Below are 576,716 nucleotides of genomic sequence, written 5' to 3'. Positions count from 1 at the left end.
GTCTAATTTCTTTTGTTATCTTATATATGTGTGTGTATATATATATACATATATATATATATATATATATATATATATTAAAAAATAAATTCTATTTCTATATATATATATATATTTATGAGAAGAATATTTTACATGAAGTAGTTCAGAATGTCTGTCCGTCTCTCCTCAAAGAAAGTTTCAAACAAAATGTTATCCACATCGATTCAACATTTTGTTTAGATAGCCATGTATCTTTTAAACTGTCAAAAGATATCAATCTTATAATTATTTTTGATGGCACATGCAGAAACTCTGAGTGACATGTATTTGCATTTCAGGTAGTGACAGATTCTACCTAAATATTGAGGACATGATTGGCTACAAGCCTGTCTTCTTCATCAAATGGTGCTGGATGATCCTGACCCCGGGCATCTGTGCTGTGAGTCTGATTGCAGACACAAAGTCGAGCATCAGCATCGACAACATATCATGTAGATGAGCTCAATAGTGATGATGGACAGACATATTCAGAGGACGCTTTTTGTTATCTATCAGATGGAGTCTGGGTTTCAAATTAATAGCACTATTTATTTATGATCTTGAATTAGAATTTGTTATTGGTTCAGTTTGCAAGATACTTTCTCACTATGGGTCAACAAGTACATTGTATCCTCTAGCTGTTTCTATTGCCAGCTACACAAACCCATAATGTTTTGAGATGTAAAAGATTAGATTTAAATATTTCTTGATAGAAGCAAAACATTGTAAAAAACTGTGTGTCGCATATACAGCTTTTGATTTATATCTGGGTTTAGGGGAAGGTATTAACATTTGGGTTGTTTTCACATGACTTATACTGTACATGAAGGCTCTATATGTACATTTATAACAGTATTTGCTACAGAACCATACCGACTCTGAATTCAAAGTATACAAATGTTAGTCATTAATAAATGTATTTGTTTCTTACAATGCAAAAAAATATAGTATTATAATTTCTACTTCTGCAGGCAATTTTCCTGTTCTTCCTGATTAAATACAAGCCGCTGAAGTACAACAACGTGTACACCTACCCTGACTGGGGCTACGGTATCGGCTGGTTCATGGCCATGTCCTCGATGGTCTGCATCCCACTGGGTATGGTCTGGAAGATCTGGACGACTCCTGGCACCTTCTCTGAGGTACAAATACACATATGGACCAATCTTACAATGTTTTCTTTCATTAAAGAAACACAGTAATACTTGTGTCTTATTGCATGTAGCTTTAATTTTAATGTCATTGTCAAATTAACTCTAATACCTTAACATGCCTGTAATTACTTTAAAATGAATGAGGTAATGCTCTTGATGATAAGTAGCATCCAACTAACCCTGCAACTTTTAATCTTGAGAACAAATATATTTTTTTCCACATAACAACCAGACTGTTTTCTTCTTGAAAAGGCCAGAAATGTGATGTAGTGTTTACTTGGTTTGCACAGACCGTAGACAGATAGATTATATTGCCCAGTAGTCATGTTTGCGCAGGATGAGCTGCAACTGTAAGAGTTTGATGACACAGATAACCTTCCTTTGTGTTTTCAACTAATCTAGTAGGTGATTTCCCCAAATCTAATCCTGTGGCAAACATTGTCAAAATGCAGTGTGGATTACAAGGTTGTCATCATGATTTAAGAGGTGTACCTCCCAAGCAAAATATTTGGAAGATAATGCAAATCCAATATCTGTTAGCAGATAATTCCTTGCTCAAAACAGGAATGGACATTGTGTCCACATGTTCTGATATAATTCATGAAGTGTATGTAGATAATACTTTAATTTACAGTCATAAAGGCAGAACAGCATTAGTGACGGTTATTCCATGGATGCAACCCGTATCACCTTGTAATGAAGGAAATCCAGCTCTTGTATCTATTTGAATTTCTCAGAGGGATGTTGACACAGCTGATCTCCCATCGCTGGTCGAGGGAGGATGAAATAAATAAATTGCAGGTTTCTGACGTGAGATGATCAGTAATAGCTTCTGGCTTTCAGAAGACATCATGAAAAGTAGAGGAATGATACCAGTGATGTGTTGGTTGTAGGTCTTCAATAAAATACACATGGCTTTTTGTAGTGTAGAAATTAAAAGAAAATGAAATGGATAACTGTACTTTAGTTATATGTGATTATGTATATGATTTTAATGCCAACATTTTGTGACAGCTTTATATATTTTCATATGCAGTCCTGTATATGCACAGTGACTATTCATAGTTAGTAAGTTAACTGGCTAGTTAGTATGCCATTGTCAAATGAGGGGAAGTTATACTTTGTCATTTGATATGTAATATACAGTATGTTATTAAACACATGTGAGTGTCTTAAAACTATTCTATTCACTTGAATAACAAACTGTAACTGAATAACAAAGAAAATGTGTCTATTCAAATCAGGCAATGGTTAGTTGATATGCTCATAAAAAGCAGATTCACTGTATTTGTCAACAAATGAATCACTGGCACAGACATTTTATATTTGGATACATTTTTTTTTGTTGATTTTTAGTTCCTTCCAAGAGTATGACTGAACTGGATTTGCTTAACGCTGTTATCCAAAATATCAATGTGGTGGAGATAGAAAGATAACCTTGTTTCTCTCTCTCAATGCTCTGCAGAGAATAAAGAAGTTGACGACTCCGAGCCCGGACCTGAAAATGAGAGGGAAGCTCGCCGCCCTGAGTCCTTATGCTGCCAACGATGCAAAACCCAAGGTTGATGGGAAGATATCCACCATCTCAGAGAAGGAGACACATTTCTAACCAACTGCCTGACTGACCGACCAAGCTGCCCACCCTCTTCACAATAAGTCCAACAAATGAATACAGCAAACAACAACAACAACATTATCCACTGTTACACAAAACAGGAAATGAAACAAATGACTCAAAGTGTTATTTTTGTTTTGTAAAAAAAAAAAAGGGAAAAAAAGCAAAAGCTATCACATTATTTGTAGTCTGCTTCTGTTTTGCACACACTTTCATAACACATTTGTTGTTGTTTTTTTCAGTTAACATTGTGAGTAAAGCAGCTGTTTCCTTCTTTTCTAACCATTAATATTTTAAAATCTGTTTGATGACATACAATTTATGGTTAAAACTTGTCTTGGTACTTTGTCAGTACTGGTCACAGTAGTGTCCGGGCCTGTAGAACGATGCCAATGTGATGTGTTGCAAAAGACTTACGCTGTACACTTATTGGCAAAGTGCTGTGCCTCTCCATTAGGTACTAGGTACCCAAATGGGACTATCTAAGATATACACACATCTAGTTGTGTGTGTTAAGAGAATACTGCAGTATGTGTAGTACTGAGGCGATACCAGAGTACTGAGGGCATACTCTGAATAATAAGTTAAACTTTGGATGTATAAAAAGAGTTTTGCCATCAAAATGTCTGACGTTAGCTGAACCAGCTGTGACAGTGAGGGTCCTTCAGCGATTCTTATTTACTTGAATTCAACATTGTTTCAAAGCAACAACAGCAAATGCTCTGTCCTGCTTCCTGCTGTAATTGAATATTATTATGCTATTCATCATCAAGTTAGGATTTCTGAGGTTCTTGAGGGCTTTGCTGATTTCCAACACTGCTCTTTCTAAATAGGCATCTCTTCTCGGGAGGTTCAGAGTAACGTTGAAGGAAAATAAATAGTAAAAGCTGTGAAAGCCTTCCTCTTTTGGAAATCTTAAATCTATTGTTTTGAGTTACAAAGCTTCACATGGCCACAAACGGTGATGCACTCGCAGGCTGAGTCTAAAAGCACACCTCTGTCTCTCCTCTAGCTGCCCTCCTAGAGGTTGTGGGTATCTGTCATTTCACAGCAATTATGCTGAGCCTGAACACAGAGTGACGGACAGACAGGCTTCCACCCCTGCATTTTTATTTCCTGTTTCTGCCTGTAAAAGAAAAGATGCACGCCCATCGGAATGAGCATTTCAAAACCCATCTGTCCTTTTATACCCCCTCTTTTTATGTTGTACCCTTCTCTCCTCTGTTTTTTCCCCTTGTCCTTCCTTCTCATCCTCAACCTCTGCTTGTCCTCGTCTTCCAATGCGTTTCCACTTCTCTTAATCACTGCTTGAGCAATGGCACTCGCCTTGTCTGAAACTGTGATGCTGCGGAAGGCTTTGTGTTTCTTCGTAGACTTATGCATCAGCGATAGTCTTGCTATTGATTAGCGTTTCTTGAACCACACTGAAAAGAATACATCATTTAATTTTGCTGTCTGAGGCAATGCAGGAGTGAAAGCACAGTCTGTTCCTGTCATCCATTTAATTGTGGTAAGAATCAATGAGCTGGTCTCATTGTTCAGATCGATCTCAGTTCATTACAGCCTCCGTCCAATCAGCACTCGAATAACGTTGACATTAGGAGTTGTCCTCCTACCTCCCTTCCTTGCTTTAGCTGGCTTTCTCACCTCCCGTCTTTTCTTCCCACTGTTCTTTGTTTCCTGATGAAAGTTCAATCAGAGGAGAGCATCTGAGCGGATGGAACTAAAATGTCTCTCTTTACAGTTTTTCAGGAGGAGGCAAAGAAAGCAGGGGAAGAAATAAGGAATTGATGAGCTGAGGAAGTGCGTGATTGAGTAAGTAATGAGGGAAAGTGAGGAAGTGTTTAGTGAATGAAGCCCCTCCTGTCTAAGCTGCGACATCCTCTTAAACATGTGAATTGGTCCCGCTGGCGTGCTTGCGTTACGACGTTATCACCTCCTCACTGATGTTTGTGCAAGTTAATAGCTGTATGCATTGGCAATTATAGCCTGCTGTTTAACACTGATCTTGTTGATGTATATTTTTACATCTCCTTCTAGAAATCTGTGGTCTATTTCTTGACATGAAAGAATTGCTGTATTAAAAAGAATACAACCTTTGATTTGACTTTTGATATGTTGCTCAAAAGATCTTGTTATAGAAATATAATGAAAGGTGTTTTACTGTTCTGTACTGTCCGATACACATTTTGGTATTCACAGGACACATGAACTGTCTGCTTACTCATTTTTAAGAATAAATATTATAAAGGAAAACAGAGTGTTGGCTCTGGTCTTTTTATTTAAGGTCAGCGTCACAGTTATACTAAAGAGGAAAAAAATACTCTCAGATAATGACATTTCCTTCTTAAAGTAGTTTGAAAGGATTTAAATGCCTCTACCGTGTCTATGATGAGACTTTATGGACAAAATGATGGGATCAAATAAGATGGAATTTGAAAGACGGATGAGACTGAATGAAATATTTGAAAATTGCTTATTTTGAAGCTGCAATTAATGAGAATAAGAAAAGCTCTAGACAGCTGTAGATGAGCACTGCAAAGGAAAACAACATCAAAACCTCTGCATGCCCATTATCCATATGGAGGTCTTCCTCACCCTCATGTTGTCTTTGATGCACCTGTCAGGGCAGAACCATTTTCCTTGTCATAATTACATACTTTACTTGTTGTGACATTACAGAATTTCCAGGACAACTCCACCCTATATCCACCTCACTAAAGGTCTTAGCAATGCTGCTACCTCAAATAATGAATGTGTATTTGCAGCACTATGTATGTGCTAACCAAATTATGATATGTTTGTGTCTTGGTCCGATGCAGTATAGGACCCTTTATGCATTCGTTCTTTATTTCCCCTGTATCACTTATCAATTACTGTATCTCCATTACCACTATAGTTGTTGTTCTCTATCTTATAAGTCACACAGAGGCCTGTGCAATCCTGATTACAGTCAGGAGTGTAGGGCCAGCAGCCATCATTCTTTCTATGATCTTATTAGATGATTTTGTTCTGGGACCTCTACATGACTAGTCCAGATTTGATGAAAGCCCTCCCCATTGTGTTCGTAGGCCTGTGGGTGTGTTTCAGTGTGTATCTGTGCTGTGCATGCTTCATGTTTATGTGTGAGTGTGTGTGTGTGTGTGTGTGCAGTCAAGCACATATATCCAACTGTCACACTTCAGAAATCAGCTTACTTTCTTTGACTTGGAGGTGACATCTTGACTTGATCGGTTGATGATGTGAAGTAATCTTCTTTGTTTTGTGTCACGTTGCAACTGCATGAAAAGTGTTGAGAAACACTTTATGAGCTGAAAAGGTTTCTGGACATTTTAGCCAAGCAAAACTTTTTCAGAGAGTAATGTGAAGGTTACAAAAAGCGAGGGAAATCTGTTGCTTTCAAATGCTTTAAATGTCTTTGAGGATAGAAGCTTTTATCTAAAACCCTGATCTACAACAGTTATATTGACTGACATGCACATACTATATTACTAATACAGTTTAGTAACAGAACCCCTTAAACATGAGAAGTCCTTCTAATAAATACTTAATGTATACGTTATGAACTAGGGTTAACGCCTCATGGTTGGATGCATCTGCCAATCACAAAAGTTGCAATTTATATCCATGTCTGTCCAAAATGTGATCACTTCATAATTTTATCCAATGAGACATTCATGTGAAATTGTCATATTTAGCATATTCATTATTGAGTAATGGCCAAAAACTAATCAGAACATACTAACTAGTGGATGTTTGTGCCACATTTAAATGCATTTTCTTGAGTTCTTGAGATATCGTGTTCCAGAGAATAGACCAGATATATATAGGTAGTGTACGGACGGACAAAAGGACAACCAGAAAACATTATGCCCCTGGACAAAGGGTTGTATTATTTTACTCTTCCAATGATTGTTAGGAATAAAGACAGCTGGCAGTCAACATTAAATAGTTTTCCTGTAAGCTACAGATCGACCACTGCAACAGTAGAGTAGACCAGGCAGAGAGATAGCAGATTATGGAAACATCTAACCGTTTATCTTTAAAACAACATTGATACATTTCTGGTTAGGGCGCAAAAATCCCATAAAAACTAGCTTGCAGTTCCACTGACACCACATACATTTTGTTCATTTTAAGTATTTTTGACTATATGTTTTATGCATTATATAATATGTTATGCATCTTATGCTCAAATCAATGGCTAACAAAGTGTTTGCTAATGTGATAGCAGTAGGCTTCATACACGTGAATTAGCAGACATAGAGCAACATTAGCATTAATCTGGAGTCTTGATTATGGCTATTTGACAGTAAGTCTTGAAGTTGGCTCTTACACTTACTAGTTCATGTGATGCTAGTTTGGGGTTATGGTATAATTCAGGTTCGGTATAATTGACCAGACAGGGTTGATGAGAGTGGAAACAACCATGCAAGTCAAAGCAGATGTACAGGATAACACTAAAATAATTAGCTAAAATAGGCTAATCAAAATGATAATTGTCAATTATTTGTTTTAAAGTTAAGTTAAAATAAATATTGATTAATAAAGGTGAACATGGCGATCCTGTACAAAGAGACAACCAGAGGGAGATAGATTTAACAGACCACAGCAGTTGAATCAGTGATAATAGCATGAAGAGAAACAATCAGGTGGGGTAAGAGCGAGATAGGGAAGCCATCAGGATGAAAGACAAGCAAACAAACAGTATGCTATTGGGTCGATACAGCGACAATCATACAGTACATACAGCCCAAAGTGATGGAGAGACGGATGCCATAACACAGATGAAGAAATAAGAGACAGCAAATAGAGCAGCAACCAGTAAGAGAGAAAAGAGGGAAGCAGCCTCCTTCCCTGTGATTATGGAGAAGGCATGACAGATTAGTTGACTCACGCACATGTGTTCTGGGGCGGCGCTTCAGGACAGAGCCAAGATAGAAACACAACGCACCAAAAGTCAGCCTTGCCTAAAGATTAAAGCAACCTAGATTTTTCTCCTGATCTTTTGATAGTGAGCGATACAAATAAAATAAAAATATTCAACCAAACCCTGTTCCTCTTGATTTCATTACTGTAATAGATGTCTAACTGCTACAACTTTTTGTATTTTTATTTGATGCTCTTTTTTTTTTTGAGGGGTGGGGGGTATCAATCAATCAATCAATCAATCACTCACTCACTCTAGTGTTCTTGGTAAATAGACCTTAATGCATTATTACATGACATTTGTGCCAAGACCAAAAAAAAGAAATGCAGTTTCTAATTTGATTCAGCTATCACAACTCTCTCTGCTGGCACTAAGGCTTTGTGAGTGTTGCTTTTGGCAAACAATGTATTGTACTGTTGATGAACACCAAGAGGCAGGACATCGGGTCAAGCAAATCCTTATAGAAGGATCGTCATCAATATGACTCTTCTGCTCTGGATTTCCCAATCCAAAAGGAAGTGATTGAAAAAATATTTAGAGACTTGCTCTGCAAATTACAAGAGGAGGAAAATGAATGAGTGAGACCACTATAAGATTATTGCGAAACAAATTTCTGTAAAAGCTGAATAAAAAAAAGTGTTATTAAGAAAAGCCCAAAATATGCAATATAAAAGCAGTAGTTCATACAGCATCTGTGATACTGCATACAGCTTCTATTAAACTATGGTTCTGTGCCTGAAATCAGCCAGGTTGCGTTATTGGTTATGTGCTAAAAATCAAATAAATATCAATCAGTTTTTGTTCACTTATGAGCCCCTGTTGGTGATATGAGCTAAAGTTATTCTTTTCATTGCAGCAGGGGGCAGCAAATTCCAAACTACCATGACTGAACATGCTTCAGCACCAGGTGAAAATACCACAGTTCATTTGCATATTTCTGTTGTTGGTGCAATCCTTTTTCTGCTCATGACAATATATTTGTGTGTTCAAGCATCATGTGAGCATCTCTGCCTTCAGTATCGCTAAATGAAAGTTTGCATGCTCACAGTGCCTGAAAAGGCCATCATGTAATTTCAGGTAAATTTCACCCTTGTACGCTTGATGCTGACAGCCAAAGAAAATGAAATACATAGACCTCGGTGTCATTGTGAGCATGTCTTTGTAGATGTGTGTCTTGTAATGTGTGTATGCACATAAGGCATTACCTGCATGTATCTCCTTCTTCATTGGGAGCTGTAATCATGCTTATCATAATATTCCAGAGGTTTTGCAGGCACACAACTGTGTAAAAAAAAAAGGGAGAGAGCTAGAGTGAAGATAGAAAGCAGATGACCAATAGTGGGAAATACGGTTCAACTGAAATGTGAAGAAAGAGAATGATGGGAAAAGGAAATGAAGAGGGGAGGGGCATGAGTGAGAGTAATCTGCTGTGTAATGAAAGGAGGCAACACAGAGAAAATGGTTTCAGTACTTGGTGCGAGAAAGAGAGAGCAGAGGATGGACAGAAAAGTCGCATGTCAAAAAGGGTAACACTGTTCATTGTCCTCTGTATGAAATCGTCAGATACAGCTAAATAAAACAGCTGATCAGAATACCTCATTTCCATCGTTGTTGTTTTCAGACAAAGAATATCAAATTCATATATATATATATATGTTATCCATTTGGGCGGGAAACTAAATAATTATTCAATGAATGACAATTGATTCAGTCTGTAAATATTGTATCATTTGTTATCTGTAAGCCTTTAAAACAAACTATCAATTCTTTAATGTCTCTGTCTTTTGTTTAGTGTTATGTATTTGCTAGTTTTGAAAACAGAAAATCATCAGAAAATCCATACACAGTGACACATAGCAGTTGATCTTTATACTCACACACAAACATGAAAGTGGGCTATTAAAATCAAATAAGTAAAAGAGCAATTATATTACAGTATGTTACCAGAGCATTTATGTATGTCTGCAGAAAAAAACAGTCTGACTATAATTAATGAATACCAACAGATAAAACAATTTGGTGAACATAAAATACAAGAAAGTGGTCCAAAACCAACACATTACAGGAAATGCAGTAGATAGCACAATACAAAGATGTTATCATCAAACATTTCTTATGTTGGTAAAATTATTTGGTGCTAAGAATTAAAGGTAACTTTTATCATTTGTTGTAGTTTTTCTTCTTTCAGCGATTCAATTCAAAGATGTCCTTGTGACTGTAAAGAGAAAGTCATATATAACGCTCTGGGAAGAAATAATATGTCCATTGCTGCTCATGTCGAGCATAATGTGTGTCTGTTTCAACCAGTCAATCAATCTACATTCAAATCGATTTAGTTGTATTGTAATGCGGTCTCTGAACACTGAGAGACGTCAAACTGAACTGTGGAGCCATTTAAAATTCTCTCACATAACGTACTGGATTAATTTTAATAATAACATGTTTCTATCCTCTATTTACTTATTCTCTGCTGCCTATATTTGTTCTCTCAATGACACATTCATTTCCACTGACATTATGAACAGCCAATGAAAAGCTATTACACTGCATGGTAAACCCTGCCCCACACGTCTACATCTTCATTGTATAATAAAGTGCAGCACACATTATAATTGTGTGTGGGGGAGAGAGGGTGAAATATATATATATATATATATATATATATATATATATTATATATAGAGAGACTATGTCACAGGGGTAAGGATGTCAAATGGGACCCGATTCGACACCTTCTCTGAGTTCTCAGTTCATGGGTCAAAGGAGAAGAAGCCCGAGGACACTCCAGGCATCTTTCCTTCTCTCCATCACCCTCCCTGTCCTCTACAGTAGGCAGCAAATGAAGTGTAGCCTGAAAAAAAACTCCATTACCACGATCTATCATCATCATTACCAGCATCTTTAATGCAATCAAGGAGTGAGTATTAACTAACCAAATGAACGATCCAGTGACTCGTTTTGGTAGTACCTCAATTTGTGATTTAATAATAAATAAGAATTTGAGTATTGGTACCACTTAACACTTTGGATTACTTAATAGTAATAATAATAATAATGCATTATTTTTTGTATAACACTTTAAAAGGTACTCAAAGGCACTTTATATGGTAAAAACAGAAAGAATAAAAGCAATAACAATATTGTGATTACATAACAGTAAGAAACAAAATAAAGTTATACATAACTAACATCACAGGTTAAAAGCAGAATTAAATAAATGAGTTTTAAGTGCAGTGTCGAAAAGTGGCGAGTGATGGAGAACGTCTGAGGTGATGTGGCAGAGAGTTCCAGAGGGAGGGGGCAGCCATGGAGAAGGCCCTGTCCCTTCAGGTCCAATGCTTGGCCAGAGTAGGGGGGTTAAGGAGGTTGGCGTCTGCAGATCTGAGGTTGGGAACGGGAGGTCAGAAAGGTATGAAGGGGCGAGCTTGTGAAGGGCTTTGTATGTGATGAGGAGAATCTTGAACTGGATTCTTTGCTGTATGGGGAGCCAGTGGAGCTCTTGAAGGACTGGGGAGTGAACGAGCAGACGGGCAGCTGAGTTCTAGATGTATTGTAGTTTGATTTTGGTGGATGTGCCGTACAATACAGACCACCTTTTCTGCAAGCCTGGAGTACCAACATAATGGGGTGAATACCTTTTTCTTCAAGTGTAAGCTGCTTTGTCATCATCCTCACAATTGAATTACTAAAACTGCAAGCTGGGTTTGGATGTACTACCTGTGTGCAGCTAGCATGCTGTGAACGGTCAAACTCATCTCTGTGTGAATGTGGGGGGGAGAGAATTGAGGTGGTCAGGGGAAACGTGACTGGAGGGGAAAACATATCTTTTTTTCATGCCAGGTTTAAATCTACTTGCAGTCAAATAAATATTATTTGCTACTTATAAGTTCTCATACTCACCATGTCTTGGTTGGTTCTTTGTGTAAAAATGAGGAAAATGTCTTTTCTATTTCATGTTTTTAGTTTGAATCATGCCAGTGGCGTGAGCACTGCAAGAATTTGATTTACACAATAAATACTGTGTGGCATAAGGATAATATATTAGAAATGTTGAGCACAGGCATGGAATGTGTTAGCATGGCTATGCCTGTGTGTTGTATGAATTTGTTTGTGTGTTACAAAGTGTACACACACACACACACACACACACACGCACACACACACACACACACACGTGGATGTGCCCAGAATTGTGTGTGTTTGTTTAGCACACTCAATGTGTGGTCTATGCCCATTGGGTAGGCCACGGTTCTGCAGTAATAGGTTTTGGCAGCTGTGTAATTTCTGTTGATTTACCCCTGACCTTGGAAAACTCTTCTTCTGCAGTGTAGGTGTCATTTGTAAGGCGCGCGCACACACACACACACACACACACACACACACACACACACACACACACACACACACAAACACACAAACGCACACACACACACACACACTGTATATGTATATACACACAGAAGAGTCAAACAAGCAAACAATTTATCCAAACACCACACATATTTATACTTACACTCACCAATCTGCAAATGTACACCCTCACACACTCTCCATCTACACAAATTCACACATACATGCACACACTTTGTGTTAATAGGTCACCAGACAATGACAACGTTTCCAATTTCACTGTCAAGTAATGTTGACTGGTTGAATGGGTCACTGGTTAGGTGGGGCGCCAGCTCTGTGGGGCTCGGGAGGACACTGTTTATCACTCTGGGCCTGGTTTCTTAAAGTCAAGGAGCCGACATGGGACTTATTGTGATAGAAAAGGAAAACAGTAATACGGCAGTATCGCAATGTCTCTTGATTACTGTACTTAATTTACAGTTTATAGACCTTGAATAGTTATGTTTAAGCTATCAGATTCAATGTCATACTCCAAAATGAATGTATAACTTCATTTGATCATTATAGTATATGTGAAAGGTATGTGTTCCCAATGTACGTTTTATTTTTACTACAAGCCCTTAATAATGAAAAGTACATTGCATATCAGATGTCTATGACTGTATAGCTTTGAGTTTAGTTTTGCTGAGACATTTTACCATCATAAAAAACAATGTCACAAATATTGGCCAATTGCTATGATAGCATAATAATTGAATGGAATGAGATGTTGATCAGATCTGATTGGTCAGCTCCCCTGGCTTTTCTCTCACTCTCTTGAATCTTACAATCCTGCTTTCCACTCATCACACTTTTCTCTCATTGATCACTAAAACAGTCAATACCTTCTTACTTGTGGTAGCATCATTATCACACCTCTCACTGCTCAAACGATGTGTGTGTGTGTGTGTGTGTGTGTGTGTGTGTGTGTGTGTGTGTGTGTGTGTGTGTGTGTGTGTGTGTCAGGAGACCTGATGAATGGCAACAGTTGAAGGCAGGAGAGAAGTAAACACATCTTCATACACATGCCCGTTATTGTGGGCAGGGACAGAAAGTGTGATGCCTTACAAAATGTTAATCGAGCATATTTAGATATCACAATATATATAATGTAGTTTGACTCACGTTGTTTCCTATTTTCAAAATAAGACGCACAATTAACATAAACTTACTTTTGACAATACTACGCTGTTAATTGTATTTAATTATACGCAACATTTTGATTCAAAGGTGTAATTTAAAGTTTTAGTTTTTTCTTTAAATTGGTTGTTGACACCAAAGCCTGTCTCATTAAGAGTTATCAACAAAACATTTAGAGCATTACTATAGCAGCAAACAACTATTTGCAATAGATAGATAGCAAAGATAGAGTGGAGTAATCTCTACCTGAGCAGTGAATGAAGTTGCCCTCGCTCTGTGTGTGGTTATCTGAGCTTCTCTGGCATTTGTGCGTGCATGATTATATATGTTTTTACAACCCATTTACAACATTTATCAATAATGTCTTAAATGTGGAAAATTCCCCTTTACTGCTCTAATGTTCTTTTTATGTTGCTGCTCATGTTCCAATATCCAACCCCCATAGGAGCATTAAGGAGCTGTAACCATCTACTGAGTCTTTAGCTCCAAGAGTTAATGATGCTCTCCAGCAACATTAAACATCTTCGTGCAGTTGTTTAACTCTGATTTAAATTCAATTGTTATTATGTTGTCACACCAGCATGTTCTCAACAAACCATAGCACTTATTCAGTTTTTATAGAGTATCCATTATGTTTCAAATTAAGAAATCATTCTTAGATCAATCTGGAGGTCACCCAATCAATCTGGTGGGGCCTTGTAAATTATATAAACTGGGACATGTATCCTCAGTTGTGTACATTATGACTACCAAGTTTTCTGATATTGTCAAAAATAATTCTTATTTGTCTGCATTTAACTGCTTAAACATGTGTGACATCAAGTGTTGAGTACCTTGGAGAGCTACAGAGCATATCAGCAGTAGCAAGGGTAACATAAATAGAAACATAACCTGGTTGAATACATTGGCAACCTCCATACATTGTCAAATCTGCCTATTTTGGTATGACTGGCAACACAAGACACATCGAAATATGTTGGGGTTTCTTCATTTGTTGTTTCTTTGTAAACACAACACACATACCAGCTGAAGGATTGATTGATGTGGTGGTGATGGGATAATGATACAAGATAGAGTAGAATTAGAGAGAGAGAGAGAGATATGATGCCATCCGTCCAAAAACACCCCTGGCTATTCTAAAATGAATCTCCTCATCATGGCTGTGACCTCTAGCCTCAATTGTAAAGCAAGGGGTAATTGAGGTCAACAGTATAATTTCTTCTTCTGTGTTGCTTCTGTTGGAATGTTTCCTGCTAAACTCGATACAAAACAGTCCCTTTGAATATTCTTATCCACAACTCCAGAAGGATTGTAATGTGAAGTGGCATATTAAATCCACGCCACTGAGAGCGAACATCCCGTGGAGGGTACAGATAAAATGTTTTCGAAAAATAAAATGGAATCTCAGCAGAGTGCCATGATTATGCCCTTTCTCTCTCACCCTCATATAAAAAGATAGCCAAGATGAGTTTCTCGTTGTAAATATCCATATCATCCAATGGGTTACATGTTTTGGGCTTACCCCATGCACATTTGCCTCTTTCTTTCTCTCTCCCAAAAGGACATAATAAACTACTCCTTTCAGATTCTCTGAAGAGCCTGAAGCGCTACAAATCTAACAGCGTCACAACTGGCGTAACACTTCACAGATACAGCAGTACACTCACATAGACTGTTGACACCCAAATTATAAAAGAAAACCACAGAAACACCCGGCCATGAACTAGTACAAATATCCATACTGACACAAACACACACACACACACAGGAACACAAACACACGCGCAGCCACCTCTTGGAGTCCAGGGACATGAAAACATGCATGTTGATGAGTTTGGCTGCAGGCAGAGACACCTCCCAGTGAGTCACTGCTCCAGCCACTCGTTCCCACCGCACCACACCTACCACTCAGAAAGGTCACCATGTAAAGCCAGTGGCGAAAAAATAAATGAAGATGTTTCTTGGGGTGACATTTGTCTTGAGGTGTGGTACTGTTTGGGTAGAGAGTGTGTGTGTGTGTTGTGTGTGTGTATGTGTGTGTGTGTGTGTGTATGTACGTAGCTGTTTCTGGTACCGAAAAGATAACTAATTATGGACCAGATTTCCATTGCAATCAATGTAGTGCAACATTATTGTGTGTTCCTATCCGCTACAGTTATGTGAATATTAGGAGTTGGTTCATCTCGATAAAAAGGAGGTGACGCTAATCCTCCAGTCAAACAATGTATTAAATGCTCATAACATGCTCATAAAACAGGTGGATAGAAACACCTTATCTACACAGGCATTAAAGCCTGTCAGCCAAGGTTACAGGATTACTTGATTGGTGGTATCAACATTTTAGAAGCATAATTATATAACATGCCAGTGTGAAGGTGAACTCCAGTGTGTGAAGGTGATCTATGATTACTTTTTTACTGAATGTTATATTAATTTCCAGCATAGCGACCTCCTTATTAATCTTACATCAAGTATTTGTCTTTTAAAACACTTTGTAGTTGTGTGGATGTAGCTAAGGCAATGACTGTTAGCAATTCGGTTGGGTGAAGGCACCAACAAATATCTATGCAAATATTTTATGGATAGCCCTGACATTTTATAGAGATATTCATGATTGGCAGTGGACGTATCTCACTGACTTTGGGGATCCTCTAACCTTTCATCTTGGATGGATGGAGAAAAGATTTGGGACATACATACTAAGTCCCTTAGCTTAGAGGATAAATGTTAATAACTTGGTGATTTCCTGACTTTACAATTAGCATCCACAGCAGGACAACATTTTCACTGATCCAGTAAAATATCTCAACATATACTAGACAGATTGGCAGAAAACGTTGTATATACAATCTTGGTCACTTTGTTGATCCCCTACCTTTTTATCCAGTGATCATAGAGTTTCTAGATCTTTATACTTGAAAAAGTCCACACCGGCCTACTTATTTTCATGCTAATTAACAATTTATTATAAACATCTCCTGCTAAACACCAGAGACTGTTTTACTATAAACAAAGAGAAATATATGTATTTTTTTCTTGCTTTGTTTGATATTTAAAAAATGTCACAATCATTTTTAATTAAACATATGAGTGTGAGATGCTGCTTTAGTTTAATGACTCAGTTCTATTTCATTCTTACTGACTGCCAGAGGCAGAGCTTGTCGCTGTAGCCTTGTGACCACTGGTCGGAGTTGCGGGTCTCTCGCCCTCCAAGGTTGTGACAAGCTGTCCCTCATAGGAGGGAAATGGTGTGTTTCGCCGTTCAGAAATACCGTTCCTCCCATATTTGGTCATCACCAGTGTGATATGGATCATCCTCATTGGTGAACATCAATCGATGAGATCGATTAAGATTGTTTCTATAACATTAGAGTTACTGTTTGTTTGTTTCCCACGGTTGGCAGAGCTTCTCACAAGCTAATTGAGTAGCGTGCTAACGAGGAGCGTGTCCACTGTTGGCTAGATTGTGTCCCGCGGTTGCAGAGCTTTCTGAAGGCTTCTATATGGACCTACCCCTGGTACTGGACACCCTATGCTTGCCTCCCTTTGAACCCTTGGCACAGGCAGAGCTGAAGTGGCTGTCGCCCAAAACGTCTTTTTTCCTTGCCATCACTTGCAAAGCGTGAGTGAATCATGTCTGAGGTGTGACTCGGTGGTTCACTCATATCTCAACCAGCCTATCCAGCTTGCACAGTTTGACCCCCCATTAGGAGAGGGGAGGTCAAAGCTGCTGTGCTCTGTGTGGGCCCTCAGAGCTTACGTGGAAGCCACTGCGTACATACGGCGGTCAGAGCACCTCTTAGTCGTTCATGGTGACTCTAAGTGCTGTGCTCTTTCGAAGCATGGCCTGTCCTACTAGACAGTGGAGGCCATTATGTATACAGGATGAACAGCCGTGCTCTGGCATCCGGAGTGAAGTGTAATGGGCGACCCTGAGAGGTGTATTTGTGGTGGATATATGTGCTGCGGCCTCATGGGCCTCAAGGAGCACATTCACCAGATTCTACAGAGTAAACGTTGCCAACCCATCGTCTGGGTGTTGTTCTCCAGCCAGGTTCCTCTGCTTCAGCTGTAGGAGGTATGCACTTAGGAATCCTTGCAACTCTGTTTAAATATAAGCCATCCAGTGTTTAACACGTCCAGGATTCATTCTTGACTGCCAGAGTTCTTTGTCACTCAGAATGTCGTGAACATGCAAGAAGATTCCGTCGACTGATCTCAGGGAGGGCATTGGAAATGATACCCGGCTGGGGTCATCCAAGGTCACGCGTGACTTTGTTGATATAAACACTCGACCTAAACAATTTAAAGATATCTAGTGTTAAGCACTTCCTTTGGCAGTCGTCCAGGATTCATAGAACCGTAGTTACATCCGTAACTTTTGATTCACAAAGTCATTCTCAGTATGCGGGAAGCCGTTCATAGTCAACTGCACTTCCACCTTTTAAACCCAGAGGTCCTCTTCTACTGTCATTCTCTCCCATTTTTCCTATCACATCTCTTCCCCTCTATTTACCTTCCTGTCCCTCTCTCTTGCACTTTGCCATCCAATTTTCATCTATTTTCTTCCTCTCTGTTTCCCTCTATTTATATCTTACTGTCCTTCTCTCTGAATGAAGTGTGAAATCAAATTAATATCAAGGAGAATAGGTCCCTTAAGCATTTGGCAATCTGATAAGAAACTGTTCTAATTTTAGAAAAAGTATTCCTGTCTGATATAGTGTACATAATCTGTTGAGAAGTGATCTCCTAGAGACCTAACAGAGAGAAACAAAGCAGATATTTGCTAAATATTTCTTACATGTGATCAAAATACTTTGAGCACTTCAATGACTTTTTGGGGATTTGAATGCCAACACTTACATGCTAATTATGTGAAACAAATTAGAAACTTCTACTTCTATGTGATACTTCAGAGGATACTTTGAAGGGGCATTAATCTTGCCTTTTGAGGGATGAAACACAAAAAGGATTCCAGCTAGTTTGAGTTTTCTGTCCACCCACAGAGTCTGTGCATAATCCAACTATTATCTGACCAAAAAAAAGGCAAGATAGTGTTTGCATGACAGTAAGAGAGAGAATTGATAGCCTGAAGATAGAGTGCCTCCCACAGTTGTGCTCAGCAGCCGTACAAACATTACGCATACAGTAAAACTACAGTAGTGCGTCAGCATCATTGTATTTTTTTGTAAAACACTCTGAGGATCACTCACAGTTGTAGACTGGTGAGAGCTGAGCTTTTCAGGGACAAATCTGTGAAACATTCCTGATATTATAACTCACCAGCAACAGAGATTGCAGAACAAGGGGAGATTACTAATTCCACATTAGAAGAGAAAAGCTGATTTTGGCGACGGACTGCTTCAAAATGATTGTGTCAAAAGAAAGTCATGCCAAAGTGAACTATCATGCCAAACCACCTTGCTCTCCTCATCAAAGGGACACAACTTTTTCACTGGATTCAAATTTTGATACAGAATTTTCCACCAACCTGAAAATCAGTTTAACTTTAGGTTAAGCAATTCGAAAAAAAAGAGTGGGCCAAAGGTGCCTCCGGTCTCCGTGCAGTGAACTGGAGTGTGTGGAAAGGTCTGTCTGCCAGGTCAGAGGAAGCAGACCTGAATGGCAGCATCAAAGCTAGAGGAACATCTCCTCCTCTATAAGTTCATTTTACACTTAATCCATTTCTCTTTCTTGCTCTGCCTCTCCCCCACTTGGGTCTCTTTATTTCCTCTCATTTTCTCCAATGCCTACTTCCCCTTTATGCTTAGTATTGGTCCTTCTTTCGCTCTTTCTTACTCCAACTCTTTCCCCACCTCCTTGTTTTGCACTCATTCCGTTTCTCCCGCTTTTCCTCTCATCAGATGGTGACTCACGTGGTGCAATTTTGCCCCATTAGTTGAGTCCTGTCATATCACAACTCACCTATCATTATTAAATCAGAATAATGACGGCTATAAGTCATTTTAAAATTGCTTTAACAACATGCTTCCATTTAAAAAATCTATAATGTTTAGTTCACTTCTTTGTTTTCTCACTGGTTATTGCATACGTCGCCTGAGATGAAGAGGAATCTACAAATGGTGGTATAGCACATTACCCAAATTCCCTATGCCTAATGGTGTGTCAACATGGAAAGGCTATTACCGTATAATGATGTGCTTTGTGATAACGAGTGGATTATTTGGTTTACTATGCTATGAGCAGCTACACGGAAATAACACAGGGGAGAAGAGAGGAGGCTAATTCGGTCCTAATTCCATGCCCGAGGCGATCTTATCTGTTTTGTTCTTGTATGTATGAAGGGCCTCTCCTCTCCTATGAGTGCAATATGGTGAAAAGCTATTTAGATCCCGTGGTTGCAGTGCAAGCATCACATCCTTTCGAATTTCCTCAGCACACATCAGATAGAGGACAGGATTCTGCTTAATTGTGCTCCATATTATCAGCAAGTCACTTTTTCTATTCTTTTGTGACACTATGGGATGTTTTTTATGGCCGGTTCATAAATGTGTATCCCACGAGATCGAAATAAAAAAAACTGCGGTTTAGTGAAATTTCACTTTGTTAGATCTCTTTTTCAGTGCACTAATATGAGCACTTAAATAAAAAAAAGTATTTGGTTCTTCGATTCAAAGTCAAGCAATGATGAAAAACAAAAATAAGAATATTTTGCTGAAAGTAATGGTGTGTGGCATTTAGTATGCATCACCATGTCGGTCTGACATCCGTCTATTGCTCCATGTAAATGTTTCTGACTCGGATGAGTTTAGGAGGTGTTAGTTAAATCTTTGTTTATTTGTTGGCACTAGCTTAGAAACATCTCACTTCTTGTTATCTATAATGTAACTTCCACTGAGCCTGCCAGGCATGCAGGCTTCACTAAGGGTGGCAATCTTTGGGAAGCTTATGATTCAATTTGATCTTGAAACTTTATGTCATCATTTCATTCAGTAGCGATTATTGCAAAAACATTTTTTTTAAAGGGGCCCTTCTTATTCTAGTACATGCCACGGTATGCCAAATCACAAATTATTGGTTTTAGTGCACCACATTTTACACTAAAACATAACCGACATGTAGGTCAAATAGCCTTGATGAAAGTATTCATCTGACTTAACTGAAAATAAATGTACAAAATAATTCACAGTTGCCACAATGACTTTACACCGCATCACAGTTAGAGACAGCTATTATAGTAATCACTCTCCTTGAGGCTATTCCATATTTGTTGCATCTGCAGAGAAGCAATGGTGCACAAGAATAAAAAGGTGCAAATGCTGCCGAGCACATCCCGATGCTACTCTCTGTCCAGGCGTATCAGTATGTCCTCTCTGCGTGGACACACGGTTACTCGACTCTCATGGCTGCCTTGTTAACAAATTAAGGTGAGATTGTGTAAAAAGGGCTGGCTTTATCAAGGTATTGTTTCATATCACTAGTTCATCACTTTGGTCTAGACTATGGATGATATTATATCATATTAGTTTGTTAATGGTGCAATATCAGAGATTAGGAGCATTTAAATGGCCAACGTCTCTTAATATCTTGACAGCGGGCTTCGAAAATTGGATATCAATCTACAACTGGCCATTTTGTAGATATTCAAAATGTTCTCACACTGCCAATTTAAGATGCTTTTTTGGTGGATATAAGGCTGGAATGTCAGTAATTTCTACAAATTGTAAAGCTCTTCTCCTGAATGCTTCAGGTGAATGGCACAACTCACACACAAAACAAACTAGCGCACATCCACATGTTTACATGACTTGTATGTGAGAAGATTTCAATGGGCACACACATACAACGGGACTCCCAAGATTTGTATTCACAGGGTAACAATGCAGGACTCATGACACCATAGATATCGTATCTTCTACAATTCTCATGGTTATGGAACCATGACATTAAAGTATTGTGGTTATGGCAACATCGGTTAATCCCATCATCCCTTGTCCAGACAGGAATCTCTCTATTTGATGGATTGCCATGAAATGTAATTTGATAGGTTGCCATGAACCATTCATTGTTCCTAGGGGATGAAGCCAGACTTTGTTGGTCTGTCTTTTGCTCGAATGCCACAAGGTTGACATTTGGGGATTTGAGTGAAAATGTAAGTACAACGACTAGAGGGATTGTCAATGAATTTGGTACAGATATTCACGTCCTCTTCAGATTGAAGTTTAATTAACTCATTCCATCACCAGGTCAGAACTATGATTTCTGCTTTGGTTTATAACTAAGCACCTGCAATGTTAGCATTGTAACTGTAGCCTCTTAGTCTTAGCACAGTTGCTTCTCTGTTAAATATCTACATTCAACTATTCCAAATGTATCTTTGTCATCTGTTGTTTCATTCTAGACAGAATCCCCACAGGGAACTGAATTTCAACTCCAAGACATGTGTGTTACGTCTCCAGCCGGGTATAGAAAATGTATTCATGTTTTTGCTCTGTTTTTACCTGCCATATCAATAACTCGCATGTCATTTTAGATCAGGCAACTCCCACCTGCCCTGTCATAACCTCATTCCCAGCGATTCCCGGCCAATCTCCCCAACTGCACCCTATTCAGCCACTATTCTGCCTGCCTGCCTGCCTGGGACATGACCTTTGCCTGTTTTTGGAACTGCTCAACAAATGTAAGACTTTTATCTCGATCTGTCTATCTGCCTCTATCTATCTGCCTTTGTGTTGTACATTTAGGTTCAAGCCTGTCTGTGTTTTATAAGTTCTAACTATGTGACTTGATAAAACCACATTTGCTAAGTGATTAAATCATCTTCAAGCTTCTTAACACTTAGAAAATCAAACCCAACAAAAGTAATAAGTTATCTTCATCTACAGTTTTTATCAAATTCCGATTAGAGAGGTGGCTGCATTAGAACGTTGTTCGTCGAGCAGTCATGCAGTAAGGTAACCTTTGTTTCTGTGTATGAATCTATCTGAGAATGCACACGCAAATCCTTCAATATTTCCTTTCAGTCACAGCATACATCACATGACAAACTGATGCATGGAAATAGATTTTTGATCATTCTATAATAATTTAAAAATGTACTCAGGGTGAAAGAGAGAAGAAGCGATTAACAATCATAAGTTCCAGCAGCAGCAATTCACTGTCAATTACTTAGTAGAAATTAGCATTGAGAATTGATTATCTGACAAACTGGGGAACATATCAATTGATCATGGCCTTGCATCATTGATGCTCCACTGCAGGCTGTAGGCCAACAATCAAGAAGAAATTGCATTACACTGTAGCTCTAAGCAAAATATGGGGAACAGACTTCAGTTAAGTTTTCAACAATTAAATGAAAAATGTTTTTTTTGCCTATGGATTGCATTCACAAAAAGAAAATGTAAAAATTGATTAACATTATGCATCTGATGAATTTAAATAAAGAAAATAAAAAATCGTGCCTCTGTCGATTGGAATTATTTAAAAACAGCTTTTGCTTATGTGGGCCAACATTTTGTTTTTCTTTTAAATGTTTCTTAAAGATGTTTTGTTGTTTTCTATCATTTAAGCTAGAAGATGGCTGCTTGTTGAATCGAATTTGAGATCTAAGAATTGAGCCTTGGGGAACTCCATGTCATTTTTGTATGCTTAAGGTTAAGATGGGATCAAATCGTGTCATGCTAACTTGAATTGTTTTTTAATTTCTGCAAGGACAATACAGACCCCAAACCTAATACGGTGGCACAGTTTAACATTCTAATTTTCTGAATTTTGATGGAAGCGAATGATGTAGATTCACTTAGTGCAAAAAGATTCAGGGGCTAAAGGCACAGGATGGTTTGTCTGGCTGTCAACAGCAGCAAATATGGTGCATGTATTATTATTGTTTTTAGCATGATGTATTTAGCCTTGTTTTTCTCTATATATCTCATAATAAACCTGAAGATTAGTTTTTTTTCCCCATCTATGTTCAACCACGAAGGATTTCAGGGATAGTGAATACTGCTTATGAAAGTATCTCCCTGTAATAATAATTAATGCCAAGTGGCCAAGTTGATTAGGTAATCCTAATAGTTTGTGCATATTCGGTTATCAACCATGAACGGTATTAAACACTTTTTTATGTAAAATTCCATGAAAACAAAACTTTTTTGTCTGTGCCAGTGTAAAGTATTAGTGCAGTTATCAGCTGGGCCAAATGTCCTCTTCTTACCCTTTCTAAATGACACTGTGACGAGAGCTCCAGGACTAATGACTCAGAAACGCACAATCATCTGTGTTCATTTAAGGTTTACATGTTACCCTCCCCTTACTCCCTTTGACTCACTCCCTCTCTCTTCTTTGTTATTCCTCCAGATTTCCTTATCCCCTTCACTCTTATCTTTCCACCACCTTAAATATGCTTATTTCTCTTTTCTGACCTCTTCTGTTTGTTTCCCTTCTTTGACTTGCTCATTATTTCCTCTCCATCTCTCCTCCTCCTTTTGCTACGACGAAAAAAACGCCAGTCAGAGCCTAGTAGGCAGAACTGTCAGTACTGTTCATGGTAACCTTTCAGTGATGAAGACATGCAATAGTTAAGCCAGCAGCAGCGCCTGGCTGTTATTAATTCTCAACTGGCAGATCCCCCTCCAACCCTTCCTCCTATTCTTTGTTTCCCTCTGTTTAGCGTTGTGCTTGTATCTCTTCATGAGCCATCTTTGTTTTAAATTGTCTTTCACGTTCCATGCTCAAATATATTTTGCAATCTTCTTTTCACTCCATATTATCCTGCTTTTCTCTCTCTCCTTCAGCATTTTTTGCATCTCCCTACTGAGGACAACACATGTAAAATGGGCGTAGATATCATCAGCAAAGGAGAGACTTCTTTTTTCAGTATCTATAGTGATCCACCAAAATAAAGATTCATGCTTCCATAAATACAGTAGATTAAATGGAATTAACGGGATCTTTTTTGAAAATGTGCTGCTTTGCATTAAAGTCATTAAATCCCTTTTACTGTAAAGGGCCAGAGTAAAAACCGGGTATTACATTACATTTAATTTAGCTGACGCTTTTATCCCAAGTGTCATGTACAGTATGTTAAACTGTACATGACACTAAACAGGAGCTGTGATAATTGTTCTCCTCAATCACCCCGACCTCTTACAGTTGGACCAGAAGAAGACGTGTCTTGGAGCTGTGCTCAAACAAGAAATGTGTAACACATACTCATTTTCAATGAGCCTAAGAAAAAGACACTTGATTATTAAGTTCAGTAGTGTGGAAACTCCAATCGTACAGTGTACAGCTAATCTGCAGTTCAAAAACAGAACTAATAAAGTGTATTGGACAATTTGAGAAAAAAGATTATTAACTAGCACGCAAAAAGGAGAACTACTATTGCTACCAATAGCAATAATATAATAAGAGTGCAGGTTTGTACTACACAACCTAAATAGGTTCAGCGTCAAAAGCACCAGCCAGCAAGGGCCTTTATGAATGTTAGTGAATTGTTGTCTTGACGTGTGTAAGCCCTGTGATAGACTGGCAACATGTTCAGGGTAAACATGCCCAATGTCAGCTGGAAAAAGCCCTAGCGGATATATAGATAATGGACACAATATATTGTACTTAATCTGGCCGTGCCTATTCACAAGCTTGTTGGTTAGGTTCTTCAGGCAAGGTTAGGTCCTCATGTGTGCTCTGCTTCAGCAGGTGGTTCAGCCACAAAACGCCCGCTGGAACCGTGTTCCCTTGTCATTGTCAGTCTACATCACAAGTTAGCCAAACAGACAGCCATCCAGAGTGCCGTGTCACAACACATCTGCTCCTCATACTAAATGTCTGTTTAGAAACACGATACGCAGAAATGCCTGTCTTTTCATCAAGACAGCCAAAAGATACAGCAGTAGAAGGGAATGGATTTCACCGGTGATGACACAGATATTTGTCTTTTTAAACTGATGTTAAGAAAGGGGCACAATGCAACATCTGTTTGCCACATGGCTAGAATGAGCTTTAATGCACCCTTTCATCATTCAGAGAAGATCATTGCTCCTTCGTGGGGTTTTAAGACGTTGTCACTGGTAGTTGTTAGCATTGACGTTTGTTAAAGATTAAGGATGCCAGATGGGTGCTCCTAAATATTTGTGCGGGACGAACTCGAACTCAAAAAGTGACCAATTTATTATTAACTATATAAAACTTGTCCCGTGATAAACTGGCGATTTCCCGGGTGAACCCTGCCTTCACCCAGTTCTTTTTCATCATTCAATTTGCTCTATAAAATTAATAAATTCAAGAATACGTTCTGTAAGAATATGTCTTGTGGCCGGCATGGGCTCTGAAAGTATAAATACATTGTAATATATCCATATTGTAAAAACTAGGGCACAAAGACACTGTTTGAAGAAAAAAGTTTCACGCCAATTATATTTTATCTGTGTGTCATCTCTTTTTGCTATCAGGCTATTATAACTGATCTTTGATCACAGACTCACGGTTATTAAATCCCTGATAAAAATAAAAACCTACCGAAAATCCAAGCGCTAGCTTTTTGACTATTCTCTCTTCTCCCTGTATCTTCATATGGACATGACACGATTGAGTTAATTTACAATTTTACTCACAAATAACAAATGTAAAAAGAAAATTACAAAACAATGCAGTGCACTGCATATGCTGTTTTTTAAAAAGCTAAATAAATGGCACAACTTGGGGCAAGTCCAACGCTACTGCCGCAAAACTTGTTTAACTAACATCTAATAAAAGAACCAAATAAAGCACACTGAAAGGGAACATTTTTGCATTTAGGCAAGCTGCAGTAGCTGGTATTTTGAGGTTAAGGAAGGGTTTTGGACTGAAGAGCACTGACTGCCACAGCATACCAAAAGGCTGAGGCTCTCTGAGGTGAAGCATCAATATACTTCAGTCAGGGAAATGGAGACTGAGTGAAACACTTGACATCAGAATTAAAGATAGGCTACTAGAATGAAGGAGACAGTTAAAGCCAATGTTTGAATGAAAGGGCAAGAGCTGGGGCAACGTCTGAGTTTGGGCAGAAGAGTAAAGCAGAAAGGCAGAGAGACAGTGCACCAAGGCTGTGTCTGATATGAAGAAGGAGGCTGAAACAGAGCTGCTGTGCTCCTCCAGCTCCTCCTGGGCTGCTGCTGCTATTACAGCCGAGGCTGAAACAGGCCTAGATTATGTTTTATAGGAACGTTCTTATGGTAATAAGCCTATTATTGTTACTCGGATGAGGTTTTGGGGGTTTATTTTCTAATTTGGTTTGCTCCATCAAATGCTCTATGTTGTTTGGCAGATTAAAGTCTGTCGGCTTTCATGGTCTCATGGTTGCTAAAACCTGAAGGGCTTTGAAGCTAATTATACTTGAATGCTAATTAGTACAGCAGAATATTTTTCTTTTCAACTGGATTTTATTTTAAAACAATGTTATTTAGATAATTAATGTCCATACAATAGATGTTCAAAAAAGAAAATTACATACAATAACTATCATGTATTGTGTCCAATCACATATATTTAGTTGCCCCTAAAGGTCAATACCTTTAGGGGCAACTAAAGTGATTGATTGAAATTAGTAGAAAGTGAATTTAACAAATACACTATGAAATGTGATTAATATAATTAACGACATTCAACTGGTAGTATCATGAGTGATAGCGTTGCCACAACTGCCACTGCCTGTATTAATATTTATTTAGTTTGGTTCAGTTACATTTTGTGTTATCAGAAGTTGTACATTAACGGTTAACATCTTGCATTACTGCGGCAGTAAATTGAATATGTGTTGTATTTTTTAACCATTTCTTCATCCAAGTCTTTCCCTGCCATGTATATTTTATTTTAAAATGATTCTAGGAGGAGGGAAGGGCACCACTTAAAAGAGATACTAAAATGTCTTCTTCATGCAGAGTTGGAACATGTGCTGTATCTGACACCTCTTCTAATCTAATCCTGTAGCTCAGATCTTTTACTATACTGGGTCTGTATACCGTCCAAAGTAACACATGGTGGCAGCCCACGCTGGTTTCAATGTTTCTGGGGTTTGCCGTATAACTCCCATTGTTGCCAGCTAAAAATGCACATACACATGGTGCAAATAAATCATCCGCCCAATTACATCTCGACCTTTTCAGAATTTAGACACAACAAATTCTGATGTGATACAATAAAGTAACTTTTGTGGGTAAGTAGGTATGTCCAAATGAATGAATGTTTCCTAAAGATAGCCTGCATGCATTATTATGCATTACAAAGCAGGCTCTCTCTCCATACCCTGTGCTGGAAGGGACATTTTCTCTCTTGGGATATTGAATATTTTGTACCAATCACTTTTGCTCTTTTCAAAATGGCATATACAAAAATGTGAATGCAAAAAGTAGCTTTTAAGGCCTTTTTTTTCTTGTGCAGTACTCTGTTGGCTTGTAAGCCTAGCTGGACATGGAGTAGTTCAGTAGGATGTAGGTTAGTTCAGCATAATTGGCCATGTAATGATGCAATCACACACCTCCTACACTCCACTAACTCCTCCAGGGAGGACTCAGAGCTTCCTTTCCTGCAGGATTGTTTTATTAGACAATTTAAAAAGAGACGAGTATGCTAAGGTCACATTGAGTTTCAACCTTTGACTCTGATATGTTATTATGCAAATGCAGCTGCTTGCTGAATGCAATCAGGGATATACAGTTCCTGTCTCCCCTTGAGGATCACATCACAAACTGATCCACCTGGTGTTGAAGTGTGTGTTTGCGTGTGCTTCCACATTTCACTATGCTACACCTGCTTAAGAATAAGATGAGATCCATGGAGGATATGACTTACCGCAGTGTTTGAATTATGCATTATTTAACATTCTGGCAACAGTGTATCCACCAACTGAGCGGTGTGTCGGACATGCGTCTGAAGAGTATGACGGTGTCCCCAGGGAGCAGCATTCCTGGGCATCCTCCCCTGCACTATACCTTTTAAAAAAAAAAAAAGGCTAAATGTGTTGTTTGTACGCCATGACAGAGCAGGGAATCACTGTCAGATAGCCAAAGTGAAACCATAACTCCAGGGTCCTGTTACGGAGAGAAGAAAACCCTTGCTGATATTTGTAATAACACAAACAAAAAAATGCAATGTTGGAACAGAGCCATACTCAACATTATGTTTTGTGGTTTACTCTCCATGCTGCCAGTGTGATACACTTTCATGGAAGCTGTATGTTTTTTTAATGTTCATAAAGTAGTAGTGGATGCCAATTGGACATATAATATGAAAAGTAAACCCCCCAAAACATGCTTATTTTTTTAAAAGATATCAATGAAAGGAATCTTGAATGAGAGAGTGTTGAGATACTTAACAAGAGGTTAGCCCAGAAGTGACTTGAGTTTTCCGTATCAGCTCAGTTTCGTTTGGAAGTGTATCCATATTGGCTCTGCAGACAATGCAGACAATGCGTGCCATTTATGAAAGACAGCAAAAGGGAACGCTATATGTGTGCGGCATATTGTTTTTCTTTTTGTTTTGACTCCTTTTACTTGTGCTCCAATAGTGTGTGCTGCTGTTTTGACAAAATGTTAATTGTAGCTCATAATACACTAGAGAAACCATTTTTTTATTTTTTGTCTCATAACAAAACTTAACAGACACATTTCCTGTGAATTTGTAACCCTACCTATATTTTTTAAATCATCTTGTTTGAAAGGATGAATATAAAACCAAATAACTGCTTTGCTCTGAGAATAGGGAAGCATGTTCACAGTTTGGGGTTTATGAAGTGCAAAGAATAACAAAGTCCTTAATGAATGAATCAGATCAAATCTGCTGATGTTTCACTTTGAGTACAGTCTTACTGACAAGGCCTTAAATATACTTACTGATTGTGTGCATGTGTGCACAGTTACATCATGTTTATATGTTTGTGAGTAATTTTACAGTATGTGTGTGTATGGGAATAGGAAATGGAGGAGAGCAGGTGTCAGCAATCTCTCCATGCGCCCCTACTTATCCCCTATTCACCCGGGCCGTTTCTATGGTAACGAATGAATGGATTGCCACATGGATGATTGGTGCCAATCCACCACTCATTGGCCTCATAATGGACACCCACTCAGGGAAATAATAGTAAATTAAGACTGAGCAAAGTCCTGTATATGTGAAATACATCACTGAGGGATTTGAAACTTATTTGTCTCCAGTTTTAACCACTTTTTAAACTTCATTTTTGAACATTATTAGACACAAATGTTCACTGATCAGAAGTGACAGTGGTTACCTAGAGTCATTAGGGGAATTAAAAATGCACCTGTTTCCACAGGATATCTATCCTTTCAAGAACCTTATTACAATTCCTAAATAAACACATGAATATGTTTGATGATCTTCTATAATCTTCCTTTCAACTGGTAACATATTGACAGACATGATTCATTTCTACACAGCATAGATATAATAAGGCATTTTCAAAAATCTGAGTAAACAATCGCTACTTATTACACAAAAATTCAAGCTTCTGCTTGTGAATGGCTTTCAGCACCATAGTGGAGTGGACAGCTCTACCTCAAGATAACCACAGTTTACTATTACTCCAGGATAACAATAATAATAATAATAATAATAATAATAATAATAACTTAATTAGCCATGGCCACTTACCAATTGCATTCTATGCATTTTGGATTTAGGAAACAGGTGTTGTTTTCCTTGATTTTAAAAAGGCATTTGATTGATCAGTCACAATGTTCTTTTAGCAAAAGTCAAGGTTACATTTTTTCCACTAATGCATAAACGGTGATGGAGTCATACCTAAACTAAAGACAACAGTACAGAACAAATGACACATGATCATCTTCTCTGCTGTACAATAGGAATTCCACAGAAATCAATCCTTTGGCCAATTCTGTCTGGCTTACTGTATACATTAATTATCTGCCCTTGATTTACCCATATCTACACATACAGATGTATGCAGATGATACAGTTATCTACACCCATGTTAAAGCAAGAGAACAAACTGTTTCAAAACTCACTACAGTATTGTCAGTCAGACTGGTTAACTCACTTCTTCACTTGGTCAACTTGGTCCCCTGGCTGCTTATTTAAAACCTGTTGGGTGTAATGTTTGACTCTCAATTAAATTTTGAATCACAGATCAAAAAAATTGTCCAGTCCTGCTTCTTTCAATTAAGAATAATCTCAAAAATCAAATTATATTGTCACGCTCAGATCTGGAAAAAGTCATTCATGCACGCATTTTCTCTCAACTCGACTACTGCAACTCCCTCTTTTCCGGCATAAATCAAAAATCCATCTCCCGCCTCCAACTAGTCCAGAGTGCAGCAGCTCGGCTTCTGACTGGTTCTAACAGACGGCATCACATGACTCCAGTCCTGGCCTCTCTCCACTGGCTCCCTGTTAGTTTTAGAATTGATTTTAAGATTTTGCTGCTCACTTTTAAAGCACGCCTGGGTCTGGCCCCAAGCTACATCATTGAAATGTTAGCTCCATATGAGCCAGCTCGCAGCCTTAGATCCTCCGGTGGGGCCCTGAACCTTCAAGACCCTTCAAGGTCCTTCTGGCCGTTCCAGAGTCAAGGCTTGAATCAAAGGGTGACCGTGCTTTTGCCATCAGAGCCCTCGACTTTGGAACGACCTACCTGAGGGGATAAGACTAGCAGAATCATTAGCTTCTTTTAAATCACTTCTTAAAACCCATTTTTATAGAACTGCTTTTAAGTGATGTCGTCCTTTTATGCAGTTTCCCCTTGTTTCCCCTATTTTAGTTTGTCTGTTCTGCTTTATTTTGTATTTGTAATTTTATATTCCTCTATTGTGTTCATTGCCTCATGTATTTTCTGAAATGTTTACTTGTATTGATGTTATGTTTTTACCTTGCTTATATGTAGAGCACTTTGTAAACTCTGTTTTTAAAGGTGCTATATAAATGAATGTATTATTATTATTATTACTTGTTGTCTTACTCTTAAAAACTGTGTACATGTATGTTCTCTCTTGGAAAATAAATGGCATACATCACCTTGACAACAAGGTCAAAGGAGAAACAATATACATATTTTTGAAAACTTTAAGTGTCTGGGTATAATCATTGATTCTAACGTAGACATGGAACAAAGTAGCTGCCACCATTGTACCATCATTCAAGCGTATAACTTGTTGGCCTTTGACGGTTTTCTTTGTTTAGCTGATATGTGCCCAATGTATACCACCACCTGAACAATGTGCAATGTGTGTCATTCTGCAAGGACAATGTTAGCGACACCAGGGCATCAGCCGGAGGCGACTGCTCGGCTAAGTGCAGGAAAACTGCTTTCACACAATCACTATTTTCAGCAGATAGATCAGACTATGCACACTTTAGTATTTTTAAAAACAACACTTAAACACTTAAAACATAAATGTCTCAAGAGACCACAAACCAATGTGATTAGTGATCTAAACCATGTATGGAACTGTTTCCAGCATCAAGACTACATTATCTATTTTTGTGTGACATTATTTTAAATGTGAGTAACGGTTTCTAAACAGCTTTGGTCTTAATTGTTCGCGTCATATTATTTGTATTGTACTTTGTTTGCTTTTACATATGTTCCTGCCCAGGGCCCACAGATGCAAATTAGCCATATGGCTAAATCTGGCTCAAAGGTTGGATTGTGCGTGGCCCGTGTTAAATAAGCTATTAAACTACATGCTGGAGAAGAGAGAAGTCTTTGACAGAAATCATACAATATTAAATGGTATGGGTCATCAGCAGAAAGGCGGTACGGTCCCTTCTGTTCAGGCCAAACCAGCTTCTTCCTCTCGTGGCTCTGTCACTGGGAAGACTCATCAGAAGACTAATCGCTCCGGCAGTGGTCAGATGCCCGGGATTCTGACAGCCCTTTGCTCTGATGTCACACACTGGTCCACAGGTTCAGGAATCACTGGATCAAAGATGTTCTCCAAACACAAATCTGTAATAAGTCTCAGACTGAGAACTCATTAACAGAAAAGTATACTGTAAAAACAGACATTTTAAAGAATGCATGTCTGGATAGTTTAGGTTGAACACTACTCAAACCTGTAGAAACAGGAGAATTAATCTATTTAGTGCAATTTCACTCAACAGAAAAGGAAACAAGTCCGCTCACAAAGAGAGTCCATGGGAGAAGTAAAGCAATATACTGCATCCTACTGTGCATCAAAGTGCATCAAAAAAGAAGCGTTGGAATAATTGACTAGTATATGGCTAATATTTAATTTTATAAACAGAATGAAAATGTGTCCCTAGACTGAGCACACCCACTTGTTTTCTCTGCAAGATTCTTGTTCGGTGCACTGATGCAGTGTCCTTCAGGGCTAGATGTTCGTCTGCGCCGATAAACAAGTTATTGAGCGACACTCTGTGATGAGTGCTTTGTTGATCAATAAAAGTGTTTGTCCAGTGTCAGAGTACGACTTGCTGACAGGTACCAGTTAGCTGTAATTTAGGTCTGGTTGCATGCTTTATATGGAAGTAAAGACAAAATACCACCAATGGTTGAAATTCAGGTTTGCATGGTATCTTTTCTTTCTCTCTCTGCTACTTTCACTTTAATTTGAACTGACACGGTTAAGTGTATTAAGATGAGTGAACAAATGCTTTGATACTATAAATTGCCATTTACCTATATAAACTGGAGGGAAGGACTTAACAATGATTCAATTTATGTTTTTCAATCTGTGCTGTTCATTCCTCGTGTGATAAGGATCTGGCCATTTTCGACTGCCTGTGAAATATATTTTACTGATGAAGCCTTGGATAGCAGGTACTTTCTTTTCTCATTGGGATTCGATGTTTCATGTGACCAGCTTTGCGTGCGGCTATAATCTCATTGTACTAATAGGTTTTTATCCCGCGGGTTTGTACATCCTTAACTGTTTGTGAACTTTTATCACTAAGCAATGCTGTTTTAAAGGATTTAAAATATATATATTCAGTCCCATTTGGCTTTTTCAGGGACTCTGCATGTTCATTTTGACTCTGTAATGTCATATGGATACTTCATAATTTAATTAATTTCATGTAACTTTTACCATATAAAACCTTGGAACAGTAACTTTCTTCTAATTCTGCTCTTTTGAATTAGTAAATAACACTTAAGAATGTTTTGCATGCACAAACCTTCATTTAGACTCTTTGTCGCTGGACTGTTCAGGGAGCACAAAGGAACTGCCTTTGAACCAAACGCCTTAGAAGGACGTTTAAACAACGGTCATTCAATGGTGGAGCGATTGCTGGAGTGACTGATTTTGGATTCTTTTTTAATTTATTTTATTTTAAGTGGTGGTTGGGTCTAAAGCAGCTCTTCACAGAAATATTCCTTTGCCTTGGTAGGGATCTTTGCATGTAAGGACACAAACTGCCACATTTGTATTTAGGATAGAGGATTGTAGTGGTTTATAGCTTTGCAGGAGAAAATCACTGTCCTTAGTGTAACAGCGTGTCTCTGTCCGCCTATGTGACAATTAGAGTGTGGAGACTCTAGACAGATGCATGACTGATGACCATGTGAGGATGTCTATTAAGGCAGAGACATACAATCTCCACCATCGATCATCAGTGAAAAACACTGACTGAAGCCACGTTACTCTGACTTAAATATTTGCTATACATCAACAGTATCGTCAGAATCAGAATGTGAATCATTTATTGGCCAAGTGTGTTGCAGATACAAGGAATGTTACCAGCCTTTTCTCTATTCCTATAAACACGAGTAGACAAAAGGAAACAAATGGATCACAGGTCCAAAACACCTTTCTGTTTTCCTATAAGGAGGAACAAAAACAATAAATATGAAATATTAGTTTTGAATTGAGAATTAAATTATGAGGAAGACCCTATTGCTCACAACAATGTTGTTATGAAAGAGAGGAGTAATTATTTAAAGAATGATTAAGGGGACAGTCATTTGATCCCAGCTCCACAGTCTAATGCCCACCTTGCCTCTTGGGTGACCCAATTGTCTTCAAAGCGGGCCAGCCAGATGTGGTCAAAAGGCAAAGACCAACCAACCAAACAGCCCACAACTCTGTTGCCTAGCAACACATGAGTGAATATTTAATTTATCACAGCAGGGATTTGCATTAAAACTGTCATGTGGATTGAACTGATCTATTTTGCTTTTCAAAATGTTATTGATTCTTATGTTTTGCCCAAAACACCTTTGAACTAAATTCAATGGTGGAATAATACAGTGAACATCGTCAGCGACTATCTCACATTCAAGTTACTGTTATCTGCCCAGGAGCAAAAACAAAATCCTTGGTAAAAAAGATAAGAGCAATCACAACTTCCTGTCTTTCCTCCATCCTCTGTGGCGGGCAACATCAGTCAGCCATGAGTTTGAGGGTGCAGGTGGCGGCGGATGCAGATTCTCTGAAAGCCATTAAGACTAAATATCAGCCCTGACTCATGGATCGCATTCTGTATGCCTCAATTACCGTGACTAGGGTTAACAACCCATAAAAATGGTTTTGGGAACAGAGTTGAAACCCATAGAAAGGATACATCTTCCAATTCCATTCATTTCTCCTGCCGAGCCTTTGTTGCAAACACATGACATTCAACTGAAACCCGTTTGAGAGGAAAATCCCAGTTATGGGTCCAACCACTGAGTCCTTTCTGAGTCCAGCAAGCTTGTCCATCCTATGATTCATATTTCTGTAGCTTCGGAAGCTACAACCCAATCAAACTCAGTCATCCAGCATCTAAAGCCCCCACACTCTGCTCTGTTGTATAAAACAGCAGAATGATGTGGAACATCAATACAGGTGCATAGGCAATAAATGATAGTATAACCAGGGGCCAAAGTGTATTGATATTCCCATAACACAACCCACTGGCCCTCTCGATAAAAAGAAAAGCATTTTGTTTTGATCAATTATAACTTAATTTTCAGCCATAATTAACACAGATCAATATTTTTACATTGAACTGTACCCTTTTTCATGTATTAATTTATTTTAATTTCTAGTGAGCAGATGACCAGCAAGAGAATGGGTGCTTCTTGTATTATTTTCATTATGATGTATTTTTGTTTTCAATTTGCTACTTTGATTTTTTTTCCACTTTCATTTACTTATAATTTCTTTTGTTTGTTCTTCTTCAATTACCAATATGATCATGTGAAAAAGTTGAATGGTACCATAATTGTGTTCATGTTTTTGTTAGGGTGATGGATGCAGATGTAAATCTATATTTAATTGAGATTAATACAACATATTTTCACCACCACAGCAGCAAACCAAATAGACACATTAGAGTTACTTTAATGACATCAAGATTGTTATACAGTAGAAGTAAGATCATGATGTGGGGCAAAGGGCACAACTGCATGGTGATGTAATAGGTGCGTTGTGTACTGTGATGGTGTGTCTGTGTCAAAAGATGTACTTGTTAGCAGATCATAAACAATGCGCAGTACAGTCCTCTGAACTCATAGGTAAAACACAGCAGGAAAAAGCAGTTTCCGGAAAAAAATAACTTTTGTAGTTGTACAAGTTACCAAATGTCACAGACTAAATTTAGAAAAATTCAGCTTGGGGGGACTTTTTTTGGTTTCCAGGCGGTTGTTGGACCTCATGCATCTATCTCTATTTCACACCAAACCACTTGGCAGAAGAGGATTACAATTAAACAGATTTTGTTTAATGACAAATATTGTTTGTGCTTTATAGTGCACACAATAAAGAGCAATGCATAATCATACAAAGCAGCGGACTAATGCTAGGGACCTTGCAGGTTTGAATATTTATCTTAAACTAACTTTCCCATCATGCTTGTCAACAGTAAAATTGTCCTTCCACCTCCTGTCAAGGCAATAGTCCCGCTGGACGCAGGACTGCTGGATGTAAACACATTTAGGGTCAAAGTTCAAATTAGTCGGACTTTGGTTACATAACCTGGTGGAAAATCAGCATACACTAAGTACAACACCCTTTCTATTGGAAATATGCAGTAGGTCTCGCTCTGGGAAATACTGACCGTGCTAGTTGTTATGTATGGCTATGTGTTAGCACAACACTGACGAGACTAGAGCCTGCACCTATTGCATATGTGAGAATACTTAAGTAGTTGTTGTATACAAATGTGTCTATTGTCCAAAAATGGTGGTTCTCTTTACTGCAACCCTCAGAGCCATGCAGTTTTTAAAAAAGAGATTGGGACTGAAACAAAGTCATTAGTTATTGCCTTAATACACACCAATAACACCTGAACCTGTTTTCTATTATGAATTTCTCATTTATTATTGAAAGCAGTCAAGTCATATTATTTCAATGTTAAGAGGAACCTTAAGGATGTTGACTCAAGCTGGAAACAATGTAATTTAATGTACTTCATGTTCCACATCCGTCCTGAAGTTGGGATGACTTCCTGTTCCGATTATGATATCTAACGTGTTATTTCTCGGAATAATGGTATTTATTTCATCTGTGGCAAAAACAATGGGAGCCTACAAATAATAGGGGGTTTCAAAAGGCATACAGACAATAGTAAATGTCACTGACTACCACCTACTCAGACTGGCTCTTATTGTACGGTAACCCACACAATGTCGGGGCTAAACAGTTTTATGTTGAATTAATTAGAACATCCAAGATTGATGCTTTGTCTCAGCGTCTCCAAGCAACAGTAAAGTGAGAGGTTGTAATGAGTAAACGAATATGTAAATCGTATTTAATTACCATTTTAATGACTTATTTATTAATTCAAAAGCGCTTTCACTTGTGCATGAATACAAGCACATTAGTGACACAGACGTGGTCACATACTGAGCCTGTTTAAATAGAAAAAAACGTTCATGGTCCCCAGAGGATGAAGCCTTCTAATTTTAGTGATTCCTGACTTTCACTAATATGCATTAGGTTAACATTTTTTATTTTTTAGATTTAACGCATGGATTGCTGCGAGTATTGTGTCAGTACAGTATTTTAATAATACTAGAGGGTGACTCTTGGTGTGGTAATGATGGTCGGCCCACCACAATGTTCATATTTAAATACCTCCACAATTGTGAGGTGGAAAGGTTAATTAATATGAAATAAGCCAGCTCTGTAATCAGTCATTGAAAACAAGCACTTCTTTCTTAATTTATCTTTATCTTTTATCACTTAAAATGCCATGTTGCATATGCATCCGCTGCACCTTGGTAACCGTTTGCAACCTGTGTTGCTGATATTATAATACATCATGACAGGGGTCAAAACAATGTCACAGTGCTTTCACAGACACAACATCACTCCTCAAGTGTATGAACATATCTCTACTGGCTTGACACTTCACTGATACGGGGACCGTGACAGTTGATTCATTTAGGGAAAGACTTTGAATGAATTTGCAGCTATTAAAAGGAAAGAGATGCATTAACTGTCAACTGATTTTAAATTTTGAGTTAATTCTAGCATTTCTCTAAACATGTTCTCAGAATAACATTTCACATTGAGTGAGTATTTGAACCTTCACGTTTATGTTACGATGCAGTTCTTAAAGCTACATTTAAGTCTGGCTTTGCGGGCACATTTTGGCCTCACTTTCCCTCCGTACTCTCCCTCGAGGACTTCTACATTCCTGCTTGGCTGTGAGAAGAGTGAGTGAGTGAGTGAGTGAGGGAGGGAGGGAGGGAGGCCAGTATTTGTTTTACTTTGCCGCTGTTTTTCCATCCTCTCTTTTTTTAGAAATGCACCCTGGGTTCTTTTTGTGAATCACCCGGCAACAGACACATCACTTTGTCTCCATCTTTTCACTGTGAGCGGAAACGTTGCACCGAGGCTCTTCTGGAGAGGCCTAGCAGCGTCCTACCTGACTGACTTACCAATGAAGAGCCAGACACATTCTATGGGCCTGCGGTGTTCCACATAACTGGTCCTGACAACAGTCCCTCCCTCTCCCCATCACCCGAAAAGAACAGAGGCTTTTAGGATTAAGAGACATGGAAAAGCTACAGTACAGGGCTCCGTCTGTCTGTTTGTTTGTTTGCTTGTGTGTTGTTCCGTTTACCTCTCACTCTTTATCTCTCTTTCATATGCACAAACATGCTCAATGATTTCTATAACCGCAAGAGTGCTAAGCCAACATACAATGTAAAAAAAAAAAAGAGAAGGTTTGTTCAAACTAGCTATTTGAGATGCTAAAACACACTTTAATTGGCAAACACTGAAACTGACTTGGAAAGTCACGGCAGACGATTCATGCAGTCAATGTGAAAAGGTCAACGTGCTGCCAAGTAGCAAACATTTTAAAACCGCTGTCCCATGAAAAGTATGGATTCATATTTCAATCATATGCTTTTATTTGCTGTTCTTGAATGTCACCTTTTCAAGCACATTTTATTGGGTCTCTCTGTGTGTTTGTACAACACTGTAGGTCTTTTTTTTAGATGTTCCTTTTTGGCTAAGGGCCCAGCAATGTTGCTCAGTCAGGTACCCGCATCCATGGTCCCCAGAGGATGAATCTTTATGACTTTGGTGATCCCCTGATTCTTCCTCTAGCGCTGCCATGAGGTTGACAATCATGGTTTTGAGTGAAATGTCTCAACAACTATTACATGGATTACCATGACATTTGGTACATATTTTAATGCCCATCTCAGGATTAAATGTAAATGCTTTGGTGATCCCTTAATACTTTGGTTAATGACCAAAAACAAAAAAATGAATGACATTCTGTACTTTGTGTTTATTGCAATTAGCAAATTATAGCATGCTTGCATGGTAAACAAAGATGGTGAATATAGTAAAAATGTTATCTATATCTATTATATATATGTTATCATATTCATTGTGAGCAGGTTGCCTGCTGATTCAGCATTAGACTCTCCTCATCGCTATATACGTTAATCCAGTAGAAGTCATTCCAGTTTATCGACATACTTTGCTCGTTGCCGTTTTCTAAGAGGTAAACTTGGGATAGTGTTATTCATCGTCATATTAATTATGTTGCACATAAAGAGCCTCAGCATGTATGTAAAGCCTCATAGCAATACTGAAAGTGAGAGGCAACATAAGGCTCTGTAAATATGCCTGCATTATAGAATGGATCTGTCATCATTATCACTGTCATCATCATCTGCATCGCCATTTTGTCTTTCTCACATACGCAATAATCTGCTCTACGGTTTCACAACATCACTTTTGTCCCCTATGTCTGTACGGTGAAACTGACAGGGGGCCAGCTGTCTGCCTGTGTGTTTGCCTGTACTCTACTCTCTATTACTACCACCTCCTTCTGTAATTACAAGCTCCACTGCACACAGTCTCACCATCAGGTGGGGCCAGGGCCACAAGCGCAGCTCCACCAGCTCTCATCACTGGCATTTTGAAATCCCCTCGTGTGAGAACTGCAGGCTAACAGGAGGCGTTTCACACATCTGAGGTGCTACAGCCTGCAGGCCAATCAGCCAGTTGGGATTAAAAATGTTACATTTTGTTTCATATCATCAGAAAGTTAGCTCACCCCCTCATTGGTTCACCATCTGGGCATTTTTTCTTTCCTTCTCAGTGGTGTGGCTTTTCTGTTGCACTGTATCAGCACCACATAGCCTCCAGCATGACGAACGGAGACAAAAAGAACAAAAGATGGAAGGGAAAGATTTGGGCAGATGAGCACAGTGGGGTTGCAAAGGAAGTGAGAAGTGAGAGAAATCTGGATTGTGTGGGACAATGACAATATATGAACATAATCAAACGAATGGGAGAATATAAAAACGTCTTCAACGTTTTTGATACAGTCCAGAAAGCAATGACATATGGCATATGATTCCGCTTGACATTAAAATGAAGCTGCAAGATATCACGACACGGTGTTTGTTACCTGACAGCTTTACAACCAACTTGAAATACGGGAGAAATGAATCACTGTCCCAGTTTTAAGTCAGACCTTTCTCATTCCCAAAGGCAGTTGTAGATTTTCTTTTAATATTAACACTGGTTTAATCCTTACTCATTTTCCCAACTCCAACTTTAACTGTTAAACCCTGTGAGGGTCTAATCTCCCAGTGAGACCCTAATAATGTATCTCAACGTGGGAGTTAAAGTCTGCATTAAGACGGCTCATTTGGGATGTTGCACAAGGGTATTTCCTTTTGGAAGACAGCTGGCTAAGAAGATTAGAAGCAGAGTTTTCAATTTATCTCACACACCCTGACTCCCTTTATTGGCTGGGACCCTCTTATCATGTTTTGGCAGGAGCTAAAGCAGCCATTGGCATCTTTATCTATATCTGCTACTTTGGAATGACTGCTTCCACCATTACACTTCTTATTTTAAACCGTATAGCCTGGCCTTTCTGCACAAACTGTGTCATGGTCACCACCCAAAAGTTAGTTGGTTTAGAAAATAAAAACTGAATATGTGTCACTTAAGTGTGCCTAATGGCAACTTGATGGAATATATGTATTACGTTTTTTAGTTAGCATCAACTGGCCCCTGAGAGAGCCAGATAGGATGAATAAGGGAGAGGGAGAGAGGGAGCGAGAGAGAGAGAGAGAGAGAGAGAGAGAGAGAGAGAGAGAGAGAGAGAGAGAGAGAGAGAGAGAGAGAGAGAGAGAGAGAGAGAGCTTGCAGAAAAAAAGCTGCAGGAGTAAGGATATAAAACCTTGAGACAAGAGGATGCTCCTTTCTCAAACCGGCTGCCATTTCAGTGGTGGACATGTTGGAGTTGGGGAGGGTCGACTTTGAGGTGTCATTGACGCTATGTAGATGAGAGTGAGGATCCTGCGCTCCATGTTACGTCCCTGCTCGCTTCAACTCAGACGGCGGCAGCTCCTTTCCCCGTCTTCTCTTCCTTCCTCTCTTTCAGCACCACTCCTTCCAGGACAGCACCTCGCTCCAAAAGACGCGTTTGTTCGCCATCCTCCCGTCTCAGGATCATATATTTGCCCACTGTCGTCGGATGCAAAGTTTTCGCCTTGGTTTTATTCTGTAAAAGTACAAGGAAGTAACTTTTTAAAATTCGGATTTCCCCATCTCGGAAACAATCTGGACAATCGAAGGAATTCATTGTAAGTATTCTGTTTCACAGTCTGCATGCATTTATATAAATCAGGAATATATATGTGACTATACAAGCGAGGAACATTGAGGAATTTGGAATATGCAGATGCGCGGAATGTGCAATGTGCACGGATGTGCGACTGCACGTATTGGCGACGCAAGAGATTCATTAGCGATTTTTTTTTTTAAATGTGTCGAATGTAAATGTGCGATATGTGTGGGGGAAAAAAACTGCACACAATTCTTACTTCACTTAATTTAAATTTGTCTTGAGGGTGTGCGTCTCTTTGAAGTCAAACGTTACATGAATCTGGAATATTATTAACAGATTGGATGTAAAATGCTTACTGTTTAAAACATCAACATGTAACACATCAGATTTTAAACCGTGTTGCCTCATAGCCGAATGCCTTTCACCATTACGCACGCGAGTTGATGGAACAGAGAGCGCGCGCGGTTTCATTCTTCAATTCACGAGCAGATGTTTATTTTACATTTTAAAAGTAAAAATAAATAGAAATGAATAACGTATAAGCAGAACCTTGCTAAAATCATGTGCCTAAACGGCGAAGCATATTATTTGCATTACTGCACAGTAACAAGTAAGTAAAATATCTTCTTTTTTTAAACTCTGTCCCGCAGATACTTGATGAAAATGTCTATTCAAAAACTGCAGATATTTATGAGCCTCTCCAGTTTATTCATTAGACAGTATCGTCGCGCCGGACTCCTAAACGTGTTTAATTGCTCTTCTTTTGTACGGGAGCACTAGGAAGTGGGCCATTGAATTTAGAGCATAATGACTCAAGGACAAGAGCGGGCTCTAAATTTCTGCTTACATGCATTCACTCCAGGCAATTAAAAGTGATTTTTATTGCATGAGAAGTCTTTATTTGATCCCGTGGGGTTCACGGATCGTGGGTCACATTTTTTTATATCCACCCCTGAAGAAATGTCATGGAATTAGAATGGATGCACGCACAGCTATCGTGGAAAAAATATATTTAACCAGTAACATACAACATTTTAAGCATGGCCACCGTGATACGCATTTTGGTCTCGCCTTTATTATTTTTACAAATAAAAATAAAAACTTCCCAATTATTCCGTTAATTGGGATTATGATTCAAGTTCCAATGAAATGAAAATTAGAATCACAGGTTTTAATTATGTAAAACAATTAAGGCAAAATCACGCCTATTATCCCTTATTATTAGAACCTGGCATTCTACTTCATACGATATTTCAAACAAGTAGATGTGCCTTTTTTTTCCAGTGAATTTATATATTTAATGTAACCATAATTATGTTTTCAGGGTTGCTGGAACGCTGCTGAGCTGCTCCTGATCCCTCTCATTACCCCGATCGTTCGTCTGTGCTCGGCAGTTATCTGGGAGCTGGGGTGTACAGGACGGAGAAGCTGCTGTTTGTCTGGACCGGTGCTGAAACCCCCTCCTCTTCACCTGTCAGGACTATCCGACACTCACAGTGACCATGGCCACCAACGGGACCAAAGCATCGGACGGACACGTCTTAACGGAGACGGTGAATGACGCGCCCAGCACGCCAAACGACAAACCCAAAACCTTGGTGGTGAAAGTGCAGAAGACGAAAAAGGAGCTCCCCGAGAGAGAAATGTGGGGCGGGAGATTTGACTTTCTTCTCTCTTGTGTCGGGTACGCAATCGGACTCGGAAATGTCTGGAGATTTCCTTATTTATGTGGAAAAAACGGAGGAGGTAATGAGGACTTTCTTGGCAACTTTCCATTCATCCACACATACACAAAAAAGGGAATGCAAAGATCTCGACCTCAAAACCTGCCAGTTTGCTTCCGGAGGTTTTTTTAATAAAATAAAGCTAACGTGTATTTCCCTCCAATGTAAGCCGTGCGTAATTCAGGGGGCGCATGAAATACTCCTTTTTACCAAATATTGTATCTGGATTATGATGAGTGTTACTCGTTTATGATTCACGTTCAATTACACCCTTTATCTCTTACTTCTCATTCAGGGGCCTTCTTGATTCCATACTTTTTGACCCTCATATTTGCTGGCATGCCTCTGTTCTTTTTGGAGACGGCTCTTGGTCAGTACACTTCTATTGGAGGACTTGGAGTGTGGAAGCTAGCCCCCATTTTCAAAGGTAAAAGACACTTTTAAATTATGCTTAAGGCCTTAAACTATACGTTAACTAGCTGCCAGGTGGATTAACGAAGTCCGTCATTATTTCGTTGTAATCATGAAACAGAGGGCCAAAGTTTATGCCTAGTAATAGACCAATACTTTCAAAAAATCAATTTTTATTATGTCTGTATTCTCCCGTTGTTTCAGGTGTGGGTATGGCTGCTGCTGTTCTGTCCTTCTGGTTAAATATATATTACATTGTAATCATTTCCTGGGCTCTTTACTATCTGTACAACTCCTTCACTACTGTGAGTATTTGATTTTTATATTCATGTGGTTTTCTAATAAAACAATATAATAATAGGACTTGAATACCGTGAACTTGTAATAGTCTAGTTTCCCTGATTCCTTCTGAAAAACATTTCATAAAACAAGTGCCCCTTTAAATCTTTTCTCGTCCAGGTTGTATTATATTTTATGTACATAGTAACCCATGAAGTTATGTGGAAGGCTATTTTTTGCCAGGAGCTCTTATATAGGGGTGAACAGCTCTTGACATAGTATGACATTTATTACTTCCTTTCCCACATAATTAGCGCCTTACACAAGGTATTGATAAATGCATTTGGCGATGAGGCATTTACTCCTCCAAGAAAAGCATGAAATCTCAATGAGTATCATGGTCTTGGCTGCTTGACAGCCACAGAGAATGGGACCCGGCGGTGGGAGAGGGGTTCAAGTAAAAAGAGCTGTCTGTGTGATTTTCCTCTCTCTTTTTTTCTTCCTTAATTTTCAGGAGCTGCCATGGCGGACTTGTGGCAATTCCTGGAACACAGACCGCTGTTACACCAACTACAGCCTCCCAGACACCAAAAACCTCACCAGCGCTGTGGTGGAGTTCTGGGAGTAAGCTGGAAATAAGAGTCCGTTTATATCACAAGGATACTGCTCTGTTATGAACAGATTTAAGCTAAGGTCATGGTCCCGCCTGTGCACAATCAAGATCAGGGTTTGAGTTTTATATGAGCAAATCCCTCAATATATATATATATATATATATATATATATATATATATATATATATATATATATATATATATCACTTCAGAGAAATTGTACAATAAAAGGGCCTGAGACAAACCTACGATTTTTTATGTGAGCAAAAAAAAAGCTGGTATATGTAAGCATGACTCCATTTGACTGTTAAGCCTTAAAAAAGCTTCAGGGGTGAGAAAGGAAAGCCAGTGAGAGGGCTTTCTGTGAGTATCTAGACATGTGCGTGCATATTTGTGTGTGCACCCATGCATGCTGCATGTATGACATCAAGGATGTATTTGTGCGTTGTAGTAAGCCCACTTTACTTCCCTGCAGACGTAACATGCACCAGATGACCGATGGTCTGGAGAAGCCTGGGGAGCTCAGGATCCCACTGGCTATCACACTGGCCATTGCATGGGTGCTGGTTTATTTCTGCATCTGGAAGGGGGTCAGCTGGACTGGCAAAGTAAGTAGAGGACAAACATGGAAACTAAAAATGGAAGAATGAAATCCATTGTGAATTGAAGGGAATAGTGAGTGTAGTAAATTGACACAATGACATGTAGGATTATTGGTTGAAAGCAGGGATCACATAACTTCTTCATACTATTTCAAAAGTGTAGGCTGAGCAAAAATGTAAATTCAAGTGACCATGTTTTCATAAGGTTAACTGTCTTGAAATATTTGAAAATGATATAAAACAACATGTCATCTGTTCTCAAGTGAGACAATACAGTGACATGCAATACTGCCAACCGCCCTCTGTCTGTGTCTCTTTAAAAGGCTATACAACATTCAACACATCCAATATCCCTTTAATCCAAAGCACCCATAAGTATGAAAAGCACCAACATGTTCCACAAAGGGACACAAAGGCCTACATTTGACTTCTGTGAAGCCATGCTCTGCCCACTGAGCTACACAATTACAAAACCACAACATGTGTGATTAGCCTTTTGCACTTTTAAGTATAATGGTTGTTTATGGCAGATTCATCATTGTTTTTTATAAAAGGAGTGTCAATGACAGTATTTCTGTTAGTTCATTTCTTCTTCACTTTATTTTCTCATGAATGATCTGAACTGCGTTGACTTTGAAAACACAAATTAGTTCACATAAGGAGTGAAATAGTGCACTGAGAGTGTGCTGAACCCAACCGTTCTGGGGTCATCTCGCCTCCAGGGAAAGGCAGACTAGGTCACTGTGCTGCTCTGTGCTGTAGGGATGGTACCACACAGTACTGTAACATTGTTCATGAGGAGTTGAACAACTTGGCAGTTTTCACTTCTTCTCCAGCTCCATTGCCTTCCAGGACAAATATTCAAAGTTACATTATGCTCACTAGCTCTGTGATTTAACAAGTTCAAGTTTAGAAAGACAATATAATTTTTTTTTAACAATAACTTTGTGTCCCACAGGTGGTCTACTTTTCAGCCACATACCCTTACTTTATGCTGTTCATCCTGTTTTGCCGTGGCATCACTCTACCCGGTGCAATTGATGGAATTCTCTTCTATATCACACCAGACTTTGAAAAACTGAAGGAGTCTGAGGTATGCTCTCTGTTTCTGGCCTAAATGTATACAACATATTTCTGTTCAGGGATACATTTATATATTTGTTAAGGTGGCTGATGATAGTTATATCAATGACGATTAATGACCAGGGGCAGCAAAATAGTAGAAAGGATGTCTATTAGCACACAGCTATACAAAATATAACTGTGTATATTTCAACTATTTCCCCTTGAGCAGCAAAGCAATAAGCCTATACCTATATATATATATATATATATATATATATATATATATATATATATATATATAGCTTATTTCTATTAATTTTGCTGATGCAGAATCTTTAATAAAGTACACAGTAGGTCTCACATAGCTGAAAGCTGGGTTAATGAAAATATGATAGTATTGTTTTTTTTATTTTTATGATGATGTTATCTTTTTTTTCGTAATGATTGTGACTAAATTACTTAGCCACATCATTAAAGCTCATGAAGAATATGTGCTGAAGCCAGATGAGGTGTGGAGAGACATACATCATTAGACATGGTACGGTCTTGCCGAGTGAGGTCAAGATGGGATGTAATGGGATCAGAATGGGTCAGATAGAACCAAGTATAACAAGACAGCATAGCTCTTACACAAGTATTATTCCCAGTTCCTGCCATTGACATCAAAGGTTTATAAGAGGCAAGATGCCTTTGTGTATGATCAGCCCAGTCAGTTAAATTAGCAGATAATGACAAACAAGGCTAATTCAGCAGTAAAATTAAATGAAATCTGGTCAGATTTGAGGGAAATATCTCTATTTAGCATCAACTTTGTGTTTATTTAACCTCTTTTTTTTTAATCTCCGTGAAAGGTATGGCTGGATGCTGCCACTCAGATATTCTTTTCCTATGGGCTGGGATTAGGCTCTCTGATTGCTCTTGGCAGCTACAATCGCTTCAATAACAACGTATACAGGTAGGGCATTATAATATGTTGCATTTTCAATACCTGTTCATAGTGTCTAGCACCAGTCACTCACACATCACTGGGCGACTGTGGCTCAGTGGTAGAGCAGGGTGGTCCTTCAATCTGAGGATTGGCGATTCCACAGAAAGACCCTTAACCCCAAATTGCTCCTGCATGCTGTGCTTGTGGTGTATGAATGGGTGTGAATGTTTAGTCAGAGTCCTGATGGGCAGGTGGCACCTTGCATGGTTGCCATCAGTGTATGAATGTGTGTGAATGGGTGAATGACATGTAGTGTTAAAGCCCTTTGAGTGGTCGGAAGACTAGAAGAGCGCAAAGTCCATTTCCATCTTTCTTTATTTTGAAGGAGACCGCGTCGATGTCTCTTCCTGTGATTATTTTTGGTTTCCTGGCAACAAAGTGTCCGCTTTACCTTCTATTTTGGGACTATTTTAGCTTGCAGCTGTATCAGTCTTATCATTATTTTGGCACTACCCTCAGTTTTACACTCATAGGCACAGACGTCAGGTTTGCCGTAGCCTCTGTCATATTCTCTGATAAACACTGGTCTGCTATGGTTCCAGACATTTTAAAAGAGCAGCTCAATATAAATCTACCCAGCTGCTGTGCTATTGCGGGATGCAAAATCCCTCCCCCCCCCTCCCGGTACATCTTGACAATGTGTGACGGGTTGATAAGGCATTGATATAGGCGTGACAATGGCTGCCTTGTGCTTTGTCTCTCCCCTACAGAGATTCCGTCATTGTCTGCTGCATCAACTCCTTCACCAGCATGTTTGCTGGCTTAGTCATCTTCTCCATCGTGGGATTCATGTCCAATGTAACAAAGAGACCTATCGCTGATGTGGCAGCCTCAGGTAATTGCAATCAATGTTGAAAGTCGATAGTAACAATCGACACAGACAAGAGATATTTGTGATATTGCGAGATGTTATTATTTCTGTCAAAAAGAGAGGGTTTTAGTTTGCCACTATGTGTCAGTTCTGATTTCTGGGTTTATTAGACAGCAAAATTGCCCAGTGATTTTGAAAAAACTTGCTGTCCTTTATAAGAACTAACGTTTAACATTTACCAATCCCACTTTGTTCTTTACAGGACACTTTGGAAATATCAAGTAGTACAGTTACTTTTACGCCTTTTAAAAGGCAGATGCGTTTTTAAATTGACTAAACATTAATTTTGTATAACTTATTGTTCAATTGTCCAATATTTTAGTATCTATTTTGCCATTGTAAGCACACAATGTCACAATTTATATGAAATGTGTCTTATTTTGAAGGACCTGGCCTGGCATTCCTGGCTTATCCTGAGGCTGTGACCCAGCTGCCCATCTCTCCTCTCTGGGCCATACTCTTTTTCTCTATGCTGCTGATGCTGGGAATTGACAGCCAGGTAAAGATAACCCAACAACAATGGTCTAAGTTGTGGCCCATTAGCCATATTGATACAGCAAAGTGCTAATGTTTCAGCTTCTTCCAAGCAAGGCTTAGACAACTTAAAGTCAAAATGAAATACATTACCACAACTGTTCATGTTTAAGGCTCATATTCAATTGAGTCTGGAAACATTCATAATGTGGCATTGCAATAAAAGCAGTACTAAAACGTAATGTAATATAGATTACATAGCTCTAAACCTCAGAAATTGACTGAATGTATTATTTTGACGACAGTGTTTTACGTAACACAGTTTTGACGTGACTCTGCCATCTATCCAGTTCTGCACAGTGGAAGGCTTCATAACTGCACTGGTTGATGAATTCCCTCACGTTCTCCGAAAACGCAGAGAGATCTTCATCGCGATCGTCTGCCTTATTTCTTACATCATTGGACTGTCCAACATCACACAGGTAAATTATTATTTCTTATTGGATAAGCCTCCCACTCATTGACAAGGTTGATATCTGTTGCCATATTCGGTTCATATTAAGTCTGTATGTCTACAGTTTATCAAGTAATCACACTGTGGGGACTAGCCCTTCTTTCATAATATTTGCAGAATCCACTAGAAACGATGCACAATTTCAGAATGTTCATCTTCAATCAACTGAGTAAACACTTGAAATTTGCAAACATCAAAAAGCCTTAATTCATTCATATTTTACATTTCTGACTTTGGCACTGTCATAGGATAATAAAACATTTTACACAGACTCTCTAAGCATCCTACAGGACACCATTGCTGTGACCCTAGCAGCTGACCCAGTAACCTGCAAGTCAGCTCTCGAAGTGGCCATCATAATAAATCCAATGAGCATCTAAGTAAAAAGGTCAAAGGGTAATGTGCCCTCTGAGACTGTAGCTCCTGGCCAAAGTGGTTTATGTCATCTTGCATCATGCTTCAGTTTGTAAACATGAAACAGAGGAAGATCTCACACCTTGAGGCCAGATTATTAAAGGTTTCATAAATCATATACTATGGGGCAGATTTCTATGAAATATTGAACACTTATACTGAACACATTCATGCTCCTCAGACAAGAAATCATGTTGTGCACGTTATGACCCTAGCCTGGCTCCTACGAACGTTCCCATGCTGCACTCACTTACATCCCGGATTACGGTCACGGTGATTGACAGTGGTTAGATTTAGGCAGCAAAAACACTTCTTGGTTATGTTTAGGAAAAACAACCACTACTTGGTTATGTTTAGGAAACACAAGTACTTCAGGTTGAAAGCCCTGTGTCATTTGACCTCATCGCTACTTCCGCAATCTCATTTGTGTTACTTGAAAAGCCAACATTATACAGGACAAAACACATAAAATGTAAAACGTGATTCACAATGCAGTTTGTCATTTTTAGGAGACGGGGGGGGGGGGGGGGGGGGGGGCTGCATGACCTCTAGCAGCCACCTAAGGTTTAAAAATTCCACTCTTATCTTATAATTCAACTGTCAGGATGCCAACAAATTTGCCAAGATACTTCAATCTACTTCGTCAATCTTTTAACTAATTATGATTCCGATGAAATATTAGAATCTGTGAAAAAACACTGGTCACTGCTGTCTAACTACCAAATTGTATTTAGTATACAAATATAATTTAAGAATAATAAAAAAAGCGATGCTTTAAGCATTTTCCCTATCGTGCATTTTAAAACACTCACACACTATACTATATAAGACACAGTATTTTTGTCCCAATTTAAATCCAAACAAGTAAAGGAGCCAACAGTCAGCAAGAAGTTGTCAAAGAGGCTTCAGCTTCTGTCTGCTTGTTCCTCGATTCCACTTGACTGATTCAGTTCGGTCCTGCACATTCAATACTATAATTGCTTCTTCAAGATTTTCCCCTTCATGTGTCTTATCTTCTTGTCTCTTGTTTGCTGCTTCTCTCCTTTTACAGGGTGGACTCTATGTGTTCAAGCTGTTTGACTACTACTCAGCTAGTGGAATGTGCCTGCTGTTCCTGGTCTTCTTTGAATGCATCTCAATTTCATGGTTTTATGGTGAGCCACACATATGTCTCTGTAATCTCCTCCAGGATGTTGTTTCCAGCCACAGTATTTCTCTTTCACTGCTGACTTATTGGGAGCTAAAATCTATCTATCTATCTATCTATCTATCTATCTATCTATCTATCTATCTATCTATCTATCTATCTATCTATACACATCTGAGATGATAAATTATAACTTAAACTGTATTCATGACGTTTCATCTTTGGTTCCAGGTGTGGACAAATTCTATGACAACATTGAGGAAATGGTTGGCTACAGGCCCTGTCTGTGGTGGAAGGCCTGCTGGGTTGTTTTCACTCCGCTCATTGTGGCTGTAAGTGTTATCTGTGGTTAACATGCATGTGTCCAGACAGCAACAGGGGGGGACACCCTATCAAGGACAATGGTTAGGCTAATCCAACACGTTTTCGTTCAAGGACCTTTGGCGTCACTTTCTAATGCACTGGGTCGCCCAGCGCCAAACTAGGACGCTCCACTACGGTTGCTGTAATCACATTTTATTGTGAATTCAAACAAAAAACCTTCTTTAGGATTAGGAATAAAACCACTTAGTTAGGTTTGGGGAAAAACATAATGGTTGGGATTAAAATAACTATGTTTACTAAGTAAAACTTAAACAATGTAACATAAGTACTGAAAACGCATAACCTCAAAATAACTCAACAACACCTTGGGATGAGATCACTCTCTTGGTTGAATATCCTGTGTTTGTTCTTGTGTTTGTTCTTTCATGTGAAGTTACATATTGAGAATGATTGCATAATCTTTATGTGCAAAATGTAGCTTTGTCACTTGATGATTGTGTGCACAAAACCAAAAGCACTTTAATTACTTTTACTTAATAGCTTTTACTTGATGTGATGCTTAACATGCATTACTATCTCACCACACCATCATATTACATCACAAAGTGTGTCTGTTCTGTCCAAAGAGCATTCAAGACCAAAAGCTTGTTCTGCAGTTTTGCTAAAATGTGCATGGCCTAGAATCTACACTGTGTGTCAAAACATGATAATGAAGATACATACATTTCCTTGTCCCTCTTGTCCAGGGGGTCTTCTTGTTCAGTGCAGTGCAGATGGTTCCCCTCACCTTGGGTGACTACGTGTTCCCGGCCTGGGGCCAAGGCGTTGGGTGGTGCATGGCCCTCTCCTCAATGACTCTCATCCCAGGCTACATGGGCTACATGTTCCTCACACTCAAAGGCACATACAAAGAGGTAAGATCAATGCAAATTCAGTGAAATAGTTGATGCATTTTACTTAAATAATATAATTTGACCTGCTTTTTTTGCTCCAAAGCAATGAATAATTGTGCTACAAAGCAAATAGAGTTACCGGAAGCTTATAGCAAATAGTACTAATATCTGCATATGCAAATTCAATCATAAATACATACACTTACAAGAAGGGTTATTATATGTACAAATATGTAGAATGATGTATAAATACGGAAAGTTTTACTTAGTGTAATGCAATTATGATAGCCGCAGATTTCCCAGAGTACATCACTACACCCACGTCTGAGCATTTCACACATCTACTGTATTAGCTGGTTTGAATTTTAATCTGCGGGCGGCAGCGTGGCAGGCTCTGTGTTAAGAGTTTCAAGTGGATTACTTTTTGGCTCAAATATATTATTCCATATGGCCAATCCAACACAGAGGGGACTGATGTGTAGTGAGGATAATTTAATGTCAAATAAGCCCTGCAGATTTTGTTCAGTTTTAACCATGATGGGAAGTATACATTCAAGGTCACCCTGTAGAATTTTTTTCCTGACTGGTTCAAACACGTTTACCAGAATATACTGATCCGTATATCATACTCACTTACATTAACAATATTTACATAATGGCTAGCTGCGAAAGAAGTACCAGATATGTAATTTGGCAGCATTATACTGGATGTTAAAATACTCAGCTTGGCCCAATGTGATTGTGATCTATGCATCATGTATATCTATGCAAATGCACTGTGATTCAATGTTTTTGTAATTAGCAAAAACATAGGCATGCTCGGTAAAGATGAGATAAATCATTGTGAGGAGTATAGAACAGTGATGAAAGGATTAGTAAAATAGAGTTTCTAATTAGTTCTGTTAAACAATTTTAGATGCGTTTTTGCTTTACCAGTTCTAAATAAATTACATTCATTTCAATGCAGCAGAATGGTATTCTGCTTTTTTTATTGCTCTGATGATCCCAATCAGTTGCATGCCATTTACATTCAGAGCATTTTGATTTGCAGTCATCCATAATGGGCTGAACAATAACCTTACATCTATATGGTCCCCAGTGAGCGATATAGCTTTATAGCCATCGCTGACGGAATAAATGGGCCATAAATGCATGCAGTGCAACAGAGGCTGTCAGATGCGATGTGCAGGTGTCAGATCCTGCAGAACCAGCTGATGGTTGATTGTCTAATTGTAGCAATCAGCCAGCCCTGCTCACAGGCGGAAGCTTAGCTTCACAAGCACTCCACATAAATGCTGCAGCATCACAGGTCCAACACTGCACCCAGAGTTCAGTTCATTTGAAAGGTTCAGGATGGTGTGATTAAGTTCCGTGGGATCAGAAGTTTGTGATGTCATGAACATTAGCTTTTAATTCCCTTTGTCGGCCATATGTCAGGCTGTGTTTATTCATACAACAATATATCACATTGGGGAAACTTTTCGGAGATCGTCTTGATGTGTTTAGACCCATCCATCAAGCTCACAGCTGTGTTGCTGGTGTGTTTTGTTATAGATTATTGGTTCACACACTTTGCAGTTGTTTGGTCCCTGCTAATGCTGTGTGACAGTGTCTCGTTGTAATTTCAACACCATCAGCAGTTTCTTCAGCTGTGTAATATCCGTTGCTTCTCTGTTTCAGCGTCTGCGGATAATGTTCAAGCCTGTGACACTGGCGAAGGCTCAGGAAAACGGCCCAGACCAGCAGACAGAAAACCAGAATCAGGACCCTGCCAACGAGGAAGCCTACATCTAGAAACTTCTTCCTGTCTCTCTGTCTCGACGGGCAGACTGGCGATCTACACAGAAAAAAAAAACATAATCAAGGTTGGGAACGACCACCAGACTTCCACGTCTGCTTTTATTCACCTACCTCCTGGGGACACGTGAGACCAACCTGATTACAGTTATTTTTAGAGTTTTTTCTGTTTGTTTATTTGTATAATACAGAGTTATAAAACTTATGAGGAAAAAAACAAATTACCCAGCAAAAGTGTTGTGATATTTTGAATTTCATTATGCAAAAAAGTTAGACTTTTTAGAAAAGGAAATGTGACTTATAAAATTACTGTATATTGAATATATAATTTAAATTTGGAGGCCTGCGTTGATTCAATAGTATTGTGCTACTTTGAAGATATTAATTAATCTACTAAACTACAATTACTGTACAAAGAAAAATATTGGTTTAATGCATTTTTGCTTGTTTATGAAATACATACATTTAAATGAATGCAGTGTAGTAGGTGAAAAAAAATGCAATTTGAAAGTTTGTGAAGTGAAAATTGAATACAGATGGCAAAGACAATATGGGAATGTGCAACAGGTTAGGCCAAATCTGCTTGTATGTGTAAAATATAATTTAGCCAGACTATCACTCCCTTGCAGGATCCTGCAGTTAACCTGAAATGTTTACCGCCCATGTCTGGGGCTACCTTTGAAAAGCACAAGTACAGTATGGGATTTTGAAGCGTCCAGTTTTTATTTTGGCTCCATTTAAACTTGTGACAGCAAAAATAACTTACATAGGATACATAGCAAGAGACTGTTATAATTGTTTCTTTGTTTTCTAAAGAACAATAACTTTGTATGTTGTCTGAATCTTTTTTGTAGAATAATTGTTAGGTCATTTTCTATATGTGAGAGTGAGAAGGACCAAAATCATACTCACGTTAGAAGGATTGGTGCAGACATTTGGACACGCTGAATATATAAATGGATTAAATCAAGCAACTCCCTTTGTCTCTCTGAAGAGCAACGGAGTACAGTAGCAAATACAGCATCCATTACATTACAAGCACAATTTTTGGATCTTTAAACTACCACTTCTAACGGGTAGCCAATACATAAATCCCACATTTGCATTGTGCGTACAATATTTATGCTAGAGATTATTTAGAAAAAGTAGAATTCCCTTCTCCTGACAACCAGTAAAGTTTATAGACAGTTATGTTGCAATAAGTCAATCCTATTTCAGATCTATATTTCAAACTGTGAGGTTGAATAAGCTGCAGTGGCTGCTGCATTGGAGACTGCATGATGGATTTCTACGATAGCTCCACTTTTCCGACTGGAACCGTTTACTTGTATAACTATTTAGTAACCCACTCCTCAGGAACAGGTGGAAGTGACCAAATTAGTACTATAATATAATATAATAATAGATACTACCATTATACACTGAAACAATTAATGCTACATATAAAATAAAATAAACTGTCAGCAAATATTTTCCATTTTCTCCCATTATTCCAACATGTACCTTAAGCGGCAACAAAACATCAACACACAATCCATAGACATATACACATATGTATGTATTTGTGCGTGTGTAGATGGGAACACTCGAAAGCTGATCCAAATTGTTTTCTCTTTTCTGTGTGCTGTTCAGCGAGCATCATTTCTTTCAATGTAAATTAATTCATCATTTTAGTAGAAGCCAAACAGAGTTTCTACGCTGTGGCTAGTGCGGATTTCCAATATCAGATAAGGAGAGAGAAGCTTTGGCTCAGTCAGCGGACAAATCACTGTTAACACAACATGACACAGCCAGATGCTATATACTGTAGGCCAACACCACTGAAACTACACCTTTTCATAGGGTAAAGAAAAACCTATTGTTACATATCAAGTTTGTTCGGCAATATAAAAACATTGTATGTAAAAGCTGACTTTGCGACAGACCACAGATATCACTGTATTACTATGAAGAAGGATCAAGAAAATGTGCTTCTGTGGCAGCTACATGCGACAGGAATCAGGTTGAACCAGTCCCGTTTATTTTCTTTTATCTATGTTCTTTTTTTTCAAAGATATGTGAATTAAAATGTGCAATGACAAAGGGTTCCGTGAATTTTGTATAAAGTTACCATACTGCAGTTTTATCTCTTGAATGATGTTGTAAACTGGACTGTGTAATACATGTATCTGTGAATGTCGGTACAACCTGAGTTTTTCTTTTCTTTTGTCTAAATGTTGAACGTGTTGAATGTGATATTATTTGCTTTTTTCTGCAATAATATTATTATCTCAGAAACTAAAGCACATATCTCTCTCAACTGTAAAAATTATAATTACAATAACAGAGTAGAGTAATAATTAAGATGATAATATTAATAACGATAACAATAATGTAATAGAAATGTCTAGTCAGAGAATATTGTTTTGTATATTTCTAGCTGTTTCATGGGCCTAATGTAAAATATTCTATGTAAAAAACATATAATAAATGTCTTTAGATGGTGTTATATGAAAAAGCATGATTGCAATATATGTTCTCTGCAAAAATAAATAAAGACCTATAGATTATAAGATCTGTTTCATTCATTTTTAAATGCATACAACAAATATGTATGTTGCAAATACACAAAAGGTTAATTGTGGAAAGCACCATATCTAGAATGGGTGTAACTCTTCAAATGACTACAAACACTGATTTAAAAGGTATAGAAATGCTCTTCCAACCTGCGTTCTGCATTGTTGAGTGAGATGGTTTTGCATGACAATGACCTGCTCAGTGTTATGCTAATGCTACATTTATTACATACTGTAATTGGAAATGAATACGCAATCAATTCCATCACCGCAAGAGATGTTCTCTTTAAACTTTGCTTACAGTTTCTGACAACACATTTTTGCCACAGTGATATCTTATATCCTTGTGACACCTGCACTGAGAGCTGTGCCAGCTCAGACACTATAGCTGTCTTGGATAACAGCCAATCCCTCCCGGTCACAATGCAGCATCTATCTCACTGCTGTTATGTGGTTAGCCTCCATTTGTTATGGTTGAAATGGACAGTAGAAAGAAAATACAGAATGTGTAGGGTATTTTTACTAGAGAAGAGTTTATGGAATACGTTGCACATACGATTGGGAAAAGCATTAATTAAGTAACACGTCTTGAATTTACGTGTCTGGATTACATGCTTGTTCAGTTTTTAGAGGGTAGTTCGGTAATCTCAAAATATGATGACCTTTGTTTTTCGAGCATGAATCTTTTCTCGCTCTTTTTTTATTTAACTTTTGTTGACACTTATTATTATTATTGTTTTTGTCCTATTGAAACACACCCAGGTCATACCTCCTCCAGCAATCTTAGAACCTAGAATATCTAATTGTTTGTTTCTGGCACATTTTAATCAATATTGCTAACTATTTACAAATTTACTTTGTGGTTTGCGTCACGTTATTTCTTCGGCTCTATATCTGTTTCCCATTGAGGCATGCCTATCAAAAATGGTATACAACTTTGGATGATATAATTGATTGATTTGATTTGGTCTTACTATTAACAATTATTAATCATGAGTTACTCGTTGTCATGCAACCCAGACCGTAATAATAAAACATGTCTTTTTCTTTTTCAGCTTTTGAGTTTTCAGGTGAGCAGTGCAGCCGCAGGCTTTGAAAATCAAAAGACTGTGCAGAGCGATGACAGTTTGAATACATGCTTACTGGATATAAAATGCAGTACTGTGTGTCATGTGAGGGTATAGTAGCAGACTCCAGTTGTCTTCCTGCACTATAACTCACAGGCTTGACAATATTTCAGTGAGCCCAATCACGTGGAACAGATTATGTGAATGCAATTTATAATTGGCATCTTGGCAGTGACATCATCTTTCCTTGCAACCATATACAAGCTCAGCACAGCAGAGATTGTGGAGGGTTGATAATAACTTCCATCCAAAAAACCGCATTAGACAGACACCATTATGTGGAATCTTCTACATCGTGTGTGTGCAGCTGTTGTAGCTATTTCCCTGAACAACACCTCACTCCACGTTGGTAGTTCAGTTAAACACATCGACTCAGTAACGCCTCAGAAAATGAGGGGCCAATACATCCGTTTGGATGAAACAATGTAGACCTACCTATCAAGTACAAGGGATAAGGTTTAGTTGGAATACAGTAGACATAAAACATTCTATGGAGAATTTTAACCATGTGAAATACTACGATGTTCAGCAAATAAAATGAATACAAATAGTTTATTGCCATGTTCGGGTGTCCTCCTTAAACCAGTAATAGCATGCCTGTTTGTTGCCTCAAAATACAGTAGTGTGTTTGCTCACATCCATGCCTCTAGTGTGTCTCAAGTGTTTGTATCCAAGCATCTCTTAGTTTTGAGAGTTAGTTATTTATAAGCAATGAAAATCACTGGTGCATGATATTGAATGGTATGTCTGTACGTTTGTGCGTAGAAAAAGAGAGAAGGTGATTTTATACCTGGTCAGACACATCTTCAGTCGTACATTAGTGGTGATGACAGTGTGTTTTTGAGCATGTGTGACTCTGTGTGCATGCATGCATGTGATTCAACATGCCCGTGTAAGTATGCATATATATATAATTCTCTGTCCGCTCATCTGAGCATGCGCCGGCACTAGAAGTGTCAGTTGTGGTGATGACACAGACATGAGCGGAGCAGCTCTGACAGCTCCAGTCTAGCAGAGGTAGTAGCAGCTCAGAAGTTAGCTCGAGGGCCCCAACAACACACACACTGTGGAAATGGTAATCCGGTTTCCCTCCCCGCCGGCTTAGCCAAGGCTCCCAGTTGCATGCACACTCTCCAACCGAATCACAATCAGTGGGCATGAAAAGGAGAGAAAAAAAATTGTCTGTTTGCTCGTCTTATGGCTGCAAGGCTGTAGTTTTCCACAGTTGTTTCATGTGATGATGCAGTGAGGTTATGCAATGGACGTTGCAATAGGAGACAGCATATGCTATTTGATGGCTATATTATTGGGAGTTTTGTTGGAAAAACAGCAACAAATCCATTCCTTATAAAGAAACCCCATACAAAATAAAATAATAAGAATAACTAAAATAATATGTCAGACAGTATATATAGTTAATTTCTATTTATGACTGACAAAGCACTTCATGGGTCAGATTTCAACATTACCTTGATGAAAATAGTTACAACAAAATAGTTACAATAACACACAATCTTTCCCTTAACCTAGTCAAATCGGTTGTATGCCCAAACCTAACAGTCATGTCATAAAATGATTTGTTATTCAAAAGGTTTTTGTCTTGGTTTTGGAAGGGACAGACGCATGATGTTTACCTGCTGATGAGGGCGTCAGATCAGAACAAAACTTTCCTGTGTCATTCAAGAGGGCATGGACAAACAATGCAACGTATTTTGCGTTTCCTTTTTTCTGATTTTTCAAATGTCTGCAGCTTTTTCACAGAACCTACACTTTCACAGGCTACCTAGTGTACACTGCCATGCATTTCCTTCTACTAGGATCTCTTTTTCTCCAGCTGACCAAAACTGAATCAGAATATTGGTGAGCCTTCATGCTTTCCCTCTGTTCACCTTTACAACAGGCTACTGATAGCATATCTGCTCCCAGCAGAATGACAGGCACTGAGAAAAGAAAATGCCCTTATCACTGCCTGCCATATGATGGGATTAGCTTGAGTGTTTTCAAACAAAGTATTAATGAGAAGTTTGAATTGCCTGGACCGCATATCCTGCCGAGCCCTGCCTGAACCGCGCTCATACATCATACACACACACACTCATACGCGTGCGCGCAACACAGCATTGTGACACATATTTGTCCCATCTGAAATGGCTTCCAATTGATACATAATTTGTATTCATCACTGGTGAACAAACCATTATTGCTGTCATTCCAATACATTGGTGTACAATGTGACAGAGAATATCACTTTAAAGACGTTCATTTCAACCGTGTTCACTCCCTCACACAATACAGACTTAATTAAAATCAATAGATGTAGTGCATCCTCACGGTGGTCAAAGGACCTCAGCACTGCCTAAACATCCCTCTGATTACAGCAGGGCAGATGGCAAAGTAATTTGATTTAATTCCAATTCTACAAAAATACTAGAAATACTATTCTATAAAAATACCAATCCTGTCTGATGGCATCTTAATTAGTTTGTGCCGTCTATACATTTTACATTTAAAATAAGTATGATTATATATTTATATACTTTTGCATAAATTAAAAAATGACAACAGTTATTGGACATAAGACTCAGGAATACATTTGTTTAGTAACATGACAGAGCATTGCACGCTGAATGCTTAAGTCTGCATGCTGACATGCTGATGTTTAGTATGTATAGTATTTATACCGAGTCCACCATCTTAGTTTAGCATGCAAGCATGCTATCAAGTTAGCTAATTAGCCATAAACACAAAGTACAAATCCTGATGGAAATGTCATTAGTTTTGCAGGTATTTCAACCTAATGATAATGTTGGAGGAAAAGCCAGTGGATCATCAAGTTATTACAATGCAATGTCAAGTCATGTAATAGTTGTTGAGATATTTCACTGTGTTGGAACAACTGACAGGTCAACAGACATTGCTATTCTTAGAGCCATGCAGTGAAATGAGGAATAAAAGGTTATGCATTTCCCTATGCATCTCCTTCCAACTAGATTTGAGGGTCTTTTTTATGGGCCTGCATCTCTGCAAACTTTGAGCTTAACTAATCTACAACACACAGATTTAGCCGTAATCATACAAGAGACAGTGTGTAGGAAACTTTCGTAAAAGCCACCATTGCACTGTATACATGTCTAAAGAATGCTCCGAAAACCCAAATATTATAGGCATATCCCACATGAATAAGCTGTTTATATGACCCATATGAAATTCCGAAAACGTGTCATATTTTCTGAATAATAATGTAATATTAGTGTCGATGGCGTTATATCCCCTGTACCGCCTCTTGTTCCTCTAACCCTGGGGGGAAACATAGCAAACACAAGAGATTGAGGAAGGAAGTTGGTGAGCCACTCTATGGTTTACTACGCTTTGCTTTGCTCGAATTTAACTGAATTTGCCACATGACTACAGTAGCTGTATGAGTAGATGACTCATCTAATGGTAAGTTAGCAAGTTTATGTTAGTAAATGTTACAAAACTTAAATTTATTTAAACTTTAATACATTATTCATGAATGTGATTTTTCCGTGACTCGTGTCACACAAATTTTCATCTGCAATGGCGGTTGTTTAACAATGAAAACAACAACTCCCATCATCCCAGACTACTTCACATCATCATCAATGGTCCTTCTTTTGTTATTGGTTTGATTGAGAGATCCCTAACTGCAGAAATTACACACTCTTCATTTAATCAGGACCAACCTACTCATTCCCTACAGTAGCCTACCTTTTATGTAACACCAGTTGTACTTGTCAAACACTTCAGGAGGCTCAGTCCTAGGATGTGGAACCGGTCACCATTCTACAAACATCCCAGAATGGTCAGCAGCCGTTGCACACCACCACTCAGGTTAATAATTAACAGATGGTGGCATTATATGCTGCTGGTCTTACTGCACAGCACAGGAACAACACACTGAACCAGAAAAAGGCCCAAAGTATCCCACACTGCTCAATCAACACAAGGCTTTGATCCTACTATGTCTTTTGTGCACTTTACCCCTTTGCTGCTGTAATCCTGTAAATGTCCACACTGCGGGACTAATAAATGATTATCTTATCTTATCTTATCTTATCTTGTTAAAGGTGAAGAAAAAGAATTGAGGCAGTCCTTTTGACCACCGAAATTGTGGAAAGATTATTGTGACGCAAACATGAAGTAAAAATTGGGATCAAGAAAAGCAATAGGATGACAGTTACATGTATTAGTGTAAACTGCAGCAACTATAATCATTTTGTATCATGTGCAGGTTTGCAGCAGTTTGGGGCTTGAACCAACTGTGTTCCTCAGACCCTCTCTGTGTTTTAGTGATGAATGGAGACAGAAGAGGCTTGTGTGACAGAACAGGGAGCGTGACTTCCAGCTGGAAACAGCTCCTTTCTCCTGGCACAAAAGAGTAAAGAGCCCCAAACAGAGCTCAACGCTGATTGTCTTTGCTCTCTTTGCCTCCTTACTTAGTCCCTGCCTCTTCCCCACATATTTGTCTCCCTTCTCTTCTCTTCTCTCTCTTCTCTTCTCTTAGGTAGTGAGTGATTGCCATACCAGAGCCTCAACCAATGAACCCATCATGCCACATCGTGCCACATTTATCACCAAATGTAGGAGGAGTGCTGGCTTTGCATCTCAAAGCTTGGAAGAAGTCCCCTTACGTGAGGCATCCTCTTCTACATTTAAGCAGAGAAAACTAAATCACAACGTCGAGGAAACACCTATTGCATCTGTGACGGAGATAAGGTAGAACACGTTGGGAAAGCAATTAATATATGTTTGTTCTTCTTATATAGCATATTATATTTTGTACGTGTTTTTATTCATGTTTTCTTGACAGTGCTCTAGAAAAAACATGTTTTTGAGATAATGTGGCCTGTGCTAAAACCATATGATGAACCTGAAAACCTTATTGTACTATTGAAGAAGGTTTAATTATAGTGTTCCTTTTGTCAAGAGCCATCAATCACCTCATCAGCCCAGTGCTCTTTAACTTAGCCCAGTTATTAATGGGGTTGTGTCTCTCAAGAAACATCATGTACTTGACACCGTTTTCTGAAGAGTACTATCCACACAACCGACAAAGAAGCTACAATTGCATCAAAAGTATGTCTGTTCATGGTCAAAGGGGAAAGCAAAAAGAGAGAAATTAGATCCGTACCATGAACAGTGGTAACACGGTCTTCCATCACAAGGGATTCTGTCACAACCGTCACTAGACGGTAGTGCTTTTATTTTTGTTGTCTTGTCACTTCCTGTTTTACTTTGAAATCATCCTCCTGTGTCATGTCTGCTGTCTTTACTTCCTCATATGTGATTACCTCTCCCTGCCCTGATGTGTTTCACCTGTGTCTCGTTAACTCCCCTCCCAGTGTGTATATATACTCTGTGCTTCACTTGTCTCGTTGCCAGTTCGTTTTTCTTCACCTGTGAGTCAACTTACCAGCGGTTTTCCTGCCTGATATCCTGTTCTGATTCCGACGTCCCTTCGTTTCCGAGTAAGCCCGATCCCTGCCTGTACCTCTGCCGAGTTTGACTGCCTTCCTGTGAATGACCCTGGACTGTTTACGTTGACGATTCTACTCTCCCCTGAGTGAGACAGCTGCTCTCACCACAGCGGGTCAGAGCCTTGCCGACCGGTCTCAGTCCCTCCCCAGTTACACCGGGAGAACCTTCGGCGGTCCTTCTCCAGAGACTCTATCCTGTTGCAATATTACCTTTATCAATAAAGGAATCCTTGTGAACTTTCCTCTCTGCCTCGGGTCGTGCATTTGGGTTCTCTCATTAGTGCCCCGGCGTGACAGGACGAACTGGCCAAGTCATGAACCCAGCCGACCTCGACCGCATGAAGGAGGAGATCTCCGGCCAGGCTCAGCGTTTGGGCAGCCACGAACACATGTTGAAATCTATCGTCGACAGCGTGGCCCAGATTTCGACACAGCTCGCTGAGCTAAGTCGCGGCGCTTCTCCGCCAGCTTCCCCGCCTGTTGCTGCTTCCCCTGCGCTGCCGGGTGGATCCACCTCCGAGCCTCACATCCCCTCACCCACCAAGTACAGCGGTAACCCAGACACTTGCCGAAATTTCATTACCCAGGTACGTCTGGTGTTTCTGGCCCAGCCTTCCCGGTTGTGATGAGTCAGCCAAGATAGCTTACATAGCTAACCTGTTGGATGGTCCTCCTTTAAGTTACTTCAATGCCTTATATGAGCAGCAAGCTCCGCCGGTCCTCTCTTTTGAACTGTTTGCCACAGAACTAAGGAGGATTTATGACCATCCCGTCCGGGGACAACAGGCGGGTCAACGATTGCTTAAGCTCCGGCAGGGGAAGAAGTCAGTAAGGGAATTTGCCAGCGAGTTCCGCTCCCTAGCTGTGGACTCCGGCTGGAATGACCTGGCTCTACTTACCGCCTTCCAGAGCGGACTCAATCGGTCCATCGGCAGGGAGATCGCCCTACGGGAGGAGCAGCAGTCGCTGGATGGAGCCATTGCCTCTGCCATCAGGATCTCCGACCAGATGGCGCAGTGGAATCCTGAAGACTCAGCTGTTCGCTTTTCTGCACCACCTGTAGAGTTCCCCAGAGCTGTTACTCACCATGTCGATGCCCGAGCCGCGGAGGGAGAGGAACCCATGCTGATTGGTCGCACCAAACTCACCCCGGAAGAACGCCGGCGGCGCATGACGGAGGGTCTCTGCCTCTACTGTGGTCAGCAGGGACATATCATCTCCTCCTGCCCAGTAAAAGCCAGGGTGGCACCCATTTCGGCTCCAGGACCTCCTGATCTCTGCCTAGCTCCGGTCTGCACCTCCCAGCTATCCGGCTCTCTGGACACCTTCCCCGCACTGGACAAGGTACCTCTTTGTTATCACGACCTAAAGCAAGTTTTTAACAAAGCCCGTGCCTCTGCACTTCCTCCTCATAGACAATATGACTGTGCGATTGAGCTCCGTCCCGGCACCCATCCTCCCCGGGGGAGACTATTTTCACTGTCGGTTCCAGAAACTGCTGCCATGAGGAGCTATGTGGAGGAATCCCTGGCGGCCGGTCTCATCCGCCCGTCCTCCTCTCCTGCTGGCGCTGGATTTTTCTTTGTTGAAAAGAAAGATAAATCCCTCCGCCCTTGCATCGACTACAGGGGTCTCAACGACATCACGGTCCGCAATAGGTACCCTCTTCCTCTCATGTCCTCTGCCTTCGAGCTGATTCATGGTGCCAAGGTTTTCTCCAAGCTGGATCTCCGCAACGCATATCATCTCGTGAGGATCAGGGAGGGAGATGAGTGGAAGACTGCCTTCAACACCCCCAGTGGACATTACGAGTACTTGGTAATGCCGTTTGGATTAACCAATGCCCCTGCTGTGTTTCAGGCTCTCGTCAACGATGTGTTACGTGACATGCTGAACAGTTTTGTTTTTGTGTATCTGGACGATATCCTCATCTTTTCTCCTGATGAGTCCTCCCACATTCAGCATGTCCGTCAGGTACTTCAGCGCCTCCTGGAGAATCAGCTGTTTGTCAAAGCAGAGAAATGCGAGTTTCACCAGCCTTCGGTTTCCTTCCTGGGCTTCATCATTTCGGAGGACAGCATTCAGATGGACCCCGACAAGGTCAAGGCCGTCAGAAGTTGGCCTACCCCTAACTCCCGCAAGGAGGTGCAACGGTTTTTAGGGTTCGCCAATTTCTACCGCAAGTTCATCCATAACTTCAGTGCTGTCTCTTCACCCCTGCATAACCTCACCTCTCCTAAGTTCCCCTTCAGGTGGTGTGATAAGGCTGAAGGGGCCTTCCAACGCCTTAAAGTGTCCTTCACCACCGCTCCCATTCTCTCTGTTCCTGATCCTACGCTCCAGTTCATAGTTGAGGTGGACGCCTCGGATGTCGGTGTTGGGGCCGTTCTGTCCCAACGGTCCTCTACCGACGATAAGCTGCACCCCTGCGCTTTCCTATCGAGGAAACTTTCTGCGGCGGAACAAAATTACGACATCGGGAACCGGGAGTTGTTGGCCATCAAGGTGGCTCTGGAGGAATGGCGTCACTGGCTGGAGGGGGCGGAGCTACCTTTTCTAGTCTGGACCGACCACAAGAATCTGGAGTATCTTCGGACCGCAAAGAGGCTGAATTCCCGGCAGGCAAGGTGGGCCCTGTTCTTTACCCGTTTTGACTTTGCTCTCTCCTATAGACCAGGGTCGAAGAATGGCAAGCCTGATGCTCTGTCCCGAGTTCCGTCCTCAGAGGGTCCTGTTGCCATGCCTGAACCTATCCTGCCTGCAGCCTGTGTGGTTGGGGCTTTCAAGTGGAGGGTGGAGGAACAGGTCATCCAGGCTCTTCAGACCTGTCAACCGCCGGACGGCGTCCCTCCCAATCGGTTGTTTGTTCCACCTCACCTCCGCTCCCAAGTCATCCAGTGGGCCCACGCTTCACGATTGGCATGTCACCCCGGGGTCCGACGGACCTTATTTATGTCCCGACAGCATTTCTGGTGGCCCGCCATGGAGAAGGACATCACCGAGTTCATTGCGGCCTGTCCAGTTTGTGCCTCCTGCAAAGTGTCCCACAAGCCTCCTGTGGGTCAGCTTCACCCTCTGCCTGTCCCCCTGAGACCCTGGTCACACATCTCCCTGGACTTCGTCACTGGACTGCCTCCCTCTGCAGGTAACACCACCGTCTTAACGGTGGTAGACAGGTTCTCCAAGATGGTTCACTTCATTGCTTTGCCTAAGCTTCCGTCTGCTAAGGAGACTGCTGAGGCACTCCTGTCTAATGTTTTCCGCATTCATGGTTTCCCTGTTGATGTGGTTTCTGATCGAGGTCCCCAGTTCACTGCTCTATTCTGGAAGCCTTCTGCTCCCTCATCGGTGCCTCCGTCTCCCTGTCCTCCGGCTTCCATCCGCAGTCCAATGGACAGACTGAACGCCTCAACCAGGAGATGGAGACCACACTACGCTGTCTGGTCACCCAGAACCCCGCCGCCTGGAGTCAGCAGCTAGTGTGGGTGGAGTATGCACACAATTCTTTACCCTGCTCATCTTCTGGTTTATCCCCGTTTCATGTGGTGTTCGGGTACCAGCCCCCCGTCTTCCCGTCCTTGGAAAAGGAGGTTGCTGTCCCCTCTGCTCTAGCCCTTATTCAGCGGTGCAAACGCACCTGGAGCCGGGCCAGGCGCTCCCTTCTTATCAGTTCGGAGCGTTACAAGAAGGCCGCTGATCGCCGCCGCACTCCTGCTCCAGAGTACCAGAACGGCCAACGTGTCTGGCTGTCCACCCGCAACCTTTCCCTACATATGGAGAGCAGAAAACTGGCACCCAGGTTCGTGGGTCCTTTTCCCATCACTAAAATCATTAATCCTGTCACTGTGCGTCTGAAACTCCCCAGGAGCATGAGAGTGCACCCAGCTTTCCACGTCAGCCAGATCAAACCCGCTAAGGAGAGCTCGTTGGTGCCCACTGCCCAGCCCCCGCCTCCCCCCCGACTTGTGGATGGGGGTCCTGTTTATACCGTCCGCAAGCTCCTGTCCTCTCGCCGACGTGGCCGCGGGTTTCAATACCTGGTGGACTGGGAAGGTTATGGACCTGAGGAACGTTCCTGGGTGCCCGCCTCGCACATCGTTGACCCTTCCCTCATCCACGATTTCAACCAGTCCCATCCTGGGCCGTCAGGTGCCGGCCGTAAGGGGAGGGGTACTGTCACAACCGTCACTAGACGGTAGTGCTTTTATTTTTGTTGTCTTGTCACTTCCTGTTTTACTTTGAAATCATCCTCCTGTGTCATGTCTGCTGTCTTTACTTCCTCATATGTGATTACCTCTCCCTGCCCTGATGTGTTTCACCTGTGTCTCGTTAACTCCCCTCCCAGTGTGTGTATGTATATGTGTGTATATATATATATATATATATATATATATATATATATATATATATATATATACATACATACTCTGTGCTTCACTTGTCTCGTTGCCAGTTCGTTTTTCTTCACCTGTGAGTCAACTTACCAGCGTTTTTCCTGCCTGATATCCTGTTCTGATTCCGACGTCCCTTCGTTTCCGAGTAAGCCCGATCCCTGCCTGTACCTCTGCCGAGTTTGACTGCCTTCCTGTGAATGACCCTGGACTGTTTACGTTGACGATTCTACTCTCCCCTGAGTGAGACAGCTGCTCTCACCACAGCGGGTCAGAGCCTTGCCGACCGGTCTCAGTCCCTCCCCAGTTACATCGGGAGAACCTTCGGCGGTCCTTCTCCAGAGACTCTATCCTGTTGCAATATTACCTTTATCAATAAAGGAATCCTTGTGAACTTTCCTCTCTGCCTCGGGTCGTGCATTTGGGTTCTCTCATTAGTGCCCCGGCGTGACAGATTCACATGTGTTTGATTTCGGGAAAGGTTACAGGGCCTCACATCAAGTTACAAGGGGTGGAAGGTACTCTAATATTTACATGATATTTATTACATTGTATTTTTGAAGATTCACAGAGCCTCTTTGGCACAGCGTTGCTTTTGAGATAAATGCTAACATCAGCATGCTAACAAGCTCAGTTTAGTATGTTGATTCTTCACCATGTTCAGCATTTAGTGTGCTGCATACTGATATTTGCTAATCAAGCATTGAACACAAAGGACACCTGTAGATGATAGGAATGCCATTATTTTTACAGGTATTTGGTCATACACAGTTGTACAAATTTGGATTTTGCCATGAGGATGGAGATGAGAAGTTAAGAGTTATTACGATTCATTAATTGGGAACAATAAGTGTCCATTCAAAATGTGCCAATTTATTAAATTGAAATATTTCACTTGGAAAGTGGTTGACCTGCTGGTGGTTCTAGATTAAAAAAACAAGGGGAGGGCCAAAGTCAGTAGGATTCATCCTCTGACCATGATGAGGGACTGACACATTTCAGGACAATCCATCATATTCATCCATTCAGTCTGGACAAAAGAACAACCGACTGATATTTTCATCCCGAGTCACAATGCCAGCTAAACTCTATATATACAGTCAATGTATCTCATTTTGTGTGTTTTCCCACGAAAGCCAGCAACATTTGGGCGGCAAGTCCCATGACTACAATACTTGAGCCAATCCCCAAATGAATATATTCTACTGAAATTAAGACTTTAGGGACCCCACACGTGTGTCCTTGTATGCAAAACCCAGATAAATGTCCTCTACGGTGCAACGATTCATTGCTCAACCGAACAACATCCAACTAAGGATGCATCATATGTCAGCACCCCACAATCTCTCTCTCTCTCTCTCTCTCTCTTCCTAATGCTTCTTATGCAGAGAGGAAGAAATCTGATGACATGCCTGCCTGCCCTCGGCTGTCAAGCCCTCTGACACACACATACATACACAGACAAACGTTATTTACAGTATAATTACTTCCATGACAGTTCAGATGCAAGCCCATCACTCAGTATTATCAAACTCTTGGTGCGTGTAACAGTCTATATATAATACAGAGAGGGGAAAAAAAGAGATATATCACAAATCCAATCACATGACCAACTACACACCCACTGTAATTGAGCAGATCTCTACTCACAAATTGATTGCTATGGTGATCACAGTAAAATAAAAGTTTTTCTCAGAAATGAACCTTTACCGAGATTCCAAAAGTCATGAATTCATAAAGAGATTTTCAATAACATAAATCCATGGGAGCCAGAATAACCCAACTCGATACTTTTTCCTCATCATGCCCTTTATAATTCAAATGCAGGCTAGTGTGCAGAATTTGGCAGGAAGTGGCAGGCAAGGGATATTTATATGGGTTTCTAAAGGCTACAGTTACTATGCAAATCTAGTGCAGATGACTGAGTGATTGCACGAAGACTCTCCCATCCTGCCGCTCCCTCTCTCTCTTTCCCATTTCACATAACCTGAGCCACCAGAGCAGAACATGCACTTGTCTTTGCTGTATGCTTCAATTCTAACATTGCCGAGGGGCGTGCTGAGAGAAATCAGATGTAATTAGGTGGCTGGCTGTTCGAGAGGCAGTTGGATATTAACATGGGTTTCACCACTCAACATGGTGTTGAATGCCAGACGCCCATCTCCTGCAGTCCCTTTATGTTTGTAGACAGATGTTCTTTAAGTCCCCCAACCCTTCATGAAATTGTGGAACATACTTTAGCACTTATTGTAGTTCTTGTACACATTTATAGTTAAGATAATGTGTTTTTTGTCATGTTGTTTCTTGTTTCGAGAGAAGCTTGATCATAGAGGACAGATGGCGTTCCTGTCTCCTATACATAATGTTATGTATTATTTTTTCCAAATATGTTTTGAAAGAAACATTATTGCTGCCTCAATTTTGTTCACTGGCAACGGTTTTTCACTCAATGAAGTGCTAACTTATTTTACCAAACAAAAAGTAATGCGGGCAGCATTATGTTTCTCTTCAAATGTGTTTGCTTTTGCAAAATGTCTTCTATGTGAATCTCATACTGGCATGCCAAAATACTTGTTTTTGGGAAAGCATATACAGAGTATGGCCATGCCCACATGTAATAAACCAAAGCAAATGATATACATAAGGGCCAGATTTGAAGTGGAATATATAATGGTTTGTATTGAATATAAGATTCAGTGGAATCGAATGTAATCTTTAATGTATGTGACTTCTTTTGTGTTATAACTTTGTGTTATATCTTTGCAAACATGGTTGAAGACAACAATAATGTGTACCAAATATTGTGATCGAGGGAAAAATAGATTCAAAGGGAGTTTTCTTTTTCATTTATGTCAGGCCAACAATGACATTTAGTATATATATTTTTTATTATATAAAATGTCCTACTTTCTTACTTGTGCTACTTTTGAGCTGAGTACTGTGGTTACTGGTGGGAGTGCAACTGAGATGAACACAAGATGGACACAACAACAACAAAAACTGAATAGGACATGCTTCGAAGAAAAATGGCAGAGACAGATTACAGATTAAGCGTGCCACATCCAGCTCTCTAACTGTCCTCCCTGTCTCTTTTCTCATGGTAAATGCTTTCCTTTTCTCTGTTTGGAGAAAGTAGTGGGAAACAGTGAGTCAGGCTGGAGTGCTGAGACCTGGACTGGACTGTTAATGCTGCCCAATGAATTAAGAGTTGGTTCTGCTAGTTTACCATTTGAATGACTGGGAGGCTTGGGAAGGTAGCGAGCTCTGAACACAAAGAGATGCTTCACAGCCCGAATGCACTTTGGTTCACATCTACATGTCTAAATATTTGCTTCCAGGGTCAAAGCATGTTGTGCATAAGTGTAAAGACATTATACTGTATAACAACACTCAAAAGAAAAGCTATTTTAATTTGTTGTCCAATTTGTATTTGCAAATTTGACTAAATCATTTACACATAAAATAATCTAATTCAGAAACACAGTTTTGGGTCCAGGTGGAACTAGGCAACATTTAACAAATCCACGTTAATATAAATGCATTAATGTCTGGGAGACCTTTTCTCCCTGAAGTTTTTTTTCACAGACAACACTTACTTCCAAGCTGTGTATCGCCTAATTATGCCCCCATCCACCCCGAACCCTGAAAGTCCACCTAGTTCAAGAGGTGGAGCTGTCCATCATGGTTCGGGTGTTAGCTGCTCACAGAGAGTTTCTGCCATTACTCCTTCACATGAGACGATTGTGGTGGCGGTTCACATAGCTTGACTGGGTTGTATATAACGCAACAAGGATAAGTCCCCCAGTGACCAGCCTACAACTGGTAGTGAGCTTTGGTGAAGTGTTAATGGTTGTTTTTTTGTAAACTATCAGGTCAATCGGGGCATAGGTCAGGCTTGTATATTACAAGTTATCCTTTCTAATCTAAGTTGTATGTGCAGATAAATGTTTTGGTCTGGCACTCCAGACTTTACACCAGATCTGGGTGCGATGGCCATTTATATATCTGAATATAGTTTAGGCTGGATTATGGAGCTCACTGAAGTCTGTGCTCACAGAGGGGATACAATGTTTGCTTGTTCTTCTTTACAGAGACTTGTTTTTTACAAGGTCAGACTGATTGTGGGTTGTAGGGAGTAGGATGGTCGCGTGGCAACGGTGTAAACAACTCAAAGCAGGTGAGCACTTTATTCCCTACTAGGCGCGTTCACAAGCCTCGTCATCAGTGAGGCGAACCTATCAACCGAGTCCTGATTACAAAGAGAGCACTTTACTGCAGCCTTACAAGAAACCCATTGAGGGTGCTATTTATAGAATCCAGATGTCAAAATCATATTTAAAGAGTAACTTTTCAAAGTTTATAGTGGGAATCTACCAGACAGTTTGTGATGGTATCTCCATGAAGTCTAATGACTTTCAAGATCTTTAACAACAATTGCAATACTGTCTGTGTGGCAAAAGACGACAGTATACGGATCATTTCACATTTTCAGAATATTTTGGAAAACAAAACTGCACTTGACGGGCATACTACTTATTTTATTTGAGTATCAATAGATTTGCAGACTGTTGTCTGTTTTGAGATGCATTCTTCAGCTAATGGGATTGTGTTTACTAAGTAAAAGGAGAAGGAAACACATCCTTCTTGGCTAAAATATAGATCATGGCAACACAAATATTGTTACTTAATTATCAGCCCGAAGGTTATTTAACATTTGGACTATATATCACTTTGGACTGCACTGAGCGAGAACTTGTTATGTACAATGAAAGAACCCACAGATGTAATGATCTCTACCTGTAGTTTACGCCATTTGAAGATTGTTGGAAACATTTTCACATATTTCATAATGACCTTATGGCATGTAATATATCCTTGTTAATGTATTATGATTATTGTTACAAAGTATAATGAACATTTATTCATGCTTATATCTATAATTATACTGTGTTATAAAGAGATTATAACACATTGTAAGTATCTTTATAATGTCTTTTGGACATTGCCGTCATTGAAAGTGTTATCGAATTGTTGAACCCACAAATCACAAAAACTAAAATGGAGACGTTACGGATCAACATGATCCAAATAGCATGGAACTGGTTGCATCTGCTAATAGCACAATTAATCATACAGGCCACCACATTTGACACATACTAGAACAACACATTCTTTTCATTTCCACATGGCACAAAATTCCCCTCTCCCATCGACCTCGCTTCCCTGTCTGCCGCAAGGAATATCTCCCGGCAAGACAATGGCGCACAATTACCCGGAGCAGAAAGCACAGTGGCACTGACAAATGTAGTTTTTACTGAGCAGGAGACATTATGTTCTCACATCAGAGTTAAATACCTACTATTTATCTCAGACAAGGCGAGGGAGAGAAAAGAGCGAGGGAAAAGGAAGGCAGCGAGAGAGAAAGTCAGAGTGATCAAGACAGACAGAAAGAGGGGGACGTAAGCCGTGGGCTGTGTAGACATTGCGAGACGTTCCATGATAACCAGGCAGGAGGATTCTGAACCATTTCGTCCTATGTTCCTATGATGAAAAGCACAGTGAGAAGGTGCAGCAGCGTAATGACCTATAGCTTATTTCTCACGCGGAGATAAATGGTGCAGGCTATTTTGTGCAGCTTAACTCATGAATTAAAACTGATGTAATTCAGACACATTGAACGACATTTTCGTTGTACATGTGTCCCAAGCACGGAAAAGACTAACTATAGCAACATGTTTTATCCCTTGCTTTTTAGGATAAATTACATGGTTTCATCTACATTGTTTGTAAATTTGTAGAGATCTGGAACATTTAGCTTATAATGCTTTTTAAGCTATAAAGAAGTTAAGTAATGTATAAGATTGCATTTTCAGACCAACAAGCTTGTGAACTAATTGTGCCATTGGCCATGGTCAAATGCACTAAATTAATAATATTTTTATATGAAAAATACTCTTTTTATTTCCAATAAAGGAATTCACAAACAGGTACAAACACAAATAAATATACAAATAAGGTGCACAATCTGTGTGCATACCCACACTGCTGTCTCATGATCTATAACCCTCCCCCCTTCTGCCGCACATATATTCATACACACAAAAAGTAATTTGTGCTCATGCAAGCCCTCTTACATTTACACAAAAGACAAGATGAAGGAATCAAAAATCTTTGTGTTTGCATCATATGTATTTGCATTTTGTTCATATGATTTGCCAAATATTAATAACGCAATAATCATAATCTGTTGCTTTTGTGTCTGCAGATGCAGTGCAGGTATAATGTAGCAACATGATGTTAAAATATGAAAAGGTAAATATTCAGGGAGAGTTTTGTGTCTAAGGAAAACAGCTTTCCTTTAAATTCATATATTCATATGCTAAACTATATATTTTTTTGTTATTATTATATGTTATTATTTTTACGCACAGAATTCAAACACATAAGGATTGAAAAGTGATGTGTACTCTGTAAATGTTGCTCACCATGAAGCGGATCTGTTGGGTGGAGCTACTTCTTCCTCCTACTACCGACTCGTGAATCAAGGTGTTTGTGTCGACTGTGACCATTCATTTGGAAAGGGGTCATTTTGGGGGTCTGGGTTATTATTGTTCTCAAATAGCTTCCTTGCCTTGCTCGCTGGGTGAATTATAGCTTGCTAGGGTCAAATTTGGACGGCTGCCCATATTCTGAAGTAATTTATAGTGAGGAGATGTTACATAAATCATTAAGCACATGAAGCAATGAAAGAAAATGTGCGTACACATATTTAGGGGGGAAAAACAAATCTATATATATAAATTACTTTTCATTATTATTATTATTGTTGTTGTTGTTGTTGTTAAACCAAAACACTATCCTGAAATATTATCGCTACATGTTGCCCCGGCTCACAAGCCTGCCACATTATGATATTCATAATGACATTATAATCCAAGAAAACTAAATGCATGTCCAAACAGGTGACATCAACATTACTGTGCACACTGTAAGGCATGACTTGATTTTCTGGCGCAACCAATTTCACAGTGTACCATGGACTGTATGTGTCTGTGGTCTTTCATTTGTGAAGGTTATCCAAACAAGACTGAAACGCTTCCCATGGTATGTCTTCTGTGTGTGTGTTTGGTGGCTCTCCAGCAATCAGAGGTCCTCGTTCTCTTTTCTTCCTTTCATTTCCAGAAGCCCAGCAGTTATTGTGCAAGTCTGGCCCCAGTAAATTACCAAGGAGCACAACAGGTTCAAGGTCAGTCACAGCTCTGAATGAGGTCGAATGGAGGAGGTTCAGCCCCATCTCCAGTTTACCCACCTCCACTGCAGTAGCAACCACTGTGATTGCAGATAATTACCTCTGAAAGGTGTGATGTTTTTGGGGGTTCTACACTGTGTGTTTTTATCCCTTGGCTTCTTTCTTTCTAATATTTCCAGTACTGCATAATGTATATGCCCTGTTCTCAGTATCTCTATTTTATCATCAAAGTATTTGTTATAAAGTCATGCATCATAAGATAAACACCCGCCATGTTTTGACATTTGGCTGCAATCATTGTCAATACCAGGATCAAACACACTTTCCGCCTTTAGCCTCAATTTTAAATTTACGTCTCAGTTCACGTGAGTTTCTGATGCTACAAAATAGACTATTCATTCGTGAACTCATGAAGTCCTTGATGGAAGTGGTGTGTATCTCCAGCCCAGCCGGCAGCAATAGATGTTGTCATTGTACATTTCTGTAAACCACGGATATTGTAAATTTGAATTTAAATATATATATATATATATATATATATATATATATATATATATATATTATTTGTTATGTGGACATTTGTGCAGGGCAGTGACATCTCTGTGCTTTGTTGACATTGCTGGGCATTCCGTCTATGTTCGTGCATGTGAGCTTGTGCTCAGTGACAACTGAAGACGCTGAGACAGACAGCGTTGGGGCGGAAGAGTAGCACCCACCCTCTGGTTCCCCTTGAGGTAAACACTGTTCTCCCTCTCAGCACTGTTAGCGTTGTTCGCACCGCTAGTGGCGAGCTGCCGGCCCAGCCGTCCCCATGTTAAGAGTTGGTGATATAGAAATGCTCTTGAGAAATACTGCCGAAACCTAACTAGTCTTTTCTTAACAGTAACCACTTGGCATTTAGAGTTTCTGCAAGGATGATACAAGGCTGCAGTAAAACGTATTTATGAAACTTATTTTGGGGTCAAAAACATCAATATTCAATGCATCCTGTGGTTTGCAGAAACGTACAATGACAGTATTTTTTCTGGCAACTAAGTCGGTTTCTCCCTGTTGCCGCAGGTTTTTTAAATTTATTTGCCATGCATCGACATATTTGTTTTTAATTTAGCTACTATTATTGCAAATGCGGTTATATTTTCAATTGTTCTGTTGGGGATATTGTCTAAAAAGCCCACAGTTATATACCAAACAAAGAGTGGCCACTCCCAGAAAAACTGACATTTGGACAATGTCAAATCTTCCAAACAATGTTGATCTTTAGTACAGAAACTCATCTTTTACAATCTCTGTGTCACTGTGTCACAGTTTGTGAGGCTCTCAGGGCTCTCGGTGAATTGAGGCATAATGCAAGAGAAGCTGAGGGCGATGGATATTTGAAAAGAAAGCTCTCATAGCATTCAGTCTTCAGCATTTATTGCATTTCATAGTGCAGTGGGCACCAGGGGGCTGTAATCCATGGTCCTTTTCATAAAGTTAGTGAATGCCCTGAGTGGCGCTAGGAGAAAAGCACAAGGCCCAGCAGCGTTGGGAACTGATGATCCATGATGCCTTTATACTATGCTGGTCTGCATCACTGTGCCTTCTTCTCCAACCCCTTCATCTGCTCTAGCTATACATGCTGAGGGAGAAAACTAGACTGCGCTCCATGAATACAGAGAAGCTGTCCAGAAAGCATCTGCTCAAAGACCCTCAAACCTCAACCTTCTTTGTCTTTCTTTTTGTCTGGTGTTTACAGCTCACTAATGCATGGTGGCGTTAAATGTGATAAGGTGCATTACCCTCAGTTTAAATACTGTACAGTACTTGAGCAGTGCCAATATTTGATATGCTATGAGTAAGTAAAAGTAATAAAGAATCATCTATTCACTATTGTGTATTGTAAAAAATTAATTAGTACGCTAACAAGGCAACAGGATTCACAGAAGTACAGACTAGCTGTCGCAATAACCATGGCAGGAGTACAACCTAGAATTTCAACATGTTGTACAGACTGGGTCCAAAATCACCCCCCTATTTGTTAATTCAATACTAGACACTAAATCGTTTACTCAGAGTGGTGAGCAGTAAATTGAGATTTCTGACATTTGACTAATCATTTAGCATCATCACTCACAACTCTGGAGACGCACAACAATAATTTGTGCATCTATACATTGTGAAGCACTGCATTGTGGGAATGTCACCAGAAACTAGTGTCCATACCGCTCTAGTTTTGTTATGTAATTGTTTTGAGGACACTAAATAATGGGTACATTTCCACACCCGAAATCTGGGTGCAAATAAAATGCCGGACAGTAAATACAGCACATCATACATAGAGGGATTTCTGATACAGCCAAAGAGCACAAGTAAAAAGAGTGAAATGCATAACAAGCCAGCCGTACATTAACAGTCCCGTAGACTGCTGTATAAGTAACACGCCAGCTTGTATGGCTAGCAAATCACAAATCATCAATCACAAAACACTCACAGATTCACTGAGGTTGCCTCCAAGCACACATCTTTGATTTTCTAGTGTATGGCATTTTCAATGAGCAGAGTCTTTATTCCTGCTGTTTCTTTCCACTTTTACATGTATACAATACCATATAGAGAAATTAACTAAGAATATACTGGTAGTATATTAAGCTGGCCCTCTCTTCACCCGTTGTATTTCCTTTAGGCTTGCTATGTTGAGTTGCCTGAGCCATCTTTTTCTATGTCTCTTTTTTTCTTTCTCTCTCTTGTTCTCTTGAGCACTCGTGAACCCTGCTGAAACCTATTTTTATTTCAAAAACACAGCTGAGAGGATAACGATGGCTTCATTGCAAATGTGCATTTGGTAGCTCAGTGCGTCGTCCTAAATAGACACACTACAAATTTCACAATTTTCAGATCCGTTGACCCAATGTTGCAGGATTCAGAAAATACACCAAAGCCAGCAACCTTTTCCAAGCTGAAAGGCTTACAGATACAGGAAGACAAAGAGTCTCTCAAAACAGTACACTTGCAGTTACAGCCTCCATCACAAAATACACAAAAACTAAATTCTTCTTCTCACGGTTCCTGCCCATGTGTAGAATTAAGATTATGTTTGATAGGAGTTCTTTGTGGTGTATTCGGCTCAATGTAACTAAAGTTTATACCAGGCAAGAATTTACTTATTTTCTAATCCACAGAACACGATTTGAGTTTGGTTGAATTGTTAGTGGACATAAGCCATTTCCTTCATTTTCAAAGGGTTTCTAAAGGCTGCAAAGCCCCAAGATCCTCAAATGACCTAAATGTGGAGAAATGTCAAAGCAGTTGTTCAAGTAATGGTCATGACTTGGATGGAAGTGTTTTGTCATCATGTCTGTTACACCGCCTGACTTAACTCCACCCTCTTCCCAGAAGAGTGCTGTCTGTCTGTTTCAGGTCTGGCACGTCTGGAGCACCGCCACCTGAAGACATCACTCAATCAGTGGGCTGGATATACAGTATATACTCCCAGATCCAGTGCTTCTCTCTCTCTCTTTTCTCCTCCGAGCTGCGAACAGTCGGACATGGTGTGGTATGGTGCCTGAGTGCAGGCTTCCATTTTCATCATTTTGGGGGAAGCTGTGTAGGGGTTCTCTGCCATTTTCGTTGTGTCTGTTTTCTCCTGTTTTGTGGCTAGACGGGGAGCTCAGTATTGTTTTTCTTTGTGCTACTGTAGGTCAGTTTGACCTTATGTTCTAGTTAGTGTAGGGGTTTTGGTGTATTGTGTTGGCCTTAGAGACCCTGGCGCCTTTTTGCTTCCGTTGTAGTTTTACCTTTTGTTAATCCATAAACTCTCAATAAATCTTCCTTAGTTGCCATAAGCTTGATGCCGACACAGCTATAAAAATCCGCCAGCTTGAGTTATAGTCTCAAACGGATGCTATGGAACATCCTATTTCTCCCCAGCCTGTCTCAACTCCTTTGGCATTCGATGTTAGAAAAAATATCGCTCTGGTCCCTCCCTTCCGGGAAATTGAAGTAGAAGCTAGATGGTGCCTAGTCAGCAACGCCACTGACTTCAGCTCATGCCAGGAACTGATGTTGCTGGAAGAATTTAGGGACTGTGTTCAAGAGTGGACCATGGTGTACCTGAATGATCACAAAGCCACACCTTTGCAGGAAGCTGCTGTCCTGGCAGAGGAGTTTGCGTTGACACTTTTTGGGGAAGCGGGAGATGGCTACTCATGACAATACTCTAAGAAATGCTGACTCACCTTTCCAGCGTTCAAAAGGGTCCCTTGCAAGCCCAAAGTCAGACAAGCAGTGTTTCTATTGCCACAACACTGGTCATGTCATTGCTGAGTGTCTGACTCTCAAGCATAAACAGCTGCCTCGACCAGTAATGCAAGCCAAGGGTATTGGTTTAATCAAAACGGTTACTCTTTCTGACTAACCGGTAACACTTTGTATGCCTGAAGAACCGGATAAAAGCAATTTATCTTCATGGATTTGTGTCATTGATAGGAAATGTTGAAGACCGACGGCCGGTGAGGATACTGAGAGACACTGGTCGCTCGCAGTCTTTTATTCTCGCTGACCTCCTGTGAAGCTAGCGCACTAGGACGGGGCATTGAGATGGGTTACGTACCTGCCCCTCTACATCGTGTGCATGTCAGGTCGAAGTTAATTTCTGGGTTCTTTGATGTTGCTGTGAGCTTACTCATTCCCTATACCAGGGGTTGTGTTCATTATGGGGAATGATATAGCAGGGGTAAAGGTACTGCCTAGTGGTGAGGTGGTGAATATCCCTGTTACTAATCCAGAGAAGGATGAAGTGTTGAAAAGTCATCCTGTTGTTTGCGCCCTGTTTACCCTAGGCACCCTAGAGAGGCCGTAACAATGTCCAACATCCTTAAATACATTGGATAAAAATATATTCTGGATGTTGATACTGATAACGGTCACAGCAAGGATGATAATGTGATGCAAAAGCGACAGCAAACAGCAGTTTTCTTCAAAAATAATTTGATCTTGCTGGAGGAAAAATCAATTAAAAGCCTGTTTTATTCAAACAACACACATCAGTGAACCCCAGTCGGTTTGACTCAATAGTTGTGGCCCCATGGGGTGAAAAGCATTGTATAATTGTAACATTTTTCCATTATCATTAAGTTGTATCATAATTGACAATTAAATTATCTAATATACAATGCACAGATATAATCATGAAATCGGTAAACATGGTGCCTGAGGCACATTGAGATAGCAGCACTGTTCATTTTAACGATCTCATGCTGCAGTTTTCTCATTACACTTATTTTTTTGCAGGCTGCCAAGTTTTCAGGCACACGGGACGTTTGGTTTAGGTCAGTGTGCAGAAACTACTATTGTTGTTAGCTAATATACACAAAGACATGGAATCGGTTTGTCACATATTGTAGTGTACATGTTTCCAGTTGGAAACTTGACCTTTTCCGGTTAGGGTAGATATTATCTCAGACTATATGATGTTGTGAGTCACCAAAGAGTCCCATTGGTCTCTGAGCACACAATTTCCTTCAATCAGTGAGGCCTGAATCTAAATTAAAAGTTTCTTATGCAGAGACATACAGGTCAGACGTGCAGTCGGGACACAAGTGGCTAATCAGTTCTGACTCAACAGCAGACCATGCTCTTTTCACTAGTAATTATGGGATGAAAGGTGCTGGTGAGGCACCAAAATATGAGGCATGTCTGACAAATTTTGCAATGACATTTAAAACAAGTCATGTCTTGGCCAGTTCATCCTCAGATGTCTATTTTTAGTCCACTTCATTAGCGGTGTGCCTACCATACACTTACTTACTGTACACCACAACCAATATGCGTATATAATAAGTTATATATATATATATATACTGTATATATATATATCACTTATATTGACAAGACATGTAAAAACATCTACAGAAGACGAACTGATAAGTGGAAAATTAAAGGAAAAAACTCAAATAAATTAGAAATGGAGAAACATTCATACCAGATTTTGACCCAAATTAATTTTTTCCAGTGTTTTTAGTTTGCAGTTCGCACCTAACTGGTACACGATGGCCGCCAGTTTCATGGCCATATATGAGCTGGCAGAAAGACATTAGTATTTGCAAAGCCAGCAGTAAGATAGAAAAGATGGGAGTAATGCAATATGATGAGCTATGTTATTGTCCCTCTACCAGCCATCTCAGCTACTGATATCTTATTACAATGTTAAATACCATTCTACCTCTCTGCAGCTGGATTCATTATGTTACTCTGTTACTAACTCATGTCATTCTAGATCCAATACCACCCCCTTCACCTTGAGCTCCCCACCCACTCACCTGCTGCCCATCTCCAATAAACAATCCAGTAGTATTTATACATGTTCAGTTCTTATAATTCGAATAAATCCTACAATACTTTCCCTACATTGACTGTCTCTCTGCCATGCATCACCCCCCTACATGTAATGTGATGCCACCAGCGTTGCATCACGTTACATCAGCAATACATCTGGAACAATAATGCACTCAGTAGGAGCTTTTTACTGCGCTAATTGATTGTTAGAAACATATATATATATATATATATCCATACATATGGATATATATGTATTTATAAGTGTATATCGATAGATATATATGTATGTGTATATATATATACACTGAAAAAAGTTAAACAACTGTGTCATTCATGTAAAGTGCATTTATTAATTTGGTCTAATCAAAAATCATGGTTTCCGGTTTAAACATGTTTGTTTTTTTGCCTAAAAGCAAAAAACACTCCAATATATTTTGCACGTTTTCGATAACGTTAGCTAATGTAACGTGCGCTAACTTACATATTCTACGAGTGAAGAAAAGCGAACGACAGCTAGGTTAAATAACATTTGCAAGAATGTTAACTTTTAAGGAGGATGAAACAAACGTAGCTTTAGCTAATGTAATGTTAGCGCCAGCTAGCTAATGCGACGTTAGCGTTAGCTAATGCCTGTTAACACATTTACGCCTGTTAACGTAATGCCTGCTGCTTGGCATCCACATCCCACATGGTTACAGAGCCACAGCAATCACTATGTTCTTCTGTCATGTAAGCAACTTCATTCTGCATAATAATTAGCCATGTGCTTTTCTGTTCAGGCAACTATAGCCTACTTTCGCAGTGTGGGGACAACTTAATTTCTTTCAAATACCACAAAATGAAGCTTGGAGACTGTGGTTTTTAGTTGATAAATAAAATAACGATGTTTTACATTGTATTTAAACCAGTAACCCTATCTTTATCCACTGGGGTGGGGTGATTTTGTTTGATTGAACAGATGCAGATAAGTGTCTCAGTACACCTCTATTAGTACTAGATAATATATATATATATATATATATATATATATATATATATATATATATATATATATATATATATATATATATATATAGTAGTGTCACGGGCTGTCGCTAGGACAGGCTAGCCTGGGGCGGTGCAAAAAGAGAGCTGGACACAGGCACGTCCGAGGGTATTCAACAAAAAGTAAAGGTTTATTTCCCATCCCACCAGTAAGGTAACGTCCAAAAACAAAGTATCAAAAAAGGGTCCAGTTAGAAAACATAAAACATCCCGGAGGAGAAAGTGGTTAATTAACCAAACAAAACTCAACACTGGTGAATCCAAGCTACGAGGTCCTCTTCTTTGTCGTCCTCTTCCAGGTGCTTGTGGGTTCACCTTCCGCTTGTGTTTCCTCTCCTTCCCAGGTGCTCTCTCTTAAGTCTTCCAGCCCTGCCTCAATCAGGTGCCTTAAGCAGCTGCAGCTGTGTGAGCGGTGAGGCAGGCTGGGAGATGTAGTTCTTGCACGCGGCCATTTTGTAGCGCCCCTCCACTTCCTGTCCCCTTGTGATGCCACATATCCCTCTCCCCGGGCCTGACGTCCTCGGCAGGGTGAATGAGCACCAGAAGGCATCACGGCGGGACAGGGCATCTGCGTTGCCATGGCGTCGCCCTGGCCTGTGAATGACAGAGAAGTTAAACGGCTGGAGGCTTAAAAACCACCTAGTTACCCTGCTGTTTGTTTCCTTATTTTTTGCCATCCATTGCAAAGGTGAATGATCTGTCACCAGAGTGAACCTCCTTCCAAGCAGGTAATATTTGAGGGTTTCCAGGGCCCATTTCAACGCTAGGCACTCTTTCTCCACTGTGGCATAGTTCTTCTCCCTTGGCAGCAACTTCCGGCTCAAATACAGAACGGGGTGTTCCTCACCTTCCTTTATCTTGGCTAAGACAGCACCCAGGCCGACCTCAGAAGCATCTGCCTGGACCACGAACTCCTTGCTGAAGTCGGGGGCCATCAGGACTGGTTTCGAACACAAGGCCCTCTTCAGGTCGGTAAAGGCCTCTTCTGCCGCCGGGCACCATGTCACCATACGGGAATGTTTCTTGGTCGTCAGTTCGGTGAGAGGGGCCGCTATCACAGAGAAATCAGGGATAAAACGTCTGTAATAATTGGCCAGGCCCAAGGAGGATCTCACCTGTTTTTTGGTCAACGGTTTTGGCCAGTCTTGGATGGCAGCGAGTTTCACCTCCTGGGGTTTCACAAGGCCCCGCCCGATGGTGTACCCCAAGTAATTGGTCTCCCCAAACGCCAGCTTTGCGGTCAAGCCTGCCTGTCGGAGGGAGTCGAGGACCTTCTGAACCCGTGGTAGGTGGCTCTCCCAGTCTGGGCTCTGAATTACCACATCATCCAGACAGGCCGCTGCATATTCTCGATGGAGTTTCAGTACTTGGTCCATCAGTCGCTGGAAGGCGGCGGGGGCTCCAAACAGGCCAAAAGGCATCATCCGGTACTGCCAGAGGCCTCCCGGGGTGGCAAAGGCTGTCTTCTCCTTCGACCCTGGAGACAATGGAACCTGCCAATAACCTTTGGTGAGATCCAGGATGGTTAGGAAACGTGCCTGGCCCAGGCTTTCAATTAGCTCATCGACACGAGGCATGGGATATGCATCAAATTCAGAAATGTCATTTACTTTTCTGAAATCATTACAGAACTGTGCTGTTCCATCAGGTTTGTCAGCCAGGACGATGGGGCTTGACCAGGCACTCTTGGATTCCTCAATCACGTTCAACGCCAGCATCTTCCTTACCTCCTCGTTAATTAGCTTCTTGCGGGCCTCCGGCACCCGATATGGCTTTTGGTTCACCGTTTTTCCCGGCTGGGTGCGTACTTCATGTTCCACCAGGTGGGTGCAGCCTGGGAGGGATGAAAATACCTCCTGATTTCCTTCTACAAGCTCCTTTGCCTGCTGCCGCTGGTGAGGAGAGAGGTCCGGGCCCAACTGCACCTCGTCTCGGGCGGGTTCTTTCGACTCTCTGGGGGGAAGGCAATTGAACAACACCTCTCGATCATGCCATTTCTTTAGGAGGTTAATATGGTAGATTTGCTCACCTTTCCTCTTCCCTGGTTGTCGTACTTTGTAATTGACTTCCCCAACCTTTTCAATTACTTCAAAGGGCCCCTGCCAAGTAGCCAATAACTTACATTCCACAGTGGGGACAAGAACTAGGACTCTGTCTCCTGGGTTGAATTCCCTGGGTTGTGCTGCTCGGTTATAGGCTGCCCTTTGATCCCTCTGAGCCTTCTCCATGTGTTCCTTCACGATGGGGAACACAGCTGCCATCCGGTCCCGCATCGCCCCCACGTGTTCAATCATGGTACGATGGGGACAGGGTTGCTCCTCCCACATCTCCTTGGCGATGTCCAGAAGGCCCCTGGGTTTGTGAGAATACAACAGGTCAAAGGGTGAGAAGCCAGTGGAAGCCTGAGGCACCTCTCTTACCGCAAACAGAAGGTAGGGTAACAGCTGGTCCCAGTTTCTTCCGTCTTTGTCGATGGCCTTCCTCAGCATGGCTTTCAGGGTCTTGTTGAACCTCTCCACTAGCCCATCTGTCTGGGGGTGGTAGACCAAGGTTCTCACCTGTTTCACGTGTAACAGCGCACACAACTCCTTGGTGACCCTCGACATAAAGGGGGTCCCCTGGTCGGTAAGAATCTCCTTTGGAATCCCCACGCGGCTGCTGAAAAGGAACAGTTATTTTGCTATTTGTTTAGCATTGGCCTTTCTTAAAGGGACGGCTTCCGGATAACGGGTGGCGTAGTCCACTATGACCAAGAATTGTCCAACGGATCCAGAAGCGAGTCTTCCTTTGCTGGAGTCGGGAGGGCAACTCGACCGAACTCTAGTCCTTGGTACGAACGGGAACGGTAGAAACCTGGTAATCCCAACACACGGTAAGGAACCAGACTGGTGACCGGAATGATCTGACAACCCGCCAGAGAATGCCATGGTCCTTAAAACAGCTGGTAGCACTTAGGGCAACGAGCCCCAGCTGAGCCAAAGGAGAGGGGCGTGGTAGTGGGCGGAAACCGGAGGTGGAGACTGTAGAATCAGACAGGGATCCTAACAGTACCCCCCCCCCCCCTCAACGGGAGCCTCTTGGCGAACCACCGGGTCTGATGGGATTCCGCCGGTTGAAATCTGTGATGAGCGACGGATCACAGATCCGGTAACGGGGCACCCAAACTCCTGCTTACTCTACCTCCTCGTTAGTTTCATGCTCCTATTGCTCCTATTCCTCGACCTAAAAGAAAAGAAAGTGGAAAAAAATTGGCTTGGTAGGGAGAAGGTTGCCAGCTAGCCATGACCGACTGTCACCGGGATGATCCGTCCCGCGCTGGGAGTCTCTCGTCTTTGTCCTCCACCTCGTCCTCTGCTAGTCCACGAACGGATCCGGGTGCTGAACCTGATGGTTTGGGTTCTATTCATAAACTCTTAGATTGAGAAGTGTGATGTCACTAAAGTCATCAGGAGTGTAATCATATATATGTGTGTGTATATATATATATATATATATATATATATATATATATATATATATATATATATACACACACACACACACACACACACACGTGTATACACTGAAAAAAGTGAAACAACTGTGTCATTCATGTAAAGTGCATTTATTAATTTGGTCTAATCAAAAATCATGGTTTCCGGTTTAAACATGTTTTTTTTTTTTTGCCTAAAAGCAAAAAGCACTCCTATATATTTCGCACGTTTTCTATAACGTTAGCTAACGCAACGTGCGCTAACTTACATATTCTACGACTGAAGAAAAGCGAACGATAGCTAGGTTAAATAACATTTGCAAGAATATTAACTTTTAAGGAGGATGAAACAAACGTTAGCTAATGTAATGTTAGCGCCAGCTAGCTAACGCGACGTTAGCGTCAGCTAGCTAATGCGACGTTAGCGCCAGCTAGCTTTCAAATACCACAAATTATACAACAAAATGAAGCTTGGAGACTGTGGTTTTTAGTTGATAATTAAAATAACAATGTTTTACATTGTATTCAAGCCAGTAACCCTATCTTTATCCACTGGGGTGGGGGGATTTTGTTTGATTGAACAGATGCAGATAAGTGTCTCAGTACACCTCTATTAGTACTAGATAATGAGGAACAACATTATATTTCATTCTTTCAGCTGTCAGTATTTTGCAGCATAGTAAAATACCTCCAGTATGTCTAAAGCCTAATTAATAAATGTTTAGTGACAATTATCGATAGTGCTCTCACAAAAAACAGTTCTCTCTTTTTCCTTTGTTTACAGGTTTGCTGCTGTTTCCTGTAGTGGTCTGACTTTGTAACCATATTGCTGAATTTGGTAAGTCACAATATGACAACTGTCAACATGTTCATGTATTTTTAAATGTGAATGACAAACCCAAAATATAATTGCAGCACTTCAGAGAATACCTTAAATTTACCACAAATGTATACTTACGAATGTATTCTGTAATTTCAATTTCAATTGTAATGTAGTGGACATTACATGACATTTAAATGGCAGGTTCATTTTACATTTCTATTTTTGCAATATTTATTTATTATATTTGTAGAATTTTAAACACCAATAACTTGCACGGTGTACCGATACTAAAAAGGTACCACGGTACCAGTACGTCTGCATAACATTGCAGACAGTGTTTCAAAGCCTCTCAGACCAGGGAGGCAACACGAAAGCAACTTTCAGACAGACACGCCGAACTTTTCAAAGAGTTCAAATAACTACAGGTAATCAAATGTGATTATAAACATGGTGCACACATTAAGCTCACCCACATAGCCTAACATGAGTAGCCTTAACCTAGTTTAATGACAAGCCTATGTGATCATGAGGTCACAATGCACACGCGTGTACTAAATGAAACACAATTGATGCAAAATGGCTACATGCTGCTGGAGCCGGAGGGTGGATCTCTCTTTTATTTCTTTTTTTGTGAAGGAAAAAATATTTATTCCATGAATTAAGATTAAAATATGAACGTTACAATTGTTCATACTTATGAAAGGAACTATGTAGTCATCTGGTCATATGCAGACAAAAGGCCTACATAGCCGTGTATAATCAATGCTATGATGGCACCATGTAGTTTTCATTAATATCTCGGCTAATACAAATATTAATGCCATTTGTTATGTGTTCAAAAAGCTGGGCAGGAACAAGCTGGTAAAAAGGGAACCATACAGATGTTTTATATATTACTATTATAGATAAATATACCAGTATCGTATTTCTGGTATCGTATTTGTGGTATCGGGATATTTATGGCAGATAGTTATAGAAGTTATAATTTTGGTGTCTTGACAACCCTAGTCAAAACTAATCAAGAAGTTACCCACCCAATGTAATGTGAATAGATTTCACCAAACAACAAATGCATACATTCAATGTTAAGTAATTTACTATAGTTTTATATATAATCATTGCATTGTAGATAATCATGCCATACATAAAACCACTTTCTTTGTGTTTCAAACTGTATAAACCTATTTGCCTATTCCAACTTTTTAATTATTGAAGAGTATGTGAAGATGTTCAGGATGGTGTGATCAGACTAATAACAATAACTCTAGTCAAATTTAATGAATAAAAAATGAAAGAAAAATGTTCCGAAGTAACTGAAAACAAACATAAGGTGCAAATGTACCATGCTGCATTTTTAAAAAATGTTATTACAAGGCAATTGTGTAAACGGGTCCTTTTTTCTTCTTTCCTAGTCTTCCGATGAATGTGGAAATGTAAAGACTGTGGTACTTCTGTTTCACAAAGATCAGAGCTTCTTAAACATTATAAGCTAGAACACAGACATTACGGCCGCCACCATTCCTATCCGTGCATCCATTTGCACTGTCCATGTACCTGCAAGACCTGGAATGCACTTTTGAGCCACTTGTCAAGATGTCATCAGCGATCCTCACAAACTGAACCACATTTAAATGTCTGTTGTGCAATTTAATTTTTGTTTCTCAGGGGGTGTTCATACGAAACAAATATTTATGGTTCATTTCGAACTCACAGAAGCAGAAATCATAAGGGTAGTTCCTTGGCTGCGAGCCATACTCGCTGGCCGGGCTGATATACCGGTGCCGGTCTCCTCTTGCGGTCTGCTGCTCTCTTTACCCTGTCCCCCTGTCGGATTAGGGTCTGGCGTGCTGCTGACCAGATGCGGCGGCAGCGACGGACTAAGGCATGGGCAGAGGGCACAGACACCTCTGGTTCGGACTCGGAAAAACAGGGGGTTGGTAACCAAACACACAATGGAAGGGAGACATACCAGTGGCGGAGGTGGGAAGGGAGTTATGGGCGTACTCGACCCATGTCAGGTGTTGGCTCCATGACGCAGGATTTTGTGCCACCAGGCATCGGAGGCCGGTTTCCAGCTGTTGATTGAGGCGCTTTGCCTGGCCGTTAGCCTCAGGATGGTACCCAGATGTGAGGCTAACGGTGGCTCCGATGAGCTTACAGAACTCCTTCCAGAACCGTGAGACAAATTGGGGCCCCCGATCCGACACAATGTCTTGGGGGAATCCGTGGATCCTAAACACATTGTTCATCATAATATCTGCCATATCTTTAGCTGACGGTAACTTGGGTAAGGCTAAAAAATGAGCCATCTTAGAGAATCTGTCCACCACGGTCAAAACCGTGGTGTTACCCTTGGAGATCGGGAGCCCCGTGACAAAGGCCATAGAGATTTGTGCCCACGGCCGGGATGGAATGGGCAGCGGCTGCAGCAAGCCTGCACGGGTTCTGGAGGAGTTCTTGTTCCTGGCGCAGACAGAACAGGCCTCAACGTACTCCCGGACCTCCGGCTCCATGGACGGCCACCAGAACCTCTGCGTGATGACGAACATGGTCCGACGTACGCCCGGATGGCAGGTGAGCAAAGACGAGTGAGCCCAGGATCACCTGTGGGCGCAGATTAACGGGGACAAACAGACGATTATCTGGGCACCCACGAGGTGGAGGGGTCTCACCGTTGGCCTGCTTCACCTCGGTTTCTATAGGCCAGGTAACCGCTCCAACCACACAGTTAAGTGGAAGAAGGGCTCAGGTTCCATGGCCACGGGCTCAGGGCTGAAAAGACGGGACAGGGCATCAGGCTTGGTATTCCTTGACCCCGGTCTGTAGGATAGGGAAAAATCAAAACTGTTAAAAAACAATGACCAGCAGGCTTGGTGGGACTTTAAACGTTTGGCTTTCTTGATATACTGCAAGTTCTTGTGGTCTGTCCAAACCAGAAATGGGTGCTGTGCCCTCTCCAGCCAGTGCCGCCACTCCTCCAGCGCCACCTTCACTGCCAGCAGCTCACGATCTCCCACGCCGTAGTTCTGTTCCGCCGTCGTGATAAGAAAGCACAGGGGTGAAGCTTGTTGTCCAACTCTGCTCGCTGGGAGAGAATGGCCCCGATCCCGTTATTAGAGGCGTCCACCTCTACCACAAACTGGCGAGCGGGATCGGGGAGCGTGAGGATGGGTGCAGTGGTGAACCGCCGCTTAAGCTCTCGGAAGGCTGCGTCCGCATCCGTGGACCAGTGAAACGATACCTGCGGAGAAGTGAGAGCATGGAGCGGAGCTGCTGTCGCGCTGAAACCTCCGATAAACCGCCTGTAAAAGTTGGCAAAACCGAGGAACTGCTGCACCCTCTTGCGGCTATCAGGTGTTGGCCATTCGGCTACAGCGCTTACTTTAGCCGGGTCCATCTGAACCCTTCCAGGGTCTACGATAAAGCCTAGGAAGGAGACAGTATTGGCATGAAATTCACTCTTTTCTGCTTTAACGTACAACCCGTTGTCTAGGAGACGTTGCAGGACAAGTTCAACATGATTCCTATGAGTGTCTAGGTCGGGGGAATGAATCAGAATGTCATCAATATAAACATACACAAAATAGTTCTCAACACGTCGTTTATCATTGACTGAAAAACTGCTGGGGCGTTGGTGAGACCAAAAGGCATGACCAGATATTCATAATGTCCGGTTGGCGTGTTGAATCCTGTTTTTCACTCATCCCCCTCCCTAATGCAGACCAGATGATAAGCGTTGCGTAAGTACATTTTGGTGAAAATCTGTGCCTGTTGAAGCTGGTCGAATACTGTAGTCATGAGGGGAAGGGGATATCTGTTCTTAACTGTGATCTCGTTAAGCGGGCTATAGTCAATGCAGGGGCGAAGAGTTCCATCCTTTTTCCCCACAAAGAAGAAACCAGCCCCTGCTGGGGATGAGGAAGGTCGGATCAACCCTGTTCTCAGAGAAGACTCAATATAGTCCTTCATGGCCTGCCTCTCCGGCCCAGAAACCGAATAAAGACGGCCCTTTGGGATGGTGGAGCCGGGCAGGAGATCAATGGGGCAGTCATATGCGCGATGAGGAGGTAGGGCTGTGGCCTTGCGTATACTAAAAACCTCCGCGAGATGATGGTAGCAACTTGGCACCGCTTTCAGATCGGAGATCTCCGAGTCTGGAACAGAGTGAGTAAAAGCACTGCTTAGAATAGGGTTCCTATCTTGGAGCTGTGTTTCCCGACATCGGTTACTACGCCAACTCCCCCCACGCCAAAATGTCCCCGGTGCACCAATCTACGTGTGGGTTGTGGCAAACTAGCCACGGATACCCGAGGATGAGATGGTGCAGGGGTGAGTGGATAAGGTACAGCCCTATGTGCTCCCTATGATCGGCGATGCGAAGATCTACTGGTTCAGTAACATGCGTTATAGTGAACAATGCGCTCCCGTTGAGCGCGCTCGCCTTAACAGGCTTACTCAGTGGGTTAACCTGAAGCCCCAGTCTCTGCGCTAAACCCCAGTCAATCAGGCTCTCATCTGCCCCCGAGTCAATCAGCACTCCCAACTCAAGGTCTTTATTGTGGTGTTTAATCCTCACTGCGGTTAATCGTCGTGGGGTGAGAGTAACTGCTGTGACATGACTCACCGACAGGTTGGCCTTCATAGGACAGGCGGCAATGAGGTGGCCATGCTCACCACAGTAAAAGCACCTGCCCTCCTGATAGCGCCGCTGCCGCTCCACCTGGGAGAGCCGGGTCCTTCCCATCTGCATGGGCTCCTCCTCTCCTCCGGTGGGAGGTCGTGAAAGTTGCTCAGGCGAGATCCAACGTGGTCTGGCTTGACAAAAGAGCCGCTGAGGAACCTGGACCCGCGCTGCTGCTTTCGTTCCCGCAGCCGGTTGTCTGTGCGGATAGCGAGGGCGATGAGAGAATCGTGTTCCGGAGGGAGGTCCACTGGGACCAAGAGATCCTGGATCGGATCTGAAAGTCAGAAAAAACATTGTATAGGGCTGTGTTGTTCCACCCGCTCTCTGTCGCCAGGGTGCGAAAACGAATGGCGTAATCACAGACAGGCTCTCCTCCCTGCTTCAACTGACTGAGCTCCCTAGCCCCTTCTCAGTCTGTCGCTACAGGATCAAAGACGAGTCTGAGAGCGTCGACAAACCTCTGAAGCGAAGCACAAACTGCCAAATTCCTGGCCCACTCAGCGGTGGCCCACCCCGTGAGATGAGACATCATGAAGGCGACCTTGGATCTCTCTGTGCGAAAGTAAAGAGGAGAGTGCTCAAAGTGCATTTCGCATTCAACAATGAATGACCTACTTTGTCCGATGGTCCCAGAGTATCGTTCCGGGGGTGCCAGCCGGGTGCATGCGTCAGCATGTATGGCTACGGGAGAGGGCTCAGAAGGCGTGGAAGGTTGCTCGAGAGCAGCGGCTGAGTTCGTGGAGAGGAGAGTGAAGATCTGTTCCACCTGGGTGCTGAGAAGTCCCACCTGCGTGGTCATGGTGGCTTTAAATCCCTCCTGGCTTTGAGCTAGTCCCCTGACTCCTCGATCGAGGCTAGCCACCCGATCCTCATGCTGCGCCAGCCTTGAGGTTTGAGCGCACAGCGCCGCAGTTAGCTGGTCCTTCTCTGTCGAGTCCATTCTGGCCAGTGTGTACTGTCACGCGGCGGGAACTGTGGAGGAGGACTCGGACACAGAGTGGAGGTTTAACTAACCGTATATTTATTCCTTAACAAAAAATCACAGGGAAAAAACCTGGAAATGACTAACAAAAAATCACAGGGAAAAAAAAACTTGAAATGACTAACACTAGGTTCCTGGACATGACTATGACAAGGCGTGTGTGCAGGACGAAGGATCAGACACACTGGCACAGGACAAGGGGAGACACAGACTATTAGTACACATGAGGGAAGTGGGGAAACAGGTGGACACAATCAGGAATCGGGGAAGACAATCAGACTGGTGACACAAGAGGAAGGGCACGGAACTTGAAACGAAAGGAGAGTTAATTTCCAAAATAAAACAGGAAGTCACAAAACAAACATGGAGACAGGACAAAAACCCAACTTGACATACAGGTGTGACAGATGATTTTGAAATCTGTAATCCACTGGGGACATCCAGAAAAAAACATAAAATATTTGGAGTGTATTGGGTATTGGGGAACTTACCTAGTAGTTTTAACTCATCGCTGTCTAATATATATTTAGCTGCACTTATGCGTAGTGAGAATGTTAAGTTATATGGTTATGACAGTGTATTAAAGCCCTTGGTAGATGATCTTACTATATTAGAACAACAAGGACTATTTATTGCCAAGTTGGGGAAAACTTTGAAAGGCTTTGTTCATTGTGTCGTAGCAGACAATCTTGGGGCCCACAGTATTGCAGGTTTCTTGGAAAACTTTTCCGGTAAATATGTTTGCAGATTTTGTACAGCAGAAAATGTAGACAAAGAAGTCAATTCAGGAGCATTTTGTGTGAGAACTGAGCACATTCATGTTTCTCATCTGAAAGCTATTGAAGAAAAATCCTTGGTTAATCATTTCGGTGTAAAAAGGAAGTGTGTGCTGTCAGAACATTTGTCATATTTTAATGTGACACAGAGTTTTCCCCCAGATATAGCTCATGATCTCTTTGAAGGCATTATCTCTGTTGAGCTTGCTCTTTGTCTTACTGTGTTAATCTCCAACAAATATTTTACATTGGGTGATTTAAATGAAGCCATAACAACATTTCCATTTAAGTGGACTGATAAGACAAATCGTCCTCATCGTGTGCCGATCACCTATGCCACAAAAAGAACAATTGGAGGAAATGCACACGAGAATTGGAGCCTACTGAGATTTCTTCCCCTCTTAGTCGGACCCAGAGTTCCTTCAAACGAACCAGCGTGGCATGTTCTTTGTGAATTGAAGGACATTGTAGAACTTATGGTTGCACCTTTTCACACTGAGGACTCTATTTCATATCTTGACTTCAAGATATCTGAACACAGGACAGTATTCAAAGAAGTTTTCCCCCATGAAAAAATTCGTCCCAAACATCATTACTTGGAGCATTATCCACAGTTGATACGCCAGTTTGGCCCCCTTGTTGCTCTATGGACTTTGAGATTTGAATCAAAACATAGCTTCTTCAAAAGAGTAATCCGTCATACAAACTGTTACAAAAATGTACTGTACTCATTAGCGCAAAGGCACCAATTTCAGACTGCATATAATCTGTACATGTGCAGATTTTCTAAGCCATCTTTGGAGGTTACTGATGTGTCAACACTTCCCCTTGATGTTATTAATGAAGATATTGCACTTGCAGTGAAACGGAAACACCCACATATGCACAATGTGAACCTGGCAAAAAATGTATCCTACAGCGGCTTCAACTATAGGATTGGAATGGTGGTAGCCCATGGGTCGCTGGCTGGACTTCCAGAGTTTTGGGAAATTGTTCAAATGATTGTTCTACAAGAGGAACTCATTTTCATTCTCAAAAAAGTGGATGCCTGGTACCTGGAACATTATCGAGCTTATGGCTTGGTCATATCTAGTCCTAAAGAACTATGGCTTGTTGGTGTGGATGAACTGACAGATCCCTATCCTTTGGCTCACTACATAGTTGGTGGACAGCGCATCATCTCTCTGAAGAGATACATTCATGCATAAGGTTGTATATTAATGAATTTGTGAATATGAATTTGATGTTATGGCCAATGTTATGACACTAATATTACTGTTTTCATTCATGTTTTTAACAGATCCTTTTGGATGGGCTGACATGGCAGGGAAAAGACCAGCCAAGTTGCGAGTAAGTCTGAATTCTGATGACACCAGGAAGCTAATTCTGCCTGATGGAATTCCAGAGACAATAGAGCAGCTGTTGAATTAAGTCAGAAAAGTATGTGAGTTGAATGGGAATTTTAGACTGCAGTACCAAGACAGAGACTTTGGAGATGCCCTTGTAAACTTAACATATACTGCAGAACTTGAGGATTTGACAACTGTCAAGGTCATCCCAATAACTGATGATTGCAGGGAAGGATTTAATATCACTGCCTCTAATGAGTCAATGTCTACACAATCAGATGAGACGGAGCTCCTGTCCTCATCCTCCAGCACTGTCTCTACACAAACTCAGTTGTGGCCAAGAGTGTTTCAGATACCAACGTTCTCTTACGAAACTGAACTGCAGTTAGAAACAGGAAATGCAGTGCATCGGTCAAACATGACAAGATTGTCAATGAGTTTTAAATTAAAGTCAGATATCCTGGAAAAGGTAGCTGAAGAGATGTTTAAGTACAAAGCCTACCCAACAGATGCTGACTTCAGTGACGTGGCTGAAGCATTAATCAAGAAGCACCCATGCCTCTCTGAGACTGGTTCATACAACGGTTGCTATGGGTGGAAGCAACGCCTAAAAACTAAAATGGGCAACTACCGTACTCAGCTGAAGGGCATCGGGTGTTCTGAACTGCTTGTAAATTCATTCAAGTCCAAAGCTCCAGCAGATGCAATGCCAGCTAAAAATGTAAAGAAACCGAAGAGAGGAGAAGCCAACCACATTCCTGACATTCCTACTGGAGAGACCTCTGACAAATTGGAAATTGAGAGACTGTCACTTTTAAGTGAGGTGAAGAAGAGAAACAATTGTACAAAAATATAATTTGAGAAAAACTAATAAATCTAGATGTAACAAAATTAGAGTGTTTTAATTACTTTAGTGTAAAGTAAAATCTTTGCTTTCATGTAATACAAAATATAAATATAATATAAATAATAATTTTACTTTGTATGAATGTCATTTATTTACTTTATATTTAATCAAAATTTTAGGTTTCAACCAAATCAAAAATATAATTTGAGAAAAACTAATAAATTTACTTGTAACAAATTAGAGTGATTTTTTTAGGTTAGTCCAAAGTATCATTTTTTTCAGTGTATGTGTATATATATGTGTATATACATGTGTATATATATATGTGTATATATGTATATATATATATATATATATGTGTGTATATATATATATGTTTGTATATATATGTGTATGTATATACATAAACAAACAAAAAGAAGAAGAGCAAAAGAGAGAATAAGTGAAGTTAGTTTATGAGGTAAAAGTATAGATACATTCATATAAGTTACAAATATTTGTTGTGCCTGTACAAGTAGGTTTTGCTTGAATGTCAGGTTATTTGGGTTGTTGAGTGACTCATTCCAAAGTACTCATTAAACTAGGTCCATTACACCTCCAGAAAGGTCAACACTCCAATCCCCCCACCAGCTCATGGCTCACTCATCCATACTCATCCAGACCCTAAGACATAGCAATATAGGTCATTTATTGCATGCATGTATTCAGATTAATATTTAACATTATGTTAGCATTAGAACACTCGCGTAATTGATTCTGCTGCCCTCAAACAATACAGCATCTAATATTTGTAAATCTACTTCGTGCCAGGCTGTGAACTGTACCACTACATGGAATCTGCTGGAACTGATTCAGTCTCCAGTGGACCAGAGGATCCAGACTAGCCTGACTGCCTCTGACTCATGGAGAGAGAGAGAGGCTGGAGAATATGACCCTGAGTCTCCCCTCCATCCATCCCTCACTATTCATCCATCCACTCTTAATGGGATACTCTAACCTGGCTGTTTAACACACATTAACATCAGAGCTCCCCTCAACTGGAAGTCTGGCTTTGGAAGCTTTTGGCTATAGTGGCTTGGTTGGAGGGAAATATCATGTATATGTGGAACACTATTTTTGTTGATTTAAAACAGATGTAAAATGTCGAGATGTGATATGAAATATTTGTAGAAATGCATATTGTATGTATCTATACATTCTGGGATCTTACTGGATCGTATATTCACGTCCAATACACCTTTCTCATAAGAGGACATTGAAACTTGCAATACAGGTGTAACTCAGTTCTCCAAAAGGTTGACAGTAACACACTTTGTAAAGTGAACACATGTCTTGGAAGTTTATATTCAAGCACATAGTGGATAAAGGAAAAGTGGAAAACTGAGAATAGAAGAGAGTATGAAATGAGGGGGAGATAAATTGGTGTTACTAGCTCTTTACAGTGATACTGGCCAGCCTACATCTTCTCATAACATATAGCTTTTATTATAAAATATAAAGTACATACACTTAAATGCAAAAAGTCTAGAGCTATAAACTAAATAATATGTTCTTATAAAACACAAGATCCCTGTTTGTTTCTCTATCGATGATGAATATACATTTACGGAGGGCAAAATTAAATGAAGTGCTGCTTGACACAGAGTTTATAATCTGTAACGAGAAACAGTGGGAGAGTAGTTATTGAGAACACGTCTCCCTGCTGTTAGGCGGTTCTGCTTGCCGGGCGTAATGATGTTAGTTTTACATTAACTTGATAATATTCTCTCCCAGAGGCATGACCAAATAGGCTTTCATCAGGGAAGATTGTGATGAAACTAATTCGTACTGATGTAGACAGTAGATTTTTACTATAAACATTTGTTTCTTCTATTTTTTTTGATTTTGTCTCATTTCATGCTTTTGGCTGCTCAGATGAACTATGCGTGCATGCATGCAAAAAAGAAATAGAGTAAAAACAGCTGGTCTGAGGCATTAGCTTTGAAAGTGTTGAGTGACCTGATGAAGGTGCTCCAATTGGGATGTGATTTGTTTGTTTTCATACCCATCAGTCCACACACATACACATACACATACAAATCCATGTTGCCCTCAGTGAGGTTACCTTCCACAAGCCCAGCATTTAGTGTGTTATTGTTCCAGAGAGAGACGGGGCCTCGCCTGGTACCCCGGCTGAATGGCCTCCTTATGTTTGTAGCAGGTTGCTGCTCTCCTCTCATGCTATATGATTAATGGTTTACCCCCACAAATGTAGGGCACCAATGACAGCATTATTGTTATATTATCTGAATAGATTGCCATTATTTATTTCAGGAAAATTAGTTGTCTGTGTGGGAATACTGAGCATGTGTGTAGCGGACCGATCATGCAATTGTCAGGTTGTCACAATGTCTCTATAGGCAGTACTAAATAATGCCATATTTTATGATGAGACGAAAAAACTAAAGGTGGTAGTCTTTTTATCTGTGAGGTAAGGTAATGCACTTACATATTAGTCATCAAAGAAATGTATTTTTAATGTCTCTAAATGGCATTCAAGCTCCTCAGTGAAAGTTATTTATGAGTGGGGACATGGACTTCAGTCATTTTAAAGTACATCTTCATTACCAAGAGAGAATTGTATATCCATTCATAACTTTAAATGTGTTGTATCAGTGATCTATTTGACCTTGAATTTTAAAAGTGTGAATATTTTAAGATGTTGTGATGGCTCGGTTTACATGATAATATAAATAAATAAATATTTTAAGTGAAGTGAGCCTCATTGCCTAGGTTAAACTCTAGCAATGAAAAGATATTCATGTATGTTGTTTAGTTATTTACTTTACTTTACTTATTTCTTGTGTGTTAAAAATAAATTATATTAAAGGTCAGCCCAAAAAAACAGTGAGTTGCTCATTTTGGAAAGTCTTAGGATGGACTCAATAAGAAAAAGACACACATATAGAAGCTGCTCACCAGACTTACACTGATGAGTTTGGTGCCATGTCTGTGTCTTGTGTCATACTGTACATTGCATTGGCTAAGCAATGTGCAGCGCCACTTTCCAGAAATGTCAGACTGGTTATTAAAGGTTAAAAAAAAAGCAGGCAAACACTCCTGAACAGAATATCAAAGGTTTCCAATCATGTGCCATTGAGGCTCAAGAGTCTGCTGGTTTCCGTTCCAGACAACACCAGCTGATTTTCACTGATTACAGTTTCAAACAGAGGCACAGAGAACGTGGCATGTCAGCATGTGCATTTTGTAGCATTGTTAATTGTATTTCTTATGTAGATACTTTATTTATTAATTCCCATTAAAAAAACTAAATAGAAAAGAAAAAAATGTAATAACGTCTTCTATGTGAAATAAAGAAAACATTCTATTTCGTATGTTCAATGTCATTTGTCCCAATACAGGCTTATAAGACCGAACAGAGGTTTTAAGTAACAAGTGATTGAGTGATTGAACATTTCCCACTTTCATATCAGAAGGATAGAAAGCTTGAGCATTAAACACGCCCTCGAGTGTGTCCTAAAATGTTTCAGACGCTTTATTCAACCATCCATTCACCCTGCTGTCCACACCCTCACGTTTCATTGTGCTCTAAAAGTCATAAAGTCATAAACCATGCCATGCTTTGAACTTTAACTGAGGTCAACCTATATTTGATACTTTCACTTCTCCTGCCTTCCTTCAATGGTCGCTATTGTGAAAGTATAAGGTCAGGACATTTTAAACCCCTCTGCTCTCGGACTTGTTAGACAGCTGTCACTTCTGGTTTTGTTTCATTTAAATAAGTATGCCTGCAGAAAGCATATCTCATTGTCCTTTCCTTAAAAATAACAACATATCCAACTAATGTGTTGTGCATGTCAGGCACTGACTCATCACCTGGACATCCAGGGAGAAAGCCAGCTTGCAGCAAACTTTAAAAAATGTCAATATGTATGTCAATCTATAGCTGGAACACAGGTTTTGAATGGGACACTGACTGAGGAGGGGGGGGGGGGGGGGGGGGCTTTTATGGGCATGTTGTATTGCAGGTATCACTGGGGAAGAGGAGTATTTAGATGCTTTACGAAAGTAGAAATGTACACACTGTAAGAATAATCCATCACAAGTAAAAGTCCTGCATTCAAAATCATTCTTAAGTGTTCTGATTTAAATGTATCTTCGAGGGCACATTATGCAGCAGACTGGCCCTTGTAATAGTTAATCTAATGTTCAACAACACATAAATCTATATCTTGCACTTTAATGTTGTAGCTCGTCAAGGTGGAGCTAATTTAAACTCTTCATACGACTCTTAATTGTTCCCATGTATTACACTTTGTTGTCCTCGTTCACATGGTGTGGTTTTGTTTCTTAGCATTAGTGATTAGTGGGTCTTTGTTCCCACTAATTTATCATATTGAACACGTGCAGTTCTAAATTATTAACTACCGTGCACACATTTTACCCAACATTTTACAAACATGTCGCAGTCCAGCTGAGTTTTAGATTCCCACCACTGCTTTGCGAACCATCTTGATATTTTGTTTACCTTGTTAACACAAGGGCATAATCACATTTAAATTATCTCAAATCCGTCACCCTCTTCATTGTTATGATAAACAGTCAATTAAAGTATGCTGAGTGCTGGGCTGAATAGCACACGGATGCTGTTGTTGATGTGAAATAAAGCCATAAAAGGCAATAATTGAGTGTTTCTTTCTTTTTTTCTCAGCCAAGATCTGGGCTCGAACTGACGCACAACAAAACACTATAAATCAAACTGTCACTCTGTATAACAAAGATGAATTTGATTGCACAGTAAGGATCACTGACTCTGAGAGTGTGACAGGAAGAGAGAGTGTGTTTGTGTGGGAAAGATGGATATGTGTGTGTTTGCCAAAATATGAGTGGTGGTCGTGTGATGAGGTTTTGGGCTACAAATATATATATACAGTATATATATATGTGTATGTTTGTAGGTTTCTTTTTGTGTTTAAAAGCCAGGGGGGTTGAAATTGTCTTAACATTCTGACAGATATCAATAAATCAAATGACAAAAAAAAGAAAAAGATCTGGTATGAAATGTACTGATTGGACGGGCACTACCTGCTGCAGAGATGTGCAGCCACAGGAGCATTAGAGAGGACAGACACTGATGCTGGGTGATAAGAGCTGGTTCCCAGTCAGTTAAAGAGTGTTGGATGGGGATACGGTCGGGCTCTGTGCAGACCAGTCAAGTTTGTACAGACAAAATGTTAAGAACCCATTCTTTATGGACCTCGCTTTGTTCACAGTAAACAGCAAAGCACCTTCCCCAAACTCTTGGCACAAAGTTAGCAAGCTATTATCTCAAATATCATCGCATGTTGTCACATTAGATATCTCAACATTGGAATTAAAGGCCTAAAAGCTTCCCAAGAGCAACCAAATGGACCTTGTGCTGAGACCGTTTACTCAACTGCTGAAACCAAGGCCAAGAATGGACTTAAGCTCAGTGAAATCTGTAAATACTAGAACAACACATTTTTACTAATAAAATTGTATTTTTTGTCAGAGGTACCCAACATTAAGAGACAGTACCACTTGAAGGAGGGTTGTTGTATCCTAATGAATATATAAGAAAATAAAAATAGGAGGGAGAAAGAGAGTGAGAGCATGAGAGACCGTCTTTCTCAATAAATTCACCAAAATTAAATCACCAAACAACAATACAATTTGTTACGATCATCTGTCAATGTACAACATTTGTCACAGTGCTCCAAAACAGTAAAAAAAAATAGCAAATCATTTAGTTTATTTCCTTCCTTTCCACCCCTCTTTTTAAAAACATTACTATAATGAATTGGCTTGAATGATGAGAAGGAAGTGTAGTGAGAAGCCTTTCCCTTGTCTCCATTAGCAGGTCCTGTGTTTCCAGAGAGGCATCAAAGAGAGAGGAGCAGGAGAACGCAGGGGGGGAGGCACGCTGTAAGCTTCAAGCTGCACACAGAGATAAAGACCAGACGTGTGTGTGTGTGTGTGTGTGTGTGTGTGTGTATGTGTGTGTGTGTGTGTGTGCGTGCGTGTGTGTGTGTGTGTGTGAGAGTGTGTGTGTGTGTGTGGGATTAGGTTGACTTTGACTGGCTCTGTTCCATTGTGACAACAGCTCCTAAGAAGCTGCACACTGCCACATGACGGACAGGGCTTGAAATTGCACAGATAACGTCTGCCTCTCTCCCTCTGTAGTGCTTGCGTCTCGTAGCCCCGGGACGCTTGAGCTTTACAAAATTGTGCGACTGAAAAAACATGCAGTATGGACACTGAAGGTTATTGGACCTTAAAACTGTGCTATTATATACATTTGATTCTGAAAGAAAGTGTGAAAGTGTAAGACAGAGAGCATGCATGGCATAAGAAAAAATTGTCTTGGAATATTGTTGTGTTGTGTTTTTTAAAAGATAGCGTCGATCTTAAAAAAGCGAAGTCTGATAAATTGCCTTGATTGACGTTACTTGAGGCAGCGTCGGTTGGGTCTTATGACTACACGTTTGGAAATGAAAAAACACAACATCTGGGGGTGTGGCGTTAGGAAGAAGGGAGGTTACCAGACCTACAGCTCTTCGTCTCTGACTGAGGGGCCAGAGGCTTATGGCTGCATTAGCAACTACGAGCATAACACACCTGTCGACAGCCACAATGCATTGTAGGTAATGTAGATGCCTGTGGTTTTGACCAGGAAGAAGTACAATAGAACCCTGCTAAATCAGTAGAATCCTCTTAATCTGTATTTGAAAGAAGAAAAGAAAGAAGTAGACTAAGATTCAGGACTGGGAGGGACAAATAAAATAAAAAGAGGGAAGGGAGAAGAGAATACAATGTATGAAAAATAGACCAAGTAGAAGCTGAAATGGTGATGCTAAACAGAAAAACCAGCCCAAATAAAGCCTCTTCTCTCCATGTGCTCTTTGCACAAGTGCATTACACTTTACTTTAAGAGTGCTGTGCTTTAGTTGGAATGACATAAGCTTGTTTCCCCGGTCAGAGTTTTTAATGTTTGACTATAAACCCTCTGCTAAGTCCTGCCACGCCTGACCCCCCTCATTACCTTCATCACTAAATTAAATCAGCAGTAGCACACACTGTAATCATTTTGCAGTGTAACAACAGCACTGGCAGAGGAAACTGATGCTTCTTTGCCATTATTCCACTCACAAATTCTCCCATGATTTAAAGAAACCACTCCTTAAATGTCTCAGTCCTCAACCTGAAACCTTATCTGGGAAAATCCAAAATTATCCTTTCTGTTCATGGCAAACCTCCCTACATGCCTCATTTGTAATGTATTATTCACCCACTGTCATTTGATCTAAATCAAAAGAGACAAAACATGCTTGAAAGATACAAAATGAGTCTTCCAAAATCTCTGTTGCTGGATCTGCTCACTTTAACTTGAGCTTTTTCTGTTTGATGTTAAGGTCACATGGTTATGTATTTGTTGAGAAAACGATCCCACATCTTACTAAATTTACATATAAATGCATGTTGTTATTACATATGCTTATGTTTGAAAAAAAGACCATTAGGGGTTTTGATGCCAGTCGCACTGTGCTTTCTCCGAGTGTCGTTTCCACTGTATCTCAGTGTCATCATGCCTGCCCTCCAGAGGCTCCTCATATGTGGCTTTATCAGTGGTGTTTGACATGCAGCGTACTACTGAGCTCAGAACTGCAGACCCTTTGCTTGAAAACACACTTCAGCCTTCCAGCGCTAGCGTGACTTAAAAGTCGGCGGCAGGCGAATGCCATCAGCACCACCGAATGAAAAAGTTTCTCTGCTTTGAGACATGCACAAGAGTGAACATCGACAACAACAAAATAATTAAACAAAAGAGTTACTAGAACGTTGTTTTGTTTTTTTTCTAATTATTTTAACATGTGTATGTGTATGTATCAAAACTTGTACATATGCTTTGTTTTTAATCTTTGTATGTGTGTGGCTGTGGAAAGCTGTGAGAGAGCTATGAAAGCTTAGAAAATGAGCATGTGATATAGGTAATTGTGTGTCTGCGTACCATGCATGAATGCGATGAATCAGTATGTACGTATGTTTGTGTGTGCGTGTGTGTTTGTGTGTGAGGGTTTTTGTTTGTGCCCAGTGCATTGCATTATTCTTCATTAGAAACAGATGAGTGACTATGTCTATTCCAGGACTGCCCCTGGGTTCAAGTCAATCCACCAACCAACCCCCCCCCCCCCCCCCCCCCACACACACACACACACACACACACACACACACACACACACTCACTCACTCACTCACTCACTCATTATGCACTGAGTCTGTATTGGACAAGGAGAACTGAGTCAGATGCTCAGTAGATATTTGCATGTTGGAGTTGTAACTCTGCCAGCATGGCAGAATATTCATCTCTGCATACAGAAAGAACATTGTATGGCACATCTGCGTTTCAGTGAACACTTTTTATTATAGAACTTTGATTAATAACAGAAGGAACTGACACTTTGCTTAGTCCTGCTCCTTGAACGCGGACTGGCCAATCAATGGGCCAGGGTCTTCGGTCCGACAACTGTACCACTGGCTCTCATAGACTCATAGACTCTCATGCAATCATTTCAGATTTTCTTTATTTTGTTTTTTTGTGGATTTCAAACTAGTCATGGTTAGATGTTGTGCCTGGGGCACATGTAATAGTGAAACTTGGTATCCAGAGGTTGGAGGAACGAATACATTGCTAAAATTGTAAATTTCTACATACGTTTCTGCTGCGGAATGAGATCCTGGATATATCCTTTAAATGCATATTATAGACCTTTCTGTCTTCTTCCCCCTGAAGTCGCTTTTTCCAAAAATGTTATAATATTTCCTCATGGAGGGCAGTTAGTGACACTGTGGGCTCTGTGGTAGCAGGTAGCATCGACAGTTTGAAGTAGCAGTGGGAGGCGGGGCTTAGCGAATGGAAACATCTTATGATAAAAATGGTGAAATATAAAGTGCTTATTTGGTGTGTTTGTTAATATGAAGATATTTGCGTTAAGAAGTCCTACTGTAGGCAATTTAATTGATGATGAATGATTATTCAGGTTTTTGATCATATAGTGTAACTTTAACATTCTCACCACATTTGGTCTTTAATGAGTTTTGATGGCGAATCATCTCAAACAAAAAAGTGCTTCTGGCAAAACAAAAATATGAACGGCAAATGCAGTCTGTACATTTTTGCATAATAATTTGCAATTATTTATGTACTCACAATTCAGAATATCACATCCACACTATCTAAAATATAGAAATTATTATTTATTTGGGAGCTCATGTGCTGAAATACCTTAAGTCCCCAGCCAGTTGTCATTTAGACCAAGTTTTTTTGTGGTATTACTGGAGGAATATAAATTGAATTTCAATATGGATAGACTTGCATGATGAACCTCTCTGCTATCAGGAGGCTTTGACTGAATATTGCCTACCTCCACATTGCTGGCTACTCGGTGGGATGGAATTATCCAGTATGCTAACGCCTCACTATTCCTGCTTACTCAGAATGGATAATGCTTTTGCATTTGTTGGTTTTTTTTCACAATATTTAGACATTTTTCAACTGTAAAAATTTATTTTAGCATACTTTCTTATACAATGATAAGAGGAAATGAGACTGAATGAGTGTTGAATTCATCTTAATGTCCTAAAATCTAGTTTGTCATTTGAATAATAATATGCACTTGATGACTTTGACAAACAGCAATACAGCACAATCAGGATTCTTCTACATAATGACAAACGGGGAATTTGACTTCTGTGGCCTCCACTTCATTATCAAATTAGCACCACTTTAAAAACAAAGACAGACATGGAGAGCAAGACAGACAGAAAGAAAAAAGAGACGAGAGACTGTGTGAGGAGAGCAGATTACATAAGTCCTTCACCTCACATGCCTGACTATGTGACTGCAAAATGCCCAAGAGACTGAAGAGTTGAGGAAGGCAGCGAGAGGAGAGGAGGAGGGGGAAGCGGAGTAAATTGAAGAAAATTAAGTGGAAGAGGGGAGAGAAGAGGGATTTTAGGGAGAGATGGGGTGAGCGAGAGGAAGAACGAGCGAGAGAAAGAGAGAGGGGGAGGCTGATGAGAGGTTTATAAAAAGGAAAGTGAAGATGATGTAGAGGGCGTATGAATTGGGTCTCTCAACAACGGCAAAAAGACTGCAGCTGAAGAGGGCTCCGATATGCAGCCTGTCAAAAGCACTTATCAGATCCAGCACGGCTTGAAAAATGCTGACATGCAGACAAATTGTTGAAATCAAGTCAACTGGATAGCGGATTGGTGACTCTATTCAAATTGTCTGGCTGACACAACGCGTCAGTGAATATGTTCTGTTAGCATTTTTTTTACTCATTTCAAAATTGGTTCATTCATCCTGCACATTTTAATTAAGAAAATATTATAATGATGTGATGAAATATAGTTTTCTGCTTTAAAATACTCACATTTATTTTTATGTTCTGAAGTGGGTTTTTATGGTGAAGATAAATGTGTCATCAAAATAACATGACTAAGTCCGGAAATTATATGTTAATGCATTTCTCTTTTTGAAGAGATTTGGTTCATGCTGCACAGCTACACAGCCGTAAATCCAAATCACTGGCGCTGCTGGGGATTAAGTGTGTTGCTCAAGGACAATTCAGAAGGACAGATGATTTTTTTTGCAATTCCTCTGGTTGAAAAGCAAGCTCCCCCACCAAGTATATACTTTAAATACTGTATAATATTTGAATAAAGTGGATATATTCAAAATATATATATCACCCATCCCTAATTCACACAAATACTCCTAAACACAGTTCACACATATTTATTATTTATATCAAGTGTTTTAAGTCAAAAACACTTGATATGTCAAGCACATCATTTCCATTTCATACCACTATATACTTGTACAGTAAAAGTCAGAGGGAAATATTCTACTTTTTACTCCACTACAGCTAGAATGACTTTTTCCCCACACATCTCATAAAACATAATGCCTAGATAGAACTACCCCAAAGTATTATAAAACAAAATCCAAATCTTATTTTACAGTAAACAGAACTATTTGTAAAATTGGAGAATTAGATGAAGACAAGAAATGTGAAGATGTCACATTGGGCTCTGGGTAACAATTTCTGGTAGTTTTACAAACCAAACAAGTAATGGACAAAACAATCTGCAGTTTAAACCGTAATGAAAATATTCGTAATTTGAAGCCTATATGTAAAAAAGAAAAGAAAAGAAAATGCAAAGTAGTATGTTTCACAGTGTGGTGTCAGAACTGAAGTAAATGAGCTGAATACTTCCTCTATCACTGCCTCAGTCTGCTATGTCAACGTTATTAGGTTTGGTTGCACACAGGCTAAAACAACATGACGCTGTCATTTTAATGAATCTAGAGACCATCTTGGGATCAGATCAGCCTTGACAGTATCCGACCAGGGGCGTGAATTGAGAGAGCCAGTGGCCCCTTCCCTACTTCTACACCCTCTCCTTCCGGCGCCCTTGCTCGGGACCGAACCCATGTTCAAATCAGCTTTTGTTTTAATCTCAAAGACACACCTGTAAAGTTTTTTAAAAACATTCACAGTTGTGACGCTATTGAGGTCACAACATTTGTCCACAGACACCTGGCCAAGTACTCAGACCCGCCTCTGTGGTCGTTCCCACTCCAGTAGGTGTCTCCAGGACCACTCTTTACCAAGATGACACAAATATAGACTCACAAGATGAAAATAATACCAGCAGCGTCGCTGTTGCAGCTTGTCATTGAGTACGTAAGGAGGTGTTGAAATTGGCAAGAGGAGAAGAAGAGAGGGCTGGAGGGAAGAACAAAGGAGGAGGAGTAACGGATGGGAACAGGAGGATGGAAGAAATGAAGGTCAACTCCACCTTCTGCTGTACATATTCTTAAATGAAGTGAAGGAGTCTACTTAACTACTGTTATTGAGGTTCACCTTTCTCCTCCCCTTTAAGAGTCAACATGTGATGGGTTTGTTTACAGAGGCTGAACAAAGGGTGACAAAGTCAACAGAGTCAACACACGTGATGGGAGATTAGCCAGAGATTTTCTCCTCTTATCATTTATCACTGATCTACTGGCGAGTGCGATGAATAATAGTGGAGATTATATGACTGGTATTGAGTGTACAAAGGCTTTACTGAAGGTTATGCTAATTATAGGAACAAAAAGGGAGCCTTGGTTTGTTTTGTGAGCTTGTGAATTCCCCACATATTGCCACACACAAGATGATTTCTACATGGCCTCTTTTATGGAATACTTCAGCTGGCAGCAGGTACAGACCTGGCCAGCAGATGTCCCTGTTGGCTTACAAGAAGGCCGAACATGTTTGCTTTTGTAAGCGTTGCTATGGAAAGGAGTTTGCTTTTGCTTTTTCTCTGATAGAAGTTTAAAGCATGTTGATGCTCACAATACATTTTGATGGTCAAATCCTATAACTGTGGCCTAAGACGGACAGAGATATTCAGTTTAGGCAAGTCATTTATGGAAATCAGGAGCATTAATGATAAAAGTGATTGACTTCCATTAGAAGCTTCTGGCTTAATTTGAAAGATAAAATGACCCCACCAAAAAATGCTCTGTAATTGGTCTGTTTCTTTCCTTACAATCTGTAATTATGGGCTATTATGGGCTCCCATACAGATTGACCTAATGACATTAGGAAGACCTCTGACGCACTCATTCACACACACATTCTCACATTCATGTGCACTGTGCATGCACGACTACTACATACACGTGTGCGCACACACAATAAAGAAATCAGATTACTACTTCTGCACATTCATATATCACAGTCTGCCTGTTTAAATGTCTGTTTGGATCTATTTGACTATATTTTACACAGAATTTGTATGAATTATAGAATATAAATATTGATCAAACCGTATAAAAATCCCTGGCGCCTCAATTGTCCCTGAGCTACACTGCTTGTCCTTCTCCTTATAGGAACTAACTCTCACACACACACACACACACACACACACACACACACACACACACACACACACACGTTACAACTCTCGTGCTTGAACAGGAGCAAGTGTGAAAAAATATACGTCCTATTTTCTGTTGCACCCTGTCTTCAGCAGACATCTGTAAACTGTGATTTTCCGTCATTCAAGGGTTTTCATTAATGCATCCACCACATCTCACACTTCCTTTTTTGTGCACGTAACAGTGACCCAGAGCCTCTACTGTAGGTCAGGTCTGTGGCTGTCTGACGGCAGACTCAGCAGCTGCTAATGTGCTGGTGATATGATGCCTTCACAGCACCGCTTGAATGTAGAAAGGCTGATATTCTGAATACTTTGGCCTCTTCTCAGGCTGAAGGCATGAGTGACTTTTGGGGTTAGCTATGGTCACAAAATGTTAAACTCCTGAAGCGGTATTTTGTTTTACCCTAACAGGAGCAACAAGGAATAATAATCTATTGATATAAAATATAGCAATTTTTCTTAAATCTTACTCAAGTAACAATTTCTAAGCAGGACGAATAATTAAGTATTTTTCAGTGGAGTATTGTTACTTTTACTTCAGTAAAGTATGTGAAAACTTCCCTCTGCTGTCAATGTTATTAGGTTTGTTTGCTCACTGGCTGAAACTACAATTGTGACCAGCCTGCGACGCTGAATCTGACCGGGGGCGTGAAGTGGGAGGGTCAATGTTCACTTACTCATTTTGGTGCTTTCGACTTTATCTCATAGTCTTCTTCAGCCAATATAACAGGATCAGGTGTCGTCACATAACCTATGAGTGATTAAACAAAACAAATATCAAGTTCATTTAGTGAGTGTTCATTTGAAAGCTATACCTGTTGCTTCATGTTCAACTCAATTAACAATAACAGATGGCACAATTTAATTAAAGTTGATGGGAACTCTTTTTTTTAATTGGGAGGCATAAAGAAACATAATTAAACAAAATAATATCAAATGACAATACTGAGTAAGTTAGTGAGAGTGAATTCTCACTTTACTTACAGAAACATAACCAAATGTTAATATCATTAAACCTAAGTTTTGTTGTCACTAGGATATTAGGATTCTGCCAGATTTTACTTGGACCAATCATGTGAATATTTTGATTATCATTGATTATGTATACTCTTTTTTTAAATTAATTTATCTTCATATATGATGCTCAGTGTGTTCAAATATTCTCCTTTTGTATGATGTTTAAAATAATGAGTAACACAATATCACACAATATTTGCATACCTTGTTTAAAAAGGTGGTTTTCGAGTTTTTACACATTTGGCCCTATCAGGCAAAGCTTAGCAAAACCAGTCATTTGCAATCTCAAGATATTGAAAAAATGAGGTCTGATTTCAAGCTAATAGAATTATAATTATGAAAAACCAAAGTTCACCTAAGTTTCCTGCTCTGCATTATTTGGTTTCATGGTTTGTATTGGTCAGATATTTAACATATCTCTAAATTGCAGTGCAATGCTTGATCCCCTCCTGTATTTTAAATATACATATAATATATTTAGTTTACACCAATATATAAAAACAGAGAAAATACAGTACATACAACAAAGATAATATGGTATCTCTAAAAAGAGATGAAGAAAATACTGACGGTTATTCAAATACTGCTATTGGCAATGCAATAGATACATACTTTAAGTTCATCTTTACAAAGATGATGAACAATTACTGACACACATGTGAGGTTGATTTAATGTTGAGAACTATTAGGAATATGAACCTCATGCTCTGCAAAGGAGTGGAGCTTTGTCTAGATATTAATAAATATTAACTTTAGCCAGCGTGGCAATCCTGAAGAGACTCCCTCAGGTTTCTCTGTTGTCGTTCTTGTCACACCAACTCTGTAACTCTTCGTAACACTATCAGGCCCACCTTTTAGAAACCTGTAAATGTGTATCTCTTGGCACCTTATCTAAAATATGTACTTGCAATAAAAAGGAACTACTGGAGCTGACCTCATGAACTTTACCCCACAGTTGCATGCTTTTATCAGGCCGTACTCATCAGCTTCCCGTTTCCCAATGGATCAAAACCCAGAGGAGACACAGATAAATCCCAGACTAATTCTCAGAATCATGCCATTAGCAGCGTCATTAGGAGCAGCGTCATTAAGAGCAGTGTCATTAGGAGCCTCGTCACCCCAACGTTGGATCACATTCACAACCCTTCCTCTATCCAAATGTTAAACACAGATACTTGGACACATTAAATGTGCATTTTAATTTAGTTGTAGACTACTTCCTCTGATCCTTTAGCAAGGAAAGCAATCAAATTCAAACCTCAGAAAAAACATTTTCTTTTTCAAAGCTGAGCTATGACTGAAGTGATGGAATACACCCAAGATAAGCCAGTCATCCTTATGTACGTAAATCCACATTCTGGAGATGGTGAGACACTCTTGGCGTGGGTGGACATGCTGCCCTAATGATAGCTGGTGAGCCATATGGCTGGAGAGGTTGGCTCTTTAGGTACCACGTGGAATAATATGCAAAAGAAAACGTGTCAGCAAATGGACTTTATGTTTTAATATCAGGCTTGCTGAGTGACCTTGATGACACTAAGTGTGCCATCAAGGTATCACAAAAACAACAGCTAACTTGATTGGCACAATGTGTGCTGGTTTCATCCTTCTAGCTTGAGTGTTGTGGTTGGAGGAATTCATGATGTTGCCATGGTCCCTTGCTACTGATGTCCTTAGTCACCCTGATACAGCTCCCCTCAACTCTCTCTGCCGTGGACTTTCCGTGGCATGGCTCAGCTGTAAATAAAAGTGACAGCATTGAATGAAGGTGTTTTTAACCACCCTGTTTCAAAGACTTTTACTGTAATGCTAGATAACGCTGCGTCCATGACATGGACGAAGTTACACGCCTCTGCTCACGGACGGTCTGCGTGCAACAGCATGGTGAATCACACACCAATCACAATGCGCAACTCCATCAGTTTACGGCTGCAATTGTTCAGCGGGGTGTAACGCAAACTCCAAAGTCTATCTGTCCGGAGAGAGGGAGAGAGAGAGGGGGGGTGGGAGAGAGAGAGAGAGAGAGAGGGAGAGAGAGGGGGGGGGGAGAGAGAGAGAGAGGGAGAGAGAGAGGGAGAGAGGGAGGGAGAGAGAGGGAGAGAGAGGGAGAGAGATGCAGACGTTATCTGTTCAGGTCCTTCACTCGTTTTCTGATTATCAGCCGGAATACAAGCTGGAATTAAACGGACGTCATCGGTAAGTCAAGAAACTTCTGACACCATTGCATTAATTTGACCTGATGAACCCAATGCAACCGACAATGGCAATGCCATCATCCGACTTTTGCAACAACAAAAAAACAATAAGCATGTGTTTGTCGGTTGCGCTGAGATCCTAAAAGTTTGCGTGCAGCGCTTCAACAGGTGTCCTCTGCGCAACGACTGGTGGTATTTAACACGACAGCCATTATTCATTGCGACGAATAGGCTCCATCAGGTCTCACCAGGTCAAAAGATGAGTGTGTTCCCCCTCTTTTGTAATGAAATCAGACAAGCAGTGGTCATTACAGATAATCTTATTGAACAATTAGCGTTGGGCAAATGTCCTGTTCTTCTCTGCTGCCCAAATGCAGGAAACACACAACGGCTCCCTGGGTGTTTTTATTTTCGCCCTCACATTCGTGCCTTTGGGTCTTGTTATTCTTTCAGAATTCGGTGAGTAACTTGCGGTTCCTAAATATTTGTGATACAGTGGCAGTTATTGTATCAACACAGAGGATATATGAACACAGCGAGAGAGACAACGTTTAGTCACACATTCCAGCTCAGCTTCAGAACCTAAAGAGATGTATGGACAGCCTTTCGATTAGGGGCTTCAATTAAAGTTTGTTATTCGAGGCTCGAAATATTAAGCATCGATTCACAATGTTATGTGTTCAGGTGTGACATACAAACGACTTTATCACCCATTTGAAGCTCTGACTGTTGGACTATGCTCATGTCAGTGTTTACACCTGATTCATTTACACCTGGCAGGTAATGGATACATTACCATCCACCATACATTATCCACAGGATAGTGCCATATAGTTTATTAACTGCTTCCAATGCCTTCAGTCATTCTGCCTTATTTATTGCATGGGTGGAGGCAACATCATTTAAACACAGGGGCTGATGAGAGCAGGGTATCTTTATTTTTCCAATGTTGCCCCATTTAATAAATAATATTCACGTATGTATAAATATATCCAAACCTAGCATGAGTCATTTTCTGCGGATGCAGTGTTTTTTCCCCCCACGGAGCAATAAACACTTGTGCGCGTGGTGTTCTTCTTCCTCCTCCTGAGTGTCATCTGTGAGTAAGCAGGCATCGAAATACAGATACAGACAAAAACGATAGTCACATCCGCCTGATAACTAGGGAGGAAATAGATTGATGCTGATGCTTCTCCAGGATTTCTACATAATCAATAAGCTACATGTTTCCTTCCTCCCTCTCATTTTTTCTTGTTGACGACAAGATAAACCTCACAACCACATTCTTAAAGTTATTCATTCATTTTATTCATAGTAGGGTGGCTTTTACTGCATACCTAGACATGAGTTGTTTTAAACTTGTGAGTCAATACAAATGTTATGGTCTTATTAGCAAAATAACACACAGTAATTATCTTATCTCGGATGATGAAAAAATGTCTGAATGCATATTTCAATTCATAGATTCCTCACATGTAGAGAAATGGCAACCTGCCTCCATGGCAACAGGCACTTATATCAGTCTTCTCTTTAAAGAATCAATACTCCAAACAGCCAAGATAATATTTCCCAGCAGCATATGGATATATTTTCTTAGGAGACGTCTAGCTGTGCTTTGCACATTCAAACATGACAAGACAAAGATTCTATAATAACACCAGCAGCATTTTATTGCCTCCTTTCCTCCAATCACTTTGTCTACTGCTGTGTCATTGATGGGAATCGTCACTCTCCGCTTTGTGTGCGTGTTAAAGAAAGCCAGCTGGACGGCTCACTGGCTTCCATCACTAGAGTTACATATTTCTTCCTCATTGAAATATCCATAATCTATGTATACACAAATAGTTTTCATGTCAAAACTTTAACCGCTGGACACAAGATGTCTCCTCTCTTCACTGTAGAGTCCATTATCAGCGTGTGTGTGTGTGTGTGTGTGTGTGTGTGTGTGTGTGTGTGTGTGTGTGTGTGTGTGTGTGTGTGTGTGTATGTGTGCGTGCATTGAAGGCCTCCAGTTTCCATATCACATGTGTGTGAGTTGCATATTGGACCATGATTGGCCTCCAAATAAATATGTCACAAAATTGTCAAGTGCATTTTTTATACTCAGATTTAAGGTGAGAACAGAAAATGTTTGTCCTTCTGCAGATGAATCGGAAAAATGTCAAACTGCACTTAAATCATTCTGCATTTAGGGAGTAAAAACTATGTAACAAATGTATGTTTTTTTCTTTTGTCTTCCAGGTGTTAACAGTTTGGATTTACATAACATATGGACTGCCGATCAAGACCACATGGATTAAAACCTTTTCCAAGATTCAAAGGATTACTTTCGTAATATAAAGGTGCGCTGGTTGTTATGGCATACAAACTGTGTAAATACACCTCCCTTCACCGGCCGATAGTTGAAGATACACTGTCCATGATGTGACTGGCTCTAGAGGTGACCATCGCATCTTCCATGATGGAATCTGGTCCGTCACCTTTCTCAGACCCTCTAAACCTCAACGCCAACAACTTTATCAATGACAGCAACAACAGCTGGAGTGGCCTCCTCAATGCTGAGAAGCTGAGGAGCAATCACACGCTGACCCTCCATGACACTTTCCACAACGCCCTGCTGGGAGTCTGTCTGGGACTCATTTCTCTCCTCACGATCATGATGAACCTACTCGTCCTCTACGCCGTGAAGCGAGAGAAGAGCCTCCACACCGTCGGGAACCTCTACATCGTCAGCCTGTCTGTGGCCGATCTGATCGTGGGGACCACAGTTATGCCTCTGAACCTAGTGTATTTGTTGGAGGACGAATGGAAGCTGGGACGGGCTGTCTGCCAATTTTGGCTTATCATGGACTACGTGGCGAGCACAGCCTCGATTTTCAGCTTGTTTATCCTGTGTTTGGATCGTTACCGCTCTGTGAGACAGCCGCTCAAGTACCTAAAGTATCGAACGCGGGGAAAGGCCAGTGTGATGATTTCTGGAGCCTGGCTGCTGTCAATGATGTGGATTATTCCAATTTTAGGGTGGAGGTCTTTCACTCATGTAGACCTTAAACCTGAGGAGGAAAACAAGTGTGACACCGATTTCCGCTTTGTCACGTGGTTTAAGGTTATTACTGCGGTCTTTAACTTCTATGTACCCTCAATTTTGATGGTGTGGTTTTACACGCACATCTACTTGGCAGTAAGGCAACATCTCAGGGACAGAGAGAGAATCATTCATCCCACCGACTCATTTGGGGAAAATGAGATTGGACAAAATGCCCAAACGCCAGAGAAAAATGATTCCAAATCACCCAAGAGGGATTTGAAAGTTCCAATGAAACTGTCTAAAAAACAACGCTTGTTGGACCAGAACACTTTAGATCAGCCATATTCTCTCGAGGATCCCGATAAATCTAAAACTGCTTCATCCAGATCGCACCGGAAAATTGGTGTCAAGTGCCAAGAGACGTCATTGCTTGCCATGACAACAAAGCGAATCAGATTGACAAAAAAGGTCAAAAGGTGCTCCTTGTCTCCTGAGGAGAAGCAGACGAACATTGAGTTTCCCCTGAGCCCCTCTTCAGTGCAACAGGATGTCATTTGCTTAGAGGGGAATAATGAGAACAAACTTCAAGCGTCTTTAAATGAATGTCACGTCACGGTGCCAAAGTCAGTGAGTGGTGTTTGTGACATCAGTCAGGTTACAGACGTGCAGAGATACACTTCTGTTCTCTACAACAACTACGACCCCAGTCAGGCTCCGCCCTGGACTGAGGAAGGGGTCGAAGACGAAACATTTAACCCATCTAATGCAGCTACTTTGAGACAGACGTGGCAAAGATTTATTGACCAATCACGTCAACGGATCCAAAGCCTGAGGATCCATAAAGAGCACAAAGCAGCCAAGCAGCTGGGCTTCATAATCGCTGCTTTCTTGTTGTGTTGGATACCATACTTCATAACTTTCATGGTCATGGCGTTCTGCAGAGAGTGTGTGCACCATGACCTTCACATGTTCACCATATGGTTAGGTTACATCAACTCCACTCTCAACCCTTTTATTTACCCGCTCTGCAACGGTAACTTCAAACGAGTCTTCAAAAATATACTTAACATGCATTTGTGACAGGCAGAGCAAAGAAATCAGAACACAATCATCAGTGTCTAAATGCTGCTGATATTCACAGATAAGAAGGGAACATCTGTTGCATTAATAAAATGTCTTAAACACCCTCGCATTGGTGAATGATTTTAAGTAAAACTGTAAATGTATTTTGAACGTCAATTACTTCAGTTTGTTCTAAATATTATTTTTGTATCTTACTGCCCTCCAATCAGACTCATGGCTCACTCACTCAACAGTTGACGAAAAGGTCTGACTTTAATGTTATTTATTTTGTCTATGTTGAGTCTCAGACCAGAGACCTTTAAACTCAAAAGAATGTAATCTCTTACCCTCGTAAAGAGGAACATGCAAATATTGGATCTGATCCACAGCGGAGGAAAACTATGTCCAAAATGTGTTTTTAAAGAAAATCATATTTATTTGTATTTATTTTTTCTATCAATGTACAGAACCAGCGATGTAACATGATACAATAAATCTAACATTATACAAACCTGCATTTGTCACGTTGCTTTTCCTCATCATTAGACCAGGATATGGAACATTAGTTGTCTTTTAAGTTCAGTCCGGGAAAAACCCAAATCAAAGTATCGGCCGAGCTGTTACCCAAGGGGGATCCGTTTGTTTGGTTGGTACTTTATTTCACCCTACTTTTGAGAGTTTTTAAACATGCAAGGTTTCCCAAAAACTTTTTTGTAACACATTAGGATCACCATTTTAATAATAATCTGTAGAAATCTTCTGGTCTTTTTTGTTTGTTTGTGCTTTGTCAATTATTTAATATCATCAAATAGAATAGGTGAATGTATTTATTAGCAAATACTATATAAATATTTATATATATAAATGTGTATGTGTGTGAATCATTTTCAACAAAAAACGTGTCTGCACGGCAACCACTTGCACTTTATTACACTCATCTATTTTATGAGGAGATGTAGCTCCTGCCTCATAAAATCCCATTGTGTCTTTCAACAAACAACACCAAATGCTATTTCACAATGCAGTGAAAAAGCAACCGTTAATTTGAAGCTCATAAGTGCATTTGTATTGAATAAATATTTGTAAAAAACACAAAGTGCATCCATCAGGCCCTAGAGACTAAGCATCACAGTCCAACTATGCCTTCAATCGTGTTAAAAACATAAAGTTAAGTGATTCTACAATTAACATGTAACCTTTGTCAAATCAGTGCTCAGATTTCTCACATCAGGGGTCCATTACTGTATTTCACTGAATAATGCCGTGACTGCATCAACAATCTGGAGACCCATGTTTCCTGTGTCCAGTGAACACAGACAGGTTCTGAGTCACTGCTTAGCCAAATCAAACAAATCAGAAGGGGGTGGAACGGAGCTGGAAGAAGTGTGATTGCACTACAGTTCACCTTAGTCAAAAAGATCCAAGAGCCAATGTCAGTCTGGTATTCAGGAAAAACTATGATTGAGGTGAAAAAGGTGACAACGATGAAAAGACGCAATCCTCCTGCCCAGCACTGGAGGAGCATTTTGTGTTTCAACTTGAAAAAACTATTTTTTGGGCAATTAGCATTTCTAACACTTGTGTATTGCACTGTACAAACACTTTCCCAAAAGGCTACAGGTCACGATAGATTGCAAAACTGAAAAATAGGACGTGTGCCCTAGGAGGAGTTTCATTTAAGTTACTGTTGCATAAGTTAACCTACGTATGTAAGTCAGATAAGTGAACATTGACTTTTGCCTTAACAGGAACAGTACAGGAACAGTGTTTGTTTGACCCATCCGCTCACCCCAGCCTCCTGGGTGCTTTTTATACTACATCATCTGACATCCGTCTGCCATAATTGTTATGACCACTACAAGTGGCTACCTAACAATAAACCTATATATGGGTCGTAACATGCGGCTTGCACAGACTCCCAGACGCTTTTGAGGTATCTTAATATTCTGTCCCACAGTGCTCTCATCATGTGGCCACTGACTAATTTGATATTCATGATATGGACATTTCTGTCAGGATAAATTCTAATTGCCCATTTTATTCACTTCAAGTTTTATTCCAGGCAACCGAGAGTACAGCTCTTGGTCTAACACTCTGTCATGATCACTTTCGTTTTTAATTATGCTGCTGGTTATGACTACCAGAGCATATCTCTCATTTGAGGGATAGTAGTCGTCTACCCCACCAATCTAAATGTGGCAATACTAAATGTGCATATACTTTGTGTTTGAATATACTCCATTATTTACACAAACTATGCAACATGCATGGCTGGATAAACCTTTCTGGGGAACGATGTGATGTTGAGCCTCTGTCTAGCTTGCGAGTTCTCATCTATTTCACACGACAGATGGTAGCTTCATTGTTTGTTTTCATTTGCTCAGGCACAGATATCTAACTACCTAGCCTTAGTTTTTCTTCATGTCAATTAGTTTGTGTTTAACACACTTTACTCAGAAATATGAACCACGTAGGTCTTAATATTAACTGCAAATAGATTTGTACATCTTCCAAAGACGACAATATGATGATGGACCTTTATATTCCTTAATTTACATTGCTGGGTTCCAGAAATACATTGCAGTTAATTGTATTCATAAAGCCCCAAATCACAAATCACATTTGTTTTTTCTCTAATAGATTTACAACAACATTCATCTTCATTCTTGAGATACATTTGAGTGTTGGCTCTCCCCACAAACCATAAGATCATTTCAACTATGGAAAAGTGGCACAATTATAGAAATATAATGAGTAGAACAGACATTCCTATTAAAATCAATGTAACAGGATAGTAACCAGGTGGCCATTTTTATGTGTACTTATGCCATTGCAACCGTTGTAGCATGCTAACTTCTGTATTAACGATAAGTTAAGCCTGCGTCTTTTTTTAAACAGTGTCAACATCAATCTTCTGTTAAGAACACCAGAACAAGCAGTTTCCATATGCCTACACAAGGCTCATTTTAAGTGGTTAATCTATTTCTTTTTTTGTGATATTAGTGGTTACATTAGGATAGTATTCAACATTTTCATTTTGAGACTTGAAAAGCTGTTTTCAATTACCAATGGTAATTTGAGGTTTCTCTCAACATGGGTCAATTCCTGTATTTTTAGACACAATTTTTCTATACTTTATTTGTATTTAGTATTTTATTCTAGTATAAAGTTGGCTTTGAAACAGCATTCGAGACCTTTATTTAAGGAACAAACTGAACATTTATATTTTAACATAATAAAAAAGAGATGATTTGTTAGAGATCTCATGACCTCCATATTAATCTTTGCTTTAGCCATGGTTTATGGGCCCTACGGTGTTGGGTCCCTTATTCCTATGGTTAAATAAAAGCAGTTATCTTGGTCCTGAATGGTTAATAAATGTAATTTGCATTCATAGAAGTCTGATGCTGAGTTTTCACGTGACATGGGACTGAAAGAGACATGTGGGCGAGTTCCACCATTTGAAGAAGCTTACATTCAAGATTGCAAAACGATAAGATAAGCCTTTATTGTAGAACATTTTTAAAGTTCAGTTAAAAATAAGAACAAATAAATAATGTGGTAAATACAAATAGTATACAAGTATAAATTATGCAACAACTCCATAAGAATGAACTATACAAGAGTGTACTACACAAGAGCAATTAAACACAAAGTTAAAAGGTAAGTGAAAAGTTACGAAGTGACATGGTATGCATAAGTTGTGAGTCTAGTTCAAACAGTGTACACCATAATAATATATACTGTGATTAGGTAATAATACTTAAAAATAGAATACAGTATATGACGTAAGAGAGTATCTGTATAACATCTTAACATAGTATAGTATGATATAGTACATTATAGAATAGAAGAGTACGAGGTACGATATATAGCTATACGGTGCAATGTAGGCTATTAGTAATAATAATATACTATAACATAATACAACATAATTCATCAGCATAACAGAGTATACATGCAACATAGTATAGAATGGTACTGCAGCATGCGGGAAATGCTTGATACATGTAAGGCGTCTGAGGGAGGATGACGGTGTGTGATGAAGAATAAACAATGTAATGCTGTAGAATGTATGCTTTGCACATTTTTCTTTTATCAGTCTGTCTCTCTTTGTATCTAACTTGCCCATTGTTTGTTCTTTTATGCCTGTCATGTTGTTATTGGTAGTGTGGAAAAACAAGATCTGTTTTATGCACCAATGCATCCAACAATAATGTGCAATACAAATATTCTTAAACTTGAATAACATATAGCCTAGATGAGAAAATAGTAATGCTGATGTGTTCATCAATCTAATTTATGAACTTCAATCATAGACTCTATATAAGACTTCAATCTGTTCCCTTTGTTCCAGCAGTGGGGCAGTTTATGGACGGCCCCTAACTAATTCCGGTGTCCAGGGGAAGCACATTTGTTATTTTCCGGTAACCATTCGGATGACTGAATTCGTAGCTCTTTTGCCTTTCCGACAATGTAGACTTCCTCCTGCTTCGTTTGTCACGTAACCTGCTTAACTCAATAAACCGGTTCTATGGATGTAACTAGCTAGCGCTAACTAACACACACAGGCATACGAACTTCTCGCTCCCTCGCGCCCCTCTACAAATCTGTTCGTTCCGACATGAAAAAAAACGGCGCTTATAAATTTTTGTCCGTTTTTTCGTGCTTCGTCATTTGCTTGTTTTTGTTTTTGTTTTGGTTCTTTCTATTTTACTCAATGGCACGTGTACCATAAGACATTCGTGTCTTTAGCTGCTAAGCTAAACTGCCTGGCTACTTAGTTACCCACACTGCATTGCTTTGTTGACAAGTCTCGCGATCACATGATCCACTTGACAGGAAGTAAAGATTTCTGGTGAGTCCACACACCCTTACATATCCATGCACTAACCTCAGCTTGTTACAGTTTAACCGACTAACGTGTGTTTAACGCTGACTTGTATTTAATCTGGTTTGAAATACAACTATTTTGTAATAGTGTGAATGATTTCGTCGGAGATGCTCGTCGTGTTTTAACTGTGAAAGCTTCTGCTTCCACTTAGTGGTCTGCGTTAACAGTGTAAAAGTCCTGATCAAGTGAATATGGATTGTGAACATACGTTAATTTACAGATGAACCTCAAAAGTTCTAAAGGAGACCCTTACAGTGTTTAAGGGTCAGGGGTCTTGGTACTACATGTTCGCCAATAAGACATTTTTCAAATGACAAAAGACTAGCACAGTGTAATTAGCCAACATGGTATCAACATGTAGCTATACCAATTGGATGTGCTCATATATTCCGATTATATAAATTATAGGATTCATCTATTCGTAATTTATTCTGGAAAACGTAATAAATGCCCATCCCGAGTTACCACAGAGCCTAAAGAAATGTACCAGCATAATTACAGTATGCAAATAGCCATGTTTAGGCTTGATTTCTGTTATACAGTTTGTCAAATCAAGTCAGTTTTATTTTCATAGCCCTAAATCACAACTTTTCAATTTGTCCAACCCATGTCCTAATCTTTTTGAGATGCATGCTAACCTCACTTTCCCATAACCGTTGCACAAGTAGATACAACTTATTTGTTTCGTGCTGTACTAATGGACTGACTCCCTATTTTCTCTCAATAAGTCAGTAACTTTACTGTTTACTTACAACTAGGTTGTGCATTCAATGGCACCATCAGATTTATCAAGCTCAGCAGCTAATAACTTGTATTGTATTCTTAACCGTTTGTATGTGATAAGCCTGTTGGTTACAGCATCCGTGGAAATGTGACCATCATTCAAAAAATTTATTGAAGTTATGACTTCTAATTTCCCATTTTCCAGTTCTTATTAGCGCATCCTGTTAGTGAAGTTGTGATGGCATCTGACACCAGTGAAGCAGCGTCCTCTACTCCAGACCTCAAGCTGCAGTTTGCTCCCTTCAGCAGTGCTCTGGAGGCCGGCTTCTGGCATCAGCTCACTCAGAAGAAACTCAATGACTACAGATTGGACGAAAGCCCCAAATCTATTAAAGGCTATTACTACAATGGTGAGTGTTGAGATCAGATGGTGTCACTATAACGATGACTATTCATATTATGTTTTTTTTCTTTTTTGACAATTCTAGACATTATATAATACACTTGTTAATTATGCAGTGTCACATATATGAAAACAGTGAAGGCCTTTTAAAAAAAACTATTTTATCCTTCATTCCTGTCTTATAGGTGACCCACTTGGTTTGCCCACTCGCCTAACGTTGGAGTTCAGTGCATTTGAAGTGTAAGTTTGATGCAGTATGTTGCCTTTATTAACCATATATTAACCATACGTTTTCCTCATGTTATTTAAACTTCAAAAAAGCAATGAAGAATACTAATGTAGATGAAAGGGATCAACCATCAACAGACAAATAATATGGGACCTGACACTTCTCTTAAATTGATTGAGAAGTCTTTTAGTACAGTAGACACTACACAAGTAATGAACTTTTTTTCATGTTGTCAAAAAGTGTTTATAAAAGTTTAGTGAAGTTTTCATTGCTATGGACAAATTAAAGGATTAGCTTTCTTTTAGGTTTATCAGCGAGGGCACTTTAGCTAAACAGAGCTACATTTGGAAACCTTAAAAAAAGAAAATTGTTGCACAATGAAAAGAAACGAGTACAGTTAGTAAGTGCATTTTTTTACAAATGTATGATGTGTTTTGCTGTCAGCGATGGACCGACACCAGCCCGTTGCTGTCTAGCTACTGGAACGCTGTATAACACCAACACACTTGATGCCTTTAAGACCACCGATAAGAAGGCTCTGCTGGAGAAAGAGGCCAAGGAGGTAAAAGACATACAATAGGAATCTTCTCGGGCACACACATAAGACATATGGTCGGGAGTTTCTTTTAAAATAGACCAAAAGTTACTAAATTGTGCAGCTGAGGATTAAATGATCTAATGAATGATTTTCTTTTTTCCCCTCCTGTTGTTTTGTAGATATGGGATGCTATACAGTCTGGGGCTGCATTGAAGGACCCATCCATCCTCTGCAAATTCATTCTGCTGACTTTTGCAGTGCGTATAAACAGAATCTTGTAAATGTGTTGGTTTTGTATATTAATGATGTTGTGTGTGACTGTCTTTCTATTTCTGTTTGTGCCATTTTTCAAATGACTTTTTCAGGATTTGAAGAAATACCATTTCTACTACTGGTTCTGCTTCCCTGCACTCTGTTTCCCAGAGGGAATCAAGATCATCCAACAGCCATCTTCCCTAGAGCAAGTTTTCTCTGCAAAACAGGTTGGCTTTTATTTATTTTATTTATTCATTTATTTTGCAGGGACAATGCACACCAATCAACAGTTGGACTGTAAGTGAGCCAGAGTTAGCCAGAGAGGCTAATTTCCATCTGCTGTCCCTGGCCAGATGTTTTTAAGGCAGCCTAAAATAACAAAATCTCAAAATAAAAATGGAAATAAAATTCATAGACAAACTGACAACAACATATAAACAAAACCAATACACAGCAAAAAGAAAGGGTACAGCAATAGACCAGAGACATAACGGGCTGCAGCATGAATCAGGCAGAACAAACCCAGCTACAATACAACATACACATAAAAAACAAATGCACATATAGCCGAAACAAGCATCAGGACAGACAGCACATCAATGACTGCACACCTGATTGGCAACAAGCCATTCCTTCAGGTTATGCTTGAACGTGTTGTACGTGTTGTGTGCACGTATGTGTGGTGGCAGAGCATTCCACGAGTGACCTGCCTTCACTGAGAATGTAGACTTGCTAAACGAGCTTGACCTATATGAAATGACACAATCACCTCTTGTAGCAGATCTAGTGAGTCTGCTTTTAAAGATCATTATAGATAAATACAAATATTTTCTAGTATTACCTTATTTCTTCCTCTTTTCTACATTTTTTTCGAAGTCTTCAGGTGTAGTTCACTTGGATTTCCCAAATGTTGATACTCATTACCAATTCTAGACATACAATTTACGGTTTAACTACTGATTACTGTTAGCTTCTTCCCGAAGATTTTCTATGACTTATGTTGACCAAAATACTTTCATATTATTTCTATTTTTGCAATTGAAGTTTTCTCTTTCCTAAGAGCGTTGTAACATTCGTAACCTCTTTGATAATGAGATGGCTGCAGCTCCCAACAGAAATATTTGAATCTGTCCGTTCTCTCATACTCTCTAGGTTATAGAATAGTATAATGAAGTGAGGTGAATTCTTATTTCTCAGGTCAGTGGATCCAAGGAGCAAAAAGGCCTCATTAAAAGAGTCAGGATGACTCAAGAACAGCGTGACGCCAACTGCAAGAATCTGACAAGCGTATAAATGAGTAGACAGACTAAACATTTACAGTGTATATGTGTATAATCACTAAAATAGTTCGTACAGCAAGAGTTATCCTTGCAATGAGCCATAATATCCTTTCGTCCATGCTTATATTTACAGTAAAGATTTCAGCAATTGCAGATATTATGCTTCAGATAACCTCTTGTGTTCCCATGCAATTATACATTATAAGTTATTGTAATGTATGATATATGTCACCTTCCTTTTTCCATGATGGATACATGGGTGGATATATATTATTTATGATTACCCTTTAAAAACTCTCTCTCTTTATACCATATATATATATATATATATATATATATATATATATATATAAAATACGGTGGGTAGTCTAATGTATTATTTCTGTCTCAGATCACAGCCTTGCAGGAGGCCTATGCCGTCCTGTGTGTCAAAAGAGGGACCACTGCTGAGCCTTACTTCCTAATGAAGTACACAGCTGACACTGTTCACATGGCTTCGCTCGAGGACTGGGACACGTTCATTACTGATACAAAGACGGTACTAGTTCATTTTGTTTTCTATTTTTAACGAAATCATCTTTTACAGCAACAGATGAGAGTAGTTTGATCGAGTCCAATAAAATTCGTGAAGATTTTTTTTCCCATCTTTTCAAAGATTCAAGTACTGTACAGTACTCATCTCTATCAGATTATATCTATTATTATTAGAATTTTTACACTCTCTCTCTCTCACACACACACGCGCACACACACTCACACACTCACACACTCACACACTCTTTGGGAATGTAAACACACCTTGTTTGGCTTTTCTAGGTTACTGTGGGCGTTTATGATCCGTGTACTCTGTCTCAACATCCGGGCTGGCCTCTTAGAAATCTACTGGTTCTCTTAGCAAGCCGATGGTAAGCCTTACTTATGTGTGTCTGTGCGTGTGCATGTGTGTCTGTGTGTGCGTCTGTGGTCTGTGTGTGAGGGAGAAAGTGTTTGAGAGTGAGAATGTGCTGTTAAAAGATAAGGAAGTTCTCTCGAGACTCATTGTGGGTCCTTAATAAAACACATGCTGTCTTTGTGAATTTCTTTGAATGTTTTTCAGCTTACACTGACTACTTCCTTTTGGCACCAAGCCAAGGAGTGAAAGACAGGAAATCTCTGCTTAACTAATTTCCTCACTCTGAAGTGTAGGGAGCAGGTCATATAAGCATCGGTGCCAGTAATGATGCAGATCCAAATTTTATGGCGTAGTTAAAATCAAAGCTTTTCTGTCACACTCGGAGTGAAAAACAACTGTTTGGCTGTTGCTTAGTCACAGTGTTGTTGTTAGAGTTTAGTCGAGATTCATCCACGGTAGCACTGGCTTGCAGAACATGACTGCTGCAGTTAAAATTGCAATATTTGTCTCCAAAGCTGTAAATGTTCACGATAAACTAGGTCCCTTTTTCTCATTATCTTACATGTTGGTCATGTCATGGGTGTTAAAACAAAAGTCAGAATTTCCACTCAAATTTATTTTGTGATCTAGTCATCCCTGTATGCAGACATTTCAGTGTGACAACTTCATTGCTCGCTGAGTACATGCGTGAGTTATCAGGCACCGAATGGATACATCATCTTTTGTGAATTGGATCATGCAGTTGCTAAATTCAAATGAAGACAAATGGCTGGTTAGTTAACCCATGCCAGGCCCATCTATGCTACATACAGCACCTGTAGACGCCATTGGCTATCCTGTGAATGCTCTACTTCTCACTTACTGGATATTATCAATGCCGGTTCTTGATGGTATACATGTAAAGGTTTCTGCCTGCGTGTAATTGATATTTGGAACAGCAGGAGAATGACTCCATTCTGCCGTTCAAAAGTTGAAGGAGGGGTCTGGTAGCGGGTAAATGGGAAGTAAGAAAGTGAAATTCTGTAATACATGTCAGCAAGTGAAGAACGCATGTGAGACTTCTTGTTTTGTAATTAAAAATAACTTATGCTTATACTCTTCTACTATACATTTCTATGTAAGAGCTCATAAATTGCTACAAGTTGTTGCAGAAATGAGGGTGATATGCGGAAATGTATGCGTGCTTTGCAGAGGGATATATTTCATAGAAATATTTACAGAGGAAATATTTCAGTGGGGAATCGGTGCAATTCGTTGGATTAAATGTTTAGTAATACATCTAAGATTCACGGTCTGAGAGTAATATTTACACAAAGATTAAAAACAAGTGACTTTCATCGCAGGTGTCTTTCAGAAATGTTAACCCCACATTGACTACAATTTAGCAATCAAGAGTTTATCTTGTTATTGCAGCTATAAGCAACCGATTTGAAAAGACTGATGCAATATTAGGAAAGTAGAAATGAAACCTTTAGCCAATGATGGAAGAACTTACAGTATCTATCTAAAGTACCTACAATAGTTTTCTGTTTGTAACAAATTGAGTCCCTTACTTTACAGTTGATATGTATTCTTGATTTCAAACCATGCTGCACTGAGAGAGTTTCCCATGTTCCCACTGTAGCCAGTTCCTGATCTTGTTGCAAACTAGTTTAGGGAATGTCTCCCTGGAATATTTAACCCAAAAGTCTTTATTTCAGCTATTGTGTGCAGTTTTACCATACCTGAGCTTGCATGCATTGCCCGTTTATGACAAGTCACCAATCTTAACTAATATGATTAACTATTAGTGCACACCATTTCAATTGTTGTTGTGTTTTCCTACAAACCAGAAAGACATTGTTCATTTTAATCAGGTTTATTAGTAGAAAACAATCTCCCAAAGAAGTGCTTTTATTGTCTTGGCAAAGGGAATGCTAAGATTTAGAGTAATTGTTATTGCTGCAAAATCAAAGTCGAAGATGTCTGATAATAAAGCTGGAAATGCAGAATAATTTACAACAGAACAGTAACATGATTTTGACAAAAACAACACTAGACATGATGATAACTGATAGATTACTGATGTAAACAAAAACAATAATAATTCATGAAAAATGAATAAAAACATTGTCACATCGTATTGCAACAATCGTCCGAGAATGTCAGTTAAATATCGCTGCACGTTTCACCGCTGCATTGCAGCTCCACAATCGGTCATTTCTGTCCCACCTTTCCCCCACAGAGCATAGTTTTTCCTGGCACTTGTCTTGCTATTTCAGAAGGATTTTTATTGCATAATAGTTTTTTTTATTTAAACAAGGAAATCCCATGTGGGCCAGTTTAGCAATAGTATCCTGTGATACTAGTGGCTTATCAGCAGCAAATGCCATACGAATTTTTCACCCCCAGCTCTGTAGTCAGAGGCAGTTATTATCCAACAAAAACCTCATCAATCTTGTGGTTGATAATTCTTTCAGGGTGAAACATAAACTGTTGATACTGGCTGAGATTGGTGAAGATAGAATTACAATGTAGCCGCAATGTTGTCGCTTATTCAGTTGTATGGAGTTTGATTGTGTAATGCGACTGTGGTCATTTAGTACCATATTAGGGAAATGTGTTGAGCATATTCCATGTAAAATTGTATTTGTGTTATTTTCATAGTTATTATTATTTTTATTTATTTTTTCAAGCTTACACGGTGTGTGTGTGTGTGTGTGTGTGTGTGTGTGTGTTAATTTGCATTGTCTCTCCCTGCGTTGTGTGTGTGTGCCAGGGGCTCTACGCTGGACACAGTGGAGGTGCTGTGTTTCAGGGACCAAACTCTGCAAGGAAGCCGCTCCATACAGCACAGTGTCATCTTCCAGATAAAGCTACCTGTGATTCCCCTCAACTCAGGTCATTTCCTTTCCTTGATGTGTGCTTTTAATTGTATCTGTCCACATAACGGTGTGTGGCATGTTCGTGTGTGTGTGTGTGTGTGTGTGATTTGAATGATTGTGTGTATTGTTACAGTGCTTGCCTACTTTCCACTGATACTGCTTTTCTTTTCAAGCCACACCAATCTCACATGGCTCCATTATTCTTTGTATCTGTTGAATAAGGGATGAAAGTCATTTAAATGGTAATAGCAGGATGGGAAAGGGGGTGATGGTTTTTGTTGACTTCAGACAGAGTGTCTGTTTACTCAGTCTACCTCTTCAGCACATTGTGGCTTTTAATTAACTCACATAATATGTATTTATGCAATATAAATAGATGCAGCTATTCTGCTTGATTTTGCATGGACAAATTTGGTATTGTTTTGAAAACGGATTAATCAATTTAGCTTAGCCCAATTTTTCAGATGCACCCAGCTCAGTTCTTGCCACGACCAAAAAGAGTTTTACTTTTGCAGAATGGTGAAATACACTTCATGATAATTTAAGATTCACATATTTCAGTCCAGATCCTAAAATTAAACTGTTAAACCACAGTCTATTTTAATGGCCCACGTCCAGGAAACTTTCACTATTTTTTTGCACTTCATTACTGACATTTGTGCATCTAGCAGCTAAAGCTGAACAGTGAGGAATAAACGGTGTGGCGCATTGTCCAAGCATCAAAACTAAACTGAGTGGACAAAGAAAGAAAGTGAGCACTTAATGGTGTTCATTTGAGGACATAATTTTTAATACTTTAACACTAAAATACAGTTTTCATTTACTTTCACTTATTGACACTCTATTCCTTCCTGACTCACTGGTGTTGGCCACAACAATTTGCCTCTATTGTGTTGGGATGGAGGCAGAAATGTCAAAATCACATATTTCTGCATTGCCAGTCTTTTTGTCATTTGTGAGAACACTTTCAAAGTTTTGATGCTTCATAGTTTCTTTGAAAACCGTTTCCACATTTCTCACTATTGTAGTCGGGGCATTTCATGCTTATTTTATACTGTTGATGTGTTTTTTTTTTCACAGCATGTCCTAAGAGTGTAGGTTGGGAGAAGAACCCTAAAGGGGCCATGGGACCCAGGATGGTCAACCTCAGTGAATGCATGGACCCTAAAAGGTAAGAAACACAGTCCAGTTTAGGTGCAAGGGTATTGGGTTAACTGGACTGTGTTAACCTACAGACCAAAACACATTTCAACAATCAATATAAAAAAGGAAATGATTAAACTGCATTGGGCAAGGTAGATAATCTACATCAAAGTAAATGTAATGCATGCTTTGCCATCTGTTGCTTCAAAACAACCACGTCACCCTTAGTTTGCACTCTGCTGTCTCCATTGATTGTCTGCAGACTTGCAGAGTCATCAGTGGACCTGAATCTGAAGCTGATGAGATGGAGGCTGGTTCCTTCCCTGGACCTGGACAAGGTGGTCTCCACTAAGTGTCTTCTACTGGGAGCTGGGACTCTGGGCTGCAATGTAGCCAGGACTCTCATGGTAAGGATGGAAGGACCTGGACAATAAGACAGAGGGATACATTTAGGAATAACATATACAGGAATTAGACACTGTTTATAAGACTTCGACAATTATGTTACATTGTACATTACATGACCAAAAAGGGTTTAGGAGTGTAGTGTGATCTTTGCTGTTGATCTTTGTTTAATTAGCATGTTCCTGTCATGTATCTGCTGTACTAGTACCAGCCTTTTGACAGCAATGTGAATCTTTGAAGTGTTACAAATGAAGCATCATGAATTGTTACAGAAAACTAATGTTTAAAAAAAAAGAAGAAGAGATAATAACATAATAGTCTATTCTCCAGAAAACCCATCCAGGATCTCCTATCAGTGAGCTAGTTTAACACAACACAACTTGACAGGATTTAAATGTATAGCTTTCTAATCTAATCCTCTGAATGACATTTTAATTTACTTCAAATTCTGTAAATCTGCATGCCACGTGTCTTGATTTAAATTGGAACTTTACATGCTGGAATTATCTTGGTGCAGAAACCTTAAGATAAGATCAAAACTGTACTTCCTAAAGAGACACGCTCTACAGATGTAGTTCAATCAGCTTTTGATGGACATTTTAGGAAACAGTCCAACCTGTCACTTTAATTGATTCAACTATCAAGAAATATAACTGGTAAGGCAATTAAAACATGTTGCTTCCGAAGTGCTGCAGTCTGTGAAGTCTTTTTTTGTTCTGGTTAAATTGTCATATTGTTGTACATATGGTTACCATTGACATTCACAGAGAGCAATCAGTGACCACGTAGTCAGGATTTTGATTAGCACTTTAATGTCTTGGCAAATATTAGCTCAGTTGATTATCAGTAACGCGCTACTAACTGTTGACCGGCTAGTGACATCTATATAGCATGGCCCTGCACAACTTCTGTTCCTTTCCAGGACAGATGGGACAGAAAGATATCAACCAAATTATTCTGCAGTCATCCAATCATTTTTTAATATATTTTTTTTAAATCTTGTCCTCGGGAACAAAACGCATGCCATGAAATTCGCCTCATATTCTCAAAGACGTTATGTGCTTTTCATCTACAGAGCAAAAATGCATAAATGTGTCCCCTCTAATGTTTGTTATGGTGTAATGCATTCCAGTGACCTTAAATTATCAACTTGTCAAAAAAACCTTTTCATGGCAAGAATATTTGTTTAGCTTCATAACAGTATAATTCAGGAGCCCATGATTTGATCCACAAATTTCCCATGAAGTTTATCCAATAACACAATACAGATTTACATAAGAACCTACTGCCATTCTGTGTGTTTACTGTAAGTCTGTTGCCCCAGCATCAAATGAATGTGCTTATCAGTGACCAGATCCAAAAGGCTGGTTCTCTGAAGGGTTTTAAGATATTTTTCATACACCACCACAGTAAATTGAACTCAAACTCACTGACTACATTATAGTGCTGTCATAGCATTGTTACACTGTTCATTATGAATGCACGTCCATTATTTCTAAAAAGTGGAATTGCCAGTATTAATTTATAAACGCACACTGGTTACACAAGCTCCCACTCATTGTCACTGAAGCTGCTTAAGACAACGTTCATGTAAAAATAATAGAGTTTAAGTATTTCTAAATAATGTGATTTTAAAATGATTTAAATCCATGTCTCTTTTGCTCTCCAGGGATGGGGAGTGAGACGCATCACATTTGTAGACAATGCGAAGATCTCATACTCCAATCCAGTTCGGCAGCCGCTCTATGAGTTTGAAGACTGTCTCGGAGGAGGGAAGGCCAAAGCCACGGCAGCTGTTGATCGACTCACCAAAATCTTTCCTGGTGTGGTGAGTGCTTAAAATCAAAAGATGATGTTCCTGATGCCGAATTTGATCTCTCTTTGTATGTGAGGTCATCCATCATTAGCTCTCTGGACATCTGATACATTTTCTCTTTTGTATTTGTTTGTGAATGCTCTACTTAGTTTGTATTCCTAAAGTTGATAAGTATTGTGGTTCTGTTGATTTTTCACATTTACGCAGCAGGTTTTTATTGCTGTGCAACAGCATTGTCGTTAAAATCTGAATTTTATTAATGCTCATATATCTGCATAATCTTTATCCTATTTGATTGGTCTTGTCTGAGATGTGACGGCCAAACCATGCAGAAAATGAAGAGTCGTGTTTGCATATTAATGCAGGCAGTTTCATTACGTTGTTAATTAATGAGTGGGTGCTCCGGGGAAGATATTTCGTTGAATAACTAAATTAAAAAGCAGCCCCACACCACAGCACGGCTCTGTTTTGGTGCAAAAGCAACCATCTCTTATTAGGCTACTTGGAAAAACATGATTCACAACATAAATATGCATTCAGTCTATGTGTGCTGATGTTTAGTGATGCAAGAAGATGTAGGCAGTTCATTTTTATTTTGCCTGCCCTCAGATGGCATGTACTGCTGGGATTCAGGAGGTCTCGGAAGTTCAAATTCAACAATCCATTTATTAAATTGTTTCCATTAAGTGTAAAGTTACAGCCCTTTGTATCTGGTAAGCAGTTATTAGGGCTTCTAGCTCAGTGGTTCTGAGCCTTAAAGGGAGCAGGTCAACCAAAAGGGATGTTCTCTCTCAAATAGTTTATTTTGAAGGATTTATTTGGGGCCTGAAAATGTGAGAGAATCCAGTTTATCATGCGGGGAAAAAAAGAAACCCACATTAAAAAAAAATATATATATATATATCAACTTAATTTTGTGTAACCACTCCAATCTCAGGTTATGGGTCTGTTGTTAATTAATAAAAACAAAAAAAAGAAGTATATTAAATCTTAATCTTAGGTATAAATCTATTCTACTACATTTTAATATTGTCTTACGCCATTATATTAATTCGACAGCTGTAAAAAATTACAATTTGACATGCAACACACATAATCATTTCTAGAATAGTATTGGTATCGAGTATTGGTGTCGAGAACACTACCCAAATAAAGCTCAACCTTTCGTTAATACAACATTAAAGAATTGCTTTGTGAAACACAACAAACTCATTGAGCAGCTGTTATAACAAACACGGCAGTGCTTGTAGCCCTGCTTATGGTGTAGTTCTGTGGATTTCGGTTAGTTGGTCCACCCATCCGTGTTTCCATCTGTTGGTCCCAGATAAAAAGACACACACACACAAATGATTGACATGTCATCAACTTTCTATCCCGGTCTCTCTATCGGACCCTGTCATTTTCATATTCCCTCTTATTGTTGTGGGAATAAAAAAAGAAAGTAAAGAGCAAAGGCTTGACTATTGATGGATGGCCCATGTGTTTCCTTGACATCTGGTGTCTGTCTGGACGTCTGGTTTGTCGACCCCCAGCTGCATCCATAGCAGACTTCCAATAATGTGGGTGTGTGTGCTTTTTTTTCCTCTCTCTTCCTGGCTTGTTTTCCTCCAAACACAGAGGCACCAGGTGCCAGTGTGAAAGATAGAAATAAATACAAACACAGAAATGCATCAATTGAACCGAGAGGAGTGGCACAAGGTCACAATGTTGAAAAGGTCGTAAGACGATTTCATATTTTGTCTGTGGACAAATACTGTCCCTTGACATTTACAGGATAGCTTGTGGTGTTGTCTCTTTTTTTCTCTTTAAATTTTGTCAACAGCGAGCTGGTTGAAAATATCAAGTGGCATTGTTGGATTACCATGAAATGCTGTTTATCCATTCAAGAAAGGATTTTTCCACAGTTGGAATGATTTGTCTTTGTTGGAGGCCAATTAGAATAGTACTCTCATCTCTGCAGCCTGAAATAACCTCCTTAATACTTAGCAACAAAGTGAAATGTAAATTCAAGACTTGGTTAACGGCTCCCACTCTCGACACATGGAGAGCGAAGGCAGTCGATCCACTGATTTGGCAAAAGTGGCATTTCTTCTTGTTAAGATCTCGCACCTCGTCTTTGCCCTCTTCTGTCCTTCTCTTGATTATGAAATGACTCTTGACATTTCCATTTGCCTCGCTGTCAAGCTTGCATTCCCTGGAGAAAGTCTTAATAATAAGTTTGGCAATGGATAATATCAGTCATTGAAGATTTTTTTTTATGGAATTGGAAATTGCAATTCAGGGTTTCTTTTTCATACTTGCATACCATCGGCGTATACAGGAGAGTCAAATACACGCTGACCTCAGGTCAACTGTGGCGATTAATGTGATGAGGCACAATCCACAGTTTGGTGACTACCTCTGCTTCACCTTCACTCATCTGTCTACATATCAGACCAATGTGTCACTCACCAGAAAACACAAAAAGACTGTTTTGGTTTAGTTAAGATTTGAGCGTCTGGCTTCTCATACAGCAACTGATAATTTATTGAAAATATGTTTTATATTTTCAATATTTTTCTGTATTGTCAAGTATGTTAAGACAGCACTGAAACGCAAGTCATTGCATTGTATACACTTTTGGAAATAGTTTACATAAGGGCTTGTTTTAGACGGTGTTGAATTAAGTGTTTCTTGCATATATCCATGTATATATGTGTGTGTGTGTATGTATGTATATATATATATACATATTGAATAAATCCATGTTGCAGCAGCTGATTTGCACCATCTAGAGGCAAGGAAAATTAAAGATGTTTGACACTTTTGACGTTCTAATATACCCAAACTTTAAAATTGTCCAGAAACAATGTTTATTTGAAATGTTTTAGTCAAGTATGAATCCGTTATCACATTTCCCTGTTTGCAGATGCACAGATATTGCAAAATTAAAACCCAAAAGGTTTCTATCATTGTCCAAGAAAATCAGATACAAAAAATACTTTTCATTTGCAAATGTGTATTTAGTATTCAGTCTCAAAGGGTTTTCTCTGCCTCTCTCTTTGTCTTCCTGCAGATTGCAGAGGGTTACAACATGAGCATCCCCATGCCTGGTCATCCGGTGGATTTCTCTGAGGCCACTCTTTCCCAGGCCCAGAAGGATGTCGAGCTGCTGGAGAAGCTCATTTCAGAACATGACGTGATCTTCTTACTAATGGATACGAGGGAGAGCCGCTGGTTGCCTACGGTGATAGCTGCCAGCAAGAGGAAGGTAGGAAGAACCGAACAGCCACACTGTCACTGACCAGCGGGGTCACTAACGCTGCACTTATCACATCTTCTATGCACGATGAATCAAATGACAGTGTTGTCTCGTGTTTACTGGATGTTTAAATGGGTAATGGTTTTATAATGTACTAGCCAAAACCGCTGAGGCTGTTCTTCTGAAGTATTAAAGAATACATTTATTGATGCAACACACTAGACATTTGTCTGCAATGTACATTTACTTCAATGGTAGTACTGAGGCTTATTAAAGGAATCAAGACTGAGGCTTTCCACAGATCTGTTTGCTTAAAGGATCCAATGGACCTCGTAGACAAAATGCAGCACTGTGGCCGCAGACGTTTGTGACTTGTTTTCGTTTTGCTTTAAGCTGAAACTTTTAGATTTGGAAATCGTTTCACTTATCTTGCAGGAAATTGAATTGAATGTTCTGTTTACTAGCTGGAATTCTATTAGTTGCCAGGCAATGTTCGATTATTGAACGTTGTGTCATTACCTTTTAATGCCTCCAGGGGTCTCGATGATGCAGCTTCGATATTGCTATATGCAGTTGGATGTTTTTTGGACTGCTAATTGGGTCTTCTTGATTGCCTGCTCAGCTGAGAGGTTATTTGGCCATTTGTTTTATTTCCAATTTTTATTTCCCTTGCTTCTTTGAGTGTCTAGAAGCTTTACACATTGTAAAGAGCCTATTCCTGTTTTATGTCATTACTTTTTGATTCAACCCATTACAACCTTGTTGTTTGTGTAAAATGAGCCATTTTGTTCATTTGATTTTGTTGAAATGTGCTGCGTGGGTTTGTGATTGTGGCTTTGGATTGAGTTAAAGCCATTTAAGATCGGTCTTTGCCAATGCTTTAAATAAAAATCTTTTGTTTTCATGATTTACCATAATTGTTGTCTTTCACTCTCCAGCTGGTGGTTAATTCCGCTTTAGGCTTTGACACATTTGTCGTGATGCGCCACGGCCTTAAGAAGCCCCCCGTCAGTCAGAGTGTTTCTGCAGGAGCAGACTCCTCCACTTCCTGTTCTTCTGCTTCCTCTTCGTCCACCACACCGGCCGGCTCTGCGCCCTCTGTCCCAGCATCCTCTCTGTTCTCCAACATCCCAGGGCACAAGCTGGGCTGCTATTTCTGCAATGATGTTGTGGCACCTGGAGATGTGAGGAAAAACCAACAGATTACGAGCATGCACTCATCTCATTAGCTCACGTTATGCACTTAGAACAAACACACTGCCAAAAAGGCCAAACATTTCAGAATAAACAAAGCATTTAGGTTTCTTAGATATGTTTTCTTCGACCAAGCTTGTTGTAATATTCAGAATGGGTGAAATCGGTGAAAGGCCTGAATGCTACCTCACCAGCACCAGTTGGTGGAGACCAAAACAAAGCTCAAAAGACAGTGAATGTTGTATTTTTATTTTTCAGTTGCCCAGAAACTAAAAAAAAAATAATGCTAATGTTGTCCTGTTCTAACACTTTCCCTATAAACTTTAGAAGTTGATAATATGTGAAATTAAAATTATCAACATAATGATGCAGGTTTAAATTGCATGGTTTATGTGATTATTTTTGGGAGGATTTTATGATCAATATCATAAGCTGAAATAATTTTGAAATGTTATGTTTAATCATGTTGTCAAAAAGAAGGGGGAAGATGTTTGACAGCCTTTATTTCCTCTCGCCAATCACATTTTGTGTCCTGTGTCCATTTTTTGTACCCTTTGTGACACACTTTGTTTCTCTCTTGTTTTTTCCTTTATGGCCTTTTGGTATGAAAGCAATCCATTTATGAAAGCAATCCATCAGCTAAGGCCAGACTCTATTGTTGGAAACTGTACTATTCAGCTCTGACGTCTATTAAAAATGCCATATGGCTCCATTCTGCTGTCACAGGTGTTAGTCATGCTAACACCTGAATTAAAGGCACAGCTTCCTTTCACAAAAGTTGAGTTTGCTGAATGAATGACTAGAAAGTTGTCGATAATATAGTGCGTATACAAGTTGTTTTGGATTGAAGCAAAATGGTACATTTTGTGAAACACATCAAACTCATTGAGCAGCTGTTATAACAAACATGGCAGTGCTTGTAGCCCTGCTCATGGTGTAGTTCTGTGGATTTCGGTTAGTTGGTCCACACATCCGTGTTTCCATCTGTTGGTTTGTTAATCCAGCCAATATCCAGACAACCATTAGATGAAGGGGCATGGAATTTAGTACAGACATGAATGGGCCCAATTATGAAAATAGTCTGGCATCATTAAATGCCCCTTAACTAAAAGGACTCCCATAACAGTCATTGTGTGGAAAATAGACTGCAATCAAGTAATTTAGTCATTAACTGCTCACTCAACCGACGTCCTTCTAGATAACAGCATCATCTTAAATCCGTTGGGAGCAAAATGGAACAATTTTATACCTTCCAATTTGATTAGTGTTGACCTATAATGCCCAAACCTATCATCTTCTCTTCCTTCCTTATTTTAGAGGTAACGCTATGATTTCTTTTCTTTTTGTTGTAAACAGTCAACCAGGGATCGGACTCTGGATCAGCAGTGCACCGTGAGCAGACCAGGCCTGGCTATGATTGCTGGAGCCCTGGCTGTGGAGTTGATGGTGTCCATTCTGCAGCACAGTGAAGGGTAAGCACAGCAGACTTACAAAAGTGATGTAGGCCAATTATAAGAAGTAGTACGAACTAATTACATTTATTGAACAAAGAAAAATGTTGTACTTGGTTTTAAGGTTTTCCTTTTTGATATCTCTGATGGCAGCTCTATTGCAAAATGTATGTTATGCACAAAAATAATGTTTCATATCATCAAGAAAACACAAAAACATCTCTGATCCTTGATGGTGGATTTACCACTCAGCATGGTTCCAAAGGGTTCCATGTCATTCCTTCTTCATCTTGTTTTACCAACTAAAACACACACAAATCTGAATCTAATAATAAGATCCTTGCAAAAACCTTCAGAGGTCTGCCAGGTCAGACACTCCCCTCCCTCAGTGAGCCCCAGTGTGTTGGGTTGCTCACTCCAGGGTTAAAACTAAAGGAGATTGTGCCTTTTGATGTTGTGGCTACTCAACTGCCAGTAAACTTGACTTGCTTACTTTTGCTTTTTGATGGAGTCGCCTTGAAGCTGAGGTCTCACTGCACTGCAGATAGTGTCTTTTAATTGGGTTGTAAGACAGCACCCCAAATGAACTGTACTTCAGCCCAGGAACCTGTGTTCGCTGCAGAAGCTTTGTTGCCATTTATATAGATACGGTCCAGATAGTACACAACATTAAATAAAGAATAAAATAATAATAAAATCACAAGTAAAATACATAGACCTACAAATGCCTTAGACAGCTGTACCAGTGCCTCCACAGCTGAGACGGGTAGCGCGTAGAACTAAACTTTATGTTTGATAAAACCAGGATTATTTCATTTTCGGAGTCATTAACCCGGCAGATAAATTTAAACATCTTGGAAACTCCTGCAGCCACAAACATGTCACTGGCACTACTCCATCTCGGTCTCTTCAGTAATATTCTCATGGCATCATTATAAGCTACTTGAAGTCTCTGTAAGCTTGTAATTGGACCACAAATGTGCAGTGCAGAGAGGTGTGCAATAGATGCATAGATGGATAGATGGATAGATAGATAGATAGATACTGTATTCATCCCCAGGGGGAAATTGTTTGTAGCAGCAGCAAACAAGGTTACAATATATACAATACAATAAAATAGCATTTATAATCCATCTCTCTCTTTTATTCCTCAAAAGCTTGGTTGCTGTGATTCAGTCAGCTCTCAAGTTCACTTGGCAATCTGTACTTGCTCGATATTTGGGATTCTTAAAAGTGTGTATGTGTGTGTGTATATATATCTGTTCAAACATTGATGAGGATGTTTTCAGGCTTATTAAGTGTGCACAGAGGTGTTTTTGTGGAAATGTAATCATGTGTGCCAGTTTCGTTGAAAGTCATACTAAAGTGGCTGCTTGCTGGGCCTGATAAGACAGACGTTATAAGCCGTTGCAGAGCTGCTCTGCCACTCCTGGATAAAGAGCTTAGAAAGCAAAGAAGAGGAGAGTCTTCATGTACACTCTGTATCGCTGAAGTTGTGTAACTTCTTCCTTTACAACAAGATCTCCCTCTCTTGCATCTGCCCTCTCTGTGTCCTTGTTTTTTTTCTTCATAGCTGTTTGTTTATTTCTTTTGAACCCACTTTCCTCCATCTCTTCATCCCTTTCGAGGCCCTTATGCTGGTGTTCATATAAACGACCATGGACTTGTCACATAAGGATTCATGTTGCAGCAGTTTGACAGACATTTCAAATGTGCAGAACTAAACTGAGCTCAGTGTGAGAGTTGATACATTTTCGTCATTGTTATCCACGGAGAGTCAAATCTTTTAAACCTGGATAGATTTACTGGCAAGCAGCAGCAGCAGCTCATGGAAAATGTAAAACTTGTTAAATGTTCAAGCAAATGGGATAACGTAGTTCTCAATATAGGCTATCAAACTCACAGTCTTGTGACATTACATTTTCTGTGTAGATTTGCTACAACCCTGTATAATAAAATAATTGGCATCTCCCATTATGGTATTGTGTTGTTCTGTTAGGCTTGTACCTGACATGTGTCATATTATGGCATGTTCAGGGAGATGTAACACATTTTTCTCTTTCAGTCAACATTTCTTTCTCTCTCTCTCTCCCCCCCACCCCACCCCCAGAGGCTACGCAGTGGCGAGCAGCAGCGACGACAGAATGAATGAACCGCCCACCTCTCTGGGTCTTGTGCCACATCAGGTCAGACACTCAAACTCACTCACATCCATCAACTTGTTTTATAGTGAGGACACTCTATGCTGTTTGTCCGTTTACCTCCATCAGCCATCTATGTTTGAATTCTAAGCCTCACATTCCTAAATGGCATATTTCTTTCTGTTATTGTGTACTGATTAGGTTCAATCCAATCTGAATATTATTAAATACATGTAATGCTTTACTTTTAGAAAATTGTTAATTTTGCAAAGTAGTCTTCAAAGTCCTTAACAAACACAAATATAAAAGCAGTGGCCATACAGACCTGTAACTGCAATAAAATGCATGATTTAACCAATAGTAATACAATTAAGTCACTTTAAACAATAGCGTACATATTTATAAATGACGACATTAAGCAGTTGCTGCACTTTATGGCATGCAAGATTGCAGATTATTTTAGTTAGCCACAATACTAGCATCTCAGATGGATACTAAACGTGTTCCTGTAGAAAGCTGGATGAAGCACTGCTGCTTGTTCCTTTTTAAAAAAAGAAAAAGAAAATTGAAACAGATGAGAGTGTATAAAAACCATTGAGGGCAAATATAGGGTATCAGGTGGTTAAAAGTGACATGTTACAAGCACATGAGGTACTCAACCAGATCTTGAAGCAGGATGGCCTTGGTTTTATGTCTAGCTTCAGCATTATGAGCCAGCTGCATCCCACCAAGACGTGTATGTATTAAGCTTTAGTTACGCTCTGTAAGAATATATTGTTTTTTACTACTCAGTTGTTCTGTACACTGGATAAACAGAGTGTAACATTGCGCAACATGACAGCCCTGCAAGAGAAGCTAACTTACTAAAACAGCTTGAGGCTTCTGCTTCAGTTGTTTGTGTTGCAACTCCTTTCTGTTTATTTGGACTTCGTGGTATTGAAGCTCCTTTATAATGCTTTGTCTACCTCATTTGAACATGAGAAAAATATAACCTCAGTACCATACCACGCGTACGCACAGCACCACGCAATATGTAACTACTAGTTGTGTACACTCAACTATGGGATTTGTACAAGTACGATAGTGAGTGAAGTATTTGTCTTTTGTATTTGTACTCCACTACATTGTTTCTACTTGTGATTCTACAGGGTGGTATTGCTACGCTGATTCACAATCCTCAGCTTTCACACAAACATCAATGTGATATTTTCTCTGAGAAAGATCTCTAAATGCTTCCAAAGAAGGCTTACAATAGTAATAGTTAAGGGTAGGCAGCCTCTTATTAACACTCTCCATCTTCCACAGGCACACCCCCGCTGTTTTCTCCACTGCTTTGGTCCATTTACCATTTACCATTTACCGCATACTGTGCAAAATATCACAAATGGGCTTTGGCTGTGTTTTTACTGCAATTTAAGCTTTAAAAATGTTGTGCGAAATCCATTCAATCCCAAAAAACATCTCTCTGCTATACTTTTTTTATATAAACACCTCTCTGACCTTTCAGAATGCTTAAAAAGAGTCACCACGGTTGTTCTGTTTTACTGTACATGGGATGTTATCTTCATGTAATTTTAAGGGTCATGTGAAATATTCAACATTAGCACGAGACAAGATTCTTAATGAAGAGACTCCACGTCCCCTAAGATATAGCTCTGTGGCTCACCATAACAGATCATAACTGTATTTAAAGTGCTGCTGTTGTGGAGAACAACATGACTTCCGTTCATAGGTCAAGGAGCAGATGAGTTGAGTCAATCAGTGAGTTGGCTAGCTCATACTTCCTGAAGACTATGGAGAAGAACGTGTGCCCTCGTGTAGCCATATTTCTATGATCTTGCCATCATTTTTGTGTTCAACTCTTATGTATGTTTTATTTTTTTGAGGGATAGTGCTGTGGAGTGACTACTGTGTTCTCTTTCCAAGCTGTGCCCTTTTGCTTACTGCCTATTGTCACATACTCAAGTATCTCACCCCCTCCATTGGCATCATCATCAGTATTCATCACCCTGAGAATCTGAATTTCTGCCATTTGCTTGACACCTCCGCCACTTGTGGTATTTCAACCACATAATTAAGAGAAAAGTAGAACGCAAATGGAGAGCGAGAGAGAGAGAAGGAGAGGGGATGGTTGTGTATATTATATACAGTTTAGTATATATTATGCCTGGAATGCATGTCCCTCCAGCTATCTCCTGCTAATACAGGGTGCAGATGTAGTTCGAAGCTGCAATCTTTTCCGTGGTGCCACAGTGACAGCTTATGGTGCTTTACAGAAACTACATAATGTTGTATTTATTTACAAATGCAACAAAGTGCATTTGTAAATAAGGGCACTTTATATAATATGCCCTGTATATAATATTTGTATATACAGGGCACTATATTTTTGAGTGCTGTGTTACAAACACCCTCTATCTTTAGACCCTTAATCTGGAAATCTGTGCCACCAGTTGTCTTGTAATATGTATACAGCCTGTTACTACGGAAAGATATAAAAGACATGACGTGATTCAGAAAAAAATAGCAAAAGCTGTTTGACTAAATTGAAACGTCTTGCAAGACAAAGTAAGATAAAGCAAGAACTTCTTTTAAACTTGATTTACATCTTAACCCGATAGCCTGCCTTGTCTAATGCATATTTGACCCCGAAAGGGGCAACTGAAATGGGGGTGCATGAAGATGTTCAAGAACCAAAAGCTTTTAATTTTCAGCCCTGTACATTTTCACCTGGTGTAATTTGATATGTTTTAGGAAATATTTGTCAGTAAAAATGATATTCAGGAAGATACTTCATGCTGTGTTGTACATGCGTCAATAAAAAACATGAGTGAAGCTTTTATTAGGAAAACAGGAGAATGTGGGTATAAGAGAGGAGGACGTATAAGTGGTGCTTTCAACGTGTGTGTGTGTGTGTGTGTGTGTCACAGGTTCTTTAGACAGTAATATAGGTAATTAGCCAACATTACAGCAGCCATAAATAGGAGTGAAAGCTTTCAGCCATCAAAGATGTGATGAAAAGGTGTTTTTAATATGGTAGCTTGTGCTTCCTTGTGTCCTCTGTCCTCACGCCATCATGGAGGATCCTATCCCCTTAAGTATACCTCCTATAGGAGACATTCAGCGAGGAGAGAGGAAACTCTAGAGTATCCTTTGCTGAAAGAAGTCTTTTCGACACCTGTTACATGAAAGAGGCGTGGCACACAGCTGGAATAATCCCAAACCATGGCAGGACTCTACAGATGCAACTGTTCCTTTTTGATATTCATAATTTATAGTTATTTAAGGTGGTCAAGCTATCTGCCCTTCACCGATTGTGTAGCGCCCTCGTAAGGCATTGTTCTAACCGCATTCCTCATTTCACCTTGATACTACTTTTTGTATTGATTTTAGGCTACATCCAATTAAACTGCTATAATCATGAAACAATGCTTACAAAAGCAAACGGCTGCTTTCGTCAAATTATTAAATCAATAACAACATAGAATAACACATTATGCAACATTGTGAGTGTGATTAATAGTAAATTATTACAGTTCTGCTCATCTGACAGATCATAAAATACAGTACTTCAACAAAACAATGGACACATGATGCAGCTGTGTCACACATCATATTTAATTGACGTCTCTTTTAAGTGACAGATTCCTCTTTTCTCGTGTCTCTTACTCGCCTCCTCCGCTTATATGTCTCAGGGGTGGGATTAAGAAGTGAGGAGAAAAGGTGAGGAAAGGAATCAAGGAAATATGTAGTATATTGAAAGGCACTCAGTGTTTCACTGAAAAAAGGCTGTCGTCTCTATGGCACCAGAGGGCGCTCTTGGCATGATTTTAAAATCTAGAAAGCACAAGAAGTCAAACTTCCTCCAAAATCGTCAAGCCCCCTGTTTAATGTTTTACTACTCTACTACTGTTACATTCACTTCACTTGCAAAGAATATTGGCATCATAGGTTCTTTATTCTCGCAAACTGAATACTTTCTGTCCGTAAACTTATGTACTGCTCTATTTTCTATTGAGTTATCTTGTGTTTTCAGCTCTTGATGATGTGCTCATAATTTAAGTTGTCATTGTTTATGAATTGTATGAATGTACTTTTAAAGGAGTGTGCCTCTTTGGGATCATGCTGTCACGTCATGTCAGTTTTTGACACGTTGATTTCTCATTCACAGATCCGAGGCTTTCTTTCGAGGTTCGACAATGTTCTGCCCGCAAGCATGGCCTTCGACAAATGTACTGCCTGCTCCCCCATTGTAAGTAGCAACCATCGTTACTGACTAGTTCAAATGATGTGTCTTCAAATCCAGTTTACTAACAAGACGGTGTTTAGAGAGTATAAGAAAGATTGATGCGTAGTTGCAGATAAGTAGGTTCTGATTGTCTTATCAGATACGATTCTATTATCTAATATGTCACAACATTGTTTTGAAGCACACATCGCAGCCTTAGCAGAGATGAGGGATTCCCAATCCTCTCTGTTCTACATTGTTCAGTCAGTGGAGCTGTGTTGAAATGTTGCCCCTGGAGGAATACTGAACGCACACACACACGCACGCACACACACACACACACACACACACAGAGGGAAACGTTGGTAAAACCATATGGTAACAATCAGGCAGCAGTTGCACATTGTCGTATGAGAGGAATTAGCTCCCACCGGGAGTGTGTGTGTGTGCGTGTGTGTGCAGATGGGATGTTGAAGGGTCCACACATCCCCAAGTCAGCCAAGCAGGGTAGGAGAGTTTGCCTTTGTGTCTTTTTACCACATTGTCATTGGTTCACAGTCAACTGGCCAAGTCTTGTCCCAGGTGGCCCTGTGGTCACTGTGTCCAGTAATGTGATTGGTTGGTGTACATTAGTGTCAGACCAAGTGAGGGATACAAGTTAGAGGAGAACATTTAAAAAAAATTAAATTAAAAAAATTTAGAGCAAGATGATGCGGGGGGGGGGGGGGGGGGGGGGGTAAAGAGAGGAAGTGTAGTGCTGTAGAAAGAGTGTTGTGATGAGTGGAGGACTGGTTTTCTCTCTCTCTTTCTCCCCTGATCTCAATGCAGTCTTTGTGTCTATAAAGAGGTCATAAAGCCCCATATCTATCACTTTAATGTGAAGACAGACTGAGAGAGAAGCTGGGAGAGGGGGGGGGGGCTTTTTTAGCTTTGCTTAAGTTTTGCTCCACCTACGCTGCTTCTGAGAAAAAAAAGTGTTCCACTCGATCTTAAGGTTTCATGTTTCTGCCAGTGTGACTGATGAGATTATTTGGACTGTTTGGAGGGTTCATAGGGTTTGATAGGGATTGGGGTAAAGCCTGTGTAGTCAGGAACAATGAACAACATGAGTTAGGAAAGACGATCCTCTGCTGAGGCAGGGATAAAGGTTATGTAGTGAAATTGGTGAATATGTTTTGATTCCATTAATCCCACCCACACACACACACACACACACACACACCTTTTTCCCTTTTATTTATTTTTTTATTTGCTTATCTGCCTTTCTTTTTTTTTCTACCAGCCTACGTCAGTTTTCCTCTCCTCTGTATGTGTGTATATATATATATATATATATATATATATGTGAGTCTGTGAGAGAGAGAGAGAGAGAGCATGTCTGTCTGTGTGTATTCCTGCCGCTGTCAGCTGTGTGCTGCCAGGTCACTATGGAAACAAAACAATTCAGCCCCTGTCTGGGCTGGAGCAGTTCCTGTAGAGTTGGGGCTTTTTTTGTGTGTGTGTGTTTCCTGTGTGTGTGTGTGTGTGTGTGTGTGTGTGCATGTGTATGTGTGTTTCCTAACTCTTTCTGGGGCTGCAAGCCAATAAAACTACACACCATAGAGTAAATCTCAGCTGACGTGGTCTTAGACCATGCCAGACATCTCTTACTACAACGACTTGTACTAACACTACCAGATATGCCATATGCTACCAATAATAATGGCAAAATAAGTTTTTTTAAATTTATAATTGTTTTACAGACGTAGTGCAAAAAAAAAAGACAACATAGCTAATGCATTTCTTCCTTCTGAATAACTAAACTGTTGGAACTGTTTTGTACGTATACTTTAAATAAATCGTCCTCATGTTACAGATTATAAAGATAAAAACTGTCATTTTATTAAATTCATGGATGCTCTAATTTTGCTCCTTTTCACAAAGTTAGATCATTGTACATTAAATGTCTTTGGCTTTGAGACAGTTAGTCAAACAAAACCAGCAATTAAAAAAGCTAATCTTGGGCTGTGCGGAATATTTTATTCGTATATACATTCTTACTAGCAATTACTTCCACGCTAGGTGCAATTATAACTCTTTTTAGAATATCACTCAGTGCTGTTTTTACGTATATTACGTCGACACGCATGCATTGTACCGCAATCACAGATTGCCAACTACACACACTTTATTGGATGTTCTTCCTGTAAAGTGTGCTGAATCTATGAAATGCTATGAGGCCCGAGTGGTTACTCAATGAGTCAGTATGGAGTTTGTGCGTTTCCAAGTGTCTAACCTGGCGTATTGATTCAAGTCAAACCCGTTGAATCACCAGGAACTGTTTACTCATCGTTCAGTAAGGGTCACATCATGGCAAAACCACAAATCAAGAACCTCTCAGCATGTTATTGATTGTTATGAATCAGCCATTGATTTGAACTGACTTTAACTTTAAAAAACAACAGTCAACTTTGTTCTTCATGTTAACAACATTAGTTCGAGCCCCTCTGAGCCATCCGGACCACCCAGTGTATGTTTGATATGTTTAAGGATGTGCCACACACACATACACATGCAAGCACACACATCCTCAGCCTATAATGTCTGATACTTTCAGTTAGTATCCACACAGTATGGATCCACTAACAACTTCAAAAATAAATCATCATCACTGTAAAATAAAGCCAGAGGCTAGAGATTTATGTGGCTCCATAAGGAAGGAAGCTTTAGGACAAGTGCACATGTACACGTGTGAATCCATGTAGCACACAGATGTTGATGATTCCATGGTGCTGTGCGTCAACAGCACACAGTCACTACTGAAAACCATCAGTGCCTCATTAACAATGACGGAATCGAGTAAACTTTTCATGTCTCTTCCGTTCTCTGTGTAAACTTACATTATGTTCATGTTTTCATTGCATTTCCTCCACACTGGTCTTGGCACAGCGCAGTTTGAATTGGTCAGATATTAGATGCTTCACATACATAAAGCATTTGATGTAGGTACAAATTACATGTTCAAAAATGCACAGCCCCCATCTCATTTGAGTTGGCTGAATTTTTCTTCATAAGCTTATTTTTTATTTAGCTTTATAATTGGCAGAGAGATTGCCCTGGAACTCACTCACCACGTACACAATGCACAACACTTTTCCACGTGACTGGATTCTGTAGAGGTCTTGCGCTTGTCTACTGATATGGACATGAGTGAAGGGTTTTCGTGTGTGTGTAACTGTGTATCTGTGTGCATTACATGGAGTGATGCACTCCAGCGATAAACTCTATCTCAAGATCATCACAGTTGCTCTCTGTGTCATGAGCATCTGTATTTCAACAAAGTGTGTTTTGGGCCGCTGGCGTCTCATGTAACGGATCCCGTGGCTGGAAGTGGAGAATCAAAGAAATAAAAGAGGGAAGGAAAGAAAAGAGAGGTTGAAAAGATGAACGAGGGACACGTCAGTGTGCATTGTGTGTAGTGTGTCTGGCTCCACGACTAGACGCCAGGTCAGTCTGCGAACACACACACACACACATACACACACGCACGCACGAACGAACGCACACACACACACGTACGCGCAAGCACAGACGTTGATGCGCCCAGTGTGTTGATGTCTGAGGCGGAGGTAACCCTACACCTGCAGAGGAGGATCTGTGGGCGGTCCATGAAAGGAAGGTAGTCGAGAGGGCAGAGTGTGGTGTGTGTGTGTGTGTGTGTGTGTGTGTGTGTGTGTGTGTTTTGGAAAGAAGGTGTGGGTATTTGAAGTCAGTGCTGGTAGGAGATCAAGGTAAACGCTGATCTGTTTCACAGGTTGTGCCTATGCACCAGGGCAATTAAGAGTGCATTTTTAATTTCATACCATTTTAAAAGATTATTTTTATCTGCTTTTTGAGGGAAGATTTCTCTTTGCCACCTCATAATGTTTTTGATTTAGGTGAACAAGTGCTGACACATTAGCATGGCTCGGTGTACACAACTTTGAGAAGTGTCTTGGACATTACACAATGTTTTACTTGAAAACGGCAGTTAAAGCTGAAGACATTAATTAATTCTCTACCCTTGAGACTTAAATCAGACCTTTCAGGGACATTACTTCCACATCGTTCAACCCGTCTTCCATTATAGTCTACAACTTGCTGTGTATAGTATAATGAATAGTGCTTATACAGTATAGTGCCTCAGTAACTACAAAATGTATATTTACGCTGGTCCATGTTGTCTACACATTCATTTAAATAGAAATTAGCATTGTAAAACATAGCAGCCAAAATATAATACTCAATATGCACATGGACCAATACAGTGATATAATGTTTCAGTCAGAAGGGATTTACTATTAACCTATGAATAGTCATTACATTTCCTGTTCAATTACTGACATTTTTCTTTTTTTTATGTTGTTTTTCGTCCAGGTCCTGGAACAGTATGAGAGGGAAGGTTTCAACTTTCTGTCCAATGTTTTTAATTCTACCCACTCATTCCTGGAGGACCTGACAGGGCTGACACTGTTGCACCAGGAGACACAGGCCGCAGAGGTAAATCACACTCTTATACATCACAAACGGGTTCAGATAAAAGCACAAAGTCAAACTTTGATGCATGCACTTAGTTAGTGTTTAGTTAAGCCTTGGAGTTGTTGTTGATTTTTCTCTCAACCCAGTTTTCAAGAGATGGTCAGTTGAGGTCAGAAGCTGCTGACCTTGAGTCGGGATACTGTTTGGTGGTGGAAGAAACGCTGTGAGCAACTTCTGAACATGACCGATTGTGCACTTTGTAAAGGAGGCAGAGGACTAGGGGGAATCCTTTCCTGCAAAGGTTGCTAATAAATAATAAAAAGTACTGCAGAGGCAAAGCGCCAGGAAAGGATGAAATTGGCATCTGAGATGCTGAAGAGGCTATGCTGTGCCTTCTTGGGAAATATTTATCTAGGAAATCTGGTTGCAGCTGCAAGCATACTGAATTGTTCCTCGGAGTTTGCCCATCCCTGTATTGTGTTGTGGAAGGCTTATGATGGAGTTCTATTCTAGGGTGTCTTCTCGGGTGTACTGTGATAATATGGGATCATAGCTAAACAACATTTGGTATTTGTGTAATTAAAGTGAGTCAAGTCCGTCCTCAGTGGGCATTGTACTTCCCCAATGTGGTGCCTTGTCACCAATTCTGTTGTCTTTTGGCAAAGCTGAAGAATAGAGAGTTTCCACTTTGGTCATCTCAGGATTGCATCTCTGCTTTTTGCAGATGATGTCAGGATGGCGTGAAACCAAGAGTTCGCCTCCAAGTCTCAGACAGTCGTGTTCAGAAAAGTGGTGGAGATTATGGTGGAAATCCTTTACTTGGGGTAGCAACTTGCTCACAGCCCATCAAGCTCTTTTACATTACATTACATTACATGTCATTTAGCTGACACTTTTATCCAAAGCGACTTACAATAAGTGCATTCAACCATGAGTACAAACTCAGAACAACAAGAATCGAGAAAGTACAATTCCACCTCATTCCACCATTGAGGAGCCAGCACAGCAAACAGTCGTGACTTTGAGTGTTTAGCTCGCAGTGACGGAACTACGAGCCGATTGGCAGAAGCCGAGCGAAGTGAACGAGCTGGGGTGTACGGTTTGCCATGTCCTGGATGTAGAAGGGACCCGATCTGTTCGCAGCACGGTACGCAAGTACCAATGTTTTGAAGCGGATGCGGGCGGCCACCGGTAACCAGTGAAGGTCGCGGAGGAGCGGAGTAGTGTGGGTACATTTCGGGAGGTTGAAGACCAGTCGAGCAGCTGCATTCTGGATGAGCTGTAGAGGTCGAATGGCCTTAGCAGGTAGCAGCTCTTGAATTCCTTCTCAAGTGAGGGTAAGACAAAGAATGACAGGTGAATTGGTGCAGCATCTGCAATGTACGTTAAAGGGGTTCAATATCCCGCCTGGCCTGGGAATGCCTCAGGAGAAGTCAGACGTCATGGCTGGGGAGAGGGACTTCTGGGTGTTCTCGCTTTGCCTGCATGAGCCGTGACCTGGGCCCAAATACGGGACAGAAAACGGATGGCTGGATGGAGCTGAGTTTTACCAGCTCCTCCTGTGGAAACTGAAGTCTTAAGAAGAATTTAATGTCTTAAATTAAATGTTTTAATAGGAGCTCCACTGTTTTAATTCAAAAGCACAGATATATTTGTCTCGTAATCTTGTTCTAATTATTCTGTTGTAGCAGCACACAGTTGATGTCCACGGGGCAACGAGGGGAAAAAACGTTCCAACAAACATGCAGAAAACTTGGTGGTGGAATATGGGTGGTTTTCCTCAAGACTCCCCTCTGACATGAGACAGAAGGGGGGGGTTCTGACATGCCGAGCTCTGGGAAAATCCCACGTACTTTCTCCACAACTCCTACGCATAACACACAGATGGAGGAGGGTAGAAGAGAAAAGCAAGGACACACGACGGAAAGGAGGGAAAAGAGGAGTGTAGATAAGAGAAACAGTGGAGGGAGAAAAGACGGGGAGAAAAACAAAAAGAAAACTAAATAGGACAGAAGGTTAAAGAGAAAGAAAGTAGGAGCTAGCAAATAATAATAAAAAAAAATATATATATATATATATATCTCCTTTTTGCTATCTCCCTCATTCCCTCTATCAATCTGTACCTCATCCCCTATCATTCTCTCTATCTCTTTGGATGGTTCCTTCCTTCTTTATTCAACCCACCCTCTCTACCTTGATGAAGTGTGTTGAAGTGTCTGGCTCAGGTCCCTTTCTCCTCAATCATGAGATAGAGGGATTGTTTTGATTGCTCAGCCCACTAGCGCCATAAGTCTTAGCGACTGTTTCCTGTACACAGATTAGCTATTCCAAAAACTACTGCACTTGGAGGACGTCCCTTCAAGTTATTTTTTTCCTATTCTAGGAAAGCACAGAGGTTCTTCTCCCACTTCTGAAAGCATATTATTACTTATTTCATGCGTGAACCCACTAGAAACAGGCCTGTGGCTCATTTCGGATCGTGTCCCACATTTTAAGAAGTACCGGCCCCATATTAATGATAATTCCCAATGTAAAAATTAGGGGTGTAAAGTGTCCTTGGAATTGTATACAGCTATGAGTCATCATTGGATGATTATCATCGCTTCCAGTTGTTTATTTACTGACTTGTTGCTTTAAGAAGGTTTTCCATGTATCCTTAAACATGGCTTTAGTGTCTCTGTCCACCTAATGGTAGGGACTCAAAAGAAGTCTATATATTTTGCAAAATGTTTGTGCATGGATTTGAGTGGATTTAAATGACTTTATTTGCAAGTTGTTGTTTTTACAATGCTCACTTCGCTCCCTAAAGCGTGTGTGTGTGTGTGTGTGTGTGTGTGTGTGTGTGTGTGTGTGTGTGTGTGTGTGTGTGTGTGTGTGTGTGTGTGTGTGTGTGTGTGTGTGTGTGTGTGTGTGTGTGTGTGTGTGTGTGTGTGTGTGTGTGTGTGTGTGTGTGTGTGTGTGTGTGTAAACTATAATCTACGTCACCAATTAGCAGTACTATGTACTTATGGCCTATTTTGGGCTAGTTTGTAACCTGAGAACCACTTATTATTCAGTCACCACATGGTTTTGGGGGAGTTCTAATTCGGTAAAAGTTTAGACTGACTAAAAGCGTGCGTGCGAGCGTACGTACAAGCGTGCAGGCGTGTAAGCGTGCGTGCGAGCAAGCGTGCGTGCGTGCGAGCGAGTGAGTGAGCGTGTACATATCAGTGTGAATGGCTTCTTTGTGAGATCAGTCCAAATGGGATTTTGAACCCTGGCAGAGTGGAAAATGTACTATGAATCTGGCAAATTAGTTACATGCTTTTTAAAGTTAAGTATGCAACATGTATTTTAAATGAGTGGTATGAGTGGTAAGGAAAGACAAATATGACGAACCATTTTTATATATTCATGGCATGAGCTGTATTTGTACTGTATTTTCCCCCACTTTTACTCTCCAATTTGGTATGGCCGGTTTCCCGACTGCAGTCCTTGCAACTGTTCCTTCCAATGTCACTGCCCTCAGTTTCAGTAAACTTCAAACAAAGGGCTTGGCACCAAATCTGTTGCTGTATGTGAGGGCGACGGATCCTATTCGTCTTCTATGGGGATCCAGCCGCGTGTTACGTGATGATGCGGCTCGACGAAGTTGCCTCATCACTTGCTGCCTCTGAATTTGCCGATCAAATTCAATGGAAATTACGCTAGGCAGCGCTGGTGTAATATGAATTAAGATTCTGTTGCTGCATTGCTTATCTCTGGCCTCAAATGTTTTCAGAAACGTATCTTACAACATATTTTATTGAGGCCTTTGGCGTGCCACATGTCTTGGCTGATACGCGGTTTCTCCAATCACGTCTTTACTTTACTTTCGACCAGTCATGGGGTCGGTTAAATGTAGTTAAGCATAAATAACGTTTCACAAAATGACCATTTATAATAGAAAAGCCTGTTCAGTTCAACCAGGTTAGATGGCCCACATTGGCCCTTCCAGATCAATCCCTATTGCGTATTAACCAGCGTATTCAAGTGTTTATCCGAACTGCACTCAGCCCATTTTTGCTGAGCATTTAAACAAATGTTGAGCCAGTGTAGAGTCGTGTGAGCATGTCAGAACAGAGTGTTGTGTTGGCTGATTAGCCTTCCTGAGGGTCGGACAAATCAACACACACAAAACACTCAGAGCCTGAAAGGAAATGAGAGCCTGGACTGGATGTTGGTCCTCTCCTCTGACGCATCCATCCTTTTTTTGGCTTGGCAGATGACATTATATAAAATACTGTATATATTCATCCAAACAGGCACATAAAGAGGTCAGGCTGATCCTAAGAGGATAGAAGACAAAGGAGCTGTATTTTCTCCCGACAAAATCTCAATATTATTATAGCCCTTTTATTTTATTAGCACAATATAAAAGGGCTACAACCTACACATAATAATGATTCGGTGCCTTTGCTTCAGTCTATGAAACATACAGAATTGTAGTAAGGGAAATTATAAATTAGAATCTTTTTTTTGGTATTTTTTTTGCTCTACAGTTCAATCCATTAAATGATAAACAAAGTCAGAGCTCAAGTTTTGTGTTTGTTGTTCCCAGTTCTTTTTGGGAGAAACTAAATCCAATTGATACATTTCAGCCTTCCACTAAAAGTTAGTTTTTAATAATATAACAATGATAATATTAATTTAATTTACATAGCACAATTTAAAATGCAAGCGAAATCTCAAGGTGTTTTACATACAGTGAAAACAATTAATAGTACAATGTCAAAACTGAGCTATATCCATCCATCCCATCCATCCATCCATTATCACCCGCTTATCCGGGGTCGGGTCGTGGTGGCAGCAGGTTCAGCAGGCCGACCCAGGCTTCCCTCTCACCCGCAACACTTTCCAGCTTATTCTGGGGGATCCCGAGGCGTTCCAAGGCCAGCCGGGAGATATAATCCCTCCAGCGTGTCCTCGGTCTTCCCCGGGGCCTCCTACCAGTTGGACGTGCCCGGAAAACCTCTAATGGGAGGCGTCCAGGAGGCATCCTGACTAGATGCCCGAACCACCTCAGCTGACTCCTTTCGACACGAAGGAGCAGCGACTCGACTCCAAGCTCCCCCCTGATGTCCGAGCTCCTTACCCTATCTCTAAGGCTGAGCCCGGCCACCCTACGGAGGAAGCTCATTTCGGCCGCTTGTATCCGAGATCTCGTTCTTTCGGTCACGACCCAGAGTTCGTGACCATAGGTGAGGGTTGGAACGTAGACCGACCAGTAAATTGAGAGCTTTGCCTTCCGGCTCAGCTCCCTCTTCACCAAGACGGACCGGTACAGCGCCTGTTTTACTGCTGCAGCTGCACCGATCCGCCTGTCGATCTCCTGCTCCACCTTACCCTCACTCGTGAACAAGACCCCAAGATACTTGAACTCCTTCGCTTGGGGTAGGCAGTTTGCCCCCACCTGGAGGGAGCAATCCGCCGGTTTCCGGCAGAGCACCATGGCCTCAGATTTGGAGGTCCTAACTCTCATCCCTGCCGCTTCGCACTCTGCTGCAAAACGCCCCAGTGAATGCTGGAGGTCACGGTTCGAGGAGGCGCCTTGCCAGTTTTTTGACTACCTTAGCGACCTCTGCCAGGGATATGGGTGAAACCACCCCAAAGTCTTCCGGCGCTGCCCCCTCTCCGGGGGACATGTTGGCCGGGTTTAGGAGTTCCTCAAAGTGCTCTTTCCACTGCCCGACGATGTCCCCAGTCCGGGTCAGCAGTTCCCCCCACCTGCTGAGAACAGCCTGGGGTAGACCCTGCTTTCCCTTCCTGAGCCGTCGGATGGTTTGCCAGAACTTCCTTGAGGCCAACCGAAAGTCCTTTTCCATGGCCTCCCCGAACTCCTCCCATGCCCGAGTTTTAGTCTCCGCGACCATCGCAGCTGCAGCCCTTCTGGCCCGCCGGTACCCGTCAGCTGCTTCAGGAGACCCCTGGGCCAGCCAGGCCCGAAAGGCCTCCTTCTTCAGTTTGACGGCTTCCCTCACCCCCGGTGTCCACCACCGGGTTCTTGGGTTGCCACCACGACAGGCACCGATGACCTTCCGGCTACAGCCCCGAGCAGCCGCGTCCACAATAGAGGCTTTGAACAAGGTCCACTCGGATTCCATGTCCCCAGCCTCCCTCGGGATTTGTGAGAAGTTCTTCCGGAGGTGGGAGTTGAAGACCTCCCGGACAGGATCCTCTGCCAGACGTTCCCAGTTCACCCTCACTACACGTTTGGGCTTGCCAGGTCTCTCTAGCCGAGTCCCCCGCCATCTGATCCAACTCACCACCAGGTGGTGATCAGTTGACAGCTCTGCTCCTCTCTTCACCCGAGTGTCCAAGACATACGGCCGCAGATCAGATGATACGATTACAAAGTCGATCATTGATCTCCGGCCTAAGGTGTTCTGGTACCAGGTACACTTATGAGCCACCTTATCTTCGAACATGGTGTTCGTTATGGACAAACTGTGGCTAGCACAGAAGTCCAACAACAAAACACTATTTGGGTTCAGATCGGGCAAGCCGTTCCTCCCAATCACGCCCCGCCAGGTTTCTCTGTCATTGCCCATGTGAGCGTTGAAGTCTCCCAGGAGAACTATGGAGTCGGCAGGCGGCGCCCTTTCCAGGACCCCTCCCACCGACTCCAAGATGGCCGGATACTCCGAAATGCTGTTCGGTGCATAAGCACAAACAACAGTCAGAGCCTTACTCCCCGCAACCCGTAGGCGCAGGGAGGCGACCCTCTTGTTCCCCGGGGAAAACTCCAACACAGCGGCGCTCAGCCGGGGGCTCGTGAGTATCCCCACTCCCGCCCGGCGCCTCTCACCCTGGGCAACTCCAGAAAAGGACAAAGTCCAACCCTTCTCCAGGAGCTTGGTTCCAGAGCCCATGCTGTGTGTGGAGGTGAGCCCAACTATATCTAGCTGGTACCGCTCCACCTTCTGCACCAGCTCCGGCTCTTTCCCCGCTAGTGAGGTGACGTTCCACGTCCCTAGAGCTAGTCTATGCCGCCAGCGATCGGCCCGCCCAGGTCTCCCGCCTGGCCCGCCGCCCGGTCTACATAGCACCCGACCCCGATAATTCTCCCTGCGGGTGGTGGGTCCACAGGGTGACTGCTGCTCCATGGTGTTTTTTCGCTATATATCTATAGCTCAGGGCTATAATCTGCCCTGAGCTATATATATATATATATGTATATGTATATGTATATATATATATATATATATATATATATATATATATATATATATATATATATATATATATATATATATATATATATATATAAAAGAGAATAAATGCAATTATAGACAATTTAAATACAATCTTTATATGACAAATTCTCATGTACGGGGAATTCACATTTAGGCAGACAAGCACAATGGTCGCTTCCTGAAAATGATGATGAGAATGTGTCGTATAAAGAATGACCATTGATCGAGGGTCATTCTTTATATGACAAATTCTCATCATCATTTTTAGTAAGCGGCTCGTGTGCATGCGTGTGCCTCAATGTGAATTCCCCATACAGAGAACGTGTGACCCTCTCGGCACAAAGGGCCTTTCTGCAGAGTTCTTGTTCCACTCCCTTCCACCTACTCCAAACTGAGCACTGCCAGTAAGTCACAAGATAAAGACGTTTGCGTTGAACTTCGAGAAGAATGTGTCACTTGTCAAACTTCTTTCCTTCTTTGGTTTGATCCTGTCACACGAGTAATTCTCATTTAAATGAAAGGAAAAGCTACTCCTGCAAAATGATTCACATTAAATTGTTATTGTAAAAATTGTGCAATCGGTATCAAATTCAGCATTATATTATTTAATATAATGACCAGAATTGTACCACAGTTTTATGACCAGAACCCCTGATGTAATTTACACATGTTGTTGTCCCTCTGGATTCCGTGCAGAACTGTTGGGGCACAGGGTGTCTATTGGGGATTTTAGTGGTTGAGGGTGTAACCTGTCTTTGTTCAACATCATCTCAATGTTGCATTTTGAAATGAAATCATTGTAAAATTACCTCAATCCCTACATAATAACAGAAGATCCTCCTGGGCGTTTCCAGGACTCCTTGGGGTCTGGGCCCCCCAATTTGTTTTGTAGATGATATTCCAGATATCCAGGGCAATTTTCATGAGATCAGTGTCTTGCTCATGAACTTTTCAATATGTGACAGCTACAGTTGGGAGTATTGTGTACATGGGGAGTTAGTTCCAGGGCAATCTCTCTGCCAATTATACGCTCAATAATTTAGTTTTATAAGACTTTGCCCTGAGTTCAACAAAACTCCACTTCCAAGCAACATTTCTAAAATAATATGTCTTGATAAAAATCCTGGGTCGCTCCGTTTTTGTTTTTTTTCCTGATTCCAGTACACAGCGTACGGTACATTATAGACACCTTTGTTACTCTGGATCTGTGTGTTTGGCTGTTAGATGGCAATCTGTGCGCCATCAGATGCCACTAATCATCACCTTGAGTCATGCTAATGGGCCAAAGGAGCAGAGGTTACGCAACCACCCACGCTCTGGTCTACGTAAAACAGTGTGCTGATGATAAAGTTGATGTAGTTATGTTGGCTCATCACCAAGAGAATGTGGAAAACACACACACACACACACACACACACACACACACACACACACACACACACACACACACACAAACACACAGAGTAACCCAGACTCTCACCAGTCCTTCCCTCCTTTCTCCTTCTCTCTCTCTTTCTCACCCCCACATAAACACACACTTGAACGTCAGAGGGCCCCATGGTTGTCAGAGCTTTATCCAAACACGGCTACGGTTGCTACATGCTGCAATTATTACCAGATGGACTCTGGGAAACATATTAAGTCTGCTTTTTCATTAGCACATTGCGCACCCTCCTTTTGAGGGAGAGTGAGAGACCTTTTAAAATGCTCCATTCGATACAAATTTCAATTTCATGCACAATTTACCCACTACATTATCCCTGATTGGTTGTATATTTCAATTTCCATTTTCTTCCATGTATATCAAGTTTTTAATTGTTGCTATGTTTTCAAAACATCCCGTTTTAATGTCCATTTATATCAAAGTCACACCTTTTTCTTTTTTGCAGTATTTCTTAAACTCAAGAGTGTTCAACAGTTATATTCAATTAAATGTGATGACAGAATGGGGTCCATCCCTCCCACGATGTCATAACTGCAACTTTACCTTCGTCACTAAAACTAGCAGCAAATGCATGTATTAGAGATTAGAGTTAATCAGTTGTGGATATTTCATTTATTGATTAGGCTATTTTCTTCAAAATGCCTAAAGTTCACTAGCTCCAGTTTAATTGAATTTCATGCTTTTCTCTGTTACACCAATTCAATGAATTGCATTCAGTTACGTTATGATGTGTTCAAGCTCCATTCAGTAAAAATTAATACTGGGCGAAGGTACGTTGTAACATTATAATGATGTATTCAAATGTAATCTTGTGTTTAGTTGAGGAAAATGAAGCTGACCATTACGAATTAATGATAAATTACCATAAAAACAGTATGCAAATGATCAAAAGGGGTGTATGTTTAAGTACATGGGATTTTTTCTTTAGTTTAGTTTTTTTACCTTTTGTATCTAATGGGTATGGAGAATCATCCAATTTTACAACATTTCTGGTATCGTGAATCCCTATTACTGACACACACACACACACACACACACACACACACACACACACACTTATGCCAGTGTCATCATGTATCACCGGTACTAAGCACGCATGTATTTATGTCCCATGTATGCCAGCTATGCCTGCTTGACATCGACTGCGCTGCTAATTATAAATATATGCTCTACTTTTAGGGATGTATGTTCACTATGTAAAGACGCATCACACCTCCTCTGCTTCCTCTCTGTACATAGTTTCTCTCTGGATTGCTATCTCTCTCACACATGCACACACATGTTCAGTACTAAACATAGTTGGTCTAAATCTCCCCAGTTCTTCTGCTAAATTCAGAAGCTTCATGTCATTCTGTGGCTTGACCTTTAACCTTGCTTGCTAACCTCTCCTGAGTGTTTAAAGAGTTTTCTCCCTCATGGATGTGAGTATGTTTGGTAGTGACGATTCCTGGGTAGTTACTGTATATGATATGAGTAATTATGTACCTGTTAACTGTACCTGTGTTCAACTAACCTCTCATGGTGTCCTCCCAGGTTACAAATGAGTCTACATTTTGTGTGAAATATGTGGGACTTCCTAGGTTGGCATGTATCGGATTCTGTATTTATTGCGGAGTGCATATTGATAGTCATGGTATATAATGTCATTTTTCATGAACAGTAACTTTCTAGAGCACATTTCTTCTGTGCAGTCCAGTGTCCACCCAACCTACATGTACACACACTGCCTGACCTGGTGGACTGATAGCAGAATTAGACAAACAAATACAAGCAGAATGCTGAAAAGTGTTCCATTCCTAGTATTACTTACTTGCATATGTTATTTTTGGTGAAATCAGATCTTGGAATCACAGTACAGGGATATTTTATTTCTAGCTGTCTTTCAATTAAGATTGAGAAAATGCCTATTTTATTACATTTGTTCACCATCTTCAAGGAATCCTATGAAGTCTATATTGCTTCTGGATATTGGTGGGGAATAACAGTCTGTTAAATAACAGACATTCTGTGTCAGGGCACATATGCATTCAGGACTTTGGTCAGGTGGGTCAGCTACGTCATCATTCCTTTAATGCCCATCGCCTTCTTTCTGTTTCCATAGCTGAAGTAATATGAGTGTAGCATAGCTGCTCAGTGTTCCCCTTATTAGAGGGTGCTATCTCAAGCAAAATACCAGTCAAATATAAATACCCAGGATACATGGGGACCATATTAAAAGATAACTAATAGTAAATATACAGTGAATGTTCTTTGTAATTGTGTCACTTTAAGAAGCCCTAAACTATATACTGTTATATTTAACATCTTTCCCTATTGTATGGAATGTAGATTATATCGAGGGTGGTGTGAAATATAGCAGGTGATAAGATCTGAACCTTGTTGGTCCGCACATTACGCCACTACAGAGGGATCCTACTCTGGTGGGCTAAATATTAATAATACACTTGTGCACAGGGCTGGGGCCGGTGAGGAGGTGGGCTGTAGGTGGGGGGGCGAAGGGGACTCATGGCACCCAGAACAGCTGTCTCATTTCTTGAACCCAAAGGGGCCCATTCAGAATTACCAATCATTAGTCTTAGGAGAGTTATTTTCACAAGTCATAAATAGGACCCATGAAGCCAACTTTTCCTTCACTATGTGGGAAAACTTACAGCGGCCCTGCTCCTATACAGGGTCGCTCCTCCCCGGCGCCAGTCAGTCCAGAGTGATGCCTTCTTCTGGCCTGGCAGCTGGCTGTGTGCATGGACGGACAGGCAGACAGACAGACAGACAGACAAGTCTAGTCGTCCCTGTTTAGCTTCTACTCTTCCTCTTCGATAGCTTGTAACTACTATTTCTGTATCGGCCTTGCACGTTTAGAGTGGACGTTCTCTCACTCACTCGCTCACTCGCCCACTCATTCACTCACACATCAAAAGACATGTTTTTCTACTGTTCTTTCAAAAGAGCACATTTTTTATTATCCACATTTTACCGTATGTCTCTCTAACACTATTAAATAATAATATATTTTAATAAATACAGTTTTTGACCCGTTTTTAGTTCAGTCATGTTTACCTTGATAAAATAAAAACAATAACAAAATAACTCCTTTGAAAGACTCACTAATATTCCAGACTTTCTAAATAAATAAAATAAAATAAACGTATCTGTTAGCGAGAAAAGTGTTTTTTATTTTATCTTTATTTTTTTTCAAAGTATATTTGTTGTCACCATTTCTTGTTCCTAGCTTGGCATTGCAACACAGGAAACGACACAATAATTCACACTTTTTGAAAAGGGAAGAATAAGACTTTCTGGGTGTTCAGCCAAAACAAAAATGCTTGTTGTTGAGGGAATGGTGTTTACAGGAATGAAATGTGATCCAATCTGATATTCTTTTTGTTTTAAGGCTAATCAGATTCCAAAACACCAGACAACAGTTGTACAACTATTGTAAAGCTGACAATCATTTTATTCTCTATCTCAACAATCTCCAGGTAATTGGTCGAAATGCAGTGTTCATGTTTCAAAGTAGTTCTTATATGTGCAAGTGCACTTGCACATATAAGAAAAATGTCCATTTCCCATAGGATGGAATGTAATCCTGTAGGATATAATTTAATTTGATCTTAAACTAATTGAAAAGTATATTTTATGAATAGTTAGAAAATCAGTTTTCCAGAAGAAAAAAAAGATATTAAGACAGTTTAAAGAGACCAATGCGGAATTTGAAGGACGTTTACCTGCCGGACTTTATTGTGGAGCTCAAATGTGGCACCTGCATCCAGCACATGCAGTAAGTGATGGCTGAGGACCCCACTCAGCAGCCTAAATATGAAGCCTGAATAAAAAGTAATGGTACCTCACTCTTAACTCGTTGTGACTCTCTAAGACAATCTATCACAGCTATTGCCTCTTAAAATCCTGTTGCTTTTAATAATGAATAAATAAGCAAGCGTGTAAACATGCAAACTTAAACTTAGTATTTACATGATTCCTGTCTTGAGTGCGGGGCTGTTTATTCCTCTGATCCCGGTTCTTTGATACAGAAACATTCTCTAGCTGCATCAAAGACTTTTTTGTGTGTGTGTCTGTGTGTGTGTCTGCCTGCACGTGTTTCTCTGCACGTGCTGGTCTGAATCTTGTAGAGTCTGATTCTGGCCTTCCTGGCTGGTCGCAGGTAATCTGCCCTGGAGCTCTGGCCTGAAAAAGACACACACACACACATTTATGTACATCTGGCCACAATGCCAGTTCTTATCTTTTCCCCCTGATGCTGTTCTGTCCAGCACATGGAAGAAGGTGATAGCATCAAGCCTCTGGTTCAGATAATTACTCACACAGACCCACAAACAGAAATAATATGTGTGTGTGTCTCTGCACCCCCATTTTTCTGACTAACTACAATCTTGTTAATGAAAAACATTTGTGACTGGCATCATTTCTTCTGGCCTAATTAGTATTTGTAATGTCTCATTTAAATCAAGCTAAAAATAAAAACGCACACTATTATTATTGACTATTCCCGAAGATCTGTATGTAGCTACTTGAACTTTATGGCTCCCAGTGATTGAAGTCCAAAAGCTGACGACTGTATGATATTATCAATCACCTGTCGAACAAAGGATTCCATTGTCAAATATGATCTGTCACAGTTTTAACATACAAGTGTGTTTTGTTTTGTAAAGAAATAAGTTGTTGTCAGTGATTGGTTCACAGAGTGAAGAAGTCTTTTTTTTAATGAAAGACTGATTGTGTGTGTGTGTGTGTGTGTGTGTGTGTGTGTGTGTGTGTGTGTGTGTGTGTGTGTGTGTGTCTTCATGATGATTGTTAGTTAACTTGAATTAGATTTCTAAGTTGTCCTGTTTAGAACAGAGGTCTTCTAAGACAACATAAAAAACAGCAGGCATTTTTTTTAAATGTCATAATGTTTATTCCCTTGAAGATTGTTTGTTGCGTGTGTGTTTTGCATCTGCCCATGGGGCCCTACTGGTGTTTGACTGCTCCTCTGACCACACATGAGTTGACTCACAGTTAATTAAACCTAGGGCAGGTCTGAACTGGCAACACGCACGCACACACACACACACACACACACACACACACACACACACGCACAGCCTCTGAAGTTGATCTGTTATTGCCATTTGGTTAGTTGCACGCTCAAAACAGTTCATTAAGTAGAGTTTATACTGGGTAATGCCTCTCCAGAGGGAACTGAACTAAATTAAAGCTTCAAGCTGTTAAGAATTAATACAGCAAGTATGATACAAATTATCATCATAAACAAGAAAAGATGATTAAAAAAAACCTGTTATACCGTCCTCCGTGTTATTACGCATTTTGTTAAGTGTGACAAACTTTATTTTGTTTTACGAAACACTTTTATGACTCGTATGACGTTGAGTGACTGAAAATGTGTTGATGACCTTCTCTAGTTTACAGGAAATGTGTCAGAGGGGAAATGGGGGCGGGGCTGAGATACAGTGGGAGAGAGGAAGAGGGGAAGGGAAGAGGGAGGCAGGGCACTGACAGATTAAGTGAGAGAATAAACAGAAAAGCAGAACAAGAGAGAATCCAAACTTTTAAGACAGAAAAGGAGTCAGGGGATTTACAAGTTGTTTAACAAAGACAGTTTAAGAGCGATACCTGAAATATTTCTCATGAAAAACGGAAAATAAGAGAACCTAGCTAGAAGGGACAGCAATCCTGAGTGAGCAAAGAAAAGTCTTAACATTTAAGAACAAGGTAAGGAAACTGAGGGAGAGCTGTCCTGAAAAAGAGGGCGAGCAGTCAGTCCGGGTCTCAGGAGAAACAACAGGACCCAGCTGTTGCTCTGCAGGCCACCACACCCAGCCGAGAGAGACTCCATTTGTTGTTGTAGCTGGCCTTTATGACTCTGGGAGAAAAAGAGGGAGAAAGGGGAGTTAATGGTGGTGGTAGCAGAGTCTTAGAATAAAGTTCCTTAAAAGTATAGGACGAGCGTCCTTTATTAGGAAATGGGAAGAACGGTTGCATCACAGCATCACTTCCTGGTTTGGTGTGTCTCTGTTATGAGGTTTGGTTCCAAGGTTTGCTATCTGGGTCGAGTGCCGGTGCTTTGTTTGATTACTCCAAGACTCTGGAGTTTATGGATACGCAGCCAGGGGACGTGACCTCAGCTGGGACCTACAAACTAACTCTGTTCCCACCAGTGCTCCTCTAAACCGTCTCTTTCCTATTTCGTCAAACACCCATGTTATCCTTCACTTTCCCGGTGATGCTTCTTCTCTACGCATATGTTCAACGTTCTGCCCCTCTCAGGCTTCATTCTCTGATGAGTCACATTTGATGCATTTGTGGTCTCACTTTATTTGACAACACACAATAAACACCTAGTGAAAGGTAATTAGTTTACACAATTAAAAGCCATATGTTTGTAGCATGTTCTTAAAGATTCAATGGACTTGAGGCTGGGAGCCAGAGACATTGTAAGGAAGTCAAAAAGTGTTGAAGGACTGATAAGGTATTGTTGTTAACAAAAAAAGAAGTATAATAACTAATGACAGCCTTATCCTGTCAAGTTTGAATGACATTTTAGGTATAGTGTGTAGCATTTAGGGGGAGACCAACAGCAATGTAATATAATAATATAATAGCATTAAGTATGCTTTCTTTTGTGTATAATAACCTAAAAATAACAATTGTTGTATTTTGTTACCTCAGAATGAGCCGTTTATATCTACATATAGAGTCCTCTTCACGCCATGTTTCTACAGTAGCCCAGAATGGACAAACCCAAACACTGGTTTAAGATGGTTTGCATTTTTTGCTTGTTTCAGTTGATTGCAATCTACAACTCTAGATGCTGCCAGATCCTACACACTCAACCTTTAACTTAGTACTATATCTTCTGTTGGTTTAACCCGCCTTAAGGGGATTTGGAAACTTCCCCTGACTCCTTCGCCACATCAGATTAGAGGAGATGAGTTGGTAATTTTCAAAAAACTGATCATTTATTTTTCATCTTCTTGGGTGTAGGTCTAGTGTATTGGTCAGTTTTGTATCAAACCCAGAGGACAGGACATGTGCTGCTGAGACCGCAAGTTAGTTAGTTGGTGACCCTCCTCTTCCTGTTTCCACCCATCTCCTCTTCCTTTTCCTGTCTCCAGTCTCAATGAATACAATGTGTACACACACACACACACATATATAATATAATATAATATATATATATATATATATATATATATTCACATCCGCACAAACACATGGCCATATCCAACCTGGGGCCTGTTCACTGTGTTCCCCCCTGAGAGCCTGAGGCCTGGAACAAAGAGGACACAAGAGAGAACGCAGAGGATCGCTCCAGGAAATGGAGAAGAAAATAAAAAAAACAACCTTAATCTGTGTGATCTCAGTCCATATACAGTATACTGTAGTACTAGGACCTTTTAGCTTCGAACATATAGCTAGTGTGATGTGACAGGCGGCTGTGTTACGCACTGATTTGAGTTATTCGGCCCTTGAGTTGTCCAACTCGGATTACAATTTTTTTTGGCAGGAATTGGAACATAAAGAGCAATTTTAGGCTCAGCCTCACTTGTATAGTAGTTTGACTGCAGAGAAAAGGCCACACATTACAATTGTTGAACCAATCATGTAGTGGTTATGTTTTGGGCCATATGACTGATTGGACCAAGAAGGAAAAGAGTATTTCCCTAAATTTCCATTTGCTGCTTGACAATATAGGCGCCTCCAGATTGACCGTCAAGAATTTAAAATCTGTGCAATCTCTGTTGGTGGAAATAGTTTTCATTTGTGGGATGTTTAGGTTTAAACAATCTGACGTGCTATAATCCTGTTTAGGTGACAACCTTAAAGTACAGCTTGGAATATGAATCACACAGTCCCAACAGCTTGTATCCACTGAGGCATCTGGAACTACTTTATCAAATGAGTGTTTTTACTGCCAAGTAATATTAGCCTAAGCTCTGCTTATTGTGTGGAATTGTATACCTGGCCTGGAGACACAACTTTATTAAACAGGGCATTAGAAGCTTTAGAGTCCTTTAGTAGTATGTGTTTACTGTTGGATGACTGTGGATAGCCTAAAGTGGTAATGACTAGAAAATAAAGCCCTGAACAAGCAACACACAGAGAACATGACGTCATGGCCCTTCTCCCGATGGGAATATTTGACAGATTAGTCATATTATGGATGAGAAAGTTTGATGAAATAAACCAAAAGTTGCGCTAGCCATTAAAAACACTAAGGAGTACAAGTGATGTCTTTAGTGGGATTTCCACAAAGGAAAAAAGTGCTTTTCTGTTGTGAAAGCCCATCACGCCTGGGCGTCCATCTGCTTCTGGAAAGAATTGCATTAAATCAAATGAAGTTACATCAGTTTGGTCCACTTCTCTAATGAATAGTTTTTATGTTAGGACTACATAACATGACATAAAACATCATAAGCAACACTTCTTCTTATTTTTGATTTGATCCTATTTTTATTTTACTTTACCCTTTTACCCTTTTACTTTACTGCAGTAAACTATACATGTCTCACATACGATGAGCATCTGCTATTTTAATCTGCCTATTCTACCGCATGATTTATTTGGGATTAAAGGCATGTGTTCATTGTTATGAGTTATGAGCAAGACACATTTACAACTTCATTTTCAAAAAGTTCAATTTACATCAACCCCGCCCAACCTCAGGCAGACTGGATGTGGCTAAGTGTGCCACCCACAAACTCAAGAGCCTTCCCAGTACAAGACTGAATATGGCAAGCGGTCCCCATTGTACTTATGCAGCTCAAATATGACCCGGAGTATCCTGCTGTCACAGTGCAGAGGTAATAATAATAATAATAATGATCCATTTAATTTATATAGTGCTTTTCAAGATACTCAAAGACACTTTACATTATACACCGTAGACACAGCTACGGGGAGCAATGCAGGAGCAATGCAGGGTTAAGTGTCTTGCTCAAGGACACATCGACTAGGGCGGGGATTGAACTGCCAACCTCTTGATTGAAAGACGGGCATGCTAACCACTGACCCATAGTCGCCCCACATGACATGCTTTTATAGGTGGTTTTAAAACTCTAAATATATGAACGCTCTGTGCTTATTGTTGCAAGACAAAGACAGACGAGTGACAAATGAAAGGGAGAGAGCGGAGATGCTTTAGTCTGCTATCCTCTCACCGGCTCTCCTGCTGTGTGCCAGACGGTTTTATCTCTCACCTCCACGATGAGGCACTCGGAAGTCTGAGACACAGAGACTCTGGCCTCTGTTATTTTTCCTGACTTTGTAAGCGATTTGACCTTTTACCTCTTCACTCTGCCTGAAACCGCCACGCTGCACATTCCCGCCACACTGTGCAGGAATGACTGAGGGGAATTCAGGAATGTAGTTGGGAATGCAGCGTGCTACAGCAGCAGTTGGAGTTACGTTGGGCCGCATGAGGTCATCTTCTCCGCTCGGAGTGGGTGTGCATGTGCGCGTGCACTCACCAGCATCTGTCTACATTTGCGCGTGTGTGTCTGTGTTATCATACAAGTGTGTTACTGGAAGACATAATAGGGTTTAACACTCTTAATCCCACTTGATCTTTTTACGGGAACATGACACACTGTCTTGCCAGACCAAGATGAAGTTGGATATTTATTTAACCAATTACATTTCTTGCAATGTTTTCCTATAATTTGTGCAAGAACCATAATAGATGAGCAATGAAAGGCTACTGAATAATTACGGGCTATAAATTATACTTGTATTTAAAACCCACAAAAACAAAATGACTGGTCTGTCATGACCGAGCACGTTATTCTCTATTTTCTTAAGATGGCTAAATGTCTTACCATGTAAAACATATTGTACCGGCCTGAGATAAGTGTCAGTTTTAATGTATGAATGGCAGCATTAAAGCCTTCACACACATGGGTGCCTATCGGATACAAATTCACAGTATATCCTCTTCTTTAGTTCCTAGTATGCACTTCAGATGATGACTAGAAGAATCAACATACTAATAATATCCAGAGGTCCATCTCACACACGGGCACATGGAGGATGCTAAGACATCATATAACTGAGTAAACCTGCTGGGCCTGGAGGCCCGACACCAGCTAATGTTTGCACACTTGCTGAGATAGAAATGGGCCGTGAGCGCTACTGTTTTGTAACGCCACGTACAAGAAACTCTTTGACGAGCCTCATGTGTTACGACAGAGAACATGCAGTACTTCAATCCCGGTGACAGGCGCTGCTCCAGCTGCACAGGCTGTTGTGGGATGGGTTGTATCTCCGGCAGCTGCCTTTTTAATAACCTGACAGTTATTCTTGGTAATAAGCAGAACACCGTGCATGCGTCAAACCAGATTGACAGACTTCAGCCACGCTTGCAGGCTGTACTTCAGCTCAGCTCTGCTTTGAGCTCTCTTTCTTCTCTTTTCCTGATAAAGGCTGAGGTGCCAGCTAAACCAGATAAAGGTCGTTCCCTCAGTCGTCACTCAGGTGATTGCAGAACTCATCACGTCGTCTGTACGTCAAAGTGAAACAGCAGGTTTCACAGCTGAATACGGATCCATACCGCAAAGTGAATCCTCAGAGGGGCGACACCCAAACTACATCATTTATTTACGTCAACCGTGTGTGTGTGTGTGTGTGTGTGTGTGTGTGTGTGTGTGTGTGTGTGTGTGTGTGTTATTGCATTATTTGGTCATTTTGGTAATTTCCAGTTCAGTGTGTTTCCTCTGTAGTGTGAGTCTCCATGATTAGAGGATCGTGGTTAGGCAGGGGAAAAGAACGAGGAAAAACAAAAGAGGAGGCGTGAGAAGGAAATGATAGATGTAGAAAGAAACCAACTGTTTTATCTTGACTTGTATGGCCGGAGATGAGATCTGAAGTGCAAAAGCATTTTGCAACCACCAAACTGCAGAAACCATTTCTAAACTAGTGTCTCCATCTCAGCTATTGACTTCAGAGCAAGTTCATCTCTCTTTGATTGGAGCTGTGTTGTAGCTCCCGCCCCCTTCTGGGTGTGAAACCTGGGGGGCTTTATGAGTGGGTGGGGGGATGAAAGGGGAAGTACCCCCCCTCATTAACATGAATCATCAAATGCTTCCGCCTGGCTAACAGACGTAAGATCATTTGTTAGAGGAAACAGCTGACACACCGCGCTGGTGTTCAGACATGCTGATAGGTTCATCAGGCAACCACCGTAGATTAGAAAGAACAAGTTCAAACACTGTCGGCTTCTTTGAAGATGAAAAAGCTGTGTGTAACACCACAATGGTGGGTTTTTTAAGATCCTTCGTTTTTTTTTTTTTTTTTCAATTATGATTTGCATGCATGATTCTTTGAGTATTGAACACATTTATTAATTGTGAATATGAACAACTATCTGACAAAACTTAAATGTGTGATATTAAGAATGAATAGTTTCTGGACTCAAACACAGTGACATGGTCAGACATGCAGCTCATAATGTACCGCTTTGTGACGCACCATTTTTATGTAGAAGTAATGTGGCTCAATACACAGCAGGAGAGATTGTTTTCTTTATTTAATCATTTATTATTTTATTATTAGTTGATGTAAGCGGTTTGTTACAGTTCTGTTTTACCTTTTGCAGTGCTGGTCAAAAGACAATGTGCAACCTGCATAGAGACCAACGCTACCTCCCTACAGCAGATTCTCTATTTTCATTTATGCCAACTGAATGGATAAATGAACTGTCCAGCAACAGACTTTACATACAGCATAAAACAAATGTGAATTTAACGTCTTGTCAACTAAAAAGCTGGTCATTCTGTGCTTGTCACTGTCTGACTTTAAAAAAAGGCGATGTTGACGAGAAAATGTATCGGGACATTCACTGTAAAAAGAGATGCCACATCTCTCCAGTGAGCAGTGTGGTGACAGATCCTGGTCACAGACCATATGGTCTCGTAAGCCTTGTAAAAACTCTCATTAACTAAAAATCACAAGAAAAAAAAAAAGATAGTTTGACTGGATTTCTCCCTTTTTTTTCTTCCTCAACCAGCAGCACACACCACCACTGTTGCATCCAGCCGCCATGAGCTGCGTCCCTCTGTGTGGTCCACTAATTGCACATCAGATGGAGCCAGTCTCCGTGATGAAAGCTTGACTTTGCGCTTTGTGCTTTGGTGTCCGATGTAATATGTAAAGCAGATGTGTGTTTTAATATCAAAGCCCATCCGTGGTCGTGTAGCGCTGCCTCGTTGAATGGCTTTAGAGGCTGGATTCCCGCTGGGGCCACCCGCACTTAGGAAGTATTCCTGTAAGTAGCTCAACAGCCCCGAGCCATCTGCCTGAAAAAAGGTATTGTCCTTGAAACCACCTGAAAAGTTGCTTCTCGGTAAACTGTGATGCCAGAGTGCAAACATGGTGTAGTTCTTGCGCTACTTTTGGAGAAGCTTTGACCCAGTCCTGCAGAATGATGAATACTGCTGAAGACACTCGTGTTGTATTTGTAATCGGCGACAGCAGAGAGTTGGCTCACTTCACGGCCTTCAGCTTCCAGCTCAAACCTCCTCTATCTGATCAGATCCCAGCCTTGTTTTAACAACTGGCCTGGATTATAGTTGTCATATCAGCCGGAGCCCAACTGATTACAAACACATTCACACAATGATTACATGCAGCTTACTGTAGGACTTTAATGAGACATCCAGCAATCCTCTTTTTAACCTGCAGTGGCTCAAGGTCCTGGAGCGATACGGCTGCTTCAAAGTTAAAGATGTTTGTTGTTGATTGTGTGGCTGCCAATCCCTTTGAGGTGTGTGTGTGTGTGTGTGTGTGTGTGTGTTTGTGTGTGTGTGTGTGTGTGTGTGTGTGTGTGTCAGCCAGTTATATCACTCAAATTGCAATTGCTAATTTCTTTCATTGTTTCTGAATTTCTCCATTATTGTTTAGTTATTGCAGTATTGGAAAAAACACAAATCTTCAAGATGACAGTCCTCTATACTGGTATGACATAAAAAACAATGCTGTGTAAAGAAATCATAGTTTAGTAGTAGGTTGATATAAATGTCATGTAACATTTCATTGTTATGTCACCAAAACATCATAAAAAGTAATTGCATACAATGTCATAAAAGGAAACCTATGTAATCAGTCATAGTATAGTATGCCATAACAAATTGTCACGCAAAAAGTCATAGTATAGAGTGAATAGAATACAAAAATGTTGTATAAAAAGTGTATCATCTCGCCTTACCAGAATTGCAAAAAGAAATCCCAAGTACTCAGCCGTGCTTGAAAGAGTGTAGTAAAGTAATTGGCTTCAGTTTGCTATTCACGTTACATAAGGTCCCCCCCCTCCCCCCACTCTCTTTCATTGTGCACAAAAGACTCCTCCAAACACACACAGACACAGACACACACGGCATCAGTGCGGTGTGGCAGCCGTCCAGAGGAGCTCCAGTGTCGCTCGGTTTCAAAGAGCTCTTTTGATGCTCGCTCCGCAGCAGCAGTGGAGCAGAAATGCCGAAACGTCCAGCTTTGATATGAATTTGTCCCTCATTCTCCACACTGCGCTCAACTCTGCATCCGCACTCTGGGAAAAGGCCTGCTGAAGTTCCAATGGCACGACGATGGCGCTGCGTTTTTAGCCTCGCACACACGGGAGGTCGTTCAGGTCGCCGCGCTGCAGAACCGGTTGGGCAACTTTCTGAGTTGAGAGTTGCCTCGCAGGGGGAAAGTACCGGCACAATGACCGTCGGTACCGTGACTTGTGTTTTGCGTGCCCGTTAACTCCTTGAAGAACCCAGATGGACATGCATGTCAGCTTCTGGCTACGACCCACAGTGAAGCCAAAATAAAAACAATTCCAAATAACAAAAGGAAGGATGGGATGTTGACAGCAACGTAGCTCTTAAACCACACGCCATCTTTTAGATCTTATTTTAAAAACACGTAATACAGCTTTTAGAAGGTGTATTTTCTACCTTTTGGAGAGCACCACGCTCGGTGTTTCACCTGCTTCAGTCGTCATGGGCTAATCCTGGCTCTCCCTCCTGGAGTGAAGGTATAAACCAGTGGGGCTGACCTGCTCATTCCGCTTTGGGAATGAAGGTACATCAGCGTATTACCCCAAACTATTCCAGTGACCACACGTTGAACATGATAGTGTCAGCTTTAAAGGAAATTGACTGCATTTAACTATTTCAAAAACCTCCATTTGCAGCTTTCTTGTGCATATTTTCACACAGAAAGATTTCACATGGGATGTACTGTAGTAAGATAACCGATTTTTAGCAGTGCAGCTGCTGGTTCAGAGGACTGGCACCTCTTTTTACTCCAATTCAAGGCCTGGGTTCAGCCCTGACACGTCAGCGATGAGTCGTCGTTGCAGCGTTCTCTGTGAAAGATGCGTTGCCTTTAATGCGTCATCCCAGAGCACGTTCTCTTTTCACAGCGTATAATAGGTCCATCTCTGCTGTTGTGTGGCTGGCATTCAGTGAGGTTTTGGACTGTTTATATTGAATTGACGTGTCAGGCTGATTGTTTCACATGAACATGCCAAATCTGGATCCGCAGTGTAAATAACTGAGAGCTCTTGATGTGTGTTGTTGATGATGTATTTCATTTTAATGTGCCGTGGGGCCTCTGCACACAGCATGCACTGTGACGGTCGGTGTGTGTCGGCCCCCCTTCCCGGTTCTCTCGCCTCTCTTCACAAACGGGGTTCGCAAAGTCAGCCTGAAAACGGTCTCCAGGAACAAAAAGTCATTCGGTACTAATTATGAGAATTATGAGAATGGAAACCTGTGTAAATATATGTGTGAGGTCATTACTTTGGTTTCGAGCTGAAACAGACAGTTTTGCGGACCTGACCAACTTACTCACTGAATCAATAAGCAGAGTATCTGAAATGAATCAGAGACTAATTTTCTAATTGTTTCTGTCAATTTTTCAGCAATAATACCAACTAGGTTCCCGATTATGACAGTTTGCCTGTTGGCTATTTGAATAACTCTTGGTTCTGGACTGTTGACATTAATCACTTTGTGCTCTGGAAAATTGGGATGAGCATTTTTTTCTTTTACTACTTCCCAACATTTTACTGACCAAACAATCGCTCAATTAATCGAGCAAATAATCAGCATAATAATTGATGATGAAAATAATCGTCTGTAGCAGTTACTTTGGTGGTTTGCTTAGATGTTTTTGTAATGATTTTAGATTAGAAATTAACCCCTTTTTTCAAGGTTTCTTTAAGATATGGGATCTCTTAAAGCTCGGCTCTGTATCTGTGGACACAGTATTCCTGCTGCTAAAGAAAGCGAAGGGGCAGCACATTCAGCATGCATGTGTCAAACTGTGTGTGTGTGTGTGTGTGTGTGTGTGTGTGTCTGTGTGTGTGTGTGTCTGTGTGGCTCTGTGGCTGTGTTAGAGGTATGTGAATTACGTCTCACAGTGAGAGAATGTGAGGAATCTGCAGCCATGAGAAGGCCGCTGTTGTTTACTGACACAGTGGTGAAAAGGAGGTTCTTGTGTGTCTGTGTGTGTGTGTGCGTCACACATTCTGCTGTCACTTCCTAGTAAGCAACTTCTTAGCAGTGATTGTGAGTAATTATTGTCAAAGCTGTTATACAATTGGATGAACACATTCATCATGCCTCTTAGGTGTGTATCAAATGAGTGCAGTTACACTGAGGTTCACACACTTTAACCTAAAGTGTGCATCAGATTGGAGTACAGTACAGTGGACCGGGGGTTTTACTTTAGTTCTGGTTACTCACTGTATTTGTACACGCATCAGTCCAGGATAATGGTCAATGACTTTGTGTCCTGTACATACTCCACACAGACATGAGGACACTGCATGTATCAGACCTGGACACATTAAGCATGACTTGAAGTTCATTCTTGACCTTACACGGGACATAACGCAATTCTAATTTCTGCCGCCAGTTTTAAGCTATTCCTCTGATGGACAATCAACTAACAGATCTGCTGCAATGAAAGGCAGTGAAGAAGAGTGCATGCTGGAAAACCATTTTTTGTTTTAAAATATTTAAGAAATTGGCTTAGCAGATATTTTATGGAGGAAGGAAATACTCTCAAGGACACATTCACTTTTGTTTGTTTACATTCACACAGGGCACTTTTAAGGTCCACCTGCTAACATCAACAACAGCAACTCACTGAGAAAGCTGTAAGCCCCAGAAACCAAATAGTAACAGGACCTTGAGTTGAGACTATTTAGTCTTTGTCTGGTAGACAAAATAATGACCTCTGTGTTTACTGTTTCTTTCTCTGTTGTGTCTTTTTCTCATTAGATTTGGGATATGAGCGATGACGAGAGCATCTGAAGGACTGGAGGAACGAACCTGCAGCCTCTGAAGGACTGGAGGAACGAACCTGCAGCCTCCGAAGGACGGAACTCTCCAATAATCCTTCAGTTTCTGCACATTTGTATCAGATGAGTGCAGGCCTTCGACAGTAGACGCACACAGGCAACTCAAGTAATCAAAACCAACCACATCACAAACACATCTTCGGAATAGAGCAGTGATAAGGTCAAATAACATCTGATTTATTTTGCTGCTAAACAATTCAATTTCAGTGAAAATGCAGTTTTTCAAAGTTACATTAGACACGAGATCAGAGATTGAACAAAGTTAATTTTCCACATTGTGCGTCTGAAACCGTTGTATCTAATGGATAATGTACCTGTTCCCATTACCTCGTGTGTGTGTGTAATCGGTCACATTCACTCATTGTTCGTTCGCAGTCAGTTCAATTCCATAAGGCAAAACATAACATAACACTGACTTTTTGTCTGGAAAGGCCTCACTGAATGTTCACAGGTTCCATCCCTCCCACAGTCCCTCCATCAACACATGTAATGGGTTTGCTTGAGTCCTTTGGCACGACATTGACGAACTACATCTGCTCGCTCATTCAGCTTACTGCAGATGAATTATGAAATTCACAAACACGGTCGACAACTCGACAAATCCATCCATCTATCTCCCTTTCTGTTTAAGGTGATGCATTCAGCCCTGTTAATACTAAAACCATCTTTGTTGATGTGAAAGTATGAAAGCTGCACACAGACGTTACTGTGCAAGTGTGGCTTCTGATATGGAAAATGATTTAGTGTTGCTGTAACCGACAGCTGCACGCTTTCATCTAAAAGAGCCTGTGGACAAAGTGGCGGTCTGTACAGGTTGTTGTGTTGAAGCATGCACTTGTTTCTCATGTTGCTGTTCTTACTCTGTGCTTTTCGTCTCGACTGCTAACATGTACAACATTTTACGTGTGATGAAATGTATATTTCAACAGCTGCTTGGATGTTTATGGAAGACTAAAAGAAAGAAAAAAAAGCCATCTAAGATTAATTAAAGGATTTGAGATTGAAATTAAAAGATAGAATTTAGGGAGAAATATATCCTTTCAAAAATAAACCCCTGAATCCAGACTTTAACTCCAGAGTTTAATTAGAGTATCAGCTGTTTTGGTCACACTTTTGCTCTTCTGTAAGTATTTAACCAAAGAATGGAATAAAATGATGCTTTATTAATTCTGTTTACATCCGTGATCTTTATATTGCTGTTAATTTAGTGGTTCATGTGGAATTCAGAATCCAGCCCATCCTTTCATACACTCGATGTCGTCTCCCCCCCCCCAAATCAGTCTTCACCGTTACACACCACACAGTGAGAGGCCCACACAGTCAGACAGTGGTTTAAAAGCACTTTATTGTTCATCAAGGCTACTTTACGTACAAAAAAGGTGGCCTGCCAAAACCTTTTTATTAGGAGGAGACACAGAGCCACAAATTGACTGTTTTGATACAACTTTTTTTTAACAGTTCAGAGTATTACTACCACTAAGTACATGCTACTTCCACTTCAAAAAGGACCTGGAAAATGAGACAGAGTAAAGACCAACTCCTCTTTGATTTATCTGCGCAAGTTTTATGTTATTAACTTGATTACAGATAGGAAAATCTACATCAGATACAGGGGTGAAGACACGAAGCTCATTTACTGCTGAAATCTCAGCCTCACTGACTGATAACGGAGATGAAGCAGATAAACTTCGGCACAAACATTTTTACAAAAAAAAATGCTGCCAGGTTTTTACCCGTTCAGCTGTTTGAGTGCTGTTTTCAAATGATGGTTTTACTAATAATTCAGTTCCCACCTAGAGACCAAGAACAGTCATCAAAAGACCTTCAAAACCAAGAATTCCGATACAAGCTGTGGTGGAAAGTTGACCTGCCTGCTAGCCCATGACTAATGTTGATTGTTATTCTATTTTTAATAGTTAAATGTAAATGACTGGCAGGACTCACTGGGCAAGTGGCACAATGATTCTGTTCCAGTAATGCAAAACGTGCTACTTGCTCAAGAGGTCTCTGAAAGGACAACCTCAGAGATCGAAGACGAGTTACATGATTGCAGAACACTGGGGACCAATGGAAGTAGCGATTGTCACCAACACACCAGTGGCTTATTGTGGTTTCATACGTGTACTGTGTTCCTGCACTTGAACCTTTACTCTGACAAAGACAAACTCTAAAAACAAAAAAGATCAACTTTTTTCACCAAAAAAAAAGAAAAGAAAATGCAATGATTACAATATAAGGACAGGGGAAAACAACAATTAAATAGCTACATATCATTAACAAATTAATTGTTCCTCAAAAAATACCTACGATTTTTTTCTCTGTACATTCGTTACGCACAGCGTAATGATGGTCTTATAGTTACTTATTATAAAAAATTTTTTAAGTGATTTCCCTACAGGGTGTAGGGAGTGTTTGCCGAAGCAGAAAGAGAGCCGCCTACCTACAGGGTGGTAGTGAAATGATAATGAGAAAGAATACTAATAGAATAACAAAATCCTCTGGACACTGAGCCCTTTTCCCTCGTGTTTTCTAGCATGTTGCTTATTACATCACACTTAATCAACTCAACTGAATCTGAGAGGGTGGGGGCACTGCCAATAGTCTCCCAACTTAGGTCGAGCTTCCAGAAGCTCAGCTCCTGAAGCTCAGCTCCCCCCTCACCTGCCAGCCGAAAGTCACTATTCAAACCACTCTGAACCTTTTTACGGGAACGCATTTAAACCGAGAGTACTTATTCGTCCTGTGAATTAATTCACTGGCAGTTGATTGAAAACATTTGTGTATCGGAAAAGTCTAGAACTTTCACAGTCAGTTCTGGTTCTGTCACATCTGTTCAGTTGAGGATGGAATGTGTGGGACATTCTAGAACATTGACACTGCATTCCATTTAAAGAACTCCGGTTTAGGTCATTTTCATCAGGTATGATGAGTACATCCATCACAAACAAAATATGAACCTTTACACCATTCAAACTCACCTCAGACATTAAATGATTTTGTACTTTTGATACAGAATGACACAGCCCCAGTTCTCTGAATGCTATGATCCCAATGTCCTCAAAAATGTAAAGTATGTATAGCATAGAAGTTTTTTTTCCTTAATCATATGGTATGAATGTATGGCCAATTTGCTTGAAGCAAAGAAAAGCAAAAGAACTATGGAGATACTGAGCGTGTGTGAGGCCTGTACAAAGTTCCCTAGAGGAGGAATGTATGCCACCAGTAAGATCAATTGTCTCAGACTGTAGCAGTCAAGCTTAACTGCAGCAACAATACAATGTTGTTCAGAAAAGAAAATATGTGGACAGAAAGTCAGGACACAACAAGTCGACTGATGAAGGTTGAGAGAGCTGTGACATCACACCATAAATTCAGATGACCCTTAATTATCAGCACGTGTTTTGTTCGCCATCATCTCTGAAACATCAACAAGTACGAGCGAGAGCCGCCATGTTTCTCAAAAGCATCATGGCATACGTCTTGGACTGCAGCAAGCATGGAGGTCACAGCTGGTACCAACATGGTTATTTTAGCTTAGACTCATAAGAACAAAGACCACTTGGGATGCTTTTAAGGAGAACAAGGGCCTGTCGAATAATATTTGCCAGGTTGACGTCTCAGCTCGGTCATGCTGAAGGTCGTAGCATCCTGTACCACCGATGGATCAACATCTTAAGAAAACCTTTATGGGCTGCGTGTCCCGGAGCCGACGGGATGCTCAAGCTGCGGGAGCGAGCTCATCGGTTCCGTCACAAACGCAGCTCTCATTGTTTTAAACAGAGCCTGTCCGGAGGCTGTCCCACTATAGATGTTTGTTACCATACTGATATTAATGGAAAACAAAAATACAAAGTTGTAATAATAACAATAATAATAATATGGAGTACAACTGACCCAGCAGTGAGTGTATAGTGTCTATGTCTGTTACTGACAACGAAAAAAGTAACAACTAACGTCCAAATGGAAAAGGCTTATAGTAGTTAAGATTGAAATGCTGCTTAAAAAGCATTAATAGATACCAGCTATTAAAAAGGAAAAAGAAGAAAAAAAACACACACAAAAAAACATGCATCTGTAAAAGCATTAGTTTACCTTCCACCTTTTAGAAATCTACTAAACCACAGTGTGTAGGAGAGGGAGGGGTAGCAGGGTGTAAGCCAAATATAATTACAACACCCGTGTTCAAAGAGACATAAGAAGTCTTTCCCCCCCCCCAACCCCAAAGTGACATGCAGCATCATCTCTCTTCTCATCACTGTTAGCAGTTAATCCTGTGAAAGACATCAAAGCGCATTGTTCAGCAACACACTGCAGGTCGTGCAGCTGCGTTTTCATCGGATCTCTTCTCATAATGGCTCTGATGTCTATTGACGCCACAGTTGGCTGATTTGATCACCTGACTGTGCTCGTCAAATTAAATGCAACATTTTGGCACTATTTAAGTAGTTTAGACCCAACAGTGTGCAGGCCAATGGTGGCAGAGCACACAGACGATTTTCGCCAACTCTGTTTGTGGTTCACAGCTGCACAACATGCAGTGATGTGATCAAATCCACTGTGTACTGGAATAAATGGCATCCAAATCAGGATGTTCTATGTTTCCAAAATGCCTGGTAATGTGGCTTGTACTTTTCTGACAGGGCCAGTGTGGAATTTACAGAGCAGTTAATGGGATCAATTAGAAGTTCCAACACAAGCTGGATTATACCAGACTGTGTTAAAATCAGCTGTATCAACTCCAGTGTGTGCAGTGCCAGATTACAATATTGACATGCCACCTTTTAACCTCTACGACAGCAGTGCAAATCACACCACGCCGATCACCTAGGTATACACATACAGTAACACAACCACCAGAACATATACATGAGAGAGAAGGAAGGAAGGTGAGAGAATGAAAGGAGATGAAAAATTGCAAGATGTTATTTTTCGTTGTTTTTGTTTTCCAGGTGGCCGTTGATAAACATCTGTGTCTGAGGTTTCTTTGGTGGCACAGTCAGGTGGTTTGTGATTATAAGTGTTATCTTTTCTTTCAAATATTGGGCATCTCATAACGCAAAAGCAGTACACAAAACTACCGTTAAAGAAACAAACAAAAAAGAAAAATAATAATTAAAATAGCACCTTTCCCCTCTCTCTTTATGTACACATAACTATAGACACGTTGCTCAGCTCCAAGCTTTGCATGCAGGGGTGATGAATTATTGGAAGGAGCAGCTTGATGCTCCAGTCGTGTCTCAAAAGTCGAACCCTCATCGCTCATGACTGATTATTGTCTGCCATTACCATACCAGAGGACAGACGGGGGGAAACGACCATGTTGTTCATTGATCCTCAATGAGTGCAGGGAGAGAGAGAGAGAGAGAGAGAGAACAGGCTTGAGGGTTTTACATGTTTTTAGCAGACCAGCATGCAGGCATTCCCTCTGGGATGCTGGTGATAGACCAAAGTGACAAGGGCGTGGGTGTGAGAGCCGGGATGATTGGGAGGGCTATGGAAAGAGGGGCAATTCCCCCTTCAACCCTTCTTCCTTCAGGAGACCACAGAAGGGGAGTGGTTGTGATTGACCATGTGACTGTTAGGGGAGGAGTTTGGGCTGCTGCCCGACGACGAGGGACTCCCCTTGTTTTTAATCTGCAGCCAGGTCTCGCCCAGGGCCTTGGCGAAGTGGTCGTCCACCGAGCCAGTGATGGACACGGAGTTGGTCGCGGTGGGCTCGGGCTCCTTGTAGTTCTTCCCAAGACTGCGGCGGAAATGCTCCTCAATCACTGGGTCACAGGCCGTGTTGGCTAGAACAGGGAGGATAGGAGAAGGCAACAGAGAGAGTTTTTATGTGCCATAATAAAAAACTGATACATCTCTAAAACACACTTATATAAAGTTCAGCGGGAAGGTTATTGCCTAGCATCAGTTCAAACATTGGTAATGTGCATTTTTAGGTCAATGGAAAAATACTAACTCTGACATCTACTTCACTTTCTTGTTGCAGTTTTTGAATATTAAATCACCGTTTTAAATTTCACTGTTAACCTCAATGAGATCATAAGGACTTCACTGGGATCATAAAAAATGGCCACAGTTAACTTATCAACCCACAGAAAACATGACCGAATAAAACCAACATGTGTTTGGCTGGAGCCTCGAGGGACTTTTACAGAACAGAGATAACAGACAAGGTAGTAAAGAAAGCACATTGAGGCTTCTGATACTCACTGACAGAAAACTTGGATGATTTGTTTTAGCAACACCAGTTATATAAGTCAGTCTCAATGTGGAGAGCACGAGCGGTTGTGTTTTCTCTGGAGGGTGATTTGCACTCAAAGAGGTTTCCCACAAACTGCACTGTATGGGAAACTCATTTTTCCAAAATGATATTCACTTTTAGAGGTTGTGCCCAGTGAAGGTTATTTGGTATCAATTAATTAAGAGATATGTATATCCATCACTGCTCCTGCTACCATAACCATAAGAAGTGAAAAAAGCAAATATACTATAATATAAAAACTACGACGGCATGCGTCTGTCTGTGTGTATATATGCGTTTTTCAGATGCACTTGCAGGTGTGCACTCACTGTTGATTCTCCTGTAGTTGTTAGCGAGGCTTGCACAGCCATTGTGGGAGACTGGACAGTGAGACAGGTTGCAGTTGCGGTTGTTGGCCGGGGCGCAAGTGATCACTGAAGGACGATTCTGAAACACAAATTCAGTATTTAGGAATCACCAAAACAACATAAACAATTGTGTCAAGTGGGTGTAAGAAGAATGACTAAAAAAGAGCATATCACTTAAAAAAGTGGGAGATATTTATGTATATAAAGAAAGAATAAAGGGGGGTTTGAAGCTTTAGGGAGAGAGAGAGTAATTTATTGACCACCAGGGTTTAAGAACAGTTTTGATTGGCTAATGAAAAGCACATTGGTAACATCATGAGGGGACCAAACAAGGTGGGGCTTTACCCAACAAGTTGAAAAAGATGTATTCGGTGCTAGAACCAAATGATACAGGAAGTGCAGGTTACCTGCTGGCGTTCCACGGCGCTGACTGTATGTGGCACTGTGGCCATAGCTGCCGTGCTGCTGCGTGCAGATTCCACCATGCTGTTTTTGGTGAGCGCCAGTGGCTGGTCCATGCCAGCTAAGCTGGCAAGGTGGAGATGGTGGTGGTGGTGGGCGTGGCTGTACAGGTGGTTGCTATGGACTCCCAGACTGCTCGGCACCACCACACGCTCGATTGGACTCCGGCTCCGGTCCTTAGAGATGGGAGAGCCACGGTAGTCTCCATTAGGCTTCCTGGGGAACAGAGGGAAGAAAGGTAAAGACAGGGAGAGGCACAACCTGCACAGTGGGTTGTGTTTGTATTTGTTCTCATTGTCTATCATATATCATTGAGCGATAAACCTTCACTGAATTCAGTAACACAACATATTTGAACCAAATAGAGAACATATTTGCTGTTTAGCTATATTAATATCCCAATGTTTTCGCACATTGATCTTTACTACATGGATTACAAGGCACCTGATCCAAAGTTATCGAAAACCCAAGCCTTGGTGTGAGGGATGAGCTGATGAGAAAGATGAGGAAAGACTGGTGGCAGCTGGGGTGTTGTGATAGAAAATGGAACGACGATTTCAGACAGAGAGAGACGATGGAGAAAAGAGGGAAGATAAACAAAAGAGCAATTGTAAATGGAACTCTGTGTCAAACACTGCAGGTCCAGCAGAAGCTATTAATACTAACCTCACACATGATAAGTCACACACATACAAACACTCCCTTTAAGCCGAGGAAGGAACACTTTCCTAACTTTATCCAACATGGATGGACCCCGCTGCACAGAGGGGCAAACAGGCACAAAGCTCTGAAAGTGGTTTCCTCAGTGCAGCAAATCATCGTTATCTCTGTAGTGAGCATGAAGCCTGCTGCACTCAATGCCGTCTGATGAAAACATGGAAAATCATTTAGGGCTAATGCAGCATAGTTATCTCTAACTGTATCTCAACACTTGAATTAATCTGCTAAAAGTAAACATCCATCTTTGTAGGCGTTTTTACTCTTCTGTTCCACAACACACTGTCCATACTCACAACCATGGACTGAATACTAAAAGGTAGGATCATGGCCACACACGTTCCATATGAAAGAGAATTAGTTCTCACCACAACAAAATCCCTCTGTTCTCTACGAACTGTGAGCTCATATTTTAATCATTGAAAAAACAGTGATAAGGATAAGAGAATTAAGTAACGACAGTTTGACACAACACAGATGTTGGCCTCTTTTTGATTTTTTCAGCTTCCAGCTCTGATGATAATGACTTGAAATATTTGATCTAGTATGTAGTGAAGTAGCAGTGCTTGATACTGAGCACACTTGCAGTTTAACAGGTAGCAATTATTTTTGCACAGTGCGTCAAGTGTGTGCATGTGTGTGTGTGTGTGTGTTCAACTGTATAGTACAGCCTTAGTGCAGCTCCAGTCTCTTCCTACAATTTGAGGCCCACTTACAGGGAGCAAGATTTACTGTACTCTCCTCTTGCTATCTCTTCTTTTGTCTCCAACTTCATAGCCACATGCATAGACACATCACAAATGAATACATACTCCCTGAATTCCCCCCTCCTACACTGAAAAACACATTATTAGAGACAGCAGCCTCAATTGGTAAAAAATTATGAAATGTACTATAGATAAGCTGCACTGAAACTTGAAATATTTTCTTTATTCTTCACTGGACACAGGGAGGCATTACTCCAGAAAAAGGTCTGAATGAGAATACAAAACAGATCCTAGAGGGAAAAAGTCAAAGCGGGCCTTGAAAGTTTTGTTTGGATGCAAAACAACAAGTTCAGGCAAACAGTTGTAAATCCATGTGACCAGGCAACCTGACTGCTGGGTCAAGCATCTGGAGCCCAGAGCAGCGTCCTCCACAAATAAATAGTCTCCACAGAATACAGAGCGGGAGAGAGGAAGAGCTGAGGAGAGGTGGGGAAGGGGGAGCTGCATGCGAATGGTCCGGACCTCTACTATAAGAAAGAGTGAGGTCAGTAGTTTCCTTCGTTTGTGCCGAGAGCTTACATGAGCAGAACCCCCCCCCCCTTTCTTTTTTCTTTCTTTCTCTCTCTCTTTTTTTCTCTCACAATCGGCAGCAAACTTCCTGAGGGTTAAAGAGGGAGTGACTTGGCCCTGTTTTTATAAACCCTGGACGACAGCTCACCATCAAGCTTTTGTATTTTCCCATATTGGCATCAGTTTTCTGTTTCATTATTCATCAAATAGTCAAAAGGTAACTCCATCGTGGAATTAATCACATAAAATCAGGTCATAATAATGAATATATTGAATGAAATTCTCCAAACCAAAGTCCTACTGTATAACTTGGTTGTATTAAGATATAAACAATCAGCAGCAGATTAGCTGAGAGGCAAACAGATACCCTCCCAGCAGCTGGGTCTTGAGTCTTGAGGTTATGGAAGTTGTTCCAAACTTTAATCATTGCCAAAGAGCAGGCATGCCCACATCCTCACACAAGAGGGGCCTTTGCAGGAGCCAGTGAACGGGATCAACAAATCCGACCAATGAATGGCGTAGCTGTCGAATGCACTGCCACCCCCGCCTTCCCTTCGCCTGATTGCCCACCAAACCCGGGACCACATTTCATGCCAGGGATCATGCATTCAAAACATACCCTGTGTCTTTGTCTCTCTTACTCACCTCTCAATTATCGTTAGGGTCGCAGCTGGGGAGACGGGGAGAGGATGCAAAAGGCTACACACAAGACACGGCTATGGGGGCGGTAACAAGGGCTAGAGGAGAGGATGAGATGGTGGCCAGGTCTCGGGCTAGAGGACAGGATGAGAGCGAAAGGGGGGAAAAGATGGAGAGAGAGAGAGAGACTTTAAAAAGTAGAGGAACTTCCTACCTAGAAGAGTTATGGGGGGTATAAAGTGAATTAACCCAAGGGTAAGAGGGGACACAGCTTATCCTAATTTAATAATAAAGGTTCACTCGTCATTATTACCACCAGCTTGGAGTTAACACATAGCAGTGCAAAGGCTTAAACAGAGGTGGGGCAGACAGAAAGAAGCTCAGATATAATAGTGTATCTATAAATGTAAGAACAATCCCTCAATTCTAACAAAAAACAAGTGAGCTCATTTATGTTGGTTTGTTTTTGAGAACGAGAACCTTATGACTGACATCACAATGGACATCGTCACGCAGTAGATATCTATGTGATTTTATTTGACTAAAGCCTGTGTTACGTGTAGCCTGGGATTAGTTGTAGTCAGTCACTGTGGTGGACATAGACTAGAAGATCCCTTCATGTCCAGACCTTGGTTTAGTAGTCCAGGTTTAGCTGTATAGTACACTGCCAATTTATTGAGTTGGCTATGTTCTGTTTGAGGCTAATATACATCATAAAAGTGCTATGCCTTTTCTCACAATTGTGTTCTAAAGTCTTGAGACGAAACCGAACAATAAATCTTTGGTTGGGCAGAGGTTCATATCCTACTCCTTCAAGAAATAAATAAAGAGCGAGAACTGAGAGAGACAGAGAGAGAGATACACACACAGGAAACATCTGGGAAGAATCAGAGCGTAGAGAGGAGACGACGACCAAAAAGAAAAAAAACTAGAGGAGGATGAAGGCTCAACCACAGGTTACAACCAGGTCCAAGCTCTGCGAGGTCTGTACAAACCCACAAAATTGACACACACACACACACACACGCTAACTCAAAAAGTGAGCCACAGGGCGTACCCAGGCTATGTATATAAAGTATACAAACATCTCGACACATTTTACTCTGCTCGGTCCACGTTTTAGTAGCAGGACTATCCATAAGTCAGCAATGATATTTGTATCCTTTAAAATAGAAGCCAAAACCTAAAGGAAATACACCTTAGCAGATGTAATTTAGACACCATTAATTATCCTCCACATACAATATAAAACACGTAATACCGAAAGAAAGTAAGATAAACTGTGCATCATTTCCAAACGTCTCTTTCCACTTACGCATAAATACTGATAGAAATCAAGCACATATTTGACAGTTAACTGACTACTGAGAAAGAAAACTGAAGACAATCTTGTGCTATCAAAGCTGGGATAGATCGGATATGGGAGCAACCATAACAAGGTGGCAAAGGAAACAACATGAGAACACACACGCACATGAGCACAAAATACTCATGCTGTCCCTCCTTTTCTCTAATGCTTACACATAACACAAATAGTTCAGTCCCATGTAGAATAAGGTGGTAACATTGACTTCACCTGGCTTGGTCTCACTCACTCACTCACTCACACTCAACCTCTCTGATATTTTCCCATTTTGTCTATGGGAAAACTTTCATGATGAAGTTACTGTGTGCTACAGCCCATACTGCAGCAAACTGACTATAGCAAACTGACTATATTGAATTGAGCTTTTATCATTATTCACTATTAAAAATCAAAAGCAGCATGTATATACATTCAGTATAGCTTGAGTCGCTAGCATTGAAGTGCTAATGCAAGTTAATACTGTGCTGCCATACCCTGCTAATGTTAGCTCCACAGGTATTTATGTAGAAACGTAACATTTCAGGAACGTATATCTTCTTCCAACATCTGTGTAAGTATCACTACTACACATGCCCAAGGCACCATGTTTAACCATTCCCAACACAAAGCAGACAATTAAGAAATATGAAGCGATTGCATGAGTCTATGGAGCACAGCTGTATAGTTGTTGGATCCTGGTCAGAGGCAGCTGATGCTACACTATAATTGGCCAGTCAACATTCAAGGGGCGGGACTTAGTTAACGGTCCTTTAGTATGTGTTACTAGTCATTTAAACAAAAACAATTCACAGTACTGAAAAAAACCACTGCTCAATGTGGTAACGATGAAAGACAAATTCTTAATTTTGATATACTTCCCTGAGGAAATCAACAAACCCAGTACCCACTGAGTCACATGTAACCAGGCGGCTGCAAATACACTTCCCTGCAGTTATATTCCCTAATTAATGTCCTAAACCTTGTTCTGTGACTGGCTCTTAAGGAGGATTGAAACAGCTGAGCAGGAGGACGTTTATACTGGCGGGTCTACAACTGCAGAGTGGCGGGTAGTCGAGCAGGCAGCAGCAAGATTCCAGCCCGCAGGCTCCAGTGGACAGGATAAGGCTTCTTTGTTCGAGACTCCTCCTACTCCTCAGAGAAAATGAGAACGCAGCCCCTGCTGCCTGACAAGGAGCTCTCTCACCACACACACACACACACGATCATAGACGGGCGAGCACACATGCATGTATGGACAGTTCACAGGACGACACATGTGCATACCTGCACAAACACATGCAGAGTCACTACAAACAGAGAGATCATGGCCACATATAAGCCTGCCAGAAGGAATGCCAGGGACTTTTATATGCAGAAATTACCAAGCAATAAAGTTTTCTGTAATGCAATCGTGACTTTTCTATTAAAACACGAAGACGGCTGAGAAAATACACTCACAACCACATTGTTAAATACACAGGCTGTTGACAAAAGCAAAAATCCGCTCATGTATCATGCCTGTTAATATTGCCCCACATGAAAAATAAAGATTGAGTTGGTTCAGAAAGTTATTTCCTCTCACTCCAGCCTGCGCCTCCCCCTGACTTCATCTTGTTGTGATTGGACAACAAAAGAAACCAGAGCTTCTTCCTGCATGGCCCCACCTCAAGTCTAAGGTGTCAGGTGTCTTACTGTGTGTTTACTCACTCAAAGTATGAACTTACACACACAGAAAAAGCCAACTACAAGCAGCTCGACAACAAAACAAACATTTAATAGCAACTGATGGAGTCAGCACACAGGAAAACTGCCATTAAAGCATAACAGAGAAAAAGTTTGTTGTTTTGCTTAAGAGGAGGAATGAACACAAAATGTGGAGAAATAGGCAACAATGAGAAGAGCAATCAGTGCAGACAAAAACAAGCTACACAAATAGAAGCAGCCAGCAAACTCCAACAGCTAGAATGGTGTCAGATAACCATCTCTGGACATTTTGATGTGCTCATTTTGTGGTCCTCATTTTCTTGTTTTTCTGTCTCGCTTCTTTCAAGTCCATCATTTTCCAATGTACAATGTTTTTAATGTAGATGCTTTTTTTCATTCTATTTCAAGCTTGACTTTTTTTGTAACACCAATTCTCCACTTTCCTGTAATCTCTAGCACAATATTGCAAACAAGGAAGAACACTTTTCACAACCTGACTTGCTGCAGATTTCAATAGGTCACTTAGCTGTTACCTTAACTAGGGAAAGAATGCCCTCAGAGAAACCTCAAATGAAAAGACTAAAAATAAAGATACCTCTAGCATGGCCCAAAGGGAAATGGGTTTAAAAAGAGTATATATTGATGAAGGCACTGGATTTAACTCAAAGTCAACTAGCAATTGACTTTTCTTGGGTAGAAATTAACCTACAGGCCCTAGAGTCAAATCCCTCCAAGGTCATAATTAAGGTGAAGATTAAATAAAGGGATTTGGGTTTATTATGTGTTACTTCTAGGAAAGTATCATGGTACAATAACCAGTTTGACTTTCGAGATCAATTTACTTTCACAGAACCTAAGTTTAACTCCACAAAATGGTTGCATTTAGAAGCTGTGGCGAGGAGTTCCGACACCAACCGAAAGCTGATATGACAATAAGTCCCATTGTACTTTGGCAGACCAACTTACAAAATAAAATCCAACTCGTGACACACGAGTAGGAGCTTTTGCTTATCAATGTAAGCAGAAGTTAACCGCATTGTGCATACAAAATCTCTCGCAGTGAGTGAAAAACAACTGAGACAACAGAATAAAACACCAAGTGATCAGATCGATTTACTGCCTGGTTCAGGATAATAATGTAAATTCTCCCACCACTGACACATCCATAACAGAAAACAAGATGAATCTGCACAAATATCAAGACACACAAGCTAATCCTTTGTTATGTGAGATCAGCAGGTCACATGATGAATGAACTAAGACCCTTCCCCCTGTGCCACAAGAAGACCTGATTCAAAAGACCTAGATTTCCTATCTGTAAAACAAGCTGTGCCAGAGAACAACACAGCAAGTGAGCATATAAAACGCTCGCAATAACTTCACCAGGTAACGGCGTGTTTTTAGCTGCGTTGGGAAGTGTTTGGAACATGCTGAACTGAATACAATCGGACTACAGCTGCAAACTTGTTCTTTAAAAGTTACCATCAAAATCTAAATGTGGTGTTTGTTCCTTAGATGAATTTAGTTTTCAACAGTGATTTCAATTAAACTATTTGCATAATGTGCAACGGGAGTTTGTGCAAGCGCAAACCACTGCCAGTATGCACTGTGCACTGTGTGTTTGCACATGCTTAACCACATAATACAGTGCCAGTAACTGTGCTCTACTCTTAATCCAGGGCTTCAATTATATCCAGCATATCATCTACTGTGTTCCATTGTGTCATTTCACAGCCAAGTCACGAAACAATTAAATTAAATTAAATTTTATTTGTAGAAGCCTATTATCACAAATCACAAATTAGTCTCAGAGAGCTCTAATCTGTAAAACATACAACATCAGCTGTCTTTGGACCCTCAAATCGGATAAGGAAAAAATACGAACAGGGGAAATAAAGAGGAATAAACCTCAGGGAGAGCAACAGAGGAGGGATTCCTCCCACGTGCTACACAGGATAGCAAAACCTGTTGTGTACAAAGTAAACAACATAATCAAATTACAACTTCATATCACAAATCCATATGACGGAAATGATACATGTACATAGAAGATGATTACTCCCAACGATAACAGCAACATGTAAGAATGCTAATGATAGGAAAAGCAGTAAAACACCGCTCCACCTCACATCTACTTGCCTGCCTCCACAATAAATAGCAACGGCTGGAGTCCCATGATTGTGTGTGTGTGTGTATGTGTGTGTGTGTATGGGGGGGTGGGGGTCCTTCACAGCCAATAAGTGCTCCAGAATCTGTGGAAGTGGGAATGTGGGAACATTATAGATGTGAGTAATCATTCTGTTGTGCAGTCCCTGTTTCCAAGCTTCCAGAGATCTGCGGCTATAAGAAGAACACTGTGGAGCAAGCTAAACCTGGCATAGCACCCTGGAGTCCAAACTGGGACTTCTGAGAAAGCCTGCCTGTCTGTGCCCAGCTTCAACAAGCAAGGAGCCCGCAAAACACATGGCCAAGAGAAACCCTGGCATACACGACGGTGGGAGTGTATATGTAGCTTCTAGGCAGCAAGGGGGCCTGCGTGTATGCGCTGTTGTGCTACTCACCTGAGACCAAAAGAAGAAGAGCTGTATGAATGTAATGGGAGCATTTTGGATGGAGACAATGACCAGGGAGTCATGTGAGCCATGGATTATTTACAGTTTAACCATCGTCGTGTGAAAAAATAGTTTTGCTGCCAATTGTTATCAGTCTATATCAAGTAAAAATATGTGATCAGCAATAATGGTGGTGTGGATCCCTTATAATGCTTCAAGGTGAACAACAAATCTGTGTTGAAACACGCTAGTTATAGCTGTTGTTGTAACATACTGAGGTTCCATTTAGTTCCATTATGGTGTGTTCATTCATAACTTTGTCATAATAAGTACTCATGTAATCTTGTAAAATGTAGTTTTGGTGAGTAACCTTCATAATTACAGTTGTTTGAAGGAGATCAATAAGCAGGTAGTGACTCTCGTACAGTCTTGCCACCGTTGACGGTAACATATATATTTAGTTGCCTGTGTAAAATCCCCAATGATTGAGGGATGATTGCTCATTGTAATAGGGGTTTTGGTCCGGCTGCTCTTTGTGGACGGAGTCAGTGGAAGATTTGAGTTTTTAGTTGGATGGTGAGTTTTAAAATGGGAGTGGAGATTATCTTTCCTGGTGGAATTAGGTTGAAATGGGTCATTATTAGGGCCGTACCTAAACAAAAATGGAAGCTTCCTCCCTCACATTAACATTTGAATAATTATTATTATTAATAGGTTACAGAAACATAACAGTCTACTGGCTTCCAGTTTCTCATCTCCCATTTTTTTTTTACTTAACAAAATATTCTGCTTCAATCCATATTTATTGGTATTTAGCCTTTCAAAAAGGACATTTTCACTGTGGTCATTAACTATTTACTATACCTGTATTAACAGGGCGGCCTAGCAGCAATCTAACGGCACCATGAATTCCATTTATATAACCACAATTAATCAAAATCAGAGGTATGCTAGCTGTTGTTACTGTTGTACAAAATTGTTTCACTAAATGAACTACAGGCATTGTATAATGGCTTAAATTCGGTTATCGTGGACACGTGAGAATCTCGTCATATCGCTCAAGCCTATAATGGATACTATTAGAAAGTGTCAAAGTGCCTTTTTACTTGTGTTTCTCAGTATTTGTACTCACAGCTGTGTGGCAAACAGTCGGCTCATCTTTGCCACATGCTCGTTGTCATCCATGTCGCTGTCCCCCTGGTCCCCACTGAGCTTCCTCTTGGTGGGGCTGATGGGAGGAGGACCTGTCCTATGGTTGGAGATGGAAGAGGAGGATGAGGAGGATGAGGACGAAGAGGAGGAGGATGAGGAAGAAGAGGACAGAGACAGGGACTGGAGTCTGGGGTCCCCCCTCAATGCTGCTTCACCTGAGAAGAGGAGACAAGAAAAGATAAAAGACAGGGAGAGAGTTATTAGTGATGTTGAACCTCGATTCAAAAGTTCAAAGAGTAGAGGACACAAAGTGTTGCACAAGCACAATAAAAAAAACTGTTAAACAGTACAATTAAGTTGAATTAAGTTAGAAAGACTGTTGGTCATTTCAAACATGACTGAGTATGAACTGACCCTGGTTCCTGTCAACTGACATGCTTTCTTCCAAAAGGGTGCTTAGCCATGGGTTTAAAGTATGGTAATTAGTCAAAATGATAGTCTTTTCAAGTAGAAGGCAACTGCTTTATTACCACTTTAAACAAGCTGACCACAAAAACTACTTCATGACAGTGTTACTATACACGCTGCGTTCCAGCTCAAACGTTGAATTTTGTTGACGTATACAGTTTGCTGAGTGAGGCACAAACCTCTGGCATGAGCAGAGACGTATTTGGTTCGTAATGTTTTGGAAGAAATAGTTGTGGATGGGTTCTGCATAAGTTTGAATGTGGTGTGTGAATTCTGTCTCTCTGCTAACCTGCAGTTGTGTCCTCGTACAGGAGGCCTACAGAGCTGTCAGTGAGTGGGAGTAAGAGCAAAAGAGAATCAAGAAAACTACCACTGGCTGTGTCTCAGCTCAGGGACTTTCCACTGCTTCAACCTCATGTATCTATCTGACTTTTCCCAAACAAAACATAAAGCCAAGTGTAAAACTTCCATTCCTACGTGCAGTTTTCTCTATAACTACTCTCATACGCTTGTGTTTTACCAACACCAAGTGTTCCCCTTCCAATGCAACACCAAGTGGTTTTTCCTGTTTTATTTTTAAAATAATGTAATATTAGTCTTGGTTATGGTTTGGAGATTTATTTTCAGGCATTAGCTTTGCAGAATAAAAAAAAAAGAAGATCTCACATCAATTTTAAATGTTTGTGCTTATTCTAGAAATTACTCGACTTACAAGTTGGACAGGCATTCATGAATAAACCAAAGGCACAAAAGTACTAATAAATCTCCTGACCATTGCTCTCTCTCTCTCAAATGATTACTGTTTCTGAGGATCTAAATAAATTGTGTTTATTTCACAATGTAACAAAGGTGATACGATTTTACGAATTAAAATAAATGTGATAATATGGATGAAAATGACTTTACTTTAAATACTGCTAGCAGCATAATACTGCACTGTTTGTTCACTGCTATCTTAATCCCTAGAGAAAGTTTCCTGTAAACCACAGGACAGGGATCTTTTGGAGGACTTTTAGATGCACGCGGTCGTAAAGTCTGGGTGAAAACCAGTTTAAACCGAAAACAACTATATCATTAAGTCACACACAATGAAAAGGCTTTGTACTGGTGTGCTCTATTCCTCCACTGTTCCTCTATGTATGTTTAGTTTTAGCAAGGCCTCCCAAACACAGCAGCAGCTCCTCCCCTTCTCTTTCTCTCCCTCTCTCTCTAGCATGTTCCTGCTTGCCCTTCTGTGTACCATGGCAACAAGGGTGACATCATTGCTTCTGGCAGGACAGAGGGCTGGCAATAAAAGAAGGGAGACTGTGACACCACATCTAAAACAATTGCAGCCCTGCAATTAATTCTACATTCATAGATTCACCTTAAGTTCGTCTGTGATGCATTTTTATCAAAGACTGAACACAGAGTGACACTGCATTAGTTCTAGCTAGGGGATACCTAATAAACTGGACACTGATTGTATGGACTTACTTTAAAAACAAATCTCTGTGAGGCATGCCTCTTTCACCAATACAGATATTTAATAGTAAAATGTTAATATTGGTGTGTACTGTAACTGTAGGAATAGGCAGAAGCACACAATTTCAATACAACAAAGGAAACTATTTGTTCTACTAATTTGTTTGTTAGATAAAAGGGCACTGCAATATTTCGAGAAAATGCCATTTGTTTTGTTCAACCAGCAGACAATCATTGGAAGTAGGGCTGCAGCACAGAAGTAAAACTCCACTCTATCCTTTTTACCCTCTCAGTTCATTAGGTCCACGTGATCAAAGCCTGTTTCTCTTGTCAGAACTTCAAACAGCTTGGAATCACGATGAGATTGGATTACAAACAGAGGTCAACCCCTCTATCTCTTAATTTCCCTCTCATTTTCTCCCTCTCTTCGTTTCCCCTCAAGGTATTTTAAAAAGGATGAGTCCAAGCATGCCCTCGTCTCTCTCTGCAAAGCAGCAGCGTGATTATTTTTGGCAGAGTTTCTTTGTAACCTGAACTTGGCCCTCTGGGTTGCCTTTATTTTCTAAATGCATAGGTTTTAGGCTTTAAATGCTTAAAAGGACATTCAAAATAAGCTCTTCCACAGAAGTTCTCGTCTGTGTGAGGTGAACTTTTAAACCGGATGTCAGATTGGTTTGATCTCTGACAGACAGAGAAAGGAAGAGCAAGACAGACGGACAAAGAGGAAGAGAGGTTACAAAAGTAGATGGCTTTAAGGAGGTTTTCAACCTTGTTTATTTCACACTGCTCAGCAGCAAAAAGTGACAGTCAGCATTCCCCTGCACCCCTCCCTCCCTGCCAGGCCAACAACTGATAGCAGCTTTACAGAAAGAGAAAGGGGGAGCTGGAGAGAGAGACATGAACAGACGGTCTAACAGAGAAAGAGAGGGAGAGACATAAAACATTTTGTATGATACATATCCTCCAGCAGAGTCTGAGAGCAGATAAATCACACAGCTGTCTAAAAAAATGTTTAATGTGTGCGCAGTGTAATGTGGTTGGGAAATTAAATAGTTTGAAATTAAATGAGAGCAATCAGCTGTTGTGATATAGCAGGAGATTGGAGCAATTGTTTTGAATGGGGTACATGTAGGCAACTAGTATGACCTTTGTCAGTTACTGTAACAACAATGTGATAATGTGTATGGTATACTGGCGCTAAAGGGCACACAGGATAAGGTTGAGATTCACAGTTTTGTTAATAAACTAAACTTTGCCAGTCAAACGAATGGGTGTGACCATAACAAAATGAACACACCTCTAATTACTACCAACCTGTCTTTCAACTATCGCCTGTACACACCCAAGTCCGATTCTTAATGTTGTTTAATTTTACATTCATGCACAAAAAGAAGTCACAGAGGAAACTGGATGAAGATTAATGTCTATATAATAACTGACATTGACTGTCTATGCATCAGACATCAATGAAACTGTTCCATTTATTTAGTTTCTTGCTTGAAGGTGGCATTGACAAGATGCTTCCATTTCACATAATTCCAGGAATTCACCTGATCCTCAAACTAATTATAATTTTGTTGTCACATAATGTATTAACACAGAGAACACTTGTCTTGATCAGAGGACAGGTACACACACGTGTGAGATCATTGGTTTAGTGTCATATCTGCCAACAGTATTGGGATTGGGTCTAATACTGTGCTCATGTCCTGGTACTCCTTAAACTACTTCAATACAACCGCACCTGATGCCACTTACGGCAACGTGACTCCATCATTCGTCACTGCGGCCGTTTAAAATAGGCAGTGGCCAGTAAATCTCCACTGCATCAGTTAGTTTAGCTGGCAGGTTGTGAGCTTTGTGTCTGCCCGGCTTTATCTGTCAGGGTTTCCTCCAGTGTATTGCAAGCCTGACATAACGTTAGCGAGGGTCCGATCGAGAGAGAGAGCGTTTGTGACGATGCGTATGAAGTCAGCAGTAACGTTACAGCTGTAAATGTAGCTGTCGATTTGTGTTCAAGTGTAATAAGCAATAGGTGGTGGTTTGGCCAGCTAGCTTCAGTCAATTTAAAGTTCATGCCAGTAATTGCAGGTGTCACCGATTGGGGGGAAAAAGCAACCTGTTTTTGACTGTTTGATTAACATGATGTGGCATTTTGTTTTGACTTTGTGTTTAAACTTATTGGAAGTGATGGATACTCAAAATGGACCCTATATGGAAAAGAGAATGTATTGGTAATGTTGTGTATGTTTTTTCTGAATCCATGTCTTGACATCGCAGATAAATTAGCTAAGTATAGGACTACGGTAGCAGTGCCGTATGTGCACAGTTTGGTTGTCGGTGAAAAAAAAAGGCAACAACTCTTGAGGGCCCGTGAGGAGACCCAAGTCAAGTTCCCGTGTCTTGCATGTCAGCCAGCTGATGATTAAAGGGATGGGCTGATCCGGCTTAGGCGCACTTAAGGTGGGCTGACCTTTAATGTGAACCAGGTCTAGTCTCCTTTAAGTGACAAGCAGCTCCCCTGAATTTTGCTCAACCTTTTATTTTTAATATTTCATTGAACTGTTAAACTAATTGCAGGGTTAAACAGTTAAATATGAACTGCTAACTCTGCTCTGTTTGTATCGTGAAAGCACAATGTTGAATGTTAAAATGTCAGCAGCAGCATCAGGTTGTATATTTAATTTGTTAAAGTCAGAAAGTAAAGAACATCTAATGAAACTAAAAAGTTATTTTTAAGTACTGTAATGGTACTGTGCTCATATTGGTACTCGGTCTCGACAAGTACTCAAAAGTAAGTACTTGACAAGAGCATGAAAGTTACAGAAAACAAATGAAGCTCGAGGGACAGATTACCAGTATATGTGAGCATTTTTTTCAGGCAATGGATTTTAAGTATGTGTGCTCATGCATACAATAACAAGTCAGCGCACCCACAATATCACAAAACTCCTCCAACCCCCTTCTTGGCTTGACATGTTTGAACATGAGGTGGCTTTTCTTTCAGGTTGGCTCTTTACCCTCTTCTTTTATCTTTGTTTTCTTATCATGAGGCACATGATGGGAGTCCGTTTTTTAGCTCAGTCAGCTAAAAACAACACTCACACACACAAAAAACAAACAGGAAAACCAATAGACAGGCTGCTCATGTATAGAAACACCACTAAAAAAAGTAGTCCCCTCCCCTCTTCACTTCTGTAATTATCTTCACTGAGAAAGGCAGGATTAAACTTGAGAAAGATTAAGTTTTGCAGTGACACAGAAAACCCTTCCGAATGACTTCAATCCCAAGCCATGGGCAGTCTGATCTGCTAATCCATCACTGCACTGAAGATTGATCTTTACGGTCACTGAAATTTCAACAACAAAAAAAGAGCATGTGTGCCCAAACTCTGGAGCAAAACTTGAAAAGTCACATGCCTAAGAGCAATCCCTTCGAGTCAAACAGGAATTGCAACACAACACTTTTCCCCCCACAGAGCACTGAAACAGACAAAAGCACAACTCTGTTGACAGAGAGCAAAATCACATGCTCAACCACTTAAAAAAACATGTGTCTTCTACTTGCTCCTATAAAATGGCACTTGGCCACCTGCCAAACTGCCTCTGACCCTCCCTCGAATCTGCTAAATGTTTTTCAGTGGCACAGTCCTAATAGGAGGGCTATTAAAAGTTCATAACATGTTACATGTAGAGAAGAGCTGCTAGCTGTGGCACAGCAGCAGTATGGGAAAAGCAGGGTTATACACAACGGAGAGGGATAGATGAGATGAAAAGAAAGCCTGCTGATCACTTTGTAATGAGAGTGTTTTTTTCCGTTGTGATGCCAATGCTTAGTCACCACCTTAAATAACAATCCGAAAGTTGTAGGTCCTGTGTAGTAATTCCCAACCTTAAAATGTGTAGGTATAATGTGTTGCAGTTCATGACAAAAACTGACTTGAGTGGACTATTTTCTCTTCAGTGCTGCTGTCGATTCTGCATGTTGCAACAGAAATCAGGGACATGATGTGTTAATCCACCCAGAAAGATATTATACACATACACATGGGAGCCCTGGCTGCAGAGCACAGGACAGGAGTTACATACACGACTCCACAGGCAGTCACTTCCATAATAAGCTTGTGCTCTGTGTGTTCATCGACATAACAAGGAATTGTGCATATATATATGTGTGTATGTGTGTGTGTGTGTGTGTGTGTGTGTGTGTGTGTGTGTGTGTGTGTGTGTGTGTGTGTGTGTGTGTGTGTGCGCGTGTATATACACATATTGTAGTCCATACTGAAAAACAAGAGCAAAGAAGAGAAAGACAAATACTAGCCCTCTGAAAAATATCCCGGGTCAATACGTGAGACGTTGTCACATCCTGATACAGGTAAAGCCAGACATGTACCCACATAGATGATCATCACAACGTGAGGAAGGCAAAAGGACAGACAGCCACCAGTCAGAATAACGTGTGAATCAGCCATAGGAGAGCCATGACACTCGGCCCGTGATCTCAATCAGTAGCCAGGTCTAACTTTCAATGCAATATGCAGTCGACAGCTTTGACAACGATAACACGGGCTGATAGACCTCCCGCTTCTCCGATAACGAGCCAATAACGTCACTCGATAGTGGAACGTAAAACCTACGTTAATTACGTCGCAGACGGTTAACAACTACCGTAAGCCCGTTCCCCGTGTCCGCATCAAGTTCAAACGGGTTTCAACCCGTTTAACGCGATATTAAGAAGAACAACTCAATGTATCATCGTGTGTCCAAAGCGACAACTTGTGAAAAGTAACGGCTCGAGTTGTTAAAATTCGGCTCAACCGCGTCGCTGACGTTCAACTCGCGGCGTTGACGGCCACTTCGAGTTAAAAAATATATATTATACACAAAAAAAAAAAAAGCCCGCCCCAAACCATTCGCTTTACCTTCGTAGCAGAGAATGCCAATGTTGTTGTTCATCTTGTCCAGGTACTGGTAGTTCAACAGGTCCATTTTCGTGAGAAGCATTTATCGAGTTTTTACCCCCCAAAAAAAGACCAGCTTTTGTTTCTTCTTCTTCTCAAGCTAAAAAAAAAAAAAAAAAGGCCCAGCCTCCAACTTTTGTATCCTAAAAAAAGAAGAAGCTTTTAATAAAAATGAAAACCCGAAAGTGGATTGACACCGAGTTCAGGATACTTAAACAATAACAACAAGATATGGCTAAATGTATCGCGGTGGTAAAGAGCAAAAGAAGAGTAGCGTCAGTTGTCCTCACAGCCAGCTGTAAGTCGACTGCACTGACACGCAGGCTATGCTCGGTATGACTCCTATGCTGCGCAGCGCCGCTCTGGAGTTGAGCGAGAGGGGCGCACTGGGCATGCTCTCTAAATCCCTGGAGCGCCTCAAATATCAGGGATGTTTTACGTGCAAGATCAGCCTCTCCAAACACCCAAAGCGCTGCAGCCGTCCTATATTAACTTTGCAGGGAGGTATACCGTCTATATAAAAAAAGAAAGAAAAAAGGGTGTCCCATAATAAGTGCCAATGCTGTAGTTTGGACACAGAATATCAAACGTTCCGGCGATCATTGAGGTGCTGCATGAAGTCCCTCTAGGAATATAGACGTGATAACCGAGGAGATTAGTGTAACTTTATCATCGTGTGTGAGTCGCTGCAGGACTAGTACAGTGATGCACAGAAGTATAAAAAGATAGATAAGTCAGTGTAAACTTGTCTGGGAATAATTCTGCGAATGTTTAAAAAAATAAATAATAAAAAATAGACATCACAGCTTGGAGTTGAGAAAAATAAAAAGAATTAGGTAAAAAGAGAGGGAAGGAAAAAACGTAGACGGTGCTCCTCTTTATGGGGGTTTGCTTGTGATATTATTTTCTTTTTTTGACAAAGATGGTGGTTTCCCCCTATCTACATTGTTGTTGTTGTTGTTGTTGTCAGGCTTCTTTCAATAGTATAGAATATTAGATTACGGTTGGATTTTTATTCACGCCAAGATGACCCCTCTGGCAGGGTATAGGGACATTAAGTTAAATATATAAAAAGGAAAGGCAATGTAGATTTATATATTCCATGATCAAAATGACATCAAATATGTTTAAATTGCCTATAGATGCCTTATAAGTGGAGTGTAAACTTCCATGTAGATGTTATTGGTTATGAAAAGTTACCCAGGCCCACTAAGGTAGCCTCACTCTCAGCGTGGTTCTCTCCTGCCCTCTGGTGCTTAAGATAAGCTACACCCAGGTTCTGTCTTCAATAAAGGGGGCTGATGTGGATAAAGCTGGAGGCAAATGGGATGAAAAGAGGAAATTGGTGCCGCCACCATAGATACATTGAATATTACATGGTTTGTGTGGACAGTTTCCTTTGGGTGAGAGCATAATGAGCAGGGTGTGGCTGAGCTTTAGAGCATGAGTGTATACACAAACATGCATTTGCCATATGTGTGCTTTTGTGACAGATAACCACAAAACACACAGACCTGGGAAATGAGAGACGTTAGAAAAGCTCAGACAACATAAAGAATACTTACAAAGTACTGCAAACACAATAGGTAAGACCCAGCTTTGAAGTAAAAAAAAAATATTTTTTCAAAGGAATAGAAATGACTCAGAAAGAAAGAAAGACATTCTATATTGCCTTGCTTTTATTCAGTCTTGCGCCTAAAGCTCTTTAATACTTACAGGAGGAGAAAAGGGTTTCAGGCAGTTGGATGTACTTTTATATCATGGGCTCCATACAGGCCCAAAGCTCTGGAGACTACATTTAAGGGGACAAAGTAAGAGAGAAAGTTATGGCTCCTTCACTGACCTCGGTCTCACTAAAACATGCATCTCCTAACTTCTAACACGGCTCAAAAGTAGACTAACATACTAATTATACAGAGAGGTTTACCAGCCCGGTCTCTCGTCGACACACAGGCCACAACAACAAAACAAACACAAAGACAGAATGTGTGCCCAAACACATTCATACATCTAACCTACCGTACATACCTCCAACGCCTCCCCCTTCCTTTCTCATACACTCACAAGCACATAAACAAAAGGCCTCTCCCCTCCCGTCCTCCCCCCTGCTCTCGGCCTCCCCCTCTAACGGCGGCTCAGAACTAAGGGACATGGCTCCTGTCTCATTGGATACCCATTGTTTCCAGTTTCACACACACAACAAGGCTCAGTGCAGACAGAGAGGCCATTCAGTGGGACTGCTACTACAGCTGGTGCTGCAGATTACAACTAACTCAGAGGGGCTGAACTCAAAGCAGTGCATCTAAAAAGTAAGAGGCTGAAGCTGAACGTTGTTGCTCAATTCATATTTTACTGTGTGAGAGCATACTACAAAAGCTGTTCGAGGAAGTCAATATCAAATTGGCGAGGGCTTTGTGAAGTTCCTGATTGGTCGATGTCCCAACTTTTCAGGAAGTGTAAACCACAAATCTGTGACAGGACAGCTCAACTGGTTCAGGTGGCAAGCATAGTGCATGCATCATGCACTCAAAATCATAAGTCACACAACATCTTCACACATTTTCAAAATGTTGAAAACAAGAAGTCATTCTCTTCACTGGAGAGGAGGACAAAAGACAGTCGGTAACAGACTAGTGCCCCCATATGTCCGCCAGTACCTCTGTAAATCAAATTAGTCATTTATCTTGCAATGATCACAAACACTTCATTTGAAATTCCACTTAAAAAGGAAAACCGTTTTGAACACAGTGTCTTTGTTCTGGCTTGCATGCTGTAAGATTGAATAAGTATACTAAGGAGATTAATGGTTACACAACAAGTTGGTAAATGTCCACCTTTCTTGCAGAGGGACACGTTGGTACAAATAGCATGGCCTGCTGTGGTAATAACCTTTCCTCAATCACTGTTTCCATCTCGCCTTCTTCAGCATGACTCAAAAGTAAAGAGCTCATAGTAATGTCGAACTATAGTCGTAATGTAATGCAAACTTCGGTGGAAAAGCATCACTGGCTCACTAACTATCATTTTACCAATGAATAATTCAACTGACATTGCATTTTTGACGGAATTTCGATTAATTAAGCAAGGACAGATAATATTCTAAACCAGCTTGTGGTCACATCATACTCATTTTAAAGACCTTTAAATGAAAATCAGTATTGTGATGTATAATGTAAAAATGATCATTCCCTCTAATATCGTGAATAACATTGCAATATCAGTCAAAATGATAATCTTAATTAGATATGTTTTCAAAATAATTGAGCCCTAGTTCTTACTAAACAAACAGTTGGACCTTCCTTATCTGGTTTGATTTCTACTCTGGAGCACTTAATTAGGACCGTTTTATTTAGTTTAAAAATTAAATGGATATCGACTCCATTAATGCGCTCACCCATTCACCCATGTTTCATTTAGTGGTGTGGGTATACAGCTGCCCTTCGTATCCAGCAGAGAATTCCTTCCTTCCTGTCATTATCCTCCTTACTTCCTGCATGTCTATTTATTTATCTAATCTATCATGCCAAAGCGCTACCACACCTCCTTAAACCCCTGCGGTGTTGTGTGTCTCTCTGAACAGGTCTGGGCTTCTCCGGGGAGCGGGTGTGTCTGGATAACAACACCGCACAGGCCAGGTGGTGATTCATCCTAATGCTTCATTTACACGCTCCGCTGTTGTGACACAAACACTGACAAAATAAAGGACCTTAGGTTGATGGTAGAGTGTAAAAAAACCTCTAACTTGCTTGTGTGCTCCTCACCTTTTCCTGCTTCCTTCCTAGAAGTCAGTCTTTCCATTTGTTTAAAATAACTAAACTATCTTTATGGCTTGTTAAAAATGAATAAAAAGGGAAAAGCTTTCTTGTAGATTCCTCAAGTTGGCCTTAAACTTTGTTATAAACACGATCCTAAATAAGCCAGAGTGGAAAAACAACTTTTACACTAGCAGAGATCAAAGGTCAAATCCTTGATTCCTTCTGTTGAAATACCACCACACCATTACAGGCTTTGTTGACATGGTGAAGACGTTTATCCCCTCTGACATTTCTTGTCTGAGCACATGGTATCAGGGCACTTAAATAACTGTGACTTTTACACATTTAAATACCCCCACTTGTCCAAAGCCATCAGGCGAAGAACCAAAAGTTCATCTTTCTGCGAAGACATGTACATTATCTTCACCGTATTCAGAGGCAAAATTATACAGCAGCACAGAGACGCCGTTGCACAACGTTCCTGGGAGTGTTTGAATAAAAAACACACTCTCAGAGGAGGAAATATCAGGTTACTACACCGAAACAATGATAACGACAGGTGATTGTGTGGAGGTGAAGCTGTTTGTCATTTCCCACCTTTGTGTGGGGAAATGTGGAAACCCTGCCAGACACCAACAAATCTAAGGCTTTGTATAATATTAACCGTTATGTCATCAGATTTCGTTTATTGTAAACTAGGTGCAGACTACTAGATGCCTAATGAGATACAAGAGTGGTTAATATGTTTGAACCCTGGAACCTGAAATATAAGAATATGCAGTAGGTAGTTGTTGTGTGATAAATAACGATCTACTAATAGCAGCACAAGATACTGCAGGGCTTACGATCTTGTGTCTTCATGTTAAATCCAATCAGACATAATACTGTTGTTTTTAGACTGAACTAATATTTTATTTTTATAATACTTTTCTGTTGAAAAAAGGGGCTAATGAGAATCTAGCCTTTGATATGAACTATTGTTTTAAAGGTTATTCATGGTAAGTTTGCAGGTCATTGCACAGTGTACATATTTAGACAGAAAATATAGGGGGGCTGTTACAAAGACCCATGGTCGGAATCGGACATTGCGGTTATTTGTAGTCCATCCATCCATCCATCCATTTTCAATACCGCTTAATCCTCATTAGGGTCGCGGGGGCGCTGGAGCCTATCCCAGCTGACATAGGGCGAAGGCAGGGGACATTCATAAAATAGAATTTTGAAAATGATGTTATCCAACTTGGACATAGTCAGTCTGGTCAATGTTAATAATGAAATGAAGCTCAAGCATTTGAAATACATCCATGCTTTTATCGGCCAATGGGACTATGTGATACCATTCTTGTCATGCTAACAATTAGCTGCAACAATCGGACCCCGGGGGCTTATTGGTTAAGACAGATCCTACATGAGACAGCAGGCTCTGTGCCATTAACATTATTTGTAGTCTTAACCACCAGGCCACGAGACACCCCCCGATTTAAAGTATTTATCAGTTAGTGGTCTGTATTAATGACCCCCCTTTTCATTGTCAGCAGAGCAGCTCAATGCTGTAAGTTGGTGTAGCATCACAGTTCATATAAATATTGACATCACAATATTATTCTTTTAATACTAATTAAAAGCTTTGAGCCATCCGAGTTCACATATTGTATCGAGCTGAAATGTGGACTACATGGACACATGGCAAAGTGTTCTCTCATAACCAAGACAGCCGTGTCCCACGCTCCCTTAGCCCATCCAAATGTTCTCCCTCTTCTCTCAAACTGACCTGCTATCTATCTGCTCTTTGTTTTTCTCTTATGCTGTCTGCACTCCTTGCTCCGTCGATTTAACAAATCTCTTCACTCACAATGCAATATCCAAACATCCATTCTGAACCTCTTCTTTCCTCCAACTCTTTCCACAAACCCCTCCCTCCTATAGTTTGCCTGACAAACTTTGTTGTCAACAGAAACAAAACAAACACGAGGCAGACAGTGACAGCGCTCTCACACTCGGGCGTCGTGACGTTAGACATCTTCTGTTACAAGTATGCAACTGCCTGGAACACAACTCGGATCTGATTGTGATATGCACATTTTTTCAGAGCAGCGCAGACTCAGAAAAGGTGTAATGTAGTTAATGTACACAGCAGTGGGAGAGGGATCCTCCTCTGTTGCTCTCCTGATGGTTTCTTCCCTTTTTTCCCCTGTCAAAGGTTATTTTTGGGGAGTTTTTCCTGATCCGATTTGATGTCCTGGGACAGGGATGTCGTATGTGTACAGATTGTAAAGCCCTCTGAGGCAAATTTGTAATTTGTGATATTGGGCTATACAAAATAAACTGAATTGAATTGAATTGAGCAGTGAGTCCTGATTGAATGGAACATTCATAAAATAGAATTTTGAAAATGATGTTATCCAACTTGGACATAGTCAGTCTGGTCAATGTTAATAATGAAATGAAGCTCAAGCATTTGAAATACATCCATGCTTTTATCGGCCAATGGGACTATGTGATATCATTCTTGTCATGCTAAAAATGATCTACTAACAATTAGCTGGTAACAATTGGACCCCGGGGGCTTATTGGGTAAGACAGATCCTACGTGGGACAGCAGGCTCTGTGCCATTACCACACTCATTTTCTGCATCTGCGCCTGGATTACAGCCTCGGCAGGCTGAGATGTCGTCAACACACTTTTCACTGGATGCCAAGACTACAAATACAGACATCTTCTCCAATGGAATTTGGGACAAAACATTACCTTGAAAAGTAATACTCTAAATCTCTTTTTATGTTGCGGGCTAACCTAACCTTCTGAAGACCTGCACATGCATATGGGATAAATACAACGCTCATTAATCAAATCAACTGATTCAACTAATCACAAATCAAGCTCAGTATATCTCAACAGGAGCACTTCTTCAGCACTATAAAAGCTTAACTCTGTGAAAGGCTTTACAATCCTGTTTCATTTCATTCTCAGTAACTATGGGGAATTCAATCAAAAAGAGAGGCATGTAAAGTATGTGTGGTCAGCTCTGAGAAAAAGTTCCCTCGCTAAGACAGCAGAGCTGGTGTGGGACCAGCAAGCATGGCATTTACTGAGAGCAAATGGGTTATTTAACATTTCAGCCAATATTAAGTAAAGTAGTCATCGCTCTTGTCAGGTGAGGACCTTGAACACATGACTATTCTATTCATGTGTTTTGATGTACCGGTGGGAGTGAGAAGGTAGTGGTTAGAAATGTATGTACAATTTTACCAGTACAGTGTGGTGGATGACTCTTCAAACAACCTTAATCTAGGCATAAAATACACCAGAGAAGACATTTGTATTTCTACGCCCGCCAAAGGCCAATAAAGCAGTTCACAGTGACTGGGAAGGCATTTGAAGGGAATTCAACAAATCAAATCTTGGTCAACTGTTTATATCCAACATGTCTAAGAATCTGTAGATGAAACAACAAACAGACGGTGAAAGTAAATTACATTAAGTGCAAAAACTAGTTGGCTTGTTTCGAAAAAATAAAAATACAAAAATAACTGCTATATAAATGTCCATGTGGAAGAAAACAACAACAGTCAAAGTGGAAAACAGAAATGCTTGAAAAACAAGGTTCGATTGTATTTAACCTTGTGACTTGCAACTGTGACCCTTTGACACTTGACCTTTGATCCTGTGACCATGGTGGCCCCTTGCCCCTTCATTCTCTTAATGGTCGCCCACTGAACCATGACGATAGCAAACAGGGACAATGACGTAAGTGTGTGTGCGTGTGCATGTGCGCGTGCACAAGTTAAACTGCAGAGGGAAGTCTATCTAGAGGCACAGAGGGATGAATGTGGGAGGAGGGTAAGACAACAAGAGATAGACTGATGGGAAGGAGGAGTGACTGGGAAGCCGGCACTTCCCACAACCAGCTTTTCATTCATCTTGAATGAGAAGCAATTAACAGATTTATTTATACACAATTTACATTCAAAGCAAGCAATACAAAAAAACAATAATTTGACTTTTTGAGAGCTGCATTTCTTCACTTTCTTGCCAAAAGTAGAAGGAGAAGATCGATACCACACTCATGTCTGTCCACTCTATGAAGCTCTCTATCAGCCAGTTAGCTTCGCTTAGCATACAAATTGAAAGCCGAGGGAAACAGCTAGCAAGGCAACAAAATCCGCCTTCTAGCATATCTTAAACTAACTCATTAATAATTAAATTGATTCCTTCTTGGGCTACCGCAGTGAACTCTTGGTGACTTGTCTTCAGTAAGAGGTTGCCACACAACCAGCAGAGACTCCCGGACGGAGCCAGGCTAGCTGTTTAGCCCCCCTTTCCAGTCTTTATGCTAAGCTAAGTTAACTTGGCTCTGGCTACAGCTTCATATTGAACAGAGATATGAAAGTGGGATCACTCTTTCATTTAACTCCCTGCAAGAAAATTAGTAAATACATTTACCAAAAATGTCAAACCCTTGCTCTAATTAATGTACGTAGGCTATAGTTTCACTATATTAACACCAGCACACAGTTGGTGTGAATATAGTGAAACTTTAGCCTATGCAAGAGCAAACATGTTCTGTCAGTTGCCAAATTGTGTTATTTCATTGTGTAACAACAGCATGACAGTCCACAAATATAAGCAGTATAACCAATGACTAAGTGCTCAAGTTTGGGAAAAGCTGCTGCTAAATTGAATATATGCTTACAAACATTGATTGGAACTGAGCAACACGTTGTTGTCATAAAAACAAACTACTAATTAAGGTGCAACATGTCATGCAGCCATGGTTACGAAAATATTTTTCACATTAACTGTCCTGCCGTATACCTGCACACCTGCCATCAATCAGCTCATCGCCTCTCCGAGCTCCCTGCTCTACACACACCTGTCAGCAATCTACTCATCAACTTTACAGTATATCAACTGTGGCTTTTACTGTGGTAGTTCATGCTTCAGTAGTTTCCATGTTTTCTGTAAATACCTTTGCCTGCCTGCAGACACCGCTGAATCGTCTGTCTTCCACCATCACTTTCCCTTCACTGTGGTCTCACAATAAATCCTCTACAACTTCACCTACCTCTTGTCGGTGTCTTGCATTCGGGTCCACCATACTATCGGATCATTGCATAATTAAGTATTCTGCCTGTCAATGCATCAGGAGCGCCTGCTTTATTGCCGTCAGATAAAATGAGTTCTTCTTCCCTCATTTTGTATTACACTATGGCAGATTTCTGTCAACTCTGTCCATCACAGTGCTAGCGTATGATTAATTACAGTGTAGCCACAGTGCATCGACTCCTGTTTTGAGGCCAGTGCCTGCAGGCAATGGCAGTAACACCTCACATAGTGTAAAAGTCTTCTGTGGTGGCACAAAAGAAATAGAGATTGGATGCCTATGAGAGAAAAAGAGCAGGAATATAACAATTAAGTTTAACGACTGTTACCCTGCACATTGTCTGCACATTACTTTGATCCAGTCATCGTGACATTGTTATCTCCACTCATAAAATATTTGCTGATAACCAAGATTCATCTACTGCAGACTCCTTGACCCCCCCCCCCCCCCCCCCCCCCCACCCCCGACCCCCCCTCTCCCCTCCCCAACCTACTGATAGCAGGCAATAGCTCAAACACTGTTATCAATTAATGACATGATAGTACCCCATTTATCAATACAACAGCAACGGGCACTGACAGGGAAATAGGCAGTAAAACATCGGTGGTGTTCAAGACAATAGAGCAGTCTTTAAAGCATACACCTCTGCTTTAAACATTTAAGGCATGCTCACACACATCTACACAAAATCATGCATACTACACAATGACACTAAATGACAGTGTGCTCCACATTGTCCTCAACTATTTTGTTTATATTATCTATGCTACATTTGCTGCAGGCTTCTACCATAAACCTTTAGTCAGATATAAGCCAATACATAGATTATTAACATCATGGAAGTGGCTCTGAGCATCTAATATTTCCGCGGCTGGGTTTTCATTGGAGTTAGTTCATACAGACGCTAAAGGCTTAGTTATCAGACGCCGAGGGGCATGACAAAGCTTTGGTATTTGATGAACTAGGAATGAGACCAGGCCGTTTGTTTAGTGGTGGCAGCAGAACCTTGTCTAATGATGCGTTTCAAATGTATCAGTGATGCTCCAGTAAAACACCACCAAGATTCTGAGAACAGAATAAAAACACTGGACTGCAGTACAGCTGTACCACAGGATTACCATTGCAGGTGAGGAGAGACCTGCCGCCGACAGATCCACCTAGTACCTTTTATTATTTATTCATCAATCAACTGTCTGGTGCAAAAGCATTTTTACATTGATTAAGAGACAAATGGAGCTGAAGACATCAGTGACATTGGTGCCGTATAGTGTGAAGAGTCACATCTCAAACTCCCGACCTAGACATGTGAAATTTTTTCGGAATTGGTCACTTGGCTTTAATTATTCGTTTAAATATTTACAGTTTTTACATTTAATGTATTGAAGTAGTACAAATACCACTCTGGCTGCTTAGTTGCTGAGATTTATACCACTTTTATATCTTTGAAAATATACATGAAGCAACAGCCACAGGGCAGTTAGCTTGATTTAGCTTAGCATTCAGACTGGATACAGCTAGCCTACCTCCGTCCAAAGGTTAAAGAGTACGCCCTAACAGCACTTCTAAAGATCACAAACAAATTGTTTATGTTATACCAAAAGCCTCCCTAAAATGACAAGACGTAGTTTTACACAAGATGAAGTGCCCGGCTTGCAGCAGTGTCCTCGAGGAGATTTGCCAAACAACCAGCAGGTACCCCAGGAACTATCAAACAAATCCTTTAACATTGTTTATTTAGTTGAACCCACTGACACTGCATGTACTCGTTTTATTTCTTTTGTTTCGATGATCCACCTCTTTGTCTATTTTTTTAATTGACTGGGAATTGGGCTGCTGTCACTTCCAAGATGGCGACGGCTAGAGACGCTGACTTTTAACTTCACAACGGCTCTTCAGGAACCTTAGGGGGATGTCACGTTGACTACGCCCATATTGTATACAGCCTATGGTTTTAACAACATTTTATTGTGACTGACTGGGTTACTAAAACATCCAAAGCTCACATAATGTGTTTAAATTGAAGCTCTCTGCAGGGAAGATGTGTGACCAAAATAGAAGTATGTTGTATCTGCAAGCTTACACATGTATGTGTTGCTTAACACCCGTGTCATATGGAAGCACAGAGAAATATCTGTCAAATACGTGGACAGGCTGGAGGGCAAAACCACTCCTTGATGGAAAAGCTCCACACACATCCAAAAACCCAACCCATGCCACTTACAAGCATGAGTCCTCCTCGGTCAAATTACCTCCCACTGAGAATACTGTTTGCCTCGAGCAAGGTTTAGACAAGTGCCATGATGCAAGCTCTCCGATTTCACTTTCAGTGTTGATGTGTCTATCCACCACGGAGCATCAACAAGCTCTGACTAGTTTCAACTGCTCACTTACTGAGCAGACTACCACGACACCCTTTAAAAAAGTGTTAAATGTCTGATTAACCAAGTTTTAGTTCATTTAAATGCAACTGAAGACACTCTCAGATTAGGATGCCATGATCGAATTGACCAGATTGAATTACAGCTTGCCTGCCTGCCCCATTTCAAACTCAGATTTCATATAATCTATTCAATTAACATAAAAGCGATCAACACAGACACTACAACGCTGTCCATATTTTGCGCTCAGTAGGCCATCCAACAACACAAAAGGTCAAAGTGATGGTCACAGTTCAAGCTAAACTGCTCAATCATAATCAAGCTCTGTGAACCCGCTCACGGCCGGTTGCACGTGTGAATTTATGTTTCGATAAAAATAACGGCTCTGCAAGGCTGCACTTACAATCACGCAAACACGCTGATAATTAGCAGGCATAATGTTAACCAAACATCACTATCGCAGTTTGGCTTGTTAGAATGCTGACATTTTCCAATTTCCACTAGATAATGGCACTATATTAAAATATCAGGTGATTGCCTAATTCAATAGGATTGATCCACGTCACTAGCATGGCTAAAACAATAATATAATACGGTTCTGTAGGCCATGGCTGTGGTACCACCTCTGCATCATTTTGATCAATACCACATTAGCAAGAAAATCAATTGTAAATCACATTACCCAGCTGTCTATTCCTAAAGGAAGATACCATAGGTCAATTTCAACACGGCGTTCAGCAGATTTAGACGGTGTGGGATCAAGTATTTATAAGCAATGGCCAGTTACTCACACCTGACCAAGACCTGATATTCATACTGGAAATTGACAAAATAACTGGAACAAATGGATAAAATACAATACAGCCAAAGTTGATTTTCACTGCTGAAGTTTGTGGTGTCGTTATAGTAGATATATGATACTGTAAGGTTATTATTTATTTTGAATGATTTTGTCCACAAGCTACAGAATATTAAGCACAAGAATTAGAGAGAACATAATAGAAGGGTCGGTTTTAATGGACTGCTCCCCTTCACCAAAAGCTTGGTGAAGGGGAGCAGTCCATTAAAACCGACTGGGGTGTTTGAACAAAAAATAGAAACTATAACAAACGGGATATTCTGTCAAAGTGTGTTTGGGTTTTCTCGAAACAAACAAGCAGTATTTCAGAAGTAAAGCAGAGGACACTGTACAGATCTCAGCCAACCACCGACTCTTGGCACCTGTTCTTCTTTTGTTGTGGTTCCTGTCAGAAACTAAATATCCATATTCCAACTCTTCACCAGTGGTCCTCTTTGGATAGACGGGCTTTGATCTATCATCCAAGACCCAATAAGCATTGACAGAGCCTGCTGACTGGCAATGTCACGGAAGTCAAACTAAAACCAGAGAAATTGCACAAATAAATGCTAGAATCTAGAAAAAGAACTGAGCTACAAACAAACTAAATATGTCAATCTGTCCTTGGAGCTGGGCCTGTAGTGCAATCCAGACTGTTTGAGGTTGATCTCACATACAGGTTTGCTTCCAGGAAGGGTGGAGCGCAACATCACCACCAAAATTGCTATGGACGGGTGACAGCAAGTAGCATTCCCCCTACATTCACCATTAAATATAAGGCACAGATTACTTCACTGCTTTTTTAGTGCATGAGTAATTACCGTATATTCAAGGTCAGGACTATTTGGCTTAAGACCTGTGATTAGTGTTGTTCACAGGAAGCTTGTTTCAACCTCACTGACAGCAAGGATCAGCCCCACTGAAGTGTGTACATGTGTGTGTAAGTAACAAGCAGAGAAAAAAATTAAATTAAAGTTTTACAAAGTCTAAATTCTACATAGACAGTTTTTTTTTTAGATTAGCACTCGTATTCAAGTAGCCTTAATTAATCTGGGCCATAGCCAACAATTCTATTTTGGGATATTACCATAATATAGTGTCCACTTTGGGCCAAGCAGAGCAACCTCGAACCAATATGGTATGTAATTCCATTTCCATCAAGACAACATTTTCTAAGAAATTAATTTCCAACAGAGATGGGTTATCTGCAGGAGTGTGGTTTGAATTAATTGAACCGCGCTTTTCGTTTTAAACTGTGGAGGTTGTGGCCCTGACAAGTCCCACCTGGTCCTTCTGAGTTGGAACGGCTGTTGAGAAGGCCGGCCGAGCCTCTCCCTGTTCTGTGCTCTGGTATCGAGCGCTGCACACAGCCAGTGCAAAGGCTTGTCATACATGCAAATAAGTAGGCAGAGGTTAATGACTCAGCTGCCTGTTGGCCTGGTTGGCTGACTAGCGTAGTGGGTTGGCCGGCTCACCCATTTCTCCTGCACCTTTGTGGAAGCAGGTCGAGTGCATTGTCTTTGGACAAAGAGGCTATGCACAACCCACAACAAAAACTGACATCAGCGCATAGGAAAAAACAAAAACACTGCAGGGGAGCGAGGGAGGAGGGGAGGAAGACTCCCATGCCATTTCACTCAGGAGTGCAAGGAAGCTGATATTCAGCTTGGTTAAGCCGAAGCATTGTAGGAACAAACCAAGTGACATGGGAGACGTTACAGCTGAAGTTCTTACTAAATATTCCTGTTCTCTCAGTACACCAGTGAACACAAGTAAGTATCTAAAATGGTCCATACTGAATATTCTAAGTTGATCAATGTAAAAACTTCAAATAAGGAGATTAGAAAACTGACTCCAACTGAAATGAATGTAGTTTGCACTTCTACCAAATTATAACATTTCTCTTAATGGAGTCCACACATTATTTAATAAAAGCTCAAATTATGCTCCCCGATGATTGAGGCGCTTCAAATTCCCATGCTTGTTTTTCCTCTAAAAGAAACAAATTAGGTTTGAGTGCTGCACAGCCAGAGAGCAATTATTAAATACATGACACACAATCTGCTAAACTGCAGAAGAGAAGACTATGAAACAACAAACTAAACTTCCAGCTCAATTATCAGTGGTAGCCACTGAATGTCAATTGTCCTTGTGGGGTTCAATCCTCTGGCTGTGGAGAGGCCTGTGGAATATGTTTTTATATGGGGAATAGTTTTTGAGCAACGCTACAAGTCCTCAGATATGATTAGAGGAGGAGAAAGGAAAAGGCAGAAGGAGAAGGCGGAGAGACCAAGAAGAGAACCAGAGAGAAGATGGAGAGGTGACAGCAACACAGACCCAAAGTTAGAGACAGACAGTCCTATAAACTGAGACAGAAAGACACGGAAATGGAGGTAGTGGAGGTCACGGATAATGGTTCCAGGGAAAGCAGATTAACACAAGCAAGCAGCCAAGGTAAAAAAAAGCAGCGCTGATGGCAGTTGAGTGCGGTTGGTCTTATTTGCCTGTGTATCTGCTGCTGCAAGCTCGCGCGGCACAATTGTCTCACGGGCAGAAAACAGGACCGAGGCTTATGGCTCAACATAAATGTTGCACTTCATAGATGTTTTAATGCGACTCTAATCGAACAAATCATTTGTCCACAGGGCACCTTTTACCATCAGGACAGAAAGAGGCTGAGGCACAAACACAAGAGGAGCTGGTAGTCTGAAGGAACTTACTCTCTTCTTCATTGGCATGGACAAACGACGCGGCTCTGGACAGAACATCCAGGGGTGTCTCCATGCTTGGATGCCTGTGGGACAGAGGGGAGGGCACTGTGCTGAGCATGAGCATGAGAGCAGCTTTTAATACAACACCCAAGTTAATATTTGATAGATGCCAAGACATTCAGAGCTCCACAGCTCGGTCGCCAAAATCAGAGAGGAAATCACTATTATTCCTGTAAAGCGGTAACATTTGAAATCTGCCCACACCAGAGCTCGAGTTTTGGTTCGGACACCAAAATTAGACTTTTATCAATAGTTATATCGTAGTAGTTTTGTTACGAAACCATCTGAACTAGATTATGCCAAACTTCTTTCGGCAGCGTTTTATGTTGTCTTCTTAAAAATTAACTTTGTGTCGGCAGAATACAGTCTTCTTTGATTTAGATTTTCAAATATCAGACATAACATTAGGGCCAGAAGTAACAATGATGTATTACTTTGCTTTATAAAATCTCAGAAAACAGTGAAAACCCATCATTATTTCCCATATTCCAAGGTGACAAGAGACTACAAAGCAGCACATACTGTTGATTGACTAATGGATGAATTGATCAATCATCGCAGTTGAACTTTAGATAATATAATAAGAGTTTAGTATGGTACCTATTTGATACCTATTGCACTTTGCCAATAATACTTCTGTACTTTTAGTTAAGTTTGAATGCAGGACTTTTATTGTAGTATTTCTAATTGTTCTTTTAAAATGGTATGAATACCTCTTCACTGTTACTGTCCTCTAGTTTTCTGTATTACTTATGACCTTCCTGTGATATTTTGACTACAAAGCACTTTGGGGGGGATTTGTGTCCTCCAATATTGAGCCTTCAGTGTGGCTTTGCTATGAGAGGTATTTGTGGAGGAAAAAAAGGGGAAAAAACCCTCTCCAGCGCGCTTCTCTTCCCACTTTCTACATTCCTGAGATGCCGTCCCCTCGTTTCTCCTCATTTCTCGAGTTAAACAGAGCTTTGTGGACGATTATCATTAAATGAAATTTTAAAAAAAACACTTCCTGCATCTTCAGGCCAAAACCAGCAAACCAGTTGAGGTTTGTTGTTCCTGTCGCTCGTCACAACACAACGTGGTGCGCGTGAAGAACAGCCACACGCTTACGATCAACTCGGGCAAAAATGAAACCGAGGATTATTATTATTAGTAGCAGGAGTAGTAGTAGCAATGGTAGTAGTTATGGCAAGTGCGTCCACTTGTATTCTCACCAGTGGTGTATTTATATCAGCGTGACTCAGTGCTTCCTCGTTTGCCCTTTAAAAGATACCCAGGCAAAATACGAAAGAAATGCATTGCTACTTGATGAAGGGATCCCGTTTCACTTCTTCCCAACAAGCTCACAGCACAACAGACACACAACAGACACACAACAAACACACAACAGACACACAACTAAATGTCCCCCAGCGTGCGGCTCCGGGGAGTTTGTGAGGTGAGAAAGTTTGGGGAAGTGCCGCTTTCACGTCGCGAATGAAATTTCAGCCTTCATATAAACGAAGCGTATCTTTATCCCAGTGCTGCTGTGCGTGTACGTGTGTGCACGTGTGCCTGTGCGTGTGTGCGTGTGTGCGTGTGTGCGTGTGTGTGTGCGTGTGTGTGTATGTGTGTTTACATCGCTGCATTCGTTTACATGCGGAATCATTTCGCAACAACTGACTCAGAAGAAGAAGAAAAAAAGGAAAGAAAAAAAAGAGCGCACTCTCATCCAACAAAACGCGAAACAATGTCAGTCAGCCACAACTTCGTGGCCAGCAGCACATACCTCCTTCAAAGCGCCACCTCGGTGTCCTCCAGTAGGATTAATATCCACACGGAAAAACATAAACACAAACAAGATGTAGGCTGTATCCCACAGAGACTCCGCACAGAAGCCGCGGTTATACGAGGGAAGACAATAGTAGCAGAGCTGTCGGGACAAACTTGGTTGTAGGCAAAAAGAGGAGGAGGAGGAGGAGGAGGAGGAGGAGGAGGAGGGAGGAGGGAGGAGGGGGGTAGGGAGGCAGGGAGGAGGCAGGGAGGAGGGAGGGAGGAGGGCAGGAATGCCTGGAATGATGGAATTCAGTTCCTAGCAGGTGGTGAAAGTGAAACGCGCTGATTGGTGGAGCACTGAAGCGATGATATCAGCATATATTATGATAATGACGCCATTGCATCACGTCCTCTGAAATTGATGCTGCTGTCACTGGGTTTACTCCTCTGAGCTGGTGACACATTTAGTAGGTGATTAGGGAGAGCGCCAGCCCTCAACTGCTACTTTATAAAGGGCCTTAGTGCCAGGGAGTTAACCCTCAACTTAATGTGCAATGTTTATTTGTAACCCCATGAGTTGTTACACCTATTAAAAGTCCATATTAAATATAAAGGTTGAGATTACGCCTGTCCCCTACTTAGCATTCATAAGCAGCATATTAAAGTAATAAAATACACACGGCTAAACATTAATTTCTAAGTGCCCTATGTGTATTATACATTACATTGTAGTGTGATATATATGTACTTCTTTCTCCACTGAGGAAAGTACTTTTAATGCCGGCAGATTGACTGGATTTGTTAAGGATGCATCAGTGAATGCAGCGTTTCAGTGAAGCTCCTTTTTTTACTTTATATACTGTCGGGTTGTGTAATCTGCAAAATGATCATTTGTATTGTATATAAAATCTTAATTTGCAATGGTACCAATATCTATAGCTGTCAGACGAATGGAGCGGAGGAAAAATAGAAGATTTCCCTCTGATGTGTAGAACCGTAAATATACTTTGTGGTTGGGTTATGTTTGGATTGCACAAATGTTGAAACCTGAATCGTGCCAATGAAAGGCACGTGTGGTCAGCAAACTGTACTGAAGTACATAGATATTGTACGAAAATAAATAAGAATGCAATAGATTACAAGTGAAAAAGAAGAGTACTGAACAAACCATAAGAGGTATTGTGAGTCTCCCTTCAAATTATTCACAAGTGAAATGAAATCATTGTCAAGTGTGACTCATGAATTATACGAACAAAAACAAGTGACGGTACAAGGAAGTAACTGGAAATTTCACTACGGACTGCATTGTGATAGACCAGCGAAGAACCAGTATATCTTTGTGACAGCACTGACTAAATTCAAATGTATATTTTTTTATTAAAAACATTTTGATAAGCGGGAACATTTAAGTGATGTGATAAACCTGATTTTTTTACAGCCAAAATCTACATATATTTAGACAACTCATGTACCCAGCCAATCACACAGTACCAGGACAAGTGACACTAAATGTTATGACATGTGCTTTCCCTGCTATAACATCAAACATATGAACATCCCAATTGACCCTTTATATAAAGTAATACAAACATAAGAATAACTTAATAGTCAAGTTTGCATATTAATCCTCCTGGAAGTATAAATGAGAAAAAAAATCTAATAGTGATTGTGTAATAATAACCCATTTTGTGACATTATTTTGTAAAAAAAACTGAGGTGTTATAATTTATTAATTCAGCAGGTTAAATTAGTAAAACCAGGCAATCCTAATTCAATGGCCTAATAGTGAAAACATAAAAAACGTTGGTTCTCACAATCAGCAAAGAAAATATTTGAGTAATGTAAAAAAAGTATTATGCAACTGAAAACAAAGTAATCATGGATACTGTTGTATTCAATTGTTTATCAATCATCAATCTTGTAACTACATAAAATGACAGCAAGTATCAAAGACCTCCAGTTGTCATTAAGACCTGCTTACAGCAATTAAGTGGCAGACAGGTAAACTGTTCACAATTAGCAACATTTCTATCATAAATTAAATGTGATCCTATCTTTTATTTCATGAACATTGTATTATTACAAACATCCAAACTGCTGGTAAAATGTGATGAGAAGAAAGATTGGAGATCTTTGGAAAGTCGATTGGGGGATAAGAAGTTCAATAAAGACAAAAATAATCGCCAGTTTCTCATCTGCTCGTCATTTGACCGTTGCACACTCGCTGTCAAAAGATGACCGAAGACACCAAAGTCTATTCTTAATATTAGTGCGATACTTGCTGCATGCTGTGCTCACACTGAGTCAGTGCTGTGGCTCTAGAGATCGCCAGTTCCCCAGCCAGTCACTGTAGTCATTATGCAGAAAGGTTCCAATCTGTAGTACCATTAAATGTCAGCCATAATTCAATCTGGCTGGTGAAATGTCACCCCCTTTTTCGACAACTTTTATGAATTGCATGATAAAGGGCAGTTGTACAGACGGTTCTACACTATTCAAACACAGAATTTCGCCTGCTCAGTGATCTCCTTCCTTAAAGGCGATGCGGTGATATAACCAGGAGGGGAGTGTGCAATTCTTCCAGCCACAGTCTGTCGGGGGGGGGGGAAAAATGTAAAGGATGAATGTCGGCTGACAGTTTATAGAGAAAGACAGATTCCTGGTCAACAGACAGGATCAGGACATCTGTGAGACAGACGGCTTCCTCCTCCAACCCTTCCACATCTTCATCAGTTTCTTGGAGCTGTATGAGACTGTCTTCCACATGCCTGGGGAGGACAAACAGTCAACTGAATATGAACCACAGTAGAAGAACATTATGTCTACACTCAAACAGTTGTTAATACACAGTGGAAGGTTTAAGAACACACTTGATGTCTTTAAAAAGGCCATGAAATAATTTGATTGACCGTTTATTTGAGTCAGATGAGAAGAATGCTACCACTCTCATATCCGCACAGTAGATGTGACGGTACATCTATTATTATTATTATTATTATTATTAATATAATATATAATAATAATAATATATAATAATAATATTAGTAGTATTTTCCCCAAAATATAATGAAGAAACAAAGAGTGCTTACCAGCTGTAGCAATGCCTTTGATACTCTGTGTTATACTAGAGGATTTCACAATAGATGAAATACCTGAAGAGGAACAAAAACAGGCGCAAACATACAATGTTACAACAGCTAATATCTCATCACTCCGAAATATGATTTTAATGATATGCTACTTGTGGATAGAGGCCAAACAATCACACAAAAATAAAAATAAAGATTAATTGATAGCCATTTACTAGCTGTGCTACATCAGATTTGACAATAAATATTAGCTTTGTTAATAGGTTGGTATAATGTATTACTAACATTATTCATTTGTTACATAATTCAACTATAATGATTATTCACCGGACACAATATCAGCCTTGATCTGTAAAACCCAGGCGCACTTGATTTCAGATCACAGAAACCTCTGAGAGGGATGACTTCTGCTGTCCTTCTATTGCACATCCCTGAACCTTCAGTCCGAACCTTGTTGAACGACAGCGCCGCAGTCCGGGTCCTGAGCAACCTGCAGCAGAATCTCCTCCACGTCTCGGTTCTTCCCCGGAGGATCGACCAGCTTTGTGATCCTCTGCTGGAGGGTTCGAGGCAATGCCATCAGCTGGATGAACTGGCCCTCTGGGCTTTTGTCAGCCTGCAGGCACACAAACAAGAATTCATGCACAGAGATGCATTCAGCAGGCTGAGTACCGGCAGCAGCACCAACGGGTGTCACGTGAGTGGCCGGACAATAAACAAAGTGCATTGTTGTTAGGAGCCTGTATAAATCTATCTCAAGATAATACAACTATAATGTTGAGAAGAAATGATTGGAGTGGGTGAAACTATATTGGCTTTAAAAACAAAAATTACAGCCTTGCAACGACTAAGTTGGAAACTTCTTGTCGCTGCACAAAGGAGCTGGTTCGTACACGTGGGACTTCAACCGCACTGTCTAATGACGTACAAGGGCACAAGTGTATTTCCCTTATGCATGGCTCACAGCGCACAATTCCCCAAAGCACTGTTCACTGCAAAGTGTGTTACTCACCAACATAACAACACTCCTAAAACCACTTATTCCTGTTATTCCAGGATGGCGTGATTAGTATTTCCTTTGTATAACAGGGAGTGGTGGTGACATTTAATAATAGTAATACAAATTTAAAAAAGAAGATGAAACGTTACATAAAGAAACACAACAGATGATTATGTTTTCAGACCATTAAATGTGCAAACAAAGACACATGTTGCACTCGTTGATAATGTTATAGTAAAGCAGGTAACAGGGCAGAGTGCCAAGTCAGTCACGCCCCATTTAATGTTTACTACCAAGGCTCTGAGCACACTCTACTAATCAGGTCAAAGCTGTTTTAGTTTCAATCAAAAGGCATGACACATGGACATTTTTTTTGTTTTAAAAAGGAGTTCAGACAAGCATTTTAAGGCAGTTAAAAAAATCTGTATGTTTTTTTAAATATTTCTGTCACAGTGTTCACGTAAGAGTTTCAAGGTATTACATTTCTAATTACAGATGTATTTGGTCAAGTGTCAAGTAGAGTGCAACATTATACAGCAGACGCCACAAACTTTGCTTAGAGGAATGAAACTAAAGAGCGACTTCTCACATTGATGCCCATGTTTTTTTTGACACACATATACACAGGTAATGAAACATGATTGACAAGAAACAACTGTATATACAGCACAGTGTGCTCTATACGAGTGGCTCACAGGTCGAGTGACGTTAAATAAAGTGTGTTGCGCTTGGAGCATCTAGGTGTGTTGTGTTTTACCTCTAGTTTCCCTTGTTGAGGTTTGTAGACCACCTGAGGGCAGTCACGCAAGATGTTGCTGTACAGAATCCGGAAGTGCTGAATGTTGTCCTTGACGATATTGGCCACCTTAGATTTATCTTCACCGAACACCATTCTAAAATCCCCTGAAGAGGCACAGACAAAATGTTTTCCCTAAAGCGTATTATATTTCAGTTTTTCATCTTTGCTGTAGTAAGATGAGAAAATATTTTTATTGATCCCAAGAGAGGAAATCCAGTTGTTGCAGTAGCACAAGGATATAAATAGGACCATAATAGTATTACACACTGAGATATTAAACTCCTTCTGGTGTTCAGTTTTCCAGTGCATGTGATACAACACTCATTAGCACATTATTCACGACTCATGACCTTCTGCAGGGAACCTACATGGTAACACTCCCCTTGTACAGTAGCACATCCTTCGCATGAAAACATTTGTTGGGTTCAACATCATTTTATCGGCTTCAATTTCACATCCTTATAACTGGACAAATCAAGCAGGTTAACCGTGAACTGACCGTCTAATTACTTTCATTCACAATCCAGACAATTTACTCAGAACCCTGCTGCTGTACTTGCATTAATAAGCAACGTTTTTTCGCACCACATCGGCCAGACTGTATGTGTGAACGTGTGCGCCCAAGCATGCGTGCAGCTTATATATGTGTACGTGTTTAATCTACATCTGGATTTTAGAGTTGTGTGGGTTAGTTACCGGCGTAAGAAAGACCAGCAATCTGCAGGAAGAGGTCTTCCTCAGTGAAGCTCTCCGGCAGCATGAGGAAGGAGGCTGTCACAGCACTCTTCAAGTTGGCCACCAAAGCAGCACGGAGCTTTCCATTCTCATTCTGCACCAGCATTCTTACCTGCGTGGAGACACGCATGAACACACACAAACATGAACACACACACACATTTGTGCTCATACAGTTTTCGCAAAAAAGTACAAGCTGAATAGGTAGTCCTTTTGAAGAGTCAATTATGCAACACGACTGTTCTGTATCGTTTAATAATGCAATAATGCATGCCACTTTTACACCATATATTAAACAGAAACATTTGACCGGATTTACAAAGAAAAGTGTGTCCAATAAATGATTGCACAATAAAATAATCAGCTCAGTTTTTCTGATCGATCCAAAACAGTTATTCTTGCTACTAACTGGTTTGTGAAGTCGTCCAGCCACGTACATCGTCTTCCAGTGCATCAGGTCATCTATGAGAGACTCTGTACTAATCACACCATATTTGATTATCTGAGAAGAATAGGAGAAGGTCATTAAGGTATGCAGTTAATAAAGTGTAGCCAGACAAAAACAATAACATAATATTAGCCAGAGATTAAGTGAATTACTGTTACCCGCTTTATGTATTATAATGTAAAGACAATGTATGTCCAGCCTCAAACTCAGCAGCTATTACATACATTATGTCTGCTCATAATATATATATATATATATATATATATATATATATATATATAGGAGTATTGGTTGAAGCAAAGACTTGTGAGAAACTATGACTGCCTAAGAAAAACCTGAGGAGATTTCAGTGTAAAGCGAGAACTGGCCAGCATTATCGCAAAAATAAAAATATATACCGGTATATAAAAAGAGTAAAAAAAGTAATTTACCCTTCCATCCACAGGCACCAGTGTGTTGTAGTATACAGAAGCCCCGTGTTCATTTTGTACGGAGCTGATCATCGTGGGCCCCAGCAGCTTGAGGATGGAGTAGTGTTTGCGATTCTGCAGCAGATTCATGGTGTGCCACGTCACTGGGTCGTCCACCGCAAACACAAAGTCCAGCATGTTCTTCTGTATATGTAAAAAAGTAAACAAAACACAATAACATCACATTACATTACATTTTCACATCCAATGAAATAGGATACAGCTTCAAATTCTAACATTCAATTATGTTGTTGATCAACTTTCATTAGATATATATTGTGATAATGTGATCACGTCTTGTTTAAGTTGTGTTGTCCAAATTAATGAAACATTATTGAATGTGTTATAGTTACACTCATGTGGGAGAGTTTTGTCTGACGTCATGCATAACAGTGGAGCACAGTTTATGGCACTGAACACAAATTGCGTTCAAATTTTGTGACAGATACTTGGGCTCGTTAGTCTGATTTCATTTAGTCTAAAGATACTTGACAACAATGGCAATGTGCCGATGTTGCTAGAGTCAATTTGAAAGTATGTCACGAGCAGAGTTTGTAAACTGGCACGCTCACTTACCTCCATTTGACCTTGGTTGGTCCCGTGTTGTTTAAAAACGCCAGATCCATAGGCAAAAGCTAAACTGATGTCCTGAGGAAATTGTGATAAAATCCGTCTGTAGATCACGCCGGTGTTGTGCAAAGTTGGAAGAGTCATTTTGAAATAAGTTAGCTAGGATAGCTTTCCAGCAACAACACCAGCTGGTTTATGAGTAAATTATTCTAATAAACAATGTGTTAAGCGACGTTTCTGCCGCATTAATTAAAAGATACATTTCCGTTTGTGAGGCTCTGGTCCACAAAAAAAGGAAACGCCACTGAAAAACACTCAAATTGAGAGTTGTTTCGTTTAAATGCCTCCACTAGGTCAGTTTGGGTCGCTGTGCACTTGACAGTCGACTGAAATGTGCGTCACGGAGTGCGCTGCGCCCGGAGGCTCATGGGAAATGGAGTCAGGAATGGAAGGTAAGAATACTGAGCCCTTAAACAAACATAAATAATGATTGTTGTACGAGTTATTTTGTACTTAGCTTCGTCTATGATTGTATACAATCTTGCAATGTAAATTCGGCAACATATGGCAGTATTTTTGTTATTGTTATTTGTCCATTTTAGCAGCTCTAAATTTAACCAGCAGAGGGTGGTTTTCGACCATGTTTAACTAAGCCGTCAATACGCTCAAGATGATTTGTATGTATAGTTGTGGACAGTGAAAAGAGAAATTATATATTTAAAAGAAATTAATTTAAAGCCCTGTAAGTTTTCTTTCTGAAGTTAGTTATAATGTTGAGAAAGTGATATATTTAGCCTACATTTAAATAACAGCTCATGTCTGAATTATGTGTTTTGTATTTGAGAAAGAATAGAATAGACTTAATAAAAAACAGGAACGGATATTCAATTAAATTAGTTTTCTCTTTTCTCAAGTTTCATTTTCTGCGGCGTTTACATTTTGTATTGAATTACTCATGTAAAAAAGATCTATGATAAGTTGACGACATGTTAATAGTGATTGCTCCTGACATGATCCACTTGTGTATATTTGGCAGTGGAGTTTGGGGTTTGAACTCTTGGAGATAATAAATAAAAACGGAGAAAACAAATGACAGCAAATACTGCATTTAAACCCCCTTGAAAATAAAAGACACCAAGCACATCTGTTGAACGTAGAATTAATCTTGACTGTGATATTCATGTAAAAATACCCCAGCAGTCAAGTCCATAAAGTATCTGAGCCCATCATCATTCTTCTCCCCTGCTTCTGTCGCTAGTTTTATGGGCCCAAAGCTCACATCTATTGGAATGAATTAATATTTAATTTCGAGTCATGACGATCAGCAATATGTCTGGAGCTCATTATAGGTTGTCAAGAGTTGGACAAATATTATCTTCTTAGTAATTTATGTAAACCATCTTTGCAGCCAAATGAATATTGATATGATTTCTGAATCCTGACTCCATGAAACCGTATTAGTGTGCATGTAGTCTCACAAGCTCACCCACTCTGTGAAAGTGCCTTAATTCAGGGAAGTGATGCACCATTAGCAATAAAACAAAATTAATGATATACTACATCAAGTTCCTGTGAATTAATTCTTGACCTTTGAGAAGTACTTTAGTGTTTAGTCCAGGTTTTCTTACTACTAGCCTCCAGCTATTTCTTCCTGTCTTTTATAACCAGTGTGGCTTCATTACCCTCTCCTCATAGTAATAATAATAATAATAATAATAATAATAATAATAATAATATACATTTTATTTATAAAGCGCTATTCAAAATACTCAAAGACACTTTAAAAACATTAAAATCATCATAGAAGAGCTATACAATAAAAACATAGAACACACAATCACACATTAAAAGCAATTCTGAAAAGGTGGGTTTTGATTTGAGATTTGAATAAAGAAACGTCAGTGCAGTCTCGGATGAGTTTGAGGAGAGCGTTCCAGAGGAAGGGCGGGCAGCTATGGAGAAGTTAAAGTTTAAGAGCGTATTCATGTTTACGGTAACCTGAAATGTCTGATTATGGCTGCATTAACTTATTCATTATTCAACACTTAGAGGCAGCATAATGAATGCTAAACACAACGCGAACATAACGTTATTAAGTTGGTATGGGGAATGTGTCAGCAAACAGTTAGCACTTATTTGGAGATGTGTTTCTAGCCACTCTATAAATGCCCTGTAAGTCCAATATTCACGATCAGCATTCATTTTGGGTCGCGGTGAATACACACTCTGCTTTTTAGCTCTGTTTTCACTCTTTACATACTAAGTGCTGAGAAAAATATCTGGCCCTTTAGCTACTAAATGCACCACTTTGTTCACCAGCTAGTCGCTGTGAGTCTGGCTGTTTTCTTCTGAGCAGGTGGTGTTCAGGGTTGTTTAAGGACGTTTTCACTGAAAGTTTTTTGACTGATTTGGCCAAAACAGCGCTATGAGGGTGGTAAGTGTGAACCAAAATAGTTGTTGTAACCAAAGAGCTAAAAGTTGCTATAAAGACAAGGGAAGCTGCAGATTTGTGTGATAATTGGCTGTATGTTCATCCAATACGAGCAATCCCTTTCACATTGTTTTCACATTGTGGAAAACCACACGACATAGTCAACAGTATTTGAGAAAATAGAACTAGAATCTCTTCGAATTTTAGGCAGGACATGAGGCAGTCAAATAATAATAATAATCATTCTTTTCACTGATTGCTGAGCTTTTTTAGTCTTTAAAGCAAAATCCACTCATCTACTTTTATAAAAAATAAGCAACAGCAAACTGGTTGCAAGCAAGTAGACCAGAACAAAGACTTGTAAATCCCATCACACCTCAATCTTTTCCCACAGAGTTTGTGTGGGCCAGTGTGAAAATGAAAGAGAAGGTTGTCTTTGGAACTTTTGGTTTTGGAACCAAAACCATTAAGTAAACTGAATTAATATGTGTTGTGATTGCACATTGATTTTCTAATTTGAAATGATTTGGCCAATGTTTGTCTATACCGAGGATTAGGCTGGAAATGGAACATGATTTACAGCTCCTATACCTCTCCTTGAGTTTGAGTGGCCGCATCATGAACAGTTCATTTCAATGTTGGCAGCTTTAATGGCTTGGCAAGACTCAGACTGCAGTTTAATGCAGCTGGTAATGCATAAACATCAGTCAGTCACTTAGTTCACTGGCATTTCAGCAGGAATATTTTAATAAAACAAGAAGAATACAGATTATAGTGCAAATGCTGGGAGGCAATTTAGAGCTCACCTGATAGTTATACCCCAGCTTCCATATATATTCATGTACACAGATACAAATGTGCACAACCACATGCACTAAATAGGGGAATCTTTTCAGCTTTTGCAAGCCTGTTGCCATGGAGATTACCATTGCTGTCCATGCCGAGTGATGGAACATCAAAAGAAAATGCACCATTAAACACACACACACACACACACACACACACACACACACACACACACACACACACTTCTGTAGATGCACAGCTGCTCAAAACCCCCACAAGAAGAGACAAACAGAAGCAGCCGCTTTAATCTTACTCCACTGTAGGGTTACGGTGTCACCGAGCAGGAAGTTAGCCAGTAATATTCATAATATGGGAGTCAGAAGAAGAGCTAAAGTGCACATTTGAGGTAAGATGAGACACTGGTTAGTACCTTGAGTAAACGTTTTAATATTAATAGTAAACTACGATATCTTCAACTCACCACTTAGAACGGAAGGGCTTATTTGTAAATGTTTATATATTTTCTTTTGCGGGTCCCAGTCGCACGATTGGTGCATATTAACACATTTGCTTTACAAAATGTTCAAAATCAACCTGGCTCCTGTTGATTATTAATGAATGAACTTTGAGGCGGATAAAAGCCGTCTTCTTGTCTTTTATTCTTGTATTCTGTTATGTTAAATGTACGGACCACTGCGGTGTCACATGTAAAAATTGTGGCCACATATGTTTGGTGATGTTGTCGATCCCACAAACCCATTGCAATATGCTGTGTTTTTAAGCTCTGCTTCAACTGTTGCTGCACCACTAACCTGAAGGCTCTGCTGTAACTGCTGCCATTACTGCTGTTCATGAGCCCCACCTCCACCCCAGCATCCACCCGCATCTCTGCTCTCCTGGTGGGGAGCTATCGCCACTCCCAAATCCCTGCTGTGCTGAGCTTGATTTATTATTGTGGTGATCGACGAGGAATGATCCTAAACACAAAATATCAGCTGCAGGTATTCTGCAATCATACAGTATTTCACTGCAAGTCAGTTAGGTGACTGTAAGGTTTATAATGCATGGAGATATTACTAAATCGTTACTTCTACCGCTCCATTCTTGTGCTATGCTGGTTTTTCATTCTTGTAGTACTTTTATTGTTTTACTGTTGTGCATTCCAAGCCAACTTTTGTTCTACTTGTTGCCATGGCAGTTTTGAATCTAGAATTATTTGTTGTGCCTAAAAATGTACTGTACAGCTCGGCCTGTCGCAAAAAAGATCTGCATCAGTCTCTTCAGCGCTGCAAGACACTCTGCAGAGTGAATTTTGCTGTGTGTTTGCGTGTGTGTGTGTGCGAGTGTGTGTGTGTGTGATGTGTGTGTGTGTGTGTGTATGTGCGTGTGTGTAGTGTGTGTGTGTGTGCATGCGTTCATGTGTGCGTGCGTGTACATAGGCATGTATGTCTAGTGCACACGCGCCTGGCCAAATAGTGTTTTAGAGGATATGCTGGAAATATAGTAGTGTGTGGGTGTTTTAATTTTGAAACTCAATCCATCCAATTACCCACACATTTATAGTGCACTGTTTAAGTTCATTCAGAGATCTATCTTTTAAAATATGCTTCGGCTGAATGGACATTATTCCCTAAAGTAGCTTCTTTTTTAGCGTAGAGAGTCATAGCATCAAGACTCAATTCTAATGCAAGATGCAGCATGGGGTGACCTCTATGAGGGTTTAGGACTGCAGACCTTGTGTTAAGCCTGGACTAGACTGTAATTTGATATCATTATATAACCCTGTTGTTTCCTGGGTTGAGCCCCCTGTGTTTTCAACTAACCTGCAGGTGCATCTGAGATTACTCCCTGCAAAGAAAACTTCCATTTATTCACATGCTTCAGTAGTAGCTGCCCAATTACATCTAATCATTAATCAGTTATTTATCAATTCACTCAAATTTGGATTGAGTTGAAATTGAATTGAATAATTCATCAAAATAGTCGAATTTGCAATCATGTGCATGTCCTGCTGAGGTTGTATGACACAATGTCAGGAGCACCTACCATCAATGCCAGATGTGCGCAGAGCTGTTCAGAATTTTCATGGATTATATAAATTGAGCCAGTGAAGCCACAGGAGGTTTGACCCTGGCATACTTACCCACACACACTCGAATATCTGCAGTTAATCCTCCCAAAGCAGCATTTAATCAGGCCCGTACTCAGGCACAGACACAAACACAAACACACACCAACAGTAAAAGTCATGAAACATGTAAATATCCTACTCAATACAGAGTTTTATGTTCTAAAATTCTCTGCCTATCTGCTGATGAAGAAGGTTCACATTTATATTTGTATTCCTGAATGAATACTCTAATGATATATTTCATTCATTTGTTCAAAATAATGAATTTATTCACCCCCACTTTCACTCAGTTGCAAAATGTGGACTTCCTGTGTATGTGTTTGTGTGTGTGTGCATGCTACCCTTAAAGATGACGACACTTAAAACAGAGAGAAGCTGAATGTGTGTTTGTATGTCAGCATCTGACATCTAGTAGTATGTGTGAGCATGTGTGTTGACACATGAGTGATGCTCCTGGCATTGTGGATCTGCTGTTTGTATCTTATTGTGTTTCCTCCAATGCAGCAGCATGAGGCAGATCATATTTTACTCTACAGTATAGGGACGCTATACGCTATCAATCGTGGTCTGTTGGGAGCTCACGTTCTCTGGTTGCAAAAAAACAAGATGGCGATAGACGGTTGTTATGGAACGTACTCTAGCACATGGTTCTCTAGCACATGGTTCTCTAATACATGGTTCTCAAGCACATGGTTGCACCGATTTCAACCAAAAATATCATGACATCTATCGATCAGTCAGTCTACTACTTTTTGCAAAAAGGGAGGTGTGTGTAGAGCCACAGATGCCTGATTGGAGCTACTAGTTTTTAAAATTTAACAACACGCTGAAGTCAAAAGAGGTGAGGAAATATGAGGATGGTTGGGAAGCAATAATATTCGCCAAATGAGGTAATGGATTAATCATTTATTCTATAAATGTGTCTTTGTCACTGGTTGTAACAAAGAGAATAAAATGAAGCACACATTTCCAAAGTTAAATCTTTGACTCCGTCGCCTGGATCATTTCATGCACACGCGTATTATATAATTGCTGTTTGGAAATGTGTTGTGTATGTGTGTCATGAAACATGTAGGCCACGATGAGCTTAGGACGTCGCTACATTTTATTACACTGCAGCCCTGTGACTCACTCGGCTCTCTTCTGGTTGATTTAACACAGCTCCCCCCACCCCCCCCCCCCCCCCACACACACACACACACTCCCCTCAATGGACTCATCGTGACCACAAATGTACATGACATGTTTCTTTGAACGTGTCTATTTTATTATGACAAGTGAAGTGGGTTCACTTTTGTTCCGTCATCAGCACATTTATTGTCCCGTCATGTGAATTTGGACGGAACCCTAGAGGCATTTAAAAGCACAGTCCACATTTCTGTGGCAGTTTGATGTTCAGCTGTTAAACCCTAAACCCGAGGGGCAAAGTGAGTGCCGGTGGCTGATGGAGTCCGGTGCAATATTGTGCAGTAATCTACACACACATCACTCCTTGCCTGTGTAAAATACCCCAAATTATGAGTCACTCAAAACCAGCCGAGGTTCAAAAGAGATACGGCCATATGAGTGGTATAGAGTGCAGCGGAAAAACAGCCCTTCAATGTCGGAAAGGTCAAGGAATATATTTCCATCAATTGAGATCAGTGCTAGTAAGCTGTTCGCTTTTACAAATCTCAATGCTTGATGCGGAATGAGTCGTTGACTCTGATAAATGGGTTGGAGAATATTTCTACATTAGTGAACACTTTACATCCATCAAGGAATAATTACCCATTCAAGACAAGATGGAGGAACTGTGGTCTATATTTTCTACTATACTGCAGTCTCTCTGTTCTTCTTTGTGTGGTTCAGACGTGTGTGGGATTTTCTTCCCGCTTGAAAAATCTCAATTTTTTTTCTCTCTTTTGTCCTGTCATCTTCTTAATGTTTCTTTTTCTTATTTTTTATTTGAATCAAAGCTTGGGGCAGCAAACGGTGCAGACGCAGCCTGCTGTATCTGCTGCTGCTGCTGGCATTTAGGAGAAGTGCTCTTCTGATGCCCTTAAATAGTGACTGCATAATGAAGCCAGGCCCAGCAAGGAGATGTTTGTTTCGGACTAAGAAGCGAAAGAGACACGGAAATAAATAGTGTGAAAGCGGTGTGGAAAAGAAAATGTATCTACTCTCAAACTGAAAGGAGTGTATGTATGTCATCCGTGTTTTTTAATGTTCTGCAAGGAAGTTCAGTTTTTCCAAAACTGTGATTCGCTCACAGATGTATTTATAATAAAAACCTACCATTTTGGTATCCTTTGATTGTTGCTGCTTCACATTCAGATGCTAAAGTGCCCTGAAGGGAAATCTTACTGCAACAGGGTCTCCTCAAGCTTGGCTACCCTTGGTCAGCATCACCTTTACCTCCATGTGTCGCTTTCTTCGGCTGCACATTATTGAGGAGCAACACGTTCCACTGGAGGGATTAAATCAGTCGATAGAAACCATTGCAGTGGAATGGACCTCGGTCCTTGTCATCTCCTTTCTCTGTTTTCCTGCTGTCCTCTACCCAGGCTTCTTCACTTTAGTGGTTTGAATTACAAATCAACCCTGCCCTATATTTTACCAAATGCTTTTAATGGCAAAATATGGACATAAGCACATTCTCAGAGTTCTTTTGTCATATCTATGAGCCCACAATGGCATGAAAAGGGATGAAGGGAAAACAGGTTGAGAAGGAGGGTAGAAAGACGGATGGAAGGATGGCGGGAGAAGGAGGTGGGGCTTGCAGAGCCGGGTGTTTGGTGTTTCCATCTCTTAACCCCACCTTATGGGCGCTCGCAGGAAACCCCTTTCAGTGGCTGCACACGGCACGCAGCGCTACTAGGCTGCAGCAGCACGACACGCACACGTAGCCTATGATGTAGGAGGATGATGGCAGGAGAGAGGAGGAGGCAAGGGGGGAGGGGGAGACAGCCAGTGAGCGTGCTGAGTGAGAGAGTGAGCGAGCGAGAGGAAAAGGGCATAGTGAAAGAGTGAGATAAGCAGAGAGAGCAGCATCCCTTGAGCACATTCAGCTCACAGCAGCTCAGGAGGCAGGACGACAGAGCAGAGGGGGGAGAGCACCTGCACCTCACCGAAGGGGGCGACACCACACCTCTCTCTCTCTCTCTCTCTCTCTTGGACACACACTATCGCACGTCACACACGTTTGTGAGGAGGCGTGAGGCTCAGGGGGAGGAACACCACATACACGCACGCTGTTTTGCTGGCTTAGCTGTGCTTTGGAGAGCTGTCTCTTGAAGACTGGACCAGAGCTGTTTCCATCGCTTCATCCATCCTTTCCTTCCTTCCTGCTTTCCATTCCTACAACTCAGAAGCAGCTCTCCGTCAGCCACCCCTCGATCATTTGGACTGGTCTTGCTCTCTGTCATTCATCTAACCTCTGATCAGTGTGTCTTTCTCTGTAACCACCTCTGCCTGTTTGTGCTTTCACTCCATTCAGCCAAGAGATCAAGAGACACATTTAGAGAGCAACTATCCGACCGACTGAGAGACCGACCGTTCGACCGCAATCATGAACTTCCTCCGGCGCCGTCTCTCTGACAGCAGCTTCATGTCCAACCTGCCCAACGGCTACATGACAGACCTCCAGAGGTCGGACCCACCTGCTCCTCCTCCCCCCACTGCCACCTCCCCTTCCCAGCCAGATGCACCCTTAGCCGTGGCGCCGGACCCTGCCCTGTCCCCGACCAAAGCTCCATCCCCGTCCCAGGCTCCAGCCAGCTCCCCCGCAACTCTGGAGCGGCGTGCGAACCAGCCGCCTCAGCAGCCTCAACAGGCCCAGTCCTCCTCCTCTGGTGGTTCCTCTGGCTTCTTCAGCTCCTTCAGCTCCATCAGCTCCATCAGCTCCATCAGCTCCATCACCAATGCGGTCAAACAGACAGCCGCGTCAGCCGCCGGGTTTGTGGAGCAGTCGGCCCCCTCTCCCTCGCTCTCCAAGAAGTTCAAGATCCTGTTGGTCATTGATGAGCCCCAGCACGAGTGGTAAGTGTTGAGATGCAAGTGACTTCAATGCTGGGTTGAGTGGTGGCCAATTGACTGATGGGAAGTTGGGTGGTTGTGTTAGCTGGCACGGTGATTCAGATTTTCTGGGACACTCTTCATATTTGTTGTAAGACATCTTTGTTTTAGTCAGCCAGAAGGAATTTGATTTACTGTCAATTAGAAAAAGCTAACTTACATGTGGGTGCGTTGGCCCAACGCTGACTGACACAAGTAATTGTGATTGATTTGAATCTGACATGAATCCTAAATGAATTCTTACATCCCTTTTTTGTTTGTGTTCAAATGTTTTCTCTCCTCACTAAAGCTGCTCCCAAAATAGAAACAGCTCTATTAATCTCAGGCAGAGCTTTTCTCAGGGGTTTGGATTCACAGATCACACCAGCTAGCTGCCTCTGTGTTTGTGTGTTTATGTGAACCTTTATGACACCATGTGCATAATCTAAGGTCTGTGAGTGAGTGTTAGAGAGCTATGAACAAGTGTGTTTTCATCCCTTGACAGCATAAATTGCCTCACAATATATAATATCCTCATGCTATTATCCCATATATCATGAACTGGCATATAAAAGCATGTAGCTCTGAATAAAACATTATGAACACATGTGAAATTTAAGCCCTTGGCTGTGTAATACAGCTGCGATCCTACTCGCTGTTCTGTTTCTGCAAATCATATTTTCATACTATAATGGTTTTCTGTGTGGATGTTGATGATGGATTTCTCCAGCTGCTTATTGCTGTCATTATCTCGGTGTAATCTGATCTTCTCAGCTCTGTATTGGATGGCGATGAGATGAAGTAGCAACACTTTTTACCTTTTGAAATTTAATGGACGTTCTGCAATGTTGTCATTACTGTGGCTCACCAAACCCATGTAATATGGTCAAACGCATATAAAAAAAAAATTGCTATGCGATGATGATGAAGACTGCGTGATATGATCAAAACCTCCAGAACAAGCAAAAAGAAGGCCTTGAGTTGAGATTAGTTTAACTTTGCATGGGTTTGGGGATACCTGTATATTGGCTATATAAAGATGTTGGAAGCTGACTCAATTCTGTTTTGACAGACTTGAAAGTTCCAGTAAATCTTTGACATATAAATACATTTTATGTTTTAGTTCCCAGAAAACCACCATCTTTGGGATTGTGCCATTGTAGATGACTGATACTGAGATTTTAAATAGTATTGGAATGCTACTTGTTATCTATAGTCCTGTCTGAATTACTGGCTTATGCTAAGAAAATAAAAATATGGTGCTATTTAGTAAGTAAGTAATGTCTGAGTTACACTGACTAAATGGTGTTCACTGTTTAGTTCAGTGGATATTACTTCCAACACAATCAGAACAGGATTATCTCTATAACGGTGCATTATGCATGTGTGTGGAGAGATGCATGAGTACTAAGGTTTCACCACAATGAACTTTCTGACTGTGACTGGCAGCTCTGCTTTATGGTAATCCTGTGTCTCTTGCTGTGAATATTTTGGTGATTTACGATTGGATGGCTGCAACTATCGTGATGCCTGAACGTGAGACACTACAGCTCACATTCAGGAACAAAGCGCTTTACTCAATGAACATGTAACCACCGCACATCAGAATTATTTATCTGGATATATTAATGCGTTTTCAGACTCCGGTCAGTTGAATTGGAAAATATCAAATCTGAGTGGAAACAGATTAAGAGAGGTTTGTGTTTACTACCTGTGAGGGGAAGTTCCACCTACTGACATAGCTAGACGAAACATTTGAGTTTATTGCTCTATAGTTAGCTCCCAAATAGTTGTCCCTTTAAAATCAATGTAGCCTGACATTGCTGAACCCCTTAAGGCCTGCAACAGTCATTTTAAGTGACTTGTAACCACCATTAACATTGTTAACTTCCATGAAGAACTGTGGTTTGCCAAAGGGGAGAATCTAATTACTCCACATGTGTGAGGTGTGTACACATTGAATGTTACAATACAAATGTGTGCCAACTGAACATATTGTGTAGATAGCTGATATAAAAATAAATGTTTAGGTTCTTGAAAAATGTCTGCCACGTCTCTGTCCTGGGCATCTGGGTCAGAAAGGTATTCTGCTAAATGTTTTAGATTTTACACTCCGTAAAGAGCGAAGTCTGTGACTCTTAGGGATATAACATTTTAAGGATTCCGTATGTGGTTCTCATCAAGGCTATTGTCTGATCAATCACAAATGAGTAAACTTGTCTGTTTGACATTGCTGGTGTCTCACACATTTTTGTTAGCTAGCGTCAGCCTGAAGCCAGACTTTAACTTGATGAACCTCATCATTGTGAAACTTCTATCATTCATGTAATTTTGAATGAAATCATAAAGCTCAAATGAGGAACACGTTTGATTTCTGATATTTAAGATGCCATCAGTTGGATGGAACAACTATAATTACTTCTTAACGTTACATTAATTAAACACTACTATAAGTTTCTTGCATGATGTAGAAACTTTACCAGCTCTTCGAGAAACGTATTTGTGATTGGTTTACATACCAAACTTAAATACACCTTTCATTGTGAGAAACATATTTGATGTATACAAAGTTCTTATGAAGCAATCACAATTTACAATCATATCATTGAGTACCAGACTAAATGTCATCTACGAATCCAATCCAATCAGGGCCATTTTACACCCACACATAGGGGTGAAATCGAGAACCGGTTCCAAATCGTCTGATCCATCTGAATTGTATGTCTGCACTGCTGGAAACTGCTTGCAAACTTGTAACAAGAAGGAGCAATGTTTACCATTAATTACCAAGACGAAGCTCCGCCACAGTTTCATAATGAACCAAAATAATTTTCCTCTCAAAAAACAACTGGGCTGCTATGATGTCATACTCTGACTGTGCCACAAAAAAGAAGTAAGTGCAGCAAAAAAAGCCCCGTGATGAAAGAGTATTTTGCATGCAATTCAGAATGGGAGTGTGTGTGTGTGTGTTTGAGTAGCCTCATGCAGACCTTATGTAACAGAGTAAAGAGACAGTGTCCTCCAGGGCCTTTCAAGGTGATATCAGCACAGAGGAAAGGAAGATGGAGGGAGAAAATCTGGGAATCTCCCTTTATGGGATGTTTATGTGACCCTCCTTCCTGTTTGTTGAGCCCTCTGTCTCTTTCTGGGTTTTTCTCCGCCTCTTTTCTTCTTTGCTTTCCTTCTCTCTGCCTTTTATCATGACAGTCTCTCTGTATGTGGCTCCAGAGAAAGTGCTCCAGGTTCCTGATGTGATGAAGTAATGAGAAGTGACGTGGTGATTCAGCAGTTTCTGCCCAAAGGCCACATCTGCTCTCTTTCCTTTGCTCTCTATATCCATCTGCATCTCTTTCGTTGCCTCTTTTTGCTCTCCCTTGGTCTATCTCTCTCAGTTTATCTATTGAGTATGCACTCTGCAGTTTGTGCCAGAGTACCAGTGAGCAAATTTGCTACCTAAATTGTATAAGTACTCATCAGAGGAGATTATTTTGGGCCGTTGACTTTAATATGACTCATAGCGGAGGGTTTTCTTGGTTTGACTACACGTTGATGCACAGACAAGCAGGCATTGATGGTGAATGTCACCCAATAACCCTGCAGTCAAAGATCAAGCTTTAACGGGTTGGTATTTGAGAGCATGCCGATTAGCCAACAAGTAAAAGCATTTACAACTGCTTCACAGTGACTGTGGGAGTATAAAAGTAAGCATTAGCATCCCTTATTCTTACTAAGTTGTTGTCAGTCCTACAAACTGACAAGTAAGCATAACAACTACAAAATAAGATGATTTTTTTCTAAAAAAGGGTTGGGATTATTTTGTTTCCTGTAGTTGCAGAAAAACAGAATTTTTTGTATAATGGCAACAACATGCTTTAGGTTTGTGCATGTCTGTGTGCTTGTATTCGTGCATAGGCATAATTAAAATTTTCCCCATCAGCGACAGAGACAGGAGTACACAGTGAGAGCAGGTGGGGAGGTGGAGCCGTGTATATCTCCATCAACATCCCTCACACACCCATACACACACACACACACACACACGCACACACACAAATTACAAGTACCTGCATGCCATGTTTCTGTTTTCAGTCATTTAATTATACACAATAGGAAAACTAAATTTCACACAGAATTAAGCATTTGCTGTTCCTCGGTTCTGCTTACCGAGTTTACTATAGAACTGTAGTTTTCATGGCAGTTATTAGGAATCATCTGTGGCATCATGGTTCTCAGCGGCAGGTCCACATACACAAAGAGAACTGACCTTATTATAGCCGGTGGCAATGTCATGTTGACTTTATGGGGTCTTCTTAGATTCGACCTCTGATGTCTTGTACCTCTCAGCTGTTTATTAGCCAAAAATGTTTAACCCTTGTAATTTTCAAAATAAAAAGTAATGGTTTTAAAAGTTCAAAACTTGTGTTGGGTAAAGTGACTGTGACTGACAAGAAAAAACATTGCATTTTTTCAAATGTTTACCTTTTTTTAAGCCTCCACTGGAATAGACATTTGTCACAGTTTGCGTGTGTTTGGGTTCATAGCATCATGTGCACATTGTACAAAGAGACCTTTTCAATTATCTTCTCTTCAAAATAGCCTCTTCAGTAGGATGGTGACCTGCGAGGGCAGCTCTGTGGATGGATCAATGTGAGATACAACACAACAATTTTTTTACTCCATCATAATACAAGATATATATGTAATCTATATTTAAATTTTAGGAGACCCAATAAAAGAGTTTGGGCGAACTCATGACTTAACAACTTTATATCTGTTGTTTGCAACTAAAAACACAATAGGTCAAGTGCGAAAAATTATTCGTACAATGATAAAAAAGAAAGGAAAATGCATCGTATTGATTGTGTCAGTAGTATTGCTGATTGTTTTTTGCCAGAGTGCTACTCTGAGGTAGCAATAAACCTGTTACTATGCATGAGGCACACAGATACCTAAGAGGGCCAAACGAGACCAATCAGCATCACAACCTCTGGTGAAATAGTCCGCTGTTGCTATGGCAACAGGTAATCCTCTTTGATAATTGTGAAATGGTTGAAAAGAGGCATTGATGTGATTTATTTATTTTTACCACAAAGAGCTGTTTGCAGTTTACTTTTACTTTCTCTGCAGGAGTTATGCTAATACATGTAACAATTAAGACATCAAAGTTGTACATTCACACTGGAGTTTAAATTTCCTAATCTCACATCGTGGCAATCTTGGAAAGCTGTAAACCGATCAAAGACAAATTAGTCTAAATCATAAATTAACAATCAAAAACCAGCAGTGATAAAAAGAGTGCAGAGAGAAGAGCATTTGGTAAAGTAGAAAAAAAAAGCCTGTCCATTTTATTTTGGGACAAAGACCTTACAAAACGGTGTTGGCTAAACTGCTGTCGGACTGTGACAGTAGGGGTTGCTCGTTGCTACTGACAACTGAACACCAAACTGAAACCATTGCTAGTGCAGAACATGTTCATCTCCATGGCAACTAAGTAACCCTCATCTGCTCATGATGACCGGTTGAAAGACCACAGAAAAAGCTAGCAAGTCCTTGATCATGAGTTGAGATGGTTTTTCTAAACTCTTTGTATTATTTGCAACAAAGTAGGCAGAATAGCGTCAAATTGTATTGTTATGAATATCCACCTGCAGGTTTTTCTTTGTTACATACAGTAAGGTTGAACAACTAATGGAACTTGTTCACAAACTCATAAATTCACAATTAAACATTTGATGGGCTGTCGCTTCTCCAAAAGGTTGAGTTGTTAGCTCGGCAGGAAATTTTCTTTGTATTCATCACTACTAAAGACATTGATATGAATCACCAGCTAATAGTCTATTAAAAAAAGGGCAACCTTGTATGTGCACCTGCTGAAAATGAAATATTCTTTGAACAAGAGGAAAATGGTTGCTCAATCCCTCAGTACAAAAACTGACTGGCTAACTATTATGCTCAACATTATGTAGCATTAAAGCCAATAGGAAATGGAACTGTTAGCAACATTGCTAACTTGTGGTTTAAATCTCGACTAAAGGTACAATGTGCAGAAATAGGGGTCATCTTGCGGTTAGGTCACAGATTGCAACCAACTGAAACTTGAATTACCCTAAAGCCAGTGTTTGGTTTGTCCTTTCTAGGCTACTGAAGAAACATGGCGGCTGGCTCCGTGAGTTTACACTAGTGTGGACTTTGTTGTCTCATAATGATAATCCTTTAATTTGAGACTGGTATGACGGACTCCGGCATGCATTTTTGTCACTTTCATTTTACTTGTGAATGAGGAAAAGGAGCCTTTGTGAGAAAGACAGCGTTGGTACTTGCTGTGATATCACCAGCAGAGAAAAAGACATTATGCAAACCAAAATATTTACACATTTCTGGACTCTAATTACGGCAGAGCAAAGTGGCCGGTAATTACATCCAGTACAGTACAGGGGACCACATAAATACTTTAGATGTTCTGTGTTAAAGTACATTCTTGTTCAAGGTTAAGCCATTGAACGCAGGGTGAGAAGTACTAGACTGTAGGTAATAGATTACTAGAAAAATAAACTTTGTATTTGTAAAGAGCTCTTCTCGTCACAACACTCTGCCATTTTAATATTGACATGCGTGAATAATTTATTTCTACCTAATGGGATTTATAAGAGGGATGACTTGCTGTAAAGCTTATAGGCATTTCTAACAAATTTCCTGCATTGACGACATGATGCTATTATTTTCCAAAGTCCTCAGTATCTGGTTAGTTGTGGTCCAAGTGAAGAGAAACACTATTTGGCCTGTTAATCTGACCAAATTGAGCACAGGTCATGAGAAAAAAAATGAAGACAACTTACTTATTCTTAAAATTATTTAGTTCACATCAAATAGCCAGTTCTAGGAGCTCGGCTGGGAGCTTTATGAAGATAACTGGCTAACTTTAGCCCTCCAGCTTCTTAAAAGTCATGACAGTAACAGTTTGCTTAGTTTAGGAAGTAACCAACAAAGAAATTATCCAGAGACATTGGAGAAGCCATTAGCAGCACTGATATGCCATCGAACACAGAACAGGTATAGATGTAATTTATGGTTATAGTGAGTTTAGGTCATAGACCCTCTTGAAATCTGTATTTTGCTGTGTGCATATTTAGTTGCTTAGTGTTGGTATTTTGTTTTGTTTCGGTAAAAATGGTTATCATTTTTAGCTGGTTAACAGTGACAGAAATGTTCACTATCTTGTGTTTGTAATATGTTAGCAAGCACAGATATTCACCAGGTATTATTGTGTTGAACAAAAGGTGCCCTCAAATGTATTTCACAAATTCAATTACAATACGTAAAAATGGTTAACATGAGTTCAGTTAGCATCTTTAGCCGGCTAACACTTAACTAACGTTAGCTCACTACATTAACTTTACATTATAGTCTGCTGGGACCTGAGACTAAATATGCACTGCACAGACAACTGCTTTCAGTCACTATCCATTCTGCCCTCTTAGTTTTCCTGTAAAATTCACAAAAAACGCCTATCCAGACGTACCCAAAGTAAATTGAAAGCTGTAGTAGAACCATTTGGAGTAAATGCATGGTTTTGGTCTCTTTTGAAAGGTAACACTCTGAAGTGTTTTCCCCCCAACAGTCAGGATCACTTTAAGTGCTGCTGATATTGAGTAATATAAGTTGGAAAACACATAAGTAGAAGTTGTTCTATTTCCGCCTGAATATTGTTGTGAAATATGCCTGCAGATGATTATAGCTGGGACTTATGGGCTGGAAAACTCAATGGGAGCATAGCCTTACCTAGTCCAAGTAAAAAGTAGATTATAATTTCACAAAAAAGGAAGATTTTACACATGTTTTACTAAGGGTATGTCTAGGCGTTTTCCAATAAAGGCCATTTGGAGACTCCATTTTAGGCCTTAATGAAAGGTGACACAAAGGTATCATATACAGATTCACTATTGCACTATTGCTGACACAAAGTAACTGTAGCATAAACACATTATAGTATTTGTTCCCCTAATTAAAACCAAATTGTGTGCACAATGAACCAACATCCACAGGTTATCACTACGCAGTGAAATTACGTTTTTTTTGCCCAGATCTGGCAACCCAACATGGCACATCTTTGTTTTCGTCTTTTCATTGGCTATTCAAATCCAGGGTCATTTGACAAATCGGGCTCAGTGGGCGCGCACAATATACGAAAGAAGAGGGTCTACGCTGACTCTGATTGGCTAATGTGGGCTGTGAAGAGGACATGTTTCTCCTATTGGCTCAAGTTTGGTGTCATTCGAAAGGTTAGAGTTCAACGGACAGTCTGATATCCTCCTTTTGTTTTTTCAAATTACACGCACAAAGAATGCATGTTCAAGTTTGGGAGTGAGCTTGAACCTAGAGCCCAATATGCCAGCGGCCATCAGTAACCTTCCTCATTTCTTTAAATCTTTAGAGAAATATGATGTTTCTAATTAGTTGTTGGCCATTAGATACATTTTGTGAATTCAACACAATACAATACATTGTTCAAATTCCTCCAGCTCACTGCCGCTGCTGTGTTGATTGCTAAGTGACAGAAATGTTCAATCCCTTGTGGTTCTAATATTGTAGCGAGCATAGATATTCACCCGATAGTATTGTGTTGAACAAAAGGTGCCCTCAAATGTATTTCACAAATGTAATTACAATTCGTACAGAGAGAGAGAGACAACCTAATAGTCTTAAAATGTGAATTGTAATTATTTTAGGACACACCATGGTCTATCTCTTCAGCCCTAGTTGCCATGGAAACATTCGAACATTGACTTTGAATGGGCCAACACACATATGTGCTGTATTGTTGTTGTCATTTGTGTGCAGTTGCAGCTTATTAAAATTGCTCATAGTGCAACACACTTTCCCTGAGCCTCCTCTCAGAGGATTAATAGTGAAATGTATTCAATGACGTGAAATTTCCCCTATAATACCTGAATATTTGCTAAACTGTAGCTAGCATTCAACATTGTGTGTATGTACTGAGACACAAAGGGTATCATGCAAAAACATTTTCAGATTCTTATCCTCAAACTTCTCTTACTGTTTTCTGTGAGGTTTGCTCTTACGAGTGAAGTTGGATTCAACAAACTCTATTAGTCAGGCTTGTGTGAGCCTGACTAATACCACCTGTTCATTAAAATGTTTATTATTAGCCTCATTAACGCCCCTAATATTAGTCATACAAAGGTTCTGTGTGTTCACAAAAATGTCACCGGAAATTAAAACAAAGAAATTAAAGGTAGAGTTTTAGGTCTTGCTGTTGAAAACGACCGGATAAAAAGATAACAAGTTTAGAAGAGTCACTGGTGGTATTGGAAAATATTAATAGTACACTTGTCAAAGATGTGTCATTAGAGCAGCGCTGTGCTGTGTTAGAAATAAAGAGTGAGAGAAGGGAGATATAACAAGAGAGAATGTTCCAGCTTACAATAGGTGATGTTGCTGGAGGAGATGATGACATTGGATATTGTTGGATTGAGAGAATTTTCTTTTGTGCAAAATTGCTGTATCAAAAATACACTATTACATTTTTTCTTTTATTGAAAACAAAAACTCGACAATCATGATCTTTCATTAAGTGTATTTTATTTTTTAATTTCTGTATCATATCATAAATGTGACTGTGCGGCAGGTCTGGACCATTGATTTACTTTCGTACTTCAAGTACTGTACATTCGTGAACAAGTACAAGAAAATTGGTGAATGCTACAAATTCTCAGAAATCACTCATATGTTCCACACATCTGCTCGTACTGGTAGTTCTTACATGAGGCCCAGTGTTCCCTGTGTCTTGTCGCTTATGCCATTAGGTTGCACTCTAATTGCACTGAAAGTACACATAATTTGATCAGCTCAGAAGTAGTGCAAAGCAGTACGCTGACTGAGCAAGGGTTTTTCCCCTTGAGCCAACCCTGTTTGTACCCAGAGCATTGTACTGCAAGAAGCACCCATCTAATGGCATTTACGTCTGCTGTGTGATTAAATACAGGGCTACGGGCTCCCCAAATGAATACTGAGGCTCTGTGGATTCCCTTAACAGAATTTAAATAAAGAGCAATGTCTACTCGTGTATTCCTTTTGTCTGTGAGCTGAGAGAAGAGTCAGCCTTTGTTTGTCTTCCATTAGGCGAGGGTCGATGTGAAGCACTGTTAGTTTTGGAAGTCAGCAGGGAATCAGGAGTATCTGACAGATGGAGGAAGTAGGGAATAATGGGGGGAAAAGAGAGAGAGATCACACAGGAGAACAGAGGTGGTGAAGGAGGAAGCTGGTTAGAAAGGGAGAGACAGACATAAAAGAGAGAAAATGGAGGGAAAATGAGTTCAGCTGAAGGATATAATCTATTTTTCCATCCATAACCATTAGCTACCTATTGTGAAGGCTATCACAATAAGCTGCATCTAATAGGGCTCCAGGCTTCTTCTCCCCTGGTAACTAACTATCTAGTGTCTGCTGCTCTCTCCCCTTCCTGCTTTTTCCTGCTTTGTCAGTCCATAAAACAAGAGGCTCTATCCATCAAAGGATCGGATAGGCTTAAACCCAGTCTGAGGCCCGGCTCAGTACTGGTGGTGTTGCCCACACAACATCTGATGTCAAGCAGAACCTTGTTTTACAACAAAAAGTGGGATACAGTACAATACATGTTCTACGCCTATTGCCTAATTATTTATTCATGTATATTACCAAGGACTGTCTCAAAACACATGGTTCCACAATGGCAGCATAAACTAGTCAACACATAAGCGCACATAATTAATTCACAATAAAGTCCTGAGGGGCAAAAGATAATATAATTGTTCAAACCATTTACAGTCCTCTGGAAACATGTGTTGAATATATTTGAATGTCTGATATGAAGGCAGTGTTTTCATATGAAGTTTATCTTTTACAGATATGTGTAAAAAAATGCAGTTTTACAGAGTTCAGAACAATGGCGATTATTCATCTCATTATTACAACATCAGTTAGACACATGGAAAAGCATGTTTTATCTCTTTTGCCACAGTTTATTTCATTTTAGATTTTTAGAAGATATATATGTAAATATGGCAATTTTCTACAGGACTGGGTTATTGTAAAACAATATGGGAATGTCTGCTTTCAGCTGCTCAAGTAAAGTAAATAAAAATTCATGTTGTCGATGCAAAATCAACATCAATATCTCCAATATTGTCATTAAATCTCGGCCGGTTGACCCAAAGTATACCTTCACACCATCCAAACCTCACTGACATCCGTGGCATGAAATGAAAAGCTTTGACAGTGTTTGAGGGGTGAGGTTCCGAAAGGGTTACACGAATACTGTAATATTAATCAGATAAAGTGTTTTGTGAAAGATGAAGTGGTTTGGATAATGAGACTGCTCTGACCTTGGTTCTACAGTGTTTTGTCATCATTTTCTGCAGCAGGGTATCACACAGTAACAGGGGAACTGCAGACCCTACACATTTCCTGGTATTTCCATTCGTTCTGCAGCGTTGGCCGAATTTCGTGTATGTCGAAAAGCCGTCAAAACTGAAATGCCACATTGTGAAGAAGCTGTTTGTTACAAAATATTATAAAGACAGCAAGTCGGAAGTGGAACTAGCTGTGACTTTAAATTCAGCGTGGCCGTTTTTGGCAAGTCAGGCTTTTAGGTGGTTTTAGCCAGCTGCAGCAAAGCTTCAATTAGTAATTCTTTGAGGTCTGAAATTACTCACTTGATCATATGGTGTAAGGTGCAGTGGTGCATTTTGGCAGGAAATACAGCCCAGTTAACACAAACACACACTCACACATATTTGCGCTACGACACTTGCAAGGTTTCTTTGACATAACACATGCCCTATACCTATAGCATAACATCCCAATCATAACCACTGCATGCCTTGTGGCACGAAAGCACCACGCACTTTATTTAACCTCCACATGCGAATCCACTGATTGCTGCAATTCCATTAAAATTAATTGATTAAATCCCAAGTGACCCTTTAAAGAAGCAAATTGACTAAAAGGCCCTCACTTTCCCAAATTGTCATAGTTCTGCAAATTGTGCCTCAACAGCGCACAAACACATGTAATAACCATCTTTTATTCACTGTTTGTTTCTCTCTCCCTCACATACACACACACACACACCACACATGGTGCATAGCTTGCCCATGACGTGCAGCCCTGACGTAGGTGTAAGTGTCACACTGTCAATATGGAGACACAACAAACTGCAAAGGCCAGGCGGGAGATCGCTTCCTCTCGACTCGCCGTACAACCAAACAGGACTCACACACACATGCACACACTTTCATGCCTATACTCACGAGGATAAATACTCACACATGCTAAGAAGCCCTGTAGTGCAATGGCAGCCATGGTGTGTGAACTATATGTAGTATAGTATATTAAGAATAATATATATATATATATATATATATATATATATATATATATATATATATATATATATATAGTTTAATAAATTATATAATGTTGTATAAAGGTATTTCTTATTATTTCACAACTCAATCCATTTTGTCCTCATTGATAGTCATTGTCTCGGCTATTCATCCTCTCTGCAAACAGTGGCCTTTCAAATCAACGGTTAAGTGATTGAACTGCATGTGATGCTGGGAGCGGACGTCACTACACCTAAACTACTCTCAAGAAATAATTACAGCTTGTCTGAACAGATTAGGAGAAAACAAGGGACGTGTCAAATATTCTTTTTTTCTTTTTTTAAACCTGAAAATTAATTGTGCGAGCTGGTTTCTGTAGATACGAATGTGTATGTGTGTGTGTTTCCATATGTGCACGCACTGTAGGCGTTGTATTGTGTGGGTGTGTGTGCAGCAACTGACTGTGCTAAAGGCTGCCGTCTGCATACACTGTACTGTATGTCAACCCTTCACTGGCTTGCATTTCATACAACCTCAGGGGCAGTCACATGACATGTCACAGCAAGCCCTTCTCTAAAATGGCTTAAAGACTTATGGCAGCAACACATCAACATTTAGCGAAACACGTGTGTTTGTGTGTATGTGTGCATGTGCAAAGTGCTCTGGTGAGTCGTGACTAGAAAATATCCTCCTTCCTGAGCTCGTCTCAAACACCCACATTGAGGTTTTGCTGCCAACAGGGAGCTGCGGTTTATAGACTGTTTCCTGACTTTTCAGGAGTAAATAGCAGTGAAGAAGCTGTTGTGAAAAAGTAGCTAGCTTTCTCCAACACCGCGGGAATCCTCAAATCCTCAAACTTTAAATTAGGACTCTTAAAGCAGTGGTGAAGAGGCAGGATTAGGTCGTCATCTGCTTCCAGCTTCTTGCTCACAGGTGTTGCAGCTGCTGTGCAGCTGCGGTTGGGTTTTCTGGAGTGGTGCTGCTGTCTTTAACAAAACCTTCTGCATTTCCCTTCATTGACCTTTGACCACGATACAATGCCTAAATCCTGTCCCTTATAGATCATCTCTCTTATCGGCCTGTTTGTCCTTTTCTCATCATCATACTCATCCTTCTTAGCCCATATTTAGAATCAATGTCTCGGGGCCAATAAGTATGCCAGGAGAATAATTACATTTCAGCCTTTAGTGGGGAGAGGAGAGGAGACTGAGGAGAGTACAGGCAGAGGGGATGATAATCTCTGTGCAGAGGCCAGGATGTGCGAGACAAAGATATAAAAGTGAATAAAGGAGGGTGCGAAGAGGCTCACTTCTTGTCTGTGATGTCACTCGTCGTTAGTAAAGTGGGAGTGGAGAATAATCAAAAGTGAATTGAGGAGTTTGGATAAAAAATGTTTTAGGTTGGAAACCCGAAATTGAAATAAATGAAGGGAGACGGTCCTGAGAAAGCAACAAAGACCATAAAAAAGGCTCAGAGGGACATAAGGAACGAACAAATGGAGAGGACTTGTGTGCGTCTGTTTGTGTGAATGTGTGTATACGAGACAGAGGTTTGAAGAGACAGAGAGAAAGACAGGTTAGGACGGAATGGTAACTGAAAAGAAGTGTGACACGTGTCTCCATTGTCCAACTGTGTACAGCGGCACATGACTGCCCCAAGGCCGCTGCACTCAGCCATGCAATGGCTCAACAATCTCACAAATAAACTGCACGCACACACGCGTTAACACAGTCGGCCCTGAGAGACTGACATGAGGATGAGAGAGTGGACAGAGGGAACGGACATTGAGGTGTGGAGAAATGTCAAGTGAGGGATGAAGCTATGGCGGGGGAGGAGGAGGGGCAGCGAGTGAAAGTACAAATGTTGCGGCAGCGAGGCGGAGGCTGCTTCAGATACAGACGAGCAGGAAAGTCAGAGAGGAAAAATACTTCCACTGTATGTGTGCACCAAATGCTGCTGCTGTGTTCAGCTATTCCCTTGACTCGTTTTGAGCCTTAAAGGTCTTATCTATCAAAGTTTTATGAAGACAAATCCTTGTGGTGTTTATATTATATGTAAACAAAACCAACAACTACCAGCAGCCATAGGCCTTACGACCTTAACTAAGGTGCCGACACGGGTCAGATCGTCGGAATAAGAAAGCTTAAATCACTGAGGAGCTATGTTAATTTGGATTTAGTGGGTAACATAATACACAATAACGACTGCAAAATAAGTAGGTATATGTTTTATACCTGCGTACACCCTGCACAATAGCGCTGCTTAGATGACAAGCTAAACGTTACCTTTAACTAGCTCACCAGATCCTAAGATTAGTATAGATTCTGAACATTAATCTGAAAAACACCACAGCATAAAATAGCCTAGATCTATCGCTAATGTAAAGCTTCAAAATGACTTCATTACTACATTACAGCAAAAGATTCACCACTTGTCTTGACATTGTCTACACAACCATGAAATGTGCCGGTTGCGCAACAAACTGTCAACTACTTGGAAGAGGAAAGGAGCATTGCAACGTTTGATTGTTGAATATCATCCTTTAATAACCTGAATTCAAATACAAAAAGTTGTTGTTTGTTCTCATACAAAAATAAAATTTAAAAGAACATAGAAAGAAAAGTTGTGTATTTTCTTTTCTTTAGGGGCTAAAGTTCTTTCTTTAGGATGTTTTGTGTTTCCACAGAGATTTAGAGAAGGACACAGTTTCATTTCTATTTAGTGTTGTTATGATATTAGATCAGATCCCAGTTCCATTATCACAAGGAACGAGGGCAATGTTCACCACCTCGGTGACAGCTGGACTAGATATGAGTCGTGACGAGTAATTTTTTTTCCACATCATCCGAATCTTTATAGAATTAATTTCAACACACTGTTAATCACATTCAATTAAGGCCTTGCGTGATCTTGCACGGTGCCGGAGTGTATAACTGATCCTCTGACTCCTTATTGTCCTACGAAGCCCCACAGATCCATCTTGTCAGACAAATAACATTTTAACTGTTCCCAAGTCCAGGTTAAAAGAAACTATGGATAATCAAGCTTCTGCTTTAGTGGTTCATGGGCTCTGAAACAGATTTCCCTGCAGCAGCAGGTCAGCTGACTCAGCTTTTATGTTTCATCCTAAAGGTGCCCTGGGGAGCTTTCTTGAAACAAAAGTTATGATTACATTCAGTGTTCGCCAAAATGCATCCAATGCCTATGTGTCCTGGAGCTCAAACAAATGTGTGGAATGCATTTCCTTCCTCGTAAAAAGTCTGTTTTTAAAGTAGTTTGAATCCATCATTGTTTACATCCATGTTTACCAGCTTGCAGCCTCATAGTCTGACCTAATGATTATATGTAAAACATAGTTTTTTTTTCATTAAAATGTACATTAAAGATTAATTTAGGAAGATAATATATCAATGAATGAGTTTTTATTGCAGCCAATAAAAACATTTCTCCTGAGGTTTTGACAAATCATACTGGAGCTTTATTGTTTTTTATGGATGCAGTTTGGAAATGTGGGGCTCTTGTGGCTACTCGAGGACCTCTGCTGTCATCGCCTCTCTAGTCTACCTCATGTTATACTTCTTATCTAACTTAACGTTAAGTATCATGTATGTGCACTCTGGGATCCAATGTGCCCATCCTAAAGGCCCCAAACTCTCTTGAATCTTACACTATAAGCCCAGAACTGATTTTGGGGCTCTCTTTATCCATCCATCCATCCATTCATCCATTTTCAATACCGCTTATCCTCATTAGGGTCGCGGGGGCGCTGGAGCCTATCCCAGCTGACATAGGGCGAAGGCAGGGGACACCCTCAACAGGCCGCCAGTCCATCAAGGGCACATGTAGGGACATACAACCATTCACTCTCACATTCACACCTATGGGCAATTTAGAGATCAATTAACCTGCAGCATGTCTTTGGACTGTGGGAGGAAGCCGGAGAGCCCGGAGAGAACCCACGCTGCCACGGGGAGAACATGCAAACTCCACACAGAAGGACCGCTCCGACTGGGAATTGAACCCGCGGCCCTCTTGCTGTGAGGCGACAGTGCTAGCCACTACACCACCGTGCAGCCTCTTTATAAGAATTCAATTTAAACACATTTCTTTCGAGGAAGGGACACAAACAACATCTCATTGACATTCTGTTCAGTCAGTGGGAAACTCCTTTTGAACTCTTTCTGAACACACACACACATTCACACCCTCAAAACAGCAATGCCGGGTGATTCACAAGATGCAATTAATAAGTTGCAGTGAACCATAAGGAAGCAGAGGTCTTTGCTATAGCCCTGATGTGACAAACCATTATGCAGAAGAATGAAAGAAGGAAACCACATTAAGGGACTATGTGTGTTTGGTCATGCACTGTGTGTGCGCTCGTGCAGAGCTGAACAACCCCAGTGTGTCTTTTGCTTTGGATCTTTGCTTAAATGTTGATGAAGAGCAGACCGTGTGTTTCACTGTTATTTAGCCGAGTGATCCCGCGGTGCCCTTGCACAAAGGATCAGGAGGATTTTTGATTATTTTTTATGTTTCCATACGGCAAGAGTTCCGGCATGATGTGACTCCAAGACGCGTCAAGACTGAACTTATTTAGTTTTTGTGTCGGCATGAAATTTTTTTTATTTTTCTTAAAGTGAAATTGACACATTTTAAAGTTCGTAGTATTTCCCCTCTGAGATATTCTCTGTTATTAGTGTGAACTAACAAGCCTTTTAAGCATGCCTCAAAGCAATATTTGACATGTTAGCTTTCTTGCATAGAGTTTGTTGACTTTCTGCTCCAATATACTTCTTTTCACCTGTTGTTTTTTCAGCTCAGAAATGAAGATTAACGCTATACCCTCAGTCCACTCTGCACAGGCTCTTGATAAAGTGTCAAGAGTCACTACAGCGACAAGTCTTCCCGCCCACAAACACTGCTAGTTGCTTTCAATGGCCCCGGATGAGTCCGCCTTATATTATATTGTATATATAGTATTGTACGCACACAAACCGGCACATGTATCAAAGCTGTCTCTTCTCTGCCGCTGTGTGAAGGGCTGCAGGTTAGCTTGTTGAATCTGAGTATAAGCCTCCTTATAATGTCTAATGCATGTGCCTATATAATGGTTTGAATGTGTGTGCTTATGTGTGTGTGCGGGTGTAATAGTTTTAATTATCTTGCGGTAATTAACGGTAACTTGCAGTTCAGGTTTAATCTCTCTTAACCCCGACACAAGCTACTTCCACCTCTCACTGGTTCAACAGACTGAACCGATAAATCCATTAGTATATAGAGAGCTCTTCCAAGCTTTCTTCTTCATATCTCTCTCTCTTCCTCTCACTGTTAACACCTTCTCTTGTCATCTTTGTCCTCCACCCTCTCTCCCCCCCCCCCCCCTCTCTCTCTCTCTCTCTCTCTGATATAGAGAGTTTGAAACTCAAAGTGAACCAGTGAAGGGAAACAGAATAATCTTTTCAGCTACTTCATCAACAACTTGGAGGCTATAAGCAATAAAGCTTGGATAGATATGGATCCAATGCTACACTGGATTTATACTGTAAGAATAGCTGTGGATGCCCTGGATCGCTGTTTTAAAAATGTTATTTCTAGCAGCTGTTACACGCAGATGACCTGCAAATGCATTCATCTTCACAGACACTACGACTTATCTTACCTAGGTAGGATGTATTGCAAAATTCATATTAGACTGTTGTGGTGTTAGCTAAGTGTACAAAAATAAACTGGCAACTGAATGTAAATGGGGCCAATTTTTTGAGATCTCAAAGCGAATTAAGAAAAAATCATAATATCCCAGAGGTCTGTACTTTTTTGCGGGGTGGGGAGAGGGGATTTAGATATGGATTAGTGACCTTCAATAATAATAACGGATTCAGATGAAAGAGCACTGCTCCACTTCCCTTCGTGTGCATTATAAAATGCATTACATGTCTGTACTGGATCAGGAGGCGTTCTCTGCAGAAGGGAGGCACATTAGCACATGGATTACAGAATCTTTAAAAAATATTTTTTGCTAGACAGGATTATCGTGCCATCATGAAATGGATGAGGTGTCTGTAGCCTCAAAGAATAATCCATCAGTACATTTTATCCTGGCACATACAGGACAGACTGCTTAGCCATGCAAATTGCATTTGGGAGACTGTTGCCACATTAAATAAGCACAGACAGAACCTGAGCTCCATCCAGCAGATTTATATTGTCGACAAAACAGTGCAACAGTAACAGTAATCAAGGGTGTATTTCGTTTTGGGTCGTATGCACGGTACTAAAGTCACAGCTCTGATGATAATAGGGTTCATTTAAATAGCAGGGCTCTTAGATTATTTTTATGAGCCAAACATTGCAAATGTAAACCTCTATGAAGCTAAGTGGCAATCCCAATCCCATCAGCACTGCAGCTATATTCCCTAGTGTTATACATATCAATGTGTCAGTGTTTAATTTAATGATTATCGTAACCGACATATAATATAATCCTTTTAAGGGGTTTATTGCTATAAATGAGCCATATTTAACATGTATTAGCAGTAAACAACAGTTTGCTGTAAAGATATAGTAGAGGGATGTTTACCTGAGAAGAGAATGAAGTCACTCTCCCTCCGAGCTTCTCCTTGCTTTGATGACGTAGCTGGCTAGCCTGCTTTTAGCGCATGTTAGTGCACGTGAGCGTGCCCCACTGGTTAGCTCACAGCCACTGGTCAGCACTGCTCTCATACAGCTGACAACTCCGTTCCAACCAACTTCACCTTGTTGAGAGGCAAGCGAAAAGCTCCCAATCTCGCTTCTTGCAGCTTTAAGATACAAATACGAAATGTTTTGTTCAAACTAGTGTGCCGCTCCTTAGAGAAGTGTTTCCCAACCTGAAGATCGGGACCCCACAGGTGTCACAAAAACAGTGTAACAGGAGGAACGGAGAAAAAACATATTTCTGCAACACAAAGTTGTGCTTAATTTATCTTGTAAATAACCGGTTTATATCACTACTTTTAAAATGATCAATCCTTGGTTGAACTCGTCTCAACTGGTAAGACATATGTCATACTTACTGTTTCTCTGGTCAAGAATATAATCAAATGGATTTCAAGTCAAACATTAGGTATGATGACTGTTAGCAGGATGTGGACAGATTCACGAACAAAAAATGTTTAAGAAATAGTTTATTTATTCATTTTGCCTCCAGCAGATTCAGGTCAAAGGCTTTCTTGCTTTGTCAATACTCTATGCTTATCGACACTTTTTTAATTAAACTTCACAATTCATTTTTGCATACATTTTCATGCTAATGTATGCCTACTTTGAAAGCTTGTTTCCAACACAACATCCATATTTAAACCCCGTCCCTCTTCGGTGTCTGAATAAAAGGTTATTGGTGAGACCCCTCTTGGTCTGCTGAGGTGGAGGACAGTTTCAAACCGCCATTGAGGAATCAAGTGTAAAATGAACAGGTTAGTTTATGGCCTGGCTTACAGACAATAGGAACGACATTGGATTGATAGGTTGTGTGCAACGAAGAAGGAAATTGCCAAAGCTTTCATCACAATCGATATATTTTACTTTGCAGTATGATTTTAGACTCAGCAGCAAATTATGCTTGAGAGTTTTGGTTTTGCTTGTTGTGGGAGTGAAAACAAGTGAAAACAGGGAGATAACACGGGTAATAACTTCAAATTGCAACATCAGAGACACAGTGGGAACCATTTTTGTGCAGGTTAAAAGCCGGTGATTCAAATGAATGAACAATAACTTCTCATTTTGGCAATTTTGTTTTGTTCAGTGATTTTACTCTGAAGCTGCAAACAAACTCACTTATGCCAAGTTAAGTGTCGTGATTCTGTTGGATATGTGTTTATGTATACTCACCTGATGCAGTAGCATTTTGGTGCCCATTTTAATATGAAATGGTGCTTTCCACTGCATCAATTAAGCAATTTACATAGATTGGTTGGTGGAAAAATCTGATAAATCCATTTCATCTAGGATAGATAGATAGATAGATAGATAGATAGATAGATAGATAGATAGATAGATAGATAGATAGATAGATAGATAGATAGATAGATAGATAGATAGATACTTTACTTCATGTTTACTGTGATTGGGGAGTGTATTGATTCAGTTTACACACATCTAATTTATAAAAGCGACATCATCGTCCTTGGAGGCATGTTTGGAGTGCTGTACATTTGTGCTTTGGGGTTTTCTTTATGTCAAAGCCAACTGGACTCCCGCCTCGGCTCATTAGGAAAATGTCTGCTGCTTCTAATCATCTGACATTGTTGGTGCCTGTCTCAGCTGATAATCTATTCCTCCTACGAACAATGTGAAGTATTCTTGCTCCAGCCACATCTTCAGATTGCACCAAACTGTGCCAACAATACTCTTGTGTCCATGATCAGCAACACTTAAATTAAATATAATGTATTCCCATTTCTACAAAAATAGAGCTCAATGTGTTCCTTAGTCTGCTGATCCGCTGGCCACTCTCATCCATGAGATTAAGGTTTGTTGTTGCGATTGGGATCTGAACATCACTCACACGTTTGACATATTTTGGCCTTAGAAAAGTTGATATGGATGGCGTATCAAGCAGATAAAACAGAAACACTATCATTCATTTGGATGTGTGTCTCTGGCATTTTTGGTGGGAAAAATGTGTCTCCTTAACTTAGAATAAAACTCTGACAAATTATAGTAAAACAATAAAGTCACACAACAAAATCTCTTTGACACACATTATTGATATTTCAAATGCCTCTTAGTGTCTTTTATACTTGTCAGATCGCTGCAAAAAGCACTTTCTGTAATGCTTTGAATGGAGTAATGGCTACCTCTGTAAATGCATAATTTACTATTTGTCTCTTCCATGTTTGCCATTTTATCCAGCTGGATGTTGTAACTTGAAACTTTGTGTTGGTGAATTTTCCTCTTAGGCAAAGTGCCAATTGGTGGATTAGCAGTTCCTGTTTCCTCTCTCTCTGTCCCTCTAAAATTAAAGACCATGCTGCAAGCGTTGTCACGACAAATAGACGGTGTGGTCACTACACACAGCGGTGCATCGCACACACATGAAGCTACACACAGCAGTGCATCGCACACACATGAAACTACATACAGCGGTGCATCGCACACACATGAAACTACATACAGTGGTGCATCGCACACACTTGAAACTACATACAGCGGTGCATCGCACACACCTGAAATTACACACAGTGGTGCATCGCACACACATGAAACTACATACAGCGGTGCATCGCACACACTTGAAACTACATACAGTGGTGCATCGCACACACTTGAAACTACATACAGCGGTGCATCGCACACACTTGAAACTACATACAGTGGTGCATCGCACACACCTGAAACTACATACAGCGGTGCATCGCACACACTTGAAACTACACACAGCGGTGCATCGCACACACCTGAAATTACACACAGTGGTGCATCGCACACACATGAAACTACAGACAGCGGTGCATCGCACACACCTGAAATTACACACAGTGGTGCATCGCACACACATGAAACTACACACAGCGGTGCATCGCACACACATGAAACTACACACAGCGGTGCATCGCACACACATGAAGCTACACACAGCAGTGCATCGCACACACATGAAACTACACACAGCAGTGCATCGCACACACATGAAACTACACACAGCAGTGCATCGCACACACATGAAACTACACACAGCAGTGCATCGCACACACATGAAACTACACACAGCAGTGCATCGCACACACATGAAACTACACGCAGCAGTGCATCGCACACACATGAAACTACACACAGCAGTGCATCGCACACACATGAAACTACACACAGCAGTGCATCGCACACACATGAAACTACACACAGCAGTGCATCGCACACACATGAAACTACACGCAGCAGTGCATTGCACACGCTCGCTACAAAAGCAGAACAATAAGTGATGTGATGATGACTTTTCAAACAGTTCGATTGTGTCAATTATAATTTGTGATGAGTGTGCGTGAAGTTGTTTGTCGGTGTATAATGTTTTCATTTGTACGTGTTAATATGTATGTGACATAAATTAGGGGAGGAAGCGTCATCTCACAAGGCAGTTGTTTGTAATCTGTCATGACAGCTTTTCATGAGGCTGAAATTAGATGGTAAATGGACCTGTACTTGTATAGTGCTTTTCTAATCTTCCGACCACTCAAAGCGCTTTAACACTACATGACATCATTCACCCATTCATACACTGATGGGAGGAGCTAAGGTTCCACCTGCACATCAGCAATAACTAACATTCACACACATTCACACACCACAGCTACGATAGCAATTTTGGGGTTAAGTGTCTTGCCCATGAAGGACACATTGACATGGGCTAGCGGAACCGGGGATCAAACCGCCGATCTTCTGATTGAATGGATGACCCTGCTCACCAATGAGCACAGTCGTCCTGCTGCTGTGGATGCAGCTCAGAACATGGTGAAGTCTTTTGGACTTCTTTTAGGTAAATGTTAATGGTGGTGGGTGCTTGTTGCCGGTGTCTTTGTTCACATCAAGCCCTTAGAATTATAATTCTTAAAATGGTGGATTTGACGACATCTGTAGTTACCGTGGTAACAGCAAGCACAGTGTCGACTACAGGTCGCAGAAACAACAAAGATAGACTACTTTTGTCAGAAATACAACAGAGGAGCAACAGGTGCAACTCTTATGCAGCAATTCAAAATCTCCCATTTCTGCTGTGCCATGAGCACCCAAAGTCTGACTCCAGGTCGCACACGGCTTGGATTGGCTGTGACTGCCTCGCGGTTTGTACAGCTGTGATACAGCTCTAATACAGCTGTGATACAGCTGTGATTCAGCTCAGATACAGCTCTAATACAGCTGTGATACAGCTGTGATACAGCCCAGAAACAGCTCTAATACAGCTGTGATACAGCTCAGATACAGCTGTAATACAGCAGTAATACAGCTCAGATACAGCTGTGATTCTGGGGTTTGATTAAATATAAATAAGGATGAGGGATTATAACTTACATTTTTCAGCTAACCCAATTTTCTAATTTACGCCTATTGTGTTATCCTGCTGTGCAGATAATTAATTTAGATTTTGCGAGATTTAGACTCCTTTGCCATAAAAGCTGAAGCCGCCCTTCCCTTATATGAAACAGAATGACATCTAGTGTGTGGTGCTCAAAGCGTACATCAATTAAAAAAACTCCACAGCAACATTTCTGGCCTGAAAGAATGACCTGATTAATCTGGAATCAAGAACCCCTTTTTTAAAGAATCCTTTTCTCCTGAAATATGGCGGCCAACTGTCTGTCTTTCTGTGCAGTAAGACCCGCCTCAGTGCTCCTGCTTCACTGAGCGCGCCTGTTTAACGTTATCACCAAACTGAGAAACGACATGGAGCCTGAACAGAGACATTAAACCAGAACTCGTTGCCAAGTGACGAACTCGAGTGTTGCTTCACTGGCACCATTTTGCATCTTATTTCTTCTAAACCCCACTCAACCTTGAACTCGTCCTTTTGACTGTATTTGTGTGCAGATTTTAAATAGTTTATGTTTGCTCTCCAGACAGACACAAGTCGGTTAAAAAGAAAAGAAGCAATATAGCTAGATGGTCTCATTTGTGCCAGGCCCGGACAAGGTTGTCTGCAATAATGAATCTTCTTTCCATCTTGCCACAGACAGACAATCTGTCTTTAACCACCATCAAACCAGGAAGATCCTTCATCTCAGTTTCATTTCACTGAAAGATTAATCAGACTTTCAAGACTGGTCATCTGATCACAGATAACGTCAGGCAGTCAACATCAGGCAGTCAACAATTTTCTCCTGCCCCCTAGAGGGGAGTGACCTCGTCTCTTCAGATCTGGGTCCATCGCAGCCTTTAGGTCGATGAATAAAACATTGAGTGGAATATGGGGTCAGATCAGTCTCAATAATTGCAAATGCACACAGACATATTTACAAATGCGCACAGAACAATTTACAAATATGTTTGATTTACAAATGCACACAGAGAGATTTACAAATGCAAACACAAAGATTTACAAATGCGCACAGAACAATTTACAAATATTTTTGATTTACAAATGCACACAGAAGGATTTACAAATAAATTAGACTCACAAATGCACGCAGAACGACGTGTGTGTGTTTATTTATTTGTCAATCGCACTGCATTTGTTTGTGGATTCTTCACATGTGTGTACGGATTTCTGAGATAGCCCTGCCGTGGCTAGATCCGCAAATGCGTTTTTTCAACATAGACCTAGCTGTATCACATGAGCGCATCTCCCCCTCCCCTCCCCACGGGGCTGTTAGCGTTACAGTTGCACAATTTGCAGAGGGATACACAATTAATGTACCCCCCCATTGTTGTAAATCATTGAAAGTTCGGTATAATCTTGTAGAAAATCTTGGCGCGGCACGAATGACGCGAATAGAGCAAAGCGAAAAGTTCGCCCGCTGTCATTCAGACGTTGTCGGTGAAAGTCACCGAGCTGTGATGTTATGTATAAATATATACATATTATATTAATGTTATGAACCGAAACACGAGGGCGTTAGATGTTCCGACGTTTATGGGATGTCCACAACAAGTATAAAGCAGAAATAGTGGATGATGGAAGTTATAACTGTTTCCACGGAGTAAAGCCACGTTGATAAGCCACGCCCCCTCTAAGGCGCAAATAAAGCGAATGACGCTCATGTGATTGGTTGAAAATGAGGACGACATCTGATTCGCTACAGCTAGGTCTATGTTGAAGCGGATCTAGCCACGGCAGGGGAGTCTCATAAATCCACACACACATGTGAAGAATCCACAAACAAATGCAGTGCGATTGACAAATAAATAAACACACACACGTCGTTCTGCGTGCATTTGTGAGTCTAATTTATTTGTAAATCCTTCTGTGTGCATTTGTAAATCGAACATATTTTTAAATTGTTCTGTGCGCATTTGTAAATCTTGTGTTTGCATTTGTAAGTCTGTCTGTGTGCATTTGCAATTATTGAGAGTGATCTGACCCCATAGTGGAAAGCCCAATCTTTCATGCTGAGAACACTCCTAATCTTAAAACCCCCAGTGACTGCAGGGCGTGTATCCTGGCAGTGTGTCTTACTTTTGGAAAGTAACAGATAAAATACAGACTGAATTTGAGTGTCGACTGTGACACGTTAAATGAATTTCAGCAAACGGTGCATGAACATTTCTGTCAAATCCTTTGTGTTATTGTCTCTCTGATGTTCAAAACAAACATCACCAGAGCCTCTGGCCTAACTTATAGTCACTTTGGAATTAACACAAATAAAAATCACGTTTTCTTCCAAGAGAGACATATGATAACAGATATCTGATTACAGCAGCAATTTAACAGAAATGTCAAACTACAGTGTAAACTACTGTCAGACCAAACATGTGCTTTGAAAGGCAGAGATGTCAACTCCTGTCACACACAACTTCTTTCTCACAGATCTTGGCCTCCACAGAAATGCAACAGGCATAATCAGACTGCTTTACTACAGTCGCAGAGTCTCTTCTGACACAGCCAACAATTTGCAGTAATAAGGATGTTGTTTTTCTTCTGCCTGTTGAACCTTATTATGAAGCAATCATGCTCAATATTTGCCTTGTTTGGCGAGTAATTAGTGAACTGAAAACCAAATACCATTGCATTCAGTTTGATGAAAACAAGAGTGGCTAATTGGCCGTACTGGTCACGCGCTGTTGGGAGTGAAGATGACAGAATATTGACATCAGGCACCAAAGCAGATAAAAACGTGCATAGATAAGTCATCTGAAATCTATTTACAAAAGATGTGCAGTCTAATAAGTGTACATTTGTGCTTCTTATAAACACATCAATTCATAATTCATAATTACCATCCCTACTCTCAGTTGAGAGTGTTCAGTTTGTCGCTTCCGGTACTCTCATGTTCATTTGCATATTGGTATTAATATTAATGACTGAAAGCCACAATGCGCTGGCACTGCTGATCAATTTCTCAATCCCTCCTCAGCTCGCCTTGCAAATGATGAGAACAAAATACAAATTGATCTGTTTTTTGAGCCTGAAATAAATGTCTTTGGCGGAAGCAAAATTTGAGATTGTTTCTGTGAAAGCTGACTAGTTTTGCGAGTTTGAAATTCAGCTTTAGCTCAATCTGAGTGTGCAGCATTTTCCTATACCAGTGGTACAACCTGTAACGATGCATCATAGCTAATAAACGGATATATTCAATATGTGCAGGCTTAATCTGAAAAGAAACTAGAAAACACAGCTGTAAAATAAATTCAGGTAAAAAGTACAGTATAATGGAAAGGTACTTAATTGCTTTGTTTTACTTTTACTCTGAAGGCACTCATTTTGCTCGTTATTGTAAATGCAGTTGTTGCAGAATTATAAGATTTAGCAATAATAATAAAAATTTGACCTGCAGATTGAACTCGTAAGACTACCGGTAATTATATTCTCACCTCAAATGGGTGTGTCACAGAATGCAGAAGGTGACTACAGGTGAAGACACTACAGGAGACCCTGACTGAGAAACTGGGAGGTTGGGAGGGTGGGCGAGAAACGAGAGGTGGTGAAGAGAGAGGAAGAGAAAGCTGCGGCATGAAGAGAAAACAAAGATCTCAAATTACACGGACAAGATCAAATAGACTCTTGCCTGCTTTCCAAGGACAAGAAGCACAATAACAACGCCGTTCTAATCACCCATACAGACAACACCGACCCACTCGTAGCGTGTGTGCACACACTCACAGTTCAGTAACACATTTCTGTGTATCTGCAGGCCAGATTCAGGGCAACTTAGAGAAAACAATCGGCTCTGCAGTTGGTTTCAAGATGTTCCCCCAGTCAAGCCTTTTTCAGTGAGGCAGATGTGCTGTCAGAGGGCGCTCCTAAAACCCACACAAACCCACGCACACGCACACACACACGCACACACTTCTAAGCGCGTGTGTGTCTACATCAGAGCACATCCTGCCCTGGAGGTCATCATTTATCACAGTGATGTAATAACCTCACACAAACAAACCCCAGACACACACAAACACTTGCATTGCAAAGACTAATTTATTAAAGGATGCAGGGAAACTGGGGAGAATCGGACAACCAGGAAATTAATGTCTCATATATTAAGTGTAAAAGCAAGATATTTCTGTTGTTAATCTTCTGGTGTTCTATGCTTTATGCAGAATGCCTCCTTTCTAATTCTAATGTTTTTAACGTATACATATAAGAGCATTTTAATGTTATAATGTAAAGACAATATTACTCGCTTTGTAAACTCCTGGGTAGATTAGTAGTTTCGTACTATATAGGCAACCCAAAACTTGTTTTTATTGATCTATAATGGAAAGTAAAGCCAGTCGTGGCTAACTCATAGTGGTTTGTTAAAATATTTCTAAAATGTGCTCGGTTAGATTTTTGATTGTGTAGAAGAACTTGTGACCCCTTTTCACCATGACTTATATACATCCAAATACATTGATGTGACACTCACACACACACACACACACACACACACACACACACACACACACACACACACGCACACACACACACACACACACAGTCTATACCTTTGCAGGGCTATGGAGGAGGGAGGAGGATCATCCTGTGCGGCAGCTGAATAATTCAAGCGATTCACCTCAGTGTGGAATACGTGAACAAATACCACTGATTTAAAGCTTTGTATGCTGCACGAGTTCGGTCGACGCAGTGAATCAGATTCTTTTTTCTTCCCACGTCATGTGCACGGAGGCACAATCAAACACTCACATACACTGAAAGACAAACGTCTGACGCCGATTCTCTACTCGGAGGGAATAAATGGAGTATTAAAAATGTGTGGCTCGTGTTTTCCTTTGATTGAGCACGTTTGCACGGCCGAGCGATTCACTGCGGTTCTCTTAACTACTGCTGTGTCATCGGGTAGCTGGCTTGTCTCGACACACTGTCAGGATAATGTTGGTCAACGTGCATTATGCAACAGTTGAGTGATATGTAAATAAGCCTGATATGTAAATAAGCCTGACGTGTACTGACGAAAACTACTTTTGATTGAATTCTATCTGTCTAGTTTTGTTCCTGTTACCTGTTACTTACAACCTTAACAGTTAATCAGTTGATCAATAACATGTACAATATTAGTTTACTGGGTTAACTCCAGCCAGCCCTCTTGAGTATGCAGCAGGCTGTTTTCTTACTCTCAGCTTTCCTCCCTTTCTGTCATCAGTCTTTTTTGTAGTCATTTCTTACTAAATTACTGATTTTCTTTTACTGATTATTAAAAGTTTGTTGTACTTCTAGCCATAACTCAGTAATTTCAGAGCAGGTGTTTTCCACCTAAAACACCTCCAGGTACTTAATACATTGAGCTCTACTTTTCAGAGATAAATTGATTTACTACATTTATTTGGGAAATTGTTTTGCTAGTTACTCCACAGGTTCAGATTATTAATGCAAAATATGATCAACAAATATAATATGAGATATTAGATTATGCTACACAGCAGTGTATATATATATTTAACAAAATGTCCCCCATCTTTTCTAGCTGCACATTAGTGATACTTACATTAATTAATCAATGATTATAATCCAATAAGAGTATCCTGAAATGGAACACTTTGCATAATGAGTTATTTTACTTTTGGTGCTTTAAGTTCTCGTTGATGAATATACGTTTGTACTTTTACTTAAGCAAATGTGAAACGTTAAAAGTACTTCTAAACTGCAGTACCGCTATACTTCTTCCACCACCGTCTATGGCATTAAAAAACGTGGATGCCTTGAAGAACGTACAATGCCAGTAGCATGCAGCCAGGAAGTGTCCACAGAGAGTGAGCTGTTGGTCCACAGCCAGCGCTGTCCTCTGCCCCTGTGTTATTCCTCCCACTGTATTCTCATTTACACTATTGGCCCACAATGTATTCCCTACATTGCGGGCCAGCCAAATACTTACACTCCTGTTGTCTCCCACCACACTGGTGCTGAACGGACTGCTCCAATTCTTTTTGTGCCCTTTCACCCCGATAGTCTCACCCCTAGAGTATTGTTTCACCCGATGTGCACGATTCTGATCAAGTGGTGAGAAGGCCTGGAAGTGTATAGTCTTGCCTTGACAGAGCCATGTGTCAGAAAAGGAGGAAGGCCATTGTTATTCCTCCGACCGTCCGTCAGTACCTCCGGTCCATTCTCATGATCGCAATATCTCAGGAACAATTGGAGGGACTTTCTACCTGGCCTCAAGGATGAACTAGAATTTGGTGGTCAAAGGTCACTGTGACCTCACAAAACACATGTTTGGCCATATCTCAAGAATTCAGATGCTAATCATCAATATCACACAAATATCCAATAAGATAAGATTATGAAATTACATTTTATACAGCTATGGATGTAAACTGCAACGTAGGCGGATGGATACAACCGAGAGAAAAAATAAGAACAATTGCAAAGAAGTGTGAGGGAGAGTGACCGGGAACGTCAACTGTCCTAATGTGATATGTATCAATGTGATATGTATCAATGTGATATGTATCATCAGCAGCAGACTCACTCATTATGCCCTGATTACAGTGGCTATTCTTAGTAACTGTGACTCACTACGTTACACAGGTTTTCGTTCATGTAAAACATAGCTTTGGGACCATTTGATGAAACCTTTGGGAACAAACTTAACAAAAAGTAAATCTTTGTATTTAAAATCAAGAATGTGATATCTTCATATTGATGCAGAAATGGTTATAGGCAGTGAATGGCAGTACCACACACAAACAAAGTCCACACTCTAGCTATTGTACATTATCTGTATTAAGTTTACTTATTGTATTGTATTCTAGCTCCATAATTGTCTCAGACTATTGGACTCCACAGATCAATAATAAAAATAGGATCAAAGCAAATTACCCTGAGTGAGTCAACAGAGGTCAGCTGTTGATGTCAGCTCAGCACGCAGCCATTGATCCTGTTGTTTGCAGTGGCAGCTTTGTTAATAACTCCTAAAACCTGCATTACAGCTTTTACTAAGTGACCTGTCCATCTAATTTGACCCTAACATCCATGATGTAATGTCACGATGCAGCTTTTACAGGCAAAACATAGAGGTTTACAGAATATATTCCTAGATAACAATATGCACCTGAAACCATCTCCATTCCTTTGATGTGTCTCATGAATTAAAGATATTTAAGTTTGTCTTTAGAATTGTCTCTCAGGCAAGTTGCACTCTGTTACAGTCCTTGGAGTGATAGAGAGATCAAAATCCAAATATTACAAACACAATGCCCGAGTAGCAGTTTCTATATAAACTTTAAAGATGTCCTCTTTGTGTCAAGATGTAATGGCAATTTGGTCTAAAATTATTATTTACTTCAACCTCTTTTTTTTAATGTAATATGGCATGATTTAGGGGCAACTTAATTTGCTCCATCTTATAATTGATTTGAACCACAATTGAATTCTACAGTATATGTGATCATTTGTATAAGTAAGACCAGGCATTTAATTTAGAGGCAATTACACATTGTTTAGATTGTTACACATCTGTTTCTTTACATAACATACTTTAATTGTTGTACTACATGTAAAACAGTTATACTTTACCAAAACACGTGAGTCGTTCTCTGAGGATGTATTACGGTAATATTAAAATAATGTTTTTTGCTTAATTTTCTTTTTTTTGCCAGAATGAAAGTACAAAAATATAATTAGTCAAGTGTTCACGATATGGTCTCGCTTCCTTATCAGATCATCCTTAATGAAGGAAACATTGCTGACTTGCATTCCTTGAAGTTCTCAAGTCTTATTATAAAACGCTAGTGGGTGCTAGACATTAAATGCAGGGAAGATATGATGTATTGCTTATAATGTCATAAAGTGAGGCATTGTTTTGCCAAGCAGGCTGAACTAAGATCTATAATGTTAAACATTTCTCTGATACAGTCTGAAATGGATCCTATACTGATCAAACAAGAGTGTTTTGTCTTCAATTAGTTTGAACACTGAGCAGGATGCAGATTAGATGTAACGGACTGTTGAATTTCCTGTTTCAGATTATGTGAAGCACTGTGCTCTGAAGGTCAATGCAATATCCCTGAAATGTGTGGTAAAGCTGCAATAATCAGTATTTTTACATTAAGAATGGTGTTCATCAGGTAATTACACTTTTTTATGACAACAATAAAATGTGTTTACATGTGTTTACAGCTTGTTCTGCTCCCCCCAAGTGGCCAAATAAATGAGTAATGACGCATAAATGCAATCGGGAGATGTGTGTTTTGCCACCCCACAAAATTCAATTTAAAGGCTGTCTTTAATGTTTTTTGTTACTGACAAGCATATGCGTCCCATAAAAGACGTCTCTCAGGCATTCACTTGAAGTCATGTTTGCACATGGTGTGTGTTGCTATGCGGCAGCTACATGCTGCTTAATGGAATGTAATAAGGGAGGCTACATCAGCAGCCTCATGATAATTGTCCATTACTGCACTCGCCTGACATCCATAACTTTGTGTACTATTTTGCATTGTGCATTTGCAGATATTGAACATATGCTGAGCCTATTTTGACCCATTCAGTGGCAATGTGAGATTAAAGACTTTAAAATATATTCCTCTGAAAAAACTGCAATGTAGCTTTTCAATTAAAGCCGCAGAGAATAATGGCGATGGTGTGTTTTAGCGGGGGCTGTTTGTTTTTCTGGGGCTGCACGGTGGTGTAGTGGCTAGCACTGTCGCCTCACAGCAAGAGGGCCGCGGGTTCAATTCCCAGTCGGAGCGGTCCTTCTGTGTGGAGTTTGCATGTTCTCCCCGTGGCAGCGTGGGTTCTCTCCGGGCTCTCCGGCTTCCTCCCACAGTCCAAAGACATGCTGCAGGTTAATTGATCTCTAAATTGCCCATAGGTGTGAATGTGAGAGTGAATGGTTGTATGTCCCTACATGTGCCCTCGATGGACTGGCGGCCTGTCCAGGGTGTCCCCTGCCTTCGCCCTATGTCAGCTGGGATAGGCTCCAGCGCCCCCGCGACCCTAATGAGGATAAGCGGTATTGAAAATGGATGGATGGATGTTTGTTTTTCATAATAATGTTTGGGCTTCATCATGGCAACATTGCAGTGTGTTCCAGCAGATGCCCATTCTGAGAAAAAAAACACACGCAGACATTAATAGAATTGCACCTTCCAGCAAGACAGAAGAAATAAATATATCTGTTATTTTATGTTCACAAATGTTGCTGGTGTGGCTATTGATGGTGGAAGTCACAGCATCAAACCCTCACTGTGTTTCTCTCACAGATGGTCTGGTCCTAATGAACCAGACACGAGCCAGATGCCTCTGTGCTGCTCCACACAAGATCCTGTGTGGTGCTATGGAAGGAATCGTGCATGTATGTTTAATTGATGACAGAGATCATGAGGGCGCACGGAACTTGATTTAATGTTGTATTATGGTACATAAACTGGTGCATAAACTGGCATACCATTTCAAAGGGAAACAGGATTTGAATGGAGGATTCATGGAGGGTTCGGGGACCTGTTGAAGAAGACATTACATCTCACAAACTATTCTACAATGTAGCCGGAACATGAAAAAAAAACGTAAAGACAAGTAAAGGGAAAAACAGAATCTGTAAGGTCAGACGCTGTAAAGTTATCTCTGTTTTTATTATCAGCCAGGACTTCAAAAACATATAACCTCGGCTCATGGTTATTGCTTTATTTAGCTTCAGTGTATGGGATGGTGATGGATGCACTACAAACCATCTGCGATCCACTTTCAGTATTGTGTAAAATGAGGCGTCCTGAGCGTTTTGTGTGTTGGCTGGCAGCCTGTGCCTCTCTGCTTGACTCATTCTCCCTGTCGGTCTGTCTTTGTCTGTCTGCTCTCCATCTGCCAGCTCTGTGTGTGCGTGTGTGTGTGTGTGCGTGTGTTTGTGTGTGTGTGTGTGTGTGTGTGTGTGTGCTTGTAATCCATTTCTACATCACTCTTGAGCAAGTGGCAACCAAGATACTAATCAACATCAGACAACGCTGGTATTAGAAACATTCACCATTCAAATGTCAAGACGACATTTAATATTGCAGCGGAATTCTAATCTGTATTTGATGTTCGCAGCCCATTGAGATGACATTACCTGCAGTTTTGGTATGTCCACGCTGATCAGCAGCAGTTCAAAAAGCTCATTAAAGTAAACATTGTTCTATAGCTGAGAAAGTTTGGTCATTAAAAAGAGCAAAACGAGGCGTCCATTTTCTCCCTCTCATTTGTTCCACAGGGTGCGTTATGTCCAGTAGAGGGCAGCATCGAGTGTACAACGGCAAACTCAATGTTCTTCTCTTCTCTTCCAGGGCCAAAGTGTTTCGGGGAAAGAAGGTCTTTGGAGACTTTGACATCAAAGTGGAGCAGGTATCGTATTGACTTTGTAGACCTATGATGCTGCAGAATCATTTATTTAAGGTTGTTTTTATTTAAGGGGGAGCTGAAAGATGAAAGTGAATTGACACCACGTTCACATTTGATATGGAAATGTGTTTCAAATAAAAAGTTGAGACATTGGTGCACAAATACATCTTCAATGTCAGCCTAGAAGAGTGAATAGCGTGCGTCCTTGCTCTATGATCTAGTACTAGGAGGTCACAGGTTTAGCAAAGTGTCTCTGCCTGTGTTGGTCGGGTCAGTGGTTCGACCACTTTTGTCTCAACTAAAACATACAAATATTGTATGGATTTCCATTAGAGGACGAATCCTGCGGACTCCCTTTTATCTTTAAGTTATTCATTTAAATATATCACGTACTGTAGTGGACTATAAAAATCAATCTTTCTATCTGTTTAATCTGAATTATTGACTCAGGTATACTTTGTTTAGGACTAACCTGGTAATATTACCATCTGAATATCCACATGCTAGCATTGTCAATGTGAACATATTAGCATGCTGATACTAGCATTTAGCTCACCATGGCTGTCGACTCTTACTGTATTCTCGTAATCAACACACATATTTGCAAACTATATATAAAATAGCGTCCATAAAGCTGTGGTATGGTGGTTTGCAACCCTGTCTGCGCCATAGAAACTGATGACTGTCACTTCCAAACATTTTGCACTTGTCATCCACAGCTAAAAATATGTCTGTGTTTATCTGTTTAAAAAGGATAACCACACTTTTAAAACCAACAGTACTCATGGACCGGTATGGTAACTGGACCTGTAGAACGCAAAGAATCACTCAAAGCGCTTTAACACTACTTGTCATCATTCACACGCATTGCAGTGGCTAAGGTGCCAGTAACTAACATTCATTCATACACCTGTGTCTACGGGAGCAATTTGGGGCTAAGGGCACATCGACATGAGCTAGCGAAGGATCGAACCACCGATCCTCTGATTGAAGGACAACCCTGCTCAACACTGAACCACAGTCACCTATGTGACATTATGCCATTATGCCAGTTCCTGAAGTTAATGTACTTGCACAGTTATTTGTATTCTATTGTGTATATATATTTTATTGCACAGTTATTTGTTATTACTCGGATACAAGCGGCCGAAATGAGCTTCCTCCGTAGGGTGGCCGGGCTCAGCCTTAGAGATAGGGTAAGGAGCTCGGACATCAGGGGGGAGCTTGGAGTCGAGTCGCTGCTCCTTCGTGTCGAAAGGAGTCAGCTGAGGTGGTTCGGGCATCTAGTCAGGATGCCTCCTGGACGCCTCCCATTAGAGGTTTTCCGGGCACGTCCAACTGGTAGGAGGCCCCGGGGAAGACCGAGGACACGCTGGAGGGATTATATCTCCCGGCTGGCCTTGGAACGCCTCGGGATCCCCCAGAATGAGCTGGAAAGTGTTGCGGGTGAGAGGGAAGCCTGGGTCGGCCTGCTGAACCTGCTGCCACCGCGACCCGACCCCGGATAAGCGGCTGATAATGGATGGATGGATGGAGTTATTTGTATTCTATTGTGTATATATATTTTATATATATATTTATATATATATATATATATATATATATATATATATATATATATTTTTTTTTTTTTTGGTATATATCTGTCATCCCTGTTTTATTTTGTGTGTTTAGTTTATTTAGTCTATTCCATTTGGTGTCTGTAAAGTGTTGGGCGCTACTATGACAACAAATTTCCCCTTGGGGATTAATAAAGTATATATATATATATATATATATATATATATATATATATATATATATATATATATAATACATATCATATATGTAACAGGATGTGACATTTTGGTTTCATATTGGTTAAACCACCTTTTACAGCAAACCATTTTAATTTAGAAATATTTGGTTACTGCATCTGGAATGAATACTCTGGGGTTGCACAACATACAGTGTCATACGTAATAGATGTTGACAGTGAAGTTACAACCCCAAGCCTGACCACAGAAACTAAAATACGCACAAGAGGAGACAGGAGTCGACAGCTATGAGTAACAGAGAAATCCTTCCTATGTTTGCAACCACACCAAAAACAAGCACACATAACTATATGATTGACGCATACAATATAGATGTGTTTATATCCCAATAGGTATGAAAATAACTGTAATTATGGATTAGAGTTAAAATACCAAATCTTTTCTTGCACGATGACCTTCACTTTCAGAATGTAATTATCTAATATTCTTCTTCCTGGAGATTCTACAGCTATTAATTTAAAGCACTGGGAAACATTTGCAGAATTGTTGCATGTGATTATGCAATATTTACCATTCATGTGTATTTCATCACTTCTATATCAACACTTAATATGTACAGATAATGAAACTCTTGTGTCCTCTTTCCGTCCTCGTAGGCTGAGTTCTCGGAGGTCAACCTCATCTCACATTCAAATGGAACCTGTAACGTGGACATGCAGGTCATCAGGAGCGGGATCAAAGTGGTCAGGTCAGCACCACAGACAGATACACGCTCACTCATCGCTTCCTCTGTGGTTCTGAGAAAAAACATGTTGTCAAGTTTAGTCAAATCCTTCTTCTCACATACCTAATTCCAAACCTAAATTGAACTCTAACGATTATCCTGACTTTGACAATAAGATTAATCCCAAAATATGACAAAAAAACACGAAATTGTTCTACTCTTAAGAGCTCAATTTAAAAAGACCTACAATCATGAACCAAGAAATTACCTAAATCCAGAAGCTATTAAAGCAGCCATATATGACATCCATTTGATCGAGAAGAGGTTGTATGAGGTACTTATTCATAGTCAGTGCATTATTATCTATAGATGACGGTCAGCTCGCCTCTGGCTTGGAGGAGCAGACAACAGTAAAAGCAAAGCAATGTACTGCTGTGGACAGGGACGTCGGCAAAACCTTTTTTATCCACCTAAGACGCCTCACCAAAGGATACCAGTATGTATATTAAGAATATTCCCACGGGTTTACTTTGCCATGAGACAGACGATTCCGACGGGGAACTGAAGCTGTATCTATCTGTGCTCTCGCCGAAGCCAACAGACTCCCATTGAAGAAAACAGTCACTTTACCTCATAGAACACGGGGGTTGCCAGGTCGACTGCTGCCGAGATCGGTTTGTTTGTTTGTGTTATTGAGTGTGGAGTCTGGTAGCTTTGGCGAGAGCAGAAACATATACTGGTATAGCTGTCTCATGGCAAGGTTAACCGGACAAAATATTCAAAATATTCAAAATATTAAGCACTGGTATTGATTTTTTTACGTCGTTTTTTGTTTTAGGTGGCTAAAATACCTTATGCTGACCCACCTTACGGTTCCTCCTCTGGTAAACACTGTTAGCTCTGTCATCATAATTTGCCATTATTTGTACTGTTAGCTATAAGCCGCCGGCTCACCGTGTCAGGAGGCAATCCAATAGTTCCCAATCTGTTATCTCGTACCCTAAAAGATTATCCAAATACTTTATTTTTGCAAGATGAGACAGAAGATCCTTGTTTACAGCAAGCTCTGGTCAGTTGAGAAAGCGCATGACCGCAGTCTTTACCCACAGACCGGCGCAGTACTTACATGTGAACGTACCGTAAGCCAGACAATCACACAGACCCACTCACACACCACAAACCACACTGGCACAGACACCAGTGTTCCTGCTGAAGACTGCCAGTGATTATGCAAGACTAACTTCCTTTGCTCATCAACAAACAAAACCAACAGGAAATGAAGACAGCCACCTCAGTCTGACTGTCAGCCTCGCCGCCCTGTATTTCTGCCTTATGAGGGCTTGGTTTGCACATGCTCACACACAAAGAGTGACCATTGCCTGAGATGTTGTGGATTCAGGGAGACTATGATTCATAGTGGTAGACTTGTCCTGACCATGTCCATTGTTCTTTTACAACATCTGAGCTCCTTGTAGACTTCCACAGTTTTATCATGACATCAGTCTCGCCCCAAACATGGACCGGCTGTGGAGAAAATGTATGTGTTTACAACATAATTGTCCATCTGTTTTGTTGTCTGCCTGTCTGAGTTCATTGCCATTTCAAGTCAAAGCAGTGATTTTGCTAACTGCTCTGTCTGTGTGTTGCTAAGTAACCCTCAACTCAAAGAAGATGTAATGTCTTCCAGATTTTGAAAATATCTCTATGTGATCTTCAGCTTTTTTTTTTATTGAGTGCAATTGAAATTTTGAATATTGAGTAGAACCATGTTAAAACAATCTATGACCCTACGAATTATGAGAAATATTGACAGTGTCAAATCTAAAAAGTTATTGTAAAAGTTGCAGTTGGAGCCTGAACAGTCAGCAGTTTTGTTGTAAAGAAGAAGAAGATGTTGTGAATCTTCACAATAAGTAAACTGTTTATTATACTTCAGAAACAAACAATGCCAAATTAATAAAAATATATAAGTCTGTTATTCTATTCTATTTTTCCTCAAATCAAAACCAAATGAGATCCAAAACCAAATCCAAAGGTTTTAGGCTCTCTCTCAACACCCTTTCCTGTCTGTAGCTCTCAGCTCATTTGTTCTCACAGAAAAACTAAATGGTTTGTAAATGTAACAAATACATAGCATAGTGTCATTTCTTTGAAGGATTAATTATATCTTAAAACAGCTGAGCGCTGTAGTTTTTTGCTAAATTTAGGCAACAGGACAGTGTGTGTGGCATTACACAGAGGAGTTTGTGTTCGCTTTGAGAATGCATCATCATCATCATCATCATCATCATCATCATCATTACATTACATTACATGTCATTTAGCTGACGCTTTTATCCAAAGCGACTTACAATAAGTGCATTAAACCGTGAGTCCAAACTCAGAACAACAAGAATCAAGCAAGTACAATTTCTTCAATAAAGTCAAACTACAAAGTACTATCCGTAAGTGCCATTTAAGTGCTACTGAAGTGCTATCGGTAAGGGACATTTAAGTGCTACTACGGCATTTAAATGCTACCTATTCAAGGTATAGTCGAAAGAGATGTGTTTTTAGTTTGCGCCGGAAGATGTAGAGACTTTCTGCTGTCCTGATGTCAATGGGGAGCTTGTTCCACCAATGAGGAGCCAGCACAGGTACTGCAATACTTTAATTTATGTCCAAATACCTGCAAAACTGACGTCAGCCTTAGTTGTACTTTCTTTTTAGTGCTAATTAGCGCTAATGTTTGCATTTAGGTAAATGTACTTGTGTGTTTAAGTAAAGCCGTACAAAGCTACTAGCATGGCTGCAAACTCTTAGTCTTGTTTCACATTTCGTTGCATCAAAAATGCAATATGCATATTTAATAATCCAAGGTGAAAGCGTATTCGGATGATTGTTGCTCTGCTGGTACCACCAATTCAAGGTATTAAATTGAGAGACGTGATCATGTTGATCTTTACAGCCTACTGTCAGCAATGAAGCGATTACAGTCAATTGCTGTGTCTCTTTTCTAGTTTTTGGGGTCTGATTAGTATTCTCGGTGCAGGAAGAGCTGGTGGTGGTCGCACTGTGCCAGAGTTTTCTCTCTCTGTCTCTTTTCTCTCACACCTCCCCCCACCCTTCACATTCCCTCTCTCTCACACACACACATTCAGAGACAAAAGGAAAACTAACAGGAGTCATGTACTATCATCATCAACCTTCCACTGAGCTGCACTGATTATTGTTTTTGCCCTTAATCTGTTGGACACCGATTGCTTCTGTGAGCTCTAGAGCTGTTGGTTTTAGTGTTTTGCTGTGGAGACCAATACAGTTTAAAACATTTTTAAAAATTAAAAAATCATAACAATCCTACACAACGGTATTAAATCATAAAAACTTGAAAACTTGAAAACAAATTAGTGTATGCCATTTAGCATTTGTTTTCTTTTCACTTGTGTGGATTCATCCTCCAGGTTTTGACTACCAGATTCCCTCTGCACCACTCAACACTCTTAACTCGACCTTTGGGCTGCAGACACACACCTCTATGACACACACGCCCTCAGCAGCTTCCTTTCACCAGGAGGACAACATGTGTGGGAGGTTCACACAACTTCCTCCACAGCCAGTCCCAACTCCAGCTACGGATGGGCAATACCACAACATGTCCAGAATCATCTTAAATTTAAGATTATTATTATAATTGCCGGGCTACACGGTGGTGTAGTGGCTAGCACTGTCGCCTCACAGCAAGAGGGCCGCGGGTTCAATTCCCGGTCGGAGCGGTCCTTCTGTGTGGAGTTTGCATGTTCTCCCCGTGGCAGCGTGGGTTCTCTCCGGGCTCTCCGGCTTCCTCCCACAGTCCAAAGACATGCTGCAGGTTAATTGATCTCTAAATGTCCCATAGGTGTGAATGTGAGAGTGAATGGTTGTATGTCCCTACATGTGCCCTCGATGGACTGGCGGCCTGTCCAGGGTGTCCCCTGCCTTCGCCCTATGTCAGCTGGGATAGGCTCCAGCGCCCCCGCGACCCTAATGAGGATAAGCGGTATTGAAAATGGATGGATGGATTATAATTGCCAAATAAAATATTTGTTTTGTCTGTGTTCTCTACAACAACACATTGAAGCGACCAGTTGTCTCCAAATCCGATATAAATCACTCAAACAAATATTTCATGATGTTATGGTTAAGATTTGGTTAGGTTAAGGCGCAAAAACGACTTGATTAAGAATTAAGATGATGTCTTTTTAGAGCATATGCATTTTAGACCACATGCTCTGTCATATTATGCACCTGTTCAACAATATATACAAGAATATATGCAATTTCTTATTTATTTCCAACTGCAACTTTTACTTTTATATCAAAATCCAATCATATTTCCTACCTGTAAAACAACACACAGGCCACCATCCCCAGTAGCTCCCTATCTTAAGCCGCTAATTTTTAAGCAGCCCAATCAAATGTTTAGGATTTGATTTAAATCCCTAGTGTAACTGGACACCACTCAAATATTCTGTTTAACGTCAAAGTACAGAAGCTAAAGATGCTCTAACTTCGATTTCGCTGGGACTTTAAGATTAGGGGAGCTTTGTTATCATGGTCGCAGTTAAGATTATGGACCAATAGTGGTCCATCTTAAAAAAACAACATTGATTGTCAGTGGATAACAAGAAATTAACAACTGTCTTGTTGACTCGTCCATTACGACTTCCTCCCTATGCAGACGTTGTCGCTCTATATCGACGTCACCTCACTTCTATAATCACTGGGGCTGCTGGAGGGCTTTTGTCACTTAAATCTAAACATGTGGTTTTGGGATACATGCTGAAACGACTGATGCTCTCCTTCTTCTTGGGACGACAGTCTCCTAATGTACTATCGTGGAGAGGAGAAGTGTGACTGCCTCATTAACAGACTACTTCTGAATACATTCTCATGACCACCAACATCTGTTCTTTGTAAGCAGCACGCACAGCAGCAGAAGAGCAAAAGCAGGAAAGCAAAACCTGATTTGAGACTGGTAAAAGATTTAGTATCAGTCCTATTGATGCTCGTATCCATACTCAAAACAAGACTTCGTATTGATATTTTAGGTATTGATCCCCTTACATCCTCACAGTGCAGGTACCAATGGTGATGTGGCCAATTGTGTTTGTTAGAGTGAAGTAGCGCAACTCTATGTGATTGTCAAGGACAACTGGAAAGCAGTTGAGGAAATTTAATTTTGATGCCTATGTGTAATCTACTCTGGTAAACGAGACGATCACTGAGAAGATTAGCTTTTTTTGTATAGTTATTCCTTATTCTTGTCATCGGTACACCCTTTCTGAAAAAACACTTTAATATATCACAACAGTGTCTCTTTACCAGAGATCTGCATACTGTACTAAGTAAATTAATTAAGACAAGAAATGTCGTCAATGATTTTGCTCAAGATTCACTGCTTGATGTTGTTAGGGTGCCTCTGTTCTCTCTAACTATATGCAATTCAAAGGTACATTCATTTTAGAAATATCTGACATCTTCCTGAAGCAAAACCTTCTTTAACAAAACATGCAGGTTACTCTTCTTATTTACATTTATTTTATCAGTGACACTATTCGTGTCATAGATTAAAAAAGAAAGATTCCACTGATAGTGAAGTGATACTTGTTAAATTGTATATTCGATAAAGCCCTGTGATATAAATAGTTGTGTCATTTTTAAATGAATGTAACATCAATCACCCACTTCAGGCTTCATTTACCATCAAACTGCTTCCTGTGTTGAGTGTGTCGGGGAAAAAATCCTCTTCAGTTGTATTTAGCAATGCTCTTTATTTAATGCTATCCCTTCTCTTTCTTTAATGCAAAAATGCAGGTCAGTGGTATCTGCATCCAAAAATGGATTTGGTTTTGGATTATTATTCTATTAACACGGGCTATGTGTGGAAATACTCATAGTGATATAGTGATATAAAGTAGAAATGTATTTCAACCTTTTTATTTCTTCTTGATTCCCTCTGCTGCTCTCACACCAGGTCTTTCAGGCCTGACTTTGTCTTGGTGCGCCAGCACGCCTTCAGCATGGCCCAGAACGAGGATTTTAGGAACTTGATCATCGGCCTGCAGTATGCGGGCGTCCCCTCAGTCAACTCTCTGGACTCCATCTACAACCTCTGCGACAAACCTTGGGCTGTGAGCAATTTCAGCAAAACTAATTTACACCAACAACAACAAGTATTTTATTAACTATAGTGTTCATGAGGATACATTTGAATGGAGCTGGCAGCTGTACATTCTTATTAAGATCAGTTTGAGGATTTATTTGTGCTGCCAAGCTCAGTTTAAAAAACACTACATTGATTATTGCTATACAAATATTGTCACTGTACTGTATTACTGTTGTAATACATGCCACTTAATCAACAACCTGTGTTAACGTTGCAGTTAACTTTCTCTTGCTGTTCTTCTCTTTCTCCATTGTCATCCTGTCCTCCAGTTCTCCCAGCTGATCAGTAATCAGAAGAAGTTAGGTTCCGATAAGATCCCTCTCATTGATCAGACGTTCTACCCCAACTACAGAGACATGGTAAGATTTACACTTTGTATTTTGTCAGTAACCCAAGAGTAAACTCATAGTTCCGAAACCTCAGCAATAAATGACACAATGTCTCCATTAATTATCTTGAGATTTAGATTTTTACAGTATATTTGGTGTTTTGAGTAGTTTAACTATTTGTCTCAGGACAGGGTGACGTTTTCTAACATCAAAAACTGAGCTTATGCATTAAAGAGTAAAAGCACAAGTCGTGATACCTTTCTGAGAATTCTTTACATTGCGATGTAACGACTGCTGAAGCAATTCCCTAAATTCAAATTCAAGTCATACCATTATTTTTTACACAAACGTGTGTTGGGGTCACAGAAATATTAAAAAATAAAACACATAGAAAATATAGTATGTATATTATACAAGTGAGAAAGGTGATCTTGCCTATTTTGTGAATACCTTTTATTTACTATATTAAGAAGAGTGTTTATGAGGCAAATTATAGAGGTAAAGTAGGTTATACTTTGTGTTTTTTTCATTATTGAATAGTTGGATATATTCTGCAACAGCAGTGACCCTTTGAAAAGCTTTAACATATCACCTCTAGCTTTAATTGTGCTGTAAAAAGTGTTTTTTTCTCACATTTTGTTTACTGAAGAGAAGAAAAAGAGTCGGTGCCACACTATTGCATTGAGACATTTTATATACAATGTTTTTTGGTACATGGAAATAGAAAATTCTATATAGACAGAAACAGAAACATAAATACAAACAATTCTTTCAGTATAAAACAAACATGAAATTGTTTGATAACGCTTCACTAAAGCCATACAGTTATTATGCATAGTTATCTATCATATCATGGAAGTCTAAATTTGATTAACATATTTGTATATAGTATATTTCAATTCAATTATTTATCAGTTTTTTATTGAATATTTTATTGTTGAATGTGACCCTAATATAATCTTTGAATAGTGACTTGGGCGATAATGCATTTGAATCTGTATGACCTCAGTGAAGTAATCCAGTAACAAGACAGGGGTCAATTCATATGTGGGTCTTTTAATAAATGTTGAGTCATTATATTAAATAATGCCTATAAAACTATAATGAAATCACTAATTATAGCTCATTCCTGAATATCTGTTATTTCTCATTTTGTTGGTTAACGTCTTGTGCCAAAGCCTTTACTATCTTTTCTTGAACTTGAAAATTGAGGAGAAGCCATTTCCTGTTTTTAAAGTGTTAAAAGCAGTGAATTGAACCTTGTCCTGTTACATCATTTCCTCAAAGAAGAGGGGGCTTGGCTTCTACAGGTGGCAGTGCTGTTGTTAAAGCGCTGGATTAGATTTTTGGCACAGGAAATATAGTTCAACCAAACTAAACACATAAAAAGATAACAACTTCTATGCTATAAAACATAATCCGGTTAGCCTTTAAAATGTTAATTCTCACTCAAGTACAATATTTACATTCTGAGCAATTTGAGAGTATAAACTGTGATGATTTAGATGTACAATAATTATGGTCATATATAATGCATGTGTCAGATTTTGTCAAAAATATAATTAATTGGGGAAGGCCTGGTGTTACTTTGCTCTAGATACTGTATATATATATATATACAGTATTATCCAGAGCAAAGAGCAAATAATATATAACGGTATAAATTCAACACCAGAAAGTGTAGGGAAAGGTGGCAGCGCTGCAGTCTGCCTGCAAAGATGTTGTAGCACAGATGTGTTTACAGTGTGTAAAGTAGACTTTGCAACGCAGCATTGTGGCAGAAGTTGGCAGCTCTTTTTTTTTATTTTCTTCATATTGTTTTACAGTAAATGTCCAACTTCCTTATAATTTCAGTAAATGCATAACCCAAATGGTTACATAACCTTTTGTGAATAATGCATGAACATATATGAGGTCTTCAGTATTTGTCAAGGTTATGCATTTACCATCCGGTCATCAGAAATGAAGGAAAGAATTCACCCTGGGGTGAATAATTTACATTGGATGGTCTGCTGCTTTGCTTATTCTGGGGAAAACAGCAAGTGAAGTGGAATGTGTGTGAGAGTGAGAAAATGAGGCAGAGGAATGTTGAAAGCCCCTGCAGTTTAAAAACATTTAGCATTGCTGTAGCAACCAAGTGAACTCTGCTAACAGAAGCTCCGCGTTGGGTTAAACTTCCTCAACTGTCAAATTCAGCCAATCTTTCAATGAAATCAGTTGCTACTCTGCGCGTCATAATGAGCGCACCATTTGAGCTACATAAGCCAAAGCAGGAAATGTTCCTCAGGATTTTGGAGGAGTGAAATGGAGTAAAATTAGTTACAAGTCAAGGGTCAGCCATGTCCAGGAAGTCTTTCTCAGGTGGCGGCCCCCCCCGGTACCAGCTACAGGTTGTGTCAGAACGGCGGATACAGGCGTACTGCCGAGCCTGCTCCCCATTTAGGCTGTTATCCAGCAACCAGTCGGTCCACAAGCACTCGTTTTCTCCTGTAGACGCACATGGGACTGTGTAGCAGGTGTTGATCTGTGGGTACAAGAGTTTTTGAGTCATCCGTTCACTCGCTCACAATTTGTTCTTGACGTTGGCCTTCTCTGTGAGTTGTGTTTTGGTGAAATTTGTAGGGAAACTGGAGCGTCTCTGTAGACACGTGGTGCTATGAACAACTGTGTATTGGAAAAAAGGATCACAACACACTTGAGAGTGTTTGTACTGAAATGGAAAGAAAGTTTGAGCCGGAGTGAGAGGTGAGAGAAAAATGCTATTTTTGCTCTCGGTTGCTTTTGTTTCTTGAGAAATCTCTTAGACAGATAGATGAGTGGGACAAGGAATACATATGTATGAATAGAGAACAAACCGTCCTTACTCACTCTGCATTCACAGCCCATCTGGTATCTGTAGTTGAGATTCTTCTTCTGTGACAGTGATAAGTTGTCCCAGGACTCCACTAGGTCGCACTGGCCAATAGAAATTCTCCCATCACTCCACATACTTCCTGTTTAGTGACATCACAACACTGCCATTGAAAATGTCATTGAGCACACAGCAAATTAATTCATGTTGCTGTATTAAAAAGCCTGCATTACTTATAACGTTAACTGCCATAAATATGGCAATCTTTACAATGTTTACAACAGCTGCTTTTTAAAAGAAATGTTCAGAAATACACATGCAGTTGCTTTCTTGACAAGAGTTACATGAGAAGATGTAAGCAAAACTCTTGACAAAGGGGGGAAAAGCTAGCCTTCTTCTTGGTTTTTGTATGGATTAAACCAATTATATATAGAATACGGTGTTAGCTTTGAAGATGCTGGCTTGTGGATTGTGTAACCTTAGCATAGCTATTTCCCCCTGTGTGCAGTCTTTATGCTAAGCATACAGACATTACAATCATATCAATCGCATCCAACTCTTGGCAGAAAAGCAAGTGAATAGACATATTTCCCAAAATGTTCAACTTTCTGTTTCCTACTATAAGTGCAATATAAAACCGTTACTGTACCTGAGAGCAAATACCCTGCTTTATTGTTGGAGTCCAGTTTGACTCCACACAGTGAGGAGAAGACTGGAGTGTACACATACTGGATGTCCTTGGCCTTGTCAAAACCTTTGAACATCTGTACTCAGAGCAAAAGGGGAAGGTATAAACTATATACATGGCAGAAATGTGATCAGGAATAATATTAAAAGGACTTGAACAACTTCCACATGTCTATACAATATAGTATACTGGTTCTGAACTCCTCGGTCTTCAAACAGATGTTAATTCACCTCCACAATGTAGAAATGACACTGGCTGTAATTAAAGAATGAATAAATGTTGGATATTTAGCAGTCACTACTGCTCAGTATTCATTAGTAACACCATCAAGTGGAGATTGAGATTGAACTAGACTGTTTCTGTGTGTTTGAATGTAGCCAACCAATCAGAATATTAGACAGCCAGTACCCACATACATTATACAGCTACTCACAGCAGACAAAAAAAACATAGTTTATGTCTGCACCAACAGCAGCTGTTACTGCTGTTCAGAGCTCTCACCTTGATCATTTTGATTTCGTATTGGATCATCTTCATGTAAGGTGAGGAGCTGTTGCTAGGCGACACAATCTTCTCTCCGGAGATCTTTGCCCTTATCACTGTCGGGAAACGGAATTAACAGAAATATAGGAGGATTTAAATCAATTGAAATGCCAAATAAATGCAGGAGGGAAGATAATAATGTGATTTACATGCCAGAGACAATGGAAAATGTCCTTAATTCTGCATATTTATGATCAATATGTGTTTCCTTTACTCTCGTTATCAGATAGACAAATAGCCTAGATTTCTTTCTTTCGAACCCCCTCCTCCCTCCTTTTCTGTCATTTTGCTTGTCACTCGTCTTTCTCTCCACACAGACAGTGGAGCAGTCCCTCTCAGTAGTGATACAGGATGTGCCCCTGCTCTCCTCTGGGAGGGAAATCAAAACCCTCATGGAATATCAAGTAGCTCTCTGCTAGCACATTCCCATTAACCGACTCCACACACACAAACACACATTTATGGATACAGTATTTACCACACACACTTTTACTCAGACCAAACTATGTCTGGCACAGAGGTGACTTAATCCCATACTGTAAATCAAGTACAAGGATAATTGGTCTGTGGTTCTCAACAGGAAGTTACAGTGAAGACGTGTAATTTTAAAACCTCTTTATAGAGACAAAACACTCATTACACTTTAAATGGTATTAAGTTTGCACGTTTTACTCACAAAGATCGCAACATGCAGTTCAAACTATGCCAAATCAAACAGACTTCATTGCTGCAGAACATACTTTTTTTTATCCATCAAACCCATAAGATCTGCATTTTTAGAAATGTCCATTACTCATTATGTTAACTGCCAAATTAATTTCACTGTCAAACATTTCCTTTAAACTAATAACACTGCTGTAGCTCCATCAATCAATTAAATTGACTATTATAGCCTTCTCCAAGGTCATCAAAAAGTCCCACAAAGTTTGAACATGGCAGACAGCTGCAGTAACTATTAACTGACATCATAAAAAGAACAGTGGCATTGCAGTACAACAATGCATCGTAGTAGTCGTCAAGGTCAAATACTTGTAACTGAGGTAGAGGTTATCTCCACGACGTATGTACTTATGTTCAGCTCCCTTCACGACTAGCGCGTCCACAATGAGAGCAGCACCTGGAAGCTACTGGTAGGATAACATTAACCAGCTCTGTTATGCTTACAGGTAACACTCCAACAGCTGCAGGCTAACTCGTGTTAGCCAAAACACAGTTTAGTCCTCAAGCTAAACACCTTTTCTCCTATAACTTAAGAATTGAAACCCACTGTTTGTAAATATGAACATTAAAGAATAATTCGCTGAGCAGCTAAACATTATAGCCCTACACTGAACTATTAGAAGATCACAATGTCATGTCTTTGGTCTTCAATTTAATGTTCTCATTTTAGGGAGTTTAGAAAACATTAGAAACATTAAAAAGACATTTGACTAGAAATGGTAAGCCTACTTTTGTCTTGTATCTATAAACACATTCTGCAACGGGACAAGATTTTGGCATCTGAAGTATTTTGTTTTGCATTTGTAGTCCATCTAGTATTAACCGATCACATGCAGGTTTTGGTTGAACACAGGCAAACAGTCTGTGTTGCGAGCAAAAGAGGCAGAACGCATCGGACAAAAAGTAATCTCGCAACCCAGCGTCTGACAATAGTTTAGCTTTTTAATTGTTTATAATTTGCTTGTACTGGTGACTTGTTAAAACAATCCAGTCGTACACGTTATCTGTCGACTCCAACTCCAGTCTGGCATCTCAAGTTGCTAATCGGATTGTAGACAATAAGCAGTCCACGAAAAAGGAAGTCTTGGCTCTGATATCCGCTCACTACATCAGAACCTCCGAAACACAGCCCTTCGTCTCAGAGCCTTATCCATCGCCAGACCGAGAGCTGATTTGTGTACCACTGTATGAAAACATAAAGTCATTGTTTCAGAAATCATTACAAATTTTGACAAACAGTAACTTAGGCTTAGCAATGACTGTTGATTACACTGTTGATTATGTGTATAATCAACTACCTATATATGTTAATGTACTTAACCCGGCGACAAATGCAAATCATGCAATAAATTGCCTATAATAACCATTACCTATATAACTATACAGCTTTGTAATTGCTATTCCACATTTTTTCTCACTAAAAGAGAGAAAACGGTTCCCTGCAGATGAACCAGAATGAGACGGAAAAAGAGAAGGGAAGAAACAGATAAGGGAAGCTAGTGACCTTTATATAATTATGAAAGAAAGAGCAAAGCTACAGTATAAGAGAGGGAGACAGAGTGTGACCCAGCACCCCTCTTTAGCATCACCCTCTCACAAAGCTACGCAAACCGTCCCCTTGTTTGTGCTTTCCGCCTCATCACGTAACAACACCACGGAGCTCAGTGTGTTCTGTGAAGTTGGTTCAGGGGGAAAATAAACTGTTTTCTTAGTTCTTAGTTGAACATGCGAGAAGATAGAAAGGTAGGCAGACAAACAAATGTACAGACAGAAAGTTAATGGGAACTTGTGTGAGCTGTTGTAGTTTAGTCAGAGTGCACTGCATCACCCACAGTGAGCAGCTGGTCCAAGGTTGGTACTTTATAGGAAATGTGAGAGAGCACAGAATGCTAGCTCATATAACTTTGTTGTACTTTAATTGTATAGTGCAAAACTGATTTAGAAGGGACACATTTCTCCTGACCTATTGCATCTAGTAAGTGCATAAATGCTCTATAATACCTAACAATACACTTAACAATGTCTGACCTCATAAGGACACACCTGCCTTGACCTAAAAACTGCATGCAAAGAATTAGAGCTCAGTTTGAAGAATGGGTAAAACATGTTCATTCATCTTCATCAATTTCAGTTGATATTCATCAAATATTGGTATAGTTGGAGCCATAAAGTATTGTGCATAAGTAGAATCTAAAGGTGCTTGTATAAACGTTGTCTCTGGTGGACAAACTCTGTAATGGATTCATTGTTTCTACCTCAAATACATCTTAAGCATGTTTACTTCCCTTCCCTGTTACTTCCCTAATACGATCTATAATCGGCCAAAGCTGCCAGTATACTCTCTAAGAACTGTTGGAATGGTCACATATTTTTGGATACCCCTCCCCCTGCATCTTTTCGACAACGGATTAGTGGGGGCTGTGTCCGACCTTTCTGTAACTTTCCGAATCTATTCACTCCCACTTCACATTGTGATTGGCCTGTGTGAAAGTAAGCAGGGCCTGAACATCACAAGAACTCGTTCTGTACGAACATAACATAGAAGTATTTTTACTTTCAGTTTAAGTTGACCTCATAAAGGGTATCTGAATAATTCCACTATTGATTAATTTGATTTGAATGTGTTGTTTTTACAGGCCAATGTCACATATTCTACACATCAGCATAACCCCCTCCTCAACTACAATTACACAACTGAATAAGGCTGCCATGCTAACTACACATAAATATTCTGTACCAATGATGACTATATATATGACATTTTATTGCCCTCTTTGTTCAGCTCTTTGATATGTACTTCCTTTGGCAAGAAGAAACATATCCGAAAGTAAATGGAGTGCTTTAGCAAATTAGCGGCCCCATTAAAATCTTTAGTGCAAAATAATGGGTCTATATTGTCTATTAATGGTAAGTAATACATCAGGGCATAACCGTGCCTAAGGATCAAATAATTGGCAGTCTGAGCATTGGCTGTGCATCAGTGCAACATGGAAGAGGACAGAAGTTGCTATTTCCAATTAACCAAGAATAGTACAGTCATTTTTCCATTACAGCAGTGGTTTTAGTTGGATCACCTTCCGGACATATTTGTTTTTGGGCAGTGATACATTGAAATTACATTTATTGTGGAAATTAAATGTAATAACTGAACAACAAAACTCATTTTATTCCAAGTTTGTTGTCTCTTCCTGAAATGATTCTCTTGGCCCAGATTCTCTGAAATGTTTACCCCCCACCTAGACAGCTTTGAACTGTGCAGGCTAAGTGACCCACTCAATTCAGCTGCTGCAGCTGTGTTATGAACAGGAATACGGACTCCTGCAGAGTGAAATTGGCTGTGCATCTGCCTCACAGCTACATAACCAAAGAGAAATATTGCAAACTTGTACCATGAGAACTGATGTAGTAAGTAACTTCACCCCCTCCCTGATGAATCGGAACCCTTGTCATGCTCACAAAGCTGGACTGTCAGTGGGCTTTCACACTGATATTGTTAGTATTCAGACCATTAGACCGAGCCTATAGACATGGAAATGAAGTGGGGAGAGAGAGGGAAAGAAAGAGAGAGAGATGGAGTAGGCTGTGTTGGCATGGCTTGGCCTCCGTCCAACTAACACACACACACACACACACACACACACACACACTCATGCACACAATCTCAAATACACAAACAGGGCCAGGAAATTGTCCAAAGTTTGTCCAGATGGGATATTACTCAGATGTACAGCTTTATTCAAAGGTCTCATCTGCTCTGACAGCACTGTCAGGTCAACTAAAGGCCACCACCAGCCTATGCTTAGAACACAACCAAGTCAGAGTAACAACAGATTACGCCAAATGAAAAGTTTTCTTCGACACGCTTAGTGTGAGTGAGGGATTTTCTTTATTTGGTATTCATGGCTCCAAAAAGTTGCATCCTACCTGAAAGAGACCAATGACTCTTGTATCCATTCAGAGGTGGACTCATGCATTCAAAACTAAACACAGACCCAAGCGTACCCCGAGGAAATGGGATCCGATTACAAAAGAACCTGTGGTTAATTGAACATTTGTGAAGTCCCGCCTCTTATAGTTACTGCTGCTATGCCTGTCAAGCTTTCCGCTCCTGCAGTTTACAATGATAATGGTGGGAGACTTAACTCTAGTAATGGTTCATGATATGCTGCTCGGCTTTTGAAGTAATGCTGGTAAGTTAGTTAGCCAAACATGATAATGTTGGCAGCTTACTTTAGAAGAGAAATGCAGTTTGATCCACTATTTGCACTTGTTCGCTCTTGTATCTTTGGTTTTGAAAGGATACAATACATAGTAACAACCTTCCAAACTCACAGGATACTTAGTATTACTACATCTCATTTCACACCGCTGTAACTTGTGTAGAAATCCAAAGCTCGAAGAGACCTACTGTAACTAGGTACAGTTGCTAAGCTCTAATTGGACAATTGGGGGAGGGGATTAGCTAATGTTCTGTTGGAATCCATTTTGTTTGAGTCCAGTGGTGCACATGGAAGAAGTTTGCCTCGAGGGCTTTCGACCACAAAGCGTTATTCTTGACCCAAACCATGAGCTTTTCCTAAATCCAACCAAGTCGGTTTGTTGCCTAAACAGAAATCCCTGAAGGCAAACATCTCCCATGTGGTTCAAAAGCCCAAAAGTTTATAAAAATGGACCCAGTGCTATACCAGCATAGACTGTGTAAATATCAGGCCTGTATGAAAACCTCAAATTGTTCAGTTGGAGAAAACTGAATCCTCTGTCTCACTCTTTGATGACACACTTCAGATATCAAACTCTGTCCTAAAAGCACTGCCCCAAATACCCTCAATGTGGTCCCATAACCCAGATCTAATTTGTCGTTATGGTGGTTTTGAAACAGGTCTCAGCTCCATTTCAGACTGAATATCATTTTGAGACACATTTTACTTTTAGAGAGCTGACCCTATCGAAACCTAAAGGGAGAAACAGACCAATTAGAAAAACAACACTAAAATACCGACAATTTCTTTGTCTACTTTCTCTTTCTCTCTGTGTCTCTCCTCTGCTGGAGTGTAACCTTTGACAGAACCACATACTCCAGCTTTCCACAGTCTCGAGCCAAGTACTCAAAGTCAGATCAGAGTGTTGGTTTTGGCCTGTGCTTAGACAAGAAGGATGATGGGGGGCGTCAGACAGAGAGACAGGCAGACAACCCAACAGACAGACAGACAGATAGAAAGTAGGCCGGGGGCCACTTTTTTCTAGGGTTTGTTTTTATGCAATAGCAAGAAAGAAAACTCAATTATTTAACAACAAAAACACAGGATGCCCTGTTGTCAAATAACAACAGGGCTGAAAGTGCATTCATCTTGATATGAAACAAAAAGAAAAGATAGCCATTCTATATAGTGCTTTAATAACTTCGATTGTCAATATGTTCTGCATAAAGCTAATCATTCACATGAATATCATTGAATGATAAATCAACGTTTCTTTTAATTAAATACCATAAAAAAAGCTCAGGCCTAAATCTCTATTGATTAGTTCTTGTCACATTCTATTTTTACTGTGAATTTGAATTTTTGTGGAAATCCAATCCAAAGTTGATCAATAAGTCAGTCAGTTATGAAGAAGGGTCCGTTAACATCCTGCACTCACTTTTGAGTTATCCCACCACCATTAAACGCAGGAGCTTTTATATTCTGAACTCTTATCTGAGTGAACAGATGCTAAACAAGTCTGCAGTTATTAACTCACCGATCTCAGCGCTGCAGAATAGATGCTGTGGGTGTGCTGGGTGGCAGCTACATCCCTCCACAACCTCCTCCATGCCTGCACCAAGCAAAAGGAGCACCCAGAGCCCCAGACACGCACTCCGCTCCACGCATGATGACTCTGGCTGAGCCCGAGCCAGAGCCCCAGACACGCACTCCGCTCCTGGGACTTGGTCATGATGACTCTGGCTGCCTGTGACCGCTCCACCACTCGACGAACGCTCGGCAAACCTCTTCTGATCCTCTTAAGTTCCACGGGAAAAGTAAATCAGGGCCGCAACGGGGGAAGGATACGACAGTAGAGTCGAAGTAGTGAGGCGAGCTGAAAGGCAGCTGTGGATAAAAATGTTTAAAGTTTAAAGTACACCTCTGAATTTAAGATGGAGCAAATAACTTGGATTGAAGGCTGCCACGGCTCTCTCTCTGTCTCTGTCTCTCCCTCTCTGTAGACAACACACAGAGAAACTTACAATAGTTGGATCCCCTCACACTCTGGTCGTGAATGCTGAGAGGGTCGCACACAGGGAGCCTCTTATGTACTCAACAATTTAGGGACAGCCTCCTCAAACGCAGGAGAGAAAAAAAGCTACCATCCTTTGCCTCTTGTACCCTCTTTTGATGTCCTCCCTCTTTTCCCATTGGCTGCCGTGTGTTAGTCATGAAAATGAAAATGATGGCCGATTAATGAGGTATTGTTGAAAAGGTTTGCAAAGCATTTTTTAAATTAGATTAGTGTTCTTCTTTTGCGATGCAGCTCGCGCGACCATCAGTGCAGCATCTGGTCCATGAAAGCAAACGATAATCATAACAATTACTTCTGGCTATTGTTCATGTGTATAGTACAAGTATTGCTGTACAGTTTAATGTCAACATCATTTTCTTTTTTTTATGTAATGCGCATGTCAGCATCTGCAGAAATGCATTTTAATGAAAAAATGCAGCTCTAACATTGTGAATGCTTGTTAATTTATGAATCTGTACCAAACATAGCAGAGGCATAGTATCAACGTTTAGAATGTTAATGTTCAGCAATGCAGAGATCTTTTATTTGCATCCGTTTCCTTGCTGGAACTTCTTATTTGTTCTACTGTGTTAATATGTGCACTTCAGGCAACATCCGTCTAGGTCATTTTGTGTCACTTTCTTTAAAGCTGCACAAACCAATATTTTTATATACACAATTGATCACTCGACAACTTGTAAAATGAAAGGTGTTACTCGTTGAGACAAACTCACAATTATCACCCGTAAACTATAAACATAAAGCAGAGCAAAGAGAAAAAAGAAAAGGTAGCAACATAGTGGAGCATTTAGTAATTAAAGGGACAGCGATTTCCCTCAGGACTATTTACAGTGTCCATAACCAGAAGTCCACATACATGCTAATTCTTCTCTGTCTGCTGGTTGTAGAAACTGTTGGCTAAACCGTTTTGTCATATGGTGATAATGATAATATTATATGATAATATGAGATCAATGTATGCTGTATAAACAGCTTGCTGTGTTGTCCCCAAGTGGTCAGTGCTAGACCATTTAAAGCCAACTTTCCTGCATAGATCTGGAAAAGGTGATAGGTGTTCTTAACAGCCACTTTTTTTTCACCACAGGGACTTCTCAGTGTGTTGACATGTTGATAGTCATTTTGTATTGTTCTGTATTATTCATCTTTTGATTATTCTATTGCTTTTCAGATTACGTCACCGAGTTTCCCAGTGGTGGTGAAGATCGGACACGCCCACTCTGGAATGGGAAAGGTAATGTTGAGTCATTTTAAATGCTATGCACATGAAAGATTTGAGTTACAAACTGAGTGTTTGTGATCAAATGATGATACAGGCATCCAGTGGTCTTGTCTTTGAAAGGAAGACACATTCACGTGGTAGTAAAGTGGAGAAAATGGCGGGATGTTGCACTAAAGCCCACCGTTTGCACTGTTGCATAATGTGAAAAATTGCCATCAAGGAGTGCTTTAAAATCCCTATATATATTATATATAGTTGAATGGTTTACACTAAGCACCATCACGTCTGGAACCACGTTGTTTCTACTGTGTAATGTGTTTGCTGACTTGCACTACCAGCTAAAGGACCAGTGTGTAAGATCTATCTCATACTGACGTTGCAGATTGCAACCATGACTGCAGCACATCCTTTTCTCTTCATTCTCCCTCAGTCCTTTTTCTCTCCTTCAATTGTGCTGATATTGATTGACAACTGTGTTAATATATTCTGGGTGAAATTCGAGTGAAGTGTGAAGCCTCTCTCCTTCCCTCCTCATCGATCCCCACACATCATTCCCCCTGGGCTGATCAATCTGATATGTGATTCCCCTCTGGCTCCGTCTAAGCGGGCCTCTCTTCCGTCTGTCCCTTTCTGCCCTCCTTTATCTTAACATCTCATCTTCTACACGCCTATATTGTGCTACAGATGTCGCTTTTATCTGTCCCGCTGATCTATTTTAAGAAAGACACATTTCTATAGGATACATACTGTACACAATAATTTCCACTTTGCTTTGAAAGTCGCGTCTCGCTTCTGTCCCAGTTATGGTGCAACAATACAATACTGTTGATGAGCTTATTACATCTAACATGTACATAGAAATGATCTCTGTACTAAAAAATAAGACATAAAGCCTAACCTACATTAAATATATGTGTTTCTTATGTGCTGTGTCTGTAGGTCAAAGTGGACAATGTGAGTGACTTCCAGGACATTGCGAGTGTGGTGGCCATCACTCAGACCTACTGCACCACAGAGCCATTCATAGACGCCAAGTACGACATCAGGGTCCAGAAAATTGGAGCTGACTACAAAGCATACATGTAAGTGTTGTTCTTATTTATTCCTTGGGTTCAAGAAAGTGTATTATTTGTTTCCATGTATGTACTGTACAATATGCACATTTTGAGTTTGTAATAGTGTTTTCTAGGTAGAACAAGGAAAGAGTGACATACGCTACATAAAATAGAGCGTAAACCTAGCAAAGTGAAATGTAAAGTCCTCATTTAACCCTTTAATGCATGAATGTGTCCCTATACACCATAAGGCTACTGAAAGATCTCATAAACTGGCACCTACCAAACTCTAATTGGTCATGACTTCTACTTCTAATTGCATGTTTAAAGCAGTATGGTCGAGGCAGTTGAGGTGACTATGTAAGGCTCCTTCATCAGTCCTCAATTCTCTGGCGACCTCTATTCATGAATTTATTTAATTATCTGACCCTTGTGCCATTCAGAGCTCATGTCGTCTGAGCCAGCTTTGTGTTTTCTAATGCTCCAAGTGTACTTAAACATTTTCTGATTATTAAATCACACAAAAGCTGATTCCACATCATCAGTACGCCTCTTCATTTCCAGTCACCAAAATAAAAAGAAATGCTGCCCAGCACTATACATGACCTCCGGGTGGTGTGCCATTACAATTTCTGAAAGTGAAGGTTAGTGCCTGTCATGATTCAACGCCCAATTTCCTCGTGTTTTCCAGGCGAACATCCATCTCCGGTAATTGGAAGAGCAACACCGGATCAGCCATGTTGGAACAAGTAGCCATGACTGACAAGTGAGCTCCGCATCAACATTAGTGACGCTCAGGCTGTCCTTGTGTCGCACATGTCACAGTTATTCACAATGTGCTCTGACAGCAGATTCATTGAGCTGAAACCACATCGGTAAACACACTGATGTTTGAAAATAGCAAAGAATGGATATATAAATACCAACCTGAACTATATAAAACAGTGACATTATTTTACTTTTGCATACTGTAATTTTGAGTTCAATTTGCTCATATTTGAACTCTCCAAACCTTACACTGCTACTAACACAAGCCCCAACAGAAATACAGAACAGACACTTTTGAATTATTTGGTGTATGAATACTGATGTGTCTGTACGTGCCGTGGTTGGAATGGGTTCAGTGTTCCATACAGCAGGTCCATGGAGCCCTTTACTCCCAATCCAGCAACACCTTTATGGCTTCATTCGGCCAGCCTCGAGCTAGAGAGCTTCTGTAACAGGTTTACTGTCGGGATTGGTGCCCTGAATAGCAACATTTGCTCTGACTTACAGTGTCAAATCAATCACGTCAATATGATTGAAAAAGTAGTGTGCTGTGTGCAAGAACAACAACATTTTTTTTTACTATGCAAGATGGTATAAAGCAGACAAACACCTGCAGCTGTTCTTATCCTCTAATAGCAACAGTTACTGTACATATATTAGTGGTACTCTATAGGTGTTTCTTTTTGTTGTTGTGCTGTAAACAGATTATGTTTGTCAACCTAATCAAACTTCTCTATGTGACAGATATAAGCAGTGGGTTGATATCTGCTCAGAAATCTTTGGAGGACTGGATATCTGTGCTGTCAAAGCCATCTGTGGCAAGGATGGTAATGACTACATAATTGAGGTGAGAAAAACACATAAAGAAGGGAGAGATGGATGGAAACAAAAAATAAATCATAAATAAATCAAACAGTTGACAAGGCTGTAAATAAAATAAATCTCATAATCAAATCTTATTTTGCAGCTGCCATGTTACCACTTTATGTATCGACTCCTGCCTTTAATTGAAAACATCCACCATGTTCAGCCTGAGCGAGTTTTATTAGAATACTAATAAGGTCTTTGAGTCTTAAATTTAGCACATCTGGCCTCATTTCCACTGCTAGGGCCTGAGATTATCTGGCTGGGAATAATATGATTGAATCTAATATGAATACGCAGTGAGTTTGATAACCAACATCTGGTGATATTTCCAGGGTAAGTATGGTTATCATCTATGGTCCACCTATCTCAGTATTTATTCTATTCAGCAACAATCTCCCCACTTGTCTTTCACTTTCCAGTAAATGTTCAGCATCTTGGTGTTTTGTAGTGTTTAGTCTTAAAGTCATGACCACAAAGGTTGTGAACTCATTATTGTTGGAGTGTGCTTTGCTGTAATGATACCTTTCCTAAAAGTCAAGTGGTTAAGTCACAGGTATGGAAAATTGCTACATACTCTGTGGAAGTTTACAGAAAATCTATGGTGTTATTAAGATTGGAGATATGTTACTGTACAGCGGGGAAAGCATTGACCCGCCGATTACAGGCAACAAAAAGCAAGACCCAAACGCACTGTGACACAGCCGGTCATGGGGGGGACAACCAGTGTAATGCCCAAAGTTGTAGCATGGAGCTGGTTTGCTGTGATTTTGACATGTTTAGGGGTCACATACACAGACTATTCAGTCTCAGGATCAGACCGAGATTCATGTTCGAGTTCAGGATCAGACAGAGGGGGTGGCTCTGGAAGTAAGAGCAGGTACTAATTTGGCCGCAGGATTGAGCTGTTGAAAGACCAATGTTTCTGCCAGCTCGGGGAGCAACTTGACAAGCCAGGGTTTGTAGGACACAAGATGGAGTGCTATAGAGAGAGCTGCTTCTTTGTGGTTGGCAGTAAGTACAGAGCCATTGAGTGGTGTGGCTCAACTCAGCCCCCGCATCCATGGAAAAAGCTGGGTCACTGCACATATGGATAAAGACAGTCAATAAACTCGCTCGCAGTTGGTCATGGGCTGGCAGTCAACACTTTGAAGTAGGCTGACTGATTGAAATATTCAGTAGTTTGGTTGCAAGTCGATTAGATAGATTAGATAGAAGTGGGAAAGATGTGAAAATTTCTGATGTCTGTGCCCTCTTTCTCCAGGTTGTGGGTTCATCTATGCAGCTGATTGGTGATCACCAGGCAGAGGACCGCCAGCTCATCTCAGAGGTGGTGCTGGCTAAGATGAGCCACGCTATGTCTACCAGGTCATCTAGTGCTTCCCGCTCACCCGCCCGCTCCCCTCAAGGCCAGAAGCCAACAACTGTGCAGCCCCAACAGGTAGGGAATGATGACTAAAACCCGTGTATTTATACAAATGAATATCTACAATGGCTCATGCTCATACATCATTTGCTTCAATTCTCCTTGGGAATATAAAGAGAGGCACGTTTAGAAACATAAGGGGTTCATATTTGCAGGAAAATCACTTTTAAGTTTACTGCTGATTCTTTAACAGAACCCACTTAACCATGTTGGCCTTTTCTCCCTCTCTCTCTTTGTTTTACATTCTTTCTGTCATTCTCCTGCCCAATCCCTTTCCTTCAGGGTGCTGCCCTGAAGGAAGGACAGTCAGATCCAAACAGGACCTCCGTCCAGCGCCCTCAACCTCAAGGTTGTCTGAACACTGTTCTCCATTGTAATACAAGTGCTGCCAGTGTAGGCCCAAAGCAAGTCTAGGAAACAGTCTCTGAATCAGTCATGGTACAGTTCACTCTCTTAAGAGGGCTTCAGAGATTTTTCTAAAATTAAGTATGCAGTATTTGAACAATTTCTCTGTCTAAATATGCACTGCCATGTGAAAAAAACTTAACGGGAAAAGTCTTCTTAACTACATAGAATTAGTTTTGCATGGAAATGGAAATGAGACTAAGATTTTGTATTAGTTTATCAGAGATGCTGGTAGGTGGATTTGGTTGCCTTTGACAGAGCCAGGCTAGCTGTTTCCACCTGTTCCCAGTCTTTGTGCTAAGCTAACTAGATCATGTGCTGTAGTTTCATATCTACTATACAGACATGAGAATGGTATCAATCGTTTCCTTTAATTCTTGGCAAGAAAAAGAACGTGTACCGAAAATGTTAAACTAACACATTTAGAGTAAGAGCAGTTAGCATTTGATCTGAAGGTAACATTGTCTAAGAAAAGAGAACGACCTCTGCTGTCTGTTTAAGTTAGGACTTGAAGTAACAGGCAAATGTATAGTGCAGTGCATTTAGCCAACCTGTTGACTTTAATTGCAGCCATAGCGTCTGTGTTAGTGTGGTGATGTGAGCTCAGGGAAGATGTGTTGAGACTAACTGTGGCAACTAAAAGCTGTGTTAACACGGTAAAACGGTAGATTAACAAAGCCATTATTACGATACTGTCAATGTGTGAATGTTTGCATGTTTGTTCATTATCTTGAATTCCTTTTGTTCTCATTTTGCATGAATGTGGATAAAGTTGGTGTTTCTATATGTGTGTGCTGGTTGTTTTAGGATAGCCAGTTTTTAAAAATATTTTACAGGAATTGTTAGTCAAGTGCAGTGGCCATTTAAAACATGCCTGTTCAGAACGGGCCGCATTCTTGGCCTGTGGTGTTGCTTCTTCCACCTTTCTCGAGATCCAGTCATGTGAAGTAACTTCACTCTCGACAGTACGGTTCCTTGGGACTTCGGCAATACAACACAGAGTCACACACTCAAGTTGCAGCTACTAACGGTCAGAAACACCTGTGAAATGCACTCTAGTTGATGGGAAAAACACCAGGGGCACTTTACCCAACTAAAAGGGCCCCTAACAGCTACACATTCATTAATTATGTTTACATATGAGAAATATTGAATTATGTCACTATTCTAACTCATTGTATATGTACCCTTACATACTTAGCATACATACACTTAGCAAGGTCATTTATAAATAGGCGTATCGGTTGCTTGCTTTGACATTACCACTGCAGGTATAAAGTAGAGCATGGAATTACTTAGTGAAGATTGTTTTGCTGGAGGTAATGTTAGTGTTTTAAGTTAGTATCATGGTTTACACCGGGGAAATACTGTCTTACTTACGGGGGGCGGAAACACAGCCAGATAGCAGCTTACTCACAGTCCCACCGGTGAAAATGCTGCGGTTCAATTCTGCTTCCAGTTGTCTGTCCGCTCGTTTCCTGCGGTTAATGATGACATGCTGAACTCAGTCTCCAGAGCCCTGAAGCCCCACCGCCGCTGCTGAACGCAGAGCTTTTCACTTGTTTATTACAAGTCTTGAAGTGTGAAGTAGATCAGCTGAGTGGTTCTCGACAGACAGACAGACAAAGATGTTTCTACATTTCAGCTGCGTTTCTGTCTCAGTGATTAATGTTTACCTTTTTGAATCCTTTTTTTATCTTTAAATTTAGTACATTGTTCTGGTGTGTACCATTTAAAGGTACAAACAAAGATCTTTCCTTCTGTCAAGCTACAAAGCCCTCTTACCAGGATCTGAACATTTTGTGAATAACTGCCGGGTGTTGTCTTTTGTTATAAATTAACTTTCATAACATTTTGTTCTAAGTGGCTTTATACTCTATACACAATGCATATTTTTCTTAAACCTTCTGACATGATTAATGAAGAGTTTCAAAGAAAATAAGCATCTTTTCATTCTTTGCATGTTCATTTTCTAATTTGTTTGGATCCAATTAACTGAATTACTGATATTTGATCTTCATACATGTGACTACCAATATTAGTCTGTTCTCCTCTGTCTCAATCTGATAAACGAACAGACACGCGCTAAAGGAGTTTGTTGACTAGTATAATGTGTCAACAAACTGTGTGTGTGATTTAGTAATTTAAGGTTTGTATCCAAGCAAATTGTTATTGTGTTGTTCTTTACAAATGAAATATGTTTGTACAAATGGAATTTTCTTTGGTTTTTATGTGTCGTGAGTCCCAAGCAACTATTGGGATGCTTTATGACAAACACTTAAAACGTAAGACTTGTAGCCATTTACTGGAGTGGCCTGACAGTAAAGACTCTCTGACAATGTCTGGGATGAATTTTCATAACGGTTTTGTAGTGATCATATCATTTATATAATGTAATACATGTCAAAATCTAAATATATGTAATAATAATTAACAACTCATAACACTAATTAATATACATTTTCCAAACTGTCTTAAAATAACCCTTTTATATTACATAGGTTTTAGCATATACTTTACACACCAAGCTATAACCCTGCTGCATATTTAAAATGAATTATCAGCCATTGGAAACTCATCCCTGCCCCGTCACGTCCTACTCAGCATGTGTAATCAATTGTTTCTTTTCTGCTGCATGATAGGTCGCTTTGCTGCATGTGTTTGAGTCACTGAGTTGTTTGATGCGAGTATGATTTTGTGGTTGTGTCATATCTCCTTTTGTTGTTTCCTTCATTCTCGTGTTTTCCTCTGAGGTTTTATAATTATTTTTTAAACCATACTCCCACCTAATGGTCGCATGAATTATTGTGCGGAAATGCACAAAAACACTTGGCACGATAGGCTCGTCACCACACCTTATCTTAACCGTGGATCTGCCGCCCCCTGCTGGTCATTGCAGTCCAAATATTCAGAGCCTGCTTTGCCCCAGTCTGCTCTTGACAGATGAGTTGGTCTGGGATTCTATGAATGCGAGAGGTTGTTATGTGAATGGGCATGTCTAGAACTCATTATCGGGATCATGTTCTGCTTTGGTCTGAAGTGAGTGTTGCAGGGCCTGGTTTCCTAACTGCTGCACTAAAACAACAGGTGCTCTAAAAAATAATGTTGCTCATTTGTTTATTTCCTTTACTTCTCCTTTTGCTTTTTTGCTTATTTGCTTGTCTTGCCATGTGTTATAAAGCCATTGAATCATAATCTAATGTAATTATATTTGAATATCTTAGGTGCACCAGGGAAATCACAAAGTGTGGAGTCATCATCAGAGTCAGCTAAGAGAGCTTCTGAACCGGTGCTAAAGCCCAGCCAGGTCCAAAAACCTGGTCCAGGTCCAGCTCAGACCTCTGAAGGGCCCCGTCCAGAGGGCCGCCTCAGTCACAAAGCCTCCAGTGCCGAGGCCTCCCCCCCCAATGATGAGAGCCCCATCCGTCGCAAAGTCTGGCCCCAGATTCCTGCTGCCACCCCAGCCAAAGCTCCACCATCATCCCCAGCAAAAGCAGCAGCAGCAGCTACCGCTCCAGGCTCTCCCCCAACCAAAGCAGCAGCAGCCGCAGCTCCAGTCTCAGCTACTCCCTCAGCCTCAGCTCCTACCACAGAGCAGCCCAAGCCCCAGCCTCAGGGCTCCCCAACCCCATCTCCTGGCAAACCAAAAGAGCTGCCCCCCAAACCCACACCACCTGCAAAGCCCATCCCTCCGCTACGCAGGAATTCAAAGCCGCAGCTCCAGCCAAAGCCGCAAACCCCTCCTCCTCTCAAAGCTTCACCTAAACCCCAGCCCGTGGCCCCTGCCCCAGCACCCACTCAGGCCTCAGATACCGCCTCCGCCCCAGCCCAGGTTCAGTCCCCAGCCAAAGCCAGCCAGTCCCCCCCTAATGTCCAGTCTCCAGCTAAGGCTCAGCCACAGGCCTCTCCTTCCCAAAGCCCTGAGCCTTTACCAGCTGAAGCTGCTGAGGCAGAGGCCCCTGAGGAAGAACAGCCAGGATCCCAGCAAAAGGCCCATCCTCTGCTGAAGTAAGAGCTGCACTATCGACACACTGTTCAGAATGCAAAGACGTGCATTTCAATGGGCCGTTCTTTGTGTTTAGGATACAGGAGTAAATGTCTGAATTCATTCTTCTTTAGAAAAATCGTCTGCAACATTAATTATCAATATCATTCTTGTTTTAATGGTGTATTTTAGTGTGTTGGTCAAAGTGGTAGTTGCTGAAATTATTAAATTAACACTTTATTTTAATCCTCCATATTTAGCATTTATAAGCAGTATATACATAATTAAAAATATAGTTATAAGGATATGTAGGGTCTTTGTTGTGTTTATTGATGTATTTGTCAGACCTTTAACTATTGCATGTTCATATACTGCATATGTTTGACACACAGGAGGGTTAAAGTACAATGTTAACATTGTGGAATGTTTTCAAAGATCATTGTACAAAATATTGTGTTTGTGACTTTTTGGCCCTCATATTTCCCTGTTTGTCTTCATCCTTACTCTTCCCTCCAACTCTGTCTCCCTATCCTTCCTTGCCTCCCTACTCGCCCACTTGCTCTCCCCTCTTTCTTTTTCCTTCCCCCTCCCCTCCCAGTAAGTCCCAGTCCCTGACCAATGCCTTCAACGCCTTCAGCGACTCCTCTTTCTTCCGCGGGGGCTCAAGCACCGGAGGTGACGGCCAAGACGAGGCGAAGGCCGAGACCATTCGCAACCTCCGAAAGTCCTTCGCCAGCATTTTCTCTGACTAGACTCAGCCCAACCGTAGTCAGCCCCTTATTGATACTGGACCCCCCCATCCCCCCCCCCTCCCGTCCCCCCCTCCATTTTACCATTGGCCAGTGATGACTTGATTGACATTACATGTGAACCAGTCTGAGATTAAACTTTGTGTGTTAACTGTACTGTATTCCCTCCGTCCCCGTCCTTCCTCTCCTCCCCCTGAGTCACAGTGAGGCCTCCTGGGTAGGATGTTCAGGGAATGAAGCTGTGCCAGACTAATTGAAGTGAAGGAGTTACGTCATTGATATAGACTAGAGTAGTTCAGAGTAGAATACAATACAATAGAATAGAATATCAAGATATTTATTTTTCCCAGAGCACACTTGAAGGAACTCTTTCTGGAGTATATAAAAGTAGAACATTCAAGACTTTAGATGGAATGTACATACAGTATATATATTTATATATATATATATATACAGTATATGAATACAGACATATATAAATATAAAGGGAGATAATCCAATGATAAAACAAAGTCCAGTAGCACTTTTCAATCCATCATTGTCAGTGACATAACTCTTTCATTCAGTGACTGGATTTATACATATTTTAAAAGGTTATTGGCTATTTGACATTCGATGGTTTCCCCCCATAGTAAATACATTTTTGGTCAGTAAGTGAAACTATGTGAGTGAAGAAAATGACTCCTGTAAATCCAGCTGTTGTGTCTCTGGTCCTTGGCTACGGACCACTGGGCTCATCATCGCTGCCCCTTTTTTGTCTACAAGCCTTGACGTTCATTGTCGTGGGAGGGAGTCGGACGTCTGTGTATGTTCATATGTGTTCAATTGTTATGCATGGCTCCTCCAAGTGATTTGTGTGACTTTTGGAGAAGAAGGGAGCTCTATCAGTGTTGAGTTTTGTACTCCGTTGCCTCTCTCTCTCTCTCTAGATGTTGTAGCCTTATTGTGAACATGTTTTCAATTCAGCTATGTGTTAGCTGTGCAGACCCGGGTCGATTACGTCTGGAAATTAATTTGTTTACATTGAGTGTTTGATTAAGTCGGGCAAGGATTGCAACAGTTGTAGTTTTAAGAGCATCGGGATCAGGCCAATTGTGCCCCGCACTGAATAAATCAATCCTAAATAGTAACTGAATGCATTTCAAAGAGTAAAAAGATTCATGTCTGTAGCTGTGACTGGTGATTTCTTGTTTCACCTCTGTGTAGATCTATCAACAGTATTGTAATTGGTTGATTATTCTCATGAAAAGACATTGAGACAGTAGTGCAATAACACCTCAACGTGACTGTTGAGCGCTGTCACCCTATTATAGATTATAGATATGAGCATACATACAGGACCTGTGTATCTGTTAAATACCTAACTCTTACATTCCCTTTAAGATTTCTTTCAGTCGCAACTGTCCAGGTTGCTTTAGCTGGGCTCCAGATTAATATGCCATATTAAACTGTTGGTTTCTGTGATTGATCCTGTTTGTGTTGTGAGACTGAACCTAAGGCAACCTGGAATGAACCCAACTGGCCATTTTCAGTTGAGCTGCTGTATTTTAGGTTCATATGTGTATGAAAAATAAATAGAAAATCTCCACACCACATCAACCTGTCTGCTTATACATTTCCAGTACTATGTTGCAAGTAAACTATAACATATTGTATTGTGTATGTACGTAAGTGTCATCTCAGGAGTTTATTTTTTGTAATATATTGATTGATTGATTTATTTTCTTGATGCTCCATATTTATGGTACAGTACGTATTGTTTGTTTTGCATTATGTTTTTATTTGTGGTGCAATACTGCTTTGCATGATCTGGTGACTGATTATGTTTTTTTCTGTACAGATAAAAGTTAATAAAGATGTGGGTCCATCATTCCACTTATTCACAAAGTAAAATGAATGCTGATGTCTGCACCTTTTGTTTGAGGCACAAAGTATTTTTCAAAGAGTCACATAGATTTCACACATTGAGATCAGTGTTACAAACTGGGGGCATGGAAAGATATGAGTACTTACCAACCAAGGAGGTTATAAGGAAAATATATTGTTCAGTTGCATCATGGGAAATGTAGGATTCACTGTTTTTGGAGCTTGACCCATTCTAGAAACAAAAAGTCAGGCTATGTCGGACTCTACTGCTTCAGTTTTGATGATTTCTTTCTGAATCTTTCTTTCACAAGTCCCCCAACTTAATGGACTAAATCACTTGAGTACCCAATTAATTTATGTAGCAAATACATGTAGCTGCTACTGATGCTAAAAACTATGTGTTGAGACTTATATCAAAGGTTTTGATATAAGTCTCAGACATTCTGTTATGCATAGCAGTGTGTCAACAGGATCAAAATAAATGTGGCATTATTGACCCAAATGCAGGATGGCTTTTAAAGTACATAGACATACAGTATATCCAAGGTCCCTGATTTACTTCAGTTTACTGACACCAGGTAAGTCTACAGCCTTGTAATGTCTGTGGAAACGTGTGAATCTGGTTGCTTGTGTGAGGCTATTTCCGCTTGTTGTTGCTGCTTGTAAAGCTCTCCGAGACAAACATATGGATTTACTCCCAATGAAGTCAGCAGATCTTTTATTTGACAACAACACTGGAAGATTTTAATTATTTATTGAGCAACATAGGGAGTTTACAGTGTGGGGTTATTGACAGCTCTGTGTTCTTGCTCAAGGACACATCAGCAGGGCAGATGGATGATGCCTTCAACCGGTTTCCTCCCACTTAAAAATGTTGCGTCATTTAGCAGCAATGTCACTGTCACAGTTTTGACTTACTCACCAGGTACCAACCCTTATATTTCATTGATATTACATAGGGGAAAAGGAGAGATCATACTTTCAGTTGAACACAACCATAAAATCATGCAATAATAACCTTTTATTGCAGATATTGTTTGACTGATCTATTTCTATTGTGATGATTCACCTCGGAGCTGACTTATATATATATATTTTAATGTTTGGATATTGGAGCATCATATGTAGTCTCAGTAGTGTCATGCTCTTTAATGGAGCGATAGGTTGAACTACCTGTGCTTAGCCAGCAGATGGCGCTATATACATGTGTAAATGTGCCATACGAGTTGCTTCAGCCAGGCCGTGTTTGCTCTCCCGCAGTCGTGTAATTGGGGCCCTCTGCTTTGACTGGGAGCACTGGGCCTAGGTGCTCCCAGTCACTGTAAAAGCTGCCATCTTACAACTCTCACAACTAATTAACTAATTAATTAATGATGATTGCTGTTGTTACTTTTGTTTTTTCTTTATTCACATCAAACTGTGCACACATGTCCATTGCCATACAGGCCTCTACTCAAAACTTCACACACATCAATGCACTTAGCATAGCACTTAAGTTTACATTCATGAGCAAGACAAATACAAGTATATGATATTCAATCAATAACACCCAGTTGTTCACCCAGCAGTTTACTATGCACATTAAATTAGTTTTCTCCGGACGGCATTGTGTTTTTTCTTTCTTACCTTTTTTCTCAAGTTTTTCTTTTGAAATTATTTCATGCCCAACCTTTTGATGTCACACTTTTGTCAGTCAAATGCTAAAGGAACGGGGTGTTTTCACCATGAGAAACATATTCACTGATCCTCTCACACAAATTCTTTATACGAAACAATGTTCAACAAAGACAGAGGAAACACGCTCTGCTCTCAGTTCTTGGTCCACGGGATGACCACGCAGATCTGTGGGAACATCTCCATCGCACTACTCATCGGGACGTGGACGTGGGCGGCCAACACACCAAAGCAAGCCTATACAAGCCACACCATGTTTGTCTCGGTCGTCATCCCAACCAACTGGGGCCACTGAGAGCAAGAGAGTATGAATGTTGGGAGGAAAGCCCAGTGCACTCAATTTAACATTATGTCATCCAGATTCAGTTCTTATATTAGCCAATAAATATGAGGAAGGGACGGAAATTTGCCATTTTCCTGGTGGTATGCACTATTGATGATTTTAAGTGGTTCATTTTTCCTGGCACAGCTTGCTCCCCTCCTCGGGCTTAAAAACATTTCGGTTCCACTTTTCCGTGTCATGACGGTTGTAGGAGAGTCTTGTAAAGATACACAAGCATGATGAACATGTTCAGATACCAGAGCTCCAGGCCCCTGGGACCCAACAGTATAAACAAACAGAAGTTATTGCTTGTTATTGTTTGCTGAGTTTTTTTTGTGGCATGAAAAATCTCAGGGGTGTAATTTAATTTTTTTTTTCTGCACAAATAAATTTTGCATGGGGGAGGACTGTTGTACATGTGAGAAAGAGCAAGAGCATGTGTGTGTGTGTGTGTGTGTGTGTGTGTGTGCGTGTGCGTGTGTGTGTGTGTCTGTGTGTGTGTGTGAATAAGCAAAGTGTTCCAGCTGTCTTAGTTCACAGTACAGAGTTATGATAGATCAAAGGCAGATGAAGTGAAGCTTAAGCAATATGAAAGTAGCATAATTATGTATGGTGTTGCTGCTTTGAAAACATAGTGATCACACAAAAACAAGGATTTGTTTTGTCTTTTGTGTTTTAATGCTTTAGGTTGAAAAGACACAGGAGTTAAACTTCACCCAAGCATCACTGACATATATATATGTTCACACACTTTATTTTATTAACGTTTTACACTGAATTATGCAACACAATCAGTCATTTGTTTTCAATTGTGGATAGATTGTCTGGGCTGAAAAGCAAATTCTGACGGATTAACATTCTAATCACAGGAGCAGACAAAAGGTCAGAGGCTGGTCAAGTGACACTGGCTAAAACAGGAACATTGATTTCTTCATTGGCTGAACTTTTTGGTTGCGGATATTATTCACCACGCTCCTCATGCTGCCTGTTGCAAGTCTGTGCATTCTACCGGAAGTTTAAAACCAAATCTAACCAGAATCTGTCAACCTATCAGCCAGCAGGGATCGCGTGACGCCACATCCTCATGTTGCAAGTTGAAATGAACCTCAAGTGACACTAGTGGGTTTAATGCTACACATTTCAATGTGTGATCTCACCTCATGTGAATGATAGTGTTACATTAAAACATCCAATACCCTTAGATAACTATATGTTACTTCAAGATAAGTGGGTTTAAAAAACTATGCAAACAACTATATGCAGCGTTTGTCCAATCGTCTCTTCACTATTACTGTTTTTCAGCAGGTGAATTCACTCATGCCAAATTAGTCCATATGTAAGCATGACTGTGATATCAAGATGCAAACATTAGTCCACTAATTTATTAAGGAGGGGGGGGGGGGCAATCTGATTCATACACAGGTAATGACGTTCTGTAATTTAATGAGTGAGTTGAGTTGCTTTCTAGCCGAGAATTAGCCAGGTTAGAGATGGTTGCATGTAAATATGAAGTTAGCTTCGCACAAAGCCTGAAAACTGTATATACAAAAAGAACTAGCGAGCCAAACTTGCACAACTTTAAGTTTATGTTGCTCCTGGCAAAGTTAATGCCATGGCTCAGACCTTTTAAACCTCTACTGACGTGTTTCTATTATTGTAGATTTGATTCTGGTTCAAACAAACAAGATACAACGCGTCAATTTGTCCGCTTTTGTTGGTGGATTCGCCCTCTTTGTGCACAGTGAAGTTAACCGGCTGCCGATTCCTTTGATGTTTTATTTCACCGTCAGAAAAGAGTTCAACAGCGGCATAAACCGTAGTCACAGCTGAACGGTAACTTGATGCCTCTGCGTGTGTCCTCAGGATACCGGGAGAGTCGCGTAGAGAGAGAGAGAGGGGTGAGAGAGAGAGAGAGAGAGAGACAGAGACACCGACAAGCAACAGCAGCATGACCAGTAGAGAGAGAGAGAGAGAGAGAGAGAGAGAGAGAGAGAGAGACACCGACCAGCAAGAGCAGCTTGACCCGAAACCTCCACAGCGAACACAGCTCACCACTCTGACACCGACGATGCGAAGCCACGGTTCCCGAGGCTGACGCGCGACCGAAGAAAAGACCCGGTCCAACCTCGACGAGGAGGTGCAGGCTCCGTCCGCCCCGCGCTTCCCTTGCACTGATCTCGGGTCAGTCACCTTCCGCTCGGCTCCCAGTCTGCTGCGCTGCGTGAGTGATTCGGCTGCTGGTTTGGATGTTAAACACGCTGCAAAGCACAGGTTTAAGAGGTCATTTAACCCGTCACCATTGAGTCTGTTTCAGAAGAATGCAGAGTTACACACTCTGCCATATCATATTCAATAATCCAGCTTGTTTTTCTGAACATAATAATTTGAGCTAAAAGATGCTGAAACATTCAAACGGGAAAACTCTTCTATCCATCCTATTTAAATGGTTTATCTCAATATGGTGGACTTTGTATTGCATTGGCATACAGATGGGTGGTGGTGTGTGTGTGTGTGTGGTGTGTGTGTGTGTGTGGGGGGGGGGGGGGGGCGGCAGGGTGGTGGGGGGTGCGGCATGGTGGGGGGGGGGGGGGGGCGGTCACAGGACTGACAACTGGCACCCAGTCAGGTGTTCGCCACAGTGTGTCAGTGTGAATGTGAGTTTGACATGCAAACACCAGGCACAGAGTTTAACCATCAAATTGGTCACAACTACTCAGGTGAGTCTGTGTCTCACTCCCTCCTCGGTAGTTCATCAGGGTTTATAACGTTTATGGTTTATGTTCTTCTCTTGTGTCTTTATTCTCGGTGTCATGTGAGGGATTTGTAGATATTGCACAACATTGCCTGGGCAATTCTGTGTTTTGGAACTGACTATAAAGTCTTGGTCGTGACTCAGCAGTAATGTGGACACAAGCTCAGGGGCCAACACTGATTTCTCTCTGAGGTTTGCTGCGTGGCTCCGTCGCAGCTAATGTGAACTGGCCTCGAGTTGTTTTATTATGATATGATAATGGAACTCGGAAAGAGAGATTATCAGTTTGTTGTACGTGACTCAGACTGTTAGTGCCAACAGTGAGTCCAGTTGTTCACCGCTGAGGAAGCTTTCCCTTCATCACTTTGTATGATCTTTATGTCAATAATCTGACAACACGGTGAACAATCAGGGAACGTGTGCAGATAATTAAGTTTGCTGTTCAAAACTAAATGTTTGTACATAATGAAATACATTTTGGCATGATTTTTTCTCTTGGTGTGCACAGGCCTAATGGGACAATTAAAACGAGTGTAATCATGCAGTCTTTTGCCTGAGTTTGTTCCACTCACTTAACATTATTGCAAGCTATTGCCGACATTCAAGGCATCCATTAGTTTTCAGTAGTTTTATTACAGTATTCAAAATGTATTTTGCAAAGATGATACATTTGCTTGAGATATTTATCCCTCACCATTACATCTACTTTTATTTTAGTCCGACTTTATGTTATTTTGGGCATGCAGATGAATGTGCAGACAATATCACACTAATAAATCCATGTGCAAAGTTCACTGCGGTCTGTAAAGTCTCTGCAAGTAAGATGCTCTCTTGCTTAAAAGCCAACCAGACTGCTCCAAATAAATCAGAAAAAGAGAGAAAGTCATACTTCCTGAAAGAAAAGTCACAGGGTTTTACAGATAGTGCCATAATGATTAAGTAATAAGGACATTAACCATCAAACTGATGCTATAAACTCTTCTATGTGTATCGGAATGATGAAAATGGTTTATTAAAGGTTAGAATGTCACCACTGATGTAACTTGACTATTTTAAAGTCGAGGAACAGATGATAAATCTGTGATTGAGAAACAACCTCTATTTTGGAGAAGTTATAAAAGGTCATTTCTCTGATTAACAACGCTTATCCAGATTAGTGTCATAATATACCTTTATGATTTTAACACAATCGTTTGCTTAACTTTCATGTTAATAAGGTAATTATGTGGCATTGGGCATACTTGTTAGCTCTGTGTTGAATCCCTTGTAGACAGACTGACTGGAGAGCGTTTTGTCGAACCTGTGCGTGCGTCGCTTTGAGTCGGACTACCTGACTGAGTGTGTTGATAGAGCGTGAGCCAGCCAGTCAAAGTATTGCTTATCGAATTATATAATTCCTAAAGAGAGGTGTGTGTGTAACATGTGAATGACTGAGCAGAAATGGACTTTGCTCTGTAAATAAAAGGAGTGTCTCGAGATACCATGCTATGTTTATATTACACACATCGGCAACATACTTCCACTAAAAACCTTGTTTCAATTTGTCTAAAGACCAAAGTCAAGATTTTAAAGACGCCTACAATCGCAGCTTTGTCTTAGTTTTTTTATTTTATTATTTATCTGTGTTAATTTAAAATACCATATGCAACAGTTGTCACTTTTCTAAGCAGTTGTCTTGAAAAGTGATATGTCAAACCTCTGTGAGAGCTAAACATAATCACGGCATGAAAGGAAAGAAGATGTTCTGCTGCACGTGTGTGTCCGTATAAATAACCGCTTTTGGCTATAATTCAGCTTTTCTTATTGTTTTTGTGAACATTTTCAAAAAGCTCACCTTTGATTACATTTTATCAAATTACGCTGAGAACTTAAGTTCATCAGTTAGTTTTTCTTTTAATTAGTTACGATTATAAACTTTAAGTCCAATTATATCACTATTTACTGTCTACTAAGCATCATGTTTTTGCTGCTGAATTGGATTTTCTTTTGACATCAACATAGTTTGCTAATGAAAAATATCAGCTCTATCGTATTCTGGCAAACCACAATGTCCTCTCTTCTTCATTGTGCAATCTCTGTCTTTCTATATCTATCTGATTCTATTGTCATTATTTAGGATCAGGATGTATCTTAACAGCAGGATCGTTTACATGCAAGTATATGTACAAGTATCTGTTGCAGTATTGTAGTAAGATCTAAAGAGTTGAACAAAGTGACAGAATTCTATCTTAACCATTTAGCTCAACTTTTCTGGGAAAATATGTTTAAATTAGTTTGAGTCAAAAGTTGAGTGTGTTGCATGAGTTTAGAGTTGTTTTCCCCTATTTATGTTAATGTACTGCTAATAGAGTCTAGATAACATTTAAAAAAATAAATCAGTTGTAACTGTTACACCTGTTGACGTCTTCTCTCTCTCTCTCTCTCTCAACGACTGAAAAGTCAAAGCAAGTTTTCAGTTTCAGAGACAAGAATGCATTTTCATAAGAGGTGGCTATTGGGCCAAATCAACAAGTTATCAAATTAAAAGCATATATTTCTCTAACATTGTCTCCCATTCACACTTAAAGTTGGTGTTCAGTTTCCGTCTTAATTAGTAAAAAAAGTCACAGCATCAAATGTAAGATTCGTTTCTGTTCTGTTGGCTCATTCTTCAGCAAATAAAACATACAGTATGTACAACGTGTTTAGTAACACCCAAACTCCCTAAATACTCTTTAAGTAGTTGCATGCTTTGGATTGTGGACTTTAGAAATGTTGTGGGATCTCAGTCGATTCGGACTGCAACAAGCAGGTAGTTTAATTGTAGACTCAGAGATCAATCGTAGGGTTTCTGCAACTGCATCATAGATAAGGATACAGAATGCAAGTCTGAGTGAAAAAGAGTGAACAAAAAGAAGGACAAATGAGGTGAGGACCTAATCAGACAAGACATTCTAAGTATATTGGAGGTAAAAAAGCAGAAGAATGGTTGTGGTTTATTACATCTGAGATATTATAATGGGTTTGGATATAATATTATAATATTTTTCTCACCAAGATCAAGCCTGTAATCTGTAAATATCACTAAAAATGTCATCCTGTGAGATAAGAAACGCTAGTAATCCGACAATTATCTGGTAATGAGGTTATGCAGTAATTGTCATATTGTGAAAATAATAATTTTTGTAATTAATTTTTTTATTGATAGTGACAGTAGAGAGAGAGACGGGAAATGAGACATGCAGCCCGGCCTGCTGAGAAATGAACCAGGCGCCTGCTTGTCAGGTCATATGCATCAATGTAGTATGTGCCTTACCACTACAGTTATATCCTAACAAACATAATTAAAGGTGACACTTATGAAAAGTGGAGCTAACTGGCAAAAAGAAACCCAGAATCATCATATTGATGATAAGGCAGGACCCGTCTAAAGACCCCAAATCATTTCAGCTGTTGTGTGTCGCATCCTGTCAAACACACTCTCAATTAATGTAATTGCCATAAAACAATACAGTGAAGCTGGAGCTTTTTGAGACAGTTGTCGTTTTTTATAATCCACCCACACGCACACAAACAACAAGACCCAACACACAAATGTACACTCACACACTAATAAGAAGAGTGTTCCTTGCCATGCACTTTAACATAGATGTTAGTCAACAGACAGTGGGGACATCTCACAAACTTTGTCCTAATTTCCCTTTAAGAAAGATGTGGGAGCAAACAGCAGCTCCTCTGGTCTCTATTGGGAGTTAAAGACGGACTCAGACTCTTATGTGCACAGCGGTCTACGTGGGTTCACTGTTTGAGACATCACTGGTTCAGGTTCCGCTCCGGATGATGTAATCCGCCCCCTCAATATAACTTTGGATAATACTGTTTAAATGCCAAGGGATCTTGGAAATTAAACAGTAAGAAAGACAGTTAATAGCTTCCCTTCTTATTTATCATTTACTACAATTTGATCATTTTGAATAAATTTCAGTATTGTGTCGTACTTTGCGTAGTTATTTCACAATCAATGGGAGGGGGTTAAACGTTAAACGAGGAATTGTTGAACTAACTCTGACACTTATTTTTCCTAATTTTAAACCTTTATTGAGCCATCCTTTTTCACAGACAATTCTAAATCAGTTCCTTTTGTGTGCACGTATTTAGAGTACATTCTGTGAATGAGACTCACGTCACGGGTTGTTTTGTTATTGTCCAGCTAAACGGCAGCGGTAGGCAGCACACTCCCGTCTTTTCCTCTCCACTTCGAGGAACAGGGTATGACCCTTCCCACATTGCACCTCTCCCTCTTCCTACCATGTTGCCCTCCTCTCACTCCCTGTTTCTGTCAAAACACAAGTTTCGCTATAAATCTTCACCGCAGAGATTTCTCACACGACTCCCACAGCTGAGATCCCACTCACGTAAAGTCATCATTAACCTCTGTGACATCATCGTAACGGACAATTGGGTAGATCAAATTAGTTGGTGATCTTCATGTCTGTCTTTCTGTCATGCTCATTTTCCTCCTGCACTCAAAAAAAAAAAAAGTTGAGTCAACTTAAAAAAGTGAGGCAACCAGCTGCAAAGCCTTTTTGAGTTCACTCAATTAAGGGCTAATGTGTTGTGTCAACTTATGATAAGAAGTTCACTCAAAGTGATAACTTATGTATTTAAGTTAACACTACTTAAAATATTAAATTGGAGAAACTTGAAATTGTGTGTTCTTATAGATTGAAAACATACATCAAAAGCACTTAACATTTTTTGTTGAGAGAACTTACTTTTAACTTAAAATTTCAAGTTTCTCCAATTTAATATTTTAACTGTTCTGAACTTAAGTACATGAGTAGATGTAACTATCAAATGCAATATTTTAAGTAGTGTTAACTTAAATACATAAGTAGGTCTGAATAGTAATGTTACGTTTGACAAACTTAAGATATCCCTTTGAGTGAACTTCTTATCACAAGTTGACACAACACATTAGCCCTTAACTTACTTTAAGAGAGAACTTTTGAGAGAACTTACTTTAAACTTAAAATGTGTTGTTACTAAATTGCACTGCCCATCAGTTGAGTACACGCAAAATTCTTTGCAATGTTGCCTTCATTTAAATTAATTAAAAATGTACACCGTTTTCTTTGGAAAAGTCAACAGTTAAAGAAAACAAACTTCTTCAAAACACAAGATGTTTATTAACAATAAGTAAACATTTGTTTGCATAACTATATGATATCCAGGTGTCAACACTTGAACATAGACTGCAGAGGGTCAACATCCTTAAAAATCCAAATGCATAGAGAAAAAAAAAAAATTCAGTTTTGTGAATCCAAAATCAAGGCCTTGAAACAAGCTTTGGAACATGGTATATGATGGAACATATACACAACGTATTGTCTGTAACAAGACAACTGCAACCCGTACATTGGCCTTCAGAAACTTTTTGGAACTCTTACCCCCCTCAAAATCCAGCCAAGACCATAGGCGGGGTTTAAAAATGGCAGGCTACTTGAGCAAACTGTTTTTTAAGGCCTGAACCCGGGCAGAGCACTGGGTACCAAGGTTCATGAACAACTTTTGAATTACTTCGAAAGTGTACCTCAAGTCCTTCGGATACTCCAGGTTGAGAACATAGATGAGCCCAAACAAAAGGGCAAATGCAGTTGGGATGTCGCATAAATCATCCAGGACAATCCGTTCCTCAATAATCAGGGCGATGCTTAGTGTTTTTGGACTTGAGCGGACCGTCCCAACGTCATCTTCAACAACTGTGAGTATTTCCAGACAACTCCTTTCACATAAGATTCCTCCGGGTCTGTATTCTACACAAAAAAAAGCATACAGAGACTATAATAAATATTCACCGCCTCTTTTAAGTTTTAATTTTTTTCTTCCTATTGTGTAACAATACAATTTAAAAGTCAAAATACATTTTTATGCAGATTTTAAAAACTAAAATATACCACTTTCATACAAGAGTCCCCTCCTCTCATGCTCAGAGGTGTGTGTGTGTGTGTGTGTGTGTGTGTGTGTGTCAGTGTGTGTGAGACAAGGACAAATAGATAATAGCTTTTGACTTTGTTCTCTTGGCATAAATGGAAGGTGGGCCCAGAACTATGCTTTGTTTTTGCTTTGCACATGTCTGTCAGCATGACAGCATGGCACATACATGTATTTGTCTGGTGTGCGTGCATGCGTGCGTGCGTGCGTTCGTGGTTGCGTGCGTTCCTGCGTGCGTGCGTGAGGCCTTGACAGCATGCAACACTCCTTCCCCTTATCCACGAAGGAAGCTCTTGGGGCTCAAGAGACTCAAAAAACATTAACTCATAACTATTTAAAGGAATTAGGGGAAAGTTCATGTCCTCAGATTATTGTTAAAACTGCAGATTCCCAGAGATCAACATATGGAGCAGACACATAATGTATGCTTCTTTGCTTTATTGGAAAGAGTTAGATGAGAAGAAGCCATGTCTAACTCTTGAGCTGGAGCCCTAATTCCCGATAAAACCATAACATACATTATTTTATGTACATTTATTTTAGGCTTCTATATTTGAAATAAACAAATGAGATACAGCATTGTAATCAATGTGCTTTAGAGGCAGACTCGTTGACTGTTAAACCGCTTTTGCTAAGCTAAGCCAATTGCCTCCTAGCTGTATCTCCATAGTGAACACACAGGCACCACCTCTCATCTCACTCGCGACCTCTTGCTGAAAGCGGTATCTATATATTAAGCTGTTCAGTAGTGTGTTTCTTTCTGCAAAGACTAGAACACTGTGCACTTTGGTGAAAACAGTCATCATGTGTGTTTGACCCCAACTGCAGTGCTTGAGTTACACATTTCCACGAGCTCACCGAAAACACCTGATGAGGCCCCTCGGGGTCCACAGCGCCTGCTCCCACTAATGAGCCTTTAAGTGTGAACACAAAGTACGAGGTTCAGTTGGTGAAGCCCCGTTGGTGAACTTCATCAGAGGGGAAGTCCTAGTAATGAGGCATTCGTCCGTGTTTACAACTGAGAGTGCAATGCTTGTTTGTGTTCACTTTGGCTCACTGAAAACAAACAATAGTGTGGTTACATTGATATTAGATGGTCTTTGGGGGATGGGTAGTGTCAGTGCACAGGACCTACACAAGCATGCCAAACTTGATACAGAGTTTCTTAGACGGAACAACTATTGTATGACAGGAAGTCATTTTTAAATGCGATTTTAACTTGTACCTGACAGTATTACATCTTTTTATCAAACATGGTGGTTGATCTGTCTTGGTGTGTGGCACTCACTATGTGTGAGCCTTCAGGTTAACATCGGCATGGTTTTGAAATGACCTCAAAGCGAGAAGTTATTTTCTGAGTAAAGTTGCCACATCTGTACAGTTGTGATCAATTTGAGTTTCATGAACATCAGGGTAACATCTCAGACCTAGCAGTCACGTCATCTAAACCAAACCTTTCAAGAACTGATTACTTTCCGTCTTGGAAAACGTGCTGATCAACATTCTTTGTCATTGTCTCACACTTGTCGTATGAGAGTAGTGAAAGCTAATACTCAAGCTAATGTGAGACCACTTGTCCCTCCCTGGCCAACCGTGAGACCTTTTGGTTAAAATAACACCGCTGTGAGTGAATGATTGATGGTTGCAGTCCAGCTAAGACTTTCTGTCTCTGTGTTGTTCAGTCAGTCACACCAGTGTTGCATGGTCTTTGTCCGTGCATCCCTGTATAGTCACGTAATTTATGCACGAAATGGAAATGAAGAAAGAAATGTCCCAATGTCACGACCAATAAGAGGAAACCTCTTCTCTCTTGTTTGCTCTGGGAACGTGTGAGAGCATTTCATTCAGTAGAATTTGAAGACATTTACAGTAAGAGACAAATTACTCTACTGGATGCTGTGTGTAAAAGTTGACTTGTTTATCAATATATTGAAAGGACAATGAATGCACATTGATTGCCATCACTGTATTGCCACGTCTCATATTCTGGCTAGAAAATGATCTCTAGACTTTTGAAATTAAATCAGAGTGCTTCCAGGTATTGCATTGGTATTGCATGAGGAGGCAGAAGTGAGTGTGTCACCGGCGTCACATCGACACTGAGTGACTGAGCAGAGGGAGAGAAGTGCAACCAGAGAGGCATGATGAGGTCGCCTGTCAGAGTGAAGCAACAGGAAATCATCTGCATCTGATGTCTACCACTTTAAACACACACACACACACACACACACACACACACACACTTACATAGGAGAGCACACACACACACAAGAAAACACTTTTAAGCACATGGGCACACACACACACACAAGTGTATTCTGTATAATTATGCTGAGACGTGCGCATGTAAAAAAAAGAAGAAAGAGGAACGAAAGACATACACACGCTTAGACCCCATGATAGTTAGCTGTCTGCACTTCTGCTGAGCCAAGACTCTGACAGAGAGAACAAATGTGTGTGTGTGTGTGTGTGTGTGTAGTTCCCTTTCTACTGGTCATCACTTCCTGAGGAAAAGCATGACCATACACACACCAGTTGCTTCTGTCACTGTCACTTGGTTGCTGCCACTGAACACGGTGTGAATTGAAACGAGAGAAACTGGGTGAGTGGACTGTCCTGTACTCGTGTGCATGTGTGTCACTTTCATTCAGTTCATGATGTTGAATCAGTGCATGAGCTGTGGATACCTACAACGAATGCAATAAAACAGTGTTCTGCCACATCTGATAAAGGCTTTCGGCTGTCAGATAGCTGCAATGAATACATTTGAGCTTTTAGCGTAGTGTGTGGTGAGTCCATTTACACTTTTAGCCTCTCTGGAGCATCGGTGAGGTACTGTAGGTTAACCAGTCTTTTTTTTAATATAGAGTATGTTTTTTCTTGGAAAGTTCTTCGCCTCGTAAGCTTGCTTGGGTTTGTGTGCAAGATCATTGTGATATTTGGTCGCCCCAGTGCGCATTTCATAGATAATCTTTTACTTTTCTCACCGCAAAAGTGCCAAATGACCAAATATCTGTAACTAGGTCATATGAGACGGCTCCTTATTCTTCAGATAGTCTTCTGGCTTTTACTTTGTGCTCTTGTGTATGTTTTTGTGTACATGCAGGAAAAGGTGCTCTTTTGAAACCCAGAGCTTTCAGTGAGAATTAGAAATGAAGTACTTGTGATATTGTAAGATAAAGAATCTCCTCAGCTGCATAATAATCCACACCTACGTGTGCATGTTTTTAAGTAGAAAAGCACAGTTACTTCCATTTGTGCCCATTTTATAAGAAGCGTTGCCTCCCCCTCAATTTGACCTCCGGTTGACCTGATGTTTATCAGTGCTACACTCTCCTAGCTTTGGAAGTTTAAACACAAAAAATTGACAAAAAAGTCCAATACAAATCAGAGAGTGGGGTGCTGTTTCACTCAGATCTGTGCCAAGCAGACAGAGATTATGGTTTCTTACCTCCAACTGTGCCAAGCTTTGAAGTCTCATGAGTACATTCATTACAAACCGCGCAAGTGGGGTTTTCAGACGTTCGTTTCGGTCGAGAGGGCAGGCCAGACCTCTGGCTGACACTTTGCCTGCACTTGGTTTTCCATTACTCTCCTGTTTGATCATTTAGATGCAGAAGGGGAAGGCCCTTTCACGTAATTATGCCCATATTGACTTCACACCACACAGAGTAAAACAAAAAAAAAAGTTAAGAGTGAGGCAGGCAGCTTGTCATACTCTGCAGACACACTGCTGTGTGCTGTGTGTGGTAAAAGCAGTTACTTACAAATCAAGTACAGCATTATCACAACATGGGATCTTTGCACTGTATCCCACATTTGCTTTATGCAGGACAAACCAGGCAAATATCAAACACTTTGTTCCTTTCAGAGAAGCTGTGAGGCCGACCTGCAGGCAGGCATATCTTTGTTTTAGCCACTGACACTGAATCACATGCTGTTTTACACGAAGAGGTCAGGAAGTCACAGAGCTCCATGCACTGACTCTCCGTCTCTGTGTGTCACACATACACACAGGGCAAATGTGATGACACAAATGGTTTAATGTACAGGAACAAAAATCCAAAAAGGGGAAATATTCACGTCATTTTGGATGTTACAAAGGCAAGAGCAAGAAAGAAAGTGTTAGACTGAGCTAAACTGGGTGTGTACAGCACAGGCACGTTTGCTTCCAATTTGCTTCACTTTATGATGTATGAAAAACCCATAGTGTGCAAACACCATCATACATATACAATATAAAGATGAATACATATTTAGAATAAAGTACACATCTATCTAAACATGTATTCATCTGTATATTGTATCCAATTTTTGAGTTATCATATAGCAACCCAATGAATTTCTAACCCAAAACGTTGGGATATTTAAAACACTTTTCCAACAGTGGCTGTGTCAGAGTGAGTGTCTGCTTTGACGTTACTGCCGTAGTTCTTGCCCAAAGAGTGGGAGGGAGCTTAGTTTTTAGTCAAACAGAGAAGATAAGAGTGGTAATGAATGCGTCTGAATGCAGCTGGGCAGGTTTTGCCTTTTGTCTCCCACTTTACAAAAAAATATACCAGACCGGCTTCTGTGTTGGCTTGTCCTATGTCCTAAACTCCTCACCGTGTACCTTTTCTTTGCTTGGTTGTTGAATGACTAATTGTGTGTAGGAAACTTCTACACCCTCAGATGATTTATGGATAATGATGGATTATTCATTGGGACCTTTTTTTTTGGCATTCTCTTTTCGTCTTTTTTATTTCATTTTTATTTTTTAACTTTGTGTTAAAACACTTTTTCTTTTTTTTTAAACTTTTTTTTGGTACTAATTCTTTAAATGTAATACAAGTCCATTATCATAGGTACAAACAGAATCCCCAGCCTATGCTTTAGTCAGATTTGGACTGAATCATTACTGTTGCAAAAACATTTCATTCGTTTTGCAACTTTGTCCCTGAAGGAAAGATTTCACATCTGACTTCTTTTTTTCTTGAACTGATGCTTTCAGACTGGGAGAATTACATAATTCCCTCTCCTGGAGTTGACAATATAGTATTATAATTGTGTTTAATGATCCAGCTGTTGCGGGTCAGTCTTTGTTTTGGTTAATTCCCTCCCCCTTAATCAACGTCTTTGTCCAATCGCATATCCTCAGACGGTTGACCCTGTACGTGTTGGCTCGCACACACACAGTCTCATCAGTTGAGTAGCTTGCCATTTTACTGTTGGCCTTTTGTTATTATGTCATGTCTGAGGCAATAGCTGATAGAAAGCACTCCTACACGCTGTGCTCGAACCTGGAAGACAAGTTCTGGCGTGTGGAAATCAGGAAACACCGGCATGATTGTCACGCACGTGCTCACACACACACCCCTTTGCAAACAGAGTATACACAGCATAATCCATAGTAATCATCTGTCACCCTTTATAATGTCTGACATGCTGTTTGCCCACACAGCACTCACAGATACAAACATGTTGAATGCAGTGGGTTTTCTAGTGCAGTGTTTCTATGAACACTGGAGAAGTTACAGTACAAACTTGTTTTTATCTTTTACCTTGGCTGCAGACGCTTTCCTTTTTTTACTTTCTCAGTTGTGTTCATGAGCCTGCTGCGTACAGACCATGGATGTCCTAACAGTAGGGTTTTTTTCTTGAAGTCTCTAGGGGGCAGTTTGATTACTTAAAGTGATCTGAGGACTCGCTGTCTGTCACCGCTTTCACCTTATCACTCGCCCTCTCATCTCTAGGGCTCTTTCTACCACCATTCCTGTATCCATATGATAACTTGATGCCAACCAGGACACAAGTCACTCCAATGCTCCATCTATTTTAGGTTTGGATCGGTTGGCAACTGACCAACAAATATCCGGACCTGGAAAAATATCCACATTTCTCTGGTTATTAATAGTCAGCATTTTCCCCCGCAGCAGCTTCCAAGACAGTGGAGCTACAGCCTGCGGACACACACACACACACACACACACACACACACACACACACACACACACACACACACACACACACACACACACTTTCTCTTGTTCTGAAACAATGTCACAGTCAATGTGAATTTTAAGTGGATCACCCCCTGATTTTTTTTTGCCACAGTAGAACAAGTCAAAAGGAAACAATAAGTGGTTCAGAGAAGAGGATGTTTGCTGCACAAGGATGTTTTGCCAAGTAATTTGGAGCCATTTCAAGCCATTTGTATAGCTGGTGCTGCTGTGCCATCCGAGTATTGCTATTTTAGTTTTGCACTGTTGCATAATGTATTGCATTCTTTGTTACCTTTTTTTTCTCCAAATCAGAGGCTGATTAGGGGAGTTTTATTTATAAAATGTGTGTTGTTACAAAAGGTTGTTTGGCAGGCCAGGTGGTTTAGTGAACAGTCCTTTTACTCTACTGATTATTTATAAACTGTAGCTAGTTGGTCTTTTCCTTTTTAGAGTTTCTTTAGTTTACATCAAGCTCAGAATTCAAGCATGGCTTCCTCCTTCTCAGAACAAAAAGAAAGTTTCCAGTTTTCGAGAAAAATGTACCTCTTCCTTCTGATTTTGAATCAAAAAATATATAATTTAACAAGACAAAAATCATCCCCGGTCAAACCAGGTTACACAAAATCAAAATCCAATCATTGTATTTTTTTGTCTTCCAATATTTTGTTGTCTGGCCTGCGTTTCCTATAAGTATATTTAAGGCTTTTACTTATCAGAGAAGATCAATTCAAATGCGTTATAGCTGTGTTGCCTAAAGTTCAGAAAAGCCACTTTAACGATTAAATACATCATTGATATTCTACAACAAGATATTCTACAAAGTTATGTCTGCGTCAATATTGTCTGTTGTTCAAAGTTCAATAAAATGCATCAGTGAGCCACACAACTGACATGTTCCTTCATTATGATGAACATTGGGCACTGTAATTCATTCTGAGTCAGTCACACATACACCAACCTGCTGCTGTAGATACTTGCTAATGCACCAAATCGACAGCATTAAAATACTCAGCATTTTCATATTTATAATTATTGTTACCTTTTTATAAACAAATATACATTTTTGTACCTGTTTTTAAAGATTTACAAGCAAGAAAAAAGCCCTAGAAGTTCAAACAAGCTCTGATGTTGGAGCAATGCCACCACAGTTCTTAGTTAACAATCTGTAACGCATCTCGACACTCAGAAGGTGCAGTCCGTGTCACATCCTTGGCCCCAGACAGACGCAGGCTCAAACAGTCCTGCTCTCTGTGTCCTTTGGTTGGGCAATCACACAGAGAGCCACCCAAACAGCAACAGAGGAAGACAGTGTTTTGAGCCGAAGAGACGCTCCTCAGTGCCAGAGTTCGTCTTGTACTCACTGAGACATAATCTGCCTCCCTGTTTACCAGATAACAGACAGACTGCAGCAACGAGCTGGAGGGCCGGGGTGTGTGTGTGTGTGTGTGGGGGGGGGGGGGGGGGGGGGGGGGGGGGGGGGACATATTTAATCATTAACACTATGTGCAATGCAGTATGTATATTTTCATTGTCATCTTTCTTTCTCCCTTCCTCTGTTTCTGTTTCTCATCCTCTCCCTCCAACTGCTCCTCTTCCTCTCCTCTCTCGGGTTCTTCTACTGTTTTCTTTTAACAAGGCCACATACAGTCAACAAATAGATATTGCATCAGCTGTTGTGTCACTGCTTCATCTCTCTCCACAGTAGACATGGTGGACACCCAGCAGCTCCTAGCTTGGCCCGTCGGGTTCAGTCTGAACGCCGTGGAGCTGTCGGAGCTGGACGACAGCTCCCACTCCCTCGACATGAAGCATTTGTCCACATTAGACTACGCCTCCATCTCCTCCTCCTCCTCCATCCCGTCCTCCCTGTCTCCCCCGCTTGTATCCTCCATCTCCTCTGCCGGTGTGGCCTATGACCTCAGTCCGTCGCAGAATGAAGAACAACTGACCAACATGGACTACACAAACATGTACAGCTACAGAACGGAGCTAGACAAGCACAGTAAGTCCAGTCTATGTCATGGGGTGACCAGCCCCAACACTGATTTAGTTTGTTAATGCTGATTTTTGGAAATACACACAAGGTTTAGTGGCAAAATTCAACCATAGGAAGCAGAAATTGAATTGAATAATTTGCTCAAGTCCTGGCTTATGAAAGTATTCATGTGAAAATACATCAACACATTTTAAAAAGTTGGTCAAGATATTGATTTGCACTTGTGCTTAAAACATGAGAATAGAGGTTATAGCCTATTACAGTTTACAATACAGGAAGCACATAGAAATAAACCTGGATAAAACCAACCGAGTATCAAACCTGTGGATATAAGTAGAAATAGGAAGGTTTTAGTTTTCTATCTGTCTTATACCTGGTGTCCTACTGTTCCTGCCTGATGATGTTTTTGCTATCAGATTTGATCAAGCTGGAGCCGAGGTCACCTCCACAGTACTCTGACAATGCCGTGTTCTCCAAGCTCCAGGACGATACGTCGCCAGCAGCGCTAAACATCGAGTGCCGTGTGTGTGGAGACAAAGCTTCAGGGTTTCACTATGGCGTCCATGCCTGTGAGGGCTGTAAGGTAAGACTAAAAGATAATCATGAGTGTTTAAAATGTTAGAATATATTATCAAATAATTCACTGATTATTTCCTCAAATAATTAAAGTGACTTGGTTTTTTCTGTATGACCAACAGTTCAAAACCCAAAGATGTGCTGTGCAATTTCCGATCCCAAATGATAAAAAAAGCAAATCTTCTCAATAATAAGGCTGGAACTAACTTGTGATTTAAAAAATACTTTAATTATGATTCAGTCAGTTATCAAAATCGTTGCAGATACATTTTATGTTGAATTCCGCTCTGCACATCACACCGAGCCGACTGACTGCTTTGTGGAGCAATTCTGTCTTTATTGGCAAGAGTGGACACATGCTGTCATATTGTTGTTCAGTTTTCAAAAAGAAATGTATACATTTTGGCCCCCAATTACTTCAAAAGATGCATATTATTAAATTGCAGTGCACAGCAGTGGAGTATAACATTATTGCTGCTCTCAAAAAGTCAACAAAAACTAATGGATAGTCATACCACCTGAGAGTCATGTCAGGAAACACCAACTTTTACTGCGAATTGTTAAGTTTTGTTTCTCTGCCAGTCTTCCTTTTTCTGTCACCATGTGTCACTCACAGCGGAAACATGTTTGTGAAATAAACAATTCTATACATTTTTATCTTTTGGATGTCTGTCACTCTAACCACAAGCCCCATACATGTTCCACTCTGCAAGAGCTCAACAAAGACTTGTGCTTCTACAGACGCACACTTAAACTCGGTCTGTCAGTTTAGGGTATAAATAACTAGTGCGGGAGAAGTTTCACAAATGTTTTCGGTTTCTTTGAAACACGGAGACATTATAAGAAGCATTAAATTGTGACTTTGTCCTTCAAAGATATGCAAAATACATTTTCAATAACATCAGCAGTACTTTTTTCCCCGTTTGGCTGCAAGAATATTTCACAGGTCTGAAATAATATATAAATGAGCCATCTTAGAGCCACATATAGGGCAGAGAAGTCAGACAATATTGAGATATGGACTAAGTCACTATTGGTTGTGTTTTTTAAAGGGATTTGTTAACAAGCAAAATACATATTTATCCATTGTTAATAATACAGCACGACCACTAACTACAGCTTTGACCATGACCATCGGGTTGAATCAGCACCTCTCTGACACTGCCAGGGCTGTTGTGTTAGATTTACTACGAGGTACAAGGCATAAGACTCATTCATACTGTACCTTCAGAGGTTTAGTGATGCATAGTGATGGTCAGGCACAGTAGTCATTGTTCTGCTCAAGTCTCAGGGGAGACTCAGCAGAAGAGGGGGTCAGCCAAGCAGGCAAACACCTAATTGTTTCAAAACAGAAAACATTCTTTATTGAGGTGGAGCCATGACCCCCTTTAACTTCCTCCTTCTTTAAATAACCTACGATTAAAAAAGGAACATCTGTGGTTAAAAGAATGCAGATGCCAAACACACCAGCCTTCACATAGTACAAGTCCACATGCAGATTTTTTATATGCTCACAACAATGCTCACAAAAAATGATCCTCGTAAAACTTACAGCCTTCAGGTTTTTCTTTTTGTGTCTTTTCAATTAATCTTTCCATTACCTTTCTAAGACAAATACCACAGCCATTAACAAACCTGTGACTGCATGTAGGAGTGAGTGTTGGCAGTTTGACCATGGCTACATAGTAACTAGCTGAGATAAGCAAACGTCTTGTGGCTCTTCTGGTCCTAAGGTTGAAAACATCAAAGCATAAATCCGCCCTGAAATGTAATCTCAGCTTTTAAACACACTTGTTGGCAGTATATTTGATTTCCTCAGATTAGAAAAAAAACTGGTATCTAATCTGCATCTGTGGAGCTACTCCACCGACAACAAACTTTAATTATTTAATGAATATTAAAGTAAAAAAGTGTAATGCAAAAAAAATTATTAATTGTTCGACCTTCTCCCTCCACGTCTCAACTAGAATACTGATAACGTTTTTTTCTGTATTTATTAGGCACTAGGAAAATGTGTTTTTCTTTACTTTATGTCTTATCATAATTTCCTTGGCAACACAAATAGTCCCTTTTCACTTTTCTCAAGTAAATGCCTGAATTCTTTAAAAAGATTTAGCAGAGAAGAGCAAATGTAAAAAAGGGGGATATTTTAGCGCTAACTGACGTTATCGCCTCTGTTTCTCTCTCTTAGGGTTTCTTCAGACGCACAATCAGGTTAAAGTTGGTGTATGACCACTGTGATCTTCACTGTCGCATTCACAAGAAGTCCCGCAACAAATGCCAATACTGTCGCTTCCAGAAGTGCCTCAACGTCGGCATGTCACACAACGGTAAGATGGTGATTCTGTCTAATATACCTTTTAGAACCGTGAGTGTAAAAGCACATGTGTATGATTAGCTAGAAAAAAATATATTTAAAAGATAAACTTGCATGTGAATTGAGAAGCTTAAACTACACGCTGATAAGAGAGGTCAAAGCTTGTGTACATTGAGGTGTTTTCTATTTGGTGCTATTCTATTTTCTTCAGACACAAATTAGCCTCCATTTATGTCCATTGATTTTAAATAAGCAGACATTGGTTACTCCTTGTAGACCAACTCTTCTGCCTCTGATGCCCCATGAGAACAGCAGATACATCTTCACCAAACTGAGCTAATGTGGTCTCTGCTGTGGTGGTAATATATGCAGCGATGTACAATACTGCCTTAAATATTGCCAGTTGCTTCCTCTACATTGTATGTTTCGTCCCATCGCTGGTGCAATGTACCTGCCACCCAAACAGCAAGAGTCAAAGAGGCTAACTTTACCCAGTTGATGTACAGTTAGTTTGTTTTATCTTTTTATTGTCACATTGATAATAAACATTTTAAGTGCGCCAGAGTTAGCCTAAAGGCAGCATGCAGTAAAGAAATAATACAGAACATAATTATGATACATTGTCAGCTGATAATATAATTTACAAGCAATTGCTACAATAGTTGTTGGGTGATTTCACCACACCTATTGTGCACACACTGTTAATATAACTTTAGATACAATTTTAGGATTTTGTCTCTGTTAAAACAGAATAAAAAAATCAAATGAAATCAACAAATGCACACGCCTCGCTCAGCCACGCTACACCCACATAGGATTTTATCTATGCAAGATCGGGGTAGAGATGCACCAAAACCTGCAAGGTCGCGAGAAACGGGCGACACCTCCCACGCTCAGCGACCTGTGGGCCGATCCATCAGGCTGTCACTGTTTACTTCTACTGCTTACTTCTGCTGCTTCTGCTGTTGCTGCCGGTTAGATTCGCATGCAGCGTCTGATTAGAGGTTTTTATTAGTTTACATTCATAGACAAGAAACCTATTTGATATGGTAAAAGCTACCAGACAAGTGTAATATCTAGATAAATCATGTATAATAATATTCTTTGCCCTCACAAATGACTGATCAGCTGTAGAAAAGGTTGTTTTAATTGCCTTTGTTGGTCACTGGAGCCTATCAACTGGCACAGCTGTAGCCCGTTTTCATATAAATGCTGACTCCACCTTCCCAGGTGAGTCTCAGCACGGACCTGTGTGGGCCAGCACAGGTGGCGCTTGATTGACATCTCCCTGACTGTCCTGTCAGGGTGGAACAACTTACTGCAGCATAAGAAGATATACAATCAGATAAATTGAAATTGAAAACACCTGTGTGGTTGCGCGGGGCTTCTGGCCCCCATCACTTCTAGGGCTACACATGGCGTCAACATGCCTTCTGTTACAATGCACACTCAGTACTTTGCTTTATAGTGAGTGAGCATTTCCTGAGATTTACGTCACTCATGAAACATCTTCATTTTGCGTCTTCACCGACGGTTAATTTTCACGTCTACAAAAGAGCATTGCATATCTCTCTCTCTTTCACACTAATAATAATCCAATTGACGTGACCGTGTGTTCCATTGTGAGCATTTTTAAAGGCACGACAACAATGGGGCTTCATCCGCGCAATGTCTGTCCAGTTTTTCGATGTCCATTCGGGTTGAAATGCTTGTTGGTTGATGACAGATACTACAGCTTCTGGCCTTAAGCGAGACGCTTGGCTGGTAATGCAATTTTAGTCGGTTGAGGGACTTTAATGCTCTGTGATATGCACTGAAGTCAGCATAAATTTTTCTTCTTAAAAAACTTTTGTTTGTAAATATATATATACATAAATAATTTGTCTTCTTTTTCTAAATTAATGAGTTGAACTGATGCAGTCAGTCACGTATTGAGGCTCAACAGCAAAACTGCTTTATATTTACAGTATGACGATAGCATCTACTATAATTAGTTTATACAAAACTATATTTGTTTGTTTCACCTCTCTGGGCACTTTATCTCCCTGTCCCTATCTTTGCATCCTCTATCTCTTATTTCATGAGGTACAGCTGGTTCTTATTGAAATATTGCTCTGTCTGGGTTTTTTATTTATCAATGACTGACATCTCAGAGTCCATAAATCACAACTGATTTCTCCAAACTGCTGTGTCACTGCTGCAGGCTCAATGCCAGTGAGTGGAAGGGCAGCTTTAGATGGTATTCATTTGCTTAGGTGTACTTTCATCACTCAGGCAGCATTACACAACCACATACACTGCTAAACACTCACTACACAATGCTCAGTACACGCTGTGCAGGGGCTTGAATGGAGGATAATTAATGACTTTCACTAACAGAAAAAAGAGGATCAACCATTTTACAACGTAGTCTAAAATTTCAGTTAGATTACAAAGATTATTTTCACCACTTTCACAATAAAATCAAGAATACCTTTGCTAAGTGGGGCAACTATGGGTCAGTGGTTAGCATGCCCGTCTTTCAATCAAGAGGTTGGCAGTTCAATCCCCGCCCTAGTCGATGTGTCCTTGAGCAAGACACTTAACCCTGCATTGCTCCTGCATTGCTCCCCGTAGCTGTGTCTACGGTGTATAATGTAAAGTATCTTGAAAAGCACTATATAAATTAAATGGATTATTATTATTAAGTGTAATGTAACTTAATATATAGTGATATAATGATGTATAACTTGGGTAATGGAAAATCAGTTGGAAATAAGGAAGCTAAATAGAAAAAGTAAAACCATCAAGTAAAAAGTAAAATTTCTATAATACAATGTTATGAATACAGTTCAATTTCAAACAGAGTCAGCAAATCTGGCAAACCATCACCTGAGATTTGTCTTAAATGTAAAGAAAAATTGTGAATTTATCAAGCATTTCAAATGCATTAAATAGACCCTAAAATACATAAACTTTTGGACTTTCTTCCACAAAAAAGCCACCCATCCTGTTAAAAAGGGAAACTAGACCCGTCTTCTTTGTTTTGTGTTTGTAATTACACAGTGTAAAATAACCTGCAGCAACCCGTGGAGAAGGGCGGAGAAAAGAGACTTGTGTAAATATATGAGATCAGGTTAAGCAATGATCTGTGAATACATCATTACCAACAAAACACATACATGTATTGTTCAATTACATTTTGTAATTGCTTGACGAGGCATGCCTCGTAAAATTACAGGAGAATAATTTGTTGCGTGTTGCTGCAAGTTGAGTTTCCTGTTCCTGAATGGTAATGTAAAGCTCTGAGCAGTGCATGTCTCTTAAAATCTTTCATTTCGTTAGTGATCCCAAACATATTGTTGAGCAACAGCTAAAATGTCACCCTTCTGAAGTGAATTCTCCCCTATTTTAATGTCATTTATTCTTCAATGTGTTTTGCTTCTGTATTCAGCAATAACGTGTTTGTTAGCTGGAGATAGCAGCTCATTTTGTGGACATTAGCTGCTCAATCTGATTAATCGATCCCTGTCCAAATATTAGAGATATGATAGAAATGAAACAACCATGGCGGAAATTAACTGAAGCTCACTCACCAACGTCAGATTAGAAATAAAGTATATAAAGTAAAGTATTATAATAATATTAAAAATATATTATAATATATGTTATGTAACATATGTAATATAATATGATGCTAGGGCTGTTTCATGTCTTATTATGAAAATCATATATGTATATATACATTAATTTCAACATGTTATTAGCATAAACAATCTTAGCTGCCTTGTGTTGCACGAGTTTCAGCTTTAGTGGTCGTATGAAATGGTTTTGAGACGGTACATTTTGTCAGCGGATTGTCATGGCTGGATTGTGACTTGAAAGTAAAATGTACACGGTTGTTAGTCGTTTTGCATTACATGTTGCTTTGGATAACGTGACAGGAGTAAGTTACACTGAGGGTTTGTGGTTTACCTTGTTGAGAAAGTCCCATGAATGTTTTTACATGTATTGTTTCGTGTCGTGTCCATGCAGTGATTGTTCCTGCGTGCTGTATGTGTCTGTGTGTGTTTGTGTGTGCCTGCCTGTGTGCCAACCTGCGTCTATTTGTGTGCTAATGTGTTTTTGTGTCTGTTTTCTTTCCCAGCCATTCGTTTTGGCCGAATGCCCCAGGCGGAGAAGGAGAAACTGCTGGCTGAGTTCTCATCGGACGTGGTGCACATGCACCCGGACGCAGCAGATCTGAGGGCTCTGGCCCGGCATCTGTATGAGGCCTATCTGAAATACTTCCCCCTCACCAAGGTCAAGGCCAGGGCCATTCTCTCTGGGAAGACCGGAGACAACGTGGTAAGCAGCGCTGCATTATTCTACTTTACCTCGATGTGTTTGTATCTATAATGATGGGGGAGTGCTCTTTATTGCTTGCCTGAGCAAAATACCTATTATTAAATTGTCTCCTGGATATTACAGTACAGTCAGTATATTATGGACCTATTGTCATATATAACACAACGTTCTCCCACGCAGATTGAGTTTTAAATGAAACAATCAGTTTATCTGGAAAAAATAATGGTGAACAATACAAGCTTGAAGTGACAGAGTTTTGAAACGTTACAGTTTTCAAATGAGCGTGGCAAATCGTATGTGTTCTTTGCCACGCTCAGTGTAGTTCAGATAAGGTCTTTTCAGGCTATTATTTCTGCTCTTACAGGAAAAGTGGATTGACTGGTTTGCATGTGTGTTGGCTGTTAGAAAACACCTCAGATTACAGTGGTCAAGCTAAGCAACAGGACATATACAGTAACATTCCTACTCAACAATTCTAACTAATTTAGTAAGACATCTGGTAATTTCTAAGTGGACTGTAGGAAATATGTTGTCCAAAAGCATGAAAATGTGAGATTTCATCTGTTTCTGTCTATTTAATATTTATTTGTATGTACGTTTTGAGATATTGAATCTCAGTATTCAAAAGAGACCTAATCAGGTAATCCACATCAACTGAATTAGACAAGACCAAAGAAAACTGTGGTAAATATTGAATAATATTGAAGAACTGGTATGATACTTTTATATTATGTGATTAAGTAATCAGTGAAACCTTATCAAAAGTCAGGTTGGAATAAATCTATTTTAATATTACTGAACACCAGCCTAATCTGAGCAACTGAACCAATTAAGTAGATTGTCATTAAGTAAAATCAGTGAATTAAACGCATGAATCAAGCACTTAAACATATATTTACATGTAATTCAAGTATAGTTCTGATGTACAGTGAATTATGAAAGTAACCAACATGCAGCAGTTACAGCTAAGTAGTAATTATAATGATTATAATAATAATAAAATTAATAATAATACTTCGAATTTATATAGTGCTTTTCTAGACACTCTTATGACACTTGATTACTATTGTTGTTGTTGTTATTATTATTGGCTCTACATCTGTGGCCCAACTCTACAAGCAGGATCTGAGTCTTTTTCTTCTTCCCTTTTCTGTTGCCTCTCTCTGCAAAGTCAGATGAGTTCAAGGCTGCACCCCCCCGCCAGACCCCCCCGTTCCTCTGATTGTTATGACTGTTCATAGCATAGAACGATAGCAGCCAAATGGCACAGCATTATCTGTTGGTCAGAGGAAGTCGTGGGTTATTAACTAAACCACAGCGAAGAGTAGAGTAGAGTAGTCAATGGTTTTGTCTTTTGTAGCATATTTACATTGTTTAACACATGCTCATAAATTAAACTTATTATTTATAAAATAATGAATGTGATATTTCTTCTTTCAAAATGTACATAGTTGTGTTTTAATCGTTTTTATTTCAAAATTGACTGCCCTGAACGTCCATACAAACATTTACATTTACAGAGTATATATATATATATATATATATATATATTCTGCTAGAGTATACTGTGTATACATCTATTCCACTCACATAATTTCTTAACATTTTGTGAATATTGTTGGCTGTGATTTTTTGTAGGTTGTCTCATTATTAATTTCACTGCTATGGAAAAAGGAAAATGTAATATGAATGTTACCATTCATTATTTAGGACGGTGCATGTCTTTGCCAGTGTTTCACCAGTAAGTGCGACTTTAACAAAGTTATTCTTCATTTACTTGTTAATGTTGTTTTTTGTCAGCTACAGCCTTCAGCCAAGATGTATTTACTTTGTCCATCCGACATATGAGATGTGTGGTCCGATGCATAAGCCATGACCAAAGTGTACATACAGGACATATGATTACATCTAAAGCTCACGAGTCCTCAGAAGACCTGCGAGGAGCTAACACTTGCTTTTTTCCTTTTCTTTTTTTCTCAATCTGCAGCCTTTCGTCATCCACGACATGAAGTCACTCATGGAAGGAGAGCAGTTTATTAATTGTAAGCAGATACCCATCCAGGAGCAACAGCATCAGTCATACGCCCTAACAGCAGGACTTGGAGGTTAGCGATACAAAATTATCTTTGTCATGATGTGGAGATGTTTTAAGTTTGTTTTTGTATTCTTTTCTTCCCGATCTTTGTGTATTTATCAATCAATATGACCCGATAATTAAATTGTCGTCTCACAATGTTACTTTCCCTGTTGAATTGGCTTTAAAACTCTGAAGATGTATCAAACATCTTCAGAGTTTATTTTTTATTGTAATGCTGCAACTGAACTGCCTCATCAGGGACTTTCTTTCTGTGCACATCTCATCCGATTTCAGGAATCATAGGAGCTCACCAGGAGACAGAGTATGGCTTTTTGGGAATGGGAATGAGCATCAGTGGACAGGCGCCATCGGACGCTTTGGAGCTGCGTTTCTTCCACAGCTGTCAATCACGTTCGGCCGAAGCAGTGAGAGAAGTGACGGAGTTCGCCAAGAGTATCCCAGGGTTCATCGATCTGGATCTCAATGATCAGGTGAGAGGCGCAGAGGCAGTGAGTGTACTTCTCTGTAAAACCATTATAGCATTACCATTATTATATCTGTGGTTCCTGATCAGCATCAGCTCTTCATGTCAACACCTTTTTACCAGGTGACTTTGCTGAAGTACGGTGTGATCGAGGTCCTGATCATCATGATGGCGCCTCTGATGAACAAAGACGGGACCCTGATCTCCTACGGACAGATCTTCATGACGCGGGAGTTCCTCAAGAGTCTCAGGAAACCTTTCAGTCAAATGATGGAACCAAAGTTTGAATTCTCAGTCAAATTCAACACGCTGGAGCTGGACGACAGCGACATGGCACTGTTTCTGGCTGTCATTATCCTCAGCGGAGGTGAGTGGTCTTTTTTCCCCCACAGGATATGTTGTAGATCATACTAGCCTAGTCTGAATCGGATTTAAGGATTAATTTGATTCCACTTGTGTCTGTCTGTTAATATGGCGCTAAAGCCAGAAGAGAGTTAATACTTAGTATTAGCTTTAGAGTGTTATTACTAAGTCTTAATGTTACATCTTTCATACTGAACAGACACATGTGGTATCAACCGTCTCCTGACGAGAGCAAATAGTATTTCACAAAATGACTAACATTTCTTTTCAAGGTCCTTACCAGCCAGTGTCTTTTTTCAATTGTTGCCATTGAGAGAATTTACTGCCCAGAGAAAATATCTTCTTTAATGTGGGAGAATGCTACCGAGCACTCAGCCTTATAGTGTAGAATGGTATATGTATAATTATTTTAAACAGGTAACTGTGGGCAATAATATAATATATATTTTATGATCGTGTCGTCTTTTCTGGCAGACATGTGGCAACAGGACAATTTAGTTCTCTGTGAATGTTAAGTATTGTAAACTGTCTGCTGTTTACAATCTGAATGCATTGTACACACTATCTATGGCCATCCTTGACCCATTTATCAGTTGGCTGGGAGGCTTCACGTGGGAGCAAGAAACAGTAACTACATCATGTGTAGCAAGATTTTCATGTTTCTTTCCACTGTTATTGATTATTCATATTGGAGATATAAAGGTGTTTGTACTGTCACTTCTCTATTGTCTTTACAATAAATAGATGGTCATTTTTTAGGAACCATTCAGTTAAAATCTCAACTATTCCTGCCTGTGTAACAGCAAACTAAACCAACCTCCCTCAGAAACCCAAACTACGTGGTTTAATATTGCTAGTTAGCATGTGACCACTTGATAAAATTCTGGCCTTGAACCTTTATAATGGTGAAACATTAGACAGTTAAGTGAATTATTAACATAAACAACTAAGATTATAGCTTGAAATAAAGATAAGAATGCTTTTTAAAATAATAATACAACTTTGTTGGGCAATAAGGGCCAGCTAAATTAAGGGTGTTTCAACCAACAGAGATGTTGACCTCAGAGATACTTAATGTATCCCCAGAAATGTCACTGATGTATCCTCCTTGTCTCTGTCACCCGTCCAGACCGCCCAGGCCTGCTGAACGTGAAGCCCATCGAGCAGCTGCAGGAGACGGTGCTGCATTCACTTGAGCTGCAGCTGAAGCTAAACCACCCAGACTCTCTGCAACTGTTCGCCAAGCTGCTCCAGAAAATGACCGACCTGCGTCAGATCGTAACCGATCACGTCCACCTCATCCAGCTGCTGAAAAAGACGGAGGTGGACATGTGCTTACACCCGCTACTGCAGGAGATCATGAAGGACTTGTATTAGAATTCAACAGGAGAAAAGGACAAGTAGAGAAAGTGGAATAAAAGGAGAGAATAAAGAGATTGTATTATTAAAAACCATGACTTGTGAAATCATAATGATAAAGTACGTTGTGCTGCTGGTGTGTTGAAATAAAGGGAGGTAGCCAGACAGGCTGACTGAAATTGAGAAAGAGATGAGGAAGGACAGGAAAAGAGAAATCAAGGACAGAAAGTCATAATCTGAGGGTTCAATCTTGTCTAGACAGCAGCAGAGAAACTTGCAGCACAGTCATTTAGCCACCGCTGAGCCTGGACACTTTGCGAATGAGTGGGCTGCCAGCTCAAATACGAAACTACCACCAATCCGGACAAGCGTCTGTGACAACGGAAAGAGTCGGGACTTTCTTTTTTGCAAGCTGAAGCTTAAAATGGCAACGCCTGCTTCAAGTGCCTTCAGGAGAAATCATTGTGAATATGTTCACAACATGTGTTACACAGTAGCGTAAGCGTTGTTCATGTGCAGCTTATCTCAATGTTGCGTTACAACCGTCATAGGCAGCGGCAGTGTGTACGTGCTTCAATACCTCTGTGAACGCACACGAATGGATGAATGCTCACCTGCGTACACACAAAACAATGCACATGTAATTTTCTGTTTTGGCATCAGGGTGAAGGTGCTATCTTTTTGTAATCAGCTTTATACAAAGACAGAAATCAGATTATTGCCTGTAACGTATTTTAGTCCACCCGGCCACCTGCAGAAACTGTGAGAAAGTGTGAAGCCAACTTAAGGCACATTACCACGACGGGGAAACCGTTTACGCCATATTGTGCCTTTAAGGATTGCTCATATTTTGTGGCGAATGAAGGCCATCTAAAAAAGATATATTACACATGTATAATGTATAATGTAAATTCATATGTATTATTTTTGTATGGATGAAATTTTTTGCTCAAATACACTTTTCAGCCTTGTTTTATTTTTAATTCCTAAAAAGTGTCTGAGTTATAATTTTTGCTATCAAATTATTTTTTATCCATACAAAGTGTCTACTATGTCTGATCAATCAGATTTTGTTTCTTGGGGGGCGGGGGGGGGGTCTACAGAAAAAAAGGGGTTGGGTTAATACCAGAGGGGGTTGTTGTAAATAAAATATTTTCTAACTTTTTATTTGAAATCGGTGTCTTGCTTCAAGTCATTCGAGCAAACTTGCTCAAAAAACATTTCCTAATAATTTCTTTCTTGACACTAATCCAGTTACCCAGACTCTAGAAATCTGTTTTGCAGTCATTACATCAGCTATCCTCAGTCTCTCTTACCAAACACACACACACACACACACACACCCTGATGGAGCGATTGCAACATCTGAACTCTGCTGAACCGTGCTAGAAAACCAAAGTTTATGGATAGACGTTTGATCAGCAAGCGGGGAGGTTTTATTTCTTGAGCGTATAATGTTTTTTTTTTGTTTTTTTTATTGGGACCAGTTTTTGTTTCTTTTTTTTTTCATGGATCAATTTACATTTAACACTTAAGATAAATAGGATATAGAGGAGAAAGCAAACAACAACCGGGTCAAAGTCAAACTCAGGACATCATAATGTAGCTCACTGAGACATAAGGTCACCAAAACACAGGTTCATTGACACAGAGCCTTCCTCTTATCTGGCTTTTTGCCAAGTTACAAGCCTTTGAGTACACAAACTCACAGTATGCTTGCCTTCATATGAGGGATACACACTATAATCCACCATTAGGATCAAGCTCTAACAATGTTAGAATCAATGTAAATTAGATTATTAGTAAGTAGAACCTATAAGAAGCATTGAAAACACCTACAAGTGCTTAAATGATATGATAACAAAGGGGTTAGTAAGATTGTGAGGTTCTGAATATGAATCAATAAAAAAAATATCAGAGATCTGTAGACCTTTTAGGTGGAAAAGGCAACATACGGTCCCTTGTTTGTTTGTTTGTTTCTTTATGTTTTTTTCATTTTTTAATATATATCTTGTGGTTTCTTGTTCTATGTTGAACCTCAAGAAAGCTTCTGTTTTTGGTCCTGAAACAGAGATGAGCCTCACATGTTTAAGAAACACGTAATTCTATAAGGACCAAGCTTGTTGGTTTCTTAATGTTAGCTCTAAACTGGTAACACATACAGAACTTTAGTATATATATATATATATATATATGATTATATATAAAATGTGTCTTTATTAAACTTGCGATAACTGATTTTTCTGTATACGCGGCTGCCTGATGATACTTTGAGCAATAATTTTACAGTACACATTTTAAGATCATGTAAAAAAAATCACACTTTTATCAATGTAAATGAAACAAAAAAATATTTCTTACGTTATGGCATTTTCTACTATTAAAAAGAGAAGTCCCATGTGCCCAAAGATAGACATGTATATTTTGATCAAATAAAACTTTGAACCTCTGAGCTTACCGAAGCAGACCCCCCCGCCCCAAATATCAAAATTCAAATCAAATTACCTTCACTTTAACATGCTACATTATAGCTACTTCTGCTCCTCATTCAATTAATGTGAAACTTGTCATCTGATATTACAATATGTGAGAATTAAATTGGTGGGCACGAGTCTAAAAGACTGTATTGGGTCTCCTCGTCTTTCTCTTTTTTATGTATCTGATGGGGTCTTTTACTCAGGTTGTAAGGACAAACTAAATCAATGGTAACTATAAGATTTGATGAGGAATAAGAGGAATATGTGTGAGCTGTAAAAAGGAGAAATTATGAGACACGGAGGAAGTTAGGCCGTGAGACTGTAGATTGAGGAGAATATGGCCCCTAAAAATAAGTCTTTGAGTTGGCAGATGATGGGGGAGGGGGATTTCTGGCTCTGACCCGGATAGTCCCCTTGGATGGTTGATGATGATGGTAATTAAATGTGTTCTTTATGTCGAGTCAGCATATCCTCACTTTGTTACGGTCGGTCTCTGCAGACCAAGCCCTGCCAAGATTCCTGAGGTAATCTGCCAAGTAATTTTCATAAAGTATATTTCTGCAGTTGTCCGTCTGCACAGAGCCAAGTCCAAAGATAGCGACTGTGATTTACACAAGGAAGTTTTATTTTTGTTTAAGCTCTTTTAGAAACAGCAGCTTTGCTTTTTTAGTCTCTTTTGTTTTAGTATCAGAAAGGAATTTTACTCCCAGTAGGGTGTGTTACCTGATATGTGTGTGGGTCCTTGAACAAGCCTTGTTTCTGAGGCGATACACCTGCCGCTGTAAGACGAATATAGCTCTCGGGAAATAGTTGTGTTTAATCTGGTGTTTGTATAGAAAATACCTCAGGAATTTATGTGATGGCACTTCATGTTCTTGTGAACTCTAAAAGGAAAGATTCCAAGCAATGAGTGTGGCTCGGTGCACCAGCTTTTTAGTATTTCAATGATGATCTACAGTATATTGTACATTGTGTATCATTCAGTGGCATGAAAAGGTGAAAGTCTCTTATTTATTTCTCTAATCTACAATAATAAAGTTTTCATAAATACATAAGATACAGGAAATAGGAATTTTACCATTTGAACATGTAGAGCTCTAAGCTTGCATTAATTCACCACATTTTAGAAACCTCCTCTTTAAGTATTAAATCAAAACTACACTTTAAGATTTTAAACTGAATTGGATTATGGATAATTTAATTAAATGCAACATGAAACCAACGATACGGCGTAAAAATGACAAACATGTTCTTCTTTACACTGTAGAAATCTTCTTGTTACGTCTTGTGATGTCACCACATTTTTTCCACCCACCAACATTTGTCAAACATTGTGTGTAACTGGCAGAATACACAATGAGTCACATTACCTTTGTCATTTTTATTTTTTCCAAGTTCATCACTGATGAACATGCTGCACATCATTCCTGAACTGTTTTTATTTTCAGTCTCTCAGTAATTCTTTATATGTGAACAGACGCGCCAGCTAAGACTACAACATTTGAACACATTTTAAATCATTATGTCAGTACCTATACATCTGAAGCCACAGTCAGGTGATGGTAGAGGACGGTTAAATGAGACGACATGTCTTTGTGTACAACACAAGTGCAGTAAAGTAAAGTCTGGTTTCACTGAGGCTCCCTCAAGGAGGGTGTCATTTAATTTGCTTTATGGGTGAGAATTACAATTCTACAAATACTGAAAAGATCATTAAAAGACCACAAACAAGGGACATTATCCCTTTATGTCTAGTGCAGACTGCTGTAACCTTCCAATAGTGCAGCTCCAAGTATACTGTACAAGTGTCATACCCCACAGCTCAAGACCGTGTCCCGGCCTTTATTTAATAGGGTTGGTGACAGTTAGCTTAGCTTAGCATAAAGACTCTAAACAGAGGGAAACGTCTAACTTGGCTCTGTCATAAGGTAACAAAACCCACTTACCCTTTTGGTTTTTGTAACATATCAAACATATGAAATATGTTACTTAGTGAGCTTACAAGATGCAGAGTTTGGGACAGAGCAAGGCTAGCTGTTTCCCCCTGTTTACAGTCTTTATGCTAAGCTAAACTAACCATCTACTCTAGCCTCATATTTAAAGGACACATTTCTAACGCTGGACAAGAAAGGAAAAAATGCTGCCTGCACCAGATTGTCACTATCTCTGTTCATCAAAGTGTCATGCATTTTTTCAGACAAATCAGCTCTGTTCCTTTTTGTTAGAGTTTGTCTGGCTATCATGAGTAGCAATGCTGCTCTAAATGGCCATAATTCAACTGAAGCCTTCCAGTGGTTCAGAGTGACCCGTGTCCCCTTAGCCTGGCTCCACTAAAGCAGCACATCAGAAGGGAGGATCACAACGTGAAAACACACTGGAACTGGAGTCTTGATCGTCTCCCGAAGCATCAGTTATGAAGTCTGTTTACAAATGTTTATTCTGCAACTAGATTCACTTGACTGCACACTCTTTACAATTCACTTTATTTGGAATACAGTACGAAAATCAACCCATTTTTCTGGGCTAAAGTGGTCAATAATACTTTGTTTGACAGACAGCCCTGGTGTTTTGTAAAGTAGTATAACATCTCCCTCTACAGGAGGGACACAACTACTGAACCTCACAGTTGGGACATTTTCCTCCACCTGCACCAAACCAAACCACACTGTGTTACTATGGTGACCTTGTCTCACATCCTCTGTCTGAAATGAACTGATATGAACACAGTCCTGAGGTGTGATGACGGTTAAGGAATGAGTTGGTTGCTTCAGGGCAGGGGTTCAGGTTGAGGATGGATCACAATCAGCTTGCAGGAGTGAATATTTACACATCAATATTTACAGATTCTTCACAAACATGCATTGACTTGGAGGAGTTGCAGCTACTTGGTGACTGTTTTATTGTTTCAGCTGGTTGAGTCGAAGAGGGAGAGGAACAAAATAGGCCAATAACAATATAGTAGCTGTCAAGACTGTGAAGGATGCAAGGTCGGTGAAGTGATACAGGCCAGCCCAATTCCTTCCTTTATTTCTTCGCTAAACGAAAAAGAAGTTAAACCTGGACTCCGGGTTTCTCAAAGTGTGTAATATTGTGAGGAAATGTTGATTCTGTGAGCTAATCTGTCGGGCACTTCTTTTGTTTTTTTATTAAGAGAATATATTTACAACACCGTGCCGTTATTCATTTTACACAAAGTAGTATTAAGGAGCCTTAACAACATTCATTTTGTGGCAAAATGCAGCAGTGAAGTGCCCAACATGTTCATAGACAGTTGTTTTTTCTTTGTTTTCTGCATGTGAATATATTTGTGCGACAACATGGAGTTATTGCTTTTCAGTCTTTGAGAATCAGTGTTTTGGTTAACAATGCCAATCAAATCAGTGTTGTTTGTATAAGACTTCAGAAAATCCCCAAACAATACAAGCTATATGCGCATGTCATCAATTGTGTGCAACACTTTTTAGCTGATTCCATGCTCATAGAAGAGAACATCAGGTTTAATTTTCTATGACCGCTAGGGTTTTCGTATAATGAGGTGCTGAAATCCGTGCAGCAGTCATCCATCATGTCTTTCAAACAGAGCTACCTCAGGGGGACAATCAACTGAACATAAACAATATCCCCCACTGCACTGTCAGTGTTTATGTGTTTGATTCTGGAGATATCATTTTTCTGGGTTGTTGGCAGTCCACTGTTCATAACATCACCGCTACTCCAACTGTGTGGTCCGGACTCTGTACACATTTTGCTTACATTATAAGTGAATAATTGTATTCTGAATTAAAAAAACTAATTGTAATATTTTGAAACCTGTTTTAAAACATATTCCATTTGACAAAATATGTTTTCAAAAGAGGAAGGCCATCCAATATTATCAATGCTTTTCACTTTTAGTTTAGCTAAGTTGATATGACATTATGAGAGGGCAAACGTCAAATAACAAACATCTATTTAAAAGTCAAGGACTTTGATATAGGCACGTTTTGCAACCCAGAGGAGGTAGCAATTTAGAGGAAAAGCCAGTTTCAGCATTTCAGATTAATCATTCAAAACAATTGGCCTTTTTCACAAAAAAGATGTGGATGTGTAACAGAAGAAAAGGCACAATTATAACAAATAGAATCAAATTAAGCTGAATTCAAGGTCCAGGTATTGTGGCTCATTAGCATGGCTTACTGGGGCAATTAAATAGAACATGGTTGTTATTGTTATTATAGTTGTAGTCTATGTCTACTATGACAAGTCCAAATGAAAAAGGCCATTTCACACCATATTGGAGCTTAGACTTTGATTTAAAGTGATTAATTTACATATTTTTTAAAACTCTGGTTCCTCTCCTCCCTTTCGAGAGGGTATATATGTTAGGTTTCAGTTCAGGTAATCTCTTTCACTCTATACAGTTAGTTATCCGTAGCTATCGCAGTCACTGTGAAGTGCCGACCTGTGTATCCATATCTTTACCAGACAGGCTTGAACAAATAGGGTAAAAATAGCCTCACACAAATGTCAAATAAGTTTGAAACGCAACGGGGCAATACAATAAATCTAGTAATGCGGTAATAGTTGAGTACATGTTTTTTATATAATTAAAATTCGGTAGATTGTGGGTACGAAAAGTGGGGGTGGTAATGCGACAGTAACTGTGTGCATTCCACCGGCGTAGAAGAAGAAAACCCGGAAGTAGGGTTTGTTTTGTATTTTTGTCGCGACGCGGGAACGGGACGGTCGAGCACACTGAGGTCGTAAACAAACTAACGCGATTCTTTGTACATCCATTGAATGGCAAGTTTATAGTTCAATATCTACTGCAAGCAGTGTTTAAGTTGTATGCAACAACAATGCCATAATTAAGCTGCAACTCTCCAAACTTCAAAGGGCTACGTTCAAGATAGTCGTGCTTAATCGGACTTAGCTTAGTTACAATCAACGGAAACCGTTTCCCATCTGATCATAGTCAACGTTACTTCCGATTATGTCATTTTTTATTTATGTGTCTCTCTCGATCGTATTGACAATGTTCACAAATATGGTTTCGGTGTACTTTTCAGCATCATGTAACGTAATGACGTTCAAAAGTGTCACAAACTGCATCGTCTAAAATTGCCATATGGTCGACAGAAAAAAAGCAGCTCTTGTCAGAACTAGTAATTCAGCACGAGATGTTATATTTCTTGCCATATGCAAGGTTGTTTTTGATTTAGTTACAGGTTCTGATGGTACTTAAACGTTTGTGCTCATAACTTTAGTTACATTATAACATACCCCCACCGTTGATATTTAATAGTTCATGCAGTCTTCTCTATAATCCCCTCTCTCCCACCAGGTCGGCCATTCTGACCATGCAGTCCAAAAAACAGGATGTGGCCAAACCGAATATCTCCCCAGTTCTGTTCATGACTGTGGACGGTGAGCCCATGTCTTTCTTCCTGCCACCGGGTCCTGTTAAAAGCAAGCTCCAGCCGCTCATCACAGCCGGGGCAGGGCTGTTGAACAATGTGCAGCAGCCAGGAGCAATCCTGCTGATACCCCCAGAGGAAAGAGGCATTATTCCTGAAAATAGGACTCACTGGTAGGTACTGGACCTGGACGCCATTAGAACATGTGCATGTCAGGGGGAATGCTGTCTCGCCTATTCAGTTGATGAAAGGAAACCGTGCAAAACCTGTTTGGTTTTCATGGTAATATTCAGCCATGTTATCTGTCATGTATTGACATTTAGTCTTCACAGCACATTCATGTTTACAACTCAATTATTACATATAATAGCTGTAAATAAGATACAGCTGAGCTCATACAGAGTCTCATACAGTAGCTGTTGTTTGTGCACTGCCAGTCCTCTAAGACTCATTAACATAATGCCTACCCTTATTGGACAATTACACCACATTTTGCTCTGTTAGAAGGAACTTTAATATTGTTACTGAGAAAATGTTATGTACTGTATATTAAAATGCTTTGCTTTAAAACGTTGTATTCCTATTATTATTTAATGACTTTTTAATTGGCACAGTGAGCTGAAACATTGCCATGTATCTAGATGTATGTGATCAGCTCAATGATTGAATTTAGCAAAAGTTGTTTCTGTGTAAATAACTTAAATAATATTCAGAGCACCGAAATGAAGTGGCTGTTTTCTCAGGTACGTGTCCACCCAGTACATTCTTGACTGTATTGAGAAGGATGAACAGCTGGATTTAGAGGACTATAGGTTACATTGTGAAGTGGTCCCGAGACAGTCCCCTAGACTCAACAATAACAAACACATCTCAACTGGACTCTCTGGAGGTATGATGAAAAGACCTAACTTTAATCAATTAAAGTTGAAAAAAAAGTGTGCACTGGTTTTGTATTAGCTGTACAATGTATCATTAAATTGGGAATCAATGTTACTCTGTTTAAATCTACTGATGTTTATAGTTTCTGTCATTCTTTCATTATGATTAGGCAGGGTTGCCTACACCGCTGAAGAGGATGCTGCCATTTTGTCTTATGTCAGCAAGCACAAGACAGAGACTAAGGGAAACCGGCTTTGGCAAAAGATGGAGAAGCAGCGCGTGACCACTCACAGCTGGCAGTCAATGAAATACCATTATCAAGTGCCACTGGCAAAGAGACATTCAGAGGTTGTGGAGGTGGCAACAACAGAGGAAGACACCAAGGCAGCCGAGAGCGAGACCAAGGTAATTAACCTGAAAGGTATTTTGTTATATATTTCTCTGTTGAGAGGCACCGATTATAGTGCAACTGGACAATCGACTCTAACCCAGTTCCAAACCACAATCCTGCAATTATTCACCATTTATTTATTTATTTGCTTCCATATTTTGCGAAAATATTTTCATTGAATTGTATTATGTGTAAGGGGGATGTATGCGCCCAAAATATAAGACACCTTTTTTAGTGCCAGTTGTACCAACAATCAGTGTGTCCAAGTAATACCAGGGAACCATGGAGTTATTAACAGTGGCGTTATGTGATTTAGCTTTTACTAGACATGCCACCATATGCAGGTTATCCAAGTTGTGTTTCAGGTGTTGGCTGTCAAGATATGAAAAATGATATACAGTAAAAAGTACATTGAGATAATATTAATATGTCAAGATCATGTCAATCGAGTAGTGTATCTTTTAATACTATCACTGGGTGGCACCAAACGGAATATATCAAATGTAGACACTGTTGCTTTCATTTTTCTAAGTAACATGATAATCATGTAAACACATCCAAAAAACTTCATTCACATACTTTCAATCGACATACAAATTCATCTTTAGAATATTTCCAAACGACTCATAGTTGCAAATTTTATGGACATGAAGCCTAATTTTCTTCTCCTTCTTCCCCTAGGTACAAGAAAATCAAAAAATAGATGTTCCAAAAAACTCCAATGGAGAAGACTCTCCTCCGATGAATTCAACGGAAACGGACCTAAAACAGGTACTAACCAGAACTCAATGCCAGAAACAATCACCACTGTTAAAGTATTGAACTGTACGTTTGCATGTGATTTATTAATATATTCAAAGGAATTGAACACAACAGATTTGGTGTCTCCACAGATAGGTGCCCAGTCCACTCCATCTGAAAGCAGAGAAACAGAAGTTGTCGAAGCTCAAACATCCATCCCTCCCCAAGAAGAAGTGCAACATGTGGACCCACAGACAGATAAACAACCAGCTGAAAGCACAGAGGTAGAGACTGTCGAAGCTGAAACATGTAACTCCGAGGGATCTTGTTTGGACGCACAGACAGATGCCCAACCCGTTTCAGCTGAGTGTGCAGAACCAGAAATGGAGGAACCACAAACAATCATTTCCCCACCAAAAAAAAGTGTACCAGGGGATTCTCCTTCAGCTGAGCCTGAGTCTCTGCCTGACACCTCCTCTCAGAAAGAGTCCGAAGAGAAGCAGAAAGCTTCCCCCAAGCCGGAGCAACTACAACGTCGATTTACGCGGCGGCGGCTCGTGGTCGACGTGTCTTCATTGCCTGAACCGTATGGCAAACAAGTCAGATCATCAACAACTTCTCCAGGGCGACTATCATTATCCCCTCAGCCCTCAAAGAAAACTAAAGCAGCCAATAAGTCCAATCTTCAGACGGACACAACAGAAGACCAGCCGCCTTCTAAGAGAGCCAGAGGAAAGAGTGTGGCAGAAAGTCAGGCTGCCGTCCCTGAAACCGCACAAGAAGGTTTGTTATAAGTCCATCAGAGTGGGGCGCGAAACAGATAGACGGCATCTTAATGTTTACAAGCTGTAAGGCAACAGACTTGACTTTGTTAAACCACAGGCAGAGTGGAATGATCTCTCGTCTCATCTTTCTACCTTCATCACTGTTTTGCAGATAGAGAGTCTAATTCAGTGCCACAGAAAGGAGAGAAGAAGAAAGAAAAGAGGAAGTTGGGGATTCTAGAAATGGCTACAAAGGAGTTTGAAGATGGAAGTGATGTAAGACAACAGAGAATAGAACATTTGTTAATGTGCTATGTTAAATAGATAGATAATTGTTTGTCAAAAGTTTTCAGATTCATCTATTTTCTTTTTCTCCATCGCTGAAAACTATCTGCTCAAAGGTTCACCTTAACAAATATAACCCCAATTATATTGGTTGAACACAAAGGCTGCGTCAAAGAACCATATGTTTTTCACATGGAAAAATCCTGAGTTCTTTAAATATTTCAACTCTTATGTTCCCATCTCCTAAGTCTGATGAAGATGGAAGTCTAGATCTCCAGAACCTGACTGAAACGGCCACGGTACAACCCACATCAACAGAGCCTCCACTCCGAACCTCAGACACAGCTTCAGATGTTGTTTCCACGCCGTCCAACCCTGAACATGGACCCATCCCCCAGGAGAACATGCAGGTGGCCGAGGCCTCCTCCAGCACCTTCCTACCTAAGACAGGCTGTCCTGAACCTGCGGCCAATGAGGCCGTCAATGCAGCCTCCAAGGCCCACCTGTTCATATTTGACAGTGAATCCCAGGAGGACTCTCAGTCCATTATTGGTGATAATCCAGTAGCTCTGTCCAAACCACAGTCAACAGTGAACAAAGACGCCGCACTTTCACTGACCCAGGTCCAGTTGGAAGAGGACAAGCAGCGAATCAAAGCGCTGATGAACCAGACTAACCAGGTGAGGACTGTGGTGCAGTAGATTCATCCAAAAGATGCCCTTTATTCTTGGTTGTATTCTGTTTGGTGGTTCTAATCGCCCATAACTATTTTTGTTTCAGGATTTAGTCAGTGTGACCAAAGCCCTGTTGAAGACCAGCGGAGACTTCTCTGCTGCTCTGGAGCAGCTTTTGAATCCCTCCTCCATTTCAGGACCAGTTTGGAATCGCTGTGACGATGGTCTTTTGTTCTCAGCTGATCCCGTCGTCCGACAGCAGCTACAAGAGAAATACAGCGAGGAGGACGTGGCCAAAAGAATCGTGTTCCTTGAGGTAGAGAGATGAAATTGAAAGACACATTAGTATAGAGAGAAAGGAGGAGAATAGGAGATCAAGACTTAAGCAGTTATTATGCAGCCTAACTAGTGTGAGCTTGCTTGCTGATATTGGATTATTTTCACATAAAAACTAGTGGCCCTCTACTTTATTGCTGCTTCTTCTGGCTAACTTGAGATGAAATCAGAAACCTTGAACCAGAGGTTTTAACTATTAAACATTTTAGGTAGATTAAGTTAGACCATTCTCTATACCTTTTGTTTGGGAACAGAATCTTTCAATGTGCTTAGAATGAAAATACTGTTTTATGTTTTTAATTAGTTGTATGCTCTCTTTCTTTAAATTGCATTAAATGTTTCTCACGGTTTCAAAAACACATGCTTTATATTATGAAATAAATATCCTGTTTTTCTAAGTATTGTGTTTCACCACTTATTTGAACAAATTGGATTTTAATGATTAAAAGAAAGAATACACTTGAAATCTGTGAGAGGTGGATCTCCAGAGGTTGAATTAAACTTAAACATTTTTTTTTTCACAGCAGACATATACACTTGTCATATATGAAAAACACAGGTGTTAATGATCAAATTGATGATGACTCGAATCCATTCAGCTTCTTTGATTCCAGTGTTATTGACTCACTGTCACTCAGTTGAATAGAACAGCTGTCGTTACTGTTGATGTAACACCTGTGCTTTAAGTCCTACTGCTACGCTTTAAATGTGCCTCTACTACACTATATTGATTTCAGTAACACTTACATAAATAAAACTACTACTATATAAATCACTTTGACAACAGCAATTACTGTACATGTTAATAATAATAAACTTCATATAAATGTTACTAATGGTTGTAATCAGAGTATTACATATATTATATTTATAATAATGAACATTACAAACAAAGACTTTCTGATCAGCCTACTCTTTTGTTTTTAGTTTTTATTTATTGGAAAAAAAGAAACAAATTAGTGTTGATTTCTATCCAATCCACCATTTTATTTTATTTCCCCGCCAATATCAATTGAGTACATTCAGAATTTTGAAACCATCTTCTGCAGACCCACGTGAATAAATTGTATCAGTTTAAAATAATAATAACAAAAATAATATAATAAAAGAGTAACGTAATACAATTAAAGCAGACATATTAATAACCACTTAAAATGAACCCAACAGGACACTTCCTGTGATTCAAATGGAACACAAACACCAGTATCCAATACAGGGGATTTCACCGAAATATGGCCACAAGTATTGCTGCACCGTTTATCTCCCCTTCATGTTTATGACATTAAATATAAGAAATAATGACAATTAACAGCAAAGAGATAATATGTCTATGAACACCTAAAACTGTATGTTGACATAACAGTTGAAACCATTTAATCCCATTGCCACACTGATAAAAAACAATCCTATAAAACCCTTTTTAGTATGAAACATTCACATCCACCTGGACCTAATGTACATACATCTAGGTCACACAAATTGTAAGAACCCGTTTAGTAAAGCAAAATATACCATGGTCTCCAATAACAGTACTCCATATATCCCTGGATTTGAACTGCTACATTTGTTTTGCTCAGCTTTTATCTGTAAGGTCTTTAGAGGATGCCTCCAATCAAACTACATTCATTAAGGAGGGTTGCTACAGTTTTACCAACTGGATGTCGTTTGGATTTCACTTGCTCCAACATACACGTAATGTAATGTCTCGTAGTTTGAAAGAATTTTTTAAAAATCTGGTAAATGTCTGCAAACTAAACACGTAAGGTGGTGGTGGGCATGCACTAACACTACCAGAGTTAGTAGATTTCGTAGCTTGATGTCCATCTTTGTCATGTTACTGTACACTTTGCTTTGGTTGGCTGGTTAGTTTGCCGGTGGTGTGGTGTAGGCTACAGGGAGCAAACTGTGTTGTTAGGCTTCTTTACAGCCTTTCAATGAATAAATAAAGCCTTTGATGTCGATACAGTACCAATAAAAGTGACTCCAGGCTGGTTTTACATCAACTCAAACATCAAATGATATGAAGGAGGTCTGTGTGTAAAACAGTTCCTCGCCTTTATATAATTGTGTTTTATTATCTGTGATCTAATCTGGTCTGCAAGTGACCATAACAACAAGTTTCAAAGTCCTGCAAAATTAATAAAAGCAGTATATGGCGACAATAACACACGTTTTGGTTAACATAGAATGATTACAAAACAGTGAAAAATACATTTTATGCCACAAATACAATTAACTAATGATTAGGATCGACGCACAGTCTGCATTGCAGCTATTTAGTTAAAAAAAAAAAAAATTGTTATAAAGGAAAGACCCATAGCTCCTTTCGCCACACAAACATGCTGAAATAACAAAAGGCCTGAATTTTAACATTCTGCTTCCATAAAACTTCAAGATAGAAGTAGCACTCAATTAATCTTTGATCCAGCAAAACCGTACATACATTATAATACAAAGAGGTGATAAAAAGATCACCTCTGCCCCCATGCGCCGGTCACCTTCCACGCTAATCCAGTGAGAGCACACAAAAGCGAAATTGTGAGACATCTCAATCAGTTGCAAAGAGACTTAACATGAACTAAAAGGCCTCTGGGGTATACGATCACATGCCTACAGCCCTCTATGTAGTCTGACACTACAAGCCCAGAAGAGACAAAGCAGGATGTGCAACCAATCTGGAACAGAGACCCCTGCAGGACAGCAGGTGACAAGCTCATAAAAAACAAAGATGTCATCCATGAAGATGTGAAAGGGAAACTTTTCAAAAATGCATCCTTTGGTTTTTCTTAAGACGTTGGAGGGCATTGTTTGGCTTTGATAACTTTACTTTGATTTCTTTCACAAAAATACTGGATTTCAGCAATTTAAAATCACATGTGTTTGATGATGCAAAATAATCTGCACAATGTGCAAAATAGTCTGCACAAGACGATAACAATGTTTCCTCAGTAAAGTACATCAGAATCAGAACAATGCACCGTCTGTTTCAGTAGCAAGTAATAAATGAAGATAGCAGTCTTTTGTTGAGGGGGCACTGTTCCAGTTTTTAATGTTGATGTCCATGAAAAAAAAAGAACGTCCCAAACTAAGATTATTTCACACTCAAACACACACACAAAAAGAGTTCTGAAAATGATACATAGAAAACACTTGCTTTGCTGAAAAGGATAATCGTATTGGTTGGAAGAGAAACAAGGAAGGGTGAAGTCCAAAAATAAGGCCAGCTAAATTGCATAGAACTTCAGTAGTGCACTGATGCATCAAAAGGCTGTGCTCCTTTCCTCTGTCCACTTTGGCAAGTCTGCAGAGTTCCCTCAGAAACCACCAGAACTCCAACACCATTTGTCTTCACTCCTTGTGTTGTCCCCTTGGCAGGAGACACTTAAACCCCCCGACAGTTTAATTTGGACTGCAAAACAAAAACAAAATTCTGATCCAATTTCGGTGCACATACGTTCTTACAATCTAAATTAAGTATAACAAGTACATGTAAAGCTGGATGAATTAATCTTATGAATTCTATTTGGTGGAGCACAATATGTACTATTTTAATTTAATTTCCTTTAGAATAAAAGGACATGAGTAGGGTAAGAATGTGTACAAAATACTTCTTAGCCGGTGTTAAAATATTAGAGATGTATTTTCTGTGAAGCTGTGGACAAGGATCCAGCGAGGCAGCAGTGAGGAAGAGAGCATAGCTTGGACTCTATTTGCACCCACTCTCTTTGTGAAGCAAAGACCCCCACCCCCACCCCCAACCCCCACCACTTTCTAACAAAAGAAATAGTATAAAAGCACCAGTTCAGGGTCCTGCAACAGTGAGCATGACCATCAGAACTTAAACAGGCCCAGATTTAGGTTGCTCCAGCTCTCTAGCAGGGTGGGAGCTCTATACACATTTGACCCCTGTGAAGACGAAGGGCGTTTGGGAACAGGTGGGACTACGGACGGCTGTGCGGCCATCAACTAACGGGGCCCTCAGCCTCTGCGTCCTTGTCCAGGATCTCGTCCTGGATCTCGTCTGTGTTCCCTGAGTCGCTGCTGGCCGCAGAGCTGACAGAGGGAGAGTTCCTGCCGCCTTTGATCATCCGCCGACAGGTCTCCATCTGCACGTCCAGGCCTCTTTTCATGCTGCACATATCCATGTACTCGTGCAGATGTCGGTTCATGTCACTCTTTGCTGTGGCCAATTCATCCTAGGAGAAGGGAAATGGATTACGCAGAGTGAGGATGGAAGAGAATGGGCCAAAATGAGTGTTGTGGAGAGGAGGACTGACTGAAGCCAGGCCCTAAGTGGCTTTATTCAAATTTTAAATGTACACTCCCCTGAAACACCATAATATCTCAAAATAATATAAGAAATATAGTAGTGGAATTGGTTCAACATGTTTAGGAGAAATTTATGAAAATATGGATTATTTCCTGCACCGCTTTATCCCAGATCCATACTCCATGTTTTAGCAGTTAGTGTACAAAAATATCAACATACTTTACCAATTGAAACTAACAGGAAATTATACAATATGTCGGTTGTCAATAAAACTGCCAATAAACTTAATTAACAAATGGTCATCAAAAGGTTTTCCCAAATGTTTTCAAATATTTCTTTAGAGCTGTTTCATCATCACCGACAGTTTATTTGTTTGCCCAGCTGTGTGTACCTCGTCCATTACCATTGTGCATAGCATTGTGGGAGAAAAAGGTCCATCAATCACGGCTAATGTTCCTTATCGTTTATGTTTTTGGTTTGCTTTAATCTGGCTTTGTGCTACATTGTCTACCTCGATCTGGCCGATGGTCTCCTGGTAATCCTGCTCTCTGGTCTTAAATAGTGTCTCTGTTTCATCAATGAGGCTGCCAAGACTTCCATCCTGGGAGTCCTTAGATAGCACAGACACAGAGAAGTCTCATTCATCATGCATGAGTAAATAGTTTAATAGAGTTACAACCATACACTTTGCTAAAGGACCATAAATGCAGACAGGACTCACTGGGTCTGTGGCTCCACCACTACCATCGGTGGGGCAGGCGGCTGTGATGGCGCACGGTAAGTTGTAGTTTGCAAAGTCCTCCCACAGCAACAGACTCTCCTCATTTTCCTCCCACGTCAGACTGTCACAGTCGTCGTCAATTTCAAACGTCTCGCGCCTGGCAACAAAGGAGTTATCTGAGCAATGTCTGCGTAGGGACAAGGACAGGGAACGGAAAGGAACAGGAGAGGAGGAGAGGAGAGGAGAGGAAGAACACGTATAACAGAGCGCCAGATTCAACAAAGGTCACAAGCAAAGAGGACGATGGGTTTTATGAGGAAGACAAACGGTTGGAAGGAAGAGTTTATGGAAAACAAGAGCAGTCACTGAAAATTATTTCATGGGTAAGGGATTATTAAATAGGCTATTCCAAAATGACCAATAACTGTGAGAGTAAAAAACAATAGAGAGCACCCAAAATAACTACTGACACTTTAAGAAAGCAAGTTAACGCCATACGTATTTATATCTGCTTAGTTTTGAAGGCGTACTGTGTGTCAGTTGCAATACTTTCATATCAGCACTAGAGGGAGATGAAGGAACACACAGTGTGATTCCATTGAAACATCTCACCTGCCGATGATATTTAGGCTCATTCAAAGCAGAGAGAACCATATTCTGATATGTGTGTATGTCTAAGAGCCGCTTACAGCTGGTTGAGCATGCGTTTCATCTCGTCCGTGATGTTGAGTGAACCGGGGACGTCCTCTGAGGGGCTGGGCTCGACATCCATCTCTGAACTGTCCTCATCGGACGCGACTTTACGCTCTTTTCTCCTGCAACAGGCCATGGCGCCCTGCGAAACACACGCACACAAAATAATATAAACCTGCTGCTTGTGGATCCAGGGAAAACCTTTATATGGTTTATAAAAAAAACATAGTGTATCATAATAAATATGTGCTGTGGAAGTATTTTTCTGAATGCTTGGTGCTATTCCACTTTCTGCCTGCTTCATGAATCCGCCCACAGATGAGATACTTTATGCCACCTTTATAAATACTGTAAACATAAGAAGTAGCATTGAAAGTATGGACTTAATGCATAACAACACATAACACAAGAGAAGTCCCCAACCAGTGGATTTAAACTGTCGACGCAATGTGATAACCTTGTGTGCTGGAAGAGTTACCACTTCAGCATTTCACTTTTGTGTGTGTGTGTGTGTGTGTGTGTGTGTGCGTGTGTGTATATGTGTGTGCGCGTGCATATGTAAGAGCTACTACTGTAAGTATTCTGTGTGTTTATATGTTTGTTTGTTAGTTTGTTTGTGTGTTTGCAAACATGCAGGCATACATTCCTGCACCTTCTAGGCGGGTCATTGAGTACATGAAACCGTCACCACTCACATTCAGCCACTGGCAGCTCTGATTTCATTGAGATAGTGCTGACTGTTTCTTTCACAGAAGAACTCATATTTTTTTCTCCGATTACTGTCAAACAGTGAAACAGCAATATGGGTACCCACCTTCTCTGGGACAGACCGAGCCGGACCGATGGTGAACATCTTTGACATGTCCTCTGAGTTGCGTTGCTGAGCCACATCGCACAGTTTGGCCGTGATGTCGATCCGCCGGCAGATGTCCATATCCACCCGCCTGGCTTTCTCCTGGATCTTGGTGTCCAGGTCAGACATTTGCTGGATGGGTAAGGAGGATTTTTTGAAGTCCTTCTCACACGGTGACACATACAGTACCTGAAGTTGATTCACTGTGGCAGGTGAAGAACTTAAGTAGACTGCCATCAGCTGATGAGCAGTTAATGGCAGTCCTTAAGTTCTACTAAGTTTGACTTCAGTTGGTAAATTTCAGTCAGTGTTGGTAAAAATCATCTCCATGCCAGGTGGTCTTTTGCACTTTGAATGGTGACTTTGACTTCCATTAATGGGTGTCACCGTTCTTGCCATATTGACCTCTTTTAAGATTTATGTTACTGTTTGTAATTTACTGTTTGTAATTTTGTTATTTTAATTTTGTTCAGAACTTTATTATGGCCATTTTGTTAAATTCTGATCTTGTGAGATATATTGGGCAATCTGTAATTCACTGCCTATCTAGCACACTAGTGACAACAACATCACATAAATAGGTCACAGATATGTTGGTGGTAGCAGTGAGAAGAGGGTCACGACAACTAGAGCACATAACACAACAAGTCTAACCTAAGAGAGCCACTTACCCGCCTCTGGATTCACACATGAGGGGTCAAGTCAAGCACAGAAAATACTATGAAAAATCTACAATGGTCAGATTCCAAAAGATAAGAGAAGCATGATAAACAACAAAGCTTTACCAAAAAAACAACAACATCCGACTTGTTTTATCCGTGAGCAAGCACTAGCTGTGACTGGGCCCACTGCAGTATATTATAACTGTATATCACTCTTGAGCAGACCTCCCAGAGAACAACACACAGCTACACGAACAGGAAGTGCTCTTGATCTACAGCTGCTATTTGAGCTTTTCTCAATGAACGCTTGTCTTGGAGGTTTACCGGGATTATTTGTTCTTCTCAAATAAGGAAGGCAGGAAGGGTGTGTGTTTAGTTGTATGAAGACCTGTATGAATGGCCTGAGAATGACGCTTAGCAATGTGAAGGAAAACAATAATGCACGTCCTTCAAACCCTGCTGTCGGAACGCTTCGCATGATTGCTTTGAGTATACGGGAGGTAACGAAGCACATGATGTGAAAGCTCTGTCAGACATGTCACTCTGGCACTGAACAAATACTTACATCACTCATCAGACTCTTGAAGACAACCAGTTCAGCCTTCAGTCTGTCCACCTTCTCGCTCAGCTCATCCTGGACCTCGGTCGACTCCTCGGCGCTCTGAGAGGACGCCACGGTGAAGGAATTACAATAAGACACATAGCAAGTAAACACAGAGACTACGCTTAACCACAATGCACTTTCAAATAAAGTTTAAGAACTCAATACGTCTTTATATAAAACATTAATAGCAGGCGTTCGGGTAGATAAAGGACTTACATTTAGATAAAGCCCTTTTAATCAAATACAGCCTTTATACTATTCCATGTTCATATTGGTTAATGTTTAGCTTTTCATGATCAGTACCCAGAGGTCATAGTTTACCTTCCTTTTTTATATTCACGTAATTGAGATAAAGCAAATATGAGCCTTGAAAGTGTTTAGTGATACTGATGGTGTTTGGTATGTAAGGGGAGGGAACCGTGTAGAATCCTTGCACGTGTGTTAACTGAACATAAGAAGGTCGCACGCAGAGGTGAATAAGGGACTAGAGAATACGACAGAATAGTTCTACAGTAAACATGAAACCTACAATATGAAATAGTTTAGCATAACGTTGGAACAGGAGGAAGCAGATTGCCGTGCTCTGTCCGACCTCTGTAACTTTTGTTTTAACTTTTCTTTCCTTAGGGAGCTTGCAAAATAAAATCCTGTATTCACATACTTTCACATTAAATTCACTTGTAAACTTGTTATTCTGTCATTCAAGGAGTGCCACTATTTGTCAGCACATGGTAACAGTCCTTTGGCTCTGAGCCCTGAACAATAAATGTCTGTTTGCAATGAATTCCCTATCTCTGAACAGATTTCCAGCTCCCCCATACACACACTGCCTGTGTGCTCTAAAAGGTTAAAGCCCCCATGGGATGGCACTCCACCTCTGTTGCTGACCCAGAATCCAAGATAAACGCTGTCACTGATTGATTTTCACAAAAACAGACGGAAAGATGCCGACCAGATGAGGTACTCGCATTAGCTGGGGCGGTGTATGTTTTGTGATACAGCTTCAAGGTGTGACACTCTAACTTGATTTGGCCTCTACATCTATTTCCTGCTACTATCAGAAACATAATGGTCGACTGGTGATATTTGGATGTGTACATCTATATCTAGGCCAACAGACTCCTCCTGATGGGTTTGTAATATAGTTGTTCTAATCTGACACATATCCTCCTGCTGCTTCTCGTCAAGATCTGCTGAGTGCCCACATAATACAAACACAGCTGTACGTAAATGTTTATGCTTGTACTGTAGTTGCAGTTTAGAAAATGTATGTATGCATACGCTTTATCCTTCGATGGTATTTGTGCTCCTTGTCTGCATGAGGTAAATGGGCTTTGGCAAGACTTCAAACAGCTGTGCATGTTAGTGGATTGTATTCTATTCTTTATGTTTCCCAACCTGCTGCATGGATTCCACGGTGGACTCCAGCTGCTCTCGCTTGGACAGCTCCTCCTCCCATCTGCAACACAGAGCACAGAGGTGGGTCAGTTACTGCTGGTCCCGGTCCCCCGAGGACCACTAGACAGGTTAATGGCACTTTTGTGGGGATAATGCTCCCGTCTCTGATTACAAAATGCCCTTGACAGTGTGGGTTCACACCCACTTTCCCCCCTATTTTCAATCTTTTGTCTACTTCCTTCTTTGTGCAGTCATCTTCGTAATCCCATTGACTCAATAACAACTATGGAGAGAATGGAGTCCCATCCTTCTCCAAATACAACATTGCTCATGATAATAGTGTGTGAACCTTTGAGTGACAGTAGAGGTTTAACACACCCAAAAAAGGGTGAAGTATCTCTGCTGCAGCCTGAATACCTTGATGCTGACTGCTTCTTTCCTCATGAAGTCTCAGGAGTGAGTTATAAGATGACAATTCAAAGCAAATTCTGAAATGAATCTTTAGTTATGCCATTGACAGAGCTACCGACCCTTGTGCAAAACCCATTCAGAGTAATTCAAATATTTTCTGAGTGTCAAGTACATTGAATTATGGAGCACATCATAGTTGCCAGTTGGTCAGGTACAGTAAGTCACATTAAAACAAGCAGCTCACATTATTGGTTTAATCAATTCGCAAGCAATAGGATGAACCACGAGTCTACAGCCATACTACTACTCTGTGAGGCTGTACTTCAGCACAGCAGTGCTTTGCGCTATTGTCACAATGACTAGGCTAAAATGCTGAGGATGTTTATTAATGTGTACTATGTTCACCATATCGTTTAATGTTTTAGCATGCATGCTGGCAATGAATGTCAAAGGATCACAGAAGGGAACGTGTGACATTTGGTCCACACATTCATGAAAGGGGACACAAATGTGTGAACCAGGTGTCATGGCGTCAATCAATCCAATAGTTGTTGAGATGAAAGTGGTGAACCAACCAACCGGCAACCAGCAAACCATCCCCACAGCCATACAGCTAGCATGCCTAAAATTAAAGTGCCAGACCCCCAATATGCTGCAGGCTATTATTAGCAACATCGGCCCTCTTTCCCTTCTCTCCCGACAGTTCATATCACTCCTCTGCGCCATGGCAGCTATGTCAAAACTAAATTAGGAGCCTCTTTATTTGCCTTGCGATACGGTACGTACTGTACGCAAAGGCACAGACCGCTCTGCATCAGTCAGTTCAACGTGCTCCTCCTAATACACAATCATCCTGTTCACTTGGATATGAGACAGAAGGCATGCTGAGTCACGGACGCTCTCCCAAAAGAGAGTTTGAGAATGGATAAGGAACTCCATCAGTATTATGAAGTAACCGCACAATGTCAGACACCCATGTGAGGATGAGCCACTGTGCGCCACATGGACGATGACAGTGGAAGATGAAATGAGAAGGGGGTTCTGTCTGTGTGTGTGTGTGTGTGTGGGACGTTTTGTACTGTACTGTAAGCAGCGCATGCCTGACCATATATGTTTACTGTGATGGAGAAAGCTGAACTCTGATGACCACTACTGCATTCTGGGACATCACGGTCATCTTTATCACGGAGGATCACAAATACAGCCAGGAGTCACTTCAGAATCACAACATGCGTCACTAGATATTTACTTTCTCAACAGCACACAGCCTTGTTTCCATTCAGGACCCACTGAATGTACTCTGTCTAATTAGGGAGAAGTATTCCTTGGCAGGGCGGGCCGTCTCACACTGGGATTGAAGCCTTGTTCTAAAAATGCTGGCAGAGCTGCTTTACTGTGGCCACAACACGGCGCCTGTCTGCCGCAGGACTCTGGCTAAGGTTGTTGGGGTTCACAACTGCATCACATCCTCCGCAGACACAAATCGGTCTTTCACAGCATCTGCATCACTTGTGTTGTCACTTCCTGAAGAAACCACCACACCCTTTCCTTCAATACAGGAGGCTGATAACTGGACAACAAGATTAAATCGGCCTACTGATGGAGGGAAAGCCTCCCTGTGTCAACAATGTGTCACGGCCGTTTATGTCGTCTATCAAAGGTAATGGAGTCATTGACAGAACTGAGCAGCAACCGCTTCCATATTATTTGGAGCAGCTACAATTCAGCACTCCATACCAGTCTAATGGAAAACCATGGACTGTTTTCAAGCATCCAGATACAAATGGCTCATCCAAACAAAGGTGACACGACCACATGGCACAAGTATTCTATCAGGCCTGTCTGCCTGTGGTTCTGGTTTTCCTGGACCTTTGGCGTGACACCCAGAGTCTCCTTACAAGGACAAAGACAGAGGGAAGGTGTGAACTCATAGACATCTGTTTACCACCAGAACCATCCTCTGTAATCTCGCTAACTGTGCGGTGTTAAAGATGCGGTAGTGCATCCTGCAAAGCCAACTTAAATTGCTGCAATAAATTGAATGGGTCAAAAATAAACAAAAATAGATTGTAAGCAAAGCCACAATTGAATTATTTTCTCAAAAGCTACATAAAGATATGCTTTAATACAATTCTTAAACCAGTCATTCTTAAACTAATGTGTGATTAACTACTCTTGTTCAATTTGGTGCCATGTATGGATGCAGATGTGGAGCTGGATCTCGTCTCCCAGAGGTACAAACGATGTACGCCGTTTGTGATTTCTCCTGAAAGTGTTGCCCCAAACACCCAGTTTGTAATACTGGAAATGTAAAGGTTTTCATCAGTGGTAGAATTAAAGGAATTGTTCAAATTAAATTAATAAAAAATTCCCATTTCAACTCTGTGATTTAGGGAGATACTGTGGTGCATCACTGCAGGAGAACATGTCTCACGTCAAACATTTTCTCATATGATTGTTGTATTTTACAGCATACAAGAGCATATTCTGGCAGCGCCTGCCAATTAACACTCCCTGCCTTGTGTGGTATGTCTGAGAGTTCGCACGTAAGCCGCCTTGTTGTTTTCTCATCACTGTGCGGGAAGACACGACATGCGCACATCCAAATCTGTTACTCTAATGTTCCTGCGCTTGATCCTTTTTAACGCCATATTTTTATGGTCCCCATAATGGTTTGATCTAAAAGGCTGATTTATCTCTTCCAGAACTGAAATTTAAAAAAAAAATGTCTTTGAGGTGACTATCAAATGATTAGTTATTATTTTAACAATCAAAAGTTGTATCTGCCTTACACATTCCAAAGATGTGTTGTGCAACAGGCGTTAAATACCAAAGGAGCCTGGAATATGCAGTAGGCTACATAACAAAAGGAGCACAGGGAAAACATTGAGGTGTGGTTGTGTAATATTCCACAAAGCCTCCATAGCTCATAAGTCAGACAACACCCTGTTAAAACTATGTAATGTACTGGAGAGTGATACTCACTCAGGGAAAACTCTCAGTTTCCAGACATCAAATTATAAACTCCAAAAACTTACTTTTTTAGTCACTAATCGTAATGTGCCTTTTCTGAAGCGAGCTCTGTAAAATAGAATCTAAGTCGAAAAACTATGAAGAGATTTGAATAGGGCCATTACAATTCATTCTCATGAGGGCAGACAATGGTGAAACAGGAAGTGCTATATGATAACAGATTAAAGGATCAATACATCTGGCTACATGCAGGACAAACACCCATTCAGCTCAGCTGCCCGTATGAAACGATGCCTCTGACAGCTTTGACATATCACATCTGAAAGTCCAGAAGCATGTGATTCCTCCCATGGATCCCTATAGGTGCCTATATAATGTCTTCACCATGACACCAGCATCCCTCCACCATCTATTTGCAATTATACAGCGGACAAGCCAGGGCCATATATTACTCTCAGGACCGATTCTTCCTATAATCTTGGACGGATAGGAGGAGCGTGATGGGAAGAAGCATTTGTGGCACAGAGATGTGAAATAGTAAGCCGCTCCTGAGAGAGAGAAAAGGGGGAGGTGTGACTATAGTAGGTCATCGATTGAATGTCATGATGCTCTGTAAGCTATAGCCTCCCTAGATGACACAGAGACACATGTGTGGCATGCTAATGGTGCAGCAATGTGAAATGGATCGGGCCCACAGGACAGCTCAGGAGCCCACCGTCCGGGTGCTCGAGGGTCTCTGCTGACGAGACAACGCACCAATGTCAAAGCTCATTTCCTTGCTCTGCTCAACCTCCCTCCCTGACCTCATCCATATCGACAACACAACCAGACACACACACACATGCATACTCTATCACCCCATTTTCTCAAGCCATCTTGTGTCCATGGAAACCAAGCCATCGGAAGTGAATGCAGATTAATCCCTGGCTCTCTAAATTATGTAAACTGTGCACAGAGATCATCGCTCACTGTCGGATGCTTCCTCTGCTTTATGTTCTATGGGCATGGCCATGACTTAAATATAGCCCTGCCAACCCAGACAGGACACAGACACCACCAGGCCGAACAAGAGGAATGTCGGTGTTGCTAAGTGACCACAGACACAATCCCAAGCCACCATTATCCCCGGCCCTTTGGGAGCGAGTAAATTGTGAGAGTAGCTAACATAGGGGACACTATTTGGGATTGGTCAATTGATTCCTCTAAATCTTGTTAGAGGAGAGATTTTAAATGATCTGTAACGTCATGGTTTACAAAAGCATTTCAGATATATTTACATATATCTTTACATACTACTTCTGAAGGACGTAGCCTAGGAATGGATACAAAATGTTATAGGTGAGAATATTCTTTTTTTTACATTTCTTAATGTATCATGATTACATTGAAGCATGTGTATGTTACAGGTCTGGTAGCAGCACAATCAAGACACAGGCAGCAACAGCTCAGTCCCTGGGTGCTTGGTAAATGGAGGGTTGCATGGACCAAGTAGACCAGTTGGCCTCCTGGATTCTGCCGAGGCTCCCTAGAGCAAGGCACCAAACCCAAAACTGTTCCCCAGGCGCTCTGTAGCGGCTGCCAAGTTTTCATAATACTAGGTTGGGTTCAATGTGCGCTGTCTTGTGTTCATGTGTGACAATAAAAGTTGATTTAAATAACATTTTGACATGCTAGCAGCTGTGAGCTAAATGCTAATGTCAGCATGCTAACATGTCCCTGTTGATAAGACTGGCCTGTTCATGTTTAGCAGGTATACTGTACAGCTGAAGTTCAGCAACTGGTGTTTCATGTCATAAAACAAAGAATTAGACAAACACAAATTGTGACCTCATGATGACACAACTAGGTGAAATGAGGGTGTACCGACTTTTATGACAATCGATGCAATAGTTGTTAAGATTTTGCAATACTTTCTTTTTTTTAAAAGTCAACTTCATGGTAGTGCTAGAGGAAAAGTCAGGGGATTAACAAAGTGGTACTTTTAAAAATACAGTATATTTAAGTTAACAGAAAGATTTGGTCAAAACAATTGGCTGTTAAAACAAAAAAATCCCAGTTATGACATACTGGAAGTGGGCTGAAATGAACGGAAGTATCATAAATGGTTAAAGATTAAATTCAGACCTTCTGGTTGTGAAATGTGACGACAGTGAGAACTAGATAACTGGTCATTTCCTCAAATCTCTCTTTATCATCTACACATCTTTCCTTTAAAACAAAAGGCTTTGAAAGTTGTTCGAGACATCTCTTACAGAGTATCCTCCCTTTATGAGACAGTTCCTTCAGGGAGGAAACACTCACGCTTTGATTCAAATCTGGGAAAAATATTCCTCGAGGTCATTCAACTTGTGAATGACAAACTGTTGGCACATATAAATTCCTGCATATTTTGTTGTATCATTTTGTACTCTTAGTATAACTTATTTGTGTGTATGATGTGTTGAATTTGGTCCTGTTTGTCTTGTGTGCACAATGACCTCAACAAACTAATTTCCTTTTTGCTTTACCAGCAATAAAATCAACTCATCAATGCAGTAAGTCTAATCATATTAGAGAGTCTGGTGTATGAACACAAGGTTATCTATGTTAATGAACATGTTCAACAAAACTGTACTGAAGCTGCATGTGTGTTTCCACTGAATGGATCAAGTTGTTAAAATGGGAAAAGAAATGTAACAACTGCTAGATATGCTGTTAGATATTTTTTATGTGAAATGCAATACAGTACAATACATATACAACACATATATATATATATATATATATATATATATATATATATATATATATATATATATATATATATATATATATATATATATATATACACACTGATATATGTGTTGCCTTCTGTTTTTAATGTAAGCAGATGTGGACTGCTACACAAATGGTAATGCAAAGTTACTGGATTACATTAACTTGCATTATTATATAAACTGCTAACTATTACTACACAGCAAATGCAAGTTGTTTTCCTCTCATGACTTTGATTGACAAATAATTACATTTTCTCTTATTATTGCAATTATTTTAATGAATATGTGTAATGTTTTTAGGCCAACTAAGTGGCGCATTTCATTACTTTTTGGCAAGCTGATAAATTTTTTCAACAGCACTATCAGTTGTTCCGCACTTATGAAATACTTAAACCAGACTTCTGTCTCTCAATTAAAGTTATTGCACCAGCAGTGTGTTTGTGTGCACTCGGGGGTGAAGTTTCTACAAGCTTCATTTCTATCAGGGCATCTTCATGCATCATTAACAGAGTCATTATTTCGTATGAAATCTACTGTAAATCCTTGCCAGATGGAACAACGTTTCTAAACTGCAGGAGCTCTGAGAAACAAGTTCAGACAGACTAAACTAAACGTGGACTATCTGCATCACAAGACAACATTAAGAGAAAAAAATATCTAATTAAGTCCCAAAGCCTGTCCTATGCCTCTTTGTTCTGGCCTGAGGGATGTTTATGTAATCAACACTAGTTTCAAAAGTTCAACCTGAAAAACAAGGATAATTGCTTTCAAAGGAACATATTTAAGTGTTTATAATGGCAATAATTACTGATAAGTATGTGTGAAAACGTGCAAAGGTGTTGCCTGTATGTGAAATCAAGCCAAACGTAATGGTTTGTTAAGGTTTATAATATATGACAGTTAAATGTCTTTGCTGGTAGAAAAAGTCAAAAGGCTTTCTGTCTAAAAGGGTTTCTTACTAACTAAGAAGGACTCCAGGAAAATGAGTTTTAATAAAAAATGTGTGACTCGTTCAATTTATTATTGATAATATTTGTTTGCTTTGTTTTCTCGCAAAGAAAAACTGCATTTACAAGTAGGAACGGGAATTCATCCATTGTTTATTAATGTCGTCTGCGGCGGTTGCAGGTGGGGTGGTGACAAAGCGTTGTGACAGAAAATCAGTTTTCCCTGCAGTCATCACTGCAAACCGACCCCACTCCACATCCTACAAAGCACACACTACTGTGCTGTTGATCAGTTATTTTAATTCCCCCACTGATTTTATTCATTGCATTCCACACTTTAGTGCCATCATAATAGGTCTGAACCCCTGGCTGTTGACTCAAAGTACAGAACAAGTATAAACACCTACATCACACTTCACCTACGAGCCTTCTTAATGCGTGGGGCTTTAAGTTGGTTGTTCTAGTTGAGACATAATGACATGGATTTGTGAGAGTCCTTGTAAGTGCACAAGGAAAAGAGTGCAAACAACGACCGACATGCCCGGGCCATGTCAGGGTGGAGCTGCACTGGGAGTGACATTAAAGAAGAAAAGAAGATAAAGATGTTCACTTCCTGGCACAAATACTCACCAGTCAGGGTGTGTCCAGTCAAATTATGTGAGACATAATGGAGCTATGAGACATCACCACAAGTCAAATGTCTTTTGTACCTCTGGGTACACACACCTGTTGGATGAACCCCAGCAGTGACTATAAAACGGCAACCGCTCTATTAATTTCTTGACCACAATTATGTTTCAATGAATCGAAACTACCGGCCTGGAGACCAAATCCAGTTTCAGAACATCCCCTGCATGTTTAGAGTGAATAGCTTTTTTGTTTTCGGTAAATAGACTGTATATCGTGTCTTTATCCCAGGTCATCAACCATTCAAACACACTCACAACACTCAGCATTGAGCTTCAATGCAAGACACTTTTCTCCAGAACCACAGCCATCTAACCACATCATCATGTCGGCAATTCATTCTTTTGAGTCATCAAATTTGCATGGGCCAGCACACTCAAATGTGCAGACTTGCTGTATATTTGCTCTTTTTTATGATTATGAATTGAATATATTTGGGTTCTGGACTGCTGGTTGGACAAAACAAGACATCTGAAAATTATGTGAAATGCACTTTGGGAAATTGTCATTAAAAAAATGTAAAATAATCAATAATAGAGTCCTGCAGTCTAAATAAAAGTTTGCTGTCTATTTCCCATTAAGCAAGCTTAACTGCACAACTTGTCGACACAAACACCTTCACACCAACCGGTAATTCACGACCCCACCAAATTCATAATTGTTTCATGTTGAGTTTAATGTGACTGCAAACTGTCAGCTGTAAGGATGATGCTGTTCTCGAGGAATACAATGTCATGACATTACTGGAGCAGGAATGAGGTACTAGGGAATGACACGTCTCTCAGCTTACACATTTTCTTTTTTTAAATAAGCCAACCTAGCTAGCAACCAACATCAGATGTTGAAACTCTTACTGTACAGTATTTTTTATATTTTCTTCTGCTTAAATTAATAGGAAAATCAAAGCTTTGAAGGATGTGAAAATGGATAATAAATGCTATTCGCAAGTTCAATAAAGAAGGCCTAATACCCGATACAGACAATGAAGTATGAGTATGAGTAAAAGACACATCTGTAAATGTTACTTTTTGACTTGAAATATAGGCAATCTGTATGTTGTTAGTGATATAAACAAACCTCTCAGTAGCAGAAAACGTTTAAAAATATCTGTTAATGATTTTGGCATAGCAACTTTGTTTACATATAGATTCACAGATTGTGCCTTTACCTTGAAAACATTCTTGTAAGAGCCGTAATGAAAACTCTGCCACAGGAGGTTAAAGCACTACATTAAGATTTCCAAGGAGCTCCGAGGAGAGACACATCTGATCTATCGTGCTATCGTAAGTTCAAGAACACCGAGGTAGATTTAAGAGCATGTCAAGACACTCGCACACAATCTCTCCATCTGGCACATGTAGGACATGATGTATGTGTATGTGTTTTTATGGTGCTGGGCAAAACAGTGTTTCTTGTGGAATAAGCTTTTGAAAACCAATGGTTGTTAAGTCAGGAGGCTGTGTCAGCACATCCGGGCCTTAAGAAAAGGAACATAAGCTATTTAAATGGAACAAGTCTGAACAGAATGGTTAAATTATAAGGAGTAAATAAGGATTAGGTCTAACGATTATGGACTTAGCAGTGAGATTTACTTGACCTATCACACTGTACGTCTCCTGCTTTGCCTCAGGCCATAACTGCAGCAAGGCGTAGCAGCGCTTTTCCAAACCTCCAAACAAACCTCCAGTACAGTACCCTTCGCAGTCAGTGCTTACAAAAGACAGGTGCATTCCTGCAGTTTTAAATATGGCAACACGCCAGTGCTCTCAGGTGTATCGATACCCATGAATAATCAACCACAGCTGCACAGCACAGCAGCTCCAGACACAAGAATAAAGACACGACGAAGCAGAGGTTACCATGACACCATCATGGGATCACCTGGAGCTTCTGGTTTTCTGAAAGATGTAAATCCTTAAAAACATATACAAAATGTATATATTTAAAATGAAAATAACCCTCAATAATTTACTAAAGCAGCAGCGCACAGTACTTTTTTTAGCAAACTCCAAAAGAGGTCATTAGTGCATTTGTTGGGGACTATTTTGAGCTGTGGATTAATACTCATTTGATGCTCTAGTGCAGTGGTGCTCATGATTTTTTCAGTGATCAACCCCCTGTGAAATATTTTTTAAGTACCCCCTAACCAGTGCTAAGCATTTGAAAAAAAAGATGTAATAAACAGCACTGTGCCATCAGAGTCTGATTTAATATAGAATATATACAATTCAGTTTATGAACTTAAACTTATATTTTATTGAACATTTATTAAATAACTATTTTTAAAGGATTATTTAACGGATGCTAATTTCAAATAAGTAATTTTCAAATCACACATACCCCCTGTAGTGCCTCCACATACCCCCATTTGAGAACCTCTGCTCTAGTGCATTTGTCCTCAGCCTTTTATATTTTGATGTTTCATTGCCAAACAACACCTACACTTTCATTTACTATTTCATCAGAAAAAAGATTTGAGGAAAGCGAGAAACAATGTGCATTTTGTGTTGCAGAAATGTGATGTTTATTGTTGCTCTTAACTCATTAATCACCTCGGGGCCACTCAGATTTATCTTGCCACTCCTTGAACCTTGTTGAGCCCCACGTTGGCAACTGCGGCTCTTTACAACAGCAGTGAGTGTGTGATTCACTCCAACTAAACCACAGTGCCGATGTTCATCAAACGGTGCAACAGTGTGGCTTCTTGACATTCTTGGACAACCGTGAAGGTCTATGGCACAGAGGATAAGATATATCCTTACATGTTTCCACTTGCATCAATACAGGTTTGTAATGATGATGATATCAACAAAAGAATACTTTGTATAAATAACAAAGATGACCTACAACACTAGAGATTGCAAAGGCATGTTGTGAGCTTAAGCAAACCACACCACACAGACAGGAAGAGGGAGAAAGAGAGAAACAATATAGGCTCTAATCTGGAGCTCAATGGTTTTAGTGAACTGTGCTCTCTCTCTCTCTCTCTGTGTATCTCAGCAGCAGGGAGTCTCCCACACCAAGAGGCCCAGTTCAGTGAGGCGGCTGTGTGCCAGGATATGGTGCAGGGCTGGCTGAAGCTTGGAGCCTCTGTACTAGGTGACGGCTTAGAGAAAATCCTGCACCTGAATAGACAGCCTGGATTATTTGCAGGCATGCAGGTCAGCACCAGAGAGACTGAAGAGCTCATCAGTGCAGCATGTTAGCTCTTTGTGGGGAAATCTGATATATTTGAAAAAACAATGCAGCCTTCAGCTTTGGAATCAAAGTCTACCCTCGGCCTGTAATTAGTCACTTCTTTAGTACGAACAACTCTAAATCCTATGTTCAAAAGAGATGCTGAGCTCTGCCTTTCCCATCTCTTAATCACAGAAGGAAAGATCAAAGCCTCAGAACAGCATCTTTGGTGAATCCTCATTGTATTGATCTACACACAGCTAAATTCAGCTACACGTGAATTATTAATGCAGGAAGAACATGCCTAAGAGGCCCAAAGACTTTTCTCTGTACGCCCTGTGTCGCCCACATTGGGATCTAGCAGGACAGTTGTTTGGCCTCTATTAATGGATGGAATAAACAACCAATTAGAAGAGGCCACAGCACTGATCTCTGGTTCTTATCAGTCTCAACTGAGGCAGAGCATGTAGCTGATGTGTCCTGGAGCACTACAGTTTGTCTGAAACACTGCATTGCACCTTAAAAAATGTATAATAATGTGAATCCCTCTACTCTCTGCATCTCTTTCCTTTTGTCCATGCAATCATCATCTCCATAGCTGCCTCCCACAGCCCCTCTATTCCCCAGAAATGCAAGTAAACTATCAATAGTATCCTATGATCTGTGCTCTTTGGAATAAGCAAATCATTACCTGTATCTTAATTAATAGAGCTCTTTCAAAATTTATTAGCATATTAGTACAGTAAAACTTTAGTCTGTGCAGTCATCTGCATAATAGATAAAGCTGTAGTATATCTGCACCAACAGTATGTCATGTAAATACTAAACAAATATGCACTTTGCCTTCTTGGTGACAGAAAGGTAGCAGTCACAGTTCTTATCCTACTTAACATATTTGTTGTTGACTGGCAAATATGTCCGCCAGTGTCCTGCACAATCGCATGCTAGTGGCAATTGGCAGAGACTCGGTAACCCCGATGTGATACATTTCACAGCGATGCAAAACAGAGGGATAAAACCGTGTGGATGAGGACACTGGCATCGACCGTACACATTTTCCTCTGCTCGGTCGTTTGTCAGTGTGAGAGGTCTGTGACCCCACAGCCCAACACTGTGGCACTGAGTGGAAACTCATATAAGTTGGCTGTCTGATTTATGCGGTCCATGCTTGGACAAATGTTTGTGTATGTGCCCTATATGTTTGTGTGTGAGAGACAGCGAGATGCACTGTAGGTGTGTGTGATAAATGACTTAAGAATGTGCACTAGATCGTTTAAAGAACTTTTCAAGGTTCCACAAATACATCCAGTGTAGCTGTGAAAGAACACGACATTTCTCTAACAAAAATATGTTGTATAATGGAGAGTATGCGATATGAAAATATTATTAGGGTCAATAAAGGTTTTTTGGAGAGAGGAAGTATTCTGATCTGAAAAACTGCTATTACCTGTGGATAGTTGAGGAAATATATGAAGTGAAATCAACAGCATTTTCCAACGTTTCAAATATTTTGTGATGATATAATTAAATCTGAATCAGCATATTTGTCGTAATTTTTTTTTTACAAATCGAGAAGTTACAAAGAATACCATAAAATTCTGAAAAAAAGTACTCAAATAGGGATTTGTAACTTTTGTCTGAAAATATCATTTAATAAAAGTTGATTCACAGAATAGATATTTGGTGCTTTTCTTAAATGATACTAGTATGATACTAAAGTGTTTATTGTCTGTCACTGTTTTATGTTGTATGTCTGAAAATTTGTTAGATGTGCTTTTGCTGTCTTGGCCAGGACACTCTTGTAAAGGAGATTTTTAATCTCAATAAGGCTTTTCCTGGTTAAATACATTTAAATAAATAAATAAAAATAATGTTGCTTTTATGCTTGTTTATATTGATGGTTTACATTATTGTATTTTTTTCCTTTAATGCTATTCATATCATGAGTTTCATCTTAAGAAACCCTTTGCCATCCTTACTCTTGTTATTTCAAATTTGTTATTTATATTCTTCCTTTTTTTCTGTTATATTTGAGCCTTTTCAAGCAACCTCTGAACTTCATAAGTGAATACGTACAAAAACGACAACAAATGACCAATCGCACCGTTTTTCCTCAGGTTCAGATATAAGTCTCTTGATCAGAAAGAGGCATACTGTAAAATGACCAAAATAAACCATTGAGTACATTGTGGCATGAATACAAGATATGGACCCGCTGGCCATGCATCTCCTTGTGTGTGTCCACACTCGTAGAGCTTTAATAAATCACCGGGGCAGTGTGGGAGCCCAGGGGGGCTCTGTCGGGATGGAGGACGCCTTACAAAGCAGTCTGTATGAGTGCAGAGAGGAGCGGAGGGGTGGAGGGGCTGTAAAGGGGTGGAGTGAAGGGCGAAGGAATGGCCGAACACAAAGAGCACAGAACAGAAAAGGCATGGCAGGAAGGGGCTCGGGGATTAAATGCTGAAACGTGACTGTAGTAAAGAGGATTTAGACTGGGAGACGGAGAGAAAACCCAGTTGTTTTCTCACCGTCTCCCAGTCTAAATTCCGAGAGCTCAGTGATGATGTAATTATTAGGCTCAGAGCAGAGAAGGAACGTGAGCGCAAGGGAAAGAGATTGATTATCACGATTACTGGGCAATAACAAGAGGCTAAAAATGTGTCTTGTTCCTCACTTCTCAGGAAGTAAAGTGAATATAAAGAACATGTTTAACCCTTCAGTACTTGTGAGTGTTAATATAAATGTACACACACGTATCACCCAATGAAAAACATGTAGAAAACCAGTCTACCAACAACTCAACAGCCACTATATGGAGGCATAATATAGGTTTCATAAGTGAATGCGCAAAGTGCTGGAGCTTTTTGTATTTTGCTCGCTAAAAGTCAAATTAAAAAGCAACTGAGAGGGCTGTTTCAATGACTTAGAAAGTCAGCAGCTCCCATATTTGCCAAAGGAGATCCAAAATGTTGGACTTCAGCTGCAGCAGTTTTTAATTTGGCTGACGTCCCAGTCGCTGCCGTCCATCTTCTCAAGCCGAAATGCACTAAAAAGGACATGCTAGCGATACAGAGAATGACTGGACAGGATATCCAGTTCAGGGGAGTGGGAGAGCACACACATTCTGTGTCACTGAGTCAGTGTATTCACAGGAAAGTAGGCCTTCATCATCGCCGACCTCACCGGCCAGACAGGCCCGTTAAAATGCCTTTCGGCTTGAATCATGGCCACAGACAGAGGCAGGCGGTTGCTTGGCATGTCTCCCCCCAGTAGCCAGCCAAGCAGGCCAGCAGTGATGCGGGTCAGCCGGGGACGGGGCAGTGAGTCTTTAAAAAAAACAATTAATGTGTGTAAAGAAGAACAATTGGTGGAGACTGAGCCATGCAAAGGCGTTTCCTCAGAAGACTGTGAGAAACAGGATCAGTTCAATTCACAATAAACCTCTTTGTGAAATGCTGAGCTCAGCTCTGACATCCTTCAGGTGAAATACTACCTCAAGTGTAACTCCATCACTGTGATGTATGTCATATGCCTACTATACTGTAAGATGAGTGTCTGGTGACATTGGAGAACCACACCCACTCGGGAGGCGGAAAGTCACACTGAGAAATACGAAGTCACGTCGTGATTGGTAGATGGAAGCAGCATAAATCTCTCAACCAACTCAGATATATTTCTGAGAGTTGATCGACTCTGCAGCCTAATTAACCTATGATTCATTATTTGGTCTATACAATGTTACAATCTGTGTGATAAATGTGCATCACGGCTTCCTTCAGCCCAAGGAGATGTCTCCTGTTTTGTCCAACCAACAGTCCATCATCCAAAGATGCTCAAACAGTGAAAAGCAGTGAATCATCACATTGTAGAACTTTTTTTGTTTTAAAAAAGGACTTGGAAAAAAAAAAAACATCAAAACATTGATTATCAGAATAGTTTCTGGTTAGTTTTCTGTCAGTCGACTTATCTTTTCAGCTCTAATGTGAGCAATTATCTTTAAGAGCAATATTGATTATACGTATGTCTTGATTTATTGTAGCACCACATTAGAGCAACAGCTTGTCCTTCTAAACTAAACTGTTACATATTGAAAGGGTCAACCTTGCAATTCGTACTTTCCTTCTTATTTGTGTGAAGCTACTCTGAGGGCAGTGGTAATAAGGGCCTATAAATAAATAGGGGGCCCACAGCAACATTCTTTCAGGACCTTTAATGCCTTGCTACACCCCTGCCAATGGTCAGCTCAAGTAAATTAGGATGTATCCAGGCATAAAGACTAACATAAATGCCAGCGTTGTGGAAGAAGTATCAACATATGCACACTCGTGTTAACCTTTACTCACTTTTTCCTATACTCGTCCCTCTCCCGCTTGACTTTGGCCAACACGTTATACAGAGCCCTCAGTTCCGGGGTAATGGTGTCTATTTGGACCCCGACTCCGTCCGGATGCGACCACGACACCCCGGGCCCGCGCAGGGTTTCAAAGCGCTCCCCTTGCCTCCGGACGTGGGTGAAACTCCAGATGGTTCCAGGCAATCGCGAATCGGGACCGTCTGTCTGCACGGCCACTTCACGGGCGTACAGGTGTCGGTACTGCGTTTTCAGCAGAGCTTGATGCAGCTGGCTCTCCAGCAGTTTGTTTCTCCTCTCCAGTTCGTGGACTTTGGCGAGGAAGCAGCGGAACCGCAGGTTGAGGGTTTTCAGCACGTGGATGTTGGAGCCCAGGTCGTTTCGCAGGGCGCTGGTCACCGCGCCCGAACCGGACGGGACGTTGCAGACCGGCCCGGGCGGAGAACCGGAGTAAAACTGAGAGTTCATGTTGGCAAACCACAACAGCACCCGTTAATCCAAATATGGCTCTATCTGGTTCTTATGCAACAAGAAAATATATCGTTTTTATCTGTGCATATTGCTTCAACAGCCCACTCCCGCAGGACGAGTTTCTCCTTACAATGCAGATACTGAGAGTGACTGAGAGGCTGGAGACGGAGTGGCCATCACTGTCCCTGCTGGATGTTTACCCCGAGCTACTGACATGGACCACTGCAGCAAGTCAATACGAAGCCCAGAAAGTCCATTTAAGAGGCACCGAGGGCATTATCTTCTGAAGGAGCGAGGGGTTTGACGCAGACCGCAATAGGCACCAGCAGGACTTCCCGTCACCCTCATCTCTGTGTTTGCCTTTCGCTTTGTCAGTCGCTGCTGATGCTGAGCGGTTATAGCCGGCTGGTAGATGTAGATGGTCCACCTTCTTTCTTTGTCATTCCCCGATGGTTCTATCCAGTCTCACCATGTGATGGCAGGGAGCAGCAGGACCGCAGAGCCCGGCCTCTCCGTGGTGCGCGCGGATCATGTTGCAAAGTGCTAAACTCGGTACTCTGACCGACATCAGCCCCTCCTACCTCCCTCCCACTTTTCTCTCGCGCAGCGACGAGAGGATCACATCCTGGCTAAGGGGCAAATACATAAGCCTAATTAATAGGATGAAGTAGCCTAGTAACAATAAGATATTTTTAAATTTATTTATTTTGACATATATTATTCATATATTTAGGTTTCTAACTTGTTATGAGCCCACAGTTAACAGCTGAATCATCTCTCCAAATAAAAAGCGTCAATGACAGACACAAAATATATGTAAGGACCCACTATATGATAGTGATAGTCTTTTTTAGTGACTTCTATAACTATATGTTGTCGGGTATAATATATGTGTACATTGATCCACTTCTGTGTGTTGTTTTTACTTCAAAGACACATTTAAATTGCCTTGGTATTACACTGTGGGGGCCTATAACGTTTTTTAATCTCTTTTTTAATCTTGACGATGCTCCTCATGCAAATGTCTTGAGACTCCTGACTGCCAACATTTTGCAACTGTAGTGAATCTGCAACATATTTCTAATAATGATAATGTTTGGGTCTTAATTTTACATGGATCTTTGAGAACGTTGTATTTGTGTGTCATGTAATGCTCACTTTGCATGTTGTTGCGTTATCTAACCCTAACCCCTTGGGTTACTCAATAATATTAAGTTGTTTATTTATGTACATTTTAGCATTACATTTATGCGTTGCACACATTTTCAATGATTTTGCCCCATTTATTCGGAATGTCAATTTAAAAATAACATAAATAAATAACATAAATAAAGCTACCGTGATGGTATGTTTTTGGGTAGCATTAGTTAATTTATGGACACCAGCATACATTTTTGATTAAAACTGTTTATATTATTTTTGTAGTCAGGCACCACAATGTCGGCTTCACCAAACCGTAACATTTGGGGTCCTTTTACTTCACGTGTGCGTCTGCTGCTCCAGCATCGTGAGAGGAAACCATGCCGAAGTCAAAGAGAGACAAGAAAAGTAAGTTAAAATCCAAATTGCAAAATGTACAAACTCTTTAAGCGGCTAATCTTTTTACCTAGTTGATTGTATTTATCATTTGTGTTCGACAACTGAAAAGTGACGTAAGTTAGTTAACAAGCTAGCATTCGCTTCTCTTTCTGGGGGAAACGGCAACATGGGCGCTGTAACAGTTAACTGATTGCTGCTATTTATCACGCGTATTGCTAACTTACTACATATTACCTGATCTTCTCCTCAGTTTCGTTAACGAAAACAGCCAAGAAAGGGCTGCAGTCTAAACAGAAATTAATCGAAGAGGTGAGTGTCCCGTCCAGGCTGTGTGCTAAGCTAACAAGGATTAGCTGGAGTTGCTAACATGTTTCACTCTAAATTCTCCATCTTTTTGCTTTTTTTTTTTAGTTACGGAAATGTGTGGACACGTACAGAAACTTGTTCATATTCTCTGTAGCCAATATGAGGAATAACAAACTGAAAGATATCAGGACAGCATGGAAACACAGCAGGTAACCTGTCTGCTCATTTATTTATTATATATATATTAATGTAATAAGTGTTTAGTAAAGATGCCTAATTCTTATCTTCCACAGATTCTTCTTCGGCAAAAATAAAGTCATGGTGATTGCCCTGGGTAAAAGAGAAACGGACGAATACAAAGATAATTTGCACAAGGTATGTGAGAGCTTAGGTGTGGTGATACCCCAGAAAATGTAATCTTCTATTGCAAAGACTTAATTATTTGACTTTTTAATAATGTGCAGGTCAGCAAGTATCTTCGCGGGGAAGTTGGAGTACTATTCACTAACAAAACAAAGGATGAGGTGCAAGAGTAAGTTAGGCTTCACTTAATGCGCCTCCATTTCAGTTATTCTCCAAATATTGTTAAATATAACAATGTTCTCAATCCACAGGTATTTTGACGATTTCAAAGAGATGGATTTCGCACGATCAGGCAATCGTGCACAGATGGACACAACTCTAAATGAGGGACCCCTTGAACAGTTTCCTCACTCAATGGAGCCCCAGTTGAGACAATTAGGACTTCCTACTGCTCTCAAGAAAGGTATAATTACAGGTTATGACTGTCATTATTCTGTGTTTTTTTTATTAGCAAAAAAAATCCTATTTAAAGACCAAAACCAACAATTTCTTCTGTTTTCTGACTTACCCATTCTGTGTTTTTGGCACTCAGCACCACATTTTTAATATGAGGTCACAAATTGAGAAGTTGCGTTCTAGATCAGATTTGTATTATTACTTTTAATACATACTGTTTGGTGTATGCATATAATTGGGATATACTACTTTGTCATAACCCTCTTGCTCATATACCCGTCGCCTTCATTACACACGCAAGACTAATACACTACAGTCTTACATTATGTATTACATTAAACATGATTTTCTACACAACATATTTGTTGTCAAAGGCGACTATCGGGTGTTTCCCATCAGTTAGGGATTGATAACACATTTGATGCTCTTGAGTATTTATGGCAGCAGGACGGTGGATGAGAAATTTACTCGAAACAAACTACAGTGCTCATATTCAGTGTAATGAGGGAACATGATAGCCACTGCAACAGTGTGGCTTACTGATGTGTTTTTAGTAAATTTGGACAAAATGGAGATCTACAGCACAGAGGAATTTGCTTTATCAGGCATTGGCCAGTATTACCCTTATCCTTTTAAACATGTTTGAGTACAACAGGTAAACACCCCTTTCTTCTCTGAACAATAACCATTGGCACTCTGACATGATTTATTTTTTCCATACCAGTTATTTGGATATAATTATAATCACATTTTGTATCATGTGTTATTAAAGGAGTGGTGACACTACTGAAGGACCATGCAGTCTGTAAGGAGGGAGACGTGCTCACTCCTGAGCAGGCTCGTATTCTGGTGAGTTCTGACTGTTTGACTACAAAACACTTTGACATACAGAACTGTGTTGCATTTGTCTGACTGATCGGTTCCAATTGGCTCCGTAGAAACTCTTTGGCATCGAGATGGCAGAATTCAAGGTGCAGATCAAATGTATGTGGAACTCGGAAACCGTCGAGTTTGAGAACGTTGCTGGTAAAGATGTGACCATGGAGGATAGTGAAGAGGAAGACGACGATGACGAATAAAACATCTGCAAGGGCAGAAGTCGTTTTTGCTGGCTTTCAACAGCAGAGGGACCTTAATGTGGAAACCAGTCAGTCACCCTGACTGCCAGCACTGTCCTGTCATCTCTCTTCTGTCCTATTTTTCACCCCAAAACATGAACATCTGTCCTTCACCTTGAATATAGCTTTGGATTGAGGAGTTGTTGTGTAAACTGGTGACCGGAGTCAAAAGTTCTCTTGCATGTAATCGTATGGATGTTCGTATTGCATGCAAGTATTTTGCCATTCAGTGGAAGAAAAATCACTTTGAGAAAATTAGTTTAATTTTAGGCAAAATCCAGAAATGGTTATTTTTACCTGAGAAATCTTGGAAAGTTTTCATTTTTACATTTGTACATTAACAATGAAGTGCTTTTGAAATGAATACTTAGTGGTCTCCGATTTATTTATTAATACAAAAATCAATTGCTTTCAGGAAAAAAAAGTATATGGCAAAGTCATTAGCAGATTGCTTTATATTAACTTGATTGAACTGACAGATTTAGGCTCTTTAGCGGAAGTAGTTTGGACACTTGTGGACGACGAGATTCCAGGCCTCGTTGAAGGAGGCGACCACTCTCTCATCTAGAGGACCCTCCTCTGCAGCAGCCAAGTTTTGTTGGAGTTGCTCAATAGTTGACATGCCAATGATGACTCCATCACCAAGATCCCCCTGTAACAGCAGACATTGTTTATGGTCAAGGAGATTATGAATTTAATTTCAAATTGTTGGATAGGATAATGTTTTCCAGCTACTGTAAGCACCAAATACAGCCTTTGACTAGTGTGGAGGCTAAATATACAACAACTGACCAGGCACTTTCACATGAAAAAGTAGCCAGGAGTTTGGCATTAACAAACGGTCCATGTGCCCAAATCACAGCTGCCTATGATTCTACAATTAGCCTGTAAGTTTGCGTAAAATGATAATGAATACACAAAATGCCTATTTCTGGAGGATTGAAGTTGATTTAGAAATTATGCTGGTAAGCATTTGTGTGTACAGTAATCCACTGTCAGGTCAAAAAGGGCAGATTCAGCCTTTTAATGTTAATGACGGATGAAATCAAACTTTCACTTTCTATAAAAACTACAAAAGATCATTCTTAAAGCTGCAACAATTTGTCTATTGACAAAATAAAAACATGATTGATTATACGGTTAACTCATTTTTAAAGCAGAAATGCCAAGAATTCTCTGGGTTTAGAACTATGGATTGACTGAAACAAAACGTTTAAAGATGTCAACATGTACTGAGGAATTGTGACAAGCAATTGTCACTGTTTTGTAAACCAAACAATGATTCAATGTAGAAAATGTTTTGCTGATTAATAAATAAGTTAGCTATAGTTCTCAGTATGTGCACTAATGTATTTTGTGATGTAAAGTGACATGCTTGACCACTGATTATGATACAGAACTGACAAGTGTTGAGATTCTTGAGACTAAATGCTGCTGCAAAACAAATTAGGTGAATTCCTATTTTAGTAATAAAATATTGTGCACAGTGTAGAAGCTCAAACCTTAACCAACTTTAAGGTTTGAGCCACTAGGTGCATGGCGAATGGGAGAACATGTCTAGACGCGCCACAAACAATTCCAATTTCCAGGCGATGTATATCCTTTACCTTTTATTCAGTGATAAAATATTACCGACTTGACACATGCACGGTCAAAACTACTTCCCATCCATTCACAGACACACCTGTTCCCATCACCTGGCACCTCCCTATATGCCCTCCCGAAGTGAATGTGCCACCCTGTGCTCAAACAAAGGAACTACATGTCCCCATCCACTCAGTGCTTCCCCCAAACAACAAAGCCCATTTTGGCTCCAACACAGAGTAAGATAACTACATTTAACCATAGAGTTAAAATTTCTAATCTTGTGTATATATATTGTAATCTCCCCATGATAATAACCAAAATGTGCCTGCCATTGCAGTGATCCATTCACAATGGGTACCTTCAGTTGGGAGTGATGGTACATCCAGCGCATGGCAGCAGAAGTCAGGCTGGGTTTCTCTGGGCCGTACGCTGTCTCCAAGGCCTTCAGTACCACGTCTATTGCCTCGAAGTGACTCTGCTTCCAGTATCTGACAGAAGAGGACGGGCACAATTGCTTTCAGCGCTTCATCAGTTGACAATGTGCATGAGCGTAGACATGCTGAAATCTCTGATATGAAACAACTAAACAAGAGAATGGTTGGGAGCATCTCAAAAGCCAGCAGCTGGTCGTTTACCTGTCCCTGTATGCTGCAGCCCAGGTGTTACCAAAGAATCGTCCTTCAGGCTTGGAACTATCTTTGTCTTGGTAATGGTACTTTCCTGTCAGAAGGCCACCTGCAGAGGAGGAATGATGTCAGAATTCAAGTTAAAATTACAGTGACGGTTTGAGCTACAGGAAAATGCTCCAGTCTTCATTCCAGCATGCTAACATGTTGCTGGATGAAAAGTTAAAGGAGCACCAAAGAGATTACTATCAATCCTAAGGGCAACAAGGATGCCTGTACCAAATTGTATTGTACTCCAATAGTTAAGTGTTTGAGACATTTCACTCAAAACCACTAATGTCATCCTCGTGGTGGCAGTCAAACTCAGGGAATCAGCAAAATCCTAAAGATTAATTTTTTGGCAACATTTGTCACCCACTATAAGTATCTTCTTTTGACAGAACAATTCAAATGGTGACTGCAAGGACGGAAGATATGCACCTGCTAGAGGATTGTATGCGTAGAAGCGCATTCCATAGTATCTCAGACATGGCAGCAGCTCTGTCTCTACCTGTCTTGTCATGGCATTGTACATCCCCTATGAAAGGTTTCAGAGGTAAGTTAGGGTATAAAAAATAGTGAAAGAGGTTAAATTCAGTGGAAAGCATTTTAAACAAGGAAAGAAACATAACATGGAGGATACAATTGAGATGGGAAAACAATTGGGGCTGAGTTTCTTTATGAAGGATATTTAAGCATGATTTCTCTCCGTAATGAAAATTACTGTAATTCTTAATCGGCATGTGCACAAAAGATTTATCAGCTCACTCTGAAAACAGGAATTTCTAGCCCAGATATGAGCATTTTAAAGACTAGTATTTCTAACCCACGGGCACTTGGGAATGCAACATTAACAAACTATGAGGTTAAAAAAAACAAAAAAACATGCCAGAATACCTGATACACAGTGGGAACAATCCAGTTGTTGTGTCTACAGATGTTGGCAATTTCAGACACTTCCCACGATGCATAGTTTGAAAGACCAAACTCCTTGAATTTTCCCTGAAGGCAATAGTTTCACACTGAATTAGAAAGTTAATGAAACATTATCAAGTACGTTTGAAATGAACACTCAGAGAGAGGTATCTGGTCTCTTTGCCTCTTTGTGGAGTTCATTGCAGGCCCTCAGGGTATCCTGGATTGGGTTTTGGTGGTCAGGGGCATGGAGGTAGTAAAGGTCCACACAATCAGTCTGCAGCCTCTGAAGGGAGGTTTCAAGTTGAGAGCGCACACTCTCTGGCTTCAGCGTCTTCCCATCCCAGGGGTTGGCCTTGGTCGCTATGCTTACTGATACACAGAAACAATGAAATAAAAGTATCTCATTTACAGGATGTGAGTGGAAGTGTTTTTATTGTGGAATGTGACTGCAGATGAAAACTAGCTTTCCTTAGTTCATATATTTGACTTAAGTAAAAGTAGTATTACCACAGTGTAAAATTACAAGAACAAGTTTGAATTAAGTAAAAGAACAAAAGTATTCACAGTCAAAATAGAGTGCCAAAAGTAAAAGTGATCTTGCAGAACAGCCCATTTAAGAATAATGTTGGATTATAATTATTGATGCATTTATGAGTTCATGAATGTAATGTTTCAGCTGATAAGGATGGAGCTCAATTTAACTACTTTATCTGCTGGGTACATTATGGAACTCTCTAGGAATCAATACAGTGTTATCTTAACCTTTAATATTACACCATCAATATATATATATAGATAGATGTTGATTATATTTTGTATTAATGATCTGAAATGGAAACAGTAACTAGAATTATCAGATAAATGCAGTGTGGTGAAAGTGCAATAAGTAGCGGAAAATGGAAAGACTTACCTCAAAATTGTACTTAAGTAGAGTAACATTACTTGAGTAATTGTACTTAGTTACTTTTCACCTTGCTCTAGTAACAACAAATGGTAACATGCGTCTTAAATATTGCAGACGGTTCCCTAAATAATAAAATAAGCACACATTATAACGCTTTAACCGTGAAAAAGTCACACGACAGGTAAAAGGGGAGTTTGGTGCATTTTGGGTACCAACAATTCCAAGCTGGTGCCAACCCAACCAGCAGCTCGGTTAGTCCACTTTAGAAAAGCGGTTCGGGTTAGCAGTCATTAACAATATGGCTGCTTCTTCTATACCTGTTTTAGGAAGGTGCATGCCCCCTATGACCGTCTCCGACTTTCCATCCATATACATTAAGGCCGTGTCCACCCGGTTGTGTCCCCTTTCCAGGAAAGTCTTCACCATTTCCGAACTCACCGCCGCATCGGCTCGGCCACCGAACGCCATAGTTCCCAGTAAGGAAACCGGCCGCTTAGTTTGAGACGACGACATGTTTCGACGAGCCACAAATCTCGTCAATTGTGTGCGGACGTTCTTAATAACGTGACACTGTCCAAGTGTGCAAAGTCGTAGGCCTACTGTCATTACCCGCTGCATGCTATAATGCAGGAACTAGCATGCGTCCAGGGGTTAGAGTTCTCTCGTTTTATGGGAGCGTCGTAAAATACTTAACCGGTGTTACGCCCCAACTGGTTTTCAAACCTACTTGTTTCACTGCGCGTGCGTGCCTTGTGTTCGCTTAACAGCTGCAGCGGTGGTCTGTCTCGGTCACCAGATTCGTCACACATTCACAAACATATTGCTGGAGTTCTTAAAGCCACACTTCACAGACATTGCGGCGATTCCGATTGTTTAAGTGAGCACTACATCACGTATGAAAAAATACATGTAAGAAGAACATATTTATAGAAAGATCGCAACGACCTGGATTCGATCTCTGTCGAGCAAAATGATCATGTCCTCATTATCGGCCACCAATAATTAAAACATTTACTTATAATGTCACATCTCGTCTGTGTCCAGGGAACAGTTTGTTCTAGGTGATCTGAAAACAACTGGTTACCTTGAGCGGATATTAAAACATTGCGAACACTGAGCAACAGGAATGGAATACTAGTAATGTTCTACCCAACAACTGGTTGGGCGGATATTAAAACACTTCCAAACATGTTTAGCGATGCTTTTATAAATATTATTCAGACTATCATAATACAAAAATAATATTGCAACACTTTATTTACATATTACACGAGTAACAACCAGTTGTTTCAAATCGCCTAGGGTCTATACCAAACTGTTCCCTGGACACAGACGAGATGTGACATTATAAGTAAATGTTTAAATGACTTCAGAAATAATCAATCATCTGTGGCGCAACCTGTGGCGCAACCTGTTGCCCCACCGTTATTGAGGACATGATCATTTTGCTCGACAGAGATCGAATCCAGGTCGTTGCGATCTTTCTATAAATATGTTCTTCTTACATGTATTTTTTCATACGTGATGTAGTGCTCACTTAAACAATCGGAATCGCCGCAATGTCTGTGAAGTGTGGCTTTAAGAACTCCAGCAATATGTTTCTGAATGTGTGACGAATCTGGTGACCGAGACAGACCACCGCTGCAGCTGTTAAGTGAACACAAGGCACGCACGCGCAGTGAAACAAGTAGGTTTGAAAACCAGTTGGGGTGTAACACCGGTTGATAACGGAACATGTGACACATTTGTTAAATAACGTTAGCGTTTTGTCTTATTTGCTTGGCTGTAGTTCAGGCAGTCTAAAGTGCGTTTTCTGGGACCACCTACTCTTGTTATAGACATGTTAGTTAATATTAAGTCTCTTCGTTGCATCATATGGACAACAAACAGCAGTTGTAATTCTAGCTGTAGTGCTTAACTTTAACCACAAGGTGTCGGCAAATCACCATACATTTATATAAACGATGCTCATGGGTTTCTCTGTGATGACTGCAGACGTGATATAGTTATATTGTAGCGTAAACATTACCATGTATAGTTTTCCTCGCATTTTGTCACAGTTGTGGGAAGTTGGAAAAGCCTGCTGACATGTTGGTGTTAACACCATTATGTTAGTAGTGCTACTTGAAATAGTTGTTCAGACTCGTGGTGGTGGATGCAATGTTTTGATTAGCAGCCAGGAAATGTGGTCAACTGCCCTGATTCACTATCTGTCTAGGTTTTCTTTATTTGATTACGTGGACATTTGTTTGGGAATTTGCACCAGTAAAGTGCAATATTAACTGTGGGCCATGTGTGTCAGAATTGTAAGATGTTAGTTTATATTATTCCAGAAGTGGATTTCTTTGTTTCAAAAATACGTGTTAGAAGATCATATTCAATAGTAAACACTCAAGTGTATATGTAAGCTGATATCCATAGCACCGGTTTGTCTCTGGGCATAATGAGGCTGCCATATGTAGTCTGCATGTGTACTTGATGGGTACTTGGAGACATCAGTTCACAGTAAGTGGGGGTGAATATGGGGGGGGGGGGGGGGGTTAGTAAATACAAGACTCACTTTTGTTGAAAAAAAACCAATCTCAGATCAGAGTATCCGATAATTCAAACAACATGCCGTGGAGCTGGTACCCTCGGAGGTTACACGGGCAGCGGTGACCCGGGACTCTTTAGGGTCATGAACACACACATGCGCGCAATGAAACCTTTGTTTGGAGAGCAACAGTCGTCGGTCTTGGCGGCTTGACCCTGTGACCGAACCATCACCACGAGCTGCCTCAGACTCAACCCCAAACATCCTCTGGTGCTCCGCGGGTGATACTATATCACTCCGTTTGCGCGGATATTGCTCTCCATGTGGGCTTATTTCTCAGCTTCACGAGCCATGTTTACATATGCGCACATTGAGGGTTACTATGCGTTTGCCCGTTTTTAAAACGAATATGAAGTCAAATGAACAACACACTAAAAATCACTGGAGGAAAGTTTGATGCGACGTTCAAAACACAATCTGGACCCAAAAGCAACCTTTTGAAGCCCTCGGTTTGTGAGTGCTCTTTGCAGACTGCAGGGTGTCTCGTGTGCGTTTCAGAAGCTGCTGAAGCTCTGAATAATAAATGACATCCTTTCCATCCTCCCCCTCTAAACCCCTGCCATCATTACCAAGTGAATGGAGGAAGGAAAGCGCTCAGCCTCCGCGACTTCGTGCCCGTCAGTCTAACATCTGCAGTGAAGGAGCGTCGGTGAGCTTTAGTTTTCAGTCAGTGTCACACACATACACGCACACACACGCTCACACACACACACACACCGGCCGAGAGCGAGAAAACACAGCGCATGTGATGGCTGGGTCATTTCTGGAAAGTGCTGATCATTTCCACGCGGAAGATCCTTTGTGCGCTTTTTAGGTTTCTCCTAGTTGAGCGCTTGGATTTTTAATTATTTGGTTATTTATTAGGTAACGTTTTTTTACGGTTAAACCTCTGAGAGATACTCATGAATGACCTCACGAGTCATTCATTCACTTTTTTAAAACTGATCCAAGAAGAAGAAGCATGGAAAGTGTTATTTTTTCTTTTTTCCTAATATTGATTATAGAGGTTAATGCAGTGCGTTATGGCATCACCAACAATCTACAACCTCACATGTGAGTAACCTTTTGTCCTACGTTTTGTTGTTTATTGGCTGTTTAACTTTTATTTTATTAGCACACAGATTCTGTAGGGATGAGGTGTACCTGTGACACAAGATTCAACCAGAGGCTGGAAGTTGTTGTTGTTGTTGCTAGAGTTATCCAACAGCAGCTGAGTGAGCTACTTTTTACATGCTGAATGATTCATTGAACTGTCGTGCTCTTTATTGGCTTCCATGCACAGTATCACTTTAATTAACATGATAATATAGCTCCATGTGGATGGTCTGTACTACATTCCTAACTCTGTCAAAGTTAGTTTCAAGTCACTCAAAGTGAAGAGACATTATTTTAAACCTCTAAATATTAAGGAGCGTGAATTATGCCAGAGAAGATTCTCTGTGGTTTCTTGCCACTTAAAATAAGATCTCTTTTATGTGAAGTGATCGTGGTTACTATTGTTGTCTAAAGATTCCTGCTGATCTCCAAAGCCTTCCTGTCTGTCCTTGGAGTGTTACCAACGGAGTAAATGTGTCAAAGATCCTGTTGCACTTTTTGTTGATGAGGCTCCTGTGTGCGCCGCAGCAAGTGACGTGAAAGACATCCGTGTCAGGTTTGCCCATTAACCCAGACTCACTTTGTGTGAGGAGGACAAAACACCACAGTTAAAAAAGGGTTGTCGTGTTTTACCTGGGGGGCAACAAATGATAGCTGTCTCCTGTTTCTGCTGCCATTCATTCAGCCTCGTACAAGTAAAAACATGCATGTTCTACCGTATGTCCAGTGAAAACACTTTACATGTCTTGTGGGAATCAAATATTGTACAGTGAAGTTTTCAGACTGTTTACAGACATTGTACATCATATGTTTTTGTTTCCCAGCAAACCAGTGGCTCACATCTAAAACATTTGATCTTGTCTGGTTATGATCTAGTTTCTCTTTACATTTGGAGTATGAGATATAAAATCAAACGGCAAATCCTTGCCACTTTCATGCCAATGAAATATAACAGATTTCCAGGTAACAATTTCAGATGAGTTTAAGTTAAACTAGGTAGCATCAGCTCAGCGTCCTAAAAATTATAATGTATTAGGAATTCCCCTTAAGTCTTTAAAAATAATGCCCTCACAGGCATTACTAAATGCCTTGTAAGCTTTCTCAATCTATCTTTACTGCAACATTTCTCACAGCATTCATAAATGTCCACGCTACCATCTGTACATCTGTGGAAACATTTTGACAACTTAAGTATTTTCATCACTGCTTTTGTTGCAGGCCCAATGTGTGTGTGGAGAGGGAGGTGACGCTGGTCGCCCAGAGGCAGCCATGTGTGCAGGCCTTCACACGCATGGTTAAAGTGTGGAATCAAGGCTGTGCGGGACAGTCGTGGTGCATGGGATACGAGAGGAGGTGAGTAATACTCTTCAGTAAGAGTCTGTCGTCTCTTCCCTCTTCGTACTTAAAACCTCCGACTCTGTTCTCACAAAAACACTCCCATCTTCACCTACAGTGGATGTAGTGCTTTGCTGATTAATATCTGGTTAGAGCTAAGCATTAATTATGTCTTCATGAGTCATGCAACCAAAAGAATTTATCAGAGGGCGTGATCCTTCATTTGACTCCACCTCCAAACGGTATCAAACAGGATGAGCTCCTTGACCTCCTCTTTCCTCTCAGTCGCTCTCGTTCATGTTCTGTAGACACAGTGTTAAACTTCCCATACAGTTAAGTGCAAGGTGCAGCCCCATTTCATCGGGGTTACCAGCTATTTAACTCCCAGGCGTCTTTGCAGCCAGCATTCCTGGGAAGGAGTGTCCTAATGCTAACATTTTAGCCTGTCTCTGTTTCAGGAGCTTCTCACTTTGCCGCTCACGCTCGCTTTCACAGCGTTATTTACCGTGTTACGAAGTCAAAGGCTGCTTTGAAGGCAGCTAAAGCCACAATTACTCGCTTTAAAGAAAACGTGTTCCCACAATGCGTAATGACTGTGGAGCAATGAGAGGGGTCCCAAAGTACAGGGATAGGCTCCGTGCTCTGAAGTTGACTCTGCTAGTCTCACACTTTAAAAGGGCGCCTTAAAACCTGGGGAAATGTTTGCTGAACATCATACCGCATGTCACTTAAAAGGCTGTGAGTCGTTTGATCAGATTACATGTTTGTTTTTCCTAATCTCGGGGTATATGTTGACTCACACGCTGCTGTTTTACAGTGGAATACTAAAATAACTATTTCTTCTATTTGTTTTATAACTGACACTTCAACAGGTTTGATTGAACGTTGTGAACTTGATGTTTGTCATGTCAACAGGACAGCGTACTACACTGCATACAGACAAGTGTACAGACAGGATTATCAGACGGTGTACAAGTGTTGCTCTGGATGGTCTCAACTTAATGGAGAAGCAGGCTGTCTGTATCGTAAGTATCAACTATCCAGATTTTACTACTTCTTACCTCTTCAATTAAAAAAAAGTCCCATTTCTCAGTTTTTGCGGTTAGGTATGTTTTCTAAAAGGCCATATGTCTTTCCCCGACTCAGCAGGAGGAAGGGTTCTTCAAACATCACCTCACTCTTGCCACAGACCTCTGAATGAAAGATTTTCAGATAAAGGTCAAAAGGGTCAAGAGATGCTTTGCCCATCCAGACTCCTCAGCAGATGTTATCAGTCAGTGCCATGTCCTAACCATTGGTGTTGTTACAACAGTCCCACAAGGTTTAGATGTGGACGGTGGGAAAAGAATCTCAAGTGTTGAAAGATTTTAAGTGTTGACATTCACTCTCAAAAGAGGTTTGCATTGTAGTTTCTTGTTCTACTATTACGATTTAAGGTGAAGTCGTATCACTGTCGCGCTCCTTTAGTTTACGACAGGTAGTTCGTCTGGCAGACAGTTTTTACGAGGCTGAATATTAACTTTAACACATTGAAAATCCAAACGGACCACATTGCCCTTGTAGTCGTGGTCCCATATTTAAATATTGGCTCTCCTCCATATAGTCATGCCACTCTTCTCATTCAGAGGTTTGCATTATGGATATGAAAACAGACACGCCCATCTAGTGTTCACCCCAACCAATCACAGTCAAGGCCCCCAAAACAATACCCATCAACTCATAGTGGAGGGACCACCTCCTGATATGTACAAAAAGAACAAAAAACCCAAATATGAATCTCCCCTCTGTAAATTCCAATCCACAGGTCCGTGTATGGAAGAGTTCTGTTGGTCACACTGGAGCTGCCAGCAGCTCATCTCCTTGTGGAGCTTAGCTTCACACCGCTAAGACCAAGAAGCCTCCTTTGATGGGATTTCACAGCCAGTGATCCAGAGCACATAGCCTGCATACCATAGGCAGACCCTTGGCAAAGCCTTCCTGTAAACAGTTTGTCCCCTGTCCGGTTGACTGACAAGAAAGTTCCCACTTCCTTACTCTCATTGCTCTACCTGGAACTGACCCGCAGGCTCAGTGGCCAGCGCTGACACCAGTGGGACAGGCCCGTTACTGTCCGGGGCAAGCCATCAGAGGGGAAGTGGCTGGGATGTGGAGCGAGAGAAGATCTCCTGGATGTGCCTGTCATCGGTGTCTTATTATGGCATTTATGTTCTCTTCAAAGGGCTCTTTGTTTCCACAGAAAAGGTTATGGTATTAAATTATACAGTACAAAGAAGCATTACACTGTCTTCCCTGCAATGAGTTTGGTTTGTTTTAAAACTGACTGAAAACATTTCTTTAAAAAAAAAAATGCATTCCTCAGGACTGTCCAGTGTTTCCCCTCACTTAAGTAGACAGGAGATTTTGTTTCTGTTTTTCGCGTGACAATGGCTGCCCTCTTCGACGTGAGGCGGGGCTTTTATCTCTGTAACCAAAGACGTGGCAGCACTTTGAGATGGGACAAACTAATCACCCTTTTCTCTGAGCCATTGAACCAGGATAAAAGGAAGCTCACACCATGATCCTCCCACTCCTGCACACTCTGCTGTGCACTATCTGCACTGTACCTCAGTCAGCACAATGCAATCTGTGGGGCTGTTTTCAACAGCGCCTCCAACATCCAAAAGGAAGAATCTTCTCTGCACAATGTACAGCTTTAGCAAATCCCCTGAAAACCCCTGAAAGAAGGGAAGATTGGGAAGATGGGAATGCTTTGTGTTTGAGATAGTGATTTAGTGTCTGGCAGTTTTCTCTCTGTCTTGTGTTGTGTCTCCTCTTCTCTGTGTGTGTGTTCCCTCATAAATGTCAGTGTAAGGTAATTAGGCCAATGACTTCTGACTATTGTGGGGTAGTTGAGCAGAATTGAGGCTCTAATCATGTTGTCCACACAGTGGCTTGGAAGTGACTGTGTGTAGAGTAGTGTGTCCTTCCTATGGTTCATCTGTGATTCTCTTCTGCCTCTATGTCCACCCATTGTACAGATGTTGACATCCTGTCACAGTCTCGCAGTGAGTAGCCTCAGTTGTTGTGCTCTCCAGCAGTCTTTGGAAATGTATGAGTTTCCATTGACACAATAGCATTGATTTAGAGTTTTTCTATCCAAGTTCTGATGTTTTCCAGCATTATTGCACAAAGGAAATGATGAAATGCAGCATAGTCTTACCTTTAGAGAAGCAGTAACCAGAGACTGGTTGACATTTTTGCTGAAAGGATGTTATAACTGATTAGTCAGCTCTCAACATAGTTGCATAGAAATGCAATCTAGATATAAATTATATTAAAGATCTTAGAGCCACATCTATTCAATGTTTTCACAATACATATAATCACTTCTAGTCCTCAAAAAGTCAACCAGGTGACTCTGGAGGCAGAAAGCCTTTTCTCTTTTTTTTTGCAACCGAGGTGACTTCGATGTGTTTTGTAGCCAAATGGCTTGATAACTATCTTGTTCTCCTGAAGGTGAAGAACTCTTGACTTTGTGATGGCGACTTCCTCCAATTAAACATGTGGAGGACCACTCAATCAGTGAGATAAACCTTTTCCCTCAGCGAGTAGCCACGGGCCGAGTGAGAATGGGCGGGGGGGGGGGGGGTTAGGCGGGAGTGGAAACAAGCAGTTATGTTGATTGACGCCAACAATGAGCTTTGTGACAGGGGCTGAGGAGCAGGAACAATGTCTCCTCCAGTTTGTCGTCCTCGTTAACTGCTGAATAGGAACTGGCCCCCTTTTGTGGTTGGAGCAGGCTGGCGAAGGTGAAATAGGCCCAGGAGCCAGAGAAGAGGAAACGGTCCTCTGTCTGTCCATGGGTGGTCTCTGTGTGTGTGTGCGCACGTATGAAGACAGTATCGTGCATAGCTGATCACAAATAGACCCAGACTCATACAGAGTAACGGAGAGAAATCAACTTAAGACATAACATTATGCATAATTGTTCCCAAATTATGGAGCTGTGAGCGAGTTTACACTCGACATCCCGAACTCTGTTTGATGCTCGCTGGAAGTTACTTGTCCCTGCAACAGATTGTAGAATTCCACTTATTCTAGTATCAGCATGGAGAGCAAACATGACCGCCAATAACAAAAAGTAGGCACAAGGACTGAAAGCAATCGCATGACTTGCTGTCCAGTTGCAGATGTGGGTGTTTTGTTGGACGGTGTAATTAGTCGGGTGAGCCAGTAGCTTATACAAGGTATGAATAAGCTGCTTGCTTTTAACATTTGTATTGTATAATTCCTATTTGTCTGAGTGACATGCGTGCCATTATCATGTCTAATCGACATCTGTGTTGCCTTAGACCGACGAAAAGAGCAGAAATAAAGGATGCAAATGCTGACCACAACAGATGTTTTTTGTTAAGCGTGCATACTCTTTGTGATGTGACTAAATGTGAATATTCTCATTCATATAGTTGAAAAATAAGGATGAAAATATTTTTTTTAATATATGCATTTTTTTGGGGTTGTTTTTCTAAGCATTATTGGACCTGCTTAGTCAAACCGACCTATAGTGTGTGGTTCAAATGGTATTCTTAAAAAAAAACTAAAAAAACCGTCAGAGATCTAATATAGCTGGCCCTGGCTTTCACACAAACTCTTTGAAATGACACATTCATTTGAATAGCAAAACATGATTTGTTGCCTCAAAATACAGTGCTTGGCTCCACGCGTATCAATTGTGGCACCAAACGGAGCCCTGAAAGCAGGCCTTTGTGTCTGTGAATTGCCCTAAATGTGATCTCCCTCTGGGTCGCACTCCAGGGGTTAAACAGATCGACGGAGCCTAAACAAACACTGGGCTGCCTCTGTGCTGATGCGGTCGTCCCCCTTCACAAGCTGTAAGGGTGACACCTGCTCGTTGTTTTTCAGATTCTCGGCATGAGTCGCTGACCACTGCTCCTTCTGTCTCTTTTTTTTTGGTGGGAGCTGCTAATCCTCTCGGAGAAGGTGTTTTTTGTAATGGCGTGGAGGCATTCACAGTGACAGATGAGCGTGAGTTTTATGCCACGCTGCATGCAGGAGTTCAGGATGGGGGCGGCCTAAAAATGCCCGTGTTGGCTGCAAACAATCTTGTGTGTCTCACATCTCAGAAGGGGGAATGTCCATTCCCCTTGTTGTCGCTTATAGCCATGCTACCCTGACGTAACTCTGAGAGACATCTGACCTTATACTTTGTAACTAATTCAGATTTTTTACCACAATTTAGAAATGTCTCAATAATTTGATCCCTCACAGCTGGTGGTAACATAATTGTACTGAAGAATTTAGATCTTTTTGCAATTAAACCTGACCACGGAGTGCTGTTTTTTTTTTCTGCTCGCCTGTCATCTGTAGCTTTCACCACACCATTTCCCCCTCACATTAGATAATCACAGAAGTGGGGGTAGTTATGTGTGTTGAACTTATACAGTGAATCATCGCTTCGGTAGCCACACAGTCTTGAGGTACTGGAAGTCATCATGGGTAGATTAGCAGCGGTGAGATGCTCTTCCTGTTGGAGTAGGATTTCAGTGGCTTCACAAATAAGCCAAGGCTTTGGTCTAATAGGTATTTAGAACCAGAACATGGTTGTATTTGACAATGTTCATCCGTTTGGGGAACCGCTAATGTTTACTGTTTTAGTTTTAGTTTTAGAGACAACAAGTGAGAGATTGCCTTGATGTCTGCTTTAGATTGCGTGTGTCGACTCCCTGGAGGGTCCAACGGTTGAACAGGTGTCTGAGGATAAATCCAGATGTCAGGCGGATGTTTAGTCTGAGCGCCGGTCTCCAAGGAGTCCTGTGCATCTACCAGAGAAAATGACTCTGGCTCATCTGTGATTATTAGAGAGCACTTCTTCATGTCTCTCTCCTTTTGGGTAGAAATATTATGTTATTCCCCGCTGCTGACATGATACGGTTGAAGCCAGACTGTAGATATTCTTTCATATATTTTTATTTTCACAGCCTAAAGTGTCTCTTTGTTTTTCAGCTGATCAATTGAACCTTTAATTGTACTTCGGTTTAAATTATCTGGAGTGGATAGTATATAATTAGGGCTGCAGCTAATGTTTTCTTTTTGTTTGTAGTCCATAAAATGTCTGAAATTGCTTAAAAATGTCAGTCACAATTTACCAGACCTCAAGATGGATTTGATTTATTTTGTCTCAACAACCTGAAATAGAGAAAAGCAGCAAATATGACTAAATATGTAAAGCGGCAACATAATTACATAATTACCAAAAACAATTAAACAAGCCAAAAGCTGAATTAAAAACATTATATTTGCTGCACTATCCATGCAGACGCAATGAAGGGTTCAAGTGATACTGAGAGCAAGAAAAAGGGCAAAGGATTATTTTTAAATCACACGAGCCGTGTTGACATTCACATATTTCTATGCTCATTTGAAGTATTACATCAGGAAATCTGTACGCACACATGCAGGCGGAAAAAAGCATTGCGAACATTTAACTCTCATTACTGATCAGCTGTTTCCACTGTCGGCTCCTTCTCAGCTATTAGCTTAATGCTTGTCTTTGTCTCCAGACGATACATGAAACATGGCCAATAGTCCAACAATTAAAACGTTCCCAATTGAAACAAAATCCTTAAGATCTCTCTCCATTTGTCTCTTGCAGATGAGTTGGATAGCTAAGCCGCCTTTATTTATTGTTTACTAGCAGATTAAAGCTGTATAACAACTTCGAACCAAACTACACTGTAGCTTAGTTTAACTGCTGGTTTCCAAAGCATTTGATGGAGACGCTCCTAATTCGGATTTCTTATTTACAACATTTCAAAATGTGCTTGACAATTGAAACCTGGCTCATTTCTGTGTGAGCTGTCCTGGGCACACTGATTATCACTGTGACCATATGTGGTTGATTAACATCAGAACTGGCAGTGCCTGGTGCGATGGGTGATTATGCCGCCTCGTGTTGCATTAGATGTGCAGAAGCATGCATATCTCGCCCAAGACGCGCAGTTAAACTAGCATTCAGAGGCTTTCTTCGCAATCATCTTTGGGAATGGTTGGCATTTACATTTCTCTTGTTATTAGCTGGACTGTGTTATTCAAGCCAAGTGTCCTCATGTTGCTGTTCAGGAAAAGCAATGATAGACATCAATCCTCTGGATCTGTCATCACTAAACACTGTACTCTGCTCAGGAGAGTGTAAACCACAGGCCTGGCTTAAACAGCTGTGTCTTACTTAGGAATATTAGCCTTGACGCACATCAGATACGCACACAGGCAGGGAGACTTCAGCACACACGTACTGTACACGCACACACACATTTTTAGGTGAAGGACTGTCATGATTAATGTGAGTGTTGTATTGGCACAGGGAATGTGATGTACACCTTGGAGTTGGATTCACATGTTTCTAGCTACCTAGTTTATACGTACTGGATTCTTTAAGTCTTAATTAGCGCGAGCAGTTTGACTTCAAAGATTTATGGACACAGGGCCGCAGGCTTCACGAGATGGATCAGCCACGCTCACCCTGTGGCTCTCTGATTTTATCCCATGATTCACCCGCTGTTTGCAACAATGATCAAAGTTCATTCAGTCAATCAAGGCCAATCTCAGTTAACTACCGTGCGGTAAAGAGGCCTCTTTCCCTTTTTTAAAAGTCATGTAAGCTGTTGCCGCCACTCATGTTAAACAATCTGATTCTGTAAATATGGAGTTTAGAAATGTCTTTTACTTGGCCAAAAGCCCGCGCCTCGGCTCAAAGAGAGCCAAGTGGTGGATTCCTTTAACATTGGTTAGTGTGAATGGAGGAGAATCAAGGTTCCTCTTTGGTCAGGAGAGAACAGGCCGATGATAAGGCTTTGATAGAAAGAGGTCATCATTTGAAACTGAAGATGTTGACATCTCATGAAAACAGCCAGGTGTCTCTGCTTCACTTACTATTTTTCATTTTTTTTATGTCCTTCTCTTTTTCTACCATCCTGTCTGTCCACATCCACATGTGCAGCAGTGTGTAGCTACGGTGTGTGCTTCAATGGGGGCCAGTGTCGGGTTGGATCCACTCAGCTTTGTGACTGTCCTGCAGGGTTCAACGGACCCAGCTGTCAGTATGGTGAGTAGAAACATCCTGACTACGTTTCATATTCAGAATCTCTTTTCTTCTCCTCCAGTTATCCCCCCCCCCACACCCTCTTCTTTCTATTTTTGTTTTTTTATCAGCTATTCTAGCAGAATACACATTATGACTTTTGTTTTTATGAAGAGAATCATAGAGAAGCAGACTCTGCACAATTATATGAAGCCATTATCTTTTATCTTCGTCCATTTTCCATTACTGTCAGTGGATGAGTATGTAGTTAGGCTACAGTAAAAGCCGGAATCATAAAAAACTAAAAACTCACAGATCCATTGAAGCTGATTTAGAGCTTTCAAATTGATTAAAAACACCTGTTCGGGCTCTTTGCTGGATCCTACAATCCGTTTCAGTCTGCTCTCCAAGCCTCCCCACTCAACTCTGTTTGAGTGATCGCCTTCCTCTACGAGTGAATGAGAATCTCCTCACATCAGCAGTTGGCTTCTTTACCAACAGCCCAAGTATTTTATCAGCACCCCCCATTGTTGAATTTGAGCTGTTGAAGTAAAACAGCGGAAGAAGTTTTTCTGATAACACCACACGACAGGAAATTCGTCTAGTGTCACCATTTGTTTCCAGAAGCATCCATCTGTCAATATAAGTAGTCCCTCCTAGACACTGTGTTACATAAAGGTCAAGTTCAAACACAGCACTGACAGCTCGTCAATAAGATCAGAACTGTCTGTGGTCGCTAAGCTGACCTGGCTTACGTCTGATTACTTCATGCTGGATCCATGAACACACCTAAATGGATTGTTGCTTAAAACCATTGGTTGCAATTTTTAAGCTGGTCCAGATGTGGAGGCCCAGTGGAGGTCTTTGAGAGTGAAGCTATCTGCTAAATCTGATGTTTGCTGATCAATGTCCATGAAGTTCAACCCTCACCCTAAACTCCTGACACATTTAGTAAACCATAACATTCTGAGATCTTTTGACACGCAATCTATTCCTCTATTATGGTAATAATGAGTCTTTCAAAATCCCCCAACCATCAGCAGTAAATGAAAGATGTACCACTGAAAGACAGACCTGTGAAAGTATGGGTCTGTTAACTGATCCATGATGGATACAAGAGGAAATGTCAAAGCTGTTGTTTATTAGGAAACTGTCAAAATATTGTCTAATGATTATTGGACTAAGACAATAATTCATTGGTGTAAATACTGCATTCCTAATATCTGATGAGATACGAAAGATGACTTATTGTGTCTGACCAATACTAACATTTACACATCAAATACATTTATTGGCAAAAAAATCTGTTGCGACATATATAATTAAATAAAATAAAATCAAAACTCCTCTCTCCTCTGCACTTTTGGCTATACAAAATAAACAGTGCTGTCAAAACTCATACCGTTTTGCTCATCCTGTTGCCACGTTTAAATGCTTTTAATTTATTTTCTCATTTATGATCAAATAAAACATAAATACTGGATGATCCAATCTTTGTCTGACACTTGAGTATATTCTACCGCATGGGCTGGATAAGAAGCTAAATAAGACAACATTTGGTGAAAACATCGCTAGTAAATCCAATTCTAACAACAGAGCTTGAAGTCCAGTGAACCAATTTTTTGCAGAACCAGCTTTGTTCTGCATTGTGAATGACAGCTGTCATCAATGGGCACCTATAGGGGCCCTTGCTGGTGGAGAGCTATGCAGCAGACCCCCACGCTTTGACCCTCCCTCTATTGGAGGCTATCAGTCCGTAAACTATCTGGCAGTTGTATTGCCTTATGATTGGCATAGAATGGGCTGCTGGATGAAGGCCGTGGGGCTGTCACTGACGTAACATTTGGGGTTATGGGTGTCGGACGCAGGCAGGATTACACTCACAGCTGTCCCTCTTTTGAGGTCCTGCATGTGCCAACTCCAGGTCACTTCAGTGTCATGAGTCCTGTGGGCAAAGAGAATGAACTGAGTACAAAGTGGCTCATCGGAGAAAGAGCCTGAACATCACTTCTAATGAATGACTCTTAACTGAGTGACGGCTCTGAGATATAGTTCAACCATAAGGAAGAACGCTCTGTGGTCGTCAGGTCATCTTTTTGTTGTGAATGTCACATTCTTGAGCCCCAGATAAATAACCTTGCAGCGTAGACGAGAGGACGCTGCTCGAACAAGCTGCCGTTGTAATTAAGTTACTGCTGCGGTCCACATGCTGCACGCAACTGTCAGTCAAAGCTTGTTCTCGTCATGTTTACATACAAGCTGGAGCCAAGGTGGAGGATGTCGCTGAGGATGAATGCGTGGAACCGCAAAGATTCACTCATCATTTTAATCACTTGAGACGTCAACGTTGACATTCCTCTGCACTCGCATGTGGTGATTGTTCCTTGAAGAGCTTTTGATGTGGTTTGTTTGTATTTGTTTACAGCAATTGGTATGTTTATGTTGTTCAAAGGGGCCAATTACTGCCTTGCACTCAATAGTTGTCTGGAGCTGTCATCTGTTTTGCTTTTTAGTCGCATTGTGTCTCAGTGATGTTTGAGACAATAATTACTGTCCCATTTGTTTGAATGGGTCACCTGCCTCAGCTTCATACTTCCCGGACCATGTAGGATAGATCATTTCAAGGTTGTATGATTTCACATGACTGACTTCTAAAGATGTTGTAAATTACTTTCCAGACGGCATCATTTTGAACTTAGACAGGGTACGTGCTGTAACATTTGATGGCATTAAGATACGATATAACTTTATTTACCTTGAGGGAAATTGTTGTGCAGCAGTTGTAGTGCAAAGTAAGACATTGCATTGTCTGACTGTGTTGAATTCTGTTAGAGGTGTACAACTATATAGAGAGCAAATAAAACAAAATAATAATAATAATAATAATAATAATATTTAACGGGCTGCACGGTGGTGTAGTGGCTAGCACTGTCGCCTCACAGCAAGAGGGCCGTGGGTTCAATTCCCGGTCGGAGCGGTCCTTCTGTGTGGAGTTTGCATGTTCTCCCCGTGGCAGCGTGGGTTCTCTCCGGGCTCTCCGGCTTCCTCCCACAGTCCAAAGACATGCTGCAGGTTAATTGATCTCTAAATGTCCCATAGGTGTGAATGTGAGAGTGAATGGTTGTATGTCCCTACATGTGCCCTCGATGGACTGGCGGCCTGTCCAGGGTGTCCCCTGCCTTCGCCCTATGTCAGCTGGGATAGGCTCCAGCGCCCCCGCGACCCTAATGAGGATAAGCGGTATTGAAAATGGATGGATGGATAATATTTAACAAGAGACTGTATTTTGTTACAGTCTCTTGTTAAATATGTTGTTGAAGTCGATGGTTAGAACAAGGGGATGTCGTTCTGTGCACCAATCGGGACGTAGCAACATTTTAATCAATTAGTATCAACTGTAGCAGGCTTGTTGCTTGGCCGCTGTCAATCAAAACTGGTTTGATTGCTTATTTTAAAAAGAATAATGTATAATGATTAATAACCAATGAATGTAATGAACTTGAATGACAGAACAAGGTTTGTCGTGTGTGTGTGTGTGTGTGTGTGTGTATGCGGACTTGGTCTCCATTTTTGCTCCGTGGTCCTTTTTAAAGCTCTTTGTCCTGTCTATATCCAGTGGGGTTTTGTCACTCTGTGCCTGATGTACTCAGTATCCAGCCTGTCATCAGTAGACAAGTGGTATCCTCTGGGATCAAGAGCTTCCAGGGCTTTTAGACCTCTGGCAGGGCAGATGTCTTCATACCAGCTGACATCTGGGCTCAGCCACAGACGGACAGACAGACAGACGGACGGACGGACAGAAAATCAGACACTTTTTGTAACATGAAACTTTACATGCTTAGTCTAAAAATCTTGAGAAATCTTTTACCTTGGCCTAAGGTTAAAAGTACAATTTAATTTATCTCGCATACATACAATTGATGGATTGTGTAATAACTTTCTAAGAGTTATTTGAAACAAATGTAAGGAGGAGGAATAGGGAGTCGTGATATCAAAGTAAACTCCCTGATAGCAGAGGAAACATTTTTCCAAATAGCTGTAACTCAAGATGAGAAAATACTGTATTTGTTCCGTTCCCACAGGTTTAATATACGTTTATTAGGCTTTTGTTTGTTGATCCCAAACTGTTCAAAGTTTTACTGAAAGAGCTCTTTCTCTGTAACAGTAATTGCGACTCATTTACTTGCTCTTTGCGAATGATTTCTCAACTGTAAGCTCATATCTTGGCTGGGTTTGGGGTCATTGTAATGCCAGGAAGACCAGCTTGTTCTAGACATCACTCAAGACAGACCCTCTACTGATGGCTATCATCATAATCTTTTTTCTGTAATGTTTGCTTCAAAGTAGGCTCCCAGGCTCAGACCACAGCAACGTCGGCTTTGAAGCTTTTAGTCGGTGCAAATGTTAGTATATCATACCAGTATGTATGCCACTTGCATTCATTCACCAAGATAATGCTTCAATAAAGCGTATTTTTCAAATTTTTGTATTCTGCCATTCTGTACATCTTACGTCTAGCAAACCAAACACTAATTATATTTTATTGGTAATCGGATATTAAATTGGAAAGGTTAAACTGTTGATTCATGCATTGGGCTAAAACAACACATACCTTTTGTTTATTAGAAACAACAGATATGCAACTAAAAAGTGATAATTTGTGACATCAATAGTTCCTATTGCCTAGGGCCGCCATAGTTAAGGGTAGAGATAGAGGTTGCTCCTCCAATTTTACCGGTAACAGTTTCTTTTCTTTTTATAATCCAGAGTGATTATCCACCAATTGGGGTTTACCACACAACTAGTGAATATGATGTCTTCAGAGTTTTTTACTTGGGCTTATAAATGGCAGACTGAAGCTCTTAATAATGAGGTCAGTTATTTCTATGGAGCCTTTTGGTGCGTGATGTGAGTCCTCCACAGTCTACTGGCCGAGGTGCTGAGAAATGGCACCGGACGAACAGTCTAACTCTGAACAAACACCTCGTGAAAGATTCAGAGATGATAACATGTCTGAGAGGGTTTCTCATATATTTTCTAAACCCTTAATTAAGATGTTTAATCACATGAGACACAATTAAACAATGACAGTGGTGGAACTTAAAATACATCTGTGAGTAAAATACTATACTTAAGTACAATTTTGAGGTGGCTCCTCTTTTAGTATTATCAGTGAATTTTACTTCTACCCTTTTTAATTTCAGAGCAAATATGGAACTTTTTACTCAAATGTATTTAACAACCGGTTATTTCTTTGAAAAAGATTTCAACAAAAATATGAACAATTTATGAAAAATAAAGAATTGTTCACTTCCTAAAAAAGTAGTTATTTCTACCGTGACCAACTACAACATTGGAATTCTGCTTACATGTTAGTTTCAATAATAGTACAATAATATGACATAACTTTATTAATAAGTATATTTACAATGAAAGACATATGTGTCACTTTTTTCTACATTTCTATGAATAGCAATTTAAAGTATGAGACCAAACATACAACATTTTGTCCTAGTTTTCTATGTTGTCGACGTTTTTTAGTGTTCTAGGTATAGGTTCTCTCTTGGAGCTGCTTTGTGAAGCTGCCTGCTTGTTAGCATGGTGGCAAGGTCAGGGCAGCAACCCTGGAGCTATTGTTGGAATTCATTGGCTTGTTAAAGGACACTTGTTGAGTTGCACAAAACCTTTTCAAGTGCATTGACTTGAACCAGGGTCGTCTGGCCAAGAAAAAATGTAACTGGTCATCACACAAGACCACTTGCATCTGACTTTCTGCTCTCTCAGTGTCTGTCTTAGTTGAGTTAAACAGCTTTCCAAAATGTCGGGAAAGTATGTTCTTCAGTTTTTCTGAAGACTGGGATGAGTTTGCGTGTTCAGCTGCATTCAGCAAGCGTGATTTCAGATGTTGCTCTTTGCAGAGCCTCTTCCAATAGTTGTCCTACTCTGCAACCACCAACAGTTCAATAGTGGTCTTTCCTTAGACTGTCCAGTGGCTTGTTGTAACCTGCCTTGTGACACTGCTGCTCTCGCGTCACACACATATAGACAGTAAATTCCCTTTAAGCAGGCCATGGGGGGAGTTCTCTGTTCAGTGTCTGTTCAATTTTGGTAAATGTGCGTGCATGCCAGGTTTATTTATTCTTAGTCATGGTAATCACTGAACAAAAATGTGTGCAGTTCATGCCTCCCAGATGTTAAATCAATCAATTAGTGACATGTTGGTTAGAAGTATTGCTGAACATTCTCACAGACCGATTTTATACTTGAATGCAACATCCAATGTTTTAGTGTTTGCTCTTTTTGTCTAATCACCAGTGATTATAGCATAATTAGTATCACTGTGCGCTTAATTAAGCAGATTTACGTGACAGGGATGACTTTTGCTGTCTCCGCCTGCCTGGGAGCAGAGAGGTCAAAGGTCAAGCCAGCGTTTGAACCGAGCATGTGCCATTTTAGAGCTGCCTCGAAACTCCCATGGCTGCACTCGCTGGGAATGAACAGCAGGAAGGCTATGCAACGTCTAACCCTTTTATGAAAATGCGGGGTGACTGCTATCATCACTGCTGCTCGTCAAGCCATTTAAAGACTGACAGTGACGGGAATGAGCAGCAGTGACACAGATGGTATCTGTCATGTTTAAATGGTTGAGTGGTCTGCACAGGGCCATGTTGTAAAAGAGAACATCCCTTACATTTATGGTTAAACCATTTCACACATGCTCGTCACTCTGGTAAGTTTGACTGTCAGTTGATTAGAGAGGAAACAGTTTTTGATTTTTCTTTGGCTAAATATATAGTGTATCAGCTCCCTTCATGTTCGGGACCACAGAGGAATGTGATGAGAGAGGGGCTTTCAGCATGTCAGCCTTATTGTTGTAAAAATAAATCCCTGAACTCTAGTCCCATTGAATGTTTTTTACTTGGGATTAAGGAAAACATTCAAAAAACCTCCATGCAGGCGAGTAAGTTCCCCAAATGAAACACGCATGCATGCCCTGTTCCTGGAGATAGGACAGTTTTCTTGCCACAGCATTGAATTGATGATCGGCCTCACTGTGATGATTAGCCAGTGTGGCTAATATATATAATTTAATAATATATATAATTTCATCAGACCTTCTTCCACTAAGAAAATATAAATGTATATAGTTTTTGGTGTTTTGGAAACCAGTAAGTTGTCCACAAAGAAAAGAAGGTGGAAAAGTGTGAGTTTTAAAGAACGTGAAACTTGCCTCGTGGTCCTTTTCCATCGTAGGAATTTCACAACCTGTAATCTGAGGCTTCTCTTAACCTACACTTGTTGCTACCTTGAAAGACTTTGTTACTAGTTTCTGTTTGCATTTCCACTGTATTTAGAACAATTGTGACATTTTGATTATACAACAATAAAAAGGCCAAAGCAGGACGGACTGTTATTTTAATGTTCTTTTTGGTCAACAAATGAATAATAGATAGACGACAACCTACAGTTACATTTATGTGAAGATGAGATACATGTGACAGAGTCTGGAATAAGGTGATTAGCGGCCCTACACGACATCCAGCGCCATTAACCACTTGTAGTTTTTCAGTTTTCTCCACTGGCGCACATTGTGATCCTTTTATTTAGCTAGTTTAAACTATTTCCCTGCATTGTCTGACTGTGTTGAATTCTGTTAGACAATGAGAAATCTTCAGGATCACGTTTTTGTTTCAAACCGCTAACGATTGCTCGCTGTTAATGGGCCTTGCCTGCCATCCCTCCCCCAAATACTAATGAGGGCCCGGACATCTTTGTTTGACCAACAAGCATTCTCTGTTGGTCCTCTTTTTAAAGTGGTTCTGCTGATTCAGTATAAACAAGGGTTACGTTTGTGTTTGTTGTAGACATCGTTGTAGACATCGTTTGCTAGCAACCCATGAAAGCTGGAACTTACATTTTGTCGCATGTCTTGATCAGTGCCAAAAGTCCAGGAGCCTGTCCACAAACCTGGTTGAGAAAATTAGAAACAAAGCTGGAAAAAAAAGTATATGCTTTACTGTTTTATTACATTTTGCAGTGGAAAAGGTTTTGCTTGATCATGACCATGTGTTATTCTTTCACACACTCTGATAAGACCATTTGATAACAACGTAGCTGTAAACAGTTACCATTGGCAGCTTCATCACAGCAAAGATTCCAGGAATATCACACTTTACATTGTTGTGGTTTTCTCAAACTACTGTATAATAACTGGTAACTTTAAAGACTTTAACACTTGCCCATCATTCACATGATTATCTGTTATTGTGGTCAGTGCAACATATGAGCATGAACGACTGTAAAGAGATCGTAAAACTGAGATGCTCAAGTTTGACCAGAGAGGTCAAATGGTGTTTGGCATCAGGGCATTGGGTTGTATAATAACTTTTTCATAACGATAAACACATTTGTTTCATCTGCTCTAAATCTGGCTTTTACACTTTTCAAGCAATTATTTTAGTGGGAGGGAAAAAGTTGTAAAAGTCAAATGGCTGATGATGGGATAGTAAATGTCTAGAAAGATCACAAACGGTCTAAATCATTCTCCGGGTTGCCCTTTTCTTTCTGATGAGTTTAACAGGCTACAGCTGAAATATTTGTGAACAAGTTAAAGTCTGCTTTTTAACTTTACTTGGAAGAATTACGACGTCTTAGGTTCTTACCCTAACAACACAGAATGTGAAAAATGTTGTAATGAGAGCGGTTTAGAAACTGTAAACACGGTCAAGTGGTGACATAATTTTGCTATTTCTACAATTTCTCCCATCAGTCATAAAATAAACTTTAAATGGACCATTCACAGAGGCACTGCCATATTTTCTATGTTTTGTCTTTTGAAGGGTTGATCCTATATTTTTGAGTATTGTTAGCAATCAGCATACCTTGACTTCAAGCAGCTGAAATGGAGGAGGCCATGGAGTTGTCAGCAGGAGGCATTCTCCTCTTAAAGAAATAAAACTAGTTTTATTACTTCTTTAGTGAGAGAAGGTAGGAGGCCCCGGGGAAGACCGAGGACATGCTGGAGGGATTATATCTCCCGGCTGGCCTTGGAACGCCTCGGGATCCCCCAGAATGAGCTGGAAAGTGTTGCGGGTGAGAGGGAAGCCTGGGTCGGCCTGCTGAACCTGCTGCCACCGCGACCCGACCCCGGATAAGCGGGTGATAATGGATGGATGGATGGATAGTGAGAGAAGCAATGGATAAGTAAGCAGGAAGTAAGAGGGATGTCAATAATTAAACAGTGGAGATATGTGCTATATATCTAGGACCACAACTTATTAGTATTACTATTAGTGTTTTTTCAGTATTGATTAATTTGGCAATGATTTTCTTGAAAATAATTGATTAATCTGTCTATAAAAGGTCAGGAAATAGTTTCTTCATGACAATGAAGAAATGGTTTTCTTTCTTTTTTTTTGCAGGAATTGTTTCAGCATTGATCCTCAAATGTAGTCTTATCTCTTCTCCTGTCTGCTATTCCTTCCTGAAACATTATGGCATATTTAGCGGGGGGTGGAGGAGCGAGTGCAGCTCTGTTCCTGCGAGGTCAATAAACTCACCTCTAATGAGAGGGAGTGCGTTCCAGTCCAAGGGTGGGGTCCATCCTTACCCACCTACCTGCCTCTGCGTCCTGCACAGCACCCTAATCTCCTGTAATTGTGCAGAGTCTGGGCTTCCACCCAGTCTCATTAGGCTCTTTACAGCATTACTGATGAAAGGTCGCTCCTTGTCACGCCGGGGGCGAGGGCATCAAGTTTGCGTAAATTAGCAGTGACAAGAGTTTGCAAAATACAATTAGAGGAATAATCAGCGTGGGCTGATCCCTTCATCTGCCAGTGGTGGTTCTCTTCTTACCTTTTTTACTCCACTAAAACCTCCATATCTTGACTAAATCTGCCTCCGCTGCTTTTGTTCCTCCATGTGGACTCGACTGAGCCAAACACTTCTAATCTCTGTTTTCCCTACACCTCCAACATTATCTCTTCTGTTGTGTATTATCTCCATATGGAAGCCTCTTAGCCTTGGGGAATGTTCACCCAAGAGGGCGCTCTGTAAATGCGCAGCCAGCCAGTCCTACAAATGTCTTGTCAGGTGTAAAATGCAAATGATAATCTGAAAGAAATGTAATAAGACAGGGTCAGTGGCCTTTCACATGTCAAGGCTGTTTAAAAAATAAAAATAGTAGTTTTAGTCCATTACTGCCATATGGCTCTGTTTCATCCATGTCAGTAGAGATTGCTTTCCTAGCATTCTTGCAATAGTTTAATTACTTAAAAGTAATTAATAATGAATTAATTACGTAATAAACATGAATGTGAACATGAAATCTTACTTAAAATGGCAAAGGAGGAGGTTGAGATGGTGAAAGAAGCGGCAGGAGCTAGCAGTGTTATAAAAGTGTCTGAGTACACGTGTATTCGGGGTGTCTCCATCCCGAGTTCAATATGTTTTGCTCCCCTGTCCACCTTGAGCATGACAGTCTGTTATGTATCTGCCACCTTTTGCACCGCAGGTAAAAAGCTCTGAGCAACTTTCCGTCCACTTAGGCCCTGCACATACCACAGCAGCATATCATGCAACGGGTGAGAGAGACAGGCTGGAAACCAAAAGTAATTGTTGGATTCCTGCTGGTCTTCATGTGTCCCAGGCACTTAAAACTCAAGGGTCAAAGTTGGAAAACACGGGTCCTTACCGGTAGAGCACAGATAGAGCACACGCAAAGGGTCAGAGGGCAAACCCCCGAGGTCCACCAGCTATTTGTTCCTCATGTTCGTCTGTGTATATCATACAATGTTATTCTGGAGACATGCATAGGTTGATGCAACTGGCCGACGTTTTTCTGTGTTGTCTAACTCTTACTGACAGTAACAATGAGAGACAGAAGTCAGAAACATTAGGCTGTCCACAGGTTGTTAAAAGGACAAACCTCGTCCAAGATGCATTGCTTTGTTTGTCAGCTACCTTCCATCAAATGATTACAGTCATGTGAAAGATCTTTGGGATTGTCTCTACCAGTGTACAACACTCAGATTTCCAGCTCGAGGTATGACTACTGGTGGCAGATCGCTTAATGAGGGGATTTTAGCGCCCTGTGTCTGGGAGTGAAGGAGTTGTAGTCAGTCAGCTGTAGACGAGGGAACAAATTAAAGCTCATAAGAGTGAGAAGCAGCTGGCTCCTAAGAATGGGGTATCCCATAACACATAAACACACATGAATGCCTACACTCATATGTGCAAATGAAACACACAAACTTACCTTGCTATGCAGTCAATCTTATCATCAAAACCGATTAGAGGAGTTTAGGATTCAGTGGAGCAAAATGTTTACTAAACAAAGTCAAATACTCGATTTTAGAGTCTTTGATGTCGCACATGAATCCCTTGTGGTCAGACATGCACGAAAAATAAAGTTAGCGCTCAGTGGGGTGGTTAATAAGCTGTAGCTCTAGCTTGATTGATATTTTTACCCAAGAGGCAGCACAACAATCCACTGCTTGTCTGTGGCTTCTTGTCAACACATGCCTTTGGAAGAAGTGTATAAAAACAAAATACAATTGTTTAATCGCACAGATAAGCAGAGAATTTAGATTTAGCATCATTCAATTGAAGGAAAGCGATCAACACGGCTGACTTTAATGGTTTTACACACCTGTAAAAAAAGCAAAAACATTTGGGTTTGTTGACTACATCCACACGTTTTAAAACAAAAACAATCTACGTCCAGACGATCTCCGTCCACACGGCAACCTTTGAAAACGCATATCACATGACATTTCACGTACACTGGGCATGCGTATGACAGTGTAACAGGAAGCTGATTTTCTGCAGTTGGTTTAGTTGCAGAAAATACTGCGGTGGAAGAACGGTAATGGTATAAAAAAGAGCTCAGAGTCATGTGACAGGGGTGTGACGAATCAGGGAAGGACACTTTGTGACTGCGAAGACCCATCAAGTTGCAAATGCGGGCGCCTACGTCATTGTTTCCAAACTTCTCCGTTTATGCCTGTCCACACTAGGACGTAACCCCAGAGTTTTCAAATGTATCCTTCCTCGGGAGCGTTTCCAAACTCCGCCGTCTCCGGTGATCCGGCGTAGTGTGGACCCTCAGTGTAAATGTAGCAAAGAATATGCTTTTTAAAATGGAAATGTAGTAGTGTGGACATGGCCTGAGTCTATTTAGAGCCATTAGAGGTTTCAGCAGCTTAAAACGCTTCACCCAGTGTTTCCCATGTGGCGGCCCACCAAAGTCTATTTTGTCCCGCCACAGTTTCAAAAAGAACCAAAAATATTTTCACTACCTCCCAAAGGTAGTGCTGTTGGTTACCAAACAACAGTCATGGAAACGTAGCACCCGCCCTCAGGTTTCTACCTCAGGGAAACACTGTTAGCTCTTTCACGTTTCCCGTAGTTTGCACAAAGTGCACCGGAATTGACTAGAAGATCTGAGGTTCACCCACTATAGTTTTAAAAGTATGTGTTGGCCCCCTGGTTTATATATTTTTGAAAGGAATTTAATGACTATATGCAATACCCTTAACTCCAAGATGGTAAGACTTTTTTCTCTCAACTTAAGACGGATTGTTAATTCAATTCACTTTATTTTGTATAGCCCAGAATCCCAAATTACTATTTTACAATCCCTGTCCCGGAACCTCACATCGAATCAGAAAAAACTCCCCGAAAAAAACCTTTCACGGGGTAAAAAGGGAAGAAATCTTCAGGAGATCAACAGAGGAGGATCCCTCTCCCCGGATGGACAGAAGCAATATATGTCATGTGTACAGAATGAACAATGTTACAGAGTTACAACACATTCAACGAATGTGACAGAAATTATGAATAATGAGTAGTAGGCATGGACCACGATCCAGATAACCACGATCCATGGAACAGAAGAAGGTAGAGAGGAGGGGCATCAGCAGGGCCATGGCAGGAGGCAGGGCCAATGAGGTAGGAGGCACGGCAAAGGAGGCAGGGCCAATGATGCAGGAGGCAGGGCCACGGAGGCAGGGTCAATGAGGCAGGAGCCACTGCGAAGGAGGCAGGGCCAATGATGCAGGAGGCAGGGCCACGGAGGCAGGGTCAATAAGGCAGGAGCCACTGCGAAGGAGGCAGGGCCAATGATGCAGGAGGCAGGGCCACGGAGGCAGGGTCAATGAGGCAGGAGCCACGGCGAAGGAGGCAGGGCCAATGATGCAGGAGGCATGGCAAAGGAGGCAGGGCCAATGAGGTAGGAGGCACGGCGAAGGAGGCAGGGCCAATGATGCAGGAGGCAGGGCCACGGAGGCAGGGCCAATGATGCAGGAGGCATGGCAAAGGAGGCAGGGCCAATGAGGTAGGAGGCACGGCGAAGGAGGCAGGGCCAATGATGCAGGAGGCAGGGCCACGGAGGCAGGGTCAATGATGCAGGAGGCACGGCAAAGGAGGCAGGGCCAAATGAGGCAGTTGCCTACAATAATAACCTTATCAGTATTAAGGACTAAACTTGATAGAAAATTCAGATAGAAATACGGATACGGACCTGGTGGCCGGTACATTATAACAAATATAATTGGCTTTGTTAATGACTTCATGGAAACATTAGAGGTTTGAGAGGAGGTACGAACATCAAACATCAGTGGATAAACATAGAGGTCTGTGTGTGGTTGGTTCTTTGTCATTAAGGGAACGTTTTTTAACTGGGTTTGAATTAATCTACACCACGTCCGAATAATAGTGCCACTTAACAACTCAGATGCCACACTGGCCACAATTATAGGGCTTTGAGAAGAAACTTGTACCCAAAACTGGCACAAAGAATGCATCAAGTTGGACGAGGGGTTGGAATTATTGGATGCTCACAGCATACATAGTTTTCTGGTGTAAGTCTGTGCGATGAACCAGTGTGTAATATGTTTTGACGGCACTTTGACAACTAAAGTGCGGTTCTCTTTGAATCATTATATTGTGACAGCTGTGTTTTAGTTCCATGATGAATGAGAGCAGAGCAGAATCACATAGTGTTAACTTGACAAACATCCATCAGCACATCTGGGCTATTATAGCCTTGATGTAGCAGGAGATTAACAGCAGGGGGCAATGTTGAATTTGAGCCGATGCCTTGCAAAAGAGAAGGATGGAAAGAAATGCATTCTACTTTATTTTTTACTTATTTTACATAAAATCACAGTCTAGCAAATGATTGTCTCTGGTTTTAAATGTATTTACTTTCGATTCTGAGAAACTGTATGACCAAAATTAATTTCAGTTATTACCCCTCAACCTCCCAAAGCTTTGCCTCCTGAAATAGTGTGCACTGACGGTAAATATGTCAGACCATTTGTGCTTTCATAAATTCTATATTCAATTTAATTACTTATTTATGTAGACGTATATATCCTAAATCCTTTAAAATGTCATTGTTTTCCTCATCTGATTACACTCTACTTGTAAAGTGAGCAGCCTTCTCAGTCTCTGCTCTCGTTTGCCTGCAGCCTATCTGTAAATGTTACAGCACAGAGACAGTAGTCTGGCAGAAAAGCATTACAAGGTAACCTTAGCACTGTTTCTTGGGGATTTCTATGATACCTGACTCCAGGAAGAATAGTCATGTGGAATCCATGAGGAATTATAGGGTGCATATAATAACGTCTGTGAGCTTGGGGGAGCATATTTCACCAGTGCATCAGTTTAATTTGAGCTTCTGCCAGGCACAATTGTGGGGCTGCCTGTGGATAAAGGAAATACGTTCTCTACAAAAGGCAAGGCAGGTTTGTTCGTAAATCAACTCTGAGGAAACTTAAAGTACTGTACATGAAACATAAAAGGCATTCAAACAAGATATAAAGGCACAGTAGGCAATATAAAAAAGAAGCACATATACATGTATGTTATTTAATACAAAAATAACATGGAATTTAAAAATAAGCTAAAAAAGGAATGTGATTAAACAGTGGATATAAAATGAACTACAGTGCAAGATATGAATAAATGGTCTCAGTAGTATGACTGGCCACCAGCATAACTGACCTTTTGAAAAGACCCTTTAAAAAGCATTTTTAAGGGTCAGTTATACTTGAGGTCAAAGGTGAAGATGAGTTTCCTCTGAAGTAAATTGTCAGTTCCTGTTCATACACGGTTGGTTTGTTAGTCAGACAAGATGTTGTCTGTGGGTACATGTGCAGGTCAGTCGCAGAGAAATCCTCGTCTGAATGAAATCTTTATCGCACCTGGTAAATGAAAGCAGCTGTAAGGACAGCGTGGAATGAACACTAGTAAAGCACATTATAACACCAGCAGGCTTTTTGATCAGGCGCCTGAAAGGAACAGGTTAGGATCTCCTTGGTCCCCCCTTTCTCCAGATCCCCCCGATGAATACTGCAATTTTACGGCCCATGGCCCTTGCTGAGATAATATCAGGGGTCTGGTGGTTTATGTTGGCCCCTCGTGGTCTGCGGAGACATTGGCCCCCGTCGTCCTGGGAGCAGTGGCTGTCGTCCTTATCGCAGGAAGTCACACAATACAGCAGAGGAATGTAAACCCAGAGCCTTGTTGCAGCTTGGAAAAACGCAACCAAGATGTTTAGTTTTCGTATCAAAGTTAGATCTGATTGATTTGGGACACTGCAGGAAAATACACATTATACAGGTTTGTTTTGTATTTCACTCACAAGAAGCAATTTGACACAATATTTGTTATCCAATTGGAACAATGCACAGAAACTCAACTTTCATACAGACATGATGAATAACCGAACATTCCAGGGTTTCCATTATGACATTTTTTAGCCGCACAAATTAGATCAGTAATCAGTAATCCTAAACATTAGTCACACCAAGTAAACTATGGCCTTTGTAGTGTGAAGTCGCATCTCTGCTTTTCCTGAATGTTCATGTTTTGTCATAAAACTTAAATATAAACTGGGTATTGAGTTTCGAGTTTTTGCAAGTTTTGCAATTTGTTGGATTCTGTCTAGACACGACCCCATCATTAAATTAGTTGATAATAAGTTGACAAACCTTTGGTTTGATAAATGACAATCGTCAGAATTAGTTGTCTTTTCAATCAATAAATAGAATATATTTTGGTTCTAAACTAAAATGACTTGAATGTATTTGTTTTCAGCCAACTAATAGTTTAGCATCTCTCAAGCTTACCAACGTTGTATCTTTTCAGTCTTTATGCTAAGCTAGGCTAACCAGCTGCTGGTGGTAGCTTCACAGTAGCACACAGACTTGATTGTTTCAATTTGTTTCCAGCTAGAAGGCCAATAAGTATACTTCCAAAAATATTGACCTATTCCGTTATTTGTTCATTCAAAAGAGTTAGTGACATATTACAATAATAAATAATGAAAATAATCACAAGTTGCATTGCAAGATTCATATTTAGGCAGGTAGCACGCGTTAGACTGGACATATGTTTGTCGTAAACTGCACTCATGTACAATGTTTTATTGACAACATTTCATCAAAGAATCCTCACGCCTGTTCCCCACAAATGGTGAAACAGTCACGTGCATTTCTCTCTGCATGGGTTTGACCCTGAGTTTTGGACTTTGACCCTGACCTGGAGCATAAATTGGGCAATAGACAAACTACAATGGTTTAGGCATGTGATCTCTTTTTGGAAAACGTGTACGCCGAACCCCCGGAGGCTCAGGCCAGACAGAAGAAACCTTGGTGATCTGATGTTCAGGGGAGGGGGTTGATCTTAAAACATGCTTCTTTTTTCTAAAGGAGGATACAGCTCTTGTTTCGCTCCTTTTTAGATGTGTCTGATCACTCTGCAGGAGGTTCAGCTTGGTGACGGATTGATGGATGAGTGAGGGTAACACAAATTGAAATGCCCCCTGCAGTCTGATGCAGCATCTGCTACAACCCCATCTCTTCAGAAGTCATTACGTTTAACATTCAGAGAAAACTCTTTTACGTCTGGGACAGTTTCTGTTTTGAAAATAGCTTATATTTACTGTAGCAAATAGATATAGTGGTGAATTTTCTTCTCTTTTTTTGTTGTTTGGCAGAAGTTTGGAACTAATTATAGATTTCCAATGTGATACTAATTGTAAAAGAAAACAACAACAATGTAATTAAAGATAGTACGATTAGTAATACAATAAAAGCATTCTAAAAGCACAAAAAAAGGTTAATTTCCATATTAAAAACATAAAGCATGTGCATGGTTTACCTCTATTGAGTTTCTTCTGCCCTTTGAACATGACAGACAAAGACAAAACTCTTGTCCTTACTAAAAACATGCTGCTTCATTGATCCTCTGTAGTTTCCAGTGTTGTGTTCAACATTTCTGTCTGCTTATTGGGCAGAAATGATGAGCATGACACTGACTGTCACACATGGGTGTGGCCTCAGGGGGGAAGAGGGGGAGATGGACGTCGTCTTTCTCACACAAACACACTCAACACAACACAAACACGAACACGGACACTCTAGTACTGCAAATCTCCCCACAGGATCCCTCCTTTCATCTTGCCCTTGACTTCAGGTCACCATCACTTGTCTGCTTGTTTCTGCATCATTTTATTCAAACCTGCTGTTATCATGGTACTTATTTAGCAAGTTAAATGAATGATACTTTAAGGCAGACATTCTCTCTCATCCCAGGACTCATTAAATCATGCTCTTGTGGTGAAGTGTCCAACTATAACTCGATGAGGATCCCAAAGTGGCTCTTTAGCAGCAATTCATCTGGTCTCGCTAAGGAGGACTGGAGTAATGCATGAATCAGGAATTATGTTTTGTAGGATAATAAATGTATTCTTGATGTTAAAGGTAACATTTAATTACATATTGTGTGTCATTCAGGTTTTATTAGAGGGTTTTAAACACTTGGAAATAGAAAGATTGCAGGGTTTTTGGCGTGAACATTTCCAGATGCTGTAAACTGAGAGGGAAGTCATTTAATTGGCTGGTTAATCGCTGGCATTGTAATGCACCAACATTTGCTTGAGGGGGGAAAATGTTCTTTAAATCAATTTTCTTTGCATTTGGACTTTACCCCTGTACAGTAACTCTCCTCCTTTATGGACATGGCGAACGTTTACAAGCTGCTTCGTGCCAAGTGAAAGCTCCCTCCTATTTTTGTCTACGGCTTTCAGTTTTCAGTCCAAGAATCCTTCTGCACGGCAAATGAAACCAATGTCACCGAGTTTAAAAGTACGCTGTGAGCATAATCTCCCCAGACAAACCCCCATGTGAACAAAATGTAACATTAATGCATGCAATTTTTGAGCAGCATCCAAAAGCTGCAGTGAAAAGCAGAACAACCTGAAACACTCCTTTCAGTTTTCAATATCTCCACATTACACAGACGCTCTGCTGCTCAAATTATGGTATATGGTGAACTGTCGGCACCTGGATCTGAAATGAGTCATAATGTGTAGTTTGGGAACTGGAGGAAAAGATATTATCTAACTTAGTTGATGACGGCTTTGGCAGGATATTTAGCTGATTGAAATGGTGTGATCTTGTTGAAGTGTTTCCTTGTTCATGTTGGAGGTTTGACAAGCGCAACATGTAAATGCTGCATATTTCCTTGTGTCCCTCTCAATTAATTACTCATTTTCATTCTGTTTTGGATATATTGGATGCATTTCTCCTTTTGCTTGGAGTTGGTACTAAGGAGACAAATTAAAGGATGGAAACGGAGCGCAACGTTTACCACAGTCATTCTTAGGAATTTCCAGGCACTTAAGCACTTTCCTCATTTTCCACATTTTCAAAAGCTCAATTAAAATGAATTCACGGAAAACATTAGAAACTTAATCAGACATAAAAAGGAAGATGCATTTTTTCTTAACTTTGCCCGTGTTTCTCATTGTCAGATGTTAATGAATGTGAGGAGACCAATGGCGCCTGTGAGGCTCTCTGCTGTAACACCATTGGAAGTTACTACTGCAGGTGCCCTCCTGGACAAAAACTGAATGAAGATGGCAAAACCTGTCAAGGTGAGTCCTCTACTATATTTGTTTGGCTGTGGAGCTGGGTTATACATGTAATATTAATATAAGTAATATGATACCAGTACTTAGGGTTCTGGTTATCACACTTTATAGCTATAATGATGAGTGTTCATCGATTCCACGTTACTACGCTCATTGAAATATTCTGTGGTAAAATCAAACATTACATCAGGTTTTGTCAGTATTGCTCATCTTGAGATGACACCATGTAGTTTGACCTCTAATCCTGAAATAACCTTCATCCGGCTTTGTGTGCTTACCCACTCAGCCTTCACCATCCTATCAAATGTTTTTATTCATGCTAGCGATGTGGCTTTAGGGAAAGCAATGTCAGTCGCTTTAGTCCAGGCCGACATATCTTATTACTTAGTAGTTGAAACTTGCTTCAGACATCTTTGCTTGACGGAGGATGAACCCTTAAGTGTGTGAAATGCTGCGACTATTGGATGCATTGCTATGAAATTTTGTTCAGACATTTATGGTCCCCTTAAGTTCAAGCATTGCAATAACTTTGATCTTTCAACTTTCCATCTTGTGCCATCATAAATATTTTAATATGTCCATACTTTGCTACTCTAGCAACTCTAGTGTTATTCCCATCAGCCTCAGCTGTACTTTGCATGGAGTGCTTATTGGAAAATCTCAGAGCTGTAGAATCTTCGTCTTATTGAACCAGTTTATGTTATTGGATGACTATGGAACAACCTTTTTCATTTTAAACATACTGAGCCCATAATGGTTCACGTTGCTAATAATTAATATCGGTGTCTTTACTTCAGCCAGCTTCCAAATATTTTTGGTCCTTTTTGCACATTGATGTTAACATTTATGGATTTTCTTTTAAATTGTAATAAAAGCTCAGTGAATTCTGCAACCAGTTAACATCAAAACCATATAATGTTAAGCCAAGTTGAAGGGGCAGATCTTTTTTAACTTTTACACTGTAGATGATACAATTATGTTCTGGCTCCTCCTGATGTTTTATGACTATAAATGTCTGCCCAGCATCTTTGAACCACAGCTTACCAAAACTGAGCTTCTTCACAAACATTTTCACATGAGATTTCCATTTTGCTCCATCATAGATTCATGTTTCTGATTAGGAAATATCTGCGAGTGGTTGGTTTAATCAGAATAATGATTCCTCTGTGCAGCAGCCAAGCCTAGAGGAGAGGAGACGTCAGAGTGCTCTGCAGTAAGGTTGTCTACTGGAGGAACAAGTGAAAGATCTGATCCAGGTCACGGTTATTAGGAGAGTCGATGGGAACGTTGTCACAGCTGGCTTTCATAGCTCTCTGCTCTCTGCCCTCTGCCACTGGTGTATATTGGAAGAAAACAGCTACCCGCAGCATTAATGTCCTAATTGTCTGTAATTGGCAGCAGTATTAACAGAGGTAAAAGAAGCTGGATGAATGCAGAGGATGTTTAAGTAAGCGCTGCATGTGTGGCACTGGGTCTGCAGAAAGTGATCAGGTTTCCTTCTGAATGACGGCCTGAAGCTGGGAGGGCTGCAGAGTCTAAGCCTGCACGAGTCCAGATGAGAGACAAGATCCATTTATTTAGTTCTTAAAAATAAATGGTTCTGTGGATTTGGATCGTACACGACCGCACTACTACTTTGGAGGAATCCTGTCCTTGGCAACGTGCTTTAATATTTTTGATAAAAGACATCTGCTGTGGGATGTTAATGTAAATACTGCTGCCGTAGGCAGAAATGAACAAATGCATCTTTTGTTCAGTGCAAAAATAAATAAAAGGAAAGAAAAAATGAAATACTGAATTATGATTTAATCTCCATCTCTTGTGGATGGTTTTCAAGATTTAATTTAAGCCTTTATTTTTTTTAAATTTTGAATAAGCAGCATTTATACAAATGGCACTGATCAAAGTGGAAGAGGCCAACAGTAACTGTTGTGCTGAGTGCAGCGCAGCAGTGTCAACACTTTAGCCATCATGCCGAATGAACTTGAATGCCCAGACCAATAAGAGCGTGAAGGTGGAAGTTATGATCTGCGAGTGCTTGGCACCTGTCTCAACAGTGAGCTCTAGGGGTGTGTGAGATACGTCTTCCAAAGTCAGCAGGTATTTATTAGATGCCCTTGTTAACTGTGAGATCAGAACAGTTCCTGGAAAGATTTTTTTAAATGTTCTCTATGGGATATTTCTTTTATTGTATTCCGATTTCTTTACTCCGACTTGGAGCCATAGCTGTAAGATACATTGCCAATAATTTGTCGTCCATGCCTGAGCAGACTGCATTCCGTTTCACCTGGCTGACGAGTTGTGAATATGTTTGCGTGTGGTGGGACAAAAACAATCTGTATCAGTTTCTGCTGGTCTGTCTGAGCTTGAGTTCTTTCTCAGATGCTTGTGGCCTGATGTAATGACTCTGCAGGTGTATGTTACAGAAGATTTATGTTTGCATTGTTTCAAAGACGGGTCATAAGAAGAGAAGCTTACAGCCATTGTATCCCGTAGAGGTCTGGTAAGGACCATTTCTGTTCAAATCACGGAAGTGATGCTGACCATGAACATGCTTGGCTCTTTATAAGCTCTATAAAGTGCCGTCATGGTCCTGCTTCTGTGTTTCTGTATGTGTTGGCACCAGATGAGAGTACATAGTGCTTAGCTCCTAAATAGTAAATTTCACTGCAAGGCTCATTCCTTTTTCAGACGTTTGGATAATAAATACTGGATTTGTCGTATGGCACTTATTTCATTTGGCTTTCCTTTAGTGGCATTTTTTTTAATGCATGTCAATGCCAAAAAAAAGAAGAAAAACACAGACCGCACATCCTTCCGCCTGTTTGCATTCTTTATTCTCCAACAACGGAGTTATGTGCACTCATACATCTCGCTTTTTATCGCATCATATTCTTTGAAAAATACAGTGGCCCATAAGTAAAATTTAGTACATCATTGAGGGACAGACCTCAATCAATGCTGGCTAGTAAAATGCAGAATTATGTATTTGTAGTTCATGCAAGACTGGATATGCCTTTTTTGTAATAGAGAGTTTAGGCTGGGGGTGAGAGAGAGGAGGACCTTTTAATGTGATGGACATTTAGTTTTAGTAGATGGGAGGGTGAAAGAGAGAGGGGGATGGATGAAGGGAGAGAAAACTCAGGAGGCAGAGTGAATAAAAAGTAGTTACAATGTTCCATAAAACCAGGTTTTAGCACTTGCTATTGATTCATTGGAACTTTTCATAAGCTATTGTACTGAACAACAATTGGGTTTTATTTTTGACAGTAAATTCTTTAACTTTTGTTTCCGGTCTCTGTGAGGCATTACGTTTCTTTTTTGACCATGGCTTTGTCATCAGGATGGTGGATTTACTTTTTGGTGTTAGTTGAAGTGATGGCATGTCTGGCATCTGCTGCAAACTATCCACAGAATTACTATAGAAGGGTATGCTATCAGCCATACTGTTACCATGGATACCGTGGCTACAACCGGGGCTACCCTGCAGCAGGTAAGTGATCATTTCACAGTCAAACTGCAGATGAAGCTGTGGCAGCAGTGTTTAATGCTTCAACTCTGGGTCCTTCCTCGAGAGGAATAGTTTGATGATTCAATTATTACGTTTTACAAAGTAGGTAATGCTTTCATTTGATCCTATAATAAATTAATTTTGAGGGGAGGAAGTAAATTGCTGGTCACATAATTTTTATATATATTTATATATTAAATCCTTTAATACATGTATGGCGTTATTTACTGTAGTCTGAGTATTTGTTTGTAGTTTATCCAGCCCCACTTATAATGTGCTGTCTGGCACTGCCCAGATGACTTTGTCTCTGATCAGAGTAGGTGGGGGGATTGCTTTACCAACAAAGATTAGGGCACATGAAAACATGAACTATGAATCATAAGAGACACTTTGTAACGCTAACACAAACAGGGCTAGATACCAGATACTCTCAACAGATTATGTCAATATTATTTTGACTGAATATGTCTTTCAAGTTTGGCTACAGCACACAGGGATTTATGCACAAGATTAAACATATTTCACATTTATTATTACCATATTGCTGATAATCCCTTCTGATCTGCTCTGTTACTTATATGGACTCAAATCAAGGCTGTTCAAAAATAATGTATCTTCTGCACACAATAAACAAATCACCTCTCAGAAATAGACCAAAATAGTTTTCCATGAAGCTGACACCGTGCTGTAGGTGGCTGCGGGTAGAGAAATAATGTGCCAACTGTAGAAGCCAACGTCTGCGGCGGCTTTGGCTCTCAGCTCGGGGTGGATCATGTTCTGGAAGTGGAAACCAGGCTGGAGGGGCTTCACTTACTGTACGCTGGAGTCAACAAAGGAACAGCAGCTCCATAATGCTGGACCTATTTTATGAAAAACCAAACCAAAGGACGGCATGCAGCATGGATGGAAAAACGAAAGAACGGCTTCTGCCAGCTTTCCTGAAGGAAATGGAGCTGAAATTTGGCAGCAGAGAAATAAAGAAGAGGAAAGTTTAGAAGCTCATTTACGCCCCAAACTGTCACGGAGCGGGAACTGTGGAGGAGGACTCGGACGCAGAGTGGAGGTTTAACTAACATTTTATTTATTCGTTAACAAAAAAAATCACAGGGGAAAATTCCTGGAAAAGAATAACTCCTCCGAAGAGAGATGAACGGGAATAAAACAATTATCTAACACTAAGTTCGGCCTAGAAAATGCTGAAACCTGGACTTGACTATGGCATGGCGTGTGTGCAGGACGAAGGATCAGACACACTGGCACAGGACAAGGGGAGACACAGACTATAAGTACACATGAGGGAAGTGGAGACACAGGTGGACACAATCAGGAATCAGGGAAGACAATCAGACTGGTGACACATGAGGAAGGGCAAGGAACCTGACACGAGAGGAGAGTTAATTTCCAAAATAAAACAGGAAGTCACAAAACAAACATGGAGACAGGACAAAAACCCAACTTGACATACAGGTGTGACACAAACGCTATATTTGAGCAGATGAGTTCAGAAGAAGGATGTTCCTCTTAATTTAGCTGTCTTGGGTAGGTTTTACTGGAACAATTAAGCAAGTATTTTACTTTATTTTCATAGGTCTGGGTTTTATGAATAACATTAACCACCAAGATTTCGTAATTTGCAACACTGCTGCGCCCAGCATGCTCGATACCATCGGAGTGATATGTTATGCGTCTTCTACAGTCCTGATTTATGGGCTAGCCATTGGTCAAATACTGTTTGTGTGTACAATGATGTGGTGGTCTGTAATGTGCATAATGAGGCTCAGATGCAGATGAACCCACTGCCATGCGGCCTCCATCCCACACCACGTGACACAAGCACTATGGAGGCTAAATTCACTCCTTATGTTCCACCAGTAGCCACAATAAATAAATCCTTAAATTGATAGTTTGGATTTTTTGAAGTAGGGTTGTATGACGTACTTATCCATAGTCAGTTTGTTGCCTACAGTAAATGAAAGTTGACATGACCCAAGTTTGGAGATGCAGGCAGAAGTACCAGCGTAAAAGCTAAGCAATGTACTGTACTGCTAACCAGCAGCTACCTAAAAGAAGGCTTGCATAAAAAAAGTTTACGATATATGTTGTATATGTATATGTAAAGAAAGTTTCAGCATCTTTCCATGCTCAAACCATTTTTGGGATTGTCCCGCCCCATACTTTACTGTTTTGTTTCGCTTTCATCAACCTCGATTCCAGCAGCAGTAGGCCACCGTTTTCAGCAACAACAACAAAGACTTGCTGTACGCTCCCTGCCCAGTACCACACAGCAGACGGGCACAGTTAGCAACTAGCTACACAGTGGAGCATTTAGCAGCTTAAGAGCCAGATCTTTCCCTCACAAGCTGGCGGAAATCAAACATAAAGCTAAAAGGAAAGAAAGAATGAACATTGGACTTGTGTTCATCAGGTGGCCCAAACCACAATGCCAAATATGTACTAATGTTGCTCTGTATCTGCTGAATGTGTTCACATGAAACTGTTTTAGGTTTGCCAAATCTTAAACTTATAAGGTCAATAAAATAGTAGAAATGTATCCATCCATTATCTATACCTGTTTATTCTTTGCAGGGTTGCTGCCCCAGCTCACATTGAGTGAGAGGCAGAGTTCGCCATATCTGTCCATCACAAGGCTAACACATAACATATCACACTCATATTCACATCTGTAGGCAATAATTACGTTCCCCTATCTGGCTTGTCCTTGACTGTGGGAGAAAACTGCATACATGTATTTATTTGCAAATTATTCTTCCCACAAAGGCTACAAGACTGTCTATTTATTTTTTGGGGGGAAGGGATTGGCAGTGGGATGAATGTTGACACATTATTTGTTTTTCTTATACTTTACTGTTTAAAGCATTTTACAACACAGTGCCGGAAGACAAACGTATGGTCATTAGTGAGAAAAACAACACAACAAATATAAAGGCAAGAGATGATAAAAAAATATATATATATATATATACATATTCCCCCGTATGAACAAGTTTATAAAACTAGCTCTTTTTCACTGGATTTCCTCAAAATTCTTGAAATAGTTTCTGCACTGAACAGCACATTTCTCAAACAGCCATTTAACTTGGCACTGACTAATAGTCTTTTATGATGTGTTGGCTGTTATTAAACACAGCAGCCAAAATACATTTGCACTCACCTTTTTAATGTGTCACATCAGGTTTTTTTTATCAGCCGGCAACATTTCCAGTAAATTGTCACCGGCCTGGAGGTGACGTGGGTTTGACTTCCCCAATAATTTTGGCAGCACATAGGGCTGTTAGCGGAAGTCCAAACATATCAGGACTTCATAAATCAGCTCTGATCTCACAGGGGGTCCACTGTGGAACCCAGACAGCAATGTATTAGTCTTTGACCCCTAAAATAAGAAATGTTAAGGAACACTATACTCGTTTCATTTGAAATCTGGTCACATGGCAAGGCAGTCGTGGTTTCCCCTGCCATCACTTTCCCAGACACTTTCTTTTAATTGTTTATAATCTCGAGGCACGGCTGAGAGGAATGTGTATGTTTTGCATCCTCTGATTTAAGCTACCATATGTTTGCTGCACCTAAGGGACTCTGATGAGAAGCAAAGGAATTTAAATGTGGGTTTAAATGTTCAGTAGTTGTTCCCACATGGGGGGATTTGTTTGGTTGAGCTGTGATGCACTTGCAGAACACTTTCCCTTCTCATCCATCATCTCCTTTCCTCTCTGAGTACATCCTTATCCTGAAACGTGCATTAAATTCCTCCCTCAGCTTGGCAGCTCATCTGGTCTTTATTCTTGGGGCCAATTTTTTTTTCTGAATGACAGGATTTAGTCAAATTGCACTAAATTCTCTCCATTATTTCTCCTTCTGTCTGCTTCCGTCTTTTTCTTTTTTCTTTTTTCCCTCCTTACCTACAGATATCGATGAGTGCCAGGTCCATAATGGAGGCTGCCAGCACAGATGTGTGAACACCAGGGGCTCCTACTACTGTGAATGCCACCCAGGCTCTCGCTTGCATGTGGACGGCCGCACCTGCCTGGGTACGAAACATTCACTATGTAGCAGTGCTCACGTTGTACAAGCTAAAACAACAGTCGGGAGTCTTCACACTGAAGTAATACTTGTAACAGGGAAATTGTTTGCGTACTGTGATGTAATGTTACAATCACAGATTGAGTTGAGGTTTCATCCTTCCTTTAATCCCATTAGAAGAGTATGGCGGCCTACAAAGTTTCCCATTTGTATTGGGCGACTGTGGGTCAGTGGTCAGTGGTCAGTGGTCAGTGGTTAGTAGGTTAGTAGGTCCGTTTTTCAATCAGGGGGTTGGTGGTTTGATCCCCGCCCTAGTCGATGTGTCCTTAAGCAAGACACTTAACCCTGAATTGTTCCCTGTAGCTGTTCTACCGTGTATTAATCTAACATGATTATCAGCTAAATGACATGTAATGTAATATTGAGGCCCTACTTGATGATTATTCAAATAACATTTGCTGGTACAACCACACAGAGTTATAGTCCGTGCAGTTTTTATTCCCTTCGGTGGATATCTTGTAGAAAGACGTTTTCCTGTGATTGAATCAACTAATATAGTATATCCTTACGCAAATTGTATAAGACCCCAACTAACTGCAGCTTTCATGATTGACTAATCTGCTATAAGTCTATCTATTATTGATTGGCAGAATGTGAGAAAATTGTGGAAAATGTCCAACACACAATTTCAAGGTGTATGGATAAAGTTATTATGTGTCCCCTGTAAATTGACATTCAGTCAGTCATTAAATTGCTTATTCTGTTTAACCAACAATCCAAAACCTAAAGACCTTCAGTTTATGATCACAAAGCACAAAGTAAAGCAGAAACTTCTCACATCTGAGAAACTGGAACCAATTATTTTTTTCTTGACAGATTTCTTAAACAATTAAATGATTATCAACATAGTGACTGATGCTCGTTGCCCCAGCCTCTAGTGCCTGTTTCATCTGTATGCCTACTCTTAATAAAGGAACAAAATACAACCCCATTGATCATCCGATTCATAATGTCAGCTCTAGTTTGTACTATTTACTTTGTGGTACTACAATGTTAATCTATAGAATAAAGCTCTGTCTTTGCTGTTCTTTTTCATATATTTATTTTTTCTCTATACCCTGTGTTCTGGGTTTAAAAATTGTCCCTGCCTGGGTAACATGTCACCATGAAGTACTTAATCCCCTCCACTGCGCAATCTTTCTTTACAAATATACAAAGATTAACAACCAATACATTTTATAAGTACTTACAATTCAAACAAAGTACCAGAATTATTAAGAGAGAATGTAGAAAACCGTGGGTTGATTAATCCGTTTAGTTGGCCGTGGTTTCCGTACCTGTTTAGCTGTGATTCCAACCTTTTCCTCCATTCAATTGTGCTGGAGTGTTATTTCAATGCTTGCATAAGCTTCACATAAATCGGCTTGTTATCCTGTCACTCTGGACTTCCGCTGAGTTCCCGCAGTACCTGTATGTTGTTTTTGTCATGCCAGATACATTAGAATTGGATTTTTCAGAAATAGCTGGTGGAAAAAAAGAGTATAAACCTGGCACCACTTCATCAGTCAGGAATGTATACAGAGTGTCCTGACATTTAGAGTGGAACTCATTATGTGTTTCTTGGCTTCGTGATGCGAAGTTGTTTCATTGTCTTATGGAGCACACACCGTAGCTGGGACCCAACTGTCCCTGCGAGGCCCTTTTGTGACAGCTGTGCATGAAGAAATGACTGATTGCACCTATAATCATAGTGCACATCTGGACTGACTCCCAGGTGAAACGTACTGTGAGGCTGCATATCCCTCTGCTTATAGTTGTGTTCAGATTGTAAAGAGGCTGAAAAGTGTCTGCATGTTCACAAATAGATCAAGTACTCAAATCAGCAGTCATAGGTAGAAAAAGAAGAGCAGATGTCCTCAAATCAATTCAGTCTCAGCTCTGTTTGTCTTATCCAGCTCTTGATCTGGCAGCACAGGTCAGTCGTATTATCCCACTCACTTAGCGCGTGGCTGAATAATATTTGAGCTGGAAGGCTCCCTGTTTGACATGTAATTGTGATGGATGGATCCTGACTCCTGCCTTTGAGTATGAAAAACACCGGCTTTGAGAACGGCTGGCTGTTCTGCCTCTGTACCTGTTGTTTTCGTAAAAGGGGTCAAGTCCAGGCCGACTACCCGGATTTCATCTGTTTCAAGAGAGAGAGATACAGACGGAGAGATGATTGAGCTGGCTCTGCCCTCAATCTCATCAGTGGACGAGCGTTGTCCACCACAGAGGTCCTGTCTCTGTGATGTTTGGCTCCTTCTGTGGAGATGGATCTTTTGTGCCTCAGAGCAAAGCAATTCTCTGAGGTATTCACTGATTGTAGGAATGTCAGTACAGCGGTCATGACCTCTGAGAATTATTCCTGCGGATGTGCCACTGCAGTCAAATCAAAAGTCAGGATGAGTTATATAAAACTGCAATTTGGATTCATAGGCATTGATTTATCTTCTGCAACAATGGTGGATTTTCTCATTCCCTATGACTGTCTCTCTTTCTGTTCCTTCGTTTATGTTTTTCTAACCTTTTGTCACATCTCTTAAGTTTTTTTTCTTGTATTCTTTCCTCCTCAGCTGTTCATTCATGTGCCATCAGCAACGGAGGATGTGAACACTACTGTATGCAGCAGTCTGCCGTTCATTTACGCTGTCGCTGCAAGGCAAACTACGTGCTGGCAGAGGATGGAAAGCATTGCAAATGTGAGTAAAACTGTGGTGTAAGGCAACACTGAACACGCACAGGACAGAGAAGAGAAATAATAAATGGATCGGTGACTAAGAAAAGAGTCCACATAAAACTGAATACTTTGGAATATTATGTGGGTGTGATTCTGAAGTTGATCATAACTACAGCCAGTTGTAATTATCTGACAGCATGTCTGTGCTGGAGCACGATTAACTATCCATAGAATGAGACATTGGAGGGAATTGCAGCAGTCTGCCCATTGTTTAGTGTTTTCATTAATTAGTATTTTGATGTCCTTGCTGCTTTTATTCTCTCTGATCTCTGAGGCCATGTAGTTGAGTACAATTCTCTGGGTGTGGGAAATTATATATATATGTATATACATTTTAAATGACTTGCTTTCAGATGCTTTTACTTTGAACAGCCTCCTCTAATTGTTCAGAGCTCAAGGTTCTTAACCCTGGACAGGCTTACACATGTCAAACTCACAGAACTATGCAGAAAGGTCAATACAGAGATGAGGTTGAGGTGCAGGTTGGCAGTGTGAATTTAAAGCTCTCCACCTGCTCTGCCTTAAGATGTTCCTGATCCAATGTGAGGTCCTGGGACAGGGATGTTGTATGTGTACAGATTGTAAAGCCCTCTGAGGCAAATTTGTAATTTGTGATATTGGGCTATACAAAATAAACTGAATTGAATTGAATTGAATGTCAGTGTTTACAGTTTTCTCCACCAACGCACTAGAAGTGTTCCCCACTTGACTGACACCATTGGATTTATATTTATGAGTGTGTGCTTTTTATGTTGCAGTGCAGAATCCCTGTGCAGATCAAAACGGAGGCTGTATGCATGAATGTCGGGTTGATGGTGGGAAACCTCACTGCGACTGTAAAGCTGGTTACATCCTGGCTGAAGACAGGAAAACTTGTGCAGGTAAATTAACCAGTAACAAAAACTCCGAAGGTAAAAATTACGAGGTACCAGTAATAATAATAATAAATATATATATATATATACATTTATACATTTAGTCGCTGCTCTGGAGCTTTTAATTATCACTCACACATTTTCTTCAACAGGTGAAGTTTACCCAGTTGACATGGAGTTAAAGCTGTAGATGTTTAAATTTCTCATCCACGATGACTCAAAAGTTTGAAGATTGGAAACAGCAGAGGAATATAAATTGGAAAATCTACATTTCCATATCAACTGGGAAAACTGGGTCTGCTGTAGAAGCAGAGTGGGGGTTTCTGGCACAACTTCACCAACTTTCAAGGTGCATGGAGAAAGGAGAAAGTCTAGAGAGGTTCAAACTCGAGCAAGACTTCTAATAAGCAAAGGCCACAAGCTGAAACGTGTTGGTCCCATAATAAAGCTGGCCACTCCGTCTGCTGACAAAGACTGTTTGATAGAAAACTCCAGAAAAAAGATCCCTGTCATAATTAAAACGTAGTACAGCTTGTAAAAAAAAAGATGAAGAATTTGAAAGCCGATGTCTCCATTATTTATCTCCCAACACTAGAGTTAAAAGTTTGTGAAAGATGGTTTTCAAGTGCAAACATGGATTTTGTTTGATGTAAATTAACCTGTGCACAAAAGATGTATTCCTTCATTGTATGGAGTATTTCTTAAACATATTTTTGTCACAGATATCGACGAATGTGAAATAGAAGAGGCCAACTGTGCTCATGGCTGCCACAACACACTGGGCTCCTACGCCTGTGTGTGCAACGCTGCCTATGAGCTGGGATCTGATGGGAAACATTGCTACAGTCAGATTTAAATCTATTCATATTATCACATGCATAAAAACCTTATATTTAGTTATTTCAACAATATTATAGTCCTTTAATTAACAAACAATATCTCACTTTGAACTTGTTAAAGGAATCGAGATGGAGATCGTGAACAGCTGCGAGAACAACAATGGAGGCTGTTTGCACCACTGCCAACATTCAACCAGCGGACCTGTTTGCTCCTGTAACCAAGGTTACAGACTAGATGAAGACCTCAAAACCTGTGCTGGTAAGAAGCTGTAATGTACAATGCATTGACTTTACAAAAAGGATTATAAAAAATGATAAGGCATCATTCATGGCAGAGGAAAGCTCAGTCATTATAGATGATCACTTAATACCGTTGGGTAACGCAACAAAATTAATCATCTTTTGGGTCTTTGGGGGATATGTAGGACTCTCATCTATTACATCAACATGCTCTCTTGGTCAGAGGGTGGAAGATGCTCTTGAGTTTTCAGCGCTGAACCTACAATTGACATGATTTTTGTATGATTTCTGTCAGTGAGCAGGGAAGCATATCACGACAGGCCGTCCATCATTTCAGTCTCCCTGCTTGTTGTGTTTGGCAGACATCGATGAGTGTGGAGAGCAGAGCTGCTGTGAGCAGGACTGCACCAACTATCCCGGGGGTTATGAATGTTACTGCTCGGCAGGTTACCGACTCAACTCAGACGGATGTAGCTGTGATGGTATATTCCACCCTTTTAGTCAAAATGTGTATGGCACTCACACTTTTATGCGACTGAATATTTTCCAGTTCCAGTTTGACGTCAACACAAACATGCACAATGCCGTCTTTGTTTAAAGTTCAACAGGCCTGCTCGGTTAAACTGCTTTGGCTTTTCTCACCTTTTCTCGATGGAGCAAAAGTGTCTGAATCTGTGTGTTGCGTCTGTGTTGTTCAGATGTAGACGAGTGTCTGGCATCTAATGGCGGCTGTGATCACACATGCCAGAACAGCGCGGGTTCCTTTCAGTGTTTCTGCCGCCGGGGTTTCCGTCTCGACGAGGACCGGCAATCCTGTATCCGTAAGTATCAACATTTAAAGAGAGTGGCCAAGTGTGAATCACACCAGAAACATGGCAATGGAAAATCTTCCAAACTGTTGTTGTCGTACTGCAAAGAACATCCCGTGTACACAGTCGTTCACTTGGGACATAAAACATACAGTATGTACTCTTTTCAGAATTTTTTTAAATGGTTTTCTGTTTTATTGTTGAGTTCAATGCAAATTACATTTTTGTGTTTTACAAACAATAGAGAGAAAAGAACAATACATTAATAGATTAATGGCAGAGGATTTAAAACAAACAAAAACACATTTTTTTAATGTTGCTTAATAATTCAGCAGGAAAGATTAATTGATGTAGTGTGTCCAAACATAATGTTGATTGTAGCTTGTAGCTCCTCTCAGAGGACCATCTTCTCCTGTGACGCTGTATATGGTCATTCTAAGTTCCCAAAAACATCTGATTGAGTTTGGAAAAATAGATTTCTATTAGTTAGATATGAAAGGGCACAGGACATTTTGACAAGTTTTACTTTGGAATAATGAAGACGTTATGAAGACTTTATTAGCGGATGCATAATGCATATTGATGCTATCTGTACATTTATCTGCATCTTACCACTGGTCCTCCGTTATATCCCAACTCAATCTCCCAAGCAGATATCAGAATAACTGAAGTGTTATGCAAACTAGATAATAATCAAAAGAACAATGATTCCATAGTTGCATTGTTGGGCATTCTAGGAGAGGAAGATGTGTTAGATTTGGAGAAATTTGAAGAATTGAGATGGTTGAAATGTTCAAATGAGGGTAATATTCCATCAATAGAAAGAGCTTTCATAATTTCAACCCCATTATGTTTCCATAACTCAAATGACATGGCAATTATGGAGGGAGGAACAAAGCAAGGATAGTTATTTTGCCATCCAAATGTCTTTTAAATGGACTGTGGAGATAAAACGGTAGGGTAATATGCAGTCAGGATGGATGACTTGGATGGTTGGACACAGACGAAGAGGGCGCAATAATAAAAGTGAAAGTGAGGTAGACCCACACCCCCACTAGGTTTAAAACTTTTTTTATTCTGTTTTTTTTTTTTGTTCCAAATAAATTGATGATTTATGACCTAAAAAAACCCAAAACGTTTTAATAAGGGCTGGAATACAATGAATTAAAAAGTAAAATGTTGGTAGTGTATTCATTTTAACAACATTGATTCTGCCTGCTAATGAAACAGGAAGATGGGACAACTGGGAAAAATAGGATAGGCAGCAGGAATAGTAATATTAACCGCCAATCACAGCTCCCTTATTGTTAACTTTCTTATTTCGTACTTGTTACTTGTTACTTGTTTTAAAACAAGTTATTTAAAGACCAAAAACCCAATTGGCATACACTGTATATCGTAGTGTGTGTGTACCTACCTTTGTCCTTGTCTGTCTCCACACAGCACTAGAAGATACAATTGAGGCCCTGACCAGCGGAGGTGCCATTGAGTTGCCCCTTATTCAACCCTTGCTCACCTTGATGCATGACTACAACCAACCCCTGGAGCGCTATGACGACTATGAAGACGACGAAGGGGAGCTGAGGGCCGAGAGTAACCTGGCAGAGAAATTCGGTGAGTTTTCCACCTCAAAACCATAAGCCCCTCATTATCATTAAGAGCAACCTGTTTCTGATAACCTGACTCGCGGGAGGTGAAGCTGTCTGATAGACTAATTTACTGCAGGCAGGAACAGACCTCATGGTGGGGGTTAATTACTGTGCTTCATGCTCCCATACTGTCTGTACATACTGTAACACAACAGTTTCTTTGGCAGGAATGCTGAGGCTTATATGTCCTGGCAGCCCGTAACAGGAAGTCCAAGGCTCTGTTATGTGTCGTCTAAACCTGGACTCTTTTGAAATGGCAGAACATTTAATGTGTAATGTTCACTGAAAGTTGACAGGAGTATTACCTGCAAAACTAATTTAGATATATTTAATTTTTTTGTGCCCTGACAAAATTCCACTGGGATAGAAACATTGTCCATTCAAATACATTTGTGGTTTGGAGTCAGTGTGAGGGCGATTTTCAATAGCCTTCAACCTACATGGAATGTGTGTATAAATAACTTTGCACCTCATAACTATACTGAAACTTGTAATTATCGCCGTCAACCTTGAACGTATTCATAACCTCTGACATCCAATGAGAATATGTTCTTAGGCAGTTACAACATTATTTTTTTATGAGCAACAAATTTCATGATTCAAATTCAGTTAAAATAGATAAATCAATCATTCCGTTATGACTCAGATCGGTGTTGGTGTAAAAGAGTAGTGTGAACTTCATTGATTACTCTGTTCTTTCCAGTGTGTTTGGATGACACTTTTGGCAATGACTGCAGTTTGACATGTGACGACTGTTCTAATGGAGGGAAATGTAATCCATGGAAAAATGGCTGCGACTGTCCTGACGGATGGATGGGCGTCGTCTGCAATCAGAGTGAGGGTTGGCTCAAACATATACAGACCCTCAAATACATATGCATGTGTATGCTCTTACGACTGTATCAAATTAGTCAGTATGACAGATTAGGAGTAATAGACCCTTTCAATTTCACAGCATGCCCCGAGGGATATTTTGGTAAAAACTGCTCGTTACCCAGTAAGTGTAAAAATGGTGCCACCTGTGATCCGGTCACTGGGAGCTGCCGCTGTCCTCCTGGGGTCAGTGGAGACTTGTGTCAGGATGGTGAGTTATCCCCTTTGTCCAAGCCAACATGTTTTGTTCCTTGATCTTCAGTGAAAACATTTCTCTCCCACCATGAGACCTAGTTAGTTATGAGTTGTTTTCCTGCATGCAGGCTGTCCTAAAGGCTTCTATAGGAAGCAGTGCAATAAGAAGTGTAACTGTGCCAATAACGGGCGCTGCCACCGAACCTACGGAGCCTGTCTGTGTGATCCTGGACTCTACGGGCGCTTCTGCCACCTCCGTAAGTCCCACTGTCCTCACGTTAACAGACACCCTGAATTACTAGCATTACATTTCAAGTATTCATATGCAATAATACAAGCTTGTAATTAGTCCTATTGTGGATCCAATTTAATGTTGCATCATATTTCTTTTTGTGCACTATCCTGTTATGAAGTCATCTTCTGTTTGTTGTCTTTCAGCTTGTCCTAAGTGGGCCTTTGGCCCCGGCTGCTCTGAGGAGTGTCGGTGTGTCCAGCAGAACACTCTGGAGTGTCACCGTCGCCATGGCACCTGTGTCTGTAAATCGGGTTACCGGGGCAACACCTGCAAGGAAGGTGAGCTCACAATGATCATCAACGAGTCATCAACAAACCGTACTTACATTTTTCTGTTCTAAGGAGTTATTACTGTACAAATACAGCATAAATTACAGATGACTGTTATTGTTTTTACACAAAGTAGGAAGGAACACGCAACAAGGAAAACAAACTCGAGTCAAAACCCCCACCATGGACACACCAGCCGACATACAGTCGAGCAAAGAAAAACTAAACGTGGCCAGAGTAACGAATAAATGTCATGCATGGCAAGATATGCTGTATCTCCAGTGTCCATACAGGCCGGGATGTAGCCACACTCAGAGAGGCACAGAAATCATCAGTCAAAACTGTAACAAATAATCAGTATGAGTCAGTCGAGGAGAACCAAATCCCCTCTAAATAAAGACAGAAAAGCATTGAGAAGATCATTGAGCCACTTGTTATAAGAACAGGAGGAGGATTTCCATTCTCTCGTATAACAGTTGTCACATGATAATTGAGTGCTCTGTCCTGTTCCGTCTTTAGAATGCAACCCAGGTACTTACGGAGCCACTTGTGAGAAAAAGTGCTCCTGTCCACCCGGAGTGTCATGTGATCATGTGACTGGAGAGTGCCAACGAAAATGTCCTCCTGGTCGTCATGGAGAGAACTGTGATCAGGGTAGGTGGCCCTGAGACAGAGAACGTGCTTTTTCACCACCAAGTTGTTGTCCTCTCATGTTGAGACTGTGTCTTGTGTTAGACTGTCCAGCGGGAAGGTTTGGAGAAGGCTGCGTCCATCCTTGTAACTGCACCGGCGCCGCATGTGACAAAGTGTCGGGACGATGCAAGTGTCCAACGGGGACGTCAGGAAAGCACTGCGAGAACTGTGAGTGCAGAAAGACTTTTGAGTATAAACAACCACACACATTTCACATGACACAGTTGATCAAAATGTGAATCTTTTTCACAGTGTGTCCCGAGGGACTATGGGGATCAGGCTGCACTGAAACCTGCCCTGTTTGTGAGAATGGTGGCGTGTGTGACAAACACAACGGGTCATGCAACTGTCCTCCAGGGTTCATGGGCAGATTCTGCCAGAACTGTGAGTATCAGTGGTGTGCGTTTTTGGTTTCCACAGCAAAATGCATTAAACAGTCAACCAGCTGAGGAGGATGGCAGCACGGTGCAGCTTGGACAAGAATTAGAGCAAGATGTGAAATGACAGAGGAGCAGTTTTCCTCCGAGGTCATTAGCTAAAATTCTTCAATTGCCGGAAAACCACCTCAGATATAATTCACTGGGAAGAACAAGTATAATTCCATTTCAAACAACCACTGGCTCTTAAAGCCTCATTTGACACTGAATCACAGAACCAAAGCTGCTATGGGAACTTGCTGCGCTTTCATGCTCTCTGGTTTGTTCTAGTAGATTAGTCTTGATGATTTACATTTTTTTTTCCTTGCACAGTGTGCCCGGGTGGACGTTTCGGTCAAGCTTGCCAAATGAAGTGTGTGTGTGAGAACAATGCTCGCTGTGATCCGGTGAGTGGGCGGTGTACCTGCGCTCCTGGCTGGACTGGACACAACTGCAGGAAAGGTAACGGGACCGGAAGGCATTTGTTGACACTATTTGTTATGTCTGTCACTCAAATGGTATTTTTTCTGCTGCAGGCTGTGATGCAGGGCACTGGGGGGAAGACTGTGCAGAAACATGTGACTGTAGAAACGGAGACGGCAGCTGTGACGCCGTGACGGGCCAGTGCAACTGTGAGGCTGGTTACACTGGAACACGCTGCCACCAGAGTATGTCATTATGTGTGACGACATTTATCTGTCATGATTTAAAGTTTGTGTGTCCTTTTTTTTTCTTATTGACATGCACGTCTCATGACGTGAAAAAAACAAAAAATCCTGCTCAGTGTCGATTACTTGCGCTCACTTTATTAATGTTTAAGTCTGAGATGAAGGTTTAAGGCTTGACATTTCTTTAATAAAATGAGCATCAGTGTGAGTGGTGTTTTGGATTTCTCAGTTTGTAGAACAATAAAACTGGAAAATCTGTTGGGAGGATATGTTGATGTCAGCCAATTCATTTATTGCCACTTTGCGTTGCTATGATTGTGCACAGTTTCATTATTGGGGCTACCACCAGATGGTGTCAAACTAATAAATAAAATAAAAAGTCTGTCAGGGACATGAAATGGTCAACATTATTGAAAGCCACATATCACTAGTCTGCATGTCTAATGTGTGTGTGTGTGTGTGTGTGTGTGTGTGTGATCGATCATCACTCAGAGTGCCCATCAGGTATGTTTGGTCTTGGTTGTCGCCATCGGTGTCAGTGTGACAACAAGGCGTTGTGCGACCATGTGAGTGGAGCTTGTACCTGCCAGGTGGGATGGACTGGAACCTTCTGCGAAAAGCGTAAGAGACGCACTTCACAAAGGCAAATTCACCTTCTCAATATGTATACAGTATATGCCAGTAACAGGTAGTATTCACATCTGTGTGTGTGTGTGTTGCAGCGTGTCCTCAGGGTTTCTACGGACTGGACTGCCAGGAGAAATGTTTGTGTCTCAATGGCGGGAGCTGTGACCACGTCAGCGGAGTTTGCTTCTGTCCTGCTGGCTGGATCGGTCCATTCTGCAACCTGAGTGAGTGACAGGTGCACAACATAAAGTTATGACGTTAACGGGTGCTGGCGTCACTCCAGTGTTATGAAAGATGGTATCAACGGCATCGGAGGACTGAGAACATCTTTGTCTCGCTGATTCACAGTGAAACAAAAACACGCCAGGTTTCAGAGTTATTTGGGGAAACCCAGTTCAGTCGCATATGAGAAAGCACCTACTTGATGTTCCCCATGCGATGGCCTGTATCGCTTACCAGACCCTGGAATTTCCACTTTTGATCACCAAGGTTCACCAGGAGGTAATGATATTGTTTGTCCCTCTACTGGCAGCGTGCCCAACCGGTTTCTATGGGGAAGGATGTAACCGAACCTGTAGCTGCCGTAACGATGGCGTTTGCCACCCGGCTAGTGGGCAGTGTGTGTGCACACCCGGCTGGACCGGACCCAACTGCACAGAAGGTGAGTGAGCGCAACACCGAGCTAAGTAATTATCTATACGATGGGTAAATAAGGGAATCACAATATGGTTTTGTCTGTGTGTTATTTTCCCAGAATGCCCTCCAGGTTTTTATGGAACAGACTGTCGGCAGCGCTGCCTGTGTCAGAATGGAGCCACCTGTAACAAGAGCAATGGAAAATGTTCATGTGCCAGTGGATGGACGGGCACAGCCTGTGAACTTGGTAAGACTCAGAGCGGCTGTGAGTAAGAGTCTGTGAGTATGTGACCACAAAACCATGGACAGATGAGATGGATCCTTTTATGGAAAATTCTCATTTATTACAACTTGGGTCTAATTTTTGTACATTTAGCTGCCATTTATAATAACATACTAGATCTGGGAACTTCTTTTTGGCAAAGGCTGACGGAGCAAGAAACAGGCGGATTAGACGGGTTGTAAACAGGCCAAAGACTGTTTGTAGATACAGCAGGTCCTGTAGGTCAAAGCTGAACCAACCACTGTCTGTTTACACCAGCCCTGGTTTTCACTTCCAAATAAGTCTGATTAACCAGGAACATTGTTTAAAACATGAATGACTTCTGGCGTGTCTTGCCGTGTCAGGCTTGTTTTTAGCAACGTTGCTCTAGTCCCAGTACAGTATACAGTCAGTACAACTGGTACAAAATCTGAATTTCCCTTTAACTTTGAAATACTTTCTTCTGCCCTCTGAAACACTGCCCAAAGTTTTCTCCAGAAATTGTTTTTTCTTATCCTTATCCTCATTAAGGGAATAAGAATATCAATCAATCAATTGTTGGACTTGGTAATGTTTCTCACTTGGAAATACTCATAGGGCCAGATAATTAACTGCATTTTGTGAATGACAAACATGTTTTACCAACCTAAGCTTATTCATAGCATCATTTTCAATAAATGTCAGTAGCTACAAGTTCAACCAACCAATCAGCCGACAGACCAGCATCTTTAACTGATCATACTGGATCTAAACAGGACAGACATATCGGAATTGAGCCAACATGAGAAAACAAACGCACACACTGATTTATAAACATTTGTTATTGATGATAATCTGATAATTTATCCTGATATACACTGTTGGCTGTTTGGCCCAGCTCTACAAATGTTCAGCCTCGTCTTGCAAAGCCATCATTATTTTTGTTTGGACAGCAATGCAGAATAAGCACATTACCTGAACCCTAAACATTAGTGGACTGTGGTTGTTTTACTGTGTTCAGGAAATACATAAGTCTGAGTTCAATCAGCTGCCTTAGCTCATTTGTTTTTAACCGCATTCTTGTTACTTGCTGGCAGTTTGTTTCTGCACCACGGACCAGTCTGGTCTGTAAAAGTCTCGTCCGACCCGACGATGACATTCCAACTCATTCTCCCTCTGAGCTCCATGTCACACATTATCCTCCCTCTGTGCCTGTTACAAGCTTCCCCTGTGGAGCCATGCCAGGCCCCGGCCCCTCTTCATGCTCAGCAAACCTCTGATCCTGTTTGTGCAATGCCTCTAAACTCTATGGCTACTTTCTTGATTTCAGACTCTGTACTATAAACTATAAACATGTAGCAGCCCTACAGCAGAAATATGACAACACACGATAGTTATGTCTCTGTTTTGCTTCTCTTTCGCGTGTGCCTCCTCGTGTACGCGGCTGTGTGTTTACACAGAGTGTGTGGGGGGCCGGTTCGGGACGGACTGCCAACAGCAGTGTGAATGTGAGTCCGGCGGCCAGTGCGACCGACTGACTGGACGCTGCAGCTGCAGCGGCGGCTGGATGGGAGAGCGCTGTGAGAAAGGTGAACACTAATGAACCCAAGAGAGATGTTGACCTTATGGGAACTGCTGCACAGTGGAAACTGTTGCACTGACAATATTGTGTATTTTGGTCACAATTTAACCTCTAATTTGCACCTTCTTCGCTCAGCATGTGAAGCGGGCCTGTTTGGTGCCGGCTGTGAGGAGAGATGTCAGTGCGTGCACGGGGATTCATGTCACCACGTCACTGGAGCGTGTCAGTGTCCACCAGGCTGGAGAGGAACACTCTGTGATAAAGGTGCACACCAGCAGTTGAAGCCACTGTGGGGCTGTTGCAGCCCCTGCTGGACGAGTTAGTCCTGAACTTTTGTTAACGACCCTGTTGCGTTTTCAAATATCTTCTGTGCTGTGCATGCAAGATCAGAGAAAACGTTCTTATTTTGGATACAACTATTTACTTGATATATATCATTCTGTTTCCTCGGGTTGTATTTATGCTTTTTTCTACTGGTATAGTACATGGCACCTAGTTGTCCCTCTGTTATCCTAATTTATGGTCTCAGGATAATAATAATAATAATAATAATAATAATAATAATAATAGTAGTAGTAGTAATAACCTTTTTGTTAAAGGATAGAGGGTGTTGGGGATTTCAATCTGATTTTAAAGCCCTCTGTGGTAGATATTTATGTTGGGACTATATTATTTAAATTGACTTGACCAATCACAGCAACAAAGAACAAACTAAATATACAAACTAGTTATTTAAAAACATCTACATTAGGATATGGATGAAGGTGAATATGCAGAATAAAATGTCCCCAAATTTTAGCTCACAATATCTGCTATTGTCTTGACTTTGTTTTCTTTCAGCCTGTTTGCCCGGTACGTATGGAAAGGGATGCAGGCAGCACTGCGGCTGTGCTCAGGGCACGTCCTGCCACCACGTCTCTGGAGACTGCGGCTGTCCTCCTGGATTCACGGGAAACGGCTGTGAGCAGAGTAAGTGCTGCAGGACTCCACTCCATTTAGAAAATTAAGAAGCTTTGCAGGTTTTATTAACTCATTCTCGCATTAATAAAACCCCTTTAAGATGCATCAGAAAGCAAGAACATTTGAATCAAACTGTATATGTAAACCTCTCCCTCTCTCAGCTTGTCTTCCAGGAACATTTGGACAGAACTGTCACCAGGTTTGCCAGTGCTCAGAGACAAACCAGCTCTGCCACCCAGTGTCTGGATCGTGTTACTGCGCTCCAGGTTTCCATGGCTCCAGATGTGACCAAAGTACATAACATAGCACATTTATACCTTCTCTAAACATATCACATTACAGTGAACGTACTAATTCTCTGCTGTTTTATTTCAGTTTGTGGAAAGGGTCGTTATGGTCTAAACTGTGAAAGTAAGTGCCAGTGTGAAAATGGAGGGAGGTGCATTCCTTCCACTGGAGCCTGTGATTGTCCAGCAGGTTTTATAGGAGCACGCTGCAACATCAGTGAGTCCATCTTCAACTGTGTTGCGGTTGGTGACTGAATAAGTAACACGTGTAGCATGGGATGACTGTCTGCTGTGTGTCTCGGTGGTGACAGCGTGTCCAGCCGGGCGTTACGGAGTCGACTGTGTTCGGGTGGCGCTGTGCGGAGACGGAGCCCAGAGTGACCCGTTCACCGGTCGTTGTAAGTGCATCCCTGGTCGAAGAGGAAAGGACTGTGGACACGGTCAGTTCTCAGTTCTGTTGATACACTTTGATCATGATGCAATAACCTGCAGCTGAATATTCTACATTACCCACAAAACCACCTGCTCCATCAACGTGTGTGGGACGAAAAAAAGCTTTGTGGTGAAAGCCCCAAACAGCAGATCACTGGTTTGATTCCTCTTTTGTGACCATTGCTGATTTTTCAAATTTAAGGAATATAAATGTTGTTCAATAATTGGAATAGAAACTCAGGATATGAGATCCAAAACAAATGTAATGAGGAAACAGACCAGTTAACTCATCATTTTTCATAAACACAGTGAAAGCCCTTATGTGCGCACTTAATCAAACTGGACGAATACAATGAATATGCGTGTTGTATCAGGTTTATTACGGTAATTGTGTTGACTATTTTCAACAACACCGCCACTACAACCTTAAAACTGTCTGACTCAGTGAACTTTAGAAATTGCTTCAAACATCATTAGTCATTTATTATTTGTGGTTTTAAAGAACACCTTGAATGTCATTGCTTATGAATAGTGAACCACGTTAAAGCATCACTATCATAACATAAGTACTTGATAGCCGTTTCTTTTATCTCTGACCTATTGACCTCCGAGTGTGTGAACAACCTCATATTTCTGAAAAGATGTAATCTGATCATTTCAAAGTCTAGACTACTCTTTATTTTTCTATAAGTGTCATCTGGACCATGTGCTCACTGTGATGGATCATAAAGATTGGGACATTTTTGTGTCCGTATAATTACTTTTTTTTTTTATTACTGTAAACAAATAACTAATAGCTGCAAATAGTCTAGTTTCACAACAGTAGGGCATATTTTAAAGAAGAAAAAACTAAATTGTCATTTTGTATTTTGTTCTGTTTTGATAACAACATGATTTCTGCCGTTTAATTTTAAGTGTATTTTCCAACGTAGGTTGCCTTCCAGGCTGGTTTGGGGCGGACTGTGTTGAACGCTGTAACTGCAGTAATGCTGGAGTGTGCGACTCTGTGACTGGCAACTGTACGTGCAGTCTGGGTTGGACTGGCTCACACTGCGATAAAGGTGACACTCACTTTTATAAACCTGGTTTTAATGCAGTCAAGCTGATTATTTTATCACCTGCTGTTGCTTATTATTGTATATATATGATCTGCCAAACATATACCCTAGTGTTAAGTTATCTTTTTGACTGTGTCCTCCTGTTTCATTCGATTGTCTCTCAGAATGTCCTGCGGGCAGATTTGGTGCCAACTGTCAGCTGAAGTGTGACTGTCAAAATAACGGCACTTGTGACAGAGTGACGGGGACGTGTCAGTGTGGCCCCGGCTACTATGGACATCTGTGTGAACATGGTGAGCACTGAACAGATAAACACACAAAAGGAACACATAAGTGGCCTAAAGTATAAATGATGTAGCAAAAGCAAAACGGATATGTGACCCTTTTTCAAAATGTTAACTTTTAGTTGGAAGCAATAGGCTTGGGGATAAAGGCAATATATATTTAGGAACAAAGACATGGTTGGTTTTGATCTGAGATACCCAGCCCAGTCTCAAATGTCCATTTAAATGAATTGTTAATCAATGTTGAGGAAAAAGAGAACTAAAGCATCCTGACTTATATATTTAACTCAAGCTTATATTTAACTCAAGCAACTCAGCGGTTCAACTCTAGTTCAGACTCGATCAATAATTCAGTAGGAACATTGTAAACCAGGACCAAGGTCAGCTGTAAAACTTGTGGCATGTCTCCCTCGTCTTCAGCCTGTCCTCCTGGTCTTCACGGCCCGCTGTGCCAGCTGCAGTGCGACTGTATGAACGGAGCCTCCTGTCACCCGGCGTCCGGCCGCTGTATTTGTCCTCCAGGATACCACGGAGCTCGCTGTCACAGAGGTCGGTCAAATCACTGCTGATTACCACGATTTAATGAAGGGATTACTTGCATTTCTAAACCTAATTCATCCTTTAACATTTTGTATTTTTCCTGTCCCCGACTCCTGTCTCAGTGTGTGAACAGGGTACCTTCGGTCATGGGTGTGCCAAGCTGTGTGACTGTGAGGAAGAATCTCCATGTGATCCCGTGAGAGGAAGATGCCTCTGCTCCTCAGGGAAGACTGGACTCAAATGTGACATTGGTAATCTTCTGGCCCTTTTCTGACTTTGAGATGTGCACACAGCAAAGTTCAGACCAGTGAGAGTCCACAATTAAATACAAATTAATGAGTAGTTTGATTTTTTTTTTTTTATGTGAAAAACTAAAAAGTCATAGTATGTCGAAAAAATATATTAAGTTATAGTATATCTAAAAATTCATAAAAGCCATACAGTACATCGACAAATCACAGTAGTTTTAAACAAGTTGTAGTATAGCATGTAAAAAGTTTTTTAAAGTTGCTGTATAGTTTGTCGATAAGTCATGAAAAAGCCTTTTACAGTTTGTTGAAAAAGTCATATGACGTAAAAAGTAAGTAGTCAAAAAAGTAATTAAAATGTCATAGTATGTTCCAAAAAAGTTATGAAAAGTCATCGTATACCCTGTCAATAAAGCCAAAAATAGTATGTAGAAGATAAATCATAAATAAGTCATGTCTAAAGTCATAGTATAGTTTGTCAGAAAAAAGTATTTGTATATTACGTTAAATATAATGTCATATGCAGGGCTTATATTCCAAAAAATGTCATATCTCCTGAACACGTTGTGCTATTGCAACCACATTTGGTGGACCTATATCTATATGAGATTTCTGAATTATTTAAACTAAATTAGGTGGTGCTGCAGCTTCGTCTTGCTATAAATCAAGGAATCTCTGTGTGCTTTTTTGTGTCCCTAGCATATCTGAGAACAGTTCGCCCGTTCTACTTCACAGTTGGCGGACGGACTGCCGAGGACATGAAGTGTCAAAATTGTTGCAATTTGAACAGGCGACACTTTCAATATTAACAACTAAGCTGTGGACTAAGTTGAGCATGTCCTTGGCAGCCAGCTTTTACAGTCTGGGAAAGATGAGCGTCTCTCAGCAATAGTCCCACCCCAAACATTTTCCAAAATGTCAAACGATTGCTTTTGAATTACATGGACCTCTGTGTAGTTTTGTTAAACTGTGTGTATTTGTGTTTCGTGTCAGACTGCAGAGCAAACCGCTTCGGGCCAGACTGTGCAGAGACCTGCGAGTGTGGCAACGGGTCGCAGTGCGACAGACGCAACGGCCGCTGCAGCTGCCTGCACAGCTGGATCGGGCTCTCCTGTCAAGAAGGTACAGCCAAATCATCGTGACTGACACACGTGCACCCCGAGTGTCTTATCCGTTATCCCACTGCATCATTACAGCCATGTGGGCAGCGGGTGACGAGCTTTGCAAACTCAGAAATCAGAACAGAACATTTTAGCTGACTTTGTTATAAGTAAATAACTAGTTCTAGTGCTGACGGCGTTCTCCTTAGTGTTCTGATCAAATAAGAGTGTGTGTTTTGAGTTGCACTCACGCCTCATTATGCGTCCCAGGTGGACCTCCACGCATCGGCTACAGCAGAAGAGGGGACTCGCAGCATGACAACGCGTTATAGCACCGCCATCGAGCTGGAGTGGCTCAAAAGAGTGAACGATTGTGACAGGAATGTAGCAGGCAGCTGGAAGACCGACATGGAAATAGACTCTCTGATGAGAACCGCCGTGTCATGTTTGGACCTGAACTGGATGAGAATATTTTAGTTTTTTTTGCGTGCCAAAGTGTCCTTTGAACTATCAGTCTGACCTGCCACCGTGGTACTTTGAGTTCTTTGTGGTCGAGGTGGATCATCAAACCTTTTAGTCTTCAGGATCCTCAACAACTACATCCGCAGAGTGCAGTGTCAGAAGATTGTGGTTGCGTTTACTGCACTTTTGGTATTTTGCATTTAATATTTTGTCCTTGAAATACCCTTTGCAGGTACTGTGTATAAAATAATTACATTTACATTATGATGTACTACCCTCAGTCAAATGGTGCTTTAATGTTCAGTGCAACAAAGACTCTGTTGAGTTAGTATGCCTTAATTCACAGCTGATATTTTACAGTTCATGTCACTAAACTACACATTTATTTGCACCTTCTTTAAGGTTAAGAGATATTTTTCTTTTAATTGATTTTGTGTATAAATTGCTTCATATTTATATTTCTTACAGTTGTATACACTTGAATATAGCACGTTTGAAATGCGTTCTTTGTTTTCCACTGGATAAAAGACTTTTCAGCGCTTTAAAAATCGACAGTCAAATAAACAAACCCAAATTATATTTTACACCAACAAAGACAGCAGACGCATGAACAGTTAGTTTACCATTCTAATTTTATAATTTTTTCATTGAAGATGGAAGCTGTACATCCTGTCTAAATTCAGATTCAAGCACAGTGCAGATAGCAACGCCTGCAAAAGAAAACTAAAAAAGGCAGAGGTGATCACAACCAAAAATATATACAAAAGGTCAAACTATGTACAGGAGACACCAGACTCCATCTACGTCATCTTCAGAACTAATGCACTCCATTGCATTCCCTTCAGAGCATTCCTCATAAATGCACACACACAACGCAATACATTGCTTCTTAAAATCAATGCAACACTGATAGGAAAATTGCAGCATGATGAAAACAAAAACAAACATTTTCTTTTGATTCTCTAGACTGCATTAAAGGCTAAAACGTAAAAATATATTCTCTGTATAACCTAGAACCTTCTGTAAAATAAGCTCTATCCACCTGTGGGTCTGTTTTCTTTTCTGAACTAGTCATTACAATGTTAGAACAGCAAATATGAAGAAAGTATGACCTTAAAGCATGACTTCACTTCAGCCAGAAAACATTGAGTTATTTCTACAATGTGCAGAAACCTTTTAACACCATAAGATCTTTGTTGGGCAGGTCAGCACGGTGTAAAATAACACTGATGGTCAAACAAATGCACAGCGATACCATTTTAAAAGGGAAAGTTGACATTTTGGGCCTTGCACCGTTTCACTTTCTTTACTGAAAGATGAAAAGATTGATAACACACGTCTGTACGCTAAAAATGAAGCCGCCGCCTAACTTGGCTTAGCATAAAGACTGGAAACGGGAAAACAGCTGGCATGACTCAGCACAAAGGATATACAGTCTGCCTACCAGCGTCTCTAAAGCGCTCTACTAATCTCGTTTGATTCTGCACCAAAAACCTACATTTGCTGTTTTATGGGGGTAAATGAACTTGTGTCAAATCAATTTGACCACCAAACATGGTCATTTGTGAGCTTCAGAGGAGCAGGGAGGCTTTCCCTGTTGTCAGTCTTTATGCCAAGCTAACGGGTGGCAGTAACCTTATATTATATTTTGTAGACAGATATAAGTGTGGTATCAACTTTTTAGAATTGTAACTTTCAGTGAGAAAGTAGAAAAGGCGCATTTCCTAAAATGTCGAACAAAGTCTCAAACGTCCTCCCCACTCCCTGCAGATGAAAATATTAAGACAAGAACTCCACAGAGTAAATTAAACAAATGCAATCGGACACAGCAAATCATACGTATACAGGGATCAACAAATACAACAGGCTAAAAGCAAGGGATTAGTTTAGCCCCCCCCCCCCCCCCCGCCCCCAAAGAAAACACACACACACAAACAAAATCAATAGCAGACGTGAAATCCCTTTGCTGCTTTTAAAGATCACCTAAGAGGAGTAACGAAGCAGACCTCATCCACACTGTAACGTTCACGTTGATTATCCACTCCACTTCTACGTCATTCATGTCATTTCCACTAATGACAATTTTATTAATGTATACTTGTTTATTTTCTGCTGAGAATCAATATTTGATCAGCTGTAAAGAGTTTAGTTACCTACACATGTTCGTAAGCAGGGTAGCATCACCTTACTTGTCCCATAAGTACGTAGGCTGGGTAAAAAGGGGCCCATGCTTTGAGAATGTCACATGCACTTGTGCTTTAATCACAGTAGGAGACCACCCAAAGGAGAAAGAATGATGTCGGGCTGCGTCAAATTCTGCAGTAATATTTCTGACATGTCAGGTTGTATGTTGCCTGAAATAAACCTTACCAATCCTAAAGCAAGTAGATGTACTTATGCATTCTGTATATGAAGGGCATATTTGTTAACTAGAATAACAGTGTGGTCAAGTAAAGATATATATATATATATATATATATATATATATATATATATATATATATATATATATATATATATATATATATATGGAGTATAAAGTCCATATCATAGATAGATAACAAGCTGGACAGCACGTGCGCCAAATGAGTTCTATAATCTTGCAGGAAGTGAGGGTGAAACACTTGGGTGTCTCTTCAAAGAGAGATAAAGAAGATCTTTGGCTGAAGCCACGCTAAAATGCCACTGGTCCTGCCCAGTGTCCACACGAGTAAATACAACCTCCTGACCATGTGCACGCCAACTCACGACTAAAACCACATGCTCTGTTCCCTGAGCTGCTGCTACCCACTGATGAACTGGACACACCGCCGCCTCCTCGCAACCGATGCCACTTCCACCAGTCAGCGTTCCAGTATTTACAGGGGACATGAAACCAGTGGGCCGAAGGGGCAGCGGTTGAGCTGCTTGTCTACAGCACTGTCTGATACAACTGTAAATAAGGCAAAAATACTTGAGCAGAATTTGATCAAGGAGAAGTTTCCATGAGATGTGGAGCCAGCACTGATATGACCACTTCCTGCACAGTAAACCCTCAGCCTGGAAACAGAGAACGGAGGCTGGGCGACACAGTGATGTACGCCGCTGCATTGGATTTTAACGCGACTGCAGTTCCCACCGCTAGGGATGAATAAATGGCTAATCTCTTCAGTCGCATCATTCCACGCTCCTGACTCATCATCACCGACGGTTCACAGGTCAGGACGGAGGAGGAGCCTCATCATCTTGGCTGCCACCACCACGCTTAGAGAGCTGGAGTGTTGGAGCATCAGGCTGAAGAAACACACTGCCAGTGAAGACACAAAGCGAGGAAGAGGAGGAGAGGGAATCACTGGAGATATGATACTATAGTGCAATGGCTATGAGATTAGACTATTGTAATATCCATCCTCTCCCCTCTTTAGAACTACTGCCCAACACCATACTGACGATACTAAAGTGCTGATTGTTAAAGCCCCCGACGAGGCTCATACACTGACAATGTCCACAACATAAACAAAAGGTTTTACAGAGAAACCTTGACAGACTCTTTACAGTACACAGGTGTTTTGTAAACAGAACATCCAAGGAACAAATGCATGGCTATGGTACATGTGCAACTGAGTAGTTATCATATATTCATACAGTATGAACTTAATCTTCCTTTTAGTTGCATTCAGTTTTAAAAAAAATAAGCAAAAAAGCAATCTGGCTGCCAAGCAAGCGTGTGCTTATTTTTTTTAAAGGTATTTTTCTCTAGGGTTTTAAAATACGTTCAGCTGAATTGAATGTATAACTGATTTAACTATGAGCGCATTTCCTAATCTCTCTTCCACTTATGCCTGTCTTTCCTTCCTTTCCTGTGGAGGTGACTGTATTGTTCCCCCTTTACCTTATCTTATCATCCCTGTAACTCTAAATGAGGTGCCCTTGGTGTGGCCAGACTCATGCGCCAGGGCCTCATTCAGTAAAAGCTCAAGCAAACAGAGGATCAGGCAAAGGTGGGGCGCTGTGGCTGCAGCCCGGGTGCAGCCCTGCCGGGCGGGGCCGCACTGCGCGTTAGGAGCGGTAGTCCTTTTTACTGTACGGCTTGTTTCCCAGGATGCTGTCCACCTCGTGTGTGATGGACGTTGACAACTTTGGAAGAACCTGCGACAGAAGAGGGAAGGATAGAAAGTGTGAATATGTTCTCTTCACTTATGTGTCGTTGGTCACAGAGAAAATCATCAGAAATTGTCGTCAGTTGCATATCACAGCCTCTAGAGAGCGCTAAGGGGTGACTTGAGTTTTTCTAGTACTGTGCCATCCTGACTGCTACTTCCAGCTCATTACTTTAAATGAAGCAACCACAAGGGGGGGGGGGGGGGGGGGGGGGGGGGGGTTATAAGACCCTTTACTGATGTGAAAGTAGCAATAATACTCCATTACAACTCAAAGTAAAACTAGCGAAATGTACCGGAATTATCACAGTAAAAGTAGTAGTATACACCCACGGGAGGATACACAAAGCATCAGAAAAAAAAAAAGCGTATGCTCTTTACTGCAAGCTAGACATAATGTCGTAAACCCCCACTGGTCTGAAAACCCCATTAAAAAAACTGCATCTTATCAGAAAAGGAAGAAATGTCCGTAAGCTCGCCTCCAATCCTCCTGGCAAATGATACTGCGCTGACCTTATTAACGCGGTACAGTAAAGCACCCAAGCAGCAAACTGCCCGAGAGGCCGAGCTGTACCCACGAGAGGAAGCTGCTGTTACATTGTAAGGCACGAATATGGACCTTATGAAACGGGTCAGGTCACATTGAGCAACTGATTTACTATGTGGAAAAAAAAAAAAAAGTACAAAGGCACTCGTTCTGTGGCCTCACCTGAATCGCTCCGATGTTCTCCATCAACTGGTCGGTGTTGGACGCCCCTAAGAGGACTGAGCTCACCCCCTCGTTCCGTAGGCACCACGCTGCAGGAGACCAGTAAACAGCAATGACACCCCAACCAAGACCATGCACACACACACACACTCAATACTTCCCCCCCCCACACACACACACACACGCCAGTTACTGCAACAGTTCTTTTCCACAAATTAAATCATAAGGATACAAATTAAATTAAATTTGGCCACAACCTCACACTAACATTCACAAAGTAGTGAAAGCAGAAGTACACAGACTCTTTAAATATTACAATATAAAAATACTCCATTACAAGCAAAACCTCTGGACTTATAAGTCACATTTAGAATGCAGACGTATCATCAGAGAAATACTAAGTGTTTACTTGCATTAATTTATTATTATGGACTTAATGTTTATGCACAGCAGCATTTTAATGATACATCATACCTCCACTCAGGGTATCCTGCCGATACGCAGTACTGATCAGATATCGGTTCTCTTTTTCCTACATTTACATCACTGCACAGGATTTTAAAATGACAAAGGAATAGGTAATATTGTGGCTGAAGGATGGTTCGTTTAATGCACCGTGCATCCATATGTGAAATAAATGTTGTGGAGCGGAAACGACATTATTTCCCTCTGGAATGTAGTGGAGTAGCAGTACAAAGTAGTTTAAAATGGAAATACAAAAGTACAAGTATCTTAAAATTCAAATAATGCACTCTGCTTAAAACTATTTTGTTGGTGATCTCTGAGAAATCTGACACAAAACTCCTCTCTGTTCGATGTGCTATTATTATAATAGCGAGTTGTCTTATGCAATACAACTATATGCTTTTGGAAAATAAGCTGGTAAGAAGATTACTGCATAAAGGGATGGAGAATTTAGCTGTACAAATAGTGGGATTATTAATTTTACACAAATCTTCTATCAACATGAGAATAGGGTTGAAGGTCTTCTAATGGATTGATGCAGGTGCAGCTATCTATTGACTTTATTCTCACAACCTCAACCTGGATTTAACACCTGCTCCAGCAGCACCAGGCCTCAGTATCAAGCCACAGGCAGGAAGGAGTCCATCATTGTTATGTAGTTTGTATTCAATACTAGAGTGCCGCAGTGATGTAGAGGACTACATGATGGACATAAATCTCCTCTGCTGCCTTCAAGTGTGCTGGAAGGATTCATGGTAATTGGGAGAGATTAGTGTGTCCCCTAATGGTCCGTGAAACCTAATCTATGACACTGCCCTACTGCGAGGGAGCCCCAGATTTACTCACCTGCGTCGCTAACGTCTGACACTTTAACAGCGTACGTCTTTAGGGTTTGCACATTCTCACTTTCCTGCCCGCAGTGAATCGATATCGGTCTCCTGCTGGATTCATGTCTGGGATGCTATTTTAATGCTGACACCGGAAACTGTTTAATACATGTTTACAACACAGGCTTGCATATACAAAGATATACTGTAAACACGTGTGCATTCTTTGTGTTGATATTTACATTACTGTGCCAGATCCTTGTTTAGATGTAAATACTGTATATTCTATCAATATTAATGCCCATTGGTCCCTGAGAGACAAGGAGAGGAGTTATAGAGGAGTTTAAGTCTTGAATATACACTACTAAATTTTTATTTTCTCATTATTGTCTTGTTACCTACTCTCTTTCTCATAAACCCCTTTTTAAAAAACTACAGCACACACACACACGACACCACAACAGTTCAACAGTCAAACCAGACAGCTGCCAGAGCGATGCTGACCTCGGCCCGTCCGAGGCAGAGGGACGGACAGACAGACAGAAAGAGAGAGAGCAGCAGAGTATATCTGCGTACCGATGGCGAGTTGGGGCAGAGTGCAGCCCAGCCGCTCCGCGATTGCCTGCAGCTCTTTCAACTTCGCCTGCTGACGCCGGCCCTCCTCACTCAAGATCTTGTCCTTCAACCACTGGTAACCCTGTCGAAAACACGGCGCACCTGCTCAAAAACACAGCCCTGCTCACACACTGCTGTGTCACCAGGGCCTGTTTTTAAACATGTGGCTGTCTCCTGCTATCTACACCTCAGCCAGGGAAACATGCCAGAGCTACACTTACTGAAATACATACTTTTTGTTCATTGTTATAACGAAAGGAAAAAAAACATTCAAGGTCTAATCTCCGTTTAAACGGACTACGACAATTTTCTTTAAATATATTCATTTATGCTCAGCTAGGTAAAAACAGTAATGTTTACAAAGTATAGAGAATATATTATAGTGCTATTAGTAACAAATTACAAACCAGAAAAATCATCAAAGAGACAAAAGACCACAGACGACACTGAACCAAACAGGTAGCAGCACATTCCACACAAGTCACCAAAAGTACTGCACAACACCAAAATGGAGAACTACTTTCCTCTAATCAACAGTCACTGACACACGATCCACAGACACACAACATGCTACTCCACTACACACATCAACGACAGTGTTGCATTAAGTCAGGCGCTAGCTTTGTGTATTGCAGAGATGAAGACCAGTTTGACCCTAAATTTTTTTTTATTTTTTCTTCAAATTCTGGGTGTCAAAATCATTATTTTTTTTTTTCAATAAGTTTATCCTTCAGATGACATATTCCACTTGGTTTGTCAGTGCTCACTGAATCAAATCATTAAAACTGTTTCTCCTTTTCAGTTTAGTTCCAATATGCTGAGAGGAAAACAATAGTCTGAACAAAATATTGCCTAAAATAACTATTTAGTTGAAGTCTAAGTAGTGTTGGTATCCATAGCGTCAAATTAAATAAAAAAACAATTTAAATACGTCCGGTCACATACTGTGCTGCTATTACTCTGTTTGTATGTTTGTATCGTGTGTGCTCATGTGCGTGCACTAAATTGTGTTACGTTGACACCAGCTGGCGGTGTGGAACAACAAAGCTTGGAAAAAGGTGCACAGTGCATGGCGTCGATCATGGCACGAAAACACACACATATGCGGGGTGTGCACAGTTACAGAACCTGAAAGACATAATACACACAATGAACAAACAAACCAAGCAGCAACCAGTAGGGAGACACAGAGTGGGAACACCAGCACAGATTAGCAGAGAAAGAAACCAGCAAGCAAGGGTTGACTACCTTCAGGGACGCCCGGGAATAGGGAGGCACCCGGCCGTCGTATTTCCCTGAGATGATACCGCAGGCCAGTGGCGACCACGTCATGGCCCCCACACCTGACAGCAAAAGATGTGATCCATCATGACACAATCACTGACTCATAAAGTTGGAGCCCTTAAACACTAGGCTCTTGCTGTACAAGTTGAAATCGTGGCTCTCACCTATCTTATGGAAGAGCTCCGGTAGCTGCACCTCCACCTTCTCCCGCTGGAACATGTGGTACTCGGCCTGCTCGCAGATGGGAGGAATCTGGTTGAACTGTCGCGCCACAGAGTACGCTTCCTAAAGGACGTGGAAGAAACAAAAACAGGCTTGTATACAGTAGTATGGCATAAAAGTAATTGAAAGGTCACCGTATAGTTATAAAAGTATATTTTGTCATACATATTTTTTTAAATAAAAACATAGTTTAGTATGCCAGAAAAACCTCAAATAGTGAAATATAATCCTAAAAATGTCATAATATACAAGTACGACATATGAGGAACATTAATGAAGATCAGGAACATGTAGGATACAGCAAGGTCAGGAGTAAAAAAATCCTTGGTCTATTTTGTAAATTGATATTTGCTGTAATTATTTTGGTGTGTTGTCTTCAGATACATTGAGTCTCACCATTATCTCCATCGGGCTCCAGCGGGATGTTCCCCAGTACATGGCCATGCCTTGGTTTATCACATAGGTCATTGCTCGAACCGTTTCTGCAAGTAAAAACAAATAAACATGTTAAAAACATGATCCATGCAGGAGAGGGACTGTTGTGTTCACCGAGTTTTATGTCCTCTGCTGTTTTTCTCTATAAAGTTGTTCTGTATTATTTATAAGCGACGCATTTGATATCATTTACAATCTCAGGAGAGAAGTGGGAAAGCTGATTTTATTAATCAGAATGTGGAGTGATTCATACTGATGACGGGGACATCTATTCATGACAAACACTTAAATAACATTGATGTAAAAATCCAGCAAGATTATCTGTGAGCTGCAAAATGCTACAGGGGAAGATAAGAGCCCAGTGAAATAAATAAGAGACGACAGGCATGTTCACACCAGTAAGTCGAGAGAATCTTCACACGCTGGACTAAAGCTTGTGTATTTTAAAAGGAGAGCGGGTTAAAACATGTTTGATTCTATAAAATATAAAGCCATTAGATAGGAGTTTCATTTTACAGACATATCTGACCCTGTGTGACGGCGAATGAAAACCTACATTACCCAACTTTAATTTCCGTATTTTCATTGTGTTTCATTGGAAAGATAGCAAGCATGTTTGATAACGATCGGGGCGTCCCAGACAAGATCAGGATCGCCAGGAATAATAAAACAGGGGCGCGTCGACCCTCAATCATCCTGCATCCCTCCGTCTATTCACCTCGCTGGTGTGTCGCTTCTGAAAAGTCTCTGACAACCAGATCAGCCTTCCTATCTAGTGGGCGCTTGGCTTAAGAGGGTTTCTCTGTAAACTGAGAGAACATCAGGTCACCACTTCTTCATTCTGCACACTGCCCTTCAGCTACAGACAGAATAAAACACACCAGATGGTCCAACTACTGTTTTGAACACTGAAACTCAAAGCTGTCCATGTGAACTGCGTGCAATCTTTAAAGGGCAGATGAGCAAAAGAATTGCCGAGACGTATACGTCAAACAACACCAAATACTTTGGACTAACAAGACACTAAAGCATTGTGAAGGAGCTGAGGCAGTGAAGCATCACACTGAAGGCAGGAAGACGACCTCTGACCGACCTCTGTAACCCAAAGGGGAACTTCTACACTGGAGCAGATGCATACTGTGTGACCAGCTGAGCCCACACACAGTTAGCGCTCTGCCATTTAAAAAGGTCCCCAGCATCAGTATATATTCTCATTCTGACTGTGGAAGCATCAGGACAACATGCAGCATGTAAAAATAGATATTTCAGTTACAAGAGGTTTGTATATCTGAGTCTTGGCATTGCAGTAGTCATAGAGACAGAAAAGAGGTGATTTATTTAATGTGCAATAAGACAAAACATAAGGAAAACATGGTTAAGTGTGTGAGAGGGACATAAATGGTGATGATTCAAAACCGATAACGTACAACAATAGTAAAATTACCTTCCATAGGTGTATTAGGGTCCGGTCTGTTCGCAAAAACCACATCCACGTAGTCTAACTGCAGTCTTTCTAGAGAAGCTTTTAAACCTAGAAATAAGCACCAGTTAGTACAGCAATAGTGAATCTCTGTTGTGCTACATTATTTTTCTTTATAAAACTATCTAAACACTGCTGAAAAAAAAAAGCAGAGGATTTTCAAACTGTTTATTGTCCCCAAAAGTTTCCTTGCAGCCCCAAGAGTGGGTCAATTATTTTTAAAAAAAGCTTTGATTCCCGTACAAGCCAAAGCATCCAATTAGAAAGTATTTTATTACTGCATGTTCAGCATTTAATCCAATAACCTGCGGTGTTGCTTCTTACCTTCTATAATGTGTTTTCGGGATAAACCTCTTTCGGTCTCCGCTCTGAAAAAAAAAAAAAAAAAGACTTTACTTTATAAACAGAATAACGACACAACCTGCCTCCTACAATATAAATAATACATCTGACAAATATGTTAATGAAAGTACCTGACAACAAATCAATTCGGATGACACATGATCCCACGACCATAAAAAAATATATATACACAGGAGGGTGGGTTCTCATTTGAGTCAGAAAAGCAGCCAGATGAAACTTACTTTCCACCCCAGAAGATCTTTGTTGTTATCACCAGAGTTGAACGTCTGAAAATAGAAAATGAAAACACATCTGTTACAACATCTGCCAAACACTGAGAAGTATAGCAAAAAAAAACAACAACTCATGATTAGGAGGAGCTTGTGAGATCTAAAGTCTACACAAATCATATATTATACGTTTTAACAGCTGGGATGAAATGCCCCGACACCCGTTTAGTGCAATCATACGTTTTCACATTATTCTTTCAGTGTCACGCGCAACCACATCCCACAATATGTAATATGTGTGACTGTGCCAGAACCCGGCTGGCGCCAATGAACAAGTGTTTGTAGGCGTATAACCTGACAGTGCTATACAAATGTCCAGGACAGACAAAGTAGAGGATAAGGATGAGAAGTTCATCCATTATTTAGCATCTTTGAGGAGGGACACAGGAGTGTGGGCATGGCACGACTGCACGCATTAATCTTTCATCTTCCTACCTCACAGTTCCAGTTCAAAACACACAGCCTCCCAATATGTGCAAGGACGGATACGATACAAGATTAAGGATGCTGGCTGGGGCGGAAATTAAAAAAACAAAAAAACAAAAAAACTCAATTTAAGTGTGCCTCATACCTCCATCCTTTCTTCTTTATGATGTTTCCGAGCACCACCTCTGCCCTGTGAAGCAGACGTTGACAAGATTAAATACAGATAGTTTTGAAAAGATAAGGGCATGTACGCCCGACTGTCTGAGGAATGATGTTGAATTAAAGAAAACAGTCCAACACATACTGTATAATGCATAAAGGAGCTTTCAATGGAAAGAGCACCTGTTTAGGACTGGTGTGTGTGAATTAGCTGCCAGGTCACGGAGCCTTGGACCAGCTGTGCTATGGAGCCATCACTATGTCACTGATTAGCAGCCACAGGGGTGCTAATGAGTGACATTATGATCAATAAGGGGCTCATTAGGGCTGGGCAGAGATCCGTCAGTAGGATCTCTCTCCAGTCCTCTTACTCTGCGTCTCATTAATTGTCACAGTTTTCACATGAAATGTATTTGGTGCTCCTTAGAGATAAAACAATGCACTGACATTTCTTTTGGATTTATTTTGGGTGCAACGATTAATAAAGCCAGCTACTCTAATCGATGCAGTTTTAAAATAAATTGTGTTTTATTGTGTCAGAAGTGTTGTTGAAATCTACAAAGACCATAATATATGTCATCTATGATGATTAGTGTTCTGTGTCGAGTGGCGAGACAGTCTGACTTGTGGTTATGGTAATCACAATTATTTAAAGCAAATGATTTAAGCAAAGCTGCAAAACATTCACTAGTTTCAGCTTTTTAGTCTTTTTCTGCTCTTCTTTGTTCTTTCAAGAAAATCATCTGAAGATTAAAAGAATGAAAATTAAATAAATTGCCAATTGCAGGCCTGGCTAGCGGTTAAGTTACCCCCGGAGGGAGTTGCCCATAATTGTATTATTACTGAGAAACAAACTGTCACTCATTTTGAGAAAAAATATATTTACTTAATTAATGGAGGGTGTGAAATCTTTACTTAATAAACATTTAACAATTAAACATTTCACATCCTCATCTCCCTCCAATTTCACCAACCTCTCTTCTCCCTGACAGGACAAGTTATTAGAAGTTGAACTACATTTATTTTATGCGATTCTACACATTTTTCTGGAAATGTAATTGCATTTATATGTTGTCATTCTACTCTTCTAACCACTTAGAGCGCTTTACACAACATGTGTACATTCCCACACACATTCATACACTGATGGCAGGAGGCTGACACGCGAGGTGCTGACATGCCCATCAGGATCAAAGCATTCACACACAGTACATCGTGCTCAAGGACACACACACACACACACACACACACACACACACACACACACACACACACACACACACACACACACACACACACACACACACACACACACACACACACACACACACACACACACACACACACACACACACACACACACACACACACACACACACACACACACACACACACACACACACACACACACACACCACACACACACACACACACACACACACACACACACACACACACACACACACACACACACACACACACACACACACACACACATTAATGGATGCTTGTAAAGGATGAGTAAGGTTGTATGAAAATGCTAATTTACATTAAAACTACACATTACATTTGGACATTGTGATACAGTATGTATAAGGGTCGAGCTTTAATATTAAGCCCTGCATGGGTTTTTATTGTGTCTCTTGTTTATCACGCATTAAAAAATACTGGTACGATCTGCTGATCCAAAAAAAAAGCACAAGTACCACGACTTCTAGCCAACGGCAGGACTCACAGCTTTTGAAACAACGGGCACTGAAGTACTTCCCTGAGAGCAATAGTGTCTGTCTTTGTGTGCATAATAGTGTGTGTGTGTGAACGTGTGTGCGCGTGTGTGCACTGCATAAACATAATGTTGCATTATTCATGCATTTACAATATTTTATTACTTTCCGATTTATCTTTAATTATGCTTCCAATTTGTCACTGGTTTCAGACAATATCATGCAATTACTATGCATCTAGAGCAAAATGCCTAAGCCTGAAATAAATGAATTGCGCTCTTAAATGCTTTGCTGCCATGTGTGTTTGCTGACAACAGCAGCTCCACGGGACACACAGAGCATGTTTATTTGTGCAATTACACATTTTTATTTATATTTCTGAGAACCAGTAGCCTGCATATTGCAAAGGATACGCTGGTTAAGAACCACAATCAATATCTAAATATCTATATGTGCTGAATGTTTGTTTGTTTGATGTCAGTTTCTCTGTTTTGTCGGGCTAAGCCGGAACACGCATGCCAAAACAAACAGCCGACTGCCATGTGTTGTGCACGAGCAGAACCGGGAGTGTGAGCACAGCTTACAATCCTCATTTATTTGTCCACTCTCGCAACACAGAATCAACATTACAGCAGCCGACTGTACAGCCACCAGCACATACACTTCATGTACTGTAAGTCTGACTGAATGAAGGAGTCGCAGTAAGCCAGAACCAAGGACTTCACACGAAAGCTTTTTTCCATTCTGATGAGCAAAAGTGTGTGATTTGCTCTACTCTCGCGTATGTGTGTGTAATATAAGCTCCTCTGGAGGAAGTTATCAGGATTAACACCTGTGCAACACATACCGAGCCGTGTGACATGCCGTCACAAACATTTGCACGTGTCGAACGGATTTGTCCTTTCTCGCAAACTGTGGTCTGTTTTTTGGAAGCGCGATGATCAAAGTCATTGTTGGTAAAACTCCTGTGTCAAAGATCAACCTTTTCTGGCCCTCCATCCCAAAACAACAAACCGATTGTTGAAAGCACCCCCTGAATAATGAAGCATGTGTTGATGACGTTCAGCAGACAACAGCTGCTGAGGAAAACCACTGAGACCTGCTGTGTGTTTCTAGTCTTTTTGTTTTGTTTGGATTTTCTTTTCTGAGGCTCTGACGCATCTCCCCAGAAATAATGGCAAAACTCGGCTATTCCTTAGAGGATTAAAACAAAGGGCTTGGGGCTGTTAATCATAGATACCGTTTGCAAAGGATAATCCCCTAGATTATTTCAAAGCACCCAAGTTACTACAAAGCCAGATTAATCCATGCTGGAATTGAAGCATCAGTACAAACAGCAATAAGGCAACACTAGGCTGCTTTTTGAAGTTAAAAATATCAACACTGGCTGTCCTGTAAATTTAGACCGTGACTATGAATATGTGAACCCTCGTGAATGCAACAATGGTGGTGACGAAAAGTCGGAGATCAAGGCTGCAGACATAAATCTGTTGTGTACACTTGTTGAAAACAAATTAGGCTCCATGACAACTGTTGATCATATGGATTGTGGCTTACAAAAGGACTTTGTTCCTGGAAAGACACAATGTTTTTCAAAAGTAAAAACTTTGACTTGCTCAAACAAAGCCCTATTGTACAAGGATGATGTCAAAGCATCTGCACATCAAACTGAAACTATTTGCGTGGGCACAGAGTACTCAAGTAAAGGAAGTCTGCCCTCCATTTTGTTTTAGTATTATTTGGTGTTACTGCTCACTGCTATGTGACCTGTGGCACAGGATATACTCACTTCCCAGCAGCGTAGACTTCTGCTGTGTCAAACAGATTGATGCCATTTTCATAGGCCAGAGTCATCAGCTGCTCAGCCATCTGTTGAGAGATCAGGGGAGAAGGAAGAGAGAGGGGAAGGATGGGTTGAGGGACCACTGATGTGAGGTGTTAAGACTTCAACTATTAAACTTATTTCACAAGACTAAAGGCCTCCGTGGTTGTGCCTTCCTATAACATGTGTTTATTCTCTGATTTTTGACTCCCTCTGGCAATGTGTTTTCCCCAATAAGTAAAAATAGGCTTCTAGAGCAACCCAGGATGTGCCAGATCATGTGGAGGGTTTCCATTCCCCAGCTTTGACTGATGGAGGATGACAAAGTCCATCTGCTCTCACCTCATCCGTTATCTGTCCACCGAACGTCACCCATGTTCCTACAGAGGTTGACAGGGAGGTGGGGTCAGAGTGCAAGTATCTACACATACATGTGCACACAGTGGAGCAAGTGAGATAATATATGTTCCACACAAGTGATACTGCACATAGTGTACAAGAAAAGAAAAGATCAAACAAAAAAAAGAAGATCATATATTTGAGCCATTTCTACTCCTGGAACTTCCCACTGAACTACATTCTGTGTAAAAACACTTGTCTTCTTGTTTGAAAACAAAGGACCATGGGGTTACGAATTCCTCTCACAAATCTGCTAGACAAAGTCTTTGGTTGGGCAGTTAAACTTCTCAGTGTGTCTCATGATGGAAAGGTTTCTTACCTAATCCAAGGCAGGACACCCGCAGACCTGACTTCCCAAGGTTTCTGTCAAAACAGAAAGAATCACATTAACATTAATGCAGCACTAAGGTGGCAGTGATTTGTGTTATTTTGCACTCCGGCGGTGGCTATGACCATTAGATTTGGACTTTAAACCTCATTTGTAAATTGATTGAGCGATTGATAAATAATATATAAACAATCCTATCACTCTTCTGTAATGTGAGGAAAGCATGTTGCTGCAGTGGGAACTTAAAGTTATAGAAGCTAAGAAGAACAGGGGTTTTGTCTGGATATACAGTGCTGACAAGTGTGTTGGATATATAGGAAGGACAGTAACAGTGTTGGGTTAGAGTGTGTGTGTGTGCGTGTGTGTGTGTGTGTGTGTGTGTGTGTGTGTGTGTGTGTGTGTGTGTGTGTGTGTGTGGTGAAATGTCAGAGAGGATGTGGGTCTTAAGCAGGCCCACCATGACATCTACTGAAATTTGTCACAGCACACCAGGATCCCTCAGCCGCCATCTGACTAATATCTCCCACAGCAATACGGAAGCTTGACTACTGACAACCACTTGCTCCTAAAGCTGGCGTACCTGAGCCTATCACAGTGCAGACGGACCCCTACTGCTGACAACACAGCATTAGTTGTGAGCACCTTTAACATTTTCGAAGACATCCATGGCTCTTAAATAAAAGGAAACACTGAAATAACGGATCTGGTTGAATTTGTTATATTCTTTTTGAGGAGGAAATTGGAGTCAATCTTCAGACTATATTAGTTTCAATATATCACTGATCTCAGAAAGGATTAAACATACAGATGAAGTGTGCTACCGCTGGTCAACCTATTTCAAGCTCGCAGTGTAAAAAGATAAAAGAAATGTGGCATCAGAGATGATGTAACATGTGCAGGAGTCAAAGTGAGCATGTGGGAGGATATCTAATATACTGCCTGTATAGAAATACAGTTGAAATGAAAAAGAGTCGAGAGGAAGACAGAGGATAGGTGTGTTCTGTGTGCAGATGTGTGTGTGTGCTATATGACTGCGAGACTGTGTGTGTGTGTGTGGGTGTTTTGTGAAGCCATGATAAGATTGCTGAATTGCTGCGTTGACGAACAAAACACTTTAATGTGGTCTGAACACAGAGTCCCCTAAAACCGTTTACAATAAATATGTAAATCTCAACAGTATCCCATCTCCTTTAAGTAGGCTAAGTGGGCTACATTTGTGTTTAAGTGAGAGAAAACAAAAGGCTCTTAAAACGCTTTAGGTTTCTTTTTGATGCATCTCCATACACGTTCCATTTTGTGAGAGTTAATCCAGTTAAATGCTCACTTTATCATTCAACCTCATTAGTTCCACTCTTTCTTCACTAAACCACCACAGATCCCTTCATTTCTTTGTTTTCTGACTGAACATATATCAAATCATAACTAAAGTCAACCTTCAGTCATCAGAGGTTTCAGTGAGATTGAGTAATATTGAAAATATAATGAAATCATATCCAGTTTGTGTATTTGCAAGTTAAGCATTGGGGTCAAACATATTTACAACAAAAAGCCTCATTAAAAAGATATGGTTTGGTCAGTGAGGTCTGTAATCGTGTTATAGTTTGACTCCGAGAGCACGAGGATGTCACGTATAGGAGGAGCCCGCTGACTTATAAGCAAACACGGTCAGTCATCAGGGAGACGAGGGAAAGATAAGAGCAGTGGGACCAGATGCCCTTACGGTGCACCAGTGTGACAAGGTTAACACAAGTCCCCTCTGGCAAACCACGAGAGCTGATCTACAATTAACTGCCTCTTAATTGCATGAGTAAAATAGCCCCTTGAGGGGCGGCTGCTCAACGTCACAAACTGAGATAACCAAAACCAAAAGCAGCTTACTGGCTAAAATTGTTAATGGAGTATATTTGCACGTGTTTTTAATGACGAACAAAGAAGTTTGTCTGGTGCAAAATATCCTTTTCACTCAAAGTTCATCTTGACTGAACCCTTTAGCAGAGTTTGTCTCTAAACACTGTAGAGTGCAACGGTACATTCAGCACCGGGTCTGTTTGAAGCCTTGCACTTTTCCAGATTTTCCTAATCCTAATGTGATTAAATGAATTAGTGTTGCTTAATGTGTAAATACATGGTGCACAAGCATGTTCAGAGAAAGAGATGCATAGTAAACCTGTCAAATGAGATTGTAAACTAGAAGCAACTGGATACACACATGCTTCATGAGTTACACCATGTTCATCAGCATGTTAGGGCTTATCACAAAGTGAAGCTTACTGTGTATGTGTTGCATAAGCACGCTTTAAACATGAACACTGCACATACATCACCAGTGCATAAAAAAAAAAGGAAAAAAAGAAGTAACCAGGGTAACGGAATACACACAGGATTGCCATTGCAATTGTTCTTATTGTAAGGATGTCCCTTTGTCAGCAAATTGTTGTGTTCAATATTGTACTAGACTGGCCTTGAATACTGCATTGTGCGTTGCTGCATTGTGCGTTGCTGCAGTGAACCTGTGCCAGGGCCGGCCAGCAGCTGGGTGTCAGGTTGCTGCTGAGCCTCAGCAGATATGAACCACAACGGTAAAGTCATCTCACACCCTCCTCAATGATGAAGGAGACACGGCACAGCACTGGACCGCCACAGCACTGCAGCCGCAGGCACAAAGCCTGATGAGACACATAGTGACCATAGCACATGTCCAGTCCGGTTGTTTACTTTGATATACTAGGAGACCTTTCTAACATTAGCCTTCTGATCCCAATAGCCTGAAGCTCAAGTGGACAAGGCACGGTTTTCATTTTGGTCTGTTGGTTTATTTGATTACGGGTGGCTTGGAGATCTATTTGGGGCTTGTTTACACACAGGTTCCATTTCACTTCAGCTTGACACAATGAATCCCGCTTGTTTACGTCAATCTTTCAGCTCTGCTGACAACTTTGGCTGCCATTGATGGAAGCTGACTTGTGGAAAAATAATGGAGGCTATTTTCCTTTAACGTCAACAGGGACAGTCATATCAGAGGTCATCTGACCCTTCAGCCATGTATTACTGATTGATTGGGTTGTCGTCTCTGGAAGAAAAATATTAAATATAAAAAAGAAAGATATATTCTATTTATTCTTGCCTATAGTTAGTGATATTTAAGCACAGTTAACTACGTGATTCATGAGTCAATATGGAATCCAAATAATATCCTGAATAGTGCAGAACCTTTTACTAACCAAACAAGACAAACATTCAAGGACAGATAAATAGCAAGCATGTCAGTGATACAAGGCACATGCACAGCACGCATGAAAACGGCATGATCACTACTGAATAACCAACACAAAACCGACTGGTCGCTCGTACAGTTGACACGAAAAAACAAAACAGTATGTTGTGTTACTTTAAACACTCCGACAAGACACATCTGCCGCTCCAGCAAAAAAAAACAAATCCTCAGGAATGAGAGTCTGTGACGAGTTCAGACTACCGTGCGCGTTTTTAAATCATAACTCATACAGAGCATCGTAGGAGCAGATCTACATCATTTCTTTGCCAATTGAAAGCGCTATACCAAAACTATCCCGTTAAGAGTTCGCTCTTGGCGAACGGAGGTGTCAAAGGTACAGTGTGAGAGTACAGCATCCGGAAGGACCGGAGGCATCGAGTCGGTAGACTGAGTGGGAGAGAGGACTTAAAGTCAATGTCAGCAGACAGGACAGGACAGGACAGGGTGATGAATGAGGAAACAAGGTCGCAGAGCTGGAAAAGGAACGTGTTGAGAGATATGTTCACCAAGCAGAACTATTAATACTACCTCTATCGTGGCTTCAACTTCAGAAAAAACACAGACCGAATGCCACTAGCTCATGTTGGCTGCAGGTGGTTTCCTCCTCCATTCATGTTTATGGAACATCCAATCCACTTTTAGGAAAGAGCGGCGGTTGAGAATATTAGATTAGAAACGTCCCGACTAGACAATAAAATAGAGGAGGATAAGTGTGATCCTGACAAAAGCCACTTGTACACATTAAAGCAACATTTCCCCCCGAGAATTAAAATGTTACCAGCTTGTCAGCTGAACGGTAACAAGCATGCACTATTTATCCAATCATCTTCCACTCCCCTCACTGGCATGAAGCATGAATGGTTGTGCACTTCATTCTTCAGAATTCTGCCACAAGGCTTTATTTACTTGTTGCCAGCTGGATGACCTTTTTTTTTCTCAAAACACAAAAACTAAATTCGTGTTTCAGATCAAGCCCAAAATAGATTTGCGGGGGTGCAAGTTGTGACTGGAGGTGAATGGGTAAAGGGTTTCCTGAGTTAAACTGTTTTGGGAAACACTCCTATCTGTTTTCTTTCAAAGACTTAGGGAGGGAACAATTTGTTTATCTAGCATAAAGACTGGAAGCACGAGGAAACAGCTCTGTCAGAACTAAATAAATTAAAAATTAAAAATACCAGCACCTCTAAAGCACCCTAATTAATAATTCATATCCCGATGTCTTTGCTGTACAGGACACGCCGTGACTCCTAAGACCCAATCAAGTAGCGAACGCGGGCGTCTATGTCATCGTTTCTGAACTTCTCCGTATACAAACGTCCAGATATGCGTTTTTAAAATGGAAACATAGTCGTGTGGACATGGCCTAGGATCTATTATCTTGTGAAGTTATCAAACAGACACTTAATGATGTGAATAAAGCTACGACTGCAAAAAGTGTTTAAGCTGGTACATTATGAAGAGCAAAACATATGTAAATCTTACACAATCAAACATCCATCCATCCATCCATCCATTTTCAATACCGCTTATCCTCATTAGGGTCGCGGGGGCGCTGGAGCCTATCCCAGCTGACATAGGGCGAAGGCAGGGGACACCCTGGACAGGCCGCCAGTCCATCGAGGGCACATGTAGGGACATACAACCATTCACTCTCACATTCACACCTATGGGCAATTTAGAGATCAATTAACCTGCAGCATGTCTTTGGACTGTGGGAGGAAGCCGGAGAGCCCGGAGAGAACCCACGCTGCCACGGGGAGAACATGCAAACTCCACACAGAAGGACCGCTCCGACCGGGAATTGAACCCACGGCCCTCTTGCTGTGAGGCGACAGTGCTAGCCACTACACCACCGTGCAGCCCAGACACACAACAATCAAACATACCAAGGACAATTGTGTAAATTCACATTTAGTGTCAGCCATGATTCTCTTTAAGTGTGGTCAGGTTAAGTCATTATAGTCAAAACTAAAGTAAGTGTGTTCTTACAGACAAAAGGCAGGTCTTCGGACAAATACAAGAACCACATAGAGCCGAGACTGTTTCAATGACTTCAGTTTGGTTATTACACTTTTTTCACAACATTGCCTTCTATATGTAGTTGTCAGTAACACATGTTGAATGTGATCACTTCCAGGCTATATATCATCAATCAAGCAATCCCTGTTTTATGTACAGATTGTAAAGCCCTCTGAGGCAAATTTGTGATTTGTGATATTGGGCTATACAAAATAAACTGAATTGAATTGAATTTTTGTTCACTGCTCAACTATTCTGTTGTAGTGGAGAATACTCAGCATAGAAGCTGCAGACGCTCTAACTTTCATTTCACTGGGACTTTCAAGATAGCTGTCAATGGCAGTTTATTTCTTTTTTACTCGGGCATAAACAGATTGTCGGCTCAGAGGGTTTCCCTGAGGCTGAATTTGTTTTACTTCTTACTCGGGTGTTTTCAAAGGCTCTAGTCTGGGGATAAATCTGGCAGTGCCCACAGGGCTGGAAAATAGTCTGCTTTACGCTTGAGAGGAACGAGGGAGAAACTTACTCGAACCTTGTAGTTCCTAGTCTTAGCAATGTTTATAATACGATATTTGTGATGCCACACAGAGTTGTGCTCCAACATCTTGACATGCTTTTAAATTTTAAATATAGCCAAAAGCTATATATTAATTGCAGGAATATATTCACTGACAATCCAATATTTTATGAGTCAGTGTTGGAGTTAAAATGGCCAAATTTTCTGGTATTAGCATTTTTATTTAATTTCTATAGTGTTTGGTTTCCTTAGTCTTCTATGATTCCTATTATGGATTTTGGATCGTTGCTCAGAATAAAACAAGACACTTCAAGATGTCCCTGTGGGCTTTGGGGAATTGTGATGTACATTTTTTCAATCATAAGATAGAGGTATATATATAAAAATGTTCAAACTGTAACAACTAGCTCCAATTAGCTTGTATTAGATCACCTTGCTGATGAAAAAGGGATTCCGTTGGCAACTGTATTGATTTAGAGCAAACTGCCTTGTGCCGGCTGCTTAAAATAAATTCTGATGAGGTTAAATATGCACACGACTAAGCATGATGCTGCAGGGTACATGGGATGTTCCCCTGCTGGCCTGTTCTCTTACTCTGAAGTAAGCTAAAACTCTGGCCTCCTGGAACAGCACAGCCTCACGTCGACTCGTGCTACATTATTTCCTCAATCGCACATTATATAACATGCAGTTCAAGTGCCTCTCATGCAGAAATAAATGCTGAACACAAATCTGTCAAAACCAGTCTGTTGATTTGGTGCTCATTTGTAAATCTAAACCCATCCCCTTAATTTAAGCAGAATAAAGGCCTATGGTGGCAGCTTTATGAATATAATAATCTGACACACAACATTCAAAACATATAACTGTGGACATCTACTGAACTTTGGACTAAATCATTAAGTTAAATATAATTCCTGCCCACATATATATTATGAAACAGTATAAACTGACTGACTACAAATTAGAAAGTGAGTGAATAAAGGACTAGTCTTCTTAGCAATCCACAAAATAAATAATAAATATAGGCTATTTCTAAAGCATTTAAGAAAATACCATGCAGAGAGAAATGAGTGGTGCTAACACACACACACACACACACACACTAAAGTCCATCAGTGAGGCAAAGAAGGAACAGCTGTCTTCATTTTCTCCTTCAACATAACGCAAGTGTGTCCGTCACATGATGACACCCTTATAGACACATAAGCAAATATTCCACAACAACCCCTCCCATCTTACTCGCTTTATTATACCCCAACATAGACAAAGCATACAGAGGAACGCAAGCCTCCATCAATAAATGAACCATCCCACCATTTGGCACCGTTCTCCTCTACACGCCGAGAGCAAACAGATGGTGCATTTTCTGTGCACATTTAAGATGGTACCTAAGTGGCTACTGTGGGCCTGAAATCTGTGGGCCTGAAATCTGTGCTGTGGATGAGTCTCAGTGTTAACATCAGAGTGGCTCCTGTATGTGTGTTCCGTTCAACTAACACAATGTATTTATGATTCATATTTCAAGGGGGAGTGCAGGCTGTAGAAAGCTGGTTCCCTGATGAAGAGCCCTCAGAATGCAGGAAAACGTCCCAGCATGCACCCACACTCATGACGCCCAAAATCTCACACCCACAGCTTTTGTCACGCAAAGCCTGAACGATGCATGCTTTTGAATTTGTGTAACAAAATACTAGGGAAAAAGATGATGCTCAGGACAAAAACATTATGATGAGTTATTTTCTGCAATTGCAGCTAATAATGCAACGAGGAAACATTAAACCTATATACTAATCATTAATAAGCAGACATTCCATTTGTAAATCTTTGACACTCTGCTCCCATTTCTGACTAGATAAACTCTGCCATCTGTTACATCAAGATACTTCAAGGTGCACTAGATGAAAACAGAACTGGTGGGACAGGCTTTTTTAAGGTCTTATCGCTGTAATTTATAATGATACATCACAGCTTCACACAACACACTGGTGGGATTTAAATGCCATCAACACTTCCGGTAAGTATTAATTGTTGCTGTGATTCACTTTACAACCAAAAGTGGACGTCAAGAGATGTGAGGAATCCCACTGACAGTCTGGGCTCAGGCAAGTTACTTGTAGATTTACACCAGGAGAGTCAGCTCTGATTTACATGGCCACAGCAGTAACTGATACGGAGTGCAATACAGCCGAACTGTGGAGCTCAAACAAAATGCGACTAAGAACATTACCGTGCGTTGACAAAAAATTAATCCTCCTAAAGCACAAATGATATCAAAAGCAGTTTAAGAAAAAAGAAAACACAGAAATGGCAGTCCAACCAAAAAGTGATACGTCTTCAAACGTATTGACCTCCGCATTACTCTTCAGCAGTTTATTTGCAGTGCCTAGGCAAATAAAAGTGTCCCTTTATAAGTGTACTCATTCCCTCAAGACCCTTCCTGGGTTTGGTGCTTGGTAGAAGAGCTGATAATCGGACTGTGAAAAGCAGGGGCTTTATGGGATTGACTCCCTACCTGCACTGCCTTCCCAATCTCTCAGATATTCTACCATTCCCTGAGTAAGACTACTTTACATAATCATAAGCCATTTTGTGTGCATCATTAATTCAGTCCTGACTGAAGCCATTAAATCATTCCACGGAGGAGGTGCAGGCTCTCACAGTCAAGCTTGATGATTTTAACCAGTCATATCATTGGTGTCACATTAACCAATTACTCAGTCTGTGGTGAGGCAGTCGACTACAGCCATCACAATCCCTCCGTATACCTTGACAAGATTTTTACTTTGATGGTTTCTTTGACCTTGTGGGGGAGGTCACCTCCTACCTAACCTGCATCCTTGCCCATGGATGAAGACTGACAGACTTGATTCGAGATTTCAAGGAAACGGAGAGGACCGTATGCAAATGAGGCTGATCTGAATTCCACACCGCTATTCTGCAGTGGGGGTAATCGCGGAAAGTTTTGCTGGGGCAGATAAGCTTTAACAGTATTCTTCTGTGGAACAGTTATAAAACCACTAACCTCCTCAACTGTCAAAATGGCAAAATGAAAAACTCCAAACTAAATTCAACGGAGAAAAAAAATCCTTGCGCTCAAGGATGAAACGATAAATGTTAGCCTTGTTAGAGGGCTTGCAAGCTTAAACTCTGAGAGGCATGTTTGAAAGATACACAGTGACATGAGCACAGATCACTCCAGCCTACTGTACTTCCTCTTGGGCATAGTGCCTCCACCAGCATTAACCGTAGCACTCTCCCTTTCTTTCTTTCACTCTCTGCTTCCTTCCCTTTCAGTCGCATTTTTACAAAAGCACAACACACAATGTCGTAGCCTCGGTGCATGCATCTCTGCGCCGCATGCTGCATTTAGGCCTACATTACCTTCAGATTACATCAGATGCAAGTCTGGTTCACAAACACAGAGCCCGTTATGTACTTTGGACTTCACTGGGGAAGCGAAGAACACAAACAGCCCGCTGGCCCCCGCAAGCTGAAAATTATTTAACTCATTCAATATCATTAGCCTCAATAATGACAGCGAGCAAACATGGCGAGGCTGCCGCGAGCAAATCAGATGCAAAGGATTGTTATGTCACATCTGACAACACTACTGAGGATGGGTAATGTGTTTCTTCAAATCAATGCCCAATCTTAATTCTGCAGTCAACGAAGCACTGATTCTGCTTAAAAAGGCTCATTTCATTTTGGGACTTGGAAAAATACTGAAATCAGTTGATTTCAATAATAATAGTTATATCAGAAATCATCTACCACTTGAATGACAATCATGTAAAGAGAAGAGTAGAAATATACAACAGAAATGCTCCTGTAGAATATTTATACAATAAAATGGTTAAAAACAAGACAAAAGCTCACAAGCTTCTGAATCTTCATTGGCCTCTATATTGTGAGCTTTCTGCTGCAGTTTTGATACAAACAGAAAGAGATATTTACACATCATATATAATATCACTCTCCAGTCAAGAAGTGTGTTCAGTGTTCTCAATTTTCTATCATCAGAACTAGCAAAACCTTTTAGAAAAAAAAGACAGTACGCCTCTGTAACATCACGACTCAAACCCAGGCTAGAAACATGGAAGTTACGATATTAAAGAGTTTTTGATATGATTAAGTTGCTTAAATAGAATGAATAGAGTATGAATGGAAAGTGGTTAAATTGGGATTTGTTATGTGGGGTCCATTTTGTTTGATGAACAAGCTCTATATACTGATGCTTTGTATGCACGCTCTTTATTTACATTCAAAGTACAAGTCTTTATCCTAAATTGTGACATATCTGCTGCAGTCTCTCTCTCTCTCTCTCCCATCATCTGCTGTTTTCTGTCTGTCTCTCTCACTATGGTGACTTTAGTAAGCGTAAAACAAGTAGTTTATCGATTCCGTTCGTCTCGCCGTCACATAAAGGTAAGCCTAATGTTATGCAAAGGGAGTTTTTAAAAAAAGAAATAACTACGGATGGATATCTTGCATATAAAGAGACAGCTTGCTGCCGATCATAACACACTGTACCGTGCCATGCGGAAAAGTACTCACCAACGCTGCCTCCAGATTGTGTGTCCTCTGCTATTCAATTGTCATTCACTCTTCTACTCTGTGCTTGAATGTGAATTGAGAGAGTGTTCTCTCCTTTTTCAGCCATTGTGTAAAATGTGCACTATTTGGAGTAATTCACCACACAAATGGAAGATATTTGCATTTTGCCATACATATAAGTATAACTTTGCCTTAATGTTAAATATATGGTGTGTGGTAGAAACAGTTATTAGTCTTTATGTCTCTTTGGGTTTCCACTCACAAAAAAGCTCAATCATTTTCATTAAATATTAAATGTGAAAGTGTAAATACCACAATACAGCAGTAATCAGTAATCAACCAATTGAAGGGGTGCGATACATATTCAGTGCAGCGTTATGTCAACATACGATGTTGTGAGTTTTTGTTTTCACAGCATGTCACGGACACTCTTTAATGAAAGCAAGGGTTACTTCAATAGCAACAAATGACTCAAATAATTTATATAATATATATATATATATATATAAAAATTCAACAAAAATATCTGCAGTGATGATAATCAATATAAACCTACATTGTAATTAATCAAAAACTAAGGGATTATCAGTCTAAGGTAAAAAAGAAAAATGTATGATAATAGTATTCTTGCACCCAATCTAATCTAGGGAAAATACTAATCAATTTCCTCATTACAGCTGACTGCAGCTTACTGTACATCAATGGCCACAAGCTAAATTTAAATCACATGCCAATGAGTTTAAGAACAAAGATCAGCAAAAAATATAAATTGTAAATCTTTCCACCTAAGATCTGAGGTGAAAGCAAGTAGGTTAATTAATGAGTTACTGTTATAATAGCGATCATCAATATTTGCCAGGTGGGATTTGGCAGTACCATAGAAAATTGGACAAATGGGCAGTGATCTCTGTGATGAATTGTAGCTGGAGCAAAGAGGAATTTGATGAATGAAAATCTTCTTTAACTGCAGTAAAATTTAAACATGTTAGATAAGTCTTCATAAAACCTTATGGCCAAACATGCCCTACCTATACTTCATGCCAGTCCTCATGCTTTGCTCGCTGGAGGAAGGCACACTCTGAACAGAGAGCTGTCCAAGACTGCGAGCCACCATCGCCACGGCTCTGAACTTGCTGCGGGTGCCTGTGTTCGGGCTGTTGGCGTTCTGTCGGTTTAGCCGGTCTTCCGTGGTGCGGCTCACCCCCCCACGGTGGTCCGTACACACTAATGACACCTGCATCCTGGCTTTTGGCCGGTCGTCCCAATAGAAGATAGTCTAATTAACTCCCAGAGATGTAATGTTTGAGGACCTTGAAGCGTGAGAAGGATCAGTCTGTAAGAGCCACCTAATCCGAATCCAGCCTCACACACACACACACACACACACACACACACACACACACACACACACACACACACACCGCGCCTCCTTTAGAAATCACTGCCCAGTCGCTAAAGTGACTAATCTCACAATATTCGTTAGGAAAAAAAGAGGAGCAGGAGGCTGGGAGGGCAGATCAGAATGGATTCAAACAGTGACGGCCCGCTGATCAGGTGAAGACAAAATCCTCAAAAGAAGTCCAAATACAAGCACAACAATACAGCATCTGTCTCAGCTGCTGTGAGAATCAAATATGCAATCACTGCAGACTTCAGATACATAAAATGCAGGTACAAGTACAAAGCTTTAAATCTTTTAAAAAACAGATTTCCAAAAAAACTAATCAAAGCTTGTGTAAATTTCCCTCTGCAAGTTTTTCCTTGATTCATCCGGGTGTCCTCCTCTCGCTTTATCGTTTAATCAGAGGCTCATCAGAGGCTGACAGGCAGATTTAGAGTCTTGCAATTTTCTTTTAAAGCTGAGCTCAGTGGTAGAGATAACACCTCTTGCCGCCAAGCTTTAAGAGTGGAAAAGCATAGATCCACACAAAGGGATGGAGAGAATAAAACACGAACACACAGTTCCAGGAGGTTTTCATCTCGCCTTCTGCGTCCGCCTTGACAGTTGTGCTGGCTGCTGGATATTCTACTGAATACTACTGCACGTTAGCAAAAGGGCAACCTCATATTCACTTGCCTGGCTTAAACTTACATCTGTATGGCTTGTGCTCAGCGTAAAGCTGCACACAGGCAAGAGATGGGAGGGGGGAAGAGAGAGAGAGAGAGAGAGAGAGGGAGAGGGAATGTGGTGGGAGGGATATAAAGAGAAGCTATGAGGAGGAATAATCAGAGAGCTACAGCAGCGTGAGAGAGCAAGGCATGGAAATCTGCTGTGTTTACAGCAACATTCTTAAGAAAAGGGTAGTGCATTTTATTTATATTTGTTTTCTCTTTTTGGTCTGTCTGATGCCCTGCAGTGCTAATATAGTTTATCCGTCAGAAGAAAAAGGAGGAAGCTGAATACTCACTGGTCAGGACTTTGCAATAGCCTATGGCTCTGGGAAAGGGGGCTCTCACGTGGGTGTGTTCAACTGCCCATGAAATATGCATTATGTAACTTTATCTGTGTAAATACATGTTAAAGGCAGGGCTGTCTAAGACTGAACTGGCACCCTGGGTTTGTCCATACTCCTTAATTCCTTTGGATTCCCAAGTTTTTTTTAAAAATAATTAAAATTGCATAATAAAACACATGAATACATTCCCGTATAACATCTGCTATTAATGGTTATTAGATACTCATCTAATGAACAATGAGAGCATTCTTAGACGAGGTGAGTGGTAACAAAATGATGATGGGTGGAGGTTGAAAGTAAACACCACAGTAATTGGAGTAAATGCAAAAGTGGATGCAGATTGAAGGGACAGAAGATTAGACACACGCTCCCAGTAATATAATAGTGAAGCTTATCTGAGTGGACCAGCGAGTGTGCTAGGAAATAATTAAAAGAGATGCCATCAGGAGCAGACATGTATTGTAAAGCAGTCGAGGAAGCAACCTCCATCATAGAAATCTAGAAAACAGGCGATTGCTAACTGACAGCTTTATTCTTGGAGCCATGACCTTTGGTCCCGAGACTTAAATAGAGCCCTGAGGGGAGAAGTGGTTTAATTCAACTAAGATATGATTTAAATTTCACACTGTGTGAAGAGAGCAGAGAAGCGAAGCTCAAGACAGCCTAGCAAATTCTCCCTCCTTTAACGAAGTGTGTGAGCGATTTAACAGGACGCCCCTGATGTAGCATTAATGTGACTGCATAGAAGTCTCTGCAGTGGCAGCCGAGGCAGCATATGGGCAAGATCGATGGGCTCGTCACCTTTGCAGCGTTATGTCCTGCACACATTTGATGCTGATGCCATTCGCTCGCCACTAATTTCGACAAAGCAGTTGAGCTTAAGAGCAGTCCGACATGGCGTCCACAGGGTACAGTCCATGCACTCACAGAGTGCTGTGGAAACGTGATGTCGCGGCTCACTCGGCTCTGCTCCAGGGCCCCACAGGAGTCGTGACATAGGAAAGGTACTGAGAAGTGGGCGAGGCTAGGGACAGGAGCTCAGGCTGCACAGATAGTGTGTCAGTTTTGTGATTCACATAAATCCATAAAATAAGCTTGACAAAACTCCGGCCTCAGCTAGATATGGGAACACTTCCCCGACATCAGCATGCCTTATGATAGTCGAGCAATGGGGTGAAATAGAATACATTTACTTACATAAAACATTCATCCCGCATTATATTGTTTAGGCTTTAATACCCTGCCACAGCTTTTCATGGCTACTGAAACCATGTGACGACTGATTTCTTGTCTTTACTAAACCATATGAATTTTTTGTTGAAACTTGATTTATCTGCATCTGAAAATCCACACATTTGACTGTTGTGCAGTGCAATGTATAATAATCAATACAAGCATGTATCATCCGACGGACTAGTAAGCATCACCTAAATGAATAAGTGAAACAAAAATGTTTCACTTATTGACACTGTTGCAACCCATATTGGAACAGTGTGTATATATATATATATACACATATACACACACACACACACGTTACTTTTCTTAATAATAATAATAATCCATTTAATTTATATAGCGCTTTTCAAGATACTCAAAGACACTTTACATGTTACATTAATTACAGCAATGCAGGGTTTAGTGTCTTGCTCAAGGACACATCGACTAGGGCGGGGATTGAACTGCCAACCCCCTGATTGAAAGACGGGCATGCCAACCACTGACCCACAGTCGCCCTAAATTTATTTAAATGACATGACACCAAATGCACCAACGCCTTGCAATTACCAGGAGCTATAAACAGTTACAAAAATATGCCAACAGAGTGAACAACAAATATGCTCAATCCAATACACCATGCCTATCACACTTACTATGATTTAATAATTCACAACAGGCACATCTGCCAACTCTCTTCAGATTCACAGCATGCGTTTCATTCGCTTTTACTATGTCTGGAAAACAAAAAAGGACCAAAAGACCAGATAAAGAGAAGAGGCGATCATTAGATGACTGACACTTTTATCAATGCATGATGGCGTGTACGGTTTCCTTAAAGAAATCACAATGTCAGCGGGTGTTGCTGCGAGCATGCCTGACAGACATTTTAATAGCTACACCTACTGCTGCTAAGTCGAGAGATGATTGGTGAAACATTTTATATTTCTTTTGTTAGAAAACTGTGACCTTGTTCCACATGTGCCCACTCAAAAATCATACAGCGCAGTCAAGCTATTGCTGAAGGGGAGGTCTTTCATCTGCGTGACATTCGAGCTCCATAAACTATCTCTGTGTTCATTTCATTACAGGAGTTTTCACTTGCGTGACACATCAGACTGCATTGCAGAGGACACGTCGCCTCCCCTGGCCTGCTGGGGATCTCAGGGTCAAAGTCAATCTGAACAAATGCTTACACATATTATCTCATTTAGCCTTTCCATGCACACTTTAATTAGGATTCTTTTCTTAACGCTAGTATTGAGTACTAGCGTTAGTACTGCTCATGGGTCCCTGATTTTAACCTTAGTAAATGAGTAATTTTTTCCATTTTATGTATTTCCTCCACGATGTCCAGCCACTGTCCTTGGCTTGGGGGGTCACTTTTAATCCAGTTCCTTTGTGATGGCCTTTTTAGCTGCTAGTATCAAGATTTTATACAGATAATTGTCTTTCTTATGAATTAGATCACCATGTATTAGTCCCAGATAAACGATCCGTGGGTCCCTGGGGATCTTATAGCTTAAGATCTCCTCCAGAGTCTGAATGACTTGGTCCCAGTATGTTTGGAGTTTTGAGCATTCCACCCAAATTCCCTCCATTTTCTAGAACTAGTGGAAGTCTGTTGCGTTGTACACATGGAATGCCAATCACTATTCGACAATTTAATGTTGAGTTCTACTTCCCATTTCAGTTTTACATATAGTTACTTCTGATTCGTTTTTGTAAACTACTGTACAGTTTGGAGACCAACTTTGAGGGGGTTTGTTTGTAGGCACCTGTCAATACTTCGATCACTTCATTACCTTCTGATGATATTCCTTTTTTAATTTCTGTATCGTAGAAGTGTCTTAGCTGTAAATATCTGAAGAGGTCCCTGTTTCCTAAATTAAATTCTCCTTTTAGTTTAACAAAAGTTTAAAAGTGTTTCCCTCTATAAGTGTACATACTGCAATTATTCCTCTTCCTCTTTCAGTTGGGTGATTTAACCCAATGCACGACTGTTCTTTTACGATAAAAAGGAATTTTTGTAGCAATGCAAAGGGACACAATTGAACAATACCTGAGAAACAAATCCCATAAGTTATCATTGTTAGCGCTCAGCTTGCTGTTAGATCGCCCTGCTGAGCAAATCTCAGTGAAAAGAAAAGAAATCCATCTCCTCCCACTCCACATATTATCACAATGTCCTCTTTGAGTCATGGCCTTGTCTCCTTGATTAAGTGCCTGATTTAGTGGTTATCCCAAAATCTACTGAGCTGCTAAAACCCCTCTCAGACACTCTGTGTGTGCATACAGCGTACTGATAGCGCCCGGCGTTTCATTCTATGTGCGGGGGAAGGAAGGAAAGCTGCAGACGTACAGCTGGACATGTGTGTTTCTGCGATCACTACAGCAGAGTAACATTCATCAACAACAGCTTTCTTTTTAAGGGGCGTGCAGACGGAGAAGGAAAACAAAAGATATTCAGATTCCAATTCACTACGTAGCCCAACAACACAACAAACAGCTGGAATAAAAAGCTGTAGAAATGCATCTCACTTACAATACTACATCCCTTATTAACAATACAAGAAAGGAAAGCTGCAGACACACACACACTAAATGATTGGTTTTGTTACGCCCTGATCGGGAAGAAGGGTTGGCGATCATCGCATAATGAAGCCGCAGTAGTCTGTCCTGGCTGCACAGAAGGTTTTGCTTGGACGGCTGACAGCCCACATACTGCAGATGAGCAGCTTCAGTGGCCGAGAGGGAAAGACAAATACTGTATTTTTATCTTCAGAACATTAGAAACTACTCTGACCACGAAGGTACGGTTGGCCACCGTCATAAGCAGTGATCCTTCACCACAAGGGCAGCATTAGCTCATAGTCACTGGCTCTCTGAATCATTTCTACACAATGAGCCTAGACAAAATACAAAGAATGTCCTTAGCCACCGAAAAGGGAAAAAGGACTACCAAATCTGTGTCTCCTGTGGTCGTTCACTAATTTGGTGTCAGGGGCAGTCTGGGCACCTCCATCGAGCTGGGATTAGCACATGAACTGGCATCCAGAGTTGCTGCAGGGCGCTAGGCCTGAACTGTTCAAGCTAGTTGGTTAAGCACTGGCTTTATTACTGCAGAGATCCTCGACAATTAAACAGGGGAATTACATCTCAAGGCAAAGAGTCCTTCATGCTGAGTAAACCGAATAACCTGTTCTTAACTGCTTCCTCCTAGTGTAGCCTTCTTCTCTAGTACACCTCTTATCGTTAAGTTTAGACAGTGTATCCACAGGCAGCAGGCCAGGAACATGTACTGTGTGACAGTCAGTGATTGTTGGTGCACTGTTCACCACGCTGAGAATGACCACTGTTGTATTATGTTTAACTGTTGGCCAGCTGTCTAATGGAAGTTAAAGTTCCACTTACTGAGGGTTTAATTGAACAACATCAGTGAGGATTTGAGTAACAAAGTGTAAAGGATAGCATCCCTGAGATGGGAGTTGCGTGTGGATACGTAAGTGGGTGAAAGAGCTTAAGAGAGCATGGAAAGGGATGTGAGGTTAGACAGATTGGACAGTGTTGATCAACAGATGTGGTAATGCTTTTCTATCAGCTTAATGCATCCTGAGGCTGGGTCCGAACATTTCTAATGGTTCACCATTTCCTCACTGTAATGACGATTCGGAAGCAGTTATATAGTAGAACATATATTAGAATATTATATATATATATATATATATATATATATATATATATATATATATATATATATATATGTTATCTTAGCATTAATCTTTTGTTTAATTTTGATGTACTTTTCAATATTTAGGTCAATTAACAGTTATGCTAATTACCAGGATATAAACTGTAACAAAAAAAGAAATAGCGGTTCACAAAGAATGTTAGATAAATTAGGTTTAGCTAAGGCTAAATATGATCTTTGCTTTTCTGGGAATTCCTGAGAAAACAGTGTGGAGAGAAGCAGGTCACATCTGTGTGCAGTGAGCGCTGCAATTCTTAATTCTCCAGTGAACATGACAGATTCCCCGCAGACAGCAGGGCTCAGGAGGAGTTGTCGTTTCTGCTGTTCCCATTGACAGATCTAACGGAGCGGGAGAGCTGAGACAACCAAAAAACAGCTGGCAGGGAACCCCTGTTATTATGTAATAGTCATTATGATGACTTCTGGCTTTAGCTATTCTCAGAGATTATATGTCATTCAAAATATGGGGAACATAGTGACAACATATTTGTAAATTGTTGTTATATATTCAATGGGTTACTATAGCCAGATATTAATCCAAGAAAGACAACATATGTTGGATACAGGATGCAATAAAGTAAATACATGGTGTGAGTTTAAGAAAATATGTTGACCACGACAAAACAGTAGTGAGCCCACAGCCATGTAGGACCTGTGGAACAAGATGTGCTTGAACCAAAAAGGGTTGAGTTACACAGTCCAAGGGCTCACTAATCTGAGAAGAGAGAGAGCGGAGGAAGCACAATAATCTGTCCTGTTCAACGGAAGATCCTCCTGCCTGTCTGTGTGCATTTGTCATACCTAGGGTTCACACAGAGGAGCATTGCTAGGCAGAAATGCTTTAAATTGCACACATTTCATTGGGAAGATGTGGCTGCTTGCCCTTGTACCTCTTGGCATCCTATGTCCATATTGTTGTAAGAAAATTGAGTTCAACTAATGGTGAAGGAGGCTGGGGGCCTCATTACAGCAAAATATCCTAACCATAACCCCATCTTCAAATCGGCACTTGTACGGTCATGCCTGTATTTTTTATTAGAATGTGCCATTGGATCCTTGAGATGGAAAAGCCATAATATATGACACTCACTTGCTAGCTTGCCATGATGGACAGGCGTAGAATTTTAGCAACGAGATGTCAGCGGCACGAATCATGTCGGTGGTGGAGAGGATACCTCACCTTTTCTGGAACCAGATGTAGCAATTCCAACAAACTAAAAATGAATCGTCTTGGCAAAATGTACAAACATATGGAAATAACAGGTAAGAAAGAACAATTTTATGAAAATCTACTGGTAGTGTGATGCTCTTGACCGTTCACAGCTATGGAGGCCAACGCAGATCTATTGCAGTGTATGACCCATCGCTTTCTAGCTGAAGCCAATTGATGGCCCTGTCACACAAGTTATGCTTATGAAACAGATGGTTCCTATTTATTTCTCAGCTACTGATTCTGTCACCCTGAATGGCCTCCAGCTGTATGAATATAGACACAAGGCAGCACGTCTATAATGTGATCAGAATGCCGTTTGTAAATCCCTGACCTAGACATGCTGAGAGGTCAGACTAGCTCAAGCCTTTTGCCTGGTGGTCCTGCCTGAGGTATCGGCCTACACCAACACTACGACCTCACGTATATAACAAAGGAGCTGTCTATAAGGAAATAGATCACAATATAACCAAATTCTAGACAGTACTAGCAGAAACCAAAAAGGAAATTGAGACAGAAACCTACAGAAGAAAGGTGTCCTTACCCAGGACCTGGTTTTGCTGCCTTTCTGATGAATCGGTCAACCGTGACATTGAAAATTTCCGTGCGTATTCAATTTGCCAGAGGGACCAGAAAACCACAGAAATGAACTAAAAGCTTTGGTGGACTTTCCCTCTTTGAGAGAGCCTCAGACTTGACCTTTTAAGAAACAACACTTACAGCATTTACTTCTATCCATCACAATTTCTGTTGCCTAAAGACCTTTTTTTAATTTGTAATGGAAACGTCATACGAGACATACAAAAATACATTTTGGTCGGTTTCCCAACAAATTCAACACTGATGCAAACTGATGTTCAATGTGAAGTTCAAGAGAGAACGAAAGCAATAGACATGGCCCGAAGAAAACAAACAAAACTTCACATTTTATACTGAACATTGTTTAGTACAAACTTCCAAAGCGACAACAGCCCAATTCTAAAGCCAGAGTGTCTAAAGGGGTGAGAGACACCTCCTACCTCCCGTCACTATTGGGTATTCATAAAGTACAGAGAAGTCTCCCTGCAGCCTCCAGTGACCCACACACACACACTAACATACACACAGACATACACTCTTTCAGACATGAAGAAAAAACACATGGTTAATGCGGATAGGCATGAAAGTACATGTGAGGAAGAGCAATGTTCATAGATTCTAGAGCAGAGCAGCTACTGGACCTAGTGTAAAGGCCATGGCTGAGCTTCTTGGCATAAATCAGAGACATCAACGTTAAAACTATGGTGTAATACAAACCAAATATAAAAGGCTTATGAATCGGATGTTACAACTTTGTCAATAACCAATAATGACAATGACCTTTGTCACTAATTCAAGTGACAATCCTCTTGTGGCATTATTTAAGTTAAAACTATACACATGTCCATTTCAGGAACCTAAACACAACATACTAACTGTGATCATGAAAACATTGTGTTGAGCTGACATATATAAGAGACTTAAATTGAAATATAACAAACACCGAAAACAAAATAGAATTGTGTAATCCCTGGCATTCCCACCTCTTGTGCCCACACATTTCCAACTAGAGCACTTTGACAGGCTGTCAGACCGAGATAGCTCAAAGAGGAACTGGAGAGACACAGATCCAAATGCCTAAACATCATCTCCCACTCCTGTGACAATCATGGAGCACAAACACACAACGCGGCAGCTTTCATCAATGTAGCAAGACTACGAGGCAGTGGGCTCGAGGTAAAATTGTGGATGAGCAGGTTAGGCTAGGGCCCGTTCAGCTGTATCCAGTTGCAGCTGTGGACACAAGTCTGTTGCTAAATTTAGTTCTGGAGTAGGGGATCGCCTGAAGAGAAACGTCACGGTCTGACACACATGCTGCCGTGCTGCGGAGACTGAGAACAAAATTGTTTACAGTTTAGAGTGGATCAGTGCAGAGTCATGTCCTCACCAAAAGGTTTGTGTGTGCGCGTGTGTGTGTAGAAATAAGTGAGAAATAAGTGAAAAGAGATTGGTAAAGTGTGTGTGAGAGTATGGAAGATACAGACTTGTATCTCGTAAAAACGTATCTAAATGACCTTTGAAGTGGGGCTGGGAGATTTCTTTGACCGAATACCTAAATATCTACATTGCCACGATACTATAGGGCTGACTATTGAGGCTTTCCCAATAAGATTGTTGTTTGATAAATAGTCATCAGTTAATGACTATGGACACAATGACGGCGTAGTAACGGCAAATAATAAATGCAGCCTTTAAAACCTGGAAAAGACACAAATACTAATGATCGATGCCATATTATACAATATAAAAAATGTAAGACTCCACGTAGTCTCATATGACTATCTTGACATAATATTGCAGAGGATAATATTGCAGAGGATATACACTTAATAAGAAATAAGAAACATGTTTACAGAGTTTGGCATCTTTTGGTCTAGTTTCAATACCTGGCTAAACTTAATATAAACTGATAAATATCAGAACTAGTTGGCCAAGATGTTCAACAGTGTGGGAGTGATGCTCAGGAAATGCATTATGGCACTGACTGGGAGGCATAAAAAGTACATGAAGTGTCAAAGTGAAGCATTGCCACCATCTAGTGGTAACAGAACTACTCAAAGAGGCAATAACCTGACTCAGTGGGTGTGATATACAGTACATTCTGAAAGTTGTAATATGTCCTTCAGCTTGTTATCAGACATGCTCAAACCTCAACTATGCATCTGCTGTGTTTAGTTTTTCTTTGTACTGTTGCGGAAAAAACAAAGAGACCAAGTATGTATTGAAGTATTTGTATTTCTGTCCATGTTTGCTTAAACTTGCGATATAGCTGAAACAATTGGTTTGTATCTCATTGAAACTTATATTTAGATTTTAAACTTAAAAAGACAACCCAACTCTGATTTATTAGACTCAACGATCGGCAGATAATGAAAACAATTAATTAGTTACAGCCTTTACCTTGATCTTTTCTTCAAAATAACAATGAATGAAATTACTGCATGATAGAAGTCTTAGTGCTAAAATGACAAACACTTGAGCTCCTGAGCAAATGTTTTGTTTTTGTGGCTCGTGTAGCTGAGCGGAAGCTGCTCCAATCATTCCCAGCACAGAAAGCTCCTTTAAACCTACTGCACTTGACCAACATTAAAAAGACAGACAGAGAAAGTTACATCATTGAGCATCTCACAGCAAAACATTTTTTGCTCAGCTGATTTTTCTCAGAATATAAAAAGGCAGAAAAAAGTGGGTTTTACATTCATGAGGTGCTAATGTTCCTCCAAGTTTGCTGCATATAGAAATCATCTGTCAATGAGCCTGTGATGAGGTGCTGACTTTACTTCTGTCTGCTTGTTTTTCTGGCCCTTGGTGGCCAAGCCTTGACTATTTTTTCTTCAATAAAACTACTAGAATAAAGCACCAATGAACCAATATCAAAATAGTAACTTTTCGGGTAATTGCCTTACATACAGGTGAAAAACACGATCCACAATATAATGTAGGTGTACTATACAATGAGGAACAGTTGTGGCCAGACTAATGCTGGGTTCATAGCAAACGCGTTTGGTGTGAACGCAGCATGAGCGTGTATGAGCTTCTAATTGGAGGTTGTCACCATGTCCATTAGTGTTAAGTCACTCCAGAAATCTATACTTGCAGTCTCCAGTCTACCTCCATTTAGCTCAAACACGAGACACAAGGCTTCCTGGCTCGCCTCATTGAACTCCAGTTGGCTCCTTTTCCGCTGCCTGGCTCTGTTGGGAGGACATGGACACTCGGGACTGTTTTACAAATGGGCCTGCTGAGTGAGAGTGTTTAGTTTCAAGGGCAGAATATTGAAAAAGGAGTTTTAATTTCCCTTAATTTGAACTGCACAATATTTATAACCTTAAAACCACATGATCAGGAATATTTCTAAAGACAACTACTACTCACACTAACTAGTAAATGAGTATTAGATACAATACTAGTAATCATATCTGTTTTAAGTAATCCTGATTACACTCTTGTGCAGGTCAAAGGAATTTAATTATTTTCTAGAGGTTAAAAAAAATATCTCCCATTATAAAGAAGGTCTGTCAAACAAGAAAAACAAAGTGTGCATGCAGAGTAGTGAGCAACACAGAGTTCAAAAGAAAAGAGAAAGACTATAATATAACCTCTTTGCTTGTGTTTGTTGGAAAATGTGACGCCAGTGTTAATTAAGAATGGTTAAATGCAGCTTGGTAGCAATGCTCGGCTGCCTTCCTGACCACACAGCTAAAATAATGATGAGTTGGAGTCAGAGCAGAGGTCACATGCTGACCCAGTTGCAGCACCAATTACAGAATTGCAGGCGATCACAATAGAAGTAACAGCAGATCCTGGCAGGACTTACCACTCCTGGGGTAAACTGAGACCAATGGTTGAATACAACACCACAAAGAAATAACATACGTCACAATTAGATGGGTTATAGGATCCATTCAAATAAAACACAAACACAAAAAAAGATTGATCAAATAAAAGCTTAATAGTTACTGATATGTCATTTTGAACTGTTGTTACTGTATAAGGCTCTCTGAGGTTTATAAATTAAAAAACTTTTAGCAATATTAAAGCAGACGGCAGTAAAACCTGGTCATCCCAGACGTAGTAACAGCAGTCAACGATACTCTGGTTCGAGTCACTGGTCTCGTTCAAAAACAACAGCAGCCATGCCTGTGTGTGAAGAAAGCTATCCATGTCCATGATAATTACAACACCAGGCTCTATTAGCCAACACAACAGCCGCTCAGCCTGCTGCACGGACTCAATCCTTTGTACAGCAACGGTCCATAAAATAGTCTGTTTGGTTTGCTGCCATTGTGTAGACGACACAGAGAAAGTGAGCAAAACACAGAAAGTGTTGCCTCTCTTGTTCTGTCTTGAGGGTGCATTTTATACTTGTTGTTAGTGCATCTATAAGTAATCTTTGGGGGTATCAAATATATACATAGAAACTTAAATTCTGGACTTTTTAACTTACGTTTGGTGTACTGCCAAGATACAATGGTAATACAACAATATTTTGCATCTCCAAAACATCAACTTTTTATGAGCTAAGAAAAACAGCCTTTTTTGTGACAATACATTTTCAGACAATACATATTGCAAATGTACGTTTACATTGAAGAATTGTCTGAATCTCCTCAAACAATGAAGAATTCTTTTTATCCTTTGGTTTATATGAAAAATTCGAAATTAAATTTAGAAATACACTTGCCAAGAAGGCATGCAGTGGTAACCACCCCTTCAATTGCAAAATGTAAAAAAAAATAAAAATAAAAAGAACGGAAAGCTGTCCAGCCGAGACTAAGCCAATAACTTATGACAAAGTTATGAGGAATCTAATATTATTATATGTACGTTGTTGATAGTTCCCAGTTGTACTTTGAACAGACAAAGTAGTAATTTTTTTGTCGTCTTTGTTGGGCCGAATTCTCTGAACAGTAATTACTTTGAGATCAAGGGGGGAAAGTGAAGAAAGTCGGAGTAACATTTTAAGGGGCCAGGTAACTCCTTATGGAGCAGTCTGTCCTTCCCGTGAAGTTGGGTAAATATGCCACCGACCTAGATGATTAAAATAAAACCTGAGCTTCAGCATCTTTGCATTAGTGCAGTTTGACCAGAGGACAGAGCAAGACTGTTCCGATATTAAAACGGATAACATGTTCCTGACTGGGCACGTTTTTGATGACAGAATTTATTTGAATAAAATACAACAGCAAAAGGTACAAATTAAGTCAATTTTGAGGCCAATCTCAACAAAAACCCGATATGATGGCACACACCTTTTCAGTCGACCCTTAAGTATCTTCCCTCCCTCGACCGCAACGCTGCCCACACCTGCTGGTTGTCAGCCCCACCACTGTCCAAGTCCAAGACTATCAAAGTCCCTGTCGAGTTCTGCCCCTATCTTACCTGTACTTCATGCCTGTCTGATAGGACACACACTCTTCCAGCGCCAGGCCATTCATCTTTAGGAAGTCTTCCATGTTCTTAATCTGAGCGGCGACTTTCTGTTCCCGGAGTCTCTGCAGCTCAACCGGGTCGGGGGGCTTGGCCGGTGGCTGATTCAGCCCCTGGTCCGAGTGGTAGCGGTTGATCCCGCTCCGGATGCTCTCACTGTATGTCATAGACAGCATCTTGCCGCTGCCACTGCTGCTGCTCTTTCGAACACCGCTGCCTGGCGCTGCCGGTTTGGGGATCTGCAGGTTTTCAGGAGGAGAGTAACTGGACTTGCGCCTGCTGGGAGCCCCCCGGGAGCCACTAGCGTACCCTCCCGCAAACATGCCCCCCCCCCCTTCTGAAGCTGAGACGACCCGTGCAAAAAAGATTAAAGTAGGGATACAAGTGGGGACATGGACGGAGCGAGGAGCCACCAGAGCACAGCCACCTCCTTAAATAGCACCTGCTCCCATAAGAAAACAGCTCTCCTGCTCGGGGCAGCACACGGCCATGCATCCTGTAATCAGAGTCGCACAACGTAGCCCCGCACCACCCTCCCCTGACAGGTACACAATGGCAGGGTTACACTGATAGGGAGCATTCACGTGACTTGTTGGTGATTAAGGAGCAAGACCAAAGAGGACACATGCTTTCTGTGAAAGGGAGGCATTCAAACATGCGCCGAGCAAGAGAGGACGACCCGGCCTCACTTCTGATTCTGACTGGACTAAGATGGAGAGCCATGAGACAAACTGAGGTGAGTCCCCGATATCATTTGAGTGCCTCCCAAAAAAAAAAAAAAAAAAAAAGTCAAAGCCCATCTGGACTGGAAAAAAACAAAGAAAACACATGGGCACGAACACTTAAAGAAATCCTGTCACAACACAATATGCACTTGTCGTCCTTAATGTAGAGTTGCCCTTTATTTCAGGTTCAGGAATTCAGCAAGCTTAAAGCGACTGAGTTTTACACAAAAGTATTTGTTTGAACCATTTCGACTTTCCCCTGAGTTATTTGAATACTTTAAGGCAGGACTACAGAGTGTTGTGCTGAATTAAGACAATAGAGGGCAGCACTGTGACAGGTCCACCAGCACTACAAGAATTAAACTTAATGCTGAATGCACTACTGCACTCGAGTAGCAGCACCAAACTTAATGTACCGTATGATAGTGAGACTGCAATTTTATATTAGTTATTAGAGAAATGTGTTACAGGTATTATACATGAATATTTTGATGATTGTGATCATTTGCATAAAATAATTGTATCTTTAAAAAAAAAATCCCCATAAAACATTTGCTGAAACTACATCACAATCCATTTCTTAGTTCATTATAGCAAACTCCATATCCATGATTTTGATATTATGTCAAGCCAAAGTATCCATTAAATATTAACGTATGACATGAGGAGCACTTTATGATGAATATAACGGATTGATCCAAAATTCCGTAAGATAAGATTTACGCTTGCATATTAACAAAGGCAATTGAAATAATTACTAAAATAAAAACACTATTTTTCCCAAATCTGTACTCTCAACAAGAGTACTTGTTTGATCAGTTTGCATCATTCTTCTTCTAAAGAACCACCTGATAAGCAAATTATATTTTACAGCTGTTTTTTTAAAGTCCACTAACAAATACAACACTTGAACAGCACTTCCCTTGCCTCTGTACTAAACCAATATATATATATATATATATATATATATATATATATATATATATATATATATATATATATATATATATATATATATATATATACACACACACACACACACACACATACATATACCAAAAGACACTTTAAAAACCTCCAACAGTATCCATTTGAAATTCTAACATAGAAGAAAGATATTAGTCAAACCGTTGATACCATCATGCCGTGACTTCGATGTCTCCCACAAATTCTCAATTTATTTCCACAACAGCTGGTTTCCTTGCTTAGAGACACAATGCATAAATAAAGGAGGAGACTTCAAGCTAGGCAGCATGCATCCACACACACACACCTCATCACTGTGCCAACCCCTTACACACAAACACTCCTGATGTGGTCATGACTGCAAATCTTTCCTCAAACTCACCCGATTTCTTGGGGGTCGGCTCATGAGCGAGGTTGCGGGGTGCCACTCTGCTCTTATAAACACACTGCAGAAAGCGATGAAGCTGGTCCACCCAAACTGGGAGTGTCTTACTAGGAAACGTCTAAACCAATTAGTGAATAAGAGAGTGCATCCTTCCCTCCCCTCACCACTTGCACCGTACTCTATTACCACAAGCAACACCTCTCCTTCTTCCCCTCCCTGGGAGATCTCGTGGAAGAAATCCATTTATGTCATTTAGTGGCCCGTCTCGTTTCTGCTAACCACAGCAAATAATATCAGCCCTGAATTATTCACTAAAGCTTTTGCACTAAAAGCTTCTGATTGTTGTTCCACAGGAAAGGATACTAAGAGCTGGCCAATAATGATGGCGTGAGTGTTATGTGCACATGAAACGTACAAACAAACGTGCAAAGTATGAAGCGAAGATATACTGTCCATACACACAGACTGAAAAAAACAAACCACCAAGCATGTTCAAGTACTCTCCAAACAAGGAATTATGAAAACCACACACCGGTTAAGCACGCCTTGCTGCGTCTCTCTCCAACAGTCTTGTGTTAGTTCAGGTCAAGGTCAGAATCAGAGATGGTCACATGATAATGACTCGAAACAAAGAACTGTCAGGCAAGAGGAGCTGCTCAGAACAGGCCTCATTAGTTACACAGAGGAAAGCATCCAATATACGTTCATTCAAGTTAAAATTAATTTCATCATCTCTGACAATTACTAAAAACACCAATGGACACCTCAGTAAATTTGTAGAATTCATATAAATATATATAATTATAGTAACATCCACTGGCTTCAGACAAAGTTGGCTGTACAACGTAATCCATATCACTAGCTCAACAGCATTCCTTTTGCATATTTAGCTGCATATTTTTGGTGCAGTGTATTTACACATTGCCGCTCCGTGGTTTCTTTAGGGTAAGTCAGACCAAAAAAACACTGGTTTAAAAAGATAAACCAATATGGAAGATCTCAAACTATTTATTAATGTAATCACATTGTTTTCAGTCCTTACCAGCACTATATCATAATGATTAGACTTAGTAATTAACTTAGCTGGTGCTATCCCAGTATTCTAAAACAATAGTTAACATTGTATTACATTTAAAATATTCTTTTGAAAACAAACTCAGCAAAGTCAAGAGGTTTAAAATATGAGCAATAAGAATGCTTAATTGTGCATATAACTGCGACAAGGAATAATGTATTTTTCCCTAACCCATACACATGGGACCTATAGAGGTCAGAAGTCAATGAGCTTCATCAACGGAAAGCACTCCATACCCTGTAAACTGTAAAAAGGTTTAACGATAGCCAGAGCCGGATATATTTCACTAAAAGCATTCTTAGCAAGACAAACATAAAACGGCTCTGGTTATATCATGTCAGACACACAGAATAGTACAGATCTACAACTCATGCTGGAGAAAGAAACAATACATCAATAAGACAAGGTGGGGTTAGGACAAATCCATGCCAAAGCTAAATACTGTCGACATGATTGTTGACTCCTTTCCGACTTCATTTGCATAGAGTGAGTAGTAGTAAGTGTGCTAAACACTCTACACGTTGTGTGCTACAATGTTGAGATGACTGAAAAGAATACAACTTCCCTTAACAACATCAGCCCGTTAGGCTGTCAAAGTGATGGACAGACAGAGATAGGGGTCTTAATCGATCCCCCTCACGTAGGCCAGGATAGCAGCTTGTGGGATGGGTTGCACTTTAAACAAAGGACAGAATTGTGCAAGGCGCCAAGATAAAAATCCAGTAGAGAGCTCATTATAAGCACACCCACATAGTCAGGGTTTTTTATAACTGGATCAGCAGAATAAGGCTCGATATCAGACCATAAAACATGACTAATCTAAAAGTAGAAAGACTGTCCGTCTAAAAGGAACACGACTGGAGGAGTGAGTACCAGCAACCCGAAAAGAACCTCGTCTTTCATCCCCAACACTGACAGAACAGGTTGAACTCCCATGAGGTCCAAAAGGTTTATGGTTTAATATGGAAATGATGAATAAGGGAATCGACTATCTGCTTAATCATGCCGAAGTAAAAGACAAAACTATAAGGTGTCTAGATATCAGCTCTGTAAGGAGCACGTGTTGAAGTTTGACAAGAAAAGCAGGCGTCTCAAGTTTCATTGCAGTAAGAAAAAAACTGTAAATAAATGCAGACAAAACATTAAAACGGAGACATTTATTGTGGATTCATAGGTTTTGTGACCAACCTTGCAACAATATCCATCATATCCGCTATCAGGTTTAAGCTGGATAGTGCATTGCCAGCTAAATGGTAGATGATAAGTGTTATCTATGCTGCAGAGGCTCACTAATGGATGGATGGTTTTAAATGACAGCACAGCAAGTCTCGACAGCAAGGTTATTATAGTGAAATAAAAGAACACATTTTATGAATGCATACTGCACATTTATAGAGAAATACATACGACACACACACACACACACACACACACACACACACAGCAACACATACACTAAAATCCGGAAAGAAAAGGCTTCACATAGAAAACACGTCTTTGCGACACCAAACAGTGATCGGCAGATACAGAGACAGATAGGTACCTGTAGAACTGCAGCTGTCGTTTGGGGCTCCCATAACGAGCGCTGAAGACAATAGGGGAAGGAGGAAACAGGAAAGCGTTGATTAATATAAGCTGGAAAAGGAAGAAGTTGGTAGTCGTAGAGATTTAAGACAGAGAATAAGGTGACGTTAGATATTGACTGTTAGTAAAAAATGTGGCAGAGTACAGTCCGTAATATGGCATTAGAAAAGACATGTATATGGTGTATTTAATGCAACATTCAGAAGGTCATGCTTGTTTAAAATGTCCACTGCTTAAGTATGGTTGCTGGACATGTGTATGCATTGATTGTGTGTGAGGGCCATCTTGCTCAGTTTTCACAAACAAATGTTGTCATACTACATAGAAAGTGCAGTTTGCACAAACCCTTTACTTTTCAAAAATGAAAAATCACAAAAAGAAAATCTTAAAATAAATTTTCTGACTTCCCAAACCAATATACAGACTGCAGCTTTATTACATTGAGTTAGCTGATCTCAGCATTTACACTGAGGGGGTAAAATGGATGAAAAGCAATTTCTGATTTTAAAGAGATCGTTTCAAATTACACAATATTTTGTCTTTTCTTTCAACGCTTGACTTTAAGGTTACAGACAACTAGTCAAACAGCACTCCATTTATACGGCACAGAAAAACAAACAAACAAACGGAATGCAAAAACACATGACAATATATTGCCATGGTGATAGAATAAAATATATTCCATAAAATCATTTTGTCTACCATGTTATGTAAATATGCTAGTCATCCATATTACTAATGCACCTTTCTCCTATATATTCTTTTGCTTTCTGTGCGATGGAGCTACGTAACATCTGGTTGTAAATTCTGTCTTGAACACTAAAATGAATTCTGGTTTGCCGTCTACCATCTGCCTGATTCCATGTGAATGCAACATAAGCTGGTTCCAAAAACAGAAGTTGTGATCTTTGAGTTTATTTAGCACAAGAAAGATGCTTTTTTGGATCATGGTTAATTTATCCACATTCAAGCACTGTGTCAACAAAAAGCTTCAAATATAACAGAGTTATCTATAAATCATTGTACCTGGCAAACTTGCAGTTTCTTCCGATTTGAAATAAATAATTCGGTATTTTCCCAAAAATAAATAGGACGTTGTGTATTAACGTATACAATGTAATTTAAGTTTCAATACATTAAACAGAAGCAAATGCAAAATCCATATAGTTAAAGAGTAAAAACTGAACTACTATAAAACAATATTATAATATTAATATAACTTTCACTATTAGTGTTACCCGGGCATCATATGTTAATTAGGTGTTTAACAACTATAACTCGACCATCACAAAGGCAGCAACACTCCAACTAATTTAATGTTACCTTTCAAAAAGGTAACAAAACAGTTTATGCTTTTAGATCAATAGCAAAGTTCCGCAGAGACTTACAAGAAATGTGTGGAAAAGTACTCGATACAAACCTGTATAATAAAAAATTATGAATGATATTGATGAGCTGGCAACAGGCTGCTTTACCGTGTCCCACATCTTTCCAGTGAAGGCAAATCCAAATGTCATTTCAAAATCTCTTTTGTTGTTATGATATTCAAGTCTACACAAGGAAATAGTCAATAGATGCCCAAAAGCTTTAATAAAGTATCACAACAGCCACTGCCCATCTGGTAATAAAGCAGGCAATGTGAAACGCAGCCAAAACGCTGCTTGACAAGAAGAGTGGAACAGATGCTTTGTAAGCTGATGGGTGACTGGCACCACATGCTGGTTAACCATCAGAGTGCAGGACAATCTGTACAAACATGGGTGCCTATACTGCGGTTTCCACGATTAAACGCAAAATGCAACGAGACAATTTAAATATGCTGTGACAAGCATGTGTTTTCAAAGTGTAATTGGCCTGAGTAGCAATTTCAGGGACTCATTTCAGACTTTACCAGTTGGAGTGGGATTTGTTGTCCCTAAGGCATTCACACTGTAAATGTGTTGTGTCTTCATTCGAGACTTAGGTTAAGGTTAGATACAGGTTAGGGTAAGGAATGGTTAAACTTTCACAGAGTAAAAATAAAAATCACAATGTCCTCAATAGTGATATACAAAGTGAAGTGTGCAAGGTATGTGTGATAGAATGACAGTTTTATTTCTTATTGTTAGTTGCACTTAAATAATTATGGTCTGTAATATTAAATATTCTAATAGAGTAATGCGGTCGGTGTTGAGATCACAACACTTACACACTTTATATAATCATTTCACCTAATAGAAATGTATCAAAAGTGTTGATTGCGGCAAGGTTTAATGTGATAGTAAGACACCAAAGTGTTAGTTTAGCCTAGTATGGAAACAGCAAACTCAGATTTTTTTATATTTAATATTGAAACAATATTGCACTCCAGACACAGTAACACAGGTTACGGGTTGCATTTACCAAGCAATAGGCTTGGCAGAGCGCTGTAGCATTAATGCAATGATGTAATAGATTGAAATCCTTTCAAACTTTACTACAAAATGTCTGTTAATTGAAAAATCATCAATACCTGGAATATGGGCATACATGCAAAGTTACAGAAATGTGTTGTGTTTGTGTACACATTACACGCCCATCAACTCACCTGTAGATCATGCCTGGTGAGCCAGTCTGTCGGAGGGAGAGGCGGGCAGGAGAGTCTGTGGTAGATTCAGGATACATTTAGGCAGGAGGAAGGGGGCGTGGCCAGCCTGCCGGGGGTGGTGTTCTTTCACCGGGACCGCAGGTTACAGTTTATCACCAATCAGGGCCTCTGTAAAGAAGAGAGGTTATACTTGTGTCAGTCAGAACAATGTAAAAACCTCAGTGTTCCTCGAAACTTAGGCTTTAGTTGACCAGTCCTCCCAGTTATACTTAATACTGTATCTGCCAGCCCCATTTCACACCTGTGTGAAACAATTAAGGTCAGAAGATGGAATACTCCTACCCAACCAGTTAAATATCACCCTCAGATATCATGTTGTTCAAGACAGATCAAAGCTGATGAATCATGTTAGCGAATAACAATCAATTATTTGGGATATTCAAGTGCTTTTGGCGCTTTTCATCAGGGAAGCCATTCAGAACATTATATTTTTCCAGACAGAAAATATGAAATGTGTTACTAGCTATCACTGGCAAGAACTGAGTCAAAGATATCATACTTTTTACCCATTAATTCTTATCAGAAAGAGATTATATTAATTAAAGTGACGGATTGTATAGACTGAACATGACACAGGCAAAAAAAGTAAGGCCACGACATGTTAATGCATGGAGACTTCTCCTTGTAACTGACCAATTTACTTACTGTTGGCTACAATAACCAGTTAGGCATTTTTGACCACTAATGCTAAAAGACAACCAATTATAATATCGTAAATATTTGACAATTATCAACAGGTCCCAGACAATGTCAGGAGCATAAGAGGTTAATTATAGTATGGCGCGCCAACCCTCTCACAACAACGGGAAGACACAATGTCCCTGCCTGGATGACACAATCGTCCATCCAGTTGATTAGTGGGCACTTTGTCTTAAGCCAGATGTCTCTTTCAAGTAGTGACGCTGGCTACAGCTCTGGTAGCAGCAACGACCTGTGAATCACAGTAAGCCCGCCCTCAAGCATACTTCGCTTTATAGTCCATTTACTCAGAACCGGAGGTTGTCACCTGTTTTTTATGCTATTTTACCGCCACTTCTTTGACCATGAATCATACTTGATCACTCACGGATCAGGCAGCTCGCATTGAAGTGTCAAGTGTGGACTCACATTTGTAGACGTTGTTTGACATTGTATCACCTCTTCAATGGATTGCTACATGCTTTCACCACTAGATGGAGTCATGTCCTCACTGCGGACATGAGCTGAATTAATAAATTAGACCATTGTAACCATTGTCCCACAGGGAAAGAGTTTTACATTTTCATAGCGAATGGCTTTGTATGCCAGTCTGGAATAATCTGAACAACAACCTATTTAGAAAGAAGCATAATCACATCAAAACACAAAACACTGCTCCAGTGGTAAAATGTAGGAAAAAGCCAGGCAGAGACTATTAATATAGGAAGATCTTGGTCCTACCTTATCTTCCTGTATTGTGTGTGTGTGTGTGTGTGTGTGTGTGTGTGTGCACACACACACACACACACACACACACACACACACACACACACACACACAACAGCAAACCGTAGCTGATCCACTGCTAAGAGCGACTTGATTCTATGAATAATTCAAAGTGTCTGAACAAGAAGCAGACTACTGCTGTAGAGAACTATAGCAAGAGAGCTGGGCATCAATGAGGGTTGGATTGGTGGTTAAGTTTACACAGATGCCATTAACACACATGTCAAATACCTCATCTAGACATTTCAAGTCAATGAGGTGGCTTGAAATGGAGGTGAGCAGCACTACTGATGTCTTAGCCCAGTTTATAGTAGTGAATCAAATGAAGAGCCACAGAGAAAGTGTCATCTATGTCATCCTGACATAGCCGTGAACAGTGGAGCGCATGCTGCCCTATTTCACCAGTGGCTGCACTCACGCGAGTCATGACTCGTAACCGACATCGTAACGATAACATGAAGGTGACTTTCTCTTCACATCAATTTCCCAGGCTGTAAATCTCCCATGAGCCAAGGACGCATGTAATGCCTGCCTATTCATTTCAATCATGACATGCTGGGAGACCGGTCAGACCGGCTATCAGATGATGATGATGGCATTACCCTGATGGTCAAACTGATTTCAAGAACATCCCAAACTAACAACAGTTAGAAAAGCAATAATGTTTGACACCGCAAGGTCATGGTACTGATACAAAGAGAAGACACCAATGATATAAACAAGCCAGAAACAATAAAAGTCACCATCAGAATACAAACATACAACTCATGCGTATTTTTGTTTCAGTTTCAGTTGCAGTTGAATCAATTTGCACTTTAGTTTTGATCTACATATCAGGTGAACAGTGATTGTTCAACGCCCAAAACTTTTACGTATGGCATTAGCAGCCCCAATAGGTCACAAAACTAAAATCCGACAGTGTAGTTCCTTTGTTGTGAACAGTAGAGTGGAACCTTACCTGTCCAATTTGTGCATGTTTGCATAAATGAGGAAACCACCACATGGGGCCCTCAAGGCTACAGTGTCTATTTTTGCCCTCCTTAGATAGTGTAAAAAACATTGTGGTTACATCTGATTACTAACTGTGGCACATTGTAGAGCAATGCACCAGTCTTTCACAGATGCTTGTCATGTGCTGCAGTTGGAGGGGCTGCTGCTGCTGCTGCTGCTGCTGACGACTGCAGCAGCAATGCGGTACACTACAGACTCAGCCTGGGTCAAGTTTGAGAGCTCAGATTTACCGCACTAACGCTCCAAGGTGCACTTTGCAGATTAAAACTGGAGACAGAGACACAGAGAGACGTATACAGACAGAGAGAGAAAGCACAAAGAAAAGTGGACAGAGAAAGAAGTTGATATTAGAGTATAATATATAATATAATAGTTCCCCCATCTGTTCATTTAGAGAATGTTAAATACATTTAACATTACAAAGTATCACTATGCCTGCTGTCATCTGCTCCTCAACACTTCTTTATCACATTAAGACAAGTATAATGTTTCAAGCCCAAATTGGCTCTCTGTCAGGTACAAAAGAATCCCACAGCTGTCAAGCTGTATTTTATATTCTCACCGGTATCTTGTAGCAGCAACCTGCCCACACCAGCGCAGCTACTTGTGTTTTTGATCGTGATGTAGTGTAATTGTTGATCTGAACATGGAAGAGTCAATAGTTACGGATTTTCAAAGGGTCTGTTTACAGAACATGTCCTTTCAAATTGTTGTACTGCATACAAGAATGAGCACTGTTAATTTGATTTGCCAAATTATTAAAAGAATGTAAACATAATATCAGCACTGTTACCTACATTTTCCCACTGATGCACATCATAATTTACATTAAAGATAACCTAACACTTTCAGGCTTCAGATTCATGCTAAAATTCTTATCAGATGATTGTATCAGGATCATTATGATACTTGGGCTTTCAGGGGAAAACTAACATCATAGTACCTAAATATGAATATACGTACTCATGGTGACCATTATCACATAATATTTTTAGTGGATGATTGAAATCTTGTGTTGCTTAACTGCAGACTTTAGTACATTTCAAAATAATATTGGCCAATATCATCAATGACCTGCTCAGTAAAGATCCTAGTCTCAATGACTTAATTTATGGCATCCTATTTGTTTCATGTCATATATTTTAGGTAAAAAAAAAAAAGTGAAACTATCAAATATTAATATCTGATTCAGAAATCCAATCACGCTATATAGACTAGATATGTATTACATTCCAGCTGGAGAGGGCTGGTAATCAAAGAAGACCGACTGAATGAAGAGGGGAAGATGGTGCCTCGTCATACCTGACAAGCTGAAGCCATGAAAGATATGCAGCACCATAGCCTCCTGAGCTCGTCTCATACACCTCAATCTCGTCCAAACAAAATGCTAAATTGTGTCACAAAAGGATGCTCTTGATGCTTTCCATCCATAGATCCATCTACACCAAGCCTGAGTGAATTCCCTTTTGAGACAGGGCTTATGTGAGAGAGGCAAGCAGACAGGCAGTGCTGGCCTGGAAAGCACAGCACGGTGTTGTGTAGTGTGTTGGCAGCTGCGGAAAACACAGACCCAAGCAGATGGCTGCGGAAGAGGGAGACAGGCTAACAGACGAGAACTGCCGGGGATATCCTACATGGGAGATCAGTCAGGCAGAGAGAAGTCAACCCAACCTCGAGCTCTGTCAGGTTAAAAAGAGTATTCAGACGGAATCTCCTCCTCTTCTTCTTCTTCACTGACATTTATCACAGGATAAAAGCCAAACCCATATAAAGATGTGAATCCATGTCCCGCATCATCTTTATTCTCATCAGACAGTTGGTGGTTTCATAAATGGTCTTCGCTCTGTTAAGCTGTGGAGGGCCCTAGAAACTGTACAGGTCACTGGCTGCCAACAGAGAAAAAAAGCTAGCAGCAATTTGCATAAATGGCCTATTTATACAGCAAACTTCTGATATAAATCCTCCTCCCCCCCAGTTTAACGACGTTAAAAGCACAACTGAGAGCTTTGCTGTCATGAATCATTACATTCTAGGATGGCTGCAGCTGTTTTACACACAGAGGTTTATCACATATTATTGTCAAACTTCAAGCCATGCCCATCAGCTGGTGGGAGTGGGCCTACATAGATTACAGTTCAGCTGCAACGGTCTAAAGTAGGGCATGATAGATTGAAGTTGTAATCCTCAAGACATAAATATCAAACCACATTTCTTATATTATTTTCGGTCCGTGTTTTTTTATATATCAGCTCAAGCCATTCTGTAATACAGTGTGGCCTGTTTTGCGTTTGTACACTTCATCAGATAATGCTATATTTGCTAATTTGTTTTAATTGTCCAGAAATCAACCTGAAAAAATGGACATGATGGAACTTTTTGTTTTTCTCAAAGCTTTTGCGCATAAATAAGCCATTACTTATCCCCATTAAGTGTAGGAGATATTTCCCACCTCTTGGGTATGATACAGTATGAGGTGTATGGTTGCATCACTGACGGCATAAAGATGAATCAGCAAGTTTTATGTCCTTGCTCAACATTTACTTTATGCTCTTGTCCTGACTTAGTCAATCCCTAACATTAAAACACGGTGCTCCAACAAATACTTTCCTTCAAACACAAGTCAGGTTTACAGACCACCTGGAAATATGAAAATAATAAGTAGAAAATCACGAGCAAGACACAAGGAGTGCACAGCTTGTTTGGGCCTATGACGCTTGAATAAAGCTTTTGCTTGCACTGCAGGGAGAAAACATGCTGCAGTGAACCAGGAGCCCCAAGCAGCACACTGCAGTAGAAATATGAAACCATATTTCTCTTTTTATAGGTCCATCCCAGCTGAACACCAAAGACAAAAAAAGTCAATGAAAATTAGGGCTGGAGAAACAAGTGTGATTTTATAAAGGCTGTCTGAACTTGGCAAATAGAATTTGAACAGAAAATGTCCAAATACATGAGACAAAGACTGAGGAGCTTTAGGTTGGATCAGGGTGTTAGACTGACCTTTTATACCATGTTCTCAGAACTAGTAACCTAGATAGGTAGTGCTTACGGACCCCTCCTCACAGCTTCTTCAACTTCTGTTACAGTTTCAAATGGTTGATGATTAATTCTCCACTCCGGGGTCTATACAAAAAATAATCCAATCAAATGAGACACACCAGTCATACAAAACCACACTTCCCCGTTACTGGATTGTAGTAGCTATCTAACAGTAACAATATGGAGAGATAGGAAGAAATGTGTTCTGGAACATAAATGAGCAGATAACGTTTTTATTTCCAAAACAGATGTAATTCATTCAAAAGAAATGCATTTCAAATGGCTCCTTCACTGCAGTGCTGGTAGTACATGTCAGATGATGCCAAGGGAGCTTAGGCACCATTATATTTCTATATAATACTGGACCAGCTTTGTCCACACAGTGTAGAGGTTTATTATTTGTATAACTATGGGTCATGTAGTGGCTACAGACTGGAAAATGGGCTTCTAAATCTATCCATCTGAGCAGGGTAGAGGAGGTTGCTGTGTTGATCATGATCATAAACAGACATCATAGCCAGTGCTGGTATTTAAGTTATCTGCTAGATTTAGTTAACGTGTCAGCAAAGCTTTTCTTGGAGCCTGTGCAGTAGAAGAGAGCCATTGCAGCAGACACGAGTTATGTAATACTGAGCCTCTGCTGCTGGTGCTCAATTTATACAATTATACAGATAATTTCAATAGAGTGTTAAATAATTCCAAAGGTATTTTAAGCATCTTGTGTCTTCACATACTTGCTTCTAGTGTTCTATTTTCCAGCCATACAGGATTCAATCTTTCCCTTCAGGGTGCTACTGTGCCACTCTGATGGAGGCTGGCGGGGAAAACAGAGAGTATGGTCCTAGTATGGTAAATTCCACTGTGGGGAAAAGGCTGAGCAGGCACTAGAGAGCAGGCTAGTCCAGGGAGGCCCCTGTGCCGCAGAACAGTAGTGCGATACCTAGACCAGGGATCGACCTTCACTTCCCTCCTCTCATGTACTGTGACATTATCACTATGTGTCTTACAGAAGAGCAAGCTAATGGCAGGGCTTTATAAACACACAGGGTGTGTATAAAAAAGTATCCAATGTGCAATTTCAGTGAGATGTTGAATCAAAATTACACTCAAATTACACTGATGTCTTTGCTTTAAAAAATATAACTAGATATAATAATACATGTTTACATTTAAAACTGTGAAATGGTACTTCAGTTTCTGTCTGACCCAACCAAAGTGTTTCTGTTTTGTGGTGGATCAAGTGCTAGCTTTAAAGTAGACCATTTCACAGTTGTAAACATTAACGTTCCAAGTGTGTCCTAGTTTATTTCCAGTTTTAGTGCAAGGAATAGATTTTAAAAAAGGAAGGCTCATTACGTCATTTTGACAGCCTTCTAGTATTTTACTGGTGCCAGACTTTGGTGCCGGTTCAATTAAAGTGAATGGGGCGAGCTTGGCAAGTCCCATCATAACCCATCATATCTGTATTGTTTAAAGCAGGAATGTCCAAAGTCCGGCCTGCGGGCCGTGATTGGCCCGATGTCATACGGCCCGCAGCTTCGGTCTTATAATGTATTAGTTATGGCTCGCTAGCTCTGTCAGAATAAATAAATCATACAAATGTAAAGATGTAATTCCTCCTTTCAACACACGGTGGTAGCACCGTTCTAAAAGGGGCGTTCACACCAAACGTGTTGCGAAAAACGTCTGGATCCCATTTAAAGTCAATGCACAGACGCGTTTGGTTGCAAAATTTCGCCAGAGTTGAAATATTTCAACTTCCAACGCGAGCCAATCAGCGTTGAGATGGTCCGCCTATTGGGCTGCTGCTGCTCTAGTAGCGCTGGAAGCGGAAGTTATCGAGACGGAGTCGGTGAAAGTCACCGAGCTGTGTGAGCCTACGGGTGATGTTATGAACCCAGACACGAGGGCGTTAGATGTTCAGACGTTTATGGGATGTCCACAAAAATTGAAGGTATTCTATATAGTTTGTTCAATGTTATCTGACTGAATAAAAGGCAGAATTGTGTTTTTAGAGTTGTTCACGTCTGCCTGAGTGGCTTATATTTGGTTACATTGTCATTTGAAAAATAAAAGGCAATTGTGACAATGAAAATTGTTTTTGTTGTGTATTTTCATGTAACTTTTGTGGTTCAAAAAATGTCAGAAGGAACTATTGGCCCCCGGGCATCTTCAAATTTGGCCCTCTTTGCAAAAAGTTTGGACACCCCTGGTTTAAAGTAAGTACACATTAGGTGATGTTGACTTGTGTTTTTTTCCTCTGAATGCATGTGTCGTTTCCTTTATACTGGTCCCCAAAATGATCATGGCTCTGTCTAGCAGCTGCACATAGAGATCAACTCAAGATGGCTACACCATGATACATGACCAAACGGGGCATGCTCGACCTATTATCGCTGACCTGATTATACCCAGATCAATCTCGGCTCTGATTATAACTGGTTGAATTCAATGAGTTCAGTCAGAGTTGGATCAATATGGGACTTGCCCAGAACATTAGCTAGCATACACATAACCCAAGTTATGACAGCAATTAAGTTAGAGAGGCTGTAACATTTGCTATCATTTACCAACACTGCATCTCCTCGTCTGTGTGTTTTAAACCTTCACACAAGGATTATTTCTTATTAACATTAACGGTTATCTCCAAATGTATGTAGGTCTCAGAGACATTACTGGCTAACCTTAGCTAAACAAAGCGCAAACTAGTCGATTGACAAACAACGTTTTTATGTACCAATAGATTTCAATCGAGTAGCTGTTGCAGCCTTAGTTAGACCACTCCAAACATAAAATATTAACAGGCTTTTTTTCTACACTCTTTTCAATTCTTCTGGAGCTATTCCACTACAACAACCAGTAGGGACAATGCTCTGTCTTCTACAGATATTTAAAAACATTTTAAACTTTTGTTTGACACAGTAGGTAAATTACGAGTTATAAACTAGGGTTCCCTGTTTGTCTTGCTATATAAAACTCTACCAGGACACATGATCAACACTGTGGCCTTTAAGTAATGGGAAGGGATGGGTTCTAGTGCAGCATCCGGCTACCACGTCACTGGAACAAGGACATGCTTTTTCTATTCCAGCGCGTGTCACTCTAACCACTGTGGGCTCCCATACAGCTCATCTAGAGGTCCCTCGACTGAGTCCTGTATGAGGCAGCGGTCGGGGTTCAAATCCTACCTGTGTCCCTAAGCTGCATCTTTTCTCCTCTCTCTCCCTCCTTTCCAGTCCCTCTTTTACCTCTGTACTATAAAAGCAAAATGGCAGGAAAAAAATGTGAGAATATGACTTTACCATTATTACTTCATACTTCTCTTTTTTCAAACAGCAGCAAATGTGCTTTCACACAGAAATGGTGTAGTTAAGGTGAGCACCTGACTTGTGTCAAGTTGTTCTAGTCATAAATCAGAAATAGAAAAATAATAATCAATCAATTCATTAAAAGAATATTGTGCAAGTGTGTAAGGGCATAGACAAGTATGTCAGATTATAATGGCCATTCCTATGTTGTTGAAGCAATTTGGGAGTTGGATACAATTTGGTGTATATTTGGTATGTATAGAAATGTTGTGGTGTGTGTGTGTGTGTGTGTGTGTGTGTGTGTGTGTTAGTCAAACGTGAGATGACAATTAAAACCACACATCTCGCTGAGGTAATGTACTACCCTAACTTCCTCTGTCCACTGTACTACACCCTCCCCTACATTGGCTGTCAATTTATCACTGTATTAAATTGAGGTATTGTGACAAACTGGCATTTTACACATACAGTAAAACCAACCACTCACCCACAGTCCTCACTCACACAGTACATACCACTCAATGTGGTAATGTTGACAAGGACGACCAATGCACTGGACACACAAAATATACTGTACATGTAACAAAGTGCATGCACATTCATAAATTAATGTTTCTTGTAAATTGATCTGATTTGTTTGCAGGTAAATTAAACAGCAACCTCAAAACTGCAGTATACCGTTATTCCAAAGTTTCCGGTCAACGTACTTATTGAAGATGAAATGACAGCACCACGTATGCCTGACTCCACACTTATACAGACGGAGGAGAAGCATCACCATTTTATTATGCAAACTCCTAGCACCTAACCTGGTTCACTTCATTGTCTTCACCATGGCCCGACTTTGCTCATTTGTATATGTGTGTAGTTTGTGAAGATTATCCTTGACACAGAGCAGAGAATAAATTACACCAAAACAATAAAAGTAGAAAGAAAAGATTGAAAGAACTGATAACCACTAGCAAGGGTAGCAACGTTTAATAGACCAATCGCACACATCCCTCATCAGAGCATAACAATATCAAAGGATGTGTATTTGTGGTTAGTACATCCCAAATGACAAGAAAAATAGTTAAAAGGAAGCAGAATGGCGTCACCGTTGACATGCGCAAAAAAGTCTTTGCAGAAACAGCCAATTAGACTATTATGTGTTCTTGTAGCCATCATTGTAACCTAAAAATCATATATATATATATATATATATATATATATATATATATATATATATATATATATATATATATATATATATATATATATATATATATATATAATGAATGACTTGGCAGGGTCACTTTCAACACACATACAGTTGCTCTTTTTCTAACAAAGCACTGCTCCTTAAAGTGGCTTCAGAGTGGAAAACACCATTCACTAATCTTTGTGACTCTAGCATGTGTACTCCAGAGGGCACTGCAACTAATTGCTTCCTCTAAAGTTCCTCTATGTGTAACATCACTGAACAGGACCATTGTAAAAACAAAACTCCTGTATCTCAAAGAGCTGGGGACTGGCTTGTTTTTATGTGCGTTATGGAAGTGGAGAATTGCCTTCAACCTGAATCAGAGTACCAACATGGGAGCTGGAGCATAATACACTAAGCCTTCCTTCGAAAATAGGACAAACGTAATGGCTACATGGAGGTATTCACACAATGACTAGTGTATGGATCCATCTAAGCATGCATTAACATAGAAGCTACTAGCCATTTGAGTTATGTCAGACCACCTACACAAACCCATAGTTCTTCTGCGGTCAAGCATGAGAATAACACCAGATTTCCTGAGGGTTAACATTATGCTGTTTATTCATGGTTGTTGGCCTGCCCATAGTATGTGTCACAGACAATCATTCTGGAAGTGTTTGTTTACCAACCGACTTTTGTGCCCCCGAGGCAACAGCAGCTACGCTCTCAGAAGAGAGGGTTTCCATGTGTATTAAGGTAATAGCACTTGTTTTGATCCTGTGTGTCAGTGCAATGTGTCCAGGTGCCCTCTGTACCGTACCATTAACCTTGCAAACCGTGAAGTAACATTGGGCAATGTGTAGAACTTGAAAATGTGCTGTACCATTCAGTGTGTATTTGCCTGAGGTTAGTTGTTGCTATTCCATTACTCTAAAATATGTTCAGTCATGTGAGTCTTTCTTTTTCTTCTGTAAGAATTTACATGTTGCATTTTTTTAAAAGTATTTGGCACCGATAGCATTCGACAGCTTGTAGCCAATCAATTACTGAATCACCGTTTATCAAATAATTTAAAAAAGTATCAAAAGTAAAAGTGCTGCTGGTTCTGACTTCTCCAATGTAAGCAGTTTGAAGTCATGCTTTAGACTCAGGGAACTTGTTGTTGGTATTAAGTGATTCGTTATTGACATTTTGTGGACTAAACAATTGATTTGTTAGAAAGATTAACCAGTTTCAGTAGTTAAGTCATTGAGACAACTAGTTGCAATTAGTAGTTCAATTATTTTAATGGATACAAGGTTTTTTTTAATATATATATATATATATATATATATATATATATATTAGATTGTATGAGTTACTCCCTCTTAGAAGTATGACGCCTGTATATTAGCAGAGACTAAGGCTCAAGGCTTACCTTTATTTATTTGTTTTGAAAATAAATCTAAAAGGGAAGAAGTCCTGTCCAAGAGAACTTTGCATCTTGATCTCTTTACAAATGTCTCCTCCTGGGTATAAATACAATACTCAGATATCTCTGCTTCTGTATCTCCAGAAGAAGTAGTAGTCTCTCTGCCTCTGACAGGCTTGTTCATCTGTCTCTCAACCTGTTTTGAGTAACACATCACTGTAAATATATCTACCACGGCCAAATCACTGAACAATGTACCTTTTTGTATACAGTATTTGTACAATTACTCTAAAAAAAGTTCTGCTTCATTCCTCTCATCAGTAAACATTTACATTTCTGTTGCATTTCTGTTACACAAACTTAAGAATTCCTCTGCTTGCGATATGGAAAATGATTTTCTAATGTTGTACTTCATTAAGGCACATCTTACTAAACAAACAGCACTGTTCAAGCAGAATTGTTACATACATGTGTGATAACACAAAATAATAAGAAGTATACACAAATATTACAATAGCCTCCACACAGCACATGTTTTGATGAGTGTTCAGACTTAAATTGCGCTCACACAACGAGCATTTCAGTTTGAAAATGGTATCTCTCCATCAATCTATTTTCAGCCTCTCCCACGTCTTTGTCTGAAAGTTAAATGCCAGGTCAACCAGCCCTCTGACACACACACACACACACACACACACACACACACACACACACACACACACACACACACACACACACACACACACACACACACACACACACACACACACACACACACACACACACACACACACACACACACACACACACACACACACACACACACACACACACACACACACACACACACACACACACACACACACACACACACACACACACACACACACACACACACACACACACACACACACACACACACACACACACACACACACACACACACACACACACACACACACACACACACACACTTATATAATAACAAAGCAACTTAGTTATTGTGTGCCTGGACTTATTACTTAAAATTTGGGCCCACTCATGTATTTCTTGTCATGTGTAAGCAGAATTAAACAGGCTTAAATGTCAGTTTCAACACATTTTCCTGAACCATTTTGCTCCGTCTCCTTTGAGTAAGAAGACAGACCATTTGGTCCAGTCCACATGTGCTGATGCCAACTGGAGAACCCAGGAGCAGAACAAACAGCCTGGGTCTGTTTAAGGGATGTACCTATGGAAAGATTAACGGGCAGTGACAACATTATGACATGTTATCTTAAAAGGGCCAGTGTGTAGGATTTAGTGGCATCTAGCTGCGTGGTTGCAGGCTGCAAATACCCATCCACTCACGCCTCCCTTTCCACAACTGTGGTAACATGAGCCACTGAGTGCTAAACCATGGTAATGCTGTTTGCCTTGATCAGAGGCCATCTTTACAATAGTAATATTACTTTGGGAGCAATTAAAGTAGTTACGGCTTACGGATGGCAGTACCAGAAGTGGGGGAGAACTACAGTGGACTGTAGGTAACATAACAACACAAAAGGCTCTCACTAGAGTCAGTGTCTGGTTTGTCCGTTCTGGGCTACTATAGAAACATGGCGGACTCCGTGAAGAGACCCCGCTCCCTAAGTAGCAACGAAAACAATGATTCCAAGTTTGAATGTCTCATAAGTCAGACACACGTCAACAGTAAGTGCAATACATTGCTCTGTTGGGTAAAAACAGAAAATTCATTTGAATATGAAAATTAATATTCGATTGTGAAATAAAAGCAACACTTCCAAGGCTGTCTTCCTCGTTGTTGCGTGGGCCTGGGCTGCTGTACTGAAGGCACTGCATGACAGTCATACAATATCACTTTCATTGACTGAAAATTAAATAGAACATCAAGCTGAATGAGGAATAATTCAACAGCAACTGTAATGATGTCTCAGCCGCAGAGAGAATGACATTAGTTCTTAATAGCAAGCGTTAAATAAGCACTTCTGTAAAGTAAACAAACCACGTTCCTAACAGCTGTCCACTTAAGATCAAACTGGAGACGTAACCACTAAAAGATGGGCGAGTAGTACTTTCCATTTTCCTATAATTGTAAATACTAAACATAAAAACGCATGTTGTATATTGTGCTATGTACTGGAAATGACATACAATACAGTCAACATGAAGCAAGACACTTTCAGGAGATCTGCTGGCAATGAACAGCTTGGCCAGTTAGGACATTCCAATAGAAAACAATACAATTAAACTGACTTTTTCGCTGACACTGCGCAAAAATAGATAATCAAATGTGGGTTTTTTTTTGGGATGGAGTATTAAAACGTCACAGTTCCAAGATCCGAACTCAGTGTCTGTATTGAAAGAAGCATTCAGTCTCTAAATGAAACATAAAATATTGTGGCAATAACACATTTACAAGCCAGAGTACATTTTCCTGAGTAATAACATGCGAGGAAGACTGGTGATGACAACACAGCCATACCTGCAGGGAACAAACTAGAAAGAAAATACAGTGCATATCCTATTTCGACTCTTCCTTGAGATTTATTAAAGCCTCCCCAGATTTCCTGAAAAATAATGCTGCTGTCTATTTAGACTGTTATAGGGAATACGTTTTAATACGAGTAATGACCTTAACCCCATTATATTCAGTCATTTATTCACTTGGCAACTACCTGTCTAGTTAATGTTCCATCTCAAGTATTAGAGCCAAAATATACTTTTAAAACAACCAAAAGTAGTTTAAAAGCTTTTGGAAAGTTTAGCTCTGATCAGGAATTATAGAAACAGAATCTTCTCCATTTTCTAAAGCAAAAAATAGATACAAAATGAAGGGGAACTAAAGAGGAGGATGCTAAACAAAGTTGTGATATGCGTGTGTGTATGCGTCTGTGTGTGTCTGAGTGTGTAGGCCTATGTCTGTGCAGCTTCTGTTTGAGTGTGATGCCCCTTGGGCAGGACTATTGAAGCTAGGCAGGCAGCTAAATCTCAACTGCAGGATGATTACTGAGCTCAGTTTAGGAAACATCCCCACTGGCGCATGGAGCAGACCAAGCTGTACAAACTACAGAGGGTCAGAACCTACATTAGTGACAGGGCTAAGGAGAATGTCCCATGCAAAACAGATACACCTCCACGTTAACCAACCGAGCCGTACATAGACTTTTTCATTGCCATTCTGTCGCTAGGGCAACAGCTTTGGTCTAAGTGTATTTATTGTCAGCTACTGCATTAATAAATACTGCAACATGAAATATGAAATGTTATCATGTTTGTAAGGGTCTTTCCTGGCTGCATAACGACTTTCATCTTAATACCTGAATAACCTCACCAAAAGTGAGTTGTATGTTTCACGTCAACAACAATGAATTAAACAGAGTTGATTGACAGAACTTATTTTGAGATGAATAATATGCTGCCCCTTTCATCAATGCTATAAACTACAGCCTTTCTTTGTAACAACAAGTTTGTATGCGAAAGATGTTGGTTTTCCTCACAGTAGTAACTGCTCAAAAGATATCTCTATGGTTCACTTTAAATCTCCAGATCCAGCATAATTGCGACATCATCAAAGAAGTAGTGTCTCCTTTGTTTCTAGCATTAAAAGTATTGGACATGACAACCAAAGCACTTCAACAATGCCCCGATGAATCCGCCTTTCTAGTTGGCATCTGTTGTCACACAGCATTTCTTTGAATAGGTTTTGTTTTAAGTACAGTTAGTTGTATGGTTTGTTGGGCCTCATCAATGCCTTTACCTAAAATACAAGACAACCAATAGAGAATGAAAAACCTTATTACTGTTCAAGCTTCGTCCCACTACCACATTTCTGATCATAAGCTTGTTTGTTGAATATACATATTATGTATACAAAACTACAACAGTAATCTAACTTTGCTAAGAGTTTGGCTTCTCAAGGACAAATTAATTGCAGACATTTCAGAAATGCCATGCTTTGATGTGCCATCCCAGTGAAAGGACACACCAGCACATGAATCTGCCTCTTTCTGCTCGTTACAGAGCATTCAACAGCTTACTGCACCAAACTCAACCCCTGCAGCCTGCCTCTCCTCTTGGACCGGAGCCCATAGGCAGGCAAGCACACACACATACTGTATACAAACACACACACGCACACACCTACAACAATCAGCAACACCCACACACATTTAAATGGACACAGTAACACATTCAGCCAGGCACAGATGACTGTCACAACAACCCACATGTCACACGCACACAAACACACCACAGTTAAAGCCTGGCTGCAGGGTGTCGCTGGCTATGGCAACTGCAACAGATGGAACTGCAGCAGCAGTGGAGCAGGTAAGGTGACAAGGAATTGAACCTCCTGTGTTAATGCCATGTGTATGTCTGTGCAAGCCTGCACAAGTCTTTCACCCTCACTATTTTAAGGTGGGTCTAAATAAATCTTGCAGCATGGCCAAGGCTCTGGCAAGAATTCAAAAAAGGACAGCACATGCATAACACATGACAGACATGACAGAGTAATGGAGTAGAGAGAGAGAGAGAAAAAGAAAGAAACAACATGCCAGTGTAATAATGTATGCAAAGACTGTTTTCAATGCAGTACCGGCAGCAGTACTATTAACGGCTCTGACAGCTCTGAGATCTGGAGAGGTACATATGCAAACTCACTGGCATAGTGTGTGACAATGTTAAATTCTGCTGCACACAGATAGCATTTGCTTCCCTATAGGAACAGACAAGTACGATCATCCCGACTCACTGATAGAGCTATGTGAAAAGAGGCAGGAAGAGAAAGGGGTGAGAGCGAGAGAGCGAGAGAGAGATACCAAAGAAATGTAGCCTCAGACCTAGCAATGATGCTCTTAAAACACCCACCTCAGTCTGCTGCTGATTCCTGACGCAGTGAGCACAACCGGGGAGTAAATACAGAATACAGTAGCTATGATGGAGGACCAGGAGCCAAAATCCAAGAGACTAAGCAGAGAGCGGACTAATGATATAAGACTGGTGAATGTGAGATCCTGTGTGACTAAAATGATGTGTCGGAGTGAGACGAGCATGTACTTCTGACATGAGAAAGACAAAAATACAAGAAACACAAAAGAAAAGTGACACAAGACGGACGGGGAACAGGCAGGAAGAAGGAAAGACAGGAGAGAAGGGAGAGAATAAATGTGTGAGCTTGGAGAGTCACTGAAAAGAGCAGATGCATTAAAGGAAATGCCCCTCCCTCTTTCCTCTGCGCACACACACACGCGCAAACACACCTCCCTTTGCACTGGCAGCTTTTGGGTAAGCATGCATTCAATGAAACGAAGTGAGCTGTAAATGGTGAAAGAGAAGAAGGTTGGGCCTCAAGATTCAGGTTTTCCATTGAAAGTGGCTCAAAGTTGATTGACCGCATATCAAGTGAACATGGCTCAGCAGCAAACTGACTATAGCTCAGAGGAGGGGGCTACAATAGTTGGCTCTATACAAACACCTGTAAATCCTATTCCCTATTATGCCAAAAGGTCACATGAACATGCTCAATATGTAATACACTGCCCCCAAATAAAGCTGTCAGGACCTGGGTCAAGCTCTGACAAGCAGGTCCTCACATATTTAGCGTCTTTGAGTTTGGCATTAAATCTGTTTCAGAAAAAGGTCTCTTCACCGTTTATCTTCATGCAAAGTGAGTTACTTCCTTCCAACAATCAATAACTTACTGTACATCAAAACCAATACTATAGCAGAAACCTCAGTATTATCTGTGATAACCACCTCAAATACAACCAGCAGCATATTAATCATCTTGTCTAATAATGCATTTGTTTTTTATTTGCCAAGAACTTAAAAACAGTAATGCATGCACTCGTAACCAGACTGATAACCAGGTTTTAAAAATCACTTCATTGGCTCTCAGTTCGTCCTAGAGTGGATTTTCAAAATGATGAGAACATAAAAAAATAAAAAAGGTTATCATCATTATGACCTGCACTAATTCAAAAGGTGGTACACAGTTTGTGAAACTGACCCCACAATGAGCAATGGAACCACTACTCTGAAGATCCAGGGATGGAAAACTATCTTAATGTTATGTTTAATCAACAGTAATGAAACCGACTACCTGAATACGCTTGAAGGGACAGCAGCGGAGGTAGTTGGAGACGAGTCAAACTAGATGCTGTTGTTTTACACATCACGCCGGCATGTTATCTAGATTCACAGCTAGTGTGGCATTATGCCGACTTTGTTTGGTTCAATGTAAAAAAGTAAAAAAGCAAAGCTGTTGTAATGAGGGGTGTTCTTAACAGCAGTATTGTGGGACCTCTGTATAAAAAGGCGTTGTGACAGAGAGACAGAGAGCGAGTGGAATACGTTGCACATTTTCCAAGCCACGACGTGCTACATGAGAAGAACAGGGCTTCAAATAGACCCCATGATCGGTGAGCAACCGATACTGCGTCAATCGATCAGTTCCAGAAATGCTGCGCACCCTTAATGAAGATGGATTTTAATCTCCCCATTTTGGTATTCGTTTCATTGTTGTTACTAGCAACGCATAGCTGCACAAAGTGCTACTAGAAGATGATTCAAATTGGGTTTCCAGTTCAGTTTGCTTTCAGGAAACTGAACAGATGGCTGAGCAGGTAGTTAGGCCCAGAGATGATGCCTTTGAGTGGAACACAACCCAAGTCGCATCATGTGTCCCTGACTAGCCTTGGTCAATAAAACTGAAAGGTGATTCTTTTTAATTGTCAAGACATTTGTAGCACAGCTCGTCTGAACTTACATTATTAAACAGTCAGAAAAAAAGCAATTTATCACAAACCCTAGGTTGTTTTAATGGATTTTCCTCATCTTGTGTGTGTGTGTGTGTGTGTGTGTGCGTGTGCATGTGTTTGTAGCCCAAAGCCTGAGGGGACAGCTATAGCTTCACTGTTGCGCACCATTTGTCCCTGGCCTTTCTTTGTGAGTTAAAGCTCATTCACGGCATCTCCAACTTTTGCTTCCAGCCAGACTATGTCTCCACAGCTCGCTCCTCGAGAATCATGACACCAAGCATGGCGGGGCATCTGCCAAAGCACGAGATCTTCACCCACAATCATAACTACACTTCCTAAAGAGTTTCAGAGAGTTGAAGGCGAACCACACTCAGTCCTCCAAAACAAAACTACATTATCTTGCTAGGGGACTGATTTTAACATAACAGCTAAACAGCTTTTAGCTAACATATAAAAACAAATGCACATGGCCAAGAATACCGCTACAAAATCTCATATTTCCATAGTTTGGCAGACAACCGGAAACGCACTACCAAACACAGCCTTCTAAAATGTGCTACTTATGACCCCATGTTTATACTGAATTAGGGTTGGGAAATTCTTAGATGCATTGCGATTGATTATGACTCAAAAATCTGAAATTTCTATCTCAATTCTCAATGTTATGATTGCCTTTAACAATTCTGTGACACCGGGCTGTCCGTTCCTTACCAATGACCCTTAACGCAACAAACGTAATACACATGCATCTTGTTTACGTAATACACATGCATCTTGTTTACCTTCCAATTCAGAGGGCTGCAATACGATTTATAAAACTATTATTGATTATTCTTGACGCATAACATTTTTCCGATACATGATTGTTTTTCTCACTGTGAATACCTGCTATTTTAAATACATTCCATATTTGTAATGATTCATAATTAAAAAAACTGATGAATTTACTTCAATTGTTTTTATTAATTTAATATTCGTAACAAATGTAAGAGCTGTGTCAACTCGAGTTTGTTCTAAGCGAGGCTAAATACTAGCAGAGTGTTGGTAAAAGGGGCTGAGCTTGAGCAGCTAAATATGGGTACATTCTGACCGGCACAAAAGCAAAGTATGGAAGCATTTTGCTTTGTCTTCTTCCGACCAACTCGGAAAGCGAGAAGTGAATCACAATCGCAACTTTTTTATGCCAAGGAATGGTGTCCTGACAGTCATTGAGAATCAGTGCTTTCGCACTATGTAGCACACATTAGAGCAGAAATACAACATTGATAAACATTTTTACGGACACAGCGATACTCTACAACAAAACCAAAGCTAAAGTCATGGAGTCAGTTAGGAAAGCTGGGAGGATGGTAACACGTTATGCATGACTTCCGTTGTCACATAATCTAGTGTGACTGTAACCACGCACTTTATCACTGTATTTACAGTTTTACCAGATGTTCTAGAAAGCGTTATTTTTATATGAGAGCTGAAAGATCACTGCCTGTCACTGTGACGTAACAAGCGGACGTTATTCACAAATAACAAGTCCCTCCTGTTATGGAGGGACTTGTTATTTGTGAATAACGGCCGCTTGTTACGTCACGACTCAAAACGTGCTGAATTACTCCAGGCCTGATTTTATTTATTTTCCTGTTGGTTTTCCTTGCAATGCTTTGAAATGTAACCCTCGAGTTGACACAGCTCTCATTTGTTACGAATATTAAATAAATTTAAAAAAATTGAAGTAAATTCATCAGTTTTTTTTAATTATGAATCATTACAAATATGGAGTGTTTTTAAGATAGCAGGTATTCACAGTGAAAAAAATAATCATGCATCGGAAAAAATGTTATGCGTCAAGAATAATCGATAATAGTTTTATAAATCGTATTGCAGCCCTCTGAATTGGAAGGTGCCTAGAGATTCTCACCCCTATCCTGAATAGGGTGAGGGTTGGCTATGTTGACACTCTGAAGCTTTGCCAGACAGTTGCATAAGGGGATGGTGATCCTTCTGTGATCATTCCTGGTGCTTGAGTGTTTGCCCTCCTCAATACCAGCTGGGAGGTTTAAGAAACAACGGGGTCATTAGTTTTAAGGCATACCCTCCTGTTGACATTCATATGGCTTGAAGGCCAAAAACATACCAAAAATATATTTACACAACAATGTATCGCAACCTTCATCCCTTATACTCACCATCGTTAATTCCCTTTACTCAACCATGACTGTACATGGTCATGGTGTGTAGAGAAAGATAATACACACCAATTAAAATGGTCAAAGCTAACCTGCAGGATCTTTATCATGGGGAGATTATGGTATCAGTTATAACAATAAATCCTTACAAATGTCAGATACTTGGTCAATTGTAGCCCACCAGCATTTCAATTCATAATATCTACACTGACAGCAATCATCACAGAGCCACAGCGAGAGATGCAACCCAAGCTGTAAAAACAACAACTGTCTTTGCCTCTATTCTATTTTGCTATCATGGACCACACCACTAAAACGTTGTCGTTTGCGTTGCTAAACTGCATTTAAAATTAAAAAAAAATGTTAAAAAAAAACATTTAATTACATTAGTGTAGGTTTTGATCAGTCTTATACATCACAATTTATGTATGGATTATTCTAAAGATTTGAGACAACCATTAATAAACAAAAGCAGAAGAAACTTGCAAATTACACTTTAGCTGCAGTTGGTTTTACTTGGAGCCCGATATTGAGTCGACTCTGAGGTCCTCTGGGTATTGCTGAGCTGAAGGCCATTAGGCTTTTGGTAGTACAGTTTCACTGGGATTACCACAGAGAACAAGCTAAGCGACAGGCATTAAATAAACTAAATTACAGGCTCTGAAGAATTAGTCACTAACTTCTGATAAAACATAAAAAGCTACAAATCCTGCTCAGTATCAGACTGATACATGTCACCGTATAGATGCAGTATTGATTGGTTGTCTCAAGACAGACAACAGAAGAGGGGATCATTTCATGCTACTGCTACAGTTTTGGACTCAAATATAGTTCGATAATCTAAAGAAATGGGAGGCAGAAGCATACACTTGTCTCACATCTCAATTATGGAGGAAAGTAGTTGTGCTATAGAAATACAAATGTATCTATATCCAAAGCTTGCAAACGTGTCCTCACATAAAGCCTTATTTTGTTTATGGAAACAGTCATTATGAGAGCAGTGCAGACACCCTGATAACAGAATGTGTGACTGTGTAGCTAAATTCAACATTTCTCATTAACCTTTGCATTTGAAAATGCTCCAGATAAAACATCTAGTGCAAAAACCACGTCTTTAGCAAACAAACAAACAAAGTCCCCAACAGTTAATGGGGGTGTGGGGGGGAGCTAAATAGTAAGGCACCATATCAAAGTAACATTTTGGCATTTCAGTTTTATAATGATGATGGTGTGATTCTGTTTAATTATGTTAATGTGCACAATGACACATGTGAATATGTTGAAAGAGTTAATCATGCAAACTTTAAAGCCCAATTTGGCATAAAAAGTCCAGCATAGGAATCACTGACCTATAGTGGTCGCAAATTGTACCATCCCCAAGAGCTATACATCAGATTCCACATTGAGTGAAGTGCCAGAGATCGACAAATATATCCATTCATTGCTGATGACACAAAGAAATATTGATGTTTGATGAAATCCTAATTGCTTGCAAATTGTCTATTACCTTTTTTTATTTTTATTTATCTGCCAAAGCACTCGGGCAAGAACATTATTTCTTCGTTGTCTGCAGGCCAATGCAAGTAGGGATCTAATCAGGAGATGCAAAATGCAGCTCTCTAATTGCATCATTAGCTAAACCAATGACTCAGTCACAGTGGCTTCAGCCTCCCCTCCACCACCCCCACCCCACCCTCTGCCCCATCCAGAAATAGGGAGTCAAGCCTGAAGCTCTTTACTGTACAGCTGCTCAAGCAGAATAATTCTAACATGTTATGTGCAACAGCGCAAAATGTTAGCATTCCAGAAATATCAAACTGAAAAAGATAGTATTAATGAGACTGTGCTTTAAAATGTCATCAAGACACTATTTAACCCTTGGTGTCTTTCAGTGAATGGCATCGATTGGATTCGGATGTGATGTCATTTGAACAGTTAACAATGCTCTCTTGGTGCACTGTAATGGGAGCAGTCTTTTTTTGGATCACTTATGGCCAAAAAAAAGCTACTTGAGTTGCCCTCTCATTTGGAGGACCCCTGACTTACCCACAGAATTACTAAAAGAGGCGCTTTCCCTGTCTATCAGAAAAGAATGTGCACTGTGTTTCCTGTCTCTGTTCATGAAGTGAAGCGATAACGTAACACCTCTGGTACTTCCTGTCTTAAGTTCTCAAACGCAAATGAGGGCATGATCTTGATGGGCTTCCTGTAAATATAGATCTCAATGATGAAGCAAAACGCAATGTCTAGATTAATGAGCAACACGACCTAATGAGCAAGTCCTTCAAATAATGATAGCTATACTAACACCTTAACTTCAAAATGTTCAAAAATCTTGTTGTTGTTGTTGTTATGCATTACAATGTATGCACACAAAAAACGCTTTTCATCTGTATAATTTAGTTAGTTGCGTGTTTTACGGAGCCTCGTCTCTGTCACAGTGATGCCAGGAATCAACCTGGCCTCTGCCGCACCGTGAGCCACGGTCGGTCTCTGCCGCACCGTGAGCCACGGTCGGTCTCTGCCGCACCGTGAGCCACGGTCGGTCTCTGCCGCACCGTGAGCCACGGTCGGTCTCTGCCGCACCGTGAGCCACGGTCGGTCTCTGCCGCACCGTGAGCCACGGTCGGTCTCTGCCGCACCGTGAGCCACGGTCGGTCTCTGCCGCACCGTGAGCCACGGTCGGTGTCTGCAGCAGTCCGACTGCGGCTGCTGAGGACAGAGCTGTCACATGCAGGGATCCCCGCACGTTAAGATACGGCTCTTCTTCCGACTACCCACTAGTGTGTAAACCAACTAGTCCTAAACGCGTCTTTACATTGTGAACGTGAAGAGGTCCGTGAACGTTACATCAATGTAACGTTACTCTGCCCGTCCACGTTGAGACGCTGATGTCGTTACCGCATGGATTGCGGCGAACTTGATTGCTCACCACTCCGCCACACACTTTGCAAGCTCATCACGGCTCACGGAAAAAAAATATTCATTATCACAAACACACGCTCTTTTAATGATGCACATCTGTGTTCTTGTTGCGGCAACGTTAAAAAAAGACCATGTCCATCTCGACACAGTTAGCTGGTTACCGTGATTAACGTTGCGTAAACTGCTCTGCCAACGAACATTTGAAGAAATTAATGTTTTCAAACCCATTTCGAAAAAAAAAAAAATCGTTGATAAAAGTGTAGCTAACCTACACGACACTTAGTCACCGGAGAAAGCGCAAACGTTCTTACCGTGTGCGGAAATCCTTCTCTTCCTTTTTTTTTTGACAGTGTAAAGACCCTCTGGATTGTGTTGCTCTGACACAAGTACCACGCGCTGAATTACAGCCCCGCCCAGCTGGCTGCGGGCGAGCTGTCATTCGTCGGTTAGAATATAACTGCAGCCAAACGGAGGCTTCTTATTGGCCAGACCCACATGCCAATCTATTCGGATTCTTCTTCCCGCGTTCTCGGAAGCGCTCACAATGCATTACATGATGCAGCCTGCATGATACATGTCATTTTTTTTGACAATGATACATATTTAGGCGTCGACTGCAAATGTGTGAAAACAAAAATCACAGTGACCTCAAATATTAAAATAACGTAGAGTAGAGACAAAAAAAAACGTAGAGACAAACGCAGTTTTGTAAGCAAATGTATGTTTTAATGTCCAGTGAAACAATTCACGCTGGCGAAAATAATGAGCAATTTGTGGAAGAACTACAATGTAACAAAATCAATGAAATCCCATTTAGAAAGCCTGTGAATCCACATTGTATTTCTTAGTAAAACAAAAAAAGAAAGAAGGGGTTGTCTCTCATTGGCAACCAAAAAAAAGACAAAGGAAGACAATAACATGTCAGAACAGAAACATCCTTGCGTCCCCTAGGGAGAAAGATTCGTCACTAGTGACTTTGCCTCTTAGTGCCAGCGAGATTGGATTAGCTGTCTCAGTAGTGCAAGACGTCTACAGCGGTCAGTGTTGCTTGCAGGATGTTAGTGAACACAGCTACAGTCAATCTTTCAGAACAAGAGGAGCCTTGACTTGAGCTGCAACCTCCGCCCCCATAAGTTCCTCTACAATCGTCAGGGCAAACTCAAAACTGGTTCCTGGCCCACGGCTGGTGATGTAATGTCCATCCTTCTGTACTCGAGCCTCTGAATATTTATAGTGGTCTAAAAAAAGACAAAGAGCAATACCATAAGGATAATCACAATATTAGAGCTTTAAGCTAAAGAATGAAAGCTGCACGTCAGACATCACACTGCAATACAAGCACTTTGATATAGATCTATTATCAGTTTAATGAAACCTATTTCTAGTATGTTCTGTCAAATTCTTGCATTTGCTGTCATCTGAGTGGTGTGCTCTCTACACTACTGCAGAGTGACATGACTTTCAATAGGCGAGAAAAAGCACAGCACCATCTGGTGCCCTTTAGAAATAATTACATTTCCTCCTGTTCTGAGTTCGAGCTGCAGATGTTATTACTAGCTGTACTTTTCAGAAATATTTCTAGTCTTTTTACCAGCCACGACAACGACCCTGGTACTGTTCTCATCCTGAATGTCTGGAGACACCTATTGTAGTTGGAATTACCACAGAGGACGTTTTGAGTTGCCAGGTGTCTATATCTGTTTGTCGATGGTCAAATTGTGTCACTGCAATTCAAAGGAGTGTAGTTGAGATCAAAATGAAGGTCGACATCGTAGTTTGCCATGGTCCGAGCCAGTGGGGGACTAAGGCGACATTGCAGTTGCGGCTGGTGTGATCCCTTCAAAACATGGTCTCTAGTGTTTGTGAACGTTTTTTTTTAGTTTTTTTTTTACCTCCAGCCATCATCTTGTCCTTCATGGCAGGATGTGTAGTGATTGTGCTGCCGTACCCGATGCCATGTGCCAGAAGAGCAATGGGACCTGCAGAAGGGCAAAGCATTTAATGGATCCTGTGATAAAGGGACACTTTATCTGCTTGTGTGGCTCCAGTTTATGCAGTTTAAAAGTCATGGGTAAAATACTATATCCTCAAAATCACTTCCATCGAGCTAAAACACTTAATCAGATTACAATACTGCATTTAACAGTAGGAACTGCAGTACACAACAGCATTTCCTAAAGAGGTGTCCTCAGCCGTGCCATTGTTTCTAAGAATACTCATACAATATACAGTGACTGCTGCTGCATTAACTTTGGCAACGTCCGACCACTGCAGTGAGCTCATCCAAAAACTGTTAATAAATAGAAAGTTATTGATTATGCTCCTTGGCTGCCTTCCCACTGCAGTCTAAAGGATTACACCCTTCCCCTGGCAGAGCAGAAGACTGCCAGTCAAAGCCAAGCTACTCCTGTTACAGCCGTCCCCACCCAGAGGACACCAGTTTGGGAGAGAGAGAGACCTTCTGAGAGCCAGAGTCAGACAGCGAGGCAGACGTGGAACCAAAGGTGATGATCACCAACTCTCTATTAGTATCTATGTTTGGTGGACATGCATGTGTAAATATTAGCTCAAAAGGAGAAATATGCAATGAAAGACTCATCCTGCTAGTTTTTGTTTTACACTCATTGTTCTGGTCTCCAAGTGATTCTTGAACTGAGTTTTTTTTCACATCAAGATCATAATTTGCATTATAGGGCAGAATAATAAGTCTCGTTAACTGGTTCATTAAACTGTATATTCCGGTGAGGATTTCAGTAATTTTCTAGGACATCCTTCTTCCACTTTGCCGCATTGGTCCCCATCCCTATTCAAAATGTCCTTCCAATGTCCTTCCTCTGCATACGGAGGCTGTCAAATAAAATGTCAGTGCCTGTGGGTTCACTCGGGGACATTCATTAATCAAACCCTCACTCTTCCATTCCAAATACCAAAAGGGGTCACACATGACCATATATTAATGAAGCATGTAATTTGCTAACTATATATTTTTTCAAAATGTTGTTAAGGTATATGATGAACTCTTTCAAGGGAATATCCAGTCACTAAAATACCAGAAATCCACTGCCATGAGCATATCAAAACTGCACATTTTTCTCCAATTTTATTTGCGAGCAAATCCTAATCCACTTTACTGGCACAATATTAGCTCAATACATTCAAAACCACAGTATTATATATTTAGTGTTGTTTCAAGCTAAAAATATGTACAGGTTCCATGATAGCATAGTGCATTGTTTAATAATTTATGTCATTGGATTTGTCAAACTGGTTTGATTTGATATGGAAAATGACTGCGAGTAGATTTATAGATCCGTTACTGAAAGCATCAAAATAAACTGTAGGTCGAGTAATTTACATCTATTTGTTTAAAGCAATAAGATGGTACTGTATATTCATGACTTGTTTATTTTCACAAACTGTACCTGCACAGATGGCTGCAATCAGACCTTTTCTGCCATCTTGTTCCTTCAGCACCTCCTTCACAGCAGGAGCCTGCAAGAGAGAGAGTGAGCAGTCATTCCTGTACTCCAACCCTGTAGCACAGAGGCAGAGATAATAAGAGAATACGGCAACATTTTCTTCTACTCTCAATTCCGAAGCCCCAAAGGAGTTCATTTTTAACGGATGCGACCAATAATGATGGAAAACAATACATTCAAGCCCCATTAATAGACATTTTATGAGTTCTTCTTCAGCAGTTAATTTTTCAAACCACATACGTAGTCAACCTCCATCTGGTGAAACCATCGATTCACGAAAGACTAAATCACTGAAACTCTAAATTATGACCAGCTCTTGACATATTGGCAATTGAGAAAACTAAAAAGAATTCACAGATTAAGAAAATTCTGTGTCGTGGAGCTTAGCGATTGTGGAGGAAAAGCACATTTACAAATCAACAAAGAATTTCTTATAAAATCCATGTGTATATAAAACAAAGCAGACATATTTCTCTAACATTATCAATGTATATATATATATATATATATATATATATATATATATATATACATACATACATACATACATACACACACACACACATATATATGTGTGTGTATGTGTATATATATATATATATATATATATATACACACACACACACATATACACATATATATATACACACACACATATATATATATATATATATATATATATATATATATATATATATATATATACATACACATATATTTATATAAATAAATAAACATACATACATACACACATATATATATATATATATACATACATAGTATTTAAACCATTAGATGCATTCTTATACAAAAACAAGATCGATGAAAAATGTCAGTCCGCTTTCAGAAGGGGACGTGGTGCCGAGATGGCGCTTGTAAAAGTAAGAAATGATCTAAGACCAGTCCAGACAAAAGAAATGTCTCCATTCTTTCACTCCTTGAAAGATTTGACAGTCAATGAGGAGATACTTCTCATCCAACTTGACAATTGTGTTGCTCTCTCAGAAACAAACTCCCCTCACAAATGAGACAAGCAACTGCTGTTGATAGTTGAATACGCTCAAAGGTTATTACTACAATCTAGGTATGAATTAATTCCACCGTTTTCTTTCTGTAGTTATTATATAATTATTTTGCATTTCTCACACTTGATTTTATATCCTAAACATGTTTTTACCATTACCAACTTGTTATATTCCTAGTATTAAATACCTGCGTTAATTTCTTTCTTTTGTATTTTTTTCACTTTAATATGTATTTTATGTTATAAAGGGTGCTATAAAAATAAATAATGTTATTGTCTGTGCTGGACAGGTGCAATTAACCAGAAAGAAATGTAAAACTCATCTTAACTTAGAAATAATAAATAAGTGTGCTTATATATCAGTAAGGCCCTCAAGTTAAAGTTAAAGGCCCTCAAATCACATTTTCTCAATCAGCTTTTTATTATGATGAATGACACACAATTAATACAACATTTCCTACGAAAGTCAGAACAGTTTGTTATTCACATAAACGATTTCCGCATTCCCATTGTTCTTACTTCACATGTACCAATAAGGATTTAGCCAAATTGGAATCAGAATCTGATCAAAGTTGGTGGGTTGTTGCGGTCTATCAGACTTTTACTCAATTTGATCATACAATTACGCAGGTTGTTTACCAGACTTGTCAAGTACTGAGCCACTGTTCTCAGTTTAGCTAATTTAAGAAGTAACTGCAGAACAGGGTTGACCTAAAATCAGAAACCGTTTATTGCCAGGAATGTTTACACAAACGAGGAATTTTTTTTTGGCGGAAGGTGCAACATTAGACATGACAAACAACAATCAACGCGACAGCAACAGTGCAATGTATTAAGTGTAAGATAAAGATAAAGTGCTCAGACAACAAATAACGTTAAAGTGTAAAAATGTAAAATGCAACAATTTTACTCTGTTTAAGTCTCTGTTTACTTCCTGAATGTTTGCCAACCATGTCGAACCCCAGATACAAAACATAGCTGGAAGATTTACATTTCTAATTAGGTCTTTGACAAATCTGGCAACCACATGTTGTAAAGTGACGGCCACCAGACAGGGGGAGGGAGAGTGCGACATCTAGTGGCTGAATGTTGTCATTGTTATCATTAGCCCCTTCAAGGAACAGTCGCACATGCGCATATGCAGGCGATAGACCATCGCATGCCGAGGCGATATATTCATGGTAAAAGTTCGCCAAAGTTGAACTCAACGTGAATGCAAAAATGCGTTTGGTTTCACATGCGTTTTTCACCCCTTTGCTCCCAGAGAATTGATGTGAACGGTGAGCAAATTTCATATGCATTTTAACTCCAGCTAATTAAAGTATACATTTGAGTTTTGTTTACCAAAACTTTAACTTCGATTGCTTCTTATTTAGTCCCAACCATCATAGATTACTGTTTTATGGAAAAATATTTCAAGTTTAAAACCAGATTTTCTGGTAAATATAGGTAATTTATGTTGCTGGTATTGTTATTCAACTTGGCTTACTAATTTTCACAATATTATTAATTGTAGGAATCCTTTTTTTCACATGGGATTGACATTGGCATGACTTGGTATGACTTTTTTGTTCTTTCTTCCAACACTGGATATAATGACAGATAAAGTTTGAGAACCACTGGGCTACTCTATTGTCCTGATCCCAAGCAGGGTTGACCCTGGCTTTTGGAAGAAAACCCTATGTTATTGGTCTAGTAGATAACAACTTAAAAAGACAATAAAAGTAATTTATAGGCTGGTGATTGGAGTGTTTCTCACCTCTGCCAGATTCTGGGCCCCTGGCATTCCTCCTGGCAGAACCACCACATCGTACGGGCCCTGATAAACACACCATGATAGATTAAGAGAAACTGTAAGGTTTATATTGTAGGTAACTACTCAGAATCAGAATTATTTGAGAATTCCACAATTAGAAACAGGTTTATTACATACTAGGTTTTCACAAATAAGAAATGTGTCTTGGTGTTTAGTGCATAACAATAAACATACAGAATAATTTCGAGAAAATAAAAGATAAAAGCAAATACTAAAAGTAAAACTTAGTATTTAATAAATCTGTAAAAAGCTAAATTGTTGTTGCAAAACATTGTCCGATAAATGGGCAAAAGTTCCCAAAGTTCCATTCAACATGGTTTGAATGGAGCGGATTAAATTGAAAATCCATACATTACAAAAATATTGCTCCTGTTTGAGCGTTTCTTGACAGAATTGCTGAGCCCAACCTGTGTGCAGGCCTCTTCCAGGCTGGCATCAGGACAAATCACGACGTTTCTGCTGCACTGGACTGGCTCTTTGCCCGTCAGCCCTGCAATCGTCACTGCAATCTACCGGTTTGGGAAAATAATATTAAAAAGCACATTAGCATAAACACAGCATCCTATTTGTATGCAAGGATGATGGAGACTTTTATTTTGAAGGGCTATCAAAAGGCTATCTTTGACCACGGTCTTTGACATTTAACGTGGCCTCTTTCTGCGCTCACTTTAAAGGTTATGAAGTCGTCAACAGGGAACCAGATCACGTATTATAACGTACATCAATACAGTATAACAATTACAACACCACAACTGTGAACGGTCAAGTAACGTCAATATCAATAACGACATTATTGAATGTTTCATTAATGCAACGTGACGCTGCATGTTCCGTCATGATCACGCTGACGGCATGTCTCAGTGAGGCCGTGGGGTTGTGCACCCACTGAAAAGGTGGCTAACGTCAATGTAAAAAATAAGGCAAGCTGGCTAAACTCTGCTGAGCAATGGCATTATTAGCTCGCTAGCTAGGTATCAGCTAGCAGACCAGACGTCACAGACCCCCGCTCTCCGCATGATGTCCACAGGGATGACCGTTTCCATCTCCTCCGCACCATTAGACAGGATCACGAGCGCCCTTTTGCCCGCCATGGTCAGCTTGTAGTTAAGCTACTGAAAAGGGCAAAGACGCTAACTTCCAGAGAGCAACTTCCAGCAGCAGCCGGTATACTCTGTAATGAGGTTTTGACAGGAGGGAGGTTGCCAGGCTGCGTCCCTCCATCCCCCTTTCAAAGAGAGTGCTGCGTGAACCCCGACGCCAATTAAAACACACGTCAAGTATAATACCTTACCAAAGACCTTACCTAAGTATGAACCAAAGGGATATGAACTGTACACATATGTGAATGGCTTACACCTGCAAAAGCTGCAAAAACTAGGGAATGTAATATGCTTCTGTCCTCTGCAGGGATAGTTTTGGAAGCTCAACCAGACTCTATCAGCCTTAATTTTTGTTTTTGATAGTACAATAGTTCAGAATATGCATTGTGATCTATGTGTTTAAAACGTTTGAGGACACATGTTTGGCCATCAGATTAAGCATGGTCACAAATACTGGACTGACCATAGAGATTAATAATTTAAATGTAAGTCATTGATACGAATAATAAGAAGAAGAAGATTATTTGTCATGCAAACATGTATGGTTGATTGTAATGTTTGTTTTAATAAACTGTAAGCAGGGGACATCAGCATTAAAATGATGTACCTTATCCAGTTTCATATGTGAACATACAAGTCCACTATTGTTTTCTGAAGATGATCCAACCTTTGGTGCCATCAAGACTACCCTAAGACAATATGAATGTTTAATTACTTTATGGTACACCACTAGGAACAAAGCATGTCTAGTCAGTGATAGTTCAGCTACAGGCAGCCACATCCAAGCAAGGAGCATAAAATGGCCTTGAACAACACACACACTACATACTTTCTTCCAGTAGGTGGAGGCATTAACCAAATATTTTAGATGCGATGTCAAGGTATGGCTTAAGAATGAAGTTTAAAATAAACAGTAACCTTCACTGTCTTGAATCTAAGGGAAGAGATACTTGGTGACAACTCCACAAATGCTATTGTTAAAAACATAAAGCATGTATCAGTTAATGCCAGTTAATCACAGGCTTATGATCAGCTATAAATTGCCAGGCAGAGAGCTAATTCAGTAACGCAATGACTGTGGATTTGAAAACAACACCAGGCAGCAGGTCACAGAGTTCACCAAGTTCTTCAAGATCTGTCTGAGAACTTCTGCACCAAACGCTTAAGACAGTCAGGGAATCATATTCCAGTGTAAATCCAAGACTTAATGTCTGGGGCTTTGGCGTGCAGGCACCCATCCTAGTTAATGTGCCTCTGTGCATTCTGCTGCTGAGATTTACTTTCATATTTGTGTGACAAACTAGAGCCCAGTGAAACGGCAGATTAGACAAAAGCGTAGGGGGTGCTGGCAGCAGGTTGTTTATTGCGTGCCTGTGAGTGAATCCAAGAGGCAGCGGTGATTACCAACATATGCAGCTGGGGATCAACTGAACCAGACCCACGGTGGCACTCAAGCTAATTTCCATACATTAATTCACTTATGCTCATTTACTAATTCCTTTCAGTGTGTAGTCATAAAGTGAAGGATTACACATGAGGAAATATTTCACAGTGATAGTAGGGTGACAAGTAATGTGTGAGGCACTGAAAACAAAGGGTCTGACCAACAACTGATGAACTCTGACTATTTACACAGGGATTTAACTTCTCATCTCAAGCGGGTTCAACTCTTAAAATAAAACAATGCCTAGAAAATAATGAAAATACATTAAAGAATAAGTTTGCCGATTTCCTATATGTTCATCATTGACAACAAAGCCCATTAAAAGACCCACACTATCAATAAATAGATCTGACAAGTATTGTCTGTGTAACCAAAGCCGATTTCTTTGTGCCATAGATGACTACTGTTATCTAAAAACTTTTAAAAACACATATTTGAGCCACATTGTTGCACTGGATGTATTTATTACGTTAAACACTGTAGTTTAACAGCCCTATACAGCGCCCTGTTGTCACAAATGAGTATAGCACTTATTATTTCCTGACAAAAGTTTAGTAGGAAACAACATTTGGTTTTAGTCTTTTAAATATAATACAATGCAAAAAACGTATCCTTTAAAAAGGCTAAAACACTGCAACATGCTTTGGAAAATGGCATATAGTTTGTCTGTGAACAAAATGTTATGGGCCAATCGTGTGGCATGGTAGAAAATGGTCATTCTATGTGTACATGGCACATGCGGTACAGAATAGTTTGTATGTTCTTCTTGGGATAGTTGAGATTGGCCTGTTGAGCAAAAGGGTGCACATCAGTGGATTCCTTTGCGTATTAATATTTCTCTCTTGCTCCCTCATGCCTGCTCCACCAGGCCTTGCTCTGCTTTATCTGGTCCGTCGCAGAGGTCTGCTCGAAAACCTGAAGGGCTTCTGGAATCAGACCTCCGGGGAGACGAGAATACAGAAACATCTTTTTTATAAGACGGGGACAGAGGAAAAAGAAAATCCTCAAACTGAAATGAGGGAATTCCACAAATTACCATTTGTCACAAAGTAATCCTGTTACTATTTCAAAGAATATGAAACGGTGTAAACATGGAAATAAACTGCTAATATGGATATAGCTTACAAGCAGAGGCTCTGTTTAGTTGAGATACAGCTGCAGAAACCTGTTTCAGATGCCCAGTAAGGAAGAGTGCCACAAAATTAAAAAGTGGTTCCAGAATATTTGCTTCTATGGGGATAGATTACATTTTTTTAGATGTTTTTCTTTCTTTATTCTTTGTATTGCTACATTTCCGCTCATTGTGGTCCAACCTTTCGCTAGCCGGTGACTTTTTCCCAGTGATCTAATGGCAGCATTAAGGGCTTACATTGCTGCACTCAGAAAAATGATGAATATTTAGAAGCATTTTATCTTCCCATCTGTGCACAGGCTTTATCTTGTGTCTGTTTCACACATTGTAAGCCACTGAGTGCACGGAATGAGTGACAAGCATATAATCTTGATCGCATCTTGATGCTATTACTTTATGCTGCCAAGCACCCAGGTGACAGCTGGGGGACGGTGAGTAGATCTGGGGGGAAAAGGTGACATTGAATTTTACGCACCTGTGTCGGCAGTCAGCATCCCCATACGGACACAAGATGGCGCCAGTTGAGTATGCTAGTTCATAAAGCAAGGCCAAGTGTGTGAAAATATGTTCAACAATAATCTGCAAAAAACTGCAAATTACATAAAGAAAATAATACAAAACAAAAGTTGACTTGTTATAGTTACAACAAAGGCAACTTTGCCAAATCATCAAAAGTGTTCAGATGTCCAGTATACACGACCAAATAAACAGATAAAGTGAACAAAGACGTGTTTGGATGTATGTCTCAACATCCATTTCACAATTTGTTTTAAATGCTTTAGAATTATTCAAAATGAGATCCCCGTAAATTCAACGCATGACAAATTGTTTTCAGCTACAGAGGCAGTCTTACAAATTAAGGCAACACACTAATGTGTTGTTTAGATTACTGAGTATGTTTAACAACACAAACCACAATTGCCTCACAGTCATTTCTAGTTTAAATAATCTGCCTATCCTCAAATTATGCCCCCATCTGTGCTATTTTACGAGGGGGGCAAAAGTGACTCTCCTTTTTCTTTATACTCCCCTCTCTGTCAGTGAGTATCAGTCTGTTCTTCTCTCAGCTTGCCTCTATTAGATGCCTTAATGCTGTACAGCGTGGCCTATCTTCAAACAGGAATGCTGATGATACTGGCCCTGCAGCGGTGCTCTCCCCCCCCCCCCCCCCCCCCCCCCCCAGCCCCCAGCCCCGGCCTGCTCCTCTACACAGAGGGCAATAAAGACACAAGGAGGATTAGTGTTGTGTGCCTAACAAAGTGGTTGCCAGAGAGTGAGAGGGCCATGCCCATGGGCTCAACCGCAACCCTGCTCAGCTCCACTCGGTTCTGTCGAGGTCCCCCCCCTGCTTGGGCTTCCCTAAGGTCCGCTCTCTCTCAGGGAGCTCTGTGGATGTGTGATAGACTCTGAGTGGGTGAATTTATGTTGATGCTAAAGAGGCAGAGGACGCAGACAGATAATCCACAGCTTAAGCAGTGCTGTAGTAACTTTCCCCCTTAAACAAGGGAACATATGTGCAAACAGTTCAATTTAATTCAATCACATACTCACATACTGTGCATGTTTTTTACTAAAGACTTTCCCACAGTGAACTCAGGCAAAAAAAGTTCCAACTCTTTTACTAGTAGGCACTTGAAAATCAATAAACAAATGATGATTTAGTTTAGCCGACACAGGAACCTGTGTTGGTTCATTCCACTTAACGTCCAGTGGGAAAACCTGGTTTGTTATATAGCGCATGGGCAGGTTAAAGACCTTGCAGTATGTTTATGGATATCTCCCCCACTATAACCAGTGTGCTTATAGAAATTGAACACCATATAATTGTACAAGTCTGATGAACAGAGGTGCTGTGGTCTTGTAAATGTCGTCGCATTATGGTGGAGTGTTACGTCTGAGATTGCTATGGAGGAACATGTCTGTGGGTGCAGGCCTGTGAGGACAGTAGCCTCTGGTTTGATGGAGAGCCGTGTACAGGACAGGACAGGTGAAGCAAACAGCTGCTACCCCCGTTTTTCCTTAAAAACCCCAGCGTGACAGATCAGGCCGTGGCTCTCACACATTACGGCCTGCTTTTCACACGGTAGCTGTCTCAGGCCACGTTACACACATCTTTTAGATGGTCCACTTTGTGCGTTAGGTAATGAAATTTACTATGGAGACCCCAGAATATGCAGACATATGGTGGCTATTAATGCTTCTTTCTCCCTTTTTAGCTGCAGCCCTCTGCCAAACAGTATGGTCTGTTCTCGCCTGTCCGTTTTGGGTCCTCTTCACTCTTCAAGCTGTTTGCCTTTTACCTCTGTCACGCCAACCAGGATTCACACAGCAGCATGAACGGCTGCGTGCAGAAGACAGGCCAAGTTCTGTTAATACTTGGCTAAGTTTACATGTTCATTCACACTTGATTACGGGGGAAGCCCTGAGTTCTGGATGGTTTCAGTACGTGAGAGAGGCACAATATGGAAAGGGTTATCCCTTTAACTGTAGATACACAATGGAAACCCAATACTCGACAAAAATATTGTTACATTATTTCTAAAATAAATTTGGAAAAAAGTGCATACAAAAAAAGAAGAAAAACTAACTGCCATTGCTCAGTAAATTACAGCAACATTGTTTTGCATTATATTTTGGAAAATAAAGACACTTCCCATAAAATACAGTAAAAGGCACAATGAGTAGGATTTGTTGGTGGACCTCCCCGGCTCAACGAGGGTTATTGTGCTCGCCGGCATGTGAAATCCAAACCCGGATTCTCACTGTCTGGTTTGCGTCAAGCTTTTTCCGCTTAGTGTTTCACCTTGTTATATTTGCGGGTTTTCTTTTCCCGGGGCAATGTCCGCCATTTTCATAGCTTCCTCTTGGAAACGTGCTTTCGATCTGGCACCTGGTCAACACGTTTCTACAGAGGTTGACCCTCAGAAACAGTTGATCCTCTTAAAGTTGATCGGAAAGATCTACATTTCCTGAAAACCACACACAGAGCACCATAGAAGATACGCTTCATTTATTGCCGTGTGTGTGTCTTGATAAAAAGGCATTGCAGAGGTGAATTTTATGTGTGTGAATATTCCTTTTTTTTAATGAGCAACGTTGTTAACAAATAAATCAGACAATGCACAATTAAGTGATATTCCCACAGTTGTGGTCTTGAAATAAAATCCAGAGTCTTCTTTGTCTGAGTCCAAGACGAGACAAAGTACAAATGTGTTTGATTCAGACCTTCAAAAAGAAGTCTCGAGAACGACAACATAAACATTTTTATTTTTTAAATCGTACTCGTTGTTCATTCAAATACTTGTTTATGAATTTATCATACCTTGGTCAGAGGAGTTTTATTTCTATGTTATTATTATGTTTGTGGTTATGTTTGAAACTCAGCACCATTCATGGTGCAACAAATGTAGCAACACATTCTGATTCTGTTCAGGTTTTTTCTCGCTCAGGCTTCTGAATTGATAGCATCAATACATTTCATTCTTTGAACAATGTACCGGAGCCACTCTGAAAACTGATGGTAAAATATCCTTTTTTTTTCCTTCCTTGGTAATGGAAATGGATGCTCAATGGTCTCCCTCTGCAACGTATTATGGAGGTAAAAAGGCATGCAGGTGTAGTCTATTTTTACCTGCATAAGCCTTTATAGATTAACACAGTTTACCAGTCTCTGCTCAGCTTTCCGTACACTATCCCAACTCTGAAATTAACCGGATTCTACTTACTTAATCTCCTTCTTTTTTATATAAATGCATACTGCATTATCTGACTTAATGTCTGAGACGTTTCCAAACAACTTTCCTTTAAAACTTCTTCAAAATTGGTATGAAAACATTCCCACGAAAATGATGGCTTCTTTATTGTTGTCGAATGAGGGTATTTGCAGCTTGGAGTGTAATTTTCGAGGTGATGGGGGAGACAAACTGCCTCTAAATAAATCCTATGCAATCTCAATTAAGTCTGTTTTCTCCCGCTCACTATTCCCACATGTTTGATTTCCATTTTAAAAGCAGAGTGATATATCCCAATGATTGGAAATGTTCAATACACTTCTGGAAGTGGGTGCGCTGTCCTGTGCAGATAAGGTTGCAAATGCAAGATCTGTCTCTCTGAAATAGAAGCCTGACAAACAGTGCTGTCTCTCCCAGACACAGTGGGAGAGAAGTGTGCTCGGATGGAAGCCTTTGAGACCAGCCTTTTTAATATCGGCGCCGCTGTAACATCAGTAAGGTGACATTTCGGCAGCACCATCAAGATCCAACGGTGGCCATGCTGCTTCGACAATCAATTATCCATGCATAACATCCCACCAGTGTGTGCGACATGAATCAGTCCTGGACCAGGCTTCTCCTCTGCCTTGATTCTCAAGAAAAGGGAGACCTTTCATTCGACCCTTAAGAAAGAGAGAAATACTCTGTGTGCTGATAAGGGGACGAAGAGAGGAACGTTATGGGGGAAAAAACAGGTAAAGCAGCATAGATATTTATTTGCATTATCTTGAAAGGAGCTCAAATTGGTTTCATCCCAGTGACTGTGAATTGTGTTACAGAGAGTACAATGACTATCTCCGAGCAGAAGCCAACCTGATGATTGAAAGGGCAGAAGCCATTCTTTGTATTGCTTGGTGGACTACAGGGAAGAATGTGTGTTATCTTTAGCCCAAGGAGAAGGAATATATATTTCACAGGACACATTTGCTCATATCCGTTTTTGAGACCAGTTTCGTTGTCATATGATTGATATCAATGTATGTCATTTATTTCCCCAACTATCAGCTGCATGAATGACATCCCTTCAGCAGACTGTGAGTTCTCTCCGTACTTGTGTTCCTCTTCTTCGTCTCAGAACAGGTTGTTCATAATAGAGGGAGATAATTAATTCCTGTGCATTCATCAACAGGCCTTTTAGGCTAAAAAAACACTACGATATTGGGCTTTATTGTGGCTTATAATAAAGTGCCACACATCTGTATGTATTATATGGTGTCTTGCAACAAGCTTGTGCCAAAACGTGGGATTTCCTCTGTCACGTTGATGGCTCTACAACATATCTTGTGGTAATCAGATCATATTCTAAGTTCTAAGTTCAGTCTACATACAACATGTGTGATAACTGTGTTAGATTTTGGGTTTTGAAACCTCACAGCAAGTGAAATCATATAGTCGGAGGACCCGGTTTGGCGCAGCAGCCCACTCCCTGAACCCAGAAGCTTTCTCCAGTGTTTGACAAACAGCACCATTCCCCCGCTCGCCCTCATTTCCATCTGTATGCTATCACTTGGCTGTCAGCGGCCGGATTGGCCTGTAGTTCGCAGGATGAAAGGAAGAGAGATCCTGTTGAGTGAATAATCTTGCCAGTTTACAGAAGAGAGTGGATGTCAACTTGACAGACTGTGAGTAGCACACAGATTTGGGATTCATGGGCAATCCCATAGTCCCTTTAAGTCTGGACGTGTGAATGTGAAATCAATAGTACATCCATACAACAGTTTGTTTACTGGACTCTGGAACGCTTTGTTATGAAAATAAGAGTCACGGATCTTTTCCTTACGGATTGAGGACACAGAAAAGGGCACCATAAACATGGTAGTTCAGCATGAAAATCCTGATCTTTCTTTCTTTTCTTTTCTACTTTCCTATTTTTTTTTTTTTTCTTTTTTAAAGAAAAGCATGCACTATTAAAATATATGAATTTATCAACACGATGTATTTCAAAAAACATGAAAGCAGTACGGCTGATCGGGAACCGTGTTCGTGTTAATATGAAACCTCTCTTGTGTAAAAAAGCGAATTATATTCTCCGTGAATGGGTTAGTTTTAATTACCATATTCACCTGTGATGCTTCAAATGAAACGTGTCACCCTGAAGGTAAAGCTCACCATTTGAAACATCTCCTCGGGACTCTATACACTCCACACACAAACCACCTGAACCTCAGCCACAATGTCACAATGATCTGTATCATAGGAGGTATTCAATAGACTTCAATGGCACCTTTACAGACATCCGCACATGCGTCACTGTTTACATATAACATAGCTGTCTGGGTTGGCACCGCCATCATGCCCTGCTGTTTATTTGATATGCAAAGGAGTGCTGTGGAGCAGCTCCACGGTCTCCGCTAAAGTACTTTACTCCTCACATAACCCAAAGTGGCAGCAGCAGCATCAGGATGAGCTCCAAGAGCGAGGTGGCTCCCTCTCAGTAATTTATAATGCACTTAACTCCTCTACCCTGTTGATTGTCTGCATTACCAAGAATCAAACACGAGGCAAAACAAATAAAAAATGCCACTTTTTATTCTGGTTTAACACCTTGGAAAGCACAAGTCTTTCATTATGTTCCCGCTCATTCACGTCAGGGCCTGTGTGGAACAGAAACAGGGATTACGGTGGAAAAGGAAAAAAAAACACTTCAAACTGCTTCCACGAACACCATCAAAGAAAAGCCTGGGTGAAAAAGAGCGAAGAAGGGAGAAATATACACAAACGTGTCGGTTCAATTGTGGTTCAATTTAGCTAGTTTGGAAAAATGTCAAAAATGTCAATATTGAAAACATTGCAGCAGTGTTAGATTGGTGAAAAAGACACTCGAACCACACCGTTCACGCCGGTACGACAAGCCTCAAAGCCTTCCCAGAATACTCTTCTGCTCCTCCATCCTAGAGTCATATGGGCTGCCCATCTCTCGGGGTGGAGACCATTATTAAATGTGCTCTGTGGAGGGCCTGCAGGTAGCTCCCAGGATCAGACACAGGGAGAGCAAGAGGGGGCTGTTTGGCTTAAGTGTTTTTTATTAGGATAGATGGAGACCTAAGCTCCATAACAGAGCTTCAGCCTTTTCTCCCAGACAGGGGCCCACTTTCCCTTCTCACTCTGCACAGGCACATATCAAAACACCAGCGCCTCACAGACACGCCGCTCAAAAATGGCATGTTCTCTTTTTTCACTTGGCTCAGCTTTCTCCCTGTCAAAATACAAATGCTCCGTGATGGAATTCTGCAATTTCCTTTATCACCTGCAACAAGCCCATTTCTCGACTGTTAAAACCCGTAATTATTGTCACTGAAAACAAAACTGCACAGGGAGGTTTGACATTGAGACTGTGTGCGTATGCGGTATAAAATTAATGGCTTACTTATGAGAACTTGTAAAACTCTGCTGGAGATTGTATTGTATGCGCTCCAAATCTAAAGCGAACGAGTACGGTGGGCAACTGAGCCAGATTGGAGTTTTGTCTCCACCCTGTAGTATTTGCTCTCTATTTTTTTTTTCACACAATGCTGCAGCACATATTCGAGCCAGCTGGCCAGATGGCATACTTCCTCCTCTAGTTGTAACGATATGGTGACATGTGTAAGCCTGTTTTTACACTGCCCATCACTGACACCAGAACACTCTGAACATCTGCTCTGAACAAGGACAGTAAGTCGGGGAAGAAGACTGCCCGCAAACCCCTCCATCGCATAATTTGATGACTAGGACCAGTTGTTAAAAATCTCTTTGATGGAATAACTTTATGTGAACTTCATAGACAGTAAATGTTACCAGTTTTATATGTAGTAACCATCTTTTTGTGGTACAGAATTACTCCCTCTGTGTTTAAAGTGTAATCGAAAGTATGAGCACATATTTTACACAAGACTTTACCTTGTCTTGACCCTGCGGTTGTCATCAAAAGAATGCTGTGAACCCTGACATTTTTTTTCCCATCTGGCTCGCCATCACTCCAACTGCTGCTGTTATACTTGTGGGAACTACAATGGCCTCGCACTGGGCACAGAGGAAGAAAAGAAGGAGGAATAGTAGGAGAGAGGGATGGATTCACTTGAAAGATTCAGCTGTTAGGCCATCCGAACCCTGGGAAAGTCGAATACTGGTTTTAATGTATGGGTGAGCACCTCGCCAGCACATCAGCCTGACTTATAAAGCCTCCGTAAAAATGTAGGGAACAGGTGGACGGGGAAGTTTGGCAAAGGGTGAAAGAGGCTGACTGCCAGGTCAGTTCTCACTGCCAACATTATGTGTTGCTTTGAAGCCCCCCGCCCCCTCTCCTCCACACTTTATATTTTTCACCTCCTGCAGTGCAGTAAATCACTTTTTTATTTCTCCATATTAGCATCTATTAAAGTACAAATCATTACATTGATTTCTCTACCTTTAATGCATAGGCTCTCCACATGTTATCACATGCTCAGTATCTTGTATGCAGTAGTTAGTGTCGGCATAGGCAGACAGATGTGAATAACTCGCTCCAAAGCTTTAATGTGGTGCAATGCGGGTGAGGTCTGTACAGCAGTGTGTATATTGACTTCTCTGTTTCTGTAATGTTTCATTGAATAAAGCAAACAGCCCGCCCCTCAATCCAGTTTTATCCATAACCTCTGAAATGAGACTTTATGTTTCATACAAACGGCATCTCGGTTACATCAATAATCCTGCAAATGAAATCGATTTCCCCTCCCGCTCTTCCAATTCTGATCACAGCTGGGTTCCCCATATGGAGTATTAATGGGGTGGAGCACCCTGAGCCTGATCTAAAGCTGGAGAATTCTGGGCACACCACAACATCAAATCCCACTGTAATTACCTTCATGCAAACACAGGGGCCCTCTCCAACACAATATGAGTTGAAGATTGGGATTTGTGTGCATTGTTTTTGACGCTGGAATTGATCTTGAAAATTGTTTGGTGCAATTTACCAAGATGCTTAAGAAAATTGAAGAGCACGGACTGTGCGGCATACAAATGCCTTGTTGTGAGGATCACAATATACAAGCTCTAGGTGGCTCATCTACATTTTTGACAGCAATGACTTTCTGGTACAATACAACAATAGCTAATCATTGTGTTTTCCATAAATTCACATTACAGAGATCATGGATCTTGACAATCGTCACTCATCTTTTTACTTTATCAGAAATTCTCCAAATCGAAGACGAAACCAATTTAACCCATGCAGATGGCTAAGCAGCTACTCCTTCTCAATTAGCTTACACATGTATTTGAGCCCAATTTTGGCATAGCAAATAAAATGCCATTTTGTCACTAGATTATGCTATCTGACATAAGGCTATTGTCTTAATTCCCTAAGGCGATGGTGGAGAAAAATCACTAAACATACAGAGGGCCAGGCTATATCCTGTCTTACAGACATCCCTATCCCATCATGCACACCCCAGCCTTCTCTCTCCAGCAGGTGGGGGTGGTCATGCACCACGCAACACGGTTATGGGTTTAAGTCAGAAATCTACATACTGAAATGACTTCAGCTCCCTCGCACAATGCCAAACTTGCTGGAAGTCTGATGAGTTTATTTCATCAATTCCAGAAATGCTGCAGAGAGAGAGAGAGAGAGAGAGAGAGAGAGAGAGAGAGAGAGAGAGAGAGAGAGAGAGAGAGAGAGAGATAGATAGAGAGAGAGAGAGAAAGAGAGAGAGAAAGAGAGAGAGAGTATATTTCTACATACAATAGACTATGTCCATCATCCTCTGAGTGTGTGTGTGTGTGTGTGTGTATGTGTGTGTGTGCCCGTATATCCCCTCTGCATACATAGACGTGTGGAAGTAAGTTTGATGTGAATCCTCTCTGCCCTCTGAGTAGCACAGTGACTGCTGTCCATCTGCTCCAGGGTCTCAGGTGTGTGTTATCTCTTCCTGTGCCCCTGGGAACTTTCTACAGATATGCCAGTCAGCCCGGGCTGAACTGCTCTTGTAAATTACTCACTAAACAGCCCTGCCCTGGATTCTGCATTCGGGGGAAAATCAATTATTTGACCCCCCCTTACATTTCACAGTCCATTTTCAGCATGCTGGGGCCAATTACACCCAGCAGAAAGACTACTCTTTATGTCATTCCCACGATGACCTCCATCTTGCAGCTCCACACGGAGCACTGTTAATGCACCAACTACAAGCACTTGTGCCACGAAGGAGCGTGCTAATGCACTGGTTACCCACACTTTAGCCACACCAAGCACACACATGCAAGCAGCGGAGAGGCAGCACCACAGCCGCACACAGCCAGCTGTAGTGTCTCTCAACTGGGAGGTGATCATCCCATGTCCAGTGCACTGAGCGAACGCCACTGACGGTTTGACAGCCCTAATGAAAGCTGATTACCAGGAGGCATCTATTAATTTGTCCTTAATCATGACAAAGAGAGTCTGTGGCTAACAGCTGTGAAATGGCAGCCGCCGCGCGGAAATGAGGCTCAGGGAAAGGCCGGGGACAAGGGGTTAGGCCCTGTGCTGTCATTAACTGCCTGCCATTGTGTGTGCTCGCTCAGAGCTTAGCTACAGGTAACTCAATAAGATAACACGGACTGCGCTCTGCACTGGTCTTTGTGAAAAGCTATTGCTGTGAATCCTGGGCGTCTGGGCGAAGAATAGGAGGATATTGGTTTGCATGCTCCGAGCAGGAGTTCTTATGATCCAGGTGAGAAGCTGACAGTAACAGGTTTAAGCTCTGTTCCTTCATCTGCTGGAGGGGCACTGAGGGAAAAGTCAATCATGACTGAACAGGTTGCTGAATAAGGAGCCGAGCAGGCTTTTCAAACAGACACAGCGCAGCAAATGTATGCTCAATCAAACCCTACATTTAGATTGATATAATAGGCACACATGAATGACAAATCTACATTGGAAATCCAAAAACAAATATTCTCCAACACACACATATTCCATGCAGGGAGGGCCCATCAAAATGAAATCATCATATTGGAATATTTCCAGCTGTGTCAAATCCTGGATGCTACTTCTGGGGAGTGATGTTCGGAGGAAGAGGCCCCTCATATGAGTCCAAATGATCTGCCTGGCTAGAGTTGCTAATGTGCTTTATACGACCCTGAGGTCACTTATAGGTTCCACTTAGGAAGCATTGGAAGGGGGGATAATTATAGTGGCTGTCATAAGGTCTGTGATCTAACAACACCGGAATATTAACTCATACAATGATTTATAATGAGACTAATGGTATTTAATGTGTATCTTTAGTTAGCACAATAACAAACACGTTTTTGAGTGTAAAACACTATCACACCTCATCTACATGCAACCAGTAATAGCTGATAAAAGGAGAGTATTTTACTGTCTGGTTCTTGAGCCTGAGCTACAAAAATAACTTCCCGTTCATGATACCTGCTAGTTGTGAAAGCACCTGAATTCTTATTTGGCAAAACTTTGTCCAGTCCATAAAAGGTCGAACAGAAATCCGTTATTCTTGTCGGATCCAAACACCCACTGGGATTAGACTTTCCCCAGTAGGATGTTAGTTAATTTTAATTGTGGCCAAAACATAGCTTAATCCTGGTAAAGGGTCTTATTTATTTCTTTGACCACTTTGGACATTTAGCTTGACCAAATATCCATGCATCACTAATGTTAAATTATCTGAATAACTGATTTCATAAGTGTACTACAACACTGGCAGATTTGTGCAGTGATGCTGAATCTGTTCTGCTTCGGAAGATGTTGAATATTGAATTGTCGCTGTTCTTGATTATTGTTGCCTTTCTTTTGCGTCAAGTCTAATAACGTGAGTTTTGCCTTTTGACATTCCCACTGGTCTGAGTGCGTTTAGTAGAAACAGTTAGGATTGTGGGAAATCATGAATTTCTAATGTCCATTATGACACACTGTGTGCTTTGTGTTATTATTAGGTTCGGGAAACCTGCAAAACGTCTTAAATAAGTATAGATAAAGAGAATATGTAGGCGTGATATAATGATGTTATAATTATTAGTTAATCATAAAAAATGAAGATTTAACACCTCGCAAATTTACTTGCATTGAGAATGTAATTATTAAATAATATTATTCTTTACAGGGTTTTTGCACTGGTTTAAAAACATTGATTCTACTCGGGGAAAGACCGCAGGGCTCGGATGTAACATGACAAACAAGGCAGAACATTTCGTTTAGCTTCGTATGAATTAATCAGTGGAAATGGGCAGACATGTTGAGCAAACAGTCATTTAAGACTCTGCTGAGACACTGATGGGACCCGTGATTCAATTAGATACTGAGCTCTTAAAGATGCAACAAGTCTTTTGGTTCAGGAGGGAACAACCACAGCCGGCTTCCACAGAAACACACAACTGGCTGACTTTCACACATCTGTAAACCTCAAGAGGACTGGATGCATTATTTGATAGATAAGAAGTGATAAGGGCTGCAAAAGTATAATATTGGGAAACATTGTGTATTCAGAACCTACTTTATTTTAAATGCTAATTAACATTGTTGGAAACAGCAGAATTACACCAATGTGCTGCTGTGTTTATTATTTAGAGGACACAGGATGAGGAAACTCTGAAAGACCACTTGGTCTACATTTTTTTATTTTGTTACACAAGTACATTTTACATTTCACATGCATTGCATTGCTTCAGAAACTGGCACTGAACCCGTATACACATTTAAAGGAAATGTTATCACTCTGTCACATCAAATTGTTCAAATAACATAGTCGATATCATTGCACATCCATCCAGCTACAATATTGCTATGCGTGGTTATATGACAAAAATAATGACAGAATCTTATTCTTAACGTTTTAGTCAAATTAAAGCTTATATTCTATAGTGGGTTTAATGTGTGTGTGAGCACCTGATTTATAAAGGCTTCTAAAATGTAGGGAACAGATGGACGGCTGCATTTTCTCTGAATATGCAACTTTTGAAATACATTTTGGATAAAACTATTTTAAAATAATTTGACCAAAGTGAAACGTTAGTAAAATAACAGATATTTTTCTTGATAATTATATATAGTACAGTAGTTTATGCTCTTTTATTTACTAATATTTGCTATCTATAAACCTACAGGAAAATCAATTAATATATCAGATTTTATGTGCGGCAAAAATATCAATAATTATACTGGTAATTAATATGCAATTGTGAAAAACTGCACATTAATCTGATTTAAATACCATCTTAAAGATTACATATTAAAGACACACTGTTGGCATTGCTTTAAACAGCAGTACTATTGATTTGTACAGATATTAACAGTTACTGTGTGACTCTGTTTTCTCATCCAGCCTTTCTCCTATCAATCCTATCGTTTGACTTTATTATTCAGACAATTGAAAAAGCTTTCTTGATGCTGAAGTGTTCATTTACATAAAGCATGCGGCTGAATGTACGTGATCAAGTGACACATTTTAGGGGAAAGAACTCAAGTGAAACAACACAAAGTAGATTTTCTTGTGATTTTATGATTGAAATTCAGACATAGATGTCTTTCTAAGTGTCAGTAAGTGTTTTATTTGCAATTGCTTATTATTCCAAACTCTGTATTTGACTATATTGAAGAGACCAGATGATGGAAGATATCAAGGTGCGTTTTTCTGTATTATTGTTTGCCATTTGGTGGGAGTTGACGGTTTAGGGTTCGGGCACCAGGGAGTTAAGAGGCACCGCAAGCCTCACGCTGAGTCCCCTGGTGCTGCCCCCTCTCATCTACGAGAAGAGTCTCTTCCCCCCTGCTAAGTTTGCAAAGTCCAATTTTCAGCTAATATGGAGGTCGCAACAGCAGGCGCAGAGGGCGTAGTAGGACATAATGGCTATGGGATTGTAAATATTGGTTTTAGAGAGACACAATTGGAGGGCAAGCGGAGAGAAATTTCCATAGAGTATGTGCTAGCACCATTGGAGGCCTTGGCGCGGCAGAATAGATTTTCCATTCTAGTGTGTCACATTAGATTTTCGGAGGTGCTCAGTGGCAGGTACATGTCATTAGTAACACTTTAGCACAGTAATGAACCTTTTTATTTATCCGGTGCCTCTCTCATGAATGAATAAGGAGCTGCTCCCCGACTGTGCCCAGCCGTGAGGAGCAGACAGAGGAGGCAGAGAGAGAGAGAGAGAGAGGGAGAGAGAGTGAGAGAGAGAGAGAGAGAGAGAGAGAGAGAGAGGGAGAGAGGGAGGGAGAGCCGGGAGCACGACGAAGTCGAAAGGGGAACGTGGAGCCCTGGGGAATGCTGAGGAGGGTTAAATGATCATTATTGTGACACTTGCATGCACACACACTAACACACACATGCACTCACATATGCATCAGTGAACAAAAGAGCACACACACACACTCATGCACACTCCCCACCTCTGCTCCCTGGGGTCCTGATCTGACACTCTATTTACACACACATTTACACAGTCTACTCCCTCCTTTATAAAGCTGACAGGTACTTAAGCGGTACATTACTCTGAGGAGCTCAAGCCTCACGGCGGTGTAACCAAACTGTCCATTCACTGCTAGCCTTGTCTCAGTGTTCATTCAATAATGGCCTTGGAGAAATGCGCCAGTAACGAGTGGTCGCAACTGGGCCGGTCTGACGCTAAGCATCGGGAGACTTTTAAGATGGCCCCGGTTCATGGGTGGTAAAGAAAATTCTGTCAGTGTTCAGTAGATTCTAGAAACACTGAGAGCCACATGAGATCTCAGCTCTCCAGACCTGTGCCAGTGGAGTTGCTTGACCTGCTTCTGTTAATTCCATCAGAAATCAATAGCACAAGTGTGTTCATCAGAGTTTTAACATCATTGAAAGCCAATCAGGGCATATCTGTCTTGAGGTCAGTGACTTTAACCATTGTTATACAGGTGACAAACCTCAATCTTAGCCCCTCCTCCGTGGCTCGTCTCAGATCCCTGCCTGGTGCAGTGAAGCGGAGAGAGTGGCAATAGCTGGCGTGGTCAGGGCCCCATGTCACCCCCAGCATCCTCAGTGTTCATTTCCCTTTCATCTTGAGTGTGAAATCGCTGCCGGTGCAGCACTGACCTCAGCATTAGGAGGTCAACTATTGAAATCTGATGTGCGCCTCTCTGGCTGAGGGACTTCAACAGATGGAGGGAAAGAGAGGGAAGGTAAGAAATGAGGAGAAAGGAGGCGCTTACAAAAAACGTCTAAACACGTTGTCCATCGTGGCTCTCTGTCTTAAAAAGTTTCTTCGCTCAAGATAAGTTGAAGAATCTTTAAGTGGGGTGTGGAGCAGTTTGGAATATGAATATTACAATGTACAATATTCATTCAAGGTCAAGCTCAATATTTGGACACACAAGGTTTGTGTTCATCTTAAAACACTCATGTGAATAGCTGAGTATATAGTAGTTTGTGTGTTACGTCCACATGTATGTGCTCGAAACATTATGTTTTTCTTCCGTGTTTCTCGTCACCGTTAAGGGCGCAAGAATCTCTGAGTAGAGAAACTCCAAAAACTCAAACTTTGCAGCTTTTGCCAGCTTTCTACAAAATACATGCCAGAACTTCCTGTCTCCGTGTGTTTCAAACATAAGGTTCTGCATTTAAAGTCAATTCGACACCTCATCTCAGTATGAATCCCCTCCGAAAGCATATGTGATATGAAGCGTCAGAGAAGGTTGAGGTCTTGTCTCATATTTCCCATCGGCTACACTTTCATCCCTCTCTCTGCAGCAGACCACCTCTAGCAACCCTGCCCAAATAAGGTGTTCTGCCTTCAAAACCCTCCTCTCTGAAGAATCTGAAGAGTTCAGAATCTGCCGAAACTTTGGATCTCAAACACAAACATCTTTTATTCAAAGGGTGTCTGTAATCACAAATAAATAGCATTTCTAGCGATGAGCACAAGGCACAAAAGAGAGAGAGAGAGAGAGAGAGAGAGAGGAGCCTATCTCAGGAGCAGATAACTAGTAGATATGATTCCTTAGATAAGGAGCAGTAATTTGGCTTTTAGAGATAGCTCCAGGGACCGCTGTGCAGAGCTGCGCTGATTTACTGTGTGTATGGGAGGTTGTTTTTTTCCACATTTTTATCTCTCCTGTTGAAGAGCTTTTCATCTCTGATGATTTTCTCTCTTTTTTATGTATTTCCCCCAGAAGGTGAGATCACAAACCCACAGAAGGCAGAGTGGCATGTTTTAAAGCGATGGACAAAATACAAATATTTGAAAATGTATTTCATGGTAATTATGTCAGGTTTCATGGCCTTGGCACAGTACTGAGGCACAGCCTGGATGCCTTAATTTGTGTAGAAACTGTAATCATTTGTTCATTTCAAGGTGAAAATTGCATTTTTTAATTTAAATTGTATCCTGCGTGATAGGCTATTATCTAGAAAAATTGTCACTGTGTATGGCGGTCTATGCCCTGCCGTCACGCCTGTTTAGAGCCCACCTCTCCTGAGAAAGGGCTTATATATGAATCTCCTGTCTGAATGCACCCAGCTTGCTCTTCACTTAGGGCCGCCACTGCACTCATTTCCATTTTGTTATTAATATTAATTAGTTTGAGAGCACAGCTCAGATTTTAAATGTAAATCAAGCTTGGCTTCACAGTGATTTTTATCTCGTTCAGATTTCTTAGATTTACAACTTTACTTGGACTTTTTTCTTCTGCTTTTTTCTTTTTCTTTTCTTTCAAAGCTGCTTTAAGGGAGGTGTCCATTGGTGTGTATGTGTATTTGTACATGTATGTTAACACTTCTATTTATAATTTTGGGCAATTATGCCAAGTTATATCTCATAGATTAAATGTTAACTGATGAAACGCTATATAGGTGAAATATGTTATAATTGAGACACTGTTTCTTGTAAATCAGATGACTTCAAGCTATGACAATACCCCATTTAAGCTCCTGCTTTTTACTTACACATGACAGATTGTCTATCTATAATACCTGAGAGGGGTAACCATGAAATTCAAAACACCTCAAATGTTCTGAAAATAAGATTTTCTCCCTATGCAAAGCCCACAGTTGGGTAGAAGATATATGCACACCAAGCTGTGCGTCTGTGTCTGTGTCAGTGGGATCCTTGAGGTGACGAGCACAAAGCTGAGGCTCAGGTACACGGCGTATGCTGGCATAATTACAGGATTTGGAGGATTATTATACTGTAAGTGCTTTCATGGCGACAGCTGGGAGCTTTTTACTCCCCGTGACACATAATCTCAAAGAATAAAACCAAGACCCCCAGAGCATCGCTTAATCATTTCTTAGCATACCTGCACACGGCTCTGAACTCTCTTTCTGAAGACAGATTTGTATAATTATAATATAATTATCATATCTGGTATAAATCATTCTAAAGTCATGTTTTCAAACATATTTTCTTTAAAATGGAGCCATTCTTTGGCCTGTTTTTCTTCACTGGATGCCCTCGCTGGTGGTTTGTACCTTCTTCCTCTTCTTCATGGCTTTCCTGAGTCTTCAGCATCAGGTTATTTATCCCAGCATGGGCAGGTTCAGGGGCCTGGTCCTAAATTAGATCTGAATCACAGCCTCTATTCCATGGCTCAGTTTGAAAGTGAGAATGACCCGGGTGAGTCTGTGACTTCTATATCGCTGCCTCCTGAGCGATAGGGCCTCCTGGTCTCTACAGCGAGGCTCAGGAGTTCCATTTCCATCCCTGTGATCTAAACAAACCCATTACCGCCAGCCATTCATGCACAGGGGCAGTACGCAAGCCCCGGGTCTGAGGACACAGCCCACGGCTAAGCTACCGTGGCACAGAACCACCTTCAATGGCCGTATGTCCATATAGAGAGAGGAGAGGAGGAACGGAGAGCTCGGGCCTCTGCACTTTATCTAAACCACTCCAGAGAGGCGAGTGGAATCGGCTCTTGTGGGCTCTGTTTATCCTCTGCTCCTGTAGTCAATCAATTAGGGGATCAAAGGAGGAGATGAGGGAAGTGTCACAAAGCTCTCCCACACACCACTGCCTGAGCTGCCACCTCGTCCAGTCTGAGTGACAGCAGACCGGAGGGAGACAAAACTCCAGGGCCGGCACCTCAGGAGACAAGCTGGAGCAAAGGGGACAACCATAGCACATGCCAAGGTCTAATCTGGACAACCAGAACACAAACTTTTAGAGGAATATATAAGGGATGACACACAGCAGGCAGAGCCATCTAACAATGCATATATATGTTGAGAGGAGGTTTCCTACTTAAGTGAACTCATAAAGAAAAATATAAATTATTTATTGACTATATTCCTGACATGCTTCTCAGAGTCCAAGAACACTTTTGTTTTAAAAATGTTTTTTATTTAGGATTAGACACTGAAGAGAATTTCCACTTGCATCAAATTGAGCCTGGATGATATCATGGGGTGATAACACTGTAGTTTGAAGCTGATTTGAATCAGTAAATCTAAAGCGAATACTAAATATACCATGTCTATTTATACTAGCAGAGATGTTCAAATCTAAAAAATGTAATTTAACAAAGTATGAAACATGAATGAGGGTTACCTCATGATGACACTGTCTTAATATAAGTTTAATCACATGAGTCCTGACTTTATTTAACATAAAATCTAAGTCCTAATACAATTTGATGTTAATGATGTTAATACTTGTGATCAGTGATGCATTTCATTAGTTTCATTTAATTGCAAATTAACAGTAAAGTATTGGTTATTATTTTGGCACTATATAAAAGGTAAATACATCTCTCGCAGCGCAACTTGGCATGATTTGCTGTGTTTACTAATTTACACAAGATTATAGACATTTTATAGCTGCAGTGGCAGCGGATATATACAACATGTTTAGTCTTTAAAACCAGTCAGGACTGGATGGCGTGTTTGACATGCCTCCAGAAGTGCTGATGGTAAAAACTGAATGAGCTCAACTGCACTGACGTGTAATTTGAAACAGTGCGGATGCTTCCACACCACACCGGTTAGTTCCCCTACATTCACACCATGCCGCAGAGATTTGCAGACAACATTCCTCGGTCAGCGGCGGGAGAGGAGAATGCTGCTGGTCAGTGGGCACAATGAAAGACTTCCTACAGCTGCAACCAGACACACTCTGAGTCTGTGTCTCTGAGTCTGGGACGTCTGAGCTCTCATCACTCCATAATCACATCACTAGCTCTGGAACAGCCTACTGGTGGCCTGCTGGCTCCACTGATGTACTTGAACATGGAGGACACACACACATGCACAGGCAATATGTATGCATGTAAACGGTATGCGCACAAGGCTAGTTCAAACTTCACACTCAGGCTGCAACCAAATTTAATCATTACATTTTTAATCAGATAAATGTCAGAAAATATTGTAAAATAACCATCAGAGGCCAAGGTGATGTCGTCACGCTGCATGTTTTGTCCAAACATTTATAAATGTAAAGATACTCAATTCACCATGATATACAACAGCGAATTGGAGTTGGAAGCTGAGAATTTCAATTTTAGTTAAAAGAATGACTTCAATTATAGATATTGTTGTAAATTAATTTCATGGAATAGATCAATTGACAAATCCCACTACTTTACACACAGTTAAAAAAACAACCTGTTCGGACACTTTTTGGAGAGCCGCTGATATAAAACAGCTTCACACTCCTCAAGAATGCACTTCTTTGGGTGCTCAGCAATGCGCCCGCCATGTGGGAAGTCGATTGATGAATGGTTGTCGAAAAAAATCAAAAGATATACAAACCGAAGAAGACTGGTTCCATTTCATTTTGAATAAAAAACAATCAACACACAGAATAAAATGAGACAAATGGCTGAATCAGTTTTGGATCTTTAATTGATAACAGTTACGCCAGTGTTACAGTAAACACACCAACAGGCTGAAGGTAGTAAATACCAGTACAAGTTTCCCACTACTCTAATACTTCATACAGCAGAATAAATTATACCATGATAATATACACACATGCGAAACAGAAAAAGGAGTAAAGCAAAGCACAGATGTCAGAAAGCAACTAAACAGGTTAAGGGTCAAATGGACGGGAGGGGGGACAAGGAGTTGTATGCTTTAAATATCCAAATGTTTATTGACGCAAGTATTAGAAATGGGTTTGATACACTAAAGACGATTCTAAAATTCTTCCTTTTTAAAATATACACGAGTGAGGCGTCTAAGCGTCGCAGTTGGAGCTGCTGCGATTCAGTGCGGAGTCAGCGTTTCTTTGACTTCTTCTCTGGAAGTCTTATTGGTCCACAAATCAAACGTGACTCGATTCAGTTTCCCATAGCAGAGAGGCTGTGTTCCCCAGCTTCATCACCATCCTGAACTGTTGGTTAAGTCCCACACCCAAGTTTCAGGGTTCGGGTGTGTTAGGTCCGTGGTCCAGTCAAGTCTGGTCTGTGAGATCAGGTGGTTAAAAACACCCTCAAAATGCTCTGACACATGTTTCATCCAGCCACCTTTCAAATATACAGCGGTCATGTGGCCCAGGGTGTCACCAAGCTTTCATTTTCCATTGAGCTCAGTTGGATCCTCTTTTAAACAATTTTTTTTTATGGATTTAATATTTTACTAATTTATACAAATGTATTCTTACCTGGGCCAAAAAACAGGAACAAAACTTTTGGTCAAAACAGGTAAACCAATTAAATACAATCGGAACAAAACCAACAGAAAACAAGCCAGTTAAGGAAACTCAAATCAAACATTTACTTCCACAGATCCCTTGCTTACCCACCATGTAGTTTTGTTTTAGTATAAAACATACTCTTTATAAACAAACAATACACAATCTGCTCCAGCTACTGTACAGTTTTCAGTTTTTAAAAGGCGACTGAGGACCAAATCCTGTCTTGAGATAACGTGAACTAATCATCATCGTGACAAAGACAGTCTACATCTCAAGGGAACGGCTGTCAAAAGTAAACTATGAGTGCTACACAAATGTCTCATAGCCACTATTCTTTCAAATGTTTTCTTCTTTTTGTACATTTCAGTGAAAACGTAAAAGTGGAGGATTTTAAGGGGCCAATCAGTGGTGTTACCTGTGCCCTTTCATGACTGGATTATATGATTTTCCAGAGTGCATGTGAATGGCACAGCTTGTGTACTTTTTAATCTCATAACAGAGAGCGTTGGAATGCTTGTAGTTTATTCGGAGATGGAGGAGGAGGAATGTTTCGAAGGAATGCTTGTTTAGTGGAAACCAACTGAAGGTGAATTTACAAAATGAGCTAATTATTCTATAAAAACAGAAATACTGTACGTTAATGGGAAGGGTCACTGTGAATTAGCGTTGACATTATTTTGTGTGATTTAATCTGCTATTAAAGTCACACAGGGTTCCCTGGCAGATGGGATTTGGGAGGAGTAGAGGGGGATGGGGGGAATTGAGTTAGCCCTCCTTGGCAAGGTCCATATTTCTAAACAAAATACATTAATTTCCCCAATCCTGTTTTGCAAACAATGCCCCCCTCCCTATGGACCGCGGCTAAGGATGGGATGGAGGTTAGAAGGGGAAAGCTATTGGCCGCCAAAACACTGCTTTAATTCCCTGCAGAATCCATCCAGCCAGACTTCCCACAGAGTGGCCAAGTTCTTTAGGAATGTCAAGATGAATATGAAAGTGGGAAGGTCAAATCGCTCACGAACATTAGAGCTCAGGGAACAGGCAGAAGAACAGCAGCTTGGAAAACAATCATCCTCTCTTTGTGTGACTGTGCCGACACGTAAAACATGCACAAGCAACAGACACTCACTCCTCAGTGGCTCAGTCATCCACACTGTGTTTTACAAACCAACATCTAACAGAGAAAAGAGATACGAATGGAATCAAAGAACAACATAAATCACATTAACCATAATCATATAACAGCAACAATAATCTTAACAATATCAAAATGGAACAAGAATAAGAGTCGTTCAAATGATATTGGCTTTGTTAACTACTATGAACAGCAAGGTCAAAGTACATGTGGTTGATGTGCTCTAAATGTGGGCTGGACTGCAGTCATGACCAACAGGCCTTCCATCCTCTTGGGTCCTGTCTGGCCTTCTGAGGAAAACAAAACAGGGTTTGGGTCTGGGGAAGGAGTTTGAGGAGCAGGCAGAGACACACATAGATTGATCAGAGAGGGAGCAGAGCCGCCTAGTGGTTGACAAGGGTGTGAAAAGTTTAGTTCAATTCCCCAAAGTGTATTGTCACACCCGCAAGTGTCACTTTCTCTGACACACAGCGAGGCTAAGTGTCTGTGTGCTGATGTCATGGTTGGGCTGCAGAGCAAGCAGCAGAGAGGCGAGCTGGAGTTGGAGTCCAGACTTGATGGAGCATGAAGGAGGGTGGCAGAGGGCGAAGGAGAGTGGTGCAGGACTCGTCCTGGGAGGCTTTAGTAGGCCTGTCCCGTCTCCACCTGCAGCAGTCCCAGCACGGCCGAGTGGTCTCCAAGTTTCATCCTCCTCTGGGTGGACAAGCTCACGTTCTTAGCCAGGTAGTCCACAGCAGCTGCACAGAGACAAGAAGACAAAACAAGAAAACCTCTTGTCAGACAGGTGGTAGATTCCTGAGACATATTTTCTATTCACTCTCATTTCAATCCTCTGATTAAGGCTGAAATAAGTTGTGGCAGAAGCGAGTGAGTCAAAGGAAAAACAATTCACAGTGAGAGTGAAAGATAAAAAAACCTTCCCCTGTCCCTTGTCTGAGGTTGGCACGCTGCTGGCACAGAGCATGTGCATCCTGGTAAAGTCTCCATGCTGTCACTCAGACGGGTCCCTGTGTGTGTTCTGTGTGCCAGTCTTCATTACACTTGGCATCTCTGATTTCATGCCCTCCACACTCCACATGGCCGATCATTTTCATCCGCAGACAGCAGCTCTCTCCTCTCTCCTCCATTCATTACCCATCTACTGTGCTCAATCACCATCTTAATTAACCTCACATCAGCTCACATCCGCACTGCCATCATTTTCTCGCTTGCTGACGAAACGCCGATACGCACACACAACACGTGACACATTGGTACCCGCTCACATACACACACGCACAACAACACGCACGACATAATAAAAAAAGATGCACAATGCACCAGATCACTACTTGAAGCCGCATATAAATACAAACAAATGTCGGCTAGCTGGCGCTGGCTGGCTTGTTGAGGAAGTGTGCTTCATTTTACCTCTTATGAATGGCTGTGACAGCATCAGTCAATTATGCTAATCTAATAAAGCAAACTCTTTCCTGCCCTGAGGGTGTGTGTGCATGTGTGTGTGTTTTTGTGTGTGTGTCTGTGTGATGGAGAAGAGAGAAAGAGGGAGAGAGGTGGGCAAGAGGACACTGTGGCCCCTGAGGGTGTGCCGTTCTTTGAAGTAGCCCTCTCCTCTTTCCCATCCAAGTGGAGTGGGGTGTGACTAAGGCAGCTCTCTCGGAGGAAGGTGGTGGTGTTGGTGGTGGGTTGAGGGGGTCTTTATCAAGAGCACGTGTCTACCTCCACCAACAAAAGTGCAAAGGTCAGGAGGCTCTCTTGCCTAGGACTTGGGCATCACTTCATAGGCTTTTTTAATCTAGTCAACTCAAGAGGAGTATATAGAGGAACAAGTCTTGTTTGGACACACAAAAAGACCAAAGCACAAGAACTCAAGCTAAACACAAACATACATCATAGAAATGTTAATGCAGGGTTTACTCACTCTGGCCATACTGGCTGTATTGGTAGCCTGCAGTGACGGGGTCCACGCTGTAGCTGGTGGCACTGTAAGTGGGGGGGCAGTATGACTGAGAGGAAGCCAGACTGTCCTTGATGCTGTCAGAGCGCTGGCTGCAGCTGGCTGAGATGGGGTTGGAGCTCTCCAGGCCGCCGTGCAGGGGGGAAATGGAAAAGTCGTGCTGGGTCTGGGAGGGTACGACGCTGGGGTTACTCAGGATACTCATCACCTGGAGGGGAAGGGGAAACGGAGGATGTTAGAAATTTGGAAAATCGAGGATCAAAGCATTGACAGAGTTGAGGGAAAGTACTTTTTTTTCTGAAAATATCGTGCCATCCTAGCACTTCACGTAAAGATGCATAGAAATACCCCATTTCAACTTTGAAATGGGAAAGGGAAAAACTTCCCCATTTTTGTTTTAAAGAGGCAGGGGAAGGATACAAGGAGAGTGATGAGTGTAAAAAGGAGAAAGGGAGACAAGAGAGACTGTTTCCATTAGCTGGCACTGCCAGTAAGTGTTCTGCTGTGGGACAGAAGGTCCCAGGGTGATAATAGACCCACCATCCGTGCCAGACAGCCCCTGTCCCGGAGCCTGAGGCCTGAGCCCGAGCCTACAGCACAACAAGCACCAAGGGAGTCCCTAATCCCTCGCCCCTAGCCTACCCATCTCATGAATAGTAATGGAGTTGGAACTGGTAAATGATCCTCTCAGATCCCCACACAAAGTAGCCTCCACAAACCTTACTGAGGGGCCCGCTGATACTGAAGGTTGAGGCTCGCCTGAATATCACAGTGTGTATATTATTCATAGTGTATAAAAGCTTGCAATTCAATATTCTAGATTAATGTAATAGCATGTGACATTCGTCAGAAGAAGGTCTCAAAATATGTTAAAATGGAAGAGATTACTTCTGGTGCTCCCTCAGTCTGAAGCACAGTGGCCCAGAACACTGTGAAGAATGTAGTTTTCTTATGCTGCGAGTTTCTTTAAGTGAAAAAGGAAAGTGGTGTGTGTGTGTGGGAGGGGGTGGTAAAAAAGGGAATTGTCCCACACATGCTTCCCTCCTATAGCATGGACGCCTTCCCTTCAACATCAGGTTCATGTTGAATTTTGCTATGCTGCACTGGCCTTTGGCCCCTTGGCTGCTAAACCAATTAGCCCATCATGGAGGTGGTTACACAGGGGTGATACGCACGCAGGCATATGTTTGCATGCATGCACACATGAATGGACACATGCGTGCATGCACACATATGCTGCACACGTAGACAATGCAGGGGCAAGGCGCAAATGTCCACAAAGTCCACAAATGATGCACTAAACCAGGAATATCCCACAGAGGGAAAATTAACGATATTCTGCAAGTTAATCATATCTTCAGAAAAGGCCTCCCAGGAAATATGAAGCACTCCAAGCACATCAGAAACATAAAGGCCGGTTTAGTCATTTCCACATGTTAATTCTATCAGTATGGAAACCCCCACCCTTCGTCCCCTCCACATCTGTGGTCTGCGGACAAAGCATGTGACATGCATCCATAAGAGGGAGATTCATGGCTCTTTTCATGCTGGACACATGTGATGCTTCCTCCCTTATGAGCTACACACTCTGAGGAGGACATATGTGTCCTGATGCGTCGGGATGGCTGAGAGTGAAGGGGGGAGAGCTTGTTAAGTGTCCTGAGAGAGACAGCTGGAGGGCATGAGTCCATTTTAGTCATTGGTTAATTGAAGCTTGATTACATCGCTTCTTCATGAAATAGAATAGCCAACAATTGGGCCGAATATTATTCATGCTCATAAAAGTTCTTCAAAAGAAAATGACTTCTTATCACTGACATTGTAGCAGCTTTGCGATTTTAGCGAATTAAAGATGGGTCGACCACTTTAGAGTCTAACAAGTGTTGTCATCTGTGAGGACGCCGCTATCCTAAAGTCGTCCTTCCCCCAAAGAGGATTCTGTCTAAATGATTTGAGTTTTGCTTTTGGGAGAAGCTCAGCTCTTCTGGAGTCATCAGGTTCTCATTGTCTGGGGGTCAGTTACATGTTGTGTTCACACCACTGGAACAGAAATCATGGCTGTTTCAACATTGTTCCCTTAATCTGATGAGATTGACTTAGTTCACCCAGGTCTACAGTATTTTATGTTTTTCATAGGTCAATTTAAATGACATGGCTTTGCTACTTTGATGTGCCCATAAAGTTATCTTATTTCACATTAAGGGGTCAGATAACTCATAATTTGCACATTCTATATACAACAAGACTTTATAGATATTATATTATGGCACAAAGTGTAGTATTCCTGCTGGTGAACTCATAGCCAGTGAATTTACTCACAGAGAGGAATAAAAAGCTTTTTGTAAAATGTGCATAAGGCTATAATTTTAGCTTAATATTTATTAATTGAATGTGGTTTTTGGATTGACATGATTATTGTCAATGTAATATTTGATGGAGTTTCACTGAATGGGGTCTGGTGCACCAGGATGTTACTCGAGTGTTAAATCACACCTCTCAGTACACACAGGTGCATTAAACCAGACGTGTGGAGTTTAAATTAATGACATTTTTTAGAGTTGAGAGTTTTTTTTCACAACCATAGATATTTTTCTCACACAGTCTTTACACTCTTGTAGAGAAGACTTTCTCACTCCGTCTCTCCCTCCCTCCCTCCCTCTCCTCTCCCCCGACCTCCCTCTCTTTTTCTTGCATACAGCGTCCTCAGCAGCCCAGAGTTCGTTTGTTGTTTGACGTTGTGTGAGTGCTGGTTTGAGAGATAATGTGAGCCAGGACCTAGTTTAAAGGACAATGCTCCAGGGCCTTCCCTGCCTCTCTCACCCCCCTTCCCTCACCCTCTCCTTTTTCCGCTCCCTCTCTACAGATAGATTACTTTATAAATAATAATAAAAAAGTAATTAATTCTCTCAACTTCTGAGCCCTCCAGCCTGTGGCGAAGTGAATGGGGGAGTGTAAATTGATACAATGTGCATCCTTTCAGATAAATAAATAGCGCACTTGAAACACAAAAAGAGGCCCTTTCATACATCCCTAATTTCTTCAACAGTCAAATTATATTTATTTTGTCTGCGTGAATGTTTGACGAGATGTTCTTTGTTGGATTTCTTTCCAGAATAAAACAATATGACAGAGACAGAGCTATGAGAAACAGTGAGTGTTAAAAAAAAGAAAAAAGAAAGCTAAACAATAAAAGGGGGAAAAGTCCGCAAAGAAATAGAGTGCAAATGTTCTGTAGCAAGCCTATTTTTTCATTAAAAGTTGTTGTTGTAATTACATTTTGACAATTTAGTTCTAATATCTTTAACAATATTTAAATATGCAGCATTTATGTTTTTTATTCTCGGCTGTAAGAACTTAAATTGCCTCACATCTGTGACTCACACCTGACTATAATAAGTGGGCAAATGAACTCTTGTGTTGGACTACAATAACAAAAATTCACAAATGTGAAAAAGGAAACGGAGCAGTAAAAATATGATAGCCTATAGAAAGAGGGCGAGAGGGGCAGAAGAGGGGAGAGAAAGTGATATAGAGTGAGTGAGAGGAAAGTGGAGGCTTTGGGAAGTACAAAGACTCCTGTAGGACTGCGCTGGCCTGAGGGCTAGCCTGCCTGGAGAGCTGATAGGAGCCCCTTCTGTTCCATTCCCGGCGCCAGCTTCAACACACCCCACTCCACAAATACTCTTAATCTGCGCAAGACTGGATTAGTTCCTCTGTCACCGATAGCACCCTGTTCTGCCCGAATCGAAATGCCCCCAAGATGTACCTTTAAGTTAGGCAGAGGTCACCGGGGCAGACAGGGAAAAATGAGCACTCCAAATGTCTGTAAGTTATCTGGGTGTTGCAGAATAGCATCTTGCACCTTAGCAGATCTGCCTGGCTGATACTCGCTTCAGCTGAGAGTGATTAAAGACAGTGATGACACAACACTGAATTTCAGATCAATATTTGAAGGCCAGTCCTGAGGGTGTGATTACAGGACAAGAATATACTGTTTAATTCTGATACCCAGGAGTCGTAAAGATCCAGTGTCTGACTTTGAGAACTGCCAAAAATATTGAACATATTTTAAACATATATAGTAGACATAAGAAAGAAAAAAAATATATATATATATATATGTATGTATGTATATATATATAGATATAGATATATATATATATATGTATATATGTATGTACATATATATATATAGATATATATATATATATACATGTATGCATATATATATATATATATGTATGTATATATATATATGTATATGTATATATATATATGTATATACATATACATAGTATGCAGAAAAACTGTCAAAAGAGATTTTCTTTAATAACATTGCTAAATAAAACATACATTTCCATTAAATTAAATCCTCATTTAAGAAAAATCTTAATCAAACATCTAATTACCTGAAACTAAACAAAGATGAAAGAATAAAGAGCTAATGAAAATTGTAGGGACCCCAAAGTCAGTCAACTCCTGCTCTCACAGTGTCCCACCCTTCCCCCATCCCTCACATGAGAGGGCCGGCCCAGCGGGCAGTAAGGCCCCTCATCTGAGCAGACAAAATGACTATTTAAAAATAACAGTGATTGCATAAATTGAATTAAAGCGTTTTGGTCACGGTGGAGGTGGCGCGAGGGGTGGCGTGGGGCCGCAGCAGACAGCCGGGATGGTGGCAGGCAGCAGATGACGGGCTCTGGCCTGCATGCCACTGCGTTAATTGGCCGCGGCACATTAATAAAAACTGAAAAGTGTCTTCCACCAGCGCCATAGGATGAAGAGACAGAATGAGAGGTAGAATGGGAGGAAGGGTGAAGGGTGCTGGAGGGAGAGAAATGAGCCTTTGAAGAATGTGGTCCGTATGGGGGAGGAGGTGGGGGGTGCTAATTGTGTTCAATTAATTGGTTGATTGGCACTGACAGAATCTGGGCACTGACAAGTCAGGCACAGATGAGGACGATTAGTGGGCACTGGAACAAGCTGTCACTCCTCACAACGTGTTAGCCATCCTGCGCCTGTGTCCCTTCTCCCTGTGAAGCTGTTCATGCATACAAAGGAAGCTAAAACAAGTGGAAAAGGAATATTTATTTTAGGGTTCTTCTTCTCTCTCTTTGCAAATTTTCATTAAGCTAAATCCTCTCCAGCCCATTTTGGCTCATGCTAGTTTTAGTGTTCAAGAAAGCACAGCTGCTCCAGCTGAAGGAAGGTCCCCCTCCCTCTTAAACATCCCACAGTTTAAGCTATAAACTTGGCCCCCGCGCTAACCAGAGGTTAATATGCCGTCTATTGGACTGCAATTGGAGAACGTGTGGGGAGCAATCCTCTTTTCTTTGCTAGTGATATGCTTGAGTAACTATGGGATGGATTCAGCCACTGGGAACAAGAGAGGCCCCTTCAAAGCCCGCGCACACACACACACACACACACACACACACAGACTTCAACTCTCCGCACCTTGCACCAACGCCTCTTTTAAATTAAACGGCAGATTTTCTGATTCCAGGAGAGTGGTTTCAGCGAGGCAGGGCGTGTGTGTGTGTGTGTGTGTGTGTGTGTGTGTGTGTGTGTGTGTGTGTGTGTGTGTGTGTGTGTGAGGGAGGGAGCAGCTCCAGAAGAAAAGCGAGGCGGATCGAAGGAGAGAAGGAGAAAAAAAGAAGAGGAAGATGAGGAGGAGGGTGGGGGTTGTTTGCTAAAAACCGCAGGGGCCAGGTCTAGTGAAAAATGTCAGGTCAAATTGTTTTTGACAGTGTTAATATCTGCACCTCATAGCAATAATTACATGTAAATAAATAGTGAAATAGCTCTCAGCTGGAGACTAAGAGTGGAGAGCTCCTGCATGAGACAACCAGCTGGGGACCCTACCTCCATATTCTCATGTTATTGTGGGGAGGAAGAGAGGAGGAGAGAGAAAGAGACAAGTGCATTGAACCATGCTGGCAATAGGTACTTGTATTTTAAAGGCTAAGCACACTGTAAGTGTTAAATCAACTTTGCAAATGGGTCACACGCAACGCAAAGTCCACAGTGGAGCAGGGACCAGGGAATCAATGAGGGACATGCAGGAGGAGACAAGCGGAAGGAGGGACAGAATGAGAAAACGTGAGAGAAAGAAAAAGTCAGAGAGAGTATTAATCACAGCTATGCACCTGTCAGAGTGGCATCTGGAACTAAGAGGAACCACATGCAGATAGACAACAACCCGAGACCTCCGACAAGCAGAACAGGTTCACAGCAAACCAGCCCTTCTTCTTCCCCAGCCGTCCCATAACCCCCTGCACCCTGACCCGTGACCCCAGAGATATGGTCATCCAGCGTATGCCCCACAGACACTTCACCTGCCCAGTGGCCTGCTGTTACAGCTCTTTATCATTAATAATAATATTATTATTATTTCAGTACAAGTCACCTTCAAATTGTGTATGTATGAGACTGGGAATTGCCACAGATGAGCATGTGACACAGTGCATGTCCGTGTGTAATAGGTATTTTAGATAGGATCAATGTCTGTGCCTATACTTTAATAAAGCAGTATCACTCTCAACCTTATAGGCATTTCAACTGCGTAGGACACACAGCATGTGAATCAGTCTCAGTCATTTTCCTCCTTAAATCCCCATCTTCTAGGATTTACTGAAATTCATATTGGCTGCCTCTGCAAGATAAATGTAAATCACATTCCCTTATATTTACTATTTATCAGGATGCAGCAGCTCACTTTCAGCAGGAAATATCTCTCACCCGCACACAAACACCCTTGCATTTAAATAGCATTTTTATTGTCCGCCATAGCCTTTCATCTGGGCGTAGGGAGAAGAGCTGCCTCTCCAGGGGAGAGAGTTGGAGCAAGAGAGGAAGGTGGGGAGAGAGAGAGAGAGAGGGAGAGAGAGAGAGAGAAAGAGCAAAGCACTATTGGCAAAGCATCATGGGATGACAAAACGCCAAATGGAGGGAAGGAAGGTTGGTAGGTGAAAAATAGATTATGAATACACAAAGCTGCAACTGAAAATATTTTGGAATGGCAAAGAAAATGGCTTCACTTGGTTCTCGGGAGACGTTAGAGATGTGGTGAGCAACAAATGGCTCAGGTATACAGACGGCTCGTAGGCTGCGGTACTGTCAGCTGCTAGAGAATGAGACCTGTGTGTAAAGCTGCAGCTATGAAAGTGATGTGCCGCAAGGTGTCATGAAGCTCTGAGTTTAGAAGGAGAACCCCATCCTAATTGTTCTGTCATACTTCATAAAAACTACAGTCCGTGAAGTCTCTTCAAGCTGCAGAAACAAACCGAGATACAGAAGACGAAGAACCAACGCAACACAACGACGACCGCGATGTGTGCAGAGGTGTATTTCTGGTGTCACTGACACAGAATCTTTCCTCAGAGTTCCAAAGTGTTGCAAAACAACAGCAACACTAATATCTGTGCAGAAACAGTATAAGCCAGTGGATATGATTTACAGTCCCTGGATTTTCTTGGCAGCTGCCAACAGCAGGCCTCTTTTTTCTGAAAGCCTCTTACATCTTTTTTTATACTTGCCAAATTGAAACAGTATTTGTTTTAATGGGAGTTCTAATTAACCAGTATGTATTCCCCCTCTTGCTCTGCGAGTGGCTGAGCTATGAATGCAGGCTATGTGCTCATCCCCTTTGATTTGTTGTCAGTGGAGCCTGCCAGCTGACACAGTGCCCGGTGAGAGGCTTAATGCCCAAGTTTTAATAATGTGGGGGACTACATGAATCTCCCCCTCTCATTGGTATTCAGGTGCAGAATGTCTTGTTAGAAGTCAGGGAGGGAGGCGGAATGAAGCCAGAGCTCCAGATTGTTCCGTATATTTTTCCCCTCTCGTTTTTTTTTTTTTTGGCAACGGGTAGAGCTTGCTTCTTAAAAATAATTCATCCCGTTTTTAAAAGAAGCGTCTGCGCTAGCTAATGGAAGAGCAGCAGCACAGTTTGGAGTCTCCCCTGGCTTATCTCTCTCAGACAGTTGTGGGGAGTCGCTGGTGAGCATGGTGTCAGCGTGCGTGGTGCGGTGCAGCGCCGCGCGGGCAGGCTGGCCTGGGGACACAGATCAAAGGGAGGCAGGGGTGAGAGCCGCTCTGCCTCTGATCCCGTGTACGTGTGAGTGTGTGCGTGCATGTGTGGAGGCCCGGCCCACTCACACAGCCCAAAGGCCCTCCTCAGATACAGACACACATCCTTGTCATTCCAAAACACACAACACTTTCATAAAACTGCTAAACAGAAAGAAAAAAAAAGTTCCCCAAAAAACTTTGCAAACTTCCTTGATTAAAACTGAAATAAAATCTCTGTCCATCATTACCTTTGACTTGCCACTCTCCTGATCACTTCGCCCTCTCATTTTAAATAGCATCGTACAACACCTCTGCGACGCATTTCCTGCTTTTGCTCGCCAATAGAAATGCTTTAAGTTATTATTATTCCCTCATTACTTCTAGACATTTCTCTGAGGAGTGAAACCCAAGCTCTGCCACTGAGCTTCTCTTGCATCGCTTCAGCTCTCCAGTCAGTGCAGTTGTTTTCGTTCCTCTCCCAGCAGGTGTCCCTGTCATGCAATAATGAGGAATTCAGCCCAAACGTCTCACCACATATAAAATGCCCATGAACCCTGCTTCAGAGAAACATTTGAGAAGTATCTAAAAGGCTCTTTAGAGTTTCATATTACCAGGGTGTGTTGAATGTATTCCATATTCTTAATAGATGACTGTGTGTTGGCTGTCAAAGCATGCCCTCTTCAATTATAGGAAGACAGCCTGTCCTGTTGTTTTCTAGTCAACATATGCAACATTTAAATTTGAAGCATCATGGTGGCCATTTGGGGACGAGACAAAGGCCTATTTCAAATGGATTATTAAAAATGAAAAAAATACCACGTAGAAAAAAAGCAGACGTGAGCTTAAATCTTTAGGTAACCACAGATAGAAAAATACTGGAATGCCTGTGCCCTGTGCCCTTGCCTTTCCTTCTTGGCAACCCCCGCTGTGCCGCTAAACGAAACAAGACCAACAACAAAACACACTTCTGGTTTCATACCTTTTGCCCAGCCATGCACAGCTTCACTCTCACCCCTAATATATTGCTCCCTCAACCAGCCAAGCACGTTGTATATCCCACAATGACAGCAACCAGTTTGAGTGCGGACGGCTTTTCCACCGCCTGTAATGGGAAAATGTGTGCTGTCGGGGTAGGTTATGGGATTGGGATGGACGCGAGCTCCTGTCGGGATCGCTGAACGTTGCAGGATTCCATTACAGACTTGGCACTACGCCACCGCAGCCCATTTACTGGGAATCAGAGAATTTTTGTCAATCTTTACAGGAACCACTAGGCCATCAATGCCAGACACTTGAAGAAATAGCTTGCACATACCAATGCACAAGCATATCTCAAGCAAACAGATGCTCTCTGTAACTTATAACATCAAATTCTCAGTTCCATCTCGATAGAGACTTTCTTTGTGTTGCTATTTTTCCATTAGAGGAAAGGGAAAACAGGAAACTCTCTGTAAGTTACCGAAAATCAACAGTGAGGTGTCGTATGTGTGCTGATAATTTTACAAAGCTGAAACTGATTTTTCATTGATTTAAACATGTTTAAATGCAAAGAATAAGCAAGGTCTGACATGGACACGGTACACTTTTTTAAAAAGTAAAAAAAAAAAAAAATGCTGTGAGTTTTATGTTGATAGCTGCATGTTGGCGAAGAGAGAGAGAGAGAGAGAGAGAGAGAAAAAGAGAGAGAGATGGGGTCTGCCCAGCCCAGCAGGACGCTGCACCACAGAGTGAACTCTGATTCTGCTGTCAGTGGGAACATTCATCTCCATGCTGAGAGACTGATAGGAATGCCACACAGCATTCTACATGCATTCAATACATTTCAATTCTGTGCCGCGGAAACATTCCATCAAAACATCTACACCACGTGCATTTGAAAAAAAAAGTCAATCCACAATCTAAGTTCTAAATAAATAACTGAATTAAAAAACAGGTAAAATGTATTTCAGGTGTTTGTTTTTTTAAAAGACTGAATCAAACACTTGATAGAGTAATTGAATAGTGAAAATCCATGCTGTACAGTTGCCCAAAGGCTCCTGTCCTAATCCTCACTATGACAGGAAATGTTTAATATCCCAACACATTCTTGAATGCCTGTGAAGAGGGAGAGAAAGCGACACTGCACCCCATGCCAGTATTAGAGAGAGCCATTAATGAAAAAAAAAAGAACGACTCCATGTTCCTGGTGTTTTTCTGCAGGTTTGCAGTGAGAGCATTAGCAGTTAAAGCCCCTGTGCCACGATTAACAATCAAACACGCTGTGAGCCTCCATGTTATCCTCCGTTGCTCCAGCAGGAGAGAAAATCTCTTTTTTGTCACAAAAGCCTTAATTCTTTCTTCTCTGAAGAAAGAGGGTAATACCAAGAATGTTTCCAATCTGCTTTGAGAAATATTTGAAGAAGAAAAAAAAAAAAAAAAAATCCCAATAAAACACGTGTGAACGACGGGGTAATTGTGGACAAATGCAGCATTGAAATTCATTTTCAACTCTTTACACACCATTTCAATCTTATTTTCTGCCTGTTAACCACATCTTGTTGGTGAGGGTGGGCAAGACTGGCCAGTATTGATGGGTAATTGTGTATAATTCACTCCGTACACACGATTTTCATCAATACAAATCATTTTTTATTATGTGCTACTTAAAACTCAACCCTTACCATAGAGTCATATTTAAACACTCATTAATGGAGGTGTCCGAAGAGGTTAACGTGGCGAAATCCAGCGCTCTTCCAAAGCGGAAGCCAACAAACCTGCACATACCGTGCGGCACATTAAGGTGGCACAGAGGAGAACGTGTAGAGAAGATATTTTAGGGATTTAAACTGCAATTAAGAAACCCAGAAACCTAAGTAGCATGGGTAATATTATTCTTTATCATGACAGGAGTGCACAAGAGCATGTGTCCAGCAGGAAAAATCTACTAGAAAACCTCACAAGAAGAGAGCACACCGCCTCTGACACTCTGAACATAGCGCTGCCATGGAAATCATGCAGTAAAGAGATGAAGAAAATCTGGAGTCTTCCAGCCGCAGACAATTACGTGAAGAAGATTATGGGTCTACATTTATAAGCTTTAGCTAATTATTTCATCTGCATGTGTTCTCACTGTGCTGCGCAAGGATTTAGATGTCCCAGGAAAGTCGAAATCGCTGTTTGGAGCAGCTTGAGTACTTGCAGTACTATCAAGATGAATTTTAATTTGTTGATGTTAATCCAATTGTTTTACAAATGTAGCAATTTAGAGTAGCTAAAATAAATCCAGGGCTTTGGAAGGCGAACATAAAAGAACACTGGTAGTTATTTTGCTGAACATGCTGTTTCTGAATTTTAATTTAAGTCAAATACAATTAAATATTCTGAACAGCGAGAGGAGGAGGAGGGTGGTAGACTGATGAATGGGAATTCTACCTATTTGTGGGAACGTTATATAAGCGGGTAACCTTTATGGAGGTGAAACTTGTTGGACTGACCTGTGGGGAGAGCCCGTTGCCGACAGAGTTCATGTGGTTGCTGGATGCTGAGGGGCTCATGAAAGTATCGGAGTAGCTGGAGAAGCCGTGGCGATTGGACGAGAGTCCATAAGCAGAGCTGCCATCAGCAGTCAGACCTCCCTGGTGCATGGAGGATGGAGGCAGGGGTTGGGGCCTGTGCAATGTACTGCCCTCTGACACCAAAAACAACATAAACAGGTCAGGGAGAATTTAGGGAAACACTCACTTAAACTGACGCTCAGCAAGAATCCTTATACAGCATCCTCAAAGTTTAGTCATACATTAAGTGTCCTTCTTTAAATTGATTACCAGAAATAAATGTCTCTTTATGCAAAGGCTCTATTACATAAAGGTTCATTTATGTTTCATTATGACAGGAAGTGATTATAAACATGACTACTAGCTGCACAGTAATTATAAGCTGCACACGATTCGTATATAATTCATAATGCTATTCACATGAACATAAAATGTAGATGGCATACCACTAAATAGGACTAATGTAATCTTTACCAAAAATTAGATTAAACTCAAAGTACAGAGCATACTGTATCTTTCCGGTCTGACATATGTTGTGCTCTTACCCTGCGATAGCGTGGTGCCGGGGTAGCTGGACTCTTGTAGCTGGTATGTGGGTAAACTTGGCATCCCTGTGGGAGGGAATCCTCCAGGAAGCAGGTGGTTGAAGGCCGCTAGCTGATTGGCCCCGGCCTGTTTACGCCACCGAGCGCGCCTGTTGCTAAACCACACCTGAAAAGAGAAAGACGCACACAGTTAAAATGATTGGTTTTCACTCATTTTAATCTTTGAATGTTGAGTTCCTGCAGGTTACAAGTTGTTTTTGTTTCATTTTCCATTCACTCAAACTCCATTTATGTTTGTGCCGTGAGCATTTGACTGCAGATGACTCTCAGTAGAGTCTGCTGGCTCCTGCCACCTGTGATTAATCTGCCAGTTAGTGCGAGTGGTGGTGCTGGTGGTAGTTGAGAGAGTCCCTGTGGGAGCTGCCATTGAGGCTCAGTGGTCCGTCCCTGTTGTTCTTAAGTGGCTGAAGCTGTGATCTGTGTAAACAGGCTGCCCTAAGCCCCCTTCAGAGGGGAGAAGTCATTTAAAGGTCAGAGGTAGGCCACTAGCCTTCAAATCACAGACCTCAAGTATGTTTGTGAAGCTACTGGATGCTTTCCTTTGAAAGAGGCCATTATCTCTCTAGAAACGCAGATAAACAATAACTGCAATGCTGTTTTAATGTGGTGTTTTTTAAAGCTTTAAAAGTCAGTTTAAAGAGAAAGAAAAAGTTTTAAATTTTGGAGTCAAGACACAGAGTTCTAAGGCTGCAAATAGCAAAATGCTCACAAAACGAGCAGGACCAAAGCGCAGACACACAATGTCAATTCCCTGAATGAAAAGGGGGAAAAATGGGACTCAAAGATTTACACATTTTAAAAAGGCTTCTGCTTCAACAAAACATGAATATAATCAGGCCCTTTTGAAAAGAGCCAGCAACCTGTTCCATTTAACCAAGACAAGGCCCGGGCTTCACTGTGTGCTAAGGGTTGAAGGACATTGATCTATGCCTCGCACAGGCAATTCATCAGAGTTTAATACACTGTCAGCGCAGTTCATCTACTGTTGTGTTTCAAACGGCCCGGACTATTGTGAGAGCACATGAAAGAAGGGGACAAAAGCCCCTCCATACGCCACGGAGAACAGTGGACACAAAGAGGGGGCGTCCCTTTTAAACAGGTCTTAAAGAGGGACACTTTCAAGGGGACTTACACAGCGACATACTCACTGCTTTTTGGGGGCTGCCTCTTTTTGTACACACAAACATACATATAAACTCGTATAGGCCTACAAGGGATCTCAGCCCAACGGAGATCTTAATTTGAATGTAGTTTCTTTCTCACACAGTCGCTGCCTCTACAAAGACCAGATGTCTTCTTTTTTTTTTGCCTATACCTTGGTTTAGTCTTGAGCACATACCAGAAAGAACATTGGATGCAACAGGCGATGACAGTGTAGGATGAACCTCAAACACACAACTAGAAAAACAACAGGAAATCTTTATCTCAGACCTAATTGCTTCTAAAGACCCCATTTGAATCCCTCAATCAGCTATTCCAAAACAAATGTGGTGAGTGGCTCCAGTGAAACTTCTGCTATTGGGATGTAGTGGAGCGTAGTCCAAGGTCTGAACTAAGCTCCTACTGGGCCAGACAAACAGCTGCCTGGCCCAGGGGAGGGGGCAAGGGGGGCACACCCCTTTCTTCCACACACTCCCCATCACCCCACCCCGCAGTGCCACTTCACCTCCGACCTCATCCACTCACCCCACCCCTCTTTTATGTTCATTTTAACATCCTTCCCCCGTTGTCATCCAAGCATAGGAAGGAGGTGTTCCATCACGGCAGACACAAAACACTTAAACGTTGAAGTCCGCTCTTTGCTTTTGCCACTTTCCTTTTGTCAGTGTTGCATTTTCAGTTCTTTCTTCTACTCCTAACTCTACTCTCTGCTATTGTTTCCAGTGCATACGTGGAATTATCTGTTCAACATTTAATTTTAAATTTTTTTTTCTCACATATGGTTCTCCCCTATGGTTCTTAACACTGTCGTTAAAATATAAATAATAATAATAAAATTAATTGTAAATACGAAGCTTCAATTATTTTTCTAACACATAAAGATTGTGGTTTTTGTTTTCTTGTACTTCAAATCGCTGTTGGTTTTTCAATATTAAACCGAGAACCTGATCTCACCGTAAGCCTGACCAAGTGTTGTGAGAGGCTAAGCATAACCATAAAGAAGTTGAAGCATGCTTTAATTGATTCGAACAGATAGAAGTAAGATAAATGAAACAAGCTGTCTGTAAACATTCGGCTCACACAGTATATTGTGATGTTTCCTTATCATGTTGATAGAAAATGTCACAGAGTCTGCATGTTTCTTTCAAAATGTGTTTGCTGTTTCAAATTAGTAGACTTTAAGTTGACATGGTTGTCCAATCACCAGAAAAACTCAGAGGAATGTCAATGAAAGGTACCCTCGTAATTTATTGTAATCTACAGTATTCCTAGGCTATGAATAGGCTTGCTTCAACATGATTGACCTAAACTTTGAAACACGCTGAGGCTCTATTTAGTTAGAGAGCACAAAAGACGGGTGCAGTGTGTCTACTATAACATATGGGCATGCCCTTCTAACTGAGTGGACAATTGTCGAGCTCTCAGCACAGACTTGGATAAACATGGACACAAGTGGCAACTCACAGTGTCCTTACGCTATCACACACATGCATACGTTACGCACACACATTCGCTCGCACATAGACTAACCCACAGCCTGAAGCTGAGGATTTGAGGCTGTGCTCTGGAACCTGATCACAAAGTCACCTTGGACCACAGATTCTCCTCTGCTCTCCACAATCCGGTTAAATTCTCTGCAGTACAGAGAGCTGCAGCACTCCTCCATGTCTTCCCTATCTACCTACAAGTGTGCCGCCGAATTCATGTGGCTCACTTCTGTTTCCTTTTCACGCACTAAGAGGGTTCCCTGCATCCAGTGCACTTGGATACGACTGCACTGCATCTCTGAATGGTGATGGGAAAGTTTCAGGATGCAGGGAGGATGGAGGAGCGGTAACCCATCTTACAGAAGTCAAGCTTAGCCCTGCTTGTGAGACAAAAGAGGAATTTGCGGAGGGTGAAGGTTGTTGTCGTGCACAACTGGAAGAGGATCTAGTTGCAAGCCTCAAACAGCAAACATTCAGTTTTAGTCCCTAGTTTGGTGGCTTGCATTGCTTCATGTGCCTTTAATCTCTCATTCACTCTCAGCCGACAGAATCAAAGCGATAAAGTGGCATTTTGCATTTTCTTATCGCAGATCAGCGATAATATGCACTCACAAACACTGCAAATGTGTGACACTGCATTGCAGTTAAAATCTCTCTCTGTTGTTTCTCTTAAATAGGATCACTCATATTTCAGAATTCCCCGTTCAGACAATCCTCCATGAATTATTTTGTCAAAGACGAGCACTGAATGTGTGACGCCTTTCAGGAGCCAATTTGAAACATTCAGTAGATGAATACCAAGAGCCGAGATAATGACAAAACAAAATGTGCTGCTGACTTCATATCCGCAAAAACACAGAGGGGTGATGCAACCAACCTCAACATACAAATCCTCTTCTTTCTCATACCACGCAATACACCCCCCCCCCCCCCCCCCCCTCTTCTTCTTTCCCCCCTCTCTCTCTCTCTCCCCCTCTCCCTCTCTCTCTCTCACTCTGATTCCCTCCCTGCTTGCCTTCCAGACTGGCACTATGCTAATTAAAGTAGCTAGGAGTGTGAATTTGAGAGGAGAGTGGGATTAGCTTGATAAGTATCAGGAGTACAGAAGCACTGTACCAAAGTCATTTAAATTCTAATAATAAGAAACTGTTAGAACATTCACACTGATGCATTGCAACAATTTCTGCTCTACAATCTACACAAATCCTATTTATTCCTTTATGAAACATAAACCCATACTGGCGGGAATACAGTTGCCTGTTGGGTTTGCTTGTCACCACTCAGCTCCATTGTGATTTTCTCTCTTGCCGCTGGTACTCTACTGGTATTATAACAATCAAGAAACTGTGTAGTACCTCCAGATACCTCCCGATGGGATTATATTCACACTAGCTGTGTTGAAAACTTGTGTTGGAATTTGTCTACACTGTTCTGTCACATAAAGCTATGAAGATATACTCTGCATATTAGTCTTTTCCCTCTGCTCATTCCATTGCATCAACAGGCCAGCACAAGCCATAGATAAAGAGAGAAACTTTTTACCAAATTGATTTGCACGCTTCGTAAAACGCAATGCTTATACCTTATTAGATTCCACTAAGTATAATAGCTACATGCAGAATGTTTATTGGTAATGAAAGAGGATCTATGTGACAGATTCTGTAAAGCGAGCCGGAGGCGGCATGCTGAGATGATGAGCCTCAGCCGAGTCTCAGGAGTCACTCTCTTAAAAACTTTCAGTCTAAATAGAGAAGAATGTAATTTGCTTCATCTGAGAGCGCTGATTTACAGCGGCCTGCAGCCTATTGCCAGCTACCCTTCCCCTCAGTGCTCCCTTCACCTGGTCCACTCTGCAGAGGAAACCGACACAAATGATGCCCTCTTCTCTAATAGCTCTGCTGCCTGCTCCGGTTAAAACTGAGGGGTTATCAGATGGAAAGTGTCAGTGGACACTGCATCAGCGGAGCACATACCGAAGGTGGACTTGGCAGGATCCCGTCTCACTGAGACAGCCTGGAACTAATTGCTGAGAGATACGGATCGTATCCCACAATTTGTCAGTTGGGGTGATAAAACCATTGCAGTGCTCATGGTGGTGAAGGAGCGGTAGCTCTGCTGAAGGGGGCAGTGGGGCTGATAAAGATGGATGGGGAAAGGGTCTTAAAATGGCAGGCGAGGGCAGACACGAGGGAGTTAGCTCTGTTTATGAGTTTAGGTTGTGAGTCAGCGCTAAGCCAAACACTCATCACTTCCACAAGAATCTAGCAGGTTAATTTGGAACACAGCTTTGGGCTGTGGCATTTTAGTGCCAGTGCAGCCATGTTTGTCTCACAAGTACAGTTTACTTCCAAATCCAACCTGAAAAAAAATTGCTCTGCACATTATCTCCATGTTTAATGACAAATGGGTAACAATGAAGCATGACAGCGAACACAGATTCAAGTTAAAATATGAGACTGTGGGAGCACTGACACCCCCTGCCTATGCTTTCTCTCTCACCCCCAAACACAAGTTTGTCTGCGAACAACATCTGGAAGATGCGTCACTGCAGCTGTGCTGGAGAAGCTTTGCTCTCAGGCCAAAGGGTCTCCTCTCTCCTGCCATATGATGGGCCTTTTGGCTACCTCTGTAAAAGCCCAGCTGGTGGACATTTTCAGAACGCTTGTGATGCAAACAACACCTACATGCACACACTATATAATTCACATTTAAACTAAATTATTCCAGATCTAGTTTAACTTTATTATCTAATTTGCCTTGAACAATGTTAGTTGTTAAGGTTATTCATTTGAAATGCATTTGGGAAAATGCTACGAGAATACTATATAGGCATTATATATTTTTGCTACCAGAGACACGTTCTTCGTAACCTTCTCAGAAAGTTAAGTTGAGTTGACCTTTTGAGACTTTCAAAGCCTTTAAAAATTAGATTATGAGGAAAACAGCATTAACAAATTATAGCCATGACTCAAATTCCTCAGGTTTTCACATGACATCATTTAAGTCTATTCTCTAACAGCAAACACACAGCAGTCACTCGGTCTGCTTTCTTTCTCTAGCTTTCATGTTTAGATATTTTAGTTTGGCTCCAGAAATACAAATACAAGTACAATAATTCATTTTGTTTTCAATGTCCTCCATGATCACTTTGAATTAAACTAGATTGATGCATTTGTTCATGGCTTTTACTATGAGCTTAAAAAACTTCGCAGAAAATGCAGTTTTAATAATTATAACATGAATGTATTAAATCAAAGTAGGATTGTTGGAACTAAATCTACAAAATGCTAAATTGAATTTACTTTCTAGAGATACTTATTAATGTATTTCAGTAGATTTTCAATGGACATTTTGAATGCGTTCACTTCCTCCACCTCTTGTCCACATTTACTCTAACACAAACTAATATATTGCCTTATATAACAGCCATGAGATAAATTTCTCCTCCCTTGAGTGAGGCATTAAACACTCAGACATTTAGGACATCCTTGCGTGTTGGGGGGTTAAGATGGACAAAGACATGTGTGGAATTAGTTACTCCAACTGCATGTTTGTAGTGTGATGAACAGTTAGCATGCGGTGAGGAGTTTGGGGGGGTTCAGAGGGAGTGTGAACGACTGTGGTAAGAGGAGAGGGTGCCCCAGACTTTTTTTTTTACTAGCGGCTGATTGATTAATGTTGTTTTCAGGGCATTGGGTCCCTGGAGAGGATGAGGAACCCTGTGTGATATGTGGAGGGTTTTACAAGCCGCGGCAAGCTTGAAAGTGATGTGATGAGATCCTGGCCAAAGGCCGAAATGAGGAATCCATCAGGAATGCATTCCCTTTCTCTCCTCTCCTCTTTTTTCTCCCTCTCTCCGTCTTAGGAACAGCTGCTGCTATAACTCTACTGTACATATATTCCTTCAATCTTACATGCAACAGCAGGGTGTCAGACAGGTTCCTGTGTCTGAAGTGTGAAGATTGGGAGCATTTATCTAAAACATCTTGAACATGAAGGCTAATGCTAAGTAGCAAACTCCCTTACAAGCACAGCACAGAAATGCATTATTCTTACGTTATCAGAGCATCAGACACAATGCTTTTTGCCGTACCTTGAGGGAAAGTATGGTATTTGCTGTTCAGGCAGCATAGATTTATGTGAGGCCCGCACAAGGTGAAACATAGTGTGAGCTACGTTTTCCTCAGGAGTCTCTGAGCGACTACAGCACATTGATGTTGGCAGGTGGAGTTTTCAAAGTAAGCATATGTGTTTACCTCTCGGCATGCAGAGATCTTTTATTTGCCCAGGTTTTGAGATTTCTGCCTCCGACCCAATACAATAATGATGAAAGTAAGTCGTTAGCAGTCTAACATCTTTGTTAATTAGGATGATCAACACACGGCACGGTTTTCAATGGGACTTTCTATCAAAGTAATAGTCCCCATGAACAGGATTTACAGTGTGTTCTTTGGTTATCCAGAGTAAAAGGGACATTCATAATGTGTCTTTACATGCTAATTCATACATTTGCATTGGGTGAAAGCAAAAATTTCAGGGACAAATTAAATTCAACCCTTCTGCGTAGCTACCATTAACATGTATGTATGTATGTATATGTTTAGATAATTTGGGTGAAACATAATGCAGGCAAACTGCAGCACAATGCTTGTTCTTTCTGGTTCTGTCACTGGTACCTGTACTCTGGCCTCTGTGAGTTTTGTCCTCTGGGCCAGCTCCTCTCTGGTGTAGATATCTGGGTAATGTGTCCTTTCAAAAGCCTTCTCCAGCTCCTCCAGCTGCTCAGCGGTGAAGGTGGTGCGACTGCGTCTCTGCTTCCTCTTCAGGGGCAAGTCGGGCTCTGAATCTATATCTGAACCTTCGTCTGTGCGGTTACCTGTAGTTGAAAAGGGAAACAGACAGAGGACGATCTGTGTCATCATGCAATGAATTCAAGTTATGGTGGGTTTTGTGTGAAGCAACTGAGAGGTGTTTGTAGAAAATAGCGTAAAAACTGAGCTGCAACTGATCAAGAAAGGACTCTAACAGCATTATCTACATTTTGGAGTCTCTTTTGTTGCTCCAGAGAGCGAGACTGGCAACACTAAGGATTCAACTGACAGCAACTCCTCTCTGAATATACAACTGGGAGAATATTATCTTAATCTGTGGATATTTATTTAATATAGAAGAGGCCCTGATACACAATCCTGCCTCTGTCAGGGGCCCCAGAGGCTGTGAAGGCAGAGGGCTGTGGGGGAGCGGGGGTGTCGGTGGGTAGAGGGGTTAATCTGCACAGGCCACCTTGCTGCTCCTCACCCTGCTTTTCTCTCATTGGCCCAGGGCACACTGATCATACACAGCTCAGCCAAAGTGTATAAAATAGAACACAATATCACACCAAAACCATTCAGTCCCATGTGTTTCCATCTGCTGTCATTAAATGAATTAGAACACATTTTACATTACTTTTTAGGCATTCAACTAAGCTGAATTTTTGCTCGAGGAATATAGATACAGCACAAAGCTGTACAATCCGGGCCGACAGGGAAATTTTTGACAGCAAATACGCATTACCATTGCACATTACCATTATAACTGAATTTAGAAAATTGCATCATTTTCACCTCCTCTGCATGTCTATTCAAACTACATGGCCCTTTTCATTTCATGTCATAAAATTCATATTTTCATAATTTCCTCATTGAGACATTGACAAGGCGGCGTGATGTGCCAGTGTTGCTCCAGGCCTAGTTGGATTGCATCATGCACAGTCCAGAAAGTGTGGGAGAGGGAAAATAAAGGGAGATATTGAAGAAGAGGGTGTATGAAGAGAATTCTGCTTCTGACAGAGGCCCTTCACTATTCAGCTCGAATGAAAACTATAATGCTCACCTGAATGTCTTCCCGAGTGAGTTCCTACCGCCTGACTCATTGTTTTACAGCTTCGATCTCTGTTTATAGCTCACTCCAGTCAAATCTTTCAACATAAGTGGACAAAAGAATACTCAAACCTAGCCTCCAAATAACAACTGTGAGAACAAAAGAGCAACAGAGCTGGCGGAGTCTCAAGGCCAGCTCCAGAGTTTAATTAAACAAGGAATTATGGGATTATATGGAGACTATCATTACAGGCCACTCTATGAGTCGTCTACGAACATTTTTGTTCCCCTGAGCTCATGCTCAATGATTCTCTGCGGATTACATGTGGCTGCAGGACATGAGGCCGCATTCATTAAATCAATTCTTCAGTCTTATCCGTTTTAATAAAGATTGATTCTTGAAGCACAGGCTCACTTCGCTGTAGAACACCCTTGAACATACAAAGTTGAATATGTACATACACCACATATCCCTTTGTTGGTTTTCATGAGGATGCGTATATCCATTTGCCCGGTAACTTGCCATGACAACACTTGAGACCAACCGAGCAGTCTGCAGATCACTTTCCAAAGTCACCTCTGTGTCCTACGGGGAGATGTGGGGGCCAGAGTAGACACATACTCGAAGGGCTCTGAGGAAGACACTAAAGTCCTGTCCTCCTCAAATTATTTAATTTTTCTCCCCTTTTGTTTGAGGTGCTTTCACAGACTTTATTTTGCAAGTAAACTGCTGCGGCAATCTGTGTCACATTTAGCATGCTATCAGGCTAATGACTGAGACACCTCATCAAAACAATAGGTTGTACTGCTGCTCTCCATTAAGCCCTATGAGCCAACACATCTGCTCTTGTACATGATCCAGAAGCACAAGGTCAACAGCCCTTCTTGTAATGAGCAAGGGAAAATGGAAAATGGCACACACTGCATGGGGCCAATTGGGATTGGGGTTGGATGTAAAACTCATCTATATGCCGACTACATTTGGCGAATAGACGACAGAAAATACATTAAAACTCATGGCTGCAGTCCATTTTGATGTAAGAAAGAGCCTCTTACTGATTTATGGTTTACAAACTGCGATGTTACTGTCGTCCGCCCAAAGCGAAGAGGACTTACAAACTGTCTGGAATACATGTCATAGGCTCAAGCAGGTATAAGGACAGAAAACAGCCATTTAACAGTCTTTTTATTGAAATAAAATCTTAATTTCATGTCTCTTTTTCTCCTCACAGATGTGCCAATGTTAACAATCACAGACAAAATAGGATTCAGCGAACAAAATCCCTGCAGGGCTGTCGAGGTCAATTCCTTAATAGTCTGCTCGGCACAAAAAGGTACATTCTGATTAGACCTTCCTATAATACGACGGTGGTAATTCCATTCACAGGTTCATGGGATATTGATAAACCACTCATGCCTTGTCTCATTACTTATCATCCAATTAGAATCTAATTATGTGCCATCCAGTGGGCATGATTACTACCGTGAACTCTCCTCCAGGGGCCCTCTAAGGTTTTCTCCCAATATTGATTTAAAAATGCACCTATTACAAATAGGAATTAATCAGGTTTACACATTGCTATTGTAGGTAAGTGCTTGATTAAGATTAGAAATAACACTAGGTACGGTTTGAGTAAAAGCTACCTTAACCTAAATTGTAATGAATGTCATGACTTGGTTTCATTACAGGAAATTGTTTAAAAAATTATATTGAAGACAATCAATCCCTGAACTATAATAGGACTGTAATTGACAAAAACATTTAAAAAGTGTTGTTAGCCACGTGCAGCACTAAAGTCATGTTGTGATCGAGGCAATGTTGTACCGGCAAACAAATAATGTTTGTTCGATGGCTGAAAACTAATAATCGATGTATTTACAGTGAGATTTTCAATACAAAATTCAGAGCAGAGACTCTCAGCATGACGACAGCTGAGCCGGTGACTGGAAGCTAACAGTTCTAACAGTGCAAATAGAGCTAACAGTGTTTATCTGAGGGGGGACTGGAGGATAGGCTTTAACTGCCGTATGAACGTAGTGCAGAGCGGCGGTCATTAGCTAGCCCGTGGGCCACAAGAGAGACATGCGCTAAAAGGCGCCAGGAAGACACAGAAAAAAATGGTATTACAACACACACAAAGAGGGAGTGTGATTTAAATTCTCTGCTCAGTTATTCCACGAAACCTTTACATAGCAAATAGTTGAGTGTTGCTATTAATGCTCTGAATTTTTAACTGATATCCTTTAACTTTTTTAACAGTTTTTGCTCTAATAATGCTTTAATAATAACCAGACCTTTGGAAGGACCTGGGCTGCCAGTTAATAGTTTTAAAGTTACTATGAGGTTTAAAGCCTGCTCTCTTCCCTGATGCTCCTCTGGTGACCCCACAGAGTCAGACTCCTCAGACTATACCGGCAGATGGGATCCTCATCATCACTCTGTTTCCTCAAAACCCCTCCACTCCTCTTATCGACCCCCTACCCACCTCCTTCTCTTCTTCTCCCTCCAGCCCCTCGGACTCCTTCAGTCCTCCACCTTTACCCCCGCGACGCTGAGGTAATGCTAATTAAACACACAGCTGTCCTCTCAATAGCGACAATTAGCCAAGTGATCTGTAAGGTTACAGATTTCTGACACATAACAAGTGCAATAAACTTTATGTCTACCATGTTGTTGAATAATGTTGACAAAATAGTTGCATATAAATGTTAATCCTGAAGCATTACAATCAGTAGGAGCAAAGATCTATGAAATATTTTTTTTTAAAAGGAAGTAAAAAAAGGTAAAAAAGCTTTAATCTATAAAGGGTCAATTAAAAAATACAACTTGAAGATGGGTAAATATATACAGGCTACTTCGGCCCAGATGTATAGGCCTTTCAATAACTAGAAAAAACAGCAAAATCCATCATGAAAATGAACAGAATTCCAAAAATGTTGCAAATGTAGACGATGAAATAAAAACAAATGACTCCCTCTATATGCAACTAAAATTTAGTAATAATCAGAACATGTAGATTTCTTTATTAGAAACATGTTAAAGGACATGTCTTTGAAAGGAGTCCGATTTCTTTATCCCTCACCTGTGAGCAGTTTTAGTCGTTAGTTAAGTAGTGCTCATCCTAGTCAGACTGTCTCTGATATCATAACCCATGGCCTCAATATCAGCCATACCTTTGCAAACTATCCAAGACAGAGGGACAAAAACAGACAGGGCTTTGGCAGTGCAGCATTAGCTCATAATGGCTCATTTTGAAAAGCATATTAGTTCCAGCATAATTACAATCAGGCCTCACGCTCTGTGTTTTGCAGGCATTCACAGGACCAGCCTCTGAGCACCGAGTCACACCAGTTGACTGTGACTGACAGCAGATTTAGTTTAAAATGGTGTTTTTCCTCCCTCTTTTTTTCCCACAGGACAAAAATAACACCGCGTCTTTTCTCCCTATTTATGTTGACTTGTTTATTTTGTGCCTACCTTTTGTCGTAGTTGATACTGCAATTATACTTTTTGTCAGTCAGAGGGGGTGAATATCAAAAGGCCTAATTATGCAAACAGGCCTGTGATAAGAGGCATCTGCCTGAGATGGGATCTGCTATCTCTGACATGCATCTGTCTCTGTGCTGTCTTTGCTGCTCCAGGCCTGCATATAAACAGCCCTGCCTGTCCCCAGGACTGCATGCGATTCAACCACTAACACTGGAGTGGAGGGATGTTTCGGGGGCGGGGGGGATCACGCAGCAACATCAAATAACTAACAACTTCCCAATTTGCATTTTTCCGAGAATGGTGCGGCATCTCTGCTTAATGCACTTGCCTGTTCATCCCAAAGGGCTTGCCAAGTTAAAGGAGGCATGTGATTCAAGGCATTTACCGAAGGATGTATCTCAGATAGGAACCTTATGTGAATACAAGATAGACGACAGCGATAACCAGAATGGTTTAAAGACAAATTCTCTATGAATAATCTACTCCTGTAGTTATCTCCTTGCAAGTGAAAAACAAAAACAAAACTCCAAAAGTGAGCGTAGCCTCTGCATAATCGGAATTTATTAATATAGTATATATATATATATATATATATATATATATATATTAGATAAAAATATTGAGATCAACATCACGAACAATTTGTAAAAAGACTGCATACATTGCAAAATCAAGTTAACTGTTTACTTTGTTTGGTAACGGGCTAAAATGCACCATCAATTTCCTCTGGTTGTCAGTGACCTTCTCTGGGCCGTAATTTGACATTTAGCTGAAATTGAATCTGGAGGAGATGTGTAACTTTACATGAGGATATTAAAAATCCACCGTCTATCGGAAATAAAAATCATTCTCAGCTCACCTTTATGGACAGATGTCATTGGATTCAGCTTTGTCTCATGCCTATCATGTCAATTACCAGTTTATAGCTGGTGGCCGAGGGCCAAGGGCACACAAAATCTATTTCAAGTGTTAAGACAGGACAAGTGAGAAAGGAAAGCAGAAGTGAACAAGAACTCTAGACTTTAGTGCAACTTTGAGTCTGTAGCTACAAGAAGAAGTTTTAAACAGATTAAAAAACTACCTGATGAAAACAGAAAAGCCTTTTTTTTTTTGCCACTAAATGCAGAACCTCTCATTGCCAGTGTCAGTTTTAAGCTCTTTTACGTCGACATTCCACAGGAATTCCTCTGTCTCTTGGACAAAAATCTCCTTCTTTAGAAAAGGAGTAGTGCACCGTTGAAAAAGAGGAGAAAAAGGCAAGGGAGGAAGAAAGATGGGAGGCTTTATAATCTTTGGCTCTCACAACAAACAATTAGCCCCCTTTTCTCTGTTTGAGGTGGGGAGAAAGTGGGAGAGAGGAGGGAGGGTGGGGTAGACGCAAGAGAAAGCAGAGGAGACAGAGAGGGAGAAGCAGCGAGAGCGATGCTCTTTTATGGCTCTTGTCATATGGATGAAGGCGCGGCGCGTCCATGAGAGCGCACGCTCACCTTCAACAACAGGGCGTCCACTGGGCCTCCCGGCCTTTTCAGCCCAGAGAGACAAGCTCCTCGGGGGGCCATTAGAGCATGAATAGGGGCCTGACAGCCCTGTGCAGCTCCGCGGGGCATCCATAAACGCTGACATATTGACTCCCCATGCCTCTGCGCTGCCTGAGTGTGAAAGCGCGAAGGACTTGAAGGGTGGGATTTTTTTCTTTAATATACTACTGACTACAACTAGGATATTAAAAAATAGGATAGTTTGTTTTTATCCCTGAGATGTACTTGAAGGCAAACACTGTTGTACTCTAGAGGGTTTAGCTTTGTTCCTAATATATAAATTATTGTTTTGAAAGACTTCTTTTCAAGGATAAAAATGCACTTTTAACATTGCATATGTTAATTTTCATCCTTCACACTATGCAAAATCACACATTTTTCAATTTACTTGCTCACTTATTATGTAATTCTGTCGACCAACGACCCATAAAGTCTTCAGAGGACACAAAACAGGAACCTTGTTAGGAAAACTGTTGCCACCTCTCACTAAGACTGAGCTTTGCTTCAGGTTTCCTCTTCTGTCAAGCAGAATGTCACCGCTTGAGCAAGAGTCTTCACTAATTGAGGTCACAGCGAAAGTAATGAAATTAACAGAGAGCACAAGAAAGTAAAAAAGGAGCCCATGGGGGTCTCTGCCAAATGGCACTGGAGCCAGAGCCTCGGTCCCCTAGCAAAAAGCTCTCAAAAACCTACGCAGGAAATCAAACAGTAACGTCTCAGGGCTATGAGCCGAGGTCTCCTGCAGGAACAAATCATTTTCTCAACAAAGCCAAAGAGAGATTACTGGGCACAGTATAGGAATGCACAGCGGACATTTTTATGTGCCCAAGGGAAGTTTCCTAATTTTCTGGACAAGGTTGGGCAGTAAATATTGTGGAAAAGTTTGTGCGACATCAAGGACATGAGGAGGGAAAGAAGAGTGATGAAAACTTTAAGAAAAAAACACTACTTTACTGTTTTTAGTGCTTTTATGGCTATTACTATATACAGAGTTATATGTCTCAATATTACTCTATCCCTGCGCAAAATAAAAACAGTATAGTAAGTTTTGAAACGGGTTTTGAACACATCTTCAGAAATACTATTATACTCCACAGTGGACTGGCATTCAGTGGATTACAAGTGAACAAAGTGTTTCCTTTATATTCAACAATTTAATGAATATTTCCTCTAAAGAGTTTTTTTTTCCTGGGCACAGTGAATTATTACAGTGCTTGGCATTAATTTCTGAGATCCCTCCATATTGAGGGGTTGTAATGTGGCACAGTAGCAAAGCTTTTTATACTGAGACTACATGTTCCCCAAGGAGAGAATGACTGACGATGCAGAAATAAGCCCATTAGTTGAAAATAGCGGACAACATTTGAAGTTGTTATTTTGTCGACAAGGACAGAAGCTCCGCCCCACTGTTTGGACAACCCCTTACACATTTTAACTTGGTGGGAAAAAACACATTTCTGATTTGCAACACTTAGGGAACATGTTTATTGTCTTTGTGGTTCTGAAAAAAACCATGCACAATTAAAACAAATGAATATTTCAGTGGTGAAGCAGATCAAGAGCATAAAATGTGAAATGTTCTGGCCCTAAGTAGCATAGGCTAATGGCGATTTTTAAACTAGCAGACCATGGTCAATGTTTTTCATTCATCACTGAGGGAGAGCATGGACGCACTGTGCTAAACGTAATTACTGTTGCACATTATGTGGGCTATTCCTGTATTGTAATAAAATTAGCCAGAAATGCCTTTTGTCTTTTCTAATGCAGCTCCATGGTAACCAGCGGATGGTCATAATGCAACACACTGTCCCCGATCTGTGCCAGCTGTCAGAGTTTGACAACCTTAGGTGGCAAGGCGAATTGGAGGAAACTACATTTCTTTCAATAAATCATGTGGCTCTGACCTGCTCATCCATTGCACAATTTAACATGGACATAATAAAGCTTGAGATGTACTGTATACTCATTTGTGTGATCCTTCAGCTTTATTGTTTGGCAGAGTAACAATGGTTTAATCACCAAGACAAAGATCTATTCCTGCCAAAGGTCCCGCTTATTATTACCATGTTCATCTTAACATTTTTACTAAGATTACTCCAGACAGGCAGGAAATTCAATTACACTATGTAGTTTATTCTATATTATTCAAGCTCAAGAGACAAATCTTAAGAATGGGATTTAACATAAAATGTAAATGCTACATTTAACCAAAATAGATTTTTGTAATGAAAGGGCTGCAAACAAAAAAATGTACCGTTTTAATAATGATCGATTATAATAATAAATATTTCTAAAATACAAAAAGGACACAAAACTATCTTAAATGTGCACCTATATATTTTGGGGAAATTACAGCCCAAAATCAGTTTGTAAAAAATATATTTCACAAGGTTTAAAAAGCATGCTATCAAATGTATTATAGAATATAGACTGCTAAATACAATTGAGCCAGAAATACAAGATTCTACTGATTTATCAGCTGAAAGATTATGTTTGGATGAACTCAAAGAGGCAACTGCACGTCAATACTTGTCTCCTCACCGATATGGCCTACATAAATATACAGAAGAATTACTGGTGGATCTTTGACAAATTAGGAGGCCTTTGTCATTGTTTGGAATTATCTGACAGCCGGCAACAACATTTTGTTGTTTGGTAGATAACTTATTAGACAAAATGGAGACGATTTATGGAATTACATGGTTAATTAGATACTGCTTGAAGCTGAAATTACTCTGGAAACTGTCTGTCCCCTTTGGCAATTCACCTAACAATATTGCATTTTTAAGTCTGATCATTCTATGTTTGGGGATTCTTCTCTGCCATGAATGTTCAGAATCATTTTATTGCTCGTTGACATTGTTATTGGTGTTTTCTGACAACAGGCACCATTGTCTATAGAGGTCATGAGGTCAGTTAATTACGTTTGTTTATTGCAACAAAATGATGGCAGCTCCTCTGATGATGTGAACAGAACAACTGCAGCAGGAGGTTTGTTTTAGCGGATGTTGCCTGAATTGAACTGGTTGTTGTTTTTTCTTCTGGCAGAAAGAAAGACTCTAAAGCACATCTGAAAGCAATTAAATGAGATTTCTGTCCGATATTATAGGTTTTTCCATTAAAACCTTAGAAAATAATCTCCCCTGCTGAGAACACTTGTCTCTCCTCGTGGCATGGCTGGGAATCAGCAGTGAGAGATAAATAAATGGCCTTTAAAAAAACATTGGCCCTCTTGTCAGGACACATATCCACTCGAGAGCAGCGACAATCCACATGTCAACTCGTTCTCTTCCCATTTCCTCTGCTCCCTTTGCTAAGACACTCCTGTCTAATGAAGTAGATGGACTGCAATCCCACAGGGCTAAGCAGAGCTCTGTCAGCCCTGAGTGTTGTTTTCCCTCCAGACAGCCCAGTCATCGTCCACCATCGAAGGTAATACTCACCAATCAGGATTCATTACAACACAAAATCTATGAATGAACTGCCCACTGAAAGCGAAATCCGCAACTAACACACAACTGCCCGGGAGAAGAAATAGGCCTCCCCGGGACCCCCCTGCAGACTAAATTGGATTGCCAATACGGCCCACAGACGTTTGAGAAGTCGAGAAAAACAATGGAGCAGAAAATAAATACTCCAAAGCCACAATGATGACTCCACTTGGTAAACTAACAGAGTATTGATCTTCTTCTTCTTTTTTTGTTTGTTTGTTTAGAAAAGCCTCATCCCTGCTAATAGCTGTCTGAGAGTGTAATCTCTCCCTTGTCCTCCCCCTCCTCTCCTCCCCCTCCGCATTCCCTATTATGTGGCTCCTTTCAGCGCGCCTCAAATAGTTTAGGTTCAGTGTCGCACTGGGGTCCGGGGCATGGGACTGGGGAGCAATTGTTTGCTAATGTTGACACCTGCCAGAGCAGGCTTGGTCTATTTGGGGCCCGCCAAGCTGCAAACTGGATGCTCCCCCTCTTTAGCGAGATTAAGTGTGGGTTGCTGGGGTCACAAATCACTGGACTCCCTCTGATGTTGTGAGGCACAGAGCCAGCGACTGAGAGGACTAAAAGAGAAAGCTGGAGAGGGAGGGACAGAGGAGGGAAGAGGGATAAAGAGTGACAGTCTATTGTTTACTGAAAAGGAGGGGAATAATGTATCTCCTTGAGTGCGCGTAACCAACGCGCCCCATTCAAAATAAAAACATATCAACAGTGAATCCACGTCCCCAAAGCACACAAACGATTTCTGCCTTGCTTTCTGTTTCCTTACGGGCGCATACATGATCAGGAATAGTTGAAAGTGTTTTGTTTGAAATTCAGCACAGCAAAGGGGAAGACCAATTGTCACACTCTGCTATTGGTCTCCACATACCAGCTTGCGTGATTTCCACAGCCACAATATAATATTAGTAGTACTATATAAAAATAGGATACAAGGTATTAAAAAATCTGTTTTTATGGTGATTCACAGGACAGAATTTCTTTGGCTTGCATTTTGCCAAATATGACACTGATAAAAAACGACCTTGGTTCTTCAAGAATAAATAAACATGAGGACAGACTCTGTTTCTATAAACTATAATTTCCTCAGAGAAAAGTCTTTTTTTTAAAAAGTGCTTGTTTACCCAAACATATAAACATATCTTCTTTAAAGTTTTAAGCACACATTAGGTGTAAAGCCCAAGGGAGAACCAGCGTGTCCATGACAGACAGCGCCCAGCTCCTCCTCCTCCCCTTTCCTTTGCAGATGTACATTAATGCAAAAAAAAGACAGAGATCTGAGCTGCAGCAGAAGCACCCTCTCTCCCTTTAAAACTGCTGCTGTCCAGCCTGATCGTGTCAGTTTGAAGGCCCCTATTCAAAAGTATTCATGCATCTGCCTTTGAGGCACAATAGCAGCTAGTTTATAAACTGTCTGCCCAGGGACCCAAAGGCTTTAGTTCTTATTGTTTTCAGTCCCTTAATAAACTTTTTGGAGGAGTTCATCAACTTGCCTGAATAGCCTATGCAGCAAGTCTCAAGACAGAAAATAACAGAAGGGCCTTTTCTCCTCCCTCTTCTTTCTCTCGTCCTTTTCTAGTGGCTGTTCATCCAACAATGGTGAGAGTAGGCTGTCAGACATCACAGGGCTTTTTTTTGTACCAATACAAGAAAAAAAGTTTTCAATAAAAAGAGAATGAGGCCTCTTAAAATGGGAATCCAAGACAATTGTATTTTTGCATTTGCACAGGATGTGTATATGGCTAACTCAAGAAGTTAAAGTTAAACGTTGTTTCCAAAATGTACATTTTGTAGAAAAAAATAATAATTTAGACTTCAAATTCCCATGTTTTAATTCTTTTTTCAAGTTACGGTTGAAGGTAAAACACAGCAAATTAATGATATTATGTTTCTCTCCTGTGCCTATAAATTCAAAGAATTGCCTGACACCTGTTAGACAGGCAGAAATGATGGGACGCAATAAAATGTAATTTTGGCTGTAAGCCATTAATCCACTGTTATACCTTTAAACTCTGTGGAATAAAAATTAGCCAAACTTAAAAGTCTCTAATAGATGTCTGCTCTAATTAATTTCATACCTAATTAAAGCAGGCTACAGTCCATGCAGGCTGGCCTGTTTAGCCCGCTGGATGGCCATAATTGAAGTAATAGCGGAAAAGAAGGCCTGTTTAGAAAATAAGACCCCGCAGCGGTCCAATTCAACAACATCACCATCCAACCCCGCTGCACAACCCCCCACCTCCACCATCTGACCCAAAAAGGCCTTATTGGCTGCCCCGGACAAACCACCTACTGTTTCCCACCGATGCACTTGGTGCGTTTTAACACCCTAATTAGATGTGACAAGTTCAACGAGCTGGTTTCAGAGGAGGAAAAGCCGGTCAGGTTATGATTTCCGAGTCAGACTCACAGGGGAATCTCTGGACAGCTGATTCCTGTCAGCCTCATTCATCTTCTTCTAGCCAATTAAACATCACTGCTAACAAAGCGGTGGCAATTTGGGGAATACATTTAACGCCTCAAGTGGAAATGTAAATGTTTAAGGCGATGTCAGTAGGCTAAGACTAACATGATACTAATAACAATAAAACCGTAAAATAAAAACAATTCATAATAATGATAATAATGACAACAAAGAAACTACTTAGCTGACAAAATATTTACATTGTAATAGAGTCAGCAGGGTATGCATGTAAAGTGTAAAATGTGTGATGATGAATTTAGAGTAATATTTGCCATCAATATAATAGGGTAATATATAAAATGTTAGGGTAATATATAAAGTAATAATAGTAATGTATAGAATAATAGGGTAATGTATAAAATAGAAGGTTCAAATATAAAATAATGTGGTAATACATATATTTCCCAGCATTTCAACTGTAAAATACTCAAAATTGTATATTTATATCTCTCTATATATAGATATATAATAAAAATATTTCAACAAAATCACCCTTCAAATTGCCACCAAATTAATTTACCTTTTAGAAACATTATAAATTCAGAATGAACTTTTTAAAAATATATTATCCATTTACGATCCCCCAAAATCTAAGATGACTTATCCCAAGAAATCATGTGGCAAAAATGTATTTTGTGACCTAAAAGTACAATGTTTTGTTACTCATACCCCCACCTGTTGACATGAATGTGTGATGCACATAAGAAGACGGTGTGCATGTGTGTGTGTGTGTGCGTGTGTGTGTGTGTGTGTGTGTGTGAGTGTGTGTGTGTGTGTGTGTGTTTGTGTGTGTCTGTGTATGTCAGTGAAAAGGAGAGAGAGAGAGAGAGAGAGAGAAAGGGGGGGGAGAGAAAAAGAGACAGAGACAGACAGAGAGAGAGAGAGAGAGAGAGAGAGAGAGAGAGAGAGAGAGAGAGTAAAACTTAGGTAAAGAAAAGATATTTTGGACTACAGCCCTGCAGGCGGGATTCTGGAGCCCCGTAGTGAAAATTGGTTGGAATAAAACACAGACAGAAATGAGAGTTGCGCCCTACTGTTGTGACAGGATACCTGGAGGGCAACACTTCCTCTTTAATTTGTCTCGTATGGTTTGAGACCCCCAACCAGAGAGTCGATCCTCAGAGTGTTCGTAAGCCTACTAAGTTTAATTCTCGATGGTGAAATTATATGCTATAATTAAATATCGTATCATTAAAAATTGCTCGCTGCCACAGAGGCATCTTATCAACTTGGTCTTCCTCGGCTTCGTCCTTGTTATCACATTAATAGTAACAACATCTAAAATGGGCCTATCAGCATTTGTGGGGGAAATTGCAGGCTAAACAAAGGGCACCTATGGGTTTACAGCTTATATTCTGATATTTTTGAGCAGGAAATGTTAACCTTGAAATGCTACTATCTGCACTTAACAATGTGTGATCATAACCCCATAAATGAGGGGAGAAATTGAATCCTTTTAAGTTATTAAGCAGGAAAGGATTATAAACTCCTCTTTATAAATGAGCTAGAAATCCCCATGTCTTCCTCTGTACACTTTTAAATTTCCCACAAGAAGCTGGAGAGGAAAGATTGCCCCTTTTCAAGAGCCCCACAAGAGATGGAAAAACCATTTTTATACCCAGATAGGGAGTCGTCCCACATGGTAAGCGCCACTTTAATTAATAGACAGCCTTGAGAGGTATCACTGTCAGCCTGGATAATGGTGGCAGAGCCTGTGTTTGTGCTTCCATGAATATTTCTGATGTGATCAAAGTCAAATGCCAGCACAGAATGAATTTAAGCCTACTCCATTTTTTTTTTATTTAGCCTAATGCAGCCGACACTTAAAGCTCCTGACACTGAAACGTCTCTGCAGTGTGGTGGTAGGCCTATACAAGCTTAAACTGCACTCTTTCAAATTGATGCATTACTCATTACTCATAAGCAATGGGTTTCATGTTATTATGTTGCACGGTTTGCTCATGTTACCTTGCTGGAACCAATAGCCTAATTTGTTACACTGGTAGTAGCCCTTCACCATATAATATAGCAATATATCATTAACGACAAATGATACCAGCATTTTCTAAAGAAATAAATAAATATGCAAAATAGAAAAACCTCACCATTTCCTTGCTGTGGAATTGATGTTGTTGATATGTTTTGTGTTAAACCTGCTCTAGCCTTATGGAGAAAAAACTATTAACAGTTCTATTTAAGAGTCAACTACTAACGCTGAAATGTGTTACTGTTGGCCTACTGACTGAGATACTGCAGTTACCTCACAACCAAATAACTAACTTCCATTTAAGATAGCTAATGCGCGTACTTATCCAATTATGTTATTATTTGAAGTATTATTGAGCAGCATATGGTTCCAGAGACATGTCATCCTGCCACTGTTTATTACAATCGAGAAAGACTACAAATAGCCTGTTATTTATGCCAACTAAACATCACCTAAACAAACCAGAAACAATACAGACGCTTCTCTTTTGAATTCAGAGATGCTAGAACAGCCAAATATAAAATATTATATTATTTAAAATATTTGGGCAAAATAAACAAATATGTATTTTTCATGTGAAAATGTCCAAAGGGTGTACTTTGTATTATCATTAGAATGAAATATTGTATATAAATAAAACAACCAGCATTTAGATTATATTATTATTATTATTATTATTATTGGTGATATCGAGTCTGTCCGCGGCTGCATCTATAAGAAGAAATGTAGGCCTACCGATGTAAATTCCAGTGAAATATGGCTTGAGTCGCTGCGGGGACAGGGGAGGTTAATCCGAGTTTAATGCAGTGAAGCACAGCGCAGGGTCTGGGCTATGATGGGTATGTTATCTCTGCCCAACATTTGGGTCTCCCTCAATTTCCACCCAGCCAAATAGCTGCGAGAAAGTGCAGATGGAGTCACTCTCAATGCCTGAGGAAAAAACGTTATTAATAGCTAAATAACTTCCCCATACTTTCACTGAATCTCTCTCACACACTGTTCCAGATGGATTTGTTTGAAGTGGTCTCTCGCTTCATTCCCCTGTCCTTCTCATTCAGCACGGCTTTAGACCCGAAATATAGCTACATTATATTACCATACTCTTAGAGACCGCGCGTGCGTGCGTGCGTGCGTGCGCCAAAGTGTGTGTGCGTGTAGTTAGTGTGCGTGGCGGTGACGTGAGAGCGGCATCTTTTGACACATTCTAATCACTATAGACCGTATTTATCGTTAATAACGGCACAAATATATACATTGTGTGTCTTTGTCGTTTTGTTCAATTAATTAATGTGTTTGGAAGATTCTTCTACATCGATTATTTATTTATTTCTGCGTAATTTTTTTTTTTTACGTATGACGTAAGTGAAACAACATTTAGCCTACAGATAACTCACTGAAAGAGACTTTTTTTTAAATTTAATTTAATTTATTTTTTACATTTAGTAACCTCCTTTTAGCCAGCCCTAACCTGGATCTGACTTCCTCACACCTCTCTGCTGCTCTGTCACTTTCGTAGCCTGGTGTTCGGAAGTAATCCCACCTGACAGCTGTTTAATTAGATGGAGGACCTCAGGTAATCCTGCGATTTGCTGAAGTGTCCATCGCCTGTCTGCGCCTCCTCTGCCGGTCAGGTTGGTTGCGTTAGTGTGGCAGATGGACGCCGGACAGCTGATTCACCTTTTTTTTTTTCTGAGCGGCGTGGCGCAAAACAAAAGGATGTCCAAGCGTGCACAGATGTAGTGTCAACTACCCACAATATCGTGCACGTGTTGAAACTTTGGCGCGTAATTTAACAGTCGTACATGACAATGAAAGTTAGCACTAATTTATTTCTGCACAAAAAAGGAACGATGGGTGCACCGAGGTGATCAACAGACGATCAACAATCATCAAACATTAAAAGGGTCCCTATAGTTGTGACAAAGTCGGATTATTTTTGGAGCACACTGAGCTTTGGTTGGTTTAACTTCCGCTACATGCTTCATGAGAAATAACAGCAACAAAATAAAATGTACAATATTGTAAAATGCTTAGTTTGAATACACGTTAAATAAAGATAGATTAGAGCTGGGATTAATCCGTGATGTAACCCCTGAGAAAATCAAATACACAGGCCTAATAAACAAATAGATAAATAAATAAAGTCTTAAAAATCTGGATAAGTAAACGGAAAAAAAAAATCTCATGAATTTTGTGCCCTGGGCGAGCCACTGTGAGCTCCGCTCAGAGATGAAAGTGAAAAGAAATAAAAGGCTCTATTTAATCTGCTTTAAAACCCCTCTCCACATAAGGGCTGTGCTTCAAACTCGGAGAGTGAGGGGCTGATTGGGGATAAATACATTTCTTACCATGCCTGCGAGCTATTACACCCGGCACGAACACAGCCACCTATTCAGCAACCGTCGTTTCCAGTGCTTACTCTAATAAGTATTAACATTATTAAATGCCATCCGGATGCCGGTAGTCTAAACTGCTTTGCGCAGAGGTTGCGTCTCTTTTTATAGCCACGTAATTGAGTCCCAATTTTTAAAAAACAAAAGAAGCGCAAATAAAAATTAAAAATAGACGCGGGAACATTATGTGGTTTTTTTTCACCAACCAAAAAATGCAAAAAGTATTTAATAATGTACAAGTCAAACTCGTGCTCGTTGTTACGCGACCGAGTTGGTGTAACGAGCAGACTTTCCAATGTTGGTAATTTATAGCCAACAGGGTTTATAAACCATATATATGGACGCTTGAAACATTTGCAACAAAATGGTGACATTTCTCTCGTAACATGAATGCGTGGTGTGACAGAAAAAAAAGAGACCGTTTTCACGCTATCAACTGATTCTTCTCCAACGGGCCATTATATAAAATTACACAACTATCTACCAGCGGGGCGTACTGAATAATTCATCTCCTTTTATGTCTCTCCTTGCCCTTTGTCCAAATTTTTCTCTATTTTTCCCGATTTTTGAATGAGAATGGACGGGCCCATACTCATTCCATACTCTGCTTTTTGCTGCCCTGCTTTCCAGGATTTGCTTTTGTACCTCGGACTCTTCACTTGAGAAACGCGACAATGGAGGGGAGGTTTTGCTCATGAAGTTCATCTTCAAGTTTGAAAATGTTTTGGCAGTGTCTTTTTTGAGGAAACAATTAAGCTTTCGTGAACACTTATCTAAACCCCATTCACTTATATTTGATAATCAAAAAAAGTGCCAACCTTTATATCGTTTGGAAGCTGTGCATGTTTCCCTCCATAAAACAAACTATAATGTGAGAATTAAATATGACAATACAATTAAACGTTCTTCATTTCAAAGTCTATAGGCTACTCGTAAAACTTAGAATACGAAACATGCCACATTATAATTTAAATTATAATGTCCCCCGTGGGTTATTTCTCACAATTTTTTTTTTATATATAAAACATGCTACCAATATATTTCTTATCACAGGCGGAGATACCAATACATGTAAGGTTGTTATAATCTTGTAAATATTATTGGCAAACAGTGACAGCAAATATACCTGCACTTTATTTCCCCCTCCTCGCAGCATTGCTAATAGAGCAAATAATAATATGAACAATGATTTCCACTTTAACTGACAAGTGGTGAAATGTCAGAGAACTGACATATAGATTGTGATTGGGTCAACTGTCAGCTGTCATTTAGAGGTCGTTAAATGACTGAAAGAATGAGGAGGAATTCGCGACACAAATTAATTTTCTGCAATTAAATACCTTCTGCCAAGGCTCTCATAAATAATTGAGTGAATGAACAACTGCTGGCTCGGAGTTAAAAGCAGGAATACATTCTCTGTGTTTAGCTGCAGCTCGGATGTGGGACAATTTCCCAAGAGGACGTAAAGTAGGAAGTCTAGTTAAAACACTTGCTCCCTGCTTACAAGGCTGCAATTTACCCTCAATCATGATGATGATAATAATAATAATAATAATAATAATAATTTGATATTTCAGACATATACAAAAGGGCCATATACTTTCTGCTGTTAACTTACATTTATCACCGAGGATGCCATCGATGCTATGCTTTGTTTTCTTTTCTCCATCTTCATCCTTCTTATCACAGTCATCCTCGTCATCCTTTTTGCCAAATCGGGCCCTCAATACGCGGCTGATGGAGCTCACTAATGGCAACAAAAAGGTAAATGGGTGATTAGCTCTTAAACCCATAAAAGAACCATTGTAATCCTATCATACATTTTTTAGGATACCATACAAAAAAGCACAGAAAAAGTTTGACATGAAGAAGCTGCGTTCAAAAAAAAAATATATGAAAGAAAAAAGGACACTATGAATACAATAATGAATTATCATTATTATTATCTATTGAGCACCAAAGGCAAAGGGAGATTTTTTTTCTGGGTCACATAACTGTATGTGTGCTTCCTGCTACACTGAAACATGTTATTATCAGTAACTGGGGCTTAAAACATGTTGGATTCAAAGTGATGTTCAGAAGTGTTGCTGCAGTGTTCGCTCGTAATAAGAAAAAAAAAGTGCAGCTTACCAGATGAAGCCTCACCTGAAGGAACTGTGCTTCTGTCGCACACCCCGTCCTTCAGCAGCTTATCCCGGATCTCCCAGCTGAACATACCGGGGTTTTCTCTCTTGTACTCCTCGATCCGCTTCTCCACGTCAGGAGTTGCCACCTGCTTTAGGTTTGAAATGGCGTAAGGGGAGGAAATGGGCAAACAGAGGAAGACATTTACGTTTTAATTGAGAGGCATTTTTAAAGAGCAAGACAACTGTGATCCTAAAATAAAGGCTACTTAAAATAAAAGACACAACTATGAAATATGTATCCTTTTTTTAGTTGGAATTTTATGAGACCAACCAATAGGCCAACCATTAAAACGAAATAAAAAACATAAGTGAAAGATTATTCCCCATAATATAATAAAAATGTTCTAATGGAAAACAATTATACCATTATTTTAGTATTGAATAAATACAGTATTATATAATACTGCATTTACTGCTCAGCACATTAGACAACAATTATTATTATTATTATTATTATTATTATTATTAATAGTAGTAGTATTATTATTAATTTTATTGTAGGAAGTGTTTTTAATTAAATTAAATTAATATTACAATATTTAGAAATAATAACGTTTGTTATGACTAGTACTGAAGAAAGGATGTTACAGGTGGGCTGAAATGTAAACGTCATTTTAATAATAATAATATTATTATTGCCATTATTCAGACAATAAAAATCCCAAAAGAGGAGATCTATACTCTTTTTATATCCCTCTATCATAATGTGATAACACAAGATCACTTAGGTGTCCTGCACCTCGCGACCCACAGACCCGTTCATGGATCCCACTCACCCTGGGCTTGCTGCCTCCTATGGCTCCCGGACGGATCGAGCCGGTCTCTTGGTATCGGCAGAGAATCTTGGAGACACAACCGTGAGAAACTCGCAGTTGTCGCGAGATTACGCAGGGTCGGATGCCGTGGTGGGCCATCTCCACTATCTTGTGTCGGATGTGATTGGGCAGGGGCCTCCCGTTGATGAACACACCGCCAAGCTGGTTCACCCTACCCTGGCCCAGAGGGGTGGATACTGCGCCACAATAAACAATAAAAGTCTCAAAAACAACAAAAACAACAACAACACACTAAATGTTTACTTCAATGTTGGCTGTATGAAGCAACATCTCATTGAGTTATGGTCAAATAGCGCCGTGTTTGCTATGTTACTGACTTTTAATGGAACGCAGTTTATGCACATTATCATATTATACATTTTCAAGAGAGCGTCGTGCCAAATTCATCCATCGTCGGTCTGGCTGACAGCATGTATCCGAAGCCACTTCAGGATCCAATTTCACATTCAAGAGACACTAAAGAGGGTGACACTTCCCACCTTGATTATTCCTAGTCATGCTGTACAAATATTGATGTGATCCTTTGAGTCATCTCTTTGCTGTGTGTATTATTGCCATTTCCAGCAGCAGGACACTTGAACAAATCCCGCAGCTCGAGTAACTTGCGAGCTACGTGTTTTTTGTACATTTCAGTCCAGAGCACTTGAGCACGAACTGGGTGTAATGGGAAAACTGTTTCCATAAATGCATGCAAATACGAAGTGATCTTTTTTCCGCCCATATGTTCAGACGACTTGAGTGTGGGCATCGAAGTTTAAAAAAAAATTACCAATTAGATTGCTTTTTGTGTGTGTGTGTGTGTGTGTGTGTGTGTGTGTGTGCGTGGGGGTGCGTGTGTGTTTGTGTGCGTGTGTGTTTGCGTGTGTGTGCCAGTAACAATTGACGCTTGACTAAAATAAATGTTGCTTAAGATCCCCCCCCCCCCCCCCCACAACAAAAAAAAATGGTCTGCTTAACCTGTCATCTAAAGTGTTATGAAGATAAATTGTGGTCAGTTTAGTTTCAACTTCAGTACAAAGAATCATTTAAAAATACATCATTTTCTGGGCCTATTATTATTAATACAATTAACCCATAATTTGAATGTGAAACCATAAAAAACATAAAAAAACAAATACACAAATGCCAAAATCGTGATCCTAATTTATTAGATTCGGTATAATAAGAAGGAATTACTAATAGTAGATCTAAACATAAATACATTTAAATCATTTACAAATAAATATACAGACTGAACACATCAATTCCTAGAAATTATAATATGTCTGAATTAAAACACACGAGTATACTATATTTTAAAAAGCTGTGGGTTATTTTCAAAGCACGAGTTGACGCTGAACTATAATTCACTTTTGATTCAGGTTGTTAACTTTAATCATCACTGACTGGAGGTCGAATTTGTTCACCCACCTTTTTATTTCCCAGCATGTCGCCGGTAACGAACTGCGCCGCGTCTGACTATCAGAGTGTATTACTGATGAGTTGTGTAACAGCACAAGTTCAAACATCAAACACACGTTGTCATGTATCTTACCTTCCAGGGGGAAGCCGGTTCGGGGGTAGTTCTGGCCCGGCGCAGGGCGCATCATCCGAGGCATCGTTCCTGGTAAAGTAGCCATCATTTGGACGAACACAAAACGGATTCCAGTCCAAGTTCAAAACGGAATGTCTTCAAAATGATCAATATGATGATCAGTCTGCTGTCAAATCCCAATCCCAGGCGGAGAAACTGGACAAGCCCTTCCACCGGGGGAACAAATAAAGTGATGCTCTCCTCTGGTGCGATGAACGTGCCAAAATATATTCAAAAAGATAACAGCTGCTGCAAATAAATTAACAACCCCTTCAAACTGGGATGTCTGCAAAATGGAGCACTTAAAACGGTGTGTGTGAGTTGGAGAAAATGCACTGTTATTATTTTCCCTTGGTGTAGTTTGGGTTCAGTATAATGTCTGCTGGCTGGAGGGAAGTAGTTTAAGTGGCCAACTTTCGTGCATGTCGTAGGAGGAGACAGCCGAGCGCTCCCATAGGCTCCCTGGCCTTTCTTTTATGGATGAAAGCGAGTGGGTTTAGCCAGGAGCCAGCCGACCAATCAGAGCAACACATTCCACTTTTAATTCACTGCTGCCTCCCTCCTAAGACTCCATACACCAAAAAGCAGTTCAAAATGTTATTATGTCTAAATGTTATTCTAAAGCCTGTCTTTTCTAAATGTGTCTGGTTCCCTGACATTCAGCTGGTCGAACCTGTGGAATATTAATGAATTTAAATGGTAATAATAATTCCCTTTCTCTTTCTTTCTTTTTTTCTTTCTTTGATATAAAAAAATAGAGCAATTGAAATATATACATATATATATAGCATAACAACTACTTATATATGATTCAATTTTCGTTCAAATACAATTGCAATATATTTGCTGTAGATTAAGAATTAAATTCCGATTAAAATATCCTAATCATATACAAATATTCTTAATTGAATTGACCAAAACCATTTGTTTTTTGAAAATAACTTGACAAGTTATACCTCCGGTAAATATATGCAGAGCTTCAATAAAAATCACGCCCCAAAATACTTGAGTCAGGAGTTGATGGTGTGGTTTCTAAACGGACAAAGGCGGCGCACAAGCAGCGCTGCCTGGCGAGGGTTAGACTATAAGATGCTGTTGGCTTGTTAACCTTTCAATTAAGTAAATGTGCGCAGCATGAACGTGTAAATGGCTCCTATAGCTGCTGTGGCAATTACAACATTTGGATCGACCCGCTATTGATGACAACAGGTTGACTTGCCCTTAAGTACGCGCAAGAGTAATTGCTTAAAGGTAATTGTTAAAAAAATAATAATAAATACACCAGTATTAAACACGAATAAAAAGAGCACATATGGCAGAAAAGAAGAGGTGCATGTGTCAACTCTGTGGGCCCACCGTGCATATAAAATCGTGTGACAATTGCCGTGGAAAACACTCCTGGTGGAAGGCAATTTCACAAATAATTTTAGCAACAATTAGGGAGTGTGGAGGGGTGAAATGGCGATTTCACATGCAGATGTGCCGGTGGGAAGGATCTGGTACCCTGCCGAATAGCTATGACCCTCACTCTCCCGCTTTGGTTTGCTTCACATGGGACAGAGAGGCACAAAGAGACCGCCTCGCCCTCCTGGGAAGGCGCAGAGAGCACTGGATTAAGTCAAGCATCAATCATGCGAAATCCAAACAATAGCACATTTCTCTTATGGAAAACACGTTCTTTTACAAATATGTCACCTCTCTGTTTCTCTGGAGCTACAACAGGTATTTTTTTTTTAAATCACACAGACACGCAAATAAAGATAATAACCCCAGCAAATATCATTGGTTCACCACCATCAGGTCTGGCCTCTGTTATCCTAATCATTATTAGCCTGTTATTCATTTGTTATGCAGCTGTCGATGATTACACCCAAAAGAAAAGTGTTTGCAGTGTGCAGAGAAATGTTGGCCCAATTACATGATTATGTAAGTAAAATTAAATTTGTAATATTTTCGCAAACAATCCTGAAATGTTTGTTTATTTTTAGGTATTTTAAGAATGTTGGTCAACTGTGCTGTTACAATCACAAGAACCCCTCTACAACAACCCTACAAATAAAGACAAACAACTTTAGAGCTGAAAAAGACATAAAAGTGCACCAAAGTTAGCATTTATTGCATCACTTGAATCACACTTTATTTAGAGTTGTTTTTTGGTCTGTGTTCAAATTGTTCTTAATGTAACACCTTGTTCAAGATCGTTTTCAACAAGTCCAGATGATGTACAATTATGATGCCTCATCAAATGGTAACTTCCACTTGCAGTAAACTAAACTCAGAAGTGTTCAATAAAACTCGTTATTACAGCCTCCTCTTTAAAGGTTTTGAGCCAGTTTTACTTTCATTAGAACTCCAAGAAGAAGAACAACGGAGAGCTAAACAATGCAACGTTGCAGATGGTCTCTATTTTATGAGTTATTTTAGTATGTTGATTTGTTTTTTTATATTGTTGTGTGTCCACTAGTGGGCGACTACTGTTCCACTTTTCCAACCATTAGTTGATTTATTTGGAGAAAAGTCACATTGGGCACCTTTATGTGATCTGTTTACTGCTCCAGTTTTGTATTCCTAATGTTTGTGAAATGCATTATGTTTTTGTATTATTTGACCACAAGTGGCATCTGAATCCCAATCGTCCTCGTCACACTATACTCCATTTATCCTGCTTGTTTCTGCAGGGTTCGACTCAGCGTCTGGCTCATATAAGTAACTCTGTCACTTAAGTTTCCTTTCAGCTGCAGCAGACAGAAAAAAACCTTCCTCTCTCTCACGATACTGTCTCCAATCTTATCTTGATCAGCACCGCTCTTCAAACACTTTCCTACATAGCCTCTCATTATTTGTGTTATGGCAATTACCAAAGTTTCTTTTTTGCTTGTAGGTGAACACTTTCCCCCCTTCTCCTATCTACATTTATTTTCTCCATACACAACGTTTAGCTTTTCACATTGAGGAGCACAAAGAGAAAACACCTTTGATGAGAGGCATCGCCAATTTAGGCTTTATCTTTGTCTGAGCCGAACAAAGGCGAGAAGCACAAGCATTAAGTGTATACAAGCATTATTTTGCAGTGTATTTAAATTGTGCTTTTAT

The 576,716-nt window shown here is 40.6% G+C and overlaps 17 protein-coding genes across 27 annotated transcripts in view; 9 read left to right on the top strand and 8 right to left on the bottom strand.

The window, feature by feature from the left end:
- Positions 1–5,042, top strand: part of slc6a11b (solute carrier family 6 member 11b) — a 25,168-nt gene extending 20,126 nt beyond the window's left edge. Inside the window, 3 exon segments of the mRNA XM_034531962.1 lie at positions 321–421; positions 993–1,163; positions 2,641–5,042. Of these exon segments, the coding sequence (XP_034387853.1) occupies positions 321–421; positions 993–1,163; positions 2,641–2,784 (416 nt within the window). The 3' untranslated portion in view covers positions 2,785–5,042.
- A 35,805-nt stretch (positions 5,043–40,847) lies between these two features.
- slc6a1b (solute carrier family 6 member 1b) lies at positions 40,848–55,885 on the top strand. The gene is made up of 15 exons (XM_034531963.1): positions 40,848–41,234; positions 42,543–42,964; positions 43,238–43,369; positions 43,558–43,658; positions 44,147–44,256; positions 44,722–44,854; positions 45,807–45,941; positions 46,765–46,868; positions 47,612–47,736; positions 48,159–48,271; positions 48,597–48,728; positions 50,226–50,328; positions 50,553–50,653; positions 51,392–51,559; positions 53,219–55,885. Exons 2-15 carry the CDS (start codon positions 42,721–42,723, stop codon positions 53,330–53,332), a joined length of 1,815 nt encoding a protein of 604 aa, XP_034387854.1. The 5' UTR covers positions 40,848–41,234; positions 42,543–42,720; the 3' UTR covers positions 53,333–55,885.
- Positions 55,886–110,543: 54,658 nt separating this feature from the next.
- Positions 110,544–115,247, top strand: hrh1 (histamine receptor H1). 2 transcript variants are annotated; one of them, XM_034532702.1, is made up of 2 exons: positions 110,544–110,677; positions 112,918–115,247. In XM_034532702.1, exon 2 carries the CDS (start codon positions 113,135–113,137, stop codon positions 114,782–114,784), a length of 1,650 nt encoding a protein of 549 aa, XP_034388593.1. In that variant the 5' UTR covers positions 110,544–110,677; positions 112,918–113,134; the 3' UTR covers positions 114,785–115,247. The 2 variants fall into 2 exon arrangements, with proteins under 2 accessions (XP_034388593.1, XP_034388594.1); XM_034532703.1 differs by lacking the exon at positions 110,544–110,677 and adding an exon at positions 110,722–111,135.
- A 3,952-nt stretch (positions 115,248–119,199) lies between these two features.
- Positions 119,200–173,160, top strand: atg7 (ATG7 autophagy related 7 homolog (S. cerevisiae)). 2 transcript variants are annotated; one of them, XM_034533609.1, is made up of 19 exons: positions 119,200–119,624; positions 120,589–120,793; positions 120,972–121,026; positions 121,460–121,577; positions 121,733–121,810; positions 121,919–122,035; positions 123,480–123,626; positions 123,905–123,993; positions 126,739–126,860; positions 127,925–128,015; positions 128,250–128,394; positions 130,062–130,220; positions 133,264–133,458; positions 134,388–134,633; positions 136,000–136,115; positions 138,205–138,280; positions 142,407–142,487; positions 146,859–146,981; positions 171,905–173,160. In XM_034533609.1, exons 2-19 carry the CDS (start codon positions 120,622–120,624, stop codon positions 171,935–171,937), a joined length of 2,163 nt encoding a protein of 720 aa, XP_034389500.1. In that variant the 5' UTR covers positions 119,200–119,624; positions 120,589–120,621; the 3' UTR covers positions 171,938–173,160. The 2 variants fall into 2 exon arrangements, with proteins under 2 accessions (XP_034389500.1, XP_034389501.1); XM_034533610.1 differs by lacking the exon at positions 119,200–119,624 and adding an exon at positions 119,641–119,689.
- A 149-nt stretch (positions 173,161–173,309) lies between these two features.
- On the bottom strand, positions 173,310–212,080 carry vgll4b (vestigial-like family member 4b). Of its 2 annotated transcripts, XM_034533612.1 has the most exons (6): positions 211,950–212,080; positions 210,134–210,207; positions 188,425–188,659; positions 179,004–179,274; positions 178,558–178,675; positions 173,310–177,773 (listed from the first exon to the last, which is right to left on the bottom strand). In XM_034533612.1, the coding sequence occupies exons 2-6, from the start codon at positions 210,195–210,197 to the stop codon at positions 177,517–177,519; spliced, it is 945 nt and encodes a 314-aa protein (XP_034389503.1). In that variant the 5' UTR covers positions 210,198–210,207; positions 211,950–212,080; the 3' UTR covers positions 173,310–177,516. The 2 variants fall into 2 exon arrangements, with proteins under 2 accessions (XP_034389503.1, XP_034389502.1); XM_034533611.1 differs by lacking the exons at positions 210,134–210,207; positions 211,950–212,080 and adding an exon at positions 195,299–195,707.
- Positions 212,081–213,293: 1,213 nt separating this feature from the next.
- Positions 213,294–219,456, bottom strand: tamm41 (TAM41 mitochondrial translocator assembly and maintenance homolog). The gene is made up of 8 exons (XM_034533529.1): positions 219,054–219,456; positions 218,439–218,621; positions 217,969–218,061; positions 217,521–217,671; positions 216,783–216,928; positions 215,476–215,641; positions 215,026–215,088; positions 213,294–214,704 (listed from the first exon to the last, which is right to left on the bottom strand). Exons 1-8 carry the CDS (start codon positions 219,189–219,191, stop codon positions 214,613–214,615), a joined length of 1,032 nt encoding a protein of 343 aa, XP_034389420.1. The 5' UTR covers positions 219,192–219,456; the 3' UTR covers positions 213,294–214,612.
- Positions 219,457–227,945: 8,489 nt separating this feature from the next.
- On the top strand, positions 227,946–292,795 carry syn2b (synapsin IIb). The gene is given in 15 exon segments (XM_034532800.1): positions 227,946–228,415; positions 262,195–262,252; positions 264,663–264,754; positions 270,723–270,879; positions 271,184–271,273; positions 283,490–283,552; positions 284,480–284,622; positions 285,287–285,361; positions 286,108–286,210; positions 287,492–287,668; positions 287,936–288,002; positions 291,283–291,400; positions 291,402–291,499; positions 291,502–292,066; positions 292,642–292,795. Coding segments are annotated over 15 exon segments (2,430 nt in total).
- Positions 273,570–282,459, bottom strand: LOC117730809 (metalloproteinase inhibitor 4-like; the record flags this gene model as incomplete). Its single annotated transcript, XM_034532801.1, is given in 8 exon segments — positions 273,570–273,767; positions 274,112–274,236; positions 274,744–274,858; positions 275,284–275,381; positions 281,782–281,958; positions 282,026–282,053; positions 282,342–282,371; positions 282,373–282,459. Coding segments are annotated over 8 exon segments (858 nt in total), but the record flags the coding sequence as incomplete, so codon positions are not given.
- Positions 292,796–298,543: 5,748 nt separating the features above from the next.
- Positions 298,544–326,029, top strand: pparg (peroxisome proliferator-activated receptor gamma). 3 transcript variants are annotated; one of them, XM_034531798.1, is made up of 9 exons: positions 298,544–298,875; positions 313,063–313,362; positions 313,773–313,939; positions 316,124–316,262; positions 320,376–320,575; positions 322,563–322,680; positions 322,947–323,143; positions 323,260–323,503; positions 324,629–326,023. In XM_034531798.1, exons 2-9 carry the CDS (start codon positions 313,068–313,070, stop codon positions 324,874–324,876), a joined length of 1,608 nt encoding a protein of 535 aa, XP_034387689.1. In that variant the 5' UTR covers positions 298,544–298,875; positions 313,063–313,067; the 3' UTR covers positions 324,877–326,023. The 3 variants fall into 3 exon arrangements, with proteins under 3 accessions (XP_034387689.1, XP_034387688.1, XP_034387687.1); XM_034531797.1 differs by having other exon boundaries at positions 298,615–298,835; positions 324,629–326,029; XM_034531796.1 differs by lacking the exon at positions 298,544–298,875 and adding an exon at positions 299,306–299,371 and having other exon boundaries at positions 324,629–326,029.
- A 5,982-nt stretch (positions 326,030–332,011) lies between these two features.
- terf2ip (telomeric repeat binding factor 2, interacting protein) lies at positions 332,012–337,199 on the top strand. 2 transcript variants are annotated; one of them, XM_034533715.1, is made up of 9 exons: positions 332,012–332,117; positions 332,659–332,904; positions 333,475–333,620; positions 333,780–334,015; positions 334,683–334,772; positions 334,895–335,525; positions 335,679–335,782; positions 336,040–336,471; positions 336,572–337,199. In XM_034533715.1, the coding sequence occupies exons 2-9, from the start codon at positions 332,675–332,677 to the stop codon at positions 336,791–336,793; spliced, it is 2,091 nt and encodes a 696-aa protein (XP_034389606.1). In that variant the 5' UTR covers positions 332,012–332,117; positions 332,659–332,674; the 3' UTR covers positions 336,794–337,199. The 2 variants fall into 2 exon arrangements, with proteins under 2 accessions (XP_034389606.1, XP_034389607.1); XM_034533716.1 differs by having other exon boundaries at positions 332,018–332,074.
- A 3,372-nt stretch (positions 337,200–340,571) lies between these two features.
- iffo2b (intermediate filament family orphan 2b) lies at positions 340,572–362,340 on the bottom strand. Of its 2 annotated transcripts, none has more exons than XM_034533822.1 (8): positions 361,297–362,340; positions 346,003–346,063; positions 344,566–344,661; positions 343,300–343,470; positions 342,482–342,627; positions 341,793–341,979; positions 341,583–341,681; positions 340,572–340,997 (listed from the first exon to the last, which is right to left on the bottom strand). In XM_034533822.1, exons 1-8 carry the CDS (start codon positions 361,770–361,772, stop codon positions 340,764–340,766), a joined length of 1,470 nt encoding a protein of 489 aa, XP_034389713.1. In that variant the 5' UTR covers positions 361,773–362,340; the 3' UTR covers positions 340,572–340,763. The 2 variants fall into 2 exon arrangements, with proteins under 2 accessions (XP_034389713.1, XP_034389714.1); XM_034533823.1 differs by having other exon boundaries at positions 341,793–341,949.
- An 872-nt stretch (positions 362,341–363,212) lies between these two features.
- mrto4 (MRT4 homolog, ribosome maturation factor) lies at positions 363,213–366,832 on the top strand. Its single transcript, XM_034532970.1, has 8 exons — positions 363,213–363,323; positions 363,565–363,623; positions 363,726–363,829; positions 363,914–363,995; positions 364,085–364,152; positions 364,235–364,386; positions 365,152–365,228; positions 365,318–366,832. Exons 1-8 carry the CDS (start codon positions 363,296–363,298, stop codon positions 365,456–365,458), a joined length of 711 nt encoding a protein of 236 aa, XP_034388861.1. The 5' UTR covers positions 363,213–363,295; the 3' UTR covers positions 365,459–366,832.
- Positions 365,862–370,332, bottom strand: akr7a3 (aldo-keto reductase family 7, member A3 (aflatoxin aldehyde reductase)). The gene is made up of 7 exons (XM_034532969.1): positions 369,889–370,332; positions 368,849–369,036; positions 368,647–368,751; positions 368,191–368,287; positions 367,720–367,819; positions 367,443–367,572; positions 365,862–366,149 (listed from the first exon to the last, which is right to left on the bottom strand). Exons 1-7 carry the CDS (start codon positions 370,187–370,189, stop codon positions 365,988–365,990), a joined length of 1,083 nt encoding a protein of 360 aa, XP_034388860.1. The 5' UTR covers positions 370,190–370,332; the 3' UTR covers positions 365,862–365,987.
- A 2,554-nt stretch (positions 370,333–372,886) lies between these two features.
- On the top strand, positions 372,887–430,112 carry megf6b (multiple EGF-like-domains 6b). Its single transcript, XM_034532234.1, has 38 exons — positions 372,887–373,217; positions 374,478–374,612; positions 375,510–375,619; positions 382,591–382,695; positions 401,495–401,617; positions 409,049–409,171; positions 411,779–411,904; positions 412,701–412,823; positions 413,540–413,662; positions 413,778–413,915; positions 414,259–414,378; positions 414,595–414,717; positions 416,149–416,319; positions 417,058–417,189; positions 417,310–417,438; positions 417,551–417,679; positions 417,861–417,995; positions 418,506–418,640; positions 418,722–418,847; positions 418,932–419,063; positions 419,429–419,557; positions 419,632–419,763; positions 420,256–420,384; positions 420,486–420,614; positions 420,923–421,051; positions 421,145–421,273; positions 422,728–422,856; positions 422,985–423,113; positions 423,690–423,818; positions 423,971–424,102; positions 424,185–424,313; positions 424,408–424,536; positions 425,461–425,589; positions 425,751–425,879; positions 426,291–426,419; positions 426,533–426,661; positions 427,652–427,780; positions 428,029–430,112. The coding sequence occupies exons 1-38, from the start codon at positions 373,126–373,128 to the stop codon at positions 428,088–428,090; spliced, it is 4,791 nt and encodes a 1,596-aa protein (XP_034388125.1). The 5' UTR covers positions 372,887–373,125; the 3' UTR covers positions 428,091–430,112.
- An 18-nt stretch (positions 430,113–430,130) lies between these two features.
- On the bottom strand, positions 430,131–499,949 carry kcnab2a (potassium voltage-gated channel, shaker-related subfamily, beta member 2 a). 2 transcript variants are annotated; one of them, XM_034532236.1, is made up of 16 exons: positions 499,855–499,949; positions 476,199–476,366; positions 473,592–473,633; positions 443,878–443,921; positions 443,502–443,539; positions 443,127–443,206; positions 439,600–439,644; positions 438,981–439,025; positions 438,721–438,764; positions 438,361–438,447; positions 436,878–436,963; positions 436,424–436,544; positions 436,224–436,318; positions 434,937–435,057; positions 433,069–433,157; positions 430,131–432,348 (listed from the first exon to the last, which is right to left on the bottom strand). In XM_034532236.1, exons 2-16 carry the CDS (start codon positions 476,273–476,275, stop codon positions 432,259–432,261), a joined length of 1,104 nt encoding a protein of 367 aa, XP_034388127.1. In that variant the 5' UTR covers positions 476,276–476,366; positions 499,855–499,949; the 3' UTR covers positions 430,131–432,258. The 2 variants fall into 2 exon arrangements, with proteins under 2 accessions (XP_034388127.1, XP_034388128.1); XM_034532237.1 differs by lacking the exon at positions 473,592–473,633.
- A 298-nt stretch (positions 499,950–500,247) lies between these two features.
- On the bottom strand, positions 500,248–507,054 carry park7 (parkinson protein 7). Its single transcript, XM_034532830.1, has 6 exons — positions 506,864–507,054; positions 506,270–506,371; positions 505,806–505,865; positions 502,966–503,035; positions 501,436–501,522; positions 500,248–500,781 (listed from the first exon to the last, which is right to left on the bottom strand). Exons 1-6 carry the CDS (start codon positions 506,951–506,953, stop codon positions 500,621–500,623), a joined length of 570 nt encoding a protein of 189 aa, XP_034388721.1. The 5' UTR covers positions 506,954–507,054; the 3' UTR covers positions 500,248–500,620.
- Positions 507,055–531,612: 24,558 nt separating this feature from the next.
- Positions 531,613–573,672, bottom strand: pax7a (paired box 7a). Of its 3 annotated transcripts, none has more exons than XM_034532429.1 (9): positions 573,585–573,672; positions 571,991–572,226; positions 571,159–571,303; positions 570,647–570,775; positions 552,484–552,683; positions 545,100–545,265; positions 544,495–544,688; positions 532,913–533,156; positions 531,613–531,728 (listed from the first exon to the last, which is right to left on the bottom strand). In XM_034532429.1, exons 1-9 carry the CDS (start codon positions 573,670–573,672, stop codon positions 531,613–531,615), a joined length of 1,518 nt encoding a protein of 505 aa, XP_034388320.1. The 3 variants fall into 3 exon arrangements, with proteins under 3 accessions (XP_034388320.1, XP_034388321.1, XP_034388322.1); XM_034532430.1 differs by having other exon boundaries at positions 571,174–571,303; positions 573,585–573,669; XM_034532431.1 differs by having other exon boundaries at positions 552,484–552,671; positions 571,174–571,303; positions 573,585–573,669.
- Between the last annotated feature and the right edge of the window lie 3,044 nt (positions 573,673–576,716).

This window comes from Cyclopterus lumpus, chromosome 5 (assembly GCF_009769545.1).
Source record: "Cyclopterus lumpus isolate fCycLum1 chromosome 5, fCycLum1.pri, whole genome shotgun sequence".
NCBI lineage: Eukaryota > Metazoa > Chordata > Actinopteri > Perciformes > Cyclopteridae > Cyclopterus > Cyclopterus lumpus.
This window is presented reverse-complemented; position numbering and strand designations above follow the sequence as displayed.

Excerpts from the sequence above, each read along its gene's own strand:
- atg7 (XM_034533609.1), top strand. The coding sequence starts at position 120,622 with ATGGCATCTGACACCAGTGAAGCAGCGTCCTCTACTCCAGACCTCAAG. Across the intron at positions 128,395-130,061 it reads ATGTAGCCAGGACTCTCATG|GGATGGGGAGTGAGACGCAT; the intron begins GTAAGGATGGAA and ends TTTGCTCTCCAG. Across the intron at positions 142,488-146,858 it reads GTACTGCCTGCTCCCCCATT|GTCCTGGAACAGTATGAGAG; the intron begins GTAAGTAGCAAC and ends TTTTTCGTCCAG.
- megf6b (XM_034532234.1), top strand. The coding sequence starts at position 373,126 with ATGGAAAGTGTTATTTTTTCTTTTTTCCTAATATTGATTATAGAGGTT. Across the intron at positions 421,052-421,144 it reads CGGACCCAACTGCACAGAAG|AATGCCCTCCAGGTTTTTAT; the intron begins GTGAGTGAGCGC and ends TTATTTTCCCAG. Across the intron at positions 424,103-424,184 it reads TGGCTCCAGATGTGACCAAA|TTTGTGGAAAGGGTCGTTAT; the intron begins GTACATAACATA and ends GTTTTATTTCAG.
- pax7a (XM_034532429.1), bottom strand. The coding sequence starts at position 573,672 with ATGATGGCTACTTTACCAGGAACGATGCCTCGGATGATGCGCCCTGCG. Across the intron at positions 572,227-573,584 it reads AACCGGCTTCCCCCTGGAAG|TATCCACCCCTCTGGGCCAG; the intron begins GTAAGATACATG and ends ATTGTGGCGCAG. Across the intron at positions 570,776-571,158 it reads TTCAGGTGAGGCTTCATCTG|TGAGCTCCATCAGCCGCGTA; the intron begins GTAAGCTGCACT and ends TGTTGCCATTAG.
- tamm41 (XM_034533529.1), bottom strand. The coding sequence starts at position 219,191 with ATGACTCTTCCAACTTTGCACAACACCGGCGTGATCTACAGACGGATT. Across the intron at positions 218,622-219,053 it reads CCAACCAAGGTCAAATGGAG|AAGAACATGCTGGACTTTGT; the intron begins GTAAGTGAGCGT and ends TTACATATACAG. Across the intron at positions 214,705-215,025 it reads CAAAGGCATTGCTACAGCTG|GCATGTGGAAGACAGTCTCA; the intron begins GTAAGCACTCTT and ends TGTCCTCCCCAG.
- terf2ip (XM_034533715.1), top strand. The coding sequence starts at position 332,675 with ATGCAGTCCAAAAAACAGGATGTGGCCAAACCGAATATCTCCCCAGTT. Across the intron at positions 332,905-333,474 it reads CCTGAAAATAGGACTCACTG|GTACGTGTCCACCCAGTACA; the intron begins GTAGGTACTGGA and ends CTGTTTTCTCAG. Across the intron at positions 334,773-334,894 it reads CGGAAACGGACCTAAAACAG|ATAGGTGCCCAGTCCACTCC; the intron begins GTACTAACCAGA and ends GTGTCTCCACAG.
- iffo2b (XM_034533822.1), bottom strand. The coding sequence starts at position 361,772 with ATGAACTCTCAGTTTTACTCCGGTTCTCCGCCCGGGCCGGTCTGCAAC. Across the intron at positions 346,064-361,296 it reads AGGGACGAGTATAGGAAAAA|ATGGGAGGAGGAGCTGTCCA; the intron begins GTGAGTAAAGGT and ends TCTGTGTTGCAG. Across the intron at positions 341,682-341,792 it reads GTGGTGGAGCCACAGACCCA|GACTCCCAGGATGGAAGTCT; the intron begins GTGAGTCCTGTC and ends GTGCTATCTAAG.
- slc6a1b (XM_034531963.1), top strand. The coding sequence starts at position 42,721 with ATGGCCACCAACGGGACCAAAGCATCGGACGGACACGTCTTAACGGAG. Across the intron at positions 44,855-45,806 it reads GGGTCAGCTGGACTGGCAAA|GTGGTCTACTTTTCAGCCAC; the intron begins GTAAGTAGAGGA and ends TGTGTCCCACAG. Across the intron at positions 50,329-50,552 it reads CTCAATTTCATGGTTTTATG|GTGTGGACAAATTCTATGAC; the intron begins GTGAGCCACACA and ends CTTTGGTTCCAG.
- pparg (XM_034531796.1), top strand. The coding sequence starts at position 299,320 with ATGCAAACACCAGGCACAGAGTTTAACCATCAAATTGGTCACAACTAC. Across the intron at positions 313,940-316,123 it reads ATGCCTGTGAGGGCTGTAAG|GGTTTCTTCAGACGCACAAT; the intron begins GTAAGACTAAAA and ends TCTCTCTCTTAG. Across the intron at positions 323,504-324,628 it reads TGTCATTATCCTCAGCGGAG|ACCGCCCAGGCCTGCTGAAC; the intron begins GTGAGTGGTCTT and ends TCACCCGTCCAG.
- vgll4b (XM_034533611.1), bottom strand. The coding sequence starts at position 195,380 with ATGCTTCTCACGAAAATGGACCTGTTGAACTACCAGTACCTGGACAAG. Across the intron at positions 179,275-188,424 it reads CGACTGTTTGCCACACAGCT|GAAGCCTAATGGAGACTACC; the intron begins GTGAGTACAAAT and ends TCTGTTCCCCAG. Across the intron at positions 177,774-178,557 it reads CAACTACAGGAGAATCAACA|CCAACACGGCCTGTGACCCA; the intron begins GTGAGTGCACAC and ends TCCCTGTTCTAG.
- akr7a3 (XM_034532969.1), bottom strand. The coding sequence starts at position 370,189 with ATGCAGCGGGTAATGACAGTAGGCCTACGACTTTGCACACTTGGACAG. Across the intron at positions 369,037-369,888 it reads CATGCACCTTCCTAAAACAG|TAAGCATAGCGACCAAGGCC; the intron begins GTATAGAAGAAG and ends TCTGTGTATCAG. Across the intron at positions 367,820-368,190 it reads CGCATACAATCCTCTAGCAG|GTGGCCTTCTGACAGGAAAG; the intron begins GTGCATATCTTC and ends CCTCCTCTGCAG.
- mrto4 (XM_034532970.1), top strand. The coding sequence starts at position 363,296 with ATGCCGAAGTCAAAGAGAGACAAGAAAA. Across the intron at positions 363,324-363,564 it reads GTCAAAGAGAGACAAGAAAA|TTTCGTTAACGAAAACAGCC; the intron begins GTAAGTTAAAAT and ends TCTTCTCCTCAG. Across the intron at positions 365,229-365,317 it reads CTGAGCAGGCTCGTATTCTG|AAACTCTTTGGCATCGAGAT; the intron begins GTGAGTTCTGAC and ends TTGGCTCCGTAG.
- park7 (XM_034532830.1), bottom strand. The coding sequence starts at position 506,953 with ATGGCGGGCAAAAGGGCGCTCGTGATCCTGTCTAATGGTGCGGAGGAG. Across the intron at positions 503,036-505,805 it reads GGGCCCAGAATCTGGCAGAG|GCTCCTGCTGTGAAGGAGGT; the intron begins GTGAGAAACACT and ends TCTCTCTTGCAG. Across the intron at positions 501,523-502,965 it reads GATTGCAGCCATCTGTGCAG|GTCCCATTGCTCTTCTGGCA; the intron begins GTACAGTTTGTG and ends GCCCTTCTGCAG.
- hrh1 (XM_034532702.1), top strand. The coding sequence starts at position 113,135 with ATGATGGAATCTGGTCCGTCACCTTTCTCAGACCCTCTAAACCTCAAC.
- kcnab2a (XM_034532236.1), bottom strand. The coding sequence starts at position 476,275 with ATGTATCCTGAATCTACCACAGACTCTCCTGCCCGCCTCTCCCTCCGA. Across the intron at positions 443,207-443,501 it reads GTGGACAGATAACGGATGAG|ATGGCTGAGCAGCTGATGAC; the intron begins GTGAGAGCAGAT and ends ATCTCTCAACAG. Across the intron at positions 439,645-443,126 it reads GAAGTCTACGCTGCTGGGAA|GGCAGAGGTGGTGCTCGGAA; the intron begins GTGAGTATATCC and ends TCTGCTTCACAG.